At 43.3% G+C, this 514,878-nt stretch overlaps 1 protein-coding gene and 8 long non-coding RNA genes across 57 annotated transcripts in view; 6 read left to right on the forward strand and 3 right to left on the reverse strand.

Moving 5' to 3' along the window:
* LOC139084573 (uncharacterized) overlaps positions 1-6,453 on the forward strand; it is an 11,730-nt gene extending 5,277 nt beyond the window's left edge. The window contains exon 2 of the long non-coding RNA XR_011542062.1: positions 4,166-6,453. This is a non-coding gene — a long non-coding RNA (uncharacterized lncRNA). The remainder of the gene's footprint in view (positions 1-4,165) is intronic.
* A 22,569-nt stretch (positions 6,454-29,022) lies between these two features.
* LOC139084936 (uncharacterized) lies at positions 29,023-38,036 on the forward strand. Its single transcript, XR_011542874.1, has 4 exons — positions 29,023-29,164; positions 29,296-29,388; positions 30,042-30,336; positions 37,519-38,036. It is a non-coding gene; the product is annotated as an uncharacterized lncRNA (long non-coding RNA).
* A 74,004-nt stretch (positions 38,037-112,040) lies between these two features.
* NEDD4L (NEDD4 like E3 ubiquitin protein ligase) lies at positions 112,041-454,616 on the forward strand. Of its 48 annotated transcripts, none has more exons than XM_070627737.1 (32): positions 112,690-113,114; positions 223,109-223,182; positions 300,992-301,073; positions 303,642-303,680; positions 306,126-306,179; positions 369,403-369,453; positions 378,347-378,408; positions 378,572-378,674; positions 380,334-380,500; positions 388,153-388,285; positions 389,377-389,553; positions 391,897-391,971; positions 393,569-393,628; positions 398,601-398,732; positions 399,233-399,352; positions 400,458-400,655; positions 406,315-406,392; positions 408,019-408,073; positions 408,176-408,229; positions 413,491-413,549; positions 420,786-420,851; positions 422,612-422,841; positions 424,345-424,466; positions 426,646-426,716; positions 428,342-428,437; positions 437,554-437,627; positions 439,783-439,843; positions 441,412-441,471; positions 442,947-443,054; positions 444,429-444,525; positions 445,139-445,211; positions 449,603-454,616. In XM_070627737.1, exons 1-32 carry the CDS (start codon positions 113,067-113,069, stop codon positions 449,703-449,705), a joined length of 2,982 nt encoding a protein of 993 aa, XP_070483838.1. In that variant the 5' UTR covers positions 112,690-113,066; the 3' UTR covers positions 449,706-454,616. The 48 variants fall into 48 exon arrangements, with proteins under 48 accessions (XP_070483866.1, XP_070483838.1, XP_070483842.1 ...); XM_070627740.1 differs by lacking the exon at positions 112,690-113,114 and adding an exon at positions 113,985-114,090; XM_070627738.1 differs by lacking the exon at positions 112,690-113,114 and adding an exon at positions 162,815-162,906.
* Positions 174,402-176,774, forward strand: LOC139084578 (uncharacterized). The gene is made up of 2 exons (XR_011542070.1): positions 174,402-174,566; positions 174,783-176,774. It is a non-coding gene; the product is annotated as an uncharacterized lncRNA (long non-coding RNA).
* LOC139084577 (uncharacterized) lies at positions 203,699-206,918 on the reverse strand. Its single transcript, XR_011542069.1, has 3 exons — positions 206,795-206,918; positions 205,590-205,824; positions 203,699-204,326 (listed from the first exon to the last, which is right to left on the reverse strand). It is a non-coding gene; the product is annotated as an uncharacterized lncRNA (long non-coding RNA).
* LOC139084576 (uncharacterized) lies at positions 249,529-251,906 on the reverse strand. Of its 2 annotated transcripts, none has more exons than XR_011542068.1 (3): positions 251,679-251,906; positions 250,983-251,455; positions 249,529-250,399 (listed from the first exon to the last, which is right to left on the reverse strand). It is a non-coding gene; the product is annotated as an uncharacterized lncRNA (long non-coding RNA). The 2 variants fall into 2 exon arrangements; XR_011542067.1 differs by having other exon boundaries at positions 250,809-251,455.
* A 7,222-nt stretch (positions 454,617-461,838) lies between the features above and the next one.
* Positions 461,839-469,470, forward strand: LOC139084579 (uncharacterized). The gene is made up of 2 exons (XR_011542071.1): positions 461,839-462,000; positions 462,681-469,470. It is a non-coding gene; the product is annotated as an uncharacterized lncRNA (long non-coding RNA).
* LOC139084580 (uncharacterized) lies at positions 468,342-469,331 on the reverse strand. The gene is made up of 3 exons (XR_011542072.1): positions 469,214-469,331; positions 468,863-469,011; positions 468,342-468,629 (listed from the first exon to the last, which is right to left on the reverse strand). It is a non-coding gene; the product is annotated as an uncharacterized lncRNA (long non-coding RNA).
* An 18,194-nt stretch (positions 469,471-487,664) lies between the features above and the next one.
* Positions 487,665-493,610, forward strand: LOC103553884 (uncharacterized). Its single transcript, XR_545581.2, has 3 exons — positions 487,665-487,806; positions 490,965-491,033; positions 492,576-493,610. It is a non-coding gene; the product is annotated as an uncharacterized lncRNA (long non-coding RNA).
* Positions 493,611-514,878: the final 21,268 nt, after the last annotated feature.

The following is a 514,878-nucleotide window of genomic DNA, read 5'->3' on the forward strand; positions in this document are numbered from 1 at the left end:
AAATAGGGACAATTAGAATAGTTCCTACCTCATGGGGTTGATATGAAGATTAAACGAGTTAATATATTTAAAGTACCCGGGGACCTGGTGCATTGCAAGTTCTAGGAAACTGTTGGCGGTTGTTGTATTGTTACTGTTGAATTCAGATGGCCCTTTCCCTCTTCAGGGTTCTTAGGCCTTCAGAATGAAAATGTTAAACACCACGGAAAATGGAGAACCTTAATGAAGCAGAGGATGCCAGGGAGTTCTTACAGCAGGTTCTCAGAACACACAGCCTGAGAAACCAAAAACTTGTAGAACAAAGTGCATGAATTGATCGTTGGCCCCAGCGGAGTAATTCGTTAAAGGAACGGAGAATTCAGGCTTACTCATGTCTCAGGAATGCTCTAATGAGAGTGTACATACACTGTTCTTCTTCAGGGTATAAAAAGAAAGAAAATGCAGTGAGTGTGAAATTTATCCTAAATGAGAGAGAGAATGTAATGTGAGAAGCAGACCAGGAAAGGAGCATGATCAAATATTGCTTTTCTCTGGTTTTCATGGTAAGATTCAGAAGACAGTGACTGTTAGGGATTTCATAGTGCAAAGGCGTTTTTCAGGCTTTGGAAATCACAGAATGCCAAGCTTTTACAGAACTGCCTAGAATCTGCCTAGTGCTTCATTGAACAAAGTACATACATATCCTTTCATCAAGTTCCCCTGGCCCCACCTTCATTCCAGGCCGGAATTCCTTAATATATCCATGGCAGATGGTTGTCGGCTTCTGCTTGGAGCTCAGTGATGGGAGCCCTAGGGAGCCACTAGGCCGCCCACTCGTCACCAGGCAGCTGTAACTGTTACAGAATTCTTCTCTGGACTGAGCCAACAATCTGCCTCCCTGGAATGTTGGCCCATTGTTCCTACATTTATCTTCTGGTGTGAAACATAATAAATTTCTTTGCTTTCTCCCTCTTGACGGTGATAGAATGGAGTTAGACCTTCCCGGATGGAACGCTGGCCTTGACATTAACTTAGCTATTGGACCTCAAATAAGTTGCTTAAGCTCTCATTGCTTTGATTTATTTATCTTTAAAGAGGAGCATTGAATTTTCAGAAGGTTCTTGTGAAGGTTAAAGCAAGTAAGTATCATGTACATAAAGCTCGGAGGATAGAGCCTGGAACCAGGTATTTATCCTATGGGTGGCAGTTATAATTATCACGACTTGGGTTCAGCTCTTGGGACCCCCAAAGTCTTCTCTAAGTTAAATATCTCCATTTCCTCCAGCTGTTCTTACCTGGCCTGTGGTCAGCTCCCACCCCATTTGGGTTGCCTCTCCTTGAATGCTCACCTACAGGCTTCACTTCTCCCTCCTTTGGCCCCAGCTTCATTGGTCCTCATCCTGGAGAGACCCACAGTAAAGAGGGACTCAAGCAAGAAGTGATGCAGCTGGCTCCTGAAGTCGGAATAAGAGGATCTTAACTTTGGGGGCTGGGCCATTCTGGTGAGAGGAGGCCTTTGGGGGTGCCCCAAGAGGAAGTCAAGGTCAAGGCCTAGAGCCCAGAGGTGGCTGCTCCAGGCTTGTAGTGTATGGAGGGAGAGACAGCTAAAGGGGGAAGTTCAAGCTTTTCTCCCAGAATGTTCAAGTCTTCTCCAAGGAGGAAGAAGCCACGTTTCAATGGAGATATTCTGTCCTCCAACAAGAGATTGTGACATTGGAAGGTATTTCCTCTATCTTGTGTCCCTTGAGACTCTGAGCTCAGTTAATGGGGTGCAAAAGGGCCTCTTTTACTAAACTGTGTCTATTTTCCACCCTTGATCTGGGCATAACAGTGTCATGAAATCAACCTAAATCTGTGGCCCCCTTTTGCAGCCACACACTATGATGATGTTACTCATTGGCTGAGCTTGTGGTGAACTGAAACTTTTGCATTTTTTTCAGGAGAACCACTTTTTTTAAAGATCTGATTTTTCCTTTTTCTCCCCAAAGCCCCCCGGTACATAGTTGTATATTTTTGGTTGTGGGTTCTTCTGATTGTGCTATGTGGGACGCCATCTCAGCATGGCTTGATGAGCGGTGCCATGTCCGCGCCCAGGATCTGAACCGGCAAAACCTTGGGCAGCTGAAACGGAGCGTGCGAACTTAACCACTCCGTCATGGGGCCGGCCCCCAGGAGAAACACTTTGTAATAAGTTTTCTCTGTCCTGAACATGTATAGAGGTTTTCGAAATAAAATGAGGAAATTTCTAAGAGCCTAGCACGGTGCCTAGCCATTGTAAGCACTAAATAAATGACTGTGCGTTATTAGTAATATTAGCATTATCCTTTAGGTTTACTTTTCCTGATTTCAGCAATCTAGCTGGTTGAGGTTGAGTACTAAATCTGTTACATCTGTACACACACACGTACATGCACACACACACACACACAAAGATATATACAGCCTCCCAGCCTCAAGCTAGGCACATGTTTGACCAGTGTGCTCTGAGTCTGTTCCGGAAATTAACGTAACAGTAGAATCTGATAGAGCCTGGTATGCAGCGTGTGCACCCTTTGGAAAGAATTCTGCCACTCCTCTTTGCTCTTCTTATCCAGAAATATATCCCTCACCAATGTCCACAATTTTACAAGGAGAAAATTTTTCCACTGCTGTTAGCATTGTCCTCTCTGTTATTTAAATTTGCACTGCAAATATCTGTGAAGGAACCAGATATTAACCCCCTAAAACCTTAGACTGAGTTAGTCAGTGAGCCTGATTCTCCAGGGCGGCAGAGAGAAGGCAGAAGCAGAAGGAGGTTAAAAGACGGAGCGGTGAAGAATGGGGTGAACAGTACAGCACAAACTTCACTTACGTTCCACACATGTCTTGGGGGCTACACAGAGAGAGTGTAGTGGGTTGAACGGTGGCCCCCACAAAGGATATAGCTGTATCCTGATCCTTGGAAGTTGTGGGTGTGACCTTATTTGGAAAAAGGGTCTTTGCAGATGTAAAAAAGTTAAGGATCCTGAGATGAGATCATCTTGGATTATCCAGGTGGGCCCTAAATCCAATGGCAAGCACCCTTATAAGAGACAGGCAGAGGGAGATTTGTGCCATGAGAGGAGAAGGCCATGGAGAGACATAGGCAGAGGTTGGAGGGACACGGTTAAGGAAGCCAAGGGATGCCAGAAGCTGGAGGAGGCAAAGAAGGGTTTTCCCAGAGAACTTTCAGAGGACGTGTAGCCCTGACAACACCTTGATTTCACACTTCTGGCCTCCAGAACTGCAAGGCAATACATTTTTTTTGTTTTCGGTCACCAAGTTTGTGCTAATTTGTCACAGCAGCCACAGGAAACTAATACACAGGGTATTCTCCCTCCCTGGGGAACTCCTTCCCGAGCCTGAAGGACCTCCCCTAGAGAAGAAGTGAACCACCAGCTCTCTGACAGTCTTGCAAACATGAGGAAATAGGATGTGAGGCTTAATATGAAGTGGAAAAACTTGAACAGGTGATTAAGGAATTAATCTGTCACAAGTCAGATGATAATATCTCTGTGAGTAAGAGGCCTCCCGAGTTCATAACTGTCGAGGAGGCCTGACAGGCTCTGGGGAGTCACTGACGGTTCTGGCCTGAGGGGAAGCGCCATCTTGAATCCCAGTGAGGCAGGAAGGCGGTCACGGCTGGAAGGCGCACGTGACTGGGAGTCATCCAGGGGCTGGGACTTTCCTGTCTGCTAGAAAGAGACATTTATCTTCTCTGGCCCTTAGCTTCCTGAAATGGAAAAAATAAATGATGTTCCAGCTCTAAGAATCCTGCTGTGGGATAATTTATTCACGGCTGTGACACATGTAACTGTTTTGTTTTTTTTTTAATAAAATCCTCAGTGTGGTTTTTTTAGGGCCATAAAGATGCACAGACAACTCAAAGGAGCTGTTGTTTGAGTCTGCATGTGATCGTTGCTTTGTGTTAGGATGGTGTGGGCTATGCTGTGGTAACAGACAAGCCCCAAATCTCAGTAGCTTAAAACAATAACGATTGTTACGGGCTGAATTGTGTGTCCCCCAAAATTCCTACGCTGGAGTCCTAACTCCCAGTACCTCAGAATGCGATCATATTTGGTGACAGGTTCTTTAACAGGTAATTAAATTGAAATGACGTCATGAGATGGGCTCTAATCCAACGTTTCTGGTGTTCTTATAAGAACAGACGGTTTACACAGAAGGAAGACAATATGAAAACAAAGAGAGATGATGGTCATCTACAAGCCGAGGAGAGAAGCTGGGAACAAATTCTTCCCTCACAGCCCTCAGAAGCCACCAACGTGGCTGATACTTTGCTCTCAGACTTCTGACCTCCAGAACTGTGAGAAAATCAACCACTGGTGTTTAACCCATCCACTCCGTTGTTACAACGGCCCCAGCAGACTCACACAAAGGTTTATTTCTTGCTCATGCTTACTATCCGTTGGAGACAGGCAAGAAGGCTTTGCTACTGATGGTGACTCAGGAACCCAGGCTGATGGGGCAGCCACCACCTTGAATGTTGCCAGTTGTTGCGCAAGAAAGAAAGAGAGCTCAGGAGGGTCTCACGCTGGTAATTAAATGCTCTGGTGCAGAAAAGCACACGTTACTTCTGCTCACGGCTCATTGACCAGAATGAGTCACATGGCCCCATTCAACCACAAGAAGGGTAGGAAATACAGTCGTGTGTATGTTGGGGAGGTGGTCTTACGGGTCCTGGCCCAAATGTGAAAACATGCCTGCCATGTCTGAAGAGCTACTCAGGACCCTCAGAGTGGGTATGTGTGTTCAGTTTACAAATTCCTCCAAAGAACACTAAAATACTCAGAGCCTATATTGCCCATAAATAACTTCTAAAATGTTTCTCAAACCAGCATCCAAGTCCCCTGAGTTCTCTATGAGAAATCAAGCGTTTCCATTTTGATGATAGCCTATAAAAAATAATATGAACACAATTTATTTCATCCAGATTAAGAGTCATCAAACTTTTCACGTAAAGGGCCAGATCGTAAATATTTTAGGCTTTTTGGCCCATGTGGTTTCTATTGCAACTACGTAACTCAGCCCCGTAGTGCAAAAGCAGCCATAGACAATACGTAGATGACGTAAATGAATGGTGTGGCTGTGCTCATGATCTGTAGTAACAAAATCAGGCAGCAGGCTGGATTGGCCCACAGGTCACAGTTTGTCAATCCTTGATCTACGTCATTTTAGTGCCAGAATGTGCAATTGCATTTTTAATCTGTTGTAGCCTGATGGAGTCCAAATGACGTAAAGCTTTGATGGGTAAATGAACGTTTCTCAGTGGTTCCAAGAGAGAAACTTGGTGGAGGAAGGGAGTCATGACAGGGTGCCCAGTATAATCCTCGTGCCAGATTAGAGAGGCCTATGTTGTGGTAGGTGGCACTGCCTCCAATGACAGTATCCTGGAGGGAGTAAGACAGTAGCCTCTGGAACCAGGCTTGCCCAGGTTCGAATCCCAGCTCTGTCCCTTGCTCTGTGTCTGACGTTGGCCAAGTTACCTAACCTTTCTGTGTCTCAGTTCCCCCTCATCTGTAAGCTGAGACTGGCAGAAGTACCTGCTTTGAAGGGTCATTGAAGGCTTCGTTAAGTTGATCCCCCCAAAGCATTTAGAACACCGTCTGGCACTTACTAATTACTAGCAACCATAATAATCACAGGTGAAGATGTTCCTACTTCTTTATGCTAACAGTTCAAATGTCCGAACAGTTCATTAGGAGTAACTGTGGTAGTACCCAGGCAAAGAAAAAATTTATCTGTTCTTAGTACCAGAAATCAATGGAGTAGCTCCCCATCCAGTTTAATAGTTCAATAATTCAAGTTTAATAATTCAAGCTGGCTAGCCTTATCTTCGGGTGGACAAGACAGTTTTACAGAATAATCAGGTGACCCATGACTAAAGGCATTTGAATTCTGCTTGCAAGAAGACTTGGTATAAGTATGAGGTCTTATAGCCTAAACTAGCAAAGTCTTGAACGTATTTATACAATTCTTTATAATACACTTAATCATTAGTGTTATTGAGCTTAAAACATGGAAAAAGCTTAAATATAGAACCAGACTTCAAGCTCTATCTTTCTACAATTAACTCCAATGAAAGTAATTTAATTGTAGCACCATATCATTTGATGCATGAAATTGTGTTGCTAATTTGAATTTGATCACTTTTATAGCTTTAAAAAATTGTAAATAAGTGCATTTTGGTTTTATAGTTTGCATGCAGTTTATATAAGAGCTAAAAGCAAAAGGAGATTTCATGTAAATTTGCGTTTGTACAGACTCAAGTCTATTTATCCCCAACTAGAATGAGGGATAGAGATTTTTGTCGTTTTGGGCCATTGTCTTTTCTCAGATTCCTAGAACAGGACTATGTTCTAGATGCTTAATAGATGCCTAAGAAATACTTGCTAAATTGTGATGAATCAGCATTATAATACAAATAATTAAGGTTGACATTGGATATCTGTGAAATATTAGTTTGTTCAAAAGAACATCTTTAAATAATTTCTCTGAAATAGTAATTACTGAAGTGGGAGAGACTCTGCTGAACTGTGTCACTGAGTCTTCGGTGTAATTGCCTGGAGCTGTGTGTCGATCCTGGCCCTCTCTCTTGCCCTGCAGCAGAAATCTATGTTCGTCCGGACTCTGGGATAATAAGCAACAAAACACAACTGAATCCAGTTCAGAGAAAGGAAGGATTTTTTTTTTTTTTAAAGAAATTGAACAGTGAAGTCATAATAAGCATGGGGGGTCTTTCTGGGCCTCAGAAGCACCTAGAACCAGGGATTTGAATAACACCAGAAGTAGTCTCTCAATCTTTCTCTCAATCTTTTTCTCTCTCTCTCTCTCTCAACTTGTATCTGTCCTGCTTCTTCTTCACAACCTCCTTCTCTCCTGCTTTCTCCCACTGCAGACTGGCTTCCTCCAGACCGCTGGGACTAGACTGTTGGATCATTTCCTTAGCTCCAATTTGGAAAACGCTGGAGAAACATTCTGATTGGTCCGCCTTGGGCTGGGCACTCCCTCTGGCCCGATCACTGTGGCCAGAAGACTGAATGTGCTGGGCCAACGTAGGCAGGGGTTTTCTCTGTCTCCGTTAGCTGTAGTTTTATTAGCTGTGATCCTGGGGGCAGAGGTGCGTAGCACAGGCATGGCCACTGGCCCCCATCCTGTCAGCGTTCATTGAAAGAGAAACTAGGAGCCCACCACGATTTATGTTCACACACAGACCTTTGCTTTCCTTAGCTTCCCCTTCCTGCTTCATGGTTGATTCCTTGATCACCCATCAGCCTGCTCTCAGTAATTAACCTCACTGTGTCTTCTGCTTATCCCTGTCAAGAAATCTCCTAAACTCCCAGAAGCACCTGATCCTAACACAAACACATGTCCACCACAGGCTAGACAGCGTCTAGGATTGGCAAGTCCCAGGGTTGGGAGAAAGAGTCACGTCACGTGCTGGTACTCACTAGGCCCCATATGTAGTGTTTAATAAAACGTCAGAGCAAGAGCCGTGGGGCAGGTACCTGGACAAGAATGGTCGTAGGGTTCTCACCTCTTCAGCTGGAACCTGAGGTCTGAGGTCAGTCCCTTTATGTCACTTGGTGAATTTCCCATCATCCTCCACTTTTTTCCTTTGGTGCACTTGTCGTGGTTGAACTCTATCCTTATTGTGGGTGGGTTGTTGTATGTCTGTCCCACCATCCCCTCCCCACCGGGTGCCGTAAGCTCCATAAGGGCAGGCATCCTTCTTTTCACACTGCATGCCCAGCATCTAGCACAGTGCCTGGCGTATATGAGGTACTCAGATAAATGAATAAATGCATGGAGTGACGGGTGATAAGGGCCTGGGGGAACGTAACAGGGGTCTCTACTCTAGACTCAGGGGCCACAGAGGATGGCGTGAAGGCGGGGACCTGATGCTCAAGTGAGAATGGTCTGGGAGAAAAGAGAGGCTCAAAGCTCCAAGCAGGGGTGAGTCCCGTGGGCACGAAGTCACAGAGTAAATTAGTACTAGAGCCAGGCCTCGAATTCAACTCTGCCCTCCGGTGACAGTCAGGAAAGCCCCTGGCTCGGTTCTGTTCTGGAAGAATTGTAGTAGGTCACTGTTCTTTTAGCTCCAACATAATTGAAATCACTACCCAAACATTGCACCCAATCGCAAGACTCTTAATATTTAATATTCCATTGACTCTCCAGAGGACACGGTAATTGCCTATTAGTCATATTGCAGCTGGCACCAAATTAGGAGGGACAGGACACTGTGTGTGTGTGTGTGCGTGTGTGTGTGTGTGTGTGTGTGTGTGAAGGAGTGGACAACAAGAAAATGCAGCATGCCTTAGAAAGGCTGAGAAAATAAATAAAAAAGGTTAGTAAAGAAGAAAAGCATTGCGTCATTTGTTTGAATTATCTGATTGACTCAGAATGGACTAAATACCATAAATGGATAGAGATGATGCTTTTAAAACCCAAAAGAAAACTGTTTCTCTACCGTCCATGTTGGTTCAAAACAGTTCGGTGCTAATCCAAATGCAACGTGAAGCCACCTGACTTAGAGGTACAGAGTTCTTGGAGCAGCGAATGTCAGGACAGAATAAAAGGAATCCACCACTGACCCAAAGTTACAAATGCTCTGCATGGCTGAAGCCCTTCTTTCCCCAGTGGAAACACCAACGCATTAACAAATATTTAATGAGTGCTTACCGTGTGCAGGGTACTCACAGAGAAGTTTCCGAAAATAGCAACCCATTTTTGTGGCTCTCCTGAAAGACATGGAATAATTGCACCTTCACACTGAGTAATTGCACCTCGGGTCCATTTGTCGATTAGAAGCACCACAGATGGAGGCTCACCATCGAGATTTCTGCATCCCATCTCTCTTATTACCTGGCTTTCTTCTCCAACAGCGCCCAAAAATGGAGGCTGAGCTCACGTTTCTCCTCTCCCCTCTTTTCTCACCACTATTCAGGGAGGGCAGGTTTAGGAGATAGAGGTACAGAGTGTCCTGCCCCACTGGGCCCCTTGAAGAGTTGTCCTGTGGCCTAGAAAATTTCTCTTCTTCTATAGAGAACCCCCCTGAGGACACATAGGCTTCCAGGAATCCCTTGCCATTATAAAATGACACAACTGGCACAAAGCAGTATTTGATGAATGAGTCTCCCTTCCTCCCCTTGTGGACCACATCATTCCTTCCCAGACCAAGCTCTGGAACCCATTGTCCTACTTCCATCCATATCTCCCTCTGATTACAAGTGTCTGAAACATTTTCCTCCAGATTCCTATCTCAGGCAGACACGTGGAGTTTGAGGGGCCACCCAGTTGAGTGTTGTTGATAATTGAAGGTGGCACTAAACATTTAGGAACCCAGAGGCCGAGCCCACAAGGGAACGCTATAACCAGGGGCCACACAGTGGATAAGTTTCAGTTACTGATGGAAGCTTTATTACAACTAAGTTAACGTCAGTTCCCAGGTTTAGTTATACCAAAGAATGGTTCCCAAAGATATAGGTTGTAATCCCTGAAAACTGTAAATGTTACATCATTCTGAAAAAGGGTCTTTGCAGGTGAGATTATGTTAAGGATCTTGAGATGGGGATATCATCTGGATTACCTGTGCCTTAGAGGCAATCACATTTATCCTTATAATGGGAGGCAGAGGGAGATTTCACATACACAATGAAAAAGACAATATGAAGATGGAGGCAGAGAATGGAATAATGCAGGAAAAAGTAAAATTGTATTTGAAATGCATATCTCAGTGAGCTAGATGAAGGTGTGTGTTTCTTCATTTCTTCCATTGAGCTCCTGTTTATGGGGATGAATGAGACAGGTTTAGCAACAATTATATTCTTATGCTTCATTTTGTTGATTCAAGAGCTGGTGAACATTGGTTTATGTAAACAAGCAGGTAGAAACACAGGATTTCTCTTACTGCAGCAGCACTCAATTCCTTGAGCTCCTTTCATGGCAAATGCCAAAAATCATATTTTTCGTCTATCAGTTGACAGCTCAGTTAAGCACTCTTTCAATTTTGCTCAAGGCAGAGAATTGGAAACCATTTGACTTGCAAAAGGATTTGTTACCCAATCACTGGAATTGCTCATTTTTTTTCACTGTCTGGGAAGTACACCAAAAGTTTTACCAAGATTTACCAACTGACTGTTAATTATACCAGTTACTCTTACTTTGGAAGCATATTCTCATTCTTGATATACTCAGAAAAGGCTGGAAAAAACTGAAGTATCGTTAATTTCAATACTTGCTTATCAATGTAATTAAAAATATAATTTTTAAATTACATGCTTAAACACGTGGAGTTTTTTTACAAAATCTGGGAGTTGTGGATTTCACTCACTCAGTACAGAGAATGTCTGCCGCGTAATCTGAATGGCAAGGCCAGTCCTCATCGCCAAGTCAATCAGCCAGATCAGACTTCCTTTCTGTTAGAAAAAGTCCAACTTCACTTTTAATTCAAATCATCCTTTTAACATATGTCCTCCGTGATGGGATCCTTGCATTTCTGACTCTTAATGTGGGAGAGATGGAGAGCTAAGGCACAGAGCCTGCCGTGAATGTGGGGCCCGGGTGAGAGAAGGCGCCACAGCCATCGCGGGGCTCCATCTTGGGAGCAGTCAGTGCAGTCTTTGACAGCCCGGGGAGGGGTGGATCATGATGGAAGAAACCAGGTGAGTCAGTCTGGGTTCTCCAAGATGCAGATGGCAAGATGGGCTTACACATGCAAAGGCTTTATTAGAGGAAACAAGGATGAGAGAAAACGGAGGCAGGGGGAGTGCTGGGGAGTCAGGGAGACCTCTCAGACTGCAATGCAAGTCTGAGACCACATGTAGGGAGAGAGTGGCAGCGCCCTAGGCGGCTGTACAGTCTAAGGAAGGTTCAGCAAGGCCATCAGAGAGTTCTGGAGCCAAAGCTGGCCATCAGAGGAGTCACGAGTCTCCCAGGACCAGGTCAGCCATACTCAGTCGTTGGCTGAGCACATCTGTGGGAAGTGTGACAATGGATATCAGAATGCAGTAACTGGGACCCCTAGTCAACCGAGCTCCCTATTGGAGGTCTGTGAGGGGCCTTCTCATGGCCACTCTAGGAAATATTTACATGACAATTGTCATCACTTCTGCTGCCCCAGTCTCTAATAGATTTGAAACAAGAGCCTGATGACATGGGTCACAACACCCATTTCTTATGCTGTGGTTTCACCCTTAACAGCAATATGCTTAACACTGGGCCAATCACAAGTTTGTAGTGATGGGGTTCTGGACACGCTACCCCAAAAGATGGCATCTTGGCACATTGAATATTTTAAATTGAAGGAGTTTGAGAAACTACAGATGCAGGCAGGAGTCTCTGACCTCCCCCTCTCCCCCAGAAGCAGGTGTTAAGACCCTCATGTGAGAGGTGCCCTCCCCATACCTAGAGGAAGGGAGCGTCCTTATCTCCAAGATGGAGGGACACCTAGAAAAACCTGAACAAGCAGGTCTTGCTAAGTTTCCCTCAGCTGACTATGCTTACCTTATTCTCAGTCCTGTCATATCTTTCCACAGCGCTGCACTCTGCATCAACCCCAGCATAAACGCACTCAGGTTTAACCATTTCATCAGGTCTTCATTTCTTTATGAAGGCTCCCGCATTGCATGAAACTTGTACTAAATAGATCTGTATGCTTTTCTCCAGTTAATCTGTCATTGTCACTTTAACTTTAAGACCCAGCCAGGGACCCTAAGAGAGTGGAGGAAACCTTGTCCCTTCTCTACAGTAGTATCTTGATTCATAGAGGCGAATGCTGATATTTCAAATTGCCCTTTTGTTTGGCACCTGGGACGTGTTTCATACCCCAGGGCAATGTTCATGGTAGGATTCTGGCTGGGTAAGAGGCATCTCTTTGTTCTGTGGATGGGAGAGGGGCGATTATGAGCGGGCAGATGAGAAAGGACCCCTTGCATGTTCACTGGGACTGCCTTCTGTAGGTGTTCCCTTGACATCCCAGAGGGTCTCAGTCAGTTTGGGTCTTTCAAGAAGCAGATGCCAAGATGGAATGAGACGTGCAAGAGATTTATTGGGGACAGCCTTGAAAGACAAAGGGGAAAGGAAGCAGGAGTAGATGGGGGGAACTTCACAGCAGGACTCCGACAGCTGTGAAAGGAGAGAGGGGAGGAGTTGCAGCCAGGCAGATGGAGAGCCCCACTGCATGGGAGGGGTCCTGTGTCAGGCCCCAAAGGGCTGGCGCTCCCACTGGCGGACTCATTGGCTGGGAGCAGCCTGGAGAAAGTGACTGTGGGAGCGAAGGAGCTGAGTGTGAGGGCTGAGGCAGATGAGAAGATGTAGGAGCAGAGCGCTCCACTGGCTGCCCCAGCCTCCCCTCCCTGGGACATTTCTTTCCTCCCATCATCTCCCCTCTCCCCACACTGTGTGGATCCTTTAATGTCTCCTCTCCTTCAGGGCCCAGGAACCCTCTCCTGAGCCATCCCACTCCCCCGACCCCAGGCCCCATTTGTGTCTACAAAATCGTCAGGCTCCATCTGGTGCAGAAGTCACAGCTGTTCCCTCCCCTGCCCTCTCTGCTGTGTGGAGGGGGAGGGGGACGCCGAGCCTGAGGATGGAGGAATGGAGAAAGGAAAATGGAATGGCAGTTCACTTTTCTCTTCTCTCTCTGATTTCCCTTTGTCAGCTCTGGACATCTAAAATGCACTGGTCCTCTGCCACTAGGCTTCCACGGGCCTGGAAGAGCTATGTCCTTCCTACGGGGAGAACTTTGGGAAGACACATTTCTAATGGGCTGTCTGCGTCATCGCCAGCCTGAGTTGCCTTACGAAACTCTGCTCTTGGCGGCTTAACCTTGGGTGGTGCCATGCCCACTGCTGGGTGTTCTACCCTCCTGCATGCATAACAAGAGTCATTGTTGGGGGGGGGGGGGGTGAGGGGGGTGCTGTCTAGGCCTCAGCAGCTCCCAGAAACCTTTATCTTCCATTCTGAAGACTGGGCTTTGCTTCCCTAAAAGATTATTTGCATCTTTGCACACATTCCCAATCCTCATCCAAAATAGATTTAATACAAAAGAAATTCTATCCCAAATTTAAACAGTATGCTATTTGTACCTTATAAGAGACTCAGAAATATTTTAATAATATATGTATCTGGTTTTAAAGACTTAAACTAAAGCCAAACTTGTGGAAAAGAGAAGAAGAAGCAAGGGACCAACACAAACTCACAAAAGATATGTTCCCTTGCGATAATGCAGTTGAATGTGGTTTTTTTGTTTGTTTGTTTGTTTGTTTTACAAAAAAGCATGCATTGACAATCCTTCTCAACTGATGGTCACCGCAACACTTTGATTGTAAAATTAAGTTTATGGTATGTATTATTGAAAACTTAAAAAAGAGGCATCTACAGCCCAGAGTGGTTAAGTGACTTACCCAAGGTCACACAGTAAGCAATGGTAACATGAGAACTACAGCTCTTGTCTTTGAGCTGCTAAATCAGACCTCCATGCTGAAGAGGAACCCCAAGTTTCAAGTCTGGAAGATGAAGAAGGAAGCAGTGTTTGGAGCAGACTGTGCCCTCTATAGCTCAAGATAAAATTCTGTTCTGGGAAGAAGGTCAGATTTCTTAAATACCAAGATCTGATGACAAATCAGTGACCAATGAAAGTTTATTGTCTGCGACAATATCAGATGCTGGTCCAAGGATTCTTTTTTTTTTAAAGATTGGCACCTGAGCTAACATCTGTTGCCAGTCTTCTTTTTTTCTTCTTCTTCTTCTCCACAAAGCCCCCCAGTACATAGTTGTGTATTTTAGTTGTGAGTCCTTCTAGTTGTGGCATGTGGGACGCCGCCTCAGCATGGCTTGATGAGCAGTGCCATGTCCGTGCCCAGGATCCGAACCGGCAAAACCCTGGGCCGCCGAAACGGAGACTGCAAACTTAACCAGTCAAGCACGGGGCCAGCCTCAGGTCCAAAGATTTAATCTTTCTAATCATATGTGTGACACATTATTCAAAAGAGAAATGTCCACAAGAACGTATTTAAAGATTCAAATATTCCAAGTAGCAAAAAGTTGGGGTAAAATAAAGCTTTGAAGACTCCCGGAGTTGGAAATGGCTGTCAGGTGCCACGAGGAGAGGAAAGTGATGGATTCGCAAAGGGCCTTGACACCCGAGACCTCTGAGGGGGGGTCACCTAGCATTTGGAGCAGGGGTTCTTAAGCCAGGCTCCATGTTAGAATGCCTGAGAAGCTTCTAAAAATCCTGATGCCCGAGCTTTTCCAGAAGCAGTTACATCAGAGTCTTCAGGAATGGGCAGCCCCGCAGTGGGAGTTTGTGCATCTCCCCAGTGTGCAGCCAAGGTCGAGAACCACGGCCCTGGAGCCTGACACATAAATCACTTTATAAATAGCTGTTGAAGGACTAGATAGACAAATGAACATCAACAACAGAAGTGGAAAAAGGAGAAACAAATTAAGAAGCTAAACATGGTTTCTACTCGGATGGAAGCCCCCAAAATCCTCACTCAGAATATATACACTCTTGATTTAGAAACAGTTCTGCTAAGCTTAGAGGTCAGGATTCTCAGCCCACGGCAAGGACGAGAAAGGAAGACGGTAGCAGATTCACTGACAGTAGCAAGAAGGAAAAATGTGACAGCCTGAAACCTAAGTAAGAAATAAAAACCCTACACAGCAGGAGACAGAACTCTAAGGAGAGTTGTTTGGGCCACTCAATCCCAGGGCAAACTGACCCGCTCAGCCCAGTTTCCCTGAAGGCGCCATTGTATTAGAACAGCACGGTAATTGATGTTCGGTAATTGATGTTCATAATGACGGCTGAGTCATCCCGCTAAGGTGCAGTGCTGTTCTGTCCACACCGTTTCAGGGGGCAGAGCGCTGGGCTGGCATCACACCCAGAGAAACAGGCTGCCCTGACTAGAACCGCGATCTGTTTGTGGAAACCTTATGGGTTTAGCAGCTGGTAAAAGCGTCACTTTAAAAAGTCAGAAGCAGTTTCTACTTCCTAAGAGGTGGATATTAAATTTCTCGCTGGGGCAGGCTGCCCCTTTCTGTCCCTTTGTCAGAGAAAGCCCCTGGCTGAGGGTAGAGCCAAGGCAGAGCTAGTGGTGTAGACGTCTTTAGGGAAAAAACCTGGATGGGCAAAGTGGTCCAAATACAGATTTCTCAGACTGAGAAGTCAAGCTTTTTCTTGGTTTTGCAAACAAAGTGTCTTTTTTTTTTTTTTTTTTTTTTAAGCAGAGGTTTATTTTCTCAGAGTAGATTTGATTTTTCTCCGCAGGGAGTCAGATTGCTCTGTGCCTGTGGGATATCTCGCCTGTTTCGGGGAGCTGTGCACGTTCTTGAACAAGCAGGAGGTCCAGATCTGAGTTTCCGTGGGAACAGGAGGGCTCTGCAGACTTGAACTTGAGTTTGCACGAAAGGAAAGACTGTGCAAAGGAAGCGGCCATATCTCCGATGCAGGGTCGTTTAGGTCTGAATACCCCAGAACTTAGGGTTGTGGGGTTACCACTTTCCAGGGTAATTTCACTTGTCCCACTCAAGGCCATAATGCAAGCCCTTGTGGAGGAAGACGGACGTCCCCCAGAACAGCGGCCATTTCCACTGTCAATCCTACTAGCCAGACTCTGGGTCAGCAAATGAGAACCTGAAAGATGCACTTTCCACAGACGGAAGGGGGAAAGTTCCTTTTTCCTTTGCACTCTCACGTCGTTTTTTTGGACCTCATGTACAGCTACGCAGGAGCTGGCACTTACAGGTGGAAGTAGGTTGAGAACCAAACACAGTTGGGAACTCCGGGCACGGGTCGGGGCTGGAAGCTCAGCATGTAGCCACATCTACTTGGAGTTATCAGTTGTTCTTTGGGTTTGTTTTTTTTATATATCCTCTGAGCAACACTTCAGCCAAGTTTGGTTGAAAGTGACCACATGGTCCCTGAGATGTCTCGGGGAGAATAGGAAAGACGGGTCCCACATTGGAATGAAGTAGCCGTGGTAGCCAAAGACGTGCTATGACCAGGGGCCACCAGCAGAGGGCAGAAGTGTGCAAGAGCAGAGAGCTCTCCATGGTGATTACAATGAACCGGAGGACTGGGGTGACATCCTAAGACAGATGGAGTGGAAACCTAGGTGGGACCTGCACCTGGGCAAGTGGGAAGCAGCACCAGGATGCTCACAGAACTCTCTGGGGGACTCTCTGGGGGTCCTAATTCCTGACAATTAGCAAGACAGGATTGGAACCAATATAACTTGAGTACTTGGTGCAGACAATCTCTAATTATAAACTGTCGGGCTTAATGATTTGGAATCAGAAGACCTGTATTCAAAAATATATCTATCACTTATCAGCTATCTGACATCAGGCAATCCACCCTGTCACCCAGTCTCGGTTTCCATTCCTGACAAGAGGCATACCTAACATTTACCCTCCAGACCGCTTAAGGTCGTTTAAGGATCAAAAGAGGGCAAGCTCAAATACACTTTGTAAATGGTAAAACACTATGCAGACAAAGTATTATTTCATCTTCAAAGGTTTTCCAACTAAAATGCTGAACCATCACAAAATTTTTGCTTTGACTGAAAATCTCTGTCTCTAACAAACACCCCGGGGAATCCTATCTGGCAGGTGTGGGAAACTCAGGCGGCATCTGTTCCTGGTTATTAGATCCACTGTCCCCGCATCTGGGACTGTCCCCAGCCAGGACACGGAGGGCTGGGGAGGCAGAGTGGGGTGGCATACTTATCCCTGACTTACAGGAAAAATAGAAGCTGCCTCTAAAGCAAATAAATAAAATGCAGAAAAAGCAGCTCAGCATATACCCAAGATAACCAAGCAGAGGAAAAAAAATTATGTATATATACATGTATGTATTTTTTTTGGTGAGGAAGGTTGGCCCTGAGCTAACATCTGTTGCCAATCTTTCTCTTCTCGCTTGAGGAAGATTGCCGCTGAGCTAACATCTGTGCCCGTCTTCCTCTATTTTGTATGTGGGATGCTGCCACAGCCTGGCTTGATGAAGCAGTGGGTAGAGTCTGTGCCCGGGATCTGGACCCGTGAACCCCAGGCTGCCAAAGAAGAGTGTGCAAACTTAACAAGTACACCACCGGGCCAGCCCCGGGAAAATATTTTTTTAAGTCATGAAAAAGTTTAAAAAATAGCGTTTTTTTTAAAGGGTGCATTTTTTAATAGTTTTTTTTTTTTTAAGATTGACACCTGCAGTAACATCTGTTACCAATCTTTCCTTTTTTTTCCTTCTTCTCCCCAAAGTGTCCCAGGGCATAGTTGTATATTCTAGTTGTAGATCCCTCTAGTTGCGCTATTGGGACACCACCGCAGCGTGGCCTCATGAGCGGTGCCATGTCCACGCCCAGGACCCGAACCAGCAAAACCCTGGGCCGCTAAAGCAGAGTGCACAAACTTAGCCACTTGGCCATGGGGCTGGTCGGCCAAAATAATAACATTTTGAGTAAAAGTTCATAAGACTAAATTAGACAATTAATCAACAAGTTTTTTTTTCTTTTTCTCCCCAAAGCCCCCTGGTACATAGTTGTATATTTTTAGTTGTGGGTCCTTCTAGTTGTGGCCTGTGGGATGCCGCCTCAGCTTGGCTTGATGAGCGGTGCCATGTCCGCGCCCGGGATCCGAACCAGCAAAAACCTGGGCTGCTGAAGCGGAGCTCGCAAACTTAAACACTCAGCCACAGGGCAGACCCCAATCAACAAGTTCTTATTCAATTAACTTTAGTTTGTCAGTATTTGTTAAGCAGCCCTTTTAAGGAGGGCACTGTGGAAGTTACAATGTTAAAAAGATGCCTTTAAGGAGCTGAAATCTTGAGAAGAAAATACCCATGTGCTAAAGCAGTGCTAGGCCAAGCATGAGCAGTGAGGCCCCATGTCCATGCTGTCCAGGAGGGGAGCCGGCCACGAGCCACATGTGGCTATTGAACACTTGAAATGCGGTCCACATCGAGAGGTGCCATATACATACAATATACACTGGCTTTCAAAAATTGGTACCAAAAAAAAATGTAAAATACCTTATTAATAAATTGCAAACAGATTACCTGTTGGAATGATATTTTGGGTATAGTGGGTTAAATAAAGTATATATTTTTTAAAAATTTTTAAAATTGCTTTTAAATAGACAAGACTCAGTTATCTGATAAATTTATTTATATGGGAGCCCTCACACCCGAATGATGAGGTTTAATTAGATGTCACTGTGCCCCTGTTATATTCTATATTGTTGAGTTAACACCATCCTCAAGAGCCTGCCTCCTTCTTAGCATGTGTCTTTCTCTTCCACCTGTGCTGGGGTTCTCAAAATGTAGCTAGAAGGCAGACTCTATTTTCTCCTGAATTTCATCTCAATCTGATTGAATTGAGATCCAAATAAAATACTTGTTCTTTATCCCAGCTGTTTCCCAGACTCAGAGAGCGACACAAAACACATACTTAACATCAGCCGATTTCCAACGTTTCAAATGCCCTGGGCCGGGGGCACTTCCATCACTATTCAGTTTCCTCGTACAGTGGGGACTCCTCCTTAGCTACCTGGTCTGGATGGCTGACCCATTAGATGGAACACAGCCTGTTTGGAATCTTCTGAGCTTCTTGCTGTTGCGTACCACCCAGTGACACTTTACCACGCCTGTAACGGTGCCTGACGTACATAGGAGCTTCATAAGCAGGTGCGTTGATGAACTATACACGTTGCTATTCTTTAGGAAAGCCCAAGTCTAGTCACATGAAAGGCTGTAATGTTTTGACTTTTAAGTGGTTAGTGATGAGCAGCGAGCCTTTTGGAGATTTTTATTTTATTCTGCTTTTAAAAGCACCAAACCTGAACTTCGCATAGGGCGGAACTTACCCGGTAGGAAGGAAACCCCTGTGCCCTTGTCACCACTTCCCCTCCCTCCTGGGCTGACCTGCTCTTCCTGCTGCCCCCAGGCCACCCACTTCTCCCAGGCTCGAGCTCTCGGAGCTTTTCCTTTTTGCAGCACTGCACCAGACAAAGAAGGGCTCTGACAGCTGCAGGCAAGTTCACCTCAGCAGTTCTAGAAAAAGTTTTGTAATTACTAAGCAGAACGCATGCAGTCTGAGGGGCCTGGAGGACTGAGTCTTTGAATACAAAATCCACTTTCGTTTAGCATTTTATATGTAGCCCTTCCAGCATAATAGGGGGAATGAGAAACACATTGAGTGACTGACTAGATCCATTTCACATGAGGAATTTTAAAAAATTGAATGGCTAAAGATTTTGAGCACTCTTTTGATTTATTGGCCATGTGTGCATCTTTTGTGAAGTGTCTGTTCAAGTCTTTTGCCATTTTTAATTGGATTGTTTGCTTTTTTATTGGTATTTGTAAGCATTCCTTATATATTCTGGATCCAAGTCCTTTGTCAGATATGTGTGTTGTGAGTATTTTTTCCCAGTCTGTGGTTTGCTTATTCATTTTTTAATGGTATCTTTTCCTGAGCTGAAATTTTAAATTTTGATGAAGTCCAACTTAATCTTTTTTTCTTTTTTCTTTTTTTTTTTTTTGTGAGGAAGATTAGCCCTGAGCTAACATCTGCTGCCAATCCTCCTCTTTTTTTGCTGAGGAAGACTGGCCATGAGCTAACATCTGTGCCCATCTTCCTCTACTTTATATGTGGGACACCTGCCATAGCATGACTTGCCAAGCAGTGTGTAGGTCTGCACCCGGGATCTGAACCAGTGAACCCCAGGCCGCCAAAGTGGAATGTGCAAACTTAACTGCGGCACCACTGGGCTGGCCCTTATTCTCATTTTTGTTAATGGTTAGTGCTTTTTGTATTCTCTTCAAGGACTCGTTGCCCATCCCAAGGTTGTGAAGTTATTACGCTTCATTCTAGCAGCTTTGTGCCTTTGGGTGTTACCTTTAGGTGTGTTATCCATTTGAATTAGCTTTTGTATATGGAGTGAGACAGGGATCAAGGTTCCATTTTTTTTCCACTCATGTATTCAGTTGTTCCAGCAACATTATTAAAAAGACTTTCCCTTCCCCATTGAATTAGAGCCAACATGGGAAGTGATTCAAATGTCCATCAACAGATAAATGGATAAAGAAATTGTAGTATATTCATACAATGGCGTACGACTTGGCAATTTTAAAAAAGAGCAAACTGCAAATCTAAGCAAAAACCTGAAAGATTTCTTCAAAAACATTATGTTGAACGAAAGAAGCTAAGCACAAAAAACTTACCAGTGTGTGATTCTACATATATGACATTCTAGAACAGACAAAACTAATTCTACAGTGACAGGAAGCAAATTAGTGATTGCCTGGTGGAAGATAAGGATGGAAACTTTCTGGCGTGATGCAAACGCTCTATATCTTGCTTTGAGTGTTAGTTACATGTGCATATACAGTTGTCACAATTCATCCATCTCAACATCCAAGGGCTGTGCATTTCATTGTATGTTAATTACACCTCAATTTAAACTATGTTAAAGAAAAAGAAAGAACTGGACTGTGAACCTCCCTGGCCTATGCCCAAAGAATAGCAAAGCTTCTCCCTCTCTGCAGATGGTTTGCTGTTGAGGCCTGGGGAAGAGCGAGGACCCCGTGCAGTGCGCTTTACCTCTCCCTGTTCCTGAGACTGTGGGATAGATTTTTCAAAACATTGGCTACGAGACTTGCATTCAAAACCAGCTGAGTAAATAATGGGACTTCGGTGAGCTTTTTTTTCCCCTCTGTGTTTGGAAATTTGAGACTGGTGTGTCTTTCTCAAGCACATTTCATTTAGAAGGTAATTTCCATTTGCACAAAATCATGGCTACAGCCCATCTGCTCAATAATTATGTAAGACCCAACACTCATTAGAATGTGACGTGCATCGATCTTAGCGAGCATGGGAGCTTGAATGCTTGGGATTCGAGTTCTAAAACAATCCCCAGCTCTACCCAGCTACCATAGCCCATTGTTGCTGCGTTTTCTTTGGAACATCACCGTGAATATCCGTTTTAGGGCATCAGAATCACTGAGGGGCTTTAAATCCCCAGTCGCTGCACCAGATTTTCTACTGTAGTTAAGCAAGACTGTGTTGGCAGTTGTGGAGGGCTGTGGGCTAGCAGGAGAGTTGTGCTGTTATTTATACCTGATGGTTTTATCACTGAAGATGATTTGTAACAATGAAACAGCTGGAGCAGTAACGTGATTCATACTAATGTATGCCTGTAAATGGGTTAGGAATGGAATTAACATAATTTGTGTGCTTTGGTTTTCCCTCAGAAGTTGAGACTACCAGTTTATTTACGGTCTGCAGGACGCACAGCCAGGCTCTTATGTTGCTGCACAGATGGTGGGGAAAGGCAGGCCAAGTGCTGTGGATCAGTGGGTGAGTGTTAACATTACGGTGTAGCGGTACAGCTCTTCACAGAGGCCAGAGCCCGGAGGAGAAAGCCGATGACAACAAAGGCTCCTTTCGTCTCCAGGAGCTCCTGACCCTTCCACTTAGTCCCTTTGTTCTAGTTTTGCCTGCCAGGGCTTTAGAGAGGAGGGGAATGGGGAGATGCAGCGAGATGCCAGGACCAGGGTTGCCAGGGTGGAGCCCTGTGGGAGGCGGTAACCAGGGAAGGGGCCGCAGCTGCCAGACTTGAGGGCATTAGCAGGAAGCAGGGTCTGTGACGCAGTGGGAAGGTGTGTTCTGAGATACTGGGGCCAAAGGACAGGCCAGAAGAATGGTCTACAGGCTGGACAGACTCGGAAAGCTGGCACGGTGGTGGGGAGAAGCGCGGGAAGCACCCTGCTGTCAGAGTAGAAATGTAGCCAGGGAGACAGGAGGTGTCTCTGATACTGGGAGGAAGTCCTGGCCATTTGGGAAAGAACAGAATTCAGTCCCAGCACAGAGGCCGGTGCGTGGAAAGCAAGCACCTGGCCAGAAAAGCAGGCCTGGGGAGATGGCCGTCAGACCATCTTCTGTCTCTTCTCTTCTCCATCTTCCGTGACAGTTCGTCCTCTCCTCAGACCAAGTTCACTCCCACAGCTGGGGAGGTCAGCCCCCCGGTACAGAAGGGAAAAAGCTCCCGTCATCAGCCCAAGTCTCTCTCTCCCAATTATGCACGTATGTATGCGTGTGTCTGTGTGTGTGTGCGTGTGCGTGTGCGTGTGCGTGCGTGTGTATCCTGGGGAAAAGTGAGTGGCAGAAAGATACCGGAAGTCAGAAGTGTTACAGTGATGGCTGTCTCTGTAGGGCAGGAAAAAGTTTTCCCTGACCTTCTTAGGCTGAATCTGAAAATTTAACTGACACGGACAGAGTAACAGGAGAAAAGCATACAAATGTATTCAATTTAAGTTTTACGTGACATGGGAGCCTTCAGAAGGAAATGAAGACCCCAAGGAATGATTAGACTTGGATGGTTCTATGCTAGGTTTGATGACGAGTGGACAGTCATGGAGGAATATGACAGGACAAAGGGTATGAGGTGAGTGTAGTGAACTAGGGAAACTGAGCAAGGCCTGTTTGGATTCTTGCAGGTGTCCCTCTGTCTTGGGGAGGAGGATGCTCCTTTCCTCTGGGTATAGGAAGGGTGCTTGTCACATGAGGGTTTTATGAGCTGCTTCAGAGGAAGGTCAGACAGTCCTTCCTGCACATGCCATTTCTCAGATTCCTCCGGCTTGAAATATTCAATATGCCCAGGGGCCATATTTTTGGGTAGCATGTCCTGAACCCCATCATCTTCCGTATGGAAACATGAAGCAAGGGGAAAGTCGTTTCAGCCCCATCCACTGGTAGAGTCTCAATATATGCATTTGAACAAACGAATGCGTGATTTAGACGCATTTAGTAGTAGCTTTTCGTTCACCTAAAGACCGTCTTTATAGCCACATGTTTTATAATAGTTATAATTCTTTTATTCTTGGGCTGGGATTCCTTGACTCCTCCCTCTGAGCCATGTGAAATGCACATGCTTTCACTTCCTTCACAGAATCTTGCATTTACTTTTTATTTTCTAATAAACTTCGAAATTGAATTGGAAACTGTGGGGTCTTGAAACCTGGATAGTTCTTCCTACCAGCTGAAGATGCAAGAATAAAGGGAAGGGTTTGAATCTGAGTCTAAAAAGGCAGATTGAGCGAAAGACTTCACACTCAGTATAACCATCTTCAGAAATGGCCTCAGCCTCACATTGGTGTCCTTTCCTCTTTTCTGGCCTCCAAGCTCTGTTAGGGCTGCCTGGGCCTAACCACTGCCAAGGTACCTGCTTTGGGCAGTGACCAAACACATCCAAGCTCGCAGCTCTTCTCTTCTCAGAATACCTTGGTATCACTGACACGCTCCTCTGACAGCTTCCATTTACTGAGCATCTCCTAGGTGCTGGCCAGAGTGCTGTGGGCTTTATGAGTATGAGCTCTTTAAGTACTCACGCTGACCCCAGAAGGTAAACATCATCTCCATTTTCAGAGGCAGAAACTGAGACTCAGAAGGTAAGAAACTTGCTTGAGATCAGAGTTGAAATTCATATTCAAGATTGCCCTATTCCAAAGCCTGTTCTTTTTCTACTGCGCTATTCAGATTTCTCTATCATAAAAGCTTTTGGTTCTCAATAGTTTCCTATTAAAATTAAATGCTCTGGAACAGTATGAAACCCTAAGAGCTAATGTCTTGGTTAATGCCAATTGAAATATTGCCTGGCAGCAATGGAGGTTCAAGATAGACAATTATCAGGGGACAGCTGAGGGGCAGGGAAATAATAATTGAGAGAAAGTATAGGAACTATGATTAAGATTGTTTTGTTCTAGTCTGCAGAAGCTCAGGGAGAGCTACAAAATAAATGTGATGCTGTAGGGATCATTTGCCATTCTTCTCCTGCAGTTTAGCAGCTGACCCACCTTCTCAAGTTTGGGGTTCCTCGATTATGAGTCTGGTGGTCTAACTTCCATCACAGAAGATACTGACACTGACTTTTCCAGTCTGCCTTGCAGCTGGGCATTAGTATATGGCCTGGAACCTTCAGATCAGACACCCCACCCAAGGCTTTGAATTGGCAGCATTCTGGAGTTCTGGAGCAGCAGCAAGTTTGACTTCCTGGGCCAAAGATGGCAGTGTGTTCAAGGCACTGCTATATGCATCCTCTAGGACACAGTGGCCAAGACAGGGTGGCCCGAGTAGACCAATTACACAGCAGGTTCTGCAGCACCATTCCTAGCTATTTCACCCTGAGCATGGTTCTTCAGTCCCTCCAATAATTCTGTGAACTATTCAACTTCTCTCTTTTTGTAAATAACAACTACATGAAGATGTACTTCATACACAATAAAATTCATTCTTTTAAGGTATACAATTTGGTGAGTTTTAGTGTATTCTCAGAGTTGTGCAACCATCAAAACTATATAATTATAGGGGGCCAGCCAGTAGCTGAGTGGTTAAGTTCACATGCTCTGCTTCGGCGGCCCAGGGTTGCGCTGGCTCAGATGCTGGGTGCAGACCTAGCACCTGGCATCAGGCCACGCTGAGGCGGCGTCCCACACAGCACAACTAGAAGGACCCACAACTAGAGTATCCAACTGTGTACTGGGGGGCTTTGGGGAGAAAAAAGGAAAAAAAACGATTGGCAACAGATATTAGCTCAGCGCCAATCTTTAAAAAAAAAAAACAACTATATAATTATAGAAGATTTTGATCATCTCCCCCCTAACAAAACACGTACCCATTGGCAGTTACTCCCCATCTCCCTTTCCCATAGCCCTCGACAACCACTAATCTACTTTGTATCTTTTTAAATCTACTTATTCTGGACATTTTTAATAAATTGATTTTTATATTATGTGGCCTTTTGTGTCTGGTTTCTTTCAGGTAGCATGATGTTTTCAAGGTTCATCCATGTTGTAACATGGATCAGTACTCCAAATGATATTCCATTGGATGGATATATCACAGTTTGTTTATCCATTCATCCATTGATGACTATTTAGGTTGTTTTTGTGTTTGGGCTATTATAAATAATGATACTATGAACATTCGTGTGGAACATACATTTGCAGTTCTCTTGGGTAGATACCTGGGAGAGGAATTACAGAATCACATAGTAACTCTGTGTTTACCTTTTTGAGGGACTGCCAAACTGTTTTTCATAGTGTCTGCACCATTTTACTTTCCCTTGCATCGTATAAGAGTTTCAATTTCCCCACATCCCTTGTCAACACTTTTTATTTTCTGCCTCATTCATTTTAGCCATCCTAGTGAGTGTGAATGGTAGGTCTGATTTTTATTTCCCTAATGACTAAGGATGCTGAGCATCTTTTCACGTGCTTATTGGCCATCTGCATATTTTCTTTGGAGAAATGTCTGTTTAAATCCTTTGCCCAGGGGCTGGCCCCATGGCCTAATGGTTAAGTTCACACTCTGCTTCGGTGACCCAGGGTTTCGCTAGTTCAGATCCTAGGCGCGGACATGGCACCACTCATCAACCCATGTTGAGGCGGTGTCCCACATAGCACAACCAGGGGACCAACAGCTACAATATACAACTACGTCTTGGGGGTTTTGGGGAGAAAAAGAAGGAAAAAGAAAAGAAACTTGGCAACAGATGTTAGCTCAGGTGCCAGTCTTTAAAAAATCAATCAATCAATCAATAAATCCTTTGCCCATTTTTAAGTTGTGTTATTACTTTTTTATGGTAGAGTTGTAAAGTTTCTTTATATAATCTTGACACAAGTCCCTTATCAGATATATGATTTGCAAATATTTGCTCCCATTTTGCAGGTTGTCTTTTTGCTTTCTTCATATTATCTTTTGAAGCACACACGTTTTTATTTGTGATGAAGTCCAATTTATCAATTTTTTTCTTTAGTTGCTTATGCTTTAGGTGTCATATCTAAGAAACCATTGCCTAATCCAAGGTCACAAAGATTTACTACTATGTTTTCTTCTGAGAGTTTTATATTTTACATTTAGGTCTATGATACTTTTTTTTTCTTTTTTTGAGGAAGATTGGCCCAGGGCTAACATCTGTTGCCCATCTTCCTCTATTTTATATGTGGGACACCTGCCTCATCATGGCTAGATAAGCAGTGTATAGGTCTGCACCTGGGATCCAAACCACCGAACCCTGGGCCGCCAAAGTGGAATGTGCGAACTTAACCACTGCATCACCAGGCTGGCCCCTAGGTCTATGATACATTTTGAGTTAATTTTTGTATATACTGTGAGATAGGAGCCAAACTTCATTCTTTTGCTTGTGGGTATCCTGTTGTCCTAGCACCATTTTTTGAAAAGACTGTTCTTTCTCCATTGAATTGTCTTTGTAACCTTGTCAAAAATCAATTAACTACAAATGTAAGGGTTTATTTCTGGACTCTCAATCCTATTCCATTGATCTATATGTCTATCCTTATGCCAGTATCTCCTGTCAAGTACAGCAAGTAGAGTCCAAAGTCAAGAGAACAGCAGCAGGGGTGTTCTCAGCAATGGGAATCCCCGAAGAGTCCACCAAGCGCCCACAGGGACAGTCGTTTTCTGGATGCATCATGGAAAGGGGGTGGGAGACGTGGAGGGGAACAGACTGGAATTCTTTGGACTCCCTATTACCAACAAAGGCGGTAAGCAAGCATTTGCACTCAGCCGTTAACGCAGGTACATTAGTTGCACCCTGAACAGTGTAGAGGGGTAGTCTCGCTACACATAGGATGTGTATAGGACCTGATTATAGTTTTGCTTTTACTCTGGCCACCAAGTACTTTTCTGGATATGTCCTACTCTTCACATGCCCCCTTTTCCCAGCAGGTCTCAGGCTCTCAGTCACAGGTTCTCCGTAGCTTCATGTCACTCTGGAGTCCACAGTCCAGCTGTGCCATGATATGTGATGGCTAATTCTCCTCAAGCTTTGGGCCCTCTCTTGGCCGTCTTCAGTCTGATATTCCCAGGTGTATGAATTTCCTATTGCTGCTATAACAAGTTACCACAAATTTAGTGGCATAAAACAACACAAATTTATTCCCTTATAGTTCTAGAAGTCAGAAGTTCAAATTCAACTTGACTGGACTGAAGTAAAAATTCAGTAGGGCTGTTTCTTTCTGGATGCTCCAGGGGAGAATCTGTTTTCTTGCCTTTTCTGCTTCTAGATGCTGCCTACATTTCTTGGCTTATGTGCCTTTCTTCCATCTTCAAACTCAGCGAGCGTAGCATCTTGCTTCCCTGGTCACAATGCCTTCTCTCTTCTATGGTCAAATCTTCCCCTGCCTCTCTCTTAATAAGGACACTTGTGATTACACGTAGAGCCCACCCAGACAACCCAAGATGATCTGTCCCAAGACCCTTAATCACATCTGCAAAATCCCTTTTTACTGTAAGGCAACGTCCACAGGTTCTGGGGTTTAGGACAGGGACATCTGAGGGGCGCCATTCGTCAGGCCACCATACCAGGTGTGACTTGTATGGTCTGCACGGGCTGATGAGAGCTGGACCCTCCTCTGACTGGTGGGGCCTCTGCAGTTGTCTATATTTGGACTATATTGTGACTCTGACCAGTTGTCAATTATTATGAATATCATCCCTGTTATCAGCCCTTTTTGTTAAGGTGATGAGTAAATATGAATTTGCAGGAGGCTGAAATAGGGAGCTAGTGAGCTCAAAAATGTGTGAAACTGATTGGTGCCCAGCTGTGAGAAAATCAGGTGTGAGTCATGAAAAGGAAAAGCATACACAAGAAAAGTCCAGGGACAGATCAGTGATACGAGCGTGAAACATCAGGGACAGTTTAGAGAAAAGCCACTGGAAAGTAAAGAGCAGTTTTTGGACCTGCTGAGCAGGTAAGAAGCACCTTGATAGGAGGCTTTCTGGAGTTTCAATTTGGCCTGGATCCCAACGAGAGAGACAGCCTGGGGAAGCAACCAAGAAGGGCTTGCTTCTGTGCGAGAAAGATGAGGCAGAGTCCAGGCCAGGCCCGGAAGTAGAACTCCAGATGGGACTGAACAGGAATGAGGCCAGAACTGAGCGTGTAACTGTAGAACAGTTATTTCCACACAGGTCGCTGAACCTGTACGGTGAGCCGATGACCTGCCTCCCTCCTTCAGTGGCACTGCCTCCTGGAGAGTAATCACCTGATTAGCTGCATCAGAATCATTTGGTAAAATGCAGGATCTGGACCTCTTCCCATAATAATCAGAATTTCTGGGGGTGGGGTCCTGGAATCTGTATTTTAATAAGAAGAGATCATTCTTAAGTGCTGATGTTCCCAGGCAGGAGCACTGTGACTGGCTTATTTGAGGAGGCTCAGGAACACCGTATTTTCATAGGATTTTGCACAAATTGCCTTGAGTCACCCAAGAGTACGAGTGAAATAGTCAGAACCATCATCGTGGGAAAAGACCCCAGAATCATGGAAGACCTGAGGTGACAGAAAGGTTTCTACTCACTGGCTAACAGTGATTGATTAGTAGTGGCTGCTGGATAGTGGTGTTGAGACAAATTATGAGGCCTTGCCCAGGCCTGGATAGGAAGAGAGCAAAGATTAATTAGTAATTCTGCCATGGCCACAGGTTGGTGGGGAGGGCCAGTTGCGAATGAGTGCCTCTTGTTTGACATTTTCTCCTAGAAAGACCTAACTCTACTTTCTGATTTTACGATGCAGTATAGTGTACGTACAAAAGGCTGGATGGAAACATATATGTATATTTTAAAGAACAAATAAAACAGATCCTTTTAATTAAACATTTCTTTAGATAGCAGCTTCCAAAATCTCCTTGGATAACACGTGGCATTGTCTCACAACTTTTTTAATGTCTAATTTAAATAAATCCCTTTTGGCACAATTTAAAGTCCAGTCCCTTTCATTTTATCCTCAGACAAAAACAGAACAGCTGCTCCTGCTCTCTTATTCAATATGCCTCCCTATTTTTAAGAATTCAGTTCTCCAGAAAAAAATTAATGAGACTCTTCTATTTTAATGAGTTTCTTGTATGGTGGATTGGCATTTTTCCTCCCCCAAGCTCAAAATTCTTGGTTACAAAGATGAATTAGAATAGAACATTGAGAATAGAAGGAATTTAGATCCCATCCAATTCTCGCCTTCCACAGATGGCACCAGAGGCCCAGGGAAATGTGGGACCTGACTTGCCTACATGGCAGAATCAGAACTAAGACCCAACTATCTTACCTCTTACTTCAGGGTTATTGCCATTAAGGAAGGGGTGAGGAACCAGGGGTATTTATCAACCCATTCCCATCCCTCCTTGGTTAAGGGTTGCTCCTGGGGAACAAATCCCCCAGTTCTTCTGTCCGCCCCAGGCCTAAACTATTTGCACCCAAATCCTTATTTCAGGATCTTCTTTCTGGGGAAATCAAACGAAGACCATGCTTTACAAGAAAAGAGCTTTACCAGCTCAGCAGGAACTGTGAATTCAAGAAATTGCCTGTGAGTGGATTTCCAATGATGAATAATCTTCAGGTCCCGCTTCATAATTTATGGAGCCCAGTGGAAAATGAAAATGTGAGGTCCCTTCTTGAAAAAGTACTGAGAATTTTAAGGTGGTGACAGCAGACCATTAAACCAAGGGCACAGCTCTTCTGAGAGTACCCATGAAGCAGGCCCTGGCAGTCTTTTTATGTGAGAAATACTACTGACAATGATGGCATTGTTTATTGAGCCCTTACTGTGTGCCAGGCAATATGCTAAACCCTGTAGATTGCATTATGCTATGGATTCCTCATGACAACCCCATGAAATAAATATCATTTATTGGAAAATCTCTTATACTAGAGGGGGAACATATGGTGAGATGCCGAGTGGTACTTTTCCTGTGGTCCTGGAATCACGACTAAGGTTGAAAGCTACCAAAAAAAAAAGGCATCAACTGTACCTATTGTAGTAGGCAGAATAATGGTCCCCCAAAGGCGACACATCCTAATCCTCAGAACCTGTGAATATGTTTACCTTACACGGGCAAAGGACTCTGCAGATATAGTTAAGGATAAGGACCTTGAAATGGGGAGATTTTCCTTGATTATCCAGCTGGGCCCAACTTAATCATATGAATCCTTAAGAGGACCTTTTCTCATTGACGTCAGTCAGAGGGAGTTGCGACTATCGAGGAATGGCAAAAGAGACGTAACATTGCTGGATTTGAAGATGGAGAAAGGGCGTCCATGAGCCGAGGATTGTGAGTGGCCTCATGAAGTTAGGAAAGACATTCATGCATCAATGATAGGAGCAACTTCTTTGCTGAATTGGATAATAATCAAGCATTTGTTCATAGTCTGATTTTATGACACGGTTATGGGTAACAGAATTATTAGATCTGACAGTGGATTTTGAAGAAATAACAAGTCACACTGCTGTAGAGGTAACAAACTGAAAAATAAGGTGAGTATTTTAGCTTAAAACTTATTTCTAAAATTATATAAAGAAATCATCAACAGAAGATTTTATATTAACCCTCAGTGGTATTGAGACTTTTACTAATGTAGCATAAAGTTATTTTTCAGATTCTGATCCCTAAAATGCCAAAATGACAGAGTGATCTCGTGGTGAAGGTAAAAGAGGTTTCAGTTTAATAGATATGATTTGTACAAGGGTGAGAAATAGTTTCCCAGTAGATCACATATCAGATTTAGTGGCAATAAATTCACTGGAAAAAGAGTTAGCAGATTGGGATGAAACTCCACTTATGAAATGATGGGTGACTTACAAACCAGAGCTTGACTATGGATACAAGAATTTGTCAAAAACAATAAAACTTGCTGTTTACCGGCACACCATGGCTCTCACCCACCTCCACCCTATGTTGACCATCCCCCCAATAGGTTGAGTTTCTGTCTCGATGCCTTCTCCCCAGTTTGGATCATGCCCAATATTGGAGGCCCCTGCCTTTAGAACAGCACTCCAACGTCAATGCTATCATGTTTGGCAGAGGGCCATGTGCATGTCTTGGCTCTGCACAGCATCCTTCTCTGGGTTGGACTGGGTCCCAGTGTCCCTCCAGCCTCTAGCTGGGTTCTTATCAATGCAGAGAGCTCTTCCAAGACTCAGTCATTGCTCCCAAACGTTGAGCTCTGAAATCCTTGACTAAATTTTAGAACAGTTACACAAATGTCAAGTATCACATTTTTTCCCCAGGAGAAGCTGCCGACTGTACACTCTCTAGCCTAGAGAATTCTTATGTTTGATGCTTTAACTTGTTTTGACAGTGCTAAGTTCTAAATAGTTTATGATGAATTGGCGTTTTTTGAGTGTTTGTGGGATCAAACAGCATCTATTTAGCCCACATGTACATATATGTGCTGGTGTGAAATGACAATTAATAAGAACATTGCTTTCACTGAGCCAATATGGTTTTTCTCTCTCTCTCTTAAGATTGGCACCTGCGCTAACAACAGTTGCCAATCTTTTTTTTTAAGAATTGGCACTTGGGCTAACAACTGATGCCAATCTTTTTTCTTTTTTCTGCTCTCCCTCCCCAGACCACCCCCCCCCCCCCCCCCGTACATAGTTGTATATCATAGTTGCAGGTCCTTCTAGCTGTGGGATGCTGCCTCAACATGGCCTGACGAGCGGTGCCATGTCCGCGCCCAGGATCCAAACCCTGGGCCGCCTTAGCGGAGCGCGCGAACTTAACGACTCAGCCACGGAGCCGGCCCCTGAGTCAATATGGTTTTGTCAACTTATTCCAACAGTGAAGTCTCACAGGGCTTGATAAGAAATAGTTTCTCTGCAGACCACAGTTGAGAAACTCTTAAGAATGAGGGAAGTAGGAATAATCACTGAGTCTATTTCAGTAGCCTGGTTTTTTGCATTAAATTTAGCTAAGATCATTGCCTAGCCAACTCCAAGCTCTTTATTATATTCTTTTTACATGGATTTATTTCCAGGATTGCGCATCTCTGTGCAAAGCCCCAGAGAGCTGATTGTGTTGGGTTTTCAGAATTAATTTGTGGGCCTCTGGGGCACTTGACACAGTCTCCTTCGCCCAGGTAATTCAGGGACCGGCTGAGATTTTGTAGCAGACAGTGGTTGTCTGGAACCTGGAACGAAATGGCCATGCCACAAAACAAACTCAAGTTCTGAACAAACAGAACAAACCCATCGGTTCACCATATAAACAGCAGAGAGGGCAGGGAACAAGGAGTGAGCAGACTTCATCCAGCTTCTAGACCATAGCATTTTATTTTTGCTTGAAATGATTATATTAGCTCTGAATCATTTCATTTTTAAAAACAGTGCGTACGCACCATCTTAGAGCTCAACTTGGGGCATATTGAACATCCCGAATAAATGTGCCCCCCTCAGAGATAGGTAGCTGTGGATAAAAATTCAATACCTCTTGCGCCTTAAGCTAGAATTTCATAGAGAATTTGAAAGACCAGAAGGAGGTCTTAGTAATGGAATTAAGGTGAACAAAAATTCAAGATGTGTGACAAGCTCTGTAAAGATAAATAGCCAGGAGAATAGAGTTGCAAAAAAGAATTCTTGCAGCAGTTCCTTTAAGAAAATTAGCCTGGTTGTAAATATTACCTATTGAATGCTTCCTTTAGTAATTCTTTGTTATTCACACAAAGAGCTGCACATTCGTATTCGGAAGCTGAAAAGAGAAAACAACATATGGTTGACAAAAGCCACATACCCAGAGTTGGATTTGTCAGAGAGCATGTTCCCAGCAAACACAGTGTGCCCAGAGCAGTTCCAAAAGCCTTAAAATAATAGGTGCAATGAGGGCCAGGGCCAGCAAGCTGCAGGAGGAGGCTGTCGACCTGCCCAGGCTCTGCGGAGTGTGGGGGTCGGGCCTAGGGCTTCTTTCTCACTTGCTCTGAAGTCTCCCCCTTCCCCTCGGGCTCAGTTCCACTCACGGGAGATGGGGTTAACCTTAGGTCCAACTGACACATCAAATAGCTCACTGCCTATTGATTAGCTCTCATCAGGTAGAAACTTCCAGCATTTAGTTGTTGGTGGGGGAAGTTAATAAACCCCCGCTGACTGTATGCTAAAAATCAAGATTTTTCTCTTTCTCGTCTCCCATTTCTCATCTACTGACACTATGCAAGCATACACAAGGGTGTGCACACACACACACACACACACACACCAAGATAGGCCTGGAATCAGAGTCAGCAGACTGGGCTTTTTGCCATTTCTCTGCCAGTTACAATCTGTATGATTTTGAACACCTCATATATTTGAGACCTCAGTTTCTTCTTTCGTAAAATGAAGGGGTGGAATTAGAGGATCACTGGAGACCAGCCCATCTCTAACAACTCAGTGTCCAGGACCGCACCTCACACATTTTAGAGGAGAATTCCTTTAGCGGGGATTAAGAACAGCCCAAACATACAGAGGGTCTCTACAGTGGGAACAATAGAAGCGCTTGTTCTGGAATGCCACCCATCCCATTGATTGATGAATGGTCACCCTTCCGGCAGGAGCCAACCATTAGCGCTGGGAATTCTTGCTTGCCTTTTCCTTTGGCTCCTTCCTCTTCAGAGCACCTTCCTGCTATGGTTCAAATGCTTCTAAGTTCAATTAAAGTAGTGAAAGTAGTTAGCAGATAGTCACTGCAGAAGAAAGGCATGGAAGTTGTCCCGGGAGAATTTTTTAAGGGGTGATTTAAGAGGCTAAGGGCCATGAAAATTAGAAGTACTCTTACTGGAATTCCCCAGTCAAGGAGCCCACGTACCTCCCAGAGGCCTTCCGTGATTCCTATAGATGCCAAAAGGAAACTCACGAAGAAAGAAAGTCCAGATACTTTTGTACCCAAATACAGAACAGCTCATGGAAAAACAGACACACACCACTGTTCCAGTTGTCTATTGCTGCACAAAAAGCTAACCGAAAACGCAATGGCTTAAAACAGCAAACATTTTGTTATATTTCCCAATTATGTGGGTCAGGAATTCACAAAGGCTGTGGCTGGTGATTCTTCCATTCCTCGTGTTGTCCGTACAGGTCATTTAGTAATTACCGGATGAGCTGGGCTAGGGGGTCCAAGATGGCTTCTCTTGCATGTCTGTTGCTGTGGCGTGAATGGCTGGAAGGCTAGGCTCAGCCGGGACTGTTGACTGGAGCACCTACGTGAGACCCCTCTGGCATAGGGTCTCAGGATAGTTGAACTTCTTACTCAGCTGCTCAGGGCTCCTTCAGAGAATATTCTAAGAGGCCAGGTAGAAAGTCAGGTTTCTTATGATCTAAGCTTGAAAGTTCCAGAACATCACTTCCATTGCCTTCTATTGGTGAAGGAAGTCACTAAGGCCAAACCACATTTAAGGGGGGATGAATTAAATTCCACCTCTCAGTAGGAGGAGGAGCAAAAACTTTGCAGCCATCTTTTATCTACCACACCCACCCCACCTCTAAAAAGAAAACTACCTATAGCGAGTCCAGTGGGTTTTCAGTTACCCCGTAGGATTCACTGCCTCAGAATTCAGATGCTCAACCACAGACACAGGGCTTTCATCTCCATACCCATAACACTTAGCCCAAAGTCTGGTGACTTAACTCTAATGGCCAAATCTTGTGGTCTATTTTCTATTTGCTGCTTGACTCAATCTCTTCTTCCTTCTCCTCATTCTTCTTCTACTTTTTGTGTTAATAATAAATAACTTGGTGTTTGTCTTACTCCATTCAGGCTGCTATAACAAATATATCATAAACTGGGGGGGCTTAAACAACACTTATTTCTCACTGTTCTGGAGGCTGGAAGTCCAAGATCAAGGCACTGGCAGATCCGGTGCCTGGCGAGGGTGTGCTTCGTGGCTGGTGGATGGCTGCCTTCCTGCTGTAGATACATGGCCAAGAGAAAGACATCATCTCTCCTGTGTCTTTTCTTATAAGGACATTCATCCTATTATTGCAGGCTCCACCCTCATGACCTAATAAACTGCCAAAGGCTTCACCTCCAAATACCATCGCGTTTGGGGTTAGGCGTCAACAAATGAATTTGAGGGGGACAGAAGCATTCAGTCCATAGCAGCATTCTTTTTAATCACAAAGTAACACATGCTGATTGTAGAAAATATAGCATAATGCTACAATCTGGTGGCAACCACAGGTAAGGTTTCTTTCCATTCCTTCTTCTGTGCATACACAGATATATATCTGTAGTTTACATTTTGGGGATCACAGTACATATAGTTCATATCTTGCTTTTTAGATAATTCATGACTGTTTTCCTAAGTGAGCAAATACTCCTTGCATTATTTTTTAATGCTGACATACTATCCCATTATGTGGAGTCCATAACTTATTAACAGTTTCCTAATTGTAATTCATTTAGGTTGCTTTCAAATTTTGACTTTGGTAAGTAATGCTCTTAAGATTCTCACACATCAAACTTTGTCCACATTTTTTGCTGTTTCTTTAAGGAAGATTCTGAGAAGTGGAATTCCTGGTTGAGTCCTCTCACCTTGAAATTCTTTCTTCCTTTGACTTCTGGGTTACTTTTCCCTTCAGACTCCCCTTATCTCTGAGATAATTGGTTCTTCTTTATTTAAGAAGGTTAGCCCTGAGCTAACATCCACTGCCAATCCTCTTCTTTTTGCTGAGGAAGACTGGCCCTGAGCTAACATCCATGCCCATCTTCCTCTACTTTATATGCGGGATGCCTACCACAGCATGGCTTAATGAGTGGAGTGAACATCCACATCGGGGATGCGAACCTGAGACCCTGGGCTGCCTAAGCGAAATGTGCAAACTTAACCACTGTGCCACCAGGCTGGCCTCTGATAATTGGTTTTTAACATACACCTTCATCTTTTCCTCTGCATTTGGCTGGTTGTTAAGGCCATGGGACCTGGTAAGAAGGGCCTAGGAGAGTTTAAAATCCTAGAAAAAGAAATAAAAAGATTATTTTCAACTGGCAAAAATGTATCCTTAATAAACCCAAGAAGTAAACACAAACATTAGTAAAGACTATTTAAAAGTTCAAGAAAATGTCTGGTTATGAGAGCCATCTCCAAATTTCAGTACTATGCATAAAAATATATATATAATTAAACGGTATAGTGTACATAAAAGCAGGCAAAAATATAAAATGGTTGGGAATCATCAAATGCAATTGGAGCAAAATACCATGTTCCTTAAAGGAGAGGAAATATGGTGAAAATAGTTCTCTCCAATGGTAAATAGATCAGAATTTTAACACTATTCCAATTAAAATTCTAATTGCAGGGGGCCGGCCCTGTGGTCGAGTTGTTGAGTTTGCACGCTCTGCTTTGGTGGCCCAGGGTTTTACCGCTTCAGATCCTGGGCACGGACATGGCACCACTCATTAGGCCATGCTGAGGCAGCGTCCCACATAGCACAACCAAAGGCACTCACAACTAGGATATACAACTATGTACTGGGGGGGCTTTGGGGAGAAGAAGAAGACAAAAAAAAAAGGAGATTGGCAATGGATGCTAGCTCAGATGCCAATCTTTAAAAAAGAAATTTAATTGCATACTTTACAGGCCTTAATGTGATAAACCTTAAATTCATTTGGGAAAATAAAGAGAATCCTGATAAAAAGAACACTGAGAGACAACTAGCTTTACCAGAAAATTGATTGTATTATAATACTGAAATAGTCAAAATGGTATTTTAGGGGTTTACTCTAAAACATAAGCACAGACCATGAGAACAAAACAGAAATGGAATAGGTTCTAATATATTTATGCAAAATTTAATACGTAAGAAATCAAACAAAACAAGTGAACAGATAATTGAATTGTTATCCTTAAAATAATGGTATCTGTGTGACTAGATATTAAGTAGAAAAATAATTTGAACCCCTACTTCTCATCAGGGATATTAAACAATCAAAAAATTTTTAATTGTTTTTTAAATTTTATTGAAAGAACTTCAAATTTTTTTAACTTGTTTTTGTTTAAATTTTTTAATTTTTAAAATTTTTTTATTTTTTGAGGAAGATTAGCCCTGAGCTAACATCTGCTGCCTATCCTCCTCCTTTTGCTGAGGAAGACTGGCCCTGAGCTAACATCCGTGCCCATCTTCCTCTACTTTATATGTGAGACACCTACGACAGCATGGCTCGCTAAGTGGTGCCATGTCCGCACCCGGGATCAGAACTGGTGAACCCCGGGCCACTGAAGTGGAACGTGCGAACTTAACTGCTGGGCCTTCGGGCGGCCCAACGTTTAAATTTTTTTAAAGACTAACAAAAATAGGACACAAAAAGAAATTACTAAAGAAAGGATTAAAAACATTATTCAAGCAATGGAAGTACTTGCCCCTCAAAAAGGACGTTTTTAACAAACTCTTAAGATCAGGGTAGAAGTCTATTTTATATGTCACTTTTAAATGAGAGAATTTCTTATTTTGTGATCTGAAAAGTTCCGGTTGTTGTCATACCTTTGGGTTCCAAGATGAAGTGGCTACTATCCCAGGAAAAGGCAGAGACCACAAAGAGGTCCGTGGGTCAGCGTTTCTGAGGAGCTCAGGGAGCTGGAGAGCAAATGAGGGATCTGTCCATGGAGAACAGACACGGCCTGGGAGGAAACATGCAGCAGGGATTCAGGTCCAGGCTGTTTCTACATTACGTCTCTTACGACATTTCAGGAGTGACCTTGAACCTCAGGGGCAGCTCGGGTGGAAGAGCTATGAGGAGCAGAGGATCAGATCATCATTAACCAGGACTGCCAAGGAAGCCGTGTGTTTACTGGTTGTCTTCTTGAAGAATTCAAGCGTGGGGGTGGCAGCGGTGCTGGGAAGTAGGCTGGATCATGCCCAACTTGATCCCAGCAATGATCTTGTGCCTACCAGAGGGCAGCGCATTAACCCTTTATCTATTTCCTTTGTTGTTTGGTAAGGAGAGAAAAGTGGAGAAAATACATCCTGTACCATTTCCTATCTCAACAGACATCTTTAAAAATGCAACAGCTTTGCTTAGAAGAACAACATGTATTTTAGAAAATCTACCTTGCTTTATGTATCAGATACTTTCGTAACGCTGTGCCTTATAAAAGGGGATTCTATTTTAAATACACATAGAGGAGCTGACTATATGAGGGAACCTTGGGTGAGACCATTGTAAAGCAAATAATCCCTCTCTGAATAAATCTGTCTTTAAATCTGGATTTTCAGACTCCGTGTCAGATTTGCCTGAAGGAAATGCTCTCCACAAATTTGTCTTCTGTTCAAATTAGAATTCATCTGTATCCATGCGACCTTTAGAATATGATTTCTTTAACAGGTTACCAAATGCATATGTTATAACAGTCCAACTCCATGAACAATTTTACCTCATTTTTTGCCTTTTATTCATGCTTTAGAAAACGTAGATATCTTGTTGAACAGAGTTATGTTCTGTTTCTTTGTAAAACCTTAGGGCTTTATGTGAAGAAGGCTACACGTGGCAGTTAATATGTAAAAAGAAGCTCAGTCTCATTTGTAATCAAAGAAATGCAAATTAGTGTCTCCTGGACTCCGTCTCTTCCAGATTTAAGTTCTGGGCGAGGCGGCTGACAAGTTTGAGAACAGAGACCTCAGGGCCCTCGCCCTCTCTTTAAGCAGAACCGAGCTTACACACCTTAGCAGCAGATTGGACAAAGTCTCCGTCGGAACAAATGCTAAGTAGTTTTAATTTGTGGAAAGGAAATGATATTTGGAAAGATAAAGTTCTTAGTGCTTGGCAATATTTTTACACTGTGGTAGGACTCAGAGTGCCGGAGAAAGCACTTTGAGATCAGAAACCCAGCCACGTTATTAGTAATTCATTTGCTTTAGCACATATGGGAGATAATGCGTTCCTTGGCCTTGTGGTCCAGGTGGTCGGCGCTGCCAGCAATGATCTGGAAGCACTCTGAGCCGGGTGCCACGTGGGCTGCTGCACGCTGGCGACGAGGCCAGCCTTCTGCGGCAGCTGCGAGAGCAGCTGGGATGGAGGCTCCTTTTGTCTGGTTAAAGCAAATTTCCAGGTTTAGCTGACACAGTGTATTCTGCAGCCTAGACCCACTGAATGCATATGGGAATGCTCTCAGATGCCCAGTCAGCCCTTCTTGGGGCAACAGTGCATTTTCATTTTCAACCTAAACCCTGATTGAGCTCAGTTCTCACATTATCTAACGGCGATATGCATGGTGTCAGGGCCATAGCATTGGGTGGGACTCAAGAGCCACATTTTGAAAGGTGGAGTGGATTCCTGTGCATTTTCAGCATATTTTGTGCCAGATTATGAAAATGAACCCTCTAAAACAGGAGACAAGGCTTTGTAAATGCACGTGAAGCGTGAATCTTACTTATTAGTCTAATTTAGACTAATCAGGAAATTCGTCAATCACCCATATTTACTCAATTTACTCTTCAATTGTCAGTGGTAATGAAGGAGAGCAATACCGTAACCTACCTGGTTTGGACACATAGATAGCCAACGAATACTTTTCATTGATTGATTATTATACAAATGAGTGATTGATCAAAAAAAATCACCCACGAGTTGTCTGCAGACTAGGATTGCATGAAATGATATTCTCTCGCAGTTGGCGTGCCCTCCCTTTAATTGTTTTGCTCAGGCTGGTGCTGAAATGAGCTTGCCTCTCTCAGTATGCACCAATTAATGCTACAGAGAAGTGGCCAGGAAGTGTGCTGCGTGAGAAGAGGAATTGAATTTGGGATTAGCATTTGTACAGCATTTGTTGGGGGAGGGCAGAAGCAGCTGGTTTTTTCACCCATACAGAAAGCTGCTTTGCTCACATGATCATAGCACTGTGATTCCAACATGGAAAAAAGTCTTTCATACATTCCTTTTTATCAGCTCCCCTAAGGCAAGTGAAGGCTGTGATGTCACCATTGAGAAATCCTTTACGTGGTCACCAAATAATGGATCAGTCAGGGACCAGTGCCATCCAAGTGCTCATCAGTCATCCCTATTGAAGGGCAGGGTTGAAATCATGCTTATCCAATTTCTAGCCAGAGAGAAGAGGGAGGAGTCCAGAATCCTGATATGTCAACTCAGGATTCACCAGGACCACGGTAAGTCCAAACCCTTCTGTGAAGCTACCCTAAGCCATCCAGCCTCCCAGATGTCTGCCTTCTGTGATCTCTTACTGGACTGATTGCTTTGCACCCGCTCTGGATGTTTACTGCAGTGGCATATTATTCTGTAATGGTTCCAGGAGCGTTTGTCTTCACTCGTCTATTCAGTAGTGGGATACAACCTTAGACTGGATGGTCAGGTCTGTGAAGAGGTGATACTGGGCTGACACTTCAGTGATGAATGTTGTCGGTTGAGTTCCTGGAGAAACAGACTCTGAGATGGAAATTAGCATGCACGGCGTTGATTAGGGAGTGCACTTGGGATCAACACCCACGGAATGGAGAGGAAGGAAGGAATATGGGGCAGAGAGAGAAACTGAGCAGATGCAGTCCCAATAAAGGCCTCAGTGAGCCAGTCAACCACACAGGGGACTTTTGCTGAGATGGCCTTTCAGAGTTGCCCGAAGTTGGGGTTAGAGGGGCAGGCATTGATGCCTCCGTGATAATCAGTCGTTAAATATGGGCTGCTCCAAGAAGGAAACATGACTTTGGGAGAGGGAGCTCTCTTTGGCTGACACAACCCCCAAAGGCAGCTTATGGCTGAGAGCTGTCTGCTGGCAATGTTTTCAGCAGCTGGGGAACAAGTCCTTCATTTCTGAAGAGGGATCACAACAATGTGATACAGTGTCCACAACAATGAAGACAAATGTGTGGAAGAAGGGCATTCTAGATAGAGGACACAGCTAATACAAAAGCCCAAGTCAAGATTTCCCTTGGTGCGTGCAAGCAATGGGAAGGAGGACTATAAATACATTAAAGAGAATCTTGGAGAAGACAGGGAGAGGCAGACAGGAGCTGATGGGCCACGAACTTTGTAGCAGTGGGAGCCATTTGAGGGTTTTAAGCAGGAGAGTGAAACTGGCAGAGAGTTAGCCATTGACGCTTAAGTAGCTAGGAACTAAAGGTTTTTTTCCTTTTTGCAATTACTGATTATAGCCTTAGCTATTTAACCCACCCATTGTTAACTGCGGCTGCTTAGGCAATATGCTATCTGACTCTCACTAGGCTCCTATAGATAACATCTTCCTGGAGCCTGGGTCCCCATGGTGGTGGGCATGTGAGCTGTTTTTCAAGAATTAGAACTCCTTGTCCACTTTAGGCCGGTTGAGACCACCAACTCATCAACTGGGCCCACACAGATGTCTGACAGGCGATCTTTTGTCAGGAGGCTAAAAACTCCACCCTCAGATCATGCTAATGCCGCCATTTTGTGAACATGGGTCCTGTGAAGAGGCGTGCAGTCTGACTACGCTTGAGCAGATCGTCACTTACCTCACGTCTCCTCACCTCCAGTCACTTCTCTCCACATTTCAGACCACCTTGCCCCCTACTCCATAAATACCCCTCAGCCCCCATTTTCAGGAAAGCAAATTTGAGACTCATGCTCCCACTTCCTCACATGGCTGCCTTGTGATTAAACCCTCTCTCTGCTGCAAATCTCGTCATCTTGGTGTTCGGCTTTCTGGGTGGCAGGCAAAAATGAACCTGGTTCAGTAACAAGAGTAAACGATTGATTTGTACTTTTAAAGCTCACTCTGGCTGCCAGGTGTAAGTGGCTGTAGGGCTAAGAGTGGAAGCAGGGAAATAGCAAGGAGCAGTTGTAGCAGGCGAGGGGAGATGATAGTAACTTGGATTAGGGTTATGGCAGTGAAACTGATGAGAAGTGGTCAAATTTTGGACTTATCTTGGGAGTAAAGCCAATGAGTCTTGCTGATTGGTTGGACATAGGATGTGAGGGAAAAAGAGAACGTTTCTAGGTTTGTAGCCTGCCCAACTAGGGAGATAGTTGGAGCATTTAATTTCTGAGAAAGAAATAGTTTTGGTGAAGTATGTGTGAATGGAAGCTGGAGGGACAAAAAAGAGTTAAGAATTGCCCTGGACATGGTAAGTTTGAGATTCCCGTCTTAGTCTTGGATCCCCAGAAACAAATTCTGAGACAAGAGTTCGAGTGAAATAGTTTGTTTGGGAGATGATCAAGGAAACACAGTAGGGAGGTGGGGAAGTGAGATGGGGAAGAGAAGGCAGCCAATAGGGTGTACTTTATCAAGCAAGTTACCAATGTATAGACAACTGGAGCTTACTATCACTAGGGAACTCTGGAAAATAGTATAGAGCATGCACTTCAGAGTGGACCTATCCAAAAGGTAAGGATGCTGGAGTATTTATCAGCCACTGTGCTCTTGAGGTTATTAACTCCTTGGCACTCTGGCCTGCTCTGAGCTTGAGTAGAGGAGGCTCAGACAGCTAGAGAAAGTCCTCAGGCAAAGAGGCAGCTGCTGGCAACTGGAAGTCAGGCTGGTGGGCACTGAAATGGTAATGGCTGAAGCGATACTGGTGGGTAAGAAGAGATTCAGAGTCAAGGCCAGTTCAGATACCAGATAACACAAGGGAGGTGCTGGTATCCAAGGGAGCCAAATGCAAGAGCCAATCTCATAGCTCAGTCTACAGTCACAAAGAAAAGACAAGCAGCCAGGTGAGGCAGTGGTTGGACCAGTGAGGCCCATGGATGGGGATTATTGGCATTGGCACATCTTTTGAAGGTCCCAAGTCAATATTAATAGTAGAGTTCTCCGGTTCCAGAATCTCAAAGGATTGATTGGATTGAGTAGATCATCAAAGGATGTAAGAGTTGCTTCCCCGGGGAACTTGCCTAAAGACTGGTTTCGTGACTTTTTCAGGGTCCTCTATAGACCTGAGATTCTGTAAGTGTCCCTCTTTTACAAATGCAAAGCCCAGGTGCAAGAAACAAGAGTTTTTTCGACTCTACAAGTTTGCTGGCTTCCCTAGCTAGAGAACATTGCACACGCAAAAGCTCAGCTCAGCAATTATTTCCGGGGAAGGGGCTTGAATATTTTATCCATATTCATGAAAAATGATTTTTTAAGATAATAAGCATGTCAAAACATCTGAAACCTGAAGGTCACATTATTCAGACTTCTTTTCTTCTCATATTATGCTTTAATTTTGTGTCATCTTTCTATGACAGTCCAGCACAAGTTCTCCAGGCAGTAGTAATTATTCCATTACTTTATTGAGATCCTAATCAATTAGGATCTATTGTCAAGTGTAATTTTCTATTTATTTTAAATAGGCTTTCTTCTCTTCACTAAGCCGTGGTAAATGGAAGTTTTGGAATTTTCCTACAAGAATTGTTGAATTTAACTCCTCATTGTTTCTTTCCCCAGCCCCAGGTCATGCTAGTTCTGGAACTGGTAATGATTTTCAAGGCATGGGGTCTTTCTTAACCAAAAAATGCAAAAGCTTTGTAACTTAAATATAAACAGCATCCCATTCGGGAGCTGCTCCTCCAGCATTTCCATGGCATCCAGGGAGAGCTGCTATTTTCCTCTCAGCTCCAATTTCTGCTCTTAGCAATCTCTTCTTGTGTCCTTCATGTTTGTTTGGATTAATTTTGCTGTTGAAAAGTGTTTATGATCCTGCCCAAATAAACTACATCCTTTAGGTTCTCATTAACTCCCGGTCGGGGTCCCTCACCTGAAGCTCACGGAGCCCTAAGAATTTATAAGACTAAGAATTTATAGATTGGTTTCAAGGGTTCCATGGGCCATTTTAAATTATACAAAATCTGCTATGGCACTGCATTTAGGTTTTTCCAGGGTAAAGATCTTTCTACAGCTTCTCAAAGTAATAGGTGACCTAAAACAAGGTTCAAAACCACATTGTTTTTCCTGGCCGTATTTTTAAAAAGTTTTCATACAAATAATTTTCCTTTGTTCAATTTTGTCCCTTTAAACCAGCTCTTCAGGACATCACCCAGGCTGCCTCCCTTTATTGAATCATCCCAAATTAGTGTAGGGGAGGAAGACATTTCCTCTACCCATTCTAGGTACTTCTGGCCGGACTACGAATTAAATTCACATGAGAGAGAATAACAGGAGAAAATCAAACAAAGCTTTATAACATGTATACATGGGAGAGACTCAGGAAAACTGAGCAACTTGCCAAAATGGCAGAGGTTCTCATCTTAAATACCCTCCTCAGCTACAAAGGAGGATGTTGGGGAGAGGGGCAGTTAGTTACGGGAGGTTACCAGAAAAGCACAGTAAACAAGAGTATGGTTATTATGCAGATCTAAGTCCTTGCCTGCTGCTTAGATGAGAGTTTCTAGAGCTAAGGACATCCCCCTTTCTTCCTGGTACAGAGAGGGAGACATCTTTACAGATGGAGATTTCCTTTATAAATGTAAATGTCTCTTGCAGGGGTAACTTCTACTTTTCAGATTTTCTCTTATGTCGGCAGTTTTTAAAAGTAACCAGCCCAAAATAATCCTCATACCAAAGAGACACATCTTGGGATGGCCAATTCCAATCCCCCACATTAGCTTCTATAATTCTTCCTTTTGCATTCAGACCAGATTTATACTCCAAACTCATTTATACTCCAAATCCATACAAGGAGGTAGAAAATTATTCCTCACCCTTTGATTCTTAAAGTGCTTAATTTTTCTTTCCTGGAATGCACATTGTTATTATTATTATTATTTTTGAGGAAGCTTAGCCCTGAGCTAACTGTTGCCAGTCCTCTTCCTTTTTGCTGAGGGAGCCTGGCCCTGAGCTAACATCCGTGCCCATCTTCCTCTACTTTATATGTGGGACGCCTACCACAGCATGCCAAATGGTGCCGTGTCTGTACCCGGATCCAAACTGGTGAACCCCGGGCTGCTGAGAAGCAGAATGTGCGAACTTAACCACTGTGCCACCAGGCCGGCCCCTGGAATGCACATTATTAAGATTTTGTCTTTGTCCTCATTTTTTCATATAGCATTTCCTTCTGTTATTAATATAAGCAACAAAACACAGTTGTCCCACAACTTTGTCACCAGTAGAAATCACAGATATTTTCAAATCATACAGCAGTTGTTACAGATATCTTTAAATCAGCTCACATCCATTATTACTTTAAAAACTCATCATAGTGGGGTCAGTCTGGTGGCATAGTGGTTATGTTTGCACACTCTGCTTTGGTGGTGTTACTGAACCAGGTTCGTTTTTGCCCACAGTCCAGAAAGCCAAACACCAAGATGATGAGATTTGCAGCAGAGAGAGGGTTTAATCAGAACATAGCCATGCGAGGAAGCGAGAGTATGAGTCTCAAATTCACTTCCCTGAAAATAGGGACTCAGGAATATTTATGGGATAGGGAGCAAGGTGGTCTGAAATGTGGAGATAGGTGATTGGAGGTGAGAAGAGGTGAGGTGATTGATGATTCACGCAAGTGTAGTCAGACTCCACGCCTCTTCATAGGACCCATGTTCACAAAATGGCAGCATTAGCATGATCTAAGGGTGGAGTTTTTAGCCTCTTGATGTCAAAAGGTCACCTATCAGACATCTGCGTGGGCCCAGTTGATGAGTTGGTGGTCTCAATTGGCCTGAAGTGGACAAGGAGTTCTAATTCCTGAAAAACAGCTCACACACCCATTACCATGGTGACCCAGGTTCCAGGAAGATGTTATCTATAGGAGTCTAGAGGGAGTCAGATAGCATGTTGACTAAGCAGCACAGTTAACAATGGGTGGGTTAAACAGCTAAAAGCTGTAATCAGTAATTGAAAAAAGGAAAAAAACTTTTAGTTCCTGGCTACTTAATCATCAATGGCTAACTCTGCTGGTTTCAGTGGCCTGGGGTTCCAGAGTTCAGATCCTGGCTACAGACCTACACACTGCTCATCAAGCCATGCTGTGGTGGCATCCCACATACAAAACAGAGGAAGACGGGCACAGATGTTAGTTCAGGGTCAATCTTCCCCACCAAAAAAGAAAAAAAAACCCAACTTATAGTAGTTATTAAACTTGCTGCTAGATCTTGTTATTTAAGCGCACATATAACTATATGGCAAATTTATTCCTTGATGTTTTGTTAATTGTATTTCAGTATAAGGGTTTTCCTCTTTAATCCTATGCATTTTATTTTGTGCATTTAAAAACATTATTGTGAGAAAGGGTTTATGGGGAATTGGCCACCCCAGGATATGTCTCTTTGGCATGAGGATTATTTTGGGCTGGTTACTTTTAAAAAGTGCAGACATGAGAGAAACTCTGGAAAGTAGAATTTAGTTACCCTTTGTAAGAGACGTTTACATTTGTAAGGGAAATCTCCATCTGTAAAGATGTCTCCCTCTCTGTACTGAGAAGAAGGGGGGATGACCTTATCTCTAGAAACTCTTATCAACGTGGAGGCAAGGACTTAAATCTGCATAATAACCTGACTCTTGTTTACTGTCCTTTTCTGGTAATCTGCCATAACTGCCTACCTCCACCCCCAACATCCTCCTTTGTCTTTAGCTGAGGGTGGTATTTAAGGAGAGAGCTCCCGCCATTTTGGTGAATTGCTCAGTTTTCCTGAGTCTCTCCCATGTATACATGTTATAAAACTTTGTTTGGTTTTCTCCTGTTATTCTGCCTCATGTCAATTTAATTCATAGTCTGGCCAGAAGGACCTAGAGTAGGTAAAGGAAATGTCTTCCTCCCCTACAGATTCCTGATATCAGAAAAGATAAGAAGCTTTAATTTGGAAAATATAAGTTCCAGAAAGAAAATATCGGAGAAAATTTAGAAAATGAAAGAAGAAAAATTTTCCAGAACTGGGGCTGGCCTGATGGCATAGTGATTAAGTTCACACGCTCCACTTCAGCAGCCCAGGATTTCACTGGTTTGGATCCTGGATATGGACCTAGCACCACTTGTCAAGCCATACTGAGGGGGCATCCCATATAGCAGAGCCAGCAGGACCTACAACTGGAATATACAACTATACAGCTGGGGGGCTTTGGGGAGAAGAAGGAAAAAAAGAAGATTGGCAACAGATACTAGATCAGGTGTCAATCTTAAAAAAAAAAATCTAGGATCATGAAGTTGCAACATTTATGTGATAACGACCCCAATAATCTTCTAAAGATGAAACACTAATACACAAAGAATTGGGAATCAAGAATTCATTAGATTTCTCATCTGCAACACTAGAGCCAGGAGACAATGGAGCAAAGCCTTCAAAATTCTAAAGGAAAATTATTTCCAGACCAGAATTCTGTGTGCAACCAAATTATCAATCTTAAATAATAGTGAGTATAGAATAAGAAAATTTCCATATGGTCCAAGAATAAAGAAATTCATCTCTTGCAAAAGCACTGAAGCTTCTGCTCTAGCAAAATGAAGGAAGAAATCACAAAAGCACAAGACATGGGATCCAGCAAACTGGAATCTAACATAAGGGAGAAGGGAAACCGATTCCCAGGTCTGTTGTGAAGGGTGGTCCCTTCTATATCCACATAGCAATCCTAGAGAGCAAGCGGTTGGATGAAGAGATGGATGAAGAGGATTAAGAGATATTTCCAAAAAGAAATGAAAATGAGAGTTTGTTTGATGTGTTTCAACATATTGGGAGATTTCATCTCTGGCAGAGATTTGAGAATAAATCAGCGATAGCTACTTTAAAAAAAAAAAAGAAAAGGAAAAAGTTATAGTTTAGAAAATTATTTAGAAAGATGGAGGTTAAATGCCCAAAGAAATAGTTAGAAGAGTGATGGAATGGAATAGGACAGGGTTTCTCAACCTTGGCATATCCATATTTTGGACTGGATAATTCTTTGTTGCAGAGGGCTGTCCCATCCTTGGCCTCTACCTAGTCAATGCCAGTAGCACCCCCCGCTTCTGATCGTGACAATCAACACTGTCTCCAGATATTACCAATGTTCCTGGGGGCGCAAAATCACCCCTGCTGAGAACAGGAATAGGGGATAGAGAAGAGGAGTGTTTTTGTTACAAGCCCTGTGAAACTATTTGTTTCTTTAAGTTGTGTTCATGTGCTACTATGATAAAAGCTAAAATTAAATTTTAAAAGTTGTTGATGCAAAGTAACCAATAATATTCTACAGATAAGAGCGATGGGGTGAGTTTTACTTGAGCCAGGGTGAGGATTATAACCCGGGAAGGCAGTTTCCACAAAGAAAGAAAGCATTGCAGAAAAGCATGGCTTTCAGCAGAGTCGTATACCTTTTTAGAACGAAGAACATACATTAAACATGCCCAGGATACATATTCATCAAACTTTCAAAGAGGTATTCAGTTGCAAATTAGCAGGTCAACGTGACCCTGATGTCTGGGAAAGGCAACTTAGCTCCAGGAGTTCAGTACTAAAACGGGGCGTTACCCATAGGGTGTTACTGACACTGGCATTGTGCGAAGGAGGGGAAGTACGCATTCTTAAGAGAGTGAATTTTTTTACTTTGAAATAATGTTGAATGCGCTCTTTACTTTAATGGTTAAAGCAGATGTACAGAGTCTGTTTGATAGGCCATAAGTCAGGCTTCTTTAGTTCAAGCCACATCTGTTTTAAATAAGAATAGCTACCCCATATATCCCAATATGTGAAAATCTCTGGTCAAAGTCAGTAGTATTCACAGATACTAATGATCATCAATTGGAAAGTAGATTTAGAAAGAAAAAAGATACCGTTGACAACAGCAACAGAAACTGTAAGGTACCCAGGAATAAATCTCAAACGCAGATGAACAAAACCATCATGGAAAAAAATTATACTGATAATTAACTGATGCAAAAGAGCCTGAGTAAGTGAAGATACACCACACTCGTACATGAGAAGATAGAACTTCATAAAGATGGAAATCCTACCAGAAGTAATTCATAAATTAAATTGAGTTCCGATAATCATCTCCACAGGATTTTCACTGGCTCTGACAAGCTGATCTTAAAATTCAGAAGGAAGAGAAAAGAGTTAGAAATATAGAATGAATGAAAGCGAATAGAGAGATGAATCCATTCATACATGAAACAGTTTGCAGCAGAGGTGGAATCACAAATCTTTGGAGAATGGATGGCTGATTCAAGAAGCAGCCCTGGGAGAATCAGCTACCCATGTGAAAAAGCAAATTCCTATCACATACATAAATCAATTCTTGGTATGTCAAAACACTAAATCTGAAAAAATTATAGATGAGTATATAGGAAAATATCTTAAAATATGAAAATAATAATGAACATTGTTGACAAATTTAACTAAATTAAAATTTTAAATTTCTTGTAATCAAGGATGCTATAACGCATAGAAAAGACCAAGCCTGCTAGTAGCAGCCACTGTAATACACTAAGTGATGCAGGATTAGTGTCCAGCGTATTTAAAGAACTTTTACAAATCAATAAGATAAGGATAAACTTAACTGAAAAAAGGCAAAGGAATATGCAGGTCATTCTAGAAGGGGGAAATATGAACAGTCAATAAGCATATGAAATGGTGCTTACCCTCAGTAGTCGACAAGGAAATGCAAATTAAAGTCACAAAAATCTACCATTTCATACTTATGAGAGCCTTGATCTAGTTCTGATATCTACCTCCTCCCCCGTGGCTCAGGGAAATCACGGTTTCAGGCAATCAAGCTAACACGCCATTGAGGCAATGTCTGCCGTGCAGTTCTGGGAAAGCTTCTTTACTCTAGAAAGAAAAGATTTCCATGGAAGTAACAGTCTTGGATATTTTGTGGTCTGCCTGATGCCTGGAGCTATGGCAGCCGTCTCATGAGCGTGAGTAGAGTGAGCTTGAAATGAAGACACTGAAGACGACACGAGAGAAAGATGGAAGAAATCTGGTCCTTCATGACATTGTTGAGCTGCTGAATTAACCAACCCTAGAACGGCCACACCACATTTTGTGAGGGCTGCGTGTGTGTGTGTGCAAGAGAGAGACAGAGACAGAGACAGAACAGATCCCCTTATTTTTGAAGATGTTTTGAGTTGGTTTTCTAGTACTTGCAACTTAAATTATCCTAAGCGTCTGACACTAAACTGCAAACTACTGAAGGAAAGGGATGTGTCTTGTTCACTTTTATCCTCTGCACTTAAAACACTGCCAAACAGAGGCTCAAAAATTATTTATTGAATAAATGAGAGACTGTCTAGTCAGGATGGCTCTGGACAGGATGCTAAAGTAAATGATTTCTTTAATATTCCTCTTTCTTAGTCCCCTCTTCTCCTTCCTGACTCCCCGCCCACCGCTCCCCACATGCCCACAGGACTCCCCTGGTTCTTCTCAGGCGAAATGACAAGGAATAAATTTTTCTCCCCTTCTCTATGCCCTGTATCAAAACACATTTCTTGTATGCCCGTCCCCCTGAGTCCTACTCAGTGCAAAGATTAATATTATTAACCAATTGCACCAAAATGATCAATTCCTTAATTTAGATTCCTGCCCAGATCACATTTTTATTTTTTTTAGCTATCTGTGAAACCCTTAACCAAAGAAAAAGCCAGTGGTGAGTTCTCACTCAAAATTACTGAGTGAGATATTGGGGGGCATCAGGGTATTTTTCCAGCACCTCTCAGCACCCACCATGTAGGCAGCCGTGCCTCCCGCTCACCACCTTCCCTGTGGAGTCCACCCTAGACATGTCAGCAGAGACTCCTGAAGGAGGGAGTGACGTAGGCACTGCCACTAGAAGCCTCGTTAGGAATGCCAGGCTGAGCTCATGCTACACCTGGGGTGGTGGAACACTAGCATGTTTCTTCTCAGAGAGAGGCTGAACATGGAATTAATTATTCACCTAATCTAGGCCAGCACTCAAACCATGGCTAACCGGTTGCTCAACTCCAGGGGTCACCATTCACTGAGAGTTTTATTTCCTGGGGAGCCCATCACATAAAATATGGTGTGAACAAGTGCCCCTTGGAGTTGTGTAAGGACATGCTACTAGTTTGGACACAACAAACAAGACAGATGTGGTGGCCCTGAGATTCTCTCTCTTCACTTGGTGAGTGGGAGAACTCTCCAGAACCTTCCAGCGCAGCATCTTGCCAGCAGTCCTTTTGTGGTAAGGCAGTAGAGAGATGGAAGCCATAGAGAATAGAGACCGGTACCAGGAAACATTCCTTTAAGGGACTGGTTCTCAACCCTGGCTGCATACTGGAATCACCTGGGAACCCATAAAAAAACACTAGCAGCTGCACCTGATGTAATTGGTCTGAGGTGCAGACTGGGCGTCCAGGATATTGAAGTATGCCCAGGTGAGCCAGTGAGTGGCCAAGGTTGGGAATCACCGCTCCAAGTCTATCTCAGCTTGCCCCCGACCCCCACCCCATACTCCAAACCTTGTCTTAGACTAGAAGTGTTTCCACTGTAGCCTGAATTTATGTTGTCTAACACCTCACGCTTATTAGTTAATCTACATGACCGTCCCGGAGGGCAGGTCAATGCTGTTTGCCCATTTTTGGTATGAGGAAACCAAATTCTGGGAACATGCGTATGTTTGGGATTTATAAAGTGCCTTTCCTCTTAGGAGGTTATTTTGATTGTTGAAGTGAAAATGTTCTTTCTGCCTATCCCCTGAGGACAGAGCAAGAAGATCAGAATTTGAGTCAAGCACAAAAGGATATGGTGAATACGTGAACTTTGATAAGTTGGGACTGTTAAATGTTGAAATGGGTTGTTTTAGGGACCTTATGGTATAGGGACCTTTATTTGGGATAGTTGAAGATATTCATATTTAGGGCAAGAAAATTGACCAAATAATCTCTCATAGATATTTCCAAATCTTTGACTCCAGGAATGCTACCCAGTTTCTGCTGCTCTCTGTGTTTCTCTCTGTACTATGTTTAGCATGGGGGATCTCTACACCTGTGTTTGTGTGTGTGTGGGTCCTGGAGGTGTGTGAATGCTCTTTTAAGCCAGTATTTACAACCATCTACAAGAGAATCGCAACATATTTTCCCCAAGCTTATGCCTTCACATCCCTGGATATCAAACCTTTTATGTTTTAAAGCAGATTAACAAAATCTTGTACAAACCACATAAGACAGGTGTTAATTTAATTATGAGTTAGCAATTTTTATTTATAACAAAAGTGATCAATGAGATGATTAAGTGTGGTTGGGTGAATACAGAAAACTTTAAATTTTTATTTGGAAATAATGACAAACTTGCAAAAATAAGAATATCACAGAGAATACTGGTGTATCCTTTGTCCAGATTCACCTATTCTAAACATTTTACCCTATTTGCTTTATCGTGTGCTCCCTCCCCACCCCCAACACACACACGAATAATTTTTTTTCTGAAGGATTTGAGGACAAGTTACATATGTCATGGCCCTTTATCACTAAATGCTTCAGTGTGCATTCCTGATAGGGAATAAGGATATTCTATTAAATAATCAGTACCAGTTATCAATTTCATAAATTTACGTTGATTCAATACTCTACCATCCCTGCTCCAATTTTCTCTGTTAAGCTAATAATGTCCTCTATGACATTTCTTCCCTCTGCTACAGGATCCAATGTACACTCAGTTATTTCATTTGGTTTCTATGTTTTCAGCCTCCTTTAGTCTGGAGAATTTCCATTTTCTTTGTCTATTATACCATTAACATTTTTAAAGAATATGGTTCTCCCTCTGCCTTTTTTTAATACATATGTATAGGACATTCCTCATTTTGGGTTTATCTGATGTTTCTTTGGAGTTAGGTTGAGGCTTTGTACCCTTGGCCGGAACACTGCACAGATGATGTGGTGTCCTTCTCGGAGCATAATATTTGGAGGTACACGATGCCCATCTGTTCCTCATTAGGGATGCTGATTTTATCACTCAGTCTAGGTGTTGCCTGATGTTTCCAGTATATAATAACTTCTTTCTTCCTCCCCTGTAACTGAGGCACCTTCTCTGGGGAGACACTTTAAGACCACACAAATACTCCACTCTTCATCAAAATGTCCCTCTAGATTTAGCATTCATTCATGGTTCCTGTCTGTTCCAGTCTTTACCTAGATGTTTGCAAAATGATGATTTTTGGAAAACATGTTTAACTCCAGTACACTCTCCACATTTACCAGTTTGTCTGTAGCTCTCGTAAACAAAGAGAGCCCTCCCTTCTCTCCTATCTATCATCTATTTATCATCTATCATCTATCTATTATCTACTATCATCTCTCTCTCTCTCTCTCTCTCTTTCTCTCTCTATCTATTAGCTATATGGTTTCACGACATCCTATTTTTCCAATGGCTTATAAATCATTATTGTGTTTGATCACTTTGGTGCTTGGTTTGTGCCAGATTTAGCTAGTGGGAGCCCCTTTAAACTGGCTCCTATGTCCCCATGATATGCCCATCACCATTTGGAGCACTTCTTTATTTTCTGGCATAAGGAAATGCTTCAGGCCAGTACTGTCCTTTGACTCTGGTAAGCTCTGGGCCGGAGCCTCAGGAGGCCACGTGTCTTTTTTTCCCTTGAGATTAGCCCTGAGCTAACATCTATTGCCAATCTTCCTTTTTTTCCTTCTTCTTCTCCCTAAAGCCCCCAAGTACATAGTTGTATGTCCTTCTAGTTCTATGTGAGACACCACCTCAGCATGGCTTGATGAGCAGTGCTAGGTCAGCACCCAGGATCTGAACCGGTGAAACCCTGGGCTGCTGAAGCAGAGTGCACAGACTTAACCACTCAGCCACAGGGTGGCCCAGCTACGTGCTTTAAGACCACCAATCCTTGACATTTTCTAAGTTCTCCTCCAGCTCCTGGGACCTGCCAGGGCCAGCAGTGTTACCTGGATGGGGCACCCTGTCTCATTTCTTCCCTGCAATGCACTTTCCCAACGTCGATCTGCCTTCCCCTTTTTTCCTTCATGGATCGCTCAAGGTTGGGCCACCAGCATGGTGCTGACATGCTGATTTGGGGTGATTCTCTCTCATTTGGACACAGGATGAATTCAGAGTTCTGGGTTGCCTACTGTCCACTGCAGGCCCCTGGACTGGAGCCTCGTGTGTGGGCCTGGGTGTCAGCTCCCACCCATCCATGTTCTGATCTATAGCACGTGGGTCCTATCTCTCCTTGCTGAGGGTTTTTGAGACCCTTGCTCTGTAACTAGAGTTAGCCAAACTGTAAGGTCTGAGGGAACAATTCCCAAAAGATTGCCCTCACTTCTGATACCAACTACAACTTTGAGGGGTTCAGAAAACCTCCCTCAGGTTTGATAATTCAACAGGAGTCATAGAATCCACCAAAAACTGTTATGCTCATGGTTATAGTTTATTGCAGGGAAAGTATCCAAATCAAAGCCAGTGAAGGGGAGTGGCATGTAGGACAGGGCCCAGGAGGAGTCCAAATGCAGAGCTCTGGTAATTCTTTCCCTGTGGAGTTGTGGACAGCATGACCTCCTCCCAGCCATGATGTGTGAGAAGATACATGGAGATTACCAACCAGGGAAGCTCACTTTGGTGTCCAGAGTTGTTAACGTGGCACAATCACAGACTGCCCACCTGACTGACCTTTAATCTCCAGCCCTTCCTAGAAGTTCGGCTAATGCCTTTCGTCTCTAGTTCCTCTAGAGGTCAGAACTGATACAGTGTGGCTCAAAGACCCCTTTGTAGATCACATTGTCAGACTGTCTGGCAGCCAAGGCTCCCAGGCAAACAAGGACTTTCCCATCAGGCAGGATGTTCCATGGTCCAGCAACTCACCTCCCAGGAGCAGAGGGTCAAGGCCAGACCTCTCTTTGGGTAAGGTTAATTCTTCACTATGCACTCTGCAATGCCAATAAGCCTTGCCATTCCATGTCATTTCTTGCCCTGCAGGCAAGTCTTAAGCAGTGCTCAAGGGAGGAGAGACATTTCTTGCACAAATGGTACTGCTCTTCTCCTTCCACCTCCTGAGCCCCTCATGTATCCTCCCTCTGTTGGTGGTGTGTGCAAGGCAGGGCTGCAGTCAACACTCAAAGAGAACAAACTCCAGGAAGGCAGTGATAAGGCCTGAGGCATTCAAGGGATGACATGTTTGGAAGTCATGTTATTCTACATTTAAGCTATGAGATTCAGAATGGGAAATTTAACATGTCTAGAAAACGAAAAATAGTTTATATTTTCCTGTATACTTTAGGCATTGTGAATGTCACCAACAAAGCACAGTAACAACCTTTGATTGAGTCATTGGAAGTCAGCATTCATGGCCTGCTCAATGGCTGATGCAGTGTTATGACTAAATGTCATTAGAGAACTACAGAGGCAAGAAAATCTATATTGTTTCAATAAGAAGAGATTCTGGAGAGCCACGGCATTATGAGTAATAAGAGTGTTGCTACCTTTTATCTTGTGGTGAGACACTTGAGTTTAGCCAAGGATGATGCTTTTGACATTAAAGAACAAGAAGAGATGGTACCTGGGCACTAGGAAGGATCTTCATGTGTACTTTGAATGATCAACACATACATAACAACCTCAACTCAGTTAGTGTGAATATTCATTGATAAATTCTATGCCTTACATGGCCTCACAAATTTTCTAACACATTTTCTAATCAAAATTGTTATAGAAACAGAGAGCATGCATAAATTATTTTTCTGGTGTCCCACAAACCTAGGGGCAGCCCTGTTCCTGACCCATCTTATACCTACTCTGCTCCAACTCTAGAATCAATCATTTCTTCATGGAGCCTGGTTCATCATCAGAGACCAAGATCTAGGTATTAGTTAGGTGAGCTGGATGAATACACAACTTCAAATTTGGGAGTTATGGTTAACAGCTTCTGGTCTTTTATCAGAATTACCATCTGTAGTGGATAATTATCATTTGGAGCAGTCCAGCTTCCAACCTTCTCTTCTTCCTGTTAATACCTCATCTTCCATGGAGTGTCTCTGTTGTGTATAGTTTGTGGGAGGTGGTAACTTTATCACTATGGAAACTAGAGGGGCCATATGCTCCTCCTTACTCCAACAGAGCCACGTGACTCAGCCTCAGCCAATTGATGCTTTCCCCTGGGAATTTAAATCTTGAGCAAGTATCACAGGCAGACAGACAGGTGGAGGTGATCCCAGTGGCAATAGTGTGCAGTGGAATTTCTGCTAGGTTCCTGTTGTCTCACTCTCCAGAATCCCCTTGACTGGTGACCTTGTCCCAAGATAAGTTTCATCATCTACCTGCTGACTTTCTCAGCCCCAGGTATTCTTCCAGTAAATATCCCTTTTTCCTTTTTGCATAAGATAGCCAGTATTGGTTTTGTTCCTTAAAACAATGAATACTGACTGAATCAGCATATTATTTATCTCTGGGTTTTTTGTTGTTGTTGTTGTTTGGTACGAAGAAAATTTCTATTCAATTAAGTTTTTGCAAATGATAATAATTTAACAGCTTGTCTTGTAATCTCAAGATACACTTAACTAAAGTGCTTCAGAAGCTTGAGAGTTGAGTTGTAGGAAATTTCCATTTCAAAGTCAAAGCATGTAGAGTATCTAAGAATAGCTCATACTCCTTAATTGGTGATTGTTTAATTTTGAAGGTGTTAATGAATAGCTTTCTCTACCTCTCACGATTTTTGCCTTTCATAGAAAATACTTTCCAAATATATCTTATAACCTTATGAAATGTTCAGCAATATAAATAAAAAGAAACTCAAAAATCTCCATGTTCATTCCTGACGCTTATTTACTCAAAGTTTCAAAACAACCAAATTTATTTTGTTTTGCATATTAGGGATGAACTTTATTTCGCTTTCATCCTTGGTGCATTATTTATATGTCTAAGTAGATTAATAAAGAGATGGAGGTCACCACAAAACAGGTTAGCCTTTTGGCACAGTGAACACGTGGGTAGTCTCCATTATGTTTAAATTTGTATCTACCACATGGGAGCATATGTGAGCATGCGCTTTTATGGTTCTAAAAAACAGTTTAAAAAATCCATTGTGAAAAGTAAAATTTGGATAATAGGCTTCTATGTAGAATCCTAAAAACTCTGCTGGAAACCGCAGCTCTGCTGGGAATACTCTCTCTCTCCTGTTTAATTTTTTAACTTGTACTTTTCTAGGCTTGGATGCAGTCCTGCCTCCTTCCCTATGCCCAGCCCAAAGAGAGTCTTTCATTCCATGTGCTTAAAACAACCATTTTCCTTCCATGGCAGAAAAAGAGGCAAGCCATGGCCTTCCCTGACTGCTCACCATTTGCCCACTTTGGATGTATTCATTTTATTTTATTTTATTTTATTTTATTTTAATCTGTGTAGGCCGTGTTTTCTCAAATACATTTTAAGCTCCTTAAAGGGACGAGCCAGTTCTTGCACAGATATTTGTCACTTGATGAGTATTAAATTCCACTTCTGCCCTTCAGACCCATTTTATCTACTTAGTGAAGCTTTTCCCCATCGTGTCACCTGTCACCTCTCCAATTTTGCCTCATCCTCATGCCACATGTACTAGTTTTACTAGACAATTTTCAGCAAATAAACTCAACTTTTTAAATCTAAATTAATTTATTTTAAAAGGAAGTTTTCCATAAACAGAAAGCCAACATTGTTTGCCACAATTTGAAGGTAACATAAAAATAAATACACTTTTTTTGAAAAACAACACTGTTATTCATTAAATGCTAGCCAGCTAGTGTTGCCTTTGGGCTTTGAGCCTAAGGGAAAAAGGGAGATCAGCAAGTGTCAGAGAAATTTCTCCATAGCTAATAGAGGGATTTGAAAGAGCACTGGAAAGGGCCCTTTCTTTCTCACTGTGGGATTCAATGGCACTTAAGTTATCCACATCAACTCAGACTACCTGGGTGTCGTGGGAGGCAGACACCTGCTAAGTTGAGAAGCAGTCATGTAAGGTGAGCAGTCAGAACCCAAGAAACATGTCTTGCACTCCGTGTTCTTGCTTTGTGGGTCTCTACAACTCATTCTACAAGCTCATCTCCACTCTCCCTTGCATCATAGGACCACAAGATGCATTTCTCATTGTTGTCTGGGCCTTATTTTTCTTATCTATAAAATAGAAAATTCTATCATATGCTCTTTCTGGTTGCTCCTGGTCCTGACTTTACCAGAGTCTCTGATCACAAGATCCGAAGGTAAAGCATTCATGGAACCCCAGACATGCACTCTTGTTTACAATCAACATCCAGCAATTGATCACTATTTATCAAATGCTCAGCACTGGCTCATGCATCTTCACCATGCAGGGGGATGACCACCATTATTTTCTCCCTTCACAAAGGACTAGAATTAAACAGAGGAGAGATCCTCTGCTCAGAGAATACAGAGAGGTTTGACCTTAGCTCCACCCCCACAGAGTTTCCATTATTCCACTGATTGCTGACTCTCTCACATTTTATTTCCATAAAAGGAAGGGAATCATAGACAAGCTAAGTATATTTTAGTGTGTAATCCCAATTTAAGTTAGCTAAAGGGCAACAGAGCCATAAAATCATGCTGAAATCACCTAGAAATCATTTTTTAAAAAAAGAATGTTGAGGCCCAGTAGAGTTGATGGGAATCAGAATGTGCAGCTTCTAAAGCTGGTCCTCCCCTCTCCTGGCAGTGTGAGCTTCTAGAAGCCCCAACTTCCTTATCCATTAGATGAGAGATTCGGGCTTCACAGCATGATCTTCATTTTCTCTCCTGGGAATCATCTTAAATAGCAATCACCTCAAATATTTACAAAAACCCCTAGTTCTAAGAAAAAATTCAGGAATCAAATTTATAGTTGGTCCTAAAAGCACTAAATAATACGAAATGCAAATTGGCGTTAAGATTTGAAAATTGGCCTTCATATAGTAGTTAAAAAAAAAATCTCAGGTGAAAAAATAAATGAGAATTCTTTATAAAATGAGAGAAAATGTACTTCTCCAATGTGGTTCATATTAATATATAAAGTCACCATTTCATATAATGCTATTTCTGAATGAGCACCGCACATTTCATTCTGAGCAATATTAGCAATAAAAATATTTGCCTGCAAATATATATCAGAAAACTGTTGACTATCTGCCAAGATATTGGCAACACTCAACACTTAAACCTACGAGCCTGTTGGAGAATATGTCATATTTTAACACTAAACTGAGGCCAGCTCACCTGCCTAGCCATTTGCTGACAGCAAAGTCACAAGGACAGTTTGCTATTATGCTAACAAGGGTTACATACAGAATGTAGAGATAAATGCTGTAGGGGAGGAAAAAAAGTTTCTTCCTTCTGCGCTTCGGGGTTCTCAGCTGGGGCTCTGTAACAAAAGGCAGATTAACAAGAGAAAAGCATACAAATTTATTTAATCTAAATTTTACATGACACTTCATAAGGAAATGAAGACCCAATGAAATGGTTAAACTGAGTGTTTTTACGCTAAGTTAGATGAAGGGTGGAAAGTTGTGGAAAAATTTGATGGGACAAATGAGTCTGAGCCAAACGTAGTGAACCGGGGAAGCGTAGCAAGACCCGTTCCTTTGAATTCTTTTTGGAGTCCTTCCTTGTGGAGATAAAGATGCTCCTTTCCTCTGGGCACAGGGAGGCCACCTCTGATGGCACAGCCTTAAGACGTGCTTTTGGGGAAGGTCGGAGAGTTCTTCCTGCACCTGCCATTTCTCAAATTTCTTCATCTTAAACTAGTTAATATGCCAAGGCGCCATAGTTTAGGGTAGTGTGTTTTGAACTCTATCACTGCAAAGCTAATACGCTCATCATCCTAGGAACATTGGAGTGTTTCAACCAAAATAAACCTCTAGTGTTCTTACACTAAACAAACTTCTGAGTGAGGGGTGAAGCTTTAGCCACCTCTACCATTATGGGAAGTGAGAGTCCAGGCTTCTATCACTGACTCTCCTGTTAAGATCTCCGTTGGAGAAAGCATTTAAAAAGAGCAGAGAGTATAATTTGATCTAAGTAAAATTTGGTTCTGTGCAGGACCAAGTTCAAGTCCATCTGTGAAATGAAGCAGTCGTTCTTTGGTTTTTCTTGCAGTCCTAGTCTTCCCAATGAATTAGAGCTGACTGGTTTGAGTTATATGGACTTTCTCTCCACTTTAAGAAAACCTTACCAAAAATATATATAATCTCATTCACTTAGGCTAGAGCCTGGTAGAAATTTCTTTGACTCACCGGTGCAGACAGGTTTTGCTAAACAAGGTAATTAGGTAAACAGCACAGGGGAAGTAGGGGAGAGGAAGAGGGCAGGAATTTTAACTGCTAAAGAGAGGCAACCTTTAACCATTTAAAGAGCTTTAGAAGCATCTACTTCTTTTAAAGTCATTGGTACACTGAAGCAGATAAATTACAGGACTACTGTTCTAATTCTTAAACATTTACGCAGAATTCCTAAAGAGACATGACATGTGAATGGAATTAGTCTGATCGACATACAACTGTTTATGACCCTAGTCTAAGGATTGAGTGAGGAGCTCATGCATCTTAGATGAGATGACAAATTGCCACAGGGGATATTAAAAAGCTTCCAGAAATGATATGATGTTTGGGATTTCCTTCAAAGTTGACAAATAGAAAAGGCAAGCAATAGGATATATTGGAGTATATGAGGAAGCCATTTGGTGTAAACCTAATTCAGCCTGACCTTGTCTTTCCAAAAGGGCCTGACCATGGCTCTTGAACATGCATTGTATATCTGCTTTAGACATTCCCTATGGCAAGAACAAAGGCCCTTGAGACAAAGGTGCAACTTCCCTCCCCCTCCCAATGTTGGCATTTCCTTAAGGATTAAGCATCTTTTCTTAGGCTGGGAACTGATTGCTGAGCTCACCTGTGACCACCCAGCTCGAGACAATAAACTTGCCTCCTGCTACTCCCGCAGAGGTAGCAGACCCACTACCTGCTGTGTCCATCAAGCGCTGTACCGACAGGGCAATCTTGTGACTATTGTGGGAGGGACATTTCAATCATATGTGAAATATCCTGTTTGGGGATATAGAACCACTCTGTGTACCTCACTTCTTTGGTGCCCTTTCTTCCTTTGGGAAGAAAGGCCCTGGGCCATGGTCCTCAGATTTTAGCTCAGAATAAACTCTCCCAAATTTTCATTTATAGATTGGTTATGGATTGTTTTCGTTGACAAAGTAATCTGGACTGGAGAGGGGAAGATGGAAATGTAGATGAAACAAGATTGGCCAGGAGTTGATCATTATTGAAGCTGGTGATGAGTAGGTGGGCGTTCATTATACTATACTCGATACTTGTTTGAAATTGTCCACAATGAAATGTTTAAAAGTCTTTTTTTAAAAAAACAGCTCACAGAGGGCAAATGGTCAGGAAAGTGGGAAGGGACAGCAAAGATACAGACAATGAAGCTGAAGGGAAAGCTCAGGTTAGAGGGAGTAAGCACGTCAGCGAGGCAAGTGTGGGCAGCAACATGGTTGATGTTGCAACTTGCATTTTTGCCCCTCCATAGCAGGCAGGAGGAATCAGAAAATGTCTGCCAGTGCCTGCCCCGGATCAGACTGTGATGAAAGCTCAAGATGCCTTCAGTGCTCCCTGAAATGCTCACTCTTTGATCCTCCCTCCTTCCCAGCAATGTAGTGTTCTCCTCCACGCACACTCCAAGGCCACCTCCTTATCAAATCCATCTCAGCGAATGTTCTGAGCTTGTAACATTAACATTTTCAAAAGCATGATGGCGCTTTCCTCATTTGCATGCTGGTGTTCATGACCTTCTCCCTATCGGCCTGTCTATACGTGACTCTGGGGAGAGAAAGAGGTGGAAGTTTAACTAGTGAAGGGGGTGTCAGAACAGGAGTGCAAAGAGAAAGAGAGCTAGTATTCAGCTTCTGGCATCTAAAATAGGATTTTTGCCCAAAGATAGACTCTTACAAGCGATGCTTTGTTGAGGAATATGATTTACAATTTTTTCCGTCTCCTCCGAGAGAATATCAAGAGCCTGGCTCCCAGCACCATAGAGATTTAGGTTACAGAGGTCCCATCAGGATATAAAGGGGGGAGGAAAAAGCCGCCCCTTCCATGCCAGGGGACTGTGGGGAGAAGAGGGGGACAAACAACGTAGAGGGGAAGGCAGATGCTAAGGTTGTCATTTTTTCTCCCTGCCTCCTCATGGAGTAGGTTGGAGGCAGCTTTAGAAATATCTAGAAATGTGTTAAAAAGCTGGAAGGCAGTGGGGCATCTGTCCTGCTTCCTCTTATGGCTCTAGGCGGCCTGCTTGCACCGATTTGGGGGCCGCTCCATCAAAGTGAATGCAGCAGCACAATGGGATGAAGCAGAGGGAGTCAGGATGCAGCTCCACGTGGGGAACCTAGAAGTTCCCGTCTGTATTTGAGGCTGATGGGGGCTCAGGAGACAGCTGAGTGAGAGTCAGAGGGCCTGCCACAGGCCTTGCAATGACAAAGGGTGAGGTGACGGCCCCCCCCCCCCCCCAAGCTGGGGCCAGATGGAGAACACAGCAAAAACTCAACCAGATCCACAGTGAAAGTAGAAGCAGAAATTAGGCTGGGCTGGAGTGTAGGGGTCAAGCAACTAACCCAGACCAAACTGAGAGAGCAGATGGTCAGTTACCAGTGCCATCATGGCCAGCAGGGCAAGCAGCTACCAGGTGGACAAGGAACATCACAGCAGAGACCAGAGGAGTTGGAAGACTCCACGCAGACCTACCCTCCTTTCTCCAGTGCCTCAATGGCTTACCATCCAAACACAGACATGCCATCTTAGAGGGGAGGGGAGAGAAGGGGAGGAGAGGAAAGGAGAAAGATGGGCGGGGGGGGGAGTATTTATGAAAGGCTCACTATTTTTATGTAAAGAAGCTGTTAACATTAATTGCATCATACTTAGATTACCAGATTAGACTGAAAGTTCAATAATTTTTCTCTTGAGAAGACCTTACACTTCATATGAGCATCTGAGTGCAGCATCAGTGATTTTGTGATCTTGCACATGTATTTTCCGTGCATTTTCAATTGTTGCCCTTGCGGAAGTACAAGCTTTATCCCTATAACTGAGGAAGGAAAGGCCATGGGCTCTGGGGCCCTAGACACCCTGCTTTTGCCAATTGCCTCTTCTGGGAGCCTGAGTCCTGCATCTCATACCTGTAGCCTCCCATGAATAGATCAACTGTCCACCTCACATGCCATTGATGTGACTCCAACCACTGCCTTTGTCTCGATTGCTCCCGTTGTCCCTCTGTCCTCAATGGATTTGAGTGCTGGCCCTTAGGATGATAATAAGGGTTGTATTGTAGCTAATATGGGCTGACATAAAGCGCCAGGCACTGGACCAAACGCTTTGCATTATCTTCGCTTATAATCCTCGCGGGAACCTTATGAGGTACATATGTATCAATAATATCAACATCTTCTAAATGGGATAATTGAAGCTTAGAGAATTTAAATAACTTGGCCTCAAATAGGAAGGGCAGAGCTGGGCTTTGAGCCCTTGGCTCTTAACCACCACACAGCTTCTGTTCAGCTACTGTGCAGCTGGGTAACACGGAGCAGGATGTGCCGTGTTGGTTGCAATGTCTTCCTATGCTTGGACCCCGGGCTCGGTCAGTGTCCAGCCAGGCACGTGCCCTGCTGCATCTCCCAGCTGCCTCCATCATCCCACAGCAGAGGCTGCTGACGTCCCTGCGTGTCTCACATGCTTTGTGACCCTCCTTCTATACCTTCACTGCACGTTCATGACTCAGGTTGATGACGTCACCTCCTGGTTTGTAGAGTTTTCTATGACTCCCCATGGCAGTGAGTTGTTCCTTCCTGTGTGTTCCCATGGCATCTGGCATGTTGACAGCACATCTCACACGGAAACATAATTACCTTTTTATAGGACAATCACCTGAGCAGCACTGAGAGCTCCTCAGTGGCAGGTTAACGCCATATTTGTCTCTGAGTTTCTAGCCCAGGGAGGACATGGCAGGAACTGTGGGCTGCCTTGCTTAAGGTTCATCCAACCCTTGATCAGTGAGTCTTTGGGTACAGCAGAGGCCAGAAAGCAGAAAATGACATTCAAAGCTAGGTTTCCACGATTAATTTAGGTCCTGCCAAACAAATGCATTCATGTGAGACTCTGATTCAAGACTGAGCTATGTTTGGCAAAGGGCGAGGGGCAGGGCATTTGTTTTGCGGAGTGGATCTTAGTTTTTAAATTGTGACAGCAATTCCCTGAGTCAGACAGAGCTATACAGTGTGTAGTCTACACATATTTGTCTTGGGGAAAAAAAAGAATAAATTTAATGAAACCGTTCTCTTAAAGGTTGCCAACAACCTGTAAGAATCAATATCAGTCCCCATCCCACTTAACCTGCTAACCATGACTTTCTCTCTTGCCTTTTCAAAGAAAGCAGGCTTTATCTTGTGTTTGATTTAGATCTATTAGAAATTCTGTTAAGTTTGCTACAGATTCTAGTTGTGCGAAGAGAAAGGGAAACAGCAACACAGAAGGACGGTGTAATCGAAAGGACGGATTACCGCTAGGCAGCAAAGCCAGCAAACATCCACTGAATCCCCGAAGTCACACCAAAGAGGCAGGACTCTAAGCTCCGTGTAGCGCTCAGCCTTAACTTTTATTCATATAATTTTGTTATGTTTCTCTCCATCTTTAGGATTCTAGCCTTCTGTGGCATCTGTAATGTACCAGTAAACCAGAAAGTGTGCCAGGAAAGCTCCTGTGGGCAGGGGAGTGAGGGCAAGAGTAGAAAGTCCTAGCAGGGGCCGGCCTAGTCGCCTGGCGGCCAGCGGTTAAGTGTGCATGTTCCACTTCAGCGGCCTGGGGTTTGCTGGTTCGGATCCCGGATGCGGAGGTGGCACCATTTGTCAAACCATGCTGTGGCAGGTGTCCCACATATAGAGGAAGATGGGCACAGATGTTAGCTCAGGGCCAGTCTTCCTCAGCAAAAAGAGGAGGATTGGCAGCAGATGTTAGCTCAAGGCTGATCTTCAAAAAAAAGAAAGAAAGAAAGAAAGAAAGTCCTGATAGAATTTTACCAGTGAGGCAGAGGGAGGCTCAGGGATTTGCTGAAGATCCCAGTGAGTTGGTAACCAAACCAGTTCTCTTTCTACTCCACACCTTATAAAGTGGCTGTGTTCTCACTAAACTTCTTGGTGGGAGTTGAGAACGGCCATAGCAGGCACTCCCAGAGCCAAGAGGCAGAGCCCCACGAACTCCTGCCAGGCTCCTGTGTGGTCAGACAAGGAAATGGACAGCAGGGCATCAACAGAGCCACAGGAATGAGCAGGGGGCAGCAAGTTGTTCACAGCACGGGCTTTGGCGCATCCTGATGGGCAATGGTGCCACGGATGAATGCATATTTGTATGAATTTTACTTTAAGAATCATATAGGCCAGAAGTGATTGGTCCCTCACAGCTCTATACCCAATGCTAAAAATAAAGTCTTAATGTTGAGGTGTTGCCAACCGTTTACCGCATTGGCATGCAGGGGCCTTTCCTTAGGGTGAATATTTACATCCCATGTTCAGCACCAGCCCAGAGGGGCTGTAGCAAGCATCCACTTAGTGGGTGTTTAAAAATAACAGTGTACCCACACTCGGTCCTTTCTTTAGTGTTAATGGACTGGAGCAAGCTGTATGGGTTTTTAAATAATACAGCAGCCTTCTGTGACCTCCCCTTCTCAGACAGCTCTTGACATCAATTCAATTATTAACGTAGAGCTGCAAGGAACATTTCAGACGTTGCTCAAGCATTCATCATCCCCCCCACCCCCTCAAACGATATAAAAGGAAAATAATCAAAGACACTTTAATAACTACAATTTTTAAAAATATAAAGTAGAACACACGGTTTTATTTTAGACCGTAAGCGAGAGTGGATTAACGTTTTCCTTAGAAAACATTCATTTGAGAGTTTCAGATCAATTCCTGCTCTGCCACTTGGTATCGAATCTGGCTTTTTAAACCTCGTCTCTGCAGATTCATCCCTTATTCTCCAATCGCAGTCACTGCCGCAGCTCTGACCTTGAGTGCTCGTTACCGGACTAGATAACAAATGGCCGCAGGAACAGTGTGGAGTAGGAAAGTTTGGACTCCTTGCCATCCCTCCCCCAGCCTCACAGGCGCCATGTCTATCATCTTTGCCCAACACCACGCCCATCCGGCAAGACTCCGCCTTCTCCCCGCCCCCTCCCAGAGGACCTGGGACTACCCGCTGTCTGCCTTCAAGTCTTTCCCATTGCGTAGGTCTTCCTTGCCAAGGTCAACGCCAAGGACTTTGACTTCCATAGGTGCATCAACATTTTAAAAGTGAGATTCTTGTCCAGAGGAATAAAAGGCAACAATCCAGAAATGTATTTAATTATAAAAATAATGAATCAGTATGAAGACAGAAGTTAAAATGTTGTAGAAGCCCCTTGAGTGAAAACATCCTCTTCCTTTACCCCGTTCGCCTTCCACCTCCCAACTCCTTCTGGCTACTTTTGACCATTTGCTCTTGTAAATCATGAGGAAGTACCCCCATAATTCTAAATAATATGATATGCCCCTATTTCTTGACTTACCTCTTTAAATAGTCTCTCTTGACTTCTCACCATGAAAATGAGGAATGTATTTTTTCTCCCTTTTCCCTCCCTCACCAAATTTTTGTTTATTATATTTTTATCTTTTGGTCCTTCGATGAGTCAACTGTGGGAATAAACGAAGACCAACCACACAAGAAAAGCACAGGCTTTTTATTCTGAGCTTGTTATAGAAAGGGGGTCGGCCACTGCCTCTTGCGTTTTGGCAGAGTCTCAGAGGCAGGCAGAGGAGTGGAAAAGCTTTGTCGTGGGGAAAAGGCAAGGCTTCAGGTGTGCCCTGGTTGGGGACTGTTGGCCTGGGAAGCTGTGGACGAGCCAAGTAGGAGTGGAGCATCCTATGTGATTGGGTAGGGGTGCATTTGGCTTCTTCTGGTTGGTCTTAAGCTGGAAGTGGGGACAAAAACTAAGGAAGCTGTCAGTTACTAGTCAGGTCCTGGCCATTTGGGGCTGATTGTTACAGAAGTTATTGTTTAGCATCCTGGATTGTCACGATGGATAGCAGTGTGACTTCCTGCAAGTCTGACTTGCAGCAGGCTGGCTTCCTGGGTGGTTTTTTGGAGATAAGGGGCTGCTTTCCTGGGCAGGTGGCTGCAGGTTGTGGATCATATTTCTGTCTTTATATATGGTCCGGCCATTGTCCATTTGCATGTTCGGTCTCTCACAACTTAACTCTAGATATAGAATTAAACCTCTGTTTTCTGATCTTTCCCCTGTCTTTCACGCTGATACCGAAGCCTGACAAGGACACCACGAAAAAAGAGAACTACAGGCCAATACCACTGATGAACATAGATGCAAAAATTCTAAGCAAAATTTTGGCCACCAGAATTCAGCAATTCATCAAAAGGATCATACATCATGATCAAGTGGGATTCATACCAGGGACACAGGGATGGTTCAACATCCGCAAATCAATCAACGTGATACACTACATCAACAAAATGAAAAACAAAAACCACATGATCATCTCAATAGATGCAGAGAAAGCATTTGACAAGATCCAACAGCCATTTATGATAAAAACTCTGAACAAAATGGGCATAGAAGGGAACTACCTCAACATAATAAAGGCCATATATGACAAACCCACAGGCAACATCATACTCAATGGACAAAAACTGAGTGCCATCCCCCTGAAAACAGGAACGAGACAAGGATGCCCTCTATCACCACCCTTATTTAACATAGTACTGGAGGTCCTGGCCAGAGCAATCAAGCAAGAAAAAGGAATAAAAGGAATCCAAATAGGGAGGGAAGAAGTGAAACTCTCGCTGTTTGCAGACGACATGATCTTATATATAGAAAACCCCAAAGAATCCATTGGAAAACTCTTAGAAGTAATCAACAACTACAGCAAAGTTGCAGGGTATAAAATCAATTTGCATAAATCAGTAGCATTTCTATATTCTGATAACGAACTAACAGGAAAAGAACTGAAGAACACAATACCATTCACAATCGCAACAAAAAGAATAAAATACCTCGGAGTAAATTTAACTAAGGAAGTGAAGGACCTCTATAATGAAAATTACAAGGCCTTTCTGAGAGAATTGGATGACGACATAAGGAGATGGAAAGACATCCCATGTACATGGATTGGAAGAATAAACACAGTTAAAATGTCCGTTCTACCTAAAGCAATCTACAGATTCAATGCTATCCCAATCAGAATCCCAATGACATTCTTTACAGAGTTAGAACAAAGAATCCTAAAATTTATATGGGGCAAGAAAAGACCCCGAATTGCTAAAGCAATCCTGAGAAAAAAGAACAAAACGGGAGGCATCACAATCCCTGACTTCAAAACTTACTACAAAGCTACAGTAATCAAAACAGCATGGTACTGGTACAAAAACAGGTGCACAGATCAATGGAACAGAATTGAAAGCCCAGAAATAAAACCACACATCTATGGACAGCTTATCTTTGACAAAGGAGCTGAGGGCATAAAATGGAGAAAAGAAAGTCTTTTCAACAAATGGTGCTGGGAAAACTGGAAAGCCATATGTAAAAGAATGAAAATTGACCATTCTTTTTCACCATTCACCAAAATAAACTCAAAATGGATCAAAGACCTAAAGGTGAGACCTGAAACGATAAGCCTTCTAGAAGAAAACGTAGGCAGTACACTCTTTGACATCAGTATTAAAAGGACCTTTTCGGACACCATGTCTTCTCAGAGAAGGGAAACAATAGAAAGAATAAACAAATGGGACTTCATCAGACTAAAGAGCTTCTTCAAGGCAAATGAAAACAGGATTGAAACGAAAAAACAACCCACTAACTGGGAAAAAATATTTGCCAGTCATATATCTGACAAAGGCTTAATATCCATAATATATAAAGAACTCTCACAACTCAACAACAAAACATCAAACAACCTGATCAAAAAATGGGCTGGAGACATGAACAGACATTCTTCAAAGAAGATATACGGATGGCCAATAGGCACATGAAAAGATGCTCATCATCGCTGATCATCAGGGAAATGCAAATCAAAACTACACTAAGATGTCACCTTACACCCATTAGAATGACAAAAATATCTAAATCTAATAGTAACAAATGTTGGAGAGGTTGTGGAGAGAATGGAACCCTCATACACTGCTGGTGGGAATGCAAACTAGTGCAGCCACTATGGAAAACAGTATGGAGATTCCTCAAAAAATTAAAAATAGAACTACCATACGATCCAGCCATTCCACTACTGGGTATCTATCCAAAGAGCTTGAAGTCAGCAATTCCAAAAGTCCTATGCACCCCAATGTTCATTGCAGCATTATTTACAATAGCCAAGACATGGAAGCAACCTAAGTGCCCAGCAAGAGATGATTGGATAAAGAAGATGTGGTATATATATACAATGGAATACTACTCAGGGGCAAAACAGAACAAAATCATCCCATTTGCAACAACATGGATGGACCTTGAGGGAATTATGTTAAGTGAAATAAGCCAGTTAGAGAAGGATAATCTGTGTATGACTCCACTCATATGAGGAATTTAAAAATGTGGACAAAGAAAACAGATTAGTGGCTACCAGGGGAAAAGTGGGGTGGGGGGTGGGCACAAAGGGTGAAATGGTGCACCTACAACATGAATGACAAACATTAATGTACAACTGAAATCACACAAGATTGTAACCTATCATTAACTCAATAAAAAAATACATAAATAAATAAAATGTGAGATCAAACCACAGTGTAATCCAGCTTCAGCATGGGTCAATTTTTCTGAGACAGAGATGTTTATTTCTTCATCCACCAAGTCTCTAATGGGTGCCTCCTCTGGGGCAAGCACTGTATTCACCATGATTGAGACTCAGTCTCTGACCTGGAGAGGTTCATGGTCTCAGACAGACATGCACGTCAACAAATCATTACAGCATCTGTTTAAGTCCTAAAGTTCAGGTGTGTACAAGCCACTCACACAAGATGCCATGGCCCACAGCTCGCTTCACTGCATGGGGTTCCAGGAGGCTATACATAGCAGGTGACGCTCCAGAGAGGTCTTGACAAATGGGTTGATTTTACCAAGATGGGCTGAAGAAGCCCGTCCAGGGCTGGGAAGGGCACGGGTGGAAGCAGCGGGGCTTGAAGGCAGATCAGGGAGAGAGGTCATTTTGGAGAAGGGGCTGGGGACAGAACACAGGGCTGGAAATGCAGGGCAAGCTCTGTAGGCCCAGGAACCTCAGGCTACGTTTGGTGTGACCGAGGGAAGCAGAGACCTAAGGGGCTTACCAAGGAGGGAGGCTGCTTACCTGCTGTGTGCTAAGACACAGTCTGCTCCTAACCCTGATCAGTCCTGTCAAAGAAGATTCTCTTGTAGGGAGGGGACAGGGAGAGAGGAAACAGCCCACACAGACCTCCTGCTCCTACGGGAAAAATAAATAGAAGGCACTCTACCGATGTGAGTCACCAATGTCATCTTCAGACGTAAATGACAAAACATTTTTATTACTGTTTTTTACCCTGCACACTCGAAACCTGAAAAGTCTGAGGATTAACTCGGGCCATTATTCCGCCCAACCACAGGATGATGTTTGCGCCGTCCTGGTAACACCTATTAAAACAAGGTTTATGCTCTTCTCTTCCCTCTTTTCACTCTGCTGGGTATTTTTTTTTTTTCTACTTCCTTTTGTTTTATTGCAGTGACATTGGTTTATAACATTATATAACTTTCAGGTGTACATTGAAATATATTTCAAATTCTGTGTAGATTACATCATGTTTACCACCCAAAGACTAATTACGATGCTTTCCGACACACATGTGCCTAGTCACCCCTTTCGCCCTCTTCCCTCCTGCTTGCACTCTAGTAACCACTAATCCAATCTCTGTTGCTAAGTGTTTGTTTGTCATTGTTTTGTTTTTGTTTTTGTTTTCTGAGGAAGATTAGCCCTGAGCTAACTACTGCCAATCCTCCACTTTTTGGTAAGGAAGACGGGTCCTGAGCTAACATCCGTGCCCATCTTCCTCTACTTTATATGTGGGACACCTACCACAGCATGGCTTTTGCCAAGCAGTGCCATGTCCACACCTGGGATCTGAACCAGCGAACCCCAGGCCACCGAGAAGCAAAATGTGCTAACTTAACCGCTGAGCCACTGGGCCAGCCTGTTTCTATTTTCTACTTATGAGTGAGCTCATACAGTATTTGGCTTTCTCCCTCTGACTTACTTCACTTAGCATAACACACTCAAGGTCCATCCGTGTTGTCACAAATGGCCAGATTGCATCATTTCTTATTGCTGAGTAGTATTCCATTGTGTATATATACCACATCTTCTTTATCCATTCTTCCCTTGATGGGCGCCTAGGTTGCTTCCAAGTCTTGGCTATTGTGAATAATGCTGTGATGAATGTGGGGGTGCATGTGTCTATATGCATTTGTGTTTTCAAGTTCTTTTGATAAATACTGCTGGGTATTTTTTAAGACAAGTCTTTGTCCCTAGAGCCTTCCTTCTAACCACTGTTTATGGCCAAAATAATCACAAGGAATGTGATCTCTCTTTTCTGGTAACTTTTCACTGGCTCTAGTCTGTCTAATACTGAAATGATTATGTGAACCCTCGAGACCATTTCTGCTTGGAATGGAGAGTGAGTCTATATTTCAGGAATGGCAGACTCACAGAATGTCACCAGCATCCTCATCATAGATTCCCGCCAATAGGGTTCTGCCTGAAGAATAAGAGCCCAAGCTCTAGAGGTCATTGATCCCCATTCCAGCCTTCCGGGATTCCTAGAGCATGTGCACAGCGCTTCCACTGCTAAGCATACCACGCACATCCGGGTAGCTCTGGGCAAATAACGTTGAGGTGGGACTTGAGCAAGATCTGTAACGAGGGGAATCAGGCAATGCCAGAGACATCCTTCCTCCAATTTTATCATGTCTTCTACCTTTTAATCCCTTAAAGACTTAGAGTAGAGGTAAGGTTAAGAATTTTTGTGATTTAAGAGCTTTTTGAGTGTCAAGAGCTATAATACATATGGTCAATTGGCTAACATACAGCTGTTCCAACCTCTTTCTCCTTTGAGTGACTTCCTCCAAAGAAGCTGAAACGTGAGATCCCCACTTACCCAGTCACGCTGAAGCTGGAGGCAGTCATGTAACCCACTTCTGGTCAATGAGCTATAAGGAGACGTGTGACAGAATCTCTTGCAAAACTTTTTCCTTTACTGAGGGGCATTTGAGGAAAAGTTCTTTTATTGTTAGTTCTTGCCTCTCTTCCACTTCTTCCTGTTTTTCAATTCTGTTGCAATGATTTTTTAATCATTAGTCCTCCAGTATGAAGATGAAAAACCACACATGGAAAATGATGGAGAGGGAAAGTGAGAAAGAGCCTATCTCCTTGATGCCATCACTGAGCTGCTGGTCCATCTCTGGTCTGCATTCATCTGGATTTCTCGTTAGGTGAAATAACAAGATGGCTTCATTGTTTAGTCCGTGATTAATAGAGTTTTCTGTTGCCTGTAGTCAAATATATCCCAGATGGTATACTTCTTTCTCTTCCCTAACCTCCTTGCCTTTACTTACACCAAAATGTACAGAACTCTCCTAGTCTCTTCCTGGAAAATCAATTAAGAAAAAAAATAGCTGAACTTCCAGTGAAACACCTTGCAATAGATGATTAGATGGATGGAAAGGCAGCAATAGCAGTGAGAAAGAAGGATAAATGGCTCAGGGACCCACTGGGATGGTAGCCCTTGCCCCAATTACTTCATAAAGAAAATGAAAGGGCCAGTGTTTTGTTGTACCACTCTGGTTAATGAGGGGTTTAATAGTGACTGATAGAAATATGCACCTTACACAGAGCCGAAGACCAATATTTACAGAAGAGACAGAAGAAGAAAAGACATAAGGGAGAAAGGATGGAGGGAGAGAGGAAGGAAGATGATAGGTTTAACAGAAATTTGAGAATACAATGGTGAAGCGTGGCGAAACATGCCACTTTGGCATAAGGATTATTTTGAACTAAAGAAACTTGAAAAACAAGAGAGGCAAGAAGGACACTGACCTCCCCTTTCTTCCTGAAGGCAAGAGATAAAACTCCCAGGTGAAAGATGCCCTCAAGAGGAAAGAAACATTCTTATCACCAGAGACAGGAGTCAAGACCAAAAGAAATCTGTACAAACAGACCTTGTTAAAATAACTCTTATCTTCCTTTAGTCTCCCCATATATTTTAGTTACTTTTCTACAACTGGTACTGTTTGTTCAGCCTGTTGTGTAAACACTTGGGCCCACATGTTTTAGGTCTTCATTTTCCTATGGGGCTCCCATGTGCTTGCAAGAATCTGTTTGCTTTTCTCTGGTTCCTCTGCCTTATGTCAATTTCATCCTCAGGCCCAGTGGAAGACCCTAAGGGGGAAGAGGTAATGTTTTGCCTCCCCTACAGGGTAAAGCAGGAGCATGGAAAAGTAATGGGGCAACAGACAACATCAGGATTAAAATCAGAAGCTATGGAGCAAAATTTTGCTTGTGGGGTAGTTGAGTGGCTTGAAAGCAGCCAAGTGAAGGGGCAAGAGAGTTGCCTGAAATGGAATTTGTCCTGCAGGAGGTCAAAGAAAAAAGAGAAAGTATCTTGAAAACTAGTTCACGGTATCTTGTTTCTTCAGGATTGAAGGGCTTTGAAGAGAAAAACTCTTGCTTGTTTGGGGGTGAGACAGAACTAGAGAAAACAAATACCCAGGGGAACCATGCAAGGAAAAAGAAAGCCCAGAAGGAGCAGCCTTTGTAACTCAGCAGAGTGCCTGCCAGGTGGACAACCATGTAGGAGAGTTCCCTTGAGTCTTTGCCACAGCACCTCTCCTGTCTGGGTTTAGAAAGAATGGTGAATAATTGTGTAGCATCGTGCATGATAAAGTGGAAGCTGAGCCAGGAACAATGCGGCCAATGACTCAGAGCCAAGAGAGAAAATTCACAAGGACAAAATGGCAAAGACTGTCATTGCCAGGCCAAGGGGTGGCTTGGGCGGGGTGGGGGGTTAGCACCTCTGTAACCTGCATCGGCTGCTCCATCCCCCACGCTTCAATATGGACAGTTGACTGATGTTCAATTCCATGTCAAATGCTATACATGTTCAACCTACAATCTAGTGATGTAGCCAGTTTTCTGGGAGCAACCTGTGTTAGTTTGCTAAGGCAGCCATAACAAAACACCACAGGCTGGGGGGCTTAAATGGCAGAAATTCATTTTCTCCCAGTTCTGGAGGCTGGAAGTCCAAGATCAAGGTGTTGGCAGGTTTGGTTTCTTCTGAGGGCACTCTGCTTGGCTTGCACATGACCATCTTCCAGCCGTGTCCTCATACAGTCTCTCCTCTATGTCTGTGTCCTAATCTAGTCTTCATGTAAGGACACCAGTCATGCTGGATTAGGGCCCAATCACCTCATTTTACCTTCATCACCTCTTTAAAGGTACTATCTCCAAATACAGTCACATTTCCAGGAACTAGAGGCTAGGGCTTCATATGAATCTGGGGAGACACAATTCAGTCCATAACATCGCTAGAACAAATGACCACAAATTTAGTGTCTTAAAGCAACACAAATTTGTTCTCTTACAGTTCTGGAGGTCAGAAGTTCTGAGATCAGTCTCACTGGACCTCAGTCAAGGTGTTGGCACCACTGAGAATGTGGTACTTGCTGACTCAGCATCAGAATGGATTCATATTGAGTTGATTTCCCATGAAAAACCTGTTCCCAGGGATCCATCCACCCATCCACCTACCTGTCGCAGGCCCCCATTTCCAGGGGCGCTCAGAACCTAGAGCCAGCCACACGGAATAATCCCATTTTTTTTTTTTTTTTTTTTGAGGAAGGTTAGCCCTGAGCTAACTACTGGCAGTCCTCCTCTTTTTTGCTGAGGAAGACTGACCCTGAGCTAACATCGTACCCATCTTCCTCTACTTTATACGTGGGACGCCTACCACAGCATGGTGTGCCAAGCGGTGCCATGTCCACACCCAGGATCTGAACCAGCGAACCCCGGGCCGCCAAGAAGCGGGACGTGCAAACTTAACCGCTGCACCACTGGGCCGGCCCCAGAAATGAAATTTTAAATTTTATTTAATTGTAATGAATGTAAAGTTAAATAGCCACGTCTGGCAAGTGGCTACCATACTAGACAAAATAGCACTAACAGCTTCCACAGAAAGTGTTCTTGGGAGTAAAGTGTTCTTTTGACAACTTACATTCCAAAAATATCTTTATTCTATCCTCACACTCAATTAATGGTTTGGCAGAGAACATAAATCTAATTTAAAAAATAATTTTAGGGGCCAGTGGTGTAGTGGTTAAGTTCACGTGCTCTGCTTCAGCAGCCTGGGGTTTGCGGGTTCAGATCCCTGGCACAGACCTACACACTGCTCATCAAGCCACGCTGTGGTGGCGTCCCACATACAAAATGGAGGAAGACTGGCACAGACGTTAGCTCAGTGACAATCTTCCTCACCAAAAGAAAATAATAATTTTACCTTAAAATTGTGAGGTCATTGTTCCATATCTTCCTAGCTTCTAGCATCGCATTTGAGAAATCTGAGAACATTCCGATTCCTGAACTTTTTATTGTGATCTACTTTTGCCCTCTGAAAGTTTTAAGGTTTCTTCTTTGTCCCAAGTGTTTCTGCACCTCCTGCTGCCATGCTTGGTCATGGGTCTATTTTCAAGCACTGTCCTGGGCACTTGATGGCCCCTTTCAGTCTGGAAATTCATGTCCTTCAGTTCTGAGAAATTTTCTTGGACTATTTCACTGATGATATCTTCCCTTTGTTTTTTCTGTTCTTTTTCTAGGACTTCTGTTATTCAGATGGTGGGCATCCTGTAGTAGTTCTCTAGTTTCATCACATTTTTCTCCCCTTCCATCTCTTTCTTTTTGTTCTGCTTTCTGAGAAATGTTTCCAACTATATTTTCTAATCCTTCAGTTGAGTTTTAAATTTACGTCCTCATATTTTTAATTTCTAACAAATATTTTTGTTCTTTGAATGTTCTCCTTTGATAACATCCTGTTCTTGCTTCATGACTGCAATGTCTTCCTTAACTTAACAAGAATATTAATAGCTTTTTTAAACAAGTTTTTTTCTACCTGCATGGTTTCTGTTTCCTTCAAGTTGCATTTTTCTGTTTATTTGCTTTGGTCTTTGTCTTCTTTGAGGCTTTCCTTGGCAGGCAGTAATCTTTGGTTGATGACTCATATGTAAGAGCTTGGGACTAAAATGTTCTTAGAAAGCTCTGGGAGGTGCTTGGGGTTTATCAACCAATAGTCTCACTGTGGAATGATCTGGATGGACCATTTAATTGAGAAAGCAATTAAATATCATCTAAATAAAATATCATGTGTGTCTTTAGGTGTTTCCTTCTCATCTGGTGAGATTCTTTGCAGCAGACTTCCAGTCTCCCACCAGGAAGGTGTTGACCTGACTGCTATCTTTCTGGTATCCCAGAGGAACAGAGCAGAGGGCTTCAGCATCCTTGGGTTTACTTAACTCTCCCACCCTTTTCAGTTCAATACTTATGTCCTTATCCAGTGACCATCTTCAGAGAAAAGTCTTCTGCCAAAGTGAGCAAATAGTGAAGAAGATCTACGAATCTGACTGCTTTTTCAACAGACCTGCAGATAAGCCTCCTTACCTTAGCAACCTCTTTTCATTCTTCAATTTCAAAGGCATCTGCGGCTGCCAATTTTGGAAACTTTGAGGCATTCAGTCTGAATTATAAATTAGGTTGGGTCTCTATTTTCGCCACTGCCAGCTTAGAATTCAGCATTTTTGGCTCTGCTAAGCCCCTTTACCAGCCGTTTCTCCAATTTGCAATATTTGGTTGCTGCTGTCTACTCTCCCATGCTCCCTATTCTTGTGGGTTTATGTCTTTAAAAAAATCCCTTCACTGTCATTTTAGTGAGGTTTCATGAGGCAGCGAAAGTAGATGCGTATGTTCCCCATCCTTTGATATGCCAGATGGAAAACCAGTTTCCTCTCTTCCTCCTCCTCCCCCCAAAGCTAGCTGGTTCCAAAGCACAGTGCCTTTAATTACACAAACATCTACTGAGCAGCTACTATGGGTCAGCACTGTGCTTGTCTTTAAACAGGGCCACCAAAGAATAGACTATGAGCAAAGTGTTGCTGAATTGCATGCCAGCAACATGACAGTTCCAAAGGCAGAGACTCGGGCTGCCTGCCAGGGGTCTGCTAGCCTTTGAGCCAGTCCTGACTCTTGTCCACTGCCCCCGCTGGTGTGCTTGGCATTCCGTGGGCAGCAGCCTTTCCGGGTTCTGGGCTTCCAAGGATCAAACACATTTGACCTAAACCTTATGAGCATTCTGCTCTAGCATGTATTCAAATGAAAAAGAATAGACTTTGAATTCTTGCTCAGTAAGAATATTTTCCACAAACACCAAATGAAAGAAAGGGCAGAAGCAGGGTATATTAAATAGAGGTCCCCTGCATCACTCTCATGAGTCACCCTGACTCCTTTTCATTTCTAACCCTATAGATTTGAACCGGGTTGTTTTAGCCCAGAACCCATGTGGTACTAAGGATCCATTGTGTGTAATTACAATAAAGTCCCGATGACTCATTTGTTTACATGAAATATTCAATGTGACATAAAACATCAACAAACCTGAACTCAGAGATATTATCGCAGATTGCGGGCCACTCTGAAAGAGAAGATTTTTTTGTCTGAGGTATATTTTTATATATTCTACTATATGCCGGGTACTGTCCTATTTACTTTATGAATATTGTATTACCTCACTTAATCCCTGTAACAGCCTTGTGAGAGAGGTACTATCAGCATCCTCATCTTACGTATAAGGAAACAGGCCCCAAAAGGTTAAGTAATTTGCCCAAGATCACACAATTAGTAAGAGAAAGAGCCGACATTCAAAGCTTAGTGGTCAAACTCTGGAGCCCATAAAGGTTTGGACTGTGGTGTGCTCTACTCTAAGCTAGTCGTTCTCAAGGGGGTAATTTGCCTCCTCCTCCCCCACCAGGGGACATTTGGAAACGTCTGGAGACATTTTTGGTGACCACAACTCTGCAAGGGTTGCTACTGGCATCCAGTGGGTAGAGACCAGAGACGCTACCAAAAGTCTTACAAGGCACAGGACAGCCCCACAAAAAAGAGGTATCCAGCCCAAATGTGCCAAGGATGAGAAGCTGCTGGGGTATATGGCTGTGCTAGTCACAGACTCTCTTCACCCAGTTTTGCAAGTTCTTCTCCCAAGCATATGGTACAAATATCTATTACCTCACTCAATCCCTGCTTTTTTTTCTTTTTCTAGTGAGGAAGATTGGCCCTGAGCTAACATCTGTTGCCAATCTTCCTCTTTTTTGCTTGAGGAAGACTGTTGCTGAGCTAACATCTGTGACAATCTGCCTCCATTTTCTATGTGGGACGCTCCACGGCAGGGCTTGATGAGTGGTGTATAGGTCCATGCTTGGGATCTGAATCTGCAAACCCTGGGCTGCTGAAGCAGAGTGCATGAACTTAACCACAACACCACCAGGCCAGCCAAGCCCCTGCATTTCTTGAAGTTAGGTTGCCACATGACTTGCTTTCATCACTGGAAGTGATATACATCACTTCTAGGCAAAAACTTTCAAAGCCAGAGCACAATACCATGTTTCCTTTCTTGTACGTCAGCCATCTTGGAAATCTTGGAAACCCAAAGATGGAGCTTCCTTCAGCCTGTGTCTTGTGAGGATAAAGCAAAACAGAGCCCTTCAAGTGACCCATGACGGATAAGCAGCCTGAGCCACCAAGACTCTTTGTAGTTTTAAGCCCCTAAGATTTGGAGTTGTTTCCGCAGTATAACTCAGGTTACCCTGACTGCTTAGTTGCCATCCCAATGTAAGTACACATCTCCCTGTCGCATGCAACCCAACTCGGGTCCTTCTGCTCAGTTCTCAGGTTCCTCTCCAGGTGATTGGTTTCCTGCTCCCATTCCATGAGGCTTGATCACTCTTCCTATATTAAGAGTTTTGCTTTGTCACTGGGCTAAACATATCTAGATTCCGTGATGATGGACTTGTTTCCCTTTTTATGTCATGGCAAACCTCTGACATAAGTTGTTTAGTACTTGTTGCCATAACAACCATGCAACTCAGATGTTCCAAGTTAACACACAGTTGCTATTCTCTTTATACCTCAACCTGCTCTGGTGAGTCCAGAATTATTGACATTATAATACCTAGGATCACATGAATTTTAAACCCCAAGAGGCGTGGGCAGCCTTTAGTCATTGTATTCAAGTCTCAATGCTTAAGAAATCTAAGTGTTCTGGCTTTACCATTTGTAGCCCTTACTTTACATGTCAAATTAATCCACTTAGTGATGAAATGGAGTTCCATTGGAGTTCCACCCCGTATGGATTGATATGGAATGAATTTATGGCAACCTAACATGGTAGATTAATAAATAATTCAGATAATATTTTATTGTTTCTGCTAATGAAAAATCTGGATACTCAACGTGAAATAGATGTAGATTATACAGTTGGAGCAAAGCAGATGAACAAGTGCTTGAGAGATCCAGTAGCCATGAAAAGATGGTAGAAGCAACAGGCGTTACTACCACTTCTCCCCAGAAAACAGCTTCTGTCAGAAGCATCTCTTTAAGGTTCTTAAAATGCCAGTCTTCTCCTCCTCCCACTCCTACATAATTCTGCCATGCTGTTCTCTTCATTTGAAAAGGCTTCGTGTCTTCTCTCCTCTCACCCAAATTCAACAAATCCTTTCTGAATGTCATGTGCAAGTTTCTCCTCTTTGATGAAGCCTTCCAAGCCGATACTACGCTTTTCCTTTTATAGCATGTATAATTCGGGCCCTGTATTTTAGTACTCAACTGTAAGTTCTTTAAAGGCAAAGATCTTATCGTACAGATCTTTAACACCCACACAGCAAAATCATTTCGATCCATTCATTCATTCACTCAGCAATTGAGCATGTATATCCTGAGTTAGATCCAGAATTACAAAGGCGCTGACCTGGAGGAGCTTATGGTCCGATGGGGCTCATAGATAGGGAAACAGGTAAATACATTAGGACAATTACATAGAAGAGGTAAGGCTGAGAGTGGTGGGCTGTCTGAATCTTATCTGCTCCCTAAGAATGGTTCTACTGGGTGAAAGTGGGAATATCATACAAAGTATGGGACACATGGGGAAGCCTGACAGACTGGTACCCAAGGTCCAGAAGCCAGAAAGCAAGAGGTGATGAATGTTCAATACCGAGAGGCTGGAAGCCATCATCAAAAGTTATAGAAAGTCAAGAAAACACACCAAGAAAGGCAGTTCAAAGTAAATGGGGAGACTATCTGGGAAATTACCTATGCCTGCCTGGTTATTATGGCTACATAACAAATTACCCCAAAATTTAGTGGTTTTAAACAACAACAATTTTAGCTTTGCTCAGGAGTCTACAATTTGGACATGGCTCAATGGGGAGAGCTTGTCTCTGCCCTACTTGGCATCATCTGAGGAGGCTCAAAGTGTGGGAACTGGAATCATCTGAAGGCCCATTTACACGTCTGGTGGTTGATGCTGGGAAGAAGGACTTAAATGGCTGGAGGCTGAAACAGCTGGTGCTCCTTGGGCTGTCTCTTTCTCTCTCTATGTGGCCTTTCCAGGTGGTCTCTCCAGCACGGTGACTTCAGTGCAGCCAACTGGATTGGTTTCCTATTGTTGTACAGCAAGTCACCTCAAACTTAGTGACTTAAACAGCACACGTTTATCTCACAGTTCCTGTGGGTCTAGGCATGGCTTAACTGAGTCCTCTGCTCAGAGCCTCACAAGGGGAGGAAATACGCTTGTAAGCTTATTCAGGTATTTGGCAGAATTCATTTTCTTGTGCTGTAGACTGCAAGGACTGGCTTCTGGTCGGTTGTCAGCTAGAGGCCAGCCTGAATCCTGCCCAGATTCAGGGGGAAGGAACATAGACCCCACATCTAGTGGAAGAAGTATCTGTTATGTTATGAGAAAAGCATGTGGGAATGGGTGTCGACTGGTGTGGCAATCTTTAGAAAATACAGTCTGCCACTGTTTGCCCTCTGGCCACAATTCACATGCCTCCCACATGCAAAGTACACCTATTTCCTCTCTTCCAGTCTTTGATTGGCTTACCAATATACGGCTCGAGGGAGCACTGCTATGTGTTAAGAGCCAAATGGGAAAAAAGTACAAACATAATCTGAGAGAAAACCTTTCAAAAGGGGGTTTTTTCATCTGAATTTTGAAATGGGAAATGGTTAGTGCTATATAGAGCTTTTTAAATGGATGGTATTCCCTTGAGCACCTGGTCTGTAGAGTCTGGTACTTTCTGCTCTCTGGGTGTCTGTTCTGTCTCCCTGACAGGACTATAAACTTTAAGAGAATAGAGACGTTGTATTTTGTGTCTTCTATATTCCTCGAGTAATGCTAATCCCAAGGGAGGGACTCAGCTCGTTCCTCCTAAATACATGAATTACTCAATTCTCCCAAGGCCTCTGTGTATAAATTACTGCCAATTCGTGGAAAAGTCTAAGCTATCAACCCCGTTATCACAACAGCTCTTTACATCAAGAAACACAAGGGCTGGCCCAGTGGGGCAGTGTTTAAGTGCACACATTCTGCTTTGGTAGCCTAGGGTTCGCTGGTTTGGATCCCCGGTGGGGACATGGCACCGCTTGGCAAGCCATGCTGCGGTAGGCGTCCCACATATAAAGTAGAGGAAGATCGGCATGGATGTTTGCTCAGGCCCAGTCTTCCCCAGCAAAAAGAGGAGGATTGGCAGCAGTTAGCTCAGGGCTAATCTTCCTCAAAAAAAAAAAAAGAAAAGAAAAAGAAAGAAACAGTGTGATTTTGACAAGGCGGCTGATGTCCAATGAAATTTCCTCCTTTTAGGTCTCTATCTCCACAAGGAGTGGGAGAAAGAAGGAGAGAGAAGCATGCCCAGGCATTTGGCTGTGCTCACAGATGCACCGATAGTTCTGTGGGAGGTTCGGTCTTGAAAAATGTCTTCAAGGGGCTCCCTCCTCCCACACCACTGCTGTGGAAGCAATTTCTAGTTTGAGGAGTTGAACTGGTGAGGTGCCTTAAAGAGCAGTTCCATTTCCTCATTGTATAGAAACATCTTTAAAGAGATGTTTTGATTCTGAGTTGTTTAACAAAATGTTTTTAAAATCAAAGCCAGCCCTGAGCAAAGCTTTGGTGAAAAGGTTTTCCCCAATGCGTTCTACTTTCCCAGTTGTGCTATTTGTTCCAAATTTACCTCTCTCCAGGGCCATTACAAAATACCGTCCCACTTTTCACATAGGTTCTCTTCCTTCCTCCTCTTACATCAGTACAATCAGCAGTAAGGAAAGAAATTGAAATCTAGTCCCATGAATGTGTGACGGTCTGAGAATTGCTCACAGCTAGATTCTCCAACCTGACCAACTGAGAATCACCTAGGCCGGTTGGGGAAAATGCAGACCCTTGGGGGCCGGCTCAGTGGCGCAGTGGTTAAGTGCGCACATTCAATTTCGGCGGCCCGGGGTTTGCTGGTTCGGATCCTGGGTCCGTACATGGCACCACTTGGCAAAAGCCATGCTGTGGCAGGCGTCCCACATATATAGAAAAAAAACAAAGTAGAGGAAGATGGGCACGGATGATAGCTCAGGGCCAGTCTTCCTCAGTAAAAAGAGGAGGATTGGCAGAAAATGTTAGCTCAGGGCCAATGTTCCTCAAAAAGAACCAAAACAAAAACAAAAAACACAGACCCTGGCCCTACCTGAGGCCCCTAAATGAAAATGCACGCATGAAGGGGCCAGCAGTAGCTTCCTATGCTCGAGCAGGGGAATTTTCTTTTCCTTTCTGCACATCCCAAGCTTGCCTTTGAGAAGAACAGCAAACAAAGGGTAAGACTAATTGATGAGGCGCTTTCCTGCTCTAACATCTATGACGCTGTTAATTATATCTGCCCACAATTCCCAGACTTTCATAGCCTCCCTGCGAGATTGCATTTTTCTCCTGAAACCAAGCTGGGCAGCCACACGTAAGTTCTAATTTCACAGATTCTATTCCCTGTGGAAATACTTCTGATTAAACCCAATTCCCAATTCAAATTAAAATTAGGAATTGAGATAAAAACTAAAGAGGATTCCAAGTTTGCTCATTTTTCTTCCCCCTTGGGGTCCTGAGCATCATTGTAGCTTTGCTGACAGCACGCTTTCCTGACTCATCTTGCATGCAGGGTAATCTGGGCAATTTAAGAGGTCAGGGGCTGAAAACGCCTTTCACTGCCCCTCTGGCCAACAGCTTCTGTGAGGTCCACTGTAGACCTGCCTTTCAGCTCCTGGAGAATCTCGTTGGCAGCACTGACTTCAGTGTGTCTGTTTATTTCCTACTGTCCCGTGGTAACAATCGCTCATTCATTCACTCAATTCATTGCACCAACTATTCAAAGGATGATGGAGGGAAGGGCAGAATAAAAGATATGTCTTTGTGCTTCAGGAATTTTTACTTGCTCCATCTGTAAGGATAGAAGGTGTGGTCAGGGACTCACGCCCTTCATCATGAGTAAAGATGGAGGACTAATGAGAAAGGAAAACTAGGTTCAAGAATTTTGTAATTGTTTCCATTTACTGTATGGATCATTAGCACCAAAATGGACTGAGAGCGTCAATCCCGTTGTACAGCAGATGATGAAACTGAGAGTCAGAGAGATAAAGTAACCAGCCTAATATCACACAGCCTGTCTATTTTCTCCTAATCCACGGCTCTTTCTGCTCTAGCAACAAGCAAGCGAAGAAAGTCAATACTTGGTTTATATTTGCCCATCCTTTTCATTCAAATCTTTCTAGTCTCTTGGGTAAAAATTTCCATAACATTTCTGGTAGGCAATCTAGAAAAAAAAATGCTGATCATCACCAACCATAAAACTTTAGAATTTAAGAGATTTGAGCCAGCCCTGATGGCCTAGTGGTTGAAGTTCAGTGCTCTCACTGCTTCAGTGGCCTGGGTTCATTTCCCAGTCCTGGAACCACACCACGCATCTGCCAGTAGCCATGCTGTGGTGGTGGCTCACATAGAAGAACTAGGAGGACTTACAACTAGGGTATACAATCATGCACTAGGGCTTCGGGAAGAAAAAAAAGAAGAAGAAGATTGGCAACAGATGTTAGCTCAGGGTGACTCTTTCCCTGCAAAAAAAAAAAAAAAAAAAAAAACAACCCAGAATTTAAGAGATCTTCCAGATCATCTCTTCCAACCATTGCCTCTACAGATCTGGAACTTGAGGCCTCAAGGGTTGAAGTCCAGGCTCACAAGGCTACAGGGGAGAGGCAGAGGGACACTGCAATCCAATCCTGAGTCCAAGGTCATGACCACTTCCACTCTGCTGCATCTCTGAAAAATTCATCTCAATGTTGACGCAGAACATATTTAAAAGACTTTGACACATTTTTTTCAAACCTTTGTGTATTTGCACCAGGACACTGGTGTGCCTTTAGCTGCCATATTTGGTCCTTAGTCCTGGTACATGGTGACATGTCTCAACAGTGGGCAAGAACGACGTTAAAGGAGAAATGGCCTAAAGATACTTGAAAAACCTCCTTAAGAGGATGATCTATAAATGAATCTCTTAAGCATTATCTCAGAAAGCAAGAGTCTGCAGCAGCTTCAATACTTGATATGATATCACAACCAGTTCAAAATTCATATACAATGAGATAGAAAAAGGTACCACTGATGATGACAATAATGAGCTAGAGAGAGCCATGTAGAGCACATAATCATCTACAGCCTTATTACTCAATATGGTCACGGACCTACAGCATGGGCACCACCAGGAGCTGGTTAGAAATGCAAATCTCGGGTCCCCCAGACCTGATGAATCAACTCTTCATTTTCACAAGATCCCCAGGGAACTTGTATGCAGGTAAAGTTTGAGAAGCATTGGTCTGCAGTATTTCTTCATTCACGAACACAGCAAAGGGCATAAGTAAGGGTTATACAGTGGAGTAGATGGGAAGCCTGGCAGCTCAGAGTTCTACTGTTTTTTGCATGGCCCTTGAAAATTTAAACCTTTCTGAGGATCAGCTTCCTTGAGTATAACTCAGGCTTTGGTTGAACGGGCTGTTGTAATGAGCTTCTGGCAGAAAGCTTTTTTCAGTCCAAATTGCGTAGGACAGTTTGATGAGAGTTGAGTGACATGCACATCACACATTCGGTAATGCTCAATGAATGCTATTAATAAAAACGTGAATCACAAATTTTACTCCCGTTTACTTCCCATCTCAGGGAAGAAACTGTATGCATTGCACAATTCATTGAATCCGGCAGCCGAAGTTTCATTTTCCTTCTGAGAACATCCTGAGAGTCAGGCCAGTATTGGCTTCACCAGGAAATCCCGATGGTGGTTTCCAAAGCAAAATTGTTGCCATTAAAAGTCAACATGTGATTTTTCTGTTTCCTCATTACACTGCTTTAGCTCCTCCCTGTCTGAAGCTTCTTTGATCTGCAGGCTTTCAGCTCCACCTTGAACGCTTTGACTGGCATTATTGATCCTAATGTAAACACCGACTAAGGTGGTGGCAAAGTCAACACATTCTTTGAAAGGCAATTAATCTAGGTATTGAAGGAAATCACACGTCAGCAACATACGCATTGCTGTTACAATTCTATTATACAACAGAGCTTAGAAGAATTCCTTTCTCCAGGTAGTAACTCCATCATACCAGTCGTTCTGGGTGAGGAATGGAATCTATGTTTGGCAAGGGCCAAAGAATATTTGACTTCATAAATCAATAACGATTTTCAAAGCTACTATGGACCTCTGATCAGCAAATCTGACAGCAAGGAGAAGTTATAGTAACTGTGCTGCTGGTAAAATGCAAACCTGTGGGTCAAACATTTGCTGAGAGCCCTGCTAGTGACCTCTGATAAAAGTAAATGTCATTTGGCCACGTGTCCTTGCAGTGACGTAGAACATAAGGGAAAAATAACCGTCTGACCCAACACATCCTAGCTCCCGGAGTAAGAGCTCTCTGGCTTAAAGTGTTGGCAGAGATCATTCCTTGTTGAGTTTCTCTCCTCTACAAGGAGGTCTGTGGGACCTGACGTAGTGGCCCAAGAGAGTGGGATGTGTGTTTGGAGATTTTTAAATAATGATAGTTACTGCTTTTAACCCTTCCAAAGAACCTCAAAAAACATGTCTTCTCAAGCTTGCCCCCACCTCCATACAAAGAAAGAGTGCAAGAATTTTTCTTATCCCTTCATCTCCCTCAATGTAGTGTTTTGTACACAGTAGGTACTTAATAAATACTTTTCAAAAATTAATTATTTTTTATTTTTAAAGACTTCATTATTTTTTTTTCTTTTAAAGATTGGCACCTGAGTTAACAACTGTTGCCAATCTTCTTTTTTTTTTTTCTGCTTTTTCTCCCCAAATCCCCCCAGTACATAGTTGTATATTTTAGTTGTGGGTCCTTCTAGTTGTGGCATGTGGGACGCTGCCTCAGCATGGCCTAATGAGTGGTGCCATGTTTGTGCCCAGGATCCGAATCAGCGAAACCCTGGGCTGCCGAAGCGGAGCGCGTGAATTTAACCACTCGGCCACGGGGCCTGCCCCCAAGATTTTGTTTTTTTAAAGCAATTTTAGGTTTACAGCAAAATTGAGAGGAAGGCACAGAGATTTCCCATGTGCACCCTCCCAACACACGTGCATAGCCTCCTCATTATCAACATCCCCCACCAGGGGCGGGCCTGGTGGCGCAGCAGTTAAGTTTGTGTGCTCCACTTCAGCGGCCTGGGGGTTTGCCAGTTTGGATCCTGGGCATGGATCTATGCAGTGCTTATCAAGCCATGCTGCGGCAGGCGTCCCACCATAAAGTAGAGGAAGATGGCCATGGATGTTAGCTCAAGTCTAATCTTCCTCAAAAAAAAATTCCCCCACCAGAGTGGTACATTTGTTACAATCTATGAACCTACACTGACACGTCAGTGTCACTCAAAGTCCATAGTTTAGGTTAGGTTCACTCTTGACACTGTACATTCTATGGGTTTAGACAAATGTATAAAATGACATGTATCCATCAATGTAGCATCATACAGAGTATTTTCACTGCCTAAAAATCATCTGTGTTCTGCCTTTTCATCCCTTCTCATCCTCCAGTTTGCTGTCTCCATAGTTTTGCCTTTTCCATAGTGTCATATAGTTGGAATCATACAGTATGTAGCCTTTTCATATTGGTTTCTTTCACTTAGTAATAGGCATTTACGTTTCCTCTACGTCTTTCATGGCTTCATCACTCATTTCTTTTTAGTACTGAATAATATTCTATTGTTGGATGTACCACAGTTTATTTATCCATTCACCTACTAAAGGGCATCTTGGTTGCTTCCAAGTTTTGGTAAATGAAAATAAAGCTGCTATAAAGATCCGTGTGCAAATTCTTGAATAAATTACTCTTTCCAGTGTGCTTCACCTATATACAATCATCTATTTGAACACTCACCATATTGAATTATATTATTTGTTTATAAATCTATTTCCCTTTCAGTGCTAGATCATTTTAAAGAAAGGGTCTGTGTCTTATTCATCATTGCTTCTCTTGGCACAGAACCCAACAGTCATAGGTTCAGCTTGTCCTTTTGTTTCTGGGGAAGTAGGGTGGCAGATGAGAGCAGGATAATTCTGCTTATAAATAGCTTAGTGATGGATTTAACAAGCCCTTCTTTAGAAACATAAACACAATAAGACCTCAACTAAAAGAGAAAGATGCAAGATTTCCCCATAAAAGGAAAATTAGGAGGCTAAACACTTTCGGCTATATGGTGAAAGGAAAATTGGATCCCAAAGTTTAAAGTGATTCTCCGGAAGCCTTTATGAATATTTTCTGTGTTCACGGAAAGAAAATGAGCAGCCGAGAGCATTCTAAAAAGAAAATACCGATAATGCATTACACATCTTTAATTAGGACTAATGGGTGCTATGTATTTAATTCAATTAACCATCCCTTCTTCAGTAGAAGCATCTCCCTTCCCTGCAGGTTCCAAAAGATGCTGTAAATTTGTCCTGATTTGCTGCAAATAAGGTGCTTTCATTTCCTGACGCGGGTTCTCTGACATACAAAGGCTTGCTGTCTTTCTGATCTTAGGAGTAGGGGCTGGCCCCATGGACCTTTTACAGGAGAGTGACCAGATGATTTGAAGGTTTGGAGTAGCTTTGATTTCCTCTAGTTGGCCAACTCAGAAGACATTTCTCAAACTCCTTCCCCAAGATTCAGGACTGTGCAGATTTTACACTGTTCCCGCTGACTTTAACTACAAAGGGACCCACTCCTTACCCAGATTTCGGCTTCTCCCTCCTAAGAGACACCAGAGTGAACTCCCACCTCCTGGTTTACTCCCCTTCAGTATAATCAGCACCACATTGATGTCTTTATTTCCTACCATTAATTCCTATTCTGAGCGGTGTAAAGATCTCAACCCTAATAGTCCCTCTTTCATAATATTTCAAGTTGAGCCATTAACCACCGTCCTTCATTCACTAAAATGCATGGAACATAATGTGTCAGCTGATGAAACATCAAATTGCTCTTTTGATCAGGAGCTTCAGATGATGCACAGGGTCATGAACAGTGACTGTCTTTTGGATATGGTAGTTAAAGAAAATAGCTTACAGGCCTCAGAATGCAAAGTGACTCTATATTGCATTGCATGCTCCATCAAGATGAAAAAGAAGATGAAATTCCCATTTCTACCCCAAAAATGTATTCAGGAGGGATGAAAAGAGAAAGAAAACAGCTATGGAGGAAGACAACAGCAGAACTCTGCATAAGGCAGAGTCCAGATCAAGGACTAAAATGGGCTTTAATTAATCTCACATGAAACAAATAAACATGAATGTGTGTTAATTGTTTCTTAGTAGTGTGATCTTTTGGGGGCCTATGGAGAAGAAAAGTCTGGAAATCTGACTGTTGCCAAAATGATGGAAAAAGAGATCTGATACCATTTTTCCTTGAGAAAAGCCATTTTCTACACTACGTCCAAAGAGAAAAACTTGAAACTCATTATGCCAGGGCCAGGGCTGTGACTGGCCCCATAGTGTCCCTGTGGGAATTAGGAAAATGCTCCCCTTTCTCCAGGCAGATGTAACCTCTCCTCAGGCATGCATCCTGGTAAACAGAACACAGGCTGCCTTTCAGCCTCTTTGCCTCTTCAGCCAGACACCTCTGAGCAGTGAATAAACATCATCTTTCATAACAACCCTGTTCAATGCTCTACTGAACATCTTCCAATGACTTGTTATTGCTCTCAAATTAAAGTTCAGGTGTCATATTGTAGCCCTAATCTTGCTCTCCTCTCCTTCTGAAACTCTGATTAGACAAATCGGAGACCTTTTAACTGTCTTCTATAATTTCCCATTGATAGTTTCCGTCTCTCTCTGTGCTACATTCTACATAATTTCTCCAGACCTATTTTCCAGTTTATTAATTATTTCTTCAGCCATGCCTAATATAATGCTTAATATGTCCACTGAATTTTTAATTTCTATCATTGAATTTTTTATTTCTATAAGTTCTAATTTTAAAATGTTCTATGCTAATTGTTTCCACCACTAGAATAAATTATATTTATGTGACATGATGGTGTTAGCTAACACTATAATGGCAATCATATTGTAATATAAATGTATCAAATCAATAAGTTGTACACTTGAAATTTACAGTGTTATTTGTCAATTATCTCAATTTAAAAAAACAACACATCTGCTATGTGATTTTTTGGTCTTGTTTCCTATTCCTTGAGGATATATTCAAGCTTGTCTGTTTGTTTTTGATCTAGGAAGTTTAGTATTTTTAGAAATAATTTATTTTGGATAATTACAAAATCTGAAATTTTATGGGTCTGTTCAGCCCCCTGTTTTTTCTATTGGTTCTCATTCGTGGTACCTAGTTTACTTGAATGTTCATTCATCCATTCATTCATTTATTACTGTGAGCTATTTTCCTTAAGAGATTACTTGAAAGGATTGCTTCAGACCTAGGATAAACATGTGGTTCTCTGAAATTTACATTTGCTTCTGCCAGGTTCCTGAAGATGTTAACAGTATGGGACTGCTTTAAGATAAAGCCGGAGCTTGAGGTTTTCTGGACTACCTAGGTGAGGAGTTGGGCCACAAATCCACAGGAAGATTTGTTTTCTATTACAGCTTCTCTGGGCCAGAGATTTAATTCCTCCTGACATGCTCAGATCCAAGAAGACTTTCCTTGGGAGTGAGGGCGGGAAGGTTATGTTATTTCTGGTTCATCATTAGATGTTAAGGGTATAGCTCTTTAGGATCTCAACTTTATGTGTAGAAGATCTCCTACTGGACACCTGGGCTTTGTCTTATGGCTCTTTATCCAAGAGACCTTGACAAGTGACAGTCAAGTTCAGAAAACACCAACAATGAAAAAGCATCCTCAGCGCTCTGCTTATTTATGTGGGCTTCTCCTTTTACTTAGATTTTAGCATAATAGTTCTCTATTATAGTATCAGCTGTTAAGCGCTTTCAAGATTTTTTTAAGTATATATTTTATCCAGGCTATTTTTAGTTGCAGAAATGCAGGAGGCCCAGATCTCAGTGTGGGATCTCGAACAGGTTAACCTGTCTGTGCTCAGTTTACTTCTCCATAAAGTGGAGACCATGACAGTACCTAGCTCAAAGAACAGTTGTGAAACATACATGAAATAACAAGTGTGTAGTGCTTAGAACAATGCCTGGCTTATAGTAGGCACTCAGTATGTGTTGACCCCTGCTTTCCCAATCTCCAATAAGCCCCACCACCGCTGTCAGCTCTTCTGACTTCTCACTCTACTTCACTTCTGGGCCTCTTGTCATGGTCAAACTGAAATAACAATTTCTGGAGCTATTATGCAACATCTGTCTCTCCGGTTAGACTAATATCTAGGAAGGAGTGTCCATGTCTGTCTTTTTTTTTTTTTTTTTTTTTGTGAAGAAGATTGGCCCTAAACTAACATCCATGCCAATCTGCCTCTATTTTTTGTATGTGGGATGCCTCCACAGCATGGCTGATGGGTGGGGTCGTTCTGTGCCTGGGATCTGAACCTGCACCGCTAAACAGGAGCACATGGAACTTTAACCACTGGGCCATGGGGCCAGCCCCAGCTGCGTCTGTCTTAACTCTAAATCCCTAGTTACTAGTTTATGACATGACATGTATTACACACTCACCAAACATTTGCTGAATGCATGGATGTGTATTTCTACATTTTTTAAAAGAGCACAAACAGAATGTGGACTCTCTAGGTGGAGAGGGCTTAATGGATAATTCCTAACTCTGGTTAAGCACATAAGCTCCAGAATCAGGCCAGGTATGAAGATACTAACCTTTTGTATCTCAGTTTCCTTTCCTGTGAAATGGGGATAACAACAGCACCCACCTTGAGCGTGATAGAAAGCACTTAGTATGGAGCCCAGCACCTGGTAAGAACTCAAGAAACACTAGCTGCAATGATTTCCACTATATTTTTTCTTTTTTCTTCTATTTATTCATTTTGCTGAGGAAGATTGGCCCTGAGCTAACATCTGTGCCAATCTTCCTCTATTTTGTATGAGGATATGTGGGTTGCTGCCACAGCATGGCTGATGAGTGATGTGGGTCTGCGCCCCAGATCCAAACTGTGAACCCCGGCCACCAAAGCAGAGCACGCCGAACCCAACCACTATGCCATGGGGCCGGCCCCTCCACTATCCTTGTTTCTGCTTACTCATGAAAACAGTCTACTTTAAGAAAGCATAGGTTATAAAAATTAGGGGCCCGGAATCATCTGTAAAGAAAGAGTATGTTGGTGTTCTAGCTTCTCTTGTTTCTGAAACCGTGTGTGACGTGGTGTTTAGATGAAAAGCAGAAAAGGGCTTCTCGCTGTGCCTGTGCTGGTATTCTCTTCACTCTCCAGGATGTTACACTTAACTAGAGAAGAGGTACACACATTTATAGAAAAAGCTTGGGGCTCCTCGTAGCCCATCAGGTTTCACCATTAGGTTTACATTTAGCGAACTGGATTATAAACTTTTATAAAAATCACCAAAGTGAGGGAGTATCCTGAGGAACAGGAGGAGGGGAATCAATTTCTTAGGTTGGGAATACGTGCCTCTCAGGCCCATGGGAATAAAACACAAGTCAATCTAAGTCAAGCTGGAAATACTGTGGTGGTTTTGTGCATCAGCCTTCAGACAGGTCTCCTACACTTACAGGTCTAGGTTTTGTTGATTTTCATTTGTGTGGACCTGCTCACCATCATTTCAAATGTTGCCATCACTGTATATCACCATCTCCCGCTGAGGTTTATACATCACATTGCCTGGTTCAGGGGTGTTATGGAAGTGAGTTTGGTCCTCAGGTGTATTTCAGGCCAGCTTTTCTTATCTCATTGTCAAAAGGAAAAAGCAGAAATAATGTTATAAAATGGTTAACACCCTCCTATATTGAGGCTAGCGTGTGGTGGTTATTTGAGTTGAAATAAGCTGCAACAAAGCCAAAAAAATCTAATGAAAACATGTTTTCTTCCTGCTGGAATAATGCCCCTCTGCACCGTGTCAGCCAGCTTGTGGCAGGAATCATAACTGCCAGCACGCTGTCAATCACAGTGGAAGGGAAGAAGCAGCTTGTGGTTATTTGCATAACTTTTTAAAAATGCTGATTTAAATGGAGGTATCATCATATTCAAACCAAATGAGAACTAACTGTCTTTAAAATTAACTGACAGCAGTGCTGCTTGCCCTAACTGCATGTTAGACTCTCCTAAGGGATTTTAAAGGCTCTGACGCCCAGGGTCCCCATCTGATTGAATTAAATCCGTATTCTGGAGGTAAGGCCCTGATGACAGTATTTTGTCTGTTTGTTTCTTTTTGTATTTTTGAGGAAGATTATCCCTGAGCTAACATCTGCTGCCAATCCTCCTCTTTTTGGTGAGGAAGACTAGCCCTGAGCTAACATCCATGCTCATCTTCCTTTACTTTATATGTGGGATGCCTACCACAGCATGGCTTTTTGCCAAGCGGTACCATGTTCGCACCCGGGATCCAGGCCCGCGAACCCTGGGCCCCTGGAGGGGAACACGTGCACTTAACCGCTGCACCACCAGGCCGGCCCCACGATGACAATATTTTTTAAGTCCCCTCATTGTAACATGCTGCCAAGGCTGAGGGCTGCTGTCCTAGCCTCTTGTTAACGTGGAGTAAATCCTAATAGCACTTGTGCCTGACAGGCATCTTCCCAGCCAATGGGAGGAGAGAGATTATCCCCAATTTACAGGGGGAAAGCCAAGGTCCAAGTTATTTCAAGCTTTATTTGAGGTTTAGATTAACCACTATTGAAGAACAGGAATGCAATAAATACCTTTGAGGAGAACACACCTCCTACACTTTTCCTTGGTCTCAAATGACTGACCCTTGAATCATAAATTCTTAGAATAGGGAAGCACTTCATCTGAAATGAGCAAACTGGGGATCAGAGAAGAGCAGGAGTTTCTCTCAGCCGCCTTTATGCGCCCTGCACTTCCTGCTTCCATATGCCGAACAAACAGTTGATAAATCAAGAGAAACAAGGTGACCAAGGTTGTGACCTGGCCTCTGGTCACTGACTGCACTGTACCTGCTCCTCCGTTTGGAGGTAGCAGTCCCTGTGAGCAGGGGGACCACGTCTCCTGCATTGGACGTGTGAGTCAAGGTTTTAAATGGTTTGTCTCCTTCTTCCCAAAGTACATGTTTTCTTTTTTAAAAAAGTCTTTTTCTTTCTTTCTCTCTCTCTCTGGCTGTGCTGGGTGTGCTATGTGGGACACCGTCTCAGCATGGCTTGATGAGCAATGCTAGGTCCATGCCCAGGATCCAGATGGGCAAAACCTTGGGCCCCTGAAGTGGAGTGTGCAAACGTGTAACCATTTGGCCACGGGGCTGGCCCCTTATTTTTCAAGCGTGTAATGATGTTTTTTTTAAATTTCAAAACTATAGTCGCTATTTGCAGAACAGAAATATTTGTTGCTAAGTTGGGGAGCAGATTCCCCTCCCCCCAGTTCTCCCTCAGCCTCCATTATATTACTTTTGAAAAGTGTAGGAAAAGCAAGTTCATGAATGGCCTTGTCTTCTTGCAGGAATGGTTTACTCCTCCACACCAAGACCTGTCTCTGCCCCAGTTACAAAGAATCGTGATGGACAATATCTTAGGGGTCTTCTCAGGCACTGTCAACTTCCTGTTTTCCATTGCTGCACTTCTCCCCAGTTTTGCACGCGTTATTCATCTTCTTCCTGCCCTGTCTGTGGGTAATGTTCTCTCTCATCCACGCTCGTTGGGGCTCTGATACAGTCTTAGGCACTGCTCTAACCTCTTGAACACCTAGTTCATCTCTGAGCAGAGCTGAGTTTGAGGATGGTGGGAGTGAGGCTGGGCCTGGGGTTTGCAAGGGTCTCTGGTCCCTGGGCTGTGGCGGGAGCGGGGTGATATAGAGGTGGAGACCGTGAAGTGCTACATGGGGTTTGGGAATGTAAAGGGAGCTGGAACACTCTGTTGTTGTCGGCATTGAGTGCAGGACCTTGGGTGGGGCAGCTGTGGAGGGTTATAGGTCTGGATGACAATAGCACCATCAATTAGAGAAGAACCAGCCTATCAAGGAACCTGAAGGAAAATGAGAGTCATATGCTGAGTAGACAATCCAGTCTTGGACAGCTGGAGACCTCCCAGCATTGAGATGCTATCCACGGGACTGTACCTACTGTGTTATTCATTCTCCAGCATGAACTTCTCAAGGTCAGGTACAGCCTTGGTGCTGCGACAGAAGCTCAGTAAACTGTTGGGGAAGGTGTACGTCACTGAATGCAGTTATTCTACTGTATAGACAAGGAGAGAGACCTGCATGGCCTATAGAGGTGGCATTGAGTCAGACTGAGTGTGACCTGAGCTAGCTCCTCAATTTCTCTGAGCCTCAGTTTCCTTATCTGTAAAATACTACCTACTATATAGGGTGGCTGTTGCTACTAATTATTTTTATTGAGATATAATTGACATATAACACTATCTTAGTTTCAGGTGTACAAAACAATGATTCGATATTTGTAGATATTGTGAAATGACCACCACATAAGTCTGGTTAACATCCCCTACCTCATGTAGTTCCAATATTTTTTTCTTGTAATAAGAACTTTTCAGATCTACTCTCTTAGCAACTTTTAAATATACAATACAATATTGTTAACTATAGTCACACAGCTGTACATTACATTTCCATGACTTATTTATTTTATAACTGGAAGTTTGTATCTTTTGACTCCCTTCACCTATTTGTATCTTTCGACCACATTCATTCACTGCACTATTATTTTATATAAAAAACACTCATTGAATTCTCCATGTATAGATTTTTGTATTTGGTACTGGATAAATAAAAGAGATTTACAAAAAGAGACAAAGTGAGTTTCCTTTTACTATGCATCTTATCTGGAAGTCCATAATAGAATATGAAAATAATTAATAGTAATTATGACTCCTGAGAGTACCTTCTGAATTGTCAGTATAACGGGTAATGCTGTATTTAGTATAGTTTATGAACTGTTATATTTCTACTGAATTCTCATTTTTAGAAAATTAATAAGCAAGAATGTTATATGATGTCTTTCTACTTATCTGAATATTTAACTAACCAGAAAGTAAAATTTTGGAACTGTGTTGAAGAATTCATGATTGCAAATGCAGTCCCATGTTCCAAATCAGTGAAAAATCAGAATGGAAGCATGACATGGAGTCAGAGCAAGGATTTCGGTCATCTCCCTGGAAGCCCGGGAAACTTGTGTGTTGTGTCTTTGTCGCTGACAGGCTGTATGTGTGTGTGTGTTTGTTAAACTAGGATTCAGCAGCTATTAATAAAATCCCTTTAAAATGACTTTATAGCTACCAAAATAAAAATTTTAGAAATAAGAGCTAAAGCCCATAAATTTCAGGCAAAATAGAGACAAAGAGCATTCGATTTTTTTTCCTGAGGAAGGTTAGCCTTGAGCTAACATCTGCTGCCAATCCTCTTCTTTTTGCTGAGGAAGACTGGCCCTAGCTAACATCTGTGCCCATCTTCCTCCAGTTTATATGTGGGACGCCCACCACAGCATGGCGTGCCAAGTGGTGCCATGTGCACACCCCGGGCCGCCGAAGCAGAACGTGTGCACTTAAGTGCTGCGCTACCAGGCCAGCCCCAATACATTCGATTTTCGTTTTCATTTTTTACAAAACTGCGATAATGACATACTAAATTTTACAATATTTTTCATTTTACTACCTCAAAACACACTTTACAACCATGAGCTAATTAATCTTAAAACTACCCCTACATAACTTCATTATGATGATCACTACTTCCTAAGGGAGAATGGAGGATACAGTGACTAAATGATGTATTTAATTAGAAGCCAAGAGTCTTGGATATTACTCTTCCGTTTTAACTAATCATTGGAAGATTATTTGGGTAAAAAACTCTTGAATAACCTTTTTGGACCAATTATTTATATCAGAACAATCTGGTCATAAAAAAGAATTCTAGCATTTTCTTCCCTTAATAAAAAACTGTTGTCATGGAAATATTTCAGTTCCCTGTGTCCTCCAATTGCCTACATCTGAACAGGTCATAAACAAGCAGATTAACTGAGGTCCAGCAAAGTCTTTTATGATGGAAGTAAGGTTTCTAACAGGCTACACTATAAAGCTTTCCAAAGTCTATTTTCCAGGATAAGGAGAGAATAAAAGGACTCTTTGAGGCTTGGCTGTGCTCTATAATCACGGCTTCTTATCCTAACTGGCTTAGACTTCTCCCTTCTTCTAAACCAAATACACTAAATCCATTACTGTTTCCCATGCAGAAGTCTTATTTTATTTTATTTTGATTGGCTAATGAAAATGAAGTTCCATTTACTAGAAACGTCATGGTATCTCTTGGAGATGACTTACCCTGAATACAGGGAATTGATGATATTTTCCAGGCAGTTCAAGCCTGTCCTTTGGTTTTTTTTTTTTTTTTTTTGAATTGTGGTGGCCGGCCTGGTGGTTTAGTGGTTAAGTTCATGTGCTCCGCTTCAATGGCGCAGGGTTTGAGGGTTCGGATCCCGGGCATGTATCTACACACTGCTCATCAAGCTAGGCTGTGGCAGCATCCCACGTACAAAATAAAGGAAGACTGGCACAGACATTAGCTCAGGGCGATTCTTCCTCAAGCAAAAAGAGCAAGATTGGCTACATATGTTAGCTCAGGGCTGATCTTCCTCACCAAAAAAAAAAAAAAGATTGGCACCTGCACTAACAACTGTTGCCAATCTTCTTCTTTTCTTTTTAATTCTTCTCCCCAAAGCCCCCCATACATAGTTGTATATCCTAGCTGTGAGTGCCTCTGGTTGTGCTGTTGTTTGCTTTTTAATCAAATGATTTCATTAACTGATGCAATCATTCATTTCATTCTGGCTGGGGGACCTGACCAGCGCATGGTTTTATATTCACAACAAAAACATTCTCCTTACTTGCCTCAAAATAGGAACTATGCTGCACATTCCATGAATTTGTTTAATATAGTGGGTGCAAGAGCAATTACAAAATTCAACTCAGAGCAGGAATGTTTTATATCCTGAATGAATAAGGAGAGGGAGATTGAAGGGGCTTTTTTTTTTTTTTAAAGATTGGCACCTGAGCTAACAACTGTTGGCAATCTTCTTTTTTTCTGCTTTATCTCCCCCAGTCTCCCCGGTACCTAGTTGTATTATCTTAGTTGCATGTCCTTCTAGTTGTGGCATGTGGGATGCTGCCTCAACGTGGCCTGATGAGCAGCGCTATGTCCGCACCCAGGATCTGAACTGTTGAAAACCTGGGCCGCTGCAGCGGAGCGCAGACTTAACTGCTTGGCCACGGGGCCGGCCCTTGAAGGGGCTATCTTAATTGGTGCCTGGATCCATGATTCCAACATGTTGGTTTTTTCATTCCAATATGGTGTTCCTCCCAGCCCGTGGGCTCTATCTGGAATGCATCTTTTTGAAAAACTGGAGAAAACAGGAAATGAATATTGTTTTGAGATTTTCACCACCAGCGTAGAGCTGGATGATGTCCAGAGGGGTAAGCATGAAAACTGCAAAGTTGGCTTTTGAGACCATGAATCCAGGAACTATATCGGGCTGCTACCTATATCTTCATACTTACGTGTGTAGGAAGACAAGACGCACACACCTGCAGGCACACAGCCGGTTTAGAGGGCCTGGAGCAAAATATGAAAAGGATCGTGTTTATTCTTTAGGAGAAAGACAAGGATGGTTTGTCTAAACTTGTAGCATTCATAACTAACATGATAAATCATTCATATAATGTCCTTCATCATGCTGGAGCTGAAGGACAAGAACAAACAGCTCATCGCTCTAGGTGAGATTGCTGACAACCAAGCCAGGATTCTGGCAGTGGCTTGAGGGGACTGTGTCATGGGACACTGTAATTGCCTTCATGGTGTCAACTTCAACAGGTTCAAGGGCCCTAGTGTGAGCCCCAACAGGTTGTGGCACTCAATAAGTGTTTGCTGTGATGATAAATGATACAAACCCTCTCTAAATCTGTTGTCCACTGATTTAACATTTCCTTGAACTCATTTTCATTCTGAGGCTGCACTACTTCTGGAGCTAAGCTTCATGAACTTACCATCCATGGTATAAAGTCTAAAATGACCTCTCTTAATCTTCAGAGGGTGTTCTCTAACTTGAGTGTCCCGGAATTTAATGAACAGACTGAGCCTGTCTCTCACGTGTGTTCATGATTTTCTAGGTTTTCTTCATTCTAACCTTTCCTTTTTCCAGGCTGGAGACTCACCATTTTCCAGGGTTAGTCTCATGTGGAAACACATTGATATCAAGCATTTACATAATGTAGTTATCATGTTTAGGGGAATGTGGTTGGACGTGTATTATAATAAGCACATCCTGAAGTCTACTGAGTATTTCAAATGATAAATACAATTCAGCCTTCAGAAATACTATCTAATTTACTCATGTAACCTCTTTGTGAGGCAAGAAAGGGTAGGCTTATGTGAATATCTTCATTTTTGTTATTGACATGGGAAATTCATCTTCAGAGGAAGGATCTACGTAAGAGAGACATTATCTCTTCCAAAGGACTATCTTTTAGTCTTGGAAGAGTTACGTGCCTTGAGGGGCCTTATATCAACCGAGAAAGTGGGTGGAAGGTGAGTGAGGCATGATGACTTGAAACAGGACACAGACAACAAACTCACTTACTTTAGTGATCTTCAGGCCTGTGCTGGTGCGGAGAGTGCACCAGAGTGCTGTTTGGAACCTCCTTATCATAGCTTTGCAAGCTGGACCAGAATTCCAGAATGGCATTTGCCCATATGAGTTGTCAACATAATAGCCATTCATTTAATAATTATTTAATTGATGCCTACTATGTAGGAGGCAAAGGCTCCATGCTGGGGCTATGGTCGGGGAACACGATCTACAGAGTGTCTGTCTTCCTGGAGCTTACACACCAAGGATAAATTTGATGTTCCAGTCAAAAAATAAAATTTGTATTTATGTACAGTTCTAATCTCCACCCATCAGACCCTCTTTAGCAACTGCCACTTTTCAGTATGATCTAAGCCCAGCCCACTCCCTTAATAACCCCACTGGGAAGCCCTGGGAAAGAGAAGAAGTGAGGGCAGCAGGAGATGGTGAATGTAGGCAGATAAATGCCGCCTCTACCAGGCTATTGTCCTCCAGCTGTGCCCTTTGTCATTTCTTTCCTGGCAAATGAGGCCAGGAACATCTCAAGTAACTCTGCTTGAGTCCACAAGAGCAGTACAGAGGGGAGTAGGATGTCAAACACCATGAGTACAAGGTCCATGTTTGTGTTGGGGGAGGGTAAGTTAAGTTTGTGTTTCCTTTTTTGAGAAACTATGAGTATTGTGTTAAGATATTAAGAACTAGGACAGTGTTGATGGAGCTGGGAAGAAGGGGACAAATAGAGAATAAAAATCAAGGCATTGGGTTTGGGGAATAAGGAAGGTGAAAGGTGTAGAAGGACTCCTTATTTTCTGATCTGGGCAATTATAAAATAACGCAACTGAAACAGGTTTGAGGTGGGGGATGCTTAATTTGTCTCAGATATGTTGGGTTCATATGGAAATGTCTAACAAGTGTTGACTTTGGAGCTCTTGAGGAAGGTTTGGGTTGGAGATTATAAACTGGAGACCTCGTACTTCTTGGTCCTCCTTACTTGACTTCTCTAATACCAGGTGTTGATGGCTTTTCTTCTATCTCCTTGGCCACTTCTTTCATTTTCCTTCATGAGCGCATCTTCCAACACACTCATTTATATGTCCTTCAGGCACCTCAGACCTTCAAACTCATACTGCCCAAAATTAAACATGTCATCCTCTATGCCACTTCCAGACTACTGCTGCTAGCCCACTACTCCTTCCATGTTCCCTCTCTCAAGAATGGCCGGATTATCTGCTCAGCCAGCAGATCCAGGAACCTGGGAGCTGTCCTCCACTCCACCTTCTCTTTTCTCTCTCATATCTCATGAATTGCCTACTCCTGGGTGTCTACCACAGAGTTCACCTTTCAGATATTTCCTCCTCTTTCCGTTTCCACTACCACTCTCTTAGTTCAAGGTCCTCACCTGGGTTACCGCAACAGTCTCTTTACTTGTTGCACTATCTCCAGTTGATTACTCTATGGTCAGTGTGATCTTTCTAAAATGAAAATCTGACCCTATCACTCTGATATTGTCTTCTTAGGTAGGCCCTTCCCATGTGGTGGCAAAGAGGGCCACCAGTAACACTAGCCTATTGCATCATCTTAGAAACTCCAGTGGAAAAACCAAGTCATTTTAACCATAATTCCAATAAAAATTCGAACATATGACTCTCACTGATCCACTTGGGTCACGTGCCCATTCCTAAACCATGTCCAAACATGTCTACTCTCATAGATTCACTTACAGCCAGTAGAGCTAGCTTTCTCACTCAGACTTCTAGGTCTCTGATCATACTACTTGTTCTCTCTGGAGTTTATTTTAGGGATGGGTGGGTGGATGGAAGAGAAATGATAGGTGCCATTTAGGACATCCTGAATTTGAGACATCCAAATTCAGGAGTGGTTATGTGGTCAGTTGGATATATCCATACACTCAGGTTTGAAGCTCAGGAGGGAGGCCTGGGACAGAGAGGTATCTTTCAGAGTCTTTGGTGAAGAGACAGTAATTAAAAGTAGAGGAGAAGGGATTGGCCCCGTGGCCAAGTGGTTAAGTTCACGCACTCCGCTTTGGCGGCCCAGGGTTTCGCTGGTTTGGATCCTGGGAGTGGACATGGCACCCCTCATTGAGCCATGCTGAGGTGGCATCCCATATCCCACAACTAGAAGGACCCACAACTAAAAATATACAACTATGTACCGAGGGGCTTTGGGAGAAAAAGGAAAAATAAAATCTTTAAAAAACAAACAAAAAAACAGTAGAGGAGAAAAAGATCACAGGGGACATAATAACAGGTAAGGAGAAAAAAGTGCCAAGCAATGAGTTCCTTGGGAATTCATTGGTTAGAGGAAAAAGAGTCCATGATGGAAACCGAATAGGAGAAGCCAGAAAGGTGGAAAGAAAAACAGATGAATGTGGTGTCAAGGAGCCCAGGAAACACAACAGAAAGTTTCCAGAGAAAGAAAGAGAACTTTACGGTGGATGCCATTAAGAGAATGAGTAAAATAAAGACTAAATAGCAGCCACTAGCTTCAGTGGCATCTATGTCTTTGTTGAAGTTAATGAAAGAAATTTCAGCGGCATGTTGAGGGTGAGAACCAGACTGGAGGAGTAAAGAAATGAATGGTTGTGAGGAAGTGTAGACAACAAGTGTAGACATTCGATTGTGAAGGGAATGATAGTGATAAGGTGGTAATTGGAAGGGGATGTGAAGTCCAGGGAAGGCTTTTTCTTTCTTTGTTTTTTTTAGGTTGGGAGAAAATTTAAATGCTGATGAAAAAGATCCAGTGGAAAAAAGAAGGGAGGGAATGGGGTCCAGGCCTCCTTGAGATGAGTGATCCATAATAGAATGGACAAGGAAGGACACAGCTGTTGAAGGAGAGATGTTTCCAGGTGGTAGTGGGGGGCCTGTTTGATGCTTTCTGTTTCTCCTAGAACCAGGAACCACAGTCATCCACTGAGAGTGAGGAAGTAGAAAGGACGTCAGGAATATGAGAACACAGTTGAGTTGGCAACTGTGAATTCACAGTGGGCAGAAGCTCCTGAGCTTCTTCATTTTCTTCAATGATTCTCAGCTACCCAGGTTCAGGCTTGGATAAAGAAGAAACAGCAGAAGACAGAGGGAAGGGTAGTAGTTCAGGAGTAATTGCAAGAGAGGGGCTGACATAAGAGACTGGAATATAAGCCAGACAAAGTCGGGAAGTAAAGACCAAGAGGTCTCAGAATTAGAAGACAATGGAGGGTACTATGAATAGTCTTGATGATGTCAAAGACCATGTGAGACTCTAAACTGGGTGTGAGGAGTCTATGATCAGAGAGTTGGTGTTTAAATCACTCTTTTTTGAGGTGGAGTAGTTTGGAGTGTTGACCAGGTCTAGGGTGTAGAGAAGAAGAGAAGGCCATGAAAAATGGGAGGTCAAGGACCGGAGAAGCCAAGAGGTTAGGTGGGACATCTTTGCATATGTTCATTGCATCCCAGGTGGATTACAGCCCAGGAGCTGAGGTGGATAGACTAATAGAGAATCAGGCACCCAAGTCTTCCCACAGTATAGGTGTGTGGAGGGAGGGGGCGTCTGAGGACGGCAGCAACAAGAAGGAAAAGGGGTATGATGACACGAGCCTCAAAGAAGTGCTTTACAGTATTCAACTTAAACTTGATGACAAACTTAAAAATGTGAAAGCATGTATTTTTAATGTGCTGCAGTTTAAACATAGAGCAATCAATATTATAAAATAGAAGATTTCTGATTTTTAAAAGGAATTGAGTTTACATGACTATGAGAAATTTCTGTTATTATAAAAGCATAGGGCCTTTGTTTTACATTAATTGGAGCTGAGGCTTCACTGAGGAGATTCTGGGGGCCATGCAGAGTGAGTGGCCATTAGCTAACAGGGCTACTGGAATTATTGTGGAAGGCAACAAGACCATTTCCCCTGGCTCAGATTCAATCATGGGAAGCAGAAGATTCCTCTAGCCACGGCCCAAAGATGTTTGGTTTTAGGAGAAAGGAAAAGAGAGGAGGAGAAATTGCTTTGTAAAATTCCATGGGCAGTTAGCAAGAATGGTCTTAGAAGTCTTCCTGATGAAACAGGTGGGGAGACTCCAGGTAATCTGAGTTTCTTAGCCATCACAGCCTTTGGATGCCCAGAAATTTTGCTTTCACTTGGATGCTTTGCCAGTCTTTGCAAATGCTACAATTGGACAGGCAGCCTGTAAGGCTCACTGGAGACTCTCTGCTTGTCCTAAAGTGCTTCTGAGGTCATTAGCCTCCTTCCAAAAAGCAACACCCACCCTTTCCTAGCAGATCTCCATTATGGCTGGCCCCAGAGAATTCCAGAGCCATCCACACAGCCTGGAAGCAAAGGGGGAGCCCTCTGGGCGTGAAACATAACACCAAAAGCTGTTTTGTCCTAGTATAGGAGCGAGTCCTGGTGTTTTTATTCCACCTTTACAGTTTAGAATTCACTTTCTAAACCCCCGCTTTGGTACCAGGTGACAGGCTTCAGATGCCCTGAAAAATGTAGTAGGTAAAGTGGAGAAACCAGAAGCAAACTATGATGAAACCTCAGAATTAATTCAGTAAGTTGCTATGAGTTATTTGATTTAACGTTTTAAGTAAAGCTTACAGTTGTTCCATCTGATACCCCAAGAGAAGGCTCACAATGTCTACTATCTCACATATTTCACAGAATCTTGAACTCTGGACAAACTTTGAGATCATCTCTTCCCATCATCTTATTCTTAGAGCTCTGAGCCTGTAGTGGGTATCTTCTGTCCTTATGTGTTTGATGGTCCCATTTCATTTGGTGACCTCGCTTGCCTTCTCACCATATGGTCCTGGTGGGGTTGTCAACCACTCCACTCTGTCCTCTCCTCTTCCGTGCACAGGGATGGGACTGTGACCCAGGCTGGGCCTTCCTTGGTTTGAGAGAATAGCTTGGGCTGCAAGCAGTCTTCTCATCTTATTTATGGAAAGAACCAGACTGCAGAATGAAGCGAAGCACAGACAAGCAGAGCCAAGCACCAGAGCCCTGATGATATTATCTGTGCTTTTGGACTCAGGCATGTTTTCCTATTTGCATACAAATGGTAGCCCAGGATAAACGTGGTTCTGCACTTTGCTTTCTTTATTCTTTTAATTAAACAATATATCCTTGAGATTATTCCATATTAGTGTATGGAGAGCGTCCTCATCTATTCCTGCAACTACATAGTACTCCATCATGTGGAGGCATCAATAACTAATTCAATTGCTTCTCTATTCATGCACATCTGGGGTTATTTCCAAACTTTCAATATTTCAAATGCATGTCACTTCGTATTTTGCCAATGCTGGTAGCCTTAGAGGTGGGATTACTGCATTACTGTACCAGTGTAACTTTTACTAGATAGGGACAAATTCTTCTCCATAGGGATTGTTTTGCACTCTCACCAGCAATGTGTGAAAGTTTCCTTTCTCCACAATCTTGCCAACAGAGTACGTTGTCAAAGCTTTGGCTTTTTTCTCGTCAGTGTTTTAATCCTGTTCTCTCCCGTCTTGCCCTCCTTGAAAAGGCAAAGCAGCTGCTCACCAATATCCATAGACTTGACTCGATAAGGCTGTGGAACATTTGCTGGGGATATGTTCTAGAGATGCTGGTGAACAGAATCTAGAGTAGGTGGGAAAGTCATCTGTGTTTGGGATTAAATTATGACATAACCAGTGAGATTCATAACACTGGAAAGAGGCACGAGTGACAATGGAGAAATGGTAGCAGTGAGCACAATGGAGATTGCATTTGGAGGTGAGAGATGGAAAAAACTGTAGAGAAAAAAACAGGATGTCTGTTCCCTGATATTAGCTTGTGAGTTGCTTTGGTTTATCTCAAGTGCTAACTCATAAAGTGTGAAGCCACCGGTAACTAAAGAGCATTTCCAGTATGTGAAATCATCTTTCTCTTTTCCACTTGCAGGGGCAGAAACATTTTCCTTCTGCCCTTCTAGGTTTTTTTGGCTGATCTAATAATTAAATTGACATAAGATAGATTAACAGGAGAAAAACAAATTTAATTTCCTACATACCGGAGTCCATAAAAAATACGAGACCCAAAGGCAGTCAGGCAATTGCTTAAATGACATCCTGACCTTAGGAATGGGATAGGGGCCTGGGGCTGCAAAGAGGAGGAGGGCAATTCACAGGAAGATGAGAAGGGCAGATGTTTCATAATCAGACGTCTACCCTGCCATGCAGGTGAGTCTTTCAGATAAGATGTTATTTCTGGTAATAGCTCTCTTTTTGGGCTAGGTCCCCTGTCTCAATTCTTTTAGGCAGTTAAAGGAGAGGTAAAAGTGGCACATTTTAGGGCGGCATAATCTGCTCTCCTTCATAATCTTTTGGGACCTAAATAAATCTTTTGGGAACTAAATAATTCCAATGCTCCCTTCTCCACTTCATCTTCCCGGCAGTGCATGGATATTTCAACATTGCTATCAACATCTTTGGAACTGTTAGTTGAGTTGTTTAATAACTTTGCCTCAATCTTCCTGTTTTTAATACAAGTAATAAATGAGGAAGTCATTTTAGTGGAGGAAAGGAGTTCTAAAATGAAAAGACACATTTCACCTTTTAAATTAAGTAGAGATTTTTCAGGTCACTTAAATTATTATTTAAAAAAAATAAATGATCAATGAACTTGTCAAAATTGTTAATTAAAACAGCTGTTTTAGATCTTCTACCATAGAGTTGAAGGACATCATTTATTTTGCTTCTGGCAAATGAAAAGGCAAAGTGGTGAGAAAAGAAAAATCATTCCCCCTTCTACCAAAAAATTAGACTCAAATAATTGAGCATTTGTGGCATCTAGAAAAGTATAGACTAAAATTTACTGCCACACTTCTTGTGGTTGGCTGAATAACGGCCTCCAAAGATCTCTAGGTCCTAATTCCTGGAAAACTGTGAATGTTACCCTATATGGCAAGAGACAGCGCAGGTGTGCTTAAAGTAAGGATTTTGAGTTGAGTAGATTATCCTGGACTATCTGGGTGGGCCCTAAATGTAATCACAAGTGTCCTTATAAGAGGGGGGCAGACTACAGATAGAAGGAAGAAGGTGTTATGATGACCTCAACAAAGAGAGAGACAGATCTGAAGATGGAGGGCAGGGCCTTGAGCAGAGGAATGTGAGGAATGCAGCTCTCTGTTCTGGAAAAGGGGAGGAAATGGATTCTCACCTAAGCCTCCAAAGGGAGCTGGAGCTCAGCCTAGCCGACCAGCCAACCCCTTGGTCAGCCCTGTGATACTGATTTCAGACCCCAGCCTCCAGAACTGTAAGAGAATAAGTTTCTGTCTTAAGCCACCGAGTACGTGGCAATTTGCTACAGTAGCCATAGGAAACTAATTAATACACGTCCCAATTTCTAGGAAATAAGAATTTGGTGTTTGATTTCAAGTTTACTAAACGAGTTAATGGAGGTGAATGAGAACCTAAAGGCATTATACAAAAGAACCAATTTGGCTCTGCCTCTATTCAGTAGAAAAACAAGTGCACTAGCTTTCAAGTGCTCCATTTGTAAATCAGGTCCATAGAGCTTCCTCAGCTAGCATTAAGGTGGTCTAGCTACTGGCAAGGGTCTCAGTGTTAACAACTATCTTGACATTTGTGTGTGTGTGTGTATAAGGAAGACTGTCCCTGAGCTAAGATCTGTGGCAATCTTCTTCCATTTTTTATGTGAGATGCTGCCACAGCATGGCTTGACAAGCAGTGTGCAGGTCCACACCAGGGATCCGATCCTGCGAACCCTGGGCCACCAAAGGGGAGCGTGTGAACTTAATCACTACGCCACCAGGCCAGCCTCCAATCTTGACTTCTTAATGTATTGCTAGGCCTGCAATAAGTAATGGAAATTAATCCCTGGATGTTCTATACATTAGTCAGCTTTGGCTGTGATAATAATGTGTAGCAAAAATCTCAAAACCTCAGTGACTACAACAATAAATATTTATCTCTAGTTTATACTGCACGTTGGCAGCTGTAAGTTGGGTGACTCTGCTCCAGGCTGCAGGTCAGGTACAGGTCTGCTTCTTGTGTCCCAGGTGCCAGGTCTTCTTTTGGGACCCAGGCTTAAGGAGGCACCCTCACCTGCAATGTAATGTTCTCATGGTGGAGGGCAGGAGCAAAAAGAGGTAGCGAAAACTTGCAAAGCCTCTTATGATCTCTGTTTGGCCACACTGCTACTTCTGCTCATATTCCATTGGACAAAGCAAGTTACATGGTCAAGTGCAATATCACTGGGGCAGGAATGTTTATTCTTTCTGGAGGTGAGGAAGTGAATATTTGCTGAATGGTAATAAAGTGCACCACACCCTGCCATCCTGAAAAAGTTGGCTGAAACCAATGAACGATGTAATGAAGAGTTATATCAACACTACAAGTGAAGGGAGACTAATCTTTGGGCTAGTGCTGATCTTGAGACTTCCGTATGAAACCAAGACTCTCAAATGGGGCTAAAGTGGTCCCAGGGTGGTAATGTTCCCCGGTTGTTAGCAGAAGTAAACACAAATCCACTTTGGATGCCCGCAGCCTAAGATTAACCAAATAAAACTACGACCAAATGACTTTACCATAATGACACATGGAATGAAGTCACTATGAGTGAGAGTCAGCAGAAATAATGTTGACACATTCCAAGCTTTTAGATATTAGACTTAGCAAAATATAAAATAATGAGTTAAGAAATGTTTAACGAAATAAAATTTGGAAACACAAAATAAAAAACTATCAAGAATGACAAGGCTGATTTGAGAAAAATAGAACTTTTAGATACGAAAAATTTTTGAATGAAAAACTCAATGGATGGGTTAAACAGAAGATCAGACTCAACTAAACAGTTATTTAGGGGCTGGCCCCATGGCCCAGTGGTTAAGATCACGCGCTCCGCTTTGGTGGCTCAGGGTTTCGCTGGTTCGGATTCTGGGCACAGACACGGCACTGTTCATCAAGCCATGCTGAGGCGGCATCCCACATGCCACAACTAGAAGGACCCACAGCTAAAAATATGCAACTGTGTACTGGGGAGCTTTGGGGAGAAAAAGGAAAAATATAAAATCTTTAACAGTTATTTAGCAAAGTGGAAAAGAGATCTGAAGAAATCACTTGGAATGCAGCACAGACAGACAAGGAGATGGACTATGTCAAAGAGGTTAAAAGATATTGATAATAGAATGAGACGGTCTACTTATGATTAATTGGAATACCAGGAAGAGAGATATAGAGAATGGAAAAGGGGCAATATGTGAAGACATGATAGTTGAGTATTTTCCAGAAATGATAAAAGATTTAAATCGACATGTAGAGAAAGTACAAAGTATATTAGGCAGGATAAATAAAAAGAAAGCCACATATAGACAAATTATAGAAAGTTGAGAACACCAAGAACAATAAGCTAATAAGATAAGGCAAATGACCTACAAAGGAACAATCATTAGACTAAGAGTTGCCCATCCATCATCAACAATGGAAGCCAGAAACTAGAGGAACAGCATCTTCAAAGTGCTGAGAAGGACACAACCATTTCCCCTTGGCTAAGACTGAGTAGTTTTTCTTAAGGGCTGTCCTATGCCCCAGCAAGCCCAAATAAATTGATTGACACACCTAAGACTTCAGAGTAGTAGAGGTGGGTAAAAATTAATGACACTAGTCACATTAAGAACATTTATTTACCTCTTTTTACATTCCACAACAGCTTTGAATCTGCTTCTCATATACAATTTTCACCATCTTTTATTGATGACGTAGACATTTTCAGATTAAATAGAAACTAAGAGTTTAACACCAACAGACTGTTACTAAAGGAATTTAAAAGGATGTCCCTCAGGAAGATGGAAAATGATCCCAAAGGAATGTCTAAGAAGCAACAAGGAATTCTCAGAAATGAAACGCAAAACCTACTGGTAAAGCTAAAAAAATTGTATAATATAAAAATAATATCTAATTTGGTGATTTGAAAAAGGACAGAAGGAACTGGATAGTGATACCATGGAAGGAGTAAATGCTGAAAAACAGTGTTTTAAGCTTCCCGTATTGCTCAAACGGGGGATTAAGATATTAACTTTTGATTTGTCAAGTTAGGCATGCGTGTAAAATGTCAAAGGTAAACAGTAAAAGAATAGAAATGCAGTGATTAACATCCCAACCAGGAGAGGGAAACAACTATACTAAGAAAACAAATAACATCGAGAAACAGCACAACCCAATGAAAAGATTCATGAAAAAGTAAAAAAATTACAGTAAAGATGTGGAAACAAATCCAGATACTTTAGAAATATTAATGAATAAAAAAAGTAAATAGCTCATAAAGCCAGATAAAAGGCAGATATTTTGCCAGATTGGAAAAAAATAGGAATTATGTATCTATATCTCAGATAATATTTTAATACATTTTAGAGTATAGAATGAACAGCACATAGCTGTTCAAATGCATTTCTTAAAAAGTTTAGCTATTTTTATACAAAAAGATTAGCTATTTTCAAGTTATTCTTTGCTACCCACCTCTATACTTGTCAAAAGTTTGAAGCCTGGTTTATTTTCTTATATAATCATAAACACCCTAAATTTGTGAGATTTCTTTATGTGAGCTAAGTTCCAACATGACATCAGTTTTTACACGTACATAGCCATCTTCAAAATATCTACTTCATGGGCTTTCATTTTAAAGATCACAAATGCCCCAAAATTGAACAGAAAAATCTAGTGTTATTTATATGAAACTTACACAAATATGTGACACTGTATTAGTCAGCTTTGGGTACTTCCCAGATTTGATTAAGATATCCATAGTTTGCTAAGCCAATTCAATAATTTGTAAAGAGGCTGAGCGTTAAAATGTTCCCTATTTGTGATTACCCATTGTACTTTAAAAATGTTCTTGCTAATTTTTCATTTCTGATGATACAAGGGAAGAGCATTTACAAAACACCCACAGTATCAAAATCTAAGATGTTAAAGGCGGCCTCTGAAGGGAACAAAATGGAACAAATTCTAGAGAAGAATCTACAAGTTGGGTTCTGTATAATTGTTGGGCAGATGAGAAACTGATCCCAGGATGAAACAATTTTGCTTTGGATAAGACTGCTGAATAGCTTCTCTTTAGGGTTGCCCTCTTGGCACTCCCTTGCCCCCAGGAAACTGGATTATTATCTGAGACTTCAGAGTGGTAGGCAGAGGGTAAAACTGACCCACGATACTAGTCGCATTAAGTGTATTTGTTTACATCCTACCTCATTCCACACAGGATTTGAGTATGTTTATGATATGTAATTTCCTCTAAATTGAAAAAAAATCAGGTTCATGGAAAATATATAAAGAATAGGAATATTATTCTTGGCCAGAGATTCCTAAATTTTGCTGTGCATTTGAGTCACCTGAGGAGCTTCTAAAACTCCTGATGCCCATGTGGCCCCTCCCACCAATTAAATCAGAGTCGGGGTGGGAGGTGGAGAGCAGTAGTTTTAAAGATCCCCAGGTGTTCTGATCTGCAGCAAAGTTTGGGAACCACTGGCCAAGGCTGCCATGCTCAAGTCTACGTGCACAGAAACAGCACCTGGGAGGCTGTTGAAATTACTGATGCCTGTGCTCTTACCTTGAACCCATGAAATCATAGTGTCTATGCTGATGTCTGGGCACACAGTCATTTTAAAGCTCCCCAGATGATAACAATGTGCATCCAGGGTAGAAAACCATTGCACTGGGGGAAAGCTGGTACATAATTACACAGGAGACTGATTTTTTTGTTGTTGTTGAGGAAGATTAGCCCTGAGCTAACATCTGCTGCCAATCCTCTCTTTGCTGAGGAAGCCTGGCCCTGAGCTAACATCCATGCCCATCTTCCTCTACTTTATATATGGGACCCCAGAGTGCAGGCAGGTTGTCAGCTGTTGTGGTGGGGGTCTGGGAGCAGGAACCCTAGAGGAAGGAGAGAGAGGAAGTAAGACACACTTTGCAGTTCCCAGATGATATGGCCTCACCCAAGATAAAGCCTGGAACTTAGCACCTCCAGGGTGTAGGAGGGGTAACCTCTGTAATTAGAAATAATTTTGTTAGAAAAATTTAAAAATTGATCACATTTTCCCTCATACCATAAACTATGCAAAGGTTGACAAAGGCCCGGCTAGTAACTGTAAAGAAAGGCATATTAGAATTGGTGTGTGTGGCTCTGTGTGTGTGTGTGTGTCTGTGTGTGTGCACGCTAGCGCACCGGCAAACCTTTTGTTTAGCAAAAGAAAAAGAATCTAGGTCTGAAAAGGTCGAAAAACTTTGGCCTGGGAAGAACAGAGCCTTGTCTTTTTAAATGTTCCTCCCTAAAGATGATTTTTTTCTCAGTTGGGCTTTGTGGCATCTAAGTACTGTCGATTTAATGGCTCACAATTTGTAGAGAAGAAGGCTTCTGAGTCGGGTGTTGACTCCATGGGGCTGCGTCTTGGAACGAAACCCATTACGTCTAGGGCACAGGTTTTAAGCCACAGTAACGTAGGGAAACAAAGGAGAGGTTAGGATGGGTGTGCTCCTTTTCTTTTGCAAACAATCTAGCCCGGGAGACAGCAGATACTTAGTCAAGTAGCTGGGTTGGGCATGAGGATTCTTTTGGATCACGTGAGTTAACTTACTTGAATGAAAATCCTAAATGCACCCTGTCAATACCCAAGTAGGTGCTTTGATGTTTTCTTTTCAAAGGCAAATGGTATGTTCTGCTTGTTTTCTTTTTGAACTCACAACTGTACTTAACATCTCGATTTAAGGAAAGTCTTCCTGAAAAAAGTCGAGTGACGAATTTCTTGCACTTAGTTTCTAGCATTCCTATAAATCTGAAAGATTAAATGAACTGCTTGCTGGACAAACAGTAGCTGGGATGTGGGAAGAACCTTACGGCGGCTAATAAGACGTCTTAACGGTTTGCATATGCAGAGGATAACCTTAAACTTGAGTTTGATACTTCACATTGCGGCTCACAAACGAGCTGCCTTTTATTCAAGGAACCATGCTGTCTGTTTTCGAGTGGGTGGGTGTGTACTCAGAGCGGGCGCTTCGTTGGTTCTGTTCCAAGGTTGACACAGGCAGTGGCGACTCGCGGCCACACCGGGGCAGCCGCTCCCTGGCTGGCGGCCGGGCCAGGCGGATCAGCTCCGGGGAGCTGACAATGTAGCCCAGTCGGGCTTGCCGAGGTTGCCAAGAATTTAAAGGGGTCTAGAAACATCCATCTTTCCCCCTTTAACAATTACAGGGAGCTCAGGGCTCTTGGTAAAAAGACTACTGGGAAGAGGAATGGACTGAGTGCAGTTTCTTCTTGTGTGTGGAAAATACCTTCAGCGCCCCCAAATGCCCAGCCCGCCCCCTCCCCAAAGCAGAAGGAAAGCGGGAGAGGAAGGTGGGTCGGCTGCCCAGCCCAAGTCCGCACAGGCGATCCTCAGCGCGTCGTCCCCGTGGCCCGGGCAGCCTGGAAGAGCCGCTCCGGAGGCCGGGGGTGGGGTGGGCGTGGGGGCCGAGCTCCGCCACCCCCGCAGCCTGCGGCCCGCCCCCCAGCCCGGCCCGTGATTGGCTTGGGGGGCGCGTGTGCCCGCCCCGGCGAGGCGGGGAGGGTCCCCTCAGGGCGCCGGGTGGGAGGAGGCGGAGGCGGAGGAGGGGGCGGAGAGAGCGGGGGCCTGGAGGGAGCGAGCGAGGGGGTGGGCGAGCCGGGCGCCGGAGATCGGAGAGCAGGCTCGGCGCGGAGAGGGGCGGAGAGCGGCGGGCGAGCGGGGAGGAAGGGAGGGAGGCCCGGGCCGGGGGGAGGGAAAGCCCGGCGGGCTCCGCGGCGCCGCCGCGCGCAGGGAGAGGCGCCGGGGCTGCCGGCCGCTGCACGGCGCGCTCTCGGGGCCGCCAGCCGGCCCGGCCCCGCAGCCATCCAGGAGGAAGCGGCGCGGGCAGCGGCGGCGGCGCGCGCGCTCGGGCTCCCTCACCTGCTGGCGCTCGGCGGCTCCCCCGGCGGGACGCGCGCAGGGCCGGGTGCGGGGCCGGCCGGACCCGGAGGAGGCGTGAAGACCCGGCCGCCCGCGCCGCAGCCCAGCCGCCCGGGAGCGCCTCCGATCCCGCGCGGGGCGCCGGCTCCATGGCGACCGGGCTCGGGGAGCCGGTCTACGGACTTTCGGAAGACGAGGTGAGCGGTTCCCCTTCCTCTCCGGACTCTCCCGGGAGTTCCTGCCCCGCGCCGGCAGGGGGTGAGGACCCCTGGGGTGCGCGTCCCGGCGCCTGTAGGGGAACCCCAAACTCGGGAGCGCCGGGAGCGGGGTCCCGGGGGAGGGGGTGCTGGGGCCCTCCCGCCGGGCGCCGGCGGCCCCCTTCCCCCCAGCCAAGCCCATTGTTTGTAAATAAAGCGGCGCAACGCCCTTCCAGCGGGGAGTTCTCGGCAGCTCCCAGCCTTTGGGTGGGAGCAGGACGCGTGCGTGTCCCCATCCTCTCCAAGCCGCGTCCCCCGGGGCTGTTGGGCAACTTTCCGCTTCGCCCCTGCAGCCCGGGAGTCCATGATGTGTGTCACGTTTGGGTCGCTGCTGGACACCCGCGCAGCCCGGGGAAGCCGGGGGGCCGCGGAGGAACCTGATTTGTCTCCCCCTGGAACTTTCTTTCTAATGACTGTCAGCAAGTGCTCTGCTACGTGTGTGTGCTTGTCACGGTGGGAGTGGGTGAAACGCGTGGAGTTGTGCGTGTCTGACCCTCTGTCTTACAGAGTCTAAAGCCAGGAGTATGGATTTCGGGGTCTTTTTGGTGGGGGGAGCAGGTCTAGGATGGTGGCAGGTGCTACTAGAAACTTGGAGGAAGCTTGCAGCCCTGCCGTTTTTTTCCTAGCACCTCCGGGGTGGGTGGAGAGACGAAAGCTCAATTGATCCCTCTTATTAGTAAAGCAAATTAAATAAGCCACGCCCCCAAGGCTGTCGGTTTGCCTGGAAAGCGCTTTGTTTTTCCCCCTCACTCTCCTTGCTGTTTCCCACTCCCCCCTTTTGAAAGATCTTGCTAATTCACTGCTTAGCCCTCTCTCGACCAGCCACGCTGGGCCCTTATTGGCGTGTCGCTCTGCCAAAAAGGCGGGTGGGGGGCCTGTCGCGGGCGCGGAGTGACAGGCAGGCTGGATGGAGCAGGTAGGAGGGGTTTGCCATCTGGCGGGGCGCGAGCTCAGGTCTGGCTCCCCTTTCGAGAGGTGAATTTACAACCCATGAAGCATTACTCAGCAGGGAGGTATTTCCTATCCTGGTTGTACATTTCATGAAAAGTTGGTGCCTGGAAATTGCAAGGATTTCTGGATTTCACTTTTTTCCTCCCCCTTCTTTCTTTTCTTGAGGTCCCCTCTGTCTCTGGGGATGGGGGTGGGGTTAATGGAGAGGCTATTATCTGAGACGTGCCCACGTTATGGCTCCTCTCTCACCAGCTTGCCTGCTCTGGTATGGGGTGTGTATATATGTGCATGTATGCTTTGTCAATGTGTAATGGAATAGGTATCTTAGGGTGGGGAGGGTGGTTGGTGGTATGACTTTTTGTCTTAACAGTTCTAGGTAAAGGTTGCCGTGGTATTTAGTTTATCAAAGAATGATCACAATGCAAATAATGTGATTTGCATTGTCGATTATTTTGCCATGCCTTTGTAAAATGATTTTCCTTTCTTGTGCAGTTACCTGGGGATGCGTGAAAAGTAGCATTGTTTCATTTACCCAGGGGGTTCTTCTCTCCCTGGCGTCTCTCCTCTTTGAGGAGCTTTCTCTTTCATTCTCTACTTCTCCATTTAATTAGTAGCAGTGGAGGGCCGGCAGTGAGCTTTTAGAAAGGTACTGAGAAGCAGACATTCCTAAACAAAGGGCTTGAGGTTTTGTGCCGGATGAAGACAGCTGCATTTTATCTTAGGTCTTTTTTTTGGTAATTACATGATTATTTTTAAAAGCTTCCTGAAAGAAATATATTTTACAGTATTTTGGGAAATGCAGCTGGATAAATGAATCCCATGCATGTCAGTGGTGTTCTTTGTTTACGTTTATGGCTAGTGTCAGAATCTACCTAGAGCCCAGCCCGCCCCTTGTCCGGACAAGTTAATACCCATCTTCTTACCTGGTGTCTGGAGTGAAAGTGAAGGATGGAATATGAACAGGATCCGTGTGTGTGTTTGTACATGACTGGGTTCACTCTTGCATGTTGCTGGAGGGCTGTTTGGGGCTGTATATGGAATAGCAAGAGGTGATGAAGACATTTTATTGATTGATTGAGTGATGGCCATGTTGCTGGTACTCATTAGTTCCACCCACACTATATTACAGAAGGCAAGTCACATCTGTCTTCCTTTTCCAGCTTCTCCTACCATTGAAAAAAATAAGGCAGGGTTCTTTTGATGATTTCACATTTTTGTGGTCTTCGTTTTTTATGGGAGGTTTCATGCTGTCAGGTTGCCCTTCAGAAAATGAGGGAATGCCTTCGTAGAATATTAACAACAAATTGTTGAATTTGCACAGCTTGTTTTTGTCTCCTTGAATTAGTCTGTGTAAGAAAACAAACGGAGGATTTTAACAGGCTCTTAAAGTAGAATGCCTGGTGAAACAAACGGCAGGGTTGTTTTTCCAAGGCACCTTAAATATGGGTGCACTTCAGTTCGCGCACTCGGTGTGCTGCAGAACATCATATGTGAAGATACTTTGATTGCTATCTGGAAGAGTCACCTTATAAACCTCCTAGCAGAATAGGCATCTGTAGCGAGCAGATTTCTTGAAAGTAAGTGTCCGTTTTCATGGGAGGTTGATGAAAAGCATTCTATGTTTGGAGTGCATTTAGTTCTATCCCATCGCAGGAAGACTCTAGCTCTAACTACTGCTGGTGATGAAGCATTGCATTAACCTAGAAAATAGCAGGATGTCCAGACAGAGGGCATTGTTCTAGGTCTATCAGTTTGTAGAATGAAAGGGATTCACTTGGACTTTGCTTGTGTGACTGCATGTGCTGTTTGTGTTTTGTTGTCTTTCTGGCTGAAGTTCCTCTGGTGAGTTATAGTTCATACTCACCCTGATTTAAAGCAGGTCGGTTTGGGTAACCAAATTTGAAATCGCCATCAGATGAAGGGATTTGGGTGTTGGAGGGATTAGCAAATTAACAAAACTTCTGATTCCGGGCCAAGGATCAGCTTTGGTTTGGAATCAAAGCAGTTTGGACTAGTTTCTGCATCTCTGGCTTGGTTCCTTGGCGGTTTTTTGTTTTGCATGTTGTTTTTATTTATTTATTTTTTGGCAGCCTGTAGCACATTTTGGCAGTTGACTTGTGAATGTTACTGTTAACCTTCTGAAATCTTTTGTTACAACATCTTGGAATATCCTTTATTGAAAAGATTTTCTACTGGGTCACATACCAGTTCGAATGACAGCTTTCTTATTAGAGGTGGCATTTAAAGATTTTTTTGGTGGTTAGAACAAGGCAAATGGCATAGAAATGAAGGCCAGGATGACATTGGATGGTACGTTGACACCTTCCCTCTTTGTTTTATACAAACGAGGATAGTTGGCTAATGTTTCATGTGCCTTCTCTGCACCTAGCACTGTGTTTAGCCTTTATTCACTTGCTATCTCATTTAATCCTCGTAAGGACCCTATGAGGTATGCTATGATTTGTAGATGAGGACTAGAGGTTCAGAGAGGTGAAGTGGCCTGCATAAGGACACACAGGGAATAAAGATGGAGCCAGGATTTGAACCCAGTTCTGTTGATTCCACAGCCATAGTTTTCAACATGCTCCCTCGCTTCCAGGTATCTTGAAAGGTCTTCATAGCTAGATTGTTCAGGATAATGTAAGATAGAGATAAACGTTAGGGGTTGTAAACTGATGACTTCTAGGTCAGAATGGACCAGGAGCTGTATTTAGTATGGACTCCATAGTGTTTTACAGCTTGGGAATTTTCATGGAAAATGGTAAAAATCTGACTTCAGTGTGGCTACATTCTCACCTGGCAACAATTAGTGCGTCTGAGTCATGCGTGGCCCTTGAGATATGGCAGCTGTATTATATTGGCCATCTCTGCTCTGTTTTGTCTTGGGGGGAGGGGGGCTGTCTCTTTATTAATTTGCATATAATTGCCCACTTTAGAACAAACATTAAAGGTTAATCTTTGGCATAGGTATCGTATTCTCTTTAAGATGCTGTCAGTGTTAAGATGCACCATTATTTTATGTGCCACTAAGAAAGAAAGAAAGAAGAATTGCTGTAAAGCTATGATATTGTCGATTTTATGATGCATCCTTTTTTCAGAGATGTTAAAGTATGAAAACAGGGATGTTTTAGAATTCATGAATTACTGTAATTAGAAACCTGGGGTAACCTTGTGCCATCAGTTTCAGTACCCCAGTCATTCAACACGTTTAAGTCAACTGCTAGTCAGATTTCTGCTTTTCTGTTTCTGAGAAAAGGACCAGAATAAGAGAAATGCTCCCAAGTGGGCTCTGGCAGAGGGGAAACAGGGGAGCCTAGATGATAGGCTCCCCGGATAGCCATCTGTAAGTAATTAAGAATAGTCATTAGTTTTTTAAAAGTGGTCCATGTGTGTTTTCAAGAGATTACTTGAGAAACCCTGCACGCCATCTTTGCAGCTGTGCAAAATGGTCACAAGATTGCTTCTGGAAATTACAGGTTAGATGCTGTTTGGATCTAAAGGTGGATGCTGAAAGGCACTTTTCTAGAGAAAGATAAGACTTGCCCATTCATTCCCACTCCAGATGCCTGAGTCAGGCCTAGCAGTGCCAGCTGGTGTGCTGTGTAGCTGGGACATGCACCACCCTGGCTCGAGTCTTCATCATGATCGCTAATATTTGAGAAAACCCTAACAGGGCCTAGGTTTTATTTGTGACATTTAAAAGCAGTTTTCAAAATTGGCAAATATAATTAACAATATAATATATCGTTTTAAATTTTGCTTTCATTAGATTTTTGTTCAAGGATTTTGTGGAATTTGTATAAATTGTCAATTTATGTTCTGAGTTTTGTTGTCAGAATGTTGATTTGAATTGTGTTTCTCCTTACTGAAAAGTAGTTTCCTTAACTTAAGCAACAAAAATAATGATGTTCCAAGGGGTGAGGACCGTGGCAAAATGAGAATCCTCAGAGAATGGAGTTTCTTTATCATGCAGAACACAATTTAAAAGGAAGTGCTTGAATGGTACTGGGGCATCTCTTCAATGCAGTGAGCGCCCACATCGCCAAGAAACTTCCTTAGAGAGTTGCTTTGGGATTCTGGGAAAGTCAGTATGCTTGATAGGTATTCTGGAGAAATATGAATTATCTCAAGGAAGAAATCTCTGACATTAAGAATCATGTCACACATCACCGTGGTGGTACTTTTCAATTCCTGCTAAATTGCTTCTGCCCTCGCTGTGAGGGGAAGCAGCTTTATGCTCATTGCTAATTTAATCGCCTTCTGAACTGTGCAGTTATTTAAATAAGATACAAAACATGGTAGTATGTGACTGGTGGAAGAAACAAGCTAGTTTTTCTTGGATAGGTTGAGATATTAACATTTTATTTTGAGTTAAAAGATCTTTTTAAGCAGATTTTATTGCTGCCCTTGCGTTTTGAGTCCTGAACGACTAGCAGCAATAAAACGAGATCCTAACTTAAGAGTTTTCAAGCTTTTTGATGTTGTAGGTCTTTAAATAAGTGTTTTTGTCTTACTGATGTATTTAGTAATAAAGCAAACAACATGTTGATCTTTTGACAGTGCATATTAAAGAGGATCATAATATATGAATAATATAATAATGAAAATAGGTATTCAGGTAGTAGGATTAATGAAGGGTATGAGAAGTGTGACGAGATGTTACTTTCTGTTTTTATATTGTTTATCTTCCGGGTCACAGTATAAACAAATATATTTCATTTTCTGACTATAGGTGGCAATGTTTGTACTATTGGTTGGGACTTGCGTGTTGGTGGAACATGGAAATGAGAACATAATTTAGAGGTGAGGATGAAGAAACTATATTTAGAAAACAATATTTTCCTACAAACTAAAAAAAAAAATCAATTATTTAATAAAGACACCTAAAGTGATGTTCGTCAGTGTGGGCAGTATCAGGAATCATTACTTTTCCAAGGTTTCCCTTATTCAGGGCATATTAAAATTTGGAAAAGGGACAGGCATTTGGATTTGGGGAAAAAAGCCCCCACAGCGTAGAAACACAGAAAAGTTCCTTTGAGAAGCACTGTCATATGCTGTCTTCTTGGGTGCCTAGGGACTTCTCAATAATTCTGGTTCTGCTGTATGGACCATTCCATAATTACCGTCATTGACTTTGAGAAGGAACTAATAATTATCACTCTTTTCAGATATTTGATTGCTGGAGATATTCTTGATTTCTGAGGCAAGACGGTGGCTCAGGTTCTAGCAGAGCGAAAAGCAGTGGTGTCAAGATCTGGGACAGTTATTTCACGAACATGTATGATCTTGTTATAGTTGTAATGTTTTGTTTGGAAGCAGAGCGGCCTGAATGCTAGTGCTGCAATACCTTTAGGAGAGAGAAGCCATATTACATAAGTCTGTCTGGGGGAACCAGCTTACATTTGACACTTCAGTTGACTTTTTGTCCCTGACTCCAGAGTCCTGTATTGATTCAGAACTCGGCAAGTGTCATGGTGAGACTGTCAGATTCCCTCGCTGTCATCAAAATCCACGTTTGGTTACTTCTTGGCAGGCAAGCATCCACGGAGAGATTTCGTATTCTTTTTCTACCTCCTATTCACCGAGAAAAAAGGGCCATTCAAAAGTGAGGTTTTTTTCATGTAAAATGCTGTGATGTGAAATCTACCCTGTGAAGGTGGAACTTGGGAGGGCTTATAGGGGTGGTGATCTCATGAAAGGGAAGAGCAAGCCGAGGGAACTGTCCCGCTGGTTAGAGTGGCTCTGGCAGGCCCATGGCTTCTCAGGCACGCTGGAGTCTGGTTTTGAAGGATCGCTGGAGTGGCTAGGGCACATGTCCACCTCCTTAGACCATGTGCCTGGGTACCTCCAGACGAGGGGGCAGACCCAAGAGGGGATCTGTGGTGCAGTTACGAGGGCCTGAGTTATGCCTCTGGGTTTTGGTCTTGCCTTTGTTAAAACAGTTTTCACATTTTATTTCCCAGTTTTCAGCCTCATTTAAGGCCTGGCTCTTCTTGGTCTGCTCAGATGCACTTCTGGATCGCGTTTTACAATGTGTCTTTTAGAGCGCCTTGTAAAGCTGGACTTCCAGTGTGGGTAAAGCGTTGAGGTGTTGTCATAATAGAGAGACCTGCAGTTGGAAAAGATGGCTAATACATAGCTGGTGGGAGGTCACTCTGAATCGCCCCGGTTAAACATCTGTTACGAATTCATGTTCTAAAATGCAAAGTTAAACAGTTTTTTTTGGTAATCTATATGATTTTAAGGTTTACACGTACGTCTTAGCAATTGTGTTAGGTATCACCAGTTTGAGGACGAGTGAAGACAGGCTTGGGTCGGGGTAATGTTAAAGATGAAGATCGTCTCTATCAATTTTTCCTGTTGTTTAACTGAAGATGTTTGCATTGAATGGGTTAGTTTTATTTTCATGTGTAAGTTTTATTTTTTAGTGCTGGAAGTAATTTTGGTCTTTTTTTTTTTTTGAGAAAATGAAAGCAAGGCTAAGCTATTGAGAGAATTACTTCGTTTAGTAGCTGCTCAACATTAACTATTAATGAAAAAAGTGTATGTATATGTATTCCACCGAATTAAAAGCTCCACATACTTGTTCATGCATCTCCCCCTACCTTTGGAATCTGAGTCTGTTGAAAAGCCTGTGCTTTCTTTTCTCAGTCTCCATTTTTCCTCTCTGTTAATAAGTGATTTATCTTTGAATGTCATCATAGTGCTAACTTCATCTTTGGCAGTTTGATTTGGAAAGGGGAAGGAGGGTGAAGTTTAAAGAAAAAGCAAAACTGAGAGTCCTTTTGCTTCCTTTTATCCTTCCCTCTCGTTCCTTCTGTGCTTCATGCAGTGTGTGTGATAATTGGATGCAACTGTAATTACAGTCAGTAAGTTAGTTTTTAAACTTTGAACCAGCTGTATTTCCTCCCCGCTTGTTAACCGTAGAGGATAAATGAGTGTGGCTCTTGAATTAAGCTGTATCTTGAGGGGGCTGAACTGTGTGTGTTGATTTTGAGTTCTAGAGTATGTTTATGCTGATAATTGAGAAATTGGTATGTACCACGCTGCCTGCCTTTGGAATAGACTGATGTCTTAATTTTCAGTGAGTGTTGTTAGTGAAAGAGAACACTTTAAGCTTGCGAGTAAGAGCTTTTTCTCCCTTGCTTCCAGAAGTGAGGTAGAGAAGAGTATTGTGCAGCCGTGGGGGTGGCGGGTGGGGTGGGAAGAATACTTAATAACATGGAGATGTCAGTAATATAACATTAAGTGGAAAAAGTAGGTTACAAAACAGTGGGTGCACTGTTTCTACGAAACAGTAGAATCCTCTTGTGGTTAAGAGGGTTTCTGCCTAGAAGAAATGACTAGGAATAGATCCCAGGATATTAGTGGTAGTTATCTTTGAGCAAAGGGATTAGAGGTAATTTTCATTGTCTTTTTTGCTTACTTCTGTTTTCTACATTTCTACAATGAACTTTTTTTTTCTTAACATAAAAGTAAGTTTAAAAGTGAAGTAGAAAGAAACTTCTTAAATGCATGTACGTCTAGCTTTGGGTAAAATTAGAGCCCTTGTTCGGTACAAGTATTGATAGTATCTGTTGCGTTGAGCACATGTTTATCAGGGGCCTGCTTTGTGCTTTGTGTCTAAGGATCTCAAGGTCATTGCCTTAACACTCTTGCGTTTTAGGAGCTTCCCACCAAGATGGAAAGTGGAGGGATTGGTCAAGGGCTGAATATTTTTCAGAAAAAATGACTGGTGAATTAGATTGTTTTTTCACTTGCAGCTTACAAAAATAGATGTTTCGTTTTCTTCACTATGGACACTTAAAATTTGTTTTCATCCTTCTCTGCACTCAGTTGCGTGATAGTCGTTTAAATCTTTAGTAGTGTTCTGAAATTTGTTTGTGCCTACTACGAAAATTATGGCCTGTGACCAGACTTGACTCTCTTTCTCTGCTTTTGTTTCCTTGGGTTTTGAGTTAAAGGTCTTGTTACCTGATTGCAGCATTGAATAGTTTTGGATTTCCAAATGATCGCTCTGGTCATCCGTACATGCATCTAAGTGGCAGGAAGCTCTTTGTTTTGCCTTTGAGCTGACTTGTAATGTCCGTCTAGTCTGCGTGTTTCCCACAGTATGTTTCATGGTGGTCTCTTCCTGAACACAAGGGTGGGGTGAGGAAATACCATGTCACGTCTAGTCCGAGACTTGTCTTTGTGTCCGTTCCCCTCCCTCCTTTTAATATTTCTGAAATAAGGATGCATCTTACAATTGATATGTCTGTTTGCTGTGGTGGTGGGTTCCTTGCACTCACACCACACTCCCCCACTTCCCCAGTCCCCCAGTCCCCCAAAAGTTACAGCTTACCGGTGATGGTATCTTAGAATTATGGCACTTGAGTTGGCCAATCTCAATTTGTGTATTATGGTGGTCCATGTATTGTGGTAGATTGCTGATAGTTGTCATGGAGACTATAACCTCGTCTGTCTCATTCAGTGGTGATGTGTCTGTTAAGAAGCACCCACCTGGACATTGAGGACATGTGCCAGCTCAATGACATCATCAAAGAGTCAAGGTCTGTCTTTTCTCTACTCCACTATCTGTAGTCTGGCCCTTTTCAGAGGCCTTATTGGTCCAAGGGTGGCTGCCAGTGGCAGTCAGAGCTGTGTTCTTTTTTCTACTTGCAGAGGAGAGAGAATGGCTTCCTGTGGCTTTCTCTTAAGATTAAGGAAATCTGTGTCTCATTGGCCCACAGAGGCTTAGATCTGCTCGTCCCTCAACCAGCCAGTGGCAAGGAGGGGATGGAATTACCTTTATTACCTTAAGAGTCCACCCCTTGCTTGAGCTGAGGTGAAGTCCTTGATGACCCACAGTCCACTCGTTGGATAATTCACCTACCTTCAGATATATACACCTTCAGAAATGCCTATGGCTTCATGAAAGCACATGCTCCCTTTCCCCAGGGAGGCAGGCTCCATCTAAGTATTGGAAGGATCTCTGAGTGATATGCTGTCTTTTCTCTTATACCTGAAAGTTTTTTTTCTCTTTTTTCTTTTATGGTCTGGTGACATATGGCTAAAAATAGGTTATGCCCCCCAAAACATTCAACCTATGATAGCGAAGAGGGAACAAGATACTACAAAAACCCTCTTATTTGGAGAGGGGGAAAATAAGAAAACTCACACTGTGGTAGCTGGCAGGAGCCCTTGCCTTGCTCGGACAGTCTGGCAGCTTCTGGCTCTGCTGGATTATGTCCACTGTGAGAATCTCCCTTGGTCCTTATCCTCTACACCTACACCAGGACGTCTGTTGGTAGAGTGCCTCCTTTTGGGTCCTGCTTGGGTGTGCGTTTGGGCCTTTGGGGTTGCTTGGGAGTTGAACAGCCACAGGCTGGTGTCAGCTGAGCTCAGTACAGTCACGTGCTTGTAATGACGTTTCAGTCAATGATGGACCGGATATGCAATGGTGGTCCCATAAGATTAGTACCATATAGCCTAGTTGTGTAATAGGCTGTACCATCTAGGTTTGTGTTGGTATACTTCTGTGCTGTTCACACAGTGATGAAATCGCCTAATTTGGTATTTCTCAGAATGTGTCCCTGTGGTTAAGTGATGGATGACTGTATTTGGTAATACTGCTCGCATGAAAACGTAGGTTGCAGGTTTGTTTGCTTCTAGTCAGTTCTGTGGGCTGGTAATGACAGCCAGTGGTCTTATCTAGATGAAGTCTCTGGTTCTGGGAATTTCTTTCTCTTAGCCACAGGTCTCTGCTCTGCCTGCCCCATCCCCATTGGGTCTGCCTCAAGGTGATCTTAAAATAGCCTTGAAGGAAGAGGCACACAGTTTGGGTCCAAGAGACAGCAGGGGTACTGTACCCCACTCTGCCTTTCTGTGGCCTATTCAGAATGACCACCTTCCCCAGACTGGGACTGTGGGACTCACAGGACCCTCTGCCAACCCCCCGACTCAGACATTCCAAGTTTATTTATAGCACCACTGTTTGTATAAAATTTGTGATAGTTGGGGCTCTTGATTGCAAGCAACAGTGGCTGATTCTGATGAATTTAAGCAGAAAGGGATTTATTGAAGGCATTTTGGATGGCATGGAAGTACCTGTAAAGCTGGAGAGCCAGGCCTGGACAGTGGTCAGGGCCCAAGGGAGACTGGACACCTTGAATCGCAGCCAGAGAACCCACAGGAAGCATCCAGTGAGGGCCCCGGGGCTCCCAGACACTGAATGCCTGTCTTCCCACATCATCTCTGGATGTGATGTGGTGGCCTCCCTCTTGGTGTAGCTGCATCAGCTCTCCTTTCTTGCCTGTGTTGGGGATCTTCACAATCACTCCCGGACTCGATTCAATAGAAGGACTCACAAGACCCAGAAATTGTTATACTCATAGTTACGATTTATTCCAGTAAAAGGATAACAAGGCAGAATCAGTGAAGGGAAAAGATGTGTGGAGTGAATTCCAGAGGCAACAAGGCACGAGCTTCCCAGTGGTCTTACACAGGATGCACTTAATTCCTCTAGCAACAATTGTGATGACCTGTGTGAAATGTTGTCTACCGGGGAAGCTCATTAGAGACTCAATTCCCGAGGTTTTTGTTGGGGACTGGTCATATGCACCCTCTGCCTAGCATGTCCTAAAATTCCAGACTCCGAGAAGGAAAGCAGGTGTCAGCATAAACCACAGCATTTGCGCGGACAGTCCAGGCACAGAGAGGCACACTTATCATATTTAGGGAACATTTTATATCAGTGGAGGGAACTGTTTACCATTCAGCAGCATGCAGCCAGCCAAGGGCCAGCCTTGCAAGCAGGCCTTTCCAAGGCCAGCAGTCTCGGGCCTGCTATGCTGCTTTTCTGCACACTTCCTCTTTGAGTCCCTGGTGGGAAGCTCAGGCTAGAGCCTCTGATTGGCCAGCCTCAGTCATGTGCCCATGGCCCTTGCTGCTGGGGGGAGGGGAGTGAGGGGTTTGTTTCCTCCCTTTTTTAAACTTCTGGTTTCTGTCGAGGGAGGGGTGCCCAGCCTCTCGCCAAAACCCACAGTGTGAGGAATCCCCAAACATAGGAAGTGGTTTCAGATGCTGGGCTTTGCAGCACCCCTCTCCCCCAAAGAAAACCCCTCTAAGCATGAATCAGGCCCAGTATGAATGTTGAATGGATGGTTGCACTAGCGAGGCCAGGTGGTGTGTGTTTTGAGGATTTCCATCCCTGCATCAGGGAGAGGCTAGGATGTGTTTTTGCAAATTTTGTGTCCTTGAGGGGGCAGAGTGCACCCCCAAGCACTGCTGAGGTGCCAGTGCTCTTCAGGAACCTACAGTATAAAAAGGGAAACAGCAGTTCAGCTGAGACCCGAATGAGGCATTGCCAGCTACTCGAGGTTTGAGGACAGAATATTCCAGACAGGAGGAATAGCAAACACAAAGGCCCTGCGATAGGAACAAGCTCCAGGAACAGAAAGAAAACCATAGTGGCTGGAGTGTCGGGGGAACTGCAGGCAGCGAAGTCAGAGATGGGGACAGAGGACAGAGCTGGGGGCTTGATAGCTAATGTGGAGAGCTGGGGTTTTCTTGGTGCAGTGGGAAGCCTTTGGAGGGTTTTAAGCAGAGAAGTAACAGGATCTGATTTGTGATTTGAAGCAACTTTGTGTGGACAAAGGATTGTGGGAGGAAGGACAAGAATAAAAACAGGATGCGCCAGCCCTGGTGGCCTAGTGGTTAAGTTCAGTAGGCTCAGCTTCAGCAGCCCCAGTGTACTTCCTGGGTGCAGACCTACACCACTCTGTTAGTGGCCATGCTGTGCTAGCAGCCCACATGCTAAAAAATAGAGTAAGATTGGCCAGGGTATTAGCTCAGGGCAAATCTTCCTCAGGAAAAAAAAAAAAAGTGAAAGCAGGGAGATCAGTCAAGAAGCCCTAGTTCTTGTTCGTTAGGAGGTGGTGGTAGGCTGGGATTCCAGGAAGGGCATGGTCGAGGGTGGTGAAATGGATGGGTTGGGCATGTATTTTGTAGGAATTGCCTGGGACTTGATGGAACACATAGGGAGATGTCACCTAGGATTTTGGCATGAACAGTTAGGTGGAATGTCAGTTACTGAGAGGAAAGAGGAGCAAGATTGGGGGAAATGGAGAAATCCAAGGTGTATTTTGATTAGGTTAAGAGTAATGTACCTCCTAAGATCCGGGTAATGCTGGTGGCCAGGTAGATACAGGCATCTGGAACCCATAGGCTCCTCAGCATGTGGTTAGCATGGGAGGCCCTGGAACTAGGGGAAATGATGAGGACTAGAGACAGAGGCGACTAGAGCAGGACCTGGGCCCACCAGCCTTTGGAGCTCTGGGCGAGGTGGTGTGGCCGGCGAGGTAGGCTGTCCTCTAACCAAATGTGGTCTCAGGAAAGCTGACAAAGGAGTGGGGCTGGTCAGTCATATCCAGTGCTGTGGGAGACAAATGATAGGGGGACAGTAAATGTGCATGGATTTGGCAGGGCGGGTGCCTTTGTGATCTGGGCAAAAGCCATGTCACGAGAGGTGGGAGTGGACGCCCCGTGGAGGAGAGGAAAGAAATGTGAGGATGTGGAGGCCACTCTTCGAAGGAATTTTGCTGTGAACAGGCGTGGAGAGACGTTGCTGCAGCTGAGCAGGGCCGTGGGGCCTGGAGCGTATTTTCTTTTCTCAAGTTGGGAGATGCTGGAGTGTATTTTGTATGTGGCGGAGAGGGAGAAAGTGATGCAGAAAGTGGATCTGCTGGTGCAGTGAGGTTGGTGTGAATGCTGGGTGACCAGCTCTGGGCCTGCATTTGAAATCATCTTTGATTGTGTGGGTATAAGTGATCCTTCAGTTGTCTCAGGCTAAGGAGATGAGACAAGTATGGACTTAATACGTCAGCGATATCCTCCTGCCCCATGAAGGCTGAAAATGGTGTACCTGTTGGTATGAACGTAAGTTTCCCTCTACAGTTAACAGGTGTGGGGGAATTGAGCCGACATCAAAACGGAACTATAGCTGAGCTACGCTGAACCCCAAGGAACCAGCTTGGTGGCAGTGAGCGCTATAGGGTGTAGACTTAGTTTTATGCTTCTATAAATGAAATAACAACCAAAAAATTTAAGTTAGCACAGAGAGGAGATTTGAGAGAATTTTTTTTTCCGTTTTAAATTGAATGTCAAACTTGAGAAGTCCTGTTCTAATTAGTAGTTGATCACCGTAGTTCACATTCTGGTGGCCTCTGACCTTATTTCTCCCTTTACCCTGACTCTTTGAAACCCTTTTATAGTCTTACATTTTATATATTCTTTTAAGCAACTTCAGCCTTGTTAGAATGAGGCTGGTCTTAATACACAGAAAGATGATTAATAATTGCAGGAAGGGACAGGAATGCCCACTAACAGACAATTTTATGGATAGGATGAGGTGGGTTGGCAAGTCCCAAATTGCATAACATTCCTGTCATTCTAGGGAGGAGCGACTTCTCAGTTTACCAGTCGTGTCGTGGTGATTTGAACACCTAGGCAACAAGGACATTGCCCTTCTTTGCCAGGTACCTTAATTCTGGAGTCTGCACAATGATGGTTTCAAGAAGATGCTCTGGTGTGGGCAGTGGCAGTTTCAACAATTTCTTTGCCCTCTTAAGAATCTATGGAAAATAAAACCCAGTGTAGAACGCTTGTAGGTGAGTCTGTGCCCTTCTTCTGTTGAACGTCTTTGCCTTTCTGGGGACTCGGAGCGACAGGAGGTCTTTTCACTTAGAATTCTAGGAAAGGAGGATAGTTAAGAGTAAAATTCTAAGTAGTGGTATAGACTAGAAAAAAAGGGGTAATCTATACTGCATGAACAAAGTAGAATTCAAAAAGATCTTACAGACGTTTTTTTGGCCAGCTGATGTGATGAGATTGTCTAATCTGAGACTTTGGCTTGGATGGGGGGACACTCACTGGCCCTGATACTGGGCTCGGGGCTGAGACGGCCAGTGGCATGCAGCTCTTTTCTCTGAGGACGTGTCGGATCCATTTGAGACAAGCTCATGAACAACGGTCATTCGTTGTGATTAGGCGAGTAGTAGAAGTAACTATTGGGACGGTGCTGTTGAGTCTAGGGTGTGAAGATAAGTAGAAAAGATAGGATGTCCAGCTTCCAACAGTGACCTCTGAGCTGAGTTTTATATAACAATAAGCTAACAGGTAAAGTTTGAGCACTTTCCCTGTGCTAGGTGTTGACATAAATGTCTTACAGAAACTCACATGCCCTTCGCAACAGCTCTTTGAGATGAGTGCTGTTGTCTCCGTTTATGGGGGACACTGAGGCACAAAGATGTTAAGTATCTTGCTCGTGGGTCACAGAGCTAGTAAGTGGCGGAGCTGGGGCATGAACCAAGGCCGTCTGTCTGCAGAGCTGACGGGCAGAACCACCACACGGTGGTGTCTTGGGGAGGGGAGAGGAGGGCACAGCCGAGGCCTGGGTGGCAGGACGGAAAGTCAATGGAGGAAGTGGCTGTGTCTGAACAGCCTTGTGGACCTTGTCAAGGAACCGGGGGTTTTATCCTCGGAGGCGGAGGCGCTTTGAGAAACCTGTTAGAGCTCTGCTGAGGCTCAGCACGCAGCCAGGGGACAATGGATTTGAAGTGGGAGGCAGTGGGAGGTCCCCCAGCTGGCCAGGCAGAGTTGGTGGTGATGACAGAGGAACTGAGCACTGGCGATAAGCAGGAGTATTTAGGGGGCACAAGGCATTGTATTTGGTTACTGACTGATAGGTGAGAAAAGGGGAGGAGCCTAGAATAATCCCCCAGGCTGCTTGTTTCAGATGACTGCACGGGTGGGGGGAAGGGAGAAACCTTCGTTGATTAAATACCTAGTACAGTGGTTCTAAACTGGGGGATACCTGCCCCCCGGAGACATTTGGCAATGTCTGGAGACATTTTTGGTTGTCACAACTTGGGAGGTGCTACTGGCATCTAGTGGGTGGAGGCCAGGGATGCTTCTCAGCATTCTACAAGGTGTAGGACAGTGCCCACGGTGAAGAAACACCTGACCCCAAATGCCAGTAGTGGCTAGGTTGAGAAACCCTGCTTTCATATGTATCAGTTTTACATGGTTATCTAGTTTAATCCAGGAACCAATCATGTGAGATGATAAATACTATTTTTCATATGAAAAAAAAGCAAGGTTTAGAGAGCATGGGTTACTTGGCCAAAGCCACAGAGCTGGTAAGTGCCAGAGTCGGAATCCAAACCCAGGTCTTCTGTATGGTGGCAAGGTGGCCCTCTCGACTCTCCCCGCTGCTCATTCCTCACAGTGCTGCAGAGGAGGGCGGCAGGCTGGGCTGTGGGTTCTTTTTCTGTAGTGCTGGCTCCAGACTGCAGGAGGCAGGAAGGAAGGTCGTTATTTATACTCCCCTCTGCATAGGATCGAATTTTCCAATCCTGAAGGTCTTAGAGCAAGGAGTTCACAGAAATGGTCATCATTTAGATGTTGACTGTTCCCTGCAAATGTAAATATGGGAGCACATACCATCTTTCCTTTAAAAAGGAAAGGTAAAATAAAATGCAAAGATTATAATGTAAAACCCTATTTATTCCCTGTGCATGTGAACTGTTGTGTACGTCTCGCAGTGATTTAATTACTCAGTATCCCTTTGGGGAAAGGACAAGGTGAAGAGGGGAATTTGGAGGATCATACAGGACCGCTCTGGATTTTGAGATACTTGAACTATTAAAAATATCTTGATTTGCCAGAGGTAAGGAGCACTGCTGAGAATCAGTTTGTTTTAGCGTGGTCTAGAATGACTGGAGGGCTTCTCATAGCTCGGATAAACCAGGAGGTGTGTAATTCTGTCAGCTCCCTGTCCACTCTGAATGCTTATTACCCAGTTCCCGGGCAGATTTTGCATGGATGTAGCAGCCTTCCTTGGTGCCTCATGATATTAGAGCCTTGGGGACAGATCTCACAGTTGAACTCCTCATAATGTTGTAGTATCGTTATTTTCAAGGTTATGCATTTTAAGATGAAGTCTTTGGATGGTGATCTGGGTGAGGCTGCTCCCCTGAGATTGAGATGGGTGCCTCTGTGGGCATGATTTGTCTATGTGAAACAGTCTTTCTGTTGGCCCCAAGCCTGAGTTTTTGTCTGGCCACACAGCGCCCTGGTGCTTGGGCTGCTGGGGCCGTTTGGTGAGTGTGAGGCTTCTCTTCTTCATCGTTGGGTCTGTTCTGGAAGGTGCGCGGGCTCCTGCGTCAGGCACTGCTTCTCTGGGAAAGCCTGTTTGCTGCTTCTTCCAGTCTGATGCCATTTCTGCTAGAAAGGGGAAGCTTAGGAGGGCGCTGGGGCGGGGGATTCCCATCAAAGAGTTTGGTAAGCAGACAGCAGGGCCTCCGGCTTTGTGTTCGGAGAGTTCGTGTTTTCATTATGACACAGAGAGAAAAATTAGGAAAAAAACTGGGGAAAAGTTTGCTGCTGTCATCTCTCAATGTAAGTGGTTGCTACTCGGATTATCCTAAATGCAACATTGAACTCAAGTGTGATTTCTTTCAGATTCTGTGTTTAGAGTCACATGTATAACATGAAAGTAATAATAGGAAGTTTTGACAAAGAAATTGAAGAGGTGATATCAATTAAAGGAACACTTCTCAATTGGTCCAACATTGAAAAATAATCATAAAAATAACAAATGTTTTATTCACTGTATTAATGTCAGTATTACTCAGTGTTTAACTGATTGGGCTTAGGGTTTTTTTTTTTCCCTGCTCCAAGATTTCCCAATGAAGAACACCTTATTCTAAGATTGCTTGCCTTGGAAAGAACAATTAATCATGTGTTTCCTTTTCTGCAGTGGGAAGACAGGCAGAATAACACAGTATATTATTTTTTTTGGTATAAATAAAGTAGACCCACTTTAGAGAGCGAACATCAGTGAGGACTTCACATGTTGCCTTAAACTATTTTTATTATAATGTTTCCTAAAATATATCCAAACATAAAAAGAGGAATAAACATGTTTATAGCGCATATATCACCCTATCACTATAACCAACCTACAGATTCATTACAAATCGAATTCCCAACCTAGTTCATTCAGATTAACTGTATGATTTTAATGTGACAGATGATGCTGTTTTGTTAAAGCTGCATCTGTCATCTGTCCTCAGGAAGTACTGGCTGCTAGGGCAAGTTTTCCTTCCGTGACCTACCGTGTGCTGGGGGTGGTCCCCTACCCTCTTTTCCTTCGTGCCCCTAATTCATACTTCTGTTGTGCTGTGTGCTGGAGCGCAAAGACATCAATGACTTAGTCATAGCTGGAGACAGAAGTACTGTTGCCATCTTGATCATGAATACAAAGGCCAATTTTAGCCCCAGAAATCATAGGGAAGTACTTCCTTGCATAAGATGGCCATGTAGATGATCTAGAATGTGCTTGTATTAATATATTAAGATCATCATTGTCTGAGGCTTCCTGTGCCAGATGTGGTCCTTGCTGTCACCTAGCAGGGAGAGAATTCCTATGATGGGCGGTGGCGCCTCTGTGGACAGCTGATGCATTTTGTGCGTTGGTGCTGCCATTATGACACACCTGTGATTTGTCAGGATACGGATGACTCTCGCCTGGCCCCAGTAATGTATCTACATTGAGAATGTCAATTAGATCTAATGCATCTTGTACCTTTGTTGCTATTTGATCTTGCACAGATCTTGTCTTTACTTTTTATTTATTTATTTATTTTTCTTTCTGCCTTTTCTCTCCAAATCCCCCCAGTACATAGTTGCATGTTTTAGCTGTGGGTCCTTCTAGTTGTGGCATGTGGGATTCCGCCTCAGCATGGCCTGATGAGCGGTGCCATGTCCATGCCCAGGATCCGAATGAGCGAAACCCTGGGCCACTATAGTGGAGCATGCGAACTTAACCACTCGGCCACGGGGCCAGCCCCATTGTCTTTACTTTTTAATTAAAGACAGTTTGGTACTGGAAGTTTCCCTGGTGAAATAACACAGTTCATTTAGTCTCTCATCTTTCCATTCCTTGGCAACCCTTTTGCCATTGTTACTGTCAGATGACCTTCCTGATTTTCCTAGTAAATATGTCTGTTGTGTTTTTTTTCCACGGCAAACAAAAAATCAGTTTTTATTGGCTCTGGAGTCCCTAGCAGGGCACGGATCAGATCTTGTGCTCTGCTCAGTGCTCAGCTGGTGTCCTCAGCTGCACACTTTTACTTACACTGGTTTCTTGTCTAGCTTTGGTGGTCTTGCCTTAAATTTTTTCTCTGTTTGCTTTCCTTAGCCAGAGGTGACACTAAAATAAGGAATGATTTTATGCTTTTTAACAGATATGCTGGATGTTGGCTATCCAAATGAACATTGCCATTCAGGATGGTTTCTTGAGAGGCCTTGTTTGTACCCTTATGGGGTAACCATGGGTCAGTGAATTTCTTGGTAATTCTTACTCTGTCAAAATTGCCTTCTCAGCTAGGTTACTAGCCATATTAGCTTCTTTACCTTCCAGTAACACCTCCTTAAAATGGTGTTGACTGGATTGAATACCCATTTTAGTCACTCTGGTTGGCTTTGAAGCTGTTTCTAGAAGTTAAATTTGTCCCCTGGGAAAGCACACTTGTCTACCACTCAGGGGGTTGGATGTAATGGGATATGGGCTTCACTGGCAGCTCCTCTAGTAGAGAAGCGCTAAGAAGGTGTTGAACGATGACTTACTGTGGAAATAAGTGTTTAGAGTCCCAAGGTGGCTCTAAGGACATGCTGAAGTTCTTAGTGTTATATTCAAAAGGAATCAGCCACATTCTTTAGTATTCGTATCTTGTAGAGTGAGAATCAGGAAAGAAGCTTAGTAAATCTTACTCTACTTAAACAAAAGTAAAAGAGCGGAAATTACAGGTGGATTTTTGTACAGTAGAAGTATACACACATTTTCTTTTTTCCTCTTAGTTGCTTGTCTCTTTCTGTTACGTCTCATGATACTGTTTCGGAGCCTCCATTTTCATAGAAGTTGGGTGGTTCTGGCTTTTGCTTTCGATGTTGATTTCTAGGCACAAGGAAATTAATAGGTGGAGAGAGATTTTTCTCATTGAATGCTGCCGCTTGTTTGGGGATTGGGTTTATTTTGTGAGGTTTGTAAACATAGATTTCCCCATACACACCCACACTGTAATTCAGAATTCGTCATCTTTATTTTATTTTATTTTTTTTGGTGAGGAAGACTGGCCTGAGCTAACATCTGTTGCCAATCTCCCTCTTTTTTTTTTTCTCCCCAATGCCCCACTACATAGTTGTACATCCTAGTTGTAAGTCATTCTGGTTTTCCTGTGTGGAATGCTGCCACAGCATGGCTTGATGAGCAGTGCATAGGTCGGTGCCCAGGATCTGAAGCAGTGAACCCCAGGCTGCCGAAGCAGAGCATGCAAGTGTAACCGCTCAGCCATGGGGCTGGCCCCCAGAATCTGTCATCTTTAAATGTTGTTTTTTTAAAAATTTTGTTGAGGTCATAATAGTTTATAATGTGAAATTTCAGTGGTACGTTATTATTTGTCAGTCACCAACATAGGTGTGCCCCATTACCCCTTATGCCCACTACCCAACCCCTTTCCCTTCTGGTAACTATCTGTGGTGTATCACATTGATTGATTTGCAGATGTTGAGCCATCCCTATGTTGCTGGTATAAAACCCTCTTGATCATGGTGCATGATGTGTTTAATGTATTGCTGTGTTCGGTTTGCCAGTATTTTGTGGAGGATTTTTGCATCTATGTTCATCAGTGATATTGACCTGTAATTTTCCTTCTTTGTGTTGTCCTTGTCTGGCTTTGGGATCAGGGTGATGTTGGCCTCGTAAAATGTGTTAGGAAGTGTTTCTTCTTCAATATTTTGGTATAGTTTGAGAAGGAGGTACTAAATCTTTGAATCTTCGATAGAATTCTGCAGAGAAGCCATCTGGTCCTGGACATTTATGTTTTGGGAGATGTTTTATTACTGTTTCAATCTCTTTACCTGTGATTGGTCTATTCAAATTCTCTGTTTCTTCTTGGTTCAGTTTTGGGAGGTTGTGTGAGTCTAAGAATTTATCCATTTCTTCTAGATTGTCAAATTTGTTGGCATATAGTTTTTCATAGTATTCTCTTATAATCCTTTGTATTTCTGTGGTATCTGTTGTAATTTCTCCTCTTTGATTTCTAATTATATTTGAGCCTTCTCTCTGTTTTTCTTAGTCTGAATAAGGGTTTGTCAATTTTGTTTATCTTCTTAAAGAACCAGTTCTTAATTTCATTGATCCTGTCTGCTGTTTTCTTGGTTTTAGTTTCATTTATTTCTGCTCTAAGTTTTATTATTTCCCTCCTTCTGCTGACTTTGGCTTTTGTTCTGTTAGGTATAGTTTAAGATTGCTTATTTGAGACTTTTCTTATTTGTCAAGGTGGGCCTGTATTGCTGTGAGTTTTCCTTAGGACCACTTTTGCTGCGTTCCTTATGACTTGGTATGGTGTATTTTCATTTTCATTTGTCTCCAGCTGTTTTTTTACTTCGCCGTTAATTTCTTCAACAATCCATAGGTTGTTGAGTAGTGTGTTGTTTAGTCTCCACATATTTGTCACTTTCCCAGTTTTTTTTCTTGTAGTTGATTTCTAGTTTCATAGCATTCTGGTCGGAAGAGATGCTTGTTATGATTTCAGTCTTCTTAAATTTATTAAGACTTGTCTTGTTTCCCAACATATGGTCTGTCTTTGAGAATGTTCCATGTGCAGTTGAGAAGAATGTGTATTCTGCTGTTTTTGGATGGAGTGTTCTAGATATGTCTATTAAGTCCATCTGGTGTAGTTTTTCATTTGATTCTACTATTTCCTCATTGACTTTCTGTCTGGACGATCTATCCATTGATGTAAGTGTGGTGTTAAGGTCCTCTACTATTACTGTATTGCTGTTAATATCTCCTTTTAGGTCTGTTAATGGTTGCTTTATGTACTTTGGTGCTCCTGTATTAGGTGGATATATATTCATAAGTGTTATGTCCTCTTGGTGGAGTGTCCCTTTTATCATTATGTACTGCCCCTCTTTGTCTCTCATTTCCACTTTTATCTTGAAGTCTACTTTGTCTGATGTAAGTATGGCCACACCTCCTTTCTTTTGTTTACCATTAACTTGGAGTATTATCTTCCATCCCTTCACTCTGAGCCTGTGTTTGTCGTTAGAGCTGAGATGTGTTTCCTGGAGGCAGCGTATTGTTGCTTCTTGTTTTTTAGTCCATCTACTCTGTATTTTCTGATTGGAGAATTCAATCCATTTAGATTTAGAGTGATTATTGATAGGGTATAATGATGCCATTTTATCACTTGTTTTCTGACTTTTCTCTCTTTCCATTGTTTCTCATCCCATGTACTTCTGACTGCCAGTTCAGTTTGGTGGCTCTCTATGATGGTTTTCTCAGTTTTCTCTGTATTTATCATTTGTTTCTCTGTTCTGAGTTTTTGTTTAGTGGTTACCATGAGGTTTGTATAAAAGATCTCATATGTGAGATAGTCCATTTTCTGTTAGCCTCCTATTTCCTTAGTCTAAGCGGATTCCATCCCTTTTCTCTTCCCCATCTAAGTTATTGTTATCACAGCTTATTCCATTTTGTGTTGCGAGTTTGTGATTAAAATGAATATATTTATTCTTGATGTTTTCCTTCCATTTATCTTGAATATTATTATACTTAAGTGTTTGTTAATCTGTTCTGATAGAGAGTTGCAATTTTCTGATTTTGTCTGCCTGTTTATCTTTTTGCATACCCTTTTTTTTTTTCCAGGTGTGAGGGCCTTCTTGATCATTTCTTGTAGGGTGGTCTTGTGGCAATGAACTCCCTCTGCTTTTGTTTATCTGGGAAAGTTTTTATTTCCTCATTGAATCTGAAGGATATTTTCACTGGATAGAATATTCTCAGCTGGAAGTTTCTGTGTTTCAGAATTTTGAATATATCATTCTACTCATTCCCAGCCTGTAAGGTTTCTGCTGAGAAATCTGCTGAAAGCCTCATAGGGGTTCCTTTGTAGGTTATTTTCTTCTGCCTTGCTGCCCTTAATATTTTTTCCTTGTCATTGATTTTTACCAGTTTTACTAATAAAGACCTTAGAGGCCAAGGTCTTTTTACCCTGATGTAATTAGAAGTTCTGTTAGCTTCTTTTACTTGTAATTCCAGCTCCTTCCCCAGGTTTGGGAAATTCTCAGCTATTATTTCTTTGAAGAAGCTCTCTGGTCCTTTCTCCCTCTCTCCTCCCTCTGGAATATATCTATAATGCTTATATTGCATTTCCTAATTGAGTCAGGTATTTCTCAGAGAATTTCTTTTCTTTATAAAGGTCTTAATTCTCTCTCCTCCTCCATCTGAAGCATTTCTATATTTCTGTTCTTTAAATTGCTAATTCTGTCCCCCATAACATCAGTTCTGTTATTTAAGAACTCCAGATTTTTTTTATTTCATTCACTGTGTTCTACATCTCCAACACATCTGACTGTTTTTTCTCTATAGTTTCAATCTCTTTTGTGAAGAATTCCCTCTGTTAGTTAATTTTATTCCTGATTTTATTGAACTGTCTTTCTGAGTTCTTGTAACTTGTTGAGTTTTTTTGTGATAGCTATTTTGATTTCTCTGTCATTTAGCTTGTGAATTTCTGTGCCTTCAGGATTGACTTCTGGGTGTTTGTCTTTTTCCTTCTGGTCTGGAGTGTCCATATACCTTTTCACACTGTTTGATGGGGTGGATCTGTACCTTCACATAGTGATGGTATCTGGTGTCAGATTCCACTGGCTGCCACTGGGTTGGGGGCAGGAGCTGTGTGTTCTGAACCCGCCGCGATCCCTCTCAGCTCTGCCTGTCTGAGCCTGCGCTACTCCTTCAGACCATAGTGGCCCTGTGGGCTCTCCCACTGAATGGGAAAGCGTTCATGTCAGGGCTCGGGGCTGCCATCTGCTCCCTAGTCCTGCTGAGACATGCCCCCCACTTTGGGGCCACAATGGTAGTGTGTTTGTTCATGGCAGCCAGGAACTCATTATCTTGGGTTTGCAGATCCGCCACCATCTCCTCCTAGGTCACACCAGCTCTTGTGCTTGGTAGGCGGGGCCTCCTCACTGGGTCTGAGCCTGAGCCACTCCTTGGGACCATGGCAGCACTGTGGGCTCTCCCACCAGACAGGAAAGCTATCACGTGGGGACTCGGGGCTGCAACCATCTGCTCCCACAGTCCCCACAAGGTGTGTGCTCCTCTTCAGGCCACAGTGGTACTATGAGCATTTGTGGTAGCCACGAACTTGTTTGCCTGGGTGTGCAGATCCACCAGTGTCTCCTCCTAGGTAGCACCAGCCATTGTACTTGGTGGTTGGGGCCTCCCCACTGGGTTCAAGCCAGGGCCACTCCCTGGGGACTGTGGCCACACTGTGGCCTCTCTCACTGGATGAGAAAGCAATCACATGGGGGCTCAGGGCTTGCCATCGCCTGTTCCTGCAGTCATGTCGAGGTGTGCTCCCACCCTTGGGGCTGTAGTGGTGCTCTGGGTGTTCCAGCTGGGAGAGCAGTCACACACATGCACAGGGCTGCTGGGGGGTCAGAGAGTGCTCCTGTATCTCCACCACCTTGGGAGTAGTCCATCCACCTTCAGATGTATAGCTGTGTGGGTCTCTCAGGCGTCCTGTAATGCTGTGTGGATATCCTCTGCTGATCAGTGAATGTCCATTTAGTTGTAGTTGGAAAAGGGAGAGAGATAAAGGGAGCAGCTCCCACTGCCATGTTGCTGATGTCACTCTCTGAATGTTTTTTAATACGCTTATCAATTTAAGCATTTAAGGACCACTCTCTTAAAGTGAATTTATGTCTAAATGCATTTTGGTTTCTGCCAAGAAAGAACAGCAGTAGAACAAGTGAGAAGTTGGTACAACTAGATGTAGCTCACAGAAGCAAATTGAGGTGGAGAGTTGTGTTGCTGTTTTATGGTTTTGATAGAGCAATGTGTAGTCCTAGTTTAAAACAAGTCTGGATAAAAGTCAAGATTCGCACATCATCCTTGCAAGTGTTTGAACCCAATTTTGAAGATGTATATATGTATCTGGTATCATGGTGACCTCAGGCTCTGAAGAGTGACAATAAAAGCAAGTAACAGTGTCTTAATACCACTGCTTAGCTCTCTGATACCCTTTTGCTGTTCACATTTGAGGGGTTATCAGGGAACAATCCACTTTGACGTGTTCTAGTTAAAGCAATGACTAGGGGTAGGGTGGGTGATCCACTGCAAGGGCCTGTGAGGGACACACCTGGCTTACCTGCTATACCTAGCACACTTGGCTAGGGGGCCTGTGAGGGTACACCTGACTCACCTGGTACACCTAATACACCTGGCTAGGGGTTCTATGAGGGCACACCTGCCTTACTTAGTATACCTTACACACATAGCTTACATGGTACACCGAATACAACTGGCTAGGGGACTCAAGGCACATCTCGCTTACCTGGTACACCTAGCACACCTTAGTGGGTGGGGCTGTGAGGGCACACCTGACTTACCTGGCACACTTACGGTTCCCATTGCATAGGGTCTCTTAGCTAAGAAATGAATGTTTAAGCTGCGAAGTAAAAGGAGTAGCTCTGTGGAAACTTGGCAACACTTTGAGTGCTTTTGTGGCAGCCCACATATATTGTCCTTTCTGATGTATAATTAGTGTCCCAGTGGAGCTATTGGCTAATGGAAGCTGGAGAAAGGGATGTCCTACAGTGTTATGCAGATTGGAGGTGAGGTGAGGTGAGGTGATCTGGGAAGTTGGCACTTCTTAGCTAGCCTGGGAATGCGAGGATCCTGGATGACAGCTGGTGGTGGCAGCAGGGCAGTGTCAAGGTGGGGGATCGAGCTTGGGGGTGGCACTTCCTGAAGGCAGAATGAGACTGAAGTGTTTGGCAACAGGGCTACAGAATTTTGAAACAGAGAGCAGGAGCATCTCCATCTCTGTTCTCAATCCAGTTTGTTTTTAGTCTCGGCAGGTAGAAAAATGATTGTTACCTGCAAAGTGGGGGAGCTAGATGAGGAAAGAGTGAATATGATTCTGGGCCACTCCGATAAAAGTGAGCAAATTCTGTAAATTATTGACTTGTGTTAGGTGTTATCCGTTGCTTCAGAATTGCTCTGCAGGAGACTAATAGAAGCTAGAACTCCTCAGCTGCTATTTCTCTTCTTCTCTTTTCCCATTATTCATCAAAGAAAGAGAAGCTTGAGAGATGTCACTGAGGCGGATGGCCATGGACCAGCCTTGGCCCTCAAGTGATGGAATACACTCTGTTAGTAGGGGACAGAGCGGGGCCTCTGAGAGCACGGAGTCTTTAATTCTCTTGTTAAAAAGGATGTGTTCCCCTGTGGCTCTTTGTTACATACTCTTCTCTAGAATGGTTTATCAGAAAATATGACCCTCTCTTTATGCCCTTTCTCAGCAGCTGTTAACAGCATGATGAGTACAGTTGCGAAGCCTTTGTTTCCACCACTTTTCAGGTAGCTGAGCACCAGCAATGTTAGAGTTGAAATTGGGGCCATCTCCCTGGAACCAGCTTTCAGATGTTGAAGTCAATATAAATTTAGTAATATGGGAAACTTGTTATTAAAAGTACTCCATATTCAAGTCCGTTTTCTTTTTTCCTAACTCAGTTTTAGGATGCGGTCCTAGGGATCACCCTGAAAGAAAGTTTGGCTGGATAGAGGGCAGTGATTGTGAATTTTCCAGATCCTTCTTGTGCATGCTGTTAAGGAAGCAGATAGGAAGTGTTAAAGTAATGCTGAGCGGCACAGAAATACTGAGTTTAAAATACGGTAAATATCTCACTAAAATTTCACATGAAAGTTACAGGTAAGGACCCTAGAATTCCCTAGTGGCTGAGTAAGGGATCTCTGAAAACTTGCTTCATAAAAGCATTGAGAACACTCGTAAAACCTATTAATATCAACTTTTTCAGAACTCTGGAAATCAGCTAAAGCCTTGGAACAATGTGAGGAATATTTGTTCAAGAAAAACAATGTGATCTCAGTAGGAACACTGAACCTTGTAGTGTTTTAACTTGTGCTACTCCCATCCCTCTTTGCCCCAGCTCCATTGTGGCCTTGAAAGCCAATAGCCTTGCAACTATGGTAGCTGCAAAAACCTGAAGTCTAGTAGCCACTGGATGGGGCAGAACAGAATTAGAGTTCCCCAAAAGGCCCACTCCAGAGAAATGTCACCATTTGACCTGTCTAGCAGCTTGCTTACAAGCTGTATTCTTAGGGCTTGTCCTTATTTGACTTCAGTTCAGAGCTCACTTTATATAAAGGGCCCTACTCACTGAGCATTTGTTGAAAATAATCAGTTGTGGTTGTTTAATCACAGCTGCCTGAGATGGTGTTGCTAGTTGCAGTGAAAAAGTAGTTGACCCAAAAATACTAGAAGAAAAACTTGGGAATGAAATATCTATCAGGGGCTTTGAAAAGCTCCAGCATGTTCCTGGGAATTTACAGGGCTCTGCACACACCCAAGAAAGACCTGAAAGGCCCTACATTCTCACTCCTGGCTGACCTTGAGGCTCTGTACAAGCAGAAGTGAAGACTAAGGTAGAGTTATGCAGTATCTGTCAGAGCATTGAAGGCGTACCCCAGCACATACACACAAGCCCTCGGTAAAGGCTTGAAGATGTATTAATTCAGGGGATTTAAGGACATCTCTGTCCAGTCATTAGTGAATCATTAAGTTAGCTAAGCAGACTCTCCAGTGGCCACATCTGACAAAAAAATATGAACTTTGCAGAATTAGCTCAGGGAAATCACTAAATAAACAGCTACAAGAAGCCCTGGGATCTTCAGCAACAAATCTGGAATCTGATTTTCAGGATTGACACATTGTTTAAAATGTCCAGTTTTCAACAGGAAATCACAAGACATCCAAAGAAACAGGAAAACACTTGCTAGAAACTGTCCTTGAGGAAGCCCAGGATGTGGACGTGCTACACAGAACTTAAATCAGCCATGATAGATGCAGTCAAAGAATGGTAGAATGAAAGTGTGGAATGATGTATCATCAAATAGAGAATGTGGATAAAGAAGTAGAGATTAAAAAGAAAGAACCAAATAGAAATTCTGGAGTTGAAAAGTATAGTAACGGAGAAGAAGGACTTACTAGAGGGACTCAAGAGCAGATTTGCACGGGCAGAAGAAGAAATCAGTGAATTGAAGATAGTTCAATTGAGATTATCCAGTCTGAGGAACAAAGAGAAAAGAATAGAAATATGAATGGAACCTTAAAGACCTGTAACATCATCAAGCAGCCAATATACCCATAATGGGAATCCCAGAAGAAGAGGAGAGAGATAAAGGGACAGAAAGAAAGTATGCTATGAAGAGTCGTGTGCCAATAAATTAGATAACCTAGATGAAGGAAATTTACACATTTTTATAAAGACACAAATGACCGTAATTGACCCAAGAAGAATTTGAAAATCTGACTAGACCAATAACAGGAGATTGAATTAGTAATGAAAAAACTTCCCCAAGGGGCCGGCCTCATGGCCGAGTGGTTACGTTCGAGTGCTCTGCATCAGCGGCCCAGGGTTTTGCTGGTTCGGATCCTGGGCGTGGACATGCCACCGCTCCTCAGGCCATGTTGAGGTGGCATCCCACATGCCACAACTAGAAGGACCATAACTAAGAATATACAACTTTGTACAGTGGGGCTTTGGGCAGAAAAAGGAAATAAATAAAATCTTTAAAAACAAACAAACAAACTTTCCCAAAAGAAACACCCAGGTCCAGATGGCTTATTGGGTAAATTCACTAGGTGAATTCTACCAAATATTTAAGGAAGAATTAATGTGAATTATTAAATATGAATTATAACCACAAAATCTTTGAAAAAATAGAAGAGGCAACAATTCCCAGTTCATTCTATGAAGCCACTATTAACCTGATACCAAAACCGGACAAAGACATCACAAGAAAACTACAGACCAGTACCCCTTATGAATATAGATGTACCAACCCTCAGTATAATATTAATAAACTGAACCCAGCAACATATAAAAAGGATTGTATATGATGATCAAGTGGAATTTATCCCAGGAATGGATACTTGATTTACCATTCAAAAATCTATCAATGTAGTTTACCATATTAACAAAAGATAGAAACCACACAGTCATCTGAATAGATGCAAAGAGAGCATTTGACAGAAGTCAACATCTTCTCAGGATAAACAACAAACTAGGAATAGTGAGAAACTCATCATTTGGTAAGGCTACTCTGAAAAACCTACAGCTAACATCATATTTAATGGTGAACAACTGCATATTTTCTCGTAAGATCATGAGCAAGACAAGGATGGCCATTCTCATCACCTCTGTTCAAGGTTGTATTGGAGATTCCTAGCCAGGACAATTAGTCAAGAAAAGAAGACATTGAGTTTGGAAAGGAAGAAGTAAAACTCTCTCTAGTCACAGATGACGTGATCTTGTATATAGAAAATCCTAAGGCATCCACAAAAAACAACTTGAACTAATGATAATATTAGTTGATCTACACGTCCAGTGCAATACTTACAAAGTCCGATCTGGCTTTTTTGTAGAAATTGACAAGCTGACACTAAGGTTCACATGGAAGTGCAAGGGACTCAGAATAGCCAAAACAATCTTGAAAAAGAACGTATTTGGAGAACACACAATTTTCAGTTTAACAAGTTACTACAAAGCTACAGTATAGCCACATTGATCAATGGAATAGAATTGAGAGTCCAGAAATAAATCCTTACATTGAGGATCTATTGTTTTTTGACAAGAGTGCATAGGACATGAATGGATAAACAAATATGATCTATCCATACAGTGGAATATCATCCAGCCATTAAAGAATAAAGGTCAGATAAATAGAACAGTGTGGTTGAACATTTCAGTGGATGAGCACTGAAAACATTTTAGTAGGTGAAAGAAGCCAGGCGCTAAAGGCCACACATTTATTTGAAAAGAGTAGACAAATCCTTAGAGACAGAAGGTAGCTCATTGTTTCCCGGAGGTTGGTGAGAGGGGAGGAGTGGGTTGTGACTGTCATGGGTATAGAGTTTCTTTTGGGGTGATGAAAATTTTCTGCGATTATTTAATGGTGATAGATGCGCAGCTTTGTGAATGTATTAAAAATCAATTGTATACTTTAAAAGGGCAAACTTTATGATACATGAATTAAATGTCAATAAAACTGTTTTTTAAAATAATATATGGATAAGGGCACTTCCAGATACAACTAAGCTATTAGGAAACAGTGCCTTAGGCTTCAGTATCTGGCTTGTGCAGACTTTGGGCATTTTGTTCCTTGTGTATAATTCTTAAATCTGCATCTCGTTTTCCCTGTCCACCCTACTGCCCTGGCAGGGTCTGCTTCCCTCTCCCTGGAGTGAGGGAGCAGCGTGGCAGTCTTTCTCCATTCCTAGTTAAGAGGGCCATATGGGCCACTAGCATGTGAGCCTAAGCTTTCATCAGTGTTGGACACATCGAATGTTTTTCCCCATTCTCGCTACTTGTACCATGTCATTTTGCTCTTCCCAAAATCATGCTGAGAAAAAAAATTTATGTAGCACAATGAGGAAGAAAGCTGTAGACATGATCTTGGGCAATTTGAGGTTATTAAAAAGCATCTGCCTGATGGATGGTATGAGACAACAATGTTGAGCAAATAATTATAGAGTAAGCAAGGATAATTTGTTCTAAAGAATAAAACAAATTCTCATCCTCTGCTAGTTAACCTGAGATAAGAAATGGTGCTGCATTTGAAGACAAGGAGACGAAGGCCAAATGACAGGGACATAGAAGAGAAGATAGACGTCCAGCCAGTGTTGGCTGTAAATGTTTCAGTATGTAACAAATGATTGGCTCAGAGTAAGGGGATGCTGGGAAATATGAAGGGGGGAGGGAGAGGGAGACCTCTCCATTGGTATAGTTGGAAGGACAAACAGTTGTTAGGACATAATAATAAACCTGTATATACAGTTGCCCCTCTGTATCCGCAGGGGATTGGTTCCAAGACCCTCCCTCGTATACCAAAATCCACGGATGCTCAAGTCCTGTATATAAAATAGTGTACTATTTGCATATCACCTGCATACTTCCTCCTACATATTTTAAGTTATTTCTAGATCACTTATAGTAACTAATACAATGTAAATCCTATGTAAATAGTTGTTATACTGTATTGTTTAGGGAGTAATGACAAGAAAAAAGTCTGTTCAGTACAGATGCAACCGTCGTAGGCCTTATATTGGCGATTGGTTGAATCTGTGGATGTGGAACCCAAGGCTGTGGAGAGCCAGACTGTATTTCATACGCTTTCCATGTGCACTTGAGAAGAATATATTTTGTTGCTTTTGGGTGGAATGTTCTGTGTCTTTTAAGTCCGTCTCATCTAACATGTCATTTAAGGCCACGTTTCCTTATTGATTGTCTGTCTGGATGATCTATCCATTAATGCAAGTGGGGTATTAAAGACCCCACTGTTGCTGTATTACTGTCTATTTCTCTCTTTAGGTCTGTTAATATTTGCTTTATATATTTAGGTGCTCCTGTGTTGGGTGCATAAATATTTATAAATCTTATATCCTCTTGTTGGATTGATCCGTTTATCTTTATTGTAATGACCTTCTTTATCTCTCAAATGCTTTCTATTATGGACTTATCTTACCCATCATTCTCTTAGGAGGGAGTATGCTTTGCACAGATCCAGTTTATGAAACGGTTTTAGGACCAGAGAACATCATAGTAGCAGGGATTTCCTGTACTAGAGAGCAAAAGAGAAGTGAAAAGTAGGAGACTCCAGGAGGTGGTTTGAAGAATTTTTTTTCTGAGGTAGCTAGAGATCACGTATTTTGTTACTTATTTTCCTCTGATCTAGCCGCACAAAGTAATCATTAAATTGGCACACAGTGCTGTGGAAAATAACCACTGCTGACATCAAGGGAAATGATTATGCAATTTGATAAACACAGTGCACTAGATTACTAAAGAATATTTCCCTTGATTGCACCAAGTGCTGTTCAGTGGAAACATTACCTGTCCATTTTTTTGTGGTCAGGATTTTTGATAAGCTGAGAAGCCCACAAATATGTGAGCTGAAGGTGGTGCATTTTGAGATGGAGCCAGACTGGCATGGTGCTAGTAATTTGAGTTGTATAAACTGCAGTGTGGGGAGACAGAGTTGGTAGCTAGTGTCATATGAAGAGCAAACCCTTAACTTTTATTCTCAGTATATAATAGGACACTCTCCTTTCTAAGATTAGGCACAGTAAAGGATAAAAAAAAAAACTTGAGTAGCCTGTGGAGAACTCTGCCTCAGCTTGGGACTATTAACAAGAAAAACTAAAATAAAGTTAGGCAAGGTGGTAAATTTTGTTTTATTTTAATGGAATATTAAGATATAAAGCAAGAGGTTGCAGGGCCACAGAGGGAAAAGGGCCAGCAGACTTTTTAAAAATCCTGTTTGAGGTTTGGATCCATTTTCTTGCACTTCTTTAGTTACCTTTACATAATGGGTAAATTGAGAGGTGAGATAAAGCCTCTGTCTTTCAACCAAGAGTTGGACCCACTCTACTCCACTGGTTTTCAAATCCGGCTATCATCAGAAGTGCTCCAGCTGCCTCCAACATTTTATTATGAAAAACTTCAATCCTACAGAAAAGTTGAGAGAATGTACAGTGAACACCTCCCACCTAGATGCTACAATTAAGATGTTACTGTCTTTGCTTTATCACCTATTTATCCCCTCTAGCCATCCGTCTTCTTTTTGGATAGGTTTCAAAGTACGTGATAGATATCAGTGCACTTCAGCTGTACACACTGAGTGTGCATGTCATTAAGTACAGTTCAATATTTGCTTATGGATCACTTCCAGGAAGTTTTTTGAAGATTAAATTCCCAGGTGTCATCAGAGAGCTGCTGATTTAGAAAGGTGGGGCAAGCCCGGGAATCTGTACTTAGAAAAACTCCCAGGTGTTTCGCATGGTGAACCAGGCTTGGAATCCTCTGCTCCAGGGAACGCTTCTGGGTTACTTCGTGGGTAACCCTCACGTAAAACACGATGCTGGATTATTATTGCCCTTGTCCTGATCACAGAGCTCCATTTTGGGCTTCCTTGGACACTTTTGCTTAAGATAGTGGTTCTCAACTAGGGGCAGTTTTGCTCACCAGGAGACACTAGGCAGTGTTTGTAGATGTTTTGATTGTCTACCTGAGATGGGGTAGCTACGAGCATCTGGTGGGTAGAGGCCAGGGATGCTGCTAAACATCCTGTGGTTCACACGACAGCCCTCCACAACAGGGAGGTATCTGGACTGAAATATTAATAGTGCTGAGGTTGAGAAGCTTTTTTTTTTTTTGCCTAAAAAGAAATGAAAACATGAAATGGATTTTTAAGAGTTGGGTGGGGACCGTTAGTCATCATCTCATCAATACCTACCTGGTCTCCACCAAATTAAGATTTATGCTCCAGAAAGTTCCTAATTTAAAATAAACTGATTTCCAAAAACTTGTTAGAAGCTCAGTTATTTTAAACTTTGAGTGAATTTGCCTGAAAGTGGTGCCTCCTGTGGCTTTTAACTGTATTTAAAAATATCAAATAATAGAGAACAATAGAAAACAGTGCTTGGGATTACAGTAATTAACATAAAGCAAAACTGTTTTGCAGGTGCGGTGTTGCAGTCCTGTCGTGCGGGTAGACAGGGATGTGATGAGGTGGGGGGAGGGGGGCTGGGAGGGGGCATCTCAGTAGTTCCAGGGCTGTAGAGCTTGATGGGGCCGTTCTTCGCAGTCTCATTTGACTCCACAGTGAACGGCTTTCCTGGCTGTTGATGAAGATGCACTTCTAGTATTGCTCTGACTACTTATCTGCATTTTACTGGTCTTTAAGAAAGCAAAATGTAAAACAGAACAGAAAGAGGGCTAAAAGAAAAGGGGAGAGATCTTTTCTTGAGGTGACAACAGCAGGGGCAGGTGGGAGACAGGGCTCACGTTGACCCCCTGTGACAGAGGAGGAAGATGAAGGTGCAAGAGAGAGATTGAGTGAGGCCATTCCTTGCTACGTTGGTTTCAGGGACCTGAGACAATATGGTGGGACTAAAAAGATGCCTGCATTGGGTGGAGCTGCACTTAGTCTCTGGATGGGTCAGTTCATTTCACCACTTCACGTCTACTCTTAAGGAACAGCAATAACTTATGTGGCTGTTGGAAGATTAAATGAGATTATGAATGGGTTCAAAAGCTAGAAGGTGTTCTTGTTACTTCTGGGTGGAGGAAGAAGTTGGTGCCAGGTGTGGCACTGTGCCAAGACTCCTGTTACCTGCAAGGTGTGTATAAAGTATAACTGCGTAACTCGGTTTGAATAACCTGCTGGTTATGCCACAGGTGTGGTGACCAAGTAATTTCCTTTGGAGTCTTGGCTCAGCTCTGGGGTTTAAAAATAATGCATACTTGAGCAAGTCACTTAATGTCTCTCATTTTAATTTCCTTCATTTTTTCATGTCTAAAATGGAACTTCTTGAATGATCCTAAAGATCCATTCATCTTTTTGTTTTTTGGCGAGGAAGACTTCGCTCTGAGCTAACATCTGTTGCCAATCTTTCTCTTTTTTTTTGCTTGAGAGAGACTAGCCCTGAGCTAGCATCTGTGCCTGTCTTCCTCTATTTTGTATGTGGGTTACTGCCACAGCATGGCTGATGAATGGTGTAGGTCTGTACCTGGGATACAAACCGGCGAACCCAAGCTGCTGAAGCTGAGTGCTCTGGACTTAACCACTATGCATGGGGCTGGCTCAAGATCCATTCATCTTTAGCATTCTTCTGACGTTGAGCTTTCTGGAAGAAAGGCTTCTGGGGAACCATAATGGCGGTCATGATAAGCATGGTAATAGATGGCAGTGTGCATCTACTCTCATTTATTTAACAAACACGGAGCACTTACTGTGTTCCAGGCTCTGTCCTTGGGACTTTAAAAGTAATCATTTTTAATTTTCATCACACCCTATAAGATAAGTACTATTATTCACATTCTGTAGATTAGGAAACGAAGGCTCAAAGAAGTTTGCGATTTGCTCCTCGTCGCAGCTAGGAAGTGGCAGACCTGGATGGGAGGCATGTAGGCCGTGGCCGCTGGGATCTTAACCAGGTGGCCACCTCCCCTGCCTGAGGTCCTTGAGAAGGCTGCATGGAGCCCCGTGGAGCTGTGGAGTTGGGGGCCCTTGTGAGCTTCAGGGACAAGGGTTGATGGGGTACCATGTGTACAATTTGAGGAGTCGTCGTGGTATGGGTGGGGTTATGGAAGTTACTGGTTTTTTCTATTTTAAGTGGCCTGAGGTGTGAGTATATAAATACTGAGAGAATGTGTCTGTGCAGAGGGTGAAGGGGCAATGAGGCAGGCCCTGGGAAGTGGGAGGGGATGGGCTCCACTGCTCACGGAGGGGGATTCCCTGAGGTGGGGAGCTCACCTAGACACCTGGCTCCAGCGTGTGGACCGTTGTTTCAGATGAGCAGTATTTCACTCAGGTTTCAGAGTTCTGGTAAAAGCTTTGGCTTTGACATATATATAACCTTTGAGGTTTTTGGTTCTTGCAATGTTGGATAAACTGAAGCTTGTGGGTTTGATAGAGAGAGTAAAGTGAGATTGTTTCTGTTTGCTCTCCCTATTCCCCTAGAGTCATTTTTGGTCTGGAAAAGTGAGAAGCTATATATCCATTAGTTCAAGCCACCTCATGGATCATTTGTGGAAGAAAATTATTATGGGGAAAACATCCATTGCTCTAGAGAGCAGAGAGCCTGGTGAGGGAGATCAGGAAGACGTTCTTCATCCCTGTACCTGCTCCTGATTTTGGAAGGAATCCCTGAGTGTTGACAGGAGTGGCCACACTTGGCTGCTATAGAGACAGACGGTTTGTTTTGTTTTGTTTTGTTAACCGTCAAGTATAAACAAGCAAGCAAGAAAAAGAAAACAGTCATTTACCAGTAGTGAGCATTGGAGCTTGGCCACTGCCCCAGGCTAGCTAACTTGTGTGAGGTGTGACAGAAAGTTCTGCTCGTGGCTGGCTTGCCCTGTGGAGACCAGAGGCAACGGTTCTTTTCCCTGACCAGCCTCTGCCAGGAAGAGAGAGCAACAGTCCCATAGAGCAGTCTCTCAAGGCTTTAAGAAAAACAGCCTTCCTCAGGGGGGTAGGGAGAGGTAAGGTCGGTGCCAGAGACACGTGAGCAGCCAACTCCTGAGCGTTAGAACTCCAGGACTGTGAAGTTGTCTGGGTCTTTAGAGCTCCTGTATGATGATATCACCATGACATTGTTCTCTCCTGCTTTCAGTGAGTAACAAGCTTGTCGTATTTCAGCTACGTTGTGAGTTAAATAGACGTTTGTGGGCTAGATTGGAAACTCGTTAGTGTTTGGGGAAACGCATTCCAAGTTTCCAATAACTAGCTTACAGATGCGATTTTGGAACACAACAGTGTTTTTAAGCAGGGGATTTATTGTTATTTGTTCAAAAGGGTGTTTGAACGCCTGTGGAAGTCTGGATGCTGGAATGAACTGAGTCAAAACAAAATAAAACACATAAATAAACCATCCTGTCTTCCCCCACCCCTGATGTGGGCTACAACCATTGTTCATTTTCCTATTCTAATCTTACTTCTGAACCTGGGTGGTGCAGGTTGAATCTGTGTACCTGCCTCAGAGTACTTACCTTAATTATTAGAGAAACAATTAAGAGTTGGCTGACTGTGTTGAACTTGCTGCCTTTTCTAGGCAATTTCTCCCTAGCAAATGTTTCGCATAGAATTCAAATTGCCTGTTTCCCCAGTGACACCTTCCTTATAGTCTGCGGTAACTACCTAATCTAATCATCCCTCCTTGTATTTGACAGGCTGTTTATATTTTAGAGTGAAATAATGCATCTCTTTCATTTTAGGAAGGAAGGGTACAGAAAATGTTTACAACCCAAGACTAAATGTGCAACTCGAAATCCCAGCTATTTGTTTATCTAGACTTTGAAAAATGGCTTTAGTTTTAGCACGGGAAATGTACTGTGTTCGTAATTTATTGATTTCCTTCCATATCTTGGTATCGTACATTCCATTGTTTTTTCTTGGTCTGCTATATTGTGCTTTTCTTACTTTTTGGTCATATTTGCTCTGTTACGTGGTGACATGTCATATGGGGGACATATGACTTTTCCAAGAGTTGCTGGTGCAAACTGATCTTTGTTGAAGAGGCAAGAGATGCTTTGTAAAATACCAGTTGGTGTTTTTGTGGAGGGGGCGTTTGGAACCTGGAATTTTTGCCCATGTCTAAAAGCCCTTAACATCACAGCAGAAACAGTAATAATTCTGTGTCACAGAAGAGTAAGTGGAATAATTTTCAAGTTTAAGGATTGGTTAATAATGCATTTAAGTGTACATAGTAAGTGTCTATTAGGTGTATATAATAATTTAGTAGTAGTATGTGCAAAAGTTTTGTGAAATGTAATGATTTAAATTGTGATGATTCCTGCCTTCAAGAGCGTACCTTAAATATTTTTGGGCTTTTTACTGTGAAATATAATACAAGGAAAAGTGCACAAAACAGAACTACCCAGCTGTTCAGTACCATGGTGACCCCATCTGCACACTGCCTGCCCTCCTGTCATCTCTGCTCCCCTCAACTGCTTTGTTCCTAAGCTTTCAGATTTAAAGAGAAATTCCAGTTCTTAAACTTTCTCATACTTTCAAGGGATATGTGCTCATAGCTGGAAATGTGAGGGGAAAAAGAAAAAAAATCATAAATAGCCCAACCAGAGCCAATTGATGTTAACATTTTTAATGCTTCTAGTTGTTTTCTAATGAGTTTTCTTATACACATTGAGATGGTACTGTTGATGTAGTGTTTATAGACTTGTGTGTGAGGAAGATTGGCCCTGAGCTAACATCTGTGCCAATCTTCCTCTATTTTATGTGGGACGCTGCCATGGCATGGCTCAATGAGCTGTGCTGGGTCCGTGCCTGGGGTCCCAACCTGCGAACCCTGGGCTGCCAAAGTGGAGCACGTGAACTTAACCACTATGACACAGGGTGGCCCCCAGACTTTTTAATTTATAAAATAAGCATTACTCTTTTTTAAAAAAAATTTTTAGTAAGCATGATAAATCATTGTAAAATATTCTATTATGTGGATCTTCTCTTATTGTCTGTTACACGTGCCTGGACTCTGCTTGTTTCTGCTGTTTCCCATGTTACAGGTAGGCTGTGGGAAACATTTTTGTTCATCATGATTTTTCCTTTTAAATGTCCTTTAGTACTGGTAAAAGTTACCTTTTAAAAATATGTCATGAAATAATTACAAATAAAATAATGTCTGGAAAACAAATAAATATCCTTTACTATCAATTTCTCTTAATGAGTCAAAGAGCATATACATTTTTAGGTTCTAATTTCTAGGTAGAAGGTAAGTAGTGCACACTAGATTAAGATTTATAGTGTGGGGAGGGCATCTGTTTTAACTGAATATGCAGATGTAGCATGGTGCCTTAATATAGTAGATGCTTAATAAATGTTTAATGACTGAACAAACGTAAAAAGACAGTGATCACAAAGAAGGGCCCAATTAGTGGTATATACAGGAAGTGCTGCAGTGGTTCATAATGGTTAAGATAATCGTTAATGCTTATTATATAGCAAATGTTAAATAATTAATTATTCCGTGCTGCTCTGCAGATGGGCTGCAGAGGGAAGAGACAGAAAGGAGGGAGACGAATGTGCAAGATGATGAGGCAGACGGAGCGAAAGTGCGGGGATTGGAGGCCTTGCAAAGGTCCAGAACTGAGGAGTCGGAGATGACTTCAGAGTTCTGAACCTTGGCTCTTGCAAACGTGAATAATGTACAATAGGGGAATTAGGTAAATGAAAATATAGGGCCCATTGTTGATAGGTATGGAAAATGTTATTGATACTCTATTTAGTATGTTGTCTTTATTTGAAAGTAAAAAGGTATGACAGCTTTCATAGCTTTCTTCCAAGCTGAATCTTTGCAAACAATCTGTTTTTTTCCCCCCAGTTAAAAAAGGAATCTTTTGTTTTACACTAATTAACCACAGATTTTCCTAAGAATTTTCAGAAACTTGACCCTAGGGGTTGGATGGAGACAAGGGTATTTGTTAATCATTTGCATTAGTTGGTGTTGTCAAGTTTAGCAGATTTTACAGTTGGTTCCTTCACACGGGATGGTTAGGATTCTTGCTACTTGTTTTGGATTTTACCCTGTTTATAACCATCGTAGCATGGGAGCGTACTCCTTGGTTTGGGTAAATTTTGCCTGTAGATATTGAGCGTTGAGCTGTTGAATTTCATCTAGACTTTATTCTGACTTTTAATCCTTTAAAACGCTTGACTCTAGCTTCATTGGGCACTGTATAACATTCATCGTTCAGAGGCTTGTCAGGGAATAGAGCCTTGAAAGGACAGCTCTCCAGCTAATTTAAAGCTCCCTCAGTTGCAGAACAGTGTGTAAAATGAAACACCTGTTGTGTCAGAAGGGAGAATATAAAATGAGATTTTCATATTTGCCTGTATCTGCAAAGAGAAACTTTGGAAGGATTCCCAAGAAACCCAGCAGCAGTGGTGCCCTGTGCTGGTTTCTGTGTTTTTTGTGGTGAGAGGGGAGTGCTGGCAGGATGGGGGTCAGGGTGAGAGAGGGTTGTTTTCAGTGTATTTATTTTTTTGAGCTATATGAATGTATTACTCATTTAGGAAAAGAATTTCACTTTCTAAAAATGTTAGGGGAAAACTCTCGAATCCTTGGTTGTTAGCCTTTTTTTCCCCTTCCATATCACAAAAGACAGATAGTCACACGCCTGATAGATTTTAAGTATAACCAGACTTTCTACGAACTGGCTTACTTGACTTTACTCATTTCAAATCCAAAAGGCATTTTGAACCCAAGGGAATTAGAGGAAAAACCTTCACTCCATGTTTTGGGGAAAAAGTGTATTATTAATATGTTAGTTATCTAATGCCAGGTAACCTCAATTTAGCATCTTAAAACAATAGACACCTGTTGTGTCATACAGTCAGCCTTCCTTTTCTGTGAAAGTTAGCCTCTGTTTCCAGCTGAGTAGATTTGTCAGCTTCTTGCCACAAGAATTATATTCTATATTATCTCTGTGCCTTTCAATGCAAGCTGATGTTTCTGCTAGTAGAATTCTATAAATATGTTGTGGATGCCCTCTGAATCTTATTGGAGTTCACTTTATTAGACGCAGGCCTCACCCACAGATCTAGAGATAAGCTTTCATCTACTTTGGGCTTCGCTGAGACCGCTGAGGGACAACACCCTCACTTCTCAGCAGCCTTGGTGTTCGCCTGGCTCTCTGAGCACTGCCTCGGTATTGTTCTGAGTTATTAAAGACTTTATAGTTGGCACATTCAACAGCGTGCCTGGACATCTCTTTAGCTGGATCACCTGTTTCATTAGATTACAGCAGGCAACAGGGTTGCTAAACTTTCTGTCACTAAACAGCAAGGATTCTCTTTGCTCCAGCTTCTAATAACATTTCCCTCACTTTACAGTGTCACTCAGCCTCCTGAAAGACCATCAGGGTTCTGCTGAGCTTTCTCAGGACTCTTCAGGCTTTTGCTAACATTCTCTGAGTCCTTCCAACTTCTCCCTACTGCCGGGTTCCAAAGCCGCTCACACATTTTAGATTTTTATTACAGCAGCACGCTAATTCCAGTTGCCAAAATCTGTATTAGTTATTTATTACTGCAGTACAAATTAGTCCCAAACTCAGTGCCTTAAAACAGTGGACGTGATTATTTCACACAGTTTCTGCAGGTCCGCGGGGTCCTGGAGTGGCTCAGCTGGTGATTGCAGCTCTCCTGAGGTTGTAGTCCGTACATCAGCCATGCTGGAGTCATCTGAAGGCTTGAATGCGGCTGGAGTACCTGCTTCCAGGTTGCCTCCATCACCAGCCTGGCAAGTTAGTGCTTGTTGGCAGGAAGCCTCAGTTTCTTGCCATGTAGACCTCTCAGTAGTATTGCTTGAATGTCTTCACTGCGTGGCAGAGAGCTTTCCTCAGAATGTGCGTTGCAAGAGAGCCAGGTTTTAAAGCTGTGGTGCCTTTTATGACCTAATCTCTGAAGTCACGCTCTGTCCTTTCCACAGTATCCTATTGGTTATAGATCAGTGCTGCTTATTGTGGGAAGTGACCACTGTCACAAGGGTATGAATTCAGGAGGTGAGAATTCACCTCCCCATCAGGGAGACTGGTTAACACAGTTTCTGTGAAATTGAGTGATACACCTTGGCTGATTGTGGCCTGCTGGTGAGAATAGCTTGTCTTAAAGACAGGGCATCTAATGTCTATAATGTTAATTGGATCGCTATTTTGTTACCATTTGATGCCTGTTTGCAAAGCCCCTCTTAGAATAGGCTTCACCAGGTTGAAGTTTAATGTTACTGATATGCCCTCAGCCTTTATCAATGGATGCCACGTGAAAGAACCCTGTGAACTTCATTATTGCATTTTGTGTAAATGCAACTGGGGGCATTGTTTATTTTATTACTTGCTGTCCATTTTGTAATTCTTTTTGAGGAAGATTAGCCCTGAGCTAACATTGCCACCAATCCTCTTCTTTTTGCTAAGGAAGATTGGCCCTGAGCTGACATCGTGCCCATCTTCCTAATACTTTATATATGGGACGCCTACCACATCATGGCTTGACAAGTGGTGCGTAGCTCTGTGCCCAGGATCCGAACTGGTGAACCCCGGGCCGCTGAAGCGGAGCGTGTGAACTTAACTGTTAGACCACTGGGCTGGCCCCCCAATTTTATAATTTTGTAGAGAAATGTTTTTCCTTAGAAATCAATGTAAGCAAAAGCTTGCTTTCCATTGTTGCCCTGGCTGTGAGGAAGTTCAAAGTGAAATCTGTTCAACTATGGTAATTATGTTGCTGACTGGCATATTTCTGTTTTCTGTTACTTAATATTTTGCTATGAGATGTTCCAATTTATTTGTGGGAATAAAAGCCAGATATTCTTGAATTCAACAAATATTTATTGAACTCCGCTTGCTTGCTAGACTCTGTTCCACGTGCCTTGCACACAGAAGTGTGCAAACAGATAAGGCCCCACTGTTGTACAGCTCACCGTGTAGTAATAAGAAAATACATTAACCTTTGCTCCAGTATGTGAGAGATTTGGCCTCAGAGAAAGCCTAATTGGTATATATTGCCTTCTTATCCATTCAGGTTTTGTTTCATATTCTAGAGTTCATGGAAAAAAAATGTCTGGAGAAAATGTAGCTAATAGGAATTATTGATTTTGGAGAAAGCTTTTGGAAGTGGCTGATGGGCGTTGAATAAGATGGTGTGATGTTTAAAATCTTGACGTTTGCATCTTAGGAGGCCCCACGTTCAGATAGTTTGTAGTACATCTCAGAAAGGTGAATGGGAGACACAAGATCCTTTGAGAACAAGAGCTCCCACTAAGAGATGCTAGCCTTTTGGACGAGACTATCAAACCCGTGGGTGTTGGTGCTCGTTCTTGGGCGTCACTCTGACCACGCTCTTAGCATCGGCTTTCATTTCTCTTCCTCCTTTGAGGCTGTTTCTGCGTGGTGGTCGTTGCCCACAGCTCTCAAGGCAGATTGGTTGAGTCTGTATGTGAGTAGTTGAGGGGCCCAGTAGAACGTATGACTTGGCGTGTAAATTATTATGAGAGCTGGGAACCTAAGAGTCCTTGTCGCTGGATTGGGGGATGTATTGAGCACAGCTGGCGGAACCTTCTCCTTTCTTTGGCATTGAACTCCTGTGAACTTTTGTTTGTTCCTTCTGTTTTTCTCTGGTGAATTACTGCTTCCCATCATGGTGATATTTTCCGGATAACACCTGTGATTTAGCTTACTGCATTTGCGATTTCTGACTTTGTCGCTTGTTCTCTCTGTAGAATTTTTTTTGTACAGAGGTACGTTGTTTAAAAAACAACCACCGAAAAGTACACTAATTCCCAGACTCACAGCTTGGATGAGAGACTGAAGATCTTGCTGTACAATGTCTAAGCAGGTATCCTCTCCTTTAAGCGTTTGTCTTGCTGATGCTTGTGTATCCCTGCAGACTGGGAACTCGCTACCTCCTGAAGCGCCTTATTCCATCCCTGGCACAGTAACATCTGTAAGAGATCTTTATTTTAAGGGATGTTGTGGGCTGAATTGTGTTCCTCCAAAAATTTCTATGTGAAAGCCCTAATCCTCAGTTCTTCAAAATGTGACTGTATTTGGAGATAGGGATGATGAAGTTAAAATGAGACCAGTAGGGTGGGCCCTAACCCAATCCTCTTCCCCAATAAAAAAAGGAAAGACACCAGGGTGATGCACAGAGGAAAGGCTCTGTGAGGACACAGAGAGAAGGCGGCCATCAGCAAGCCTCAGAGAGAGGCCTCAGGAGAAACCAAAACTGCTGACACCTTGATTTTGGACTTTCCAGCCTCCAGCACCGTGAGAAATAAATTCCTGTTGTTCAAGCCACCCAGTCTGTGGTGTTTTGTTATGGCGGCCTAGCAGACTAATACAAGGGGAAATCTGCCAACTTGTAGATTTTACACAGAAGCCTTATTCCTTCCTGTGAGACAGGAGAGCCAGGTTGAGCCTGCGTCCACGTCACAGCCTTTCCAAGACCTTCCTGCTCCACCAGACAGTTCTCCCCATTGGAACGGGGCCCTTTACCGTCCTCACTCTTCTTCACTGACTAGCTACCACTTTGTAGCTTTCTTCAAGTGTGTTGGCCAGACTTTGGCTCAGTGAGGGAAGGTTCCAGAGCCTTCCAGTGCAGCAGAGTGGACAGAGCTGACACTTTGGAGTCCCTTAGATTTTGAGTTCATTTGTACTTCTTTGCCCTTGGGCAAATTACTGAGCCTTCTTGCACTTCCATTTCCTCATCTATAAAATGAAGATGAAGTGAAATGAGTTAGTATGTGTCAGTTACCTGATGGGGACTGGTATGTGGTTGGTGTCCAGTGTAGAACGATAAGTCACTAATACCTATGCCGTTCACTGAGTCTTTTCTCTGTACCAGGCACTGTTGCTTAGGGCTTGACCCAGATTGACTCATTTAATCTTCACACGAGCCAGGGGTGTCAGTATTAGCTTTATCCCCATTTTACAAATGGGGCATTTCAGTTCTCACAGAGGTCCTGTAACTTGCCCATGCTTGTGCAGCTAGCTAGGAGGAGCCGGGATTTTCGTCTAAGTAGAGGCCTCCAGGATCTGCCCCCTTAGCTGCTGTGCTGTGTCCTGATAACACACTGTGGTGTGAGCTTTTGCCTTAAGGTAAATCAGCACGTAATAAGGCTGTAGAAGCTCCTCTGGCAAACACGTCACACTGTGGGCTTACAGAAGGTTCAGGCCTCCTCAGGCCCCGGGAGCTGCGTGGCTTCCCCGCTGCCCCTACACCATTGTTTGGCTCCAAGTATGGGGTGTCACCTTCTTCCGTTAAATGTCATCTCTGGAACTCGTGATTCTGTCATTCCATGTTGTAGATGTTCTTTGTAGCTTTGTGTCAGCTCCACGTGTGACAAACAAGCCCTCTAAGAACCGAGTTAAAGATGTGGGTAAAAGGTGGGATGGCCCGAGGCAGAAGTTAGGGTGAGGGCTGGACTTGCCACCAGCGTCCTCCTTCCAGCTTTAGGTATCTTAATCTGGAGACTAGGTAAAGAGTGTTGGCGGCATAGGAGGTAAAAATGTGGACACACCAGCTGAAGGTTTGTATGTACGGTGGATGCTAGGATCACATCACACGGGTGATTCAGATCTGTGTGTGGGGACTCTGGGGGGTGGGATGGGAGGGGCTGTGTACAGAATGCCGGGAAGATTGCTGAGCATCTCTGATTTGGAATTGAGAGGTGACAGTGAGCCTGGTGGCCACCACAGGCCAAGGCCTAGGGCACCCGAGGGGCAGAGCAGAAATCACGGTACTGAACGGGGCAGCTGAAGAGCAGTAGGCAGGAGGATTCTGATGAGGCGCTGATATGGGGAAGAGGAAAAAGGTACAAAAGCTTTATGAGGAATGCTGCTAAACTGCTTAGAATGAGTGGAGGTGGGCAGGAATTGCTGTTCATGTGCTGACTGCCAGCCACGTGGCACGGCACAGCACCAGATGTTATGGGGAGGCGGAGGCAGCTAGAAGAGAACATTCTTGATCTGGAAGACCTTGCAGTTCATTTAAAAGCATAAAAGCAGTAACTCTTTAGATGGACGCAGGGCAAATCGCCAAAATACCAGTTGATGTGGAATTTAAGAATTCACAGATTAAAAACGTCCTCTGCCTGGTAGCAAAGGAATATCTCTGTATTCCCTGTTTTTTTTTTTTTTTTTAAAGATTTTATTTATTTATTTTTTCCTTTTTCTCCCCAAAGCCCCCCACTACATAGTTGTATATTCTTTGTTGTGGGTCCTTCTAGTTGTGGTATGTGGGACGCTGCCTCAGCGTGGCTCATGTCCGCGCCCAGGATTCGAACCAATGAAGCACTGGGCCGCCTGCAGCGGAGCGCGCGAACCCAACCACTCGGCCACAGGGCCAGCCCCTGTATTCCCTGTTTTGAATGGTGTTTCAGCAGTATGTGGTCAGATTCTGTTTTAAGGTAAATGGCGGGGGGTTTGTATTAAGAGTGTCTCTTAGGCAAAAGGACATTTCAGTGAAATGGAGATGGTAGTGGGTTTCTTTCTGGGTTGTGAGCCCTTGGGAACATGGATTTTGCTGAATATAACGATTTTTTAATTTCATGGTGTCTAGCACGGTGCTTTCACATAAGAGTTTTTAGAGAAATATGTATTTCACGGTGTTCTTGAATAATAGCAAGATGTTTGGTAAGAAATACGTAAGACATTGTTACTCAGCTTTCCAATCTATTATAGTTGGTTAGTAATAACCTTTCGTAATTATCCTTGTCCCTTACACTAACCAGTATTTATGCAGCTTAGCAGGTTTTTCTTGAAAAGCAGGAAAAGACAAAGAGAGTTATCTCTAGGCTGAGGAAAAAAACCTTACCACCCCACCCAAAATGAAACTGCATATGCTCAGGTCAGGACGACGTGTGTGTGTTCATTTTTCATGGCGAATAGTTCATTTGAAGAAATGTTCTCGTATAAAGAAGTGTTACAGTTGGTGGCGCTGCCCTCCTGTGGCACGTGCTTTCCTGTCATGTGATGATACAACGCAAAGGTCAAACATTGCACAACTTAGGCTGGAGGAGAATTCTCTCGTCTACACTCCAAACACGATAACACTTTGACACTCTGAGGAAATTGTCTGCATTTTGTAGAAGAGCGATACACAAGACCTAATGTGGGTTAAAATTGGGGAAATCATACTATATGTTGTAAATGGGAGCCATTCTTTACAATTTGCTGCAGGTCCTCCTGATGTTCGAGAAGGACTTGAAGTCGCGACCCAGGGCGCTTCTAGAACAGTTAAGGCTGTGGCAAAGTTTCCTGAAGCCTGACTCCCTTCTCGCCTCGTTTCTCTACACTGCCACAGGAAGAGGCGGATATGGCACAGATAGGACCTGAGTCACTCTCCACTTCCTGTAGAGTAAAGGTTCAGTTCCCTGGTGCGGCTTACAAGCCCTTCTCACCTGCAGTGTCTTGCATGCATACCTCTGGCCTCTCTGGCCCTACTGGATACCACTCCCATATTAGCTGGTACTCTTGAGCCTGTCATGTGCTCTGGCTATGTCCTCTACCTGGCATACCCCCATTCTTCCCTTGCTCGCCTGATAGACTAAGACTCATCCTTGGTCACACTTCAGGGCCCATCTTGCTATCCCCTTCTCCATGGACTCCACCCCTACAGAGTTGACTTTCTTCTTTGTGAGTGGGGTGCCAACATAAGGGATCACATGGTGGAAGGCCACTCTAGATAGGGTGGCGGGATCTTGGAGGGCCTTGGAAACCAGGCAGTAGGGGGCGTGAGTTTGAAGGCAGACCCTTCCTCTTTGAAGATGTCTTAGTTACATGTAAGGAACGTGTAGGCTTGTACAGCTTTCCTGCCTCTGCGTCTTCCGTGGATACCTCGAAAGAACACCTAAAAGAGAAATGGAAAGAAAGCATTTCCCGCTTCTTGGCCTGTGAGTTTAAAAACAAAGATTTGCTGGTGGTTTTTTATTTAGGTGTCACTGGGGCTCTCCTCACTCTTGTGTTGACAGATTAGAAGGATCCAGGTGTGTCACTAAGATTTCAGATGCCCGTTGATTGTATGTTTACATAGACTTGAACATTTTTCTAGATATTTTTACAAGTTAAGATGTTATGCGGTCATCATTATTTTATTCCTCATATTCTTCCTTTCCATCCAACGTGATGTCACTGACCTGAGTTCTCCATTCCCCAGGGGCTGGTTGTCCACTGGTATTTATTGAGCTATAAAGTGTGTTTGGCCCCCAGGGCCCTGGAGCCACATAAAGAGGGCCACAGTTATTCAGCAAATTCTCACTAAATTTGCTTTCTCAGACAGGTATAAAGGCATGGATAATGGCCTAGTCCTGAAGGAGGGACCCATTAAGGGGAAGACATATTCGCTCCCTTGTCTGCACTCGCTCACTCACTGTTACCCTCTCACACCTGGCCACTGTCATACTCAGTGATTTATTCCCTCTCACTCAGTCTTGCTTCACTCACTGTCTTGCACACGTTTGTTCTCACGGAGCCCAAGGCAGCCTGGGGCTGTGCTTCCAGGAGAGAGGAAGGATCTGGCCCTGAAGGCAGAGCTGTGTTGTGAACCCGGCTTGTAGGTATTTGAAAAGTGAAAATGGTGCCATCCCGGTGGCACAGTGGTTAAATGCGCACGTTCTGCTTTGGCCGCCCTGGGTTCGCTGGTTTGGATCCTGGGTGCAGACACGGCACCGCTTGGCAAAAGCCATGCTGTGGTAGGCGTCCCACATATAAAGGAGAGGGAGATGGGCACGGATGTTAGCTCAAGGCCAGTCTTCCTCAGCAAAAAGAGGAGGATTGGCAGCAGTTAGCTCAGGGCTAATCTTCCTCAAAAAAAAAAAAAAAAAAACATTGAAAAGATGGGGAGCAGGTGTGGGTGGGAGAGCTAATCCCAGGCAGAGAGTGAAGCACAGGCACGGGTATGAAAGCCAGAAAGTGCCAGGGTCCCTGCAGAGAGTGGTGAATAATTGGATTTGCCCGACAGAGGGGGGGTGGGGGGGTGTGTGTGTATATGATGAGGCTTGTAGAGAAGGGTGGGACTGGCTTGCACATGGGCTCCCAGGGCTCAGGCTGGCCTGAAGGGCAGAAGGGGCAGGCCTAGGAGAGAATGTGTGGCAGGAGGCCTGCCAGTGACCACCTCTCAAAGTCAGACAGCATCCTCGCTGGTTTGGTTCCTGGGCATTGAGGCTGTGGGGCTTGAAATCCTCAGTTAGGGTCTGAACATCTCTGCAGGTTCCCTGTCATCATTTCCATTGTTTCTTCTGTTTCTGATTGTGAGCATTTCAAATATTTTTATTTGAGCATAAGATGAGGTGTGTGCCTTTATAGTTTAAATTCTGCCAGAAAGCTGTGACTTAGATGATTTTTAGAGTTTGAGGCCTTAGGTTTTGGGAATGCCCAGTGTTTATCTTTTGGGGCTGCTTTTCCTGGGATGAGCTTCTTCCCATGGGACCTCTGGTGGAAGCTGATGTTAGCGTGTGGCTCTTAGTTTTTATGTATATTTTCATTCACAGGGATACTTTAGAGCCAATAGCTGTGTTTCTGAAAACATGGGAGGATTGTTGTTACATACAGAATCACTTTTTCAGGGTGTTTAGATGATAGAAGTCATTCTGTGGTTGTCCATATCTAAAACTCTTCCCCCTGGCTTTAGTGTAATTATAGATTCCACATTGTGGTGAGTTTTGTTTAAAACAAGGAGTGTCTGTGAGTTCAGAAACCAGCTCTGTGCTTCTACTTGCCGTAATGGGCTTTTCTTTTACAATGGAAAAATACAGTTGATCTGTCCTGAAGGCCCATAAATCATGGAATGTGGTGTGTTGGGATGCGAATTCTTTTCAGCCTTGCAAAATCCTTATCAACGCGGTAAATCGACATGTGGAAGAACAGCAGGTGGCAGTTAGAAATTTGGGATTTTTCTCTTCTACAGATTTCCTATTAGGCATTTCTTCAGAACAGTAAGGTTGGTGCTTCATAAAATTTCAAATCAAACTGTGGCATCTCAAGAGGCAAAGCATTTAGAATTCTTCTTTAAATTCGCCCCCCCACACAAAAAAACAAAAAGTGAATGCACGATGACTGTTTTGTTCCCTAGACTTATGACATAGCCCTCCAGCTTTGCGGTTTTTTATTCCAATGGGAAGGAAATGAGACCCTTGTAGCTTACTGTCAGGAATATTTTAGTGCCAGCTCTGTGCTAACCGCTGTTTAGAACATGGAGAGAGCTTCTGAATCCTGGCCCAGGCCCGGCCTCACAAGCAGGCTCTGTTACACAGGGGCTGTTCCAGGTTAGGAGAAGCATTCCATTCCCACAATGGGTAAACAGAAAACCTAAAGGAAACACATTGTTAGTTGAACTGATACAGCACCAGGCCAAGCGCTCTGCTTTCACTGGTCACTGGTGAAGGACATCGGAAACAAAAGGGTGAGAGCGCGCCAGTTCCATCCTCAGCTGTTTCTAGCTCAAGGGCAGAAATCCTCAATTCTTTATCTGGAGTATGTGACGTGTTATCTAAAGCCTGTTAGTAGAGCCTCAGGACCTTAACTTCTAAACAGACACACGCTGAGATCAGATATGCGGATGGTAACAGGAAGAGAAGACTGGTTTCAGGTACTAACCTGGGTAGTTGCGTGCTGGAGGGGGTTCATGGGAAGCAGTTAGAGGCATTATAAAAAGGACAGTAGCAGAGAACGGCTTTCCCCCCCTAGTTTTATGCAGAAAATGGTGATACAATAAGGGGGAGGAATCTGGCAAATGGCAGGGTGCAGAGCCGTGAGGAGCCAAGAGAGTTCCTGGGTCAGGTCAGGGCCGAGCAGAGGAGGACTGAAAAGGGAACTTTCTCACGGGGCTGAGTGATTTTGGAATGGCTCATGGCTCCTGGTTCATGGGATGGGCCAGCAGTGAGAGACAGTTGTGGGGGTTAGATGGTGTTGCTCCGTCCTGCAGGAGTGGGAAGACTGAAGTAGTGCCATGCACACATTGACAGCATGTACACGTTGCTCCGGGGATGGCAGATGTCACTCTGGTAGCTCCCTTCGGTCCCCCTGTTGCCTGATGAGGCTCAGACTCTGGGGCTTATAAGGCCCCCGGCGGACTCGCCCCCACCTCTGTTCCCTCTTCATGTTTTGTTTCCTGTCATTTGCTAAACACACTCCGCCTCCAAGAATACAGATACAGAGGCATTGTCTTGAGTGGTTAGGAGCAGTGACCCTCCAGGTCGTCTGCGTTCGAGTCCTGGCTCTGCCACTTTCCAGCTGTGTGAACTCTCTGTGCCTCAGCTTCCTTACCTGTAATAGGAATAGTAACAGCATGTATCTTATAGGGAGACTGAGCTGTGTGTTAGCTACTGCTGTGTGGATGTTGCAGTTGTCGTCGTTGTCATCATCATCATCATCATCATCATTATCATTATCATCATTTCCTCTTATCTTTTAGGTCCAAACCCACACACTTCCCTGAATCATTTCTGGAGCACCCCCAAAGGAAATTAATATCCTTTATTTTAGATTCCCTGTCTTAGTCTGTTCAAGCTGCTCTAACAAAAGTACCATAGATTGAGTGGCTTATAAACAATAGAAATTTATTTCTCACAGTTGTGGAGGCCGGCAAGTCCAAGATCAGGGCCCTGGCAGATTCAGTGTCTGGTGAGGACCTGCTTCTTAGTTCATAGGCTGCCGTCTTCTCACTGTGTCCTCAAGTGATGCAAGGGGCAAGGGAGCTCTCTGGGGTCACTTTTATAAAGGTGCTAATCTCATTCATGAGGGCTCCATCCTCCTGATTAGATCTAATCACCTCCCAAAGGTCCCACCTCCATATACATAGGGAATTAGGATTTAACATGAATTTTAGGGGGGTGCAGACATTCAGTATATGGCACTCTCTAGGGAGGCACAGAGGGCAGTAGGGCAGAAGATGATGATTCCCAATTAACACACTGTACTTCCTAGGTGGGTTTGAAAACTTACTAAGTGACTCACATTCCTGAGCCTCAGTTTCCCCACACGTAAAAGAGGGATAGTGATACCTTACCCATCTCACAGGGTTTTGTTAGTAAGCGTCAAACCACGGCGTCAGCAGAATTCCCAGAAGCGCCAGGTCACTATCATTAGAGTACTTGTCCTGATGAATTTTACTTTATATTATGGTGATGGTTTTTTTTCCACCCCCAGATTGGGACACATGATATGATGGAGTCGAGTGAACTCATTTGCATATATTTGAAATTGGGGTTGTCTTTGAATGTCTGGAACCTATTTTTGTCCAGATTTCAGTTATTTTGACTTCATTATACCCCAGTAGCGTGTAAGGAGGCTTCCTCAAGGCCAGCACCTCTGTCGTCTTATTCATCTTCCCTGGTAGTTCCTAGCACGGTGCCTTGCTTGTGTGAGGCAAAGGCAGTGTTTTTGAATGCATTTATTATTACTTGGTAATAAATATTAAACTATTTTTTATGGAAAAATAAGCATGCTTGGTTTCTCATGTACGTAATGGGCATTTATTGAATGCTGTGTACTAGTACCGCTTTCTTCTATTCTATTTCTAGTGTTGGTCTCTGTTTGAGTGGAATCGTGATGTTTCAGGTCACCACCACATGACCATTCAGGACCATCACATGTTAAAGGAAGTTTTCATTTATGCATTCAGCAAGGCCACCACATTGTTCAATGCTGGGGCACTGTGCCCGCTGTAATCAGGAGACCTGCTTAATTGGTTTCTTGGTACATTGACAGAGTTGGATAATCCGACCTGGGCATTTGCAGTAGACCTAAGAGGCGTAAGGTGGCCCTTTAAGAGTTTTGAGATTTAGGAAAAGTTTGAGTGGTTACGTTAGAGCCCACACATACTGTAGAAGAGCGCTTCAAGGACATCCAGCCTCAAGTAAGAAAGATAATGTTCCATTTCCGTTGCTTGTTTTTCTGCCTGCTGGAGAAAATAAATAATCTGAGACAACTTATAATAAAAGTGCAGGCCCAATAAAATGAGAATGATTAACAGAACCAGGAAGGAAGGCATAACAAATGGATTCCTGGTAACTCTGAGTCTCCTGGCAGCCAGGACAAAGCAAGCAGCCTGCTGGGGTGATGCAGTCTCAGGCTAGGTGAAGAAAGGAAGGGCCCCATGTCCTGCTGGCTGCTGTAGGGTCGTGAGAATAGATGCTGGAGTGTTTACCAGCCTGCAGCTGGGGCGGGGGGCATCTGGCTGGAGTAGGGTGGAGAGGAGCACATCCTTGGGCTAGCAGAGTCATTGAGGTCCCTTAGCGTCCTGGTTGATTCTGAAACTCCTCTTGGAAAGCTGAGGATTATAATGTTAGACTGTAGCTTCCTGAAGCCAGTCCTCCTGGAGGCCAGAGTAATGACTGAGTGTAATGAAAATTACCTGGCACCTGCTTGTGAGAGAATTGGTGGCTCAGGGACTTTCCCAAGGTAATATAGTTAGTCGCTTTAGTGAATGATCCGGAAGGACCATTCCGTGCCAGCACGTTATCCTCAACTCGGGTTTTATGGATAGGACTAAGACACTCTTTGAGGAACCTTTCCCGCACTAAGGACACCTCTCTGCCCAGGCCCCTCACAGCTTGGTGGAAATATGTCTGTTTTATAAACCAGACTCTTCCTGATGATGGGAAAGGGCTAAAACAAACGCTTTTTTTTCTTTTTTAACTTACTTTTCTCGTGAAACCTGAGGAGAATCCCATCCTCCTACCCACGTTGCTGATAACAGGAGTTAATGGAAATGGATGTTGGAGTATGACGCTCGTTTTAGGGTGCAAGAAAGAAACAATTGATTTTACCTTTAGGAAGTTTAGCTGTAGCTTCAAAAAGTGCCAGCACGGAATGCAAGTCTTACTCTTTCACATGAAATTTCAGTATTCAGCATGATCGAGCCAACCAGGAGAAGGAAAAATATTGAGAAGACAGACTTGGGTTAAGCGGAATCGAACATTTGTGGTTGTATAAGGAGCATGGCTTCTCGGCGTGTTTGGCATGGCTCAGCTGCGTTCCTCCCCGGGTGATGTCCTCCTTAGGGTCTGTGAATGGCTCAACTTAGGACAAGTCTTTTGCAATCTGCGCCTTCTGAATACGCTTTTTGTTCTGTTGATTTAATTTGCATTTGGTGTCTGGAGTGCCTGGTCATGGAAAGAGCGGATGCTTTGTTTTGGGTAATGAGGGCTGGGGTTTCAAATCAGTGTTTCTCGGTTTACCCAGTGTCAAGTGTCATTTGAGTAACAAGCGACTGTGTTGCTCATCGCGTTGAGGTCCTGCAAGCGTCCATTTTGCAAATTAGATTTTTGCATACTCCCAAATCAGTAGACTGTAGAATGATATCATGAAAGAGAAAACCGTCTTCACAGATGGAAATTCTGCCCCTGTTACATGCATTTTAATTCTAGGACAGATGCCTATTTAAACCTCAGTTGCTTGGTTCCAGCCTTGTCAGTTGCTTTACAGCAAGTGTCAACTGTAAGCCAAGAGAGAGAGAGGAGTCGGTGTAGACAACTTTTTTTTTTTCCCATTTAATTGTATCATGTTGGGTGCTCCTTGGAAAGTGGGTGAATTATTCATGATGAGATGAATGGCGCTATTATTTTAAATTCGTATAGAAGCAAATGGCTAACAACCCACTTATTAAGCTGCTAATGTTGATCCAGCTGCCAGGAAGCTTAAAACCAGTCGGAGCCTAGATGGTGGTGTGTTCCTTGCTTGGCTGGTTTTTTATATCAGCTTAACTCCAAGTCTAATTTTATCCTTTTCTCTGGTTTTCTTTTCCTAAGCGTTTTTTTCAAGTTTCCGATAACTCCTTTGCGATAACGTTGAGTATATAGCTCTTCCACCTCCTCCTCTTCCCCCTCCGTCACTGCCCCGACCATAATAACATTCCGGCTGCATGAGAGGCAGTGTTGACACCACGGGAGGCTCCTGTGGCCCACATGTCTACAGAGGCAGAGGTCCTAGGAAGTCTGACTTGAAAGAAAGGATCCAACTACTGTAACAGCTCACCTCCCGGAAACTTACCATTTTGTAACCCCGCGTATTGAAGACACATTTGGAACCAGAAGTTGAACAAAAGTGGCCCTAGAAAATATATGACAGAAATTCTGTAAATATTTCGCACTTTTCTTTTAGAGAATTCTCTCTCTGGCCCTCTGTTACGACCCATTTTAACATCATTTTGTTTTCCTTTTAAAAATATGTAGAATAAAATATGTCCTATAGAAATAGAATATTGAAAGTTTGGTCCTGTGGCAGGTGCTGTTTCCAAGGGCTCAGCCTTTGTTTGCGTGCTCACAGCCAGCTCGTGATTTGACGTCTAAGATCACAGCCAATGAGGAAGGTTGAAGATGCTGCTGCTTGAGGGTAGGGCTGTGCTGGCTTGTCACGTAGTGTACACAGTAGGCGCTCAGTGACTCTGCATCCAGAACCAAGTGAATGGAATGGAGAGGAGGCGCTGCACCTTGCATATTTATTTCTACATGTAGCAACGGCGGCACTGGTTTGTTGCAATGCTCCTTGTCCTCAGACTATTTGCTGTATACAGTAATGTATGTATTATGCATATATATGTGTGTATATAAGTTTATATCACTGTAGCTCATATATAGGCAGTCTTCACTTTGCCCAGTTCTGATATGCATGAGTTTCAGTTACCACTCTTTAAATAACACCAGTCCCTCGATAACACAATTCAAATTTCAGTTATTGGGGCTGGCCCCGTGGCCCAGTGGTTAAGTTCACGCACTCTGCTGCTGCGGCCCAGTGTTTCGCTGGTTCGAATCCTGGGCGCGGACATGGCACTGCTCATCAAGCCATGCTGAGGCAGCATCCTACGTGCCACAACTAGAAGGACCCACAACTAAGAATATACATTTATGTACTGGGGGGCTTTGGGGAGAAAAAAAGGAAAAAATAAAAAACAAATTTCAGTTATCCCAGTGTGTAACTGAACTGTGAGTAATAGCATAAAAGATGCAAACTTTGCTGCTAGTGCTTTACTCCACGCATCACTACGTAAGTAACAGATGCGCATTATAATCAGTGACCAATCACACTACTTCTGTCAAAGTCTGTTGGTGACAGGTCACTGCACATGCCACTCAGTTCATGCAGAGACAGCATGGTGTGAAGTTGGGTTGTCTTCCAGTGGTCTGGTGATAAATCAATGTGACATTTTACTAAAATGTTAAAAATTGTGAGGGAATTGGCCAACAAAGATTAAAGTGCAGCAAAGAAGTTAAAAATGATAACGCTGGAAGTGAAATTCAGAACTTGAATGGAGTTACAGAAGAAACGGCTTTCCATTTCTTACCTGGCAGTGTGGACACTCCAGCCATTGGAGAGGCTGGAAGTGCAGCCTGGGGAAGGCAATGAAGGTGAACTTACCCACGTAACGAGGAAAGCGGTTGTGAAGAAAAGAATTAAAGATATCCTAGAGGGAGTGATGCTGGCACACAAATCAGACAACAACCTTCACATTAAAGGAGCTCTCAGAGATATTTCCCAACCTAGAAAGTGTGAAAGATAAAACATTGTATGCTTATTCAAACATAGGAAGGACTGTGGACCGTAGTGGCGCTATTCACAAAACCCAAAAGGTGGAAACAGCCCAGATGTCCATCGGTGGATGATTGGTTGAAGAAATTGTGGTATAGCCATACTGTGGAATAGTATTCAGTCATAAAAAGGAACACAGTACTGATACCTGCCGCAACAGTTGTGAACCTGGAAAACATTATGCTGAGTGAAAGCAGCCAGACACAAAAGGTCACATGTTGTATCATTCCATTTCTATGAAATGTCTAGAATAGGTAAATCCAAAGAGAGAGAATACAGATTGGTGGTTGTGCGGGGCTGGGAAGAAGTGTGGGAAGGTGGAGTATCTGCTTCCTGGGTTTAGAGTTTCCCTGCGGGGTGATGAAATGTTTGAGAACTAGATAGAGGTAGTGGTTGCACAGCATTGTGAGTTCACTGAATTCCTCTGAATTGTTCACTTTAAAATGTTTAATTTTATATTGTATGAATTTCACTTCAATTAAAAAAGACTATGACAGTTTTCCAAGGCATGGAAAAGATACTTGCTTTGTGTTTTAAGTTATGCTTCAAGAAGAAGGCAAGCACTTTTAAACTATTCTTGATTTTTTTTTTTTACAAAGAAATATTTTAATTCTCAATTTTCTCCTGTTCTAAATGGCATTGTACTAAATATTAGCTTTACTGTTTTTTTCATTTCCCTATACATTTATAACTGGCAGTAAGAGAGTTTTTAATGTCTTGACAAACATTTTTAAAGGTCACGGAACAACTGTAAATTTCCCGTTGATTACTAAGATCACTTGACACAGTTTCAGCTTCCACAGTCATTTTTATAATCTTGTACTAGTGTAAAAATTGAGGACTGCCTGTATGCATGTATTTTACCATGTATGTAAGTATATATGATATTTGTACATATCCATTACAGCACTGTGTTGCAGGATAAACCATTCACCCTGCCAGTGAGGATTCTCATACGTGTCTTCTACAGCTTGCATATTTTCAAATGGTGCTTTTTGGAAGGAAAAAATATGAAAGCCAACCCACAAAGTCATCTGGTAGGAGTCATGGTCTGTGATGTTGACTGAATTATGTGGTAAAGCACACTTTCTGTGTTTTCCAGGGGCCAGCCTTCCTGTGCATTTAGATTTCAGGAACTGTCTTGAAAAAAGAAACTCTGGAATACCCAGCAACTAATGACGGCATCAGCGAGTAGCGAAGTGAAGGCCATTTTGCCCTGTAGAAAGAAGATTCTTAGGCTGGCTGTTGCTGGGTCCAGTGAGAGGAGAGGCCTGATCAGGTGTCAGGTGGCCCTCATGTAGGCACAAGTCCTGTGTGGGGATGTCCCTCTGCAGGGGTGGCCTAAGATCCTACGATTCTGCACAGATCATCTTTCAGACTGGGAGCTTGTGTCCAGAACTGGGGGTGACATTTGTTCTGGGGTGGTGGAAGTTCCTTTGTCCCCGCTCTTAAGTCTTGCCGCTTTAACTCCAACTCAGGTGTTTTTATTCCCAGTAGAAGCCTAATTTATCTGTAGGTATTTAAGATAATTTTGAATCTGCTACTCTGTGGGAAGGTCACCAAAAAACCTTAGAAGCTGCTGCTCTTGGGGAAGTTACAGGCTCCCCGTTGTTTGGCCTCCAGAGCACCAGGCACTGTGGATTTAAGGGTGAGCAAGACATAGACCCTGCGCTCTGGGCAGACGCGTCTGGAGCAGTGGTCACAAGCCCAGGCCGGGAGCCAGGCTGCTTGGCTAGAGGGGCCGTTCTTCTCAGATGTGACTTTGGACAAAGCATCTGTAAAATGGGCTAATGAAGAGCCCATCTCGTAGGGTTGTTATGAGGATTAACTAATTTAATGTATGTAAAGTGCTGAGAGCAGTGCCTGGCAGACGGTGTTTTGTTTTGTGTTTTTTTTTAAACAAAATTATTATTATAGAAATATTGTACATTAAAATTCCTGGTCACATTTAATGCTCAGGACAATCATGCAGAATAGGTGGTGTCACACCTGTTTTGCACTGAGAAACTCAACCACTTGCCCGGAGTCACAGTGCTAGAAAGGGGCTGAGGTAGGATTTGAACCTGTCCCCTAAGTCCTTTGCTCTTTGTTTCTTGACATGGCAGGAAAATGTTGAGGAAATGTGTTAGTCTGTGCAGGCCACCATAACAAAGTACCACAGCCTGAGTGCCTCACACAACAGACATTTTCTCACAGTTCTCTGAGCCAGAAGTCCAAGAGGAAGGTGTCTGCAAGGTTGATTTCATCTTAGGCCTGCTTCCGTACCTTGTAGATGACTGTCTTCTGCGTGTGTCTTCACGTGGTCTTTCTCTGTACCTGTCTGTGTCCAAGTTTCCTCTTATAAAGGACACTAGTCATGTTGGGTTAGGGCCCACCCTACTGACTTCATTTTAACATAATCACCTCCTTAAAGATCCTGTGTCCAGAAACAGTCATGTTCCCAGGTACTGGCAGTTAGGACTTCAACATAAGAATTTTTGGGAGACACAGTTCAGCTCTGAACAGGCGATGACTAGGGTTGAATACCTAGATATCAAGGTCTGAGTGAAGGCAGAATCAGGGAGCAGTGGAACTGACGGAGGCAGACGCTTGGTCTAGGTGATTTTTGATTTTTCATTTCAGACATGGTTTTCAAAGGAGTCGGTCTTGGACAAAGAGGAAAGGACTGTGTGTGTGGTGAGAAGATCATCCCCAGAATCTGGTGATCTGGGATTAGCAGACCTGTTGTGGGATCAGCAGGCACGTTCTTTAGTTGCAGCTTGGGTGAAGTAGAAGAGGATTGAGTAGCTGACTGGGTGTAAACGTTAGCCTGGGAAACAGTATTTTGTTTTGAAAGGTGTTTGAGTCATTCAGGGAGCAAATATTTATGGAGCACCTAATGTGCTAGGCACTGGATCACAGTGCAGTTCTTATCCGGGGAGAGAGAATTTGGGTCTCATGTTAGATCCCTGAAGGTAGCTTCTGACCCCAAAATAGTCTATGGTTGTTGAGAAACAATTAGTAAGCCTTCTAAAATTAAATTTCTTAAGTATGCATTAATTTTATTAACATGTTATTATTTTAATCAGCAAATTGTGGGGTAGTAGAGATTAAATTTAGGGGTAAGACTGTCTGGGTTTAAAGCCTGCTTTGTCACATCACATGACATAAATTAGCAGAGCTTCAATTTTCTCGGCTGTGAAAGTGGATAATTATAACACGTATCTCATTGGGTTGGTGGAGAGTGTGCATGCTGCAATGGATGTGAAGTGTGTCTTCCCCGTGGTGGGCACGCACCATGATGATCTCCAAGAAGGTGGAAAGTTGAAGGAGCATGTAGTTAGGCAGATTAGGGACCTTTTAAAAAGTTTGGTTTTTTTTTTCAATGGAGGGAAAGAAATAGAATTCTTTCATTCATTCCACAACAACAAAGTCTGAGAACCAGCCAGTGGTTGCGTGCTAGGGATCAGAAAAAGGCAACCCCTGCCCTCAGCAATCTTCCAGGTCAGGTGGCGAAGACCAAGAGGGTGTGGTAAGTGCTGCCAACCAAGTATATTCACGTGTCCATGCAGGTAATGAAGAGGGCTGCTTTAGGAGAGAGGATTTTTGCAGGAAGAGTTTCCCAGAGGAGCAAGCACTTGCATTAAAAGCTGAATTCGTGGGAGAAATTCATCACCCAGAGAAGAGCGGAAAAGTTATTTCAGCCAATGGTAACAGCATATGGAGAAGTCTAGAGGCATAGGAGAGGGTACATGGCATGGTTGGAAAATAGCTGTTTAGGGGTCAGTATGGCATATGTGGAGAATGGAGGAAGACAACACTAGACGTGAAAGGTGGGACGGATCACATAGGCAGTGGGGAGCTGCTGAGAGATTTGAAGTTGGGAAGTGACATGATGGTGTTTACAGATGAAGAAGACTCAACCCTTGAAGGCATGGAGGGGGATTTTGAGAGGAGGCAGAATGGAGACTGAGGAAGAGCTTTAGAAAGATTTTTGCGATGATCTAGGTAAGACCAAGGTCCTGAACTTGGGCTGCAGCTGCAGGAGCCTGGAGAAGAGGACAGATTCCAGAGCTGTTGGGGTGGTTGGTGTGAGGACGGATGTGGCTGGGTGGGGATGACACTGGGTTTCTAGCTCGGGTGTCCAGGTCAATGACAGTGTCATTCCTACAGAGGCCGGAGGGGTTGGGAGGTGGAGGACAGAAGATGCTGGGATCTTAGAACAGTTGAATTGGAGATGCCTGGGGACAGTACATGTCTTCTTTTCTCCTGTAGGTAGCTGGCCCTCTGCTGGATCTGGAGCCATGTGCGTATGAAAGGACAGTGAATGCAAGCTCCTTTTTCTATTAGAGCTTGAGATTTGGTGTCTAGGGTAGTCATTGAGATTGTTCACGAACGTTTGGACCTTTCTTCTTTGGGATAGATAATGGAATTACATCTGCCCCATTGAGCCCAGGTGCGGTCATGTGACTGCCTTTGATTAATTCGAAAGTGAACAGATGACACTCCCGTCAATTTTGAGCCGAGGTAGGACTCACTGGAGCCCTCTCAGCCATGGTGCCTGGGAATGTTCCAGAGGGCGGCTTGACGGTGCTGTGGGCCTGGGTCCCAAGTGAGGTCAGTGTCAGTGCGGATGAGAGTCCAGTTGACCCGTGGTGGACCTGTGCTGAGAAGGAGACCTTTGTTTTAGGCTTTTAAGATATTGAGATGTTAGGGGTGTTTTTCTAGCATCATCTAGTTGCCCCCGCCCCCCCAACTCAAGTTGTTTTTATAAGAGACTGAACCTTGCTAATTTTTATTTTTAAACTATAAAGCAGTTTTGAACTGCCTTTTTTGTCAGTATATGCCTGTGCATGTGTCTGAGCGCACACACAGGTAGACAAATAGGCTGCGACAAAAGCATTTCTTTGGTCACCTTTATCGTTTTACCATTGGTATTTTTTAACGAATCAAGTGTCAGAAACTCACATGCCCTTTTCTTAAATAGTGTTGTGGTGATATAATTCCCATACCATACAGTTCACCCATTTAGAGTATACAGTTCAATGGCTTTCAGTAGATTCACAGATTTGTGCAACCATCATCACAATTCTGAAACATTTTCTTTACTCCAAAGAGAAACCCCGCTCTCCACTTCTCCCACACATGCTCCCTCCCCAGCCGTAGGCAACCTCTAATCTACTTTCTGTCTCTACAGATTTGCCTATGGTGGACCTTTCATCTAAATTGTATCATACAGTATGTGGTCCTTTGGGACTGGCATCGTTGACTTAGCATAATGTTTTCAAGGCTCATCCATGTTGTAGCGTGTGTCAATACTTGATTTCTTTTTACTGTCAAGTAATATTCCATGGCATGGAATACAGTGTATTGTAAAGCCATATGGTTTTTAAACATGGAAGCGATGCTGACCCCTCTAGAGTTGTGTCTGCTCATTCATCAGTTGATGGACATTTGGATTGTTTCCACTTATTGACTATTGTGAATATTGCTGCCAGAATATACATGTGTATTCTTGTGCGGTCTTGTACAAGTTATTCTCTGAACATATTTTCATTTCTCTCGGTTTATACCTAGGAGTGGAATTGCTGGGTCATACGCTAGCTCTACGTTTAACTGTTTGAAGAGCTGTTAGACCGTTTTCCAAAGCAGCTGCACCGTTTTACCTCGGCGCTGCGGTGTGTGAGGGTTCTGCGTGTCCTCACCAACGCTTACTGTCTGTCTTTGCTCACAGCCATCCTGGTGGGTGTGTCATGCTGTTCTATGTCATTTAACATGAAACTTATGTTCTGCTTTCCTGTCTCTGCACACGCTTTCTTTCACTTGCAACTTGTGCTTTTATTAACTTTGTATTGATTTATTAGTGATGTCAACATGTATGTTTTGTAGGGAAATGTTTACCTTCCATTTCCAGACCCATAATCTCCGTTTAAAATGTGATGTTCTGTTTACTGTTAGGTTCTTCAGCTGAACCGACTGGCAAGTCCAATGAGAAACTTTCAAGCTTAAATGGAAAATGAGAATTAATCATGTGTTAGCACAAAAATCACATCCTATCACTTCACTTAACTGAGGACCTTTGGTGGTGGCTCCTGTTCATCTTCATTCTTCAGCCTGCTTCAGTTGGTGATGGGGAAAATCAAGTGTCTTTTCAGTGTGCATTTGAATGTTCTTGTTGTAAAACCACATGGTTTCTAGAAATGGGTGTGATTTTGAAGATGGGAACAACACGCCTTATCGAGTGACTGGTCTGCGATTGGTGTTGAGCAGGGTCCCTGCCTCCCTGGAGTATTGGGTCTTGTTGGGGGACGGACCCTAAAGGAATCAAGGCAGATGGGGTGACTGTAAAGGGGCCCTGCCAGGAACCGATTCTCTGCAGGAGAATGATGAGGGCTCCCAAGTTGAGTTTTACTTTCGTTTTGGTGGCACATGTGTCAGGAAAGACCTCTGTGAGAAAGTGACCCTTCAGCTGAGACAGCGGGAGGAGGTTTCTGAGGCAGGGAAGCTCTGACGGGTTTGAGGAACTGAAACTGAGTCAGTATGGGGACCCTGGGAAGAGAGGAGGCCCAAGATAGAGGCCACATTGGGCAGGGCCTTGAGGACGTGCTCGTGATTTGGACATTGTTCAAGATGCAGTGGAGTATCATTGAAGGGTTTGAAGTGGAGAAGAGACATCCTCCAATTAAAAAAATCACTCTGGTCATTGTGTGTCAAATGGATTGCAGTTGGTGGGTGGGGGTGGTGGCAAGAATGGGTGCAAGTTATAAACCAAGACAGGAGGTTGTGGAGCTCCCTGCCTGGGAACCCAGCGGCAGGTATCTGAACTGAGACTGTAACTTGGGGCTCTAGCACCCTCGCCTTATTTTTCGTTCTCCATGAGGCTGTGCACGCTCTCCTGCCAGCAGCAGGTCCCATCTGCTTGTGGTTGTAAACCTGGCCAAGACAAGGCAGAAACCATCCTTGAGATTTTAGGGCCATGCTCTCTCTCAAACAAGTATTTGAGCGACCCTTCTGTAATTAAAACTCATCAACCCAACTAGAAATTGTGTCTTCACAAGTTGCTAACACTTGGACGAGTTTGTTGTTTATTTTCATGGGGAGCCAAAGTGTGGCATCTAGTGACGGTTTTGCTCTTAGGCAATATCTATAGGATGAAGGTGGTTTTTTGGTATCAGAATCAGTTGGGAGTTTTTTTAAAAAGCCTTTATCTTTTTCTCTCTTGCTTTTTGAAATCTGTTATGTTTTTTTGTATTGCACTTAACATAGATTAGAAGTCATCTGGTACACGGAGAAAGGAGCCGGAGACATTCTGTAGCATCAAAGATAGGCTTCCCATGGCTGTTGTGGAAGGTCACCACGGATTTAGTGGCTGAAAACAACACAGGTTCATTACCGTATAGTTCTATAGGTTTGAAGTCCAACACGGGTCTCACTGGGCTAAAATTGAGGCGTTGACAAGGCTGCATTAAATCTGGAGGCTCTAGGGGCAAGGCACATTGCCCTGTGCAGCTTCTAGGGGTAACCTACATCCCTTGCTCGTGGCTTCCTTCCTCCATTTTCAAAGCCAGCAATGGAGCATCTCTGACCATTCCTTCATCGTCATATCCCCTCTCACTCTCTTCTGCCTTCCTCTTCCACTTTTAAAAGCCCTTGTGATTACCTCCTGCCCTTCTGAATAATCTGGGATAATCTCCCTATTTTAAGGTCAGTTGATTACCAGCCTTAGTTCCCCTTTTGCATTTAAGGACGTGACATCTTTGGGGGCCATGCTGCTGCCTGCTACAGTGGTAGACCTAATCTTAGGCTGACATTAGGACCTTGGCTCATTGATTTCTATTGGTACTGACCTTAGATTTTTTTTCTATTCTCGGCACACAGTAGGTGCTTTAAAATCATGGAGTGGACCATAATATACAAAGAACTCACACTGCTTAACAACAAAAAAACAAACAACCCGATCAAAAAATGGGCAGAGGACATGAACAGACATTTCTCAAAAGAAGATATGAATATGGCCAATAGACACATGAAAAGATGTTCATCATCGCTAATCATCAGGGAAATGCAAATCAAAACTACACTAAGATATCACCTTACCCCCGTTAGATTGGCAAAAGCATCCAAAACCAAGAACGACAAATGTTGGAGAGGTTGTGGAGAAAGAGGAACCCTCATACACTGTTGGTGGGAATGCAAACTGGTACAGCCACTATGGAAAACAGTATGGAGATTTCTCAAAAAGTTAAAAATAGAAATACCCTATGACCCAGCCATCCCATTACTGGGTATCTATCCTAAGAACCTGAAATCAGATATCTCAAGAGTCCGTTGCACCCCTATGTTCATCGCAGCATTATTGACAATAGCCAAGACGTGGAACCAGCCTACATGCCCAGAAACTGATGATTGGATAAAGAAGATGTGGTATATATACACAATGGAATACTACTCAGCCATAAAAAAAGACGAAATTGGCCCATTCACAACAATGTGGATGGACCTCGAGGGCATTATGTTAAGCGAAATAAGTCAGTCAGAGAAAGACGAACTCTATATGACTCCACTCATAGGTGGAAATTAGTATATTGAGAAGGAGATCTGATCGGTGGTTACCAGGGAAAAGGGGGGGTGGGGGGAGGGTACGGAGGGGGAAGTGGTGTACCCACAACATGACTAACAAAAATGTACAACTGAAATCTCACAAGGTTGTAATCTATCATAACATTAATAAAAAAAAAAAAAAAAATCATGGAGTGGAATTTCCTCCTGGGAGTGTAAGCCCCCACCAGAATTCATTTGTAGTTAAAATGATAAGAGATTTTTTAAGCAATCTTAGGAGAGATAGACAATTACCTGCTTAGGTGCAGATTTTTCATGAAGACTAGTTTGTTTAGGAAACATGAAGGGTTTACCTTGTGTTTTTCTCATTAATGCAGAGGATGTAAAGAAAATGTATTTCTCATTAAAATACTACAGAGGAAGCCCAGGAGTCCTCCTCAAGATTAATTTAAAGGTTTGTCATAATTGTGGGAGTTCTTGAGAAATAATCAAATTCTGATTTCCAGTGCTTGGTTAGGGGAGGGGGCTGTGTGTGTCATAGTTCTAATCAAGAAAGAGGAATTAGGATTTTACGACCTTTGAAAGAATGACTTGTGCATTCATTGTTAGTTCTGTTTAATAGCTCCTTAATGGAGAGAAGGTACAGCCCGGGCGTGGTGTACAACAGTGCAGCTGGGACATGAGTCAAGCGTTGATAAATGGTACATCTGTGAATATTACTAATACGTTAGTAAATTTTAACTTTACCTTTTGTGCAGTCTTGATAGATCTTGGAATGTGATTCTTTTTCCTCTGCTAAGAGGTTAGAAAACTCAGTGCAGTGTGTCTGTTTGGCAGACTAGACAACACTCTACTTCGTTAACGGCACATTTGGGTTGGAGATTGGTGGGTACTGGAGGAGAAATGTGTTTAGATCTAATCATGTTTACGTCACTTGATCATGGTACTACTGACAAGTTTTCCGCAAACTGCTGGGTCCCCTCTCCATCTCCTCGGGCTGTGGGTGACTTTGGCTGGGATCTGACTGAACATGGTGCCAAACTGACGCGTCGGGTTGTTTCAGCTCACTCAGAATTGCACTTCTGGCTTGCGGTCTTCCTGTCCTCTGAGCATTTTCTATGGGTCACCAAATTGACCATAAGATCATTTCATTTTACAGAAAGGGAAAATCAGATTTGTTATTAACATATTGTGTTTTTTAAGCTCAGAGGTGGAGAGAGCTGTGAACTTTCCCCAAGGCTTTCTCGGAGTGTGGTTTTGGTTGAGCTGTGGTTGTCCGAGATTTCTGAGCCCTCCCCAGCTGGCTTCATCAGAATCTGTGGGCCTCGGTCTCAGCAATTTGCCTTTTAGAATATCTCCTCCAGATGAGTCTTTGCACTGTAAGTTTGGAGCCACGCCTTGGCCTCTGAACTCTTCTGCCCTGAACATTCGCACAGTGCAAGGGTTCAAGGGGGTCCAGTAAATATACCCCGTCAGAGAAATAACAGAAGAGTTTGTAGGGAGAGACCAAAGCATGGTCTTTATTGGTGCTAAAGCTTAACACAGGACAATGTGGCTTCTATGGTTGGGCCAATGGACTTGGTAATGTAGAATTAGGCAGACTTAACACCCCCTCCTGCCCACTCTGGTCAGGGCCAGCACGGGCCCAGGCTGCCTCACCAAGCCGAGGGTCCATCCTTGGACAAATGTCTGCATGGCGAGTAAGATGGAACCTGAGGATGGGGCTTGGCACAGCCAATTCCTTATCTAAACTCAAGCCAAGACCGGCATTTCTTCTTACCTTAGTGGAGTGAGTGAGGCAGAGGGAATTAGGAGGCATATGCTGTCTGGAGCTCCCTCCATCTAGAAGGGAATTCCAGGAGTGGGGAAAAAAGCATTGCGCAGCCCCCAATACCCAGGAGAAAACAAGTGTTAGTAAATATTTGAGAATGAACTAAAAATTAAAAAACTCAGATTTTCCTAGTCCAAAGCATTTGCAGAACTGCCTCTTCTCTTTGTTTTTTTCTGAGTATGTTTAAGGTACCTCAGCACCTGTATTATTATTATTTTCTGAAAGATTGGCACCTGAGCTAACATCTGTCTCTGGTCGTTGTCTTTTTTTTTTTTTCTCCTCCTTCTCCCCAAAGCCCCCAGCACATAGTTGTATTAGTCTAGTTGTGAGTGCGTCTGGTTGTGCTGTGTGGGACGCCGCCTCAGCATGGCCTCGTGAGCGGCCCCAGGTCTGCGCCCAGGATCCGAACCAGCAAAGCCCTGGGCCACCGAAGCAGAGCATGCAACTTAACCCCTCCATCTGGGCTGGCCCCCAGCACCTGTATTATTGAGGATGTAGGAAGATATCCAGGCCTGGTTGGCCTTTGAGCAGGAGAAACGGCCTGTTCTTATGACCATCTGTAATAATTTGTGTTCAAGATAACAAGCAGTGAGTTTATTCTTTATCATGTTCAAATTTGATTTAAGTACATTTTTGAGTTTGGTTGTCAGCCACATTGCTCCTGCATGTTAATCCTTGTTTACGGGGAGGTAGTCAGCCATTTTTCGCTCTTTATTGGGGAGGGATATCGTACTGGAAATGGTAAAATTATAAGCTAATGAGAGTGGGTCTGTAAGTATGAAAGACCATTCTCGTTACTTTACGCTGTACCTTTGAATGTGTTTTCCTTGGATTGTTGGCCGTGATGTGAATGTGGTTCTCGTTACTCTGACTCCCTCGCCTGTGCCATACACAGAACATTTCCTCTCTTGTCTCTCTTAACCTTTTTTCCCAAACTTAGTTACTGTGAATGACAACCAGCAGAAAGAATGTGCTGGATACTGAGGCTGCCCAACCCCCCAAAGTTTCGTGTCCTCCAGCATCATTAACTAGTTCACTTGACTTCCCTTCTCATTCTGAAATATTCCTGAGGCTCAACAAGAATTACAAAAAAGTTGCAGTAAACCTAAAACTTGAGATGACTCATAAATTCACATCTGCTCTGTTGGTGAACCCACAGATTTGTTCATGGGACATATTGTTAGCAGTGTGGACGTACTGTTGTGTATCCTGCTTGATTCACTTCACATTACATGCGTGTTGATCGTTGCTTTTCACGTGCCTGTGATGCGGCTAGCACGAGGCTGTTGATGCGGTATTTTGTTGTCTGAAAAATTTACGAATAGATAAAAAGTGAATTGGTGAAGCAAACTTGTGGCTTCTCGTACTTTGCATCTCATTTACTGGTATAACTAGAAATTCTGCTTCCTCCATGGTTGTGCTAAACAACAATTTGTTTATAGTTGGAAAATCATTTTTTCTTGTTATGACAGATGAACTTAAAGTCTTCCCTCCCTTTGATTAGGAAAAAAGCCCCCAGTTCTAAGAACTGCCTGCCCCTTTCCAGGCCTGTGCACTATTCTAGGAACTTGTATTCCTTCTTCTGTTTTGTTTTGTTGTCGTTTGGCCGAACAATCTTTTGCACCAAATCTTTCAAAATTTCATGCAATGCTTATTGAACCATAGACCATTAGGGCTGAAGGGAAGCCAGTCTGATTTCCTCATTTTCCAGCTGAGGAAGCTACTGTTCTTTCACCTAAAGTAACAGTCACCCCAGGACATTGCTCCCTCCTCCTCTCCAGCGGAGGCTCCTTGTCCCGCACTCAGGGTGCTAACACGTTTCTTGTTTTCCAGCGCTAATTCCAGGTCATCTTTGGCCTCCAACCTGAGCAGAGTTTGTCTTGAAGATCCTGACCCAGCCACTCCACCTGCCACCACTCTCCGGGGGCCACACGTCCGTAGCCCTCCTTCAGTTTTCATCATTTCCTATGTGTCATCCTAAGGGCCTTTGCTATCCCTGAGATGGCCTTGTCATTCTCACTGAAGTAAATCCAATAGTATTGCTCTTTAATCCAAGCCACTGTCTCTGTTGAAGATGCTTTTCCTCTGAGTTCTTAAATTCTGCAGTCTTCCCTCTCTGACCTTAGCTTTCTTTTGTTCACAGCTCCTTCTGTCCCAGTGGTCTCAATGGGACAGGGGTGCTAGAAACACCTGGGAGGGCTTCCCAACTGCCAGATTTATAGGAGATGTGGAGGGAAGTTGTGGCCCTCATATCCGTCCATGTTGAAAAGGTATTCCGGCCATTCTGACGTCCCTGCCTCCAACCTGGCCTCTTGGCCTCCCTGGATTCTCCCTGTCTGGTGGTTATGTTCTGATCTCACCCCCATATTCAGCCAGGAGTCCTCCATTAGCTCCTGCCACAGTGCCTTTGCACCCACTCCACACTCTTTTACGCCTGGCACTGACGTACTGTCCTGGATGACCTTGCTCTGTTGTTCTTTCTGTTCCTAGCTTCAGAAAATTGCTGGTGAGTGTCACCAAGCTCAGTTGTATGGCTTTATAACAAGTGCATGCTGCTCAATTTGTCTGGATTACTTCCCAGAGTTTGCAGTCCTGCCCCCCCATCCTTTGTTACTGCCTGATTTCAGACCTCTTAGCCGTTAGTTTGGCCCAGCGGTTTGGCCCACTGGTTCTCAGTGCTGGCCGCACATTCGAATCACCTGGGGAAGGTTTGAAACTTTACTGATGCCCTGGGGCTCACGCCCAGAGATGCTGATTTCATTGGTCTGAGGTAGGAGGGCCTGGGCATTGGGAGGTGTGTTTAAAAGCTACACAGGTGATTCTAGGCAGCAGCCAGAGTTGAGAACCAAGGTCTGCTGTTCCCTGACTCCTTAATCCTCCCTTAATAGCACTTTATAGCAGAGTGTCAGCTATTGCATCATGGAACAGGTCATCTAACAATCTTCCTTAACCATTTGGAAGATCTTGCCTCTACTTGCTGATTCTTTGTGGAAGGAATACTCTTCTGTCAAGGTCTGACCCTCGCCTGTCTCTGGATCCCTCCTTTACCTACTGTCTTCAGGACCTGGGCCCGTGAACCATCTTTGCCTGCATTGATGTTGGCCAATTGGACAACCCAACTTAAAAAGTCAAAATCTTGTAAAGCCAGACAGCAAGGGCAGAGAGGGGTTGGGGATGGAATGGAGTGCATATCAGGAAGAGTTAAGAGAATGCTGTCTGACCTGCTTTCCAAGGGCTGTGATTAGAGGTGTGGGTTAGGCAGCCCCCCAGCTCTGCTGCTCACTAGCCACCTGTGTTCTCCCTCCCTCTATAAGGAGGCTCATTATAGTTACCACATCGGATTTTGTGAGGATGGAATGAGGATGTAACAGCAGAAACTACTCTTCACACGATGCCCAGCCCATAGTGAGTGCTCAGCAAATGTTAATAACCCCTTAAAAAATGTCCTTTCCTACCTTCAAATTCAGGAAAATTTTCTTTAGTCCAACAGATGTATTATTTTAGCCCTTGTTGAATCCCTCTGAACTTGGGTGGTCATTACCATATTCCACTCGTGCCGTTTTAATAAACTGCAGGTAATTTGAAGGTGAGGACTAGGTAGGTTTTTAGTTGTAGAGATGAAAGTATCAACCAATATTTATTAAAATTAAATTTAACCTAAGGAAGACATGCTGTTTCAGGCACACAATCTCTAAGTGTTTCCCTCCTTTTTGGCAGGGTGAGGGAGTGGTGGGGAGACAAGAAGTGGCAATGATATTGGAGAGGCAGAGAATTGATGACTGAAAATGAAATGGTAGTGTTTTAATAGAGGACAAAACAAAAAAAGAATTCCCATGTATTAGGATCCTACATGAGCATTGAGTGTTATTTTTTTTTGAGCAAATTGCTTAATCTTTTGGGGCCTTATTTTCCCCCAGGACAAAATATAGAATTGGATGAGATGGATTTTAAATCCTGACTGAATGCTGCTGTTCGAGAGTCTGTCTGTAGTGAATAGTGTCGTCTGTTACTTTGTCCCTTCCTAAAGTTTTTAGTGTGATAAATTTTCTCCTTGTATGTTGTATCTTCTAATTTTTAATGCATTTTAAAGTTATATAAATAATATGTGAGTGCATTCTTGAAAAATCCTCAAACAGCGTAGCATATAGACTAAAGAGTGAAGGTGGGTCTTTTTTGTGTGTTGCCCCCAGCCCCTCCCGTCTTACTTTCGCTAGAGGTGAGCCACTGTTAGCCTTTGAGACCTTTTTCTCTACATATCCATACACATAGCCTTTCTGTATTTTTATAGTATTCCATCTTCAAGAATGCACTCAGTAAATTTTGAATTTGAGAGAAATTTCTACCAGTGTCTGCTCCTGCTTGGAGCTATGTTTTATTAAAGTTAGTGCCTGGTAATTAAGTCTTTGGGCTGTGTCGCCCTCTAGTGGTGGCTGACTTTGGTTTAAGCTGCCACCCTGCCCAGGGCTGGAGTGGAAGGGATGGTTATATGCCAACAAGCTGACGACAGGGTTGGCTATATTCAGTTGCTGACAAGTGTCTAAAACATACTTTAATGAGCTCTGGAGTTGCTGTCACTTTTATACCTCCAGCTTGCCCTTTGTAAGAGACTTAAGATTTGTGGTAACTTTTCAAATGAGGCATACTTGATACCGCTGGATTAGGCTCTCCCTGACTTATTGCTTACCACCAAACCAATTTTTAACTGGTGCCCACCCATTACAGTGACTGTTTGCGTTGGCTATCATGTTCTTTCCCCTGTTCGATCTCAAGTCCTCTGTCATCATCCGCAGAGTCCCCACGTCCTCTGCTTCCTGAATGTTCCATCACCTCCTCGAGTTAACGAAAAGCTGTCTGGCTGTCCATGGAGGACACTGCCTCCCTTCCAGTCTCCTCAAGGAGTTATTTTTCCTTATTGCCATTTCCGGCTGACCTATCTTTCCTCCTCTTTTAAACCTTAGCAGCTGCTGAAACCTAATGCCATCGACTGTAGTACCCCTTGACTCTCCTTATTCTGTCATCATCTTCTGGTCATGGGCCCTCATTCACTGATGACTTCCTCCCTCACCTCAGAGTCTCTACTTGCCATTTGTGGAAACCTCGATGCACATATTGATGCTCTACACACATTGATGCTCTACCCACCTGGCAACGTGGCCTCTCAGTTCTTGACCTCCTTGGCTCCAACCACCTTTCTCCACCTCATTTGAGCACCCCTCTTTAGATCCTGTTGTCCTGATTAGCCTCCAGAATCATGATTTAAACCCTCCCACTCCTTGCTCTTCTGTTCCCATCCTTCTCCTTCAGATGCTCACTTCAAAATTCAGAGTTCTGCAAATCTATGGACCCCACCACCTTTTCACCACCCGTCACCCTCCCGGTGCCCTGTGGTGACTTCTCTCTGCTGCTCAGACTTCATGGTTCCCTCCTGTAAACAACCAAAGCACCTTGATCTTCTCTTACTCTGTTGGACTCCCCGTTGAGACCCCAGCCAGCCCCCTTAGACTCTCGACCTGCTTAAACTCGTTGTTCCCTCTGTTCCAAAAGTGTGCTGACTGTACTCAAATCACGTTTGTGACCACCTGCCCCCGATGGGCATCTGTCAGGCATCTCATTACACGTTTTGAGTAATTTCATTCAAAGTTGTGAGAAAACTGTTTCATTCCCTCTGACCTGCCATCAATTCTCCGACACCTTCCTCCCTTTTTCTTAGCTGATGGCTTTGCTTCTTGTTTCACTGAGAAACAGAAAGCCACTCAGTCTGACTGCCTCATGCTCTGGCCACCAGTGTAGCCTTTTTGCCTCTGCTTTGTCACCTGCAACAGCTGAACCGCTAGCCTGTTCTTGTCTAAGGCCCTTTAGCCTTGAAAAGGTCTGATGTTGAGAGGCCTTCCCTGAAAACTGCAGCTTTCTCCCCAGTCACTCCATTCTCTTTAGGCTTCCCAACCTGAAATTAGTTTATTTCCTTGTGGGTATCTGTCGCCCCTCTAAGGAATGTCAGCCGCCTAGGGCACTTTCTCTGCAGCCTTGCTCACCTCCACCCCAGCCCCCTAGAATGCTGCCTGCCTGGCTGGCCGATAGACCTTCTTGTTGACTGACAAGAGGATGTCAGCATCTCTCTGCCTTTCTGTCCCCTTCCCTTCAGGGTAGGTGAGACCTGGATGACTACTTTTTGTTGCTCATGTGACCTTTTCCTCTGCTGTTGTGCTTTTCTCTGATAATACCAGATGTCCTGGCGTCCTCTGCCGCTTCCTGGGGACAAGAGCTGTGCCTGCCAATCAGGAAACACTAGCCACACGAGGCTGGTCGAGATTAATTAAATAAAAGTTAAGGTTCAGGTGCTCCGTTGCACTTGCCGCATTTGAAATGCTCGGAAGCTACGTGTGGCTAGTAGCTCCCATATAGGGCCCTGCGGATGTAGGACATTGCCATCACCATGGAAAGTTCTACTGGGCAGTGCTGTTTTAGTTTTAAATGCAGTTATTTGGCTGCCTGAAGGTTCAAGATAGGATACCTTTTCCATTATGATTCATTTATTCATTTCAACACCCCTGGGTGTGGTTGGTTATAAAATTCTTATCTCAGGGAACTTAACAGGTGAAAGAACCCTATCTCTGGAGTGGTTTTGACGTGGGTGGATGGGAATTTATATGTCCAGCTGACTGTGAGTCAATAATACTGGCAAGGATCTGGACAACTTGAAGTTTTGAGTCCAAAAATGATAGATTCTGTGATATAAACAACAAAATGCAGCCTAAACCACGTTCCGTTTCTGTCTTCCCCTGAGTAGCGTTATTTTTGTTCTCCCAGGTTACCACTTGACCAAGGACTGGTGCAGGAGACCTGGCTTGGCTTTGCCTTTCTAGGTTTTGCAGGCAGATGTGGCTAGATAGTACTTGCTGCTACCATTGTATAATGTCGGGATTGGGCGAGTTAAAACCCTTCCCCACTTAATGCACTGTGGCTGAGCAGCACATTGAAATGCCTGGAGCGTAAAATGCAGTCTCTCTTGGATGGCGAGGGCAGTGATGCTTTTGTTTTTCCCGGCTGAGTTTGGCCTTTGGATGACTGAGGGCGGTCTCACTGTATTCAGTTAATGATTTCTTACTTACAGTAACCCGCTCTGCCGTGTACATCCAATACAGTGCGGTTAGTTCCAAGCTATGAAGCGCCTGTCATGCATAAGATTTCTCTTATTAAAAGAGGGAGTTTGGCAGGGGGTTAGATTTTTCTAGCATTTGTTTTCAAAATAGTAAAAAGATCCAGATTACGCACATGAGAGGTTTAAAAAAAAACACAGCCTCGTGCTTTATCGTTTTATTGAAGGTGTATACAGATTGTTGGTTCAGCCCAGTTTGCTGATAGAGAATGTCCTGAGAAAGTTGGCTGTCTGGCCAGTTTTCTGCACTTCATAACACGAAAGTCTAACCGGGGAGTTCATGACCAGTCTTGGCTGCAGCTGCTCAGTCTTCTTAGGTCTTGTCTGTTCTTAGTTATCAAGCAACAGTAAGAGGAAAAACACAACAGTTGATTCAGAAGGAGCAACAAAAGTCATTTACATTTGGCTTTAGTCTGTATGCTGCCCTGAAATTCGATAGCCGTGTGCATCGTGTCCTGGGATCAGATAAAAAGATGGAAACGTGTGGTTCATCTTGCTCATTGGTTTGCTTGGTCATCTTCTGCCCCTCCATTCTGGAAGCTTCTCCATTAAAATAGAGTACCCAGTTTTGTTTCTGCTTTCTTTCTGGCCCATCTGAGTTGGAGGAATTAAGTGTTACAGTTTTAAAACTCTTGATGCTGGTGGGAAAGGGGATCAACAAATGGTTTCATTAAACTTTGTATCTCTGTGTTCTTCATATAACCCTTGACAGATTTGTCACAGATCTTGTAACTCCAGTGGTCCGGGACTCATTTTCTGCATCTGCGGCTTCACTGTGGTTTGCTTGGCTGAGTGTCAGCAGAGCTGCTGGTGGCAGAGCGCGTGGCCTGGTGCTTTTCACCCAGCCCTGCTCTTTGAACTTGTGTTTAATGTTCCTTTAAGTGGGGGTGCTTCTTGGACTCTCGGGTCGGTGTCTACTTGGACAGTTGTGGGAAGAACTGTTTAGAATTTTTAACGAGTTTCCTAGCAAATTTGATTATCTCATTTGAGGCAGGTGCTTGTGTAAATATATTCTGAAAAAGTGGGAGAAAACATCCACTTTCTCTTCTAAGACAGGTGCCCGTTCTTCTCTCTGCCAGCAGAGCCTGCGTTGGCTCTGCGTCTTTTTCTGGCTCCCTCTCCTCATTTCTGGAGCAGAAGAATTAAGTCTAAATGGCTCTAAAAGCACCAGGTTAACCTGAGGAGATGGGAACCTCTGAGCCTTGGCTGACTGACCAGGTCTCTAAGTTCTGTTCTCCCATGCCAGGCGCTGGAAAGCCTTTTAGCCTTATCCTGGCTGGTATTATCTTACCACTTAAGAGGATTTTGTTTTTCTTCTTTCTTTTTTTTTTTTTTTGCCACCCACTGGAAAGGGGGTTAGGAGAGGAGACCTATGGAATTTCTTTAGGATGAAGTAAATGTGGGGCGGCCACATAGGATGGATCCAAGGGAGGTTGTGTTTAAATGATTCTTTTGAAGATGTGAATTTACTGTAACATATGTACTAGGATCCAGTGAATGTTTTCCTGTTGGGTTGCAGCATTAACAAAGGGTACTTTAATAATTTAGGGTCTTTCCAACTCTCTCCTGTCAGGTAGGGCAGTGGTAAAGTTACCTCGCTCCAGAATGGTCTCAGCAAGTTAAACTATCATACTCCCCAGTTTCCTCATCCATAAGGTGGCATAATAAGGTGACTGAGTTGTCGTGAAATTGAAAGAGTTAATAAGTGCAGGGTGCTTGGCACCTGGCAGGTGCTCCGGCTGATCCCCGTGCCTCTCTGAGCTTAGAGGGCCTTGGCACTGTCGAAGACTTTCACTCGAGCAGTCGGTGTTGTTCTCTTTTTCTGGTTTTGTCATGATTTGATTTGTTCCTTGAAGGTGACGAGAGTATCTGTGATTTGAACTCATAAAAACTAAAAACTTGCGTGAAAAATGTCAAAGGTAAAAGGCAGTCTGTGAAAAGTGATTTTAACAGGTCTGGTAGCGGTTTGAGAGCCTTCAGGTATCGAGATCAGACAGATCAGTTACGAAATCGTGAAACTCAACCAGCAAGTGTGAGTTAGGTCACATCGAGGAGGTTAATACTGGCCTTAAAAGCTGAAGTGTGCGTTCCGAGACCAGATGGGGAGAAGGCTTTTCTCTGCAGCTTTCAGTTATCCATGGTGACATGAGGCTGCTTCCTCTTGTGCGCGTGGTACGTGGTACTCAGCAAACCTTTGTCAAAGGAACGCCTGGAAGGAACATGAGTAACAGCTGAGAGTTGAATGTCTTTTCTGATTTATTTGGAAGATGTGGTTTCAACCCTAATGGAATTCTTAGGGTTTTATATGCTTACATGTTACTATTTATTTAACCTTTTGAAGCTTTGAGCAAAGGGATAATTGGGAGAAGGAGCTCCTCAAGTTTCTATGCCAACTGTTTCCACTTCTCCTCTTTGCACAGCTCCAGGGCTTGCAAAGGGTTTTCTCTAGCCCGACAGTGGATCTTGACCCTGGGAGGTAGATGTCACTTCCCTTTTATAGATGAGGTTGGAGCTCAGAGGAATCTTTATGCTTTAGGTCACATGCTCTTAGTGTTAATGAGTGCGTGTGTGTGTGTGTGTGTGTGTGTATGTATGTGGAAAAGTATATATATTTAAATAGGGAATTAAACTCCTAAGTAACAAGTTGATATTTTCTTAATATACTCATAATGAAGCAAACCCAGCATGTCCCTTTCATGCACACTAGACTGCCTTACATGTGCTTTGTGATGATGATTAAAAAGCTAGCTCATTGGGGCTGGCCTGGCGGTGCGTGCTCCACTTCGGCAGCCCAGAGCTTGCGAGTTTGGATCCTGGGTGCAGACCTACGCACCACTCATCAAGCCATGCTGTGCTGGCATCCCACATACAAAATAGGGGAAGATTGGCACAGATGTTAGCTCAGCAGCAGTCTTCCTCAAGCAAAAAGAGGAAGATTGGCAACAGATATTTGCCCAGGGTCAATCTTCCTCACCAAAGAAACAAAAACAAAAACTTTGTGGGGAAAAAACGCTAGCATATTAAGAGTGCACTCTATGCTAGTCCATGTTCTAAGTGCTTTGCAGGTAGAGTTTGAGCTCATTTAGTTGTCATAACAAGTCTAGGAGACAGGTATTAACTTTATCCCCTTTTTGGGGGTGATGATGTGAGGTATAGAGAAATGAGCATCATATTCTTAATTTTGCTGTCATTTGTCACCCAGATCAATCAAGGCAATTCCATTTCCTAAGTGAAATTACGGAATTATTGTTTCTTTTCTTTTGGAACTCAGCTTGCTGTGATGGGATTGTACCTTCCAATCGAGGGTCTCGCATTTTATTGGAACTGCCTGCTTGTGTATTTCTGTCTCCTTGAAGGCAACGATGGGCCTTCTTATTGTCTGTTACTAACCCCAGCTGTGGTTCCTGTTCAGGGTGAGCCCTCAAACAGTATGTGAGGAATGAATGAAGGAGTGAGTTGAGTGAGTGAATGAGGGGAAAAGTGAGTCTTGGGCCTTCCAGAACAAGGAGGGAAGGGGATGATGATGTGGCAGGCATGTACACCCAGCATCTTGACATCTGTAGTGAGCTTGGCTTTGTGCTGTGGTTCAATATTTTCTCTTATTCAGGGAATGTGCTTTTAAACTGCAGTTTATTGTAAACGTGAATGTTGGTGCGTCTTCTGAGAGAGGCAGGGCTGAGCCGTGTTTGTGGTGCCTTCTATTTGGTTTGCCCTTCTATCTGATTGTCAATTAACGTTGAGGTGGAGGCCATCCGACCTTGAACTGAGAGAGAAAAATCACTTTTTTTTTCCAGAAGCTGTGTTAGTGCAGACTGAAGTTCCAAGTTGTGATGTCAGGCATCCTGCAAAAAAACTAACCTTTGGCATACTTGGCTGCAGTCAGACTCTTTCTAGTAAATTCTCCACTGGTTCTTGGCTTTTCTTGTGGAATTAACACATTTACAAAGTTTTCTTCATTGGTATTCCTGGTGTGTGGACTTGAAAGTGCTTTACCCCTGATTTGTGGGGTTGTTTTCTTTGTCTTCAGGTCACACTTAATGAGAGAGAAGCCAGACTGAGTCTGGGAAGAACGGAAGCGTGTCTCACATGGGGCGATCCCAGCTTGTTCTGACAGTCGTTGCCCGAGTTTCCTGAAGAAGATGGTGTATTTTCATTTTGCTCAGTGGTGTAAATACCCCTAGAGTGGTTGGCCAGGAAGCTAAACACTTGCTCCTCCCCGTGGCTACATACAGGTAGTTGGCTTGGCAAATCCAGGAGTCAATTACTGCGTCTGCTAGGGAATCAAAGGGAGATTAGAAACGTAAGCTCAGTTTGAAACTTTCTGTGTCTTAGAGGTAAAGCAAGTAAATAATGACGATAACAGCTCACATGCTGAGGGTGTTTCGTGTGTTTTTATTGTGGATGCTAATGGCAATTTTGACTCTCTGTGGGAAGCGGTTTCCGACATTTCATTAGTTGGCAGAGAAAGTGCTTCAGGGATGATGGTTCTATGTGAGCAGAGAAAGTGGGGTTTCAAGTAAAAGCTTTACTCCATGTCCTGCCCCAAGTTGAGATAATCTCTTCCTGACCAAGCTACTGATAAGCTGTTGTTGTTGTTGTCTTTGGTTTTTTTTTCCCCCCTGAGGAAGATTAGCCCTGAGCTAACATCTGTGCCTATCTTCCTCTACTTTGTATGTGGGTGACTGCCACAGCGTGGCTGACAAGTGGTGTAGGTCCACAGCTGGGGTCTGAACCTGCGATCCCAGGGCATTGAGGTGGATCGGCTGAACTTAACCACTATGCCTTGGGGGCCAGCCCCAAAAGTGGTTGTAATGACAAATGATCTGTGTGCTCAGGGACTGCCACAAACACTTATTTATTTACTAAGTGCCCTCTCTCCACAGAGTTCAGGCTGGGTTTTGGGTGGGGCAAGGAGAACCCAAAGAGGTTGAAGTGAGGTCCATGTTCTCTGTCTTCAAGTGACTTATATTTTGTTTGATACACAGGAAACGGGAGGAGAAGGAATGGGTGGGAATCTGGGAGCTCCTGACTGGTTACAGTGGGTGTTCACAGCAGGGAGACTTTTACTGTGGTTTGAAGTAGTGAGGCAAAGGTTTGTGGAATAAGAGAGCTTTAAGGAAATTTCTCAGGTTTAAGGTATGTGGAAAGCAAAGGATCCAGGCTGTTCCAGAAGGACCCAGAGAAGCCAAGGAAATCAGACAATGAGATGTTGGGCATGCGAGAACAGGCTATTCCAGACCAGCACCATTCTAGTACTTTCCTTTGGGCACATTTTTGTGTTTCATTGACTTCCTCAAAACATGCAACCCCAAACCAAACATGTTATCCCTCAAGTAGCCTAGCCAGTGCTGTGTGCACTAGCTGACAGGTTTTGCCACTAAAATGGAATCATAGTCTGATTTTCTTAATTCACAGAGAGAAAAATAAAATCAAGAAATGGGTGAGATTTTAAAAATACCTTAATTTATCCTGTATCCCTTTTTCTTAAACATTTGGTACTCACTGTTGTATATATACATTGAATTCAATGGTAACACGATGTCTAATCTGGCAAAAACGTAGTTATTTTAAGTGTGATTGAGTAGTATTTAGTGCCTTTGAAAAAGCAGAGAGCACCTTGACTCCCATGAAAGTTCTCCTTGACGGTATGATGTTCTCTCAAGGTTGCAGGCTGTCCTCTGGGGTTCTCCTGTTGATAGAAATGCATCCCGTGTGATTTAAGGGCCATGCTGTTTATGTGGCTTCACTCATTATTATAGAAAGTTAGATAACCAAACTCCGTATCTTAGTGGTTCAACCCATCTACAATACCAGAGAAATGAGTTCTGTTTGTTATTAAGCAGGGTCTGGTCCTGGGGAAGCCCTTGCAAGAACAGGAAGTTGCGGTGGGGACCAGCGGGGACTTGGTTAGTTATCTGGGAAAGACCTTAAGAGCCAGGAGGAGAGGTTTGCATTTGACAGACACTGTGGAGGAAAAGAGTTTGAGCCCTAAAAGGTGTATCCATTTCTTGCTTCTCAGAGGTGACCACTTGCATGTCTTTGAACTGCTGCTTTTAGCTTTTATTGGCAAATCTCTTAAACATGATTTTGTTGCTGCTACTTGAATTTTCAAACTGGATTCCCGTTTTGGAAGTTAAGGATTCGTTCTCTTTCACCCACATACCCCTGTCCCTCGATATCTGATACCATTCCATCATGATGTTGGTTAGGTCACTTTTCTTTGTCATGACTGTAAATGCCCTTGACCCGTGACCTAGGTGGTATGCTGTGATTACTGTCCATGCACAACTTTGCTTTTCCCTGTCTTGTATTTAGTTTGCTTAAATAATCCCCAACTCTACCCCAGTTGTGTAGATCTCAGACCCGTTAGTTGTTCTTTCTGTCTGTATTCTTGAAAAGTCTTTCTCAGCGCCCTCTGACATGGTCTAATCTGGACCAATGCCCTCTGCCAGCACCCATCCTGGGCTCTCCTGACATGGCCCTGAAGATTCCTTCTATTTTGCTCTGGTTTCGGTGTGTTTCTTGGATGGTTCTTTTCTCTTTCTTGGTTTCTGATATTTTCCGTTTTGATGGTACTAGTCTACTCTGTTCTAATCTATTTTAATTTTATTTCATTAAATAAATAGGGTCCACTAAATTGATTTCCTAACCATGGGTTGTGTGATTTGTATTTTGGAAAACACTGAGCTGAATGACTGCTGTGTTCTCGTTCACTCTCTCTCATATCTGCAGGAAGCTCTTCAGAAAGAACAAGCAGCAGAGTGAGAAATCACAGGGGAAATAAACGATGGGTGTCATCACCACCAGCATTGCCATCACTGTGTTGATGACGGGGAATTGGTGCTCTGAGGGCAGTGCAGGGTGCTAGGGTGTGTGCTGGGTGGCATGGGGAAAAGGGGCTCCGAGCAGAGGGCTCAGCATGTGCATAGGAGCGTATCTGATATTTTGGTACTTATTGGCCTGAGAAACAAGCCCTTTTACTTCTTTGGATAGATTACTAAATAATGTGGGAAACAGGCACCTTTACTTCCTCTTTGGCTGAGGGACAGGATTGAGCACCATGTGGTTGACACACAGTGCAACGCCAAGTCCCAAGAGGGTCTGTGCTGGCTCGAATCCCCATAAGCCCAGTGTCTGCTCCTTGTCTGGACGACCCTCTGTGCCCTTGGTGCTCTGCCTTCAGACTGCTGATGTAGCCCTTAAAGCTGGAATGCTCGCACCTCCCACCTTATAGTTCATATATTTGGCCCTTTAACAATGCAAATTCAGCTTGCACTGTTGTGTGTTAAAGGCGAGAGATTGTTTTTGTGGTCTTCAGATGGCTGCTCCCTATTTTCTAGGGGTGAGCCGAGAGGAGAGGATAATTGGATTCTTGTGTTTTTCTCCGAATGAACAGGAGACCCTCAGTTAATGTTTGTCAATACCCTTGGTTATTTATTTTGGAGGACGCAATCCTTAATGAACTGACACTTTGTTTTGATGACATGGAGAGAATGGGGCGGATAAACTGAGGATAATCCATTCCATCAATTTTATAGTCAGAAAAATATATTTTAAGTAATGCATATTTGTTTTTTAAAAAAACCAGTAAATACAAAAAAACAAAGTAGAAAGTGAAAAACCCTTAAATTTGGTGTGTGTTAGGAACAGATTAAGCATCAAGGATATCTTTTGAATACATTACTTGATAATAAGTGAAGTCACTCTACATTCTGGTAGAGCTGCATAGATCTGGCTGCAATGAGACAGCTGTGTCTGAGGAGCTCAGCTTCCGAACAGCTGTGTCCACACATCTGCTTCCTGGCTAACTTTCCACAGAGGGGAAGCTTATGAAACGCTTGTAGAACCCCCTCCCTGCCACCCCTACAAGAGGAGAGCTGCTGAAGCGCAGAGTGTGGGGTGGAAGGAATGGAGAGGCTGAGGTTGGCGAACTTGGGGCTTTGTAGCTTGTTAGGGCCCCTGGAGCTGGAGTTTTCCACAGGCTGTAGATGTCAGCTTTCTACTTTGGTTCCATTGCCCTGGTTCAGTCTTCATTGTACTGGAAGAGGGCAAGAGCAGAGGCAGAGACACAAGTTAGGAGCTGTCCCAGTCATCCAGGGGAGAGATGTGGGTGGCCTGGACTAGGATTGGAGTATCCAGAAGGTGGATGGGGTGATGAGGGATTTACACCTGGTCTCAGAGGGCTTCTAGGTAAGGACTGAGCACTGAGCATGCATCCTAGAGCAGCTTTGCATATGAAGTATGAATGGTGACTGTGTGACAGGGAGATCCAGTTGCAAAGATCAGGGAACCTCTCAAGTGTCAGTCAGTGAATCTTTTTACTTGATTAAAATCATAATTCCCAAGCCTTATAAAAGCCCACTGTTTGCCCCACAAAGGGCCACCAGCACGAGGAAATGTACAGTATGTTCCCTTGTCATATTACAAAAATGCGAATTGGTGCTGTGTGCTGTAAAAATTCCAATCAGATTGGTTCCTTTGTATAGTAATCAATGGATTCTTTTGTCCATTTCTGAGCAAAGGATTCCTTTCCATTTTTAGTCCTGGATTTTAAGTGTTTTCTCAGAGGAGGAATGCCTCCGTTGTGTAATCCATCCATTCCTTTTTTGCAGCAAAGTTCTGCTGATGAATGAATCCTTTGTGCGGCCCTCAGCCGCTCACGTCTCCAGTGGAGGTAAAACAGGTGGAATTGCCTTTGCTCTGAGTTGTCGCTTACTTTTCTGAGATGATCGGAGGCCTTAGAGGAACTGTTCAGGATTTCGTCATGTGACAGACTATCACGTTGGCGACCCATGATTCTGATGAGAGCATGATGGGGGAAGAGCGTGGGTTTTGTGGACAGACATACCTGGGGTTGAGGTCCAGCTCCCCATCATGAGCTGTCCTTAGGCCTGTTGTTTCTCTCCTCTGGGCCTCAGTTTCCTCCTGTGTAGGAGGACGACCGTAACTTGTTCCTGATAGGCTGGAAGATGGTCTTGGCTGGGGGGTTCACATGGGGCATTCGATGGTCGGTGATGCTTGGTTAGTGTTCATCAGCATGAGGGGCCCTGGCAGATTAGGGGTTCCTCTACTTCCTGCTGGTGATCAGGGTCATTACCTTACAGGGGATGTGGCAATGTGTTTAAAAAGCACTTTTGATTGTCTCTCAACCATGAGGCTGTTGAAGAACACAATATAAATTATGCAGATTAGAGAAATGTGAACTCTTCTATGGTATTACCACAGAGAGGCAAGTATGGTTTGTTGGGACGGGAGGAAATAAGTAATCTTGAGTTACAGAATAAAATAAAATAAAATTCCTCTAATGCTCTAGGATTGGGATGGAAATGAGGCAAAATATTGCGCTTTTCTGTTTTTAACCTTTTTAAGTGCTAGGTCACTTCGTTTGGTGATGGTTTATTCTGGTTTCCTGATGGTGTGTACAGGTAATTGTAATTCATATGAAGAAGTTCTGGTTCTCCCTGTAGACTAGTGTTATGACTATATAGGTGTCATGTGACTAGTCTTATCAATATATCTGTGTGTTTGTGTATGTATGTGTGTTTGTATATATCATTTAGATTGAGTGTAGCTAATATGAATATTGGAAAAATTTCCCTCGCTTGTCCCTAATTTCCAAATTTCCAATTAAAAAGGGGAAATAAGCTTAGAAGCCGTGCCTGTGGTTAGTGAACCTGGCTTGGCTCTTGCATTCCAAGCTGCTGTCTGATGAAACTCATGGGGGCTGTGAAAACTGTGCGGCCCTGTTTTGTGAAAGCAAGTCTAAGGTGATGGTCGTGGCAAATTTCAGGTAAGTGTAATGCTAGCAGGGGCCTTTTCTGTCTTCTCTACTCCAACAAAATTCCTAATTGAATTTGAACCACCCACTTCTAAATTCTGATTCTAATTTAATGTCTGTGATTTTTGTCCACTTTTCAGAAGGAATTTCTTACGTCTTCCTATTGGGCTGTTTAGGGAGCTGATAACTGGTGGATTCCTCTGACATGTTATAGCCTGGCCAATGGGCCTGAACATGTTGTAAACTTCATGTGATTTCTGAGTCACAGAGTATAAAACTCAGGCTATATAAAAGGAGTTTTGGGAATCTTACCTTGTATGATGTTTTGTAGAAACAACTGCATTTAATATATTTCTCATTACTGGCTTATAAGTCTGTGTGTTCAGGAAAAGATCTTTCCACTTACCCTTTTAATGCCAGATATTTAAGGAATGCTGAAGTCTGGGTCATGAAGACTCTTCAAAATGAGAATTTAGTTTCATGTCTCCTGTGAAGCAACCAAAGGAACTTGAGAATTAAAAGCCTCACCTTTCGTTATTTTTCTAATCATCTCAACTCTATTTAAGAAGACTCTTTCTCTCAGGTGTTTATTGATTATCAAGCCACACTGTTTGGATGCTGGCAGAGTCTTTAGAAATGGAGGTTGGGAGAGGGGAGATCAGCAGACATGACTGAATCAAAACTGAAACCCCTCTGCTGAAGGAGAAAAGGCAGCATGTGAAGTGGGCAAGTACCTGCTCAGAGGTCAGGAGACCTGGCTCCCAGTTCTGACTTGGAAATGATGTGTATTATATCCTCTTGTGTGCCAGGTACTGTCCCAGCTACTTGGTAAGTGTCATCTCAACCCTCCTGGCAACCCTTCAAGATAAAGGATTATATCCTTGCTCACTGATAGGGAAACTGAGGGTTAATAATGTGCCCAAGTTACAGAACTGAGAAGTCCCCCCACTCTTGACCTCACAATTTAAGACTCAACCTCATTAGATAGATCTCAGCTGCCTAAACTCTCAGAAGGGTTGGCATACGTCATCGGTGGTGTTTCTTGAAATTCTCATAAATATTCTTGAACAAAGGGGCAGGTTAGTTAACTTGTGTGTTTCCTCCTTATCTGCAATGATGACAGCAGGCTCTGGAAAACTTCAAAGATCTGCATGTTGTGGTGTATTACAAACCCGGTGCCAGTGATGACGCAGTGCTGTTTGAAGATCATGAACTAAGCTAACCAGAAAGAGAAAGAAGCAAATGATGTTTGTGTTCTAGGAACTCCGATGAACTGTGCCCAGCTCGTGTTCAGCATTCAGGTCCTCAGAGAGACTGGGTGGTGTGGTGGACAAAGGCAACGGGAGGTGGAATCAATCCTTCTGCTAATGGTCCTTATCAAGAAGTCACAGTGGTCAGCTGTGTGATGGGCAAGCCAAAGGATTTCCACAGCTGTCCAAAGAAGGGAGAAGAGAGAGCCGGGCCAAAGCCCCGCTTTAGGACTTGGCAGATATTGGTCCTAACACTGAAGCCGAGTTACCTGAGGGTTGCTGTAAATATTCAGTAAGATTACCTTTTGACCTTGTTGTGAAAAGAAGTGAGTTTTGTCAATTTGCTGTTTTCTTGTTTAACCTGAGGGGTGGCTCAAAGGTCACAAAGATTTATGAGCTTTTTTTTTTACAGAAGAAAAAGAATGCTTTCAAAGATCACCAGTTAACTAGCCCCCAGCTTCCGCAGACAAGCCCAGAAGTCAGATTGCTCAAGGGCTTATCTGGAGTGAAAGAAACCCGATTTCCCCTCCAAAACTCCTGTCTGCCAAGCACCTTAGCTCTTTGAAATCCCCTGCTTTCTTCTCTTGTTAAGGTGGATTTGAGAGAACCTATCTTCCTACCTTCTCATTTTGGCCAATTTGAATAAACCTTTCTCCATCTCCAAGCACTGATGTCTCAGTGATTGGTTTACTGTGCATTGGGCACACGAATTTGAGATTAAGAGGTTCAGTATGTACAACTAGGATATACAGCTATGTGCTGGGGCTTTGGGGAGGAAAAAAAAAAAGAGGAAGATTGGCAACAGATGTTAGCTCAGGGCCAATCCACCTCACCAAAAAAAGAAAGAGGTTTGGTATCAGTACCATGAGGTTCGATGGTGTCTCACACCTAGGAAAGAGGAGGATTAGTTAATATTACATAGCGTAGGCCTTTTCCCTGTCGTCTGATAGTAGGTATTTAAAATAGTACTTTAGGTGTTGTTATGTCATAGCTTCCTACTTAGATAGAAATATCAGGTGCTTCAGTAGTATTTTTTCATTGTTGTTGCAATGGTATCTGACATCTCTTTATTTTGTTCTTTTTGGCCAGAACAGAAAACGTTCCACCCCAAATATCATTTCTTGACTATGGTTATATATTGAGAGCAGAATGTTTTTTATTTTCCAGTTTAGTCTTAAGGTCATCTTACTGATCTCTTTGAAGCATTATGGAGTTCAGAGAGGAGGGGAATTTGTCTGTTTTAGAATTATTTATTGAGTTTTCTGATTATAAAAGAAAATCCTGGAAAAAACCCCAGAATCCATAGAAAAAAATAAAGAAGAAATAGAAATTACCCACCATCTCATGCAGCCACTATGGAATACAGTATGGAGATGTCTCAAAAACTGAAAATGGAAATACCATATGACCCAGCTATACCACTACTGGGTATTTATCTAAAGAACTTGAAGTCAACAATTCAAAGTGGCTTGTGCACCCCTATGTTCATTGTAGCACTATTCACAACAGCCAAGACATGGAAACAATTGAAGTGCCCATTGACTAATGACGGGACAGAGAAGATGTGGGGTGTGTGTGTTTGTGTTTGTCTATATATGTGTGTGTATACACACATACACATAATGGAATACTGCTCAGCCATAAAAAAGACAAAACCATCCCATTTGCAACAACATGGATGGACCTTGAGGGTATCATGTTAAGCAAAATAAGCCAGAGAAAGACAAACACTGTATGAGTTCACTCATATGTGGAAGATAAACTAACACATGCACAAAGAGAACTGTTTAGTGGTTACCAGGGGGAAGGGAGGTGGGAGGTGGGCACGAAGGGTGAAGGGGGTGCATCTATATGGTGACTGACAAATAATAATGTACAACTGAAATTTCAGAACATTGCAAACTATCATAACCTCAGTAAAAAAAAATTACCCACCATCTCACTAGACAGAGGTTAAGAGCAATGACTGTTTTAGTGTATCTGGACTCCACTCTGTGCGCATCGGCAGACCTGCTTGTGAGATGCGTACTCTGAGGGCAGAGCTGAGCCTGTCTTTGCAGTGCTTCGTTCCCAGCACCTCGAAGGTAGGAGCCAGGTAATTGCATGTAGAATCATTGTATGTGCAGTGGTATCACTCAGGGTCCAACGGAGGGGACCCAACCCTGGAAACTGCTCATGCAGGTGTGGAGGCTGAAAGAACAAAGGGGCAACCCTGAGATAATGCAGAGGGAACAGCTGTAGGAACAGGCCCCACCCCCAGGACTGGGGGAACCTAGAGAATAGCTGGAGTAACCTGAACCCAGGGGCTGTGAGGAGGCCCAGTGGGGATGGTGCTGAGCCCTGAGAAGGGGCGGTTCTCCAGCTGTGCTGGAACCTCTGAGGTGGGGGCGACGCTGAAGGATGGGTGCTGGAAGGAGGAGGGGTCAACTGCTGATGCTAGGGCGATGCTGAAGGAGCCTGGAAGACGGGGACGGCTCTTCCTCTCCTCCGCGTCTCCCAGCAGGGCCTCCTCTGGGCCCTAACGAGAAGCCAGCTAGAAAGGGAGTCGGGAAATGTAGTTTATAGAGTCCTAACCCAAATGTCACAGGCAGAGAAGGGAAGGGCGGATTTGGAGTTGAGAAGACAATAAATAACCAGCGTTGCATGCCATTTTAAAGAATTAAATCTGGAATCAGAATCTCTAATGTAACGTATTTTTACTGTGAATAACATATCAAGGGCATCTTCCTGTATCAGTAGATGCTGCTCTACACGATCTTTCTCTACGGCACAAATTCTGGAGTCAGATTCCAGCCGAGCTGCTCATTAAGTGCATGACTGACCTGTTTGTTTAGTGACTTATGCAAGATTTTCCTCATTTGTAAAATCCACCAAATTGTGAGGATTAAGTGAGATCATGTCAAAGTATTGGCACTTTACCCGGGCTGACAGTACCTGGTAATAATACTAGTGATGATCATTATTAGTCTAACTGATTTAACCAGTCCCATTAGATGTCTAATGAATTGCTTGTTTTTTTCCCCCTTCATGAGTATTCTTGTAAATGCATCTTTGCCCACTTGTCTGGGTCTTTCCATCACAGAAGTGGACTATTCACATCAAACTCTCTGCTACTTAAGGCTGTTTGTATATTTTGCCAAATTGCCTTCTAGAAATATTGCATCCATTTTTGCTCTTCATTCTGAAAGAGTCTCTATCCCCCCACATTTTCACCAGTCTGGGTATTGTTATTGTTTTTTTTGTTCTTTGTCCATCTCCTCAGTTTAAAAAGTAGGCTTTTGTTTTTTATTTGCATTCCTTTGATTATCTGGTGAGATTAAAAGTGTTTTTCATAGATTTGGACGGAAACAGTACTTTATGACCAAGTGCCTGGGGCCCTGACCAACTCACTGGTTTTATTTAGCCAAGATCAATTTTTCTCAAACTCTCTCAGCATCATTTTTCTCCCTGGAAGATGGGGATAGTAGGAGTAGTGTCCATGTTGTGGGGTTATTGTAAGGACGACAAGAGATAATGGAAAGCAGGGTTGAGTCAGTGCCAGACTTTTGGTAGTTAACTTTTTTTTGTTTCCTGAGGAAGATTTGCCCTGAGCTAACATCTGCTGCCATTCTTCCTCTTTTTTTTGGCTTGAGGAGGATTGCCCTGAGCTAACATCTGTTCCAACCTTCCTCTATTTTATATGTGTGTTGCCACCACAGCATGGCTGACAAGTGGTGTAGGTCCACACCCGGGATCTGAACCCACAAAATCCAGCCGCTGAGGCAGAGCATGCTGAACTTAACCACTACACCACCAGGCCAGCCCCTGAGTTAACTTTTAAGTTAACCTCAGCTCTTACTAGGTGGTTGGTCTGTTGATCTCAGAAAGGTGAGCTGGAGAGACCTGCGGGTAGAGGAGGGCATACTGAGGTCGGGGTTTTCAGAGATGGAGCAGCTCCTAGTGATGGTCAAGTCCAGCATGAGTGTGGGTGGTGAGGTAGAATTGGGTGGAGATGCTTGGGTTCAGGAGGCTGTTTATGAACCAAAGGTGCCCCATAGGCATGGGCCCTGATGTCATTTAGGATAATGCAGGATTGGGGCCATAGAGGAAGATGGTGACCCAGGTTCCAATGTCACTTTTGAAGAGAGGATGGGGTACAGGGGTGTTGAATGACTGACAAGGTGGCTGTGGATGAAATGCAAGGAGGGCTCTTCATGACAAGCAGAGGAGCAGGGGTTTGGAGGCCGTGGTGGAAAGCTCCAGTGTAGGAGTCGGCCCTGGGCTGTGAAGTGTGGGAGAACTCCTGGCCGGCCCCAGCCTGTCCTCTGTGCAGAGCCAAGCTTCAGGTGTGACAAAGAAGTAGGGAGACCATTTTGGAAAAAGAATGTGAAGAGGGTCCTGATGGGCTTGGTGCGGAGGCTGGGGAAAGGCGAGGAGTGGCACGAGGTTGCTGCAGCCACACGCGGCCCCAGACTTCTGAGGCAGTGACGGCCCTGTGCTTGGTTTAATGTTACCGAAATTTCGCTGTCTTGAAATTCTTAATTTTTGAACAAAAGGCCCACATTTTCATTTTGCACTGGCTCCCACAAATTGTGTAGCCATCCTGAGAGGACATGCAGAGCAGATGTGGGTGGGAGAACTGACCGAATGTGGGAGTGCTTGCAGTCAGGGGCCCGGGAGGACCCCTGGGGGAGGCAGGGATTAGCCGTCTCAGGACTCCACGTGGAGCCCCGCTCAGAGGTGTTGGGTGCCGGTGTGAGCTTTGGCTGGTGCTGGAGGCCCGGGACTGGAGGTTCCTCTTGGTTAGAAATAGGGTGTTCAGCAGGGTGATTGATGGCCTTCATGCTGTGTGTGTGTGTGTGTCACTATGTGCCTGTGTGTGTTTTGGTAACTTTTTTTGGAAATTATTTCAAACTTAGAAAAAGGTTGCGAAAATGTGGTTGCAGTGGTTTTGGTGCTAGAGCAGAAGTTCGCTAGGGTGGCCCTGTTGACAGTTGAGCTGGATGGTAACTTGTTGCTGGAGGCCGACTTGTGCGTTGTGTCTGCTGCATCCCTGGCCTCTGTCCAGTAGGTATCACTAGCACCTCCTCCTGTTGTGACAATTAAAGATGTCACTACGCATTGCCAAATGTCCCTTTTATGATGGAGTCACCCCCCAGTTGAGAAGCCCTGTACTAGAAAAACCTGAGTTTCTGTCTAGCTTCTGCCTCTGGCAGCCACTCGATCTTGGGCGGGTTACGGCTCTCCCTCCCTAAACTTCAGTGCTCCTGTCGGTGAATTATGATGGCTATTAATACCAGTGTTCTGAATGTGCTTATTTTTGCGTAAACAGCATCGTGTTAAAAATTTTTTATTTTTCCTAACTTAAGGGGAGATTGGCCAATATTTCAAATGTGTATTTGCTAATTACAGATTGTGGGGTTGTTCTTTATGCCCCTTGTCCTGTTTGTTTATTCGTTCTCTCTCACTTGGGCTTTTGAATGTCCTCTTAATGCACATGGCCTCTCTTTGCTACCCCTCATCTTCTCTGCCAGCAAATCTTCTCCATCCTGCTGGGCCCACCTCACCTGCCAGGTCTCTCTGTCCACAGGGCGGGGCTGCTGTCCTCGGGCCCTGCATTGTAGAAGGAGCCAGGCTGAGAATGTGGTTTGTCGGTCAAGCTGTGTGTCCCCGGGGAAGGACACGGGACCCAAGGGGGGTCACCCTTTTTCTCCCCTGGAATCACCCACCTGAGGACTGTTTGGACTGATGTTGCGTCTTATACTGTTGTCTTGCTGAATTACTTGGTCACTTAGCTCCTGTTTTCTCTTTCCAGCTCTGTTAGTTTGCTCGGGCTGCCGTAACAAAATACCATAGATTGGCTTAAACAGTAGAAATTTATTCCTCGCAGTTCTGGAGGCTAGAAGTTCAAGATGAAGTTGCCAGCAGGGTTGTTTCTTGAGGCCTCTCTCCTTGGCTTGCTGATGTCTGTCTGCTCGCTTTGTCTACTCATGTGGTGTCGGTCTATGTCCATATTTCCTCTTATAAGGACACCAGTCCTGGTCTCTCTCTCTCTGTGTCCAAATTTCCTCTTATAAGGATACTAGTCAGATTGGATTAAGACCACCCTGCTGGCCTCATTTAAATGTAACCACCTCTTTAAAGGCCTTATCTCCAAATACAGTCACATTTTGAGATGCAGGGAGTAAGGCCTTCAACATATGGATTTGAAAGTGGATGCACAATTCAGCCTATAACACTGACTTTATTTTACACTTTTTGTGGAAAAAACCAAACTGTAGTGGATTATTAGGTCTTTCTTAGAAGAAAGATGAATCCATGTTTTTGGTATTTTAAGATTTTATTATTTGATTGGTCTAAGAAGTTGGTAAGAATTGAGATGTCCCTTGACTACATGATACACTAGTAAGGGCCTCCACGTACAAGGAGCCTAATAATGTATTTGTCTTGAGTGAAACTGCAGATTCCTTCTGAGAAACTTACAGCCAACTGCATCTTGCATGAGCCCAAAGCAGCAGAAGAGGAAGCAGTGTGCACAGGGAAAAGATGAACTGTTGAAGGGTTAAGACAGGGCGTACCTCCAAACATTGACTGAAGGTGGAGGGACGCTGACAAGTGGCGCTGCCTTATACGGAGCCCCATATAAGGTAGGGTCTAACTGCGGAGGTAACTGCAGGGTTCTGAGAAGCTGAAGAGTGGTGTCCAGGTGGCAGGTTCCTTAGGCAGCAAAGATGTGAAGTGAGATGGCTTTTCTAGAGAGGAGCACACCTGGGGTGCACTTTCCTGGGGGTCCAGTTAAAGTTAGTCCTCTCTCCCCTTGGCACCTGAAAGTGGAAAGTTACCCGTGGCAGCAGCCAAGACCTCCGCATCGTCTTCAGAACTGCTCATGCGCTTGAGTTTTCCGGCTTTATCTCACCCTTCATGTTTGGTGTCTTCTAACTGAGACGGCCTGCGTATAAGGAATTAATGCCGCCTGGTAAGACTTTTCTTGGTGGGGGCGGAGGTTTTACCTTCCTGGGGCATTTAAAACTGCTAATTCATCCACAGTCATAGTAGTTTTTATGTTATCTCAAGATTCTTGAGCTAGTAATTCATCTCTAACATAGTTGACTTAGTTTTCTTCTTTCTGGAAAGATTTTGTTTAGACCTTGGGCTTGTGAACTTTTCTCTAGGAACGAGTCTAAATGGGCCTGATTAGTTTTCTTCAATGGAGATGTTGCTTTGGGGAAAAAAATTTAAGGAAATGAATGGATTTAAAATGTAAGGAAAGTTGTGAATTTTTCTTAAAGGGAAAAGAAATGGGCATCTGCGAATATTTGTTTATAAATTGTACAGTGAGAGATGAAGCTTTACTGGGGATAGTAATTTATTTCTGTGCAGTTTATCGGAGTAAGGCCTTTTCTAGTATTGGATATTGAGTAGAATTGTTATTTTTTGGAAGTAAGGAGGATTTTCTTTTAGGTTTTGTTATGTTTCATTGTTTGCCTGTTGAAAGAATTTGATACAGATTTAAATGTAAATAGCTGAATAACAGCATTCTGTGCGAAGGGGTGCTGCCTTTTGGTTCTGGAATCACTGCATTCATTTACCTGCTGTTTACCCTGCCGGCCAGTGCCAGGGACCTTTGTGTTTTTGATAAATTTTAACTACTGGTTAGAAACCTTTGTTTCTGGTGCTTAAAAGGAGAAAATTAAAAGCCTCAATTATTTGGGCTGACAAAATGCATTTTAGATCCGAGCTAGATTGCTTTGAATATTTACTTAGGAGTAGAGGAGGAGGGCCGGGACCCCTCTTGCAGAAAGAGGGGTATGAGGTGCTCCTTCAGGTATCCGGCCCCTTTGTGAGCTGGCTGCCTGTACCTGCTGGCCGTCACTGCATGGTGGCCGGGCTGGCAGACACCAAGGCCAGGGCACTGTTTTCCATACTGGGGGGCCTTGGTTCCATGGGAGTGGTGGTCACTCTGATCTTGCCTCGCTCCCCTCCCTTGCCCCAGGGAAGACAGTGTGACTCCCTCACTCCTGCAACTACAAAAGGACTTTGAACTTTGTTGGGGAGTTCAGGCCACACCCCCAGCCAGACTGAGGGAATGGAATGTAATCTACTTTTTAAAAACCCCTGCAGGGTATTTCATAAGTTCCCTGAGTGTCATTTTCTGGTGACTAACAGCCTTGAGTTTTTGGAGTCATTCCGGTGCCAAATGTGCATTCCTTACCTGCTCTCCTGAGAAGATTCCTAAAATCATGCCTGTAGGGACAGACTGCTGCAGCGGGGGTGGAGGGAAAGACACTGCTGCTTCTCCCTGGAGAAACTGTTGGAGGACTGCTCTCCATGTTTCCTATCTGCCTTGTCCACCTTCTTTCCTTTTCCTGTTCTTTCTCCTCAGTTTGTCCAGGCTCCATGACTCTCACTCCATTTATACTGATGTTTCCTGCCTCATGGTTTGTTTGCTTCAGGAGGTCAAGGATGAGTTGTAGTTATTCAGAATTTAAATTTCTGGTGTGTAGTCGGTGCTCAAGAATAGTTGCTAAATATGAGGGTCCAGAACCAGTGTGAAAATACAGAAATCCCCATAGCATGGTAATTTACAGGATGGTTGTGAAGATAAGGCTGTAGACTGGTCACTGGTGTGTGGGAGTGTGTGTGTGTGTGTGTGTATGTAGGAGGGGCAGCCTGAACAAAGCTTACTGGTGTCTTAAGGAGTATTGGACATGAAGGGTCAAGTGTTAATAGTCATTTAATTGACTGGATTTTGAAATAATCTGGGATTAGAGAACAAAGAGGGGGCTATGTAAGAGAGTGGAGTGGGGAGCAGTGCTCAAGGGAGAGCCATAGTCTGGTGGTGACCAGGACTGCCTGAGTCTTTGTGAGTTCGTGCAGGAAGAGAATGAGAATACTGTGGTAGGCAGGGGTGATGATTCGAATATACTCATAGATACTTGATGAAATTGAGTGTCAAATAATCTATACCATGGGATAGAAAGAATCAGTGAGATTGAGTAAATATTGGGTGACATAAAGAATCTGTTGTGGCATAAAGTGGTTCTTACTCCCCATGAAAACAATTTAATTTGTTATTATGAAAAGTATAACACATGCTCTTTGGAAAAATAAGAAAAGATAAATGGAACAATAGCAACTCAGAATGATAGACTATTCTCAAAGTGGAAACATCCCCTCCTCCCGCCACCCAAGAGGAGCCTTCACTAATGTTTGGTATGTTTTTCCCCACAGGGTAATTCTTGATAAGAGTCCTTAGGAAGCCCCAAGCTTTGGAACCAAGGAGTGAGATGAACACTGAGGAGCTGTTCAGTTTTTGGTGTAGTCTTCCCAGGAGGGGGGCTGGGGGGGAGAGAAGGAGAGAGAGTGATTCCGGGCTGGGATGCCGGGAGGATAGGGGTTCAGGGTAGAGATGCAGACCTGGGAGGGCCCTGCATTTAGATTTCGGTGGCTTCTCTAGCATGTTTCCATCCAGATTTTCCCTGGGAAGAGGGGGACTTGTGAACACAGATTGCCAGACTCCAGCCCCGGAGATTCTGATTCTGGAACTCTGGGGTGGGGCCTGAGAATTTGCATTTCCACTAAGTTGCCAGGTGACGCTAGTGCTGCTAGTTGAGGGACTATTTAATGCTTTGAGGATGACTGTTCTACCCATGAAGACGTCCAGAAAAACTGGTGCTCCGAGACGATGCTCCGTGCTGCTCCTGTGGTTTCTTAGCACATCTTCCTGCATAGAGTCTTGCAGGGAACCAGCACCTGTGCAGTGTGGCAATGCAGAATTGCAGGACAGGTACCAACCTTCAACCACTGTGGACAGCCACTTGCAGGTTGGCTGACGCTCTTCCGGTAACCTCAGAGTTTTGGGGGGAGGGGAGGTAAAATGATCAGGTCCAGGTTATGGAAGGAGTCTGGTTCCAGTGCCTCTTTGGGAATTGGTCCCAAGCTGAATCACGCAGACTTGCTGGTGGAATGGTTGTATCATTGGCTTCATCATCCTGTGGATGAATCATTGGTCCCTGACTTTCCGTAGCCTCTCATTTGATGTTTAAAAAAAGTCACCTTCATAAATGTAACAGCCTCTTTATAGACAGACCTAAAGAATAGCAGGGGCTTTGTAAATGCTGCAAAATGTGTCCCAGGGCCTGTAGTTGGGAAGAGGCTGACATCTGTGTCTCCTAGGGTGCGCGTTGGAAGATTCAAAGCAGCAAGCCGGTAAACTTTGTTAAACATTGACAGTCAAAACCAAGGACAAAGCGCTTGGCCTTAAGATTAAACATTAATTTCAAATTATAGAAAGAAATAGCATTGAATAGATGTTGATTAATAAAAGAAAAATGAATAACGTATTTGATAGGAAACCCTTAAAAATAAAGTAAAAAATGGACATGTGATGTGGGCCTTAGAAAAGGCCATGAACCCAAGAAAAGTTCTCTAAAAGGAAAACTTGACCCAGGCAGTCCTCAATTTACACGACTCTGTGGTGATTGAGCTCGTGCATGTTTGCTAGACTGTATGGAGCCTTCTGCTGCTCCGCGGCTGAGAACTTGCAAGGGGCCGAATAAGGTGTTAGTCACAGCTCCTTTTAGCACCTGTGGAGTCCCAACCAGCAGCTGGAACCAGGAAACTGCAGTTTCCCAAGTGCTCCGAAGCTGGTGCCAGGGCAGGATCGGGCAAGCCTAAATATTATTCACAATATCCAGTTATTCATCAGATATTTATGGGGGCCTCCTAGGTTTCAGGCAGTGTGCTGAAATGGGAAAAGTGTGGCTGCCTAGGTAGGTAGAACAATGAAGGGAGTACATTGTTTTGGAATTTCTCCCTTCCTATATTATGTGAAATCCATATTATGGCAATTCAAAAGTAATCAAACTTCATAAAATATTACTGTGAAAGGCATAAATATTTTAAAATGTATTTCAGATGGTGTTTCAGAGAACAAGCACACTGACAATCTAGCATCCTGCAGGTGCCTTAAAAAAGAATACCTTGACATCCTTGTTTTTTTGGTCCTCTGAAAGCGTTCTGTTGGAAGTAACACAACATTTGTAATTTTATTTCTGGTCTATCTTAGTTATACGTCTCTTTGAAGCGGTACACACCCAGCTGGTGACTGAGATTATTCTGCAGTGTGAAGAAGAACTGGAAAACTTGACTTGAGTTTTAAGTTGAAAAACAAAAAAGGTTAATACTGAGATGAACTCCTTTAGTCTTATATATTTCTATGAGGAAACTGAAAAAAAAAAAATCAACAAATTTTTATTTTGCTTTTTTAAAAATGTCATAATTCAAAACACAAGGCAAAATTCCCATAAGCTAGGAAATAGAATTTTTCCGAGTCACTATCTTGTTAATGAGTTGTTCATATGAGTTATGTCTTTGTAATAAAATGGAATTGCTGGATAATGAGGCTCAGCTGAAATGTTAAATCCGATAACACACGGTTGCACATTTTAAGGAAGCAGAGCTACGGAAGCAGTGTTTCTGCCCAACGTGAGATCAATACATCTAGCTTACTTGTCTCCTTTTAAATGTGAAGCCAGTGTCCATGAAGGTGTGGTCTCAGGTGCACTGATACCTGGTAGATTTTTAGAGATGAGCATCACTCACTGTGTGCTGCTGGTATTCAGCCATAGAAATGCTAGAATGTGAGCGAGGAATTAGGGAGTGGTTCAAAATAAGGGGTTGCTTTGTGGGTCTCAGGCCATGACAAGTCCTGTTATTCTTGTCACCCCCAGGATCTGCTGTCCTGTGGTTGACATCTGCAGCTCTCTTAGGTTTGTGGCACTGGGAGGCATGGCTTCTTGAATTTTCTCATGGGACAGCTCAATTCTGTTTGCTGCTTTTCCCTTGGCAAAGTTTGTCTTCACTCTCATCCCAGCTGGTGATTTTGCTTTTCTGTGTTGTTTCAGTTTAGCTTTTGTGCAGCCTTCAAGCTGACTTCAGCCACCCCTTGGGCTAGCGACCTCTTGCACTTTCTTACAGAGTCCTTCTCTTAAAGTCATCTCTAGAAGGATTCTGATGACCAGCCCGTTGTGGAAGAAATTTTGCTGTTCTTTATAACAGGAATTTTAAACATCCTGTCTAGAGCCAGCTAGCCACCATAAATCCTTTCTGGAATGAGATGTGGAAGAAGATTAACAAACAGACCAAAAGAAAGTACTGTTTACAGATGCTCTTATTTCATTTCTATTGGTTATTTCATTCATGATATTTTGAAACTGGCTTACGAGTAAGGAAGCATTCTGATTTGTGAATAATCTTTTGTGTTTGAGGTGGATGGGGATTGTCATTATTGTTCCCGTGTTGTCTTAGAGAAGTTACATATGTACATATTGAAAATGTTGTGTGCTCTTGGAGAAATCTCCTTAGACTGAGCTGTTGGCTCCTCATGTGTGGGTCTTCTAAAATCACATCTCAGAGCTGGGAAGGGACATCGAGGACCATCTGGCTCGTTTTCCTCCCCCTGGTGATAGTTCTGTAGGTGATAGGCCTTTCCTCTCCCTCCGGTGCCAGCCGGCCAGCTGTCCACCTCAGGAGGCCACCTGTCCACCCATGGAGGCCACCTGCTCCGTGTTTGACCAGAACCTTGTTTGAGAATAACCGGAAGTTCCTTCCCATCAGTAAGACGCATTTGCCTTCCTACAGCTCTTTACTCCCTGGCTTGGGGTTTGCCCTCTGCAGCCTCATAACATAAAATGACTTGGCTTCTGCCACCCCACCCCACTTCCTGCAGAAAGAATCGTCTGTTGTTTTTTTTAAACCAGGTTAAACATTCCTAAGTCTTCATGTGAAATTTGTTTGTTTATTAGCTATCCTGGCTACTTAAAAACAACTTTTTTGAGTTGTTACTATATTTAAGTAGTTTTGAACTAAAAGTGTAAAGAAGGCTCTGCAGTGAGAGCTCTCAGTCTGTGTCTGTCTCTCTTGCACACCTGTCTCTAGCCAACTAGTTCCTGTCCTCAGAGCCAGCCAGTTGTGCCAGTTTCTTGTGTCTTTATAGAGTTTGCTTTACGTACATGCAAACAGATATTTGTGTGTGTATACACACACACTTCCTTTTTTTTATGTAAATGTTAGTGTACTCTACAAAATGTTCTCCACCTAGCCTTTTCATTATGACAGTACATATTGAATTTTCAAACCTGTACACAGAGAGCATCCTCATTCTTTCTCATGGTTGCTTAGTGTTGTATGGATTCTTACTGACTTAAACAAAGCAAAACAACCACCACCCTCCTCCTAAGTCATCCCGTTTGGGTTTGAACATAATGCTGGCCCAGGGCACAGTATGATGACATTCCCTGCTCTGGACTTTGAATAACGCACGTGGTTTACACTGTCATAGCCTTGAGTCATCCTGAGCTTGAGATAAAATACAACTCCCAAGATATCCCCCCCTACTTTTGGTGCTCTTTCATGCTGTTTCTTCCATCCTGCCCCTTCTGCGTTGGCTCAGGCAGCTAAGTACACACAACACTATAAAACTCCATCCTGTGAGATTTGGCCCGTCACCCATTCTGATGAAATCTTTTTGGATTCTGATCCAGTCATCTGACATTTTATCCAGTTGTGTATGTCAGCTACAAATTGGATTAGCCTGCCATCCATATCCTGATCCAAAATTTCCTGGCTTACGGTGTTCGCCATGATGGAGCTAATAATAGAGCCCCATGACATAACCTCCTGAGGCCTCCCTGGAGGTTTCTAATGATTATATTTTGGATAAGAGTTGGCAACTGGGTAAAACTAAGTCACTGCTAACTTTAGTATCAATGAGCCTTCACGTCATCATCTTGTCTAGAAGAACACAGCGTGGTTTGGCCAAAGGCTAGCCAAAGTCTGTGTCCACTACATATGTAGCAGAATAGCCCTGGAATTATTAACCTTATCAAAAAAGGAAGTAAGTTTGCATGTCTTATTCTTAACAAACCTCAGCTATGGATTGTTTTTCTTTTCTAAATGCTTGTAAAATATTTAGCAATTTACTCTAGAACTTTGGATTGATGGCATTTATTCACTCAGTAATTCACTGCCCCTGAAACATTTGGGTGCCCAGCTCTTTGCTAAAGTCTAGGAAAACAGTCTAAGCAAGCTAGGAGATTGCTTTGTGGCCCTTGGGCCTTGAGCAGTTGCCCGTGGCCCATTTTTCTTGTTGCTCCCTGTGATCTGCTGTTTAGCCCCTGCCCTACATGGCTAATTTAAAAAGCAATGACAATAAAGGCTGAGAGGAGAAATAGAGGGTACCGTGGGAGGTTATTGTAGGAGGACTAAACTAGTCTGGGAGCCCTGGAAAGACATTGTCAGAAAACGTGACGTTTAAGCTGACACCTAAAGGACAAGCAGGAGATCTGAGCAAAAATAGCTAATTGGTGGTTCTGGCAAAGGGAAGACCTACCATAAACCCAGTCTGTGTAATTTTATATTAGGATTCATAACTTCTTTTCTTTCAGAGTTGGGACTTTTGCCCGTCTCTGCTGTCTGCTTCCTCTGACGTGCCTGGCCGGTTCTCTCGGCCATTGCGGGCTGGGGCTTAGTCGAGCCGGGCGCAGAGCCTGGCTGTCCCCAGCACCATCCCAGTTCTCTATTTTGGGGTCTTGGTTCTCCTTGTTGTCTTCCTCTACTTCCTTCTAGTGTAGTCAACAGTGGATGGTTATTTTACAAAATCTTCACTCCTCTCCAGGAATTAGAAATAGTCATCTTCTGAGGATTAAGCTGGTAGCAAATAAGGTATTTGTGGGAGCAAACCAAGAAATTAGCTGTGAATATGTGGCTGAAGAGTTTGGGAATATCCACAGTTCCAACCGGGGTGACTTGGGCGCCATCTCTGGGAGGCAGCGTTGGAATTTGGTTGCAATCTGTGAAGGGGAAGCCTTGGTACCTGTGTTGCACTGTCCGGACAGAGCCTGGGAATGGAAAGGGGTGAGGCGGTCTGGAGTGCAGGAAGTAGAAGCCTAGAAAGGTTGCTTTTTGGTGCTTCCCTTTGAAGGCCTGTCCAGGGACCCGTAGCTCAAGCACATGGGGAGCAGTGGCGGGCTCCCTGTTGTGAAGATGGGCAGGGTATGAGTGTGGATAACTGAACTAAGCTCTTCGTCTGAGTACACGCTCACCATGCAGCCTTCCAATTAATTATAATTTGTATTCAACTTGCCTACAGAGTAAAGGTGCCAGTTATTGGTCCTCAGCCTTTAGATCCATGCCACAGGCCATTTTCTCATTGTAAAATCTAAGACTTGACCCTGGAATGGGTTTCCTACTAGCTTTGTTCATGTATATATTCTCCAAGATGCTGGGAGCCCTTGGCACACTGACATGAGTCACGCTTCTGACCCTACTGATGAGATTCAGATCTGGGACTACAGAATTCCCCTTGGGGAATGTCTTCTTGAGGGCCTGGCAGCCCCTCCCTCCCTCCTGAAACCTGGACCTCTTCTAGTTCCTTCTAGTCAAACTACACATTCCACTCAGAAACCCAGGCTTCACTTTATTGTGAGAGGCCAGAGTTATGACTACCATGAAAAATAAAGAGTTTTAAATCTTGAGCTATGATTTTTGGTTTTCAACAAAGTGCCATTGTTTATTAAGATCATTTTTAGAACTATAAACACAGATAATTCTTGTCTTGGTGATCTTGGAGGAATTTAAAAATGTTTCCTGTCTTATGAGTAGGGGTTTGGAACAAAAGAACCATTGAAAAATGGATTCTTTGAAGACTTTTTACATGGAGTTTAACCAACTCTTCTGGTAAAAAGAGAGTTTTTAATTAGTGGAAGAGAGTGACTATGTCCTTTAAGCTGGAACTCTTGCCAGCTTATTCATTTCATGGACACTGTTCATTGGCCTGTCGTCTCGTCTTCCCATAATCACTGAGTTACTGTAGATTTTTGGCATGCAGAAATTTAACATTTCTAAATGAGAGCTGCTCTAAAAATCTATCCACTCGTGGAAGAATTTGCATTCTTGCTGAAGTGGACATTTGAGTCATGTTAGATGTGAGTCTCAAGGGGATGTGCATGTCCCTTAGCATATGACTGAGCCTAGCCACTATCCACTGCTAACTCCTCAACCTATCACTAACCCCTAAGCCCACCTGCTCCCCCATCTCTTCTTCAGGGATGTATTTTATGGGCGAAATGATGTGTGATAGGGATATCTACAAAGAACTTGGGGTAGCCACCTGGAATGCTCTATTCAAAAGTCAGAAACAAAGGCATCTAATGTCACTGAAAGACAGACATGTAATGGTAGTACTTAGAAGGCATGGGTCAAAGCAATATTTAGTTGTAGGGATGGGGTAGAAAGTAGGAGAGAAGCCTGAGAGATTTCTGTGCAAGCTGTGCAGAATTGGCGTTAGAATTGACAGGAATCATGTGGGTGCTTGAATGCGATTCTGTTGAACTTTATCTCCTTGGCAATCTTGCCTTTCTGGAGCAGGTGGATGTGGTTGTGGCCGATGTAATTGTTTCTCCCGTTGTCTTCAGTTCACCTTCTGGGCCTGGTCTGTCTTCACTCCACAAGGCTCCCTCTAGGTAGTTTTCTAGGTGATCAGCCACTCCCATTCCTTCTGCTGTTCTATCTGATTTCAGTTGCCTTTTTCTACCAGTCCTTCCCCTCTGAATATTTGCCAGTATGTCGGTAATTCTCCTAAAGGGACCAAGAGCCCCTGTTGGGATTTTACCTCTTTTCTTGCTTCCTGAATACTTTTTCTGTGAGTACTATGCAAAATTTAGCAACCTTGTTAGGACACTCGCCTGTACTGGCCTTAGCAGCTAAAATTCCCCGGTCACACACTCTATGAAGCTACGATCACTGCTATCGCTCTATTTGTGTAATGAGTTTTAAAGTGTCTTGATGCAGGGGGACTGTACTATGCTATACAGTCTTTGCTTCGTTCAACTTTACAGCTCTTAATTCATAGGTACTTAAGTTGCATGCTGATATTCAGTATTTCGGAGGAAATTTTGATCCTGGAGTATGGGATTATGGTAACACCTGTCTCCTTTCCAGATAGCTGAATTCCATAGTTGAACTCTTCCGAAGTATTCTAAGTTATGATTGAGTTAAGAATAGGGGTCCCTTCCTTCTTTCCTGTCTTCCTTCCTTCCTTTCATGGCAGGTTATTCAAATCCTGCTGCGTTCTTGCATTGAGTTGGTGCCCTTAAAGCTGCACTGGCCAGTTGAAACCTTCTGTGACTATGGAAATTTCTCTCTCTCCCCTGTCCAGTACAGTAGCCACTATGCATATGTGGCTGTTGAGCACTTGAAATGTGGCTGGTGTTACCAAGTAACTGAATTTTAATTGATTGTAATTAAATTTAATTAGCCTCATCTAACTAGTGGCTGCTGTATTGGACAGTGCAACCATGGAATTTAGTTGAGAAAATGAGACTTCCTAAAAGAGAAAAAAACACAACAGTGATTTATTACTTAAGTGCCTGAATAAATGATTAGTGTGAAGGAAGGCCCAGAGGAAGGCACTGGGCCTTCCACACTGGGTGTCCATTTCTGACCTCTGTACTGAACTCTGGTTCCTGACTTCTAACTACCTGTTGGACATCTCTACCTGTGCACTAGGAACATAACCGCAGATCAAGAAACTCAAGTTCTTTTATTTCCCTTAGCCTCAGACCCCACTCTTCTTCCTTTGTTTTCTGTCTCTAATAGCATTGGTCCCTGCTAACACTGAAACTGGAAACTTGAGTTGATGCCTTCTCCTTTGCCTTGCAGAGCCAGTCTGTCACCAACCCATGCTGTTCCCCCCAGGAATAGGTTTGGAACCAGTCCTGTGTCCTCCATTCCCAGAGCCACTGTGCTCATCTGCCAGACAGTGTAGCAGACCATGTAATTAGTGTCCCTGTCCTCCTATCTCTGGATTCGCCTTCCTTCAGTCGGCCTTCTGCTCCTGTCATCCGGTGAGCCTGTCACTTTCCTGCTAAACGTGTTTGCCCTGCACAGCACAGAGAATGAAGCCAGGCCGGGACAACTCTTCCCTTCCCCCATCTCGCTGCATACTGACTCTCCATTTCGAGGAGCCCACCTGCTTCTTCCCTTGACTGAAAGGCTGTGCCTCCCTTTTCCTCATTCTTAAAGGCTTGGCTCAGATGTCTACTTATCTGGGCCTTCCACAACTTTCTGGCTTATTTCCCTCTTCCCACCCCTTGCAGGTACATTAATTCTGAGTTCCTGCAGAATACCATCCATTGCTGTTATGAAACTTACTATGCCATCTTGTAATTGACTTAGGTATATGTTGTTCTCCTGATATGTAGAAAGTAAATTCCTGTGGGCTAGAATTCTGTCTTACTGAGTCCTTACTCCTTGTGCTGTTTTCAGCAAAGAGTAAGCACTTTTGGTTGAACAACTACATGGACCTGAGCAGACTGTTGGGGATGAATAGGTGCTGTGTGGGTTAAGAAATCAGAAATGGCTTAGCTGGGTGGTTCTGACGCATGCCTTGCATAGTTTCTGGCATTTAGCAGGCAGAGATCTCTCATGAGGTTGTAGGCAAGATGTCAGCCAGGGCTGCCATTGTCGGAAGGCTTGACTGGGGCAGGAGGACCCCCTTCCAAGATGATTGACTTACGTGGCTGTTGGCAGGAGGCCACAGTTCCTCACACCGTGGACCTCTCCTCTCATAGGGCTGCTTGAATGTCCTCACAACATGGCAGCTGGCTTCCCCCAGAGTGAGTGAGCCAAGAGAGAGAGGAGCTAGGCACATTGCCTCTTAGGAGCTAATCTTCAAAGTTATACACTGTCACCTCCTCCATATTCTGTCTGTTAGGAAGAAGTCACTAGGCGAGGGATGGGAAGTAAGCCCTGCCTCTTGAAGAGAGGACTGTCAAGAATTTGTGGACATATTTTAAAATCATACAACATAAATTCTGAAAGTTAGTCACCTTGAGCATTCAAATTATGTATGCGTCTGCTCTGGAGGGCCATTCTTTTTACTTCTTCCATTTGTTAACTTTCCATTTGGCATGACAATGGCCATAATCTAGTAGAGGCTGAGAAATTTAGGTTGTGCAGAATCCTGTGTTTGTACAGTTTTTTCCAGAACTACTGTAATATCCTTGTGACTTCCCTGTGTTGAGAATGCTGTGTGTTGGGCTGGCAATGGTGAACAGCCACCGTGGGTAGTCCTGTGGGTTGGGGCTGTTTGCTGTCATCAGTACTATCTGAGCTTGAGCTGCATGAGTAGTCTGGTGTTGGGCTGCTCTCATCTTCCAAACTGTATCTTTGTTCTCACCTCATACATCTTACGCTTCTATTCCACCACTGTATTATAGGGATATTACAGGTATGTGTACATATCTTACCTCCACAGTTGATTGCAAGCCCCTGAGGAGCAGAGAAGAACGCGTCTTGTTTTGTGCTCCTTTCTGCCAGCACAGTGCCTTGAACATAATGGTCACTCAGCGCATATTTGTTGAATGTATAATTGAAAGGTTGAAGTGGAGAACTGAGAAAGAGAGAAAGGTTAGGAGGGGTGGCAGCGGTATAAGATCGGGAAACCTATCAAGAGAGTGAAGAGGGGAAAAGGTTTAGAGGGCAAGAATCGGGGTGGAAAAGACAGAAGGTGAAAGGGGACGGGATATGGCAAATTGGAGATGACAAGAATGTAGGGGCAGGACAGGACTGTATAGGAGATTTTTAAAAGATGTATAGAACAGGATCTTGTCTCACATTGGAGGCAAGAGAGGTAGGAATGGAAAGCTTAATGATACCTACTGTGTAGCAGGCACAACATGGACACTTCGTACGTTAGCTTATTTATTTTTTAAAGTAACTCAAGTTAATTGTATATATAACTTAGATGTATCATTTAGATATTTCAGTGGTACAAAAAATACTGATCATCTCTTTAATCTAGGGAGTGTTTACTTTGAGCCTGCAAGTATTATGGGTAATAGCTAGAACTTTATATATGGAGCTATGTATACAGTGGAATATGGAAGGTAAATACACAAACTAATTTATAGGAGAATGACCAAGATGTGCAAATCCCTGACTTAGGACTTCCTTGTCTACATGGACAGCTGGTATATGTGATACCTGGGGTCACAGTGGATCCCTGTGGAGAAAGAATACTATTTTCCCAATCCAGATGGCACCTTTTTTAGGGGAGATCATCTGACATTGTGAAGAATATGTGATAAAAGATAAAAAGTTTCCTTTTCAAGACAGATTCACAGGAGAGAAGGTAAATTTTGGTATCTTGAGTTCTGAGTTGGAAGTTGAAATTTCTTTTAGCATAGGAGTAATTTTGATTATGTATTGAATAGGCTTTGTGGGTAGACATGGGAGTCTAGTAACCACTTATGCACCATTTTTATGAGCAGGGCTGCTGAGTTCTAAACAGCTGTCTTACCAATGAGCTTTCAGAATACCACCTGTTTGTAAGCTGGGATTTCCTCTATGCTACTGTCATCTATGGCTTGAGCATCTTATCTTGTTCTGTGTCTTGAAGAATTAGAAGATTAGGTGGAAAAGAAAAACACATGTCAAATGCATAGAATCGTCCCTCTTATGCAACAACAATGCAAAACGATAGCTTAATAGTCACAGGAAGAGACACTGAAGTCCTGAGAATACGCATTCTGTGGTTATTTGGCCTGTTCTTGTCTCTTCTTGTCTTGTGCTTCCTCTGCCTTGTATAGTCTGTCTCTGAATAATATTTTTATTGTCATAAGCCGCCTTAGTTAAATATTTAATTCTACTGGAGTCATAACCAGGGACCAAAATGTCGTGCATAGATTTTATGAAAGTAATAAAATGCTTCAGAAAGTATAGTTGCTCGGCTTGGGGCCCATTGCATCTGATAAACGTCACACACCTGGTCATGTGTTTCCTTACAGAATGACGGTGGCTGCTTATCTGTATTCGAGCTTGTTATTTGGAGGAAACAAAGATAAGAAGTTCTGTTGTATGTCAGCAACCCATGTGTAGAAACTATTTTTTGTAGAGTGATTTTTTTTTTTTCCTGCTCCCCTGCCACTTAACTTGAGAGAGAAGTAAAATTTCCTGCAACGGCTGCTTGTAAATAGTAAGTGCTCAATAAAAGCCCTGTGCTGCCTTCACCTCGCACCTGTTGCCTACAAATATGCAAGAGAACTCTTTTCCCATCTTCCACATATGCAGCTCTATACATTTGTGATTGACGAAAGTTAGGTTTATTCATTTTAGAAATGGAGCAAGCCTGGATGGTGCTATTGCCAGAGATTGTAAATTTTTCTGTTTTTATGTGTTTCCTGAAGTTTCCACAAAAATTTAGCTTCCAGACAAAAGTACTTAGTGTTTCAAAAGGAAAATGATGCAGATAAGCAAAAAGAAGTTATTCATTATCCAGAGGTAATCACTATCAGCCTCATCCTTTCTAGATCTTTTCCACTGCATTGATATTTATTTAAAAGTGAGATTATATCGTGTATGAGGGTAAGCTAACTGCTAAAGAGCCTTCAGTTTTCAGTGGGAATATACTGTGCAAGTCTGTTTGCAGCTCGATCTCCGGGCAGGATCTGTAGGTGATGGTGGAGGGCAGAGGTTGGGATGGGGGATGCCCTGTGCCACTCCTTTCATGGGGTTTTTCTCTTCTTGGCCTTCAGAATTTTCTCTGTTGAGCAGGAGGATGGGAAGGAGAAAGGAGAATGATGAGTGGGAGGGTCTTATGGGCCTGGTCTGGAAAATCCTAATCGTTTCTGTCCATAACCCATTGGCCAGAACTTAGTCACATGACTGTACCTAACTGCAAGGAATGCTGGGGAAGGTAGCCTAGTTGTGGGTCCAAGTGGAAAAGTGCAACAACGGCTTGTTGAACAACTTGCTTGTCTCTTAATTCAATTGTATAAATAGGTCGTGAAACTTTTTTTTTAATGAAATAGTTTATTTTGAACATGTTTTTGTATGCTGAATGTGGTCACCTCTCCATCTCTATCCTGTGTGAAGACCCACCATCTCTTGCTAGACTTTTCTAATTGGTCTCCCTGCGTCTGTTCTTGTTCCCTTGTAGTCCATTCCCCCACAACCACCAAAGTGGTCTTTTAAAAACTTAAGTCAGATTTTGTCACTCTGCTTAGAACTTTCCGAAGGTGGTTGGGATAATGTGCACCCTGTACTGAGGCTGGCCTCTGGGCTGTCTGACCCCATCGTGCCGTGCTGGCCTGCCTCCCTCTGCTCCCTGTTGCCATCTTCAGACTTGCTCTCCCCCAGGACTTGGGACTTGCTGCCATCCTGTGTGTAACTTCCTGCCCCCCACCACTACCCTCTGTCTCCTTCAGGTTTCAGCTCAAATGTCTCCTCTCCAAAGACACCTTTCCTGACCACCAGCCGTAAATACCCTCCTCTCTCCCTCTATTCAGTTGCTTTCATTTTACTGTCATATTGTCATCCAAGCACTTACCATCATCCAAAATTATTGTGCTTGTTTGTTTTCATTACGTATTTACAGTCTGTCTGCCTTCTAGATTGTGAGTTCCTTGAGGCAGGAACTCTGCCTTGTGGCACACATCTGTACCCCAGATAAAGTGTCTGACACACAGCGGGTCCTTAGTGAACACTTGTGGAATGAATGAAGGTCCTTACAGATTGTCACACATTTTTAATGACAGTCTTGTAGCCCAGTGCGTGGAATTGCCGTGAATATTTACTCTCTACTTTTGAGAGACTTTTACATCTTTGTTTCAATTAGGAAAGTGCTTTGGTGACTATCCTTTTAGCTAGTTTTTTGGTTTGTTTTCTACACAATTTGTGCTTATTTTCTTAAGATTAATTCCTAAATGAGAATTTGTTTAGTGAAAGGGTGTGTGTACAGAATTGTAAGGTGTCGTTATGTATTCCCATCTGCCCTCCAGGCTCTCCTGGTTTGTCTCCCCTTCTGTGGTTTACTCTGAGTAACACTGGAAGGTGGGCCAGGTTGGGGGGGGGAGGCAGCTTTTTGTCTGTCTTTATTTCTATATCCCTAGATCTTAGAACAGGTGCTCGTTCTTATTAAATGAATAAATCAGTTTTCATAAAAATTATGATCATCCCTTCACTTAAATTTATTTTTATTCATTGATTCATGTAAATATTCCCTGATTTTAAAATGCATGCTTTTGGAAAGTAGGTCCACCCAATTGAGAACAACCAACGTGAATCTAAGTCTAAGGGAACCAGGTGTTAGCTGGGCTTATCGTATTCCTTAGAATCCAAACAAGGTTTGATTGACCCGCCTGTCGAGTTTGTGGAAAGTCCAGGACTCTGCCCAGGATTTCCAAAAATTCCAAGGGCTATGAGACAAAGAGACAATTCTTACTAGAATTCTAGTCTTCTGCTCTGTGACTTGTGACTGACTATACCTTGGTTCCATCCTCGACACAGTCCCTTGTTTGTCTCCCCCAAATCAGTCCCAAGTGCAGGAGTAGGTGTGGAAACAGAACTGCTGCTCTGTCTGAGTGGGTCATCGGAAGGAGTTACTGCTTGGCAGACCCTCCATCCTCCTCAAAGGCACTTTCACCCGCCTGCTGCCGGGTCAGACGTGTCCTTTAGCCAGCACCAAGGACTGGCCAGGAGACCTTGCGCTTTCCTTTAACAGTATCCACCCTCCATGGGTTTCACCCAATGTCCCCACCTCTGCACAGTGGTGTTGGGAGAATTGCTGGTTTGAAATATTTCTCAGTGCAGGGAGAGGCAGAGAATTGGGATGGGGGAGACGGGAAGACAGAAGAAATATGCTCCTCCCAACTGTTCTCTGTCCTCCATTTCTTCTGGATGTTTCTTGATTCCAGCTCAAAGTCTTAACCCCTTAGCCTGGCAGACAAGGATTTCATTTTAACCCATGATTCTCCGTTTGTTTGCTACGGGCACCAGTGGGCCATAAGGTTGTCCCATGTGTGCTATGAACTGTACACAGGTGTGCTGCGAAGTTTTGATCCATGTGTAAAAAATACTCCCACTGTGGCATTCTTTGAGCTGACTAGGCCATAGGGGACATCAGATGATTGACAGCAGGGTACAGCCTGCTGTGAGAAACAGAATGGAGCCTTAGCCTAGATCATATCTGTGCTAAGAAGGAATTTTGATGACTGGTCGGAGAGGTGAGTGTGTGTAAGAGAAGGTTGAGGGCAGTCAACCCGGCCCTTAAAGGGACCGAGGGAAGAGCCCTCAACCCAGGGAGCTTTGGTAAACACATGGAGTCACTGTTATGCTGTAGTAGGGTTGCGTTTTAGTTGTCTCTGACTTCTTGGGTGTTGCTTTGAGTCTCTTAATCCTTTCACGAGGACTGCCCAACACGTGAAATCCTGCCGAACTGGAATGCAGGCCTCGTTTGAAGGGATCATAAGCACATATATGACTAGAAACCTTTTCTGAACCATATTCCTGTCCCCTGCTGTGTTTGCATGTGGGCAGTCTTGACTTGGGGGTGGACTGTTAGATGGATGGAAGAATCCTGGAGGGTGAATGATCTGGAGCTCGGGTTCCGATTGCATGTATGGGTGCTCAGTCTGCGCAGCCGATTGGCAGAGGTTCAGCTTCCTGGTCTCCGTGTTTTATTTCACCCTGCCTTTATCTCCTACGACATGACATCATCTGCACATCATTTAGTTTTTCTTCCCCTCACCTAGGTCTTGACTAAACATTGGGTAGATGAATTTCCTGTTCTCCCTTGTCCCTCAGCACTTGCATTCCCTAGGGCTGCCTCCCTGGCCATTTTTTCTTCTCACTCCTCTTGGATAACTTTCCACTGACTGACCTTTAGTTGTGACTGCTAACTCGCAGCTCTGCACGGACGCCTCCCAAGTCTAACCTAGACCAGACGTCTCTCCCATTCGTCTATTTCATCATCTGTTTTTTTTCCACCTGATTATTTCATAGACACTGAATTCAGCTTAATCCTCTGTTTCAATTTATGTTAACACTTAGTGACCCAAACTAGAAACCTGAAAGTTGTCTCAGAATTTTGGCTGCCACCTTCCCCTAAGCGATCTCATCTATCCTGAATGTTTTAGCCTTTAACTCCTTCTCTGACCCACTCCCTTTGGCCTGGTGCTATCACAGGGTCCTCTCAGTTGAATATGCTCCATGAGCATATTCATGTCTATATTGAAGGCCTCCCTCAATGCCCAGTGCATAGGTACCGCTTAGAAAATATTGGAATGAATGAATAAGCAGATGAATGAACGAATGAATGATTGATTGATTGATTTCCGAGATGGTTTGGTCTGATTTCCGTTTAGGATGATGCTTTTTCTTTCTTTTTACTGGAACTGAGGAATTATTTTTGCTTGCCAGCACCAATATTCTGCAACCATAATTTTGAGGATATATTTTACCGCATTAAATTCTTTTCCATCTCAGGCCACACACACAAATATGTAAACTTGAAAGGAGGAATTCTTTGTTAAATGCATGGTACCTTGTTGCACTTGGCCATTTATCTAGGAGGTTTTACATGTATGGTCACGTTCTTAGTACAACTGGGAAATATTTCCTTTCAATGGCAGAAATAATTGATCGGCATGACCTAGTTTGAATTAAACTTGTCCTTAATTAACCTGGATGCTCTAAAATTCTAGGGTCCTAGGATTTTCGAGCTGGAATGGTACTTTTTGAACTTGGGTGTAAGGAAGAATCGCCAGTGCTTGAATCGATCTCTTCTGTATCCCAATTCAGGACTGAAGAGAAATCATTGACTTTGCATCTCGGGCGAGAGAGTGATCCATTGAAGGTCCATTTCTTACACTTTTTTCTCCCCTCCAACAGGAAGAGTCGCGTATTCTCAGAGTGAAGGTTGTTTCTGGGATTGATCTCGCCAAAAAGGACATCTTTGGAGCCAGGTATGTTTACTTTGTATTTTTGTAGGTCCTGAAAAGTTTGGCATGTGCTTTTCAAATTCAGGCATGCGTCAGAATCACCTGGAAGTCCTCCTGAAATGAAGCTCGCTGGGCCCCACCTGCAGTTTCTCATTGAGCAGGGGATGCTTATGCGGCTGCTCCGGGGACCACATTTTGGGCAGGGGTCTAGACCCTGCGTCTCAGCAGCAGTTGGCAGTCTTGTCCTTCACATGGGCTGATTTCATGAGGAAATGAGATTCTGATATTTCTCTTTTTCTCAGTAGAAAAATGCAGTTTGGGAATATGTTCTCATTTTAATATGTTCCCTTTTTTAAAAATCCCTAACTTAGGGAAATCTAGAAATGTTTTTGTTCCTAGAAGAATTGAACATTTTTTTGGCATGTATAATCTGAATTAAGAGATTTGGTGATTTGGGTGAATTTGGCGATTTCTGTGTCTTTGATGGAAGCACTAGCAGCCCAATCTTTCTGGGTGTTTTGGCTTTCTTATTCTGAATATTGCCCCTGATATTCACGTATTTTGAATCAGCCCCTTTGTTCCCATTGGCTCTCTGCAGTGTGCTACATTCAGTTATTGGACGAGTAGCAGAATGAGGTCAGAGCCTCTTGGAACTAGGATTGGAACCAGATTTTGGAGAACAAAGACCTTTTGAATTTTAGACATAGAGGAGACATTAAAGATGTTCTAGTCTAGCTTTCCTGTGTTAGGGTTGACAAAGCTTAAATCCAGAAAGGTAATACTTGCTTGCCCAGGTCCCATATGCAGGAGTACTAGAACAGGCCTCCCGTCCCCCACCCAGGGTTACAATGAGGGGCTTAACCGTGTGGACCGTGGGGAGGGTTACCTGCTGCTGGAGTCATCTCGTTAGAACACTGATTTCGTCCTGTCAGTCCCTGCTACTGTTGCCCATAGTGACCTCTGGTTTCAGGGCCTCAGCCTGACACAGGCTCCCTTAGGGACAAGGCCTTGTTCTGTCTAGTGAACCTCAGCTTCCTGCACACCCAGCAGAAGCCCTTTTCTGCCATTGGTAAACAGACCTCTTTACTTTCTGTGCTGTCATCATGCACATTTTTAGTTCTGCCCATTAAAGAGATTGGTAAGGGGCTGGCCTGGTGGTGCAGTGGTTAAGTTTGCAGGTTCTGCTTCGGTGGCCCGGGGTTCACTGGTTCGGATCCCAGGTGGGGACCTATGCACTGCTTGTCAAGCCATGCTGTGGTAGGCGTCCCACATATAAAGTAGAGGAAGATGGGCACAGATGTGAGCTCAGGGCCAGGCTTCCTCAGCAAAAAGAGGATGGTTGGTGGCGGATGTTAGCTCAGGGCTAATCTTCCTTAAAAAAAAAAGAGAGAGAGGTTGGTAAGTTACTAAAATGGCACCTAGAGAAATTACCAAAATAAGTAAATGAAATTGATGCAAGTTAAATATCAGTGAAATCTTGTAAGATTCCCCATACATACATAGGCCGCAAGTGACTAATTGAGGGTTAGCTCTCTGCATCGTGTCTTGGGAAACGTCACGCACATGTCAGGGATTTCCTGACATCAGCCTGAGCTGCTGGTGGTGGGGGAGGGGAAGCAGGTCCCACCTTCTTTCTCCTGTGACGTCTCACTGAGGGGTCTGCCATGTGCCTGCACGGATGCTCTCATATTTCACTTGTCTCTCACCAGATTAGGAATTTATTGGAGGTAGAGACGTCTCACTTTTTAGTATCTTTCTCCTCCTGCTTACTACAGAGCACCCAGAACAAGACTGGCAGATTGGTTTTTTTTAATTTAAACATTTGCATACTGACTCGTAGATTGTGCTCTTACGTCAAAAATGCCTATTGCTTTCACTCTTTTGAATGAATTTTATAATTTTGAAGGAAGAAGTTGGATTTGGAAAATTTTAGTGATTTTTATTTTGATTGTTTTTGTTTTATCTCAAACTCTCATAAAAAAATGAAGTGGATTCAGATTGTATTTCTCAGCCTGTTAAAGAAGATCTGAGGTTAAAATAGGCAGTGAGATTAGGCTTCAGATCTTAGAGGAGCCAAGCAAAACTGAGCCTTGAATTTGTACTCTTTATATGAACAGAGGCAGAGTCGTTTCTTAGGGACAAGGTAAAAAGGAATTAGAGATAATACCTCAGGATATTCATTAGAAAGGTAAATAGTATTGAGGTTTACTAGACCAAGTGACAGAAGATGAGCCAGAAACTGTGAATCCTGCTTCTGTCCTTCATTTTCTTAGCTTAGTAAACTCAACACACACCCTCCTCCCTGCCTGCCTTCCTCCTTTGCTCTCCACCTCTTGGGTGTGAGCTTTCTCTGAAGTGCCATAGTTCTTTAAGGACACGTTTCCTAATGAGTGAGCTAAAGTAGAGGATTAGGTGATGCAAGTTCAAGCTGTTGGCACCATTTATTGCCTTATCATCTTGCCCCGTGACCTACATTCTCCTCCACGTTATCTTGGGCAAATCCTTTGAACCCACCCTGTCACAGGATGTTAGTGTAGAATGAGGATCACAGTTTCCTCGGGCTGGGCGCTGGAGCTGGGGCAGAACCCCAAGGTGACTCTCATCGCCTGACAGTGCTCAGGTGTTCTGAGGTAGCAGTCATGAGTGAGGAGAGTTTGTGGTGTGTGCTCTCTGCTGTCTGCTGGAGTGAGACCCTTTTCTCTGTGTCCTTCTGCACTGCAGGCCAACAAGGGCCCCTTCACCCCCAGCTGTCACTGAGTGTTGCCTCCACCTCTGCCCCTCCTTCACAGAAAGAGAGCTGGGTAGGACCTGGAAGCCCCATTGTGGAAAAGACAATGGATGCAGAGGGAAGGACAGTTTTCATGAGCAGCAGCATCAGAAACTTCTAAGTGGTAGCAATCACATAGACTTGGATGTGTTGAAAGATGGGATTAACAGTCTCTGGGGCTCCCTTTCTTTTGTTTGCAAGGGAGGTTTCCTAGGTCGCTTGGCCTGAGGTGGGGGAAGGGTTGGGGGTTGGGGACTAATGGTAGGTGGGAGGAGAGGGTGGGGTGTGTTGGTCAGGGCGGGTGATGACGCTGAGGGCTGCAGAGCACACCTCCTCTCCCAGGTGTGCTCCTTGCCTCTCAGAGGCTGCCTGAGGCTCCTGCTCAGAGGACTGGAGTTCATGGGGCCCTCGTCTCTGGGCCTACCTCTCAGCCGGGGTGGCCGATTCACCCTTGAGAGGCCTGTACCTGAACTGCCCTCCTCCTTTTCTGCTCTCGGTCCCAATCCTGCAAGATCGTTTTCCAGCTTCCTTCCAGCAAAGTCTAACTTTATCAAAAGAATCTTTGTTGAAAGAAGATTTGATAATTGAGCTGTTGCTCCCCTTGAGCATTTGAGCAGGTGGCCTGTGCGGAAAATGGCAGTAATAGAGAAAGATGTTTTCTTTTGGACGAAACCTTCAGGTCAAAGAAGGGCAATCATATAACCTGTCATCTCAACAGGAACACTTTTGTCTGGAACAAATGCTAAATCAAGTGTAATGTCAGGACAGAGAATGTAAACGAAGCTATGGTTACTAGGTCAAAGACATCCAAGCTTTATCATCCATACTATAAAAAAAAAAGCTAGGTGACTTTTTTAAAAGTTGTTTTTTAGAGCTGAGCAGAAGAAAATCTGTTTTAAAAAGTAGACTGCGTGTAAAATGCCAGCAAAACATCAAAAGGGAAGTAAAACCGTGTTGAAAGTACTGCATACATGGGGTACCCACTTCCATTTGGGAATGTGTCAGTTGTCTCTGAGGCAAAGTGCAATGCAGGGGATCAGGGAGGCACCTTTACCTGGGAAGTTCCTCTTGCACCTGTCACTTCCTCCTCATTTGCATGGCCGGCATGTCAGTGTTTGTGGCCTCAGCCATCTGAAGGGACGAGCAGCATCTCCGTGCTGCAGTGTTTGCTAAGGCACAGGCCTGGTGTGGGTGCACCCCCGCTTGCTAGCGTTGGATCTGCATTCACCTGTGGGGTAAAGCCCTAGTCTCCTGTTCAGATGTAGGATTCAAGTCCCTTTATAAAGGCTTTGCCTCCCCCTCCAGCCCCAACCCTGGCCACTGCCTGCCTTTCCACTGCAGCAGACGGCACCTTGTCCTGGCGCACTCTCCTCTGCCCCTGTCGTTGCTTCTGCAGTCCCCTCTCTGGGGAATGCACCCTGGCCCATCCTCACCCAAATCTGGGCAAGTCCTGCTCCTCCTCTTCAGCACTCGGCCAGCTCAGTCATCATCACCTCTAGCACGCAGGGCCACCTCTCGGTCCCCCACCAGGTCACCTCCTCTCTGATATGCCCCGATACCTGGAGGTATTATGTGTAGCTCTGTCATTGTGCACATGGCAGTTGCCTGAGAAGTTGACTTGAATGCATTGAGTGGAATCTAAATGTGGTATGCTGTGGCACAGGGTTGCCAGCCTGGAGGAAGGGACATTTTTCTAATTCTCATGAGCTGCTGTTAGCTCACCTGGCATCTCCGTCACCCCCACTCTGTCATCCAGGGGAGGTACATTTTGTAATTCTTACCAAGGGTCCATGTAGACCAGTGCAGGAGGCCTGGCTAGGACTCAGATAAAAGGTGAGCGTGGAAGAGAAGAGGGTAAGGGATGCAAGCACAAAGGCTGGTGTTGGGAGCCAGTAGAGTGGCAGGCAGAGAAGATCTTCATTTGACGCTGATGTCTCTGCAAGACGACGACTTCCAGTGCCACAGAGGGAACATACTGCTCTCTTGGGGTGGTGGCTCCAGAAACTTCTACTTGGGAGTGCATGGGGCTGCGATGGAAGGTCAATAGCCTGCACCAACCTCTTAGTGTTAGGGTCAGGATGGAGCTGAGCACAGGTGCTGTGGGTCAGCATAGCTGTCACTGTACATGAGAGAAAGCAGGCAGACAGGAACCTCACCAGCCATGACAGGTGGGGGTCAGTGGGACGACTCTGGACTTCTAGACACTTTCTGATGTGGCATGAATGAGTCCTGGTGTTGGCCACAGTGACGTGTGAAGTTTGTGGTAGGTGGGTCTTGCTTTCTTAGTGAGGTGGAGGGAAGGAGGGGAACGAATCCCGCTGGCTCTGGTTTATTGAGTGTGGGCTGTATGCCAGGCGCGATTCGGGCTGTTTGCACAGGAGCTCATTGCATTCTGCTCTCTGCCACAGGTACGGTTGTTCTCTGCATTTTGCAGGTAAGGAAAATGAGGCAAGAAAGCTTAGATAAATTGTAAAGTCTGTACCACTAGAAAGTTATAGAGCTGTGCATTGAAGCAGGCTCCTCATGTAAGCTATTTACAGACTGTTTTCAGTGCTTACAGGATGGCTGGCTGGTACGGTGCACAGAGTGTGACATAATGTCATCAGATTCTGCCTAAACTTTAGGAAGAGGGAATAATTATCTGTATTTTATAGGCGAGGAAATTGAGAGATTGTCATCCGCCCAAGAAGAAACAACTCTATAGAGAGTGGTGGGACCAGTTAAGTTCAGATGATCTGACTTCAGTGCTCATTCCAATGGTAGATTAATACTCTACTTAAATGACAAAAGTTCAGCCAGTGGATGAACCCTCGGACTAGATTCCTGTTAAGATCTCTCTAAAACCTGAGATTGGATGACTAGGTTCTTTTTTAAAAGCAGATATAAAGAACTGGCTGTTGTAGTTGATGGCAGCCGACCAAGTTCTTTGAATTGTGAGTGAATGTCATCAGGTATTAGCTTTAGAATAGATGTGCTTTGCTAAGTAAGATTGTAAAGTTATTATTATTGTAACTTAGGATATCTTTTCAAGTTTCAAACTGTATTCTTTTTCAGTTACGCTTGTATCGCAAGACATTTAACCTGCTGTCATAGGCTTAAGCGGGAACTGAATAGGGTCATTTTGATGCAACTTTTAGATCTAGCCTCCCTCGCTTTCCTCCTTCACGATGATCAGAGTCTTCATTTGAGGTTATTTAGAATCCATTTGAGACTGTAAATCTGCTTCTTAAAATTGAGCCACGCTCACTAAGACGAACCAACTCCTAGCATTTCGTGCTTTCCTGCGTGGGGTTTCGGGCCACTCATTTCACAGTTCTCTCTTTATTTTGTGTGTTGAGCTGTGAGCATCAGGTTATACCTGTTTGGGTTGCTATCCGTTTTTCTTTTGGCAGCTGGTGATTCGAAATCTGAAACACACGGGACTCCCAGGCATTGGAGGGATGTGGCAAAAAATCCTTCTGTTTGCTTGTCATTGGGACTGATGGCCACGTAATGATGGCCCTCTGGCACCACGTCACCTCGGTCCCCATTATCTAGATTTAAGCTGTTCTCACGTTTTGCTGCATTTGCTTCACCCTTTTTTTTTTTTTACTAAAGTATTTAAAAGTGAATTACTGACATCATGACATTTAGGCCCTAAATACTAAAGACTGCATCCCTTAAAAAAAAACCCAGCATATTCCTTTATAATCACTATGCAGTTTTCACAAAATTAACGGTAATTGCCTAATGGACTCTGTTACCTGGTCCATTATCTGAATTCTCCCAACTGTCCCTAAAATGCCTTTTACAATTGGGCTGTTTAAACCAGAATTCAGTTGAGAATCACGTAGTGCATTTAGTTGTGAGGTCTCTTAAGACCCTCTTAATCTGGAAAACTTCCTCCTCCTTCCCCTCTTGCATGACCTTGAGTTGTCAGGAGGTTGTCTCTCTCAGCACATTCGATTGTTTCCTGTGCTGTGTTTAATGTGTCCTTTCTCCTGGGTTTCCTGTATGTTACAAGTTGCATCTGAAGGCTCCATTAAATTCAGTTTCAACAGTTGGGACAGGAGTGGGGGACGCTGTTTGCTCACGAGGGACACAATGTTTGGTTGTCCCATAACCATATGGTCTCATAACCAGTGGTGCTAAAATTAATCCCTAGTTGAGGTAGGGCCACTGTTCCCTCCGCTGTCAAATTACGTTTTCCTCAGGTGACCAGCAAGAAATGGGTGAGGTGATATTTTGGCTATACGCTATACACATGTAAATTTTAAATACTAATTCACTTTTCTCCCAAAGGATTAGAACTTCTGTAATTTTTTTTTTGCCCTTTTTTAAAAAATATATTGCACAAAATAAGTCTCATTTTACTAATGGAGAAGTCTCAAGGGTGTAAGTGCCTTGAGGGTCCCCTTGCTAAACTGCAAGTACTTCTAGGACACCGCTAGGCCAGAGTTTGCACACAGTTGGCCCCTATGGACTAGACTGAAGCCACAGGTGTGAATTTGGCCTGTGGAGCACTAAAAGAAATAAAAATTTGAGGCAACATTTACGAGATTTCATATTAAAAATCTAGATTTCCAGGTTTCTGGGAAATCTCGGCCATGTAGACACAGTGGGCCTGCGGCCATGTGTGGCCTCCTGGCTGGAAGTGTGTGGTAGATGTGCCCTTTAGGTGGGACCATGCCTTTGTGGCCACCTTGGACCCAACACCTCCTGTCACATGGGGCTGGCCTCCCCCACTGACATGGCGCCGAGGCCCTTGCATTTGGTTTTGTCCCCTGCCCTGGGTGGTCTTTAGCAAGTTGAGCGACTCCCCCGTCCCATCCCCGTAGCACAGTCGCCCTCTTAGGGGGTGCAGAGCACCTCCCACTCCACTGAGACAGTGTGTGTGATCTGCCAGCTCTGTGCAGATCTGTCTCGCTGGAGGCCTGTCTGAGCAGCCTTAGCTGTTCAGGGCATTGCTGAGAATCACAGCATCAATGCTAACGGCCTCTGAACCACGAAGTATTGTCTTAAAATCCCTGCACCAAACAGCTCCTCCGACTCCTCATGAGAGCCCTGGAGAACCCAGCTCTCAGACTGTTTATTCTAACTGTCCTCCTCCCCCCACCCCAAACCCTGAAATGACCTTCAAGGATATTAACTTTCTCCTCCCAAATAAAAACCACACAACTCTTTGTGTATTTGTTTTTACCCCCTGGTCTTGGAATGTGTGAGTATATGCAACATTCTTTTAAAATATGTCAATCATAGTTTGCACACCATTCAGGCCACCAGGTTTCCCAGATGCCCACATAGAAATGGTCAGTGCACAGGGCCAGCATGTCTCCATTCTGGATTAGGCCCCAAGGCTCGCTCTACTATAGCCAGTGCCATAATAATGGATATTTAGAATGGTCTTGAGTCACTGAAAAGGCTGTGTGCTGTGTTCATGTACACTAACTGAGGTGCAGTGAACATCTGATCAGTTTAAAAATATACCCATATACACTGGTCTTTGTGTCTTTCCAATTTTGGTAAATAAAGGGGTGAAATAGACCACATTTACATACCATTCCTTGATACTGTGTTCACGTGAATCCATCCTTCAGAATCTCCTCCTTTGCCTTGTCTCCTGATGCATGAATCTGTTGGTCTCCCCCAAGGAGCCTTTGCTCTGCTGTCTGCTTTGACAGAGAGAACTGTAGATCTCACCCTCTCTCATTTTCATCTGTCTAGAATGATGCTCTGGTCGGTGAGTCTGTAGGGCAGAGAATTTGATGTGTTTTAGGAAGATGAGGATGCCTCTCACACAGTAGATGCTTGATAAATTTTGTTCATCTGGTCAGAGTGGAGCCTGAGAAAACTGAAAAGTTAAAGTACAGCCGAAATGCTGTGTGGAGACCTATACAAAATAGTTGTATTTTCATCAACTAATCTAACGACAAAGGGCACCAGTAGGGGCAGAAAGCCGAGGACCCCTCTGGGGATTGGTGAAGTTTGGGTGTCTGCCTGCTGTGTGTCCTGGGCCCTGAGCCCGTGCCTCTGCCTGCCCCTCCTTTTTCCTTCCCCTCCTTCTTCCTGCCCTTCCTTCCTCTCCTTCCTTCCTCAGCTGCTGGTCTTTGCATGTCTCCCCCACCCCCACCCCCACCCCCACCTCAGTGTCTTGACTCTTGCTTTATCCTAAAGCGGTCTGTGTTTGTCTCACTGTTATCCTTTTTGGGGAGATAGGAAAGAGTCTAAGAAGCTGGAATAGAAGGAAGGGAATGTTGCCAACGTGAGATGAGTCAGAAACGAAAGCATCTCTGAAAGTGTAAGACAATGAGGAAAATATTTATTTTACAAAAATGTAGCTAACACAAGCCCTCAGGAACACAGCCAGTGGTGCTGTGGGAGGGGAGGTCTGGCATTGGGATGGCCAAGAATGGTTGCTTCGATAGTTCATCTCTGGAGGGTAGGTAGACAGTTCTGGGCTGTTCATGGTTCCCCGTGTTTTAGGCAGCGAGGGCTGGCTCGCCAACCCATCCTCAGTGGTCAGAGCTCAGGGAGGCCTTGAGAATGGTGCTCTCCGGGCCCTCTGTGCATCTGCATTGACAAAAATGTCATTATGGAAGGTGAAAATATTTTGTTACACCTAAAAGTAATGCTTTGAATAAAGCACAGTCCAGAATCCATTTTGGATACATATCTCTGGAACCCCAAAAGGTTACACTTCTCAGATACAAATCTCGTGTGTTGTAATATTTCATCTTCTGAGAAACATAGTCATAGATTTCATAAAATTATTTCCATTGAATAGTTGGGGGAGGGATCTGGAAGGTAAGATTTTTATGACTTCTTGTAAGTTTCCGTGAGCTGGCAGGTCAATAGGAGATGCGAGATGGTAAATACAGCCTTTCCTAAGTGCATTAGGGACTTACATATCCGAATCAGAGCCCCGGACTTTTCCTATTGAAGGCCCTAGAGTGAATAGTGGACGCTTTGCACGACATATGGTCTCTGAGATAGTGCAAACGCAGCCAGGACGACATATAACAAGTGGGCGTGGCTGTGTGCCAGTGGCCTTTGGGCTATAGTTTGCCAGCCCCTGAGAATGTGAGCTGTTGATTCTCTACAGCATATATATTTAGGACTGGGAGTGCCAGTAATTGTCTGGTCATGATTTTCAGATGAAACCATTTCATTGAGCTGCTGGTTGGTCAATGACAGACGGGAATTCGGCCAGTATTGACTTTTTGGGTGTGGGGGAGTCAGGTTCCTAGATAATGAATGCTTTTTATTTTTTTCCTTTCTCTTCAAGGGCAGCATGCTTAAAAGACAGCTTATGAAACTTTTTTGATATGCACTGCGAATTATAAAGTTGACAAATGAATACAACTGTAGAATGTTTTTGTCTTAGAGAAAGTGGTTCTCACTGCTTTGTATATAAATACACGAATAATAAAGATGAATTTATATTCATAAAAATACAGGCAGACATGTGAGTTAAATTAGTGGTGCAATTAAAATATGGCCTGTTTTCCCAACTGAATATTTCTTAGACTTATGACCTTAGTGTAAGTAATGTTTAATAAGGAATCTGCAATGTGTAACTCCCCAGTAAATTATTAAAAGAACCGGCATTCCAACTGTATACTGTCAAACAAGTGATATCAAATATGCCTTGCCTCTTAATGAGTGTGTGCTAACATTCCTTCCGGCACACAGAGGGGAGTGGGTAGTAAACAGCTTCAAGGGTTGTTTGCATTTCTATCCTTTGTTGTTATAGGTACATTATTGTGCTTTCCCTTTTGAAGAACTGATTATTGTTTCAAGTCACTGTTAATTTTACATACTCAAAATTAGGCATTCATAGTAGGAGAGTAGAGAAGCATTTGAAGGGAATACTATGTTTCAAGTTTGGGGGCAACTGGTTGAATAATCAAAATGGGTGAATCTTGGAGCCGGCCTAGTGGCATAGTGGTTAAGTTTGCATGCTCTGCTTCGGCAACCCAGGGTTCGTGGGTTTGGATCCCAGGCACGGACCTATGCACTGCTCATCTAGCTATGCTGTGGTGGCATCCCACATACAAAATAAAGGAAGCTGGGCACAGATGTTAGCCCAGGGCCGCTTTTCCTAAGCAAAAAAAAAAAAAAAAGAAGAAAAAAAAGAAAGGCAACTCATAACTTTATCACAGTTTTATTCCTTTTAAAATTTTTTTGCTAGTGAAAAAATGATAGTGTTGGTTGTATATCCGCTCCCCCCCCCAGCCCCAGCCTTCTTCTGACTTGTAAACTCCTGGGAGTTCATTGTGAACAGTGGCTTTAATTTGGTTGAAGTGATTTTAAATGTTTTCTAGACAGTCTGGACAAAGAGTAATTTGCAAATTTATTTCCTCCAGAATGGCTTACTAGCTCCTTGTAGTGAGATTTCATTTTCTCTGTGTTGTTAGATTATGTAGTCAAGCCATCATGTCCGACAAATGAGATTGGAATGACTGGTGAGACCATGTAACTCAGGATCTTTTGTTTGCCCTCACACCGTTTCTTGAAGTAGAATGTCAAAATATTTGAAACTGTTGTTCCTCTGGAATGATCTGTCTCAGCTGGTGGCTCCACCCTTTATCTTGGCACCCAAGCTAGGGGCCCTGGGAGTTGTCCTTGGCCCTCTCATATCATCACCACCGCTGCTGCCTCCACCCCAGCCCCGGTGTTTGTGTGAAGGACTTCCCGAGTGGTGTTTGCACCTGCCCTCTTCTGTCCCTCCAAGAGATACAAAACAAAACGGTCTCGCTCAGACATAGACTGTATTCCGTTCTTGGCAAACCCCTCAGCCATCACTCATTGCCTTGGATTAAGGTCCTGGCTTCTTAACCTTGACTCGAATGCCCTTGGTGCAGTACTTGGACTTGGCCTCGACTCCTGGAGTGGCCATGCTCAGTCCTACGGCTGCCCTGAGAGGCCGCACTCGCCCTCCACCGTGCCCTTGCGCAGAAGGACTATCTTCCCCCTTTTGCACAACTGGCTTGTTTTCATCCATCACCACGCACCCTCGCTCCCCAGACTGCCCCCGACACCTTTCCCGGGCTCTGCGCCCACCTTGCCCTGGTCTTGGGGCCCTCGGACCTTCTCCCCCGCGCTCCGCTGTGGCCCCGCATTGGCCTCCGGCCACCACATCCCTCACTGCCGTCACCGCGCCCACCCCTGTGAGCGTGCTGGGCGAACCACTGGGTCTTCTTGCAAGCCCCTTGGCTCTCGGAGCCCTCCCTGCCACTAGGCTGAAGCTATTTCTCCTGCTTTTGTACTTCCCAAGTGATTTAGACATGCCTATATTTTCCTTACCCTCTCATGCATAATTTGTTTCTTTTATTGTTCTGCATGTATCTTTGACTCATTCTTTACAATATGCGTTATAAATTTTAATATAAAAATTCTACGAGCACATACCACATTATTTCTAGCTCCTTGCTACTTTGAAGGTACCACAAATGCCTTTAACTTGAAGAAATGCCTCACTCTTATCCCCTCTGTCCGTGTCAAGTTCACTGGGGGAGAGGAATTGTGCATGATTGCTGACTGTGCTGGCTTCAGGGACGCTCCTCCTGTGTGTGCCTGCTGAGCCGTACTGGGGAGTTAGAGCTCCCTCTGGTGGCCGGATCGTCAGGTGCGTGTTCCTTCTGGACTAAAAACGGTATTCAAATCTAATAATCCTTTGGAGTTTTTAAAATTAATTCAAATCGTGTTTATTTTGGCAGGCATCTAAATCATTCTCAAATAGTGACAGTTATACAGAGGAAAGAAGGATTTTACTTTAAGCAATTCCTACTTTTTACATAGTTGGTTTTAAAGCCAACAATACATAGTGTTAAACTTTATTTCCCTCTTTTCCTTTCTTTGCCAAATAATTTTCTAAACTTGTAGAATCATCAAAAGAAAGTGCCATGAACTACAAAGGAATAATTAACTGATACTGAGAAGAAATTAAATTCTTCAAGTGAGGGGTACTATATTCCAGTGTGGTCCCATAGACAGAATGAATTAAAGCCTTTTTAATTTCATATATTTATGGGTCAGAACATCAACACTCTTTCAGTTTTTTTCTTATGAAAGGCACTTCCAGACTGACGTTCTTAACGTAGAAAAATAAATATTATTATAAATAATTGGCTACATCCATGCTAATTATGGGAAACAGGTATGGATCATCTTAAAAATATTTATATTTGGCTTTAAAATTTAAAAAAAAAATACCCTTTGCATTTGCATCTGAGGTTGTGGGAGTTTTTAGTACTCCAGAGAGGTTAGTGAAGCCCTCCATGACCCGAAAAACAGACTGAGAGAAGGTTAGAGAGGTTATTAAGTTTTTTTCTCATATCATCTCTTCCTTGTAACTAGATTTGTAATGATACCTGTAGACAGCATTACTTTTCAGATTTATGATGGTGACCCTCAAAGGACAAGAGCAGCAGCAATTTTTAATTTTTTTAATGCAAGATCGGCTAATTTTCTCTTGGGGACACTTGGAGTCATTTCGATAAAATTCTGTTGGGGGCAAGGGCAGGAGTCCTAAGTGTCCGCAGGCAGTGCACCTAAGTGGATGTGTGACAGCACAGGACTTAAACAGAGTGAGGGGGTGGCTCAGACGCACACAGAGGACACTGCCTTGGGTCATTTATCTACTCATCTTGCAATAGTGTTCTTCCCTCCCTTTCCCATTTCTTAATGTCTACAAATACTGACACAAAACAAAAACAAGAGGAAAGCTGTGAATGCTTTCCCGGGGAGGTAGAAAAATTGGGGAGGCACTAGGGAGAATTTTGAGGGAGAAAAATGTTTGTTGGTTTGAAAGAGTAAAAGTTTCTTTTCAGTTGAAGACATTAGAGTTCTCCTCAGGGCTGTTAAGACTATTCTCATGAGATGATGTTTTTGTGTGCCAGCCCCTGATCATGCCAAAACACTGTATAAACGCAGAGTCTTATTGTTTATTTTCTCTAGACGTTTCTCCCTGCAAAAAGCCAGCCTCGAAAGCTAACAGATGAGTAAACAAATCTTAAAACCATCTCAGCTGAGGAGAAAATGCTGTTGACGTGGAATGGTACTTCTTTACCACCTTAGGGGTAGAGAGCTCGAGAAGTGTGCTGGGGGCTCCGGAGGCTCAGAGAGGGGTTCTGCAGTGACGGGGTGTGAACTGGTTGTCACAGGAGACACCTCATCACCATGGTTCGCAGCCTCGCTCCGCTTTCCCTCAAGCCTTCCTCCTGCTTCCTTTTATCCTCTTGGGCATTTGTGGTAAATCTGAGGCTTTATTTGCAGACGGTACTAAATGGAGAGTGTCCCTAATAACAGTGATGATGGCAAAATCAATGTTGCTGTGCCTGATGAGGTTGTAAATACTGTAAGCAGGGCCTAAAATTAGATTGAGATAATAACATACGTATTAAAGAAAATAGTTTAGAGTCCATTGAACAGAGAGAGGGATCAATTCTGTTCCTTCTTTCCCCCAGAAAAGAAGCCCAGCCGTGCTAATGGGCAGCACATCCTAGTGTTCCAGGATGATAATGAGAAAGGCTGACGTGGGATGTGTGTTCATTTACTTTTAAATTTACATATTTAAGTGACATAGAAAATGAGGCATGTTTATTGTGGAAATCTCAGTGGATGTGTATGAGGCAGGAAATTAAAGACCCTTTTGGCCCTCCAGCCCAGGCCTGCTGAGATAGATGTTTTGAGCAAAGCCCTCCAGATCTTTTCTGTGTGTGTGTGTGTGTGTGTATTGGGGGGCAAGAGAATCACACTGCACAGTCTTACTGTTTTTTTGAGGACAATTAGCCCTGAGCTAACATCTGCTGCCAATCCTCCTCTTTTTGCTGAGAAAGACTGGCCCTGAGCTAACAGCTGTCCCTGTCTTCCTCTGCTTTGTATGTGGGACGCCTGCCACAGCATGGCTTGACAAGCAGTGCTTCAGTCCGCACCCGGGATCCGAACCGGTGAACCCCGGGCTGCTGTAGTGGAACGTGCGAACTTAACTGCAGCACTGTTGGCCAGCCCGTCAATTTTACTGTTTTTAACTCCACGATATGTTGTGGAAACGTTTCCGGGTCATCACGCGTATCTCTATCTTTGTCTTTTCTGGGGCCAAGTAGAGTTTGGGAATGCTCAAAAGCCACTGTGTTGAAGGGCAGATCACCATCCCTTTAGGTCCAGAGCAGCCAGGACTTGGCTTGAACATGACCTCCTAGTTCGGCCGGAAGTGACAGCACTGGCCCTTACTGTTGCTGCAGCTGGACACTTGTGGTTTGGACCTTGATTTTTCAGATATTTTTTGAGCCCCTGAAATGTTCCAGGTACTGCAGAAGGCAGTGGGCAGGGAGGGAACTCAGGCTGGGTCCCTCCCGCTCAGAGCTTAAATTCTGCACCCCCTTCATCTTCTAAGCCTTGGCCAACTGCAGAGGAAGCCACCTTGAAAGATGCTGGCCACCCTACTCTGTGGTCCCCTGCCTTGGGAGACCTGGCTGGAGGAATCTTTCCTCCCCGTGACTTGGGTTGGTACTGGTTATAAATAATGCTCCAAATGGAGGTTGCCTATACCGTGCTGGCCATCTTTGGGGTGAACATTTGCCCAGAGAACTGTGCTTATGTTGGGACTTAGAGCATTTCTTAGCTGGGAATTCAAAGGCTGGATCATCCTTCATCATGCTCTCTACATAGGATGAACACTGTCACCTGCACCCTGAGCCACAGCATCTCACCCTGCAGTGTCCCCTCCTTGGAGAGTGCTCTTACTGTAATATCTTATTTAGTTGCCTGAATGTTCATTTTAAAGCTCTGTCCTGGACCCGTGGGCCTGTTATCTACAGCTGACTGTTTCTTGCCACTTGTGGGTATCATTTAACATTGCTTCATTAGATGTGATTTCCTTAAGTTTTACCTGGCCCACTATAAGTTTGCAAGAACTTTTTTTAACCTAAAAATTTCAAGTAGAACATGATTAATTGTGAGTCATTAAAAGAAATTTAACTTCTACTCTCTTCAATTACAGAAAAAAAAAATTAGTTATAAAAGAAGCAACAGCTCCCTAAAGGAAGTAGGCTTGTGGATGTGGCCTTTAGGATTGACTCTGTGGGTAGGAGGGATGTTTAGAAGGAGAGTAGGTGTGTCTGGCTCTGGTGTCACCGTTCTCTTAGGAAGTGCCGTATTTTGTGGAGTTGCGTCTTGTGGGAGGAAGGCTCTGAGGTCGTGTGCTGGGCTGTCCTCGCATGGCTGGCTCTCCTGCTCCTGTTTTCTACCAGCAGCTTTCTCGGGGGTGGTTTTGAATGTGGGGCCGAGGCCTTGCTGGAGATGCTGTGGGGATAATCCCAGAGGCCTTGTTGGGCGTGTGGGATGATGACTCACAGAAGTTTTTGAGAGGAGCTGGGTCAAGTTTTAAAAGTTCTTTAAAGGATTAGCTTAGTGTATTCCAGCAATGTTTGTTCGTGGACTCTTTTTTTGGGGGTACTACAAGGTGTTCTTTTTCTAAGCCCTGCTCACCCTTCTCCTGCAGTAGGAGCCACGCCCTGCTAGGGAGAGAGGGTTGGGCCAGGTTTGCTTACAGCTTAGTTAGCATCAGGAAAGTCTGCTCTTAGTGCTGGTCCTGTTCCCAGGGTGCGTGTCCTTGTATTAGAGGGCACTGCGAGTGTGCGCTCAGCAAGGGGCGCGAGCTCGTGCTAGTGCCGCAGGAATGAGGGGAGACCCCGATTGTGGGAGGACCCTGCGGGTGAGCCGGCTCGGATCCACGGCCCAGGTTCGGCTCTTCCCTCTTAAGTTTCTTCTGCGGGCTTTCTTGTTCACAAGCATTGCTGGAAACAGATTTCAAAAGGAATGGTACCTTTCCCACAACAAATACGTTAAAACTAACAATGTTCACAAGCCTTACGAATTTTTTTTAAAAAAGAGAGGTTTGGAGTAGTTTCATCTCAATAACAAAAAATTAGAGAAGCTATGAATGACCAGACTGATGACTACGTCTCCAAAAAGTATGCAAAAATATACCATAAAGTTTTAAGAAAGACAGACTGGGGAAAATATTGCCAATTTCTATCACAGAGAAAGAGCTGATTTTCTTAATTTATAATGATCCTACAGATCAATAAAAAACCCAATAACTTGATTGAAACACGATCGGCAGGGAGTACAAATGGACAGTTCAGAGAAAAGGGAATACCAGTGACAATTAAACACACCGAGGTGGGTAGCTTCACTTCTAATAAAAGAAATAGTGACTCCAATGCAAATGAAATTCCGTTTAAACTATCATGTTGTGAGAATTTAAAGCACAATATTGATGAGTGTGAGGAGATGGCTACCCCTTAACCTGTTGTTGGGGCACCTGTAAGTACAGCCTCTAGCACTTTGGAGATATTTATTGAAATGACAAATGTCTACTTAGAACCAGCACTCCCAATTCTGTCAGTTTATCCAAAAGATGCACTTGTGTGAAGTGACGGGTTTGCAAAATATGCATTCCCTTGTTGCTACAGTCACGCAAGATTAGAAATAGCAGGGGTATCCTTTAAAAAGCAGCTGAATCCTGTGCTGGGACAATCAGCATCAGCTCTGCTCGCGCGCCCTCTCCCCTCTGCCAGTTTTATTCTCAGCCAGGTTTTCTCTATGGGTGGCAGCTCTGGGCTTACATTTATAGCAGAGAGAGAAGGGCTCCTGCAAAGTTTAGGGCTTGCCTTGTGTTGGGTAACCCCTGACCTGCAAGCAGGGGAATGGAATGTTCTGTAAGTTGACCTGTAGTGGAGTAAATCACTCATTTATGTTAACAACCATCTCACACCCCCTCCTGTCTTCATTCTTCTTTATGTTCCCAGTAGATCTCGCTGTCTCTTATTATCATCACTTACAGATGAAGCAACAGAGCCTAGACCTTCTGTATTTTGAGACATTGTAGTTTTATACATTATGATTAAATCATAATCACCACATCAGTGTTATGAAGTAGAAATTATTATTTGCATTTTCCGGATGAGAAAAACTGAGGATCAGAAAGGATAAGCAACTTGCCTAAAGTCACAGCAGGGAAGTGGCAGACCCAGGTTGGCTTGCACAGACTCTGCTATCATCCTCGCTGCCTGAGAAGCACCTGGGGAGCCCTGGCCCCACCTCCACACAGTCTGAGTCCGCTGGTCTGGGGTGAGGGCTGGGCATCTGTGTCTGCAGCTCCCCCAGGCGATTGGAATGAGCAGCCGGAGCTGGGAACCACTGATCTGAACCAGCAGTAAATGATGAAGTTCACTGATGATGCTGACGTGGTAAAGGGCTTAGATGTCTGGTGCCCTGCTTCCCGGCTGAGAATTCCTGTGCACGCTGTCACTGTTGGGCCTGTCATTATGCAAGAAAGTAATCTCTGAGATAAGTAATAGGTGCCTGGAAGGAATGTTAGTAGCAGACAGTGGATGGGACCCCTGAGCAGGAAGGACTGGGCGTAGTGCCTAGCGCCTTGAGGGTTCTAGAAAGAATTTGCTTCCCTGTCTCTGTGGCTCATGGTCTTTGTCGGTCGGCAGTTGTCAACTTCATGTGATGTGGCTCTAGATGTGCCTGGGGAACCCGGAGGAACTTTGTGACTATTTGAGATTTGTTCTCATCTTCTGGGCATTGGCATTCTGCACTCATTTCTGGAAAAGTTGTTCAACCAGATTGGGGGTGGGGGTGGTGGAGGAAAGGAGGACAAGGAGCTCAGGGAGACGTGCAGCTTCTGGATGGGAAATCAGCAGAGAGAGACCCTGGGATTGGGGTGGGGACTGGCGAAGAATGATGAGGAAGGAAAAAGACTTTCTTTAGGGTTCTTGTAAATCAGAGGAGGGACAAAGAAGAAATCTAAAATTTAAAAACTACATGATTAGGATTCAGTTCAGTAAAGCTTCATTACATATAAACATTTTAGCTCATGTTTTCGGTAGTGCATGAATGAAGGAAAAGCAGGACTCTTTTTGTTTTCCTGCACACATATTACTGAGATTTTTGTGTTTTCTTAAGTACATTTTAAGATTAATTATGAAAATCAAATTACTAGACACTTGATAGAAATGTACGTTAGTAACATTCAAAGATGATGAAATGCTCCATTTCCTTTTCTCATGAAAAATGAAGCAGACAGAACTTATAGTCTGAAAGCAAATATGGAAATCACATTAAAAATAGAAAACCCTCACCACCATCTCCCGCTGCATTTCATTTCTTTGGTCTGAGTTCACAGTAGAGAGGATATGAACATACTGCTACCTCAGGGCAGCCACGTTGCTTCTTTCTAAAGTGTTGAGTATGTGGGTGAGGCCTATTTTATCTCTTCTCTCCAGTTTTGTTACTTGGCTTCCATTTAACCCAGAAAGAATGTCGTGGTAGGGACTTAAGATATATTTTGAGAGATAAAAGAAGGGAGTTTGGAGGTGAGCCAGATAGTGTTCGAAATGTAAAGAATGTGGGGCAAAGAGGGTGTGTGGGCCAAGGTCTCAGGGTCCTGCGGGGGTCCAGCCGAGGCCAGGACCTGCATCTGATGTGCAGGCTAACGCAGGGGACACACATTATTTTCTCCTTTCATCAGACAAGTCTTCACCTAACCTACTGGGGAAAAACAGATATAAGTCAAAATGTACTTACAGAACTTGAGCTAAAAGAGACCCAAGAACCAGCGGTTCTGAAGCCTGACTGTGGCTCAGAATCACATGGGGAGCTTCACAAATACATTGGTGCCAGGACTTACTCCCAAGATTCCTTCAGTTGGCCTCAGGTTGCAGGTAGAGCCAGGTAGAGGCAGGATGAGGGCTTGAGCCTCCTGACTCTGGCCGGCTCTGCAGTCCAGTGACCCATGGGACGCAGTGCATCTAGCCCCAGCGCCCTCTCCAGCACTGTGTTGCTCAGGTCCCATAGTCTCTGCTCTTGACCTTCCAAACGACATCACACTTGTGGGCAGGTCTCTGCACAAGCCTGCCAGCTTCTAACACCTCCTTTCGAATAATGGAAGTTATGTAAATCTGTATTAGGCCCGTACTGTAGAGAAGACTGGCTCTTTTCACAAGTAACCCTCATTTATTAGTCTTGCAAATGGGTTAACTCATTCATTGTCTTTCTAATGAAAATGGTTGTATAGCCTAATATTCTTCCTGTCTGTCTGTCTGGCAAGAAAGAAGCAGAGAGTTGCTTCTCAGCTCTGTTTGCCTGTATCAGAAACTAAGCTGTGACCTCCTCTCCCAGCCCCTTTCATCACGCGGCAGGGCTCTGAACAAAAGATGCTTCTTCCACCTGTCCAGGGCGCCAGGCAAAGCAAAGGCTGCCCTCCCCGGGCTTTTGTGGCCTCCAGCAGCTCAGAAAGCCTTTATTTTCCTCTGATATTTACTCAACACCTGACACCTCCTGGGAATCTTTAAAATTGTTCTCTCGAAAGAAATCATTCTGCCTCAGGTGCCTATTTTTAGACTTCATAAAGCCCACGCTAGATTTTTGCTGCCTTTCTATCTGTTAAGCCTGCTGTTTGAAAGGCAACGGGATCTTTTGTCTTTAAAAGTTCAACACCCTCAGGCTAGTTCTCCGCCTGGCCCTGGAATGCTCTGGGGTATCTCTTCCCTCATTCTGACCAAAACCAAAACCACAGGTAATGACCTTCACAGCAGAGTATTTGAAATAATACAAATAATGAAGAAAGCGACTTCAAAACAATGAACCTCGACTTGAAATGAGTATGGGTTGGTACCTCTTAGAACTCCTGATCGTGCCCTGGGCATACTTCACCTGTTCAGCTGGGCTGGCTTTAGCTGTGGGCTCTCCAGTCTGCTGTGCAAGTTCAGGATGGTTACTGGCTTAAAGAGTTAGCTATCAAGTTCAGTAATGACCTGTGTAAAGCAGGAGTAAGGTGCTGAGGTGGGGCCTTGACCGCATCTCCGGCCCAGGGTAATCTCCTTTTGGCCCAGGGGTTTTGACTTTTTCCTTCACATGAATCCGTAGATTATAACTAATGGCAACGGTATGGCTTTCAAGGCAGTGACAATCAGAGTGAATTAAACCTGGAACCTAAAGGCAGTGGGAGAGGCGGTTGTGTATCTTCTCTCTTCCTCGCCTTTCCTTCCATTTCCCACTTTCTCCCCCATCCTTGCTTTCTCCCTCCCTCTCTCCATGTGAGGGCCACGCAGGGAACTCAAGTATCTTTATTTTGTATTTCTTATTGGATAAAAGTTTTAGATTCATCTTCTTAAATTTGAACTAGGTCAATTGAATATTTTATATGGAATTCTCTAAAAAAAATCATAACTCCAATAAAAGCAAACCAAGCGTTGCTTTAGACAATTTTTTTTTAAATGGAGAAAAAAAGGATATACATACATAGAAGAAATTGGAAAAGGTGCACAACAAAATATTGACGCTATATCAGGGTGGCTGGGTTATCAGTTATTTTTGCTTTTTGTATTTTCTAAGTTTTCTTCAATAGGTATATTGTTTAATGTTAGCAAATATATAGAATAATGTGCATACCTGATGATCTAGCTAAAATCCTTCAAAGGAACTCATCCTAAGGAATAGTGAAGAATGTATTCTATCCTTATATATCCAAAGAATTAGCTATGAGTATGAAACATTGTTTATCATAATGAGGAGTTAAAACAACCTAATAGTTGTGGTGTATCTCTACAATGGAATAGTGTGAAGCTGTCAAAAATGATGTTGTAGATAAATAGTGCTATGGGAACATTTTATAACATACAGTTAAAAAGCAAGTTACAGATCTGTTTGTATAATTTGACCCCATCTTTTTGTAAGAAACATATACAGAAATACAGAAGAAGATCTGAAAGGGTATTCATAACGCTAATGTGTTAGTAATGTTATCTCAGAGAAGGGGATTCCTGGGTGTTCATTTTCTTCTTTCGCCTCAGTGTGTGTGTGTGTGTGTGTGTGATGTATAATTTTCCTGTAAGGAATCTATATTGTTTTCGTAAAAATTAGAAAGCTTTATTTCAGTTTTAGAAAACAAGATTGCCTGTTTGAGTGAGAACCCCTGATTTAACCTCATAGTAGGCCTCTTACCTCCATTGTTTAAATCCATCTTCTTCTTCAAGAGATTAAAGTAATGATAAAAAAGAGCTGAAAGTGACAAACTGCTGAAAGGACTATTGATCATTGTAATGGCTGAGATTTCTAATTGCCATTTATATCAATGAATAGTTTTCTCTTTTTCTGATGTGTTTGGGTTTTTAATAGCAGAGACGGCAGTGCTGTTGACTACACTTTATTGAAGATTAGAAGCTTAATCTTTATAATGGGAAGCTAAAAAATGAAGCTTGTTCAGAATGGTGTTAGAGTAAGTGCAGCTCTGAGCCCAAGGGCCTGGGGATGGTGGCCGCTATTTCAGAATTCAGAAGCTGTTTCTGTGTTTATTTGGGTTTTGCAGCTGAGTTTCCTGGGCTGAGGCTGTCAGAAGGCTGGCTCCAAGATAATTGGTAAATTGCTAAGGAAGACGCTGGCCTTACTCTGTAGCAGCTTGAAGTTTTATTGGTGAGATAGGCTCATTACAAAACAGTTTAAGTTTACAGATTAAGGTAGAGCTTGGTGTATAACGAAAGTGTTCAATTGTGTCCACAGATGACAAACGTTGAAGACTTCAGAAAAATAAGACCCAGATGGATAGTGAGAGGCAGGCCTTGACAAGCCCTTCCATCCCGGAAACCCCAGTGCCAACATAGTACTTGGCACATGGGAGGAGCTTGATAAATACTTGCTGAATGAGATAGCATCTGGGTTCCTTAAATACATGAGCCTCGGTTATGAAACTGCAGGATGAGGCACTGAACTTGACATCTGGGCCTTTTGAGACCAAGAGATTAAGTGAATGGTTCAAGTTCATAAATGATTCCGATTCTTAACCTTACTGACTGCGTGTAAGGTGCACCATTGATTTAATAACAAGAGGAGAAAATGGCAGGCGAGTTCCTTTATGACTTTCTTAGGAGAGGCTTGCTGATTTCCGAAAGGTTAAGATGTTAAGTTGCCTTAAATCAACCAAAGAAGGCAGTTAATAGCCTCATTAGGGTTAGTTCTCAGGTCTCCTGACTCCTGGCTTATCCAGTTTAGTGATTCATATTAGCCCTTTGACAGTTTACTGCTCACTTTAATGTTTGCTAGGCTGCCTTGATGGGCTTTGAAATGTCTCCACGGTTTGTTTCCTGCCTAGCCAAACACAAACAGGAGAACTTTCTGTTGGGTTGGTTGGTGGGGATGTGGCTCTCGGGTACTGTATCTGTCTTTCAGTGGAGTTCAGCAACCATCTCTTCCCGTGGAAAGGTGCTGTGCTGGGAGCTGCAGAACACAGAGTTTTGGGCCTCCGGGAATTTCTCATCAGTTGCTAATTTGAGCTCAGCCTGGCCCTTGAACATGGGCCATAGATTTCCAGATGTTGTAGAAAAAGATCCTTTAAGGTATAGAGTTGTCTTTCAGTCTGCTTACTTATTTTCTAATTGTTTTCAAGAATCAATATCCGACTTGGATACTGTCATGTTCCAACACAACACAGCCTGTGTGGCCTTGAGGGTGTGCACGTGATGGTTCCAGAGGTGTTTAAAGTGACTCAGAAGAAAGCCGGTGTGGGGGGAGGAGTCACGTGTGGACGGTGTTTCTTGATATAACTATTTTATGTATGATCTTTGAGCTATTTCATATGAGGGTACATCTGATTGGAAGACAGAATGTATTAAAATTTACCTCTTGAATTAGTCTAGTATAAAATGAAACTAAGTGTCAGGTACTTAATTTTATAACTATTGCAAATAACATATTGGGGGTAATATGGGTAAAAAGGGCAGGAAATTTTACCTAGTATAAAGTCCTGAAAATTCTTATCTTCCTTTGTAACTAAAAGAGGCATCTTGTATTATACTGCAAACAGATGCTGCTACTACGTGGAGAGAGATTTGCCAGCTGTGGCACAGCTGGTCACCCAGGCCTTTTTACAGTTGCCTGTAAAACCCGTATGTATTGTCTTTTCCATAGTACTTTCTTAGCAATCACTAGTATCATTTAGAGATTATCCCAGTGGCACCACTTAAAGGTGACATTTTCAATTTCTTCTTTCTCCATGGCCCTCAGTTCCTTTGGCAAATTTTCCCTAAGATTATATGCTTTTGAGAGCCTCCTGGACCTAAATAGATTCGCTAGGGATTGAGCAAGGTTTTGGAGGTGTGAAGTGGTTAGGAGAATTTCTTCAAATGTTACCTTATTAGTAGCTCTTTGTTTGTGACTTGATTTCCAGCATGTTCTCTACTCTAGCTTGCACAGAACAACTTCCCTGAACCCACCCAAGTCTTGCTCACTGGCCGGGGTCCAGTCAAAGGCTGTTTTTCGTATGTCCTGGGTCTTCAGCTAGTCTCTTCACTTGGTAGAGATGCCAGCCTCATATTTTCCATTAGAATTTGGCTCTTGGCTGTTACATTTTGGGAAGATACTGGCTCTTTGTTTCTCTTTTCTCTGTCTGTCTGGGGAATTTCATTTTTTGCAACCAAATCACCGGATGTTGAATGGGGGAACAAGGTAATAGCAAAGAACAGAACTTCTTTCCTCCCTCTTGTAGTTAGTGGTCTGATCAGAAGTCTGAGGGAAAGAAGGAAGGTTGGGAAGATGATTTGGTGGAGAAGAACAAAGATTGTCCTTGAGCAGCCAAACCAGCTGTCAGAAAGTTAATGTAACGAAGCAGGAATTCCAAGGTGCTGCCTCTGGGAGAATGGATTGAAGATGGTGTGGGGTTCATGACTGCAATGTGCAAGAGCCACCACCAGATGGTGATGGTGGCTTCTTGGCCCAGTGGGACTCGGTCTCCCCCTCCCATTAAAGTCTCTATCAGCATAGCCATTGTCGTTCATATCGAGTGGTATTATAAGTAACCTGTGAATTCCATTTTAAGAAATAATTGCCTTTTAAAAGGAAGCATTAAAGAAAAAGACCCACAGGCTCAAATAAGAGCCTATTTTCCTCAACACTCGCGGCTCTTAAAAGGGGGCATGGTCTTGGCCTTGAAGTGTAGTAGTAAGTTACAGGGAATTTGGGGCAGAAACCTCGCTCTAACTTGGGCTGCAACTTGGTGTTCCTGGCAGGGTTTGGGCCTAGGGGCCATATGATCTGTCATTGTTGTATGCCAAATGAATTTTTTAGATTGGCATAAATACATCTCTAACCTGTTGGAGACATTGGTTAAAATACAGTGGGAGGAACATCTTGCTGTTGGATGTGCATTGGATCAGTTTTTAAGGTGAGGGAAGGTGAAAGGAGTGGCTGTAGTTGATTTAGGACTGAATTGTTAGAGCCACAAGCTACTGGAGGCTCAGTGAACATCCAGGGGCCGAGACCCGTTGGCCTGCGGGACTGCTGGCCTCTCCATGGTTCCTCACAACAGTCCACGAAGGAGGTAGGTTTCAAGGCTCTCTTTCTACCGATGAGGAAGCCAGAGGTGGGAGAGGTCAAGAAACTTGCCCAGTGTCCCCCAGCTAGCTAGTTTCGTGTGATGAAAATATATGCTCATTCCATATCCTTGAGAACAACCGAGCAATTATTTAACCAATAGTATTCAGAGAGCTTTCTTCATTTCCTTGACTCACCTTCCTTTCAACACTGGCATGAACATCTAGGAAAAAAGGTTAATTAAAACATTTCCGGGGTCACCTGGGCCCAGCCAGGTGTATGCACTTCTCAGGTTAAGTTGGCTTTAACTTTCCTGATGTTGTTTTGCTGTGGGGGAAGTGTTGTGGGGCTGTGCTTTGAATTGTTTTTGTCCCTTGAATCCACAAAGTTCCCCTGTAGTCATTGCTTCTGCTGCCTATGATGAGCTGCTTCCCTCTTCCTTACGTTTGAAATTGCTCCCGATTTGAGGGAGGCAGGCAGCCGCAGCAGCATCCAGCCCAGACAGGCTTCAGCACAGCACCAGCCGGTACAGCTTGAGGGTGTCTGGGGTGGGTGGCTCTCAGCTGGGCCCTACCTGGGCGGGGGAGTTGCGGGGGAGCCCTCCCCTCCACGCGCCTCCCGCGGAGCACAGCACCTCCTGCTCCAGGCTGTTGATCACCTGTCAACAGAGGGAACTGGCAGAGACCAGGATTTCTCCTCCCTGCTGCTGTCGTTAGGGGAACAGACAACCGTCTGCATCCAGACCAGCCTGTCTCTCTCTCCTTTAAAACGGGGTCTTCCTGCCTGGAATTTGGTAAGTGCCAGGAAAGATTCCGTTTTCCTTGGTTAATATCAAGGGAATGTACTCTTATAAATGGATCCATTAGCTTTAATCTGAATGTGCCAGAATTTGGGGAATTGCTTTCTCTCTCTTTCCCTCTCCTTCCTCCCTCCCTCCTTTCCTTCCTTATCTATTAAACGTTTTTTGCATGCTTCAAAAATCAAAATGTATACAGTGAAAATTTTTAATTTATGTGCTTAACCTCTGTCATCTTGTTTGAAACCTATTTTTTTCAGTGCACTGGAAAATTATTACACAGATATTGCTCTGGTGCCTTTCCCCCCTCTTTTGAATAAATGTCTGTATTTGTCATCACTGTGTTCCTGAAATGTCCAAAATAGACACAGTGAAGGGGTCTGTTGTGCAGAGTTCTGAAACTTGGTATAAAACCCTAGGTGAAATGAGGACAGATCTTTTATTTAAATTTTTTCTTTGTATACTTGTATGTCAAGCTCAATTTAAAGCATAGCGAATGCCATCAGCTAGGTGCGGGTGGGACAGGTGCATCTCTTTACTGCTGCCGCTTTGTCTCCTGGGACACAAACACCGTCCTCATTTGTTTCCTAGCCCTTACAGGAAATGCCTGTGGATGAGTCACGTGACTCCTAACTTTAGTTTTCACTTGCGTTCACACAGATTAAAGGGTTTTGCTCTTATATGGATATTCAGATATGAACTTTTTAAAATTGTAAATGAGGTACCTCGTAATTAGGTCATTATTCATTGTCTTTTCCCCACATCCCTCAGCCTCCAAACATATAAACTTATATGGGAAAATAAAACTGGTACTTATATTTTCTTGACTCTATGTTAAGAGTGCTTGTGTTAAATGTCATAAAAAATACATACAGAAATTAATCTCCAGGAATCTATTGTCTTTCCCTTTGAGGTTAATCTCACTAGTCAGAATTAGTGCGGTTCCACTTTTCTTTCTTTTGCTTTGATCACAAATAATGCTTTATGGCAAACAGATAATTGGAGGGAAATTGGATTATGTAATACTGGAATGGAACACCAGGGCTGTGCTTGCTCTTTTGGGGTGAGTCTATAAACGAGGAGAAAGTCTCGGGCTGCCTTAGACAAAGGGTGATGGAGGGGCTCGTGCTGGTTTTTATGAGCTGTGAGGGGAGGAACCCCCGAGCTTGTGCAGCATCTTGAAGCATGTCAGGAAGAACACTTGTCAGCTGTCTTCAAAACCGTGGCTGTTTGTAATGTGTGAAATTGAACTTCTGACCCTATTTGCTGGAGGGCGACTCCTTGTTTTGCTTGAGAGTCAAGTGGCGTTGGGTCCCTGGCTGTGGGAGAAACAGCAAAGCAGCCTGATGAATAGGGAAATGCCGTCCTTCTTGTGTGACTCGAAATTGTAGAGTCTAAACTATCACCTTAAAAGGAGACGTTTCCTCTGAAAAATGGAAAACTGGAGACACAAACTCCTCAGACTTTACCTGTCTACAGTTCCTTACCTGTAAACTCCTTTGCATGTGAGGTGACAGTTACACCTCATAAGGGATAAGGAAGAACAGAAAGTAAACCCTAGACCATTAACTGCAGCTATGGGTGGAGAACAGCTGGGGAAGAAAAGAAAGAAATGCCCACCCCCCCTAAGACACCCCTGTTTGGTTCTGCTCCTTCTGTCCCATTTTGGTGTCCTTCTCCTGAAATGACCCAAGCTGTGTGTTTGGCAACAAGAGGCTGCTGTTTTACCTAAATGCGTTTTTTTTTAGCTCGTGAACTCTCATCCCTTGCCAAGGTGCCTGGTTAATGATCTTTAATGTAAATGATTCTCTGCCATGATTAACGTTTAGCTTGGTTAGTACCCCATGGGTTGAACTCCGTGGTCCTCCCGTGCGATCTATTCTTTGCCAGCCGTCTGCCCACCTGTAGGAACTAGGCATAGCCAGTTCTCTCTTTATGTGTGCTCTTTCCCTCAGGGGGAATTTGGCATGAGCCAGATGAGGTGGAACCAGAGATACTGAGCAGAAGGGAGCAGCTGTAGAGTGCCTTGTGTGGTGATCAGGCTCCTGAAATCCAGAGACGACCTAGTGAATCTTTCCACAGAGCCTGCTTTAGGGAGGGAGGGAGGGCTGCTGGTTCGAGTTCTGTCCAGGTGGTGGTGATGCTGGGTGATCAGCATCTCCCCACCGCAGGTGCTGACTCCTTGGGTCTCTTTAAGCTGCCTTGGCAGCCATCTGCTCTCCTCACCATCTTGCTGGTAGGACACCTTTTGGCATCACTCCATGAAGGGAAGAGGCGTTTGGGTGGCCTTGCAGCTCATAGGGCAGGTGGAGTTAGTCATTTTCTTCTGACCTAAATATGTTGTGGTTGTGACTTCTACCTATTCATACTGACACCTAAAAAAAGATAAGAAATAGCTTTCGTAGCTACAACAATGGGAAATATCCTTTTCTAAATTATTTTAAGAAACAACTTTTAAAACCAGATTTTAAAAATCCTATGGTACCAACCCATAATCTCTCAGGTTTCCCTTCCTCTCCACGCCACCCCCAAGTTAAGCACCGAGTGACATATAAGAAACCTCGGGACATTAGCCTAAAGTATTTGTAAGGCGCATACTTCCGTTAGGTCTTTCCTCTTTCCCTGGTCTTCATTTTATTCTAGGGAGTGAGGTCTGTTTTCATGCTGGTGGCAAAATGATCTTGGGCAGTGTGCCTGTGGTCTTCTGAAGTGGTATGTGGGTGGGTTGGGTGGCACCCAGTGGTCATGAGTTGTCCATTTGGCCTCTTTCCCAGACCAACTTCTGCCTTATGCTTGGTTGGTTTGGCTGCTGGTTGTAGAATGTTTACTTTAGAATCTTGGGAAGGAAAAGGTTAAGAATGATTTCTAACCCAAATTCCTTTTTTGTAGGGAATTATCAAATCTATGCATTCTATTTATTTATTGTTTTAAAAAGTACTAACTCCTAATAGCTGAGGGGATAACTTCTTGCTTCTTTGGTCATCCACAGTGATTATATTTTCAGGCAAATACTGGTTTATATGGTCTAATAAAAGATTTTTTTTAAGTTATTTCATTCACATTGAAATCTTACATTGATACTGAAGTCATATAATATGTATTTATGCATAGCATGAATTGCTTTAAGGCAGTGGTTGTCACCCAGGGATGACTCTTGCCGCCTCCCTCCCAGGGAACATCCGGCGATGCCTGGAGACACTTCTGACTGTCCTTTCATGGATGCAGGCCAGGGAAGCTGCTCAGTCTTTTACAGTGCACGGAACAACCCTTCACCACAAAGAGGTGTCCAGCCAGTGTGCCAGCAGTACCAAGGCTAAGAAATCTTGCTTTAAGGAATGCACAAAATTAGAAATGTCACGGAAAATCTGAAATCTCTGGGTAGCCTATCCATAAGGAGTAAAAGTTTGTTTTTTGTGAAAGTGCTCAATTGGGCCTGGTTGAATTAACAAATTAGTGGAGCGTGTAAATTATATAACATAGCTGTAAAGTCATAAGATATATTTCTTTCAAGTTCACATTATTGGCAGTGTGTCTTATTTTAACATAATACGTTTCATAGTTAGTTATTAGTTTGCTGGTGTCATCGGCCTGAACGGAGGGTTTGTTTTCGTTGTCAGGCAGGGAAAGCTCTCCGGCAGCTGGGGGGGGGGGGGGGGGCGGGAACCTGGCTGTGGTCACGTGGTCTCAGAGGCCCTCTGTGGCTGATGTTAGGATCCCTGCTGCTAACCTCACTCTGGTGTTGGAGACTGAAATGAGAAGGAACTGTGGAATTTTAGACACAGATGGGAATCTCAGTCAATTTAGTCTAATCTCTTCTCTTTCGAGATAAACTCCAGCCTGGAAAGGTTAATTTCCTTTTCTAATCATTCTGATGTGGTTTCCCCCTTGTTTCAGTTCTTAGGGCGATTTTTGTCTGCTTAATGAATTCATTTTCCAGTTAATCATGTGTTCCTTTCTGCCGCCTTTTGTTGTCATCCTGCCTCGCTCTTTGAAATCTTCAAGGTTAACTTTTTATGCATTTACTTCTGGCCACCTTAATTAGGTTAAACTAACTCTGGGGACGGGACAATGACTTACACACCTTTGGGTCATAGTAGTACTCATAGAGGTGTTCTGTAGGTTTCAGACCCCAAAGCTATTTATTGACCTGATTTAAGTGACACACAAGCTTAGCATGACTGAACCAGTCTTAGTATCGAAAACTGACTTCCAGATTGGTGATCTTCATAACATGACTCACTTTTCACATGTGGAAACTCATTACATACTTGACAAATGTAAGTTCTCTAAGATGGTAGTTACTTTAGCTATAGATCAAGGTATATATTTGGTCTGTTGAAGAGCTGACTCCTGGTGGTGTTTCATTTGATATGTATATGCATTTTTCCTGGGCTTAGGATGCCTTGAGAAGCATCATTTTAGTCCTTTATGTGGTTGTATTTGTTATATTTCCTTAAAGCCTTCCTATGGTGAACTTTATATTGCGAGAAAACCAAAATTACATCCTGGAAGAGGAAAAGGACATTAGGGAAAAACCGGAGATCTGAATAAAATATGGACTTCAGTTGATCTATCACCTTTGATTCGTTAATTGTGACAAATATATCCTACTAATGTAAAATGTTAATAATGGGGGAGACCGGATATGGGCTATAGGGGAACTCTCTTTGCAATAGTTCTATCTCTGTACTGTCTTTGCAGTAATTCTATAAGTCTTCAGCTTTTCTGAAATAAAAAGTTGATTGAAAAGTAATTGCTGCCATTTTGTCAAGGGATGTAATAGTAAATTTTATTGTTTTTCTTTGAACTAGGCTGCTGCAAAGTTGAATTTCTTGTTCACCTCTCAGCTTTCTGCTCAGGATAGCCGTGAAGTGACCCATTCCAAAATGTGCCCAGATCGGTTTGAGCAATTTCAAACCATATTATGTGATTTTTATTGCCCACCGCCGCACTAACTCATTTCTAGGTGGTGTGTTTAAAAGACTAGACAGAATTTTCAGATTAAAAAGTTACATCAACAGAAAGTGTATTTGTAGGTGTGAATTGAAATACTATCGGCTGGGAATGCTACCAGCAATGTGCTAGTTGGACAATGGGACGTGTTCCTTTTTCTGCTGGGCCTCCAAAGGCATCTGGGTGACAGAGTTCACTGTCTCAGAGCAGCCTGGTATAATTCAGTGCCTCTGAAACTGAAATAAGAAATTGTGACTCCTGGGTTCATAAAGCCACAAAAGACACATATGGGTCTATTATGTTTGATGTCACTAAAAATGCTTTGTGTGTGTTAAACATGGCTATATTATGGGGGAAATGAAAAGTTGGCATGAATTTTTAAAGTTATATTTGAAATTGCTGGCAGTGTCCTCCAGCCCATGACCCCCACCCCCACTCCTCTGTTGGTGTGGGTCCTGGGGAGCAGTATGAAAAGCACGGGACTAGGAACTAGAACTTGAGTTCGGATCAGTCTGACTCAATTATTTTAGCTATAAATGAGCGTAATAGTCATCCTGAAATTTTGTTGGAAAACAGAATGAGATAATATAAAATGTATTTGAATATAGTACGATCTGTACAGATGCTGAATATGTTACATTTTAGTAGGGGTCAGGCGCGCCCTACCACAGGCCTACTTGTGTGGTAGATTTTATATTAGGAATATTGACATTCCATGTTGGTGGACTAACTTTGGCTTTGGTGCCAACCTGTGTTCTTTCTTGTATTCTTGCTCAGAGTGCATGTATGTTAATGTTAGATAAAGACGGTTACTTGGAAAGTTGATTTTTAAAAAATTATCCCAGCATGTACAAAAACAGAGAAAATTGCATGATAGCAAAGAGCATAATGAAATCCTGTCACCCAACTTCAACAATTATTAACATTTTGCCATTTTTATTGCTATCGGATGCAGTTAATATTTCTTTTGCAATTCTTTTTACCTTAGCATATATCCCATTAGGGCTGTATGATAAAAACACGTTTCAAAGTCAAGTTTAAATAACGTTTCTCTGTGTGATCGCCCCACCAACTTGCTGCCTTGTTGGTTTTATTTGTTCTTGTTTTTCTAAATTTAATTTTCTTTTTTAATTGGGTAAAACATTAACCAAGTTGTAACTATAATATTAGGTCTACTTGGTCAACCTTTCATCCCTGTCCCCCAACAGGTAACCATTTTTATTAGATTTGGGGTTGTCCCCCCATTGTCCTTTTTGGAAATAGAAGCAAATAGGTGCATATATTTGTATTTCTTAATAAAGCAGCATTTTATATACTATTCTGAACTCTGATTTATTATTTTTTTTAGCACTGTATCCTGGAGCTCACTCAATATCAATATGGTATATAGAGAACTTCCTTGCGTCTGTTTACAGCGGTGTGTTATGTCCACTTGTGGAAGTGCTAGAGTTGATTCAGTCAATCCCCTATTGTTGGACATTCTTGTTATTCCTGGACTTGTTCATTGTTTTGCAAGAAACAGCCTTGTGTACAGTCATTTCGTATTTTTTCTAGGTATTCCAGTAGAGATAAGGGGATGAGACAAAAGAGGCAAGGAAATTCCTTTTCTCTTGTACAAGTATAGCTCCTCAGTAACCTTTCGTTCCCTCAGTCTCTGTCCTCCTGTTTAACACCTGATTTGTTCTCTTCTGTAATCCCTAATTTAAGAGGTGTAGCTCTTCCAGCTATAAACCTCTCTTCCTGCCGTAAGTTTTTCTTTTTTTTAACTTTTTATTAAGATTATGATAGTTTACAACCTTGTGGAATTTCAGTTGTACATTATTGTTAGTCATTTTGTAGGTGCACCACTGCACCCTTTGTGCCCTCCCCCCCCCCCCTTTCCCCTGGTAACCACCAATCAGTTCACCAGTCAGTTTCTCTATATGTTTAACTTCCACCTGTGAGTGGAGTCATGCAGAGTTCATCTTTCTCTATCTGGCTTATTTCACTTAACATACTACCCTCAAGGTCCATCCATGTTGTTGTGAATGGGATGATTTTATCCTTTGTTATGGCTGAGTAGTATTCCATTGTGTGTGTGTGTGTGTGTGTGTATATATATATATATATATATACACACACACACCATTTCTTTGAACATAAGGGTGCATGGGACTTTTGGAATTGCTGATTTCAAGTTCTTTGGATAGATACCCAGTAGTGGGATGGCTGGGTCATATGGTATTTCTATTTTTAATTTTTTGAGAAATCTCCATGCTCTTTTCCATAGTGGCTGCACCAGTTTGCATCCTTCCTGCCGTAAGTTTTTAAAGCTAAAAAGAGACCTTAGAGATGGCTCATCTTTCTCATTTTACAGGTGAAGGACTGGAGACCCAGGAAATGATGGGGGAGGGTGAGCCCAGCTCTCCTGTGCCCTGCCCAGCAGACAATGGTGTTTGTTAAACTCTCCCTCTGCCCATCCCCGTTGGCCAGGCTGTCCTCTGGGGCAGTGTTACTCAAAGTGTGGTCCACGGACCAGCAGTGTCACCTGGGAGCTTGTTAGAGATGCAGAATCTTGGGCTCTGCTCCAGACATGCTAAATCAGAGCGCACTTTTAATTGGATTCCCAGGTGACTCATGCGCAGTTAAGTTTGAGAGTGCTAGTCTGATGGCCTCCGTCAGGAGAGGACGCAGCTGTGCCTTATCAGCAGGGATGGTGCTGATCCTTTTCCACAAGTGGTTTCTCCCCTTCCTCCTTGTGCAGCCCTCCAGTCTGCCTGTCCCTGACCCGTGCTGCGCTCCCCCTGTAAGGCCTTCAGCATTGATCTCTACAGGCGCCAGATCTTTCCTGGTTAGTGTCCATTCCTTCTTCATACACAGCCTCCATCCTTCTGGATTTATATGTTCTATCATGTTCCTCATGTTGGGCCAGTGCTCTTGCTTGTATTTCATGACTCTATTCATGCTAATTTGTATTTGTTTAGTTTATTTCCCCTTTTCTCATCATTGATGTTAAGGACCTTAAAATGCTTGCTCGTTTGTATACCACCATGTAAGAGTTCCATCATCATCATCGTCACCATCATCATTATTTCCATTTCTTTGCTTTACTTCTGCTGCTGTGAGGGTGTGTGTGTGTGTGTATTTTCAACTGATAATATTAGGCCTCAATGCATCCTTAAATAAAAACTTAATTGGAATTACTCCTTAAATTATCCACAAACTGAATTGGCAGCTAATGTGACTAGAAGTGGTGCATCATTGTCATAATAAAAATAAAACCCTTTACTGTTGGATTCAGTATTTCTAGTCTCTTCCATTTCAGTTTTGGAAGGTCAATTTTTAGAAAGTGGAAGTAATAATTTATCTAGATTCAGTGCTGAGGTTTAGTACACTGGAGGAAAGATTTTAGTATAATAATATGTAGTGTTGGTAAATGTATAAGAATAAGAGGGTTTTTTTTTAAAAGGCTGCTTTGTATACTAAGAAACAGATGGTCATTTTTTTCTAAACTGTGTTAGCTGCACCCAAATTAGTAGATGTTAAAATAACTATGGCTGGTAAAAACATTTTCCAAATTCTTTTTACTTTTTATATAATTAAATGAAATTCTCCATTTGGTAGTTGATCTCTCAGATAAATTAAGTCTTGCCAGACTGAGAAGATAACTAGTGAATCAGACCCTAAAAACTTGTAGCATTTGAAAAATAACAACTATGTGCTGCGGTTTATAAGGGCATCATTAAAGAAATTTTTTCAGTGTTTTAAAATTTGTACTGGTGAATCTTAGCCTGGTTTAAGTGAATCCAGTTCATATCAGCTGCTGTGAAAAAGCCTTTGCTTCCAGCCACAGAAAAGAACCAGTTTCAAGAATGACTTAAAAAATTCAACCTCTTTTTTGAATTCGAAGACCTAGTTGACCTTATTACTAGGTTTGTCATAGTGTCCATTTCTACTTCACTTTTAGGCACTAACACATTTATGAAATAGTTAAGGATGATTCATTTCTTCACACTAAGCATTTATTTTCCTTTTGGTATATATGTGACAGGTGGCTGTCTGGAATACTAAGAGAATTAAGTTCCTTGATTTCAAGATGCTTACTGTCTAATAGGAACTTTAAAATTCCCACTGGGCAGGGTTTCATGGGATCGCTCCATCCAAGTGAGTGAGTTGGCATCTAGATAGATGAAAATTAGTCTCGTAACTTTACAGATATTTGACATTATGTTGACTGGTGACAGGTTGTGATGTGTGGGTATTGCATATGCTTCTGAGCTTTAATTAATCTTTTTAAAATTAGGTAAAGAATTTCCATAATGTAGTATTAAACATTCATTACATAGAAGATTTCATAAGTATTGTACATCTTTCTGAAAGTCACTTATGTAAAAGTTCAAAAAAGGAAGAAGGTGCTAAAAAGAAACACTAGAAAAGAGATCAGATAGTTTGTGAGGGGGCCAGCCCTGTGGCCAAGTGGTTAAGTTCGCGCCCTCCGCTTCGGCCACCCAGGGTTTTGCTGGTTCGGATCCTGGGCGCGGACATGGCACCGCTCATCAGGCCACGATGAGACGGCATCCCACGTACCACAACTAGAAGGACCCACAACTAAAATATACAACTATATATTAGGGGGATTTAGGGAGAAAAAGCAGGGGAAAAAAAAAAGATTGGTAACAGTTGTTAGCTCAGGTGCCAATCTTTAAAAAAAAAGTAAAAAGTTTGTGAGATGAAATGAAACTCCAACTCTGAAGTCTGACAGTACAGTGAAGAAAAGAAACAATAGATTAAAAAAATAAAAAACAGGAAAGAGAGGAACTGAACATGATAGCAAGTCGAATGTGTATCAGATGCAAATAACCCAGCAGCTGTGAGCACCTCAATACAAGATATTTGGATTGAGTTAAACTAGTTGAATAAATATTATTTTATGAATAATCACAAGATATTCTAAGATAATCTACCAAGTGTAGTAAGTAATACAGAATCAATTGTATGTATCCTCATTTATTATGACCTATTTGTGTTTCCTACTATTTAGATCATTAGTCCTCTTAATTAATTGCTTATGAACTAATGTGGGTTTTTGGTCACCAGCTTCTAACCAGTACTTAAGCAGTCGTGTGTCAGTGGGAGGGTGAGCTCCGGGGCACTGAGCAAACCCCCCTGGTAATCTGTTGTGTTCACAAATGGCCAAGGGAGTAACAGAGATTAAAGAAAGATAAATATCACCTGGCAAAAATATTTGGCCTTTCTCAAAATTATGGAAGTTATATTTAGGAGAAATGTTTTTGGTAAAAATATTTGAAAGTTTGTTTTATAACCATAAGTAGCTGGGTTTGTTTTGACTAGAGGGAGGGGTGTGTGTGAGAGAGAAGCAGCGGATAGGGACTGTGGAGTTCGTCAGTCGAGAGAAGGAAACAAGATGATTAAGCTATTTGGTGTAGAATAAGAATAGAAAGCACGTAGGAAGTAGAATCTGGAAATTGCAGGGCTTTCCATTAGTCATTTATTGAAGCCTTATGGAGAAATGGCGGAAACCACCAGTAATTAAGAAAAGAAAGAATATTCTTGTGAAGCAAAGTTCATACTCTTTTCCTGGTTGGATAGAGCATAGTTCTGGTTCAACCCCATTCTCCTCTTGCTTCCTTTTCCGCCTGCTTTGTTCTAGCCAAACTAAACTGCCTGAGTTCCCTGTATGTGTTCTGGTTTCTTTTTTCTTCTGTGCCATTCTTTGTGCTCTCCCAGGGTCCTCTTTCTCTTTCTCTGTGTGTGTGTGTGTGAGAGCCCTGCTTACCTTGTGAGACCCAGTTCACATACCAACTTTTGTATGAAGGCTTTCTTGATTCCTTTCATTCCTTCTAATTGCAATAAGGCGATTCTCGGAGGAATCAAAGATGCTCCCCTACGCATTGAGTGCAGGATCCATTGAAACTTCCAGCCTAAGTGTGGCTTAGTTGAGCGTGGCGAAGTCACTTGAAAGATTACACCAAGTTTTCCAGTTGGACGAAACCTGTTTACTATGTTTGTGGAACTGTGTTCTCACTGGGACGCTGCATAAGGAGAGGAGAACCCCATCTTTGCCTGACATGGTAACTGAGGTGTAGAGATCTGGCGTTATGGCTTAAGATGTGTGGGGGAAGTAATACAAAAAAGTGGAGAGAGGCCAGGTGAGGGATGAGGCAGTGGGACAGGTAACTGAAGAGACAGCAGAATTGCTGGTTAGACTGGAGGCATGATGAGTGTGTATGTTTGGGGGGAGGCTGGTGGTCCGCCTCTCCTGACCTCATCAGGCACGTACTGCCCCAGTCACCAGGCTGCAGGAAGCAGTCGTGTTCCCACCTGAGCACCTCCTTAGGTCATCACAGGGCCATAGTCCTGCACAGTGATGGGCATGTGGGATGACCCTCAGATACGCTCTTCCACCCCTCCCTGCACAAGAAGAAGCTTCTTCACCTGCCTCCCTCCCTCTTGGCCTTTGCACTGCGAAACACGCTTTCGTCTGCCATCTATTCCTCCTTCTCTTTAAGCTTTCGCATGATGTTGTTTTAAAAACGGTTAGAAGTACTTCCACCAGAAAGTAAAATTTAAGTACTTCAGAGGAAATTATTATGAGGATGTCTAGAAATTCCAACTGGCACCACCAGGTTATTTCTTAACCATAACAAGTAGCTGGTTACCACTGAACCTTAAAAACCGGAGATTATCCCATTTAATTTTGACAGACGAAAAGCAGAGGGCCATGCAGAAAAAAAAAAACCCAGCCAGCCAAATACCTCATTTTAAACATTTTTCTGGGGAATTGGAAACAATTCTTGTTTATAGCTAGTACTGGGCCTTGACTGTGAATTGTGACTCATGGGTCTGGACTACTGTTGTCGTGTTTCTCTTCTCCTCCACTCCCCCCCATCCCCCGAATGGGTTAGGCAGTTAGGGTTATGTGTACATATACCAGGTAGGGGGCCTTGTCTCCAGGACTGTTTTTTTTCTTGGTGCCGTAGGAATATATTAAGGTACTTGGGTTGCCAGTCTTGTGCAGAACTAGCCAGTAGATTCTAAGAGACATGAGAGCTTAGGGCCCCTGAGTCCAATTCCACCTTTGAAAAGTCTCTGTGACTGAGTAGCAGTGCTATCCATGCCCACTCCCCGTAATGTTCTCAGGGTGCGGTCACACCCTTGACCTGGCCTCTGCTTGACCTTGACATCTGCCCTACTGTCTGACATCTGGCTGTTGATCAGGATCTGCAGATTGCTTCAACAGGATGTTCATGTGGAATTGTGGTCCTTTTCCAGAAAGAAGTACCTGTAGCCTAGAGGGAAGGGATGTATTATTTCCTCACTGGTTTCAGTGGTTCCTACCACCCTGGAGTTCCTGTTCTAATGGGGGTTTAATCAAGAGATGCATAGACACAATGCATTCTTTTTTTTTTTTTTAAAGATTGGTACCTGAGCTAACATCTGTTGCCAGTCTTCCTTTTATTTTTTTCTTCTTCTCCCCAAAGCCCCCCAGTACATAGTTGTATACTCTAGTTGTGAGTGCCTCTGGTGGTGCTAATGCGGGACGCCCCCACAGCATGGCCCGATGAGCGGTGCCATATCTGCACCCAGGATTTGAACTGGCGAAACCCTGGGCCACCAAAGCAGAGCGCATGAACTTAACTGCTCGGCCAGGAGCCAGCCTCTAATGGGGGTTGAATAGTAACATTTTATTTACTGGGATTCACTGGGGCAAACATTTAGGAGCCAAGTGAAAAAAATTAAATATAAAACATGTTGAAAATTTCTTTTTGGTTTCAGTTCTTACAAGGACTTAGGGTAGGAACTCAAATAGAAGTATTTGCTTTAACCAGCAGATAAATTATTAGCACGTTGGTTGTTTACACATGAGTCAGAGCTTCTAAAATTTGTTCCCATAAGTAGGTTGAGCCTCCTTCTCCGCCTGTAGGGTCTAAAAATGGAAATGTGAGTCCAAACTCTTTCCAGATCATAAAAATACTTCTGAATTAGTAGAGCATGAATGAATGTGATTTCGAGTGTCATCTTCAAGTTCCCAGGCCAGGTTGGGACCTTTTAAGTGTTCTAAAGTTCCCTGTAGTGAGGATTAAGGAAATAGGAGCAGTTTTGCTTCTGGCCTTGGCCACTTTCCTAATGAAATCAGAGCTCCTCCCCCTTGGTTAAGAAGACCCTCTTTCTGTCCCTTGGGCTACAATTTTTAGGAATTGCCATTTGCGGCTCTCACATAGGAAAGGTCACTTCCTCAGTGGTGCGTTGCTGAACCTGGAAACCGAGCAGGCTCTGAGTGGTTAATTATTCCAGTGACCTGAGATTTATACATCAGCCTGTCCTGAAGATGCATCTCAAACGTATCAGGCCATGTTCTTGGCGTTAGTAAGTTCACTGTCCTGACATAAGAGTGAGTCTTTGTTGATTCAGGATCTGTGCTGCCTAGACGTGGAACACTATTCTGATCACAGATAGAAGTTTTACTGTTAGGCTAAATGTATACTGATTGCAGCAATTATTCTGGTGGTAATTTTTTTTTTTTTTAATCTATGTATGAATCTCATCACTCTTCCCAAAATGTGAAGTGCAGGGTGAAAGCCTAACAAGGCAGTGAGGGAGATGATAGAATTTTGTTTAAACTTGGCCTGTACTGATGAAATGGTGATTATTCTTCCCCTGCTCCTGCTGGTTTATTAATCCCCTGCTCTGAGAATGCCAGCTGGTGGATGGGTTCCATGGCTTGCCTTCATTGTGGCTCTTAAAATTTTCCATCTTAGGTATTTTTCTTTCGTGTTCTTTATAAAAATACTAGGTATCGTAGAACATATCACCTATAAAGGGAAAGCTGCCTTCGTTATTAAAGAAGATGAAAAATAAAGGAATTGAGTATGCAAAATAAGAAATTAGAAAAAGAACATGTAAATAAACAAAAAATAAAAAGCTAGGGGCCAGCCCAGTGGAATAGTGGTTGAGTTCACACACCCTGCTGTGGTGGCCCAGGGGTTCACTGATTTGGATGCTGGGAGTGGACCTACATACTGCTCGTCAAACCACGCTGTGGCAGGTGTACCACATATAAAGTAGAGGAAGATGGGCACAGATGTTAGCTCAGGGCTAATCTTCCTCAAAAAAAAAAAAAGTAAAAAAATTAAAAAGCTAGGAAGGATAACTCAAGAGAGAACAAAGATAAAAGTTAAAATTAATAAAAGTGAAAATAAAATTTAAAGGATAAATCTAGTAGCTAGTTATTTGAAAGCACCAATAAAATAAATTCCCATCATACTGAGGAAAAGGGAGAGCAAAAATAGACAACAGAATGAGAAAGACATAGGAGAGATTAATAGATTTTATAGGAAAATGCTACATGCAGCCCCACGGCAACACCTTTGAAAACAAGGATGATTTAATAAAATACAAATTACCAAATTGATCCAAGAAGCGTGGAAAACTTGAAAAGCCTAGTTATTCTGGAAGAGATAGCAAATGTGATTAACAGTTACCATTGAAAAAGGCACCAGGACTCCATGGGTTTCCAGCTGAGTTTTATCTAATCTTTTAAAAACAGGAAATTTGAGTGTTATTTATACCATTCTAGGACATGATAAAATGTGCCGAGGTTCCTAGTTCATTTTATAAAACCATAATTTTAATTTTAATACCTGATAAATTCTAAAGAAGAAAGGTATAGACCAATATTATTTGTGAAAGTAAATACAGATCAAAATAATTTGTTAATAGACTCTTAAGTCCATCAAAGGTTAATGTACTATAATCAATAGTTTATTTCAGTAATACTAGGGTGATGAGGTATTAGGAACTTTGATTCCCATTATCCATTACTGTACCCCAGCATATTAAAGGAGAAAAATCTTAGGACTGGATCCATAGAGGCTGAAGAGCCATTTGATGACGTTAAGCTGCCATTCCTAATATACGTCAATTTCATACATTAACTTCTCTTACTTAAGGAGACACAGTCCTGGATTCTCTATCCAGTTCCACTGAACTATTTATGTAATCCTGTATCAATGCCACACCGATCTGATCACAAAGCATATTGTGATCGCTTGTAAGGCAACTTTGCTCTCACTGGCTTTCTTTCCATATTTGTCTTGTCTCTTCTCAGGCATTGCCCATTTATTCTTCTGTATAAACTTCAGGATTATTTTATTCAGTTCAAAAAAAAAAAGAGAGAAGAGCCAGCACTAGTGGCCTAGTGGTCAGTGTGCTCTGCTTCAGCAACCCAGGTTCAGTTCCCGGGCGTGAAACTACACCACTCATCCGTCAGTAGCCATGCTGTGGCAGTGCCTCACAAAGAAGAACTAGAGGGACCTACAACCAGAATATACAACTGTGTACTGGGACTTTGGAGAGAAAAAAAAGAGAGAGGAAGATTGGCAACAGATGTTAGCTCTTTGTCAGTAAAAAAAAAAAAAAAAAAAAAAAGAAAAAGAAAACCTCACTGTTTTGGAAATTCTAAACGGAATTGCAATCGATGTATGTATTAATTTTGGAATAACTGATATATTTTTATGTCTTACCATTCACTAAAAGGGGTACAGGTACTATACTTGTTCAATTTCTTCTCAGGCTATTTGCTGCTATTGAGAAAAGGAATGCTAACTTGCATTTCCACGTGCTTATTTTCGAAACAGAGAAAAGACAATTTTTAGAGACTTATTTTTTTATCTAGCTACCTTGACAATTTTTGCTATTGATTTTAGGATTTTTTTTTTTTTTTTTTTTTTTTTACTATAGGCTCTTGGATGTTCTAGACGTGCACATTTCATTGTCTTACTACATCCAGTAGAACCTCTAAGACAATGTTAAGTAATCATAAAAGCAGACATCCTTCTATAAGTCCTAATTGTAATTGAAATAGTTTTCATGTTTTGCATTTTGGGAAATATCTGTTTTGGGGCTTTCTTTTTTTTTCAGTATATAGCCTTTTTTATGTGTAAGTAACTGATTTTTATTCCTGTTTTGCTTTTTACCTGAGAAGAGCCCAGACAAATGTGGAAAGAAAAACCAGTGAGAGCAAAGTTGGCTTACAAGTGATCACAGTATGCTAAGAAAGGCTTTGTGATCAGATCAGTGTGGCATTGATACAGGATTACATAAATAGTTCAATGGAACTGGATAGAGAATCCAGCACTGTGTCTCCTTAAATAAAGATGAAGAGTTCAATACCGTTGAGAAAATACATTATTTATTGGATAGTGCTGGTATAACAATCTCTTTAAGGTAGGAGGAGGGGAGATGGACCTCTCTCTTACTTTATAATCAGAAATAAATCCCAGAATCTTCAAAAACTTAAATGTAAACAAGCAATTCCAATTTACCAGAAAATAGAGGAAACTACTTGTAAGAACTTCTCAAGCAAGATTCTCTACCTGCAAGCTATCACGTTGGGGATGGGTACTTATAACATGTATGACAGACAAGGGGTTACTGTCTACAATATTAGTAACTCTTCTGAATTGGCAAGAGAAACACGACTCGGAACAAAGCACAAAGAATATAAATATACAACTCACAAGAAGTAAATTCAGACAGCCGGCAAACCTGTGAAAAATAATTCACATTTGTTAGGGAAATGCAGAGTAAAACAACAATGAAACGTTACTTTAAACCCATCAGACTGGTGAAAATAGAGAAGAGTAGGATGTAGCAGAAGTGCTGTTCTCATAATACTGATGGAAATGTGCTTTACCATGCTTTATTTGGGAAGCTGACTGGCAGTGCATATTAAGATTAAAAACTAATATACTTTTCTGTTAAACAGCCTTTCTCTTGGGCATCTGTCTTCTAGAAATAAAAGTGTCTGTACATATGTATAAGAAGGTTTATTATACCATTATGGTGGCAAAATACTGGAAATACCAAGCCATCAGTTGACAGATGGCTGACTTATGGAATATTTGTTACATGTCCTATTATGCAGCTATTGAACAGAGAGAATTAGAGCTGTTTTAGAGTTGGCTTTAGAGGGGTTTCTGTGAGAAGTTGATGCATTAGAAGCAGGGTGCAGAAAGGTATATCATACCAAGTTGTGAAGCAAAGACAATCTCCCTATATATATTTGCCCATGTGTGTAGACGTGTGAGCGCGGAGAACAAGATGACAGCAGCCCTTCTCCAAGTTAGGGGGAGTGGCCTGGAGGTTGATGTGGGTGGTGGGAGGGGCGGGGAGAGAAGGGATTTCTAAGCCGCCTCCTCTCGCTCCCCCTCAAATGTGAAAACCTACCCATGGTGTTAACTACGTTCCATCTTTTTTCTGTGTTGGAAGCTGCACAGTGCTGTGTTTTGAAGTTTAAAAATCCTGGTTCCTTCTCTTAGATCTCTCTTTCTTCTTTCCTTTCTCATACCAGGCTGTGCTTGTTTTGATGCCCTGATACCCTCTCAGACTTTATGAGGATATTAATTAGGCGTATTTAAAGTTCTTCTGTTTCAGACTCGGCAAGCTTGTGCCCCTCATTCACAGCACTGGGATTTTCATGTTTGGGGATTCTTGATTGTCTGCTGGCTTTTATATTTGTGACTCCTATTTGCCTCTTTCTCATCAGAGGAGCCTGTGACTGGTGTTTGTCGGGTGGAGGCCGTGTGTAGGGCTTGGTGGAATGGGCCAGCAGGTGGCCTTTTAGGTGTGGCTACTGCACGTCCTCTTGGCCATCGCTAGCTGCCTGCACTTCCAGTCTTAGGACTGCACTCCTGCTTTCACCTGCATGAAGAAGGTAGCAGTGGGAAAAGCTAGAGGAAGTGAAGATTCTTGATTAATCCTCCTGACTGTTGCCCCCGAGTCTCTCCAGCCCCTTGTAGCGCTAGACTGCTGAATTTCTGGCACCTAGAGAATGCTTCCACTTACACGGCAGCTCACCCTGCACACGCGGCGGCTCTGGTTTTCTTTTTCTGTCCATCTGACCCATTCTATTTCTGGTCAACTGAGGGTAGTCTTGCCACTTCCCTAGGACTTTCATGGATGTGATATGTAGTCTGTGTGGAAGACAGGGAGGTAGAGATGTGCACTCAGAGGGCCATCCAGAAACAAACTTCTATTTCTCTCTCTAAGCCTTAGTTTTCTCATCTGTAGAATGGGGATAATACCAGTACCTATCTCAGAGGGTCAGTGATAATCTTACAGGGCTTAGCACAGTGCCTGTCGTGTAGTAAGAATTCCATTAAAGGTAAGTGCTGCTGTTCTCAAAAAACCAGGGTCATGGTAGGGATGCTCAACTGCAACGTGGTTTTGTCCTCCCAGTAAATATATATAGGATGTCTTTCAAGAGCTCTGTGGTGTTTATTGATGTATCTGTGTGTGGGTGTTTTTGTAGATAAATTCCTACAGTTGAATTCCTGGATGAAAGGACATGAACGTATACGATGTTCATGGATATTGGGGACTTGCCTTCCCAGTATTCCTCTAGTTTCTGCTGCCTCTAATAGTTGAGAGTACCAGTTTTTCCTGTGCTCAACATTACTTCATTTTATCAATCTTTTAGTCTTTGCCATTATGGAAGGTAAAAATATCTCATTTTGTGTCTTCAATCAGTCAGGTTGAGTATCTCTTCATACATTTGTATTTCCTCTTCCCTCTTTTATAAAAGACGTGCTAATTTTGCATCCTTTGTCCATTTTTCGTTTAGGTGGTTAGTTTTTCATTGATTTGTAAGAGTTCTTTGTGGAATAGGGGATTTAACTCCCCACCTGCAACATATTACAAATATTTTTCTCACGTGATTTATTATGTATCTTGTATGGGAGCTTTTTAACTTTAACACTGTGCTTTAAAATACGCCTTTTCAGTGGTGTGTTAGAAAGCTAACAACTATTTATAGCATTATATCTTTTATTTAAAATAAGGGGTTTTCCTTCACCAATTGTGAAAGTTAAACATACACATTTTTCTAAATCTGGAAAAAAATTAGGAAAAATTAGAAGAAAAAACTACCAACAACAGAAAGAACATCAATATTTTGGCATTTTCCTTTCAGTTGTTTTTTGGTGGGGAATGTTTGTTTTTACATAATTAGCATCATAATATAAGGAAATTTTCCTAGCCTACTTTTTTTGTCACTTAACGTTCCAATATGTGATATTCAACATTTCATTTTCTTAATATATACAACCTTATTTAATCATTTCTGTTCTGTTTAAATTTCCAATGTTTCGTATAAGAGAGGAAAGGTTCGGTGAATATCTGTGCAAAAAATTTAGTTTTAATTAGATTATGTTCTTATGATACCTCCCTGGAAATGGGATTACAAAGTCAAGGAATATTAGGACTTAAATACTTTTGTGATATATTACCCATTTGCTTTCCTAAAGTGTGGTACCAGTTGATACTTCCATCTGCATAAAGACTCTTACTGCAGGTTCATGAGAAGATGAGAGCCAGCGGGAAGAACTGGGGGAACGAGCTTCTGAAAGAGGCACAGCCAGTACGATGCAAGGCTCTCACGTGGAAGTGCCTTTCAGAGGTTTGAGGAAGAGCAAGAAGACAAATCCTGGGGGAGAGGAAGTGAAGGGGCGAGTGGTGGGGGTGAAGGGAAAGGACCAGGCCCGAAGCCATGGCTCATGAGGGCTGTGAGGGCTACCATGGAATTTGCATTTTATGCTTATGGTTGTGGGAACCAGCAGAGAGAGTTGCCAGACAGGAGAGTGGCTTGGTATGACTCTTGTTGCAGCAAAGAGTGGCCCGGAGGCCAGATAAGAGGCTCTCGCCATAGCCTGGGTGAGAGAGGATGGTTTGAACACCTGTGTGGTAACATCCAGAATGAAGAGAAGGGGATGACTGGGAATTTATTTTGGCAATGGAGGTCTTAGGGCCTACTGATGGACTGGATGTGTGAGGGATAAAGAGAAGAACAGAATCGAGGAAATTTCGGCTTGAACAGCTGGCTGGCTGATGGCTACCGAGATGCAAAGGTTAGCTGGGGAACTGGTGTAGAGGCAGAATCAGTTCACGTTAGGTCTCTTAGAGCTCCAAGTGGAGATGTGAAGGAGATAAATAATGAACATTTCATAAGTCAGGGAACTGTCTGTAAGCTGTCAGCTTATAAATGCTTGAGGATACAAATCATTGGGTCTTGGCCAGTGCCTTGAGCAGAGCAGGCACACAACGTTATGTTACTGACTGATGTTTAAACATTCAAGAGACCTTTCCCCCTTCTTGATGAGACAGTTTTCTTCTTTTAGATGTTTTGATAAAGTCACTAGTGACTTGGTTGTATTAACCTGTGAAGCATGTAAACCACACATTGTCCTTTTTTGTAAGGGCGTTGGAAGAAAAGGCCAATCCGAGTTAGGAGGATTTGATTTAAGACCTTGTGAGGAAATTCAAGACTTTGTGTTATAATCACTAAACCTTGCCTGTGTTATGTAAAGATTTTTGCCTGTGTCATGTCATCCTTGTTTTGTTCAATTTATTCCTCCCCCTCCAAGTGCCCTAGTTTCTCTTCTGCTGTAGCTGGTTTTGAACAAAACAGAGAAATTTGGTTTTTTTTCCCCTTCAGCATTTGGATTCTTCATTTGGTTACTCATTCTTTTTAAATAAGTGGTAATGGGGCCGGCCTGGTGGCGCAGTGGTTAAGTGCACAAGTTCCCCTTCTTGATGGCCCAGGGTTTGCCGGTTCGGATCCCGGGTGTGGACATGGCACCGCTTGGCAAAAGCCATGCTGTGGTAGGCGTCCCACATAGAAAGTAGAGGAAGATGGGCACGGACGTTAGCAGGGCCAGCCTTCCTCAGCAAAAAGAGGAGGATTGGCAGCACATCTTAGCTCAGGGTTAATCTTTCTAAAAGTAAATAAATAAATAAGTACGTGATAATACATTCTTAGCAATTTTTAATTAATTTTTTCTGATTATAAAATAATTAGACATAGGAAAGATAAAACATAAAGCGGTGATGCACCTGTAATCCAAACAGCCAGAGAGAGATCATTGGTTACCATTTGGTTTTATTTTCTTCTAGTCCTTTGCCTATGTTTATACTATATGTATATGGAAATAGTTTATGTATTTGGAATAATGCTATAATATTTAGAATAATGCTTTTTAAACAGTATTTTATGGTGAACTGAACATTTTGTAATAATTTGTAATGTTATTTTTAGAAACATGATTTTTGAAGGCTGCAGAGTATGGGTAAGTTCACGATGGATTTTAAGGAAGAAAATCTCAAGATGATCTCAGTAATTTACAAATCCTTCTAAGATTAAAAACAAAAGCAGACAAAATACAAACACTGAAAAGTCTTTGGAATACTACTATGAAGTTCAAATTTTGTGTTCTTAATAAGATCTTGCTTTGAATGAAGTCAGCTTTCATACTTTTCTTATTCCTTTTGGTTGTGTTAACAAATTTTAATGACCTTTTGTACACTTCCTCTGCTTTCCATTGGAACATACTGATGCAGTGTGACCCTTGGTGGTATTTCATAAAATCTCACTGTACAAACTATCACCATCTTCTATGTATAGTAAACAGTACTACACTTAGAATTTTTGTGCTACAGTCCTATTTTTTTGGTAATATGTCAGAAGTGCCAGGAGCCATAAAAAGATGTACATTTAGCTGTAAGTAATATAGAATTAAAGAGTCATCACGAATTTTTAACATTACTTTGAAAATAAAATTTAGGAAAAAAATCCCCAAGTAATGTAAATGAGAAGAGAAGCAACTTTTCCTATTACCAGACTTCTGGTCCACCCGCCCCTGGTCATTCACAGTTGTGCCTTCTGTGGCCTTTCCTTGTCAGGAAGGACCGTGGGGAATTCCAAGGAAGGCTATCCCCTCCTCTTGCTTTGCTAACTGCATTCTGCCCACATTGTGAAGCTGAGGTGTCCGTCTGAAGATACCGTCAACTTCCCGTTCATCAAATCCAGAGGCCTGTATTTGCTCAGCATACTCCAACCTTTGTGTATCCCTTGACCTTTGACTCTTGGCGCCTGCCTCTCCTCCTTTCCTCTCTGATCACTCCTTCTGTGGTGCCTTCTTCTCCAAGACTCTAATCCCATTTCCCTATGTTTTGTTTTTTTAACCATGGAAATCTCATAGTATCTGCTGTTCTGTCAATGGAGAGTAAGACTTAGAAGCTATAAAAATGTATACATGTAAATATGTAAAACTTCAGAATTGGGCTATGTTATATATAATTTCATAGCTTACATTTCTTAACATTATAGAGTGAATGTTTTCCCATGTTTTAAACTATTTCTTGAGGACACAAACATACAGATATCTGTAATTTATTTTCTCTGGGGTTGGTCATCAAGGTTGCTTCAGGGTTTTTTTTAGTTTCGTTTTTGTGGTGAAGTTGGTCTGTATCGCTCAACTGTGTCCCTGATTATTTCCTTAGGAAAGATTCCTTGGATTGGAATTATTAAGTCAAAGGGGCTGAGTGTCTTTAGCCCTCTAGATTGTCTAAAGGCTCTTCATTTCCTTCTCAGTGGTACCTCTTCTTTAGGCTTCTTCATCTTCGTTTATTCTATGGCAACAGATTTCCTAGCAGGTTTCCTTGTTTTCAGGCTCAGTTAACTCTAGGTTGCCCTGCACCGCTGCTAACCACAATGACCCTGGAAACTACAGCATGTTTGTGGCACCCCTGTGTCCATACTCCCTTAGGAATTCCAATTACAGCGATCCAACCAGCCTCCATACCTTCTTCCTGGGTCCTCCAACTTTGTGGGGGGGGAACCTGCAGTTTTGTGCGTGAAGGGGCCACTCTAACTTGGTGGTACTGTCTTCCATCAGTCTGTAGGGCTTCGTGACATCCTTGACTCAGCCCAGCTCTGCTCCTTTTTGCCCTCTGGTTGTTCCAGACTTTGATATTCTTGACTCAATCTCTAATCTCCTCACTCTCAGCCTATAACCTAGTCTTCTACTGCTTTGTAAAAAATAAAACCCGGAAACACAAAAATCAACCCTCAGATGGGGAAATACTCTGAACTGCCCTTCGCTCTACCTTGTTGCTTGTTTGTCCACAACGGCACTTGTTCTTTCTTCTTCTATATCACCTCCGAAGCCCCACCCCCACACCCCTTCTCCAAGGCCACTGACTCTTTTCCTCTGCACAAAGTCCTGTTCTTTTAAGCCACTGGTCTCAACTGGGGGCCACTTTACCTCCCAGGGGCCACTTATCACTGTCTGGAGATATTTTTGGTTGTCACACCTGGGGAGAGCTCCTACCAAGTGGGTGGGGACGGGATACTGCTAAACATCCTACAATGCACTGAAACACCCCCCCTCCCCCCAGTGTAGAATTACCTGGCTTCAAATGTCAGTAGATCCCAGGTTTAGAAAGCCTGTTTTAGACTTACTCTCAGACCTTGACCATTCTGCTCTGGTTATCCAGTGTGTCTGCATCCTTGCCTCTGTTCACTACAGCTGCTCTGTGGAACAGTGGGTTTTCCTTTCGGGATATTGGGGAATTGATCATTTCGGGCTATCCTCAGTTACCAATATGGGGGGAGCAGGGATAGTAACACTGGGTTAGGACTAAATGTTTGGGTTCAATCTACTTTAGCCTTTATTCCCAGATTGTGGTGCTGCTCTGGTTGGGTCCTAATTTCCTCCTCTAGATGGAGGGGCTTGAACCAAGACTTCTTATGTTTCCTCCGTTGTTAACATTTATTAATTCAGTGCTAAGGTTGTTGTTGACTAGGTTTGGTTGCGTTTTAGTGGAGGTTGGGCAGAAGCTGAGTTCCACGGGCTGGGGAGAAAGATGTGGATGTAGACTACTTGGTCAGTAAGTTTATTGTAAATGGAGGTAGTGGAACGAGTTTGAAAGGTCATTTGTAGGATTTTTTTTTTCTTTCTGCCAGAATAAGGTTTTTCTAGGCATTTTTCAAGGCAGAGCCTCAGTAGACAGGGAGGGAGTAAAACATCCTGAAATGAAGTGTTTGGCTGTGGAAGAATGGTGATTAATCAGAAATCTGAATTCTGCCTTCAGTTTTTATATTGATACTTGGAATGAAATGACCGTTAACGTATTAATTTGCTGGGGCTGCCATAACAAAGCACCTCAGACTGCGGGGCTTAAGCAACAGAAGGTTATTTCCTCATGGTTCTGGAGACTGAAAGTCTGAGAACAAGGTGTCAGCAGGGTTGGTTTCTTCTGAGGTCTCTCTCCTTGCTTTGCAGATGGCCATCTTTTCCCTGTGTCTTCACATTGTCTTCCGGCTGTACCTGTCTGTGGCCTAATTTTCTCTTATAAAGACACCAGTCATATTGGCTTAGGGCCCACCCTGATGACCTCGTTTTGGCTTAGTTGCCTCTTTAAAGCCCCTGTCCCCTAAAACAGTCACATTCTGAGGGTACTGGGTGTTAGGACTTCAACCTAAGAATTTTGGGGGACACAATTTAGTCCATAATAGTTGGGTAATATTTGTTGAGAAGTATAGGTACATTTTATCTTAAAGGGAACCAGCAAATTGTTAAATAACATATTGAGCTTGTTTAGGTGTATATATGTATGTGTGTGTATATATATATATATATATATATATATATATATATATATATATTCTGTTTTTTTTTTTTTGAGGAAGATTAGCCCTGAGCTAACTGCTGCCAGTCCTTCTCTTTTTGCTGAGGAAGACTGGCCCTGAGCTAACATCCATGCCCATCTTCCTCTACTTTATATATGGGACACCTACCACAGCATGGCTTTTGCCAAGCGGAGCCATGTCCGCACCTGGGATCTGAACTGGTGAACCCTGGGCCACTGAGAAGTGGAACGTGCACACCTAACCACTGTGCCACCAGCCCGGCCCCTAGGTATATTTTCTTAGACTATATTGTGGTTTTTATTTCTTTAACCCTCCAGACAGTGTGTAAATGTGAAACAGTTTAATTTTATAATTTTAGACATAGTCAAAGAAGATGGAGTTCCTGCTCCTGAATTTAGCCTGTTTACCACTTATCTATCCTCACCTGCTTGATACTAAAGCCTTGAGGTGTTTCTCTTGTTAGTTCGAGAATTCTACTGAAAATGCTTGGCACTCTCAGCCTGTCTGTCTGTGAGGGTGTCTCTGGGGACGGGATTTCCAGTAGTGACCTAGAGTCGACTTTCCCCACCAAGCCGTCAGTGATCCTCCGGCCAGCAGAGGTCGCTGGCGCCGCTGGGGACCTGTTTTGTCGTCCCAGTACCTCTGGGAATCCCAGCCTTTGAGCACCCGTGGGAACTTGAAACTCTAGTTAGAGTTTTTCAGCTGACGTGCCAGGAGCCCTTCCCGGTGAACACAGCACCAAATTTGAGTTAATGCAGAAAGTTAGACTTGTGCTGTAAGTGGGATACTTCCTGTTTCAGCCACACCTGCTGGGGTTGCAGAGTGGGGTTTGACCTGCTTCAAATAAGAGCAGAGAGGCATAGCTTAGTGCCAGTCACAAGCCAGAGAAGGAGCACACGTTTGCCTCGGCCTCGGGAGGTCAGTAAAGGGTGGTCGGATTGGTGAACTGTACCCTCAGCCAGGACACAGTGCTAAAGGGTACCAAGACAGCCTCTGCCTCAGTGCCCTGGATCTGTACCCGAGGGTACCCAGCGGGATCACCTGAAAATGGGCTTGCCCAGCAGGGATGGGGATGGTGCAGTTACAGAGTGGTGGTGCTGTCTCTCATGTGGCACCGAGTCCTCTCTGTTGCTTCTGTTTCCTGTTGTCGTTTGTATCATAGTTATCTTTGTTCTGGCCTTGTTTCCCCTTTGAGACTTCAAGCTCTTTGAGGGGCCAGCAGGTTGTGTCCTCCATCTCGCAGGCAGGAACCAGAGAGAGAAGCTGAGTTCCTTGTGAAGGCTGAAGGACAGACCTCTTCTGCCTGTCTGCCCAGAAAACTCGGATACAGCTTTAAATAAGCAAATAGCCCAGCCCCCGTTACAGTTATTCACAAAACCATGTGCGTGCCGGTTACTGCCCATCCTGTTTGGTAAGCCTTCGGTTCATCTTTCTACCCGTTGAGAAGTGTCATTTGGAGAAGCAGTGCTACAGGTAACTAACTTAGTGTGATGGCGCGGGGTGGCTATTTAAGCTAATGGCTGAGCTGGGTGGAGTTACTTAATCCTTACGGTAGGGGTGGGGCTTGACTCAACTCCTTTTCCACCAACAAGCATTTCTTTCTCCTGTCATTGAAGTGAATCATCGGTATAAGTAGTGAGCTCGGTGCATTCCTCCTCATTTGTGTTAAACTTGCTGGTGGTCCCTCCGTGTTAGCAGAGGTGTGTGCGGGCAGCACTTCACCACAGGGGAAAAAGAAGGCGAGGCCAGGAGCCCAGGGGTCCTGGAGGTAGATTGCCAGCTGTGTTAGTGCAACGCCAGCCCAAGCAGACGCTTCCGGCAGGAGAGGTGGCTTGTTTATTGTGAGCCTTGAGGACAATTATAGGTAAGAACAAAGACGCCACTGTATATTTATTATATGAATGCAAAACGTTGGCACGGAGTTTGATTTTGGTGCAGTACTGTTTTTATATTAGCAGCAGCATTCTAGCACAGACCAAAATTTTCCATTATAAATTACTTCTTTTTGGTGTTCATGGTTAGTTGTAGTTGATCAGTTTCGCTCTCCTTACGTATTATAGACGGGATGGGAGGCAAAGCATGAAACTTGAAAAGAAGTGTGATCTGAATTGTCATTCTCTACTCTTGCTTTCTTATCTCTGTCTGGACTATTTGAGAAAATGTACGCTTTCTATTCCAAAAATGAAAGCACAATGGATACTTTTGTTTTCTCTTTGAAAATAATGGAAAATGTAGACCGCTTAAGTTTATGAATCTTGTTCTCTGATTTAGAAATTGCTGGTTCAGGAGGAAACAATTGTGTTTTTCTTCCTGCTCTGTTTTGGGTCTCTCTTTTCGCTGAGTATTTGACTTAGAAACCTCCCTGGAGAAGAGAGAGACAACAGCTGTACCAGGCTTCAAATGAAATAACATCTTGGGTCATGAAATGGTTTGCTTGGAGAATGATTTATGGTTTATATCTGAATTGTTGGTTGGTAGTGAGAAAATTTTTCTTCCCCTTAGTATTTGGCTTGCATGACTTATTCTATGTGCATTTCTTCTTCTTATTACTACTATTGCTTTGAGAGAACAGAAATTAAAGTCCAGAACGTACTCAACTGAATTTTTCCTTGAGGTTTTGTTGTTATTTTCCCACCCTTACTACTCATACGTATGAATATACATTATGATTAACACGTGATTTTTGTTTCTTGACTGTGTCATTTGATGTTGATTCATAAACTGTTAGTTGACTAGTTAGTGTATGTCTGTATCTTGCTAAAATAAGTTTGGGTGCAGGCCACACCTTTATATGAATGTGCTAGGTTACTTGCAAAAAAGTTTTCCTAATGTTAAATGTTGCTTAAGATCGATGGAATTCTAAGACAATAAAAATGTAACGGCAATGTGAAATGGCGAAGCCTGTAGTGAAATCTGAGTTATTTTTTAATAAAGGACTTTATTTCACATTGAGAAGTATGTTGTTTACTTGTGTTTGAGTTACCTTGTGCCAGTCGAAGAAAACAAGCAACTAAACTATAAGAGAAGAAGGAATTCAAAGAACTTATGGGGTATTGCATTTTTTTCCCCCTAACATCTGTGAGAAGGACAAGGTGAACTTTCATTCTGATGGGAATTTGAGTAAGATGATGGTGAAATCAAGAAAAGAGGAAGAAGAAATATTTTCTATTTAATTAGGAGAAAAGAAATGGGAGCGATTCTCACCGATGTTATGGGGTTTTTTAAATTAAAAAGTGGTTTTTTTGGAGTCTTGTATTGCAACTAAATGTTGATTTAAAACATTCTCTTGTCATTATGGAATATAACGAAAAGATATAAAATGAAGGCAGGAACGGAATGACAGGAATTCGCCACTTGAGTATAAAAATGTTCTCCTCAAGTGGTTAGTTTGGTGGGTGTGTAGACGCTGGAGAGTGTGTATACTTACTGACAACATCTTAGAGGTAGTTGATAAAACAGAGGCTTTTGTGATTGTGAGGGTTGTGTTGCGGGGGAGGGTTGTTTTGATTTTTTGTATTTCATTCCTGGCAATGTTCCATCAGTCTGTACTTCGGGCTTTTCCAAATCAGTTTTCAAGGTGGGCTCATTTACCTATCATTTTGTTCACTTTGGCGGAAGTCTGTCCCTCCTTGTGATTTCCTTCCTTGTGCATTTTGAGTTAACGATGACTTAAGATGCCAGCGATGAAGAGAATGGGCAGGCTTGTGGCGAGCCTGCTGGTCTCTCGCCTTAGATCCCACAGGCTTCTGAGGTCATTCACCTTCAGGGCGATGGCCGAAGCACGTGTTGTCGTGTGTTCTCAGAATCTGTCCCAACTGTGTTCTCAGTGCCTCTGAATTCCACCGAGGGTCACTTGGCACACCTTCACCTACAGTAAATATTTGTGCTCCCTCCGTGCTTGGCCTCGTTTTCTTGGTATCCAGGTAGGCAGGAGCACAGGTGGGCAGCTCCCGAGTGCGATCCCGTCCACCAGCCAGGACTTGTGGGTCAGGCCTGGGTGAGACCCCCAGCTGCCCTCCTGACACCAAAGGGGCCTTTGTTTCTGACTCCTCTGAAGGCCTGAGGGATCGATCTAGAGACTCCCTCCTGCCCTGCTGTTGTTGCCAAAATAATCACGGGACCTTAGGTAATCATGAGCTGTACTCCCTCAGCTGAGACATATGTGAGCTATTTATTCATCTTAGAAGTAGTTACTGGAAGAAAGGGTAAAATTCCAGCTCCTGCTTGACATCATCTCTGAAAAGAAAGGATTGACTTTCTTCTCCTAGAAAATGGAAGACTCAGTGGAAATTTTTGGAACAGCCCCTGAGACGTGTGACGTATCACCACCTCCCAGAGGCGGTGAACAGTGTCCCTTCAGACTAAGTGGAAACACAGAGACGGTAGATTCAAGTGGGATAAATGGAGTTTAATAGAAATGCATAAAAAAGCACCGCTTGAAATGATGCAGGCCGTCTTGCTCACTTCTCTATTACTCATTGGGGCCGCTGCAGGTGAGCAGCTCAGATGCCATTATAAACCCTCCTCTGACTCAGGTCGGTGACTGGAAACCCTGTCACATTACAAAGGGCATTTGGTCATGGATCTTGAGCAGAGGCTGTGTGGAGTCCTGGGGCTGTGATTTTCTGGAGCATTTGCCGGTGCTGGGATTCACATCTTCAGCTCAGCTAACAGGGTTGAGGAGATTATTTTGGCTAAGGTCTGCCATGCTAAGTAGACAGCCTTGAGACTCAAGGAAACTTCTAGCTTCTTTAAAAGAAATGGCGTGGTAGGCCTGAGGGCATTTTAATATATTCCGCTTTTTCTTTCTTGCCCTGTTGTATTGAGGTTGTATAATTGTATCCAAGGTTAATCAGTGAGTAATTTATCTGAAAGAGATTTTTTTTCTCTTTGGACCCTGTCCTGTCTGGTATTACATTTGTGTGCCTATATATTTTAATTCATTGACAAGGCTATTTATGATACTTGTAATGCCTTGTTCGTTACGTGAAAATAATTTATCCTCTGATTATTCTTTTCATATGTCAGTTACCAAATGTTAATTATCTTTATGTTGGACACCGAGGGGTACCTCTTTTTCGCTTACGCTTGGTAGTTTTTGTTGACCTAAAATTCTTTTAAGGTTGATTTTTTTTCCCTTCTCTTATTCTTGTTTTCACTGGATTGATTTTATTTTTAAATATGTACTTTAACAGTCCTTACGCATTGGGCTGAGTGAGGATGGCGATCAAGGACAATTAAGACTTAATTGATTTGTAAGATTAGTGAGAGTGGGAAAATATGTCCCCTAATTTTGTTAGCTGGTTAAAAAAAGTTAATTTTCTTTTCAGTTCTTTGTTCATTAATGGGAGGCCACACACCAAGGGTGAAGTAGTTTTCCTCGTGCGTGTGCCAGTGGAACTCGGTTTCTGAAGAAAATAAAGAATTTAATGGTTAGAGAGATTATGTAAGATGACAGATGATGTGTGATTATGTCAGAGGGAGAGAGTGAGAATAAGACTGAAGGAGGGCCCTGCCACCTGCGGGAACTGCAAGTTCCGGGAGGTGATGCATTATCCCGCTGTGCAGGGATTGCCATTAAAATTCGATTTTGAGCGTGACACAGGATGGAAAGCTTTGATGACAAAGCCGCCTCTTAGTTTAGCAATAACTAGTTTAAGAATAAGACCCACCACCTCCACTGTAAGATTCAGCAGTGCACTTCTGGGCGGCGCCGTCCCCTCTGCCCCACCCTGGGCAGGTCTCTGCACCTGCCCCGAGCCCGAGGCCGCCCCAGCCTCCTGCTGATGCCTAATCCGAGGTGTTACACGCATCATGATTAAATTGCCCTTTTGTTGTGTTGGTGCACATGTATGTCTGGCTCTGCTTCTTTTTTTAGGAGAGGGGAGAAGAGTGGACAGAGAACAAAACAAAAAGCAATTCATGAGCTCCCAGATTAAGAGTGCATTTAGATTCTAAATAGCCTCCCAATGTTGAGGTGAAACTCATTCATTTGTTCAACAAATATGCACTGAACCTCTCAAGGGGCCACTCAGGATCTGGGTGCTGGGGAGGCCAAGGTAAACAGGAGAGCCCAAGTGCCCATCAGTGTCCCGGCCAGAGGGCTGCATAGCCATCTGCGGCCACCTGCCTCCCCATCAGCAGGGAGCCTCATGGGGGAGACTGATAATACCCAAGTGGACGAGTCTTGTAATTGGAGGTGGTTTGAGGGGCTATACAGAAACAAAATCAGGAGAAAGTAATAACGATTGCATGGGTGGGTGAGCTTTTTTCCTTCTGCATGGTTCCTCCTCACATGTTCCAGTATGGCTGTTTACAGTTAGTATGGAAGTTGTGGCCAACACTGGGATAGTGGTTAGAAAACTCGCTTTAAAAAAATCCTTTAAAACATCATTCCCATGGAAAGCTATACATTATTGTGCCTAGAAGAGTAAATGGTCATTGATCCTGGAGCAAATGAAGAGAGATTTCCTGGAAAAAATACTTTCATTCATTGGACATGCCTCAAGTATCATCTCCTCTAGTCCATTTTGGAAACTAGGGACATCCACGGCTAGGGAGTAGCCTCAGAATGGATGAATTCTGCCCTCTAAGAGGTGTGGCAGCCTGGATACAGAGGCCCAAGGCTGAACTTACAGCTGTACCGTTGACATGACATGAGTTTTGTCGTTTGTCAAATGGAGTTGTGAGGTTAGGTGACCTCCAATATTGAGCGCTCACTTTTTTTCCATGTCAAGATTTATCAGAGCAACCTGTGGCACCAAACCTTCTAAGTTGTTACGAGTTTGAAACTATAGGATAAATATTGAGAGGGAAGGGTGACTGTGAAGCCATGCCGAGCAGTACACTGATGAGACATGGTCCAAACCTCCTGATCTTCTTAACCCAGGTTCGCAGAGAATGACTTAAGGCATTCTGAGTTTGTCAGGTCACCAGGGCCATGAGTTCCTGTGCTGTGCTTGGGGGCAGGGGAGGCCCGTGGGACATATTGTGGTCTACGTCATTGCTTGGGACAACTGCAGCTCACCAGTTGCTAAAGGTAAAGGGTATGGAGGCCTGGCCACTGTTGGGTGAGACTGGCTGGTGGAGATCATGACATCTGGTTATTCCCAGTTGCAGGTGGCAGCGCTAGAAAACAAACCCGAGTATGTCTTACTGCAGAGTGTGGCCCTCAATTACGTTGCTGTCACCCTACATCGAGTAAACTGAGGCAGCTGTAAACTGAGAAGAAAGAAATCCTCTCTTTCTCAAATGTGCAACTGTTACATTTTTGTGAGGGTCTTCCCTCCAGTTAACAATTTCTCCTTTCCTCCAAGTAGTTGTTCAAAGTCAGTTTCACACAGGTCCTGTGACCATCCTATTAAAACTGCAGCCATCGCCTCCCTCCCTCGTCCTACTGTCAGTCCTCTTTGTCTGCTGTGTTTCTTCCCTCTTTAGAATTTGTCATTTTCTAACGCTATTCTTTCCTGCTTTATTCTGTGCTACCTGGCTCCCCCTGCTAGAGTGTGTAAGCCCCACCAAGGTCAGGAGGTTACAGTGTTTCTTCGTTGGTGTATCTTAGGTGCTAGACCTGAGGTAGGTCCTCAGTGAATACTTGTTGAGAGAAGGAATGGGAGAGGAAGCCAGACCCTGGAGCCTTCGGAGAGTCTGAAGGGAGGCTCCTTGTGGTCTTATCATCCTCACTGGGGTCAGTTGGAGGCCGTGGTTTCTTCTGAGTTGTCAGTCCTTTGAGGTGAGTTGTCTGTGGTCACCGCGCCCCACCTTTATGCATTAGTAGAATGGAATTGGCTGCATGGCTGTCACCACTTTGAGGTGAAAGTCTAAATTCCAGACTTTCTCACATGCTTTTTCTGAGGATTGGGATTTGAGCTCCCTGGCTTCTGGTGTATAAAGAAGTCTGTCCACAGGGGACTAGCTCTGTGAAGCTCCTTACAAGCTATTCATCGACGTAGCAAATGTTTTACCCATTGTGGGTTTTTCCTACCTAATTGCCACTGTGGTTTTCAGCGTGCTGCAGTTACACGTTCCACTGTGGTTTTACTTAGCCTTAATCCTTTATTAATTGCCTCTCGTTCGAACTCCCTAAGAGCAGATTATCCTCTACTTTCAGCTTCTGCTCCATTACTATTGGATTTCTTTGTTTCGGTCATGACATGAGAAAAATAACCAAGAAATTGCAAATGAGGCTGTTTTATTTCCATCCACTTTATTCCTCTTTTAGCAGTACTATAGTTTAAAATAATAGAAATGGCCATTTCACAGCATGTGAATTCTACATGTTCCATGATATAGACAGTGATATTTTCCAGTATCTTTCTAGCACAGAGCTCGCGATTTACCCATTCCACCTCTCCTCCATGCCCCTAACCTGCCCTTGGGCCATCACCATACCCTGTAAAGCAGTTACTTGTTGCAGACCTACTGTGTAGCTGGAATGTCATAGACACAAGTGACCAAGACATGACCCTGTTCATAAGGAGCTTCCAGACCAGTAACAATAATGGATACATAAGTAAATGATTGCTGTACTGGTAGGCTTCTGCCAACAGGAGTGGGGTTTGGGGTTAGGAAATCAACTCAAAGACAGTTGAGCTGGTCTTTAAGGTTGAGTGAGGGTCACATGGAGGCAAAGTGGGGTCCAGGGCATTTCCAGCAGAGGAAAAAGCATGATGTGCTCAGAGAACTAAAGTCGCCCCCCTTGGCTAAATGTGTGAGGCACAGGGAAGATGGCATTGAAGGGGCAGGCAGAGGCCAGAGTTGGGCAGACTGTGTATGCGCTGTAGTCTGGACTTTATCTGTGAGATTACAGAGAACCAATTCAGAGCGGGTGATTCCCATGTGTTTGGCTGGGGCAATTGGGTTAATATTTGGCTTTATTAACAAGATGTGGAGTAGAGGAGATTAGGGCTTGTTGTGAATTTCATCCATGAGATACCTAATCACTGAGGATGGGATGCCCAGAAAGTTCCTCCGTTTGTTGCCTGTTGCTCAGGCCTGGGGTCTTGGCTGGAGTCCTGACTTGGCCATCACTTAGCAGTTAATAATCATGGAGGAGGAGGGTATGCCTGCGGAGAGGGGAGTGTGAGCCCACTCAGGGAGTGTTGCCAAGTGAAAAGAAGCCAAAGATGAAGCCTGGAGGGCACATCAGCGTGTAACTTTGTATTTCTCAGCTCTGGGCATCCACGTCTGAGCTCTTTCTGTCGCAGTCAATGCGCTCTTCCACATCTGCAGCTGTCTCCTGAATGAGCTGTATCCTCATCTCCTTTAGAGCCTCACTACACCCACTGGCAGTGTCACCTGGGAGCTTGTTAGAAATGGAAATTCTTGGGGCTCCCTTCACACCTCCCCAATCAGAATCTGCATTTTAACAGAATCCTCAGGTGATTACAGTGCACAGTGAAGTGTCAGAAGCCCTGCTGTGGAACCTCTTTACCAATCACAGAAGAGCAGGGGAGGTTTTCCTTCTTTTGTGCTCTCTACAGGGCCTACTTACCTTTTAAAATTTCCTCAAAATTACGGACTATGGAATGTATAGAGTGTAAATCTCATTAGCAGTTAGTAAATGGTATTTGGCTAGAACACATAGTTGTGCCCATACTCACCGTTCTCGCATTCAGATCGCATGTGTCTGGGTTGGGTTTTGTGTTCCCTTACAAGGAGCCCCGCTGCTCCCTGAACGTTACTTGCTGAGATCTCAGACTGCTTTTTCAGTCTGGTTACTGAATGATATTCCTGCAGAATGGGGGTGCGCATATGCACGTTCACCTTGCTGGGGGTAACCTATCTCACATTCCTCCCAATGACCTGGCCTCACTTTGTGGTGACACGTGCTGCACCCACCACTGGCATTTATTTGATATAATGATGATCGCTGTTCAATAGTATCTCAATCCAAGTCAGCTGCACAACATTTTTAAGTTAATTACAATGAATCTTTTCTCTATCGTGTGCCTTGATTAAGGGCTGAGAGTTGAGTCTTGGGCTGGCCCGGGGGCGCAGCGGTTAAGTTCACACACGTTCCGCTTTGGTGGCCCAGTGTTCGCTGGTTCGGATCCCCGGTGCAGGCATGGCACTGCTTGGCAAGCCATGCTGTGGTAGGCATCCCACATACAAAGTAGAGGGAGATGGGCACGGATGTTAGCTCAGGGCCAGTCTTCCTCAGCAAAAAGAGGAGGATTGGCAGCAGATGTTAGCTCAGGGCTAATCTTCCTCAAAAAAAAAAAAAAAAAGTGTTGGGTGTGTGAAAATTCACATCTATATTGAGGCTTATGCATCTTTATTTTGAAATGAAACCTTTTCGGGGTTGGAGGAAAAATCAACAGACTACAAAAGCATGGCAACTGACACCAAGAACTTACACAATTGGAATAAAAATGTATAATGATTCATAACTAGCTAGTGGTCCATATTTTAGTAGGAATTCCCTTTCCAGTGTGTTTCTAGAATTAACTGTTTTGTTACTTTCTCCCTAAGTTAAGTCTTCAGACATTAACATTTCTGTGTCCTTGAAATTCAAATATTTAAGTTTCTCATGTAGAGAAAGTGTATGTCAGTTCTGTAAGTCAGTTGATTAAAGTTTTGCTTTTAGTTAATCAAAAGTGGCTCATGATGTTAGTTTTTGGTATCAGGTACTATTATTGCTGAGATGAGATTCACTGTGAAACTCCTCCCGCCCCCATTTTGTTGTTTCTTGGAGTATATTTGAGCTTGTCACTCAGGACACTCTAGGAAATGACCTTGTGGCTCCCACATTGTGGAAACGTGAAGAAAGTGAAGCAAGTTTAAGAAAAAGCTTTATGTGGAAAATACATTCCGTATCTAGTTGATCATTATCAGGTGTGAGATAAACTGAGCATTCCACATTTTGGCAACTCGGGCAAGACAATGTTTCCAAATGTGTGTCCCTGGGAAGAACTTACCCTATCCTAATGATGTGTAGGAAGCCAACCAACCAAAAAATACTTATGAGGACTTGTTCTGTGGAAAATGCTGACGAGCCTAACATAGATAGTGGCCTTACATGATGCATGGCTAGTTTAAGAGAATTAAGATTTGCGTACTTGAAAAAGGACAAATAACGCAGAAGGGCACATGAGTCAGTGGCAAAGGAGTGGTCTAAACAATGTGACTGTAGGAATGCAGAGCATGGAGAGGCTGGTTATCATAGGTGGTTTGTTCTGGGAAGAGGAGGAGGAGGACCTGCAGCTGCTCTGAGCCTGGAAGGATCCAGGATTTCCACAGGAGTGAGACTGGGAAACATAAAGAATCACCCGTAAGTGAGTATGCACCATGGGAAGTGGGCTGAAAACTTGGAAGACAGTAGATTGGCGTATTAGGAGAATCAAGGAGAGGAGGCTGATGTTGACAAATGGCTTCACTGGATTCTGCACTTATTGCCTAGTAGCAATTCTTATGCATAGGGCAAAAGTAAACGAGGATCCTGTGTTCTGTTTCAGTGTAATAGAGGTCTGACCTCCACAGTTATTATGGGAAAGGTGCATTTTATTCTATGTAAATTCTCTTAATCTCTCCTGTTGGCTCTTGTCCCTTGGCTTTTTAATGCTTTCTTCTTCATGGTTGTGAGGTCAGGGAGAAGCATATATACCCATAAAACAAAGTCATCTGGTAGCATAAACCTTCATGCTCAAACACACACCCTTTTGAGCTGGGGGTGGTGTGGGTAGGAACAGTCCTTACTAATAATTATGGAACCTATCCGAGGCTCACTTTAGAAGTCTCATCTAACACAGGAACTTAAGGGAAGATTTTTAAATATCTGAACACGAGGAAAAATCTCCAGCGTGTATCCAGCTTTGGGGATGTGTATGGGGCTCTGGTGCTCACACTGGTGAGGAGCAGGTCAACCAAGATTTTTAATGCAGATGAAGGCTTCATTTCTTCTATGAACTCCTTTTCTTCTTGACAATCTATGGGTGCAAGAAGTCCCAATGTGAGTACCCACCATGTATTTATCTACCTAATTGGGAAAAAGATGTGTGCCCTACAACATTCACCTTCTTGCTCCCATTGGGGTGGGGCATTACCATAATCTAGGCCTCTTTCTGTTGATTATAGTTTTCTTCCTGTGGTAAGACTGTGAAGCATAATTGTTTTTGCCTCTCTTTTAAAATCCTGTTTTAAAAAGCCTTGTGGTAGAGAGAGTAGAGAGGTCAAGTATCTGGTGGTTTGTTTGCATGTTTAACAGCCTTGAAGATAAAACTTTTAAATTCTTCTGCAAATTATTTATCTAAGAGTTGAGGGGATGCTTTGGTTTCCCTGAGGAATTCTGGGATTTCACAGGCAGTTCTTTGTATTTTTGAAAATAGTCTGAATGTGGTTGGCAGGGTGGCATTAGGAGTTAATGTATTTTAAGTATTGGTTTGCAACTTAGTAAAAGGTCCATAAACCTTTGTCTGCAGTTTGAAAATCCAAAGAGCCCTGGAAACTGAGAACATATTTGTAGGTTTGTAGGAAACTCATTTCATAGCAAAACCTGACCTGAAGGGACTTGAGAATATTTCTGGTTTTGTGTAGAACTTAATGCCAACATTCATACATATTGCTACAGATAGTAACATTTGATTATGAGTCCTGCCCCAAGCCCCTACTGAGAATGTTACCTAATAATTGGGATAGTCAGAATCACCTAAAATGAGAAAAAAGTCAGAGTTCTGTAACACATTTGGCCCCAAGGGTTTCCAATAGAGGCTGGTTTAGCAGAGTATTATTTCCCAGGCTGTGGTAACAAAGTGCCTGTGGTTCTTCATTACTGTGAGTCTGTCTTTGTGTCCAGATTTCTGCTCTTATAAGGATACCAGTCATTATGGATTAGGGCTCACCCCAATGACCTCATTTTAACTCGATTACTTCGGTAAAGACCCTGTTTCCTAATAAGGTTTTGTTCTGAGGCTCTGGGGCTAGGACCCCAACATATCTTTCTCGGGGGACATGAGTGTTTAGCCCATAACACAGGGACTTGTTTAAGATGAGCTGCTCTGTTCCTTCTGTGTTCAGGCTGGTGCCAAGATCAAAACCTTTACCTCATGGCTTTCCTCGTGCCCTGGCAGCTGCTTCACCGAATGAATATCACTCGTGGGGGCTGCCTATGGAGAGTTTAGAAGCTGCCACATCTCATGTTAACCCCATGTGAAAGAGGAATCCTTTCCCGTCAGAGAATCCTCCCTGTGAGAAGAAAGATTCTTCCAGTGAGAACTGGACCGGTCTTTGGGGTTAGCTCCTGACGTGTGTCTGGCACCACTGTCACTCCCACCCCTGAGACGTCTAGAATGTTCCTACATATGTTAAAGGAAGGATTGTACAGAAAGTGTTGAGTGCTTGGCTCACGATGAACACTCTGGTGTAGAGAGGTTGATATTTATGTGCATAGGAAGCGTTTACTCCTGGATGTAACTGTCCTTGGATTCCCTCTCCCCACCCCCCCCACTTCCCCTGTCTGCCCACAAAAATTGGCCCTGCGAGGCCCGCTCTCAGCATGGTTGTTATTTACTAATCTGCATGGTGTCTCCTTCAGATCGGCCTCTGTTCCTGAGCACCAAGCACACGGGGTCTCAGCAGTGTTCATTTCTGTGATGTGGAGGGGTGCTTAATACCCCGAGTGCTGTCTTTAGTCCCAGCATCCCGGAGTGTGCTGTGACAGCAGAAGTAAAAGGCAAGCTGTGCTCTGGGAACTGATGACTCTTCCAGAGTTAATTAAAAGCACCTTCTTTCCTCTGTTGCGTTAATAAAGGCTGAATTCCCTGAGTAGTTCTCTGTCGTAGAATTTGCCCTCTTTTCTAGTCAGGCACAGCTCAGTGTCGATTCCCCCTTGGCGTCAAGTTCAGAGTTCCTCTGCTTGACCAGCAGTAGTTCCTTTGGATCATAAGGGCATGGGTGGGGCTAGCCAAGGAAGAGACTCAGTGTTAGAGTGACGACTTTTGAAGTCTGTTCCCATGCTTGGTGATAGCAGTGCAGTATTTTTCAAGCTTAGATATTTTTTTTGGCTGTTTTTTAGGCTGCTGACTTGATAAATTGGGTGTCCAGGGAGCTAATTTATGAAAAATGAAATATAATTAAGCAATTAAGAGCGTATCTTTGAATTTTTGTTTTATGAAGTTTGAGTTGGGTTGACTCTCCTTTTCTGACCGTGAAGACAGTAGAGGAGCAGATGTCAGTATCCCCACCAGACTCAAGTCCAAACAAACAAGCTGACTGAGGTGATCATATCTCAGAATTTTCCTCCTTGCTTTATTTCCTTTAGAACTGAATTCCTGATAGGCTTGTCTTATTACAGGGTTCATGTAACTCTTCTCTCATTAGACAAAAGTTTTTTTTTTAAATAGGCAAGAACCGACTTGCCTTTGCTCTCTTCCTTCTCCCTGACCCCCGTTGAAATAAACAAGAAGTGGTGCCAACTGGTAAATTATAATTACAGGCAGACCTTGTAGGTTGCCCTTCCCAGTAAACATGAGCAGTGTCAAGCAGCCAGGGTGAGCCCACCAGGAGAGGCAGAGTCCTTAACTTCCAGTAGAGATGAAGCCGTACCCTCCTCTACCCCCTCAGGAGTGACTGGATAGTGAGATGGGAATACTGAATTGAAAGAGCTCATTGTGCTGGATCCTGGAGAAAAAGAGGAAAAGATGGAGTCTCAGGGGTTCCCCGAGTGGAGTGCTCACACAGGCAACTTGTTAGAAATGTAGATTATCAGGTTCTCCCTGAGATCTGAATTGGCAACTCTGGGCTTGGAGCCCAGCAGTCTGTTTTGATCAGTGCTCCAGGTGATTAAAGGTTGAGAACCTCTGCTCTAAGAATTCCTGATCTTCGGGCCTTCCACAGTGACCATCATGGTGGTGTCATGTGCTAGAATCAACATGTCTGCACGGACAACAGAGTCCTCTTCTTAGAACACACAGAACAGAGGGCGTAAATCGGTATTCTAAACTGTTCTAGTTAATCATTACTGTGGGCAAATGCCATCAGAATGTAGGTACTGCCAAGTGAGAGCAAGAGTGAAGCCCTCATTAGGTACCTGGAAAAAGGTGAGGAGTTGACTGTTTTCAGGAGGGGCCGTCTTGAGACAGGTACAGAGTCACTGATGGGGAATATTAGCATGTTTCCAGGATAAATCTCACCAACCTCATAATTTCTTATAGGATTAGTATTCTCTGTGATGCAGTTTCCTATGTGGTGACTTTGCTTGTGCCTGGCGCAGATTGCCTTCTCTGGCCTGGATAGTCAGTAGAGCAAATTTCCTGTCTGTTACTGACAGAGTATAAAATATTGCTTAAATAGTAAACTTGGACTATATGGTTTTCAAAGAACTTCTTTGGGAATGATTTAGCATTTAGACCCACAGTCATTTAGGATCCACAGAACTTGTAAGACTCAAACCTATTGTCAAGCAGCCCAGAGTTTTCTTGTCAGCAGGGCCCTGAAGGAAAATATTTGGGAGAGGATATGGTTCTCCTCTCTGATGGTTAAATGGGAGAGTGCACTGTTTCTTGATAGCCGTTTATGTATGTTATTAATAACACATTTGGCCCCCTACCATTTTACTTCTTTGAAGTTGTAGAAGTTTATTATCCTTTGTGCAAAGCAATTTACATAAACATTTACCAGCTAATAACACTTCCTTCTGTAGGCAGAAATTAATTCTGTGGGGCATTTGGTAAGTGAATGTACAAGTATGTTAGAGATAGACAAGTATGTTAGAGATAGATCGGTCTTTGAAAATTTTCCTTACGGCTTTTGGGTTACATTAATTATTTCAGTTAAATAAGTAGGATATCTACTTAAATAGTTAAGATCAGTGAAGGCTGATAATAGAATTTAATTGTGTGATAAATTTGAAAGTTATGCCTATCTTATACTGTGTCTGTATTGTCGTATTACCCATTGGTAACCATGTCTGGGATTGTGGTGGGAGATAGTGGGGAAATGGTTCACTGTATAGGTTTTTGTTCAACCAGAGCTTTTAAGGAATTTTTAAAGTTGATGTAACGTGAACTTGAGCTCTACGTATTTTTGTTGTAAGTGTGTGCATACTCCTATGATTATAGTTATCCAGAGCCCTTAGATGAGGGATCCCATGGATTTGGGTTATTACCTACTACTTTATGCTGGGCTTAGTCCTGGGCAGGTAACAAACATGACTACTCAAGTAAAGGTTGAAGAAAATAATTAAAAGTACCTTTGAACTATCATATGGCAATTTGGAATTAATGATATATGTAATTGCATTTACTATAGTGGTCTCATGTGGCTGAAGATTTCCATCATGTTTATTGCCTATTAAGAGACAATACCACTATGCTACTTCAGGAGTGACCCAGATAGTTTTAACTTTGTTGTACCCTTTCTAATCTGAGAAAGCCATGTCTTTTTATCTCTAGATGAATTATTTTGGGTTGTTTACTTAGAATAGGCAGTAAACCCCCTCTAAACTTTCTAAACACTCTCAGGTTGTTGACAACTCCCTGTATGCATGCATGTGGTTTGTGAGTATGTGCATGTGCTCATGCATTCCTGAATTATATTTTCAGAAGATAACACTTTTGTGCAAAGTCTCATCTGATCACTTTGAAAAAGTGATAATTTCTCTCACAAGTACACAGATTTGAATTGCTCCCTGCCTAAGATGTGCATGGGGGACAACACTTGAGGCCTTTGACAGAGTGGATTTTTAGAACCCCCTCAAGGGGTAGTAAAGGAGATGCTGTGTGTTGACACTGTAATTAAACATGACTTCGTTGGCATGGGCCCCGTAAAGAGATGTGTGCTGTTGCAGCGATGATGAAGCATACTTCACCAACAGAATGTTTAACATAGATTCTAAGACACACTCCACTTAGTGTGTTTATGTAGCTTTTTTTAAGGCTCTTTGAGACGTCTTAGCCTGTTACTTGAAAAGGAAGGTGGTTGTTAAATCAGAGATTGATGTTAAGGTTGCAAATGCCATTTTGCTCTGTCTACTTGATTGGCACATACATGATCTTTCTAACTTGAATTTTCTAGTTACTGCCATTTGTTTGGGACCACTCCCAGTGGGAGCTCAACCAGGGGGCTGGCCATAAGGACCAGCTGTGTCACCTTTCAGTCTCAACATCTCAGCTAAATAGTGATATCGTTATCATTTAATAGTGACATCTTTATCATTTGGAATATAGAGAGAAATGAAGAAAAAATCACTCATGGTCTCATTAAGGCAGGAGTAAACCCTATTTTATAGTTTAGTGTATTTATAATGCACTAGTTTTATTTGGTTCAATAGCTATGATAATATACAATTTTTTTTACTTTCTTTTTAAACAAAGCACGGGCAACTACATCAAGTTCTTCATTAATACCATTTTAATGGCAACATCACATTTCGTGTGTGCACAGTAGGTATCAGGACATCATCTTTTCGTCATTCACGAGTTGGGGATAGTAAAATCCTCCCGGCCAGGGTTCCTCCAGGGATTAAAAATGGTGTATACGTAAGGCACGAAGCACAACGCTTTGCACTCAGAAAGTGCTTAACGAATGATACTGGAAGTTATTACCTCTGTTCCTAAGGTTTTCCCTGCATTTCAGATCATGTTAGAGTAATCATAAAAATTTATGAGCTGGGCTGGCCTGGTGGCATAGTGGTTAAGCTCACACGCTCCACTTCAGCAGCCCAGGTTCGCAAGTTCAGATCCTGGATGCAGACCTACACACCACTCATCAAGCCATGCCGTGGAGGCATCCCACATACAAAACAGAGGAAGATGGGCGCAGATGTTAGCTCCGGGCCAGTTTTCCTCAGCAAAAAGAGGAAGATTGGCAACAGATGTTAGCTCAAGGCCAATCTTCCTCCCCCCCCCCCCCCAAAAAGAGCTTTTTTGAGTTCTCAATATATACAGCCAACTGCCATAAAAGGCAGCATCTGCATTATATGCACTCACTCGTGTCTGACTTTGGTTTCTCTGGAAACCAAAGGAGTAGACAGCCTCTTTGAGGGCAGCATCTGTGTCTATTTACCTCTGTCGTCCCCCTTGTGCCCCGCCTTTGATCTCCCCCTTTGGTTCCCACGCAGTCCTTTGCACGTTGTGGACTCTCAATGACTATTTGAGGAATTAATTACTAAACAGTTTCTGAAAAGGGAGCAGTTTTTGTTTCTTCTTTCCCTTATGGCTTGTTGTCTCTCTTGGCTCTATTAAAGCATTAAGAGCATAAAAGAAAGAGGTGTTTGCTTACCCTCTGGTAGTTGCACGCATATGGGGAAAATACATAATAGAATATGCCAGAATTGAAGGCAACTCACAACTATCACTTTTTTTGGTGGCTGTATGAATGTTTCACTAATTTATAGGTGAAACTTTACGTAGCAGTGATGCCACTGAACATTATTTTCACTCTCAGATGATAAAACACTGGTTTTGCACAAACTTTCTTTTAGCTTAAATATTTTCATGGGCTGCTGCAAATCTGCATAGATATAATCAGAACTGTGTATATGTGTGTTAGAGAGATGCACATGTAGATGTCCCCTGCAACTATGACCCAAGGTTGGGACCCCCGAGTGACCACTTGTAAATGGCATGGGACAAGGAGAGTCATTCCAGACTAGAGATTTCAAGACTCGGTGATTGGGAAGGGTTTGGGATAGGAGTAAACCACTAGTTGCTCCAAACAACAAAATTATAACTGAAGCATCTAAAAGTGTATTTTTTTTTAGCAGCTTTACAGAATGTGACTAAACTGTAAGGTTTTAATGCCTCTTTTACCTGCTTAGGACCAAAACAAGAATGCATTTGTCTGTAAACTGACTGACTCATTGCTTTCTTGCATTTGTTGAAAGACTGTACATATTTAAGAGTGAGTAACTCATTGCCAGTATTGGTGACGAGTGATGTATTTCAAAGTATACTTCATGCTTTTCGCTAAATCTCAAGGGCTAGAATGTATGTGGATATTCTTTAAAAAATCATCAGTAGGCATCCATTTAAGGCAGTTTTCAGGGTAGAAAAAATATTCGAAGCCATCTTGGGTTTGTTATTGAGGTGTAGGCTAGCCATGAAATTACAGAGTTCAGTGCCTCATTGAAAAGTATGTTCTAGTTGAAGTATATATGTAACTATTATTTTCATAACTTTTCTTATACTTATAAAAGCAGCACTTGTTCACAGTAGATGATTTAGGGGAAAAAAACCCACAAAGAAAATAAACAAAATTTGTAAACTTATCTAGAGAGAACAACTTAACTTTAGCTATGTTTTTCTCAATTACTTTCATATATATAGAATTAGTCACATTTTTAGGTTTTGTCTGTTCCTTAATGGTACCATAAGTATTTTCTCCCATTTTAAAATATTCTTTGAAAACATGATTTTAATGGTTTATAATTTTCTTAGCACATGATTATAGCATAATTTATTTAATCGTTTCTCTCTTGGATTGGAAAGTTGCTTCTAATTTTTTCTTATTATATATGATGCTGAAATGAGTATCTTTTGCACATAAATATTTGCCTGCATCTCTGATTATGTCTTTGGGATTAATCCTTAGAAATAGATTTGTTGAATCAATGGTATCAACTCTGAATGCTTTTGATACCTCCTGCCAGGTTGCTTCCCAAAAAACTTGTAATAATTTCTTTTCAGTAGTAGAGTATTAAAATGTTTGCCTCTTATTAGAAAGTTTTAACTTTTTTCTGTCTTTGACAATTTGTTACATAAAAACTTTGATTTCAATGTTATTGCATTATTCATGTGTTTTATTTCTTCTCACACTTTCTAGGTAATATTTTTCCTCATTGTTTTGTAAGTGTTATTTCTTTGTTACAGACGTCAGTAATTTATGTAACCCTGACTATAATAGTAAAACTGGAGAGGAATGAGGAAACCTTTAACAAAACAGATTTTTCAATGAAACTTTCTCTCAGTTAGCCATGTCTTAGTGTGTCAGATACATCAGGTAGTCAAAATAAATTTGATCTCTTGTACTGTGTAATATGTTTCATTAGCCGTCTGCTCTTGGCTAATAGGGAACAAAGGCATAATCCTTGTACAGGCTGTTCCAGTAGCATATTGAGCAACTTTTTACGGGAAAAAATTATTGCTTCCTTCAGATTGTGGTTGTGGTGCTCCTGTAGGAGGGAAAAATGGCTGAAAAATGAAGACGTTTCTCATTGTTCTTCTGATATCCTGGTATCTTGGAAGGACACCTTTGTAGCTGGCGGACAAGACACTGTCATTCCAACCTGGCTGCAGTCTGAACGTAATCCACCTTGAGTGCTTTGCCCACTGGAGGCAACTCTGCCCTCCCTCTGCCTCTCCTTTGATTCTGATAAAAATGAGTGAGCAGTCAGTCCAAAAGGACTGGCCTTTGCTCATTCCTGTTTGTCGTGGGATGTTTCACTGAGTCAAATGGAGAGGGTCAAGCATCACCCCATTAATGACACATCTGGACTAACTGTTCTTGTTCAGTGTGTGCAGGAGGTTGAGCAATGGGCAAACCCAGCAAGTCTTATTTTCACCTCTGCCTGAGAAATGATCTCGTCTGCACCGTTTCTGCTTCACAATGATGAAGGTGGAATGAGAAGCATCTCTGAATTCCTTAAACCTAGTTGAGATCAATGCAGGCTTGAGGAACCAGGATCTTCAGCACTGGGTTCCGTGTTGAGAATGAATGAAACAAGAACAGTAAAGCTCTTCTCTCAGCAGTTTTGCAAAGTCAGGATGGATTTTTGACCAAGGTTTCTTGGTGAGATCTCATGAGAGAGCAGGTATTTGTGGATTTTTTTCTTGACCATCTTGGCATCTGTTAGACTCTTAAGATTTCTTTCCAGTTAATAGGATCTGTCTTGTAGCTGTTGGCTTCTAGCAGAGTTTCTGGTTTGTGTCATGTGTTCAAGATAGGGTGATGTCACCCTTCTATTTTTTTTTCCCTCAAAAGTAATCTTTTGTGTGCAGGTGAGATGGCTTGTTTGTGAGTGAACAGCTCGAATCTCCCAGGTAGTTTTTCTTCTGGACATTATATACTGAGTAAAAAATAGGGAGGAACCTAAAGATCCTTCAGGATGCATTTTATGGTTTGTCCAATCTAGACATGTCAATTTGGAGGCCAAGTCTAGCTTTCAGACTTCTAGTTTAAATAGCATTAAATCATTAGGATTCTCTAATGGCAGACCATTAGCATTTGATATGCCTTTGTAGACTTACATACAAATGCCTCATCATGGACATGGAGCAAAAGATTCCAGGGCCTCCTGTGTAATGACCTAAAACATCAAGAGAGCCCTGTAAAAGGACCTTGGTTATAAAGGCAAGACCCTAGCAGTGCCTTGGAATTCATGGTCTTCTCTCGGAATGGTAAGAGCTTCCTTGTCAGTGGGTGCATCCTGCTCTTCTGTGGGTGACATTGCTGCTCCAGTAAGGGATTAAAGCCCCAATACCATTTTGTAGCTTGAGACTGCAGTCATCCAGGCCTGAGAGTTGCAGGTTGGCATGGATGCCCCTCTTCTAACCTCCTCACGACATTCAGTTAGCCACCCAGTTCTTTCGAGTACACCTTTGGGCATGCTCCCAGTCCTTTCTTTTTGATCCTTGCTACCTCTGTGTTTAGACTTTTCTCACTCTTTGGTGCAGAAGCCTTCCAGCTGGTCTCCTTGCCTGCTGGTTCATCTCCTTGCTGTGAATCTGATCCAGAATCTTCCCTATTGAGATAATCTGATGATGATGATGATGGTAGCGGTGGCAGTGGCAGCTAACATTTATTGAGTACTTACTATGTGTCAGGCATTATTGTAATTTCAGTCTTCCTAACAGCCTGCCTTATAAAAGGAAGTAGTGCTATTATCCCCATCACATAGATGGTGAAACTGAGGCACAAAGGCACTATATGAGTTTTCCAAAGTCAAACAGCTACAAATAGGGAGAGACAGGATTGAGCCCCGGCAATGACAGCCAGCTCTGTAGTTGCACATAGTGCTCCTTGTGATTTGAGCCAGGCTCCTTCTCCAGCTGCCTTTTCTCCCCAAACCCCACAGGCTGCAGCTATGCCAGACACCCTGTCGCTGGACCTTTGCTTATGCTCTTCCCTCTGTCTGGAGAACTCTCACCTTCTTGGCCTCACAGATTCCTCTCTGGCTGGGGTGCCCAGATGGACCAGTGCATAGAAACCACCTGAGATGTTTGATAAATGCAGATTCCCAGGTCCTAACCCTAGAGATCCTGATCTAGCAGGCCTGGGGTGGGGCCAGGCACCCGATTACAGGTGACTCTGGCGTGCACGTGGTCAGGAACTGCTGCTGCTGTGGAGTGTTGTATTCCAGGGTGCTTGGCATACACTGCGTCACAGTCCTTGCTTTGCTTCTCTGTGCCCCATTCACATGGGGCAGGCACAGGGTCTTCTATTTCTGGTGATTGTCTCCTTGCCTGGAATATAGTAGGCACTCAATAAGTAGAATGTTTGAATCCTAATATCAGTTTGTTGTCTCCTTTTAAAGTCTGAAAAGAAAGGTGTGATACCTAAACAGCTTCACTATGCAGAGAAAACAAAAGGTTTGCAAAACAGAATTTTTCTTGTAATCCACAAAGCATGGAGCTTCTCAGAGAGTAATGCTAATGCTAGCCCTGAGTTGTACTGAACACAGCCACCAGGACAGGAACTAGTTGCCAACAGTGAATTCTGGTGAGCTTTGCTATAAATAAGATTAGCAGTTTGATCATCTCCACCAGATCCCCGTGGGGCTTCCACACAGTATGAATCATGAGGAAGCATAGAATACTTAGTGTGCTGTGTTTGGCCTACACCCAGTTTGTAATATGAAGTAATCGGTGTCAAATCAGATCAGCAGTCACAGCAGAGGTTGGGGGTCAAAAGGAGCAACAGAGAACCTCAAAAGTCTCACAAGAGAGGAAAGAACAGAATCACAATTACAGCGGCTGTCATTTATAGGGCCCTTGTACTGTGTGTTTGGTGCTGAACTGGGTACTGATATTAATACGTAATTTTCTCTGATCCTTGTGGTTTGCCCTCTGAGTTAGGAGTTGTCATTCCCAGCTCACTCATGAACTGTCTGAAGGTGAGTGGTTAAGTGCCTGAAAGTCACTCAGAGGGTTGGTGAAGCTGAGGTTTGAGACTCCAGTGGAAACGGTCAGGGGCATCGAATGAGAAGCGCCGGCAGAGGAGGGAGGGATGGTCTTCTTGCCTGCATCCCTCCGTGCCCCGCCTGTTCTGTTGTGCGTTGTTATAAAAATGTTATGTATTAACTGTTGACAACAACAAAAGAATCTTCAACAGTGTATAAGGGAGTCTCATGAAAACCAGAAATCTCTAGCCTGCAGCTGTTTACCCTGTGTCTACTCCCATGGCAGGAGCTGCTTGTGTATCTTTCCTAAACTTTCTGGTGGTCTGGAGGGGCGGGGGGCATTGGTAAATCTTAAACATAGCTAACCTTTGACCTCAGGACTCAGCTAACCTTTTACAGCAAAGGTCTGGAATGTGTTGAGGACCGGAGAGGTAGAGCTTCAGAGGGCTCATGTGGAGTCACTGTGAACAAAGTCTCTGGCAACTGAATTCTTCCTTTCACCACTCCAGCAGAGCGTCGTGGTCAGAAGTGAAGACTGTCAGGGGCTAAAACAACACACGAGGGTTTGAGAAGAAGCTTAGTGGTGAGCTTTGGCGTTCCTCAGCCTTGCCCCAGGCAAGCATCACACACATCCCTTTTGTTTTGGTTGTTGCTTAGGTGATTTATTTTTGATACCTGGTAGGTAAGTTGGTTAGAAGCTGGTGACATGTATAGGAAAATGTCAGCCCCGTGATGCTCAAGAGTGGTTTTCATACTCAAAACTGTGGGCTGCACCCTTTATACTCTGATGGAGAAAACCTCAGGGTGGAGTTTAGGGTCTTATTCCCTCTTCCTCTTAAAGAGTCTCTTTAGGAAGTCAGTCTGTGTTTACTAAGGAGGAGCTGGGCTAGTATTATGAATGATGAGAAGTGAGTTTGAATTTTCTGAGCTTCAGAATATTCTTACTAAAAGGGATCATCCAGTCTGATGACTTTAAAACTTTGTTACAGAACTCTGTCCAAAGAAGTTCTAACATAGAAACCAGATACATAAAACAGATTAAGGTGTTATCCTGTAGTTATCCTGAGAGAGTTACGAGGACTAAGGCTCTGTAGAGTCTGCATTTTGAAAACAGTGATTTGGTTCAACTCCTTTATTTTGGATGTACGAAAACTGGGGTTCAGCATATTAAAGTGACTTGTCCGACGTCATATGGCTAATTAACTGGAATGTTGAGAAAAGGATAAGATCTTCCCCAAAGGTAGACACTTAGCCTGGGTGTCTTGTTCCTCCTCCAGACTCTGCTACAACGGCAAAGACAAAATTAGGTCATAATAGCAGTCACGGTACAAAATGCTGTCCAACTTGGCAGAATTTTAGGAACTCCTAGACATTTCTTCTCGCCAGCTCTGTTGGTGGTCAGCGGTAGCATATTGTAGCAAGACCGTATCGCAGGCACTCGGAGAGGCAGATTCTGGAGCAAGCAAGCCTGCCTCTGTCATTTCCCGTCTCCCCTACTTGTAAGTTTAACCTTGGGCAAGCTCCTTGATTTCTCTGTCTCATTTTCTCATCTGAAAAATGTGCCAACTTCATAAGTTTGAGGTGAGGATCAATGAGATACTCGGTTCCAGTATCTCGGGTGTGCCAGGTGAGGACTGGGTGCTTTAATGGGGGCTGGGTGCCAGGCTTGTGGTAATGGTGACGGTAATGGTGGTGCTGGTGCCAGTTGCTAATAGTTGAGGTAGTATTGATCACTGTTTAGGCTGCCCTGGCACCTTCCTGCTCATTTTCTGATGCTCAGTGCCCTTGCCTATATCTCAGCATTGTCCTCCAGCATTCACCTGGCTGAAATGGGAAAATGCCATCATCCTCACTCAGGTGGGCTAAGTTGGGCCATTGATAAATGTCCATTTATGACCTTTCTTGATTTCATCCCTTTTTTGTTGCCCTCTCCTTTCCCCAGCTCGCTAGCACTCGTGTCTGCTCCTAACAGGGTCCTTGGAATGTGGTTGGTGCTCAGTAAACATTCGTTGATGTGAATGGTGCTGCTGTACCATCGAGAAGGGAGGAAGAACTTGAGACCAATCTGGGCTCCCCTTCTCCACCCCCTTGAACTTGCACCCTACTGTCCTTTCACTGACTCCCACACCTTGGCCTTTGGTTCTCTCTTCGCACTGAATTCTGTTCCCGAAGTTTCTTGATTGATCTTTCATGTAGACACCCTAGTACCCACCTCTACCTGGATGAGCACTACAGACGTGCCCAGACATGCCTGCCTTGTTACAGCTGGGAGACGCTGTCCCAGACTGAGACCCCACTCTTGACCCCCAACTGTGTGTGTCACTTACTATGAACTATTCAGGGGATACAAGCCAAGGTAAATAAATGATTAGTAGAAGACTCTGCATGTTCTGTTAAAGTGAGTGCTTAGCTCTTTATTGCAGTTTTATAATAGGCAGCAATCATGATAGCTGAGGGACATGAAAACGAGATGACAGTCAGCAGAGTTTATGGCGTTCTATAATGTGAGATTGTGTGTGTGCGCGTCCGTGCATGCACCTCCATGGCATACTGGGAGCCTGGTCTTGAGATAACAGAGATATCAGGCCTTGAGCTTTTTTTAGCAACAGCTTGGTGGCTGGAAATAGAAAGTTTCTATAGCTAAAAAATACTCTTTTCAAATAGCGTCTAGAACAGTGGTTCTCAGAGTGTAGTTCCTGGATTGAGAGCAGCAGCATCTCTGGGAATTTGTTAGAGATGCAAATTCTAGGGTCCTACCTCAGTCCTGCTAGATCTTTGGGGGTTTTGGGGGCTGGGGGCCAGCAATCTGTTTTAACTATCCCCACCCACCCCCAGGCAATTCTGATATGCTAAATGGTGAGAACCACTGACCTAGAAACTGACTCCTGATTCATCACCCACACCGGGGCTCTGAGGAGGAAGGTGCTCTTGTGGTCTTTAGACCTAGGTTAGGTTCTGGCTCTTGATATCTTTATTCTGAGGCTGAGGCTGTCCAGATAAGAAGTAGGTCTATCTGGTTAGATATTGCTTAATCAAAGAACATCTGTAGTTTATGGATAAGAGGCAAAGTATTAATTAATACCTTCTTCTAAACCAGAATGTTAAAATTAAAATATTTACTCAGAATATAACTGAGCAAATTCTGTTGCTGTTTTTCTCTTTTTTAAGGAGATATATTGTAGCTTCCATTAAGATGCATTTTATGGGTAGTAAATACTATATATATATATCTATCTCTATACCAACAATATTTTTCATTGACCTTTGACTTCTGTTTTTTGGGTATTGAGTATAGTCCAGTTACTACCAAGTTTTTAATTTTATCATACCTTTCTCTTTCCTTAAAAGATTTCATGGCAGATTTATTGAGATACTAAATAAAAATCAGTATAGTCTTAAGCATTATATGATACCCTGTAATCTTTGGAAATATCCTGGAAGTTGCAAAATAAGGGTAACAGTCATGGTAAAGCCACTAAAGGATAATGCTCAAATTGGATAGAAATAAATCGTCACCTATAGATAATTAGATGAGTGAAAATTTGGGGATTTGAATACGTGAGTGTCCTTTTCTGTGATTTTCAGAATCTCAAATGTGAAATGGAAGAACCTGGATCCCAAATTCTTAGACAGTTATTAGGTTGACTGGATTTGAGCTATCCTAAGGTTAGGAACACCAGAACATGTGAGTGGATTTACCAAAGTCTTAGTAGATAGTCTACGTTAAGTAATCCTTTCAGTACACTTCTTGCTAAAAGATTTTAGTTTCCCAAAGAAATAATAGGAACTCTAGGACTGGTAGTCAAGAAACCTGAAGTTTAATCTAGACCTTACTGAAATCTGTAACTTTGGGCAAATCTCTCTTGATTTCCTGGGCTTTAATTTTTCATTTTTGTTTTTGTTATAATCTGTAAAATGATGGTCTTTGGTTTAGATGAACTATGTGTTACTGCCACTAAAAGGAAAGTAATTTTTACCTACATAGTGGAAATCAGAATATAAATAAGATGAAAACTAAATTTTCCAGCTAGATTTTGCTAGTCTGAACATATTTTGTATGCTTTTTAATGATCTTTCTTGTGATCTTTTCAGAATCTGATTGTATTTAGGAAAAAAAACTATGACAGATTAATCCCTTTGAATTAATTTTAGGGAAGATTATCTTTAAAGTTAAGGTACAGGTTTCATGATATTTTTGCTTTTAAATAAATGTCATTCAATCTGGTTGCTAGAAATTTATCTCAGTATACTTAGTTTAGTAGGCCTATAGAAAATGTTACTGCTTAGTTTGTGGAATATACATGAGCTGGAGTGTTAACTGATATTTGCATTTTCATTTAGCTTTGGCTACTTTGTTATGTTTTTTAAATGAAAAGTATAATCCAATCTTATTCAGTCTGAAATTTTTTCTTACAGTGATCCGTATGTGAAACTTTCATTGTACGTAGCGGATGAGAATAGAGAACTTGCTTTGGTGCAGACAAAAACAATTAAAAAGGTAAGTGTCCATCCTTATTAAACTTGATTTGTCATAATTTAATCCAATTAAATTACATATTTTGGCTCTGTAGAAGTTTATATTTTAAGTTTAAGATGGCAATATTTTTATTTTAAGCATCTCCCAGGATTAAATCTATAAAGTCAACGTAGACCAAACTTTTTAGTGTTAACCCAAGATATCGGTTCTGGCTTTTAGTTGAATGATTGTAAAAACAGTATTCTTAAAATAAGTATTATTACAAATAAGATTTTTTTTCCCCTGCAAAGAATATAGCAAAATAAGGATTTGTTCTTGTTGGCTGGTTATTTTTTATAAGGAAATCTGAAATAATTTAAAATACATTTAATGACATGGAGTGGCTTGTGGAATTGGTAGGCACAAAAAGAATGGTTTAACATGAAACAAGTATTACCAAAGGGAGCAAAATAGTTGCTTAACTACATGAAAACAAAATATATTAATAAAACTATATGTTTGTGTGTCTATATGTTTTACTCTTCTACATTTTACATAGATATTTTCAGTAAAGATTTGTTTCCATGATTATAATATCTTAATTCATGTCTCCATTTTTTACATAAAATATTTACTTCATATTTGGGGCATTTATTGAAGATGGCATGTTTTCTATCAAAAGTACTGTTTTTATCTGTGCTTCAGTGTTATTTATGGATTACTGTTATTTTTCCTCCCCCACCTTGAGGGGGTTAGATAGTCTCACACTTTGAGTGATAAGCATTTCCTGGAGAGTGTGGTGATGGCTTTTGAAAAATGGTAGTTCTCCTGCTGTTGTGCAGACGCCTGGGCTCTCTGACCAGGTCATTTTGTGTAAGGAACGGCAATTGTAGCGTGTCCTCCACCTGGCATTCGGACTGGCGTTAAAAATCTGTTTTGCAAACAGGAGCGTGTGTTTGGATTAGTGGGGAGGATTCCTGCGAAGGACGGAGGCCATTGTTCGCAGTCTAGGCGCCGTCCCTGGTTGTTATCAGTGGAGTGGGGGGCCCGCCTGGCAGCAAAGCCAGCCGAGGACCCGCCGGCTGCGGAACGCAGCGGGAGCAGCGACCCAAAGCCACCAAAGCCGGCGATTGGGGATCCTGAAATGTTTTCTCCTGCATGGGCAGGGCCTCCTCCCCCCTCCTCCTCTCCACGGTAGAGGGTGTAGCTCCGCGGCTGGGGCTGCTCTGCCGCGCACGGCAGCCAGGCTCCTGGTTAGTATTTCTCTGCTGCTCTCGGGTTTTAAGTACTGCTTTCATCCTCCTCTCTTCTTGGCCAGGTGCCTGGTCCTTTGTGCGTTTTGTCGTCTCACGTTGTTGTGTTATTGTTTTCTTCCCTCGCCTGTCATTTGCCTCTTCTCCTCTGCGGTCCTCTGAAGCTGGTCTCCAGGAGCTGCAGCCCCTGGCAGGCCTGGGCCTGCCCCACCTCTCCTTGGCTGCCCGCCACCCCTCTCCCTTCCTGCCTCCTCTCTCTCTCTCCTTACCATCTTGGCTCCATTCAAAGCTGAACCTATGAACCCCTGTTATTTAGGATTGGATTCACTGTTGAGTCGTGGGTGGGAAAGTGCTAATTTTTTCTAAAATGCCAGTTCAATGTTGTACGAATTCTGCGTTTTTTGTTTTTGTGGGGCATTGTGTTAATATTTTTTCTTTGCTTCTTCCTGCACTAGTATGTTAAAGGACATAGATTGATAAAGGCAAATATCATTCTGACTAAAATAATACCTGTAGCCATTGGTGAGGCTGTGATTTTTCAGTCTCAAATTTTTATGTATAATTTTTAAGAGATGTTTATTTGCGTATTATGCAAGTACAAATGCACGAACATATGTGCATATGTATCCTTTCATAGTATCTGTTTCATCTTAGTTTCAAAGGATGTTTGGCAGCCCATGCTGAGAACAAAAGTATCCTTTCCGTGTCCTTGGGAGATATATTTAAATAGGTTGATATGGAGATGGATGCACGAATGGATAGAGAAAAGGACTGAAGGATAAGTAGAGGAATACTTTTAAACCTGGTTATTTTGGAAAAAAAGAATTCACTTTTGGTTTGTAACTAGCAGGTTTTTGTTGTTATAAAATCTGATCATCAGTATTGTTCTTGATAAACTATTCTTCAGCTTTCACTATTTAGGTGAATAGTGAACACTTTCACCCTTCTGCCACCTGCTTCATTGCTCTCCAAAGCAGATTGGTGGCAGGTTGGGGGAAGTGAACAAAGTTCGTTTCCTTCATGATAGAATAATCATATCAAAGTTAATTTTTTGAAGAATATCTTTTATGTTTTCATGACGATGGCTTTTTGTAGATCCCTGGCGTTTTTTCTTCTGGTTGATAGCATGCAATTTATGGTTTCTTCTGTATGAATCATCTGTTTCATAGATAGATCCCTTTCCCATCTAGTTTGGTTTACAGAATTGTCTCCAGTAATTGACTAAATGCTTCCTTTATTGCCATTTTGAATATGTCTTAGCAATTTTTTTAATCAAGAAAAATGTTTAAGCAAATATGTGGACTGCTTGTACTAGTAGCATCAGTGACAGTAAATGATGTTACAATTTCTCTTCCAGACGCTGAACCCAAAATGGAATGAAGAATTTTATTTTAGAGTAAGTTTTTCATTTTTTGGTAATAATTGTTGTTGATAAGTAGATTGATATGTTATCATGATAGATTCCTGGTGAGCAAAAGCTGTCAGATTTTTATTGTGAAATTCCTTTTAGTTTGAGAAATGGTTGGGTAGCCTCCTAATGTGTCCCAAATTTTCAAAGATTATAACTAGTAAGAAAATAATGTTTTAGGGAAGTAAGAAAAGTTACCCAAATACCATATTTTAGCTTTTCTACTCAAAGAAATGTTATTAAAATGATAGCTTAATTAAGTCTATGAGACATGGGGTATACATTATTTTAGAGATAAAATAAAACAATAGAGGCAACGTGATTAAAAAGAAGCCTAAAAATTACCAATCATGTTCCATTTAGGAAGGAAAATCTTTGTAATTCAGATATTTAGTGTGAGTGTATGTGTGTAGCATAACGTGACTTCTGGAGTTTAAATATCACTGAATTAGGTAAAATTTCTCAGCCTTTTCTGTTTACTATCTAGAATAGCTATGTGTAGAAATGACTGAATTCTCTGAATTCACAGAGCTTACTGTTTAGTGAGGTTTTGTGGTTGTTGCTGGGCTTTTTTATACTGAAATTTTGGAAATAATAAACTAGTCTGCTATTTAATGGAAAGAAAGGGGTTTTTTCTCTTCAAAATGAATATGTTATAACTGTATAGCGGTGATATTAAGAACTACTTTATCTCCAGAAATGCTCTAGGTGAGATCCGGTTAGTGTCGATTTCCGGAGAACGATATTACCATTAGCCCCATTATAACTGGTCCTGATTTCTTCCTTTGAATGGGATTTTGTATGTTCCATACTGAGATCACTGTATAGCACATCTGCTTTCTATTGTGTTCAGAGCTGAAATATGGCATTGATATTTTAATACTTGGTGAGATTCTATGTGTAGTCTCTACCAGATGTATTCTAAATTACTTCATGAAGGACTGAAAAGCTAATGGGGACAGACAGATGTTATTGGCCCTGAGTTAACTCTCAGATAGAGCTTTCCACTTGTAAAAATCCAGATTACTTAGACATCTTTCAGTTTAACACCTTGGCCGCATTTATGTCAATTTTAGTACATCCAAAATTTTTTTCAACTTATCTTGGCTATCGACATATGTAAACTTTATTTTTCTTGACTTTTTTTAAAAAAAGGTTTTGTTTATTTATACCACAAGTCTTTCTTGAGTGCCTACTGCGTGTGAGCTCCTGCCACAGCCCGTGGATGCGTTGGTCAGCAGCACAACCCTTCATAGAGGTTACAGACAGACGCTAAACCCCCCGTCCAACTGCTTGCTCCATCATTAGGCTGAGGGCAGGCAAAGGCGCCAGAAGCACAAGTGGTGCTCTGGGCTGTACCGTCAAACGTTATTTCATTCTACTTTCCATTGTGAAGCAGCCAAGACTTAATGACAGTAGACCTGGGTCACATCTGGCTCTACCACTTACAGCCTTTGTGACCCTGGAAAAACCACCTGAGATCTTGCATTCTCTGTGGGTTCCTTATCTCTCAGGTAGGAGAGGGAAGTCCTCACTTCATAGGGCTGTGGCTGTTTCCAGGATTTACATGCGATGACATAAACAAGAACACCCCACCACCATGTCTCACACATGGTTGGTACTTAACTAAAGGATACTGGAGTCCAAATGATGATTCCTGCTATTTTGGTGAGGTTTTGGTAAAGAGACAGAAAAAAACAAAAAGACATTGAAAGCCCAGTAGCTCTGACATTGACCCCACAGTTGCTTGAAGTGGAGACAGCTTTCATTTCTTTGTATCAGTAATGGTTCAGAGCGTGGGCTGTTGGAGACAAGCAGGCCAGGCCTGGTTGGGGTCCTATTTGCTCTGCATACTAGATGTGGGCTCTTGGGCAAGTTACTTCACCCTCGAGAACCAGCTCCTCCTTTGTAAAATTGGGGTGACAGTTAAAAATCATAGGGTTGCTGCGAGGATTAAATGAGATCATGTGTCTTGATACTTAATAAGGAGATATTTCCTAAAAAATAAGCACACAATAGTAAAAAGCTACTTGTACTATTTTCTTCATTATTTTTGTCATTGCTAGTATTACTAGGCCCAAGAGATTTCCTCAAGCGTAGACCCTTGTGAGGAGGTGGCCTTGGTTTACAAGTATGAGGGTGCCTTTTGTAGAGGAGATTTAGAAACTCTTTAAAACTATTTCGAATTATTCTTCCTGAGGTTAGAAAACCAGCTAAAAGCATTTTCTTCTTCTGATATGCCTAAATGATAGGTGTAGAATAATATAGAAACCAAAATAGAAAACTTGATTTAGTAGATATAGGATTTCCAGAAGAGTAGGTTAATTGTTCATATTACACAATTGATTTGGGTGTGTTATTGCTATTTCTGTCTCTTATTTCATCCTTTGAATTATTTCTGCCCCTTTTTGAAATACTATTTGTTCCTTATAGGTAAACCCATCTAATCACAGACTCCTATTTGAAGTATTTGATGAAAACAGATTGGTAAGTGGTCCCAATTTTCAATTATTGCTTCATTTTTTAAAAACTGAATTTTTAGAGCAGCATCTTTAAAACTCTCTATTTATGTTGTGCTTCTGAAAGTATGTATGCGGCTCAAAAAGACTTATTTTTGTCCCATTGCTAGTTTAATGTTCAAAGTTCTAACAATTATTTTTGTATGGCTAGGGCAAAATTTATTTGTGTAGATGTATGTTTTTATCATAGTTAATGTTAGTGAAAGTCACGCTGGTGCTATACAAACCATATATTTACGCTCCTCTGTAGGGAATACAGAACAGAAGGAAGTCTGTAAAGAGGCCCTCACACAGGAAAACAACCATTCAGGGTTTTTAAGTATCAGCCAGACTACACTATTGTGACACATGCAGTAATGAATCTATGGCAATTCTCTTTGGGAAAACAAAAATCTAATTAACAATATCTAGCAAAAAGTGAATCTAAATTTAGCAGGTAAAATTAAGCTGTATTTAAAAGTGTTATTTTCTCAAGGGAAATTCATGGAAGTATCTTTAAAGAACCAAAGATGTTACTGAGGCATAAAACTGATACAAACTAACATTTTCTGTATAGATTGATAGATAGGTAGAGGTATAGATATATCTCTCTCTCTATAAAGTATATTTTTTATATATACACATAACTGATATATGTTAGATATCTTTTAGAAATGAAATTTCAGAAGCAAATCTGGCTTAAAGCATTTTTCCAGATTTAACTAACTAGAAAGTATATATCAAGTACCCATCAACCAAGTGTTCTGACTATGACAAGGAATATTACGTGTAAGCTTTCAAGGCACTCTCAGAAGTGGTATTATAACTCAGTAAGTCAGTTGTACTCAGATTTGCTTGCCCTGTAACTTATGTCTATTATTTTGTTAAACGGAATGTTATTATGAACCATTCTGCAAAATTCAGCTGAAACTCTTGAGTTTTTGAATAGCTTGAGTTTAATAGAATATTTGATCTGGAGGAGCCTTATAAGACAACCCATTTCACTCCTCGTCTCTGCAAACGAGAGACTTGAAGTCTAGATCCTTTACATAATTTAAACACACGAGTCAGTGGAAGCTCCAGGGTGGAACCTTCTGGTCTCCTAAGTCTCAGGCCAGTGGTGGCAAATGGCCAGGCCCCCCTCCCCGCCCCCCCCTCCCCAATTGTAGAATCTGGGAGTGTGTTTCATCTCCTGTGCTTGGTATTCTGCAAATCAGAAAGCCAACAGATTCTGGCCTACCATCCCGATCTCTTTCTTATTAAAATATATGGGTTCTTTCTTGGTGGCTTTGCATGGAACTCAACATTTTATACCTTGGGGGATAATTAGCAGTTTTGAGTAACTAAATTGAAATCATTTTTGCTGTGTGTCTGAAGTTACTTTCTTGTTAAATTCAATGAGAGATTCCGCTGAGGAGACAGTTCGTAGCCCTCCGTCTCCCATGCAGCGAAGACTGAGTTAGGCAGTGTTCACTGGAGTAACTGGAAGTCCCTGGAGGCACAGAGGCATTTGCTGACTAATTCTTATTCTCTCCTTGGTTGAGTACACTAACACTTCTTCACGGTGAAGAAAGGCTTACGTCTGAGGAAAAACTGCCTCTTGTCAGAGGTGTTTTCATTCATTCTTTCATTTTCTTCCATTAAGAGAAATTCACTGAAAAAAAAAAAAATTTGTTTCCCATTTCTGTTATCTAAAACAATGAGTGTTGTTGAGATGACCTTGCCATGGGCCCTAAACTATACTTCTAAACCAAAAAAGGGCTTTGAACACAGAGCTCTTAGAAATCCTGTGTGAATACAGACTTTCACTGAAAAGCTGTTTCATGACAGAAAGACTTCGCTTTGCCCCAGGCCATTGTGACTGTGCAGTGAATGCTGGTAGTAGTGTTTTTCTCTTTGTTGGCTGTTAATCCAGTGAAGACAATAGTGACTGTAGTGGTACTTGGGCAGTTTCAGCACTAAACAAGCTAACTTCCATTTCTCTCATAGAGATCATTTTTGGCATTTAAAACACATGCCTTTAGAAAACAGGTTTGGGTGTATGTAAACACAGGGTTAATCCTCCACACCCTCGACTCCAGAGCTGTTGACAATGTCATGCTTTGCAGATTTTAAAATAAACTTTTGGTCACTGTTTGCAGCTTGGTATTTTCCCTTCCTATTTTTTACTCCCTCCTAAATAAACCTCTTTGTTAAATAACTGATGTTTCTGGATCATGGAAAATAGTAAGTTTAAAACACACAGAATATATCCAAGTTAACTACTAATCTGATGACAGTTTTTTGAACGTGGACTTCTACTTTTATTTCTTAGGTAAGAAGGGCCAGAAAGGGGCCTGTCACAAAAATAGCAGGATTCCATGTTGGTATCGCAATGGCAGTAATATTGCTGACTTCTTACTGGAAAACAGGCAGCTCTGGGCAGCCTCTTTTCTGTATGGTATTTAAGTTAACTTACTACGAAAACCACATGCACACCCTTCTTCAATTTTCCTTCCTTTTTATGGGGGGATGGTGGTGGTGATTTTTTCTCCTATCTGGCATATGGGCGGGAATGTTTTCTCCAGCTGGGTTCCTTTTCTCCAGTACTTCCCTGTCTGACAATCATATTATGCGTAAGACTGCCTCATACATGCATCTTTTAAATGAAAAATGTTGTACTAGCAGGAGACAGACCGCTCGCTGGCGGTGCTGTAAGTCGTGCCCCTTCCACTTAGCTATTTTGTTCCTTGCAGATCATGTTCTAATTATTTAGCATTAAAGGGACGCTAATTCTGTGGGGCGTGTAATCGTATTTATAGTACGTTTTATTGGTTTGCATTCCATCGTGGTAGGGTGGTGATATCATAAATAACAGAGAAACATAACATCCGATGCTTGTGAAAGGGTTTTCCTGCAGACCAGGCGTTTTTACTTGTGATTATTCGGTTCGGTGGGGAGGCGGGGAGACGCTGTGGTGCCGTGTGTTCCAGGCCCGGCCTCTCGTATTGGTTAGAGAGTCCGGGTGCCCCGCTTTGTTCGGAAGGCACTGTCCTGTGAATGTGATGCGGTGTAGATTTATAGCAGCGTGGCTCGGAGTGTGTTTGCTGCCTTAGTCAGCTGTGAGAGCTCCCTGCTGGGGCCACTCCTGTCTGATGGAAAAGCAGCAGCTGGGAAGGTGCTGTTTCAGGCTCTTGCTGTTTAAAAAAAAAAAATGAGAGCGAGAGGGGGGAAAACTCCACTAAGTCCACAAGCTGGCATTGGAGGGGGAGACCGCGGTCATGTGGTTCTGGCCATCCTACCCTCTGTCACAGTGTGGATGAGAGCTTTTTGCTCTTATCCAATCATGCCTGGAATGCCGCTTGCCACTTGGGTTATTTCTGCTATCTGTCGCTCTTGGTGCCGCAGTGCTAACGGTTTGGCAGATGGGACACTTTTTCTTGGAGTTTGTGTCTTTAGTTTTTGACTTCTGGCAGCGCCGGGCTTGTTGTTGCCGCTCGCCTTGTCCCTCCCTGCCCCCCTGGGCACCATGGCCCATCGGCTTCGGTTTCATTTTGGCTCTGGGCGCAGCAACACAGCCCCCGAATCAGAGATCCTAGACCAGGAGAGAGAAGACGACTTTTTCATGGCATTCCACACCCTCCCGCGGAGGAGCGGCCCTCACCCCTTCGCCCAGAACGGAGCGGAGGACGGCGGCGGCGGCCTGCAGGAGGGCGTGGGAGCGCTCAAACGAAGCACGTCCATGTTCATCCCGCAGCTCCTGAGCCCCGTCGACGCGCGTCCCACCCGCAGCTCGTCGGTGCAGATCTCGCTGCAGCGCAAGGCGGCCGACGGGGCCCCCGACGGGTGCGTGCCACCCGAGGGCCCGGACGGCGACGCGGGGCCCCCGGAGCCCAAGGCCCCCGAGAGCTCGCCTCCGATGGCAGCCAGGGTGGCGGGCCCCCAGGTCAACGGCACGTGCGGCCGCCGAGCGCTGGGCCCCGTGGCTGCCGAGGGCAGCGAGGAGGCCGAGCCGCAGGGCCGCCGGGGGCCCGAGGGCGCCGGGCTCCGCATCCAGCACCGCGCCTCCAGCGCCGACGTGCGCCAGGTGAGGCTGACGCCCTTCGGGGCCGACGGCCAGAGCGGCCCTGCGGCGCCCGAGCCCCGGCGCTGGTCCCTGCAGCACGTTCCAGATGCTTCTGGAAGTTCCGGGAAGCGGTGCTTTGTCTTCCAGTTGCAGCAGCCGCAACCAGGCGCGCCGGGGCTGGGCGGCGACTTCAACTTCGGTTTCACCGGCACGAAGGGGGACAGGTTGGTGAGGTATCCCCGTATCCGGCTGGAAAGGAGCACCTCGTACCCCACGCAGCCCCGAGCGGAGCGCGGGAGCCCCACGGAAGAGCGGGGACACCCGGAGACGCCGCCTCGGGGCCGCAGGGTGGCTCCCGAAATCCACAGGGCGAATTCCGTGGAAAGGACGCCACAGGGTCAGGGCTGCACGTTTAAGATCAGGCAAGATCAAAACGCGGGGCAACAGCATTTTAGAATTCTTGTGACTCGGGGGCCAGAAGAAGCTCTCCAGGATCCCGAGGAGAATAATGCCACCAGCCCTGGTTCCGCGGTGGCCGGAGCCCCGGTAAGTCAGCGTGCGTTACATGTGACGGCCGGTCGGAAGGGGAAGGGACTGATTCAAGCCCAGAAAGTTTATTCTGCAGCGTAATTAAAATAAACTTCATCCTCCTCCCTTCTGGGAGTTTCCTTGCTTCAGGGCAGTGTAACTTAATGTTTGGCCGAGTTTTAAGACTATGATTTGTGGTCCAGTGCTTGGTAGAGATCCATGAAAGTAGTTAGCTTTTCACAAAATATCTTTTCTTTAGGTGGTTGAAGTCAAGTAACTCTGTTTTGAAAATCCAAACATCCCCCACTCCTCCCCCCCGCTTCTGAATGAAGGAATTTTAAAAATTTATTACTTTAAATGAATCTACCAGTGCTCCAACATGTTGATGTTGGAAATGGGTTTAAAAGCTGCTTGCAAATATAGTCTGTGACAACACTTTTAAAAATAATCAGTTCTGATTAAAGGTGAGTGAATACTGCAAAATCTTGTCTAGTGTCTTAATTAAGAATACACATAAAGTTTGACCAATTCTTCTTAGCGGTCTTTTTTCTGTAGAGGGTCAGCCCTTGTTATATAATTTATTGTCTTGGGTTTTTTTGCCTTGTTAAATAATACTGAACAAGAGTAGTCACATTTGTGGAACAATAAGAAATGTGTTTTTGAAGCAGATCGACTTATGGGCCAAGGCTAGGCAAAACTGACTGGGACTTGTTAATGGTCAGACTGTATGGCCATGCAACTTAACACTGCCCACTTGAGTGTCTAAGCCAGGGTGCTGTATATAGAATGGTAAGTGCCCTGTCTCCAGCTGTGGAAACAGATGCCCTAGAACAGGTTTTGGCCGTTATTGCTCCTGTGTTCTTATTCTCTCCCTTTCAGTGAAATGGAGTACAGAAAGACAGCTGCCAACTCCACCAGGCAAATGATGACTTTGCAGCTTTCATAGTTTATGGTGGGATGAACAGTTTCATCAGTTACCTTTCTTTTACTGGTAATCACCAGCCATTGAGTTCTTTTTTCAAGAACAAGCTCTTTATATTTTGAATTGGATTTTTTTCCCCTGAATTTCCTGTGATTACTGGTTTGAGGATATATTTGTGAAATGTCCGGGGGGGGGGGCTCTTTTTGGGTTTCAGTTGTGAATTGTGACTTTTCAAAGTGGATGGCTGAGTATTACTATAGAATTGTATCATCTTTTGTTTCTTTGTGTTGAGAAATATTTTTGGCCGTTCAAGTAAACTTGATCACTGCTCCATCATTGGTTTTTACCATCTTGAAGGTGTAATCAGATACTAAAGGCTGATGTGATCTTTTTCTTGATGTTATGTAACTGTTTCTTCTTCTTTTCCCTTCCATAAACCCTTTGCTTTGATTATGTCTAACCGTTTTATTAGGAAGTATCTGAGTGCGTTTTCTTGGTCTGAACCAATACCATTTTTATGCCGTGGTAGAACTTGCAATAGAATTTTGGTCTAATAGTAGCTTCTCACCTTTGCTCCAGAAAACTACCATCTCGGTGGTCCCAGGCTTTGTTGGGCAACACAATTCCAGTTGAATTTGGACCAGTTGCTACAGGAAGATGAAGAAACAAAATGCATTTCCTCAAGTCTTGATAACTATTCAATTATATTACCAAAAACTTAAGTCCTTTTGCAGTTAGATGTCGAGGACAAATGGGTTTATATAATTAAAGTCTTATTTGGTGTGGTGTTTCTAATGTAATTATAAAACAAATAGAATATGTTAAAAATTATGCTTACTTTACATATAGGGGCTGTTGTATCTTGCAAGGACTACCATTGTGGAAAACAAATTTCTTCAAATTTGGGTATTTAAGTTCTAGAATAAAGAACTTTTCTTGAAATAAATTCTATCTAGTGCACAGTAGTTTTCATTTTCATATTTGTATTTTTGTACACATACATAAATAATAATAAATTATTGGTAAGAAGCTGGAGTTTTTATTTAAGCAAAAATTTTTTCTTAAGAAACAAAACAAAACTTGTCCCTTAACAAAACTGTCTGCTCCATTCAACACTTTGTACGTGTTTCATACGGGCAGGGGTGTTAAGTGTAGGGAGCAGCTGCCACGGCCTTATTTATCTTGAGGGAAAACATTCGCTTGGGCGTCTACAGTCTGGCTGCCACCAAGGTTTTTTGACGTTTCGAATATCTGCTGCTTCGGTCAGAAAGGCATTTCATTATTAGTTTACATTCAAAAATTAAAAATCTGTTGCGGTCTGGTTTTTGAATGATGTCAGGAAATCATTCTTGATTGAGAAAACCACTCAGGATTCCTTTTACGAATGTGCTCAGGTTTCATAGTCTATGCCTGAGGCCTTATTGCAAGGTTAACTTGTTGAGTACTTTTCTCTGTGTCTCCCAGACAGCCTGTTGTGAATAAATCTGAAATGCATCATGACTCCAAAAAATGTTAACCAGCTAGATTCCTAGAAAAAAAATGCATGGGAACCCCTTTGTGATGATCAGTATTCCACTGGGTCTGACACCTTCGGTGAAGTAGAATTGGTTCTTGGAGTCATCAGTTAGAAATCAATTATAATATTTCAGAGTTCTTAGAAAATGTCAGTTCAATTTGTGGCATTATTTACAGTCATTTAATGAATGCTTTAGTTATTTTCTTAGTTTTTGAGTTATTTGGTTTGGTTATGAGCTGCTTCACTGCATTAGAGTTATTCCGAGGATGTTGGACCCCTGTTTATCAGCTTTTGTGTCCTCTTTAGCAAGGTTTCATGCGTAATAACTGCGAGGCTCTGTGTTTTACAAGCTTCGGGAGCCAGTTTTCTAATCCCATTAATGTCGTTAGGTGTTTAAGGTCCACTGTGTATATATAACATTACACGAGGCACTTGGAAAATTTCAGAGGCTGTCTCAGTTTCTTGCTGACACAGAGCTCGTAACATAAACAGAGGGAGGAGGGCCTGTGGGGGCAAAACCAGGTATTCTAACACCACTACATGTATTCCTAAGGGACCGTTCCTTCTTTAGTTCCGTCCCAGGTTCTCCAGACTTTTCCCTGTGCCCTCTCAATGGACATAACACTTCACAGAAGTAGTGTAATGTAGTAATGTTTTGTAATTAAGATTTTGTCTTACTGAACAACAAAAGAATACCAAAACTATTTTTATTTGGGTAGATTTTAGTTTGAATCTCTTTCAGAGAAAGTGATTTTACTATATAGAAAAATTTCAACATTATTTTTAGTTGGTGTCTCTTTTTCATCCTAAAAAAATACTTCTATGAATATTGTATGTATAAACCACTCCTTTATTTAAAAACACAACAGCGTTGTAAGGGGTAAGAAACATGCTAAATTCCTTTCATTGACTTGGGTTTCTGAATGGATTCTGTAAAAGTTTTTTTCTCTTGGATATAGTAGTAATCTCTTTTAGTGTGGTCATATATGAGAATATTTCAGTATCATTTAACAAAATTTCAACTGTTTTCAGGGATTTTTTTTTTTTTAAAGTTTGGCACCTGAGCTAACATCTGTTGCCAATCTTTTTTTTTTTTTTTCTCCCCAAAGCCCCCCAATACGTAGTTGTATATTCTAGTTGTAGATTCTTCTGGTTGTTCTATGTGGGATGCCACTTCAGCATGGCCTGAAGAGCTGTGCCATGTCCCCGCCCAGGATCCGAACCGGGGAAAACCTGGGTCGCCAATGCGGAGCTCGGAAACTTAACCACTCAGCCAGGGGGCCGACCCCCCAGGGATGTTTTGAAAAGTATAGGCAGTCCACAGGGTTGACACCAGTGTGGGTTTTTACACACAGGCACGTAGGACTTGCAGTGGTGGCTCATGTTTCTGTGGCACTTCACCATTTGGAGAGTGCCCTGGTTGATTTTGCTTAGTCCCCATAACTATAACAATGCCGAAGCATTGTCTCACTCCTCCCTCCCAACTAGCATGTGAAACAGTGCTGTTACACTGTTTCCCATGAAGGTACGTGACACTGTCTAGGTGTGATAACTAGTATACTATCATATCACCTCGTGTGTGTATAATGAGAATTTCACATTCTTGCTGAAAATTTTGAAGATGGTAACTCCATTGGTGCCTTACAGCACTGGCCTGATGGAGAGAAGGAGGCAGCTTTGGAGGCCCACAGAGCCAGGCTTGGTAGTTTACTGACATGTCCTGGGGGAGTTACACCCCCCTCTCTGAGCGTGCTGTCTCACTGGTAAAAAAAAAAAAAAAGTCCCCCTCACAGGTTTATGGTGAGGTTTAAATGAGGCAGCATATATGGAAGTACCGGGTTGGTGTTCATGTTGAGATTTTTCCTTTTTAACCAAATATGTGTAATGCACAAATCTTTCTTCAAGGAAGGTAATTAGGTTAACTGTGAGCGATCAGTTTTTGGTCAGCATAGCATTAGACACAGAGCAACATGAATTTAAGGCATACTTGGAAGTGTTTACTTTAGTAACTAGCTTTGATGTCCTTTCTGCTGTCATCTCATCTTTCCTGAGCCTTTGTCCATTGGATAATCAGCATCACAGAGCCTCGACACCACCCTGTGATGAGGCAGTCCTTGAAAAGCCTTGAATTCATTGCCCAGCTGTGCATTGTAGCAAAGGGTCTTTAATTTATTTGCTGCATTGAATTTTGAAACTTTGAAACATTTATTTCGGCTGGGATTTCAGACGTTGTGTTTTTACCCTGTCATTTTGCTATAATGTTTCCAGCGGTTAAGTTTACTTTTCCTTCTTGTAGGCTGAGACTTTTGAGCAGCAGTCTTATGTTATCTGTACGAAATTTCCATACTGTGTGATTTACAAATGGAGGCAGTAGCGGGGAATAGGCCTTATTAGATATTGTCTTTTAGAGGATTTTCATAAATGCTGCAGCTGCTTTTCTTGGCTAAGCCTGGAGGCAGAGATAAATGTATAATTTTATAATACACGTTAATAAGAATTATTATCTCTACATAAAACTTCACAATACCAGAAGAAATCTTGAATGTAAAATTTAAGATGTAAGAATGATCCTTAAAGTTAATAAATGCTGGGGGGTCTCTATAGGGTTGATGGTTTAGAACTAAGTGAGGCTAATCGAAATGGATTTGTGCAACTTGAAATGATAAGGCAGATTTTTTTAAATAAAAGTAATTAACTGAATGTTATTACTGCTGAGATAGCTTACTGCCCTAAATACACTGATCTTTTTTAACTCTTAATGATACTACCAAAACAGTTGCAATAATGAGGAAAAGACAGGAAATTCATGGATGGCGTTGAAACTGTTGATTTTGAATGCATGAATACCAGAATATCTAAGTTTCCACTGTAAAAGCCAAAAGAAGCTTGGGAAACCCAATCCAGAATTGGCTGGTGATTATTGAGAGGTTTAGTGTCCTGTCTGTGATCATCCAGTTTCCTTGATTCACACCAGGCAGCATAGTATTCCATGGCCCGCACAAGCGAGAGTGCCAGGACATCCACCTGCTGCGTGTACCCAGCCCCGGTTTAAAGATTAAAAAGGCCTAAAAGGATAGAGTGTTGAAAATAGTATCTAAAATATGTATTGCAGGATGTCTGTGATTTTCTGAGCAAATGAACTTATTGAAAGATTCTTAGAACTAATTTTGACTCAGTATGTGTCATGGATGCATAATGTTCTCAATGGATTTTCCTTGTTGAACTCTTGTTTATTATTCCATTACAGCTTACTTGGGCACACCAGGTTACAGAGGAATATAAGAGAGTTAAGTAAGTGAAACAGGTGGCCTGGCATGAGTGGGCCTGAGAGTAAATCATTGATGTCCTGGCTAGTTTTGTGCTCTGGATTGACACTTTGGTGGTCTCTAGGCATCACCACGTTTTAACAGGAAGTTTAGCTTTCAAGATAGAGGATGGAGTAGATTGAATTTCAAGAAGCCTGCTTTTTATACCCTGATCATTTTAGAACCATGGACTATTCTGACACTTTTGAATAAAGTGCTTAATGTGAAGGGAGACGTCATGAAATAAAATGAAGTGAAAGTATCAAAATAGAGTTGGAAGGGGCCCTCTTTTCTTTAGTTTGACTGTTGTTGTTACATTTAGTGTTGAAATACTTGGTGTCAGTTCTTTTAAGTGCCTGCCCTGACTACCTGTTCTTTGAAACAACTCCATGTTCATTTTAGTGTTAAGTATTGTGCCATATACTCCTAGGCAGAAAGTGAGGAAATTCTTCCAGCGAGGGAGAGACACTAGTGTTTCCTCTAGCAAAGGTGCCTTTCACAGGTTCTCTGGAATTTACACAGCCTTCTTCTGTGACTTAATTTTAACAGATCAAAGGGAGTTAAGTGGCTTTTACTCCCCCCACATAATAACACTGAGGCATCTGCTTTCAACCTGTGATCTTTCATTATGTCGTGTATATCTTTCTAGGGGGCTGGGATGGGGAAGGGATGTTACTAGGTGTATTCAGTGTTAAGTTTGGTAGGTTTACAGTTTTTCTTTCTCTAGATCAATCCAGAATGGATAGACTTTTAAAATATCTTTAATGACCCACATATGTCATAACTCATCCATTTCCTTGAAAGACTTTTTAAAGCTTCATAATAAATCATACTTCTTGAGAATTTTTTTCATATTCTTTTAAAATATGTAATTGATATTTAAGTCTTGAAGAAGGAAAAATGGTGGTTTGGTCCAGATTTTTTGAGTTGGATATAAAAGCTGAGGTGAGCAGAAATGTTGAAATATAACAGAAATGTTATATTAAGCTCCAACCAAAAAACCTAGCACTTCTTCAAAGCAGGGAGATTTTCCGGCTAGGTGTTCTATTGCGGAACTAACTGCTCTCTCTGACTTTCCTAACGAGTTAGCCCAAGTTGAACACTGCATGGTAACAGCGCGGCTCTGGGGTTCTTCTGTGTCATCTTCCTCATGAGTGAAAATGCTTGGTATCAGTTCAGTAAGTATGAACTGATTGTGCTTTTCCATTTGCAAGAAAAAGATACTAAATTGTTATAAAACTTTAAACGTTTTAATGCAATTTTAATATTTACATTGATTTATCCTCTTATCCTAGTAGAAACCATGCCTTCTTTTTTTTTAATCCTGATACAGTATTCTCCATATTAGTATGCATTATTAAGGCACCCCGATGCTGTAGCAAGGGACAAAGCAATGAATTATAGTTTTACATAAACACAGTGTGCCGAAGGGCCTACCTGCACCCTTGTTTGAAATTATATTAAAAAGAGATGCTCCTGTATTTTGCAATATGGCATTTTTCTCCAGCTTATATATGCGGAAGTCATTTACTGTTTTATATTCATAAACTTACAGAGCTGTGAGGTTCCTTAGGAATTACGTAAGCCAATTCCTTTCTATTTAAAGATACTGAGAACATTATTTTTGCAATTACAGAGAATATTCTTTTTATCTCACAAGTGTGAAATAATTATTTTTGAACAATACTGCACGCATACTTCGTGTATGTGCATGTGCGCTATACTTCTTGGTGTTGGAACTGTAAAAGGTTGGGAAGCCTGGCTTCTAGAGCTTTTGGTTCAGCAGACAGGACAGCTGAGATGAGGCAGACCTAGTGGAAGCATTGGTTCCTGACAGCGGGTACCCAGCACAAGTGAGGGGTGACAGATTGCTTACACACGCAATGGGACACTGTGGATTGTGATGGACAGGAATGATGTCATGGAGGGGAAGATTGGAACCAGATCTGGAAAGATGACCGGGATTTGTCTCAGTGGGTCAGTGGGAGGGGCCTTGTTTGGAAGACTAAAGGTAGAAGTGACTGCTAGTGATGTGGTTGCTATGTTTGCCCAGGAATTTCCTTGGTCACAATTAGCAAGTTTCAACAAATTGTTTTTTAATGTGAAATGTCGTTGAAGAATTTTTGGGTGTGTTTATTGGCATCGGCAATTCTTGTCTTTCCCATCAAATGTGGCATTGAATGAATTCCTTCCTTCCTTGCCTGCCTTCCACAGAGCTGTTCTGTAAGCACGTGCCTGGGCCAGGCCGAGGACAGAGATGCTAAGTTCCTGCCATTGAGTGGTGGTAGCAGGAATTAAACAGATATCTGTCACCTTCATTGTAACATATTGTAGGGCCGTGACTCGAACAGAGATGAGTGAGCTTGATTTATAGAATTTGACTCTGTTAACTTTGTATGTGCATTGTAGAATCTCTCTTGAAGAGGAGCTAAAGAAATAAGTATTCTAAGCATTTCTCTGCTTTGCTTTCTGTTTGAAATGACATTTTAATACAAGAAAATGCTAATCCTTACTCTGCATTATGATATGAGACCTGTTATATTAATTATCTACAGTACATACACGTAAATATAATATGCATTTTGATTTAACAAAATCAAATCAGGAAAATAACCCACATTTCCACCGTTCAGATTAACCCTATTGATTTATATATGGATACAGTCATTAAACAAAATTACATTGTTGATTGGATCTAAAACCCAAACCAAGCACTAAAACAAGCTCAAGGTTTATCTAAATTCAGATTATTTAAATAATTTCATATAAAATGTTTCACATCATAGAGTAAGAAGCAGTTAAAAAAAAAACTATCAGATCTGTGAAGGATGATACATTCCGAACCTTGGAATCAGCAAAGGAAGTCACAAAGAAAAGATGGACAGAGTCAGCCATATAAAAATATTAATTTCTGAACCACAAAAAAAACAGGAAAACAGCAGATGTTTTTCATAGTGATTAATATGATTTTCTCATACAGTATATCGTTTGATTCTACTTACTTATTTTTGCTAACAGATCCATATCTATGTTGTCAATGTTCTAGTGAATGCTAGAAAAATACTGAGGTTTGCCACTCTTCTGATTCTCCCACCTCTACGCTGGAAAATAGATACGTTAATGTGAATCTCACAGAGACATTAACAATAAAGACATGGAAGTCCAAGCCCAAGTTGCATCACTTTGTGCCTTTTGCATTGTAAAAATGGTAAATAATTATAATATGTAAAATTGGGAGAATTTGTGGTTGAAAATAGTATACTCAAATTGCTGGTGGTAGTATTCATGGATATGACTTCAGAATGATTTTCATACATGTAAGTATTTAAAAATGATAAGGTAGATTAAAGGTACTAAAATTCTTGTGTTTTGAAATATTAGAGTTAATCCAGATGAAGTTACAAATCTAAGCAGAAGCCTTTATAATGAGATTTTTACTTTCTGCTTTTTAAGTAGATTTGCTTTTCATACCATTGAAAAAGAGCAGATGGATGAGAAGAAGTGCTTTTAGGATTACTGGCTACTAGTAAAATAATTTGGTGATTGTGTGGTTATATCCAGGTCTAAGGCGTTAGACCTTTTGGGAAATGAATGCTCCCCTTAGTCTTTCCTTCAGTACATTTGTTACCCAGAATTTTAAAATTTGAAATTTTCTTTTCAGCCAATACATATGTGAAGTATGTAAATTGAGTTTTTAATATCATTGTTTTTTACTTAGGAAAACTCTTAGTGTCACAAGAATAGGCTTCCTGGGGCCAGCCTCGTGGCCGAGTGGTTAAGTTCACACTCTGTTTTAGAGGCCCAGGGTTTTGCCCATTTGGATCCTGGGCGCGGACCTGGCACCACTCATCAGGCCATGCTGAGGCGGCATCCCACATCCACAACTAGAAGGACCCACAACTAAAAATATACAAGTTTGGACTGGGGGCTTTGGGGAGAAAAAGGAAAAATAAAATCTTAAAAAAAAAATAGGCTTCCTGAAGTTAGCATAATTAAACTTTAAAATGCTGCAATTCTGATTGTTAGGTGTTTATACCCTAAATTTAGATTGCCATTTAACTTGGAGCTTAATTTGCAATTTATAGAAAATTGTTCATCCATATTTTGTATTTTTAAAATCACTAGCCTAGAATCCCGTTTCACTTCAAATGAAGACCTGTTACCTTAAAAGGTGATGCTAGAGTTGGTTATTCAAACACAGCTCAGCCAATGCCCAAGGAACTGAGCCTTCTGTCTCTAGGGGGACCACTGGACAGGTGATGTGCAGTCTCTAGGCAGACACATGTTTTACGTTACACGTACATTTTAAACTTGTGAAGGATGCCTAGAGTTTGAGGGGTATAGGAACTATCTCTGTACCCAAGGAGCTGATCCTTTTATTGAGAAAAGAGGAATCACCACACAATGAAAGACAGTTATTGAGGTCGTATGAGGGTGGCCCGTTGCTGTGTACTGCTCTCAGAGAGCTTCTGCTCTAACTCAAGAACACTGAGAAAAATTAGGAAACAGCGATATTGGCCTCATCCGGGGAACCATGTAAGGGGACCATATGCATGGAGTTGGGGACCATGACACAGCTGAAATCCTGCAAAGGCCATTTTGTGACTCTTTGGAGCCAAAAGTAGGTGTGACTGATGGACAAGGCAGATTGTGAAAAGGGACCTAGGAGGAAACAAAAATTCATCTTGGAAATCTGAGTGCTTGGTTGCATACCTTAATCTAGAAGAAAAAAGTTCAGGACCTTTTTTTTTTTTTTTAATCGAGTACTCATTAGGGACTTTTTGGGTTTTTTAAAGCAAATGATAGACAATCTGTTGTTAGATCCACTCCGCACTTGCTGTTGCCTTTGCTTTAATGAGCAGCCCTGATCTGAAGAGCTCAGGCAATGAAGTACAATTCTGCCCCTAAGGTCTGTCCTGGTGGTAGAGCAGAAAAACTGGAGGGTTCTAGGTGTTGATGATCTCTCTTTCAGTGTTTTTGTTTTGTGAGAGTATTTTAGAGAGAGTTAATGTTGGGGTGAAGGAGATGGTTATGTGTTTCTGACTCATGGAATCATAATTTTTTTCTATTTTCTAAAACCTCCCTATTTCTCATAGATGGGACTTTTTTGCTGCTTGAATGAATGGGTGGAACTCCCAGTTGGGCTGCCTGGAGACTGATAAAAATGATCTTCTAGTAGATGAGATGGTAAACATTTATTAAATGAACTCGTTGAGTACTGACTGCATGCCAGACAGCATTCTCAGTTCTGGGTATACAGCAGTAAACAAAACCCAAAAGCCTCTAGCCCTCACGCAGCTTACATTCTGGTAGCGGGGAGACAGATGAGCAAAATAAAGAAGTAAAAACACAGTCTGTGAGATGATGATGAGTGCCATGGAGAATAACAGGGAAGATGTGGGCACAGTGCACTGCCGGTTCAGGGTTTACACAGAGAAGCCAGGGAGGACCTCCTTGAGATGATGATGATGAGCAAGCAGTAGAGGTAGCTGGGAGCAGATCATTCCAGCAGAGGGAAGAGCAAGCACAAAGGTCATGAGGTCCAGTGTTCCTGGAGAGTTGGAGGAACAGCATGGAGGGGAGCATGGCTCAAATGGGCATACAGGGATGAGATGTGTAGATTTTGAAGACACAATGGGTATGGGGATGGGCAACGCATGGAGGGCAAATGTGAGGCCATGGGGTTGGAAGGCCACAAGAGTGGTTTGAGCAAAGGAGATCTTGTTTGTGTCTTCACGGACCACAGGGACCTCCTGAGACTGCAGGGTGGGAGTGGGGAGGCCATTGTAGTAGTGTGTGTCACCTTACATGGTGGCAGAGCTGGGGCTCCAGCCTGGGCTGCTGTCCCCCTGCACACATTTATTCTTCCAGTTACTGGGGAGTCTAACCTTAGTACTTACACTGTCAAACCTTAGTACTTAGTCTGTCATTTTCATGTTGCAGTGCCTGGAAAACGGGAAGCTTTTATTCTCCTTAAGCGAGTGTTATTTCAAGATGCTTTCTGCTGCCTGTGTCGTGCCAGGATGTGGGTGGATTTATTTTTGCAGTTTCGCACCAGGGAGTCTGCTTCTGATTTGCAGATTGCATTTATTATAAGGCATATTGTCCATTGATGAATAATGTGTGGGCTACACAGCAGATCCACAGCTTTAAAATAGCTCATTTATCCTGCAGGTCTCACCCCCAGAGAGAGGCAGCCTCTTCAGAAGTGTTGTCCGGGAGCAGAGGTTTTTCTATCTGTTTTCCCCAATTTCTGAGGTCGTTGTTTTTGCCCTCTGGTTCATCATGTGTTTCCTTGTTGGCTGAGGACTAGATGCAGACGGACACGTCTCAATTCATGGAGAAGACAGGAGATAGGGAGAGAGTTTTTAAGTCATGGGAAAGGAAATAGATGGTCCTTTGTCTCAGCTACTGAAAATTTCCCTTATAATGTGGGTTGAAACTAAAGGAAAAACCGGTTGTCATGCTTTGTTCCGAAGTCTTGTAGGCATCATAAAGTGGCCACGGCCAGTTTATCCTCATTTCTTCAAACTGACCACCTGAGGCCTGTGCAGAGGTTCCGGGCTGGAGGAGCAGAGGGAGTCCTCCGAGAGTGGAAAGTTCCATTAGGGTGAGTGCTCTTGGGAGCATCCTCTCAATCTCACAACCACAGAAGGGTCATGGCATGAAGTGGGTCGGAGCCACCTCCGTTGCCCAGTCGCAGCTCCGTGATCTTTGCTCACAGAAACCTCACTACAGATTGCTGTTCCTTTTGAGCAGGTTTCTTATTTTGCCTAATATGTTGCAATCATCTCCCAGTGGCCAGGTGGCATCTGTTGGAATGCTGGTGTGTGTTGCCAAGCAAAACAGATGCAGGAGTATTTGCCTGAAGGGGGAGGGGAAAGGGAGGGTAGGATGTGTTGGGGGTGGGGGGAGGATTAAATGGTATTTATTTGCAGAACAAAGGTCTAAAGTTTAATAAGTCCTTGCTTTACAGCTCTCAGAAAATCATCCTAGGTTCATGCAGGTATTTCCAAGCCTATTGAATGGCTTTTTCTCATTCCCACCCTACGTTCAGAATGGTGTTTAAATGGTTCAGTGCAGCAGGAAGGATTAAGTAATAACCTTCTGCCCACTGCAAACCACTGGTTATCAGATTTTTAAATTTTATTTTAATTGATTGCTATTTCTGCCTATTAACAGGTTGACTCTTAATGGAATAGAATCTGCCAAGGATGATACAGATTGAATGAAAAGAATTTTACTGGTTTCGATTAGCCAGCTCAATAAAGGGACCCATGCCCAGGGATGGATTTATTGATTTAGGAGATGGGACATGGTACCAGGTGATTCTGATGTGCAGTCAGGGCTGAGAACAACTAGTTTAAAAAGTTAATGCTAGTAACAACCTAAATCTTGATTTGCTTAATAACCTTGGTGTAAATATTGATTTAGTGCATTCTCACATCTTCTTCCTTCATCACTCCCAAGTATACGTTTTGTTTGTTTATGTGGTGGCTCTTGTTGGAGGTGGGGGTGTCCTTTTGTGGCTCAGGAGTCCACAAAATAAATTTCCATTCAAAGGAAGCAGTACAATACCTATGCTTTAAAAGCAACAGAGTGTACCAATTGAATATTTACGGTGTATCTAGAAAAAAGGTTGTCTCCCAAAATAACTTCGAAATGAAAGGAGTAATTTTCTTCTCAGTTTCCAGTTGCAAGAAGTAAGTGAAAGTGGGATTCTAATTCTAGCCTGGCAAGACCAGTCTATCCTGTTACAGCTTATGTGCAAACACTGCTTTTCTCCAGGTAGCTGAAGTGTCTTCCCTCTGTAAATATTAGCTGAGTGCATTTCTGTGGCTTTGGGAAACTCACTTCTTGAAAGTGTTGACTGGTCGTCCGATTTTCATGAATTTCAGAGAAGTGGTCATACGTGTTTTCTTCCTTATAGTATTTACAGTGGAACAGTAAACATGCAAAGGACTGTAAAGCTTACCTGGGCCCACATCTCAGTTTTTTAAACAAGAAAGTGTGTTGGCTTGTCCAAGGGCGCGCAAGAAGAAGGTGGTTGCAGAGCTTGGATAGTAGCTGGCGTGATGCCCAAACCGCTGTTTCTTCCTGCTCCACCCAGCACAGGGAGTATGGGCTATAGCTGAATCTTGGCCATCTGGAGTCTTTTGCAAGTGAACTGCCCAGTGGTAGTTCACTCTGTTCTGTTGCTCTCTTTGTAGAACATTCTAAGCAGATCGCAGCAATTTTTTTTTCTTACTCCCTGTTACCCTCATAGCCTTGAATTATTTATATAACCTAGTTATTCTTTTGGTAAATAAATATTTAGTAGTGATGCCGTCAGGGCCCGATTAGGCATATAATACGCTTTTCTTCATCGTTAAAGTTCTCGGGACACCCATGATCTTTGAGAGGAGTTTGCTGCTCATTGTTGATTTCTCCTTTCTCTTGCTAGTCGGCGACCGCTGCTTGTGGCGCTCAGCCTCGCAGCCCATCTCCCTCTTCTGATCTGCTGAGGGCTCAGAAGGTGAACGTTTAGGTCAGCTTGTTAGGATTGTTTGTACAGTGAGAGTGCCTAGGCTGAGAGTGAGGACTTGAGTCGTTCTTTTGGATGAAGTGCATGTGCTCTGTCCTGAGTTCTCCCCACGGCTCTTTGCCTGTTTTACACTCTTCTTTGTCCTCTTGGAGCGTGTCTGAAATCAGGTAGATTATTCTAAGACTCCAGAATTCAATGGGATAATATATGCCAGCTGTTTAACATAGTTCCTGGCACATATTAGTGCTTAATGTTAGCTGTTTTTATTATTATTGTTCCCTCTGAAGGAGAAGATGTAAATTCTTCACAGATGTTTAGGCCTATCAGCTCAATTTATATCAGCAAACACATTTTTAGTTCATCTTAATTTTTTTTTTTATAAAGATTTTATTTTTTTTCCTTTTTCTCCCCAAAGCCCCCCGGTACATAGTTGTATATTCTTCGTTGTGGGTCCTTCTAGTTGTGGCATGTGGGACGCTGCCTCAGCGTGGTTTGGTGAGCAGCGCCATATCCGCGCCCAGGATTCAAACCAACGAAACACTGGGCCGCCTGCAGCGCAGCGCGCGAACTTAACCACTCGGCCACAGGGCCAGCCCCAGTTCATCTTAATTTTTATTGCTATCTGGGTTTTGTCTTTTATCCTTCTAGGGTTAATGAATTTTCTACCGTATGGAAGAACCATGAGGAAAAAAATCAATAAAAAGTATTCTTAAAAAAGATTTTATGATTCACTAGACTACCAGATGTCAGCAACTTTTATTTTTATGACTTTAAGTTAAAAGGATTTTAAAGTCTTGGGTAGTTTCTTCTCTTTTTTTAAAGGCCAAGCCAACATCACTTTTTGATAATGGCCACCTTTCGGCTGAATATATTTCTGAAAAGTTCTTTCTGATTGTTATTAAACCCAAACAGAGTTGTCATAATTTAAAAGTTACCCTTTAGGTCTCTATAAATTATGAAAACAAATTATAAATCAAGATATGTAGTTGATTGTAGACTAGTGATTTTTTTTTTAATTTGTTTTGTTTTGAGGAAGCTTAGCCCTGAGCTAACATGTGACACCAATCCTCCTCTTTTTTTTTTGCTGAGGAAGACTGGCCCTGAACTAACATCCATGCCCATCTTCCTCTGCTTTATATGTGGGATGCATACCACAGCATGGCTTGCCAAGTTGTGCCATTTCCACACCCGGGATCTGAACTGGCGAACCCTGGGCTGCCAAAGCAGAATGTGCAAACTTAACCACTGTGCCACTGGGCTGGCCCCTGGACCAGTAATTTTATCAACATTTGTGTAATTGCACATACTCATTGTATTTTGCTATTGAGTCGGATAAAAATGTAGGAATGGAGTGAGTAGTTTCCCTCATTGATTATCATTGATTGCTAAGAATCATATTAAAATGAATCTTTATTTTTCTTTTTGTGTATTTTCCCCACTTCACACTGAATGTGCTCTCTCTAATCTAATCTCTGAATTTCAGGAGTCTATTAATAAAGTATGTGTAAAGAATTAGTTGCTAATTTTGGATGTGCTTGAAATGAGATTGTCAGCAAATTACAACCTCAAGCCCAGGACCGCGGTTTGTTATGGGTTGGACACATCCCTGGTAGAGAAGATAAGTTCTAAACTTATGAAAAATGTTAAAACTTCATCACTTCTGATTTTTTCCCCCATATATTAGACTTTCCTTATGTACTTTTAAGATACTTAAAGTGTTATATAAGATCATGGATAATTTTTCTTTCCAAACTTATTTGTGTTAAGCCTTTACAGTATTAAATCTGTTAGTCAGAAATTAGAGACTAGAAAACAAATCTTTCCTGGTTAAATAGTAAATCAAAATACACATTTATTCCTAAACCCGAGTCGGTAGGTAATAGCTGTGAAATAAACTACAGTTGAATGATAAAGCTGGCAGGAAGTTAATGTTGTGTAATTTAGCCTCCCCCCTTTAATAAAAAAGAATAAACCAAGTCCAGAGAGGTGATGTCGTTCATCTCCTGTGACTACCTTTATCAGCGTGAAAGTCAGGATAAGGGACCCTTCCGAATTCCTTTTACATTCCAGGTGCTGTTCTAGAGATGAAGGATTGAACACGAGGGACGTGGCCACTGATCTTAGGAGGCTTATGTTCTAGCTACTGGAGTTATTATGAATAGTAAAGAACTAGATATTTTCCCGAGTATGCCAAAGGAAGTAAATGGGAAGCTGAGACAGAGAAAATAGAAGGAAGGTCTGTTTGAAGAAGGGTGGTCAGGACAAACCCCTCTCGAACTGACTGGAGGCCAAGGCCTGATGCGTGACAAGGATCGGCGTGAGCTGCGTGGGTGGAGGTGCAGTCCAGGCAGAAGGAAATGTGCGTGCAGAGGCACTGTGTTGGGAAGAGTTGGGTGTGCTGGAGGAACTGAGAGGGATCACTGTGAGGCTAGAGCACAGTGAGTGGAGAGGGTAGTGGTCCAAGATGAGTGGAAAGACGTGCAGGGCCCCGTAGATCATTCACGTGGTCAAGTGTGTCCTCCTGTCTGATTCTAAGTAACAAGGGAGGCACCTTTGTAGACAATAAAACTTGAATTAACTCAGCTTCTCTGGAGCCTGGGAAAATAGTTATTTAAAAAAGCGTAAACCATCCAAATTCCTGGAGGAAAAACTAAAATTAGTGTCTAAAATCACCTTCGAGATTTATAAATAGTCCCTTCCTCTGGTTGTTCCTCTCACAAATGATAGGAAACCACTGTTTGTTTCCTATTCAAAATTCTGTGCCATGTGGTTTGCCTCTGCTGAGATATGATAAAGACAGTGCAGTCAGGAATGTGCACGAGGGCACGAAGATTTCCCCACGTCTTTAGACCCCATCTTCACTTTTGAAACATTTGGCAGAGAAGTTAAAGCTATTTTTGTTTGGTTTTTGTTCATTTTCTGGACACAACTGATTGGGTCCAGTATGCACACACCATGTGGTCGTTGACAATTGGGTGTTGTAGATAGGGCTTTGTGACACATAACAAGTTGGACAAATGGACTTACCTGTCTCAGTGAGCTCTACCCTGCAAGGTGCTTAACTTCGGACCAAAATGGGAGGCCATGTGACCTTCAGTGCCGATATTAGGTCTGGCCCTCAGACCGAGGTTAGAGTTTATGTCAGCATAGCCTTCTTCGAGGAAACGTGGGAAGACAGTGTGGCAGGCAGAGTGAAGGTGACTGCAGCTGTCTTTACTCCTCCCTCGTCAAGAGGTAGAGGGTATTTCCTCTCCCCTTGAGTCTGGGCTGGCCTTAGGAATGCAGTGGCAGTGATGCTGGGCTAGTTCTGCGCTCCGTCTTTAAAAGTACTGGTGGCTTCTGCTTTCTGCCTTATGGAAATGTTTGCTCTTGGAATCCAGCTGCCCGGTGAAGAAGCTCAAGTTAGCCACATAGGGAGAAGTGCTCGCTTTCTAGCCGTCCTCGCCCAAGTGCCATCCAGCTCCAGCCACCATCTGACCACAGCACTTAGGAGACCGCGGGCTACCCAGTTAGTCTGCAGACTCGTGACAGAGAGTAAATGGCTGTTGTTGTTTTAAGCCCTCAAGTTTCAGGGTGGTTTGTTAATGAGAGATAACCAGAAGAGACAGTGTCCTTAATATTCAGTCCTGGGGAATTTCAGCTTTGCTCGTTGAGCAGAGCTGCCTCCTGTAGGTAAGCCAGGCCGGGTGTGGGATGGTGGAGCGCTTGCACAGCTGTTTTCCCGGAAGGAGCTGGAGGAGGGTAGCAGCACACAGGATGAGCAGACCAAAGAGTTCAGGGAGACACTTGGCTTAGACAGCTGGGAAGCAACTGCAGTGGCCCCAATGAGTAGAAAGAGTGGGTGTTTTGCTATCAGGAATGGAGTTACTCAGCTTGAAGGGAAAAAGATAACGTAGTTTAAGGAAATTCGTCATATTCTCAGAAGTTACAGAAAGAGAAGCATTCTTAGCCTAGGCCTGCACTAAGATGCCCGTCTTTGTTAAAATCTGGTTTAATAGGTAGGTAGTATAGGACTTCTTCCAGATAATAAGGAATGGTTTAATAGAGGATGATAGTCTTAATTTTCTTCTCTCTCGAATGCTAGTGAATTTGTGTCAAGTAAAATTTCATTTACCGTGTCCTGTAGGCCTCTGTAGCGGTAGCAGTTGGTAAGGTGTTTTTTACATAGTAGGTGCTCAATAAGTGGGATCAGTTTAGTTTCCATAGTAATTTGATTCATGTTACATGTGATTTAACTCAGTTTTCTCTAAAGCAAATCTGTGGTTACGTTTAAAATCACAGCAAACAGCGTCAGTTACAAATCATACCTACATACTTCAGTGGATTTTCTCCATGTCATGTGATTAACCACCCCCCCACACACACACATCTCAGAACAAAAAGAAATTTAACAAGCAAAGAATTTGATATTTCTTGAGTAATTGGAAAAGACACACAGCTAAAGTTACACGTCCTGAGCACAAAGATTTGTAAAGTCCTCAGGCAGTTGGATGGTCCGTCTTCATTCCAAGGGAGACGGTAGTCTGGCGGCTGTGTCAGTCCCTCTCCTGGCCGTGGCCTTAATCACCTACACGTTGTGGTGGCTGCTGATGACAACCAGCCTTTCAGTCCTGCAGCCTCGACAACCATGGGGCCACACCCCTCACCTGTTCCCTGACCCAGATTGTGGGTTAGAGGTATTTCATTTGGAGAAGGATGGAATGGATGAGGACAGGAAAACTTGAAAAAGCAGGTCACAGCCCTGGCCGCCCATCGGAATCACCTGTGCACAGCTGATGTCCACAGCGACGAGTCGAAGCTTGTCTGTCATCCCCTCGGTGCTGGGTGGACTAGCGCCAGCGGGAACATCTGGGTAGTTTGAGTCTTTGGCCTCTTTTGACACTTTTTAATACTCATGTTTTGTTAAAGGTTCTTTTTCAAGTCAATAGAAAGACATTATTAATACTGGCTTTGTGTTTAGGTTTTGTTTGCAGTTTTAAAAATAGTGTGTATTAAATAAACATGGCACTCGGTTTAAGGTCCTTTTTCTGCCACTGACAGGTTCTGTGACCCCTGGTCGTGTAACTTTTCTGGATCTACTTCCTTATTTATGAAATGACAGCGTTTGCGTTAGAGTTTCTGTATGAAATAAATGAGATAACTTTAAGAGCTATATAAATGCTGACGTGTTTTACAAATGTGGTTGATTATCTTATTATTAATAATAAACTGCTTACTAGGAAAGTTTAATAGTTCTTTTTTTTCTCCCTAAGATGACTTGGGAAGGATTTTAGGCTTAAGCAATTAAGGAAGGGCTCACGCTGTAATGAAAGCTTGGGATTCGAGCCATGCATATTGCTGGACCCTGGGGGTGTAACTGTTGGACTAGGCTGGGTGTCCATGGTTACGAACTTTGAATCAATTGTGCTAAGCCGTTTTGGTTGAGTCCACCATGTCCCGCTGTTGATGAAACATTTCTGTGTGGAGAGAGTTTGTTTTTTCCCTGGAGAGTATTTATTTATTACTGCCAGGCTCCAGCCTGGCTGTGCCACCCTTGGCTTTTCGCTTGCCAGACGTACAGCCAGGTCAGAAGGGGGAATTTATGGCAGAGCTCAGTGAGAACGCTTGACGGGGAGAAGAAAAGGGACTTGGCTGTTGAAGGGGAAGCTTGTTAGCCTTGGCTTCTCTGGACCCAGTTTGCCCTGGGGGCTTTGATTTGAGCACTCTTATCATATGAGTCCCTCGTGGGGGCAGGGGTTGGACGAAGCATTAAGAAGAGGAAAGAAAAAATGCTTTGGTGAAAATATAAGCAACAAATAGAGGATGGTAATTCTAGAATAATCCCTGAGGCAGCAGAGGAAGGCAGGCTGTAGCCTGAATGTCAGGAGCTCAGTTCCTGGGGGTGGGTGTGTGGGTGGGGTGGTATATTCTGGGATGGGAGCGGCGTGTCAGGTTGATCCAGGGAGCCTGGTAGCAGTGAAAAGAAAGGCTGTTGACCAGGCATCTTGTTAATGTGGTAGACTCCTAATTGTGACAGTTAGTCTTCTCCAATAGGTAGTTGCTAAATGTTAATTGCTGGCTAGGTCATTGGTTACACTTGCATTTTGGCTTGCTCTTTAGTGGGTATAGATGGGGTAGTTAAAACCTGTGGTTTTCAAACTTTGCTCCCAAGGCTGCTTCTAAGGTTCTGCAAACTGACTTCTCTAATCCATCTCCCACATTGTAGCCCAAAAATGTGATCCTCCAAACTATAAATCTTACCTGTTCTTGCTCTGCTAAAACCCCATGGTGGCTCTCTGTTACCACTACCTAAATCTGCTTGCATCTCTCGCCTTGTGGGTCTCTTGGCTTCACCCCCACCCCACATTCCTTGATAGAGTGCTCTTCTCTACACCTTAATTCCGAAGGGCTCCTGTGTTTGAGATGCCCTCCCTCCCCTCTCTGTCAGTTCCTTGCTAACAAATCTTCTTTTGTTCCCCACTGTGTCCTACTCCTAACTCCATCCTACCTGTATTTGTATGCATATCTGTCTTCTCTCAAACTAAATTGAAAACTTTAAAATTTGAAGATGGAGATTTTCAGAATAAAAAACTGTTCAAAGAATGATTATATACCTACTTCTTCTACTTTAAAGATGTTTACTCATTATTAGTTAAGGTGAAGGAGTCCAAGGTGATACGGCCCCTGCCCGCAGAGAGCTTACAATCTAGGGAGAGAGGCAGGTACCGAAACGAGACATGCAAGACAGTGTGTACTAATCATGGTCATGGAAGTGCAGCCAAGGGGAAGACAGGAATGAATGAAAGCTGTAGATCCTCACAACTGGAGAAGCTGGAAGGCTGCAAGGGAAGAGAGGAATGAATGGAGTCTTGAAGAATGCATGGGATTTAGATTCAGAGAGGGCATTTCTAGCAAGAAGGCTTGGAGATGAGAAAATCTCAGGTCATTGGGCCTGTGGCGGAAAGGAGGTGCATGGTGGAGGAGAGGGCAAGTGTGACTGGGGAAGCGGCTGAAGCAGGTATGCAGGTGCTGTCGTAAGGCAGTAGGGTGTCAGTGGGATTTTTTGTTGGTGCAAGGGCCTGGGGGAACCTCCATAGCATTTGAAGGCTGGGATGTTTCATTGTTCCCCATGATAGGTGACGTGGTTAACTCTGCTTGATTTGACAAGAATTTGTTTTATGCTCTAAATCAGGAGTCGGCAAGCTTCTGTAAGGGGCCAGATAGTAAATATGTTAGGCCTCTATTTAGAGTCTGTTTAGAGCAGTCTGCATTTTACAGTTAGTTGTGAAATACACAGATTTGAGTGGCGAGAAAGCCTCTCTGGATGTCTTGGTCTCTGCTCTAAGCTAGGCTAAGTGTTCTTGGCAGGATTCCGCACCCTCTGTCCATGAAGCCCGCTCTGCGAACAGGACTCCCCTTGCAGTTTAGAATCTGCAGTGTACCAGGAGGTGCCGTGGGCATCAGTTTTGAGTTGGAAAGGCCTCCAACTGGCCTTTACATTGTGCTTCTATGTTTACGGTGTGATTGTCCACCTAGTCTTGTGTGTAGTGACAGAGGACCAGTGCGGTTGGCCTGGTCAGGAAAGCTTTCTTGGCAGTGGCCGTGAAGTGGGTACCATGTAGAGAAAAGGGGAAGGTTTGAGCTGGGCTCCAGGGTTAGTAGTTTGATTTGAATAAACAAAGGAAAGCTGGTGGGCACTCCAGAGGCACGTTGGATGGGGGAACCAGATATGGCAAGGATTTAGGAGGCATAAATAAGCTTAGGGCTGTGGGGGTTGGTAAGTTGTATAGACTTATCATTTGGACAGGCTGATTCCCACAGCCTTTCCAGAAAGCTGCCAGTGTGTTTCCACTAGGAAGTTACAGCAACAGAGATGGAGACCGGAGGAACAGAGGGAATAAGAAATGAGGGCTGAATCTGAGAAATAGAAACTTGAAAATTTTTTATCATTTTTTTCCTATATCCAACCACAATTAATATACATTCATTATGGAAAAATTCAAAAGTAAGAAAACCAGAATTGCTCATAGTGCCACCACTGTTCATTCTCCTCTCCATTTCAGAGACATTTAAAAGATGAACAGTAGAATTTGGTAAAAGATTCGTTACACAAAGGACTTATTTCATAATTAACTACTTTCCACTTATGTGACACTTTCCGAGCTCTGTTATAATTTCAGTTCCTTTTTTTTTAATCTGAACAGAATAGCCCTGATGGAAATGGTAAGACTTCCAGTGAAATATGTTCGTTAGCATCGCTGTGTGGTGCAGAATGTTAAAACCTGTTGAAGTGGCTTTTATTTCTTGTTCTGTGACTCTGCCCACTCTCTGACACACTTTTCATCGTGTCTTTCTTCAACTTCTACCTCCTGGCTCCCTTCTTTATATTATAAAGTCTCTTTTAATCATCAGGTAATTATTCCTCCTCCCACCTCTCCATGCCTACAAGCAATGTTTCATAAACAAGTTAGTAAAATTTCCCCTGACCTTTGGAAAATTATTTTGGAGAAAAAGCCTTTTTTTCCTCCTTAGTACACTACAGCTGACCTGTTGGAGCAGTTTTAAAATTAAGAAATTTAAGAAACATAATTTTTGATTGAAGGTAAAGTTGGTAGAATTCTATTTTACAATTCTAACAAAACAACCAAGTGAGTCGCACATAGTTCCTCCTTGCTGATTTTTCCATCTGTTCCTCGCGTTTCTGGTAATGAGGAATGTTTTCTCATCTGGTTAAAATGCTAAAGTAGCTGGTAAATCAAGTTTGGCGACCTCAGAGGAGGGGCCGGAGCTCTTTCAAAAGGGATCGTACTACTTCTCATGATCTTATGCATCCCATTTATTCTTCTGTCTTATTTTAAAATGTAAATTTATACTCCAGGAAATTTAAATGAATGTAGTAATTATTTGCAAAATATTATTTACAGTGATTGAAATTAAATCAAAGCTAAGTCAGTACATTTTGGATCAGTTGATTTAAATTAAAAAATTACACCCACTGAATGGTTGAATGAGTGAACAAATGAATTTTGCTTTGTGTGGCTTATCTCGGTGAGCTGACCCAACAGGGCCTGATCTGTTTTGCCCTCTTGGAGGTTTTGATGTCTCAGCTGAATCTGAATGCTCTTAGTGGGTAGGACAAAGTGGCTCAGACTGTTATAGCAGTCTGCAGTCAGGCCTTTTACTTTATATGAGTTCATAAAATGGACTTTCCAGATTACATATAGAAAAGAGAAAGCCAAGAGAATATGGAGATCAAGAATTCAAAGTAGGGAATTCCCATCTGTATCAGACTAGGTTGTGCTGCAGAAGCTAAATTTCAGTGGATTAGACCACAGGGATTTATTTTCTTGCCCATGGTACATGTCTAGCATTTGTTAGCGGGGGAGCAGTGCTCATTGTGGTCACTGAGAGTCCCCACGGTGATGGCAGCTAATCCTAACATGTGCTCCCACTGACACTGCTGTAGGGGAAAAGAGCATGGTAAATTGCACATTCCTCATAAAGGCTCTTGCCTGAAATTGGCACACATCACTGCCACTCACACTTCATTGGCCAAAGCAAGTCACATGGCCGTGCCTAACTTCAGATTGGGGAAATGCGTGTCTGCCATTGCCCAGAAGGAGGAGAAATGGGATAGTTGAGAATAGCCTTTATGACCACAAAACTACCCCTTTATCCACCTTTATGATCATGAGACTCTGGGGCAATAAAAAAAATCCTTACAAAGGTCAGGTAATCAATCCCCCAGCCAGCTGCTGATGCTACACGGCATACACATGATTCATGAGCAATCTCTTTTGAGAAAGTAGCTTACCTCGCCACCTTACCATTCTTAATTGTTATGGGTTGAATTGTGTCCCCCCAAAAGATGCTTTGAAGCCCTCACGCCAAGAATCTCAGAATGTGACCTTATTTGGAAATGGGGTCTTTTCAGTCCCTATTATAGATACAGTCAAGTTAAGATGTAGTCATTAAGGGGAGCCCTAATTTACTAAGACTTTATTAAAAAGGGAAATTTGGATACGGACACACACACAGGGAAAACTGCATGTGAAGATGAAGGCAGAGATCGGGGTGATGCAGCAGAAGCCAAGAAATGCCAGAGATTGCCAGCAAACCTCCAGAAGCTAGGGGAGAGGCCTGGAACAGATTCTCAGGGCCCTCAGAAGGAACCAACCCTGCTGACACCTTGATCTCAGACTTCTAGCCTCTTTAACTGTGACACAAGAAATTTCTGTTGTGTAAGCCACCCAGTTTGTGGTACTTTGTCATGGCAACCTTGGCAAACTAATTCACTTAATATACTTTTTTATCATTTTTCCTGGGCCTGGCAAGCAGACCTACTGGGGAAATCAAAACGAGGGCCACCTTGGAAAGTTTGATGAATCTTGACCAAGATGATGTCTAATGCTGCTTGCAGAGAATTTCTGTTCCAGTAATCTCCTGGATGTAGCTTTTAGCAAATTCTTCTCAGTCACAGTCCTGGAAGCAAAGAGTAAATATTAGCGGACACTCAGTGTTAGCAAGAAGAGGAATATAGGTACTGTGCTGGCAATATGAATAATCTGTCTTTATTATGCTATTGCAGGTGGTTTTCAAGACAGAAAAAGTTTTTGTGGGATAAAAAGCTTTGAGGACAGGAGTTGGCCTTGTCAATGATGGGGGAATGGAGAATTTATAAGTAGAAGTGCTGGTAGCTTCCATCAGTTATCGTCTCCATTGTCGTGGCAACATCTGGTCTTCTGGGCAGACTAATTTTGCATCATCTTGTTATTCTCGATAAATACTTAATTTTATTGCTTTGAAAACTTCGGTATAATTGATGCTTACACATTAAACTATTTTGTTAAACCATATATCTAGATATTTTCATTGTGACCCTACTTTTTCACTATTGCCATAGAGAATGATGCAGTGGACATGATCAGGCATCGCATCATTGAACCTACAGGTTATGTGTAACCCAGTTGATTCGTACGGGTACATGACGGCGCCAGGCTGTTACCTCTAGGCATTGGTGACCTGTCCTGCTTTTCTATGTGTGTTGTCATGGGGTGTTCTTGTGCTTGCTCTCTCATCTATACATACATCACATACACAGTCTCTTGCACACGTGCTAATAGATTTCAGGGTCAAGAGCTACATAATTACCGGGCTGGCCCCGTGGCCGAGTGGTTAAGTTCACGCGCTCCGCTGCAGGCGGCCCAGTGTTTCGTTGGTTCGAATCCTGGGTGCGGACATGGCACTGCTCACCAAACCATGCTGAGGCAGCGTCCCAAGTGCCACAACTAGAAGGACCCACAACGAAGAATATACAACTATGTAGCGGGGGGCTTTGGGGAGAAAAAGGAAAAAAATAAAATCTTAAAAAAAAAAAAAAGAAAGAGCTACATAATTACCAAGCTGTCCTTTTCCCCCAGGTGACATTCTCTCCTTTCCTCTTGCTTGTGTCTTTGTGTGTCTCTTTACCACAAGCTTCTGGTGCTGAGGCCTACGGGCTGGTGGTAAGGTAGTTTATGTCTCCAGTAAGTGGACCCATTCTGAGAGTTGCTGAGAAGCCAAGTCACCAGTGAAATGATGTTCCCAGGTGTGTTTGGAAGCACGCAAAATCCACATGACTCTAATGTGTTCTTGATGCCCTTTTACGTGCAGATTAGTTGTGCTGTGAAATTTAAAATTTTGGAGTGGTAGAGTTCTCGTTCAAGTCCAGTTGTGTTCTGATGGGCCCTGCCTTTTTGTAAAGATTTGTATTTATTTCTTTATTTTACTAGGTCTTTTTTAAAAGGCAAGTCATACCTCATATTTGCGTAACCATCATAATAAGTGCTTCTTAAAGTTGGTAAACATGGTTCTGTTAGTAAATTTCTTTAACTGTTTTAAAGTTAGTAAATTCAGGTCTTTATTGTGAATATGTGAGCTCTCCTGAAATTATATGCCGTCCAAATTGTTGTTGAAATACCTTATTTGGTCTAATTGACTAAACACTTTAGACTTGATAGCCACCAAAGAAGTGAATAGAGAGCAAGAATACTTTCTGAAAAATTTTCTTGTCCAGGGTAAAATAGATAGTACACGTTGGTTCATCTTTTGCTACAAGGGTAGTAATAGAAACTGAACTCGTTGGAAGAGAGCATTGTAGGCAAACATAATTATCCCGCTTTTCAAACTTAATTGCAAGGCATTTCTTGTTGTAATGTTGTGGAGACAGACTTAAAGATCCAGTTTGAGATCTGAAGTGGCAAAATAATAGCTGAAAGAATCAGTGAACCGTTTCTTTGTAATTTGGATCATCTTTCATAGCTTCTCTTGATAGCTGAAATGAGGATTGATCCGCAGATTGGACTGTAGCTAGGTGGTTCTCAACACTAAAACGTGGCAAAAGGACTGACGGGCCCTTTCTCATTCTGCCACTGACATAATCAGGGAATTGTGACATAGGCATTCATGGTCAGGGAAAGTGAAAAAGAAGAATTTAGGGATTCTAAAATCTCTTTGCTTTGAGAAATAAAGAACTTGCTTTTCTCGCACTGTTACCGCATTTCCTCAGATTATTGTAGTAGTGTTGTTTGGAATTATATTTAAAGAGTCTTCACATATTTCTTTGGCACAACATAATGGTTGCCATTGGGCACCTGTGTCCATTACTGGTCCTACAAAATCTTCCTCTTCATTTAGGGTACGCTTGGACTATTACCCCTGACATCACCATATCGATTTCCAGTGAGGCTGGGCTTCTGCCTCATGTATGTCTAGAGGATTAATACGTACCAAGGGTTGTGGGACCTTTTTTCTCTTCTTGAACTGATACTATTTGGGTTTACCGTTGACTTGTTTTCTATTTTTTCTTCGTTTGTTCCATTATATAATCAACCATAGAGCCGTCTCACTCACTCAGCTGCCATGCACAAGGAGCACAGTGCGTACTCCCAGGCGAAGCGTTGTACTGCAGTTATAATGAACACGTCTTCATCGGCGTTGTTATTTCTACTCTAAGTGCTTATTCAGAGAACTGTGATTTGTTCCGTAAGGTTTTCTTTCTGTATAAATTCTCACTTCACTTTTATTTTGTTTAGAAATTCTCTGAATTGTCTGGATAGCAGTATGCTAAGGGAAGCAAAATATGAAACTTAAGCTGTTGGAAAGACTGGGACATAATGGATTCTAGCTTTGAGTAGCTCACTGTGCTTTTAATGTAGGAGAAGTTATTAACAATTTGCTGTTAGATTGTATTAAGTATTTGTAAACATCTCTCTGTGTGTCCGGCTCTGCTATGGCTGTGATGGGGAGTTTCAGTTGAAGAAGTGGCCCCTGCAGTCAAGAAATGGACATGCTGTTTAAAAAGTAAGACTAGCACACCAAACATTAGATAATAAGTCTTTGTTTTTGAAATTCTTTCAAAATTAAGGCTGCATATATGTATACTCGTGTGTTGAAAAACTGTGTGTTCAGACATAGCCTATAAATGTTTTGCCTTAATAATGAGAGTAAATATTGCTCTTAAATCTAGTCTCAACTGTCTTGATTACTTAAAATAAATGAGGAAAAAAAATACAAAAACCTGATTCGTAGTACAATAAATTACCAAAGCTTTATACACACTTATCCTGACAACTGTACGTTTTGGTTTTTTGAGTTTATGTTGATTGATTGCTGTTTTCCATTTCCAGTAAGCCTGTGAACGTTTCCTTACAATCTGATTGTAACAGAGTTCCTCTGTAACTTTTGGTCACGTGCACAAATATCTTCCAGATGTGATATCCTTGTGTGGTGGGCCTGTTGATATATTAAATCCCCACCTGTAGTTTCATCTCATTAATTTTGGTCTTATGAAGAAGTCCAAGAGAAGTCATAAGAGGATGGTTATTTGGGGCTCCTTGACTTTCTAGTTACCTGAGTTTTTCACCAACTTCAGTTCTGACTGCCTCACTGCCCTGAGTAACTGAGCCTTAAGGTACATAATTTTTTTTTAGACTTATTTTAATTTCATAATAATTCTTAGCAGTGTTTCTTGTTCTTTTCCATCTAATTTTGTGTTCCTTTAAATCTCCTTAATCCAACTGTGATCACATTATTGTTTTAAGATATGGCAGAGGCATTTTGGTGGGCTCCAGTGAACTTGCTTCTGGTTGGAAACATGGACATATTTTTGTTTCCGTTACCCTGCCCCGCATCATGAAAGAAGTAAGTTTGTAAATAGAGTGTTTGTGAAGATGCCCGTAACTTTATGGGTTATTTTTGCCTCATTTTCACTCACTCGCTCAGAATTACATCACTTGCCACCTAGTGTTATGTATTGAAGGTAATAGACAGTAAGTACTTGTGGACTGAATGAGCCTATTAAATATGCCTGAAGTAGTTAAAGAAAATCCCAGCTCTTCTTATTTGTCAGTTCCAGGAAAAATGGCCTTGTATATTATCAGGTTTTTCTGTGAGTGTCTCAACTTTGCCGTGTTATAGGAGTTACTATATACGTTGTTACTTTTATTTTGTTTTGTTTTCAGGAAGATCCGCGGTTAGGGTGCCTCCTTGACTAGATGATGGTCACTGTTCTAAACTGTCTCTTAGGATTGTTTGGAAAATACAAGGAAACTCCCCAGGAAAATTTACATCTTTTGCCTTCTAGATTTTTCTAACATCGGGTTACTTCCCATTCCTTCAATCAGGCCTTTCTCTGGGACCAGGCTCTTATAGTGTTCAGTTAAGACAGAAAGAAATTTATAATAGAGATTACCTATAAAATATGTAGAATGAATGGTCAACTCTTAGGCAGTCATACTGGATGTTTCTAACTCCTATCTAGGAGAAATAATCAAGTTATTTTATGGATGTGGAAATTAACATAAATATTATTATGATAAGCTACATTTCTAGTGGGTTGTTTCCTCATTTTTTCTAATACTTTGCCCTATAAATCTTATTTAAAAAATCTGTTTAATCAGCTGTTATCTTGCTTATACAACAAATAGACCATTTATTTAAAGGTACAGTCTCCTTGCCTCTGAAAAAAATTTAACTGCTTTTCTAAGTAGCTGTACACAATTTCCATACCTTAAGTTCTCAAATGTTTATACACATTTCAGAAATATTGGAGCATTCTGCGTGTGAGTATACATTCTTACCTATACAGACAATGTCAGTGTTTATAGAGAATCACCACAGGTATAGTTATGTCTAGGATGGTAAAGATTATACATTTTGTTCATTAACTTTTACATAGGCCAATTCTAAATTATTTTTGCCAATTTAAGTATGTAAAATGAACTCTACAAATATTTTCTGAATATGTGCCTATAGAAGTACTATGTTCTATAGAATGTAGGAGTACCACTCTAGTCCTCAAAGGTTCAGTGAGTGATCAGAACTCCAGTAAAGGTGCCACATTTGATGTGTTAATTAGACATCTGCAAAACTGTGCTGTCCTTTTCTGAACAATGAGTTTTATGTAAAGTATTTTTTAAACACTTTATATAAAACATCATGTTCTTTTTAATTTTGGTCACTTGTTTGCATTTAATTTAGTCACAAACATGTCAGTGGATGGTGTCTTAAAGGCATTCTATGAAAATAATCTATCTTTATGTCGCCTGTACTCTTTATCCTGTTGATGAGGAGAACAAACTGTTTCATTATGTGAAAGAGTGAAGCCCAGCACATTGAGGGTTTCATAAAGTTAATGATAATCCCAGCAACGTGGAGTGTTGAATTGATTGCTGATCATTGCACACAGTAGTGCTAACTGAGACAGATCAGTTTGGATAAGCAGTTGAATATCAGACACCACTAAAGGCTATGTTAGATATCGGGGCTGCACTGATGCAGACATGAACTGCTCCTCATGAGTGATGCCTGCCTTTGGAAGTTTTCTTGATTTGAGGGTCATATATGGACAATGGAGATTTTCCCAGAAGGCCAAGGATCTATGGAAACATTTGATTGTTCTTTGCCCATAATTATATAACCTTGTTATTGGTTCAGAATGAGCAACCGCAGGCTAACATGTACACACAAGCAATTTAGTGTGCTGATAATATTAAATTGAAGAACTAGACAAACTGTTTTAAAACACTTCTTGAGCTTTTTTACTAGACACTTAGCATTTGACGTTCGTTTAACTTTGTCCTCGTTTAACTTTATCCTGTACAGATGCTAACGAGCTTAATAAAGGTCTGTATGATCAGAAAGGCAGCTCTTACCCGAGCAGGAAATTCCAGTCTCCTTTATTTCTGTTTGCCCACTGCCAAAGAAGTCAGACAATTGCATGCTTGACTTACAGACAAATAGAAGACAAAGCTTTGGTCAGGAATTGTGTTTAAAATTTGGAGCTGGAATAAGTTTATGTAAAATAAATCCACAGGAAGAAAGAAAATGGAATATATTCTATGTCCTCTCGTACACGCTTCCTGCCTGGGGAGTCCATAGAGTGAAATCGTGCTAGGCCTCCTGGAGACCCAGCCTGCAAGGTGATATTTGTCCTCATGATCATGAGTTCATTTCTGTACAAGACGTTTCTGAACAAACTAAAGTTATTAAGTTCTGACCTTGTATAGCAGAATCTACATCCCTGTTTACACTGCTCTTCATGTTCTCAGGCTATCTATAGATCTTTGAAAAATTTTTTTGCCAAATGAGATCTAAAAGAGTTTTGTGTAGTGCATTTTTCCATTGTTTCCTTATGCATCGTATATTTTATCGTATAGAAAACATTAAACTTGATAGTTGAGTCATTGTGTCGTGTTTTTAATTCTGGTGAGTACCCTTTTATAAGTTGCGTTTGCGCAAGTTGTGTTTGCGCACGTGCCTGCGTTTCGCTTGGGAGAGCAATGTGTAGGCTGAGGGCAGTGCTCGTTTGCTCTTTCCAACACCAATGGTAGGGGAGAATTCTCTTAGAACCATTAAAGAAAAGAAAAAGGCAGTAATGATAATCATATGCCTAGTTCGTACTACAGATGCATTTACAGCTGAGCATGATGTTGAATAACAAGGGTAAGCTTTAAAAATCAAATTACAGTAGAACTTTACCAATTCATGCCTGACTAATTTGCCCACCCAGTAGTTCTCACTGAAGTCTTGCCATTCTTCTACTGAGTTTGAGAAAAACTTAACAGTAGACTGTGGAGAGGGCTCATGTTACTACTTCTTTCAAGGTTCATTGTGAAGAATGTAGTGATAGACCTTATCATAAGCAAATAAAAGAGAACGCCAATCTACCTGCCAAACCGTGAAGAAAAAGAAAACATCTGCTGAAAGGCTGGATTCTGTTTTCTTTCTCATTTTTAATTGTAGGATGTTTTTGTTTATACATCAAATAGAAGCGTAATTGTGATTAGTTTCCTACTTTAAGAAAACATACCATAAATTTTCATATTGTAAAATAAAATTCTAAAAGCAATAATCTATGGAGATAAGTATCAGACAGTTTATGTAAGGCTGTGAGGTGGGCTTTAACATGATTTAGTAGTAGTTTTATGACAGAATTTTGTTCTGTGGGGAAAGAGAGAAAAGTGATTTAACTATGTCTTATAGTTTAGTGTGTTGTCTGCTAAGACCTTTGGTTTGCTATGTGCAAAATGAAAGAGAGAATTTTTGATTAAATATTGACTTTATTTCCAAAACTCTATGATAGATGTTGAAATATGTCCCAACAGCACCACTGAGGGTTTTTTTTAATATTAAGGTCCTAGTGAAAATGTGTTTTAGGCCTTGAACATTTGCTGTATAACTTTCTCTGTAATATAGATAAATATTAATAGATAATAGATAAACTAATAAATATAAGATAAATATTACTAAGTTACCACCAAAAAACTGCAAAGTTCAGCTAACTAATGGTTTGGAGCTCCTCCAACTAGAAAATAGAAGTATCAGATAAACAAGATACTCAAGTTATGTCAGGTTGTCAGTATAGTTTCAGCTTGATTTCTTAAACCACAGGTCCAGAGATATAAATCTAAGTATGCAGACGAAAGAAAAGACCCATAATTAGGCACCATATCCTGAGTTTAAGTATAGTTATAATGTACAGTGTTTACTGTTTCATTCTGCAAATTTAAGCATTCTACTGCAGTACCACTGTTAATCTGCATATTCATTTATCTGGACTCGCTGTAAAAGGAAGTGAATGAATGCCCTGCATTGCTGCAGTGACAGGAGTGCTGGATCAGTTGTGAATGTTTTCCCAAGTAAATTTGATAACAAGTTGCTAATGTTTACAAATGATTACTTTGTAGCCGAGCTCAGATTCGAGCCTGTTGTTCTGATGACTTTGCTCTCAGTTGCATCTCCAGAGGCGCTGCTGAGTGAGGGAGGCTGAGGGGCGGGGGGGAAGAGAGGAACAGCTTTCTGTCTCAGGGAATTGCTGATAATCCTGGGTGCTCCTTGGTTGCATCCTTGGGGTGTGTGACCAATGAAAATGTCATGTCTGGATAGGAAAAAAGATTGAGAACCAATGAGCCAAAGCATTCCATTTATTGAATTCTTAATATTTTGATTACTTGGAATGGGCTTTTATAATAAGTTTATGAACACAAGTATGTTTTGCACACAGCCTGTGAAGAGCATGCCTCTTGAGGTGTAAGCTGAGTCAGCCCCACACACTCAGAGGCGGTAGAAGGTGCTGATGCTGATCGCAGCTGAAGCAAGGGAAGCCCCTGGTACTGGGGAAGGAAAGCCTGCACCTGCCACCTCATCACCACCGAGCGTTCATCCAGTGCCTTAGGTGTCCGAGGCAGCAGAATGTCTTCGGTGGAGTTTACGTATTTTAGGGCTGTCAGAGTTATAAAATCCCTTGAAGTCTGTATGTGCTAAGTGTGACTGTCTACACTGCCCTTTACCGTTTTCAAATTCTACGGTAAATTGACTTAATTGCTCTCATGAACCCGAGGTTGTATGCCATTGATATTCATTGTTTCCTTAGTAAAATTAATTGAATTGACTTTTAGGAACTTCATTCCTTATCCATTAAGTTTCCATATAACAATTCAAGATGACATTTAATACCCATATATTTGTACTATTAAAACAAAATATCCATAACTGCCAACTATCCAATGATCAGAGATATTTTATTATAAATTAATATATTATAAACCCATGGATTGGCGTTATACTCTGGATGCTCAGAGCCTATTATGTGCTTGGCACAAAGCACTAATAAAATATTTTTAGGCACTAAGTAAATATTTGATGAATGAATGAATGGAGATGCAAAGAAATGACTAATGGACCAACCATTGCTTGTATAGCTTAGTAATCAGGAAGTTCAGTAGGGAAGTTCAGCGACCAGATTTCTTTTGCTAATCTTGTTACTGAAGAGTATTTGTTGTAAAAATAGATCCACATTCATTGTTTGACTGGACAATCTAAAATAGACCCATTGTTCAACTGGACTTCATAACTGCAGGATAAAGTAGATTTTACTTCCTGTCTTCTGCATGATGCGCCAGTATTACTGGTGAAATCTCACTCATGGCAAGTGTGAGACAGTTACCAGCGTGAAAGCTTGGAGGTTACTCCAAATGTATATAAACAACATTGGCCGGGCTCAGAGCTGGTGGAGCATCTAAAAATAGCTCAGTAATCCCTTATCTTGTTGCATATGAAAATAGTGTTTGTATGAAGCAGCATTATTAGAAATGATGTGTGAGAAAAGAATCCCAGCGATGTCTTTTACAGTTTAGAGTGAGAAAATGTATTAATGTGCCTTTGAAGCACAGGATTAGTGCTGCTGGAATGTGGACCAAGATTGTAACAATTTCTCTTTGAAGAAAAGAAACCGTTTACTTATGCAGACATGTAACTTTCTGTCCCATAGAGACTTGTCCTCTGCCCACGAAGTTGCACCTTGTTTTCCCATTGGATGTCCACTGAGAACCCCACTGGTGATAGTCATTGAGAAAGAGCGGTATATTAGGATACCCCAAAATCTTAGGGGCTTAACACAGCAGAGGTTTATTTCTTACTCATACTACACACCAACGCAGGTCAGCAGACATTCTGAGCTACGTGGTCACACTGAGACCCAGACGGATGTAAGGCCACGCAGGAGCTTCCTACAGCCTCAACTCTGAGGTAACACATCTAACCTTTTATTAGAGTGCATTGGCCACAACTGGTGATATGGCCCTTCCTGACTGCCAGGGGGCTGGGAAGGATAGTCTTCTCCTAAAAAGGAGAGAGAACGGGAAAATGGTGAGCAATTTGTACAATTAATGAGTAGTATTTTTATGTTAGAATCAGTAAGAATATGATGTAATAAATCCACCGTAAGTTCAGTTTTTTGGGGTTTTTTTTTTAAGGTTTTGGTGTGGAAAATTGGCCCTGAGCTAACGTCTGTTGCCAATCTCCCTCTTTTTTTTCTCCCCAAAGCCTCAGTACATGGTTGTATATCCTAGTTGTAAGTCCTTCTAGTTCTTCGATGTAGGATGCTGCCCCAGCATGGCTTGATGAGCAGTGTGTAGGTCCACGCCCAGGATCCGAACTGGCAAACCCCAGGCGGCTGAAGCAGAGCACACCAACTTTACTACTACACTACCAGGCTGGCCCCAGCACCACAGGTTCAGTTTTAAATGGACTCAATTAATTTGTCTAATTCTATGTTAGTTGGCTGTTTTCTGAACCCTGAGAATAAGTGAGTCTGGCTAATTTTCCCACTGTACCAACTCACTGGCACACCATGAATGGATTTTTGCCTGTGGTATAATCTTTGCCTAGGAGTTTGATATTTTCCAATAAGCTAATCTGATACATCAGGGTTTTTTGGGTTTTTTTTCTTGAGGAAGATTAGCCCTGAGCTAACATTTGCTGCCAATCCTCCTCTTTTCGCTGAGGAAGACTGGCCCTGAGCTAACATCCATGCCCATCTTCCTCTACTTTATATGTGGGATACCTGCCACAGCATGGCTTGCCAAGCAGTGCCATGTCTACACCCGGCATCCAAACCTGCGAACCCTGGGCTCCCGAAGCAGAATGTGCACACCTAACCGCTGTACCAGCAGGCTGGCTCTGATATATCAGTTTTTAAAACTGAAGCATAGTTGGGTGAAACTAAGTCAGGACAAAAAACTTGCCACTAATAATTGTTGATAAGTGAAACAGGAATTTCCAGGAGTTTTTTTCTATGGATACAGTGAGCATTTGCCAGCAGCTGATAGTGGCCAAGATAAAATGCATTTAATTTTGCCCTTCCCTCCTCTCCTTCAAACCACAGCACCCATACATCCACACGCACACCTCTGCTTATGTAGAAAGAAGCAGGCCAAGTTCTCTTCTCCTACGTGGAACATAACCAAGTTAAGAAGCTGGACTGAATAAGCTGTCTGGCCGTCTGTTACTTATAATCCTCAGGTGCAAAAGGTAGCATGAAAGGACACAGCTCTGGGGTCCACAGGTGGTGCTCAGTACCCAGCTCTGAAGGAGAGGGAGAACTTGAACTCCTGGTCCTTGGGTGCCTTCCACTGCTCACAAGAGGGACCGGTGGACTTCAGTGCAAAAGCACGTGGAATATTGAATGGGATCTTCCCTCTCAGTGCCAGGTGGCTGGAGGACTTCTCAGATGAGCTGACCTGGAGGGATTTTCCTGAACTTCGGCATCCATCCTCGCCGCTGCCTCTGTGACTCTCACCTCCCTCTAGTGGGAGTCTACACGCCTCGAGGCATTCCGGGCCTTGTGTGGTCAGATTACCGTGTCCAAAGGTGGCGTTTTCCCTTCGGCTCTCTTGGGTTTTCACGGTTCTGCAGAACCCTCCCCTGGCTCTGCCTGGGGGACGGGGCCTCCTTTCTGCTGTCGTCTTGCCCTGTCTCCTCATCCCTCTTCCCATTCCAGGGGCTCCCTCAGACCCCTGTATGGTCATCCACACCCAAGTCACACTCTCTCCCTTCTACTCTCCCATGGTACTTTATTTTTACCTTGTTCGTGACTCGTATTACACTCTGTCTTGTATTTATGGATATTTCTATATGTCTCCTTTTACATCCTTTTTTAAGCTCCTATGAGGTCAAGGATTGTCTTATGCATTTTCTCATGCTCTTATTGTCTAGTATAATGCTGTATATATGATTAAATGCTCAAAATATTGAGTGAATGATTTTATTATACATTACTCTTTAATACAAAGAGTATTTAAAAATGTAAAAAAAAACGTAAGTATATGGAATGTAAACTCCCCAGTATTAATATTTTTTGGATGCTTAGATTACATACAATCTATTTAGCAAATGATTGCTGGTAAAAATAGAATTCAGTTTGAAAAGTGAGATCCATAGAATATTTATCTTAAAAACACATGAATCCATACCCATGTAATTTTTTACTTTCCTTTTCTATTTTTACTTTTTTATTGAGTTCCTAATAGTTGACATCGTTGTCAAGTTTCAGTTCTACAGTCTGTCCCCATGTAGGTGCTTCACTGGCTGTGCACACCCCCAGCTCTCCTTCCCCTGGTAACCACTGAACTGTTCTCTTTGTGTGTTTATCTTCCACGTATGAGTGAAGTCATACAGTGTTTGTCTTTCTCAGTCTGGCTTATTTCTCTTAACATAATACCCTCCAGGTCCATCCATGTTGTTGGAAATGGGATGATTTTGTCTTTTTTATGGCTGAGAAGTATTCCATTGTATATGTGTATACCACGTCTTCTTGATGCAGTCATTGGTTGATGGGCAGTTGGATTGCTTCCATGTCTTGGCTATTGTGAATAGTGCTGCAATGAACATAGGGGTACATCGGTCACTTTGGATTGTTGATTTCAAATTGTTTGGGTAGATACCTAGTAGTGGGATAGCTGGGTCATAGAGTATTTCTATTTTTAGTTTTTTTTAAGAATCTCCATACTGTCTTACATAGTGGCTGCACCAGTTTGCATTCCCACCAGCAGTGTACAAGGGTTCTCTTTTCTCCATACCCTCTCCAACATTTGTTATTTTTAGTCTTAGTGATTACAGCCAGTTTAACAGGCGTAAGGTGCTATCTTAGTATAGTTTTGATTAGCATTTGCCTGATGATTAGTGATGTTGAACGTCTTTTCATGTGTTTATTTGCCATCTGTATATCTTCTTTGGAAAAACGTCTGTTCATATCCTCCATCTGTGTTTTGATTGGGCTGTTTGTTTTTTTGTTGTTCAGTTGTGTGAGCTCTTTATATATTATGGAGATTAATCCCTTGTCAGATAGATGATTTGTGAATATTTTCTCCCAATTGGTGGATTGTCTTTTTGTTTTGATCCTGGTTTCTTTTGCCATGCAGAAGCTCTTTAGTCTGAAGAAATCCCACTTGTTTATTTTTTCTTTTGTTTTCCTTGTCTGAGAATACATGGTATTCAAAAAGATCCTTTTAAGTTTGACGTCACAGAGTGTACTACTTATATTTTCTTCCAGAGGTTTTATGGTTTCAGGACTTATCTTCAAGTCTTTGATCCATTTTGAGTTTATTTTTGTGTATGGCATGAGATAATGGTCTACTTTCATTCTTTTGCAAGTGGTTATCCAGATTTCCCAGCACCATTTATTGAAGAGACTATCTTTTCTCCATTGTATGTTCTTGGCACCTTTGTTGAAGATTAGCTGTCTGTAGATGTGTGGTTTTATTTCTGGGCTTTCAGTTCTGTTCCATTGATCTGTGTGTCTGTTTTTGTACTAGTACCATGCCGTTTTGATTACTCTAGCTTTGTAGTACATTTTGAAGTCAGGGATTGTGATGCCTCCAACTTTGTTCTTTTTTCTCAGGATTGCTTTAGCAATTCGGGGTCTTTCTTGCCCCATATGAATTTTAGGATTCTTTCTTCCATTTCTGTGAAGAATATCGTTGGAATTCTGATAGGGATTGCATTGAATCTGTAGATTGCTTTCGGTAGTATGGACATTTTAACTATGTTTATTCTTCTGATCCATGTGCATGGAATCTCTTTCCATCTCTTTCTGTCATCATCTGTTTCTTTCAATAATGTCTTATAGTTTTCATTGTATAAGTCCTTCACCTCCTTGGTTAAATTTATTCCTAGGTATTTTATTCTTTTTGTTGTGATTATAAATGGAATTGTCTTCTTGAGTTCTCTTTCTGTAAGTTCGTTATTGGAATATAGAAATGCAACTGATTTTTCTAAGTTGATTTTGTACCCTGCAACTTTACTGTAGTTGTTGATTATTTCTAATAGTTTTCCAATGGATTCTTGAGGATGTTCTATATATAAGATCATGTCGTCTGCAAACAGCAAGAGTTTCACTTCTTCATTTCTTATTTGGATTCCTTTTATTCCTTTCTCTTGCTTGATTGCTCTGGCCAAATCCTCCAGTACTGTGTTGGTTAAGAGTGGTCATAGTGGGCACCCTTGTCTCAGAGAGATGGCGTTCACTTTTGCCCCAGTGAGTATGATATTGGCTGTGAGTTTGTCATACATGGCTTTTATTATGTTGAGCTAATTTCCTTCTACCCCCATTTTGTTAAGAGGTTTTATCATAAATGGCTGTTGGATCTTGTCAAATGCTTTCTCTGCACCTATTGAGATGATCATGTGGTTTTTATTCCTCATTTTATTGATGTGGTGTATCACGTTGATTGATTTGCGGATGTTGAACCATCCCTCTGTCCCTGGTATAAATCCCACTTGATCATGATATTTACTTTCTTTTTTAAATTTAGTTTATTGGGAACCCAAAATATGGTAATCTGTCTTTAGAGTAGAATGTACTCAAAGTAATATTTTTCTCTTGAATTTTTTTGCTGGGTTTTTATCCTATCCAGCTGGGTAACATCCAGGAATTTGAGACTAGTGGTTCAGAGAAACCCATCAAACAAGACAAGAAAAATTGTCCTTGACCAGAGCACAGTTGGGGATTGATTACCTGGTACCTGCCATGCATAGATTTGGTTTTCAGTTGGGGAATAGTTGCATCCTTGGGTTCTTCATTAACTGTTGGATCATGTTTTTTAATAGAATTATTTTATGAAGCTAAGATAAGAAATGGCTTATTCTGTAATTGGCAAAGTCAGTGCCAGTGTAGTTAATGCACCAGTCTAGCTGGTTTTTAATTTAAAGAGCAAATTATGTTTTGAAAATAGTAATAAATCCCCCTTTGGAATAGCAAGAAGATGTCAACTTTTGCACATGGGGTAATTTTCTTGTGCTTCAATGTCATTAAAAGGCACAATAATTTTAATAACCCAGGTTGTGTGCAATAAAGCTCCTCTTAAGAATATATCAGCCATCTGCTATGATCATGTAATAATTAACTGCTTTTTATTTATGCTGTTACTTATTTAAAATTAACACAATTTAGTCTTATAACCTACTCATGTTCTCTGGTGTGTAATGATGGTTTCTCATGGTTTGTTTATTTTATAAGATCTTATAAGTTTTTTATAAGATTTTTATAAATCTTTTTAAGATTTTATAAGTTTGTTTATCTTATAAGATTTACTCTGAGTAAGGGAATTTTGATATTAGGAAATTTTTCATATGCCATTTGTCTTCAGAGACGCAAATGCCATTTTATACTGATCTTTATAACCTTTATACCAGCATTTCACACTAGCACGTGGGAAATCTGATATTGGATCAATGTTATGGAAATGCACACCACACTTTCTGCTTGCTTATTTTTCCCAAAATAAGCTGAAGAATTCCCCTTCCTGCCCCCTTCTCGTACTGTTTCTCACTTAATTAGATAACCGAGATAAATGAGGAGCCTTTCATAATCCATTGTGGGGTGTCTTCTCAAGACTATTGAATCTGGTTTGATTTGGATTAATTTTGGTATCTGTCATTTTTAGACTAAGTTGCATTTGGGGTAGAGAGGAAGCACTTTCATTGAATGGCTCCAAATTCGGTGTCTTATTTTTTAACCAAGCAGCTGTTCACACAGATTTCTTAGGAAGTGGCTAAATTAAATATGGCAGTTCTGAAATGAACAGATATGGCTGCCCTGTCAAAAACTAGCATCTGCGAACGTGTGATTTCTATGCCATAAATACTTGTTTTCCTTAGATATTCTCATTGTTATATATTTGATTAAACTGCCAGACCAAGTTCGTTTTTCCTTTCAATTTTTGAAATCAAAGCATTTTTACCTATGCGTTTTGTATAATAAAATATTTTGCTTTTTTTTTTTAACAATTGTTATCATTATTAATTGGTGTTAAAACAACAGCAATAATAACACAGCAGCCACAACCCAACCTTCAGGTATTTGGATGGCAAGTGGAGTTTTATTTTATAGCAGACGATAGTTCAAGTAAAATTTAAATACTTTAGCATTTTAAAATCTCAGTTAATTTTATGGCCTCAGAAACCACAATTTAATGAGTCCAGAATCATAATGGATATTACAGCGTTTCACTTCATGCTCGTGTATGATGTTATGAAGAAAGACGGTTGTAATAGACTTCTGTGTAAGCCCATGTACAGCAATCTATAGCTGTCCCTGGGCTCTCAGAACAGGCAAATAAAAATGAGGGAAGGATACTGGATGTTGAGAGAGGAAGTTACTGGCTGATAGTAGAGATTTTCTTCAGAATCCTTGAGGTTTTATTGGGCAGGGGGACAGCATAGTTGTACTTTTGAAGGAGTTTGGAATGGGGTGGTATTTCATTTTTGCTATGTCATCTTTTTCTTTTTCCGGAAGAAAGCTCCTGGTATGTGAGCACAGACCAAAGCATTGGGCAGGATAGGGGAAATTTACTGTGTGTGCTTCTCGACCCGAGTAATGAGTCAGTTGTAAGATAATGTTAGGGAAGACCTTCAGACAGTCTCCTCATCGCTCCTGCAGAATCTGAGTTTGGCGCATGAATAGCATTTTTATTTTTAGCGGTACCCAGGATAAAGATTTATATGGAACCTCAGAACACTGTATTAGTCAGGAGGTTCTTTGGGTTAGAACAGGATTCCCCAGACAATTTGTTCTCTACTGGATTCACAGCAAGAACATCCTGGTTCATCCAAGGGTGAGGCATCTGCCAACCCTCCAGCTCTTTTTCTTCCTAAAACATGTGTTTGGATGAGTCTTAGCCCATCTATGAGTTTCCTATGGCTGCTGTAGCAAATTACTACAAAGTTGGCTTTGAAATAACAGAGATTTTTTTCGTCACAGTTCTGTAGGCCAGAAGTTCAAAATCAGTATTCCTGGACTAAAATCACTGTCAGGAGGGCTGTATTCCCTGTGGAGGTTCTAGGAGAGATCCGGTCCTTGCCTCCTCCAGCTTCTCGTGGCTGCTGGCGTTCCTTAACTTGTGGCTGCATCCCTCCTGTCTCGGCCTCCCGGTCACATTGCCTCCTTGTCTTCTGTCTGTGTCAAATCTCCCTCTGCATTTCGTGACCAAGGACATTTGTGACTCCATTTCGAGTCTGCCTGGGTAATCCAGGATACTCTCCCATCTCAGAATCCTTCATTTAGTCCCATCTGCAAAATCTTGTTTCTGTAGAAGGTTCCAGGGACTAGGACCTCATAGCCTTGTGGGCCGTTGTTCAGCTGCTGCACCTCGTTTTCAAGAACTGGGACGATGTAGACAGGGGCCAGGGATTCAGTCTATCCTCCAGGGAGTAATTTTACTGTGAAGTTGAATTGAGTGATTATTGAGCACATACTAGGAGTTGGTGCTGTTGCTAAGCCCTGTGGGAGATACAGAGAGATAGAAAGCTGTGCCCACCCTGAGCTCGCTTGCGAGTTTGCTGGAAGAGAAGACATGGCCACATAGAATGAGTCATAAGGAAAAGGTCGTTAGATCCTGAGAGTCAGAAAGTGGTACCACAGTGATTGTCCGAGCCCCTGAGCCTGCACACCCGGCATGTATGGCCCTGTGAGCTGGGACGTTGGACTGAGGAGGATTTAGGAGCTGATCCTGTCCAGCCCACCACTTGACTATGTCTCAGTCCGTTGTTTTCCACCATCTCCAGGTCTTTTCCCAAGAGCTGCCTCCTGCAAGTGCACCTTCCTGTGTGCCTTATTCTCGCCTGCTGTGTTCTCTTTCCTTCCGTTTCCCCAAATAAAATAGCAGTTCAGATTCTTGAAGGGAAACAATTCAAGGATAATGCTTCTGTGCTAATAAGAGCGAATGGAATCACTTCTGTCAGTTAGTGACATAGCCTATTGCAGTATTGTGGATCTCCTTTGGGTGATTTGAATACTAGCTCAGTCTGTCTGTATGAATGTCACGTATCTTGGTGGAAACCGGAAATATCCCTTTAAAAGAGAAAAATAATGATTTTTTTTCTGTGTATATGTGAAGGGAGCCTTCGTTTCTCTGCATTGTACTGCATGGTATTATTGCTCAGAGTCCAGGGCTGCCTGAGGTTCAGTTTATCTCTGGGACCCTGGTTATCTTTACTGAATCTGCAGTGTCAACATAGAAAGATGAGACAGCCTGAGTTTGAAGACGGCATCTGCCACAACCTGGCTCCTGCTCCTGCTCACTGGATGACCTGAGCAGTTACTTAAACTTTCTGAACCACATTTTTCTCATCTTCAAAATAGGGCTAAAAGTGGTACCTCCCTCAGCATTACTGGAATGATTAAATAAGATAATGCATTATAAAGTGTTTAAAACATGGCTTTAGAGTCTTTTCCTTCTCTCTCCCCTTTTTTCCTTAAAAAAAAAAAAAGTCTTTGGGCTGGGTGAGTTTGCTGGCTCTCTTTAGCACATTGCCCTAAGTCCTCAAACACTGCCCTTGCCTGGCCCTGTCCGACAAGCACATGGTGACAAATTCAGCATTTCTTGGGGTACCATTTCACCTTGGATATAGACCAAGCTTCTAAATTACATTTTATATGACAATGTCTCCCCGTATTTTTGTCCCCTGGACTTCTTGAATTGCAGCATGGCATGTTTCTTCCAGTAAAAAGCAAAATTAAATAAATAAATGGTTAAGTCGCGGACTGTAGCTAAATAATGATTTGTACCATGACTGAGGATCACATCGCCATTACATTTAATGACGACAGTTGCCTTCTGTTATAAAGATACTATTGTATCTTTAGTCATATCACTTGAATGTTTGCATATACCTTTGCTGCTAAACTATAAGATGTGTGTATGCACACACACATTATGTGGTACGGTTGAAGAAAGCACGTGGCTGAACATAATTTTGTCTGGTTTAAATAATAATTCTTCTTGAGTTTATGATTCTATTTTATTAAAATTCTTACTTGAATTTGAAGAATAAAATGAAGATTCCTCCCACACAGAGCCCCTGATTGTTCACGCACCGTGTGCATCCTGCATGATAAGTGACTGGGGAGGCTGCCTTTGTCCACATGTCTTCCTTTGTCTTCAGTCCCCTTCGGAGGGAGACAGGCATAGACTGCCCTTGACTGAAATGAATAACTAAGATAGCTTTCTTGGCTGCTAGACAGCAAGATCTTTTTTTTGTTTGTTTTTTTGGACAGATTGGTTCCTAAAAAGAAAATGCAGTGTGTGTACCAGTGAATCAAAAACACTTTTCAGTACCTTTGTATAAATCAAATGCATTTTGGTTTCTTTTTGAAAATTAGACTCCAAAGCAAGTCTCCGTCATTGTGGCTCTGAAATGCCCTTACTCATTTTCTAGGGATGGGTAGACTCAATTTAACCACACTGACAGCTTTTACAGATATAATTAGGTTATATTTCATAAATAAGCAGATAAGCAATCTCCTGCCCAACACTGGCCCCTTTTAGAGATGAACTGGGATTAGGATAGTGGACAGTTTAGAAAAGACTCTGGTGTTTATAAGATTTTAAGAGTCTTAGTTAACTCTCCTCAGTTTTTCTCAAGATGGCATCCAAAGTAAGGCTCAAATTTGTGATTTATTCTCAAAATGTAATTAAATGGTCCATTTGCAATATGTCACATGTCCCATCGACTAGTTCCTGAAGGAACTGGCAAGGATGTGCTAGTGTCTGGGTGAGATTTTTATCTAGCAAAAAACAAGACAGACCTAAGGATTGGGGTTTTACTTTGAATATAGGCACCCAAGCCTACATGGCTATTCCAAAACTGGCCGCATTTTCGTGAGTAAGAGTTCAGATGTTGGCTGTCCTTCTTATCACCGCTCTGACCTGGGGCCCATGACTTAGCCTTTCTATGCTTTAGTTTGCTCGTCTCTAAGACGGGTGTTAGGAGGATTAAGGGAGCAGATAAGTTATGTGAAGCACTTAGAATGTGCTGGGCACAGAGCAAGTGTCCCGTGTGTGCTAATTGTTGTTGTTGATTTACAGCTCAAAGTGAACTGTGTCATGCACACGTTGAGGAGGGTTACTGCCCCCAGCTTAAACAGCCTTCTTTACTGCACTTGGTACCCTGGAGAAATGTATTCGGGTTTAATACTCTTACCCATCGAATGCTCCTAATGCGTCGAAGGCTCCTCTCCTGGTTCTCTCCATACAAAGGTTATTGCTCATCCTCACAGCCACCTCTCAGTGTTATTAGTATCCTCACTTTGCAGATGAGGAAACTGAGGCTCAGAGAGATTAAGAAATTACATCAGGTCACCATCTAATAAGGTACAGGGCCGGGAATAGATCTGAAGTCAGATGACAGAGCCGCACTCTCTCTCTGCTGCCTTTCACAGGTGTGTGGTCCTCAGAGTCATCCAGGAAGAAGAAAGGAATCCTGTCCATAGAGGTCCTGCTTGTAGTTTTTTAGATGTGGGAGTCCTAACAGTCCCTACTCTGCCATGTAACAAATACTAGTGAATTCCAGTGTATGCCGGGCTCTTTTAGATGCCAGGGGCTCCGCGATGATCTGTGTGGTCTGGTGGGCAAGGTTTGCAGTATGTGCAGCTCGGTCTGCTTTGCTAGGTTTTTCTTTGTTTCTGAATTGAAAGGAGGTGCATATTGCTTGATTTACAGATTGCTATAGACATGTTTTAAGTTAATATTTTTTCAAAATTGACACTAAAGGCAAGAGAAACTGATATTATAGGAAAGTTTATCTCATAAGTTCTGAGAATTATACAAAGAACCTTAGAATTACTGAGTCTTCACCTGCATATTTTATAATGGCAGTAATAAGGCACAGGAGGTTTGAGTGACTCTCCGCGGGTTCCCTGGTGAGTCAGGGCCCCAGCTGACTCCTTCAATGTTCTGTTCTTTGAACTGTGGGGGAAAAGCTCAAATGAGAAGATAGATAAAAGATTGACAATTTAAAACTCATTTAAGTGTTTAAATGTACCTGTTTAAGAGTATTTGAACTCCTGGGCCGTTGCTATAGGCTGCCATGCACCCCCTACCCACCCTTATTTCCAGTAATGAATATTTATTTAGTCCATGCTACTATTTACTGCTCATGTGGTCTTTAGAAGTTGAATTTTAATGAAATCGAGTGCTTTGATCAATGAGGTTAGGAATTACATGGTAATGTAGTTGTGTTTTCGTGTGCCCTTTTGTACAGACCTCTCTACAGTTGATGGCTATGAACACGTAGACCAGCTCACAAAGACAGTCTCCACTTTGTGACTCTTTCTGGTTTTCTGTCTGCGGAAGTACACTGTAGTATAAGAACTTAATTACCTGTCGGGCATCTCCTTTATTCACTATCTTGTGCTGGTTTTGAACATGCTGTTTTCTCGATTCCAATAATAATGCATTGGATTATATACTGTTACTCCCCCTTGGAGATGCTCGAGAGGCTAGGAGGCTTGCTCAGGGTCAGAGAGGGAGCTGGTGAACATTCCTGCCGGGCTCCCTGCCGTTGTTGGGGCCGCCTGTGCTTTTCACGCTGGTGGTTGCACATCACAAGATAAAAACACGATGAACGTTCCTGAAACCTTAGTTTTACAACTGTAACTTTTACATTAAAATAAGCCATGAAAATATCATGGAGTTGAACGTGGCATTTCATTAACATTTAGGATGACCAAGAACTTTGCTCTGACCCCAAACCCAGCTCCAGAGGTGACTTGCCTCTGCTGTCAGAGTCATTGCCCGTGTCCTGCCATTCCCTGCAGAGGGGTACCCACCAGTGTGCAGTTGGAGGGGCAACAGCGTGATGATGTCGTGTCCCCTCGTTGCCCCAGCTGGTGGGGGCGTGAGCTAAGAAGCTCAGTGTGGCGGTAGAGTATAACTGAAGCCCTGGGTCAGTGCTGCATCAAGCCTGTCACTTCATAGGTTTAATTGGCTTTTGTAGACTATCCCTGGGATTATTATTTATGATAAAATTTTCTTCAGGATTATGTGTTTACTTTTGCCAACATATACGTAAATGGACTCTTCTTTGTAACTTGTTTAAGTTGATGTATAGCCTCACAACAGATCACCTTTTTAAAAAAAGAAGAAAAAGAGGCCATATGCTGATGTTTGAGCTGTGTAACAGTTTATGAAATAGGAAGTACAGGTGGTCGTAGCCCCATTTTCCAGGTGAGGAACCTGGCCCAGGGGAGGCTTAGTGCCCAAAGTCATCCAGCTAATTAGTTCCTGAACCAAGACTAACACCCAGGGGTCTGCCCCCAGGCCTGTGGGGGTTCTTTGCCCTGGGACACTTCAGATGCACACCTGGGATTTAGCACACGTGCATCTACACTGTGACTTCTCAAAGGTAGTGCATCACTCTTTTTTTGAGTCATCTGTGCGGGGCACACAGTGCAGCCAATCTGCGTTTCAGGACGGGGACTGAGGAGGGGCGAGAGAGGCATCCAGGAGTGCAGAATTTAAGCAAGCCCTTCCTCTGAGCCTTGGGCAGCCCTGCTCTCAGGCCTTGCTGCCTCGTCCTAGTTCTGGCGCTGGTGGGTCTTACAGATGGCATGATGTACATCCGCTGCTTGCACAGCATGTGGGGCACTTGAGTGGTGGTCCCCCGTGATTCTTAGAAAAAGCCACAGCTCTCTTCTCCCAGGTTTACCTTCGAGACGTAAATAAAGACTTAAAGTTTGGCACCTAGCTTGCTAGTGCTGTCTTTGGTGATTTGATTAAGAGGTTTGATAAGACATTGAAAGGAGTCTTTGGGGCATTTTTCTCCTCTGCAATTTTTATCTACTCTAAGCTCACATTCTCTCTCCCGCGTTCCTGGGCCTCCCTGGCTTTGACGCCAGCCCCACTGTGTGCTCCCAGTTACAGCCCTATGCAGCGTGGTTCCTTGTTCTGGAGATGTTTTTGACCCAGAGCTTCAGTTCCTTCCTGATAACTGCGTGGCTTTTGCTGTTGATTTAAACACAGCTCAGTCAGGTGAGGAGCCCAGCCTCTCAGGGGTTTTCCTGGCAGCCACAAAGTGAGCTGTGTCACACTCTCTGTTGTAGTTGTTAATTAGGAAATAGTATAGTGCATGTAGCATTGCAGACCCTTCTTTTTTAAAAATAGTCTGGGGGGTGGAAAGGAAAGCACCTGGAGGATAAGGACATGATAACTTTCTTCAAGTAAGTGATTAAGCCATCCCAGCCCAAGGTAGAGAGATGAGCTTCTAAGAAATAACACAGTATTATAGAAACAAATGTGTTGGGAGTCAGAGAGACTCTGGTTCAAATCCCAGCTTTCTCACTTTCTAGCTATAGAAACTTAAGTTACTCTTCCATCTTCCTTGGTGCTTCAAGGAGGTGGGAGTTAAAGAAAGAGGAACACCAGATCACCAGAACATTCTTACAGAATTGCCCAAAGATGGCGTGAACACCTTACAGAGCATAGAGAGGGAAGAGGAGTTGGCCAGTGGTTCTCAGCTAGGGGCAGTTCAGTCCCGTCTCTCCCTCCCTCCCATGCCCTGACATTTGACAATATCTGGAGACATTTCTGGTTGTCACAACTGGGGGCAAGAGTTGCTACTGCATGTTGTAGGTAAGGGCTGAGGTGCTTCTAAAAACCTTACAAAGCGTAGAATAGACAGCCCCCTACAGCAAAGAATTACCTTGTCCAAGATACCAACAGTGCTGAGGTTGAGAAACCCTGGGTTAGGAATAACATTTATGAAATATAGTTGTCCCATTTCATATCTATTGACTATGCAAGGTCAAGTTTTTTTAATTCTCGTTTTATGGATGAGAAGATTGACCTTTGGTGGTAATTAAGAAACTTGCCTTTGTTGATTCAGCTACTTCTCGGTAGACAAGGGATTTTAAACTAGGAGTATACGCCTCCAAAACATACCCTATCCGCGGACCCAGTAGGTATTGAGCTCCTCGTCACTGATGATGTTCAGAACTAGGCAGAGTGAGCAACCACTTGAGGCGGGTGGAGAGAGAGATGAGTCTCAGATGTTTGTTGCACTAAATGATTTTTGAGGTCCCTCCTAAGGATGACATTCTCTGGTTCTGTTTTGAAATGGGATTAGTCTTTTTAGGCCCCGTATTAGAGTGGCAGGCAGATAGCCCTTGGCCATGACCGGTGAAATGCCTGTGTTTTGTCTATGTACCTGTGAGGCTTTTTCCTATTAATATCCCAGCCCTATCAGACCAGAGGGCTGGGGTTCCAAACAGGGGGGGCCAAAAAGGCACCCCTCTCCCCCATCTCATCCACATTCCCGGCCCAGGCAGTTATTTTTACCAACGTGTGTAAATGGGCCCAGCTATTTCTCATTTGGGACGACAGTACAGACACAAATGAGGGGAGCTGGGGAAGGGGAGGCAGGAAACAAGCTATTTTATACTCCCAGAGAGTGCAATTTAGTATGTTTGCTAATCGGTGTAATTCTACCAGTTTAACAGGTAGTTACAGTTTCTCTTTTGTGAACAAGGAAAATCGAGAGGTTTACTCAGTGGTTGTCCACCCTGGCCACACAGAAGCATAAACTGGCGAGCTTTTCAAGCACGCCTGTGTCTGAGCCCTTCTACCGGAAATGTAATTGTCTCAGGGTGAGGTCTGGGTACCAGTGTTTTTAGAACTTCCCAGGAGGTTCTAATGTCCAGCCAGGCCTGAGAGCCCCTGATTAACTCCACACTTCAGTCCTGCTCATTCTGCTCAGAGGACCTCACTCAGGTACCTGCTGGTGTTACTCTGTCATAAAGAGACTCGAAGGAGGAGGAGTTGGGCCTTGTTTCCAGTGTGTCCTCGGTAGGTTGATGTAAATTTCTCCTCATCCTTCAAATTCCTTATTTTAAGTGGTTTACTCTTAAGATATATGTAATCATTTGCTTAATATTTCACAAAGCTTTGAAGTTTTCCTTTCCAGGCTGTTTTCTCACCAACATTGTATGTAGAGGAGGAACTTTTCATTTTCATTGCTGCCGTCTAAAAATCCTATACCCTGGAAGAGAAAGCTTTAAATACTTGAGTTTGGAGGGGGACTTTGTCATAATACCCTAGTTAATAACCTGGCGTTATGGTAGATTGTATGCTTTAAACTAGGCTCTCCAGACATTTTTGCTTAGTAAACCCTGTAAAGAATTTTGAGGAATTGTTTCTCACACATTTTTGACATCTTCTAATTTGTCAGTAACTCAGGTTTAATCCAGAGTTGCAAAAGATGCGATTTCTAGTGTATTGAGGGTTGCATGTGTGCATTAAAAATAGATCATAATGTATCCACTACTTTGGATTTTTTCATCTTGTGATTACAGAGATGACTCATTTTATGGAAAATATCTGCCATAAAAATTGAATTAACAAAATCAGTTCTTATTGTTAGAAACAGTCAGCCATATCAGGCGTATTTCCTGTCATTAAAAGATCTGACTTCATTTTTTAAATCCAGTGACTGAGAAGATTCAGTGGATGGATGGTAGATATGTAAGACATCGTCATTCCATGAGCCTGTTGCCTAGGTGAAGTAAAGTAGTATCTCCTTCATGTGCTCTGAGCTGTTTGTGCTCCAGGGGATCTTATACCCAGCAAAATGTGCCATGGGTTGCTTCCTACGCCTTTCTTTGGAATGTCGGAGAAGGAGATTGTGATTTAGGAAAAGAGAGGCAGGAGAAGACAGACACTGTTCTCAGGCAGATCTGGTTTAGGGAAGAGGACATGTGGAAGGATCTAGAAAATGATTTCTTTAAAACTGCCCATGTCCAAGACCCCTGGAAAGTCTTTATATATCCCCAAGGGTGTGCATGTTCCAGTTTGAAGAACTCTACTTTAAAAAGTATTGGGAGGGAGTGGTTAGTAAAAGAATAAAAATTACTCAGCTCCATTTTGTTTCTCCTTCAAAGTTATACTTCACTCATTTCATTTTTGTATTAAAATATAGATAAGGAAAGAAGGGCACACGTAAGAATATGCACAAGGCAAGTATTTCCAAGGTTATGCTCCTTAGGAGTTTACAGCTTGCAAGAACTGTGCCTGGCATTGTAAACCTCAGGGCATGTGGCATTTATGACTGCAGCATATCAAGCTAGGGTTTTCTGAGGGTGAGAGGGGAGCCTGTTCATGGTTTCCCTTAAGACCCTGGTATATGGAGTTACAGGCTCTATATCATAGTGGCGAGAACATGGACTCTGGAGCCAGACACCTGGGTTCACGTTCTGGCTCCTACTTACTAGCTCAGTGACCTTGGGCAAGTTTCTTAACCTGCTAATAACAGTTTCTGACACATGATAGGTGAGCTATGCGTTAGCTTATTATTCTTTGCAGTCTTGAAGTTCTCACCAGAGTACAGCTGGAGCTTTTCCCAGCAAACTTTGATGGAGTCCGCTGGCCAGAGATAAGATTTCAGCCAAAGTATGGCCAAAGCAGAAAAGAAACAAATCACGTCTGGATCTACGTGGGATGCTAGACCTCATACTGAGGCTGTGTTAGTGTCCTTGTGTAAACCTATTGAACTCTAGTTCAGAGTTGTCACTCATGAAAATTCCAAGAATGAGCCCACACTGCATTTGTGTTACGTGTAATCTGTTGCTTGCTTGAGTAGGTATTCCATGCATCCCGCCCATTGGTCAGCCAGGGAAGGAGATGGAGTCTGGTTTCAAATGCCCTGAGATATGTGAAGAAGAGCTTTTAGCAGTGAGCATAGAAATGAAATCAAACTATAAGATTGATGTTGAACCCATGGTGTGCTTGGAGTCACCTTTCCCCGTTATCCAAATCATTCCTTGACGCTGCATTGGTTACTAAAGATGTCTGTTGTGAATTATTTTAGGTTATTAAGGTTTATTCTGTGGTAGCTAAATTAAGAGAGAAAGTACAGACTCTAGAAGAATCTTTACTTTTTTCATTTACAATTTAACCTATGAAAATTGCTTGAAGAAAATTTGATTGCAGAAAAATGAAACAGTTATCCTGAGAAAATTATCCTGAAATCTTGAGAAATTGAAACAGTTGTACGATAAAATTAGAAGCACAAAATTAAACAATATTGTGTCATTAAATGAACCCAGTGGTACGTTTTCCTTTTAAATTAACTTTGAAGTTCAATCTCAGATCAGTTTGCTTTGTAACAAATGGAATATATGTGAATGTTTACCTTATTTTTAGCAGATATATTCATTAAAAATTTTTAGTTTATCCAGCAAATTAATTTAACATTCCTTTCACAAGGAATGACAGTCATGCCTCAGGGTTTCCTGCATTTGCATTTTTTATGAAGGTGAACTAGCCTTAAAAGAAATTGCCAGTGTCAATTGTGCAAGAGCTTTTGTGCAGCAGGACAGCTTTGAAGCAGGTGTAACAGACAATCGTGATGCCAGGCCCTGCCCCAAACCCTGTGGAGGTGACAAGCTAGGGCCTCTTCCTTTGTCTAAAAAGATACACAGTTGTGGGTTGTCATCAGTTCTCCCAGGTCTGTGTTACGAAGCATGTCCGGGCTGAAGGGGAAGGCTTCTTACAAATAGGAAAATAAAGGAGCTGAACGTCAGGGGGACACACAGTAGGGCTGATGATGCTCCGTGTCGTGCAGGCAGCCCACTGGCCTGGATGGGATGGCAGTGTCCTGGCAGCACCTTTCCCTTCTGTAGCCGGTTCCTCCACCATCTTCCACGTTTGCGTCTGGTCGCTATCCATCAGCCACGATGCTGTCCTTGTCGCTTTATTAACAGTGACATTGGCTTCTGAGTATTCCTGACAGACGCTGTCTTAAGGACTTCACATACCTAGTCTTATTATCCCCTCATCAAACAGGGAGCAGACCTCCCTGCTGACAAGGAGTGTCCAGGAGCAGGACACTTGTGATGAACGCTGCGTCTTCTGTCATCCCGAGTGGTCCAGACCCTCACGTAGCCTCATCAGAACCACTTAACACTCTCCTGAGCACTCTTTCTCCTCTAGAGTCTTCTCCTCCAATAAATTCTCCCTCCAGCTGTCAGGGGACCTTTCTAAAATGCAGTCCTTGCCACTTGTTCCCTCCTTAACGTCCTCGTGTGTGATCTCTTCCCCTAGGATGCCGTCCTCTCACATAAGCAAGCCACGGGGGGCCCTTCAGACCCGGCCTCATCTTCTCTTCCCACTGCCCCTCCTTCCCTACATCCCACTACACAGACAGACCTTCCACCCGCTCCCCACCAGACCTTCTGCTTGTCTGCCATTCCCTTCCCGCCCCATCCACCCTGGAAAGCTCCTACTTCATGACCCTGCTTGAAGCTCATGTCCTTCCTTAAGTCATCCGTGCCCTTGACCCTTGGCAGAATTAGTCACTTCTCGCGTGGTGTTCCTGTGGCGCTCTGTGCATGCCTCTGATGTGTGGTGGCTACTGTGTCATGTGGCGACTTTCTGTCCTGAGCTGCAGATACTAGCCACCTGTGGCTGCTGAGCACCTGACACGTGCATAGTCCAAACTGAGGTGTGCTGTAAGCAAGAAATACACACCAGATTTCAAAGATTTAGTGTGAAAAGAAGAATGTAAAGTATTTTAGCAATAATATTTATATTGATTACATGTTGAAGTGATAATATTTTGGATATATCAGGTCAACTAAAATACATATTAGAATTAATTTCACCTGTTTATTTTTACTTTTTAAATGTGACTTAGAAATTTTCAACTTCTGTATGTGGCTCGCATTATATTTCTGTTGCACGGAGCTGGTTAGCCTCTCTCCCCAGGGGATAAGGGCACCCGGTCTCTGTACCTTTAGGGCCTGGCCCAGTAGAGGGCAGTCTACCTGTGGGTGACCCCTGCCTGAAGGAGCCAGGGAGCTCAGCAGTGCTGCTCACATCGTGTGTCTCTGGTTCCCAAAGTTCTTTCCCAGTGTTTGCCCCCCTGGAGTTTATTGGATCTTAAGTTTAGATTATCAAGTGCTCCTGTTGCAAAAAGCTGCAATACCTGTGACCCTCAGTTGACCCTTGGCCTGGAATATGCTTATGTTTGGAGCAGGGAGAGAACTGAGTGTTCCTGAGTCACCTCCACTCAGCAGAGGGAGGAGGGGACCACGAGCCCATCTCATCCCCTGATGTGATACCCCATCCCCGCAGCAGCTGGGACGCCCTTTGAGCCCACAAAACACTTCTCGCAGCCCGGTCAGTACCAGTCTGTTTCTGCTCCTGGATGAAAGAGCTGGGCTGCTGTTGCGGAGCTGCTGTCATTTATTCTTGGCCAGCACCGTGGCTCTTTGCTCTGTCTGTCCCTCTGTTTTGTCTTCTGAATTTCAAGCAAAGTGTCCCTTAAAATAGATGGTCTTCATGATCACACATCAGCCAGCATGGTTTCATTCGGCTTGCCTTCCCAGCATGATTTACGGGAGCCTATAAAAGTCCCCTGAGTTTGCTCTGACATCTTGTTGACATGGAGGTCTTGTTTGTTGTTATAAATAAGAGCCAGTGTCTCCAGGACACACCTTACTCTGTTTTAGTGAATGAGAGTTCTTGTCCCGAACCTTTAAACACTTAAGTGGCAGAGGGGTTGGAACTGTGAAACCTGTATGTGTTTTTAGGAAAAGTATGAGTTATGTTTTCTGTGTTCTGGTGCATTTCAAGTGAATTTTGGTAAGTGCATGTTGTTCAGAGAGGCTTTCATCGTTGCACTTTTTTCTTTATTTTCAGTAGAATACTGCTTGACTATTTGGTTAAAGTAACTTCAGTATCAACATATTTTGAAACAATTCACCTTAAAGCCAGAGGTCGCAGGTGGTGAAACTTTGGGTTATGCAACTCATGGTGTGGGTGGAGGCCACCCTCGCTCTCGGTTTCTTCCTGAGCTCCAGCAGTCCTGTCCTCACGACAGAGGCTGAGTGTATCACAGGTGGAACGAGAAACAAGAATATTCTCCTCGCTTTTGTATGTGATGACAAAACCAACTTCGTGCTTTAATGAAGAATGAGACGGTGCCTAAAATTAAATGTGTCTTGACATTCGGGTGACTCTGCAGACATTAAGCTGTTGACGAGTTACTGTATTTGTGACATTTTGTCTAAAAGCTTCTGTAAAAGTTTCTCAAGCCATTCATTATTTAGATAATTTGGAGTGCATGCTTCCGAAGTCACTCTAAAAATAGAATGTCTTTCCCCGTCTAGTCAGTGCTGGTGCCTGAGCATGGGCCACGTGCTTTGAAAGGAAGCAGCACATGAAGAAGTTCTGTTTAATGGTTTAGCGGGAAAGTGAAGGTTGTTTTTCTGGCTTAGTGTTAGAATTGTAGTGTTTACTTTGATTTGTAATATACAAAGATCTAATCATACTGTATCTTTACCTTAAATTCTTTTTTCTGAGCTCATGTTCTAATTCCTCTGTACTTGTCTTCAATTTGTTTTGAGAAATCCTAAGTATAATTTTCTGGGACGTCATTACTTAATGATTTCTAAGATGAAACCCTAGGTAATTGGTATTACTGAATGGTTTTCATTTGCTGTGGTTGAGTGGCTTTGAAACTTTTGATGGCGGCACACAAAAAGAAATTGATTTTAGGTCACGATCTAGTGCACACATTCATAGTATGTATGTAACAGAAACAAGTTTCTTGAAACAGTATTTATATTTCATGTGAGCCATTAATATTTTCTGTTTTATATAATTTTGTAAAAATGCTCCTTGAAAACTACTAGTGGGATTGCAACTCACAGTTTAAAGACACTGCCTTACTATATAGCCTCCAGTGTTACACTTGGGTTGTTTTATCTTCTGAGAATTGCCAATCCTTTTTGATATTCCTTTCCTTTTTTTATTACTTACTTATTTATTTATTTGGTGGAAGATTAGCCCTGAGCTAACATCTGCTGCCAATTCTGCTCTTTTTGCTGAGGAAGATTGGCCCTGAGCTAATAATCCATGTCTGTCTTCCTCTATTTCACATGCAGGATGCCTGCCACAGCATGGTTTGATAAGTGGTGCATAGGTCCATGCCTCAGATCTGAACCGACGCACCCTGGGCCACTGAAGCGGAACATGTGAACTTAACCACTGCACCACCAGGCTGGCACCTATGGTGTTTTGTTTTTTTTTTTTGGAAGGGAAGGATTTGCCCTGAGCTGACATCTCTTGCCACTCTTCCTCTTTGTTTTCATTTTTCCCTCCCCAAAGCCCCAGTGCATGGTTGTATATCCTAGTTGTAAGCCCTTCTAGTTCTTCTCTGTGAGCTGCTGCCACAGCATGGCTACTGACAGATGGTGGTGTGGTTCCGTGACTGGGAAACAAACCTGGGCTCCTGAAGCAGTGAGAGCACTGAACTTTAGCCACTAGAACATCATGGCTGGCTCAGTTTTCCTTTCCTAATGAGCCTTGGTGACCCCAACTTTACCTGCGAGCACCCCTTACTTCCGGTGCTTTTCTCCCCGCACGGTCTGCTCTCCATTTCAGCTTTGATGTGAAATGCACAGTATCCCAGCCTTGTTCTTCCCACGGCCTCTGTGGTCATCTGCATGTAGTAAGACTCAGATCACATCTTTCAAGTACAGGTCTAACCTAAAGAGCAAAAGTCTGTCTGGTTTCTTGAACGCATGTGTTCTTTGAGAAATTGACCCTCACTTATTTTGTGAAGACAATTAAGCCTGGTGTCCTCTTTAGTAGGGGCAGCTGTGGCCCAGCCTGTACACAGGGAGCCTTGGGAAATGCCCAAGGGCTATAATAGGGTTTCACTGGAGCTGTTGTAATAGTCCCCAGGCTTCGGGTTCCAGTGGCATTCACACATGGTGGCACATACCTCTATGACCATGGCACACACTTGTTCCCTTCCTTATATAAAAGTGAATCGTTATTTTAACGGGAGGAGGGGCAGTCCTGAATGTAATCATTCATTGTTTAGAGAGTGAGCTCTGAGAGAGACAGTGTTTGGTGTATTTATTTCACTTTTCCAATAATGAAATATAGATTTGTGTTTCACCTGATATAAACACATTTCAGGGACTTTGTTTTGCGTTGTCATTATGTTGGAAAAATATTTGATGGCTTGTCAGAAGGGAACATTTATAACTGTGTTACTAACCTGCACATTTTCAACCTCTAGAATGGTGCAGTAGGTAATTGAGATTGAAATTGACAGCATTTACAACTTAAAAATAAGCACAAGACATGCCAGTGTTCACTGTATGACTTGCAACTATTTTGGTTTTTGTAGGCTTTTATAGTTAACGTGGTGCTTGATGGATATAATTTTGTAATGGGAATTATTAAAAATTGATTGATATATTTTTATAATGGTGGTGTGATGTCATCCTGTGACAGTGAAAACCTAACGATGTTGTGATGGCCTTCAACGTCTCTCTGGGACCCAAGGGTGGGGATTCTGCCATACCAGCACACCCTCCTTCATTTTGTCACTATCAAACCCAGAACTTTGAGCAAGATTGCCTTCTCCTCCTCGTGGCTGCACCTGTGTTCTTGTCCTTCCTGGCATGCGCACCGGTAGCCAAGGGGAGAGGAGACAAGTGGCAGTACCACACTGTTCACATGAGGTAGACAGACAATTTCTGGTTAGTAGTCAACATATTGCTGCTTTTTGATTGTAGAATTAACTGACCTTTATACTAGCTTTATAACTAAATCAGCCACGTTGAGACCTGGAATGCTCCCTAACTCCTTGCACAGCAAAGGTGCTGCTTTCGTTAACATATGCGGCCTTTATTGGCACCGTCCAGCCTTGTGCTACATGAGAGGTCTCTGTGGCAGGTTGCAGCAGATACAGCTGAGAAAATAGAAGAAAGGAGAACCTTGTCATGAGGCCTGGGGCTGGTCTGTTGCTTTGTGCACCCCCCGACCAGTGGTGACTTTGATTTTCATTATCCTTCATGCATTGTTTAGAGGAGACAGAGCTTTCTAGGTAATCAAATTTTTGAAATTGCCTAAAAGGAAATCCTAAGCCTGGAGCAAATCATTTCAATAAATCTCGTTGATATTTACCTGCTGCTGCTTTTTAAATGCAAGAAATTTTTCAAGCACATTTAAAGAGCAGTTTCTATAAATTGGGAAATTTTGTGATAAACCAGCAAAGAGTGAAGATAAGAGCCCAGTATTTGGAGTCAGGCGATCTGGATTGTCTTGTGGGCTTTTCCTCAAGCTAGCTGTGGGACAAGTCTGATTACAGCTAAACAGCTTTCCAGCTTTTAGGCATTTTGAATATGGTAGAAGCAACTGCATGTTTTTTTAGGAGGGCAAAAGAAGTCGTCCTGTTCCGATTTGCGCCTCAGGTCATCTAAATGGCAGAGGCTGTGATACAAACACTCTAACAGCAGGACACAGTGTAGACATGACTTGTCGGATGCCCTGTGGTCCAGGCCAGTGGCCCCTGAACCTGAGTTATGACTACCCGGGTAACTCCCAGAGTCTGAAAGGGGACTTGTGAGCTTTTCCAAATGAATTTCAACTAGGTCTCTCTTATTTTTTTTTTTTATTTATTTTTTCTGTCTCAGAGCCAACTTCCCCCAAACCTCCCCTCCCCCGCGCTTTATTGAGATATAATTCTCATATAATGTTGTGTAAGTTTAAGGTGTGCGATGTGTTGATTTGATACACCTATATATTGCGAGATGATTACCACCATAGCTGTTAGATGTTACCACCATTCATAGCTGTTAGCAGAATTTCAGAATGAGTCTCTTTAAGTCAGAAAGATATATGCTGTGTGGTAGATTGAGAGAGGAAGCACGTGTCCAAAAATTAACCAGTAATTAACCCATGAACTTGGATTCTGAAGCAGTGTACATACTACATTGAAAGTTTGAGGCCATTTTTTTTGTAAGTAACTTATAAGATTTATTAATAACTAGACTCTATACTCTTTCCCTAGACTCTCAGGTCTCGGGGAGCTCTGTAAGCACTTGATCAGTATTGGTTAAAGTATTCCCAGCATCTCTTTTCCACCTTCTATTTAAACTGGACTAGTTGTGCCCCCAAACTCTCCCTGGTCCCCCGTGTCCCTCCCGTTACTGATCACAGACTCCCCAGGCCCAAGATAGGATTTGTTTCTGCTCTGTTGGGTAGAAACACCCAACAGTATCTCAAGCAGCTAAAGATCCAGATGTATGAGACCTTGGGCTCACCTGTCTCCGAGGTGACAGGTGTCTGTACCTCATCTGGGCCTTCTGCCTTGGGCCTAGCCCCACTGCGCTCCAGTGTCAGGCTCCAGCCTTGTCTCCATCTGTAAAGAAACATTTTTAAGAATGCTGACACTCAGTGAATAGATGGAAACATATTAACTCTTTGCTCTCTCCTCAACAGACGCGAGACGACTTCCTGGGCCAGGTGGACGTGCCCCTTAGCCATCTCCCGGTAAGGATGGTTACCTGCTTTATTTGCGTGCTGTGAGCAATGGTTTCTGATTGTTTGCAGTTAGGTATATTTTCGGAGCGATATTTTCTCAATATAATGGAGAAGGCTAAAATAAAGACAGTATAGTCTGGCCCTGTTCCTTTCTAGAAAGTGGTTCTTTCAAGGGGATAGGAAGGAGATACCGTAATTGTAAAAATCAGGTGTATCTGAATCACCCAGGTATGCCTGTCAGCATTGCCAGCTCCTTTCTCTCCTGCTCTTCTGCTAGTCTTGCTTTGTCACGTCATACAAAACAGCTACCTTTCTTCTGTCAAACCTCTCCTTCTTGTCAATGGAATGTCTTTCCTTACAGATTCATCCTTTGGGTCTAAACAAACATTGGTTTCCTTTGTCTAGAATCACATGTGCTATTTCTCTTGGGCTGCATCTATCCAAGTTGGTGTTGCCCAGGTTTGGGTGTATGGCTTTCTCAGTCAGCACAGAGACAAAAGAAAAGATACTGTTGGTTCTGAGTGAACCTGTCAACTGGAAACGCCCACGCTGCCTTCCAAAATTGTACTGAGCTAGCATGTGGGGTGTTGCTATCATTTCTCTGTGCTCAGATGAGAAGCAGAACAGTTGAGGCTGCTGACTAGTAACTGAGGTTAGAAATGTCACCTGCATGCTCCAGGGCAATATAGATAGAAGAATGTGGGGACAAGACCTGGAGTACTTGGTGAAAAGTATATCATCTCATATTCCACCTTGGGTTTTCCAGATTGTTCCATCCCTCCTCCAGGCCCTTCTTCCCCTGGGCAGCATAAAGTGGCTTCAATAGCACCTAAGAGAGAAGAAGTCAGAGATACTGCCTTCCAAGGGCATTTTGTTACATATTTTTTTATGCTTTGTGTGAGCAAATAGCATAAGTAGTCTGAACTAAAATGACTTAAACCACCTAGTGTAAGCCTACCACTGCATTGAAAGTTTGGCTGTTACCGTATGTTAAATACCAAGAAAGACTGTGTCTTACCCGGGAGACTTTGAAGATATGTTGTGAAGGAATGTGATAGCAAGCAATTTATTCTTATTTACTCATGGGAGCTCTTGAGAAAGGAAGATTTCAAGTGCATTTCCCTTCCAAAAGATTGGAAGCAAAAGTGATATTATTAAAGTATCTTTGTTTCTATATGAAAACCTGAAGCTGTAGGTTGCTTGCAGAGGGTGCATGAGACTACTTCTATAAGCTATCAGAAACCTGATTATTCTTTTAAAGTGACATTGAGAGGATCTGGGTATCTCAACCTTAGCAGGGGAAGACTCCTCACTTATTTCTACATCAGTAGGCCTTCCGTTTTGCTCCTCAGGTTGAAGCTGTAACGTCCTCACGCGTTTAGACAATGTTGGTTGGTTGGCCAATTCCTTGGTGGGTGTCCCCAACCACTCTTCTCCAGAACTAACATAAAAACCGCATTTCAGTCAAGGCAAATTATGAACTAATATTCTCTAAGAGGTGTGAGTGAAATGTTTAAACAGCTTGGTCCAGCAATCCCTTGTTTGAGTGATTGAGTGCAGATTGGTTTTGAGAGGTTGGGTGGGACTCCAAGAGAAGAGAAGAATGTTCCTCTTCAGAGACGAAGTCAGTAGAGGGAATAGTTCACCTTTGGATTTGGATAGAGACAAGAGTGAACTTGCAAAGAAGGAAGTGGTGCCAAGGCTCAGGGCTAGATTAGAAACCAGCCGCTTAAAGAGAGTGGAACAGTGAATGCCAGGGAGGACTGAGTACTTTTCATGAGTTGAGCCAGTTGAGTAATGGGACCTCCCAGTTTCGCATCTGCCTAAAGATTAGTTTACATTGGAGTACGTAAAATTGACTAGCTTTGTGGAGCCAACTACAGTCTGGCAGATGGACCACAAAGGAAGAAAAAGGAGAGGGATGAAGGTGCATTCTTTATCCTCTAAGTGGTGGTGGAACCCAACTAGCATGTTCTGAATGGATGGGGCCTTTGGGCCCAGCATTTGAGGTGCTTTCATGTGTACAGTCACATATCACTCAACAACAGGGATATGTTCTGAGAAACGTGTTGTTCAGCAATTTTGTCATTGTTCAAACATTGTAGAGTGTACTTACACAAACCTGTGTATAGCCTACTACACACCTACGCCATAGAGTACTAATCTTATGGGACCACCATCGTGTATGCAGTCCATCATTGACCAAAATGTCATTATGAGGTGCATGACTGTTTATTTGGTCATATGTGTAGGACACTCGTGAGAAAATCCCACAATGCCATTATATTTTGTGTGATAACACAGTGTGGTTGTGTAAAATGGATGTTAGCATTTGCATGTATTTTGTGGAGTAAGTAATGGACGCTCTTTTCTTGATGACTACATGACCGTTGTCACAGCAGGTTATATATGACCTGTAGGTTCAATATTTGTCAAAATCAAATTTTAGGTAAATTAGAAAGATAGTCTCAGTAATGAGAGAAGATAATGGAGAGCAGTACTATGGTAAATACTGTTGCCATTGCCAACCTCCCCAAAGCTTTTCAAGGTTTAAGGGATCTGATTGGGTGTTTGATTATTACTTAATTTTATGCAGCCCCATTCACTGATAGAGAATTTATTCCTTCAACAGATATTTGCTGATAAGAAGGATTCTAATCTCTGTGGTAAAACCAGGGAAGCAAGTTCCTCCTTCATGTGGCTTAGCAGTGCCGCCTGTCACAGTCGCCACGTGTGCTAGTTGAGCGTTTGAAATGTGGCTTATGTGACCAAGGAACTGAATTTATAATTTTATTTTAATAAAATTTAAATTTAAAAGGCCGCATGTGGCAAATGGCATCATATTGAATGGTACATGTGAGTTCCCTGGCTTAGATTTAAAAATGCATGATTCTGGATGCTCTTTTCCTCGGATAATAATTGTGGCCATTGGAGGGAACTGCCAGGGGAGGGGTTCCCAAACCCACCAGTTTTTCTTGGTGATTTTTCATTCAACTGTTTTTCCCTACCTGAGGCTGTTCTCTCTAGTTCTATGTGTCTAATATACCAAGAATGTGTAATTTAAGTAATAAGAAAAGGTTCAGAAATTTTGACTCACAGAAATTAAGATAGAAGTAATTTATTATTATTTTTTAAATCTCTGTTAGCAAAATTCCTAATTGCTGTGCCTCTATGTTGACATATTACATGCACTTATTTTTATGAGACATTTTAAGCCAGGAATGAAGCTTTATCTTTTTGCCCCAAGATACCATGAACCTTTATTCCTTTAAAAAAGGATCGTCCCTGCCTTGATGCTGTTCTAAGGAGTTGCCAACATTTCAGTGAAGTTCATTTCTGTATCAGGAGCTTAGTGGAGAAGATTCCAGACAGCAGAACTAAACACTGCCAATCTCTCATGGTTGTTAGGAAATTATTTTTAATAATTTATCCTATTTTATGGGTTTTTTTGCATGTGTGTTTTTGCAAAAGAAATATTTTAGACCTGGTAATTGATGTTTGTTGAAGAACCTTCTTCCCTTGCTGAAATTCTAGAGGCCTCTTGGTGCACTTGCCAGTGGATATTGGTGTTCGCAATGTAAAACCTTGCTTTTAAATTCTTAGGAATGGCTCTCCTAAGCTGTCCTTATTTGCAGCTATAAATTCCCTGACCCTGGGAAGCCTACCAGGAAGACTAGGCGGTCAGAGTGACCCTCCGTCTTGGTGGACTGGCTTAGGAGCAGACCCTTCTGTGGATGCACACTGCAAAGTTACAGCCGCTGCGGCATCTCAACCTGGCACACACGGGTCCTCCTCGGCCCACTGCCTGATGTTGGGTCCCTGGATTAATTACATGCCCTGCTGGGTCTTGTGTGAAAGTCCAAGTGGGAGCTCCGCCAGGGAGACAAGCAAAGGAGGCCGCCGGGAGCAGAGGGATGGGGCAGGGAGGGTTGTGTGAAGCTGGGGCGCACTCTGCATGTTAGAGTCACTACCTTGATTGTCCACCACAGTGGACCAGAGGAGGCCAGTGTCAGCTCTGTCCTTGTCCCCTAAACAGGAAAGAGTAAAGAGTGACAAGGAGAAAGAAAACAAACTTCTTTTACCCCCTTTGATCGTGGATTCCTCAGTGCTTTATACTTATCAAATGCTTCCAGATGAAAGAAAATAAGCTTAAAATTGTGATTCACTTTCATTCTTGGCCCTCAGACTCAGTCCTCCCAGTTTTGTGGGGGGGGAAAGACAGGATAGAAAATAGGACACAAGGAGTCTGGAATGGTAGAAGCTCCTGTTTCCTTTGCTTCTGTTCTAAATTTGCCACTCAGCTTAATGTTTCTTTTGTTTTTTTTATTTTTGAGAGTAGGCATGAGTCAAAGAAGAGAGAATAGGGGAGAGTAAGGTTAGTGGTCTGACCCTTTATGCAGGTCCAAGAATTAAGAAAACATATATTTATATTCACGGAAGTCTCTAAAGGTCAGGCTTTCAAAGATCTCTCTGGAATTGTTGGCTGCGATCTGGGAGATGGGCGAGTTGCTTTGGTAACCTTAATAAGTTAGTAATCCTCTCTGGACCTGTGTTTTCTCACCTGTAAGACAAACAGCTTCACATAGATGATACTGAGTTTCCATCCAGCTCTGTGAATCAGCATCCTAGTGCTTTGACTGAGCAGAGGCACCACCGGCCCTGGTGACATACATGTTACCTGGGAGATGTGGGCAGCATGATGCGCTGGGGGCATGTGGAGGAGACAGCTATCATTTAGAAAGGTGGTGGTTGCCCTGCCAGCCTGACATCTGTGCTACAGCTGAAACAGCTCTTCTTTTTTCTTTTATGTTGGCGCACCAAGAGTAAACTCAGCTGTAACTACTATAGGTGTTGATTTTTTGTTAAACTGTCATGTTTACATGTGTTTGTTAAATTCAGTGCGTCATTGCCTAAAAGTTCATGCAGTATTTTATGGCTTGTCTTTACTAATTATTTGGGGACAAAAATAACTCCAAGACTTGTGTTAACAACAGGATGACATTTCGGATGGGTGTTTGCCTGTTACCCCTCTTCCTTTGTTAGGTGCGTGTCTCCTGCCCACTGAACCCCCAGCACACTCACCCCTGCCCAGCTACAAAACCTCTGCATTCATGGGGATGCACTGAGGTAGAGAGCTATTTTGAAAACATGAATTTCTTCTGTGTTAGTTAAGTGCTACTGAAGGCAACTGTGGGTAACTTGAGAATCTGTGTTCCTAGAGCAAGGCATTTCCAGGCTGGTGGTATTGTTTGGTGGCTTCCCTCTGCTTGAAGGTAACTCAGATAATAAAGACCCCTCTTATATTTTTGGCTGATAACCTGGTAATGGTTCCCTCTCGCATGTACAGATTTCAGTATCACAGAGCTTAGAGGAACTTTAGAGACCATTTATCCACTCCCTGTATTTTACAGATGAGGACACCTGGGCCTAGAGAGAGAGGTGACTTGACCATTGTTCAGCAGATTGGTGGCAGTGCTGGACCCAGACCTTGGGTCCCCAGTACTGATGTGTGATGTGGTCAAGGCCTGGGGTAGGTGGGCCTTTAGCCTAAGGCTTGGGGTGCTTTTGGTGGTTGCATCCAGCTTGAGTCTAGTGTCCTGATAAGGCCATTCTCTTCCATTTGGCTGCAAAAACTATTTATCTCACTATATGTCATTGTGATTTCAGTTTTACTGAAAGCAGTGAATCTTTATAAGATGAAAGCACTGTGTATCCAAAAGATTTTCTTTTGAATGCTCATGCCGTGGGTCGGGAGACAGCAGCATCCATTTTGGCCAATAATACTGTTAGCATCAATCTGTTTGAGGTGGCTTTCTGCCAGGAACATGCTCAGTGCCATCCTGGCAGTCTCCAAGGACTTTTCTTCAGAGAATATGATCAAATTGGAACCTCAGTAATGCCAGGAGAACCCTATAGTTATCTATAAGATCACCATCTTGTTGAGAGAATTTTCGTGCAGGTGAATTTTCATTTTGTAATGCCCTGCATAGCATTGAGTTGGCACTACTCACAAGTGATGAGAAAATGTAGAATTGGCTGTTGCTGCTTCTGGTCGTTGTTCAGCTGTCCCAGGCACTCTTGTGAGGACTTTGTGTACACCAGCTGAAGTGGTTGGTTCAATCGTCACGATCCTGTGTGTAAGACGCTGTTACTGCTCCATTTTGTAGATCAGGACATGAGGAACAGAGAGGGCAGGAACTTGCCTTTGCCCATGTGGCTCTGTAAGTAACAAACTCAGGACACAGACCGAGGAGATCTGCCTCTTGATCTGCGTGGTGTTGATCATTTGAACTGTGTAGTGGATGGACAGTTTCATTTTCAGAGTCCCTCTCAGCTCTGGTGTCGTCTGTTCACTCGCAGGTGCTCAGGTGCTCTCTGCTGCTCCCAGATTCCTCAGGCCTGCTAATGATCCTGTAGCTTTGCTCAAGCTGTTGATTTCCTCAGCTTGAACTGCCCTTCCTCCCAATTCCCCACCTATCAGAACTTCCCCATTCTTCCAGATCTGACTACACATCTGAAAACCATTTGATCCTCAAGTCAAAATCAGTCTCTTCCCTCCTCCCCAGGTCTCACAGAATGTAACCTGCGTATCAGTGGATTTGTTCTGCTTTAGATTCTGGTCATTTGTTGGTATGATGGCCCCTTCTACATGGTTGTAACCCTGAGGGAAGGTACCATGTTGTACCCACATGTCTTTCACATGAGTATCATTCTAAAATTATTTGTTGGTTGAACAAATGAAAAAAGGACAAAATACCAGCACTAGTATACTTGATTAATAAATTTTCCATTATAAGTGATGTATATTTGGAAACTTTTTTTTTTTTTAGAAAATATTTCCAAAATATCTAAGTGTCCTTTACTACCTTAGTGAGAACAGTCTAGAGAATATACAAGCATACCTCTGAGATATTGCAGGTTTGGTTCCAGAGCACCACAATAAAGCAAATATCGCAATAAATCAAGTCATATGACTTTTGGTTTCCCAGTGCATATAAAAATTGTGTTTACACTATACTGTAGTCTATTAAGTGTGCAATAGCATTATGTCTAAAGAAAAAAATGTACATACCTTAATTAAAAAATACTTTATTGCTAAAAGAAATGCTAACCATCATCTGAGCCATCAGGGAGTTGCAATCTTTTTGCTGGTGGAGGGTCGTGTAGAAAACTCGATACTTGTGAAGCACAGTAAAATGAGGTGTGCCCATAACTGGCTTTCTTCAGTGATGGTGAATTTTCATGGCCTTGATAATTTCCTGTAGGTGAGATGAATTACTTGTACAACTACTTGTACAAGTGCCTACTTTGTGTCAGGCTATGTTCTTGGCGCCAAGAATACAATAGTGAGCAAATCCAAGTCCCTGATCTCGTGAGCCTACATTGTAGAAGTGATGGCTGGGGGGCCAGCTCAGTGGCACCAGCAGTTAGGTTTGTGTGTTCTGCTTTGGCGGCCTGGAGTTTGTCGGTTCGGATCCCGGGTGCGGACCTACGCACCGCTTGTCAAGCCATGCTGTGGCAGGTGTCCCACATGTAAAGTAGAGGAAGATGGGCATGGATGTTAGCTCAGGGCCACTCTTTCTCAGCAAAAAGAAGATTGGTGGTAGAAGTTAGCTCAGGGCTAATCTTCCTCCAAAAAAAAAAAGTGATGGATGATAAATTAGTAAATAAATAAATGAAAAAGATGATTTCAGACAATGAAAAGGGGGAAGATACATCAGGATGCTGTGATAGAGGGTGACAAGGGGAGGTAATGGTGGTGCTTTAAGATGCAGTCTCTGAGGATGTGACCTGGGATCTCAGACCTGGATGGCAATGTGGAGACAGCCGTGGCCATCTGGAGACAGAGCTGTCCAGCAGAAGGACCTGCTAAGGCAGGATTAGATGTCATATGTGCAGAGGAGAGGTGAGGCCAGGATGGTTGGAGTAAGGGGTGGACGGAGAGACTGGTTCACAGTGAGGTTAAAGGTGGTTAGGAGCCAGATCATATTTGACTTCGTAAGTCATAGGAAAGAATTTTCAGTTTATTATAAGCAGAATAGGAAGCCATTGAGAGTTTAAAGCAAGGAATGACAGATAATTTCAAATATAAATGCATATACACACACTCCTCCCATCTGATATAATAAATTGTGGTACTGTAGTTTGTCTCTCTTGCTAAAAAAATATTTTAAATTGTGTTTAATTAGAGTTTAGGTATTTGAACTTTTACCAAATATAGTGTTTAAAAATTAATGAAATAGTAACATTTATTTTTCCAATTTCCTGCTTGCTTTGAACTGGTTTTGCAGAATAAAATTAATACTGATTTCTTTTTAAATGAATAAATATCACAGTTAGATCCCTAGCTTCATGAAATAAGCACCAGCAAAAGCCCCATTGATGGTGCCTCCTAGGACTATCTCTGTGGAGGAGATAATCTTTCAATTATCTTAGGCCGACATGATATTTTAATGTTATAAATCAAGTAAATTGCCTTCGCAGATTAGATCTTGAATATTTTCCTGTTAATTCCATTTTTAGGTTTCTTGAGTCATAGGACAAGAAGGAATCAGTGGCCTCTGTTTCTCCAGCCTTAATCAGCAGTGTGAGATTGAGGCCTACACCCTGCAGTTAGAAATTACACTTGGCCATGACGACTATAATTTTGTCATTGTTTAAGGCTGGGCTTGGCTCCTGAAAACGGATGTTGATAGTGACATCTAGTGGATCTTGAGTAGATAAAGTTCTGTGACCTACAAAATGTTTAATTAATTGTCAAGTACTGGTTGTGGAACCAACTCCATTGTCAGCATTCCCACATTGTAAAACATGAAACCGTATTCTCTGTAATCCAGTCTGGTGTATTTAAAATACGAAACTTTCAGGAAGATTGAAACTTAATTAGGTTTTCTTCCTATAGACAGAAGATCCGACCATGGAGCGGCCCTATACATTTAAGGATTTTCTCCTCAGACCAAGAAGGTAAGGCGTTGGGGTACAGGTGTCCTTTATGCTTTGGATACTGGTTTTCTCTGAGGAAGATTTCAACTTCTTTTCCTATTTCAGCTTTTTAAAAAATCATCATAAATAATATAAGATATAACCCGGTCATATCCTTTATAACCAATTTTCTTACATTATGCAGTCATAAATCTCGAGTTAAGGGATTTTTGCGATTGAAAATGGCCTACATGCCGAAAAATGGAGGTCAGGATGAAGAAAACAGTGAGCAGAGGGATGACATGGAGGTAAGACCCCAGGCCTTGGTCTGTTTTCCCTGCCTGAGATCATATTAATATTTTACCTTAAGACTTTATAATTTAAGGAAATGTTTGTGAAGCTTAAATATGAAAAAACTTGTGTGTCCACGAATCTGTCTTTGATAATCTACCAATGTTTGTTTTAGTACAAAACATGGACTTCATTTTATAGCACAACACCAACAATTGAAGAGAGTTCTCTTTATAAAATGCTATTCCCCTATTTAATTGATAGCACCAACCCCTGTGTGAAATTCTCCTCGCATATTTAATTCTCTTATTTCTTTGGACTTCCAGCTCTTTGTAAATTCCTCTTAGCATTTGGAATTGCTTCAAAGTGGATAAAACGATTTAGAAAAGCTTTTCCAAGTTTCTTGCTCATTTGGCCCACAGGCGATAGCATGCATGAGGAAGCTCTCTTCTAGAAATGCCGTTTTGGAATTAGCTGTCCAGAGGAATCTTCTTGTTTTTCCTCATGGCATAGCTGCCTTTTGACTTTCTAGTCACATACCTGTACCATGGATCCTGTTGTACCTTCTCAGCACACACTTCAGACAGTGCTTTTTTGTTAGACAAATTCTCCTATTGTTCTGAAAATGTCCATTAAACAAGGCCTCTCTATGGCTTATTTGCACATCTGTTTGCAGCTGTTGCATATACGTGATACATGAATAATATGTTATGGGCAAGTTAACCACACCTCTCAGACCGGGAGGTCATATTTCCGGGCAGTATTTCGTTTGTGAGCTTTCATCTCTCTGTATATGTGAGGAGGAGTCAAGTGGGTGGTAGGCAGTTATGAATGTTAAGATTTCATAAGCACATCAAGAGATTTTTATCTCAAATCCAAGGAATTTTTTACACTCTTCTAGCCTTCCAACTGCAGTAACCAGTGAATTACTTGATTTTCCAGTGACTTTACTAGGGGATGTTAGGAAGGAATACTTAATGCCTAAAATATGTGTTGCAAAAATGTAACTCTCACTCTGGTACCATGAAGCCTGTTTATGTGGCGGCAGCCAGTGGGGAGCGCTTAAGTGGAAAGCAGTAGCTTCCAGACTTCTGGCTCCCGTGATGGTACTAGATGCAGAGTGGGAGCTCTCCCTCCACAGCGAGCCGTGGTGCCATCCTTGGTGGGGAGCTATAAAGCCCTGGGCCTCCTGATCACCCATGCTGAGATTTCTGTTGGAACATACATCCAGTACGGCTCATCTTACCAGCTCCCTTTTACCTTATGGAGGTGTTGAAAAGACAGCAGCTGTGACATGACCCATGTCATGGGCATGGCTTTGTACAGCTCTAGAAGCCTTCAGGTCAAAATAACAAATACGAAATACGAAAAGAGTATATAATGTGACTTAAGTAACGTAACAGACTGTATATGTCCAAACCTGTGTTGCTCCCTACAATGCAGTCATCATAGTAGGCAGCACAATTAATTGGCCTTTGCTCAAAATATTTTTGAGACTCTTCTAGAACTGTTTTTTTTGTCCTTTTTGGGGAATTTCTTCAAACGTGCTACATGAAACCACTGCAAGAGCCAAGTGCAAAGGAGCCAGGAAGAAGGACACAGACCACACTGCACTTGTCCTTTCCGTACATCTGAAGAGCCAACCTCATGCTCTGCCATTTGACTTTATTCCACAGCATGGGTGGGAAGTTGTTGACTCCAATGACTCAGCGTCTCAGCACCAGGAGGAGCTTCCTCCCCCTCCTCTGCCCCCCGGGTGGGAAGAAAAAGTGGACAATTTAGGCCGAACTTACTACGTCAACCACAACAACCGGACCACTCAGTGGCACCGACCGAGCTTAATGTGAGTACCATGCGATGGCCCGGGACACATCCTCGCACTCTGCGGTTAGGTCTCAACGGGGCAGCTCTTTGGGGCAAGATTAAGAAATACATCTTATATCAATAAAAGCGTGTGGTTGTGTAGTACAACAGGATTCTTCTTCAGTTAGTTAAAGAGCATGGGAGCCCATTGGAGTTTGCGTGTTATAACGCAGCTCTGGTCTTTGTATCACGTTCTGTTCTTATAAATATGAACTAACTTATTTTGTATATATTGTTTACATAAATTCATGGAGTAGAAAGCAGAGGTTATTTTTCCTAGATTTGTCTTATGTATGGTGGTTATAATACTTCCCCTTTCTTCATCTTCCTCCCCTGACTAACCTAGAATGAAAAACAGCAAACAAATTGGCTGTGCAATTTTCTCTTCAGGTCTTCTTTAAGTTTAATTTTAAAAAAGGACTTTTTTTATTCCCTTTAATCATTTAACTTGGAAGCTCTCTCAAAAACGTTTTTTTTCCTTTTTGGAAAATTTATATAGCACCCCTTGATATAATTAGAAACACATGAGAGCATTGCAAACTCACTAATCACTGTTCATTCTAATCTCACACCAGCCTCAGGGCTGCAGTGAATTGATGGCTGTTTTGTTCACTCGGCAGTTTTTGGTTTGATGATAGCAAATAAACACTAGTTAAATCTCACCCACTGCAAAAAGAAGATTCAAAGCAGCTTGTTTTTAAATCATAGTATACAGCAAGACCTAAAATTATTAATATGAAAGAAAAGGCAGAAACAAAGTATTGAAACATGGAAAAGGAAAAATTATTCTAGAAATCATGGGCTCCCTAGCAGCCAAGACAAGGAGGTAACTATCAATGAATTGTGTAATTTTCAATATGGAATGAAAGCAAATATATTAGATGAGATAATTTTCTCTTTTATAGACTCTGAAAGAAATTTGCTAATGATGGTTTTTAAACGAGTGATACTAGCAGTGTGATGCATGGTGTTGTCAGTAGCCCTTTTATCTTTAGAAATTGCAAAGATATTCTGCATGTGTCTCTGGGTAGGGAAGGTGGGCTAGGTTTTGTTTGATTTAGAGAAAGCTTGCAGAATCTACAACAATGAATAGCCAATCCTTCCTAAGTCCCCAACTGGGTTCTCATGAATATCAGCTGTCCTTGCTCAGCTTTGTACTGCCCAGTGTGGACAGCAGCCCATTGTTCCCAGGACAGCATGAATATCCAAACATGCTGATGATGTTGAACTCTTCTTTGTTGTAATTTTTTTTTCCCATGGAAATAGGAAAGGAAATGGCTTAGTTGATTCTTTTAATTAATTTGTTTTTTACTGTTTCCTTTTGATGAATGACCATAGCTGTTAAAACTATTGTAAGCCATTTTAACTACTCTAGTTATTTGTAGTAAAAAAAAAAAAAATTGGGACCCACCTTGGACTTGGTTACATGTGGTGATCAGAATCTTGGTAGCAATACCCTAAAAAGCACCCATTACCTGCCTTATGTTACACATCCTAAGAAAGGAGTACCTGATAACATAGCACTCTCTCGGGACCAGAGTGTCATGTGACCTCTGTAGAAACGTGACTGCTGGCAGCCCACAAAGAAAGAAATACTGATGGCCGAAACATATATGAAAAATTGTTCATCTTCATTAATAATTATCATGCAGATTGAAGTCTCTTTTGAGGGGATAGATCCATATAAGGGGATAATTGCTACTTTCTCTACCTCACAGAGTTGTGAAACTAATGAGGGAATTCCTGAGAAAATACATCATATGTTTTTTTACACCTACCACCTTTGGTGGCAGTGTCCCAAAGAAGTAACCAAAAGCAAAAGATATAACTTATGCAATGCTGGCTCATCAGTGGTCCAGAAGCAACATAGGAAAAATGCGGTTTTTAATCCAAGTTCAAGTTCACATGTAGTTTAGGGAGAAATCAATGGCATGACTATCCCCATCAGTGAAGTGGTGAGCCAGGAAGGATGTCAGCAGAGCTCTGGGTGGAACTCAAGGAGTGCCTCCTTTCCAGTGGGTGTGACTTCTAGAAAGCAAGAGAAAAACTAGGAAAGGAAAAAGAGTTGTTTCCCCAGTAACCTCTTCAACCTATCTGTACTGTTTGAGAATTTGTGGTTCTTTATCCTTAACTTTATTTGGCTGGGCAGAAGTCTTCCAGCCTTCCAGAACTATTTTAAAGAATTGTTTTAATTCAAGAATAATTTTTTTCATAATTCAGTTTTCACAGAATACTGCAGCATTCTTTGGTGGACAGTTGATAATAAGTGTCTTTATTAAAAGGCTGTATCTGAGGAAATCAGATAGTGAAATGATTACAATGGGCTAAGCGAAGAAATACGACTCTCCTGGTGACTCGCATTTCTTACCCAAGTTACTACAGACTTGTGCCCCAGACTTCAACGCCCTGAAAAATCTTCGTTGACATTGGCTTGCCCTCAGGCTTTTCCTACAAGGTCCTTCTCAACCTTGTCTCCCTCCCGGATTTGTCGCCCACTCAAAAATGTATAGTGCGATCCGTGACTGACCATGCACAGCTGCTCTCTGATTATCTTCTCTCCTTTGTTGACTAGACCCCTCCAGCCCCCAAAACAAAACTAGAATGTACCACCACCCCTGGCTGCCTTTGGGTCTCAGCCTAGTCTACCTTCCTCTGGGGAACCGCACTTCTTCTGTCCAGGTCTCCCTGAAAAGTGTGTACCTCTCTCGTCATGGCATAGAGCACACGATATTCTAGTTGCCTCTTTGAGCAGGAACTGTGCCTTCTTATTCACAGATCTACCCCTAGTGCCTGGTAGGAGCTCAGCAAAATGCCTTTTAACTGAGTGATTGCAGATGAATCACTTCTGAAAATGGTTATAGGCACATGGTTTAGTGGACTGTCAAGGCCAGACATAGGCCTGGATGCAGAGCTTTAGAACTTGTGAAAGTCACCATTGAAGATGCATCAGCCCTCTCAAGTCTGAGGAATAGCTTTTAGAACACCTTGATTTTATTTGATTTATTTTTTTTTATTGAGTTCGTAATAGTTTGCATCAATGTGGGATTTCAGTTGTACATTATTTCTTGACTGTCGCCACATAACTGCTCCCTTTCACCCCCTGTGCCCACCCCTTCCCCCTTCCTCTGGTAACCACTGAACTGTTTTCTTTGTCCATGTATTTGTTTATTCCACATATGAGTGAAATCATCTGGTGTTTGTCTTTCTCAGACTGGCTTATTTCGCTTAGCATAATTCCCTCTAGGTCCTTCCATGTTATTGCAAATGGGATGAATTTGTCTTCTTTTTCTGGCTGAGTAGCATTCCATTGTGTGTGTGTGTGTGTATGTGTATACACACACTATATCTTCTTTATCCAGTCATTGGGTGACGGGCACTTGGATTGTTTCCATGTCTTGGCTATTGTGAATAGTGCTGCAATGAATGTAGGGGTGCATATGTTACTTTGGATTGTTGATTTCACATTGTTTGGGCAGATGCCCAGTAGTGGGATGGCTGGGTCATATGGTAGTTCTATTTTTGGCTTTTTGAGGAGTCTCCATACTGTTTTCCATAGAGGCTGCACCAGTTTGCATTCCCACCAGCAGTGTATGAGGGTTCCCTTCTCTCCACACCCTCTCCAACATTTGTTCTTTTTAGTCTTAGAGATCATAGCCATTTTAACAGGCGTAAGGTGGTATCTTAGTGTAGTTTTGCTTTGCGTTTCTCTGATGATTAGTGATGTTGAACATCTTTTCATGTGTTTATCGGCCATCTGTATATCTTCTTTGGAAAAATGTCTATCTCCTCTGCCCGTTTTTTGATTGGGTTGTTGGTAAAACACCTTAATTTTAGATTTGTCTTTATCCTATTTTAATGTAAACTAAAGTTTCTATTGTAAAAACTACAATTTTTAAAACATGGTGAAGGAATTGTATTAAGACTGTAAATGAAGATGAACTTGTTAAACTCACTTATTTTAACCCTTTTTATTACCTCTCTTTCTAAAACACTTTTTAGATCTTCTCCGATTTTAGCAACAATTTAATCTTACCTAGATAACTCAGGTCATCATTAGGGTTGCTAATGTATGTGAGTGTAAATAATCTGACACACTGAGCTTAGTTGGCACTGGATTTGATGAATTTATGGTTTTTCTTTATTTGTTTGTATATTTCCCATGACAGTCAAATGAAATATATGTATGTGTGAAATTAATGACTGAAGAAAGTTAAAATAGCCATTTCTCCAATTTTTTCCTTGCCTGCAATAAAATCATTTTTCTGTTTTTTAAAAAAGATAGCATTTCTTTGCAATTCCTCGTTGTGTCTTTTTGTTGTTGTTTTTTTGTTTTTTGGTGAGGAAGATTGGCCCTGGGCTAACAGCTGTTGCCAATCTTCCTTTTTTTCCTCCCCAAAGCCCCAGGAAGTAGTTGTATATCCTAGTTGTAAGTCCTTCTGGTTCTTCTCTGTGGGATGCTGCCACAGCATGACTTGATGAGCAGTGTGTACGTCTGTGCCCAGGATCCAAACCGCAAACCCTGGGCCACCAAAGCAGAGCATGTGAATCCAACCACTACACCACCAGGCTAGCCCCCATTTTTCTGTTTTAATTTGTTAGCTCAAATATTTTCAAATGTTCATCTTCCCACTAGTGACCATTTAAACTTCTAGTCAGTTTCAACAACACTCTCATTCGATTGCTTAATTAAATGCAAAAGGCCTCCCACATGTGAACATTTTCATTTTATCACTAAAGACCATAAAAGCCCCTGGTTGGAATTTGAAAATCAGAGGTATCTTGCTGCTTTATGCCATTTAGTTGTTTCTAGTTTGCGCTGTTTACTGATTATTTGAGCATGTTGGATAAGGAAGATTGGCATAATTGATTTTAAATGCCTCTTTTTTTAAAATCAGTCCTTCCAGAATGATGGAATTGTATGTACTTCTGAGAGATACAAGATGCAGACATAGTAATACCAAAATCTTTCTCAACCTCTCGCAAGTCCCTGTAACAATCGAAATATGTGTTAGGGCCTGACACATAGTCAGCCCCAAACGTTAGTCACTTGTTCTTGACTGACATTTCAAGTGAAGATTTAAAATTTTGTTGAAACTCTCAGATGTAAGATATTTTTAAGTAAAGCCAGTCATTATAAAGTGAAATTGCTTGCATCCTTAAGAAAAAGGGAAAGAGGGTGGATTAAAGCTTCATTTGCCTTCTTAGACACTACTGTAATATTTTACATATTTCATGAAGGTATTCTGATCATTTTCCTTGTAAGTTTGTTTTCAATTGCTTTTTTATAATCAATGTGTGCTTAAGAATTGAGCATCATAAAGTGACTGCAGCAACATAAAATCATAAAGACAATATTACATTTTCTAACATCCAACAGTGTCATTTTTATTCTATTTTGTTGGTTTCAGAAATTTTATCAGTATACTTGTTTGTTCCTTGATTTTAATGATTTTTTTCTGTGGCCATAATATGTCAGTTTTTCTAAAGGTACCTCTTTTAGCCTTGTTATAGTTTAATGTAACTATAAAATATGCAGAATGTATGTTTCTGTTAGAATTCAAAAGTTTGTTCATTGGGTGTGTAGCTACAGTGAAACTTCATTAATAAAGAGTTTAATAATAAGGAACTGTCCTTTTACTGTGGGTTAAGTGGAAGCCAACCGTCATACTACTCCCTTTAGCAGTAAAGTGAGTAATGTAAAGATTTTTGATGGAAATATTTCAACTATCTCGGAAACTGGCATTAAGGAGACACCTATTTATTTGCAAACAGTGCTGCTAATTGCAAACTATTTACTATTGCAGAGCCCAGCGGGCTGTTTATTGAGTTATAGTATAAGTTAGTTTGAAGGCTATATTAGAAGATTTTAAAACCTATGTTTCAGGAAGAATCTTTGATCAGGCCCCTTGATTAATACTGTATTTCAATTAGCCTGAAATAGTATTTTCAAATATTTCCAATATTAACTTGCAACATCATCTTTGTTAACTGAATATACTGTCTTATTGAAAGAGTCTATAAGAGTTTTTTCTGAAAAACATTTTGTCATTTACAATCCTACTCTGAAAGCCTACGAGTGGCATTTCTTCCAAAGGATGATTGCCTATAATTTACTGCAAAAGTTTTCAAGATTGAATGGATGCTTTCAGATCCTGAGTTAAGAGAGTTATACGACCAAAAAATAGAGTATGAAGTCGGAATGTTCTTCAGATCCCAGTTGATTTGGGAGGTTACCGCCTGATGTTTGTGTAAAATTTTTAAAGTAGTTTAATGGGGAAAAATGCAGCATCGTGATTCTAAGATTCTGTCAAAATGAGAGCCAAAGCAGGTGAAAAAAATTCACGTTGGGTCACAAGCGCGCCCCTCCAGATCCTAGCTTTGAGTTTGTACTATTTGATCTTGTAGAGGAGGAAGAGCTATTCCTTTACCCTCTGGGTTCTTCTGATGGGTCTAAGAATTAAATTGACATGAGACAGAATGACAGGAGAAAATCAAAGAAAGTTTAATAACGTATACATGAGAGAAACCCAGGAAAACTGAATAACTCTCCAAAATGGCCAAAGTCACCGGCTTAAATATCATCTTTAGCTAAAGACAAAGAAGGATGTTGGGTGTAGTGGTTTGGGACTTTAAGGGGGAGGAAGGCAATTCACACAGAGATGGAAAAGCAAATGTTTGGTAAACAGATGTTTGCTGGGCCATCTACAAACAAGGGGACCCAAGAGAGAACTTTGATAAAATGGGCTTTGCTAGGTGCCTTCCTGTCTACCACATCTAGAGATACCTGTGGTGATAGCTCCTTCCTGGGACAGGCCTTCTGTCTTAGGTTCTTCCAGGCCAGTTACTGGGGAAGGTCAAACTTTCTTTCTGAGTCTTTGTTCTGAAAAATAGTCAAGGCTTGGGGCCGAAGTGGAACACACCCTGGGTTTCGCCAGTTCAGATCCTGGGCACGGAATATGGCACTGCTCATCAAGCCATGCTGTGCCAGCGGCCCAGATAGCTCAACCAGAGGGACCTGCAGCTAGAGTATACAACTGTCCTGGAGGACTTTGGGGAGAAGAAGGAGGAGGAAAAAAAAAAGATTGGCAACAGAGATTAGCTCAGGTGCCAATCTTTTTAAAAAAAAAAAAAAAAAGTCAAGCCAAAGAGAGAGATTTTGGGGCAGCACATTCTGGTCCCCCACATACTCTTTGGTTAACTGTTAATAACCAAAAGTTGCTGCTTTGTCATTGCTGGACTTCTAGAAGGGTCACCACTGACTGACCGCGAGTGTGAGCCTACACGTCACCTCTCCTTCAAGAGGCCTGAATTGTCACTGGAGCAAATGGATGGAGGACTTTGACTTCTCTTCTCTCTCAACTACTACAGTACATTTTGCAGTTGATGCCTGACAGATGTTCAAAATATTGTGACTGCATTGAAAAACTATTTATTTGATTGGAATGAACCTAGAACTAGACTTCAGCCAAGATATGGTGGAAAAATTCTCATATTTAATGGCCAACTATCTACCAGTGTTTAGCATGAGAGCACTGATGTTTTAGTAGGTGTAGGGTCCTTGGTGAGCATTGGACTGTTGTCAATGCGAGTGATCAATACCTGTTCTCCTGTCTCTCCTCCCCTCGCTGTCAGGGATGTGTCCTCCGAGTCGGACAGTAACATCAGGCAGATCAACCAGGAGGCAGCCCACCGGCGCTTCCGCTCGCGTAGACACATCAGCGAGGACCTGGAGCCAGAGCCCACCGAGGGTGGGGACGGCCCTGAGGTAGGATGTCCCCGCGCTGCCTCCAAACTCTGCGCAGCTCCTTTTTGCCGTGTTCTCCAGGTTGACTCTATGTTGTGATTTCTTTTCTCGATAAATGCTGTCTGAAAAGTAAAGATCATGGTCTCACAGCTAATTGATGATCATTGGGATATTAATTAATTTAGAAAGTGCTTATAAATGCCATGTTTAATGAATGCATATATCTATATCATTACAAAAGAGAATGACATTATTTTTAGTATGGAAATTTTAAACTATTTTCACTTCATAATTTATTTTTCCCCAGAGTCTGACTGTGCCTTACTAAATGGCAACATGGTTATCATATTTGAGCAATTGAATGAGCCCTATAACTTGTTTGGGTTCCAAATGCAAGTGTTTTACTGAGTAGTTTTGACATCATGAAAGAGATTTATTACCAAGAAAATACAAATGTTAATGGTAAATTACTGGGGGGAAAATTAGCAATTACCATAACTTCCATGCTGCCTTAAGAACTCTGTTTACTCAGTAGAAATCCATTATTTTTAGACATTCTGTTAGAGGGAGGATTAGTCCCAAAATGTTCCAGTAATCAAAATTGGAAAAGCAGAATTAATGATTCCCTAAGAAATTCAGTAAAAGTTACTTTATACCACTGTTTAATTACAGCTTATAGCATCTCTGCTGTTTTCATTATGAGTCCTCAGCACTTAGAGTGAAAAAATCCATGAAAATCATGAATGAGTTCCTGAGAATATTTTTTAACCCATGCATGTAGTAACAAGTGCTGTAAGTCAGTCACTGCTCAGAGAGGTGGTATTCTGAAGTGCTAAAAGCACAGCTTCTGGACCAGGCTTCCTTGGTTCAAGTCCTAGCCCTGCCACTTCTTAGCTCTGTTACCTTGGGCAGGTTACTGTCTGTGCCTCAGTTTCCTCCTGTGTTAATTAGGGTAGTAGGCACATCTTCCTCGTGGTTATTGAGAAGACTGTGTGCCTCCTGAGTGCTCAGTAGAGGTCAGTTGCAGTTACCCTAATGGTTATTGTTGTTGGAGAGGGCAAGAGAGGATCCCTCGTTCCTAGTGTTTACTGCAGCATCTCGTTCCTTGACAGCCTTGGGAGACCATTTCAGAAGAAGTGAATATCACTGGAGACTCCCTCAGTCTGTCACTGCCCCCACCGCCAGCCTCCCCAGTGTCTCGGACCAGCCCTCAGGAGCTGTCTGAGGAACTGAGCAGAAGGCTTCAGATCACTCCAGATTCCAACGGGGAGCAGTTCGGCTCTTTGATTGTAAGTAATAGTCTTGTTGGAATGAGTAGTTGAGCAAATATCTTATCATTTTTTGTTGCTTTAAGTGAAACTTGTATGTAAATAATGACCAAGGGTCTTCCAGCTGCCAGATAAGTCTGCCATTTTCCAAAGTTCCTCCTTCCCTAGGAGAAGCATGACTGTAGCAAAATTAGCCGAAGCAGGTGAGAATCTTTTCTTGATTTATAAAGAACTCAAAAGAATAAGAGTCCTTGACTTCTATAATTATCAGCTTTAACCTTGTAGGATTTCTTTTCCCAGCCAAAGCCTCATAAATAGTGCCATCATCACAAAGGTGGTACTTTACACTGGGGCCTAGGAGACGCTGGGCCTCCTAATCAGTCCTCTTAAGTCATAGTCTGCATGCCTTATCGTTCTCATCTCACAGGTGAAGGCAGGATGTTTAAGGGACCCATCCAAGACAAGGGTGGAATGGGAGATAGACGACACCTACTAAGTCCCAGATGACGAATCCTTGAGAAAGTTGTGAAATTATGACACTGACCTCAGGGTAACATTTGAATTTGGGTTCTCAACCGTCAGGAAAGCTCTTTCTAGAAGCTTCAGATGGGCCTAAGCCCCGATGAGAAGCAGCAGAATCAGCCATGAAGACCTCCATGTTTGACAATACAAAACTATGCAGAAAAAGCCCATAGAAAGTTCCTGCTTGTGTATAAATTTGAGAACAAATGCAGTTTCAGTGTTGCTTGAGAATTTGAACTTGATGTAATATAGTAAATGATGGTACTCACTCCACTGAAAATGGCACTCTAGAAAAATAGTCATTATTAAAACCCTATCAAATGAAAATGGATAGGAGGACTGCATAAAATGTAAAAGCAGGTAAGTACTCACAAAACTGTTACTCCTTCAGTTAATGGTGTTTTTATTTAAAAAGACACCATTGACCCAGATTGTATGAGTTGCAGTTACTCATACAATACTCAGTTAATGTGATTTTATGTTAAAATTCTGCAAATGTTTTTCAGAAAGAGAAATACCACTGAGATGAAAATTTAGTACTAAAGGGGCAGGAAAAGAGTCTGCATATTATGGGGTATTTGAATTGGTAAACTATTGCTATAGAAGCAACATAAGCAATGAAGCCATATATTTAAAACCTATAAAAGGAAGTAAATACTGCAAGAACCGTGACAGTTGTACACCTTTAGTCTACCGGGTGAAAAATCATGATTTTCTTCAGCATTAATATTAAGCTAGCATCCCTGGTTATTTGTAATGGGAGCTCCTGCATTTAATTAGTCAAGGCACATAAAATATCTTTGATATAAGTGCAAGTGTCAGTATTATTTTAATACCGTTTTGAATCTGGTTGAACTATTAAATAAGAGTGCCTAAGAAAGAGAAGAACAGGGGACTCGTCTCCAGTTTTGCTTGTCAGGGTCACTCTGTAGTCAAGGACAGTATCATGAACTTTTACTCAAGAATGAATCCTGTGTGCTGACCATTGTGGAAAGACATGAATAGCACCCCATCGCCACTACAGAGTCTTTCTTTGACCGTATCCTGTTTTACTTATCATTGCACAATATTAACAATGAGTAAATGCTATAAACTTGTCCCATAGGGACTGATTAGACCCCTGGCTTTTGTGCGTGTGACCTGCTCCTGTTCTCTGAGTGGATCTGTTAAGCTTTTATGTAAAACCATATAGATTAATAACAAACAAGTGAGAGGAACATTATACATTCCACACTAGATTTCTTTAGATTAGCCTCATTATTTGCCCTCATTCCTCTTTTGTATGACTTCAACTCCATTCAGAAGCAAAAATTATAAATACCTGACCCTTCAGAAGTAGCACAAAATTATGTTTGAGTTCCTCTGGGCATAGAATCCAACTGACTCTTTGTCAATGGTAATAATATTCAATAATGTGTAATAACCATATGTCAGTATTTCTTCCTCTCTTCACATCGCACTAGATTTACCCAGAGTTTGCATCTCAAAGCAGACCACGAGACTTCAGGCTTATTTCCGTTCTTAGAGCAGCACTGGAGTGTTTCAGTGGCGTGTTGAGTCTCCCTTCCTGTTTTGGCCGCCTCCTCTTATTTTTGCTGTTATTTCTAACTAAGGACCAATCAGAATCCCAGTCTGCTTAAAACAGTAAAGAGTGAAAATGGAAGATTTCTTGCCTCCTTAAAGGATTATTCTCTCTCTACTCTGAAAAGATGGTGTTTCATTTAATTAACTTGTAATATCAAAGGGTGGTGAATAGGTTTGAGTGATACATTTTTGGAGCCAGTGAAGCTTGTTTCTAAGAATACGTTTTCTTGATGCTTCATGTCCTTTCCTCTCCTTCAGCAAAGAGAGCCCTCCTCGAGGTTGAGGTCGTGCAGTGTCACTGACGCGGTTGCGGAGCAGGCTCATCTCCCCCCGGTAACCCACGTTCATTTCCGGTCATCACTTCGCTCTTTTGGCTTTTGTGAAAAATCATCTGGGCTACTGAGGAAGAGTTTTTCCTGTGCAAATCCATTCACCGTGTAAATGAGACTTAAAATTTCCTAAAAATTAGCCCAAGGAAAGTGGACTTCCAATATAAAGAGTTATTGCCACCAAAGTCTCTGAAATGCTAAAAACTTTATCGCTTTGGTTGTCCACCCAAATTAATACCAATTCTGATGTGCTTACTTGAGTTTAACTACTTCACTAAAAGCATACGTTAATAATGCCATTTTTTTTTTTTTAGCTTCATTTAGTCGCTAAAGCTGTGCTCTGGTGACTTGTATCTTAAGAACATATTGAATCCCTTTAAACAGGAAGAACTCTTCTGGGTTGTCAGTGTGTATTCCTTTCCATTACTGATGGTTTAAACTCTTAACCCACAAAGTCTCTGTACCTTCTCTTAAAGGCAGCTCTCCTGACTAAGGAATTAGCTATAATTTGTTCCCACTCTCACAGTTTTCATAACTAGCAACAAATATGGAAGTGTGAGAGGTGTTTAATAATATAGGACATATATAAAAATGAACCTTCAAATTGGAAGGCAGACCAGAAATGCCTTGGGAGAAGTTTGGTGTACGCATTGAAAATAAGAAACTTTATGTAAATTTGTTTCCTCTTTGGAGAAGAAAATATTATGTGGTTTTTAGATGTTCAATTTGATGTTGAACCTTGACCACTTGTTTTAGTACTACAAATCTTTGATCATTTTTAGCACTAATACTTTATTACGTGTGACATGTAAGGAAAAAAAGCTATACTTACAGTTTTTGAAATCACAGAGTCTTGCCTATGATGTACATTTTTGCTCGGTTGAAAGGATATTTTTTGCCTAGCCTTTTCTCTGTGTTTAGATGAATTAATGAAGTACAGTAGTCAACTGAGCAATCAAAATAATAGATTCAGTTGTGGCTTACTTCGAATGGGCTAGTTGATAAGAGGCTTGACAAGAGTGTCCTTTCTGAGATGGTTTCAGTACGGGCCTCCCCCCAAAAAACAGAACAATCAGCTGTGTGGTGGGATCCTCCTCAATCTAATGATTCTGTAATTTTGCTTGATGACTTAATGGCACTTTCTCTCCTTTTCAAAATCAGTGTCAATTTTATTTGCCAAAGAGCTCGCTTTCCTGGAAACTGATGATTCCTCCCTCTTATATTCTATGAAGCGGTCAACTCACTGATCACCAGTGGCCTCTTACTTGATTTTTTAGTTTGGCAGATATAAGAATCTGCTAATTATTTAACAGCAGGGGTGAAACCGTAGTGATTTTCAAGTTTTTTTTTTGGATAAGACATCTCACATTATTGAAGTTGTGAATTCATTGTTTACCAAAATCCCGGGTGGGAGGGTAATCACATGCCTCTTTTTCTTCTGGTCGTCAGTGGTTGCTCAGCTTTATTTGGACAGGGTGGATTTCAAGGATTCTGATTCATGTCACCTGCCTTGCTGGCTGCAACAGCAATGATCCCTGAATCAGTAAGCAGTGGGTGGCCACCCCAAGTGCATTTCACTGATGTAAATTATTATTTAACAGCCCAGTGCCCCAGCTAGGAGAGCACGTTCATCAACTGTCTCGGGTGGTGAGGAGCCAACGGTAATGAAACTCTTGATCAGACATTAATGGCAAAACCGTGAATTGGTTTAAATATTGCATATGTTTCTTATTTTAAACTGATTGTTCAAACGTACTGATGAAAACTGAGCACTTTCAGTCTCATAGTTTTATTAGGAATACTGTCAAGCTTTGGTTAAGTACATTCAATTTGACCAATTAGAATGTATTTTTGCCTTTTAGTATTTGTACTTCTGATAAGCTTTTCCTATTTGAGACAATACTTGGGTAAATTAATTTGGTTGGAAGAGAATCAGGGAAGGCCCAGGAATTGCATGCAGTTGTGCATGTGGATTCTGAGTTGTGCACAGGGCCAGCCTCGCTCGTGCGTTTCCTGTACCACATTTTAAACACTGGGTTATATTTTCTCTGTCATGAGCACGAATCAGTGACCTTGCTCTGCTACCAGGGCCTCTACTCACAGGAATGATCAAGTCTTCATAGACTTCAAGGGGAAAAAGGGGGGAACATATTTAAGAAGTTGAAAAGGTCTAGAAAAAATGGTGTTTCTCTAAGCCAAGTATATGTTATTATTCATTACTTTAAACAATTTCTAGTACTCGTGTTTGTGGGTAACTTGGGTTTGACTGTGTATCTTAATTGCCTGTTTTTTACTTGATCCCTAAACCGGGCCAGCTTATAGGTTCTGCTTTGAGCTGCTATAGCTATTTCAAGACTATTCCTTATTGTTTCAGCTTTGTTATGTATGTTATAACTGCTTATTACTTGAGAATACCTTTAAATACATATCCGATTGCTGATTTTCTGCAGGATGTTGATAATTTAAAGGAACAATTTAGTTATAGTTAGAATTTAATGCTCAGCATTGTACACAGGAACATCAAATTGGCAATTAGCGAAAATCAGCCTAGTTTAAGATATTGAGCTGCAGCAATTCCTGTGAAAGTCGGGTGTTGGGTGGGCTAGGTTCAGCCTCCAGTAGAATTCAAAAAATTCCAAATAAACTAGCATGTTTCCTACTGTGCACTAGAAATTTCTATGGGAGAAGGGCTGTGAGGGAGGGAGGCACAGTCATTTCATGAAATAATTTTAGTAGAATTCAGTGCTATAAGTATCCTCTGTATGAGTATCCTCTGTCGTCCATTTTTGCATTTATTGGCCTTGGGACCTGCTGTTAGTATTGGAGTGTTGTGATGGCTGTGATATGAAATGACGGGATAAATGGAATTAGGGTAGTACGGGTTCTGTGGTGAGAGTGACCTGGCAGGACAAAATGATCCATCTGAGTGAGACCCCTGTGGACCTCGCCACTGCCCTTTCCTTCTTGCCAGTACTCTCCCGTCCCCTACCAATGAATTAAAGATAGAGGAGTTTGGTTTTATTTTTTATTTTTAAAGACTGAGTAATGGTGGTTCTTAAGTGTTTTACCTCCTCTCATGCTTTCTATGTACCTGGTAATCTTTCAACCTACAATAAGCCAACTTGTTTTATGGCTGCGATGGACATATAGGTAGGTTTGAAAGTGTCGCATGTGTTTCTTTTCCACCCTCACCACCCCTTGTCATGAGTGCCCTTTATTCTCTCTTTTCCAGTTCCGTCTCCTACCATGTTTTTTCTCCTCCTCTACACACTCTCATGCCCCTCTCCATGTCCACCCCACACTGAAGTCCACCATCTCGTCCTGGAGCAACCCTGGGATACATCGTCTCACTCCTTCCTCTGTGCTTTCACGAACACATGTGTGTGTGCACATACACACACTCATAGGAAAGTGGGATCTGACATACTTATTACGTACACCTTGATCTTTTTCACTCACAGTCATTCCTCTGGGACATGTTAATAATTATGTAATATTCAGTGATATGAATGCACCACAATTTATATAACTTGCCCACATTGATGAGCATTCAACCTCCCTCTCCCCCGCATCCTCAGATAGCTCTCTTTCCATGGTAGTGCTTTTATTTGTGTAGTATAACGAACAAGCCCCAATTCCCGCCTGCGGAGCCACAGCCCTTTGATTTACAACAGATACATACATGCTGGTGTCACTTTCCAGCTGGCTAAGCAAGAGCCCTCTCTGTCAGATAAAATGAGAGGGACGGCACAGCACAGTCCTTTGGTCTTTGCTGTATATTGCCTAAAAATATGCTGAGGTAACAGTGTGGCAGGGTTTAAGCGATTCTTGGAGAATCTATGATAGTGCCAAACTGTTTATCATCTTTAAAAGCATATTGAGGGCACAAAGGGGGAAGTGGTGTACCCACAACATGACTAACAATAATGTACAACTGAAATCTCACAAGGTTGTAATCTATCATAATCTTAATTTAAAAAAAAAACCTTCAAAAAAAAGCATATTGAAACTTTTACAGTTTAAAGATAATTGAGTTCATTTAATGAAATAGATGGAGCCACTGTGAAGTTAAATGGCTATTTGGCATTGTGAAATGCAGTAGCATATTCAGATGAAAAGCTGTGAAATGTTAAGTTGACTAGCAGTTTTTAGCTTATCTTTTGATTAATTAACTTGTTTGAGGGTAGTGTTCAACGTACATGTGCACGAACACACACACACATGCACACACAGTAGAATCTGCGTTTGGCTCCAGAGCTGGGCCACTTCTGTGGTCTGTCTCTGGAAGCCTGGTGCTGCCTCCTCCCCAGCCGTGCGTGGTGGGAGGCAGTGTTTTGAGTCACGAATGCAATCATCAGCACAGGTTGTTCTCCACGGTCATTTGGAAAGAAATCTATGAAGAAACATTTTAATAACACCATCTCACATAAATGCAACTAGATTATAGGTTGCCAACTCAATTCTTAATAGAAGGTAGAATGAACATTTTAATCAAATTCAGTGTTCTCTACCACACTCCTAGTTTTCCATAAACTGATCAGTCCTATTAATGTGGATCTATGAAGGTAACCTGGTTGCTGGAAGCCATGCAGATTTCGAATTCAATTCTGAGATTATCCATGACATTTCTAAGTTATTCTAGTTTATCAGTCTTCTCATAAATTTCCTTTCCAAACATGCTCTAACTGTAAAACTATCCTTAAGGTTTCTAGAACGGAGTTTTCTGAGGGCAAATCTAATTACCTCTCCCAGAAAACTCAACAGGGAGGAGAAGCAGCAGCAAATTCCATTTAGCCAAAACATCAATGGTCATCATATAAACAACAGTAGGTCAAAGCTTGATAGCACATACTTTGCCAAAAACAGGGCTTGACCAGTAATTTAGGTTACAACTTGGGTTCTAACTTAGTTCAGCAGAGTCCATTTTTCTAGGGCCCGGGTGAAAAGTAGCCTGGAAATAGCTCCTTTGTGTTGGTGCCGCAGCTCAAGACCGAGGAAGGAAGGAGCTTCCAGCTGTAGACAGGTTCATCTGTCTTTGATGCTCGCTGAAAAATCAAGTCTGCATCTTGGTGTTTCTTCCGCTCTTGTTGTACCCCCACACCTAAATCCAGGACACGATACAATCAGAGTCTTAGAATTACCAATATGGGACCTTTGGGACTTTATCTGGAAAAATATCAAGGAAATAGTTGCTGCAGTTTTCACAGAAAGGTTCTTTTACACATAATCTTGCCTGGTAACCATGTTTTAGAAATAACCATTGAGGCAGTTCCTGCATGACCTCAATTAGTTTTCCTCTGGAATGTGCTGTTGAGCTCATGAAGTAGAATATTGAGCCTTGTCAACTGAAGTCCCCCAAATTTTACGTGGCAGCATCCTTGGTCATGCTTTCCAAATCAGGGTTCTACAGGGAACTGGCGGACCCTCCACCTGTGACACTCTTTGCCAAGGCACGTTGTTGGTAGTGACCAAGAAAGATGGCATGAGCCCAGGGAAGTTTGGCTGAGACATTTACATCCTCAGCCTAATAACGAGACAACTATACCTGGTCAAACATCTGGAGGTTCAGAAGATCCTAATTAGGGAAGACGGGTATCCAAAAAGAAGTGCTTCCTTTTGTAACCTCATGTAAGAGATTGTTCCTGATGTTTGGCTTCTTGTTTCGGAGTCCCCCACTCTTAGAGTAGCACCCTTTTCCCAGTTACAAGTCTTACATGCAGCATCCGTACCTCCAGAACTTCGGAGGATAGCACTGACCTCAAACGTCCATCTCCTGCCTGCATGAGTCATTGAAACATCCTTGCTACTCCACCCAGACTGCTGCTTACAAGCAGAAGTGTCTCAGGAATCCTTTTGTGCTCTGATTTGGACCAGCCAAGTATAGTCACTCTATACTGGACGTGTCTCCAAACCCAGAAACTGCCTGTGCTTCATTCATCCTTTAAAGAGACAAAGTTCCTATGTGTGGACGGGGTAAATACAGCCTCAGTTATCAGGGTCTTTGGGAATTCTGACCTCAGATTGCCAGGCGACTTCCTGAGCTGGGGCAGTTGAGATGTCCTGGTCTGTCCTCTTGATTATGTGCTACTGGTATGAATGCAGGTCTTCTAGAGAAAAGACTGGGGTTTTTTCCCCCCTGAAAGCTGTAATGCACAGGCCATAAGCTGATAAAGAATTTAAGAATAAGCTAGAAGAGCATCCCTGTGGCAGCCATATTGAGGGAAAAAATATTCAGAGCCTTCCTCTTATAGATGGTAACATTTGACAGTTTGAAATAACTTTTTCTATGTGGTTTGATAGTAAAACTTAGTATCTATTTTAGTTACTAAATTTTACATATTTTTCTCTTTCCTTACGATCACGTTAGCCAAAACCCTTTGTGTTTAAGCCTTCAGGGCTTTAGAACTGACTCCTGTAAGACTTTGGACCCCATAGCTGTGCAGGGTTTATTTCATAGTAGATTTGAAGCTATTGGAAATCTGTTGCTGTTTTCCAGACACTAATGTTTTTGGTACAAATAAAATTAACTAACTTTGTCTAGAACAAATAATTCTCTGGGTGTACATTACTTTATTAAACTGATCAGTAAACAAATGCAAGATATTAAATAATGATGATTTCTTACGCAAACAGCCGTCAGTGGCCTATGTACATACCACGCCGGGCCTACCTTCAGGCTGGGAAGAAAGAAAAGATGCTAAGGGACGTACATACTATGTCAATCATAACAATCGAACCACAACTTGGACTCGACCTATCATGCAGGTACGCAGATCGCCATACAGCTTAAAATCACAGGCACTAGAAGCTGAAATGCACATGAGCCTCGTTTTCTGATGTTTACATATTGTTCTGAAGAACTCATGTTAAAGAAAGTTTTTCTCACAAAGAAAATGCGTTACTTTAGGTATTATATTTGCCTAAGGAAGAATTTGATCCCCAAATCAGTCTATCCCTAGGTACATTTTTAAAATGTGACATGAAAGATATTTCCGAATTAAGAGCCTGTTACAGTAGCTTCTCTGCCAACCCCCTCTTTTTTCTGAGGCTGGTTTTTATGCCAGGCTAGTGATTCATTTTTATTTCCTTTGAATGCATTTCCCCATCCTTGCCCCCATTATTATGTTTAATCATTTCCTCCATGCTTTAAATAGGCCAGACCTCTTATTATTGCTGGCTGTGTTGTTGTTTGGGTCCACACTCCTAATCACACACACACAAGGAGATCCTCATATGAAGCTAACTTGTTTTTGCCTCCAAAATAGCTTGCAGAAGATGGTGCATCTGGATCCGCCACAAACAGTAACAACCATCTAATCGAGCCTCAGATCCGCCGGCCTCGTAGCCTCAGTTCGCCAACTGTAACTTTATCTGCCCCTCTGGAGGTGAGAAGGCTACCTCATCTAACTGGGGTCACATCTATCCTGTGACTTCTCATTCTCTCTTCTCTCTTAACTTGGACTTCAGTCTTGCCGCCACCTTGCTCTCTCTGATCAGTCGTGTGTTCGTGGTGAAGGGTGTTCTTGTGCAGACTTACTGCGTGCTTCTCTGTTCCGCCCAGTTCACATCCCTGGACTCTCTCACCTGATTCTCATTCTCATTTGGCTGAGGCCATGGTGACTTGTGCTGGACATGGGCATCTCTTTTCAGAACTTTCTCCATTCTTGTTGTGTTTTGCTCCTTATTGCCTGCTACCTCATTAGGCTTGCATAATAACTCCTTCAAATACCAATGCTTATATTGAGTTTTAAAACATAGCTGTTGCTTTGATCATTTTTTTCCTTTTGACTGTAGGGTCTTTCATTGTATGAGCATACGTGTTTCTGATGCGTATCTGCATCTCTAAATCATTGCTGGGCATTTGCTTGTGCTCTCTTGTGTGTGTGTGGCTTTAGTGCCATCCCTTAACGTTATAAATGTCAGAGAGTTAGAGAAGCCAGAGAGTAAATGTCTGAAGTTCTAAATGTGACTGTGTCTTAGAGATAGCTGTGGGTTTCCCCATGCCCTGGGTTTCAGATGCTAGAAGTGGGAATGGATAGTATCTCTTCCTGGCTGTGATATAAATGTCATGGGTAACAGCTATGCAATTCCAGGTGCTTGTCTCCGTTGATAAGGTATTTCTTTGTGTGCTCTAAAAATTGCCAATCTATTCTTCATTAGACTGTGAGCTCATTCAGAGCAGGGGCATGTATTTCTCCACCCTCTGTAAAATCTCCATCCATGATGCTCACGATAAAAGAATATTTTTGGTATGTACTGAGTAGCTATCAAAGGATGGTGATTATAAGTACTTAATGTTGTTTCCTTAACCAACAGAAAAACTTTAAAACTAGATTGATTTAGAAGTAAAAGAATGACAGAAACAGGTGTTTTAGGCACTTCCCCCTTGTCCCTCTCCAAAGGAGGAGCATTGCCTGATAACCCAGGTACATTTTGACACATCTGGTATAGCACATGGTAAGAGTTCTAATGCTCATTATTATTCCTTAGGGTGCCAAGGACTCACCCATCCGTCGGGCTGTGAAAGACACCCTTTCCAATCCACAGTCCCCACAGCCATCACCTTACAACTCCCCCAAACCACAACACAAAGTCACTCAGAGCTTCCTGCCACCCGGCTGGGAAATGAGGATAGCGCCAAACGGCCGGCCCTTCTTCATTGACCATAATACAAAGACTACAACATGGGTAAGGTTGCTGCTTTTATTTGGCTCCGTTTTCATCATGAGGTCTGGCATTAATTCCTTATTTCCTTCCTCAGTATTCATTGTTCTTGTAGAGAAATTTCTGACGCAGACATGTGTCCCCAGAGGGTCTCCTCAGCCCACATCTAGACTCTGCATGTATGGGCTGGTGGCACTGGGTGACTTATAGGTACAGGCTTATGGCCATCTGGTATTGGCGCCGAGGGGATGCGTTTTCTTCATAGCACTCCTGGCAAGCTCTGGTTTTGACAATTTACCATATTTGGAAAAAAGGTGGTTCTCCATGTTGCTAGGATTTCATGTTACTGCTTCACATCTCATGGTGCTGTCATTTTATTAGGAATTTTCATCTTTTTTTCCGAAGAATTTTTTTCAGTTTCTTTTTGCGTTTTTATTGACATTACCCCTTTTTATTTGATTTGTCCTTTTAGTTTTTAGTATTCTCATCAGGTTAGCATTTTACACACTTCTGTGCTACATTTCATATCTTTAATTGTGGGTTAGGAGATATACTGAAAGACTTTAGTTGTAAATTTGATAGCTCTTTTTTGTGAACATTTTGTCAAAATTGGTTTTTCTTATCATGCCACTCTTCTGTGTGCCCCTGAATCATACATGAAAAGGAACCTGTGTGTTGCATTAACTTGGGCGAGATGAGGTTAGTCAGAGGTGCATATGCTTATCTTTATGTTCCTCTGTTGGTTCTTCATTTCTTGAGCTGAATCAGCGGTGGCTTATATAACACAGTGTATAGTTCTTTTAAAAGTCAGTGGTATTTTTCTACTCTGTGATCTCTAGACCTATGATTAAACTGAAATTGGTTCTCTTGTTTCTATTTCGGATACTGCAGAAGGTCTTTCTTCCTGTCCCTTATATCCCCCATCCAATTGTCTGGGTACAGAGTTTCACTCAGTCCTTTCAGCAGCTGTGCTGCTTGCTTAGCACTGATACTCTGTGAAAGCTCATTGACTTTTGGCGATTGTCATTGGTCCTAGCTCTTTGGTTTGGACCAGCAGTGAACACATGCTTTAAATTCCCATTTCTAGTGAAGACACCAAGTGTGTCCAGTTGATAGAACAGCAGTATTGTGTTAAGGAGGAGGCTTGGACCAAAGTGACCAAGACTGTCATTTACGCTTTGCCCATGGTGTCATGTCAATTCAGTCTCTTAAGAATTGGACTAGGTGGCCTAGAGGGCTCTCTCTCCAAACACCTGTGGATCATGGTGCAACATGTTTCCACAAGGACATTCTCTGCAGGACTGTGCCTTTTATTGTAGGACATTTAACATCCTTAGCTCCTGCCACTGAATGCTAATAGGCACCATTCCTCCCCCCACCCCCATCACAGTGATAACCAGAAATGCCCCCCACATTTCCAAACACCTTAGTGAGGGACATTCTACAAGTTATTCCTGTGTTGAAGTAAAGGAATAGCCTGCTAAGAGAATTTATCATTTAGATCCAGTGACACACATTTGGTAAACTCTTAACCTCTTCTGAGGTCTTTGTTTGACTTACCTTTTAGTCTGAAGATAATATTACAGGTTTGTGGGCAAGTTGAGAGTAAGAGATAGACAGCTCTTTGGAAAATGGAGTAATAGAGATTGGTTTTTAGGTCCTTTTTGCGCCTTGACATAGAACCTGTGGCTGCCTTGCTAGTGTCCGCATTTCTACTTATTACAGCATTGCTGTGATTTCAGATCTTCAGCCAGAAATGGGAGCTCCAGAAATAGGGGGTAAATATTATAAAAGTAGATGGATTAGTGTATGGAGCCACTGTGGCTTGCCAACATAAGCTATGATTTTAGTAATTTGAACTAGCTTAGTAATCAAATCCCCTAACCTTTTCGCAGCCTTTCACGCCACAACTGCAGTGTAATTGCAGCTGGGCAAATTTTATTTTAAATAGCACCAGCTTTATTTATTGCCTGCATCGTTGCTGAATGAAACGCAGTTTGAATTTCCAGTTGTCCCTTTCTACAGATACTTCTTCTTGACTCATTTACTAGTTTAAAATTTTAATTTGTTAAGACAACATTTTGTTGCTGCTGCTGCTGTCGAAAATCCTTAAGGTAACAACTGGAAATTCCACAAGTTACTACCCTTCTTCACTAAACTCAGATGTGCTGACACAGCTGCGTTCTCCCTGCCAAACAGAGGCCTCCGCAGAATCCTCCCCCTGGAAGGCACCCTCCAAATTGCCTGTTTGTTTTGACAAAAGATGGAGGGGCGGAGGGAACTATAAAGATAATTTTCACCTTAAAATCTGTTTTGCGTTGGTTTGGGGTTTGCTTTGTTTGTTTTTTAACAGAGGGAGAGAACAGCGTAGCTATTCTTAGGTTTGAGCAGTATAATAGAAAAAGGAAGAAAAACTGGTAGGACAGGTTAAGCATAATGAAAATAGTCTTCTTTTCCCCATCACCCTATATACTCTTGATTCCTGCACTAACTAGGAGCATGAAAAGATTCAGGCCAGCATTTCCCATGTATACATTAACAGAGGAAAATTCTCTTTGAAGTCTATTTATAAAACACAGCCTTTCACACACACAAAGAATGGAGGCAGTATGCCAGCAGTCTATCTGGAATTAAGTCTGACCACATCCAGTGAGTGTCACGTTGTTCCCACCTGGGTCAGGCAGGCCATGGATGCGTGCTGGAGGCCACCAGGTGACTGAGGAGAGATTACAAGAGGCCTTCAGCTTGCCCGTTCCTTCTGCTAAGCCAGCAGCTCAAAGCATGTGTGTAAAGAGTATATTCATGTCTTTTATAGAACAAAGCATGGGCTTATTTTTGTAGCAAGAAGGATTATACCTTAATTAAGTTTCAGGTTTGTTTTCTACTCAGGTCCAAACTAATGAAACTCAGTGCAGCCCAGGCACAGTTGTTGATGTCTTCCAGGATGGGAAAAGCACAGCTGTTTTTTTAACAAGCCAGCGTTCCCATATTTTCTATATTTTTAAATGATTCTGCTAGGAAGCCTTCTTTTTTTATGATGTTGATCTTTGCCTTCTGTTTAAAAACCGTGTCAACTGTATTGAGGGGAAGCAATTGTGAAATACTGAAATAATTGTGAAATAGTGAAAAAGAATGCTCTTACTATGCTGAGAATAGGGAGAAAACAACCAGCTGTGTTTTGCATATTTTATTCATTTATATTCATATCATTTGAGACTTCATGGTATTCCAACTTCCTGTCAGCCCTAAAGTTATCATGACTCATGCTGGGCTGTGGCTGCCCTCTGTCTGCTCCATCAGCTTGGGGGGGCCTGCCTCCTCAGTTGTTCAGGGGATCCATTGGGAGGGTGGGTTCAGAAGTGCCCACTAGACTTAGCCCTCAGAGCTTGATTCATGGCAGCTGCTACCATTATTTTGATTTTGATTTGTATAATAAAGTAATATGACCCGTAAGGGCCTCCAGCCTTCACATTCTATGAATTCTGGGTTTCCATGCAAGGCCATTTTAGCAGACCTGTGAAACTGAGTTTACTTTATACTTCATGCCCCCCACCCCCAGCCCCCACCCCCTTGGCACTTTTCTTTAATTTCAGCTGCTTCGTTTTTTTTTGTTTTTTTTTTTTAATCACCAGCTTTTTACCAAGAGAGCTGCTTATCTTTTCACAGTGGCCTGTGTGTGTGATTCCAAGACATGGCTACCCTCGCCTGGAGCGTCTGGAAGCCCCTGTCCTCTTCCGTGTCACAGCAGTCTTGGGCTTTCTCTAATCCTAGCGTGGCCAGTGGCTGTGGGGGCCCAGGGACCCCCTTGGCTGTGGCATTACCTGGTCCAGCTCAGAGTTGGCATTGGGAGGGTAGCTTTTGTGGAGTTTGGTGTTCTAAATTGTACCTCTGTCCAGAATTAACCTATCACAGATGTTTACCAGATTATCAGCTTCTGGGACCTTGCAAATCTGAAATCTACTTAGTATATCTGTGTACACTGTATGTGTTCCACTATAATACAGAATACTAGACTGATTTTATGCTTCTGATTACCCTTTAAAAAATGTATTAGTGAGGTTCAAGGTCAATACCCATCATAAACTGCTAGTGTGATTTATTTCTTCAATTAAAAGTTTGCTATAGGGGCTGGCCCCGTGGCCGAGTGGTTAAGTTCGCGCGCTCCGCTGCAGGCGGCCCAGTGTTTCGTTGGTTCGAATCCTGGGCGCGGACATGGCACTGCTCGTCAGACCACGCTGAGGCAGCGTCCCACATGCCACAACTAGAAGAACCCACAACGAAGAATACACAACTATGTACCCGGGGGCTTTGGGGAGAAAAAGGAAAAAATAAAATCTTTAAAAAAAAAAAAAAAAAAAAAAAAAAAGTTTGCTATAGTTAACAGAAAGCAAAGGTTGAGTTAATTTTTTGATGTTTTTTTTTTTATTCTTCCCAGTTCCAAAAATCTGTCACTTTGTTATAATCCAGTAATACTAAGTTTATACTGTTGACTTGGGAAATTTTTTTCTAGCAGCTCTATTGAGATAAAATTCATGTCATACAGTTTAGTCATTTAAAATATACAATTGAATAATTTTTATACTGTTGAACAAAGATGTGCAACCATCACATTAATCAACTTTAGAACATTTTCATCACCCCCAAAGGAAACCCCATACCCAAAACTCACAAAGTGAATTTTTATTATTTTCCAAGGTTTGTACCAATTTTACAGCAACAAAGGTTTTAATATAATTGGAATAAAGAGTGGGGTTTTTTAAGGTTAATTCTAAAGGGTTTTTTTTTTTAGAGTTTTTTCCTAATCCTAGGCTTATTTAGCTGACAGTGTGTTACTGTAAGTTTTATCATTTGCTTCCTAATCATCGGAGTTTAAAATATGAATTTTCTAAGTTGCATTTTAATTGGGTCTATATGAGAGAAAGGCACCTCCCAGACTCTGGGTCAGAACCTATGGGCAAGTTCTCGTTCACTCTGAAACTCAGCTTCCTCATCCAAAGAAGCAGAAATCATGTGCCCAGCCTCCTAACAGGGGACTTGCAAGATCGTATGTCTAACTGTTCTTTGTAAATTATAAAGCATGACCCAAGATGTCAGAGTACATATTTCTCTTTTGTCGGTTCTCTCTGGTATCTTATGAACCATATCGCTTAAGAGAAATCTTTTACAGACTTTTAAGTATTAAGACATAAATGAGAATCTAATCTGCACAACTTGGTCAAGAACCTCGGTAAGAAAAGTTCCATAGTAGGGATATGACTTTATATGATAAAGCTGGCTGACTGTGGGGCAGGACATGACTTGACAGTCAGACCAGATTTAGATTCTCTGCTCTAGGTCAAGAAAGAGTGGACGGGAGCAGCAGGAAGCTCCAGTGCTGAGGGCAGGGCTCGCTGCCCTCACCCAGAACTCAGGATCCAGAGGGAGGTTTACAGACCGCTGTCCACACTCCCTCTCCGTGGAGCAGAGCCTGGTCTTCGCCGGCACCCTCCATTCTGGTTTCCATAGTAACATCACTGCTGGGTCCCTCTTCCTCTTCACCTGCTCAGAGTCTTAGGGAAATGGTTAATCTTTTACTTAAATATTCTTATTCTCCTACAACACACAATTCCAGAAGGGGAGGAGCCAGTAACTGCACACAGAGAGTCACTTTTAACATCTTTTGCCTTTTACATTTTTCTTACAGGAAGATCCACGCCTGAAATTTCCAGTACACATGCGATCAAAGGCATCTTTAAACCCCAATGACCTTGGCCCTCTTCCTGTGAGTACACTGGAGACATATGGACAATCTGAAAATGTTTATTCATTCATCTGCCCCATGTTGATGGAGAAGCCCTGTGGGCCTTCTCTTTCGTTAGGCTTTTTGGGTCCCATTGGTCTGCAATTTCTTAATAGAATTGGGTGTATGACTGAATTCTGGTAGTACATACAGTTCATACAACACCTAGTACTTGTGCAAGAGCTTTCTGAATTGCTAGCTGCTAGTGGAAGGCAGACCTTGTAACTAGGGTGTAGGAGGCATTCTCAACCTGTGACAGTTTAAGCAGCATATATTTATTCTGTAACTCGGCAACCACACAGTTCCATCCATATAGCTCATTTGGTCATTGGAGCAAAAATATTAAAAATAGTGGGAGAAAAAGGAATAAATAATCACAGAAGGTTCCTGTAAGTCACTTAGTCTACAGATATTTTAAGTTTTCCTCCCTCGTTGACGACCACTTATAAATCTAACTTTTTATCAGTTTGTTCTCTTTTGGGGCCTGAGTGGGAGTTGAGCTGTTTACTCCAAATGGGATTTTGAATGAAACTTTCACCTTGCATCCTCCTCGACCCACCCCCCAATAAAAAAGCCTTACAGGAGCAGGCATGTGGGGGGGCTCTAAGACTATTTTAGAATGGAAGTGTGCTGGGGGGTTTATGGTTTTTGTCCAAGTGTAAGAACCTTTCTGTTGCCTGGCATATGGTATATTTTGGCTAAATTTGAAGCTAGAAAGGTTAGGGTCCAGTCTTCATTCATCAGGTTATGCAAATATCCCTCACTCTCCAAATCTGTTTGGTTCCTGGGTTTAGATGGAAAGAGCCCAGAGAGTGTCTGGAGATTGAGTTTAGAAAGTGAAAGTGTGTGTGTTTTCTAGATCTATTGGATTCCTGAATTTCAGATGGTAAGTAGGCACAGTACAGATAATGAGGGAATACCAGCCTTATCTTGGAAACATTATCCAGATCTCTTAGTTCCTGGCTCTGATAGTGAGAGGTCATAACAGAGAATATCAGTATTAGATTGTTCAACTACCTGATGGCGTGCGTAAAGCACCTATCTCTTAACTTTCTTTTTTGCTGAGGAAGATTAGCCATGAGCTGACATGTGTGCCAATCCTCCTCCGCTTTATATGTGGGTCACCATGACAGCATGGCTCACAGCAGTGTAGGTCCGTGCCTGGGATCCGAACCTGTGAACCCTGGCCACTGAAGCAGAACATGCTGAACTTAACCACTACACCACAGGGGCGGCCCCTCCTAACGTTTTTATATTAACCTTCCTCCCCGCTTTAGTACTCAGTAAATATTTATTTAATTAAATGAGCTAGTCAACCCCAGACTCAGCTGTTCCACAGATGCTGAAGTTTCCCTTTGAAGTTTTTGAAATAGCAGCCCGTTTCCTGTTCCTCAGACAGTGAAAGCATCTGAGACTGTTGAACCTGTGATCAAGTGTGTTGCTAGATGTTGGCAAGAGTTAACTTGAAATGTTTGTAGTTTCTTCTTAATGTAAAAATGTAGCCTAGGAGAGAAGAGTCAGAAGGTGTCCTAGAGTTTAATTTTGCCTTTGATTTTGGAATTGCCAGCTAATGTTTGTATTCTCTCTCTCTTTTCCCTCTGATACTAGCCTGGTTGGGAAGAAAGAATTCACTTGGATGGCCGAACGTTTTACATTGATCATAGTAAGTAGGCACTGTTGTGGACACACTGGTGCTGCAGGTAAAGGGAGGGGAGGGGAATTCAAATATTAGAGTGAAAGCTTTGTCGTTTTACTCTTTATCTAGGCAGCCAGGTGTTATGTGGAGAGAATGATACCAGAGAGTCAGTGCCCTCATACGGTACTGTGCACTCACCCCAAATCTGCTTTAAGTAGCCCATTGAGCTTTCACCCAGTTCCATCTTGTGACCTATTAACTTATTTTTTTAATTACAAAAATCTCTTTTGGTTGATGACCCCTTGACTTTTGTGCTTTTAATAAATACACTCTGGTAATAGAAAATAAGATTAGAAGTGATGACTGAGTCAAAAATCAATGTGCGAGTAGTGCGTGAAGCGGCATGTCAGTTTGGTAAACACGGCCTTCCAAGGTCTTGTGGCAGATGCCCGTTCTGACTTATTTTCTATTCATAGCATGTCTCCTTGCACCCAACACACTAATATATATGTAGCTCTTTTCTTGAAACTGTAGTATATTTGCTCCAGCACCTATGAGTAAATGTGTGGTTTCTCATTTCAACTAAAAGTTAAACTAATAAAGGTTTGCTTTTAGCCAGTGGTTTTTTTTTTTTGGTTTTTTTGAGATGATGTGTTCTCCATGGGATCATATTGATGTATCCCTTAAAACTTCTAAAAATGTATATTAAAAAGAAATCGTCAAATAGAGTTAAAGTTCAGCTCATGCGTGCAGCTTGGGTAGTATTTTGATCTTTGTTTTCATTTGGTTCCTGAACAGTAAGTCTACACTCAGGTTCGCCAGCCTCACTTCGTTTTAACTAATCAAAAGTGCACTCAGGAGCCAGTTGCCCGGAAGGTTGGCTACGAGGAATCCTCATTCAGAGAGGGCTTGTCACTCTGTATTATGGACCCACCTTCGCTCTTGGTCGTGGGAGCTTGAGGGCTCGTTCAAAAGTAAATTGAGCAGGAAGCCCAGCAGTTCAGAATTAAACCACAAGTAGAAGTCTTAGTAGGGGTGAGCTACCCTTTGGTTTAAATTAGATAGTTCAGGGTTCGTAGGCCTAGTTTTTGTCTTTGACTAGCAAAAATACTGATTTGCCTGCTTTCCAGAATTTTACAGGGAACCTAAAATTGCTGCCATAAATGCTTTAAAATATGTGTATACCCCCACTTTTTTCCTTAATATACTATTTATTTATAATTTTACTGTTAGCATCGTTTGTTAAAATAGGAGGGGGGTCTCACCCCTTTTCCCCATTAAAAACAAAAAAGTTTCTTTTGCAGTTTTCTTATACATTACAATTTCAGTTTTCAAAGATAAGATATGAATAATAATCATTTTGTTAAAACAAGATCTTAACCAGTAATGCAACCTCGGTCTGCTACACACAGAGAACGTTTCCCTGTTTCACACAACATTGTAGCCCTGTTCTGGCCGGTGATCTCATGTTTGGGCCAACCTGAAGAGACCTTTGTGAATGCTCTTAATGTGCCACAAAGACCCCAGAACAAGAAAAACACTATTGCAAAGGGCCATCCTAGTGTACGTTAAAAATAATAAAAATCATAGACTGGTTTTCCAGTGGTGTGCACAGATGTAGTAAAATACATAGCGGACGCTTGAAGTCGATTCACGGCGGGTCAGTGGTGAAGGGGTTAGGAAGTTGATGTCCTCGGTCAGAAAGTGGGGAGAACTTGTGGTGAGAAGCAGCGGTGGTGCGTCCCGCCTCGGGCGTGCCCAGCTCCTGTTTGCTGGGCAGTGGGAGAGGGTAGTTACTTGCTAAATGCCTGGGCGGTTCCTTGTTCCTCATCAGTCCACTGTCCCTCCAAGCACTCCTGTCAGCCGTTGCCCATTCCTCTGGCCAGGACAGCATGTGGGAGGCTCCTGTTCGCTCCTGGGAATCAGATGATATGGTGTAGACCACGTGCAGAGCCTGGTGGACCTGAGCTCTAACATGTGCTGTTTGTGATCATTTATGTGGAGATTAATAATTGCCTTTGCTCAACCATCCTGAAAGGTTCTCTTAACCAAATAGAGTGTACATTAGATGACCAAAACCTATGTAAGGAAAAGATCCGTTCAGGAGAACCTCATTAGCTGTCAGTGCAACATTTCTGCCGTTTCTCCCTAATTTGTCAAGATTTACTCAATGGAAGGTGATAAAGGCACACATATCAATGAAGCAGAGTTCAATTCATATGCCTTTTCACCAAAATCCAGTCTGTGAAAAGAACCAAACACCTCTAAGAGGCTTTACCGGGCTGACAGGTGCACTCCAAAATGGCTTTAATTATCTGATAACACTTAAGAATTTCCTTACCTTCCGAACAAGCCTCTCCTTCTAAAGAGTTTTCCCACATCTGATGTTCTAGCAAAATGCAGCATCTCGTTTTGCTGCCTGCGGGACAGAAACCAGGTCATCCCTACATAGGCCTTTTCACTATGAAAGCAATCATCTTGTAAGTTATTCAGAGTCACCCGGTCTTCCAGCATCGTGGGGATACGTGACTGCGCACTGAATGACAAAGACAGCAGTGCACGTGTCTTTTAAATAATTATTAGGTTATTTTCTGCTTTATAAATTCTTGAGAAGTTAGACACTTTCAAGATTAAAAACATTCCACCATCTTAAAGATTGAATTTCTGAAGAATTGACTGCCGGATACTGATCTCCTCTTTGGACTCCTCGATTCGTTTCGTTGACGTTGATCGACAGCTCCTCGGGCTCAAGCCTTGTGTAAAAGGTTAAGGGAAGCCCTTGAACTGAACCTCTGCCTCTCTCAGGAATCACGTGACTCTTCTTAGAGACCAGATCTACCCAGCAGCTGAGTACTTGGCCACAGGCATCTTATATCCAAAGCCAGAAGAGAAAATAAAATTCTAGTGAGGCTGTAAAATCCTGTTTTAGTCTTTCCTGCCAACAGATTTACCAAACCTGTTAGTAGCAGCTAAATTGACTTAATTTGTCTTTCTTCTGCTTTGTTCTTGTCCCTTTCTTTGAAATATAGTGTCTCAAAGGCAAAAAGCAAGTTTAGATTCAAAAGTTCTAGGGAAAAAATGGATAATTGGCTACCATACATTCATATATTGACAATAATTAGCTGCAAAATTGATCTTTATTGTAACCACACAGAAATTTGTGTGGTTCTGATAGCTCAGACTTTCAAAGGGACTTTGTTTTCACCATCAGCTTCATTAGGCTCCTATTATATGCTGTGGGAGCTGTGCTAAGTGGTGTAGGGGGCTGCAGAGATGAATAACATACAGTCCCTGCCCTCGGGGGGGGGGGGGGGGTTGGCCTTCTGGTAGGCAGTACCGGGAGGTATCTTTAGTGTTGTGTTAGGGGAATGCACCGGTTGTTACATAGAAGCAGCAGAGGCCAAGACTGCCACTTTCTTGCTAAGTGGTTGGGTGCCAGGGGTGGGAGCAGGCTGTGAGAGGGCCTTGCAGAATGGGTTACTTTTCAGGTGGATCCCAAATGATGAGTAACATTCAGCCAGGCATGGCCAGTGAGGCGCGATCCCAGGATGGTGAAGACTTGTGCAGGTGGATCAAACTGTGCAGATTGTGTCGCATTCAGAGAAATGTGGTGGGGTTGCAAATGGCCAGTGTGCAGAGGAGGCCAGCATGACACACGATCAGGTCAAAGGGAGTCTGCCGGATGTCGGTGCTTGGGTCCTTCTGCAGGCAGGAGGGGCTCCTGAGGGACTTTCCAGAGGGGAGTGACAGTGGTCAAAGTTGTTCTTTAGAAAGATCCTTTTGGCAGAGCTGTAAAGGAAGTTTTGAACAGGAGTGAGTGAGACCGAGGCCAGGGAAACCCAGGCAGTAGTCTGGGGCAAAGACGAGTGCTCCAGACGTAGCCTTATTGGTGAGAGGTGGGGACAGTTTGGTGACCACCAGAGGTGAATGGTGATGGAGGGTGTGGCCAGGTTCCGGATCTGACTCGTGACTGGATTGTGATACTGTCCATTGGGAATAGGATGGATGGACAGTTTGGGGTGTTGGAAGATAGTGGGTTCGTTTTTGGTAGAGTTGGGTTTGAGGTCACTGTGGGAGATCCAGGCGCAGGTGTCAAGGATGGGGCTCGAAGTTCAGATCTGGACTGAAGATTTGGGAATCCTTGTGTGTGGGTAGTAATTAATTTATTTTCTTCTTTGGTACAATTATAGTCCAAGGCAGTTTTTACTAAGTTGTATTCTGTCTCTTTTATTTGGCTTTCTTTTCTCTTGTTCTCCATCACACTAGCAACTTTTACTTTCCAAAGTCTTCTGTTTTCAAGGTAAGGGACCCCAAAAATGCCTTTGCTCTCTCATCAAGGTTCTCTAAAACAGTTGGAACTTTTCATGTAAGTTTTCTGCCAGCATGAATCTAGAATCCTCATGTGCTTTGGTAGCTTTATTTTAAGACTTTACCTCTGCTTTCATGAAAATGATTATAATACCAGACTTGGAAAATTTCCTGGTTATGGTCACTAAAACTGAATTTATTAGTTACTCTTATCAGTCCGCTTTAGAGAGTATGCAGGAAATAAACAGAATCAATGTTCTTAAACAAGTAATTTTCTTTCTTTCTTTCTTTTTTCTTTTTTCTTTTTACCAACTTAGATTTCCTAAAACTCCAGAGAACCCATCCTCCCCCAGTCTGCCCACCCCTTATCTTCCATGAATCCATCCCCCCCACCACACAGACACACACACACAAATCCATAAGGTCTTTTTAATAATGCACAGTCACAACTCCCAAGTGATTCAGGGCAGCTGTTGTGTGTGGTCACCTAAACCACTGAAGTAGTGGTTAGAGGTGGCATCCATCAGTCTTATTGGGATTGACTCATTTGGAGGAAAGAAAACCACTCTTTGCCAACTTGGCCAAAAGGAAAACCTTTCTCTGGAATCTTCCTCTGCTAAATCTGGTTGTTATTTTCTGGACTGCCTTAGCTGCTTTGATTTTTGTATGCCTATGAATGACACATGTAGGATTCTTGAAAGAAGTTTTTCAACTCCGTAAGCAAAGAAAAAAATATTTGAAATGAGAAAAATCATGTGTGGTTAACTTTTGGGGGGGGACTAAGACTTTTTATGCCTCTTGTCAATTAAATGAAAATCAAGATCAACTTATAAACCCTTGAAAGAACGGGTTTATAATTGAAATTTCGGCAGATTGCTTGCCTAAAACAGTGTGAATAGATGGTTTTACTTTAGTGGTGCATTTTCGATTGAGTGTTTTTAACTAAACAGTATGTGGAGGGTTTGCCATATAGAAAATAATTCTAACCCTGAAATACTAAGTTGTTATCTTTGGGGCCAGGGTGGGGGACTGGACAGCTTTTGAAGAATCCAGAAATAATTCTAAAACATTTTTGACAGAGAATAGATTTGAACTAATATCCTGATTTTTTTTTTTTTTTAAACATTTATTTTCAGATAGCAAAATCACTCAGTGGGAAGATCCAAGACTGCAGAACCCAGCTATTACTGGTCCGGTCAGTATTCTCACGTTCTCACTCTTTGGTGTAATATTTTGGTTCCATCTAAACACACATTTCTTGTATATTACTGCTTACCTTGGTGCCGAGGGCCTGGTGTAATTGAGTGCGTTAAGATCACTCCCATCTCCTCCTTACTGAAACTTCCAGGCAAGGGACAGCTGCATTTGCCTTTTCATAGGGTTTCGCTAGAAAATAAAAGAAAATGGTTTGCTAATAGTAGCAAAACTGAAAGTTTTCTTTTCTCCTTTATAAAAGGATGGGTTGAGAGTCTAACAATCAAAATGTCTTCTCGTGCTTTTTATATGATGCAAACTAAGCCCTGTATTTGTAGAATTTTGTCACTTCTTTAGGCCAAGGGTAATAAATGCATGCTAACAAATTTAAACTGCATTCTGAATCTCTTCCTGCTCTAAAAATACATGAAAGTTTGGGTGAGGTTCTAGCTAACTTATGGAGCTAGCAGGTTAAGAATCTTTACCTCTGCTGACCCACTAACTTTCTCATGGTTCCCTCGTCTATGCCAGATGGGAAAAGAATCAGTTCTGCCTTAGATGTAGTGCCCTCTTAAAACATATCCGCACACTGTTCATAAGGAAGAATGAGGATCCTGCTGTCATTCCACAGTAGCGGACAGTTGGTGCAAACCCCTGTGAGGAGTCTGTAGCATGGGGCCACACTCATCGGCGTCTTTTATTGCTGATCATATGAGTGCAAAGGTGGAATTTGGAATTACAGGAAATGTACTGGGATCAGCAGAACACTGCAAATTTAGGACTGTCTCAAAAACTGGAGGAGCAAAAGGAAGTAAAGTTTGTTATATCGAGTGCTGAACTAAGGCCAGTAGATATATTTAAAATACTAATTTCATGGCTTTAACCTGATTCAATTCAAATTACATTGAATTATAAAGGTAAGTGCATGTATTTAAAGATAACACAATGCAAACGCACCTTGATACCTGACATCCCTTTGGTTGGTTGTTGGATTCATTCGGCTCCTTTGGTGCTGTTTAATGCAAAGTGCCCAATAATACTTGGGCTAAAGCAGTCAGCCAGCTACTTTTTATGTAACTTAACAAACAGCTGCCTTACCACCATAGCTACCCTTGGATATATTCAGTCACAGTAAGTTGTTAGAATAGTATTTTCTGTTCTACATCATAAGGAACAAATTCAAGAATTTGTTAGAATATTCAAATAGCAGAGGACTTTGGACGTGATCATTCTGAAGTCTTTTCAAATATTTCTGTGACTTATTGATCTTCTGCCTTCACTGAAACACTGTTAGTTCTTATTAATTACTGTTGAAAATGGTTTAGCATCATAAATCCAGGTAGATTTGCCACAAAGATAGATCTCCCTTTTCTATTTATAAAAGAGCCTCGTTTCCACTTTTATCATTAGTAGTGCCATTTCTTTCAGTAAGAGTGTATGTATTTAGGTAATTACCAACTTAGTGTAGACACCTGGCCTTTATTGTCACTCAGTTATAAATGTTTGGTAATTTCCATAATGATTTATTTCTCTCCTTATGACTGACTTAGAATGTACTCTATAGTTTCTAAGAGTGTGGAAGGGTTTTTGCCTATCATTTCTTACTGATTTCTAATTTTATTGCATTTTGGTCAGAGAATATTGTCTGTGGAATATTGATAATGAGATATTTGAAACTTCCTTGGAGGTTTGGCCATTTTTTGTAAATGTTCTTTTTGCCTCTGAAAAGAATGTGTATTCTGTCTTTGTTGGGTATAGAGTTCTTTCTATGTCCATTAGATCAAGCCTGTGGTGTTCGAATTAGCCGTTTCCATCGCTCCTTTTTCCTGCCTGTTCTATCCAACCACCACAGTTGTGTCAGAATCCCCCATGGTGCTTGTGGCTTTGTCAGTGGTTACATTCACTTTCTCTTCATTAATGTTTGCCCACTATATCTTTTTCTATTGCTTAACTAGCTGGGGTTTTTCCTCTCTTCTTGCCCCTTCTATTAGATTGATAGAGTAGTCTTTCCTTTCTTTCTTTTTCTATACTTTCTTGAAAGTTGTATTTTCTCTTTCTGGTCTTTTTTCTTTTCGTGCTCACCTTAAAATTTTTAACCAGCATACTTAACATCAAAACTAATGACTCTGTACTGCCTTCCTGGATGATACAGGATTTTAGGGAACTTGAATGCCATTCTTACCACTCCCACTTTCCATTGTTCAGTGGAATTTTAAAACTACCTTGTCTTTAAACTTTCCAATTAGATGTTAATATTTTGTCTTTTTTTTCCAGCAGTCAATGCTTCTTTAATTTACTTATGTGTAAACAAATGTCTTTGTCCACCATTGGTTCTTGTATCTACTTTTTTCCAAGTTACGTTTTCTTCTTTAGGATAACCTCTAGTTAATGGTTCTCAAAGAGTTGTCTACAGATAAGCAACATCAGAATCATCCAGAAACTTGTTAGAAATGCAAATTTTGGAGTCCCAACCCAGACCTACTGAAAACCGGCAGCTTTAGGGGTGGGCCCAGCACTTTGTGTTTTAACCACCCCTCCCGGGGATTCTGATAGCCCCTCAAGTATGAGCACCTCCGCTCCAGGAGCCGTTTCTGTGAGGGTCTGAGAGTGGTGTCAACTCTCTTAGTCTGAGAGAGGGGGCTTATTTGACCTCTCTGTGAAATGGTAGGTTAGCTGATTATAAAATTCTTGGTTAACAATTATTTTCCTTCAGTACTTTGGAGATATTCTTTTGTGTCTTCTGGCCTCCATAACTGATGATGAGAAGTTTGTCATCAGTCTGTCATTTTTTGGTGGGTAAATATCTTTTCTCTGGTGATTTTGATTTTTCCTCTGTGTCTCTGATGTTCTACCATTTTACTATCATGAATCTACGTGTGGATTTCCTTCTATTTATTCTGCTATGGACTCATGATTCTTCACTCTGGGGACCATGTCTTTCCTCCATTCTGGAAAATTCTTAGCAGTTATTTCTTCACATATTCCAGCTTTCCCATTCTTTCTGATCATCCGTATCAGGGTACTTGATTCACTTTCACATTCTGTCTTACCTCTTGGCTTTCCTATTCCCATCTCTTTCTTTTTACTGTATTGCAGGCTCAGCTCTTCCAGTTAGTTCTTTTTAAGCTTTTTATAATCTACTCTTTCTCAGTGCATTGTGTCTGTTGTTTCAGCAACCATGTTTAATTTCTCAGAGTTTGATTTGGTCTTTTTTAATTTGCTTCGTCTTTTTAGTTATTGTTATTCTGTCCTGTTCTTTCCTTTTATTTTTTTTATTCATACTTGCAGCTCTTTAATCACTTAAAATACCTATTCCATAGCCTGTTTCAGATTGTTCTATCATCTCTGATTCTAGGGGCATTAAATCTCCCACTTGTTATGTCTGTAGATTCTCCTCAATGTAGTTTATTGCCTAGTTCAGTTTGTAATTTGTTTGTATGTGTTCATCTTCATATTTTTTCCCTATGGGTTTTTTTGTTGTTGGTTTTGGTGAGGAAGATTGGCCCTGAGCTAACATCTATAGCCAATCTTCCTCTTTTTGCTTGAAGGAGATTGTTGTTGAGCTAACATCTGTTGCCAGTCTTCCTCTATTTTGTACGTGGGATGCCTCCACAGCATGGCCTGATGAGCAGTGTGTAGGTCTGCACCTGGGATCCAAACCAGCAAATCCTGGGCCGCTAAGGCCGCGTGTGCAAGCTTAACCACAATGCCACCAGGCTGGCCCCTCTATGGGGTTTTTATAAGTCCTGACCTGTATTTACTGTTACCTTCTTACCTTGGTTCATGCACCCCCAGTTATTATAACTACAGACCTCATCATACCCTTCTTGGTGTAGGCCTGGAGTATTTATTACAGGTCTGTTTCTTTATGTTTTTCTCCCATTTACGGTCGTGAACAGAAGGTAAGTAAGCTTCCTTACGACTTTCCTGAACCGATGGGTAGAGTTTCCTTGTCCCCTTTCAGATGTAGGTCTGTAGGTCTCCCTGGGTCATATAGACTGTAGCCTAAGTTCTGTGTTCCCAAGGGAGGAATAAAACCCAAGCCCAGGCACCTGTGTCCACTTCTCTAATTTTGAATCTTTCTGCCTATCTGGTACCTAGAGTTCCTCTCTCTTTTCCCCAAGTTTTAAAAATATCTGCACGTTAGGGAGAACGGGACCCTTTCTGCGGCAGGTCAGCACAGCGTTACTGTCCGTAGTCTGCTCTCTGTGTAACAGACGTCACTACTAAAAGCGTCGATGAAGTGCTCTCCATGCTTGCTGCTCCTGGGAGTCCTCTCTCATGCTTGAGTGACGCTTTGTGCTTTTCTGAGAACTTTATAATCAGCTGCTTTGAAACTCATAGCGATCCCCTCAGGAAGGTAGGGAAGACGTTGTTATTCCCAATTTGTCAGAAGCTCAGAAAGCTAATTATGTTGCCAGAAGTTCCAGCAAATGTCAGAATCAGGCCTGGAGCCCCACGTGTGCTGGCCTCACCTGTGCTCCATGGCAGACGTGTGCCCTCCCCTGCGGAAAGCTCCAGTCTCAGCTGGACAATAATGACAAAACATTTAGAACCAACTTACACAGTAAGTCAGGTTTTCATGTGGTTCAAAAAGAAAAGCATACTTAACACAGAGCAGAAGGGCTTTAATCAAAAGACATGTTAATTTTTTAAATAGGCTTATTTTACAAGTTAAATTGTACGTGAGAAAATAAGATGACAGATTTTCAAGAGAGAATAAATAATTTGTCCTGTCCAGTACAAAAAATATACTACACGCATACTTCTCTGCAGAAGCTGCACTGTATGGCTGTCTTTGTACATTGTTAGAAACTTTTCAGGAGGAGACGTAAAAACCTACCCTTCTTAGTCCATCATAAGAACGACTTCTAGAGAAAAAAAGAGAAATATTGCAGGAGGATAGTGATTTTTCAGCTTTCATGCGTCACTCCCCAGAAGAGGAAGGACCAGAGGTATCTGACCATCTGCTTCCCACCCACACATAGTCAGCGCCTACAAGCTTACAAGTCAGACTAGGGAATCGATGTCTCAGGCTGCGGGTGGCGTTTTGAAATATATTTCTTGGGAAATTTGTCATTGAAGACTATTGAACTTGCCTTCACAATGATGAGTGTTTAAGCCTTTTTTCAACGTTTTTGGAGGGAAACAAAAACAAAAAATAATTGCTGGGAATCACAGGTTTTTGGAAATGGGAGAGGGTTAAAGTTCGTCTAGTTAAATCCTTCCGCATAACCGTGAAGAGATTCCATAGGGAGAAATTAGGTCACAGAGCAAGCTGGCAACAGGGTCTACCCTCGAAGTCAAGTCTTCTAAAGCTGGCATGAGATAATGAAAGGAAATGATTTTTTTCCGGCTTCTCTTCCCTCTGTCACAGTTTATCATAGCTAAGAACATCAGCCAAACTCTTACCTTCTCGAGACTTGGCCCCCACTGTTCCTGTCATCGTTTGTTCCTCCTGTCACTCTGGTTTCTGCTCAGATTTCCTTTCTCGGAGCTGCCTCCCCGACCACTGATGTAACATAGCCTCTCCGGAACTCGCCCTCATCTTTCCTTGTAGCATTACCACGATGTATTCATTTGTTCTTTATTGCCTGTTACTCACAGTAGCTTGCAAGCTCCAGCGGGAACAGGAAAAGAAATCTTCGGTTGATGTACCATTATTTCTCTAGCACCTAAAATGCCTGACACGGAGTAGGTGCTCAAGAAGTGTCTGTTGAATGAATCAGCATATGAACCACCAAAGAATCAAGAAATAGACCAGCTGGAAAATCTCTGTTATGGAAAACACTGTTGGTAGAGCAAAAGGGCCTGAGCATGTCTTTATTGCTTATGTCACAGCTTTGTATCCTTTTTCCCTATTTTGGTGATTGTCTAGATATTGACAAAATTTCTACGTTTTCTGAAATCAGAATTCATACATTATTTCGTCAAACTCAACACTGCCCAAAATAAAAAGACATGTGGTCAAATCTAGTGTTCGGTGGAAAATCAAATAAAGACTGGCTTAAAAAGTAAGAACAGACCGTAGATAGTATGAATTGTCTTTAGAATCTTCTTAAGAGAGAGCAATTTGATGTTGTTGGTGCTCTTGAATTGCAAAGCAGAACACTGACACAATTACTGTTTTCTGTAAGACTGGTTGTTTTTGTTTTGGCGTTGAGTATTATTCCGGTGATTGTCTTAAAACAGTATGAGGGAGAGAAGCTTTTCTTCTTGATTTCTCCTCTTCCTGGTCAGGAAATAAGCATGGGGAAAGTGTAAGGTTTAGAATCTGGAAACACTTTACTAAGGATCAATATATTTTATTAACTTAACCCAAAATGGTATCAGCAGAACTATTGCCCAAATTCACACTATTCCTTAAAAAGCAATGAGTTGTTCTGAGTATGAAGTTGTCACCTTTAAGTCCACGTATATGCAAAAGCCCCTCCTTTCTGTTTCATAAAAAGATTGTAAACCTTTAAAAATGCCTGTTTCAGGGCTGTAGCGCTCGGATGTTCTAAGTTACTTTACAACACAGCAAGTAAAGAGCATTTAAATGAGTCTATTAAAGTGTTACCACTTTACCTGAAGAGATTCCAAAACTTTTGAATAACGATAGCTCCGTTACTGAGCCCACTCCTTTGGTACCTCAGTCTGCTTCGTAGATAAGGCGTTCAAGATTTAAAGAAATCCCTGCCCAAGACCACTAGATGGTAAGGAGTAACCATGTGACTCCCACATGGGAGACTTCCAGTTTGCCGTCTGCCTGAGTTTATATTCCTTGACAAGAGTATCCGTTCACTCGCCTTTCTGCTCATTATTTTTCCTCCCAAAGATTTTTAAAGCATGATTAGTCTTTTCAAAATCATAGTATAGATCATTTTGGGTTGTGTGATAAGTATCATAGCCAATAATCTTATCTAAACTACAGCAAAAAAAGATTACACCCTGACTCGTGTTCAGACAAAAGTCACTTGGAAAGCGTATCTAGTTTATGGAGCATATCCCTAAATGATTGCTTGAGTATCAGTAGAGTTGTTTTCAGGGGTGAAAGCCCTATTCAATGGTAATTAACCTTAATCATTTCTAGAACTTTCCCATGTGCTATGTAGACGTGTAAATTTCAATGATAATATGGAGAATGAGAATTTTAAGATGTATGATTTGTGAAATTCTCTGAATGTTGGCTTAGTAAACATAAAATTTCAAGTATATTGGTTACATTATCTGTATTTATAAATTTATCTTCTAGGCTGTTCCTTACTCCAGAGAATTTAAGCAGAAATATGACTACTTTAGGAAGAAATTAAAGAAACCTGTGAGTAACGTGTCTTCCAAAAATGCTATTTTAGTCGTTTGTAAGTTACCAAAGTTACTTCTGCGGGAACAGATGGTTTGTTCCTTTTATGTGTCTATTCAAATGTTACCTTCCTTTCCCACTGCACTGTGATCCACCTGGATCTTCAATCTGAATTTTCTTTTTAGCAGAAATGGTAAGTGAAGATGACTTAGCATTACATATCAAATCACCTGAAGGGTAATTTCTTATGTAATACATAAAAAGATAGAAACGATTTTTATGGGATATAAACTAATTCAGGACCTAGTAAAAAAAAATCTGGAGAAGCCTATGCAGTTGCTTATGGTTATCATATTTAATGAAACCTAGATACTAGCTGGAAAAATGTTCAAGTTGTTCTCTTTAAATTCAAAAGTATAGTTTTAATTATAATAGTTATAAATATAATTTATAATATTTGGTATACTAAGACCAAGTGTAATTTTCAGATTAAAATTCTCATTGGGAAACCCTGTAAGATTTTTACAAAACTGAGAAACCCAAAAGGTTTTTTACAGGCAGTGTTTTAAAATTACAATGTTATATTTCCTACTGACACATTTTCCTACGTTCTTCAGTGTTATGTGTTCTGTTTTACTTTCTGATTCACCTCTCTGGTGTAGGTTTTACTGGTTTTCTCCTCAGTTTGCGCATTCATTGTCATTGCACTTGTCACCATGTCTTGGCTCCTTCTCATTGGGAAAAAGAATATTGGCCACAACTCAGATCGTCCCAGTTTGCCTGTGCTCCATCGCCGTCTCTCCCACTCCATTCCCTCAATCACCGCCTCATTTTCTGGGTATCTGCTATCATTGGGGTCCTGGGGATCCAAAGATGTGTCAGACATAGTCTCTGCCTTGGGGAGCTCCCATTTAGGGGTTCTGTTCTCTCTCCCAACAGCCTGATTCAAGTAGCTCTTGGCTAACTACTTTTGAAATGACTCAAATTTGAACACACAAAATTCCACAGTGTTTCCTTGTGAGTCACTGTATTTCCCCCAGAAATAGGTGATGGCTTTGTGGATATCAGCCTGTCTCACTCGGAGGCCCTTTCGCTGGGGTATCTTCTGCCTGGAAACTGACTCTGCAAATCCATTTTCATAGCAAGGCTGCCCCGGCCTCATTTTTCCAGGAAGTAGTTATTTACAACTTCAGTCAAGTGCATTTTTATTTTCATGTTTATTAACTGTGGCCTTTGGGATACTTTCCCACAACTTGGTATGGTTGTCAGGGTCCCACTCCCCATAGCAACACAAGTAGCTTGTAGGCATCATGGGTCACATCTGCCAGCTAGAGTCCCTACCAGAGTTGAGAATGCTCCCAACCCGGCCAGGTTGGGAATTATGGATGAGATTTGATTACCTGGTCTCTGAAGTCCTTTTTTTGGACAGAAACAATAATAGAGTTGACCATATTTCAGTTGCCAGTGGGTGGTAAGTGCCCCACAGTTCTTTAGTAAAGGAGGAGAAGATGACTGTCTTCTCCTCAGCAGGGTATCTTCAGCATATGTCACTGGCTCAGTCTGACAGCCGCTGGTGGTGCTCTGTGGGTGTCATCCTGACGTGAGGCTTTCTGTCTGCATGAAGACAAATCCCTGAAGGAGAGAATCTCCATTGCAACCATTTGTCACTGCTTGTTTATTTGAAGATTGCCATCATTTCTACTCTTTGTTGTTATTTATTTTAGTGATTAAGGTGTACATTTACTGTATGATTATGTGCTTTTTTTTCTTTTGTGTAGGCTGATATTCCAAATAGGTTTGAAATGAAACTTCACAGAAATAACATTTTTGAAGAGTCCTATCGGAGAATCATGTCTGTGAAAAGACCAGATGTCCTAAAAGCTAGACTGTGGATTGAATTTGAATCAGAGAAAGGTCTTGACTATGGAGGTGTGGCCAGAGAATGGTTCTTCTTACTGTCCAAAGAGATGTTCAACCCCTACTATGGTCTGTTCGAGTACTCTGCAACGTGAGTAAATGGAGTGCATTCAGAACGTGTTCCCCCACTGAAACAGTTTTATTCTTAATGAATTTAAAGTTAATGAAGGAGTAAGCGTCTCACCCATTGGAGATGAATTATCACTGCTGATTTTAGTCCATACCTCCCACCCGTAAGTCTGGAACAGACTCTGCACTCTGTCAACACCTAAAAATGATTCTTCTCTTGTGTTTTGGGTTCATGTAATTGAAATTGAAAATGTGTTGGTACTTATGGTAAGAAACAAGAGGCAGTTTTCATTGATAACATTATGTTACTTTAGGAGAACTTGTCAATGTTAGAATTCGGAAAGTCGTCATCGTCTTAGGAACAAGAATGGTTTCTGAAATTACACCACCTAGAGGGAAATTATGAGGACTTTGGATCCGTTCTTCAGGATCCGAAGGACCATGCCCTGGTCCTGTAAGGGAAGAAGCAGATTCCGCCTTGCATTAGGATTTCATTATTGCCAAGCCAGGAAACTGAGGCAGATTCCATTGCTTTCTCGGGAGTCAAACATTGGCTACTTACAAGGCCAACCATTCCTCTTCCAGGCTGTGGGGTCTCAAAAGGATCAGGCTGGACCTGCGCCCCCAGTAGAATAGTTGTTGACCTTGCTGAAAGGCACCTGTGCTCTAAGGGGACGTGGGTTCTCACATCTCCTACCTGGTGCTGGTCTCCTGGGGGGTCCGTTGAAAGGCGGCTTCAGGATCCTTCTCGGTTGCTCTAGCCAAGAAAGAATTTCCTGTTTTGTTTTGTCGTCCTCATTACCAAGTCCCATGGGAAAGGCTGCTGGGTAAGATTGATACAACCATTACAGTGGAGGGCAGGGTGGGGAGGCCAGGGCCTTGCCTCTCAGCAACCCCAGAGGAATCTGTCTATGGGGCCCAATTTGAAAACCACTGATTCTCAAGATTTTGAGACCACAGAAGGATGATTCAGTACATGTAAACATTTTGAGGTTCGCGTTGTTGAGAGAGCCATATCCTGCTACCAGTGCTCTTGGGGCCTTTTAGGGCAAAGTAGTGGTCAGACCAAGGGTTGGGCCCATAGGAGAAATTTTAGCCCCCAAACCAAATACCTCTCAAATGCATTAACCCCTCTCCCTCACAGGGGCAACCTGAAGTCCTCATGTCATTGGGAATCCATGCTCCATCCCTCCGTTATGTGGGATTTCTCATCTTCCCAAGATATTTGGCTGAACCATATGAAGCTGACATTTTTGTAGATCAAAAATAGTCAAATATCGAGAATTTCTTACGGTTTAACTTACAAAGAGCCTATGCACCAGCGCTGTTAGACCTCAGTTGTTGGTCACAAAGGGGCCAACTAAACAGTAGGCCACATTGTCTGGCTTACGCCTTTTCCTGTCAGGTACAGTATGTTCGCAAGGGCGCTGTAAAAGTTTGATGACCACTGGCAAAGGAAAACTTAGATTCTTGCATTTCTTATTTAAAAGTCTAATTGGGCTTTTTCTTTCTTCCTCCCCAAAAGGGACAACTACACACTTCAGATCAATCCCAATTCAGGCCTCTGTAATGAAGATCATTTGTCCTATTTCACTTTTATTGGAAGAGTTGCTGGTCTGGCAGTATTTCATGGGAAACTTTTAGATGGTAAGTTATTAAAAAGTCTTGAAGTACTAAAAATAGGGCAGTGTTATTGTGGTTCCTTCTTAGGTGTCTTATCTTTAACATCAAGATTTTAAGCAGACGCTTCACTAGTTCTCTGTAATTCAATAAATGTTTATGTTTTGCCCATAATGGAGGTACTTTTCCCTGGTATCATCTTAATCTGAGCACTAAAGATACAGGCTCTACACACAGTTTAAAATTTTTTTTAAGAAACTTAAGTGTGAAACACAGAGCATTCTGTATTTGTGCATTTTTCTATGTTTTCCAGAATAACCTTTCTTTAGCGAGAACTAGATTTGGTGACAGATGGAAAAGCTAATTGAAAAGTTAATTAAATGGTCTAATCCATCCAGTATCCTGCCATTGTTCCATTTGTCCCCAAATTAGTATTTTTTTTAATGTCAAGAGTTGTAAATAATTTCAAAGCAGTGTTGTAACACAGCTAAGACCTTGACCCTGGGATCACTGCTGAAACAGATGGCACAAAATAATCGCATTATTATTTAGAGCATAGAAGTCATGGAAGAATTTCAAGGTACCTTGGAAGTTAGAAGTCAAACCCCCTTCCTCCCTGTATCTATAGCCTTGTAATAGAGATTTCTCATGGGTTTGGTCATTTCAAAAGTAGTGCCCTTAGAACACTACGGAAACCATCAGGGAGGAAAGAGAATCAGAAATGTTTTTGAAGAATTTGGGGGTGAAACAGATAAGGATGGAAGAGAGTGAGTCAGATTTGAGGCTGACGTGTCAGTTACTGTAGAGAGAGATTTCCAGGGGAATTATGTTAATTGCATTTGTGGAACCTTAGCTAGTCCAATAAATAATTGATGTGCCCTCTGTACTTTTTCCTTTAATGTATTTTTACTGGTAATTGCTAGCTGACTTTGATCCTCTAATTTCAATATTTTATTTTTGGTGGGGGAAGTAAACACTTTTTCTGATCAGAAGGAAACTGCACTCACTCTTTCTTTATGTGTATATAGTGTGAATGTATTTTGATTTGCAACATAGGAGTCATGCTTGGAGTCTTTGGACTCATGGAGTATTTCAGGCTGTTTAAATTCAATTCAACCTCCTTAGAAGGCCAGTTTATTTACCTCCTGCCACATGAGAAGACATTTGTAGTTGCTGTGGGTAAATACAGAGAAGTATAAGATATGACCCTGACCTCAATGAAATTATGTTCCAGTGGGACAAAAAACAGAAGAATCACGATGATGGAGTCCAAGCAGAAGGGAGCACATGAGTACTCGGGAGAAACAGTTGGCTGGAGGGTCGGGGTGTGTTTTACCAGGCTTAGCCGCACCTCCACCTCGAGGGTGGGGCAGGATTTGAGCATTTAGAAACTGGGGTCATTTCAGAAGAGCAAGGACTGGCCAAGCCAAGGCTCCCTGGAGAGAGTAATGGAGAGAAGCAGGAACAAATGGGGGAGTCTAGGAGACTGCTGCAAAGGTGCTATCAGTGCACATCAAGAATTAGCTACCAAATGCCCACAGATGTGTGTGGTCCGCAGTGTCTTCAGTTTCTTAAAAATGTGAATGCTCCTGGAGGCACAGCAGACACACTCTACACATCGGCCCACTTTTATTGGCTCCATCCTTTTCGCCTGCCTAGACACGGGAAGGTATTTGAGCCTGCGGCCTTAGGGCCACACTGGGCCAGTGGGAGTGGCAATACGCTGCAGAGGATTGGGGACTGGTCAGATCCCGGTGGGGGTGAGAGTGGAGGAGGAGAGGGGCTGAGCCTGAGCTTCCAGTGCCCAGTGAGGAGGCACGCGATGAAAACTTGCCTTTGGACTTGCCTGCGGGACACTTTGGTGGTGGAGTCGTCCTCACTGCCATGGCCTCACTCAGGCCTGCATCACCCTCCCTGGAAGATTGCACAGCCTTCTGAGTGGTCTCCCTCCTTTCCATCTTGTCCTTTCCTGTTTTTTCTCCCCATCACTGCCCAAGCAGTGATAATGAAGTGCAGGTGGAATTTTCACTAACCCCTTCCCCCAAACCAGGCCCTCGGCCACTCCGTCCTGGATTATTATCGAAGGTCTTTGATTGTTCTGTCCTGGTCTCTCACACAGTTGAAGGCAGGTTAATCTTTTATTTTATTTCTGATGCACAGAAGTATCAAAAGATTTGAAACTAACCCAGTTTTCACCATATTTTAGGTTTCTTCATTAGACCATTTTACAAAATGATGCTGGGAAAGCAGATAACTCTGAATGACATGGAGTCAGTGGTGAGTAAACGCAGATCACTGCCATGGGCATCTTACAGAAAGGTCGCTGACACCATGCTGTAATCACAGCGATTTTTATGGGTGTCATAATTCAGTATGAACAACAGAGAACATTTAATTGTTCTAGAAGTTAATTGAGCTCTCTGATCTTTTCTAATGAGCAAATCATTGTTCACGTGTCCTAGAATCCTGGTACTTGGGATGGATACACTCAAATCTCAGTGCCCTCTGCGTACCCAGGACTCTTGACCAAGTTAAATCCAAGCTCATCTGGAGACCCCATTGCAGTTCTTGTTTTCCAAACGGCAAATGCTGAGTGTTTAGAGATTGCGTCTGCTGTCCATCTATTTTCTGACCTCAGAAAAAGGCAGGGGCACAGGCCAAAACAGTAGATAAAGGGAGGAGTATTAACATGGGACAGTAAGTGACCACGACAATGTAGGAGAGGACTGAAACAAGTTAGAAAAAGAATGCTGTGGGAGGTTCTCTGAAAAATGATTTGGGTTTTCACGTTGCGTTTAACTTACTCATTTTATCCAGGCTGACCCTTTTAGAGTTGAAAGGATTTTCTGTAAAAAGAAAAATTGATACTCTTTTCATAGTATGCTTTTTGCTTCTGTTTTTCTTTTAATTGACCTACACCCCCACCATTCATCTCCTAGTGTGCGGGTGTTTGCCCAAGTGCCAGCATGCTCGCACCCTGGGGCCAGTGGGAGGCGTCCTTGTCCATTTGGGGTATTTGCAGCTCTGCTTTCACGTTCTGTCACTTGGGTCAGAAAGTGTCTGCATACCCTTGGTGACCGTGTCTCTTGTGCGGTTGGCCAGCTAGGCCAGATTCTCATTGTTTACCAGCATTGCTCACTGGTTCTCCTCATCGTCCTTGTGTAAAAGGAGAGGAGGACACGAGCAGTGTGCTCGAATCCACTCAGCTGGTTTTTCCATGGGTGGACTGCTCTGCAGATCCATGGTACCAGTCTCAAATTTCTTTTCAGCTTTCACCTTTAACTTAGGTTTTATGCTTGTATTATTACATAATGAGGAAGCTAGGGACGTGAAAATTTCTCTTAAGGACAGCTGGTGCACTCATTCTGTTTCGCCTCCTCGGAGCCCGTCAATCCCCCAGCATTAGAACCCCTGGGCTAACCCTGAAGGAGTGGCCCAGGCCCTGTGGCTCCTTCCTGTCTTCTTACGGGGACGTGCAGAGAGCTGAAAAGCGCAGGAAAGGGTGTACTTAAAACCCTTGGTATTTAAGGAGAGCATTCTCCATCCTTTTTATTTTCCTCTCAAATTTTCAGTCTCAAAAGATGGAAAGTATATTAATCTTTACATGTTCAGTTTTATAGTTTCATAATTACCCTCCAGAGCAGGTCGCTTTCCCTGTACCTCACAGAGGACAGGATTCAACTACATACCCGTGTTGCTACCAAAACCTTTTTTTGGTCTGTATTTTAAATTAAAGGGGAAGAGTAGATTTGAGTAGAGCCGGAAGCATTCTATGAATGACTAATGTAATTCTTGAGCAGTCTGAATGGCATGACATTAGAAGGACTTAATTATTTAAGGAAGTCAAACGAGTTTATCTTTTGGAAAAAATTGCTTAATTTTAACTTTCGTCATTTCTGCAGGATAGTGAATATTACAACTCTTTGAAATGGATCTTAGAAAATGATCCTACTGAACTGGACCTCATGTTCTGTATCGATGAAGAAAACTTCGGACAGGTATGTGTGGGTAACCCCACGAGCTCCTGTTTAACTGCCAAAGAGTTGTTAACACAACTTTCCTGGACCATTCACCACCACCAGGATCTTGAGATGTCAATTATCATCTCCGTGCATCAGCACTTTATTGTCATGCCAGGAAGCTAAGTCCCAGTTAGAGCAAAGTTACAGAAATTCTAAGGCCTCTGGGGAGTGAAATAACACTCATTTTAATCTAAAGCAAATCTTCACATGAGTGTTTGTGCCTTGGTTTTAGAATTTAGATACTTCAAAAAATAGCGTGTTTACTTGGCGGTGAAGATACAGGACCAGGAGTACGTGATGTTTGGGGGACCTTGGGTTTTTCCCCTCTGCTAAATGGTTTTGTGGTTGTGATGAAATTAGTCTTGAGGTTTTTCTAACATTCCTTCTTGCTTTGCACCCACGCTGTCATTAAGGCTGGATTAATCGTAAAGGCCAATTTCAAAGATAAAATTGCCTGCTTGGAATTTTCGTCTTCTTCCTAAAGTTCTGTAGGGTGTGTTTGTCTTAAACCTGAGACTTCAATTTATTTGTCCCCTGGTGACAGCAATGCTTATTAGGAGGTCTTCTCAAAGTATGATCTGAAGAAGCTGATGCCACTAGATATAAAGGAGTTAATGACAACTGGGGACAAAAATTGTTGGACAAGAAAATGCATAGATATCAAAATTACTTGTTACATGTGCTTAAGCCGGGAAACAGTCACCAGTGTGAATCCTGGGAGTGGGTGGGACTCGGGGAATCTCTGTTTTCCTTCCTAGTTGGTTGGGTGTAAGAGTCATAGAACTTCAGGGGGCTGGCCCAGTGGCGCGGTGGTTAAGTTCACACGTTCCACTTCTCGGCTGCCCAAGGTTCACTGGTTCGGATCCCGGGTGTGGACATAGCACCACTTGGCACGCCATGCTGTGGTAGGCGTCCCACATAGAAAGTAGAGGAAGATGGGCACGGATGTTAGCTCAGGGCTAATCTTCATCAAAAAAAAAAAAAGTCACAGAAAGAACTTCAGGCACTGGAGAGGAGAGACTTTGTGACTTAATGTAAATGATCGGTGAGTCTACTAAAAAATCTCATTTTGCCCCTTTCCCATTTTTTTCTTTGCTCCCTGTTGTGCTTCATGCCTAAGAATCCTCACAGACATTGTCCCCTGTGGGAGTCTTGTCATGAGGTGGGGGAGGGACGTCTTTTCTGTAGCCCCTCCCCCCAGGGCAGCACCCCGCCCCCACCCCCAATTCCCTGTCACCTCCCCAGGACTAAATGCAGCAGATGTTTCCATTCCTTGTCTGCTTCCTTCCTGTACTGCTCACTCTCCCCCTGAAATGCCTGGGAGTGAGAACGTCCTTCGCTCGTCATTCCTTCCACTGCTCTTGGCACTGTGTTTCCCGTCCCTTTGAAGGACTGCTGTTTCTGCTGGCCCCACAAGGCGCATGTCCCTCAGCCAGCCATCCGCTGTCTGCTTCTCCTCTCATCCCGCCCACACAAGCTGGATGGCCTCATCCACCTCTGTGGCTCCAACTACACCCGTCTTCGTGTTCCTCATGGCCAGCCTCTTCTCTCCTGTCCATACCTTTCTCCCAGTCTCCACATGTCCCCTGGACTGACCGTCCCGTCAACCACTTCATTGAAAGACCCATGGGTCCCTGAACTAAAGCCATTTCCTCCTCCCCAGCCGTCACATCTGCCCTGGTCTTTCAGTGGCACCACTGTGCCTTCCAGCCTGAAACTTGGGAGTCATCTTTGAGTCTTCCCTCTTTCTCATGATGTCTAGTCTCCCCGTGTCCAGCTGGTCACCATATCCTATTGACTCAGTCTCCTCATTATTTCCTCATCTGCACCCTGCCCGTGTTCGGGCTTTCCTGGTTTTTGGCTGTGTTGTCTTAAGGGTCTCTCTGGTTCCTATTGTGCCCCTCCCTCCAGTCCATTCTCTGATGCCCCTACATGGATGCTCCATATGTCATAGTTCTGAAAAGCAAACTTAAACATACAATTCTCTGCTTAAACAGAAATTCTGTATTGGCCTTCTTATAACAACCTTCAGTGTCAGTTAAACCTTTGTAGCATGGCTTATGACCCAGCACTGCCCACCATTAGCCTTATCTTTTGACACCCTCTTCCTGTCACCTTCACAGCCATAGCGTGCCTGTAACAATGTCCCCAATGTCGATGCATGGTTACTGGCTGCGAGTGCCCTCTCCAAAGACGCACGTTCTCTTGTCTCTCCCACAGCATCTTCGCCCACTGTCCCTCATCATTGACTGACTGACTGGCTCCTCTAAGCCCTTTGAGATCCTCCCAGCATAAATGCTTACTAAGCAAATGAATGAATTGCTAACCTAGTTTTTTTAAATGTCAGTAATGTTATAAGGAATAGAAGCTCCAAGTGTGAGAAAACAAAATAATTTGAATTGTAATGACTTATCTTTTTAAGCTGAATGAACCTGTGTAAGGGTCTTAACTGCCAGTTTTCAACGGGTAACACATGGATAATCATCCTGGAACTGTCTCCCTTTCATTTTTAACACATGGAGGAAGAAGTCGAAATAAAGAACCAAGGAAGACTTCAAATCAATCTTGTGTGTCAAATGCCAAAAAAAGGATCTCTTTCTGTATCCACTTGTAGAAAACCATATGACTAACTTAACACAGTTCGGAAGACATTAGCAGTGCCAAAGTTAGAAGCAGATGATCTTGGAAATCTTCCTTAGTTACAGTTAAATGTAACTATTGCCACCTAACTAATCCAAACATCTTGTGTTTGGATTTTTAAGTAGACTTCTAATAAAGATTCTGATTACGTTACAGTTCTTGTCGATTATTCCTTTAAAACAGTTCCCAAGCTGCCTCATTTGGCACTGTGGATCGTTGTGACATTTGGATCGCATCAGGTAGAGGAATGGAGTAATCAGATCAGACCCACAAGATGAGTGAGATGATGATTAGGTGCCCTGTTTGTTAGATCACTGCCTTCCTTTGTAGAGAGCTAACCTCATTCACAGGGAACTAATGTATGTATTTTCCACTCCAGGAAGAGATTGGGAGTGAATTAAGCAGCCACATATTGATGATCTCATCTCCCGTAGCCCATCCATCACCAAACCCTGTTCATTTTAACTCCCAAATATTTCTCAAACCTCTCTGTTCACCACCAACACCCAAGTCTAAGCTGCCGTCTTCTCTGGTAGACTCCCAGCTGGTCTCTCCGTATCTACCTTGGCCTCATATAATGGCACAGTGATCTGTTCAGAATGTAAAAATGACCGTGTCATTCCTCTTCCCACTGCCTCAAGATAAAGACCCAAATCCTTAATTTGCCCCGTGAGGGTCCTGCACAGCCTGGTCCCGCTTGCTCCATTTCCAGATGCATTTTGCATCACAGAGGTGCCACTCCTGCTTTCTGGGTCTCATGCCACTAGACTTGAACACACCAAGCTCCTTCCCACCTCAGGACCTTTGTTCATGCTGTTCCTTCTGTTAGAAACACTTTCTCCTACCCTCAGTTCAGATGCCCCTTCCTCAAGGAGGCTGGCCCTGACCACAGACAGTCGTACTTCAGAAGATCTCCCATGTCTCGCTGTGGCATGTACCATGGATGACTTCGCATTTATTTGTGTGTTGAGCATCTGTCTCTCCCACCAGGCTTAGTCTCCTTGGCTCATGGTTGTGTACTTTCCACCTGGCACAGAGCCTGGTACAGCGTAGGCACTCAGAATAGAGCTGTCAAACCAAAAATGTGGGCATCAACCAGATGCCTGGGCAAGCCTCTCACCTCAGCCCTCTGCAGAGCTGTGGACTGTGCACTGCCGTTAATTCTAATCCCGGAGGAAGCCCACGTCTCCCTTAAAGATACATTCGTTTCCTCAGTGGAGTGAAGTGACCGTAGGAGTGAGGTGTGCATGCTGTCAGCCGTCCTCGCTGCTTGGAGCTGCTTTTTTTGTTTCATTCCACAGTGAGAGCTAACAGACCCTGAAGCTGGGCGGCAGCTCTCTTCAGGTAATGAAACTGCAGCTGTTGGATTATTTTGCGATTTCTTTTCTTTCTGGTTGATGAGAATCTGGAGCCTACCGTGAATGCTTCAACTACACAATTTCAACGTTCGGACAGTTGTAATATGCCAAGTGGAAACAAGAAACTGCATGCCCATCCACTCGTGCACACGCACCCTGCCGGGAGGAGCGCCCTTTCAGAGCTATGATAAGTGGGAATTCTTTATGGCAAGTTCAGCGAAGCAGCATCTGACTTGGCTAGTTTGAAGAGGTGCTGGAAGTGTGCTGAGGGGCAGAGTATGGGCAGCAGCCATGCTGGAAAATTCTTCAGGACCAGGCTTGAGTTAGGTGAAGGCAATGCTCTCTACCAGGGTGATGGCGCCCATGGGGCAAAAATTGGTTCATGGGGAACAAAAATATCTCAACCGTTACAATGGCTTGTGACCCTTGGAGAGGGGTGAGGGGCAGAGTGAGGTCCTGCGGAAGCTGGAAAGAACCAGACCCGAGCCGAATTGGGGGGGCAGCTCTGGGAAAGGTGGGGGCCCTCACTCCTCGAAGACCAGGTCAAAGCGATCGACAGACGGGAACTGCAGGACACAGGAAGGTGGAGAGGCGGTTGACTCAGATGCCTCAGGACTCTCCATATGATCGCTAGAGGCAGGTAGGACGAGGAGGGTCGTCCCACAGGGCTTGTGTCGCGCCTGTCCTGTCCGCGGGCAGGTGTCTGTCCACAGTGCTCAGCACCCAAGAATGGGGTAAGAAGCATCAGCCCTACTCTGCTGAGTCAGGAATACTCGATATGATCCAGACGTTTCTCAGCAAACTTCTCAGACATTTGCCGTAGGCGTCTTTGGAGGAGCGAGGGGTGTGTGCGAATCCAGAGTTGTCACTTGCCAGGGAAGAGGTTCTACTGCTGAGAGCACGCATCTCCCAGAGGCTCCTCTGCTCTTTATGGTCTTTATGAAGAAGAGAAGGACGTTCATACTCAGGCCAGTAGACTTAAAGAAATGGAAAGTTTTTTCCACGGGCACTTATTGAGCCCCGCCTGTGTGCCACGCACTGTGTTAGTGTTCGTGTTGGGTCCTTAAGGAGTTCAGACGCGAGACAGCGATGATGCTGGCCCGGGAAACCGGTGTTAGGATGGGAATGTATATCATGTTGTGGGAAAATGGATGGGAGGGGCAGGAAGCCACCCAGAGAGGAGGTGAGGAAGGATTCGCCCCAGGGAGCAGCACATGGGGTCTAGCCCTGGCTCCACTTCTGGGTTCCTGGGTATCCTCTGTCAGAGCGGGCCACCCGCCCCGGGCCTCGGCCTCTTCCTCTGTGGTGCTGCTGATGCCGGAGCATAGCCCCATCCCATCTCATTACATCACGAGTGGGAGTGGAGGGTTAGGACTCTCTTTGACTTGCACTCCCGAGTGGACTACCCTGGCCGGGCTGCCAACCTCCTATGCCTCAGTGGCGCCTGTAGCGCAGTGTAAGCACATTTGATCCTTCCCCTCCTGGGGCAGTGAGGTCTGAAATTAGAAAGTGTGAAGTGTGGGGAAAAACACAAACACAGCAAGGCTGTAGATAGACGTGTATGGGCAGAGATGGAGGGTCGCCGGAGAAATTTGTGTGCAAGGAGTCAAGTTAATCCATTGTAAGAGTGACCTCGGCTCTCTCCGTCCTGCTGAACCTCCCTCTCGGGGAGAAGACAGATCCTCAGCAGGGACAGTTGAGTGATTTCCCTGTGCCGAGCCTAACACGGCGCCTGGACCACAGGACGCAGTCTGCAGTCCAGCCCCTGGCAGCCAGTTTAACAAGCGGGATTGGAACATCAGCCGTCACTGCCCACTGAAGTGGTGTCTGAGGGCCCACGCAGGATGGAGGTTCACCACCACCGAAAGCGTGGACTGAGAGGCCCCTAGTCCCCAGGGGATTGGGGAGTGGACCTGAAAACCACTCTTCTCTGCCTGTCCTTGCGCCCATTGAGCCGTCTGTCACTGCCTCCCAGAGAAACCCTCAGTCACAATCAATGATAGAACTGATAGGACAGATGCCCACAGACTGACTGCCTGCTTGACCTCCTTACTTAGCGTGACTAGTATGGTCCCTTTTTTTTCTGTCAAAAACAATTTTAGGGCTGGCCCGGTGGCACAGCGGTTAAATTCACACATTCCACTTCAGCGGCCCAGGGTTTGCCGGTTCGGATCCCAAGTGAGGACATGGCACCGCTTGACAAGCCATGCTGTGGTAGGCGTCCCACATAGAAAGTAAGGGAAGATGGGCACGGATGTTAGCTCAGGGCCAGCCTTCCTCAGTAAAAAGAGGAGGATTGGCAGCAGATGTTAGCTCAGGGCTAATCTTCGTCAAAAAAGAAAAAACAATTTTATTAATTTGCCTGATTACAAAATACTAATCTTTGTAATAAAAATAAAACCAGTACAATAAAAATATATAAAAATCCCCCATAGTTCCTACCACCTAGAGAAGAAAAATCACCATTAAAATTTTGATTTATGTCTTCCAGAATTATTTTCTGTAAACAGAAGCATACAGGATTTTTTTTTTTACAGAAATGGAGTTGTACAATGCGTACAATGGAAATGTACAATGTAATATATCCTAGATACCTTCCCGTGTCAGGGAATATCGATGTCTGCCATTGTAACGGCTACACTGAATTCCATTTCATAGACCGTACGTTTTTTAACTGTGCTCTGTTGCTTGGCATCTAGGCTATTTCAGGAGTTCACTGTCTAAACAGTACAATGATTGTTATCCTAGAATAGACATTTTGTACACTTCACCAGTTTTTTTCCCCTTGGTATAAATTCTTAAAAAAAATCTTATGGAAAGGAAAATGAGTATTAAGATTTTGATTCCTGTTGCCAAGTTAGCATCCAGAAAGGTTGAACCCACTTGACTCCCCCCAGCAGGGTGGGTGAGAATGGTTCCTCTGCCCTGAGTCATGCTGGCTGAGTTTACTCATTTTCGTCACCAGGTGCTGCTTCTGGAGGCATGAGAGGTGTTTTTCTCCCTCCCCTCCCCACCCTGTCTCATCTGTGGTTGGCCCTCTCATTCGGTAGCTCTCTGGAAGTTGCAACTCCCAGAAAATACTCTTAATATAGCTGTACCTTTACTGAGGGCATCTCAGTACCAAGAACTGGGCTTGGGTTTATTAACCTTTCATTTGGTGTGGATCTGATAGGAAAACTCCATTACCGAAGGGAACAGCGAGACAATCTTTGAGGAAGAATATATGGGGAAAAAAAGAAAAACCATCATGGGTTCATTAAATACTACGAAAGTATAAATCAATACGGTCCACAGTGCTCCAAATAACTCTCCATGAACTGAAAATGTTTTACTATAAGAAACCTCCCCATCCATCCCACTCCCTAAGCGAAACTATTTAACATCCTCAAGAATGGCCATGGCCTGTACAGGATAGGAGCAGATGACCACAGGGCAAAACTGGAAGAGCTGGAAAGACAGCAGTGGAAAAGGGGAACGCAGACATAAGGAAAGATGTGAAGAAAACTGAAGATACGGTAACAATGAAAACCCCTATTGGGGACAGTAAAGAGTTGAATTGACACTGTAGGAAATGGAGTTCGATTACGTGGTGGAAAAACTGGATCCCTTCCCGATTAAAGAAGAAAATGTCTAGGGACCAGAGAGATGATCAGTGTGGGTTTTTTTTGTTGTTTTTTTTTTTTAATAAAGAGATTTCTTGTTTGCTCGTTTGCTTGTATTTTTTTTTTTTAAGATTTTTTTATTTTTTTCCTTTTTCTCCCCAACGCCCCCCGGTACATAGTTGTGTATTCTTCGTTGTGGGTTCTTCTAGTTGTGGCATGTGGGACGCTGCCTCAGCATGGTCTGATGAGCAGTGCCATGTCCGCGCCAGGATTCGAACCAACGAAACACTGGGCCGCCTGCAGCGGAGCGTGCAAACTTAACCACTCGGCCACGGGGCCAGCCCCTGATCAGTGTGTTTTGATTGAGAACGTCGCCTCCACGTGAATGGGAACAGTAATCAAGGGCATGATCAGAGAGAACATTTACAGATCACCCAGATGTAGGTGTTCAGGTCAGAGGGGCTCAGGCAACCTGGGTGTGTGGCAGGGCTGGTGGAGGATCACTGACGTGGACCTCTGCCAAGCCAAGAGATTTCATTACAGATTTGAGTCTGTAACCCTCTTGATGGATGTAACCTGGAAACTTAGTCTGGAAAACCCTCTCCCTCAGGCTTGGCTTACTCTCAAATATAGCCAAGTGTGTGCAGAAAAAAAGATAGAAAGGAATCCTACCAAAATATTGAGTGGCTATCTTCAAATAGGGGAGTTGTGAGTGGTATTTTTTTCCTTTTTTTTTTTTTTTTTTCCAAAATCTCTATGAGAATAAGCGTTTTATTTCTAAGACCATCGGCGTCTCCCTCCCTTTCCTTCTGCTAGTCATTGCTTTGTACGCTCTGATGTTAAGCCAGGGCTGGCGCAGAGCTTTGGAGGAGGCCAGGCCTTGATCTCGGGCGCTTTGCTCTTTACGGTTCTGGGTGGGAGGGGGCTGTGGGCGACGAGCCGGTGGTGGATGCACAGGAAAGGCTGGGCTTCTCAGGACGGCAGGTGAACCCTCCCTGCAGCCTCACTTCTTATGCTGCTTTCTGTTTTTTAAGTCCCTGTGTTTTGTCTCTGGAAGAAATTCCACACATCTTTTTTTTTAATGCCTATAAAATCTAATTTTCAAGAACAAAATATTAGAATTTGGATCTCTGTAGTCTTGATGGAGGTGCCCTGCCTTTTCTGTTAAATATAATTAATTTCTTGGTAAATGAATTAGTTGGCAGATGAAAAAATGTTGTTCTTCTCTATTGTTCCTAATGTATGAAGAATAGTTAAAACTCCTAAATAACCATAGAATAATTTGCCTTTAATGATAACATCTTTAAATGTGTAGGATCTTAATAATTTAAAGGCCTCCTTAGACCTTCTCTTGTACTCTGAGCCCTATTGCTGGGAAATAATTCTGAATAAATTTTGCTTATCTTCCTTTTATGGTAAGACATTATTACTCAGTAATCATATGCAAAATAACTTCACAATGGTGATTGTTGTTTTATCTTTGTAATTACAGACATATCAAGTGGACCTGAAGCCCAATGGGTCAGAAATAATGGTAACAAATGAAAACAAAAGGGAGTATATCGAGTACGTATACACATGTTTACAACTGTTTCTTTTATTAAATCGAACAGCATATTTGGTTGAAGTTCCTTATCAAAACAGCTCTTGTATATGATGGATGTACTTTCAACCATGTGAGTTCCTTTCTGGCTAATAGAAAGTTGAAATATGGGATGGAAAGTTTGACTTGTATCATGACATCAGTGAGGTTCTATATAAAGGAACAGCGAAAGGAGAAAAAAGTGTGCATTACTGAGTAATCTGCAAATACTCTTAGAGTATGTGGGTATCTGGTCTAAAATTGAGAATTGCAGCAATGGAACACAGTGTATCTCTCTCTTGAGTTCGTTTCCATAGTGAAAATGTAAGAAACAGTTTAAATGGATAGGAAGATTCAGCACATGCAAACATAATAAATTATTTCTGATATTTGTAATTTTCTTAACCTAATCTCAGCCTCAGTTGGTGGAACAAAATATTTAGTCCTTTGGAAGTCCATCTGTTAAGTAATCCTAGGGCATTTATACTAGGCAGAAGGTCTTTCTCTCTTGATCACATTACATTTTTCTCTTTAGAGTGTGTGTGTGTGTATGTATATATATATATATATATATATATATATATGTGTGTGTGTATATATATATATATATATATATGTATATATATATGCTTCAAAGACACAGTTCTGGGCTCTTCCAAGGACTGCCAGGTTGCCCTCGCCAGCCCTGGCCCAGGAATGAGGTCAGTGCAGCAGTGTTTGGTTCCTGGGTCCTGGTTTTCTGCTCATCTTGCGGATGACAGCAGTGGCCTGAGCTCCATGTTTACATTTAACGCCCCATTTCAACGAGCTGAGTTCCCTCCTCTCTTTGGAGACTTGGCCAAGGGTCTTGACATCTTTTAGTGTGATCTGCAAAGAAAACCTACTGTCCTTTTTAATTAGGAAGAAATGGAGAATGTTGGAGCCTCTACTTAAAGCCCCTGACAAAGCATGGACTATTGCATAGCAGACTTCTCCTCTAAAAGCTGCTACACTTAATAGAAAACAAAAGTAAGATGCCATAGTTCTTACCTGTCCACGTTAATCGGCACACTCGTTCTGAACTCTGACAGTCTCAACAAGCAAGACAACACCCTGGCACACACCATCGTCTTCATTCGGAAAGTGCAGACTTTGAATAGATTTTACAAACAGTGCACCCCAGGGTGACTAGGGTCAGAAGTCTGAGGGTTTGGACATCGTGATACGTGTTGCACATCATTCTTAGCAGTTAATTCTTTTAGGTTTCATATTTGGTGGGAAGTGGGGTCAGGCACAGTTTCAGCTAGCTTCGCTGAGAAAAGGGTGATTGACATCCCAGCTGCTCCCTGGCACACGTGTTCCCCGGGTACAAGAAGGAGGCTACTGACTACAGTACAGCACAATAAAGCCTGACACGGCCGGGCAGCGGCTGTGTGGGGCGGCTCGTCCCCAAGGGCCGTTGCCATGGTTGCCACCTCGTGGGTGAGAGCCCTTTATGACAAGATCCTTGTGCTGTTTCACGGCACAACGCCTCAGACGGAATCCAAAGTGGATTTGCCCAGCAATAAATTCTGCTATACACTAAACATTGTCACAGGGAAAATAGTTCCTGTGGATTTCTTTTACTTAAAGAAGTCTTACCATTAATCCTCCAAAGTTGGGTATTAAAGTAAATCATTTTGCTGATAAATTATATGTCATTGTTGAAAATCGATATGTTGGATGCTAGAAGGAAATTTGACAAAATATATTCTTCTGGGTACTCCCTTCAAAAATATGTCTACATATGTATACATGTATATAAGTTCATGTGTGTGCACATGTTATGCACATAGACATATGTGTTCATATTGTATGACCTTTTCCGTTTTTTCTATGTAGTCATATTTATAAAGCAACTTTAATAAACTAAGGCTTGATCTGGGGGAAAAGAAGAAATCAACTGAAATCCTCAGTGAGGTTTTAGGATTTTCACATAGATTCTGGCTACTCTTGAAAGAACGAATGGATACCGTGTGCCCCACGGCCCCAGCCTCTCCTCTTCCTTTGCCAGTGCGAGGTTTCTCTTCTTTCCCCTGCTGAGTGGGAAGTCCTCTCGGCTGTGAAGGAACGAGGGCTAGTGATGAAAGTGGCTAAATGCTGTTGCATCTTCTCCCGCAGCTTAGTCATCCAGTGGAGGTTTGTGAACAGGGTCCAGAAGCAAATGAACGCCTTCTTGGAGGTAAGCTGTGCTCACTGAGATGCTCTGCCTGCGCCCTTAGTGACAGGCTGAGAGGGTGGCCTTCGTCCTCGGAGGAGGGCAAGTGATCACACACCGAGAGATGGCATGGGCATGGGGGACAGGGCGGCACAGCTCACACCGCTGACCAGTGTCCAAGACAGGAGTGTCTGCCGCTGCATTGCCACCCTCCTGTTCTTTGTTTTATTTTGTCCAGTGTTCTCTTACTTTGCTTCTTACATTTTGATTTGCCATGACTGTAAGAGAACTTGGGACAGACTTGATCCGGAGGGGCAGGTTCCCCCGCAGAGGCTGGACCCGCTGTCTTGCACTGCCCGGCGGTACCCAAGGGGAGGCTGGGAGGCGCATCTCTGCCTTTTGCTGCAGTGACAGGTTCTAGGAAATGTGAAGACTGGGGGTGAACAGTATAAAAGGCCGTTCCAGTCATGCCGTCCCTCCCTAGTAACGACGCCTTCCCCTTCTGTCCTGCCCTTCCCTCTGGCTCTGAGTAGTTCCTCACAGACTTCTCTCCTGTGCACGTGCAGGTAAAACACACCTGCTTAAGCTGGGTTTTTATGCTATACCAAGCCACCTTGTGCCAACTTTCACCCTCTTAAAGGGTGGAGCAGGTGCTTCTCAGATCCAAGTATTTAATGTCAGTGGTGCTCCCAGGTTCCCCATGAGAGTCCCCTAACAGAAGGTGAGGGGATTCATCATTTTAATAAATGGTTCACTTTGACCAAAACTGAAATTCCTTTTTAAATCTTGATAATGTCTATTAGTTACTTGAAAGAGAACACAGGAACCCCAGCCCCAAGTGCACATTATAAATTTCCACTGAACTGATGCAGAGTTCCTATTGGGCAATGCTCTCGTAGCTTACCCCACCTTGTCACTTCCACGTGGTGTGTAAGCCCTCGCCCAAACAGAACACTCAAAACAATTCAGGGACTCGGGGCAGAAAGTAAGTTAGGACACACTTGAGAACAGCAAGCTTCGTACTTTATTTACTTAAGAAACCCAGGAAGCAGATCTGGGCCCCGCCCCAGATGAGCACACTTTCAGAGACCCAGCCACATGCCAGGCCCAGCGGCAGAGTCTCGTCCTAGATGACTCCACTAGGTGATGGTAACCTGGGAACTAGAGCAGGGTACCTCCCAGTCTCTCCTCTGCTGGATCACACTGCCTCCTTTGTGTTTCATCTATGTGCCTTCTTTTTAAATGCATCCTCTCGCACGTCTGTGGCCTGTACGTTTTAGGACACACTGACTCACAGTAGTGTGTCATAAATGGCTTTTGGAATCTGCCTGCCCACAGTAACCCGTGTTTTCTTAGGGTTTCAAAAATTACTCAGGTACCTGCACCTTCTAGATTCTACTGGTTTTCAGAATCTTTATATTATGACTATGCTGTTTTTATTGGAACTACAATTACCGGATACTGTCACTGATATATAAATCATCAGTAAAGAACTTATTTTTCCTGGATAACGAAAAAAAATTTGTTTCTCCTGTAAAATGTGCCTCTTACAAGGAAAAAGGTGTTTAGGGTTTTTTTTTTCTTTCTTTCAGGGATTCACAGAACTGCTTCCTATTGATTTGATTAAAATTTTTGATGAAAATGAGCTAGAGGTTAGTATTGCAAACATCTTGTGTAAAATAGATTTTTTCAAAGAGTCTCATTACTTCACAAATGATATTTTAGTATTTTCTGATCCTTAATGTCCAAGGGAGTAAGCTTAACTGAATTCTACTACCTATCTCTGAAGGGGCTCATATGTCAGTCTGGGAATGGGGAATAGCAAAGTGGTCACCTTCAATTCCTCGTCCAGGAGGGGCGGTGCTGGGACCCCGCAGACGAGTAGGGGTCCCCTGGGCTGAGGGGGGTTCACGGTCTGCACACCAGGGGAGGAAAACTTCTGCTCCCAGTAGAGCCAGGACTGTGGTGGCCAGTGGGGTGACAGCACCCTGATCACAGGGTGGGGCTGGCTGAGTGTCCTGCACCTGCTCTCCACGCCCCCCGTGACAGCGGACGAGGACTTGGCCAGGGGATGAGTTAAGGGTCTCCAGGGGACGGTGGAACAGTTGTCCCAGTGAACTGGATGTGGCCAAGCAGGAGCTAGTTTAAGATTAGATTATTTCAGCTTTGTGTTGACATAGGGGAAAACTAGCAGTTTAAAAAGCAGAGGAATCTCTCCCTCTTTCTTGTGTTGAGAGAAGCAGCAGGAGGAACGCTGCGTCTTTTGAGAAGCTGTTGCTGGGACTCAGTTATCCGTTTGTCCAAGTCACATCCAGTGAAGCATTTCCCATAGACTGGCTTTCTCTTCTTTTATCTTAAAATGGAAAATTCAAGGTAGATGATGGCATAGAAAACATATAGTGGAAGCCTTGCCTTTGACAGGTGGGCAACTGAGGAAGGGAGAAGTTAGTGACCTCACAGGTTTATCCCACGAGGCTTTGGCACGGTTAGGCCTGGGAGTCCAGTTTTCAGGCTCTGGTTTAGTTTTCCCTCCATTTTACTCTGCTACCTCTGCCAGAATATCATTCCTTTGTCCATAGGAAACCTTCCCTGTTGGAGGATTAGGTAATAAGAAAAGTAGACCTAAGACTAACTGGTAAGTCAGAGAGCCAGTTATTTCGTCAGTGCAGGTCTGCATCCACGGGCCTGTGGACGGATGGGGTGATTTGCCCTTGCCTGGGTTGATGGATCTGGGGGAGATGAGTTCTTGCTGTCATAACGCACGAATTCTCTTGTGGGTGGGAAGGTATTTTCAAATATTGAGACAAATGACCTCCCAGAAGGGGAATCGGCCAGGGCAACGAGCAGATGTAAGTGGAGTGTAGAAGCTCTGTGAGCACTGTGCTCGGGTTAGAGAGCTCGAGAGGATGATTGCTGTGGAGTTGTAATTTCCAGTGTGAAGTGTTGTGGCCTGTACAGGTGTCAGAATCAGGTTCCCCTTGTGATCTGCACTGTCTCTGTGATTGGTGTGCGGTGGCAGGTGAAATGTGGAACACACACTCCCCTTCATGTGTTTGCTCGTGACAAGGTGCTGGCATTGAGAGAAGGCCATCGTGCCCTGTTTACATCTGGTTCATCTCCTTCCTAGTTGCTGATGTGCGGCCTTGGTGATGTGGACGTCAATGACTGGAGACAGCATTCTATTTACAAGAACGGCTACTGCCCAAACCACCCTGTGATTCAATGGTTCTGGAAGGTAAGGCCAGGGCTCCCGGGGCTCAGTCCCTGTTTCCTCCACCCGGGCCAGGCCCGAGGGCTCTGTCCTGCCCGTCCTGTGTCCTGCTTTAGGCTGGCTGCGGCAGGTTGGGGCTCTGTTCGTACTTGGGCTGCTGGGGGAGAGAAGAGGCAAACTGAGCTAGAAGCAGCCCTTCCTGCTGTTTTCTGTAACTCAACTGGGCAACTGCCCTTGACTAAGGCTCCCCCTTTCCCCAGCACGCTGCCCTTCCTTGACCACCTGATGACAGTGGCTTTTGTTCGAGGAACCCCTTCCGTAGGATGATTCTGAAAAGGAGGCAGTTGGAATCAAGAGTTGGAACTAGTCCTCCAAAGTGTTAGTAAGAGCGGCAGGCTTTTCAGGGCGAAATCATGCTTTGGGGCTGACTTTTCCAAGCTGCCATTTTTGGTTAAAAAATCATTTTCCCAATTTTTGTTTTGTTAATTCCAATAAACATTTTCATCTCTATATCTTTCAGTCAAAGATAGATGCAAATAACATTTGATTCAGTATTTTCTGTTTAGCTTAGGAGAGAAAAGTGAAATATGATTGAGTGGGTCCAAGGGAGCAGTGGCAAACTGACTATGAAAGAACAATTACAGGAAAAAAAGCTGATTGTTTACTTACAGAAATAAGAAATCATATACATTTTTTAAATTTCTAAATGTCCATTATTAATAATATTCCAAGTGTCAGCAGAAGTATAGAGAGAGAGAAAGAAAAAAACAGAATCATCGAATCCTGGTCCAAGTCTCGCCCAGCTTTGATTTTGGATTTCTTTTTTTTCTTTTTTTTTCTTTTTTTTTCTTTTTTTTTTTTTATACAATAGGTCAAGTAACACTCCCAGTAAAGCCAACTCAGTATTTGTAAGAATTCAGATATGTAAGATACACAGATTATTTTAGAGGCCTATCCTTAGTTCTAGTTTTTCTTTCTATTCATGAAATGTTGTCTTTAGAGAACTTGTCTGCAATTGGAAATCCCACCTCATTTCCCCGGGCCCCTGGTCTTGACATTTCTCCAGCACTGTATGTTTATAACGGGCTTGGGGCCGGCAGCCTCGCACACAGAAACACGAGCTTTGTGCCAGTGAACGTTTTGCTTTTTATATCATTTATTTTGATCTATTGGCAGAAGAAGAAAGAGACATTGACATCTCTTGCTCTCTAAGATGAGAGAGGCCAATATTGGGGTGGCCGTAAAAAAAAAAAAAAGAAGAAGACTCAAGCTTTCAGAGTCAACTGTCTAGGTCTTACATTGCAATATAAATAAGATTAAGTTTTTCCCGTCTGCGTTACAGCAGCATGTGCTGCCTGTCACGTGGGGGGCATGATGACCTTCTGCCTCTGTTCGTAGGCTGTGCTGCTGATGGACGCTGAGAAGCGCATCCGGTTACTGCAGTTTGTCACTGGGACGTCGCGAGTACCGATGAATGGATTTGCCGAACTTTATGGTGAGCAGGACACCCTTAGATTCAGTTCTCCTGGGAGCTTCTAGCCAGGCGTCAGCTGTGTCCCGAGAAGGCTGCCTACCAGGCCTCTGCACGAGGGCACTGTACAGAGCCCCGTGGGCGTCCCTCGTGTAGAGAAAGGGGATGTGCGGCTACCCAGGCTGTGCGTGGACTCACCTTTACGAGGGACATGGGGGGATGTTTTTGTACAGAGAGCCATAAGGTTGGTCTTCTCTTTTTTCTCTGTTTTGTTTTGTTTTTTTGGTATGTGTCTAAAAACTAGATTTTGCAGAATCACCTGTATGGTTATAAACTGAACATTTAAATATTCATCTGCAGGAGGCACAATTACGCAGTGCTTGCTGTAGATTAAAGACATCACTCTTTCTGCTCTGTATATGAAGGGTCACGTTTCTTTTTTTTTGCCCAAAAGTAGTTTTAAATTTCAACTTCCAGGGTTCAGCTGACTTAAATGGTCACGTAGCACTTGAAGAGGGTGTCTCAGGGCTCAGCTCGAGGTGTGCCCTGCCCACCTCCTTCCCTTTTCTTAAGTCACACCTTAGCTTTGGTCTCCCGCCCTGAGAACTCGGAGCGTTAATTTTTCTTTTTTGTCCAGGTTCCAATGGTCCTCAGCTGTTTACAATAGAGCAATGGGGGAGTCCTGAGAAACTGCCCAGAGCTCACACGTGGTAAGTGACAAACACACACTGTTGTCAGCAAACAGTGTTTTAAATGCTTAGCTGTCTATGGTGCTGGGCTAGAGGCTGTGGAATCAGTCCTACGTTGCTGCCCATAGGTAGGCTAGAGTACAGATGTCAGTGATGCCGGAGAAGACGTATAAATTGTACAGGAATGCTGATGAAGCCTTAACCAAGATTTGAATGGACCCAGTATGCTGGGCACTAAAGGGTTAAACCCTCCATGCTCTCGGGAATTCCTCCTGCAAACCCCATCCTTCCCTAATATTCTAGGAAGCAGAGCTTTCACTATTTATTCACCATGTGTGGATATGACAACTTCCAAACTCTAAACAGATTGGGTTTTTACTCCAACCTTAAATTAGTTATTTAGAACTTGGGATAAAATTCCCTGTAGAAACATTGTTTTTAAAAGGCCTTCTGTGGCTGTCAGTAACCCATAAGTCTCTGGAATTTAGTAACAATGTGATTGTGGCTGGAGGAGTGTAAGAGGACGGTTGAAGGACCACTGCCTGGCCTGCGGAGACAAGGGTGGGTGTGGCAGAGCGACAAGGAGGGGGCTCGGCTTCTCTGAAGAGTTTCTTAGCAGCTCCTGGAGCTCTTGCTCATCCAAGCTCCCACAGCCCTTGAGTTGGTTTCCCCCGCAGGGTTTTATTTCTTGCTCTTAGGAATAGTGAGCCGCACAGCCCTCCGTCCTCACGAGCAGCAAGGGCCACTAAAACCCACTTTGGCCACCCTGCTCTGCCCAGTGCAACTGAGCAGTCCTTGCAGGAAATGCCTCGCTGACCGCAGAGCCCCAGCTGGGAGAGAATTCTCGTGGAGCAGATTTGTGAGAAATGGCTGTGAGAGGGTTTTTTGCTTCTGTTTGATTCCCTCACCTCGCTGGAAAGAAAGTCTTTTCCCATTTTACCATTCATATAACTCTGAAGGGAATGAATATGGTCCTTGCCTGTCGGAGCCCTGGAAGCAAGCTGACTCCAGCTAAAATTGGCGACTCTCCAGAGCAGTCACTGTCTGTGATTCTCCGCCTTTATTCGAGGAGAGAATGTTTTTGGTAATTCGGAGCTTTTATTCCAACAGGCTCAGTCAGCTGTGGTTTCCTGGGTTGTGATAGCCAGCATGGAGCTGGGCCCCAGGGCTGCTGATTCATAGGCTAATGATGACAAATAGGAGTTAGAGCTAAGTTATCGGGCACAACCGTCTCATGTGGGTCAGCCCTTACGGTGACCTCGTCCTTCCCACGGGCTCTTAGGAAGCTTGCCCGTGATCACCCAGGCCAGATTCCCAAATCAGGATTTGAACTCAGGTCTGCCAGGATTGGAATCTGCCCCCTAACCTCTACACTGGATCTACCACCTCTGATGATCCAGGCCACTTTCTTTTTAGACTCTTCAAAGAGAAGCAGGTAATGGGGTGTTCAGCCATGTCCCTCTGTGACCCTGTGGACAGATACTTACTGTTGAACTTTTCTTCTGTTTCGGAGTTCACATGCTTCAGCCACAACTAAAATAGGAAGCTGCCCAGATAAGGCCTCCAAATTCAGTGGTTCTCAACCCTGGCTGCCCATCGGAACCACCTAGAGAGTTTAAAAAAAAAAAAAAAACTACTGATGCCAAAGTCTTACCCCTAGAGATTTGGACCTGGTTGGTCTGGTGTGTGGCATGGGCGGTGGGATTTTCGGAGCTCCCCAGGAGGTTCTGGCAGACAGCTCAGGTTATAACTACTTTTCCCCAAGAAGGACAGTGGTCGCCTACCGGAGGAAAGCAACCCAGCTGGCTCTTACCTAAGCCTCTTTCCTTCTCTGTGTGTCATAGAAATAAAGCAACCAAAGGGTTTCCTAAGGATGCTCTTCCAGACTAGCTCTGCGCCTGCCGAGGAGGAGTGCTGGCTGCCAGCAGCACTGGCCCGGAGGGCTGGGGCTCCCTCTGTTGTCTCTGCTGCCCGTCTTTCCTCCCTCCCGGCCCCGATTGCACTGCAATGTAGGAAATGGGAACCTTGCTGGCTGCCTCACAGCAACTGCTCTGCAATCACATTTAGCTATATATATGTCTAATTTCTTCTATGTTTTATAAAAATGTAAAATACACAATTAAGCTTTGTAATAAAAACCTGATTTACCAGGGAAGCAAGACTTGGTAAATCTGGTTCTTTCTGAAGGATATTTTTCATAAACCTCTCAGGTGTAATTATTTGAGTGTCTGATATTTAAAGGGCTTCATTTCATTGTTGTCTCAAAGGCCACTGCCTAGATATTTAAAATTATACTTTGCTAAGAGTCTCAGACCTGCCTGCTGTTTCAGGTACACTCTGAAAATAATCTCAGTCGGCCCACGCATCTTTCACGTGAGGAAGCTGAAGCCCCCTGAGGATAATGAGGTCACACAGCCAGTTAGTGGCGGCCAGAGCCTGACCCCTGACCCCCAAACCCTGTCCCCCACCCTCAGAAGTAAAGGTAACCAACGTGATTAAGCACTTAGCGTGGTCAGGCACCATCCGAAGCACTCGGTGTGCATTTTCTCATATAATTGGCACAACAGTTGTAAGAAGTGGGTCACATCAAAGGAAAGATGCTCTCAGATCCTTGGGCACACGTCTCCAGACCCCACGGGACCGCAGGCCCTGGACTGTGGGATAAAGCCTCCTGCTGTGAAAGGCTCTTCTAAGTGCAGGCTGAAAAAGTGGAGTTCCGTCCTTATCACTGGGAAAATAAGAATTGAGGTCATTATCATTAATAATCGACATCAAAGGGAGAACAAAAAGTTGAAGATGACTTTTAGACTTCTTTTAGGCTTCCTGGGTTTCTGAGAACTCCAGTTTGAGAAGCACAGTGGTACTCTCTGTTATGTGTTTTATGTTTAGTGACTTAAAAAATCTGAGAGCTCAGTGTGTCTTATTAAACAGGGTAGACTTGTTAAAGGGCCCGCCACGGACATGTGTCTGTGTCGTCCTGCTGCTGATAATCGTTAGCTTTTAGAACACAGGAAGTTGTTCTGCTCCTACTTGGAACCATAGGGCAAGGCCCTGAGGGGGAGGTTTTAAATGCCGACATAGCACAAGCAATGGTTAGAGCCGGGCTTTGGAGCCAGCCTAGGTCTGAATCCTGGCTCTGCTGCTTACTCCGTGACCTTGGGCAAGTTACCTAACCTCTCTGTGCCTCGAATTCCTCCTCTAAAGTAGAGATGAAGCGTTACCTACCATACAGGGTGATTGCTGGGATTGACGGAGGTAATGGCTGAAAAGTACTTCACAATGCTGACTGGCTCCATGGACGTCAGCTCTTTAAATCGTCCTTAGCTGTGGCAAGGGTGGATAGCCATGTTCATGACAGGTACACGCAGCACTCCACCCCACATGCATTCATTCTGTGACAGGGGCTCGAACTCCTCGCACCCACTGAGGGCGCTCAGTGAACGGCGAGTGAATGATAACCATTGTCACCATCTTTGGGCGCGTGCTGAGTTCTAGGCACACACTACATCTGTTCTCATTAGATCTTCCCAGCACCCTGGAAGCAGTGTCCCCATTTCACAGAAGAGCAGACAGATTCAGAGAGTGAAGGTCACACAGCTGGCAAGTGGCAGAGCCAGAATTTGAACTTGGTCTCATAGACAAGTAGGCTCCGTTGCTCACGAAGGCCGTCATTTGTCTGAGGGCCTCTCTGTGACCAGGGTGATAACACTCCAGCCAAAGCCTCCAGGTTTTTAGTGCCTTTTCATAAATGCAGCTTTTCCCTCCAAATGTCGATTACTTGCCTGACTTTGGTTAGGGGAGGGAGCTTAGCATTGGGGTTCTGGAGCCACAGGCAGCCCGGGGTGCGGTCATGAGTGTGCCGTGCTCCCAGGGTGAGCTCGGGCACATGGTCCCTCTCAGTGCTCCACTCGCATCTCCAGGACGGAGAAGACATCCCCTGGCTCACAGGCCTCTGGTGAAAACAAGGTGAGTTATTACCTGGGAAAGCTCTGGCTCAGAGCCTGCCGTAGAATAAGTGAGGGCCTTAGGAGCAGCACAGCCTCGCCTCCTCCATAGCTCCTCGTGCCTGAGGTCTGTGTGTTTCCAGGGTTTTGAAATCTTGGAATGTGTGTCAGTTACTTGCCTTTCGTGTCTCCTTCCCCAGCAGCATTTTTCCAGGATCCACCTCTGGCTGTAATAGGTTTTATGGACTGTTAGAAATTCTTTCCTCTCCTCTGTAGGTTATATGGCCTGTTTGGTGTAGACAGGCTCATGGCGGGAATTTCTTGTATGATAATCCAAATAGGTGGTTCAGACTTTTACATCCTCTTGCTCAAACACCAAATGCCCCCTTAGCCAAATCTAGGAAATGCTGTCGTAACTAACGGGTCATACTGATGGCGTTTTACCCAAACTTTGTGTTACTTTTGCAGCTTTAATCGCCTTGACTTACCTCCATATGAAACCTTTGAAGATTTACGAGAGAAGCTTCTCATGGCCGTGGAGAATGCTCAAGGATTCGAGGGGGTGGATTAAGCGCCCCCGGCCTCCGGTGGTTGTTCATCGAGCAAGTCCCGCTTGCACCTTTGCATTTGCCTGACAGACTTTGCAGAGACAGTGGCAGAAGAGCGGTTGCACGGGCGGCTCCTGGAGCAGAGCCTCCACCCGTGACTTGCCCAGGTTCACACGTGGAACCCAGTCCTGGGTCGCGTGCCTGCGTTTTCCACCGCAAATTATCAACTGGTTGATGTGTACACTAATTACATTTCAGGAGGACTTCTTCTATTTATGTTGTGCCTCTGTAGGCAAAGCCCTTAATAAATATTTTACATACTTTATAATGACAATGAATGGAATTAATCACTCTACAGGTATAGTATTACAACTCATGTTTACTTTTTAAAATGATTTAGACCGATTTTCAGATTTTATTTCATTACGATTAAAGATGTCTCATGTACTTGGAAAAGTGAGCATATTTTTTTTGTATTTGAATTTCATACCAGGTTTAATGTCAGTGACGTTTTTATTTTTGAAGTACTTTGACACCCTGCCCTCAACTTTATTAGAATTGGAAGACCGATTTTTGTCCAAAAACCTTCTACAGACAAGTACTTTGAGAGTATTTAAAACATAACATTAGGCATAATGATCATTTTTTTCCATACTCAGAGTGAAAACAAACTGGATGTTACATTTTTTTGTACAAATTTAGCATAATAGCTGCAGGCTGAGAGAATTGTAACATAGCATGACAAATTTTGTGTTGACTTGGAGGAATCCCGCCATTATTCCTTAGCCGTGATTACGTGTGCTAGAACACATTTGAGACAGGGTTGACTGTCATTTCTCGTAAGAGAAATACTTAGCCCTTCCTGATGCTGTACAGTCCTTCTTTTCTTCTATTTTCCTCTTCGCTGTTCGTAGTAGAGACGTTTGAATGAAACTTGGCACGGCTTGATTTGAAACTGTGGAAACCAGATCTGTTTAGTCTCTTCTTCGTACGCGTTTGCTAATGGTAGCTAAATAACCAATTTTTGTTCTAACTGCACCAATTCTGAAGGCACTTTATGTACTACATGGAGGTCATATCTGGTTTTGTTTATGTTTTGTTTTTTTATCATAGACATTAAATGTGATGATGATTTCTTCTTCCTGCACACATCTTTCCGGTGCAATATCTATCAATTGTGAATCTGGCTGCTGGTGTATAAAATCTGGATGTAAAGCTGAGCCTACAGACCTGTCCTCACCAATTGTTCTGTGATTTCTACTCAACTACAAAGATTAATTTAATATACACTTAACCTAACTGGGTTTTGTTACCTATGACATGTTGCATGCTTCGCTACTGTGTACTGCCTGAGTTGTGTCTGTTGTGTGCTAGATTACAGAGGGAAGATGCTCTGCCACTGTGGTCAGGCTGTTGCTCTGGTAGTGGCGGGGGATGGAGAGTATCTGTGCAGTTCGATTCGTTCCCTCTTGTGAGTCTCCGTTGCAGAGTTCTGTCGTGTTTTGAGAGAGCACCTGAGGCAGCGTGGGAGTTCAGCCCCCGCTGCCCTTTCTAACGTGTCGTCCTAGACCGTGTTGTGGCCGGCCAGGACTCTCGAGATCTGATCTCTTGCCAGTTGTAGATAAGACAAAAAATTGTGGTTTCAGGGCCTCCATCTGTTAGGTAAGAAGGACCTTTTGGTATAAGAAATTCATTCGTACCCAGCCCTGGGTGGCTGGTGAGAAGCCACAGAACGTGTGTGGTTATAAGCGAGTTGTCCAAAGGGCTACAGAGGTCGGTGGTGTCTGAAAGTGGGTAGATTTCTGCAGGGCTGGGGATTGGGTCCCTTTTCATGTCGATTTAAAAATAGAATAGTGATCGGAAAAGTTAGATGGTGAGTAATTAGAAAAAACTACATTGCTCGTTATTCTTATCTGTTGGTGGGATTTTTTTCGCTTCCGTCAGTAGAACAGATGCCTCAGTGGCAAAAAACCCCTTTCTTGTAGCCCCTTCTCGTCCCGAGTCGGCTTTCTTCCTGAACTCGTGGCACAGCCTGAGCGAGCAGCACGCTTGGGTGGGTTCTCAGAGGGATCCTGGAATTATAGGGGAGGAGTCCGCCGATGCTTGTCTAAGAGCTGAGATTCTTCTGACATTTTGTAAACTGTATATTCCAAAAATCGGAGTGTTCACTAAATGCAAATTAGGCAAAGTATAAAAATATGCAAGAAAAACCATTCTAAGATAATTTCTAATCCAGGAACAGATAAGAATTCTCGAAATATACCCCTGTGAATACTTGGAAGGCAGTAACTGTGAATGACAGTTCGGTTCATCTCCCCCTTAATATCTGATTTCAGTGACAGCCAAACAGTGCTGGGTTCGGCGGTTGTTTTTGGTTTTGTTTTTAAAATCCAAATAAGATTCCCTAGTACTCAGCAATTCTTGGTATTTCACTCTTTGTCTAAAATAGTCATCTATCTTGTTTTCTCTAAATCCTAATGACCACTCTGACGTGACTATGGATGACAGTAAAGAAAATGCTCTGCGTGAGAGCAGACTGCTGGGCCATTCCTTGGGCCTCCGCCCGCTCCGGTCAGCAGGCCTGGGGGAGAAGGGCGATGTCCCCTATTCTAGTTGTCTTTCGCAGCAGTGCCACTCCAAAGTCCAGGGTCTCTATAGCCTCTGTTTTCTTAGAAATTACCTGAATCCACTTACTTTAGTTCCCTGAAGAAGTTGTAGACATTGTGGGCTAGTTGGTCATGAGATGAAGAAATAAGTTCCAGAGCTGACATACTGCATCTTGAAGGCCTTTTGACATCAGTTATCACACGCACCTGTCGGTCCCGGGCATTTCTGTTCCTGCCTTTGTTGGCCTGAGGATGAATGTGGAGAGTCCCCCAGTGGGATCAGCTCCGGGTCGTGTGCCGCGAATCCTCCTGCTGCCCCTGGAGCGGGAAACAGGGCGGCATTAGTCTGTTTTAAAGTTGTTTGCAGCTTCACTGCTCTTTTCCTTTTTCCTTTGAAACATTTTCCATTATTTACTTTCCTGTAACCAGTCCTCTGCCAGATCACAAGAATGTAAGATGCTTCTTTGATTTTTGATCCCAAGGCCCTTTGGTAGCTGATGTAGATAGTCCCTAAGGTCAGATGACAAACACTGTAAAGCAACCTGACAGGATGATTCCTCCCACAGAAGGATGCAGTGACAGATTCTGAGAAATAGTTTGCAAAATATTTGAGCCTCTTTTCTACATCTCACACTGTTAAATGGACAACGTGTACCATTGCTGTTTGATCTTGTCAGATTGTCTGTTTTGAAAGCCAAATTCGTATGCAGCAAATTACTGATTGTTCTAACAGTTACTGAATGTTTAGTGCTTGACTCTGGTATTTTCCTAAGTTTTGTATCTCACCTCTGAAATTTTAAATTCTAGAAAGAGAGCCCGGGTTAGTCACTTCTCGAGCCCCTCCTCGCTGTGCTGTCCTCTTTCTTTGCCTCTGTCCTCACCGGGACTCTGCAGGTCCGTACTGACAGGGAGCAGAGGGGACAGGCTGTCTGGTATCATTTTCTGCCTTGCCAGTAGGGGGTGCAGCTGTGCAGGGTAACTGCCCGGCCTGCTCCCTTCCTGACCCCCAGGAGGTCACGCACTACCTCTGTCTCATTCAGGCTTTGGGGGACACCCTGAGAAGTCACATCAAAACTGCCACCTTCAGGTCTCAGATGTGTTTTAAAAAATCCTTATAAACTTCACTTTGTACTTTAGATTTTAAAACTGGGAAGAAAATGTGATGTACTTTGGACCGCTTTTTTCAATTTATCTACGCCTTAATGAACAATGTATATACACTTGCATACGCACACCCCCCACGCCCACCCCAGACTGTTTCCAATGTGTCAGAGACAAGGCTGTAGCATTAGAGATGTGAGCTCATATAATGTTGTATAGAAAAGGATAGTTTTCAGTTGTATGAAATTTTCCAAGAAGACCTCTCAGTAAACACCTGTCCTTCGTTAACGATGTCACGCGCAAAGCACCGCATGTTTAAAATGCCTGTCTTTTTGTTGGTTGGTTTTATGTTTGTAAGGAGTAACGACAGGAATCTAACACGTTGGCTACAGACCTCTGTGTACTGCATTCTCAACCGTGTATCAGTGCATCGAAAGCCTTTCTCATGACCATGACCGCGCCTACAGACATCGTGTCCCTCTATAAGCCAGTTCGCCCCTCTTACTCAGACTAATTTCACCTAGATTGTCACGGTTTCCTTCATGTTAATTTTGCGTGACTTCGTTCTTCCTTTATTAATATGTATGTAATATATATACATATATACGTACCTATGCTGTCCAAATATATATGTATATATTTGTATAGCATTTTTACACCTTGTGTAATCTGGTTTCGAAAGGGAGTGAGAGCTTAATCCCTTCTGCAGTTTTCTCCAAGCTGTATCCTGAGAATTCTCACCCTCAGAGCCTGAGAGAACCCCAGGAAGATGATGTTAATTTGCTGTCATTTCTTAATTCAGGATCTATTATCAAATGAAACATGAAAAAAAAAAACAGTGACTTTTAAGGTGAAAAGAGTTTCAAGCATTCCAAATGAATTCTCAATGTTTCATAACTTTTTATTATAAACCCACCTAGTGATATAAAGCCACGTACTATTTGATACAGTGATCAACAACCAAACTACTTTGAAATTTTTTAAAGACCACTTATGGATAATGCTCATTTTCACAATCAAAATAGCTTTAAAATATGGTTGAATTTGATACACACGGGAAAAGTTTTAAGAACAAATCCTTTTTGCTTTTCGTTTTCTTTTTGAGAGATCTAAAAAGAAATTGTAGATTGTTTTCCTGACAGCAGAGAGTAATGTGACAAAATGAAGTCGTTGTAAAGAAGTGATGCAACTTGTCAAATATTTAATAAAGAATTATGGAAGCTGGAACATTTTCTACATCAAGTATTATGGATTGTCTGATTTAACACTTCTTCGTGAATGGATCACCTTAGTTGGTTCAGAGGGTTAAACGCCTGCAGGTGTATAGTATGTTCATTTCCTTAGTCTCCCTAAAGTTTAAACCGTTAAAAACATCACTAAAGTCTCCCCAAAGCACACGGCTTAAGCTTAATGGGATGCACCTCTATTCTTACCCATTTGTCTTTTTATTAGATTTGAGAATGACTTTTATGCAACACTCATAGAAGCCATGAGTCTGTCCCTGGAAAGGCATATTTCATCTCTAGTTTTTATCCACCCAACCCTCAATTTTTGTGAATTAATGAAACTCAGTAATGACGCCCAAGATGGTTCTCAGAAGAAAGATGCTATCAACTTCCAGATCTCACGTCAATTCCCTTTTAAAACTGGCAGGCACCTTAAGAAATGTTTTCTTTCTCTTCAGTATTAAGCTGCCTCTTGATAGCCTTAACCTGTCCCCTCAGGGACGACCCAGAGGTAAGATCAAGCAGGACATGGTTTAGTCCTTGGTCTCTTGTGACTTGTCTTTTTCAGTTAGCAGTGGATGGTATTGTATCTTACTGTAGAGGTGTGAACAGCATTCTCAGTTCCTGCTGCCTCCTCCAGCCTCGCACGAACATGCAAGGGAGGTGCTGGTGCATGGAGCCGCTTTGAACTTTTATATGTTCTGTCTTAGAGAAAAACACCGATGGTGGAACAAATAACATAGAGGAACAAATTGTCATACATCAGTTACACAGCTCCTAGGTTAATAAGCTGTTGACCTGCTCTAAGTCTAGGAGCGATCCAGGCACTTCCGAAATTTTAAAGCCCCTAATAAAGTGTTGGTATGAGCTTGGGTGTCCAGGAATTCTGATTCCTGTGGTTGGCTCTGAGGAACCACATTGAAAGGGGTCCCTGGACGTGAGAGTGCAAAAGCCATTTTCTGATCCTCTGGGGTTCCCCGGCTTGAGAGAGCACACTTCCCAAAACAGGGAGTTTCCAGAGAACTCAGGCTGTGGAATCTCTGAGCAAGTATTTGTAGGATTTGAGTTGAGCAGGGAAACAAATTGCTGGTGAGTTTACTTAAGACCCGATACAAACTCCTCCGTAAGTAGATTGCATGACCCTGTCACGACTTCGGGGACCCCACTGGTGAGGACTGAGGTGGGTAAGAATGGAGATTCCCTTTGTAGGGCTGGCTCAAGCTAGACTGAGAAAAAGGTAAAGTAGCCGCAGTAGCCTGTCCCTTCCTGCCCAGCCCCTTTGCAATGCCCCACGCCCACCCCGTGTCCCCTTCTCCGATGTGCCTCCTTCCCTTTCCCCTACAAATCCCAAGTTGCTCCTGGCCAGTTCCCAACTGGGCTGCACGTCACAGGTGACAAGAGATAAAGGACAGAACAGCGGTGGAGAGCATCCCCAATCTGCCTTTCGGCAGAATGGCATCTCACAGCTGGGGCCTTCTTGGGACAAGGCCCCCTCAGCACTCAGTGCTTCTGGGAGAAGGTCGCAGACCGCCCTTGGGTCTCACCCCAGCCCAGGCCCACTTGCTTGCAGAACCCCAGAAGGGATGTGGCTCCTCTCTGTGCACCTTCTGGACTTTTCTTTATCTTGAAGTCTGAGCTGGCTGTTTTAACTTAATCCCATTGTTGGCCAGGTGCCCGACAAACTTGCCATTTCAGGTGTGCCCTTCGACACGTCGATGGGGCACCCACCGCGTGCGGCTCTGCAGCCTTGCTGCGTTGCTGCCTCTTGGAACGGGGTACGGAGTGACAGCGAGAGGGGTTTGGGGTGCAGGTTTTCTCCCAGAGTGTTTCTTCTCGCCTTACCGCCCCCTAAGGCTTGAGGAGAGCCTTTCTGTTTCTCCCTGAGAGAAGAGTGAACCAGCAGACAGCTCAGCTTGGATTAGGGCTCGGGTGCTAGAGTATACCCACCATCGGAATGAACACACGGCCCTGAGGGGGATCCAGAGTGACCTGTGAGAGGCACATCCCGCTGGGATTAAAGGGAGAGTACACATCTGGGCAGTTTCTGAGCAATACGCTGCCGTGGGAGTTTTCCATACAGTTCCCAGAATTAGGAAGTTAACAGTTTTCAGTCCTGCTTGGCCTTGTCCAGACTGAATCACAAGACAAGCTAGAGGTAGAAGATTCCTGGGCTCTTCCAGCTTTATCACACAATCGCGGAATGTGACCCCGAAAGGCCTTGGCCATGTAAGTCCTGGTTCTTGCCCTTGATCACTCCCTATGTGCCCAGTGCTGGCCTGGAGGACCAGGATTTGTCCTCACCTGTTACCCTCAGGGACTGCCAGGGTGACACTGCTCACCCCTGCAGAGATCCCGAATGGCGACCACCCTGGGTGCCTCTCATTCCTGGGAACTGGAGGCCCACGGGGAGGGGCAATCAGCTTCTCGCTCTGCCCCTATGGGACCGTCCAGTCTGGCCAGTCGCTTGTCTGTGGCAGAGGGGCCGCTTGTCACTGAACCCAGAAGAGAGATGAGGGCAGGAGGGGCAGTAACAGCCCAGCTGGGGACAGCCTCCCTTGGCCTCGATGCCACCCCTGGCAGAGCCAGGCCCAGGGACAGGGTCAGGCCCTTCAGCTTCCCACTTGAGGCAGAAAACCTGGGTTTTCAAGGGAATCCTGCAAGCACGTCAGGCTGGTCCTATTCCATAAACCAGCTCGGGGAGGGAGCAGCCAGGCCCTCGGCCTCAGGGTGGGGCAGCGGGCAGGCTCTCAGCCTGGTGACTTGAAGATGGGGGCGGAGACTCCACACCAGGACCATTTAAAGAGCTTAAACCAACCTCAAGTAACACATCATCCCAGCTGGGACTAAATTTTGACAAACGTGGGACATTTTGTCTCTTCCCGGTAGGGGCCAGAGCCCACCCCTCCCTCTGGGTTTCCCCTTGTCTTCCTCAAAATTCAGGAGAAGCCCGGGAGCCAGAGGGAGGGCCCGAAAATGCTGGCGGTAAGAAGCTGCTCATGGGAATGGGGGCTCCCCTGCCCAGGACACGTGGCACTCTTCAGTGCTCAGTCATCTGCATAGTAAACTAGAGAACCTGGAGAGGTAGGAACTGGTCCCAGAGCTGAGACCAGCATGCGTGTCCATGAGTTTCAGGGTTGAGAATCCTCCACCGGTTCAGATGGGCACACGGGGCCCTAACCTTGTACCCCGTTTCCTCCCCAACCCAAGGGATCCTCTTCCTGTTTCTCTCTACTGGCAACACCTCTGGGGACACCACGGCTTTGGGCAAAAGTCTACAATATGAATCATCTAGATTTAGCTCTTGATAAATAAAGAGAAGCTTTTAGAATGGACAAAAATCTCTTGCCTCTTAGCAGAACCTTGCATTCAATGCCATTTTCCTCAGGACTAAGGACTATTAGCTTTGAGTCTCAAAGCACTTTTTTTTCCTCCAACATTTTGTTATGAAAACTTGCAAACATTCAGTAAAGTTGAAAGAATTACACAGTGAACACGTGCAGACCCACCACCTAGTTCTACGGTTACGTCTTACTCTGCCGGCCTCATCACACATCCATCCCGCTATCCATCCTTTAATCCATCGTAATTATTGAAGCAGCGCTAAGTAAATTGCAGGCATCATATACTTCCCCCAAATACTTCAGCATGCCTATCATTAACTAGATTTTATTATTTATTTAGGCTTTTTTCTTTTGAGATAAAATTCACGGGCAAAGAAATGCACAAATCTTAAGTGAACATTCACTGAGTTTGGACAAGGACATACTCCTGTGTGACCCAAATTCCCATTGCCCCAGAAAGTTCTTTCAAGTCTCCTCCTGGTCAGACCCCACCCCCATGCTCCCCAGCAAGTGTCCTCAATTTTTTCCACCATAGATTAGTTTTATTTGTTCTAGAATTTCTTATAAATGGAACCATACAATGCATTACAATGATGTTTTCAATTCTAGCTGGTAGCTACCCTACCCTACCCTGAAGCAATAAGATAGTGGGCAGGAAGTCAGAGGGTATGATGAATGAAAAAGACATCAGTTTAATACCCAAACAGTATCCTCATTTCACACGTGACATGAAAATCTCCACGTCCCAAATAGACACAATCACCTTGGAGGATGTTTGAGCCTGTTGTTTACATACAATGATCACCTTGAACTTCTAGGTTGAAATTCAGGTATGTTTTGCCTCAGTGGGTCACCAGTGCCTCAAGCCTGAGGAGGGGATGATCTGGAATGTTCTCCAGTTCCCTGGCCCCCAGTCATCTCTTCCTACCTCGCTCCTCTTCTTTGGGAATTTATCCTGAGGAGGGAAGAAGGCAAGAGTTTACTAGTAGGGCAGGTTCATGCTGTAACGTGCAACCCCCAAGCAGGGGCTCATATGATAAAGGTTTATTTCTCACAGTCCTGTGTAGGTTAGAGGCGATGCTCTGATCCAGAAGTCATCTAGGAACTCGGGTCCCCTCCCACCTGGGCTCCGCCAGCCCCTGGGACAGGCTCCTCTGTAGCCTACAGGCAGAGGTGGGAAGAGAGCCTGTGGAAGCCTGTACAGGAGGGCCAGGTCTGGAGGGGGTAAACATCACCTCTGCCCACCTTCCCCTGGCCACATGTCAGTCAATGGCCGTACCTAACTGCAAAGAAGGCTAGAAATATCTAGCAGAGCCCAGAGGAAAAGGGAAGGAGTTTGAGAACAAGTAGCCAAACCCCGTGATAGTTTATCTTTGGCCTTCAGCATCCTTTTGCAGAGTGAATTTCCCCTTGTGACAGTGGCCTTACTGTCATTTGCCAAGCTTCTGGGATCTTCAGTTTTCTCTCTTAAGATACTACTACTACCCATTTGACACATGAGGAATCAGACTGGGAGGTTAAGAGCCTTGCAGAGTGGTGACCTGAACCCAGGTTGTCTGGCTGAAAGTCCCCATTCAACCACCGCACTCTCCTGCCCATCCACCATCGCCTCCATACGACCTCCTAGAGGGAAGAGCCAATACACTTGTTTACACTAAGATGTAAATGACTGATGAGAATAAACACGTGATGATCTTCCAGAAGTGTTTTTATTTTAACAAACTCCAAAGATGTAGCTTGGCTTAAGCCAAAAGGAATAAATGTGGAAATTATAGCGCTTAGCTATCAGCAAACTGACCGGGGGAGGATTTTTGAGGGCAGAGGCCCTGCTTCAGACCACACAATCCATTGTGCATAAGGGGCTCCCTCCTGAAAAGACAGCCTGTTCTCAGGGACAGCTCCAGCCTCAGGCCCTCACAGGAAGCCACACAGCCTCTCTGTCCACCCTCACAAGCAGGTGCCTCATGTTTTCCACACACCTTCCAGGGCACCACAAACGTCCCTTTGTCCAGTCGAGTTGAAGGGCCATAAAGGAGCGGAGACTGAGGGCCCAATTCTCTGCCTCCAGGAACTATTGGATGGAGCTCCAGGACGTTTGTTCTATTTTTTAGACTTTCTGTTTGATAAACAATTTCAGATATTAACTTATAACATGGTCAATATTATTTGTGGCAGAAAGTTTGGGTTTGGGATTTTTCTTTTGAATTTTAGTTATTTAACTCTCTTATAAATTCTAAGAGTTCTTCTGCCAGGAGGGTCTTCTCACTCCATGTCGCACCCTCTCGCCCCACCCTAAGTCCCTCTCTGTCCTCACCCCTCTTGCCTTCTCTGCAGTCCATATTGACTTAGAAGAGCCTTGCTCGCTCATCAGCTGAGGTCATCAGGGGGACGTGTTCTCCCCGATGTAATGGGTGTTTAAACAAAAGTCAGGCCTTTGAACCCCGGACTCCAGTTAAAAAGTAACAGGCTGGAGACTGGATCAATAGGAAACAAATATTAGCTATGGGGGCCGGAGAGCCACAGCATTGGGAAATACCCATTGCTGCTAACATGGAAAGAGCAATGGTCAAGCCCGCCTCGGGGGTCCAGGAACCCCAAGGATCCTGGGGACGTTGAGCAAGTCATTTTCTTGCTGCATGTTGGACATTGAAGCCACCAGCCCTTAAGTTAGCTTCCAGAACTCCCTTGGTCTGGATAACTGCAATATCCTCCTAAAGGAAATGTCCATCTTACTTCTCTCCCCTTCCCAACTTGTTAGCCTGCCTCCAGCAGAGCTCTGACTCTATCGCTCTGCTGCTTAAAGCTTTCCGCGACTTCCCACTGCACGTCCGCCCTTGTGATTGAGGCCATCTGGGCTATTTGGGCAGTAGGATGGCAGATCTGCGGGTGGTCACAGCAAATGACCATCTCCCAGTCTTCATCCTCCCCCGCATTGTGCAGTGCTCAATATCATCAACTGTTTCTTCTTTCTTGAAACTTCGTCTTTGGTTTCTGTGACATTTCACCTCCTGGTTATTCTCTCCTCAAAATACTCCAACAAGTTTTTCTCCTCCCCTAAATGTAAATGTTCCCAATAATTTGCTCTTGGTTTTTTCTCTCTCTCTCTTTCTCTCTCTCGCTCCCTTTCTCCCTCTCTCTCTTTTCTTCCCTCCCTCCCTCTCTCTCTCTTTCCTCTTCTTGTGGCTAAAAGTCCTCACCTCTTTGTGGGCAATTACCCAATCTACCCCTCCCAGAGCCCCCTCCTTCCTATCCCAAATCCTGCTGGACATCATCACACGATGATTCTCAAGTCACTCACACTCAGAATGGCCCCGTCTACAGACACTACTTTCAAACTTCTCCTTCTCCTTGTTTCTAAATTTCTGGGACTTGTACCCCCGTATCTTCCAGGCATCCAGACTGGAACTTCATCTCTGACCTTTCATATGGCTTTGCTCCCCAAGTCCAAAGAGGAAAAAGTTCAGTTTGCTATTTATTCATTCACTCATTCATTCCACAAACATGCACTGAGCAGCTACCGTGTGCCACACACTGTAGGGGGTAGGAATACAGCAATTCAAAGTGAAGCAAACCAGACAAAGATCCTTTCCATCATGAAATATAAATTCCAGTAGAGGCAAACAAACAATAAACATATAAATAAGTAAAATGTGTGTTATGTTAAATGTTGATGAAACCCGTGAAATAAAGGGACGCAGAGGAAGGATACGGCGGTGTGGGAGGGTGGAATTCTAGAGTGGGTCAGGGTGAAGACCTCACAGGGGTGAGACAGTGAGCCGTGTGGCTACTTGGGGAAGAGCATTTGGGGACAGAGGAACAGCAAATACAAAGGCCGTAAGCAGGATTGGGAAATGAGATCAAGGCCCTTTTGGAATATACTAACACTGAGTCATCTGTTGGACATCCAGTGGAGAGACCAAGTGGAAAGTGGAACACAGACATTCAGGGAGAAGTCTGGGTTGGGGATACCAACTGAAGTGCCATCAGCATGTCGATGGAATTTAAAGCTATGAGACTGAAAAGGAGGGGCCCAAGGACAGGAAGGTGAGATGATCGGGAAAGGAGGAGTGGCCAGAGAGGTGGGAAGAAACCCAGGAGCCAGTGGTGTCCCAGAGGCTGGGAGAGGAGAGTCTAGTGATGAAAGCAGGGACACCAAGGGTGTCAAATACTGCTGGCAGGTCAGCAAGATGAGGCCTGAGAAGTGAGCACTGGAACTATCCATGAGGATGTCACTGGTGACCTCAATAGGAGAGGTTTTGGTGGAATTGCGGTGGCAAATGCCTGCCTAGAGCAGACTCAGGGAGAGGAGGGGAGGGGCGGGGGACAGCAGGAGCTCCCTACCTGCTCAGGCGTCGGTACTCTCCTCTCCAGTCCCACTGGCCCTCCATCTTACTTGTCTCAGTAACTTCAGCCAAAGTTATGACGATAACCTCTGACAGCACATCCCACTTTCTTCCTCTCCCAGTTCCCAATCCAGTTTGCACACAGCTTCAACTATAGCCAACTCTAATCACCGCATTCCCCTGCAGAAATCCTTCAAAGGCTGCCAGTGTCGACGGATGAAAATCTAAACTCCTCAGCCAGGCATCCCAGGGCACTCACGATCAGACTCCTGACTCACTTTCCCTCCACTCCCCTAGAGTCCCTCAAACAGACCATGCCCCGCCCACACACACCCTTGCGTTCCTACCTTGTTCCTTGGCTCACACTGTGCTCTCTACTAGGAGTGACCACCCACGAGGCCAAGTCTCCCACAATTCAGAGTCCATCTTGGATGTCACCTCATCCGTGAAGACTTTCCTGATTCCTCTCACCAAATGAAGTTCCTTCCCTCCTCTGAACCTACGGGACTTCTGCCTCTTGGGGTTATTGGTATAATTGTCTCCTTTCCATACACCACCATAAACAACCTGGAAGCACAGGGTTACATCAGTGTTCTCCGTACCGTGTACCTTGGATGCTCCATAAAGCTACATTAAAGGGAACTGAATAGGTGCCTGGGGCAGGGGTTCGAAGCTGCTGGTGACAGTGAGCTTGGAGGTTGTCTGTGGATTTCAGTTTTGAGGATCTCGCTGTTTCCTGCCTCTGTCCACTCCTGAGTAATAAACGTTGACTGGCCTCACGAGCATCTTCCACCTCATGACCCTGATGAGGGACCTAGTTGATTGTCTGTAAGAAACTCATTTGGGGTCTCTGGCAAGAGAACAAGAGAGGAAACAAGGAGATAGCCAACAAAAGACAGCTGAACTACAGAAAATGATGTGCTAAGAGTCATGCCACCTAGGCCCGCATGTTTTGGCTCTTGCCAACTCTCCTTGTTGCCTAAAAAATAGCAAAAGAACACATTGCCTTTTTCACTCTGCTTCTCATCCTTTCAGACACAATTTTCAAGCCTCATAGTATCAGCCACTCTTTAGTTCCCAGGAGATGGCATTTTCCCTGGAGGCCTTCAGGCATCTGCCACACTAGGCTGTCTGTGCAGAGGCATCTGGCAAACGATTTCCAGTGGCTGCTCAGCGATCTCCTTTAGGCGCTGACCAAGGGCATGGGTAAGAATCCTTTGTGTTTGGAAAAGGAGGTGGTCCCGGAGGAGGCACGCCTGCTCTGCCTCTGGGTGTGGGGGTGAGAAGCTGCAAATGAGAATTACAGCCTCCACATGGGATCGTCACAGCTCAGAATGACAGGACAATTTCAGGAACTCACAAACTGGCTTCCCTAAGATCCCATGCAGAGACAGCACCCAGGAAGTATGGAAACGAAAGTTGGAAAATGGCGACTGGTGGGCCACAACTTGATTGCCCGTGAAATTTATTTGGTTGTCCCAGGGTTATTTTAATAGGAAAATTTCACCCAGAAATCAAGTTTTCCAATTTCTCTTGAAAAATTAGAAGACCTGGCATCAATCAACGGGAGCTGAATAGAGGCTGCCCTCTTTAGATGAGGCACAAAACTTCCAGTTTGCCACACTCCCCTCTACTCCCTATTGTGGCTTATCTGGCCCATTCACTCATTATCCATCTGGCCCAGAAATTAATTTTACAAACCCTATCATGAAGGTCATAGAGAGTCAGGAAATGTCTCAGAGAGCAAGAAAAACAGGTACAGTTTCCTCTACAAGAAAGCATTCATTCATTCAAGAAACACTAATTGACTGTTATTGGCACCAAGCATTGTGCTAGATGCTGAGGACACAAAATGAAAATCAGGGTCTTTGCCCTTAGGATTTTAATCTGGTGGTGAGGCAGAGGAAAAAGCCAACAATCAGAGCAAAATGTACTACAGATCCACAATCCGAAACTCTTGGGGGCAGTTGTATTTCAGAATGCAGAACGTTTTTTGCATTTTAGAAAAGTACTGTGTTATATACCCCATACATTCTGTAACAGTGCCGGCAGTCTGGGGCAGCACGCTGTCAGCAAACCCATTAATGTTTCTATAGCAAAGCATATGAATACCCACACTAAGTGGAATAAAGACTACAAACAGCAAGTCAGTTCAGGTCAGGTTTTTGCCATTAGGTGAGGTGTTTGCCCCAAATGAGATTGCTTCACATTCATAAAAAATGGATTTTGGAATGGCAGATAAGGGCTCATGCCCCTGCCTAGAGGTCCAGGTCTGCCAAAAGTCAGGGAGAGAAGGTTTCCTGGAGGAGATAGCACTTGAGCTGAAACTCGAAAGATCAAGAAGAGGGAGAACCTTCCAGCACAGACCAGACGAGCCATGTGCAAAGACTCAAGCAGCCCACGGGCCCACTACAGCCAGTCCCGAGGGAAGCAGCATCCTGCTGCTGGGCAGCGGGCACAGGCAGTGCTGACCACCTGTGTCCAATTCACCTGGGGACACGTGATGAAAACCAGAAACCCTGGGCCCTCCCCGACAGCCTCTCAGGGAATGAAGCCCTGCAAACTCCGCTGGAGCAAGCTCTCCAGGAGATTCTTATTCACGCTGGAGTCTGAGAACCACTGATTTCATCGAAACACCCTGTGCGCCAGACAGTGTTCTAAGCTGCTTTAGAATTCTGCACAAACGTGACCCACCTAGCAACCTTACTGGGTAGGTGCATTATCATTCTCATTTGTAAGAGACCGACTCAGTGGTCTGGTTTCAGAGTTCGTGCTTTTAACCAAATGCTGCCTGTCACTGGTTCAGGCATCCAAAGCTGGAGACCCCCTCCATCTGCAGCCACAGCAGACCGGGGCTTGGGCCACCCGGAGTGCTGAGGAAGTGGCCCTGAAGGTGCAGATGGTGCCCTGTGCCCCCACCCATAGGGACCAGACCCTGCACAGAGCAGTTCTCAGGCAAGGAGGGGAGTTTGCTCTTTCACCCCTGGGGGATGGAAGCCACAGAGAGAAGTTGACCAGTTTGCGATAAGCCTTTGGCCTTGGGGTTCAAAGCCCATGTCACTCTACTTTTTATCTGTGTTGTTGATATCTGTTTCAATAGCTTCTGTTTGACGAGATGGAGCCAGAAAGCTGGGACAGGGGGTTGGAGTCAGCTGACTGGATGGTCAAGCCTGGTGAGCCGTTTGCCCTCTTCTTGTGTCAATTCCAAAAGGCAGGGTTTGGAAATAAAGTCAACAGAGAGCTTTTCTTCATCTCCACATAAACAGCCGTTCGGCAGTGTTTGGAGAGAGTTGCGCAATGCTGAAGGAAGCTGAGTCAGGGGAAACATCGGCTTTGACTTGTAAATTTCTGAAGCCGGCTTTGGTTTCCATGTTTCTAGCAGCACACCTACAGCTCACATCAAAAAGAAAATGCTCCAGGCTTGTGTGTATCCCTCTCCCCATTCCCATCCACCCCACCATGGAATTACCACAGGCATCAGGGAATCTTCTAGAACATTCTACCTTCTCCCTTTACACTGTGTGTCTGTCATTGACGCACCAACCATCACCAAAACCTCTCTTTGATGGCCCCAGAGTTCGTGCTCATGGGCACCTGCTCTCTAGCTTAGGCCACTTCAGAGAGGACTGGAATCACACATGAAGCAAGAAAAATAGCCAAATGCCAGGGGCAGGCATAGCAACCATCTACTTAGAGAATTTTAAAAATAGAGAGGGAACATTAGACATTATTTGCTCCAAACCCCTTGCTTTACAGATGAGGAAACTAAGGCTCCAAGAGGGAAGGTTTCTTGACCAAAGTACCAGTTAGCAGCAAACGGGGTAAACCAGTGCCCCCTCACCCCAAGCCCAGTGGATTGGATTTTTCCACCACAATATTTGGCCTCTTATCATTTGTTCCCAGTTCGTATTCTCAGTCATCCATCCAGCCTGTTACTTATTCTCTCTGGAGTATTTTCTATGACCCAAGTGATGGGCTGGACCCTGGGGCTGAACTGATGACAAGACCTGTCCTTTCCTTCAAGGGGCTCCCATGGAACTCTGCATGGTTTCTCCCTCCTTCCTCCCTACTCCTTTCAGAAACGGTATTGGGTGTGATGTCACCCGCAACCAATTAAAGCAGAATTTCTGGGGCTGAGGTCCCGACGTTGATATTTTTTAAATCTCCCCAAGCGAACTGAATTCTGTAGCCAAAGTTTAGAAGCACAACTTGAGATCACAGCTTTGGGGAAGTCAGGGACCCCGGTTCTACCTCATTTGGCTCCTTGGAGCCTCTCTCCTGGCTGCAGAGGAAGACAGCAGGGGTGTCAGAGCACCGTCACAACTGTCAGACTCCCTCACCTGTCACCTGCGCAAAAAGGAGGGCAGTGCATCTGCCCAGCAAAACCTCTGGGGCCTGAGGCCACTAAAATGAAAAGAATGACTTCCCGCCATAAGCAGCTCTAAAGGAAAAGACCAAAACAGCTGAAAAAGCAGCTGGAATTTAAAATGTGCACGGAGCAGATATGGCAGGGCCAGCTCAGGGGAGCTGCTTTTCTCTTAAAGGGACTCAAGTCAAGAGCTCACAATGGGCCCTGCCGTTCTGTTTAATTGACCCGGGAAATGTGTGATGTGCTGTCAGAAAGCACAGGCCAGCTTCCTGCAAAATCGCTGAAAACATTCATGACAGTCAAAGGTATGAAATAAATTAGTGAAGGAGTGGGCTTCTGGTAAGATCCTTGCTCTCTCCCTGAATGCAGTCTGTCATTCCAAATGACTCACACACTGACAAGGAAGACTAAAAATATTCAAGCATGACATTTGCATCTATTAAATAGTCATTTTGTCGCACATGGATGGAAATTGGGTTTTCTAAAGGTTACCGAGAATTATCTGCCTCTGCTGCTGGGTATTTGTGGCTTCAAAATGAACTCAAGTGCGGAGGACGCTCAGATGGGCTCAGTGGGCCTCAGAATCCAGTCTTTCATTCATTTATTAGCAGCAGCCATAAGATTCAAGTATGTGACGGTAGAGGGAGAAGTGCCTGGTGGAGGAGGCTGCCCCCGGCCCGCCCCAGGGAGGCAACTGAGCAGAGGGTGGCCAGACGCCCTGCTGTCTGAGCCACGGGTGCTGCTGCTGTATTCCAAACTCTGGAAAGCAACTGACTTTTCTTTGCTTCTCTTAAATAGACATCAGGTTTTCTTCTAGGTGCCTAAGGTGAGTCAGCTTGTGCTGTGGCTCCTCGGATGGTGTCACCCGGGACAGATGAGTGAATTCAGAGCCCCTCATTCTACAAATCAGACCTAGAGTGTGTCGTCCCCTGGTCCATTTCCCAAACCAAGGCTGGGCCACGGCTGGCCCTCACCCTCTGCAGTAAGACCCGCTAAGGGACATGGGGCAGAGGAGCCAGCACTTGACTCAATGGGAACCAGCAGGAGGATTTCTGCCCCCAAGATGCAGAGGGAGGAGGAAGTCCCTAACCGGACAAGAGCGAGGCAGTTGGAAGAAATGCCCTGTCTGGAGGACTCTGCTTCCCCAGGTGTCCTGGGCAGAGTGAAGAGAACGTCCCCCTGCGTCCCCACTGAGACAGCCGAGTTCAGATCACCGGCCGGGGGGAGCAGTCTGGCTTTGGGGCACGCCACTTCTGGTGCCGAAAGAGTTTGAGTTCCAAGACAGGACAGCAGTCTTCAAGAGGCAGAGGCTGTGTTCAGACTACGAAAGTTCTGGAAATGCGCTCTGAAGAATTTACCCACAGATGGACTCAAACCAGACATGTGGCCTGAGAGCTGCAGGGAGGTGCCTGGCAGCATCGTTTGAACTCGCCAAAGACTGAATGGACTGGGAACGGTTTAAACAAACGATACTCTGCTCTTACAACGGACGTGCGGGCAGCCAGAAGGAGTTGAGAAGGCTCAACCCACAGAGTGTAAACACAAAATTTCTTTGTTGCCCCCAAATCGCTGCTCTCAGCTGGCCTCTATATAATCTCCCTTTACTGTCCCTTACTGCCAACTTGGGCAGAGTTTGCAACTTTCCAGTATTGAAATGTGTCCAATTCTCTGTAAAACTCCAACCTCTTTAATGATTCAACCCCATCCCCACTGGCTGGGAGGGGTGGTGTGGCCTAGTTCTAGGATCTCCCCTCCTCCCCCTCTTCTGATATGCGGGGCAGGGAGAAGCCATGTGGCAGAGTCCGCTCATTGTCTGGGGGGTGGTCCGTGGCACGGGGTCCTGGTCTCCACTCCAATGAGGAAGGGGTCTGTGAGGATCCTGGTGGTCTCTGAGTAGGCGGTGGGTGTGCCTTTATGGGAGTGGTGTTCAGTTTCACCCTAAGTCTTCTGTCACTGGAGACCTGCCAGAGAAGGCTACCGTGTCTCCTGGTGGTCCAGACTGGAGGGTGCAAGCCCGCCTCTAGGCATCCCTTGGCCCAGCCCTCTTTCATCTTTTCTGTGCCTTACAGTGAAGTTCAGGGAAAGCTCAGGGGGATCCTCTTGGCACCCACTGAGGCCTGGGGAATTGGGATGTAAGGTCTGTCCTCCTTTTCTTCCCAGACCTAACACCCTACACCCCACAGGTCCCTTATACCTGCTGGCACAGGCTCCCAGGGGTATCCAGCCTCTGTGTGCACATGGCTGCGGGGAGCATGTCAAGCTGTCTCCAGCACTCTCTCACCACGTACTTCCATGGCACGTCCTCACATGGGCCCTCAGTTCTGTGGCTCAGAAAGCAATGGGCTGGAAAACAAGATACTTTTCTTTTCCAGTGTGGCTTCACAAGTGACTTGGGGATCCCTTTGCCCATCCACCTTCTTGGCCTGGGGTAGGAGGTGGGCAGGAAGCATTTGAGGAGGAAGGGAAGTAATGTCTCACCAGAAGCACTGCGCACCCTACAAACTGACCCTTCACTTCCTCCCAGCCCAGTGCTCACCCCACATACACAGGGTCAGGTGGGGTGGGTTGGTGGTTCCTCTGAGGAGGTGCCGCAGGCTGGTCAAACCCTCCTTTGAATGCCCGGACACCTAGCAGCTTTAGTTTACAGCTTTGGCCATTGGTTGGAATTCCAGAACAATGGGAAAAGTCCCACACAACATTCTATCACTTAGCCCAGAAAAGAGTAAAGAGGCTTTCCGTATACCGACACAAAATGGTCTCAAAGATATATCGTGAAATAAAGGCAAAGTTCAGAACACTAAACATTACGGCCCCAATTTGTATTTATTTTCAAGTAATTTTATTGGGATTATAATGGCTTATCAAATTGTGTAATTTCAAGTCTACATTATTGTTTATCAATTCCTGAATACACTTCATCATGCTCAGCCCCAGTACCCAATCTGTATTTAAAAGGTGGTTATAATATATGTATGTGTGTCTATGTTCATAGTCTGTACAAGAAACTAATAACAATGGTTGCTTTGGGGATGGAGCCTGGGGTCCCTCTTTTCCCTGGAGGCCTCTATGAATGGTTCACACCAGGTCCGCAATTAGAGGTAACGACCACCCCCAGGCTGGAAAGGGAGAGAGAAGGGCAAATTACATGTGCCTTTATGTCCACTTAGCAAAAGTAAGTCATGAGCAAAGTCGTGAGGAGATGACTGTGGCCAGTATGTGGGTGCGTACCAGCGAGAAGTGGGCGTTGGTGCCGGCAAAAGGAGAATCACATGCTACTTTTATAAAAATAAATTTCCTCATCATGCAAGACCAGCTTCTGAAGAGGATGAGAGGCAGCTTGCAATAAAAGGTACCAGTGATTTCATATCCTTAAAAACAGAGGAGAAGGAACAAGAGCCAATGGAAAAATGGAGAGATGGAGAAACGATTGCATCTAGAACTTTGGACACAAATTTAGCTCTCATACTCACATCCAAATTACTTGGTCGTATGCTGTCTCATTTAAACATCAGCCACTACAGGAGGGACTGTTACGAGCCCTACTTTGTGGGGTGAGAAAGCTGCCTTGGTCATGTCTCACAGCCAGGCAGTGTGGTAGAGGGGGACCAGACAATTTTTTTTCTAATTCTGAGTGTGATTCTTTCTCCCACGCACATTCCATTAGTCTCTTGCCCTGAAGGGATTAATAAGAGTATTATCAAAAGCTGACGTTTATTGGTGCCACTGGATGCCACGTACATATATAGGAAGCCCTTCCCGACTTACGTGCATTGTCTCAATCTATCCTCTCACTAACATTGTATATTCCCTTTTATAATTTCAATTTCGAACCATAGTAATATAACACCAGCTCCAAAAGATAAGTTTAAGAAATCTTACCAGATTTGCTGCCTGGTCTTTTCGCATTTCTGTTTCACTGCCACAACTATGACCAATTAGTCCATATTGAAGTGCTAGAGGATTAATGGGCAAACACTCAGTTAAGATGTTGGAATTTGATCAGGGGCCTTTGGGGATGAAGCCTTAGCTGAGGGGTCTCTACCACTCCCAAAACCCAAGGCACCCATCCTCCTTCTCATGGCAACCGCCACAAGCAGTTTCCCAGATGTCCTTCCAGACAAATAAGGACATAGTTATTTTCCTCCCCATTTTTACTGAAATGGAAATAGGTTATATGAGCTGCTGAGCAGCCTGCTTTCTTTACTTCATAAAACTTTGAGGGTATTCTAAGAGTTTTTAGAGAACAGTAGATCTTTAAGATTCTTTCATTCGTGTGTTAAACACACACACATGCATTTCACATTATTTTACTGGCCCCAGAATATTTCACTCTCTGAATATACCTTATGTTATTTGACCTCTGCCTTTCCAATAGATTATTTGGTATGTTTTTTAATCTTTTGCTATATAAGCAATACTGCAGTTTTGCACACATCTGTAGGATAAATTCCTAAAAGTGGAATTGTGTGTCAAGAGGAGCATTTGTAATTTTGATAGGTGTTACCAAATTGCCTTGCAATTTGTACTGATCAACACTCTCAGCAGCAATAGGTTGCTTCCTGTTCTTCACGCTCTTGCCAACACTAGGTAAAGGTAATAATTTTTTACAACGGGCAAGAGGCAAGAAGGTCACCAGCGTGGGATAATTAGGCCCTGTGTGGTGTCCTGTGGGGGCTGGTAGGGGCTGGAGAGAAGCTTAAAGGCGCTGGATGTTGCCCAGGCTGCCACAAGGGATGTGAGGAGCTCTGAGACCAGCTCCGCCCACTCTCAGTCCTGCCAAGAGCGGGGCCCACAGATATGCCCCATAACCCACAATAACATTGAGGCTGGTGCCAAGACTTCTCTGCCTCTCGTCAAGGGGAGGTAAAATCCAAGCGTGTGACAGAATCCCAAATGCTCAAAGGCAGTTGCTCAAGTTTGCTGATCTTCATGCACAGGTGGCCTCTTGACTGTCTGGCATACAGCACATGAGGGGCTGGTGATAATTAGTTGTCGCTCTCTGGGCAGAGATCTGGTTTCTCCAAGATCGTGAAGTCTCAGAGAGGAAGACTTCATCTTTGCCTACACTTTTCCCTCATTATCCCCTGCCAAGGTGATTAATTGGAGCTTCCAGTTGTGGCCTTTGACCATTGTCTTCTGGTCTTCCGGTCAGCAGAAAACAGGCTCCTCTTTAGCTTTCTGACTGGCCACTATCCTTGTTCAGCATCAGGCAACCTTCCACCTCAAGTTCACTACACTTCTTTGGGGCTCAGATACCAGTGTGAAATGTTAGGGGCTAAAGCTGCCTCCCTCCCCATCACCTGCATTTTTCTATTGGCCTCTCCTGAGGGACAGACAGAGATATGACCTGTCTTCCCAGCAGGGAATGAATGGGCTGTCAGCAGCTAAGGGATCCTGGTGCATCTTGATCTTCTCTGTGATAAATTCTCCCTGCTCAACTTGGCTGGAAATGTACAGCCACCCCACGTGACTGACAGTCATGGGAGGAGAAGAGGAGAAAGGGAAGCTATGAAGCAGAGGATGGGAAACAGAATATACTTGCCATGGAGTAACTGAATCAGAAAACCCTAATGTCAGAGCTTCAAGGGGATTATGTTGACCAGCCTCTTAGTTTTATCAGTGAGAAAACTGAGGCCAAGCAGGAAGGATAACTCATCACAAAGCAAAGTCACCATGATCCAGAGCCAATCTCCATTGATTTGGGATGCCTCATGGGAAGGTTGTACAAGTTTCATGGAAATTGACCTTTCTGCTTATAATGAGTGATTGAAGAATTCTTCTTCACCATAAAGTTTGCTATGACACCAACCCAAATGATTAATATGGGCACAGAGGGTGTATGGATGTTCTGGAAGCTTTTCTCATTTCCCAGTGAAACCAAATGGTGGCACCCAGATGAGCCTCCCTTAGGAACATCTGCCTGAGGAGATGGGTTCCCAATGGGAATTTTGTGAGTACCTTCCAACATGACAATCATTAACAATACATACACTTTAAGTCAGATTAATTAGGAACAATGTTCTCCAGGTTGATCTCAATTTTTTTTCAAAGGATATTGATAGTCTAAGAGAGAAAGGAGATGATTCTTTGGTGCCAACCATACTGGTCTTCACTCCATTTCTCTCCTCCCTTCCTTTCCAGCCGCTTTAGCCAGTAACTCCTCATGTCTCTGGACAGCTGACCTGCCTGCTCTGCCCAAACCACGTAGTCCTCTACCAGCTCCAGGTGATGGTTCATCTCCACATGCCATCTTTTACCAATCAACTGGGTCCCAAATTCTTTTTCATTTGTTTAATATTTTGGCTTCTGTTTCTGTTATTGGTAATATTACCGTTGGACTTTCCCACTGTGCATGTCAGGCTCAAATTCCAACAATTGGCTAATAAGCAGCCAACAGTAGCATATTTCCAGACCCAATAAGCTGTATTTTGACATTCTAATAGTATTACAGATGCAATTATCAGACATATTTTTAAATAAATGAAAACAGAGCCCTCTACACAGGCACAGCCTATAAACCAATATCAGACATTAAGTGGTTAATAGATTGATAATATGTATACTTTGACATATGTATACTTTGAATAGTATTTTATTATTTTAGCAAAGGTTATAGTTTGTCCTCCAATCAAGCTGTCTAAAACAATGGCTTTCTGCAGTCTGCCAAAATAGTTTCTGAAAGCCCACCAGCATGAATTCAGTCCTTTGCGTTAATGTTGACCCTCTTGAGGCTCCTCTTTCAAAACATGTATCCCTGAGCAAGGAGCAGCTTTATGTTCCTAAGTCCTAAAACTCAACCTGTCTCCCATTGAACTGCTTACCTTCTACCTAAAGTCAGCTTTTCTCCAGTGTCCCAACCACTCACTGTGCCTGTTTACTGGTGTCTATCCCCCAGCACACTATGTTTTTTGAGGATAGAGACTATGCCTATGTCATCCATGAGTATATCAAGGGCTTAGAATGGTGCCTTGCACACAGTAGGCATGCAATCACTATTTACTGAATGAGTAACACATCAGCCTACTATGCGAGACCCTTTCCCCCAGACTAACAGTTCTTAAGTATAATGATGCCTTTAAAAAAAGTCCACAGAAACCCCTACATCATAGGAGGTTATACTTTTAAGATCTATTGATTAAGAAAATGCATAATGACCAAAAGTTGCATTGAATTCAGCAGAACATTGAAATAAATTTATATTTCATCAGTCACAACAGTATCCATATGCCTTCAAAGACTCAGTGCACGTGTGGATTTCCAGGCCTTTGCAGCCTCTCTGAGGCACCCCTTCCCTGTGTCTAGCCTACAGGAGATGAGGTACTTAAGGCAGGAGAGAACCTTAAAAAGGCCCCAGGCCTCAGGTTCTCCTAATTCACATTTTTGCCAAGAGATGGTCCTGTCCCTAAGGATTAATGAAAAGTAAGAAGGATGCTGAAAAGGGGGGATGACAATGTAGTCAATCTCTGGAAAGTAAATTAAATCCCCCAGAAGACAATAGTTCTTATTCCAACGCCTGGTCAATAATAAGGTCTAATGCTGATACGTGGAAATCATCAACGTCTTTGTGTAGCTCCCATGACTGGTGTTCAGATCTGTGGATCTTTTTCATTTCTTTTCGCTTTTGGTCCTCGTCCCCACCGTCACATTGCAAGGCAGGTCAAAATGGAAGCTGTGCGAGCTACTGTGTTCCTTCTGAAGCAGAGCTCACAAGAGGCACCCATACACTTCTACTCAACTCCAGCACCAGCTCTGTGTCCCCACTGCGATCAGCCCTCACGTGGACTTCATCAAAGACACCCAACTTCCTCTCTTATCCTTCCCCATCCCCCTCTTTACACAGCCAACTAAATGATCCTGTCTAGATACAATCAACACCCTTCAACAGCTTCCCCTGCTCTTGGGATAGAAATGAAACCCCAACCTTTGCCTCCAAGTTCCGTAGGATAGCACCCTGCCTGCCTCACGGTCTCATCGTACACCTGCTCCCACTCTGTATCTGCTCCTACCACGTGGGCTCCCCTTCCGTTCCCTGTCTCAGACCTTCATACATACTGTTCCCTCTACATGGTATCTCTCCAGCCCCATCCCTTTGCCTAGACAATTCCTCTGCTCCTTTAGAGCTCAGGCCAAACATGACTTCCTGGAGGAAACTTGTCATGACTCCACTACTAGGTCAGGCCCCCTCCTTATATCCACCTAACAGTCCAGACAACTCTGCTGCAAGCATTCTGAGCTGTCTGACTCCCTTCCAAGGTCAAGTTAAAGCTCCCTTCGCTCTAACCCTGACTGGCCCCCGACGGCTGAGTGTCAAAGCCCTCCGCTTCCAATTGAAGGTCACTTCTGGTGCTGCTGGCAGCTTCACCGTGACCTCTAAAGTCAAGCCCACCGGCCTTTGTCTGCACAGAAACCCTGGTCCTTTGATGTCTCACTGCACCTGTTCTCAGCTTTGTGGACGAGAGACCATGTCTTCCTGCATCTGTTGCCAGGTTCAGAGGCCTCAGAGCTCTGCTTCTGATCATGCCTCCAAGCAATTAAAGAACAACAAGGTAAAACCCCAAATGCAAAACCCCCCACCCCACTTCCCACTAGCCCACTCCCCAAGGAACCACCCTCAACTGTGTTCTTTGTACCCTCCAAGGAAGGAAAGAAAAAGTATGCTGTTACCACCAAATAAACACATATACAAATGGACAAAAGTATTCATTCATATCCCTTTTATTTATACTAAATGTTTTCTGATATATTTTGGACTTGGGAGGCATAGAATTAATCTTCATTCTTGTCCCAATCCCTAGTCTTTTATTTCTTTCTCTGTTTAAATGTCTGCACAATATTACATTGTATGGCTGTATTATTACATTATTACATTGCATGGCTGTATTATGTACTTAACCAGTCTACCATACAGATATTTAGTTTGTTTCAGTTTTTTGTTCTTACCAACAATGCTGCAATGAATATTCTTATATATGTGTCTTAGTTTACTTTTGTGAATGTATCTATACAGCAAATTCCCAGTAATAGAATTACTGGACCAAGACAGATATACTTTCAATTTTAATAGATTTTTTCAAATTATCCTTTAAAAAGTAAACCATTAATACTTCCAGCAACAGTGTTTGAGAGTGGCAGATTGTCCACAGCGTGACCAATACTGGATACTGGCCAGCTTTTTGGTTTTTACTTATCTGTTCACTGATAATTGATATCTCATTTACATTTCTTTAATTGCGAGTGAAGTGAACCATGTGTTCTTGTGTTTATTTTTTTGTAAATTCCATGTTCAAATCCTTTCTTTTCCTGATTTTCATCTTGAATTATTCAATCTTGATTTATATGAATGCTCTGTAAACTGAAGAAATGTGACTGTGTTCTGTATTCCTAATATTTTTCCCTGTTTTTTTTTTTTTTTTTTGGTCGTCTGACGTTACTACTTTAATCATCTAGTGTTAGAAATTCTTGATTTTAGGCTTTGTATGCTGCTTAAGAATGCATTCCCTGGCCCCAAATTACATACATTTTTATCAGTCATGAAGAGTTAGACAATTGCCGTGGGCTGTCTCAAAGATTCGACCTAGGGGCTCTCACGCCTCTGCCCCCTTGAGACATCACACCTTCAACAAAATGCTGGCAGTTGATCTTCCTTCTGACGATCCTCGCTGTGATTTTCCCTGATTTCACAAATTCAGCCAAAATACCCAATATACTTGAGGTTAATTCAATTGATTTTTTTCCTGGTTCCAAACTCTTGTTTGGGTTATTGATTACTTTCCAATGCCCTTTACACAGCCTAGATTGAAGAAGACATCCCATAAACTCAAGTCTAATTAAAACCCTGCTCTTAAAACATGACAATCTGTTTGAATGCTTTTCCTAAAGCATTTGGAGAAAACGACTTTCCCTGTTGTCTTTGGTCTCCTGTGTGCAGCACTTTCGGCTGAACCATTCGTAAGAGGCGCTGGGATTTTTCTCGTGGCCTAAGGAGTAGCTTTATATGTGTGGGGAGAAGGGGATGAATAGGGGTGAGCTGCACAGGTGACTATTAGAGATCAGAACAGCGCAAACCTGGGAAAATCCAATGTCTAAAGCTCTGGCGTCATAAACTTTCCCCCGTGAGTTTTAGCTTAGACTGTTTGGAGTCTTCCAGTTTATAAAACCTTTCATGTAATCAGCCTGCTGCCATTTTACACAGAAATACTGAGGAGAGTCATAATATTGCTCCTGATTTTTTTATGTAAGAGAATGGAGGCTCCAGGAGACACAGGTAACATGGCTAGTAAGGGCTAAGCTGGGCTGCAAATCTCTGCTCAGGACTCTGAGTCTCCTGGTCCTTCCCCAGGCCTCCCTGTCCTACCTGGTTGACACTGCCTTTGATGTAAGGGAAGAGCTAAGGTTAAAGGCGACACGCTTATTGAAATAATCATGTGCTCAAGGAATGAAGTAACTCTAAGGAAACTGACCTTCAACCTCCAAAAAGAACACGTTTTCAAAAAGAAGTCCGCACACGATCCTGCAGACTCCTTGGATATATTCGGATAGGGTTGCCATATAAAATACAGCATACCTAGTTAGATTTGCATTTCAGATAAACAATGAATAATTTCTAATATAAGTATGCCCCAAATATTGTATGGGACACACTTGTACTAAAAAAGCATTTGTTTATTTGAAATTACGAGCTAACTGGATGTCCTGTGTTTTTATTTGCTAAATCTGGCAATTCTAACTGAGGAGAGACAGTTTGTCAATAGATACAACAAGATCTGTGATATTCTTGGTCTGAGGAGGTATTAGCTGAGCTGTAGCTGTGACTTCCCAAAATAGAAATGAGGAAGGTCGCCTTGTAACACTTAAGATCTCATAGGCAAGGAGTACTTTTGCCCATTTTTCTTGGTATCGAAGTAAAAAGTTAATAATGCAATATGTATCAAAGCCTTTTAAAAATTACAAAAGATGTGTGTAATTATTATCTATAAAGATGGTCTTTGCATCATTGTTAATAGTGCTGGAAAAAAGAAAACACCCAACTTGCTTCAAATGAGGGTTTTGGTGAATAATAAATTCAGTCAATGGAACACAATGAAGAAAATGGAATCCAAAGTTGTTTTTAAGAGTGTTGATATTGATATTCCTTGACACGGAAGGAAGTATGTTGAGGATAGAATACGGAATGAAAAATATAGGTTGCTAAACTATCGTATTTTTGCAGAACAATTGCCTTTTGTCCATTAAAGCACAACCTTCTCCCTCTTGTTTTATAATTTCTGAAATTAGGATGCCTTTAGGATTAATGGCATTGTCGTTGCTGTTGGCCAGGCGGCAGCCGTGATGTAACTGCCATCCCTGTGCATGTGAGCACTCAGTCATTTCCAGTCATGGTGTCACCTCGACTGAGCTATCTGCACTGTTGGTGCAACATATTTTGAGTTTGTCATTTAAAATGTCTTCCAAGACTACACTGTGATTCAGCATTGAAATGAAGTTATTTTCTATACAGAAGCATAAAAATATAGAAGTAGAAGGGACTATATTTGATTTTAGTAATAAAATTTCTTTTTGTCTTGGAGAAACTACCTCAGTTATATATTTTCTTGCAAAGCAACAAACAATCGAGTGCTTTACAGAATTTAAGAAAGGAAGACACAAGTAGATGAGGGGTGTTCTATTTTGTTACTGAGAAATGGGCAGAAAGATTGCCTATCACAGGCCAAGTAAAGCAACTGAAGACAAGTCATCTGCTCCTAGGCCAGTTAACCAGGGACAGAGAAGACTGGGGCCGAGCCAGGGAGAAGAGCCCAGCCCAGCCTCCAGGGACTGCGGCTGCCATGTCCATCCTGTTGACGTCTGATCCAGTCCAGGCTGGGATCCAGGCAGCTAAAGTAAAAGGCGAGGAGAGATTGAGAAGGCTCCACATGGTGCCCAGCACTCCCCAGCTGTCCTTCCCGAGGGTCAAAGCAGCCATCCGGGCAAGAGGAGAAGGAATGGTTGTGAGTGAGAGGATACAGTTAGACAAATGTGGTGCCACCAGATGATTAGCGTTTTATCTGTTATATGGAACTTGCCCTGGTCACCTGGGAACTCAGGCAGAGCGGAATCCTTGGGGGCTCAGGCCAAGGCCCAGACTTGCCCTTTGAGCTGGCCCCAAACCTCTGACGCCAGGGTCCTTCTTCTCCAGCAAAGTGAGGAAGGAGATTTGCTGCAAATGGAGCCTACAGGCCCAGCTGCAGAGGGGGCAGGAGGCATTACTAGGCCTGTGGTCTCCCAGGATGAGAGACCATTTCAGGCTCCTCCACCAGCAGCCAACTGAGTGTCTCTCCTCTCAGTCCTTCCTCTGTAATACCTGCCTAATAACAGCAATAATAATATTTATTGAGTGCTCAGTAGGTGCCAGCTACTGCACTAAGTGTTTAAATGCATCACCTCCTTTAATCCTCACCAGAGTCTGGGAAGGTAGGTATTATTATCTGAATTTTACAGATTAGGAAATTAGGCTCAAATTCACCCAGCAAGGAAAGGGCAGAAATGGGATTCAAACTGCAGGTTCTCTGGCTACAAACCCCCTGCTCTGAACCTCTGCTCACAGTACATCTTTCTGAACAAAGACCCCAGACTGCTCTCTGTCCTCTCCTTGCCAGGCCCACTGCCTTTGTCTTAATCCCACTCCTTGGACCCGCCTCCTCTCTCCCCATCCCACCTACATACCAAGTAGACATCGAAGGGCTGCCACATTCCTCAGCAGGTGCTCAGCCCTGTGTAACTCCCACAATCCCCCATGCCTCCCAGGATCCCCTGTGCCTCCCACAATTCTCTGTGCTGGGGGCGTGGCATCGAGTGGCCCTCTGCGCCTCCCTCAGTCTTCAGTGACTCCCACAATCCCCTCTGCCTCCCACAATCCCCTGCCTCCCACAATCCCCTGTGCTTCCCACAATGCCCTGTGCCCACGATTAGAGGATAATGTCTCCAAAGTACCACCTTGGGTCCGCTGGTCCCCCTTGGCTGGCTGAATTACGCCGTTTGCCTCAGCCTGGCCACCAAGGAACGCTTGGACCGGAGCTTGTGAATCACAGGCCCTGGCCTCAGCCCAGAGCCTTTATGAAGCCTCCCTCCCACGGCTGGCTGGCGGGGGCTCCGTCTGAGACCCCTGCCTGACCCCTGAGTCCCAGCTCCACCATTCCCTGAGGGGATGAAGCGCACATTGTCTCAAACACAGAGTTAGTTAGGAAGCGGTCCCAAAGCCCTGAATCTCCCATTCCCCCCCCGAGCTCCTTGAGGCCTTGCCCGTGTCTGATGCGAGCAGTCGGCAGCAGTCCCTCTCTTGTCGCAGCAGGCCAGTGCCTGGCCCAGGGCGGACGCTCAGGGTAAACCCCCTGAACTGGATTTGTGTCTCAACTACACTAATCCCCCGGCCTGACATTTGGACATTAGGAGGTGACAGGGGAAACAGGGTGGGGCAACAGTAGAAGAGGAATGAAGGGGACAGCATGACACCCCCCCAGGAGTCCAGGTGCGACACAAGACCACTGATCAAGGAACTAGTTTGGCATCTGGCTCAGTGGAGCCTGGCGTCTGTGGCTCTGCAATAGGAGACAAACTATGTGCCAACTCCCTTCTCTGCCCGACTCTAAAACAAAAGTGAAACAGGAAGCAGCTGCAGCCAGGACAGAGAGCAAATAAATTAACTTGATTTTAAAAAATTCTTCACGTTGAACACTGTTTTAATTCAGAATAATTCCTAAGTTGATTCTGTCAATACCTAAGTGTGCCAGGAAGGGGTGGTTGAAGAGGAAACAATGAGAGCAGACAGAGTTTTGTTGGGAGGTGCTGGTGGACAGACCTCAGAGGAGACCCCGGGTTGGAGGTCAAGGCTTGTGAAGGCTTCCCTACGAAGGCAATGCGGGAAAGGCCACTGGCCGGGGAGCAGGGAGAGTAAGAAGGGAAGACAGTGACCTACACAACAAGATGGCGGAGAGTGTTTCCTTAGAGAACTCTCCATCAAAGTGGGGTCTATGAGAAACACACTCAGGGATGAGCACAAAAGTCCCACTGCATAAGAGGAACACACACCCAGGATTTGCATCCGAACTTCTTGGCCTAACACTGGATCTAGAGGGAGACGGAGGGAACATTATGACAGGGACTAAATGGCTCAGAATTTCCTGCCAAGTTTTGATTTCAAGGATACTATGCAAGGATATGTGTTGCTTTGTGAAGTATTTCACACAGCTGGCCTTAGCATTCAAGAAAATTAGAGCAGAGACCCCCCCCCCCAACCTGGGGTGCATTTGAGACTGTCCAGAGTATGTGGTTAAGATCCTGGGCACAAATTACAATGTGTGTGGGATTTTTCCACATACCAAGCAATGCTCGGACACCAGCTGGGTGTTCTACAATTCAATTCAATTCTAATACTATCTACCTGGAGATAGTGTCAGATCCCACTGGTTAAGGGCTCAGTCCCACAAGACCGCCCTCCGCAACTTTGGATGCCCCAATGAACAGTCCAGGTTGTCACCTGTGCTTCTGACTGACAGGCTATAGATTGAAGTTTCCAACCACCCCCTCCTTGGGTTCAATGAATTTGCTAGTGTGGCTCACAGAACTCGGAGAAATGTTTTACTTACTAGATCACCAGTTTATTATAAAAGGATATAACTCAGGAAGAGCCAGAGAGAAGGGATGCATAGGGCAAGCTATGGGGAAAGGGCATGGAGCTTCCTTGCCCTCTCAGATGGTGCCACTCTCCCCAAATCCCCACATGATCATCAACTCAGAAGCTCTCCAAACCCAGTCCCTCTGGGTTTTTAATGGAGGTTTCATTACATAAGCATAATTGATTACATCATTGTCCATCAGTAATTGGTTCAACCTCCACCCCTTCTCCCCTCTCTGGAAGTTGGGGTAGGGGGTAGAACTGAAATTTCCAATCCTCTAACCATATGGTTGGGTCCCTGGCAACCAGCCCCCATCCTTTGGTTACCTAGAAACTTTCCGAAAGTCCCTCATTAACATAACAAAAGATACCTTTATAGTTCTCATCACTTCTGCAATTCCAAGGGTTTTAGGAGCTCTGTGCCAGAAACAGCGATGAAGGCAATATATATTTCTTATAAATTACAATAACACAGCGGTCATTCTTTTCCTTTAACCCTTAGAAATCTAGATGACTTTGGGATTTATACATAGGTGTCTCATGATGCTCCTGGGGAGGCGGGGGGGAAGGAGAAGGATAATTCTATGTTGCTAGCTCGAGTCCAGGTAGAGAGCTACCTAGGATAGAGCGTGAAGAAATGAATGAATGCGTCGACTAAGTCCTTTCTTCATGTGACATTTCCAGATAAAAATCTCTGATGATGGGAGGAGAAAGTGCCATGAGAATTCCTTGAAAGTCACCAAGGGTAAGAGGAAGAGCTGGGATTGGCCCCTCTATCTTAAGGATCTGTGGTCTGTGACACAACATTTGGCCTGGGTGTTGGGTCTCCTTGCAAAACAGGCTCCCTATTCACAAGGCACCTCTCCCTTCCCAGAGCTTTGCTGTGGCAGAGGTCCATTCTCAGGGACCCTGTACGAGCTCCAGAGAGGCCTGCTCTCTCCTTCTATATTCGTGTGCTCACTTGGAGTACAAATGTTCAAGGTGACAGGCTGGTGGTTTGTAAAACACAATGATAGACTATCTGGACAAAGATCATGGACCAGGTCAGAAGCAGTGTGACTCTAAGGAGGTTGTCAACAGTGCCCAGAGTTTTGACCTACTCCTGGAAAAGCAAAGTCATGGGTGTTGGAACCCAACTTCCTTAGGCAGGGAGAGCTGCAGAGAGCAGGAAACTGCCCCAGAAAAGTGAGCTTGGAGTCCCAGCCTTGACATTTCCTAGCTTTGTCTTTGAGCACTTTCCTTATTTTAAAGTTGAAACAAGAATAATCAAAGACGGGGGCCGGCCCGGTGGCGCAGCGGTTAAGTTCGCACGTTCCGCTTCTCGGCGGCCCGGGGTTCGCTGGTTCGGATCCCGGGTGCGGACATGGCACTGCTTGGCAGCCATGCTGTGGTAGGCGTCCCACGTATAAACTAGAGGAAGATGGGCACGGATGTTAGCTCAGAGCCAGGCTTCCTCAGCAAAAAGAGGAGGACTGGCAGTAGTTAGATGAGGGCTAATCTTCCTCCAAAAAAAACCAAAAAAACAAAAAAACAAACAAAAAAAAGAATAATCAAAGACGTTGTAAGGATTGAATAATAATAACACTTAATAGTGTTTACCCTGTGCCAGGCACTGCTCTAAGCACTTTACGTATATTAATTCATTTAATCCTCAAGACGACCTTTGAAGCGGCACTACTATTAACACAAATTTACAAAGGAGAAAACTGAGGCACAGTGAGGTTAAGCACCTTGCTCAAGGTCACACAGCTGGGAAATGGGAGGACTGGGATCTGAACCCAGGCAGTCTAGCTGCAGGCTCAGTGCTGTTAATAACTACATTATGTAAGAACACTGTCAAATATAAAGGGGGGCAGAGAGTAAAGGGAACTCGAATTACTGTATTTCATTGATTTTAAAACACACAATTTTCCCCCACGTTTTAACATCTTGAAAATCTAAATGTGTCATATTTGAATAATTCTTAGATTCAGTTAATTATGAAATGAACTTGAGGTGGAACTGATTCTTGAATAATGATTCCAATTCCAATTCATCTCCTTTTTATTGAAAATAATTGCAATTAAAATAAATTAGTATTTATTTTCTGCCTACTCTGGATAGGGTACAGTAGTTCTGCCTTATCCTACATTCCAAGAACCCCAGTGGATGCCTGAAACCCAGATAGTACCCAACCCTATAGATACTATGTTTTTTCATATACATAGCCATGATGAAGTTTAATTTACAAATTGGGCACAGTAAGAGATTAACAACAATAACTAATAATACAATGGAACAATTGCAACAACATACTGTAATAAAAGTTAAGTAAATGTGGTCTCCTTCAAAATATCTTACTGTACTGTGTTTTCCGACTGCAGTTGACCGTGAGTAACTGAAACGGCGGAAAGTGAACCCGCGGATAAGGTGGGACCACCGTATAGCCAAGCACATACTGGAAAAATACGAATGAGTATGGAAGGCCGCACGACCTCATCTGGTAACTCTCCCCCTGCCCCACCACACCGGCCACAGTGGACTTCTTCCTGTTTTGAGACACACCTGAGCAGGCAGGTCTCTCTGCCTGGAAATGCTCTTCCCCCTGGTATCCTCATGGTTCACTTTTCAACTTCCTTCTGCTCTCTGCCTCCTCAGGTGGCCCTGCCTATCACATTATTTTAAATTGAGTCCTTCCCCCAAACTTATCACCCCCTTCCTCTGCCTTCCTTCATTTATTTTATTTATTGCTTGTCTCCTGCTGGGTGTAAGCTTCATGAGGCAAGGCATTTCAGTCTGATGTGGTTGGCTGGTTGGTTGATTGGTTGGTTGGTTTTTGCTGCTGTATACCCAGTAACTAGAATGGTGCTGAGGACATCATGGCCTTCAACAAATATGTATTGAATGAATGAATGAGGACTCATTGGAGATTCTCTCTCTTTTTTTTTTTTTGAGGAAGATTAGCCCCGAGCTAACATCTGCCACCAATCCTCCTCTTTTTGCTGAGGAAGACTGGTCCTGAGCTAATATCCATGCCCATCTTCCTCTATTTTTTTTTAATATGTGGCATGCCTGCCACAGCGTGGCCTGACAAGCGGTGCGTAGGTCTGCACCTGGGATCCGAACCAGTGAACCCCGGGCCACTGAAGCAGAACATGTGAATTTAACCACTGTGCCACTGGGCCGGCCCCTGGGGATTCTTGTTTGATGTTTAAGGAAGATTTACTCAGGCAGCATTTGCTCTTCAGAAGGGGGAGGCCATGGAGAGAGGGTGGCCAGGCAGAAGGATTAAAGGGCCTGCATTCTAGACCTTCTCCCGTTAGAGGTCCCGGAGGAATGGCCAGCTCTGGAAAAACTATGCTGGGAATATAACATTTTGACAGAGTGCTAGAGAACATCCAGATTAATTTTGTCATTTAAAAAAATTTAAAAATGAGGAAAGAAGAACCAAATGCAAGGCATTAATCTTGACTGGATCATAGCTTAAAAAAGAAAAGAAAAACAGCTCTAAAAGAGATTTTAGAGATAATTGGCAAATTTGAAAATGAGGTAAATATTAGATGTCGTTAGGAAATTACTGTTAATTGGGCTCTGATAAAGGTACTCAGGTTATTAGAATACTCTTATTCTTGGGGATATGTGCTGAAGTCTTTAGGGGAGAAGTATCATAGTGTGGCACCTTGTTTTCAACTGCCTCTGAGGAGTGGGTACCGCTTATTCATGTGATGCCCCTCCCTAGGCCCCCCACAGCAAGGCCCCTGCCCCCCATGCCTGTCGGTGTTCTGAGCCTGTTTCCACTGCTAAGAGCAGGGCCTTTAGTGAGAAGGTGACCTGTGTGTGACTACAGTGATGAAATCAGGACTCCATGTTTTTACTTGGGTCCTGGATTGTGACATTGGTTTGAAAATGATTTTGATTCTTTTGATAGCAAATCTGAGGTTGTGGCAATCCAGCATCCTTCCAGTCCCTCTGTACTTGGCCCTTTCCCTCACAGGATAAATTCAACTCGCTTGGTCTTTTTCTTTACTAGTCCAATAAATAACCAATTCGTCCATACAAGTTATGACCTTTGTAATTTCTCTATATCCATCTTTGTTTTTCTCTGTTTGTTAATAAAAATGAATTCGTCCCCTCTTTCACTCAAGGTTTCAGAGCAAATGACAAGCAAATATTCTCAGCTTTGCTACACAGAGAGGAAATGAAAGTCTCAGAAAGCGTCTGGTCCAAAGGCAAAAATCCGCATGGCAAAGAATCCGAAATGAGAGACCCAGTATTCCCAGTTCCCAAACTTCCATCTCCTTCCTGGCAAAAGTTTGGCATTCTTCATTGGAAGTGATCACTTTTTTTCCCATTTCAAAAAGCCTGCAGCTCATGACAGGAAGATGAGGAAACCACAGTCAGTCACCCAAGGGGGCGGGGCCAGCTTCCAGCTGCAACCAGTGGAAAGTTACCTGATTTTGTTTTTCACTGTCTGGGAAGCCCAGTTTCGCAGCCTGTATCTGAGTACAAACATCAGGGATTCAGACATTCCAAGCTGATCTTCTACCTTGCAGGCTTCAAATCCATCTTATCTTAAAAGAATGCATCCCCTTTTATCTACTTTTTTTTAAAAAAAGGTCAATTTTAAAGGCAGCTGAGGGAGGGGTTGTGTAATTTGCTGGAAGAAGTTTGTTAAAGGATTATAAATAGGACAAGATTTATCCTCTCTCTGAAATTCAGAATCCTTGCAAGTACCCTGGCTGAGAACTTAAAGGAAATCGTCTGAAAGTCGAACATTTGTCTTCATCACGGTTTTCCAAACGAAGGGAAAAACTCAGCCAAAACGCATCAACTTTCAGAGACCAAGAGAAGCTGATGAACGTGACCCGGATGTTCCCGTGGTGAGGCCTGGGAGTGGGAGGGATTGTCCTGCCATTTCAAAGAATATCTACCTGGGGATTTCTAGGGATTCTGTTTCACTTTAAAGGAGAAAAACGTACAGTAATTCTTTAAAGAAATATGATTGGTGTAACCAGGTGAAGCAACTTAAAAAATACAAAGCAAGTTACCCCAGGCAGTGCCAGTAACGCGACCTTTAAAAAAGTCTCATTGACCCCTTCTCCTCTGAACAAGCTTGGAGCACACAGAGCATTCGCGATTTCCACAGGGCCCCCCAGAATGTGTTTCCCATTTTAGGATGAACATTGGGCTTTTACCATATGAATGTGTCAGCCTTTGGAAGGCCACGCTTGGCCAGTCCCTTAGCCCTCCTGGGAAGACCTGGTCTTTTCCAGGGAGGAGTTTGCAGGGTGACCTCAGGTGGCCTGAGGCAACCAGGGGAGGGGTCCCCCACAGGCACTTGGGGAGCAGTAGCAGGAGCAAAGAGCAGCGGCAACTCTTTGGGCTCATTTCTTGAGATCAGTTCTTGGGAAACAAAAAGAAAAAGCCACAGCGTATTTTGCTTTCCCCTTTCACCTGAAAAGAAGTACCATAACCCCAGTAAGTATAGAGCAGAATGGCGTGAGCTGCTAGTTAAGGCTGCCTATCTCCTCAGATCACCGTGAGCTTTGACCTGGATCACCAGACCTCACTTCAGATTGTGTTTATTACTCGAGAGTAACAAATAGCTTCCTTTCAAAGCTTAAGAAAGCAAAGTGACCTAGTGGCCTGAGGAGGAAAAGAAATGACCAGAGACACTACAAGTAACAGCAGCTAACAGGCTCCATTTAGGACCAGGGGCAGCCTCTGATGGTTGTTTATGTCACTGCTTTGTATCTGTCTTTCCTACCGGATAGTAAACTCCTTTTTATCTTCTCACCCTTGCATTTTGCGAGCTTAGCAGATAAGGAGGAGCCTAATAAATAATTGTTGGTGTGAACAAATAAACAGATTGTAATTACATCAGTAGTTGGAGAGATCAGTGCAGCACAGATCAGTTCGAGAGGAGAAGGAGATTGGCTTCAAATATTGGTCAAGAGCCCTAAGGAGGATGAGCCAAGGATATATTTAATTTAATAGGTTCACATGACCAGGTGACTCTTCTGGGTCTAGAAATGTGAGGAGGTGACAATGTAATAAACTATACAGTCTTTCTGTAAGGAAAAAGTTAAGCAAATTTAAACCTGGGTTTCTGAGGGGAATAATGTATTCACCAGGTGCAACTGCCTGCTCCACCCCCTTGGCCTCCATTTCTGTGCGGCTGCACCCCCACGCAGCAGAGGGGGGATGTGGGCTCTCCAGTGGTGCTTGGTGTGCTTGACCAAAGGTGACGATGACTTAGTGGGCTAAGGTCATGCCCTCCCTCCCTCCAAATCGATAATTTAATGTGACTTATCAGAAAGAGAAAGAACTGTTTACTTTAAAACCCTGGATCCCATAAAGGGAGAGCGAAAAGGCCTAAAAACCACAGAAGCTCAGGACTTGCGCCCATGGCCGCCTGCACAGCCAGCAGAAATAGGGGGAGCGGAAGGCCCCACCCCACAGGCCAGAGAAGGGCCCTGGGCCGAGAGAAGACAAGAGCTGCCCAGAAGGTAAGTGTCTTCTCCAACTCCACTGTGTGAGCTGGGCTGTTCTTTTAGGGGCTACTGACTTTGAGAAACAGGAATGAACTGCAACCCAGGTGTCTAAAAAGACCCCACATAGCACCTGAGCCGTGTGAAGTGTTAAACACAGCGTATTTGAATTTGTCTGCCGCAATCATTCTGTTTCTTCAGAGAGCCTGAGAAAACCAGAGACTTTCCTGGAGGTTATTCTCACCCCTGTGCAGGGAAAGGACGAGGCTGGGGAGGAGTCGAGGGCCCAGAGGTGGCGTGGGCTTTTATTTCTGCCCTTGGAGCAGCAGTGTATGAAGCCATTCCCCGTTTTGGGATGGTTTGTTTTAACAGTAACACCAAGGCCTTCAAATAAGATCCCACCAGTAGAATAACTGGAATTAGCAGGTTTATTTAACCAGGAATTCCCCCCTCGTCCCACTGCTTCAAGGCAAGCACGCCCACAAGGCTCGCCGTGTCTTCTACTTCTAAAATGCCAGCGTCAGAGTTTTTCCTCTGTCCAACTCGTATTGTTCCCTCGGCAGCACTGAAAATAGCTGGACACCTGCACAGAAATGAAACTGATTCCTGGGAATCCCCAGGCCTCAGCAATTCTCTTTAAAAAGAGTCTGTTGAGACTCTGACTTGGCTGAGAATTTGCCCAATGATCCCTTCTTCACCCCGGTTGGGGATAAACGTGGATAATAAATGGATGCATAAGGAGCTTTCCAGATTTTCCCTTCTAGTTGGATTTAAATGAGAAATAAAAAAAACTCTTCTTTGCTCCCTATTGACAAGAGCATTCTATTTTAAAATTTCCATGTGCTTTCAAAATGACAAGACTCAGGCATATGACACTGACTTGTCTTCATCTACACTATAACAGCCTAAAAGAATCCAGTGGATGCATTTAACACATCTGTTTGAAATGGCAGTAAATGTGGATTTGGAATTAAGAAAAAGCATTTCCATTTATCTTTTGCTTTTTAAGAAATCTTTTTTTCTTTGGTGCTGTTAGGTTAGGTTTGCAGCAAGGTAACTTCACAGTCCCCAGTGCACTCTGTCCGCAGGCCTCTGGGGTTGGCTCTAGAATGTTCTCAGCCCCTGGGAAACAAAATATTAAAGCATAGACAAGCTGCTGGTGGCCAGACCTGACCTGAGGAAGAAGAGGGAGTTTTGTGATATTCTTGGTACTTATGAATCTAAGACGTCTTGCAAGGAGCTGTGACGCACAGAGATTAGTTGCAGGTTGATGAATTCACTAGATGGTTAGGCTTTGTAAAAGCTTTCTCTTTAATGAACTCCCCCTCCCTGCCCACCCCCCTTTTATGAAAAGAAACCCATGACATAAGAGAGGAGCAAACCCAGTCCAGACTGTTTTTCCTACTCACGGGCTCAACGGGGAAACTGCATTCTGAATTGACCGCAGCAACTAGAAATGTCTAGAGCTTCAGTCCAGGTTGGGAAGGTGCGGGGAGACTGGGACACTGCACAGAAATTTAGTTTTAATAGACAGCCGTTTAGGAATGGGAACACTTGACCTCTCTCAAGAAATCTCGGGATGTAAGGCACAAAGAGAGGCGGAGGGAGATTTATGTGAATGAGATCAGAGGAGAGAAGCTAACAGGATCCCTCAGGCCTTTTCTAAGCTGTAGAAAACTGCTTGTATTTGAAGGCATCCTCCTGATTAATATCCAACATCTTTGCCGTAAGCGTTCGCTTTTTCAGAGGAAATAACAGGTGTAATTATTTCCCATCCAGCTTGTAAACTTTCTGTTTTTTATTAACCAGTACTATTTAAGTTCAGTTGTTAAATCTGAAAATACCAGGACAAAAGATGGTTTAAATTTGCAGAATAAGAAATGACTATGTGAATTAAAAAGAAATATCCAAGTCATCCTGGCATTAACCACTTTTAATTTTTTTATTAGCAACATATTATTGGATGGCATTTGAAAAGAATGAAGACATTCTGCTTGCTTGTTTAAACTGCTTTACAGATTGACAGAGTTTAACCACTTCTGCAGAAACAATCAAAGTAATAAAAGATGATGGCTGTTATAGCTATGTTTAAAAATTGTTCAAGAGGCTGACAACATGAGGCATTCAATAAATGTGTTTATTGATTGATGCAATAATACCATAAAATTATTGTACTGTGTAACAAAGTATTTCACTAATAATTTGCTAGGAAATTAGCCTGAGGCCCATCTCTCAGCACAGCACTAACTTTTCAAGCTTGTTGACAAGTAGTGTGGAAATAGGCTAAGTTCTAACCTCCCAATTTCAGAAGAGGGAATTTTTTTTTTTTTTTTAGATTTTTTACATTTTTTTCCTTTTTCTCCCCAAAGCCCCCCAGTACATAGTTGTATATTCTTCGTTGTGGGTCCTTCTAGTTGTGGCATGTGGGATGCTGCCTCAGTTTGATGAGCAGTGCCATGTCCGCGCCCAGGGTTCGAACCAACGAAACACTGGGCCGCCTGCAGCGGAGCGCGCGAACTTAACCACTCGGCCACGGGGCCAGCCCCAGAAGAGGGAATTTTTATTAGGGAATCCACACACCCAAAAAACTGCTTAAAAACTGTTTAAATTCTAATTTTTTTCTCATTACAAAAATACTATGCTAATTGTAGAAAATAATACATGCAGAGAAGGAAAAGGAGAAAACAATGAAACCATAATTCCACCAGGCACAGATAAGCATGGTTAACATCTGATGTTTTTGCTCCAGGCATACGTGTATTTTCACGGAAAAGGGGCTCATACTGTATATACTGTTTTGTAAACTACGTCTTCATTTAATAACACATTTGACTCTCTTTCCAAGTCAAGAGTCATTTTTCTACATCAACTTTAATGACTAAGGTGTGTCATAAATACATTACCCTCCTGTAATTGGACAATTAGGCTGTTTGTGATTTTTACTGTATAAACAACGTCATTGTGAACAACCTTCTAGGTATATTCTTTACTGATTTATAGAAAAGAGAATCTTTTCTACAAATTCAAGGGCTTTTTCCTCGTGATAAATTTCTGGGCCGAAGAAACAGAGGTTTCTGGGGGAGAAGAGTTTGTTAAGATTGACCTGTAACACATGAACTTCCTCCTCTCTTTTCTTCTTCCCTGTTACTCTTCCTTCCCGTTTCTGTCTTCTGCAGATTATGGAAAGCCCGAAGCACACAGAGCCCACCTGGAGAAGTGGAGGGGTGCTCAGACGATGCCCGCAGGTGCTGAGAGTGAAGTGGGCCCAAGCCCTGGCCTGGTAGGGTGCTCTCCAAGCATCCTACCAGGATCTTTTTAACTAGTGAATTGTTCTCTCATCGATTTTTCCCAACTCAGGTTGATATTTCTGGAGCCTGTTGTCATGGTCAGCAATATCCCTTGAGTGACCAGGAAGTGGGAGTTTCTGCTCTAGGTCCCTCAGGCAAAGACAGAGATGAGCCCAGCTAACTTGTTAGGAGGAACAGCAGGGAAGGAAGGAACCAGAGATAGTTAATCACACAAGTACGTCCACAATGGCTGGGCCGGTGTGCTAAGGGTTTGTGGTAGCGACTGGGGCCAGTGGAACTCTAGAGTTTGGATTCGGTGTGACGAGGTCCACCTGAGGAGAGCAGGTCTAACAGTGGGCTATGCGGCACCTCCCTGCCGCCTTGCAAATGACTGCACCCTGTAAGGGCAGGCCAGGGTCACAGACAGGAACCCAATGAAGCCAGTCATTTAGTAGGAAGATAAGCAAATTAACACAGTCAAAAAGGAAAGAAAAAAAGGCAGGGTTCAACACCCCAGTCCCCTGGAGGCTGAGGGACTCTTGTGGTGTGCTAACAACTACACAGTCTCAGTTGAAGAGGGCAATTTTACGGTCCACATGTGAATAAGGGACATTTTTACTGAAAGATGCACAAGGGTTCATTTCCAGTTCTTAAGAAAGAGCCAGTTTTTTGGCCAAATCAAGGCTCTGGTCAAATGTTAACAACTCAGTTATCCTGGGGAAAAAATAAGCTGGCCCCCAACCCTCTCCTTTGCTAGCATTTGGGGGCAAATAAAGGATTAGGTAAGATGCTTTATTTCCTCTCATTCTCTATGTGGGCAAGAGTTCATGTATCGGTTAGCAACCATTTTTAACGGGAAATCCAATAAACCAGAAGGGATTTATTCACAGGAGGCTTCCTTTTGCTGGAAAATCAGTATTATTAATGAAAAATGGAATAGTTCTTCGGTCTCCATGTTCCTCTTTTCCTCACCTCGTCTCTTCTCCCACCCACTACCATGGAGGGAAATGACTGCTGAATAGGATTTAAAATCTGAGCACCATCGGATGCCCTTGTATCCAATAGATGTTACTGTGAGTAGATTACAGCACAGCTAAATGCTACATCCCCTTGCAAAACAATTTTAATTTTCTTAGACTGCAGAATTTACCGCATCTGCTCATGATGGATTGGGATATATGGTGAGGGAAGCAATGGGGAGGAGCCATTAATCCAGTCATTTTATTATGACATATAATGTGGTTTTCCACTAAGTCTTTGTTTCCTAGAATCAGTTCCCTCTAGGGATTCTTTCCCATTTAGCCCTTTTAGAAAATCGATGCAAACAGATTTCCCATCCATTTCCATAGGAAGTGTTTGTTTCTGTTGGTGGGAGGCCTCCGTGGGGTGGCAATGGGTCCCTTTATTAGCTCGACTGTTCCAGAACACAGAAGCCTGACATCTTTATATTTCCTTTGCTCAAGATGCTCCCCACCATTGATCCCTCTTTTCTCTGCTCAGGTCACTCTGTGGAGCTGGTGAGGTTCCCGGATGATGATCAGTGGCTGTGGTGGAAAGTGGAGGTGAAGTTAACACCTTCACGGCTACAGATTTTCCTTAGCAGAGCTGTGGAGTGTGACAATGGTGTTTGTGTCCAAACTATCAAACGCCATTATCACACTAAATAGCTACTGTTAGGCAATCCTTCCACTCAGTGAAGGCCTTGGCATCTGTTAGGTTTGGGCAAGAAGGCTCATCTTGTAGCAGTGCTCTCAATCATGTGTAATTACTGAATAAATTCCGGTCCTTTTGTGCTCATAACCAATATGTCATCTGAACTTTGCCTCTCACATGCCATTGTTAAATACTTTAGCCGATGATGAATTGTCTTGTTTTCCTGAGTCAATAGAAAGATTGCCGTGTTCCCCAGAGCACCCAGCAGAAGGCTAGGCACATAGGAATTGTTCAACCCATGCTTATTGAGTTGAAATGAATAGTTAGGAAAATGTTAGATGCCAAAAACTAAAACTGGATTAAAGCTAGGTTGTGAAAACCACAGGCTTATGGATGCAAAATTAAGGTTTGTCGGTCCTTCACGTTGCATCATAAAAAACAACTTTCTGATAACTTACACATGTCTCTTAACTGACCTTTCAGAAATTCTAGAACATGTGTGATTTCTACTGATTTTAATCAATTGCCAGGCTGATTACTGAATTTGTGTGCTGGATTCTTATTCCTTATGTTTCGATGAATCACCATCAGGAAATTATACACGAACTATGTGTGCGTTGCCATGGCAAACCTGAACATTTTAAACCCATGCAGCTTCTGGGACAATTGGACCAGCTGGGTGGTCTGGTTTGAAACACATCCTTTCTCTGACAGGCATGTAAAGTAAGGAGTAGATTCTGTTTGTGCTGGGCTAAAGCTGTTCTCCTCTGACTTGGCGAAGTGAACTGGTACATGTGTAATCAAATTGAAGGGTTGGAGCAACCATCAGAAACAGGTTCATTCAATCATCCATTTGCCAAATAAATATGTGTATTCAGTGGCTGCCATGTGTCTGGTACTGCCCTGGGCACTCGGGATACTCGTAAATTAAATGTGTCTGACATAATTTCCAGACATGGGCGTTCACTGGCTCGCATTCTGTTTGGGACCATTCTAAATGTTCTAAATTATGTTTACCAGGGAACCAAATGAGCAAAACTTTGCAAAATAATTCCAAGCCCCTTGCTGGAAAGCACCAGGTGAGTGTAGTCCACACATCTATGATACACTGCAAAGGTTCCGAGGTCCTGAGAAGCTTCCATCCAAAGAAGAGGAAGTCCATTCCTTCCTGCCCTTCCTCTCCTTCCACCTCCCATTCCTTCCCTCCTGGCATCATCCACTCTCAAGAGGAGAACCAGACCCCCTAAAATAATTAATGCACTGACATTCCTTTTTTTTTTGCTTTTCTGGAGAAAGCACTGATTGAACAAGCATTGGTAGAGGGCTCTACTGTTACACAAATCTCTCCTGTGCACGTTATTTCCTTTGATCTGTGCAAGAAAGGGCAAAGATGACAGATTTGGGCGCTTTCCACAGACAGCAAACTGAGACCGAGAGTGGTTCTGGAATCGGCTGGTCATGCAACCACTACTCAACTTGGGTCTCCTAAATCTAAAGTTCTCTCTTTTACTTATAGCCTTCCTTGGCCTAGTGTTTCCACAAAACCTCATGCTTCACAGCTGAGGCTATGTAGAAGTTGGGTTTCTGAGGGAAAGTCTGCAGGATAAGAGAGAGATAAGCCATATGACCATCTTTCCTTGTGAGTGTTCCACAATGCAGAGAAAGACAAATACTGTGAAACACCATCATCATGAAGTGAAGGGAAGGGAAGGAACAGCAAAGTGGTAGTTTTGGGGTCAGGAAGGGGGTGGCCAAACTGTCCAGACATGGACCAGCCAACTTAGCGCCCCAGCCAACTGACGTGGCCCTCTCTGACCCAGAGCCTGCAGGCTCCCAACCCTTCCCAGGCTCACGGACAATGTGAGCACAGCCTCAGGCACAATTCCTCCTCTCTCCCACCACCCTGAGACTTTCCTCAGATGGAATGAAACAGGCAGCAAAAGGAAGGGCATTCTACATCTTTTCTACTAGGTTGGCTCCCGTAGCGGCTTATTATGATTCCTGTCTGGGTTAGTTCTGCATCCAGGCTTGGGGACCTGTTTTTTCCATAGATCTCTAAGGAGCACACGTGGAAGGCAAGGCTTCCACTCCCCCATCTTAAAGCCATATCTGACCCTGTCCTGCTGCTCCAACTCTCTGATCACAGCATCCTTCCCCAGCCTAGCTTTCATCCCCTCCCTGGCCCATCCCACTGGGATGATCACTGCCAGTCTTCCCCAATAGAGCACTATTCCTGGGGATGCTTACTGCCTCCAAACGTAGTTTGCCAGCTGGAGGGGCCACTTGGAAGTGCAGTTAAAATCGCACTGGAGCGGGGGAGGCGGCAGAGCCCCCGGGCAGCCACACTGAGATGTTTTCTTCCCCTGGAGACAGGCGTTACTTTGCTTCGTGAATCATGCCGGTGAGGTCCTGTGACTCCTTCGTCTTAGTACAATGTGCATGTCGAACGTGACAATAGCCAGTAGGGCCTGTCCCATGTTCCAGCCAACCCCAGAGGAGGTTTTGTGAAACAGCACAGCAGTATCACATGTAGAAGGCTCATCTACACAGTTTTATGAACTCTTCTTAAATCTATGTTTTCCACTTGGTATACTTCCATGAATCCAAAGATAATGTTAGAACTGGAACCCAGTTTACTGTTTGTACTGAAGAGGAAATTGAAGCCCGGATAGGTTAAGGAACATGCCCGAGGTCGTTCAGCTAGTCTCTGGGTGAGCTGGACCCTGAAGCCAGGTTTCCAGGCTTTGCCACTTCATCCCAGTGGTGTCCCGTAGCTGTTGCCTTCCTAGAGCAGGCAGGAGAGGACTCAGGCAGTACCCCCTGAATGAGTGCCTGGATGCCAGTAAAGTCCTCTTCCCTTTGATTTGTCTGAGCACTGTCTTCTCTGGATTTCAAAGGGATCCTCCCTAGTTTGGCGTTCTGGAATTTGGTGCATGGGTCCAGGTTCATGCTCCCTCTTCACTGCGTTGTCTGCCATTCACTGCACAGACGTGGGTTGTGTGATTACTATATGCCTGGTACCATGCTGGGCTCTGGGGACACAGAGAAGAAGGAGCCCACGTCCCTTCCCAGAGCTGCTCTCCGTCTAGGAGTTAGTCTCCTAAACAGAGACATTCAGGCCTCAAGGAGCTAAACGCCATAGACACCATAGCTAGACAGAGCCGTAGACAGGGTGCCCAAAGACTTTAATTATGCCTTTCGTTTCTTTTCAGATGAAGAAAGACTGAGTCTTTGATGTTATAACATTTTTGTTACTATTGGGAAAATAATCACTCTTTTTCTGTTAATGATTCAGTCACCTACAGGCTGTAGATAAAGAGCACGGTGTTGTACTTGGGGGCAAAGCTGTAATACGAAGAGCTGGCTGCTTTTCCCTGGCCGTGTGCCAGCGTGATGTGCCGCACCGGGTCTGCTGAGGCCCTTGGGAAGGTAGAGGAGATGGTTAGAACACTTTTCAGTTATATATGTGAAGAATTTTTATTTCTCAGAGGAGCAGGGTAAGACACGAGCTGGTTGTCTTTCACAGTGCCCGCTGGGTTAGTGCTCACAATGCCAGGTCATTAGGCCGTTTCCTCCATTGCTGCCTCTTCCTCTATCCTCAAAAGCCTACTCCAAGGCCAGCAGTTGCATACTGACTCCTCCTCATTTCCCGCTCCCTGGGATACGCTCAGGAAGCCACTGGGTATAAACCTATGGCAGGAATCCCCAGGGCCTGTGGAGGAGTAGAGAGATTGGGCATCCCCTTCTTCTCTTTGACATCTGAGTTCACTTCCAAGCTTTCCGAAGGAAAGGGAGGCGTCCCAAAACGCACACAAGTTCACAAAAATGTAGATGGCTACTGAGGATTCCAAAGGGCCTGCTCATAAGTAGCCAAATTTAGAAAGCAGGGTCACCATATGTGTTCTGAAAAATGATTTATGTGACACAAATTTACTGTGTACTTGGAATATCTAAACACTGTGCATAGGATGCAAAGATGAGTAAGAAAATCACTCCTTCCCTCCTTCATTCATTCAACCATGTGTTCCTACTATTGTGTCAGACATTGTGCTGATCACTGAGAATTCAAAAATAAGATGCTCTCTCTAGACTATAGTGTTGACAATCTAATGAGGACAGAGACAGGCAAATGAGTGACAGCGGTCCTGAGCTGCGGATTTTTGCGGTAGGTGTGGGGTGCCTTGGGGGCCTCTAGAAGGAAACACCATCTGTGGTCTGGGAGAAAGACATGAGTAAGAACGAGAGACAAGCGTTCCAGTGCAGGAGCACTCCAGTGCTTCCGGCAGCCGCCCAATCAAAGAGAAAGGCGTGACCTCGGCAAGCGAAGTGTAGAAGTTCTCACCTTGACAAAGGTTGAGTTACCTTCAAGTTTCCAAAGCATTCTCCAGCAATTCCCTCCAGACAGCAGTTGAGCTATGAACCTGGAATTTATTTGGTGGGGATTTTCCCTCTCAAAAATGCAACCGAACATCCACAGAAGAAAGATCAGCTTTTAATAAAAGAAGCACATTGTGCTATTTGGTAAGTGATGGGGGCAGGTGTATGTGTGTGACTATGTGTGTTTGTAGTGCACCTGTGTGCAAAGAATTTTAATTTCCCGAAGGAGCTGGATAAAATGCCTTTAAAGTCTCATTCAACTGGGACATTTTTTTTTTTGAAACCAGGGAAAAGCCAGTGCTGTGATCTTCAAGGTGGGCTGAAGGAGCATCTTCCCACTCCCAGTCCTTGGAGCCTGGGGTCACTCTTTACGTGGGATACTGCCGCCCCGTGGCAGGATACGTCCCTGCGCATCGTAGCATCAGTGGTTCATAAGGATTTCCAGTTTGCTGCCTGAGTATTCCAAACGGATTGCATTCAGAGCTTCCCCTGACAGCCGGATCTGGCTTTAATTTTGATAAAGTAAGTTTCAAAGGCTTGAGGGGGAGAAAGAGAGGAGTGGAAAAGACTGTTCTATTGAGTGTCTGTTGACCCATTAAATACACGAGACAAGAGCTAATCTTGTTCTACCTAGAGAACGAGTCCCTTCCTTTTCACTTTTCTGGCACATTTAGCCCAGTCAAGAGCTAATTAAAGTCCTTCCCATTTCTTAAGGCTGCCTGTCTTCTGTGCAGCGCATCCTGTCGTGCTTATCTGCTTGGCTTCCAACTGCAGCTGGATACAAAGAGGTCATAGATTACCTCCCACTCTTTGGATGTGTCAGCTACTGTATCTACAGGCCTTCTCACTGAGCGCTAACAACTGTGCCCAAGATGTTTCTGGCTATCTCAGATCAGATCCTTTGCTCAGCAATGAGAGTGAGTGCTATGCTGGGTTGGGTAAAACATGGAGAGGCCACTATAAATGTCCCAAAGGAAGTGGCTACAAATCACCACCCCAATATGTAGGTGGCGTGTTAGGAAATTTTGACTGCAAGAAGCAATTTTTTCTTAAATTATCTCAAGTCATTCATTCTTACAACAATATTTCTTAAGCACCTACTACGTACAAGTCACTGAGCTGGGGAAAGTTTTTTTGAAGGGGCCACATGGCAGTAAGGGGTCAGGAGTCACATGGGAGCTCCCAAACAGTCCTAAGGGGGGGCCTCGTGGAAAGTGGCAGTCAGGATTCATGAGTGATCCCGAGATGGGGGTATCCGGCCACCCCCAAGGCTGTAGAAAAAAATCAAGCCTCTGCCATTATGGTGATTCATTTGATCCATTTTTCTGCTCTTCCTGCTGCCATACCTGCCTCCATCCTTACCTACAGTTTCTGCTCACCCATAACTACTGCTCACTCACATCTTCTGCCCATTCTGGGGTCTCATGGCCCCTGCTACTTAATGGCCTCTGCTTGCCTGCCTCCTTTGGGTGTCTTTTCAGTTTCTTCATGTGCTACCAAGTGACTTCCTCCTTCCCTGTGTCTCCAGTTGGATCCCTAAGCTGGAAAACTGATGGTTTCAGCTAAGATGTGTGTTCCCGCAGGGGCAAAGATTTCACACAAGGCCATGACATAGGCTGCTGGTCAACCTTTGGGGCAGGAGAAAACGCAGGGGTATGTCTGAGAAAGTCTGATGCAAGAACTAATGGGTAAATTTTATTCTGAGTTGGAGTTATCCATTCTCCAGATGAAAAGGTAGGGGAAGAATTCTCAAGAAAAGGGTTGGCATGTGTAAAGTCTTCAAGTGGGATGGAGTTTGGAACAGCCCGAGAGCTTGAAGCTGACTGGTGTGTCAGGAACGTGACAAGCAAGCAGGGGATGAGGCTAGAGAGGTGGGCAGGGCTGGCACTAGGATAGAGGGGGAACACATGAGGACGGCAGGCAGATGGCCAGTGCTGCTTAGGGATCACACACTCTACTGACGGGTCACCAAGACCAGGAGTGGACAATCTACAGCCCGTGGGCCAAACCTAGCCCACCGCCTGTTTTTGTACAAACCAAGCACCATTTTTATATGTTTAAATTTTTGAAAAAAATCAATAGAAGAATACTATTTCATGATGTCAAATTTATATGCAATTCAAATTTCACTGTCCATAAATAAAAAGTTTTATTGGAATTTACCAACCGTCCCCATTTGCCCAGACTACCTCAGTTTAGCACTGAAAGTCTTAGAGCCTGGAAAAGCCCTCAGTCCCAGGCAAATGGGGATGTTGGTCACCTGGCACACAGCCAGGCTCATCTATTTCCATATTGTCTACAGCTGTGTTCACGCTCCGACGGCAGAGTTGAGTAGTTATGACAGAGGCCATAGGGCCTGCAAAGCCTGAAATATTTACTATCTGGCCATTTATAGAAAAGTTTGCTGATTCTTGATTAAGACCAAAGAAGAGTAAATAATTTATCTGATAAGTTATCTAATATAACTGATTGTTGTTGTCACAAGAGTGTTGACCCTGCCTATTTATTTTCTCCATTGGAACCTGATTCATTTTTAAAACCTAAATTAGATCATGTCACTCTGCTGCTCAAGAGCCTTCAATGGCTCCCCATCCCACTGGGAATAAAACCTAAGGATCACTTACATCCTTCTCAAACAGACTTCATCTCCTGCTCTTCCATGCCATGCCCACTCCCTTGCTGATTCTCAAACAAGCCAAGTGCCCTCCTGCCTCCGGACCTTTGCACTTGCTGTTCCCTCCCTCTAGACCCTTTCTCCCAGATATATGCATACCTCGCTCCTTCACATCATTCTGTTCCTATTCAAAGTCGTCTTTTCAGTGAAGCCTTCCCCCTCATTTAGCATTCTCCATCTCCAGACATCACTTATCCATTTGTTGATTTTCTGTGTCCACACTAGAAGGCCAGACACTTGAGGACAGGGACGTTGCTGTATCCCCAGCTCACAGAACAGTGCCGATCACATGGTGGGTTTGTGACAATTATTTATTGGATAAATAAAAGGTTGGTAAAGTCCAAGAATTTTATGCACGTGTCCAGGGCCATGTCCCAACTCATTGGACCATATTACTGCTAATCAATATTTCATTTTAGCCAACATCCATCCTGTTACAATTATGTGGCTGCCTGTGTCTGTCGCCCACTGGCTTCTTTTCCTGCCAAACACTTTGTGTTTAATCATCTGAACATCTGCTCCGTAGAAATCTCATGCCAGATGCCGACCTGCGACACTGCTGCTTCTCCTGTCCTGAGAATGGACGCATTAATCCCGAGTCCAGGGGTGGGATCAGGGTGATTCTTCAATCCCCCGACACTGACAATGACATGTGATGCACATATGCAGTTTTCTAGGGAGTGGGTGCAGAGCTGTCGTCTGATCCTCACGAGGGCCCTCGATCCCCAGAAGGCTGAGGAGCTGATTGTACCAGCAACAAGCTCTCCAGTCTGATGAGTTACAGGCCCTCCTGTGGGGTGTCTTCTGCTCTCCAATGTATGATGATTGATGCTTGTGTTCTTGGTACTCAGCTGGTGTCAGTGGCATCCTCCCTCTGCCTTTCTGGAATGTTCCTCCCTTCTGCTACATCTGAAAACTTGTTAACAAACCAGCGGGCTCCTGTGTGGCCATCCAGCCCCCCAGTGTCTGTTCCACACAGCCATTTTCTTCAAGAGCCGCTGGCCCCAGGTTCCAGCAGGATGGCTGAAAATGCTCTTCTTTGTGACCGTGAGGCCTGACCTATGTCATCTGTCAAGTGTCTGTGCTGTGGGATTCGTTTCCTGCCAAGGGTTCCCTGCTCATTTCCCAGAGGAACTGAGCCGAGGCCGCCCGGCTGCGGGAGCAGAGCCTCAGGGTTCCCGAGGGGCCCTTTGACGCCGAGGGGACAGAGGTCATGTCCTTTCTAAGTGTAGCTTGCGGGGAGGACCCTCAGTCTCTATTTTCTCAGTTTTGAGAGGATTTTCATTTCCAGGAGGAGAATCATTCCAAGAAACTCTTCTGCACAGACAGCTGCTATCCCCCCCCCCCCGTCTGAGGCCAGGAGGGGGCGCCAGCTCTGCTCAGCGCCTGCCTGGTGCACTCAGGCCTGTCCTGAGATTGACCATCTATCATTGTTTATTAATATTATCACCATCATCTTAAGAATTCCCAGCCTTTTTGGCCCTGGGGAAAGCTGAGGTCCAGCCCACGTGGACGGTTGTGGGTTACAGACTCATGAACACAAGCTAACCGGGCACTGCCGGGCAGAGGGCAGAGTGTCCCCTACCTTCGCAGTGAGGCCGTAGAAGGGCAGGTGCCCTCAGGGTCTCTCGACTCAGCACTACTGACATTTTGGGCCGCAGAATTCTTGGTTCTTGGTGACCGTCCTGAGCAGTGTGGGATGTTCGGCAGCATCCCTGGCCTCTACCCGCTAGATGCCAGTAGCATCCTCCCTGTTGTGACAACCAAAAATGGCTGCAGACGTTGACAAATATCCTCTGGGGGGCAAAGTGGCCCCCAGTTGAGACCCACCACTCTATGCAGCTGCTTCTTGACTGGGACTTCAGAACGAGAGGTAGAAATGACAGGAGGCTCAGGGGGGTTGGCGAGACAAATCTCGCTAAGTCAAATAACGCCAACTGTTCCAGAAAGCAAAGTGCGTTCGGGGGGTGAAGGAGAGAGAGACAAGGGCAGAGTTTGGCGTAAAGCTGGAGAACACGCGGAGGACTTGACCGAAGCTGGTGGAGGGAGGGGTGGTCTCCAGAGAGCAGGCGTGAGCTTGGGAGGGACGTCTTCAGGTCACGAGGCCACGCGGGGCCCCTGCCTGCACTGGCTTCAGCTGTGACCAACCCCAGGTCATCCCCATCTTGAGCAGAGGCCCAACCTGCGTGAAGCCACCCGCCTTCCTTCGTGCAGGAAAGTACTTGCTGAGTACCCCCCATGTGCTAGGTCCTGAGCACAGAGAGAGAAAACACAGTTCTGTCTTTAGGAGGATAGAGATTTAACGAGGTAACCGCACCCAAGCAGGACGAGACAGAACTACCAGAGGCTCTGAAGGGATAGACTTGGGGGCTCAAAGAAGACTTCCTGGAGGAGGTGACATCTAAGTGGAAACTTGGAAGACAAGTGGAAGTTTTGCAGACAAAAGAGGAGCGTAGAGTCCTGACATAAGCTTCTAGGGTGGTACTGCCTAAAAGTCCTTTAAAAGGGAACAAGCGTCTGCTCTGCTTTTAATAGAGGGTCAAGAGTAGCGCAAACCAAAGAGCTCTCAGGGCCCAGGGGGTGGCAGAGCAGCAAGAGGGCACAAAAGGAAGAGGGCAGAGACAAAAGAAAACACACCTGGTTACAGCTGTCCTGACCTGCAGCATCAGCAGCGTCCACATGGCCTGGGAGCTTGCTAGAAATGCAAGTTCTCTGGCCCAGCCCAGACTCATGAAAGAAACTCCAGGTGGGGCCGGCAACCTGTGTTTGAACAGGGCCCTCCAGGTGATGCTGACGAACCTCTGGGCTACAGGCCCGTCCTCTGTGCTGCTCATTAGTGTTTAATGAGTGAGCAACGGAGGGAATCAGTCAACCAATTACTCCTGCCTTGGAAAAGACAGCAGCAGAGTCTTCCCCACCTGGGCTGCACATTAGGGTCACCCTGAGAGCTTTAAAAATCCCGCTGCCCAGGCCATGCCCCAGGCCAATTACCTAAGAATCTTGGGGCGGGGGGGGGGGGGGGGGGCGGCGGGGAAGAACCCAGGCACTGACATTCTTAAAACACACTGGGTGACCCCAATGTGCAGCCCAAATTGAGCACCACTGCAGTAAAGCAAGGTATCAGCAAGACGCTCTATTTTGAATGATTTTAACAACTTTATTTTAAAACAGGAATAACTTACATATAGGTATGTATCAAGTAACAAGTCACTTAGACAAAATGAAGCTTTATTTTTCTCTTTTTTAATAAAAAATTGGGACGCAAAGAGCCTAGGATGGGGCAGCAGCTCCACAATGTCTTCAGCAATTTGGATCCTTCTGGATGTCCGCTCTATCCTGTCCTCATGGTTACAATATGATTACTAAAGCTCCAACTATCAAGACAATGTTCCAGGAAGAAAAAACTTAAAGGATCAAGGGCAAAAAGGATTGAGCTCTCTAGCTCAATCTCCCTTAAAGAACACTTCTGGAAGCCCCCGCCCCCCCCCCCCCCCCAGACTTGTGCTTAGATGACCATTGGTCAGAACTGTGACATAGGACTACCCTCAGCTGCAAGAGTCTGGGAAATATAGTATTTTAACTTAGCCGTCCTACCACTGTGAACAAAATTTGGGTTCTGTTTCTAAAGAAGAAGAGGGAAGGGTATATTGGGTAGAGAGAATGGATATAGAGAGCGTTTCTTTCTTCTCCCTTCCTCATCTGGACTGTGCTGGTAGCGAGGGAGGCAGAGACATGATGGAGCCACAAGGAGAAATGGATTGTTGTAGTAAGAATGGGAAAAAGGAGCAGAAAACAAAGTATAGTTTTTAATACTTTTCCCCCAAACAGGCTTTTCAGAACCAAAAGTGAAGCAAGGCTTAGTTTTCTCTTCCCACCCAGGGAAGAGGGCCGGGGAGAGGGGGCGGTGGGGCCGTGAGTGGAGCGGCATGGAGCGGTTGAGGGGAAGGGGTAGGACATTGGAGCATCTTGTGTGAAGGGTGCTGGAAGGACCGGGCCTCGGGGAGGAGGGACGCTGCGGAGGGTGCCACCTGGAGGCTGAGCCAACAAAGTTGAGTTTGTTACAGTTTTAGGAGTTACTTTAGCTGTTTCCTGGTGACTGTGGAGTGACGGTTCCATGACAGCTGTCTGCTCAGGCCCCTGGAGTGTCCATGAGAGGATGTCCAGACGTCCATCCATGCCTGAGACTTGCTGAGCCCCTTCCCGAGTGCCCCATTTGGACATACCCCTGCCCTTTCCGTGACCTGTGACAATAACCCCCACCTCAGATATGGAGGTTGGACCGCCAGAGCTGGAGTTAGGATATGAAAGGCCAGGCCCCGGATACTGTGGAAGCCCCAACCCCAACCGACTCCAACATGGGCTAAGTATGAGGAGTGTCTGGTGTCTGGGCCGGCACCCAGCTCTATACAAAATGAGAGAAGTGACATCTCACACCTTTGGGAGAAGCAGAGTAACCTTTGACTTGCTCACTCACATGTTATGCATTTAGGACTGTTCATTGTGTGTGTGTCTATACATGGGGTAAATATATATGTATATTTATGCGAACTGTGGCAGTTCTCTTGAGCTGTTATGCAATAAAGATAAAAAGATAAAATAGAACAGACTAAAGTTATTTGGTGAAACGTCTTGTGGAAAATTCAATGTTGAGTAATGGGGTGACTCACCCAGCAAGGTCTCTGTTTCTCAACCCCAGTGCAAAGAGAACACACATGCCCAAGGCACCGAGGCCTGAGACACTGGAGGCTAGCTCAAAGGTAGTGACAGTGGGACTCCAGCAAAATGGAGAGGCCAACCAAGATGGTCTGGGGAATCTCTTTTGCATGCCCTGCCCTTGCATCGATATTCTTCCTGGAGATTGCTAGGCCTTATCTTTGGCGTCACCAAAAACACCTTCCTGGAAGATGGAACGAAGGATAAGACACCCAGGAGAGTCGGGTGATCTGCTTTCAGGTGTTGGCTCGGCCATGGAGTCATGAATGACCCCTGGTAACTCCCTGACCGTCTCCTCCACATTCAGTTTACTCCTTGAGAAAAGGGGGATTCAGATGCTTGGAAGACTCTCCTCTCGAAATGTTGTCAAGCTTCAACAGCATAATCCACATTTAGAAGAATTACCAGCTCCTACAAATGGAGGAGGGCATTATTCCATTCCATGACCAGCCCAGGGCCATGCTTTCCAGGAACCTACAGGAAGAGAGGAAAGAATGGTCCTCCCAGGCCACCGAGCTACACTGTTTCTTGAGATGCAACATTTTCACCCAAAACGTTGACTTTCTGAGTGCGTGACAAACAGATGAAGAAAATGTTTTGTGACAGAGGAGTGTTTGGTCCCTTGACGTCAACTCACATGGGCAGTGGCTTATTGTACCCATGAGCAAGGAACATGCTTCCTCACTTTTAGAAAGTGGTGCTTAAAGTTTTCGGTACCACTTATAATTCGGTAGAACTGGAAATTTCAGAAAAATAAGCTGGAGTGTAGGCTTCTTCCCTGGAAAGTTATGTATCTAAGTAACTGCCTTCCTTTTCCAGAATGCTGGACCTGGAGCGCCTGCTTGATGACTTGGCTGAGGATAGGCAGTCAAGGAGAAGTGTCCTTGTGTGCGCTGAGCTGGCGACTTGTGCCACCAAGTCTCAGGGAAAGATCGCAGGGATGGGGACATTACTCCTGTTAAGCTCTTTCCATAGCTATGTGCCACTCGGTGATACTGATGTATATTAAGAAATATACATTTGGTCTTTGTCCCACTTCCTGGCACACAGCTCCTAAGACTCTTGGAATTTCCTAACTGATGAGAGTGATACAGATGTCTTTTGTTACATTATTGAGGTGACTTTTGGAAAGTCCTGAGGTCACCTAAGGATGTGAACTGGTTGCCAGGGGGCCCAACCACCTGATTAGAGGGTTGGAACTTTCAGCCCATCTCCCAACCCTTCAGTCCCCCAAATCCCCCACCTCCCCAGACATCCATAAAAACCCAAAGGGATGGGATCCGGAGAGCTTCCGGGTTGGTGAACACGTGAGGATGTGGGGAGAGGGCATGGAAGCTCCACAGCCTTTCCCACACCTTGCCCCATGCATCCCTTCCATCTGGCTGTTCCTGAGTTATATGCCTTCACAATAAACTGGTAATCTGGGAAGTAAAATGTTTCTCTGAGTTCTGTGAGTCACTCTAGCAAATTATTTGAAGCCATGGAGTGAGTTGTGGGAACCTCCCATCTAGAGACAGTTGGTCAGAAGCACATGTGACAAACGGGACTTGCTATTGGCATCTGAAGTGGGTGGAGTGGGGGGAGGGTGGTCTTTAAGGACTGAGCCCTTAACCCGTGAGATCTGATGCTATCTCCAGGTAGGTAGCATCAGAATTAAGTTAAATTGTAGGACACCTAGCTGGTGTTGCAGAATTGCTAGATGGTTTGGAAAAACCACCCTGGAAACTTGAATATAAGCAAGGGTTCCACATGGATCAGTCCCCTGTGGGGTTGCACCAATACCCTACCACCCAAAGTAATTACAGGTCAGTCCAAAGTCCCACTGCCCAGGCTACACCCCAGAACAATTCAACCAGACGCTCTAGGGTGGGACCTGTCATTTGTATTTTCCGAAGCTCCCTCCTATTCCAATGCCCAGCCAAGATCGAGAACAACTGGGTTTGTGGGTTGGGGAGGGTTTCCTAGGAAAGTGACTTTTCAGTAGAGATCTAAAAATAAGAAGGAGAGAGCCAAGAGAAGACGTTTTTGGGAAAATATCCAATGAAAGGTAAAAACTGAGGAGATTATTCCAGTAATTCAGAAAAAAAATTCCTTATTTGCCTTTTAAAAATTATTCTTCTTTAGGAAACACTGGCCTAAGAATCAAAGATAATGCCCAGCATCCCCAGACATGAGGGCAACTGGAACCTCAAAATCCAGACCAAGTAGGAGGATCTTTTCTAAAGAGAGAGCCCTCTGCTTTTCCCAGGATAGCTGAAATAGGACTTGATGGGAAAGCTTGGGGTTTCAGGACCCAAGCTGCTACATAAAGAGAATGGAATGTCCAGGGAATTGGAACTCTGGAAAGCGGATCCCTGAGGGCAGGGGACAGGAAAGCGGGAGGGCAACCAGGCTTGAGGGGGGGCTGGTTTCGTCCTTATCTCAAGTCTGTCAGTGGGAGGGAGAGAAGGGGAAGATGAGTCATGGGCACAGGACCACAGTTTATTTAAACCCTCAGTCTGGTGCCGTGAGGGGTTTGTTTGATTAATTAGCTTCCTGTAACACAGACGGGGGAACAATAGTAAAGACTGTATCGATCCTCGAGACCATATCATGAGGCACTGTTATCAAGATGCCTGAATACAGACATAAATGATGACAAAACAGGACGACCTCCTGGGAAGCCACAGCAGTACCTAGTGAATCACTTACCTCCAGTGAACTTTTCTGTGGTCTGTTGATTCTGAGAAATAGCTGGGCTGCCTGCAAACAGTGGCTTCTGCTGCTGAAATTCACAGCCTCACAGAGGCTGCTGGGATTTTCCCACCTCAGCGAGTTGCTACCATTCCCCCTCTCCTTTGGGGCTTCGGTGACCTGTGTTCAGGGTTGGCCCCTGCCCAGCAGAGCCCTGGGGCAATCTGCCTGGAGAAGGAAGTTTCTGGATGCTGGAATGGATCAGCCTAATTTGCCTTCTGCCTTATTCTTGCTTCTCCCTTCCGCCTGTGGGTCGCTCCAGGATTCCCATGACTTGCCTCCGAGCCCTTCTAGACATGGTGTCTTTCTGTTTTCCCAGTGCCCTCTTCTGTTTGTTGGAAAAATAGAGATGCTTCATGGGGTAAGGTGCCTGGCTCTCCTCTCCTCCATCCTGCCTCCTTCCTGGGCAAGCACTACACTCCCTACGTTCCAGCTGCTCAGGCTGTGTCTGTGGCTCAGCTTCCAGTGCCTTGTTGTTGTTAGTGCCAATGAGTGGATTCCAATTCCCAGGACCCTATGTACAGCAGAGGGGACCCACCCTACCCGGTCTTTGTGTGCCAGCCTTTCATCTTCTGGGGTTTTATCAGACAGTGCTCCACCGCTATTCACAGGGTTTTCGTGACCAATTTTTTCAGAAGTGGGTGGCCTGGTCCTTCTTCCTAGTCTGTCTTAGTCTGGAAGCTCTGCTAACACCTGTCCATCATGGGGGACCCTGCTGGTATTTGAAATACTAGTGGCAGAGCTTTCAGCATCAAAGCAACACGCAGCCACCATAGTACGACAACTGACAGACGGGTGGTGTGGTTCCCTGACCAGGGAATGAACCTGGGCCGAGGTGGTAAGAGTGCCGAATCTTAACCACTAGAGCACCAGGGCGGGCTATTCTGGTACCTTACGAAGCCTGGATCCCTGGCCAATCAGCAAAGGCCCTGCCTTGATCTTGCCCCCAGCCTGCTCCTTCATTTTCATTTCTCAATGGAATACCCCCTGTGCTTCCGAGCAAATTGGCTTGTTGTCCCCCAAGGATGCTCTTCTCTGCTTGCTTCTGGACCTTGGCTCTGGAGAGTCTCCCCATGGGGCGACCTTCCTTTCTTCTCTCTGCTGATCCATTCCCTCCTTTTATGCCCTGCTCAAAATTCACCTCGTTCAGAAAGAAAGAAGATGAAAGAGGAACTGGGAGCTGGACGGGCTATTGATCAAAGCTGCGCTTAATCTAAAAACAGCATGAAGATAATGCAGATGGACTTGCTGGCAATTCCTGGGCCATCTTCAGGCAGCGAGGGGTCCTTGATGCCCCAAAGTGAGAGTTTTTAAGAGACGTACAGCAAAATTACTAAAACTCGGGTTACTGAGCCGCCTTGAGAGACTGGGGCAGAGGTTAAAAAAGGGCTGAATAGCATAGAACCCATAAAACAATGTGAAATGACGTTTGAAAACTGAACCCTGAAAAAAATACATTACATAAATTCACTGTAGGACACGATTTCTTCTCAGTCTCCTCTTTTCTTAATATCCACAATACGGAAAAATACAGTTCATTTATAGTAGTAGGTCATTTTTAGGTGATATTTTCTTCTACTATTTTCCCCTAGTGAATAGTAAAATGACTTATGAAACTCATCCCTCTATGACGAATGAGATTTAGGTATTTATAAATAAATGGATTTCCCAAGCTAAAAAATATATAAAAGCTTAGTAGTTATAATCATGATTCATATTTATTGAATGCCGCTCTAGGTCAGTTATTTTTTACGCATAAATTAATTTTCACATCCTTGGAAGGTAGGTGGTTATAGTCATTTATCAGATGAGGAAGTTGGGGTTCAGAGGTTAAGTCACTCTCCTGGCCCACACAGCTGGTCAGTGTTAGAAGGGAGACTAGAGCCCCAGTCTGTTTGGTCCAGAGACTAGATGCCTCACTGTTCACCCTCCTGCTGTAGAACCTGGAAGGTTCTCAGGTATAATAATCTCACACCAAGGCATCAATGGAAGCTAGAGAGGGTAGTCATATCAGATTGACAGACGTAAGGATGCCCGACCTCTCCACCAGAGGAGAGCACCAGCATGGATGACTCTGGGATACTCGTTCAGTGAACAAATGTTTTGTTTTGTTTTGTTTGAGGACGATTAGCCCTGAGCTAACATCTGCTGCCAATCCTCCTCTTTTTGCTGAGGAAGACTGGCCCAGAGTTAACATCCATGCCCATCTTCCTCTACTTTCTATGTGGGACGCCTACCACAGCATGGCTTGACAAGTGGTGCCATGTCTGCACCTGGCATCTGAACTGGTGAACCCCGGGCCACCGAAGTGGAATGTGTGAACTTAACCGCTGAGGCACTGGGCAGGCCCCTGAACAAATGTTTATCACATGGTCTTCTATGTGCCAGGCATCTTCTAGGTATTGGGATGCAGCAGTGAATAAACTAGAAAAAAAATCCTGTTCTTGGGAAACCTATGTTCTAGTGTAGGGGAGACAGACAATTTTAAAATGGCAAAATGTACATTATGTCACATGGTGATAAAGGCTATAAGCCCAGAAGGGGGATGAGGGGAACCAGGGAGAAGGCTTGCAATTTTAACTTGGGTGGTCAGGGAAGGACTCCCTGAGAAGGTGACTTTTGAGCAGAGACCTGAAGAGGGTGGTGGATACCTGGAGAGGAACACTCTAGACAGAGGGAACAGAAGGTGCAAAAGCCCTGAGGCAGAAGCATTCCTAGAATAACAAGACCAGTGCTGTTGGATCTGAGTGAACAAGTAGAGAGATGAGGGAAGAGGTATTTGGGAGATAGTGTAGGGTCTCGCTGCCTTTGTAATGAGTTTGGCCTTTACTCCGAGGCTGACGGGAATCTGTGGGAGTCATGGGGGGTTCTAAGAAGACAAGCAGAACCTGATGAATTTGGTTTTAACAGGATGGCTCTGTCTGCTCTGCTGCAGGCAGCCTGAAGTGGGGGCAAGGATGGAACTAAGGTGACAAGTTAAGAGACTAGATGGGTGATGATGGTGTCTTGGTCAAAAGAGATAGGGGTAGAGGTGATTCTGGATAAATTTAAAGGAAGAGGAATAGGATTTACAATGGACTAGATGTGCGGCATGAGAGAAAGAGAAGAGACAAGAACTGCCAGTGGTGGAGCTTGATTAGCCGGAGGGATGCGCTGCCATTGTCTGAGAAGAGGAAGGCTGGGAGCAGCAGATCTGGGAGAAAGTCCAGAGCTTGATGTTGGACAGACTAGGCGAGACTCCTACTGGAAATTCAGATGGACATGGTAAATAGGCTGTTGGATAGACGGGTCTGGAATTCAGAGAGATACTCATTTGGGAGTCCTCGGTGTACAGATATGCTTGGGTGTGACAATTCTAAAGTTCACAGCAGGCCTGCTGCTCAACTCAAGGGGGCAGCATTCCCATTTCTCCTCTGTGAATAGCAGCCCCTGGAATTAAGCAAGGAGGTGGCCTTGCCCAGATTAATCCCACCTTTCTGTCCTGGGCTCCCTAGTCATTCTGGAATCAATGGGTAAAGAGGGAGAAGGGAGTAAGTTTGGGGTTTCGCCAGTTCCTAATGGGGCTACCAGAAAAGGGTCCGGGAGAGTAAAGACTGGAAGAGGCTGTGGGAGGAGATAACAGGACCAGGGTGGGGACAAGGACTGGACCTAGTGCTTCCCTGGAAAGAATCAGCCAGAGCTGGAAGAGTGGCTTGAGCGATGAGAGGGGAGGTGACTTCAGTGCACTCAAGTCAGAGGAGGGCAGCCCATGTGAGTTAGCACAGGGCTTCCATTTTAAAATAAAGGGGATATTAACTCCTTATCAGATAGATAGCCAACAGGCACATGAAAACATCACTAACTATCAGAGAAATGCGAATAAAAACTACAATGAGATATCACCTCACTCCCATCAGAATGGCTATAACTAACAAGACAGGAAACAACAAGTGTTAGCGAGGATATGGAGCGAAGGGAACTCTCATACACTGCTGGTGGGAATGCAAACTAGGGAAAACAGTATGGAGATTCCTAAAAAAATTAAGAATAGAACTACCATATGATCCAGCTATTCCACTGCTGGGTTATTTATCCAAAGAACATGAAAACATGAATGCGTAAAGATATGTGCACCCCTATGTTCATTGCAGCATTATTCACAATAGCCAAGCCTTGGAAGCAACGTAGGTGCCCATCAAGGGACAAATAGATAAAGAAGATATGGTATATATACACAATGGAATGCTACTCAGCCATAAGAAATGATGAAATCCAGCCACTTGTGACAACATGGATGGACCTTGAGGGCATTATGCTGAGTGAAATAAGTCAGAGGGAGAAAGCCAAATACCGTATGATCTCACTCATAAGTAAAAGATAAAAACAACGACAAACAAGGGGCTGGCCCTGTGGCCGAGTGGTTAGGTTCGCGCGCTCCGCTGCAGGCGGCCCAGTGTTTCGTTGGTTCAAATCCTGGGCGCGGACATGGCACTGCTCATCAGACCACGCTGAGGCAGCGTCTCACATGCCACAACTAGAAGAACCCACAACGAAGAATACACAACTATGTACCGGGGGGCGTTGGGGAGAAAAAGGAAAAAATAAAATCTTTAAAAAAAAAACAAAAACGACGACAAACAAACACATAGCAACAGAGACTGGATTGGTGGTTACCATAGGCGAAGGGGGGAGGGAGAAAGGGGAAGGGGATGACTAGGCATATGTGTGTGGGGATGGATTGTAATTAGTCTTTGGGTGGTGAACATGTTGTAATCTACACATAAATCGAAATATATAACGATGTACACCAGAAACTTATATAATCTTATAAACCACTGTTACCACAATAAACAAAGAATAAAAAATAAAATAACGGGGAAAGAGTGGGTTTTCTCTAATCCTCATCCCGAAATTTGCTGAAATGAACAAAAAGAATGAACAGTATGGAAGTATATCTGATACACAGAGAAACTAGAAAACAGCTACAATCCCAATCATGGTCTGAGACAAGTATCTGCTGTGAAACGTGGACCATGTTCGGGCATTGGGACGGGGGGAACATGATGACTGATTCAACAAATAGTAAGCATCTGCTATTAAGCGGGCACTTCTTGGTGTTAGGGATACATCAGTAAACAAAAGAGATGAAGAGGTCTGTCCTCACAGAGCTTCCATTCTAATGGGGGAGATGAACGCTTAAGAAAATAAATGTCGACCCCATAGCACGGTAGGAGCTGGTGTGAGCGCAGGAGCATCTGGGAGGGACAGGGATGAGAACCGCAAGGCGGGGAGAGGACTTGAAATCAGTTGTCAGTCAGAGGGCACCGAGGACAGTTTGCCTGGTTAGGATGTGGGGGGCACACCGTGGGAGGGCCGGGGCAGGGAGAAGGCAGCACAGTCATTGCCCTGGGTCCTGGGATTCGGCGGCAGCTCTGGCTACAGATGACAATGCCCACCTTTCCAGGTTTTGAAAATGGAGAGATTTCTCTAAAACTATAGGAGAGGGAACTGAGGCACCCAAATGATGATCTTGGGGAAGGGCGGGGGCTGGAGGTGTGGATAGGCTCCAAGAGAACTGGGGAACAGTCTGTGGGTCAGGTTCCCACCATGAGGCCAGAAGGAGTCACTGAAGGACCAGCGCACACACAGTCTTTCTCTCTTCTGGCCTGGACTTCAAGCCTGAACAAACCACCTGGAAGTGGATGTGGGAAGAGCAGGGCACTGTGTGGGTTGAATTGTCTCCCCCAAAAGTCCTGTGTTGAAGTCCTAACCCCCAGGACCTCAGAATGCGACCTTATTTGGAGACAGAGTCTTAAGCAAGTAAAAATGAGGTCATTAGGGTGGTCCCTAATCCGATATGACTTGTCTTCATAAAAAGTGGAAATTGGGACACAGACACACACCAAGAGAACACCACATGATGGTTGGAGCTATGCTGCCAGGGGTCAAGGAGCTACTAGAAGCTAGGAGAGAGGCCTGGGACAGATGATTCCTTAGAGCCTATAGGGAGCATGGCGTGCCGACATCTTGACCTAGGACTCCAGCCTCCAGAACCGTGAGAGAATACATTTCCACTGTTTAAGCCACCAAGTTTGCAGTACTTTGTTATGACAGCCCCAGGAATCCAATACAGACACCGAGGAAAGTAGCCACTACCTTATCATCCCACGTAGATGTGGCTAGAGAAAGAGGAGATGGGAGGAAGAAGGAGATGGAGGTGAGACATCCTGTTAGAATTCCTTCTCATACATCTGGGCCCTAAAATGGAAGCTTACAGACTGGCTTTTCTTGATCATATCCATCAAGAACATGTGATTTTTGAAAAAAGCCTCTGTGACGATTTCTATCTGGAACCATTTGGGCCTCTCATGAGAAACAGAATTAAATTCTTGATCTAGTGGTACCATTAGTATTTGTAAATATTTGTTCATCGCATCATAAAGTTGAAGTCTGTGCTCACATAACCACACAGATGAAACTGGCATCCATTTTGCCGTTCAACCTTTACAAAATGATTTCAGAACAAGCAGGATCTCAGAGGATTTCAGGGCTGCTACAGCAGAGTTGGAAAATATATCCAATGCTGGGAGGCAGAAGATGTTTTTGTGTCTCTTTGATTTTTTTAAACTATTTAAGCCCAAGTGGCATCTGCAGATCTAAATGGGGGAGAAATGTCAGTCTGTTCCCTTTCAGACACATGGTCCAGCGGAGCAGATCACACACAAGGGAACGAGCCAGAGTCGCCTGTGGCCAGCTCCTCCCGTCCGCATCCAGTTGAACACATGCCCAACACACGCACAAAATGCTATGTATATTTGGAAAAGGGAGCACTTCATAATTAGAAAGTAATTGTTACTTCTTTTGCCATTCTTTTTAATCTAGATCTATTGAAACCCTCTGCTATTATGAGGCTTATCAGAAGCACGGCTGCGGAGGCACTGGTACATCACGAAACCATGAAATATTAACACAAGCCAGCCAGCCACACATCCAAAACTAGACCTCTCTAGAACATGATGCCCATTGGCAAGAAGTCATCATCTTTCTGCCATTCTTATGGCGATAAACCTGCTGTTGAAAACACAAGCCCATTTTAATGAGACATTCATTTATTTTTGTCATCTGCTTGTCACAGAGCTCCCTCCACTGTTGAGCCCTTTAGGAAACAGAGACTCTTACATGTATATGGCCACCCTGCAGGCATCAGGTACAAAATCCCCAGCTAGACCCACCAGGCTGTCCTAGCTCCCTGTCTGGGTTGTCTGGGTTGACCTGATTATAAATCTAACACCGCACACTTACAGAGACACATGGTAAAATCAACAGAAATGGGACATGTTGCCGACTGAGCTAAAACCACGGCAATGAATGTGGGCATTTCAGAGACCCCAGAACAACACCTGTGGTGTAGGAGAGCCCACTGCACACTCACCCTGTTTGACTGTGCAAGGAAAACCGCAATTCATCTCAGAACAGAGGGTCAGGGTTCGGGTGGCTGGACAGATGGCCACACAGCCTCACCAAGGCCGTTCCTGGGAGCCCTGGCTGGGACAAATCCCACTGCGGGTGCCCCTCCTGTCCCCTGTCCTCCAGATGTTTTTAAGTGGAAGAATCCAATTACAATAAACAGTAAGAGCACTTTGGGAAAAAAAAATCACAGCATCTGTGAAGGGA

Source organism: Equus przewalskii, chromosome 7 (genome assembly GCF_037783145.1).
Source record: "Equus przewalskii isolate Varuska chromosome 7, EquPr2, whole genome shotgun sequence".
Classification (NCBI taxonomy): Eukaryota; Metazoa; Chordata; class Mammalia; order Perissodactyla; family Equidae; genus Equus; species Equus przewalskii.

Excerpts from the sequence above, each read along its gene's own strand:
- NEDD4L (XM_070627737.1), top strand. The coding sequence starts at position 113,067 with ATGGCGACCGGGCTCGGGGAGCCGGTCTACGGACTTTCGGAAGACGAG. Across the intron at positions 306,180-369,402 it reads TATTTGATGAAAACAGATTG|ACGCGAGACGACTTCCTGGG; the intron begins GTAAGTGGTCCC and ends TCTCCTCAACAG. Across the intron at positions 378,675-380,333 it reads AGCAGAGGGATGACATGGAG|CATGGGTGGGAAGTTGTTGA; the intron begins GTAAGACCCCAG and ends TTTATTCCACAG.